A 576716-nucleotide genomic window follows, 5' to 3' on the forward strand; every position below is an offset into this window, starting at 1 on the left:
TTCAGTCCATTGAATATTTCCTGCCACTCCCCTCTGGCCTGCCAAGTTTCAGTGGACAGGTCTGCTATTACCCTTATGTGTCTACCTTTGTAGGTTAAGTCCTGTTTGTATCTAGCTGCTTTCAGAATTCTCTCTTTATCTTTGTATTTTGCCAGTTTCACCGTGATATGCCATGGGATTGACCTGTTCTTGTTGATTCTGAAGGGAGTTCTCTGTGTCTCCTGGACTTGGATATCTGCTTCCTTCCCCAGATTAGGGAAGTTTTCAGCTATAATTTGTTCAAATAAACTTTCTGCCCCTTTCTCTCTCTTTTTCTTCTTCTGGAACTCCTATGATATGGATATCATTACATTTCAGTGAATCACTTAAGTCTCTAAATCTCCCCTCATGGTCTAGTATTGTCTTATCTCTCTTTTTTTCAGCTTCATCATTTTCCAGAATTTTATCTTCTATTTCACTTATTCTCCTCTTTGTCTCCTCTATCCTTGCTGTCACTGCATCTAGTTATTTTGCATCTCATTCACAACATTTCTTAATTTGTCGTGACTATTTCTTAGGTTTTGATCTCTGCAGCAATAGATTCTCTGCTATCTTCTAAGTTGTTTTCAAGCCCAGCTGTTAGTCTTATAACGACTTTTCTAAATTCTTGCTCAGATATATTGTTTATGTCTATTTTGAGCAATTCTCTGGCTGTCATTTCTTCCTGGAATTTCTTTTGAGGAGAATTCTTCCATTTCATCATTTTGGTTAGTTTTCTTTCACATGTTTTAATAGCAAGTTATGTGTCCTGCACCTGTGAGCACTACTATACTAAAATTGGGTAATACGCTACCCAGGGCCTGGCCCTTCAGGAAGTATTTTTGGAGTATGTTGCATGCTCTCTGTAATTGTGACTCTGGTTGCTGTATCTCCCTACTTGTAGTGGTGGTTTGGACCTTCCACCAGATGTGCTTTGATTTGTTCGTTGAAGTAACCCTGGAAAAAATTAAAAAGGGAGGGTCACCTTTCATCTTCAAATGCTGAGACTATAATGGCTGTCTCACATTGGAAGATTGTAATGGTCTTACAGTGCCAGGAGCTTCAAGTTCCTTAAAGAGCTGTTAGCCCCTCTATCAGTATGATTTTCCACTCAGCATTTTTTTTTTTTTTTTTTACAAAAGAGTAGTCTTGCAGAAGAGGTGTTCATGAAAGGCCTAAGAATAGAGAGGCAGAGCTGGCATAGGCCCTCATAGCTACATAGTTATAGGAATGAATCTGTTGCAGTTAAAGAGACTGACATAGGATACCAGCACTAGAGGTGGCTGCTGGTATAGCTCAATAGAGAAGTAGATGTGAATCTGGAAATTCACTATCAGAGGAAAATTAAAACAACCAAGGGTAAGGGACATGGGCTAATAAAAAAACTAAAACAATCAAGGAAAATTAAGGCATGGAAATGGAAAAAAAAGTATACAAAGAAAAGGATCCCAAATAACAAGATCTTATAGGTCACCTACAGAGTGTAAAGTGCCAGAACTAACCCTGAGAGTGCAAAGGAGAAGATTGTTAAATGACAAACTATTCATGTTATTTACGCACATTGGTTGTTCCATGACTGAGCCAGATTGGGTCAATCACTGCTCAAGGTGCCATGGGAGAAATGTATGAGATGCTATGATTGAGGGCTCCCTTCAAAACTACAAGGGTAGAGCAGTTTCCTAGAAGGAATGAGGGTGAGGGTATAAGACAAACACTACTCACTACATTGTGGAATATAGTAATTAATATGAATTAAAGATTATTGAGTGAAAAATATCAGGTTCCCTATTAGCTGTATGATTCCCACTGTAAAAATTGTGTGTGTTATGTGTGTGTGCACAAATAGAGAATTATCTGAAAATTTTATTCTCCATAATGTGTATAGTGGTTGCCAGGTAAGAGGTTTTTCTTTGTTAATTAGGCAATTCTGAATTCTTTAAATTTTCAACATGAGTATGTATTGGTTTTATAATTAGAAAAAAAACAATACAATCTATACAAGTAATTTTATATACTATAAATATATTTCATGACGTTTCAGATGATTGTAATGAATTATTTTCTTCTGGGATGTAAGAATAAATTATGATGGGATGCCTGGGTGGCTCAGTCAATTGAGCATCCACTGCCTGATTTTGACTCAGGTCATGATCCCAGTGTCATAGGATCGAGCCCCACATTGTGCTCTGTACTGAACAAGAAGTCTGATGAATATTTTCTCTCTCTCCTTCTGCCCCTCGCTCATGCTAGCTCTCTCAAAAGAATAAGTAAGTAAGTAAGTAAATAAATAAATAAATAAATAAATAAATAAATAATAAAATCTTATGATAAGATAGAGAAAATTAAAATCTGTTGGAAGAGGTGGCATTTTTTTTTTTTTTGCCTTCTCTGACACTACCACTTGAATGTAATAGTATACAATTTCTACAGTGCAGTGTCATTAGTTATATGTCTTTTTATTGTGACCCTCCCCTTGAGAGAAGAGGCTGGTAGAATTCATCTTTTTAACTCAGTGCCTGGAAAGAGTATGGTAAAGAGGTCAATAAATGTTGAATGGAATTTTATCATCTTATAAATATATCTATAGTAGCTCTCTTTTTTATTTAAAAAAATTTTAATGTTTATTAATTTATTCTGAGAAAGAGAGAAAGAGCTCAAGCAGGGGAGGGGCAGAGAAAGGGTGAGAGGGAGAAAGAATCCCAAGCAGACTGCACTGCCGGTGAGAGCCCGATTCAGGCTCTAAGTCACAAACTGTGAGACCATGACCTGAGCTGAAATCAAGAGTTGGGCATTTAGCCAACCGAACCACCTAGGTGCCCCTATAACAGCTCTCTTACATGATACTTGACACCTTTTCCAAGTACCTCAAGTAGCCAAACTGCCCCATTTCTCCCCATCAACCCTGCCCATGTCCTCCCTTTCCAGGGGCAAAGTTGCTAGGTGGTCAAGGGCATGAGAGGGCTAAGACTTCCTAAAGACTCCTTATGTTAGTACACACTCTCTACCCTCCTAGACCCTGCAGCTGGTCTTTTGGTCACTGGGAATTAGGAAAAGGGGATTATTCCAGTTCTTCCTGTGCAATGGTGGAGGTATGGGGGTTGAGGGCAAGGGAGATAAAGGGTACAAACTGGGATTCCTTTCTGTAGGGTCAAGTCTTGGAGGATTTGTTAAAATACTAATGACATGGGCTCCCATGTGGATCTTCGCAAGGCGTGTTCAGCTTGCGTGAGTCAAGGCCATTCTTGACTTTCTTAGCTTAGTGTGGTAGTCAGGCTGGCCTTGAGTGAGCTACTCCAAATCCTTAGAAATGTTGGGTATGGTTATCTAGGTTTCCCAGGAAGAGGAGGTATACATCAGAAGCTGGACATCTAACTGCTGGAAGACACTCTTCCCAAGTTTGTGCAGAACAGTAGGTATATCAGAGTCATCCTACCTGGGCCTCTGAAGTCAGGTACAGGACAAGGTTGAGATGGGTACTCCCTAATCCCCTCATGCATGTCCAGGAGGCTGTGCAGGATGTACACTACTAGCATAGGAGTATGGCACTAAAGGAGTCAGTGGCTCTGTCCTAGGTAATTGAGCTTCATAAAATTGTCACCATCTGGGTCTCTTGTGACTGTTCAGTATGACAAAAATTAGGATCCTTCTCTCATTAGGTGTGGTGGGCTTGAATGTGAGTTGTTTCTGACCACAGTTCCCATGAAGGGAGATGATGGGCAAGTACCAAGAATCATGCCTTAAAGGAGGACATATTAGAGTTGTGGTAAATAGTAGAAACCAAGTCACCAAAGTAAAGGATCCAGAAACAGGAACTAGAGCTCAGAGCTGAAAGGAGTAGGGAAACTCAGAGAACTGATGAATCAGAGTACGAAGAAGAGGGCCAGTCCAGAAGAATTTCTGACGTGGCCTATAGGAAGCTACAGTAGCTTTTTATGGAGTTCTTCTGGTTTGCTATGTTGTGCCAGGTGAATTATAGGAACTGAAATGGACTGGCCAGGGATATGTGGAAATGGAAACTAATCTTAACTGTCACCGCAGAACTCATGGCAGGCCTTAGCTCTCCATTCTTCTTCTTTATGGACAAGATGAGAGGGATCCACAGGGCAGAAGAATTTCCATTTTAAATTCTCATCTATGGATTCTAAGAAGATCTAAATGTTCTAAATGTCAGGCTCTGTGGTGGAGTTTATCTTTTAGGTCTTTATCTGGGGCCTGAATGAAAAGATTCCAAGAGATCTCTCTGTAGATCAGCCTAACCATGGACAGTAGAAGCAGTTTCTACTTAGTTATGTCATCCTCTGTTTGACTATGAGCTATGCCAATGGACTAAGGAGTCAACGTCCACATGTAGGTGGTCCACTCTCCAATGAATTAAAGGGACAGTAAGTTCTGTTTGTTCCTTGCCTTGATGCATGTTCGGTTGCCCTAGAGGGGGCTTCTTAAGACTTCCTCTAAGAAAAATTGATGGCCTAGAGACTGATGGGACCCAGGCCTACTGGAACTAAAGCATCACTTACACCTGGGTTATTATATATTTGGTAATGATGGGTTAGGGGTCCCTTCTAGGTATGGTCGGGGGCTTCCTTGCTGCATGTGGTTTAATCCATTTATGTGGCTCATGCATCTGGAAGGAGATGAGAAATAACTAGAGAGAGAGGGAATGAGAAAGGTCATTTAGGAAATTCTCAAGCTTTCTATTTTACTCTGAGAAACAGGCAGTTCCTTAAATGGCTTATATATATGTCTCTGCAGTATTTGGCTCCCCACTACACCTTTGATTTCTTCTTTTATTACTCTCTCTTTACTTTTTCTAATTTAGGAGCATTAAATTCCTTGCTTTTCCTTAAACACAGCAGGCCCACTTCTGCTTCAGGGCCTTTGCATCTGCTCTTCTTTCTTCCTGGAATTCTCTTCCTTCAGATGTTCCCAGGGCTCATTCACTTACATATATCATAGTTTTGCTAAGAAGTTATGTTCTTAGAAAGGTGTACTGTCTCAGATTGGGTTCCCTAAGAAGGAGACTCTGAAATGGACATTCGCAGTAGGAAGTTTATTAGGGTAGAGGTTTCCCCTGCTATCTGAAAGTAGAGCATTCTTATGAAATCTTTCATAATCTGAAATGGCATAAAGAAAAGAAGCAGTTACTATTAATTTATATGGAAAATTTTTTGGACATTCCCAGACCACCCAAACAACATCTTTTGGGGTTTTCTGATACTTTAGGACATATCTTGCTAAATAATATGCAAAATAGAGATAAAGCACAGATGCTCACAGACACAGTTCAAAGCTATGGCGGCTTGATGCTGAGATGCTGAGTGTAATTTCTGGGAAAAGAGCTTGATGGTGCCCTGCTCAAATGGTGCTGCCTCTGTACTTGATCTGCAAAATAAATGCTGAATGCTAGTTTCACTTTTCAGCTTTTTTTTTTTTTTTTGTGAAAGCAAAAATCCTCCTTGGATTCTTTTCAGGTAGGGAAAACAGATATAAATGTAGGTCTTTAATTTTATTTATTTATTTTTAAATAAATAAAAGTTTATTTATTTATTATGGGAGAGAAAGAGAAAGCATGAGTGGGGTAGGAGCACAGAGACAGGGAGAGAGAATTCCAAGCAGGCTCTGCACTGTGTCTGCTCGAAATCACAAACTGTGAGATCATGACCTAAGAAATCAAGAATCAGGTGCTTAACCAACTGAGCCACCTGGGCACCCCTAAATGTAGGTCTTTTTATAAAAGTTAACTGGCATAATGTGGACTTTCAAAAAGCAGGGCATACCTGTATGATTTTGAATCAATACCCATGGAAGGGAAAGAATGGGGGGAAATTTGCCAGAGGGAGAAGTTGAGCTGCAACGGTCTCAGTGGAAGCTTTAGTCAATTCTACAAAGAGTTCTAAAGTTCTACAGGAGGTGATCCTTCAGAGCTGTTCTGAGTTGGGGAGAGAAGTGTAGTCCTTTATAATCCTGCATAGATTAGTCATTGGGTGTAGGCATCCGTAGAAGCAGTCATGACCCTGGATGAGATGGTTCTTTCCAGCATCTGTGAGAATAAGTCCTTTGGTCCTAAAATGGGATCTGAGCAGTGCATCCCAATGTTCAACACATGCACCCTGACCCGCTTATTTAAAGTTGTTACCCCTGCTCCTGGACTCTCTCTCCCTCTCCCCTGCCTTATATTTCTCCATTCCACTCATCACTTAACATACCATACATTTCACTTATTGATTTTAATTATTATCTCTCTCCCCCATCTAAACTGTGAGAGATGTTCGCAGACAGGGATTTTTATCCTATACTTTTTATTCATTGCTATATTGAGAGTATCTAGAATAGTATCTAAGTGCACATTGATATATGGAATATGCTATAAAATACCCCAGGAAAAATATATAGCTAAATAAATTGAAAAAATAAGATTGGCCATTAGTAGATAATTATTGAATCTGGGTAATGACTATACAGAGATTCAATATATTATCCTCTAATTTTGTATATGCTTAAAATTTTTCATAATGAGAAGCTTTATTTTTTTTTTTCATAATGAGAAGCTTTAAAAGAAAAGGTTTATTTTTAATTTACTGACCACTGGTAGAGAGAGTAATAAGAGAGACTGTTTTCCTTTCTTATTTCTTCCAAAGGTATTCCGAAAACACAATTAAACATCTTCCTCTGTGAAGCAGAAAATCAATAGCTTTTCTCTAATGCTCCAAAGTCAGTCCTCCAGTCATCCCTGTAGGCATACTGTGGCCTTGGAGACCCCACTGACGTAGCTACAAATGCCCCTGAGGGGTTAGTGGTACAATTTCCGTTTTCTTCTCCTAGGATGCCAACATTTTACAGATATTGGAGAAGCAGGCCAGCATTTCTTGCTAGACACTGCATGGAAAAATTAGACAGGAATAACGCATTCTGAGAAACTAATTACAATTACTAGATTTCCCATTCCATCAGTTTTGGAAGAGTGGATAGGAGGAGGCTGTGTGAGAATGCTTCAGCACATACTACTCCCCAGAGTGGAGCGTGGGTTGACCCCAGTTCCCTCTTCTCTACTGCATTTACTCCAAACAAATCCCCTAAGAGGCCTCGCATGGCATGTGTCCTATGGCCTCTCTGACTTCATTTTCCCCACTTGCTCCAGGCCCCTGAGCTCATTACACTGGCCTCTGCTGTTCCTGACACAACCAGACATGCCCTCCTATTGGTTCTTTTACAGTGGCTTCCTTCTCTGCCTGGAATGTACAAATGAACCACCTCCTCCAAACCTTAGCCCAAATGTCACCTTTTCAGTGATGGATTATTTAAAACTGTACCTACTTCTGCTACTCCCATACTTCCAACCCTATTACCTTACTCTTTCATTATTCCTTGCCAATTATCTCTTTTAAATGCACTAGGTAATCTAGTATGTTATCTATCCTGACTGCCTGGCACATAAATAGTTATCGAAAAAAATTGAATGAATGGAACTCAGAGTCCTGTGTTTCTCAGACAGTGTCCATGCACTCAAAGTTTTCAAGTCTGTCCTAATTTTAACTCTGTTGCTGTCAATATCTCTCTGCTCCCTTCTTCTTGCCCTAGATCTCCATCCCTCCATTTTATACTTTATTTCTTTTTAAGTTTATTTATTTATTTTGAGAGAGAGAGTGCAGGAGAGGGGCAGAGAGAGAGAGAGAGAGAGAGAGTGAGAGAGAGAATCCCAAGCAGGCTTTGCGCTGCCTGATGTGGGACAGGCCTCAATCCCACCAACTGTGAGATCATGACCTGAGCCAAAATTGAGTCTCCACTGATTGAATCACCCGGGTTCCCCCTTCTAGTTTATGCTTTAAAGCAACCAGATCTTTTAAAAATGTAAGCCTGATCAAAGGTAAGGGGAGCTTAGACAAAGGTGGGAACCATTACCACCCAGCCTGAGCCTTGTGTGAGCTCCACCAGAGGTGTGGCTGACAGGAGGTGTAGCCTTCAGTAGAGGATGAAACCAAACAAGAGACAAACTAATAAAAGGGAGCCAAGGAAATAAATCTCCTGGCTCCACTCTCCTCTCTTCCTCTCATCTCCTGCCAGTGGCCCCTTGTGGCTGAACTCAGCCAGAAACCAGAGGACAAGAGAGCCATTCACACAGTCCTTCAAATTCATCCTCCTTGGGTCGAGTGGACAGTGGATGTGGCAGGATGGAGAAAATGGAAGATATCCACTTTCTCTCTTCCTTCCTGTGGCTCCACTCTCACATCCCTTCCTATCATTCACAGGACATGACAAACTTTCTCCCCACTTAGAGCTTTTGCACTTGCTCTTCCTTCTGTCCTTTCCTTAGACAGGACTTTTCTGATCACTGTCCTTTCTCATTATCTTCTATTACATTACTTCCCTCCCTTTCTTTCTTTCTTTCTTTCTTTCTTTCTTTCCATTTATCATAATCTTTAATAAATTCATTTTATTGTCCATCTCCTTCTCCACATTATGCAAGCACTCTAAGAGCAGCAACTTTCTCTCTCCTTTTTTTTTTTTTTTTTTTTTAAATTCCAACACCTGGTACAGGGTCTGGCATCTAGTAGGCATTCAGTAATATTTTTTGAATAAAGGAACAAATACGTGAATAACCAAGACAATTCTAAAATAAAAAGAAGGGGAATTTCTTACTAGATATTATAAATATATGGTAACTAAAATATTTTGATCCTGCACAGGAATAGAATACTATAGTCCAGAAGTAGAACTACTACAACAGCTTCCTAATTGGTTTCCGTGCAGTATGGTGATTTAGTATATGATAAAAGTGGCACTTGAAATCAGTAGGGATTAGATAATTAATACCTAAATGATGTTGGGATATTGGCTAGCAGTTTTGTTTAATAATGGACGTATTCCTCATACCTTCATTGAAATAAACTATGTATGGATCAAAGATTTAAATATGAAATCATGATAAGTTGTATGAACACTTTTATGATTCTGAAAAAATATTATAAACATTATAGACAAAGCAGAAAACATAAAGGAAAAGAGTGGTACGTTAACTACCCAAAATTTATATTTTAAAAAATGATGCAATGTTATAACAAGTTTGAAAAACTGGGGAAAATGCTTGCAAAAACTGATTTCCATAATATATAAAAAGCTCTTATAAATCAATAATAAAATAGAATCGTCTAAAAGAAAAATGGGCAAAGGATAGAAACAGAAACTAAAAATAGGAAGAAAATCCAGGACACCTGGCTGGCTCAGTTGGTAGAACATGTCATTCCTGATCTCAGGGTGGTGAGTTCAAGTCCCATGCTGGGTGTGCAGTCTACTTAAAAAAAAGTTAAACCTGGTTTCTGTCCTTAAAGAGTTCACAATTTGGTATATTATGTGCTTCGAAAGTATATGCCTGGCTTATGGTAGAGATTTTATATTTACTGAACAGATTAATATAAATGTCTAAAAAACTATGGAAGAGATGTAAAGCTGAAAAACCACAGGCACACCGTGAAGCCTGTTAAACCTCACTTATCAGCAACAGATCCCATAATGGATAAAACTGAGGACCTGGAAGTATAAATATAATTAAATATATATATATAGCTGGGGTGCCTGGGTGGCTCAGTCGATTAAACATCTGACTTCAGCTCAGGTCATGATCTCAAGGTTTGTGGGTTTGAGTCCTGTGTCAGGCTCTGTGCTGACAGCTAAGAGTCTGGAGCCTGTTTCAGATTCTGTGTCTCCCTCTCCCTCTTTGCCTCTAGCACTCTGTCTCTCTCTCTCAGAAATAAACAATAAAAAAATAAAAAATATATACATATATGAAGAAAATCCAATAAATACATGAAAAAATGTTCACAACCACCACTAATCAAGAATGCAAGTAAAATGACTATAAAATATTTTTGATCTTTCAAATTAACAAAGATGAAAAAGATTGACAACACTGAATGTTGATGGGTGTATTAGTTTCTTATTGCTACTGTAACAAATTACCACAAACTTAGTGGCTTAAAACTTCACAAAATTTATTATCTTTAGGTCAGAGTGATGCCATGGGTTCCACTGGGCTAAAATCAAGATATAAGCAGAGTTGTATTCCTTTTGGAGGCTCTAGGGGAGAATTCACTTCCCTGCCTTTTCCCGCTTTTAGAGGCCATCACATTCTTTGGCTCATGGCCCCACTTCTTCCATCTTCGAGGCCAGCAAGATTGCTTCTCCCTCTGACCCTTCTTCAGTAGTCAGTATGCAGTTTTACAAGGCGAGAATCAGGACATCACCACATATTGTGTGATTCTATGGATATTCATGCAACATATAGAATAGACATATCCATAGAGACAGAAAGTAGATTAGTGTTTGCCTGGGTCTCATGGGGGTAGTGGCTGGGAACTGGGGGTAACTGGTAACAGGTACGAGATTTCTTTTTGGAAGGGGAAATTTCTAAAAATGATTATGGTGATGGTTTACAACTCTGTGAATATATTAAAACTACTGAATTATACACTTTAAATAAGTAAATTGTATGATATGTGAATTATGTTTCAATGGAGCTATTATAAAGCAAAAAAAACTAGGCTGACACTATCCAAACCTAGGAATCAATCTTAATATCATAAGTAGTGGAACAACCAGCCATCTGGACATTCTGTTATGATGCAATTTGAAGTACCTCTGAAGTAGTCTTGCCAAAAAAAAATGCTTATTTGAATCTAATCAAGCCTTTAGACCTAAATTCCAGGGCACCTTTAATTCCAAGAATAAATTCTGTTTCCATGAAGAGGCAATGAGACAAATCCAGAAGGTGGCACATCCTACAAGACAACTCCTCTAGCCTCCTCAAGAAATCACTGTAATGGAAGGAAAAAATGTGGATGGAAACAGTTCCAGATTTCACAAGACTTAAGAGATGTAACAAATGCAATGTGTGGGCCTTGAGAAGATGTTATTTTGAACAAACCAACCAGAGAGGACATTTTTAATACAACTGGAAAATTTAGATATGGAATCAATATTTCATGATACAAAGGAATATTGTTGTCTTTTTAGGGATTGTGGTTATATATCCTTGATTTTTAGGGATCTCCCCTGAAGCTTTTAAGAAATGAAATAGCGTAATGTCTGCAACCTGTTTTTAAAAATTCAGGGGGCCCGTGGCTGGCTCAATTGGTGGAATGCGTGACTGTTGTTCTCAGGGTTGTGAGTTTAAGTCCCACGTTGGATGGTAGAGATTTCTTTAAAAAAGTAAAATATTGAAAAAATAAAATAAAAATAGGAAGAATATAGACAAAGCATATATGGCAAAATGTTGACTATTGTCAAATCTGGGTGTGTATATGAGGATCCATTTTACTAGTTCCTCTCTTTTCCATATGAAAATTTTTGTCATATAAACTTTTAGAGCCAGGAAATTGTAATAATAACTGTAATAATAACTGAAAAGAATTATCCAGAGTTTTCCAAGAGATGTTGAAATAAATTAAAGGGTGTAAATAATTTTTAGCAATTCTGAGTTCTATATTAAACTTCAGGTACTATCAACATCTACAGTAGACATGTATATCACAAAATGACAATCCAAATGCTATTGAATTTTGTATTGCATTTTATAGAACATTATTCTTTTTTAAATAAAGGGAATTGAAAAAATATATATAACTGGGGTGCCTGGGTGGGTCAGTCAGTTAAGCAACCGACTTCGGCTCAGGTCATGATCTCACCGTTTGTGGCTTCGAGCCCCGCATCGGGCTCTGTGCTGACAGCTTGGATTCTGTGTCTCCCTCTCTCTCTGCTCCTCCCCTGCTCATGCTCTGTCTCTCTCAAAAATAAATAAAGAAATAAAGAAAAAGAAAAGATATATATAACTAAATAATATATATACCTATATAAAACTTTTCAAGCACATAAATTTAAAAACCAGGAAAAATTCTTTATCATATTATGATCCCTACATTGTATTCACAAAATATGGCAATTTTAACCACATATATAAAAGTCAGAAACATTATGTTCTGGAATTCCAGCAGAAGTCAACAGCTAACAGTAGGAAAAAGAGGAACTTGTTCTGAAATTCCTGACATATTGATCTAGTGTTACACAGTCCAATTGCCTCTCTTGTCCTGTCAACTCAAAGATCTCTATCTCATTTCTGGAATTTCTTATCATTCAGCTGATGTAGGAAACAGAGGTACATAGTCAGAATCTCTCAACAGGATCAGCAGCAAAACATAAAGGAAAAGCTATTTTATCCTACTTCTGGTCAAGCCATTGTTTGCTACTTTCAAAGACAGATTTACTGTGAAACTAATGAAATCTGCTTGTCCAAACCCCTTCCAAGTGCCCAGGAAAAGTCCTAGCTATCATTCACATAGCCATATGCTTTTGTAAAATTTAAAGAAGTTTTATTTTTTACTTTTTAAATGTTTATTTATTTATTTTTGAGAGGAGGGGCAGAGAGAGAGGGGGAGAGAGAGAACCCCAAGCAGGCTCTGCACTGTCAGGGGAGAGCCTGATGTGGTGCTTGAACTCATGAACTGCTTGAACTCATGAATCATGACCTGAGCCGAAATCAAGAGTGGGATATTTAACCGACTCAGCCCCTCAAGTGCCCCTACTTTTGCAAAATTTGAAGAAGTTTTGACACACAATTGGTGAAGACCTTGTTTTTGTACTCCAACCTCCCACCAAACTTCCCTTCACATTAAATGTTGGATGAAAAGCCACTGGCATTTCTGGAAGTCAAACCAAGGGAAGTTGAGTTGTGGGTACGTTGGGTTTAGTGGTATAATTTAAGTGGTTAATAATCATGTCTGGACAAAGTTATTGCTAGTCTATAGGACATAGGAATGGGTTCCAGGAACACATCTACTGCCAGCTCTGCCAACTCATGTCCTGGCATGAAAGTGCAGAGCTAGAGGTCCCATCACAATATGAACATGGCCTGAATTCATGGCACCAAATATGTCAACAGTGGATGAGAAACAAAGTCAAGAGTGTGATGGAGTAACTGAGAAATGATCAATACTTCTGCAGAACAGAAGAACGTGCAAATGGACTAAATACTTCAATAGAAACACAAAGATTATCAGACGGGATTAAAAAACACCCCAACTATTAGCTACTCACAAGTATATACCTTAAGTAAAGACCTAGAAAGTTTGAAAGTTAAAAAAGATAGATCCAAACTGAGCCAGAGTTGGTATGTGGAAAATTCTTGTAGTCATCAGAAGTGTAAAATTGTAAATGGAAAATTTCCCCCAAGGTGGGAAGGAGCTTGGTGAGTTTGAAAAGGAGAAAGGAGGCCAGTGTGGCTGGAGCAGAGTGAACAATAGGGAAAGTGCTAAGAGATGAGATTGAAGAAGTTGTCAGGGAACAGATTATTCAAGGCCATGTAGGCCATGGCAAGGAGTTTGTATTTTATTCTAAAAAATATGGGAAGGTTTATAGTGTTTTTTTTTTTTTAATTTTTTTTTCAACGTTTATTTTATTTTTGGGACAGAGAGAGACAGAGCATGAACGGGGGAGGGACAGAGAGAGAGGGAGACACAGAATCGGAAACAGGCTCCAGGCTCCGAGCCATCAGCCCAGAGCCCGATGCGGGGCTCGAACTCACGGACCGTGAGATCGTGACCTGGCTGAAGTCGGACGCTTAACCGACTGCGCCACCCAGGCGCCCCAGGTTTATAGTGTTTTTAAGTTAAAGAGAGACAAAAATCTGTTAACTACCTTGAGCTATTAGTTAGCACCAGCTCTGCACCAAGGTGCCCAACAAAATTCACAGGATATTTTAAATTTTAAATAAAATATAGCAATGCATCTGTCAGATACCACAGTAACCGGTAGTTCCAGATGGCTAACAATTTCGACATTAAATTGAGCTATATTCATTTTGGGGGTGTCATATCCTTGGAAATCTGGGTTTTCAGCACAGCTGTGATAAAGACCAAGAAGCACACGAAAATCATCATGAAATAGGAAATAACAGTGGCAGTGTGCAATCTACTTGCAAAGTTTGAGAAACTGTGCAGTGCCCAACAGGTGCACACATCTCAGTAATTATTTGCAAATACTTAAAAATGAAGTAAAAATATTTTTCTTTTGACATATGTTTATTGTGTTCTCAAAGAACTACTAAGTTGTTAGAATTAAAACTTATGAAGTTATTTGAACCTAACTACTTTTTAAAAAGATTTTATTTTTAAATAATCTTTACACCCACTGTGGTGCTCGAACCTACAACCCTAGATCAAGAGTCACATGCTCTACTGACTGAGCCAAGCAGGCACCTCTGAACCTAATTACTTAATAAATGGAACTATTCACTATTTTCAGAGTCATTGTGAAAAAGTCCCTGAGATACCAGGGCACCATAAACCAAGTAAATTTGGGAACCTTTCTCTTAAGCCCATTTTTAGATTCATGAAGGAGGCCAAGGAAACTCAAGAGTTGGGGCTAAAAGGGATGGAATCATTTTCACAAAGGAATTAGCTGTGGAAAGGAAGAAGTATGTTATTTTCCTCTAAGGCAGGAATAGTTAGATAAATAAACAAGAAGTGAAGATTAAGGTACAAGGGTATAGACAAAAATGTTATAGACAAAAGAAAGAAATTGAAGGAGTTTCCTCTGTAGGGCCATGGTTTTCTTGGGCTTTTCCGCAAAGAATGAGGGAATTCCTGAGGGCTTTAGAGCATGGGGGGGATTGGAGAGAGAAGATAGAGAAATCTCCGCATTTGAAGTGCCACATGGTTTGAGTTAATTTTCTCTGATTATTTATTAAATATAAAAATTGAACTGGACAATGCTAGTTTTTCTTTCTTTTGTTCTTATTTTTTTTCTAGAAAGGAGATATGCCCATTTCAACAAGTGTTTTCTATTATGAAAATTTTCATACATACAGAAATTTGAGGAGAATAGTAGTAATGAACCCTGATACACCCATTATCTAGATTTAACTATTGATATTTTGCCATATTTGCTTTTTTTTTGCTAGAGTATATCAAAGTAAACAACAGTTATCATTTTATTTTCTATCTAGGCAGTTCAGTAAGCATCTCTGAAACATGAAGACATTTTCTTATGCACTGTCAAAGGATGAGACCATTACTCAACATTTGAAACACAAAGCTTTATCTATTACTTAAGTAAACAAGTGGTATACCGGGTGGGCCAGGACAGACTATCAGGGTAGAACAGATTGCTGATCTTATGGAGGGTTTAGAGGAGGGTGGAGTTCAGACATTGGTGGATGTTTTGTAGGTGGGGTTGGGTTTTCAGAGCTGTGAAAGTCACCCCAGTGAGCCTGTTGCTTATTGGTTGGCATCTGGAACCCTGTTCTTTGGAGTTACTCAATTAACTGACTTTCCGAAGCAAGAGACTGTGCAGATGAATTAGATTATAAATTGGATTGAGGCACATGGCCATTGATTGACTAAATGGATTTACAGCTAGTTCAGGTGGTTGTTACCATAGTTATAGAACTACCATTTATTGATCAAGAAGGTGTAAAAGCAGTTGTGGTGGCTACTTGTTACAATAGTTTTGGTGTAATAGGTCTTTTCTATTCTCAGAGCACAGGAAGTTTTTCTATTCTCAGTATGGTTATCACACCTAATATAAATGACAATGATTTCTTAATATCATCTAATACAGTGCTACATAAAAATGTGATGCATAGAGTAAATGGTGCTAGTCCATAAACTGTTACTTGACTGTAAAGAATTGAGTAAAGAAATTGAAAGTGAACATTTGTAAGTATAATACTGTCACAGGATAAATTTTTCTATTGACCCTAAAAATAATCATAGTCTTTGTTTGTTGTACATTTTCATTTTTCAGTTGATCCTTGAACAACACAAGGATGAGGTTGGGTTGAACAGCACCAACCCTCAGCCTGCACAGTCAAAAATCCATGTTTAACTTTTGACTCCTCCAAAACTTAACTAATAGCCTGATGTTGACTGGAAGCCTCACGTGTCAATGAACACATGTTTTGTATGTTATAGGTATTATATACTATATTATTACAATAAAATAAGTTAAACAAAAGAAAATGTTATGAAGAAAATTATTAAAAAATATACTTACAGTACTGTATTTACTAAAAAAAAAAATCTGTGTATAAGAGGACCCACACAGTTCAAAGCTGTGTTGTTCAAGGATCAACTGTAGTTCATTTTTCTAGCTATTTTATTTTATTTTATATTTTATTTTATTTTTAATGTTTATTTATTTTTGAGACAGAGATAGACAGCACAAATGGGGGAGGAGCAGAGAGAGGAGGACAATGTGAAGGAGGCTCCAGCCTCTGAGCTGTCAGCACAGAGCCCCACACAGGCTGGAACCTATGAACCGCAAGATCAAAACCTGAGCTGAAGTCAACGCTTAACCAACTGAGCCACCCAGGCGCCCCTTATTTTATTTTTAAAATGTAGTGGTCTGCAATAAATTAGGTGAAAAAAACTTTCACTACACTTGAAGGAACACTGATTTCATACCCAGCCCATATTTAAATTTTCCCAGTTGCTCTCAGGATGTTTCTTCTTTAATTTTTTTAATGTTTGTTTACTTTTGAGAGAGTTCAGGATGGTTTTTAAGGTTGGTTTGCTCAAAACATCTGCTTAGTATGTCGTTTAAGACTCATAATCTAGGGGTACCTGGCTGGCTCAGTTGGAAGAGCATGTGGCTCTTAATCTCTGGGTCGTGAATTCAAGCCCCATGTTGGGAATAGAGATTAGTCAAATAAATAAAAAAACTAAAAAAAGAAAAAAAAACTCATAATCTAGAGCATTCTTCTTGTACTGCTTCTTTTTTCGTGCCTTTGACTTGCAAAGAAACTAGGCCAATTGTCTTGTAAAATTACCCACCCCTGCTTTGTGGTTTGATTGCTTCCTCAGTGTATTTTATTTTTCCAGTCAGTAGCTTGCTTTTTCATTTTCTTAATAGTGTCTCTTGAAAAGCAAGACTCCCTTCACCCCTTTAATCCACCCCCCACTCCCCGCCTCTGGCAACCACCAATCTGTTCTCTGTCTGTGAGCTTGCTTGGTGGGGAGGGGTTGTTTTGTTTGTTTCTTTCTTTTATAAGATTCCACATGTGAATGACATTATACAGTATTTCTCTTTCTCCTGACTTATTTCACTTAACATAATACCTCAAGGTTGTTGGAAGTATCAAGATTTCATTCTTTTTTACGGCTAATATCCCACTGTGTATTTTCTTTATCCATTCATCCATTGACGGACACTTAGTTATTTCCATATCTTGGTCATTATAAATAATGCTGCAATGAACATGCGGGTGCAGATATCTTTTCAAGTTAGTATTTTCATTTTGTCATATAAATACACAGAAGTAGGGGCGCCTGGGTGGCTCAGTCGGTTGAGCATCCGACTTTGGCTCAGGTCATGATCTCACAGCTCGTGAGTTCAAGCCCCGCGTCAGGTTCTGTGCTGACATCTCGGAGCCTGGAGACTGCTTCAGATTCTGTGTCTCCCTCTCTCTTTGCCCCAACCCACTCGCATTCTGTCTCTGTCTCTCTCAAAAATAAATAAACATTAAAAAAAATAAAAATAAAATAAAAGAATGAATCTTACAGTATGTAAATTACATCTCAATTTATTAAAAAGTTTTTTTAAATGCCTGGCCCCGGGGCGCCTGGGTGGCTCAGTCGGTTGGGCGTCCGGCTTCGGCTCAGGTCATGATCTCGCGGTCCGTGAGTTCGAGCCCCGCGTCGGGCTCTGTGCTGACAGCTCAGAGCCTGGAGCCTGTTTCAGATTCTGTGTCTCCCTCTCTCTCTGACCCTCCCCCGTTCATGCTCTGTCTCTCTCTGTCTCAAAAATAAATAAACGTTAAAAAAAAAATTAAAAAAATAAATAAATAAATGCCTGGCCCCATTTTAGCCAACTAAAAATAAGCTTTGAGGGTAGGCCCCAGGTATCTGTATTTTTAAAAAGCTCCTTCAAGTAGTTCTAACGTGCGATTAAAAATGAGACCAAGCAGTTTAGAACAAAACATTCACCATCAGAGCACTTGAGTTAAAAAACAAAACAAAATAAAACAAAAAACCAAAACGGTTTGCTAGCAAAGAAGTTGGGGGAGTAATGCCTGCCAGAAGGCAACCAACAGTATCTGCCGCACTGTATGGTAACTTGGATTATGTTTCAGATATAATCTCTCTCTCCACAGGATTATCTGAATATTTACAGAGCACCTAGTATGTGTTGGTGCTAAGTATATGGTGGTCAATAAAACATGGTCCCTGTCCAGCTTAGTCATGGGGATTGGCTATTCTGTACAGAAGTGTTGCTAAGGTAAAGAGACAGGAGAAATTCAAGAAGTGAGGGAGTGGGGGGTGGGTATGTCCAAGGCAGTGAAAAAGGGATGGTTTGGGCATTCCTGAGGCTTTAGGACCTTCACATCCTAGGCTATCTTCCCTCAGTATGCCTATGCAAGGAAGTCCTGAGATGGTACTATAACTCAGATTACAAAATTAAGATCTAACCTTCTATAGTACTCATGGACATTACCTTTAATTCTATAGGGAAATGTTTAATTAAAGGAGTTTTACAGCTTTTTGTTGATAAATAGAGCTCTATGTGTTGTATGTTTTTATTCTTAGAAAGCTTATAATGATAGCTACATATATAGGATTAGGCATCCTGAGCAATTTCCCAGAAGGATCTCATTTCACTCACCAAATATTTATTAAGATTCTGCAATGGAAACATGCTCTGGGTAAATATGTAACATATTGTTTATTGATATTATATTACATGATATAATTTATTTATATTTCTAGACTTTAAAGTTATCTTCTGTATCTCCATTCCTGACCACTTACCTGAACTCATTCCCAGATGCCTACTTGCACCTGAATGACACACAAGCATCGCAGATCCCAAATGAAACTACTCAAGCTCCTTCCACCCTCATTCTTCCTTTATCTCAGAGCATGTTATCCAAGTGCCCGTTGAGGCACTGAGGGTCATATGTGACTCCATCCTCATACCCCACAGCCTACCAATCATTTTAGTTCTCTTTGTCCAACCCATCTCCTTCCTCTACATTCTGCCACTGCCCGCTTCATGCATTTGTTAATTTAATGAGTATTTCTGGAGCTTATATCATATGCCATCAATGTTCTAGGCTTTGGAACAAAGTCTCAGTGAACAAAACAGTCAGTGAACAAAACCAACAAAGATCCTGTTTTCGTGGAGCCTACATTCAACTGGAGAGAGAAGATAAATAAATTAGCAAAATATACATTATTAGAAAGTAACTGGTACTTAGGAGAAAAAAGAAAGCAGGAAGAGGGATATGATGTTTCGGGGTGGGATTGAAAGACTTCAATGAGAAGGTGACTTTTGAATAAAGACTTGAGAAAGAAATAAGGGAGCTAGCCCTGTGGATATCTGGAGGATACCTCCAGAGAAAGAATACATGAAAAGGTCCTGGGGTACTGGGGTAGGATGGTACCTGGTCCTACCCCATGGCTGGAGGAGAATAAAGGAGAGAGGAGTTGAAGGGATGGAAAGAAGTGAGAGAGTTAATAAAGACAAGATCCTGTAGGTCACACCAAGGAGTTTGGGTTTTGTTCCAAATGGGGAACCATCAGAAAGTTTTGAGTGACAGAATCTGACTTACTATTTTAAAATAAAAATTTTTTATGTTTATTTCTGAGACAGAGAGAGAGACAGAACATGAGTTGGGGAGGGGCAGAGAGAGGGAGACACAGAATCAGAAGCAGCCTCCAGGCTCTGAGCTGTCAGCACAGAGCCCGACGCAGGGCTCAAACTCACAAACTGTTGAGATCATGACCTGAGCCGAAGTCGGTCACTCAACTGACTGAGCCACCCAGGTGCCCCAATGACTTACTATTTTAAAATAAAGGATCACTTCATTTGCTGTCTCGAAAACAAACTGAAGTGGGGAAAGAATAGAAAGAGGAAGAGAAGTGAAGTTATTCCAGTAATCTAATAGGGAGCTGATGGTGGCTTGCACCAGGGTGGGAGCAGTGGAAGTTATGAGAAGTGATCAAATTCTAGAGCCAACAAAAAGTGATGATTAACCAGATGTGGGGTGTGAGAGAGAAGTCAAAATGACTTAAGCACCTGGAAGGATGGAATTGTCGTTAGTGGAGATAGGGAAAACTGCAAGAGAAACAGATGTGTGTGTGTGTGTGTGTGTGTGTGTGTGTATGTGTGCACGTGCATGCATGTGTGTTAGTGGTGGTGAGTGGCTTTCAGAAGCTCATGAGTCTTGAGTTCAGGGGAAAAGCCTCAGCTGGAGACTTAAATTTGGAAGTCCATTAAATACAGATGGCATTTAAAGCCATGAAACTAAATGAAATCATCATCTCAGTGAGTGTTGGCTGAAAAGAGGAGACCCAACTAAGCCCTGGGGCCCTTGAACGGTTAGAAGTAAAATAAGGGAGAACCACAAAAAGAGATTCTAGTCCAAGGAAGAAAGACAGTGATCATCTACAACAAATGTTCATAGGTCAAATAAGATCATGTCAGAAAAACTAACTTAGGGTTTAGTAGCATGGAGGGCTTTGGTGACCTTGAGGACAGCCTCAGTTTGAGTGCTGGGGTTAAACCTGACTGGATAGGTTTAAGAGGGAACAGGAGGAGAAAAATGGGAAACAATGAGTGCAGGCATATATTCCGCTGAGTTTTCTTGTAAAGGGATGGAGGAAAAGGAGTAGAAGCTGGAGAAGGAGTTTGGGTCAAGGGAGATTCTTTTAAGATGGGGCAAATACCACATATTTATTTGTATGTTGATGGGAACAATCCAGTGGAAAGCAAAAAAAAAAAAAAAAAAAAAAAAGAAAAGAAAAGATGTAGGACAGAGGGGAAAGAATTGCCAAAGCCCATGCTCTTGAATATGTGTGAGGGTTAAGATCTAGCTAGGGTACAGCAGACAGGCTGGCCATAGCATGATCCCTCCATTCACAGTAACAGGGGGAAGGCCCAGCATGTGTGTGCAGTTGCCGGTGGATGGGACGTGGTAGATAGCTTGTGGAAGTGCTCTTGCAATTGCATAAGTTTTCTCAATGAATAGGAAGCAAGGTCATCAATTGACAGTGGAAATAATATTGCTATAAACAATTTAGTTCCTGCCTTATGAAACACGTTTCTATGCCTTTCTGTTGGGGATATATCTGGAGGTAGAAATGTTGGGTTAGGGGTGCATGGGTAGCTCATCCGACTCTTGATTTTGGCTCAGGTCATTATCTCATGGTCCTGAGATGGAGCCCCACATTGGGCTCCTGACTGGGCATAGAGCCTGCTTAAGATTCTCTCTCCTTTTCCCTCTGCCTCTCCCTCTCTTCCTTTCTCCCTCTATCCCTCTCCCCACCCTTTCTCAATACATACATACATAAATACATACATAAAAGAAATGTTGGGTTATATAGAATGCAAATGGAACCAAATAGAATTTTTAGGACTAATTTCTTTCTGATTTTATTTTTTATTTTTATTTTTATTTTTTTTTTAAATTTTTTTCAACTTTTTTAATTTATTTTTGGGACAGAGAGAGAGAGACAGAGCATGAACGGGGGAGGGGCAGAGAGAGAGGGAGACACAGAATCGGAAACAGGCTCCAGGCTCCGAGCCATCAGCCCAGAGCCTGACGCGGGGCTCGAACTCACGGACCGCGAGATCGTGACCTGGCTGAAGTCGGACGCTTAACCGACTGCGCCACCCAGGCGCCCCAATTTCTTTCTGATTTTAAAGGAGAAAATACAAAATTGTTTAAAGAAGCAAATAACAATAAAGCCCATAACTTCTCCTGGAAATAAGTACCATTAACATTTTAATATATTTTATTTCAATATATTAATTTTTCAATGTGATTAATATTTGGAGGAAAGTAGAAGTCAATTTTATGTAGTTTGATTGCAACTATAAAAATATGCTTAGAGGAAAAAGGACTAGAAAGAAACTTAATAACATGCTAATGGGTTATGTTACTAAAAATAAATGTGATTTCTTTTCTCTATTTCAAAACATTTTTGTTATCTGCTATTTTTTAATGAGAAAAATTAACATAAAAATTTTGAAAGAAGCTATTTGTTGAAGCAACCCTCAAAGAAAACTTCGAGAATTACCATACAGCTGTACTGACCTAATAAGTATTTCCTGTAGCAATCCTACCTCTTTCCATTCATGTGACATTGGACATCACTTTATAGGATTGGGTTTACATGGAAAGTACTCTTCAAATAACAGAAAGTACTTATTTTCTCCCGGACATTCTACCCAATATTTAGGAAATACCGCCACCAAGTGGATGGCTGGAATTTAGTTTTGGTTCCTGTTTTAATTCTATATGGAAAGTCAGAGTAGACCAGGTAAAAGGTGTGTGCAGGTGGATTTGAGGTAACTTTGGGTGGTTGGATTGAATCAGGAGGGTTAGACAGTTGCTCATGTATATATGATCCAAGAAATAAAGATGAAATCCCAAATATGAAGGAAACTGAAATGGAAATTTCAGAATCTAATTTAGAATCTAATTTTAGAATCTATCCTAAGGAAATAATCATGGATGTAAAAAAATATAACAATGTTGTATATATTTAATGCTGGAGTTTAAATGTTTGTTTGTTTGTTTTATAATAAAAAACCAAAAATGTAAATTTCCAACGATTGAGGATTAATTGAATAATGATACATCTTTACAATGAACAGTTCCACGTATTTTCGCCTTAAGCATCCTTTGTTGTAGCCATCTTTGCTGCAAGCATATTTGCTGCGAACATTTTTGTCATGTAACTAATTGGCCGTAAGACAAGTTTAACATAAATGGTAAAATCACGAAAAATAAAAAAGCCTTGTACTGCATTGTGAAGGCTTTCCACACTGTTATTTGTTTTTGGCATATTGTCACATGTCTGTTGATAGACATTCCAAAGTTCTATGGGAAATGTGGAAGAAATGCTAATGCTGTAGTGCCTTTGTAATGGAGGCTTGTAATCATTGTAATTGACATGTTAGCATCTTCTAGTATTGTGTGTGCTCTGGCTTTACATTCTTAATTCACACTTTCATCACGTTTTTATCGCAGTGTTTTCTGTCAAGCCAATAAACATACTTGTTTCATCCACTATCTTAAGACCCCCATTACTCATCACTTCATTATGTTTTTTAACGTTTATTCATTTTTCAGAGACACAGAGAGAGAGAGTGCAAGCGGGAGTGGGGCAGAGAAACAGGGAACACAGAATCCGAAGTAGGTTCCAGAGTCTGAGCTGTCAGCACAGAGCCCCAACGGGTCTCGAACTCATGAACTGTGAAATCGTGACCTAAGCCGAAGTCAGACACCAGACTGAGCCACCCAGATGCCCCATTTTGTTACTTTTAATGTTTATTTATTTTCAAGAGAATGAGAGAGAGTACGCATGTGCACCAGCTTGGGGAAGAGCAAAGAAAGGGGGGACAGAGGATCTGAAGTAGGCTCTGCACTGACAGCAGAGAGCCCCATGCTGGGCTGGAACCCACGAACCATGAGATCATGACCTGAACTAGTCAGTTACTTAACTAATTGGGCCATCCAGGCGCCCCTACCCATCACTTTTTATAGACCATTATGAGGGCTGGCTAATATTTACATACTGTTAATTATGAGGGCTAGTTAAGATTTATATAATACAAAAATGGGAACTTTGTTAATGGAGAAATGAAACTGAACTGACAACTAGTTTTAATACATTAACTCTGTCAAGGAAGATTTGCCAATGAAGAAATGACACCAAATTGTCAACCAGTTATTTTACCTTTTATGGCAAAATTGCCTTATGGCCAATAGTTATACAGCAAAGATGTCTACTGCAAAGGTGCCTATTGCAGTGACACAAGATACAGTTAACTACACTTTGACCATTAAAGTGATATTAAAAAAACGTAGTGACAAGGGACGTTGTTTTAATATATTTTTTCAGGAAAAAGTCAAATCACGAAGTAGCATATATCACACACATTTAAAAGACCATAACAGTATACACTAATTTGTTAATAGTAACAATAATAATTAACATATATTCAGTGCTTACTCTGTAATGGGCAGGTTAAAACAGCTATCCTAGACCCACCTAGTACTGTCTTCTCTAATTTAGTCCTTCTAATGCTCCCTTCTGCTTCCATTCCTTTCTTGGGCCCTGGACCGCTTTGGCAGTCTGGTAAGCATATGGAATCCAGAAGGGTGTTTTTAAATACATAAAGTAAAACACAATGCATTAACCAGGAAACGAATTACATTGAAGAAACTGAATTTGTGATATAATAATGCTATGTATCTCTATATAATATAGATATAACATATATCTATTTATTTCTTCATTAATACATTAAATAAGATACAGAAGAGGTGTAGTAAAGATTTCTCTGTGCTATTAATACATGATATTTCAAGATAATTGCAATAACTGTGATATGAAAATATTTGTGATTCCTATTATTGACAAAGTCACTGTGTTTTGCTGGCTAATTCATAACTGAATTAATTATGTTAGTAGTGTTAAATTACAGCTACAGTATGGTGACAATAAAGATGCATGTTTTTCCTATCCATGGGCCACAGGTTAAGTAAGAACCACTGCTCTCCGGTCTATTATGCAGACAGCTGTCAAATCATGCCATTATCTTTTAGAACCCCTTCAGTGGCTTCCCATGTCACTTACTTCTATACCTCATGAATATTTGGCCTATAGTTCCCTTTCTGATCTCATCTCTACCATTTCCTGCCAGCCCCCTTTTGGTCCCTGCCTGTCAGCCACACTGTCTTCTGTGCAGTTCTTTGAACACAGGCCAATCAGAGTCCTGGCCTTTCCTCTTGCCATTGTCTCTGCCAGAACATCCCCCTCCCCCCGGATATTGGCAGGGCTTTCTCTCTTACATAAGGGGTCAACATTTTCCATAAAGGATCAAATAGTAAATATTTCAGGCTTTGTGGGCCATATCATCTCTGTTGCAACCAATCAACGCTACTGTGATAGTGCAACAGTGATCACAGATGATATATAAATGAGTGGGTGTGGATGTGCTCCAACAAATATTTTTGAACACTGGAATTTGAATTGCATATAATTTTTCACATGTCATGAAATATTACTCTTCCTTCAAAAAATTTTAAGCCATTTATAAATGTAAACACCATTCTTACCTCTTGATGCTTTGCATCACTTAAGTCTCTTGTTCAAATGTCACTGTTTGGAGAGGTCTTCTTTGGACACTCTATCTCAAATTGCCTTTCCCTTTTCTCTCTTTTCTCCTTTACCTTACTTAGTTTTTCTTCATCAAACTTCTCTGGAATGTATATATATATATATACACACACACACACACATATACATACATATATATGTAGATATATATATACTTATATTTATAAATAAATATACATGTATAAGCACATACATATACATATATAAATACATATTTATAGACATATATAAATACATATTTATACATATATACACATACATATCCATATATAAACATATATATGTATATATATGTATGTGTGTGTGTGTGTACATATATATATATATATATATATATATATATATTTTTTTTTTTTTTTTTTTTTTTTTTTTTTTAAGTAGGCTTCATGCCCAACATGGAGCCCAATGTGGGGCCTGAACTCACAACCCTGAGATCAAGACCTGAGCTGAGAGGTGCCTGGGTGGCTCAGTTGGTTGTACATTAGATTCTTGATTTTGGCTCAGGTCATGATCTCATGGTTTGTGAGTTTGAGCCCTGTGTCAGGCTCTGTGCTGACAGTGCAGAGCCTGCTTGGGATTCTCTCTCTCCCTCTCTCTGCCCCTCCCCCACTTGTGCACATACATTCTCTAGCTAAATAAACAAACTTAAAAAAAAAAGACTGGAGCTGAGATCAAGAGTCAGATGCTTAACCAAATGACCCACCCAGGCACCCCTCCCCCCGCCAACATATATTTTTATTTGCCTATTTTCTATCTTCTTTCTGGAATGTAAGCACCATAAAACAGAGCCTTAGTCTTTTTCTTCACTGCTGTACTCCCACCAGTTGATAGTGCCTGGCACAAAGTAAATACTTGAATATTTGTTGAATGAATAATTTACTGCTGGTGGGTTATAGTGATTTGTAATAAGAAATATATATTTGGGATTCATTCCTATTTCTGGCACAAAGCTTTTAAAACTCTTGGAATTTATTAAGTGATAAGAGTGACAGAGAAACCCAAAGCAATCTACATATTTAATGCAATCCCTATCAAAATACCAACAGTGTTTTTCACAGAACTAGAACAAACAATCCTAAAATTTGTATGGAAACATGAAAGAGCCCAAATAGCCAAAGCAACCTTGAAAAAGAAAAGCAAAGCTGGAGGCATCACACTTCCAGACTTTATGTTATATTACAAAGCTGCAGTGACCAGAACAGTATGGTATTGGCACAAAAATAGACATACAGATCAATGGAACAGAATAGAAAACCACAACTATATGGTCAATTAATCATCAAAGCAGGAAAGAATATCCAATGGGAAAAAGACAGTCTCTTCAACAAATGGTATTGGGAAAACTGAACAGCAACATGCAGCAGAATGAAAGTGGACCACTTTCTTACACCTTACACAAAAATAAATTCAAAATGAATTAAAGACCTACATATGAGGCTTGAAACCATAACAGTCCTAGAGAGGAACAAAGATAGTAACCTCTTTGACATTGGCTGTAGCAACTTCTTTCCAGATACATCTCAGAAGGCAAGGGAAACAAAAGTAAAACCAAAGTTTTGGACTTTCATAAAAAGCTTCTGCAGAGTGAAGGAAACAATCAGTAAAACTAAAAAGCAACCTATGGAATGGGAGAAGATATTTGCAAATGACATATCGAATAAAGGGTTAGTATCCAAAATATGTTAAGAACTTATAAAACTCAAAAATTAATAATCCAATTAAAAAATGGGCAGAAGAGGGGTGCCTGGGTGGCTCAGTTGGTTAAGCATCTGACTTTGGCTCAGGTCATTCTCTCATGGCTTGTGAGTTCTAACCTGCATCAGGCTCTATGCTGACAGTTCAGAGCCTGAAGCCTGCTTTGGATTCTGTGTCTCCTTCTCTCTCTGTCCCTCCCTTGCTTGCACTCTGTCTCTCTCAAAAACAAATAAACATTAAAAGTTTTTTTAAAATGGGCACAAGACATGAATAGACATTTTTCCAAAGAAGACCTATAGATGGCCAACAGGCACATGAAAAGATGCTCAACATCACGAATCATCAAGGAAATGTAAATCAAAAGCACCATGAGATATCATCTTACACCTGTCCAAATGCCTAAAACTAACAATAAAATGTGAGGATGTGGAGAAAGGGGAACCCTCCTGCACTGTTGGGAATGCAAACTAGTACAGCCACTGTGGAAAACAATATGGAGGTTCCTCAAAAAGTTAAAAATAGAACTACCCTACAACCCATCAATTGTACTACCACGTATTTACCCAAAGAATACAAAGATACTAATTCAAAGGAATACATGTACCATAATGTTTATAGCAGCATTATCTACAATAGCCAAATTATGGAAACAGCCCAAGGGTCCATTGGCTGATGAGTGGATAAAGAAGATGCAGTGTGTGTGTACAGATAGATAGATATAGATATAATGGAATATATATATATATATAATGGAATATTACTCAGTCATAAAAAAGAATAAAATCTTGCCATTTGCAGTGATGTGGATGGAGCTAGAGAGTATTATGCTAAGTAAAGTAAGTCAGTCAGAGAAAGACAAATACCATATGATCTCACTCATATGTGGAATTTAAGAAACAAAGCAAATGAGCAAAGGGAGAAAAAAAGAGAGAGGGAGGCAAACCAAGAAACAAATTCTCAACTATAGAGAACAAACTGGTGGTTACCAGAGGGGAGGTGGGTGGGGATGGGTGAAGTAGGTGATGGGTATTAATGAACGTGCTTATTGTGATGAGCACCAGGTGTGGTATGTAAGTGTTGAATCACTATATTGTACACCTGAAACTATTATTATTCTGTATGCTAAATAACTGGAATTTAATTTAAAAAATAAAAAAAATAGTAAAGCATTTTGATAAACTAAAAAAAAAAAGAGTGACAGAGGTGTCTTTTGTGATGTTAATGAAGTAACTTTTGGACATAATCTAAGGATAGGGGCAGATTGCCAGGGGCTCCAGTCATGTGATTAGAGGGTGGGAACTTTTAGTTTCAACCCCCCTGACTTCTGGGCTGGAGTTTGAATCTAATGCTAATTGCCAGTGAAACTTCCATAAAGGCCAAGAAGGACAGAGTTCGGAGAGCTTCTGGTTTGATGAAATGCGGAGATTGGGAAGAGTGGCGGTACTGAGAGAGAGCATGGAATCTCGGCACCTTTTCCTTATACCTTGCCCTATGCATCTCTTCTATCTGGCTGTCCCTGAGTTATAATCCCTTTATAAAAAACTGGTAATGTAGTGAGCAAGCTGCTTTTTTAGGCCCTGTGAATGGCTCTAGCAAATTAATAGAACCCAAGGAGGGGGTTGTGGGAACCTTTGATTTATAGCCATTCAGACAGAAGCACAGGTGACAACCTGAAGTTGCAATTAGCATCTGAAGTGAGCTGGGAGGCATAGTTTTGTAGCACCGAGCCCTTAACCTGTGGGATCTGCCACTATCTGGAGTAGATAGTGTCAGAATTGAGCTGAATTGTAGGACAGGCAGCCAGTGTCAGGGAATTGCTTGATGGTGTGGGAAAAAGTCTCCATAAACATCAGAATTGGATGCAGAACACTTAGCTGGTCATTTCTTTATGAATTTACTTATTAGAATTATAATTTCTCTTAAATTACGGTAGGTAGGACTGAAAATTATTCCCTGAATCAATGCAGAGTAAAATAAAAGTATGCTCCTATTAATACTGCAGTTTTTATAAACCTTTGTATTCAAGTGGAAATGTTCACAAATCAGAGTTTTCCAAAACTATACTTGTGGTTGATTTTTTTTGAACCTATATCTAATTCTCTATATTTACATTGTTGGTTTGGCTCTGTGCTTTAGTCTGTTTAAATCATTTTGCATTTGATTCCGTTATTTCCTGCGTAGGCTATCCTGGACATCTACACATTTGACAACTTTTAATGTCTTCCTCCAAACCTTTCAGAGTAAGGCAGAGAGGACTGACTCCCCATGATTCCTCCAGGTAGCTGGAGCACCATTAACCCACACATGGGCTGTATCCTGTAGGTGATCCTTTTGGCCAAGGTAACAGGCAAGTCTGCCACGCAAGAACTGAGAGTTGCAGGAAAAGGGGACTTCAGAGAATTCATTTGAAAATCAAAAGCTGAGATGCTCAAAGCATTTTTTTTTTTAAGAGAGAGTGCAAGCAGGGGAGAGGGGCAGAGGGAGAGAATCTTAAGAAGGCTCGATGCTCAGTGCAGAGCCCAACACAGGGCTCGATCCCGATACCCTGGGATCATGACCTGAGTCAAAATCAAGAGTTGGACCCTCAACTGGCTGAGCCACCCATGCGCCCCTCAGAGCATATTCTCAAAGAATAAATGCCTAAGATGGAATTGTCTTAAGAGAGGATATATCAATCTTAAGGGTATGGAATCAGCTGTGCAGAAACAAAGGAAAATCACTGAGGTAAAATATTGGTCCTAGTCATCTAGCTTTATGTCAAGCCTCTTGATAGAATGGCTCTGTTGAGGGGCGCCTGGGTGGCTCAGTTGGTTAAGCATCTGACTTCGGCTCAGGTCATGATCTCATGGTTTGTGGGTTTGAGCCCCGCGATGGGCTCTGTGCTGACAGCGTGGAGCCATGAGCCTGCTTCAGATTCTGTGTCTCCCTCTCTCTGCCCCTCCCTTGCCTGAATTGTTTCTCTCTCTCTCTCAAAAATAAATAAACATTTAAAAAATTAAAAAAAAAAGAGAGAATAGCTCTGTTGAGAGTTAGATATTTGAATCATCTAACAAACTCCCTTTGTTCTATTTTATTCCAGACTCCTACAGACACTTTCTGAAGATTTAGCTGCCCATCTCATGAACCTACAAGGAGAAAACAGGTTGGTCAGATTGACCCCACTGTCTGGGCCACCAGCCTATTACATTTCTCACCGAAAATTAATAAAATGGTGTCTGTTTCAATAAAATATACGGCCACTGATGTTCCAACAAAGGATATGTTCATCAATAAATTATATAAACTGTTATATTCATATAGTAGAGCACCACTTAGCAGTAAAAAAAATGACTGTTGATATATGCAACATTATGAATTTCAAAACATAATGTACATAAGAAGCCAGATACAAAAGAAAACACATTATATAATCCCATTTATGTAAAGTTCAAGAATAGGTAAAATTAACCTATCTTGTTCCCATTCGGTAGGTTGTCTTTTTGTTTTGTGCTTTTTCTTTTGTTGTTCATAAGCTTTTTATTTTGATGTTGTCCCAACAGTTTAATTTTGCTTTGGTTTCCCTTGCCTCAGGAGGCCTATCTAGAAAAATGTTGCTATAGCCGATGTCAAAGAAATTATTGCCTGTGCCCTCTTCTAGGGTTTTCATGGCTTCAGAATTTCAGTCTTTAACCTATTTTTAATGTATTTTCATGTATGGTGTAAGAAAGTGGTTCAGTTTCATTCTTCTGCATGTAGCAGTCCCATTTTCTCAACTCCATTTGCTGAAAAGAATGCCTCTTTCCCATTGCATATTCTTGCCTCCTTTGTCATAGATTAACTGATCATATAATCTTGGGTTTATTTCTGGGCTCTATTCTGTTCCATTGATCTATTTCTGGGCTCTATTCTGTTCCATTGATTGTCTATTTTTGTGCCAGTACCATATGTTTTGATTATTATCGCTTTCTGGTATATCTTGAAATCTGGGATTGTGATACCTCCAGCTTTCTTCTTTTTCAAGATTGCTTTGGCTATTTGGGTCTTATGTGTTCCATGCATATTTTAGGATTATTTGTCCTAGTTATGTGAAAAATGTTGTTGCTATTTTGATAGGGATTGTATTGAATCTGTAGGTAGCTTTGTGTAGTACCAACATTTTACCATTATCTGTTCTCCTAATCCATGAGCATGGAGTATCTTTCCATTTGTTTGTGTCTTTTTCAACTTCTTTTCTCAGTGTTTTAGTTTTCAGTGTACAAGTCTTCACCTCTTTTGTTAAGATTTTTCCTAGGTATTTTATTCTTTTTGATGTAATTGTAAATGGGATTGTTTTCTTAATTTTTCTTTCTGCTGCTTCATCATTTGTGTATAGAAATGCAACAGATTTCTGTCTATTGATTTTGTATCTTACAACTTTACTGAATTCATTTATCAGTTCTAGTAATTTTTGGTGGAGTTTTTAGGGTTTTCTACATACAGTATCATGTCATCTGCAAATAGTGAAAGTTTTACTTCCTCCTTACCAATTTGGATGCATGTTATTCCTTTTTTTTTTTTTTTTTTTTTTTTTTTTGCCTAATTTCTGTGACTAGGACTTCCAGTACTGTGTTGAATAAAAGTGGTGAGGGTAGTAGTGAGAGTTGTCTTCTTCCTGATCTTGGAGGAAAAGCTCTCTGTTTTTCACCATTGAGTATGTTGTTAGCTCTGGGTTTTTCAGAGATGGCCTTTATGGTGAGGCATCTTCCTTCTAAACCTGTTTTGCTGAGGGTTTATATCATAAATGGATCTTTTACTCTGTCAAAGGCTTTTCTTGCATCTATTGAAATGATCATGTGGTGTTTATCATTTCTCTTATTAATGTGATGTATCACATTGATTTGCAAATATTAAACCACTTTTGCATCCCAGGAGTGAATCCTACTTGATCATGGTGAATGATTTTTTAAATGTATTGTTGGATTCAGTTTGCTAATATTTTGTTGAACATTTTTGCATCTATGTTCATCAGAGACAATGTCCTATAGTATCAGAGTAATGCTGTAGTATCAGTGTAATTCTGGCCTCATATAATGGATTTGGAAGATTTCCTTCTACTTTTTGGGATGGTTTGAGAAGAATAGTTATTAACTGTTCTTTAAATGTTTATTAGAATTCACCTGTGAAGCCATCTGGTTCTTGACTTTTGTTTGTGGGGAGTTTTGATTCAATTTCATTGCTGGTAATCAGTCTGTTCAAATTTCTTATTTCTTCCTAATTCAGTTTTGGTAGTTTATATGTTTCTAGGAATTGATCCATTTCTTTTAGGTTGTCGATTTGTTGACATATAATTTTTCATAATATTTTTTTATAATCCTTTGTATGTCTGAGGTGTCAGTTGTTATTTCTACTATTAAATTTCTAATTTTGTTTAATTGAGTTCTGTTTTTGATAAGTCTGATAAATGTTTATCAATTTTGTTGATATTTTCAAAGAAACAGCTTCTAGTTTCATTGATATATTCTCTCTATTTTTTTAGTTTCTATTTTGTTTATTTCTGCTTTAATTCTTATTATTTCCTTCTACTGGTTTTGGGTTTTGCTTGTTCTTTTTCTAGGTCCTTTAGGTATAAGGTTAGGTTGTTTCTTTGAGATTAGACTTTTTCTTGCTTCTTAATGTAGGCGTGTACTGCTATAAACTGCTCTCTTCGAAAAGCTTTTGCTGCATCCCAAAGATTTTGGACCATTGTGTTTTCATTTTCATCTGTCTCCCTATGTTTAAAAACATTTTTTTTAATGTTTACTTATTTTTGAGAGAGACAGACAGACAGACAGAACATGAGTGGGGGAGGGACTGAGAGACAGGGAGACACAGAATCCGAAGCAGGCTCCAGGCTCTGAGCTGTCAGCACAAAGCCTGATGTGGGGCTCAAGCCCACAAACTGTAAGATCATGACCTGAGCCAAAGTCAGACGCTTAACCGACTGAGCCACCCAGGTGCCCCTGTCTTCCTTTTTTTTTTTTTTTTTTTTTTTTTGATTATCTCTTTGATTTCTTGGTTGACACATTCACTGTTTAGTAGCCTGTTATTTAACCTCAATATAATTGCGTTCTTTCCAGATTTTTTCTTGTGGTTGATTTTTTTTTTGTTTTTGTTTTTTTTTTTGAGAGAGAGAGAGAGAAAGAGAGAGAGAGACAGAGTGCAAGCGGGGGAGTGGCAGAGAGAGAGGGGAGACACAGAATCTGAAGCAGGCTCCAGGCTCTGAGCTGTCAGCACAGACCCCGACGGGGTCAAACTCACAAACTGGGAGATCATGACTGACTGAGCCACCCATGCGCCCCTCATGTGGTTGATTTTTAGTTTTGTAGCGTCATGGTCAGAAAAGATGCATGGTATGATTTCAATCTTTTAGAATTTGTTGAGCCTTGTTTTGTGGTCTAATATGTGATCTGTTCTGGAGAATGTTCCATGTGCACTTGAAAAGAATGTGTGTTCTGGTTTAGGATGGAATGTTCTGAATATATCTGTTAGAACCATCTAGTTCAATATATTATTCAAAGCCACTGTTCCTTGCTGATTTTGTGTAGATGATTTGTCCATCAATGTAAGTGGGGTGTTAATGTCCCCTACTGTTACTGTATTACTATTGATTACTTCCTTTATATTTGTTAACAGGTGCTTTATGTATTTAGGTGCTCTCATATTGGGTACATAAATATTTACAATTGTCATATTTTCTTGTTGGATTGTTCGCTTTTTGCTTATGTAGTGTCCTTCTTTGTCTTTTGTTACATTCTTTGTTTTAAAGTCGATTTTGTCTGATACAAATATTGCTACTCTGGCTTTCTTTTCACTTCCATTTGCATGATAAATGTTTTTCCATCCCTTCATTTTCAACCTGCATGTGTCTGTAGGTCTGAAATTAGTCTCTTGTAGGCAGCATATAGATGAGTCTTGCTTTTTTGTCTATTCCATTACCCTAGATCTTTTGATTGGAGCATTTAGTCTATTGACATTCAAAATAATTATTGCCATTTTGTTACTTGTTTTGTGGTTGTTTTTTGTAATTCTTCTCCATTCCTTTCTTCTCTTGCTCTCTTCTCTCCTGGTTTGCTGGCTTTCTTTATTCATATAGTTGAATACCTTTTCTTTATTATTATTACTATTTTTTGTATACCTATTACTGGTTTTTTGATTTTTGGCCACAATTAGATTTATATATAATATCTTGTGTATATAATAGTCTATATTAAGTTGGTTAAGTTTGAACCTATACTAAAAGCACTAGATTTTTATTTCTCTTCCCCTGGAGTTTTAGGCATATTGTGACATACTTTACATCATTTTATTTTGTGAATCCCTTGACCGATTTTTTTAAAGATTTTATTTTTTAATAATCTCCACACTCAATGTGAGGCTCCAACTCACAACCCCAAGATCAAGAGTCACACACTCTACCAACTGAGCCAGCCAAATGCCCCTCTCTTGACTGATTTTTATAGACAGACTTAATTTTACTGTTTTTGTGTTTTCTGCTTACTTACTTTTGCTTATGGTCTTTCCTTTCCACTCAAAGAATCCCCTTTAACATTTCAAAGAATCCCTTTCAACATTTCTTGTGAAACCGATTTAGTGGGAAACTTGTGTTTATTTGGAAAACTTTTTATCTCTTTCTTTATTCTGAATGATAGCCTTCATGGATAGAGTATTCTTGGTTGTAGGTTTTTTTTTTTTCTTTCAGCTCTTTGAACATATGCCACTCTTTTCTGGTCTGCAAAGTTTCTGCTGAAAAATCAGCTGATAGCCTTATGGAATTTCACTTGCATGTAACTTTTCTCTTTTCTTTTAAAATTCCATGTTTATGGGGCACCTGGGTGGCTTAGTCAGTGAAGCATCTGAATTCTGGTTTTGGCTCAGGTCATGATCTCATGATTTCATGAGTTTGAGCCCCACATTGGGTTCTGTGCTGACAGTGCAGAACCTGCTTGGGATTCTTTCTCCCTCTCTCTCTGCTCCTCCCCTGCTCATGCTATCTCTGTCTCTCTCAAAATAAATAAATAAATTTAAAAAATTTTTAAAAACTTCTCTGTTTATTACTACTCTTTGCTATTTTAATTACTATGTGTCTTAGTGTGGACCTTCTTTGGTGATTATTTTGGGAGCTCTCTGTGCCTCCTGGCACTAGACTGTTTCCTTCCCTAGTTGAGGGAAGTTTTCAGCTATTTTTTTCTTCACATACATTTTCTGCTCCCTTTTCTCTTTCTTTCTTTCTTTCTTTCTTTCTTTCTTTCTTTCTGGTATTCTTATAATGAGAATGTTGTACTTGATGGTGTTGTTGAGTTTCCTTAATCTATTCTCATTCTTTATTAATCTTTTGTCTCTCTCCTGTTCAGCTTGATTGCTTTCTGTTATTCTGTCATCCAGGTTGCTGATCCATTTTTCTGCTTCCTCTAGTCTACTGTTTATTCTCTCTAGTGTATTTTTAATTTCAGTTATTGAATTCTTCATATTTGACTGATTTTTTAAAAATATTTTCTATCTCTTTACTGAGGATCTCACTGAGATCCTCCACTTTTTTCTCAAGTCCAGTGAGTAACTTTATGACCATCACTTTAAATTCTCTATCAGGCATATTACTTATCTCTGTTTCATTTAGCTCTCTTGCTGTGATTTTGTCCTTTTGCTTCATTTGAGACATCGTGCTCTGTCTCCTCATTTTGTCTAACTCTCTGTGTCTGTTTCTATGTGTTAGGAAAGTCAACTATGTCTCCTGCTTTTGTGAGTAGTGACCTTATGAAGAAGAGGTCCTGTGGTGCCCTGCAGTGCAATGTCTCCTGTTCACCATAATCTGGTCCTTCAGGGGTGTCTCCTATATATGTTGCATCTACCCTTCTATGGCACATTTGCTTTCAGTTCAGTCATCTGCAATGGCTCTCTGCCTATTGTGGGTAGGGCTTGGTCCCTGTGTTTTTAAGGGGAAAGTCTGGGGTCATCTTGGGGTTGAGTTGTGTAAGATCAGGCATTTGCCAGAGCTGTGGTCACACTGAACTGCAGGGTGCTCTCCCTCTGTTATTTCCAGGGAGGCTTTTGTTGGGGGGGGGGGGGTGGAGCTGCACTCAGACCAGATGTCCGCCACCAGCGCACTGCTGGGGCCATAGTCAAACTGGTGTGTGTGGTTATCTTCCCTCTTCCCAAGGCAAGAGTCACTTTGGGCCCATTTGTGCTGGCTCTTATTGGGGCTGGTTACACAATGCCATGATTGTGGTTCTGCTTTGGATGTACAGCTGTTGAGGCCTCATTAGAGGGGGCAGGTCTGCAGGAGAATGCAGAGGCAGGGCAGGTGGTGTTAGCAAGGTTTGCACAGGTCTGCTATGGGAGCAGGCCTGACACTGATTTGGAGAGCTACTAATGCCAGGTTGGAGAAGGGAAGTCTGCAGAGAGAGTGGAGGAAGGGCACGCTGTTAGAAAGCTAGGTGGAGACTGTTGGCAATGTTCTTGCAGGTGTCCATGTATCTAGGCTGGGGGATGAGGAAAGGAAATAGTGCCAGCCCGTTCTTTTGTTCCTGGAGAAGTCTCCCAAAAATCTCTGTCTCTTCAATACATGCTCTGAGATTAGTAAAAAAAATCTCCTTCATGTATACCCCAGGTGTTTTTCAAACCGCTGCTTCCATGCTGTATCTCAGAGGGACTGTTTGTAGTGCTGTCTTTATAAGAGTAGGGATTCTATTTCCTATTGCTCTCTGGCTCTCCCAGAGCCTTGCCAGCTGATTTTCAAAGTTCCAGGTGTTAAACTGCACTGATTATAAGAACTTGCAAAGTGAAGCCCCTCTAGTTTTCAAAGCCAAATCTTACAGGGATTCATTTTCCCAGTGTGGGTCTCCCATACCTAGGGTGCTGGTGTGGGCTCTGCTCCTCTTCCTCCTCCACACTTGTGGTGGCCCTCCCTCCCATGACAGTCTTGTGGGTCAGCTTGGTTCCCAACCATGTCTCTACCCTTCCTACTCTTTTCAACGTGGCCTCTCCTCTATGTGTAGCTGTGGAGAGTCTGTTCTGCAGGTCTTTGGCTCATTTTCTGGATGAATCACACTGATGTGAGTGTTACTCAGTTGTATCTGTGGGATGAGGTACGTTTAGGATCATCCTACTCTGCCATCTTCCCCAGCAGTCTTTGGAAAACAGTATTAAAAACGAAACACCTACATGTCATTCCAAAAATTAACTAGGAGATTTTATGCCTAACAATAAAGTGGTATGATTTCTGTGGAGAGAAATGTTTGGATTTTTTAAAAAAGAAGTCAAATATATAAGGCTAAAATAGGTCTTTACCTACAACATAATTTATAAGGCATAGAATATCTCAAGATAGAATATATATGTGAAAAGTCCATTTTGAATTTGTCCTGCATTGATCTGACATAACCAGTAGTGAGTTATTTGCTTTCATTATTATAGTTCTCCAACATTCTTTTCTGAATGCATCCAGATGGAAATGTCTCTCTTCTGGTTCTCTGTTATTTGCAAGTCTAGCAACCACTAATCTGTTCTCTGTATATGACCTTGGGGTTTTTGTTTTTAGATTTCGTATATAAGAAAGATCACATGGTATTTGTGTTTCTCTGACTTATTTCACTTAGCATAATGCCCCCAAGGTCCATCCATGTTGTTGCAAATAGTAAGATTTCATCCTTTTTATGGTTGAATAATATTTGTGTGTTTGTATGTGTATGTGTATGTGTGTGTGTATTACAATTTACCTATTTGTCCATCAATAGACACAGGTTGTTTCAATATCTTGGCTATTGTAAATAATGCTGCAATGAACATGGGGGTGCAAAAATCTGTTCAAATTAGTGTTTTCTTCAGATAAATACCCATAAGTGAATTGCTGAATCATATGGTCATTCTATTTTTGTTCATACTTTACTTGACCAACTTTAATGATTTCTTACCTGAAGACTGGCTTTGAAACACCATGCATTATAAGATCACATTACTTTTATGAAACCAAAACATGGTAGAGCTTTGGCCATTGGCCTGTGGATAATAAGTTCTGTGGCACAAATATTTTTTCATATTTATTTATTTACTTATTTTGAGAGAGAGTCGTTGTGAGCAGGGGAGGGGCAGAGAAAGAGGGAGAGAGAGGGAATCCCAAGTAGGCTTCACACTATCAGAGCCCAACTCGGGGTTCAGTCTCACAAACCTGAACCGAAATCAAGAGTCAGCTGTTTAACTGACTAAGCCACCCAGACCCTCTTAAGATTTTACTTTTAAGTAATCTCTCCACCCAATGTGGGGCTCAAATTTACAACCCTGAGATTAGGAGTCACATGCTCTACCCACTGAGACAGTCAGGCTCCCCGAGGATACTTTATTTTATTTATTTTATTTATTTTTTATTTTTTAATATATGAAATTTACTGTCAAATTGGTTTCCATACAACACCCAGTGCTCATCCCAAAAGGTGCCCTCCTCAATACCCATCACCCACCCTGCCCTCCCTCCCACCCCCCATCAACCCTCAGTTTGTTCTCAGTTTTTAACAGTCCCCGAGGATACTTTAAAACTGTGAGAATAGAAGTTAAATTTTAGAGAACTGATAGCAATACAGATAATTCATGGTCATAGCAATGCAAATGAGCTTTGTCAGATAGAGAATATAAATCTGTATGTCAAATTCTCATTTGAACTAATTTTAACATCTTATTGGTTCCTTCATTAATGAGTTGAATAAAATTTGGCATAATTTTTTTTATATTTGCATGGAAGTAGTGCTTTTTAACTTTTCTTGTATTTTTTTTTTTTAAGATTTATTTATTTTTGAGAGGGAGTGGGGGACAGAAGGTCTGAAGCAGGCTCTGCACTGACAGCAGCGAGCCCAATGTAGGGTTTGAAATCATGAACTGTGAGATCATGACCTGAGCCGAAGTCAGACATTCAACCGACTAAGCCACCAAGGCTTAACTTTTCAAAAAGTACAGTTTAATAGAAATAATGTGATTAATCCTATAATGGAGGCACAAAGACTTGTGGGATCATAAGGTGGGATCAATGTATTTGATTGATATCACCGGGGAGGGAAGATTTTACCCAGGAGGTGATTTTTAAGCTGGATTTTGAAAAGTTGAATTGAGGTGCAGTTGTGGTGGGGGCGGGGAGAGGAGTGAGCAAAGAAAAAACCGACAAGCAAAATCAACTGTAGATATGGTGGATCTGTCTCTGGCCCCTACTGCTTAAGAGGTATGAGCCTTAGAGCTCCCATTGTCTCCTCAACCACTTTTCAAAGATGGTGAGATCTTGGAGTTAGGCCTCCTGATGCTGTTGTAGGGCTATGGAAGTCATCATTAGCTCCAAGATCAAAGGCCCAGTGGGTATCTGATCCCCTTAGGTATCTCAACACATACTCTGTGTAGATTTACTCAGAGTATAGAACCTACTGAAATTTTAAAACAAATTTTAAAACAAATTTCAAAATTTCATATTTGAAATTCTATGTACAAGTGTATGCAAATGATTGTATTTTAAAAATAGTAAAATATATTCCATCAACTCCTCATATTCTCATTTAAGATCTAATTCTGCAATAAGAAAACTGACATAGATTACATATTAATCATGAGCATGGTTTTCTAGTTTTTAAATTTAACCTCTTTGTAGACTTGAAAGTCCACCCTTTGTTTAAAATTTTAGGGGCGCCTGGGTGGCTCAGTCAGTTGAGTATATTTATTCTTCCAATCCATGAGCACAGAATGTTTTTCCATTTCTTTATATCTTCTTCAATTTCCTTCATAAGCTTTCTATAGTTTTCAGCATACAGATCTTTTTACATCTTTGGTTAGGGTTACTCCTAGATATTTTATGATTATTGGTGCAGTTGTGAATGGGATCAGTTTCTTTGTCTTTCTCTTGCTTCATTATTAGTGTATAAGAATGCAACTGATTTCTGTACATTGATTTTGTATCCTGCAAATTTGCTGAATTCATGTATCATTTCTAGCAGACTTTCGGTGGAGTCTATCAGGTTTTCCATGTATAATATCATGTCATCTGCAAAAAGTGAAAGCTTGACTTCATCTTTGCCAATTTTGATGCCTTTGATTTCCTTTTGTTGTCTGATTGCTGATGCTAGAACTTCCAACACTGTGTTAAACAACAGTGGTGAGAGCGGACACCCCTGTCATGTTCCTGATCTTGGGGGGAAAGCTCTCAGTTTTTCCCCATTGAGGATGCTGTTATCTGTGAGCTTTTCATAAATGGCTTTTTATGATGTTTAAGTATGTTCCTTCTATCCCAAATTTCTCCAGGGTTTTTATTAAGAAAGGATGCTGAATTTTGTCAAATTCTTTTTCTGCATCAATTGACAGGATCATATGGTTCTTATCTTTTCTTTTATTAATGTGATGTATCACACTGATTTGCAAATGTTGAACCAGCCCTGCAGCCCAGGAATGAATCCCACTTGATCATGGTGAATAATTCTTTTTATACGCTGTTGAATTCGATTTGCTAGTATCTTGTTGAGAATTTTTGCATCCATATTCATCAGGGATATTGGCCTGTAGTTCTCTTTTTTTGCTGGGTCTCTGTCTGGTTTAGGAATCAAAGTAATACTGGTTTCATAGAATGAGTCTGGAAGTTTTCCTTCCCTTTCTATTTTTTGGAACAGCTTGAGAATGATAGGTATTATCTCTGCTTTAAATGTCTGGTACAATTCCCCAGGGAAGCCATCTGGTCCTGGACTCTTATTTGTTGGGAGATTTTTTTTTTTTTTTAATATATGAAATTTATTGTCAAATTGGTTTCCATACAACACCCAGTGCTCATCCCAAAAGGTGCCCTCCTCAATACCCATCACCCACCCTCCCCTCCCTCCCACCCCCCATCAACCCTCAGTTTGTTCTCAGTTTTTAACAGTCTCTTATGCTTTGGCTCTCTCCCACTCTAACCTCTTTTTTTTTTTTTTTTTTTCCTTCCCCTCCCCCATGGGCTTCTGTTACGTTTCTCAGGATCCACATAAGAGTGAAACCATATGGTATCTGTCTTTCTATGTATGGCTTATTTCACTTAGCATCACACTTGTTGGGAGATTTTTGATAACCGATTCAATTTCTTCACTGGTTGTGGGTCTGTTCAAGCTTTCTATTTCTTCCTGATTGAGTTTCGGAAGAGTGTGGGTGTTTACGCATTTGTCCATTTCTTCCAGGTTGTCCAGTTTGTTGGCATATAATTTTTCATAGTATTCCCTGATAATTGCTTGTATTTCTGAGGCATTGGTTGTAATAATTCCATTTTCATTCATGATTTTATCTATTTGGGTCATCTCCCTTTTCTTTTTGAGAAGCCTGGCTAGAGGTTTATCAATTTTGTTTACTTTTTCAAAAAACCAACTCTTGGTTTCATTGATCTGCTCTACAATTTTTTTAGATTCTATATTATTTCTGCTCTGATCTTTATTATTTCTCTTCTTCTGCTGGGTTTGGGGTAACTTTGTTGTTCTGCTTCTATTTCCTTTAGGTGTGCTGTTAGATTTTGTATTTGGGATTTGTCTTGTTTCTTGAGATAGGCCTGGATTGCAATGTATTTTCCTCTCAGGACTGCCTTCGCTGCATCCCAAAGCATTTGGATTGTTGTATTTTCATTTTCATTTGTTTCCATATATTTTTAAATTTCTTCTCTAATTGCCTGGTTGACCCATTCATTCTTTAGTAGGGTGTTCTTAACCTCCATGCTTTTGGAGGTTTTCCAGGCTTTTTCCTGTGCTTGATTACAAGCTTCACAGCATTGTGGTCTGAAAGTGTGCATGGTATGATCTCAATTCTTTTATACTCATGAAGGACTGTTTTGTGACCCAGTATGTGATCTATCTTGGAGAATGTTCCATGTGCACTCGAGAAGAAAGTATATTCTGTTGCTTTGGGATGCAGAGTTCTAAATCTATCTGTCAAGTCCTTCTGATCCAATGTATCATTCAGGGCCCTTGTTTCTTTATTGATCCTGTGTCTAGATGATCTATCCATTGTTGTAAGTGGAGTATTAAAGTCCCCTGCAATTACCACATTCTTATCAATAAGGTTGCTTATGTTTGTGAGTAATTGTTTTATATATTTGAGGGCTCCGGTATTCGGCGCATAGACATTTATAATTGTTAGTTCTTCCTGATGGATAGACCCTGTAATTATTATATAATGCCCTTCTTCATCTCTTGTTACAGCCTTTAATTTGAAGTCTAGTTTGTCTGATATAAGTATGGCTACTCCAGCTTACTTTTGACTTCTGGTAGCATGATAGATTGTTCTCCATCCCCTCAGTTTCAATCTGAAGGTGTCCTCAGGTCTAAAATGAGTCTCTTGTAGACAGCAAATAGATGGGTCTTGTTTTTTTATTCATTCTGATACCCTATGTCTTTTGGTTGGAGCATTTAGTCCATTTACATTCAGTGTTATTATAGAAAGATATGGGCTTAGAGTCATTATGATGTCTGTAGGTTTCATGCTTGTAGTGACGTCTCTGGTACTTTGTCTCACAGGATCCCCCTTAGGATCACTTGTAGGGCTGGTTTAGTGGTGATGAATTCCTTCAGTTTTTGTTTGTTTTGGAAGACCTTTATCTATCCTTCTATTCTAAATGACAGCCTTGCTGGATAAAGGATTCTTGGCTGTGTATTTTTTTCTGTTCATCACATTGAAGATTTCCTGCCATTCCTTTTTGGCCTGCCAAGTTTCACTAGATAGATCCATCACTAGTCTTATTGGTCTCCCTTTATATGTTAGAGCACATTTATCCCTAGCTGCTTTCAGAATTTTCTCTTAGTCCTTGTATTTTGCCAGTTTCACTACGATATGTCGTGCAGAAGACCAATTCAAGTTAAGTCTGAAGGGAGTTCTCTGTGCCTCTTGGATTTCAATGCCTTTTCCTTCCCCAGATCAGGGAAGTTCTCAGCTGTGATTTCTTCAAGTATACCTTCAGCACCTTTCTCTCTCTCTGCCTCCTCTGGAATCCCAATTATGCTTATATTATTACATTTTATCGCATCACTTAATTCTCTAATTATCCCCTCATACTCCTGGACTTTTTATCTCTCTTTTTCTCAGCTTCCTCTTTTTTCATAATTTTATCTTCTAATTCACCTATTCTCTCCTCTGCCTCTTCAATCCGGGCTGTGGTTACCTCCATTTTATTTTGCAGCTCATTTACAACATTTTTTAGCTCCTCCTGACTGTTTCTTAGTCCCTTGATCTCTATAGCAATAGATTCTCTGCTGTCCTCTATTCTTTTTTCAAGCCCAGCAATTCATTTTATGACCATTATTTTAAATTAATTTTCTGTTATATAGTTTAAATCGTTTTTGATCAGTTCGTTAGCTGTTGCTACTTCCTGGAGTTTCTTTTGAGGACAATTCTTCTGTTTCATCATTTTGGATAGTCCCTCGAGTGGCGCGGAACTGCAGGGCTCTTCCCCTGTGCTGTCTGGAGTAACTTGCATTGGTAGGCGGGGCCGCAGTCAGACCTGATGTCTGCCCCCAGCCCACCGCTGGGGCCACAGTCAGACTGGTGTGTACCTTATCTTCCCTTCTCCCAGAGGCAGGATTCTCTGTGGAGTGGTGTGGCCCCTGTCTGGGCTACTTGCACACTGACAGGCTTGTGGTGCTGCTTCTATGGGATCTGGCGTATTAGCCGGGGTGGATTGGCAAGGTGCACAGGGGCGGGAGGAGCAGACTCAGCTTGCTTTGCTTTCAGTGGTCTGCTTCGGGAGGGGGCTTGTGGCACTGGGAGGGAGGCAGACCCTCGGAGGGATGGATCCACAGAAGCACAGCATCCGTGTTTGCACGGTGCAAGCAAGTTCCATGATGGGAACTGGGATTCCCATCTGATATATGGGATTTTGGCTGGGGGATGGGCGAGGGAGATGGCGCTTCCCAGCACCTTTGTTCCCCGCCAAGCTGAGCTATGTCCTCTGGGGCTCAACAACTCTCCCTCCCATTGTCCTCTAGCCCTCCCGCTCTCCGAGCAGAGCTGTGGACTTATAACATTCCAGATGTTAAGTCCCGCTGGCTGTCAGAACACACCCCGTCTGGCCACTCAGCTTTTGCAAGCCAGACTTCAGGGGCTCTGCCTTGCCTGGCGGGCTACCCCTACACCGACCTGGCTCCCTCCCGCCAGTCCGTGTATTGCGCACCACCTCTCTGCCCTTCCTACCCTCTTCTGTGGGTCTCTTGTCTATGTTTGGCTCTAGAGAATCCATTCTACTAGTCTTCTGGCGGTTTTCTGGATTATTTAGGCCGATGTGGGTGGAATCTAAGTGATCAGCAGGACGCGGTGAGCCCAGCGTCCTCCTACGCCGCCATTTTCCCTGCTCTTCTTCCTGAACATTTTGTAATAATTTTGTTTCATACATGGTCACAGAAATATGCCTATACAAATGTGCTTGCAACATTTAGAACTAGATTAAAAGGAGTCAGTTTAGAACTTCAGTTTTTTGGGGGTATGTGGGTGGGTCAGTCAGTTAAACATCCGACTTCAGCTCAAAGGTTGTGATCTCACAGTTTGTGGGTTCGAGCCCTGTGTCGGGTCTGCACTGACAGCTCAGAGCCTGGAGAATGCTTCTGTTTCTGTATCCCTCTCTCTCTGCCCCTCTCCTGTTCATGCTCTCTCTCTCTCTGTCTCAAAAATAACAGACATTAAAAAAGGGAAAAAAAGAACTTTAGTTTTTTTTGTTAACCCCTAACACATATCAGCACACCCTCATACATGTACATACATGCCGTCACTACCATCACTGTTGGAGCCAGACCCCCTGAGAGCTTTCTTGTTTCTGCCCCCAGATACGAATTCTTTATTACAGGAAGGGATACCACGAGGAAGTGTTGATTTCTGTCTCCTGTCACCTCTCTATGGGCATGTGATGTTAGGGGGGCCAGTCCTCTGACCATCTTAGCCATCCGTAAGTGTACTATACAGTACTTGGTGATCCGAATACCATAGTGCCTGCTCTCTTGGCAGTAAGAACACTATGTTCATTTTATTCTGTAAGTCTAGGGCCAGGTTAACTTATTGCTCCCTATTTAAAATTTTATTTTTTCAAGAACTAATTCATTTTTTTTTCATTTATTTTTTCAAGAACTAATTCATTTCTCCAGAGGCATAGAATGGTCTGTTTACCACTCAGCAGGCCATACCTAGCTTTGATAACTAATTCCAACTATTGTTTAGTTCTTATCCCTTATCTCAATGCCACTAGCCTTCTATCCCCATAACCACCATCTGCCACTCCCCAGAGGATGTGTTTTTTTGTTTTCTGAGGCTTTGGGAAGATATGTAAGTTCTAAAATATTGGTGATTTTTACTAACTCAATTTACATAATGTACCCCCAATACAGTTAATAACTATTTGGCTTAATAAACATTTCTTGAGTTCTTACTATGTTCTAGGCACTTTGCCAGGCTTTAAAATAAAAAAAAAAACTAAAAATGAATTAGAATTATGTACAGCTCTAACAGAGGCACAAAAAACAGTGGCTTAAACAAGACAGGGGTTTATTTCCCTTTCATGTAAAAATCTAGATGTAGAAGTCCATGGCTGGCGAGGGGGCTCCATGATTGTCTGGGACTCAGTGGAAAGCTTCCAACTTTCTACTGTGCCATCCCTAGGAATGAAGCTCATCCTCATGTTCCAAAATGTTGTTTCAGCCATCACATCTATATTTTAGGGAAATAGGATAAAGGAAGGATGAGGCATAGAGAGTATGATAGCTACCCTTTAAAAAAAAGTTCCAGAAACTGCTGTGTATTTCACCTTCAGCTAACATCTCATTAGCAACACTATTTCCCAGCTGAAAACTCAAGATTCTATAATGAGGAGAGAGCAGATAAGGGAGAAGGCAATCAACAATTGGCATCAAGACACAGTCCCTGCCCTCTGGACAGGAAAGGTAAGGAAATACCTATCAGAATGCATAACAGGGGATCTAATTAACAGTGGGCAAAGCTTCCCAGAGATGGGGGCTTCTGAAGTGAACTTTCAATGAAGAGTAGAAATTAGTCAGGCAAAGGGTGTGGTGGAGGTGGTGCTGATGGTGGTTAGGGAAGTCCTACATAGGATAAGTAGCAAGTTTCCAGAGGCTGAAAGATCAAAGGAACTACTAGCACTGTAGGGTGGTTGCAATATATATTTAGAGGTCAGGAATTCTGAAAGATGAAGTTGGAAAGATAAGCAGGGGTCAGTTCATATCTAGTCTACTCTGCATAACAATTATTTATAGTGACAAAATATTTTGGATAAAATTAGTTCCATTTAAGCTCTCACTTAAATGTTTATCAACCATTAAACATTGATATTTAAGAAAATCAGGGGCGCCTGGGTGGCTCAGTCGGTTGAGCATCCGACTTCGGCTCAGGTCATGATCTCACGGTCCGTGAGTTCGAGCCCCGCATCGGGCTCTGTGCTGACGGCTGAGAGCCTGGAGCCTGTTTCAGTCTGTGTCTCCCTCTCTCTCTGACCCTCCCCCGTTCATGCTCTGTCTCTCCCTGTCTCAAAAATAAATAAAATGTTAAAAAAAAATTTAAAAAGAAAAAAAAAAAGAAAATCAGTAATATTTGTAGAGCATCTTACTTTTCACAGTACAATCATAAATAGCGCCTGCAAAGATAGGAGCCATTTGCTACAATTCTTCTAAGATGATCAGTCTTCTCAGAGCCTGGCAACAAAAGAATCTAACTAGATCAAAACTTAACCTGGGGCACCTGGGTGGCTCCATCAGTTGAGCGACCAACTTCGGCTCAGGTCATGATCTCATAGCTTGTGAGTTCGAGCCCCGCCTCGGGCTCTGTGCTGACAGCTCAGAGCCTGGAGCCTGATTCAGATTCTGTGTCTCCCTCTCTCTCTGCCCCTAACCCACTCACATTCTGTCTCTGTCTCTCTCAAAAATAAATAAAAATTAAAAAAAATAAAAATAAACCCAATTTACCTTATTCACTTGCTTATAAGATTCATCTCTGCCTCCTCAAAAAGGTGTTTGAAAATTGCCCTGGGTTCAGTGTATCCATATTAGAGACAAAAAGCTAAAAAGTTTAAGGTGTGAGTTAAATAGTGAAAATTCTGAGGTGTAGTCACCAAGAAGATAGTAATTTGATGCTGTCTCTAGCAGAGAAGGACATTCTTTTAGGGTTCTGGACTCAATTCCAATGCCCCACCTCCCCGCCAACATCAAGCAATTCTCAGAGACCAGCAGGGTCTCCAAGAATTCAACTCAATTCTGATACTATCTACGCAGAGATAGTATCAGATTCTCAGATTAAGGGTTGTCCTGAAAGACAGCCTTTCACTCCCCACTTCAGATGCTAGTTGCAAGCCCCAGGCTGTTACCTGTGCCTCTGAACCAACCAGCTACTGATTAAAGGTTCCAGTGACCTCCTCCTTAGGTTAGATTCATTTGTTAGAGGAGCTCACAGAATTCAGGGAAACATTTACTTACATTTACCAGTTTATTAAAGGATATGACAAGAGATACAAACCAATAGTTAGATGAAGAGATACATAGGGCATGGTCACAAATGAAAGAGCCTCTGTCTTCGTGGAGCCTGGGGCCCAGTTTGGTGGCATGTAGAAGTGTTCTGGTTTCTCAAACATGGCAGCTCTTCAAAAAAGGACCAGTACTTTGCCTTCTTGAGTTTTTAATGGAGGCTTCATTAATTGTCATGACTGATTAAGTCATTGGCCTTAGGCTAGTTCAAACTTGAGCCCCTCTCTCCTCCCTGGAAGTGAGGTGGGAGCAGGGTGGGACTGAAAGTACCAACCCTCTAGTCACTGGCTTGTTTCTCTGGCAACGAGCCTCCATTCTTAGGTGAGGTCCAAAAGTCACCTCCTCAAGAGACACTTTTTATCACTCTCGACACTTACGAAATTCCAAGGGTTTGGGGGGCTGTGAGGCTGGAACTGCAGATGAAGACAAAATATATATAAGAAATATATTTTGGTCATCTGAATGACCAAATATATATGTCTTATAAATCACAAAACTGCAAGGATCATTGCAAATACATAAAAATTTTCATCCTATAAGGGCATTCTTAATTCAAACAAAGCAAAAATGATAAATCAGTGGTCATAGAAATGATCAGAGGCAGAATTTGGGTCTGTAATAAAGACTGTTTGCAAAAATGGCTATAATAATTCCTCCTACATCCCATTGTAACATGACTTTTCTGTTCCTCCCATCAAAAGATGGGATTTATTGCCCTCTCTCTTGAATCGGGGTGACCCTGTGACTTGTTTTGACCAAGGAACATGATGGAAGAAACTCTGTGTATGATCTTCAAGCCTGGGCCTGAGACTGGTATGGAAGTCTGTCTAGCCTACGGAGGGACTGTGGTGAGGGAAAACAAGGCACCCCAGCTAACAACTAGCATCAACTCTCAGCCATGAAGCCATCTTGGACCTTCTATCCCAGGTGATGCCTCCAGCTGAATGCAAATCCATGAGTGAGCCCAAGTGAAACCAGCAGAACTCTTTGCCTGATCCATAGAGTGTAAGAAATGATAAATCATTGTTGTTTTAAACCACTAAGTTTCAGAGTAGTTTGTTACACAGTAATAGATAACTGAAATAGGATCGATCATTCCCTCTATATTTTAGATTAAAATACGTTACCACTACATCTTGTGACTCAAAAACAATGAAGGCATTGCTATTACATCAATTTCAGGCTGTATAATAGACTTCGCAAAATGAATTAGTAATAGGGAGTCAGGGTGTTCATTACCATCAACTGAAGAAAATAGCAGCTTAAAGTGTTAGACATCTCTAAGAAAACTATAAGGTCTCTACAACTAGAAGAAACATTTAGAAACATGGGTATTAGAAATAGAAAGTAGATGGGGCACCTGGGTGACTCAGTTGGTTAAGCGTCCGACTTCAGCTCAGGTCATGATCTTACTGTTCGTGGGTTTGAGCCCCACGTTGGGCTCTGTGCTGACAGGTCAGAGCCTGGAACCTGCTTCAGATTCTGTGTCTTCCTCTCTCTCTGCCCCTCCCCAGCTCATGCTCTGTCTCTGTCTCTGTCTCTCTCTCAAAAAAAAAAAAAAAGTTAAAAAAAATTTTAAAAAAGAAATGGAAAGCAGAATCAGACTTATACAATATGATCTCACTCATATGTAGAATGTAAAAATTAAAACAAATGAATAAATAAATAAAAATATGGGTATTAGATCCCTGAAACAAATTACTCACTTGGGAAACTCAATACTAAACTCAATATTAAAACTCAATATTTAAAACATATAGATAGTTCACCAGTAAAGAACAGATAATCACAGATATATCAAAGATCAACATTATAGCACCTATATTTGTGAGTAGAAATTCATTTACCTCTGTAGATAGGAATAAGATTGACAAAAATGATGCCTCTTGATACTTGAAGATAAAATCCCTGAGTTGTGTGGTGTGGCAGTTACCCTGCAAGAAGGCCCCCAGTGATTCCCATTTCCTAGTATTCACTCTCTTGGGAAATATTCTCCATAAATCATGGCTAGCCTGTGTATCTGGTAGAATGTGGTGGAAGAGGTGGTATGTGACTTCTGAGGCTAGGTTATAAAAGATATTGCAGTTTCTACCTTGATCTCTCCCTTGGATCACTTGCTCTTGGGAAGCCAACTGCTAGGTCTTGAGTACACTCATGCAGCCCTGAGAGGACACAGTGAGGAACTGAGGCCACTAGTATCATCTTGCCAGCCACGACAGTGTGTCATCTTGGAAAGTCTTTTTTTTAGTCTCAGTCAAGCCTCCAGATGACTGTAGTTCGGGCTGACACTCCTTTTAAAGATAGGTTTATTGAGGTTATAGATTATTTACCATAACATTCAGTAATCTTAAGTGTAAAATTCAATGATTTCTAGTAAATGTATAGACTTGTGAAATTATGACCACAATCTAAATTTAGAATATTTCCATCATGCCAAAATAAACCCCATGCCCATTAGCAGTTACTTCCCTCTCCTCTACCAGCCCCAGGCATCCACTAATGTATTTTCTGTGTCTATATATTTGTCTTTTCAGAAAACCCAATCTAAATGGAATCATGAAATATGTGGTCTTTATGTCTAGCTTTTTTTTTTTATTAAAATTTTTTTTTAAGTTTATTTTGAGAGAGACAGAGACTCTCTGTGAGCAGAGGAGGGGCAGAGAGAGAGGACGACCAAGAATCCCAAGTAGGCTCTGCACTGTTAGCACAGAGCCCCATTCAGGGCTTGAACTCACAAAACCATGAGATCGTGACCTGAACCAAGAGCCAGATATTTAACCAACTGAGACACAGGCATCCCTGTGTCTAGCTCCTTTTTAAGTGTCTAGCTGACATTTTGAGAGACTCTGTACTAGAACCTCCCAACTAAGCCACTACTGAATTCTTGATGTGCAGAAACTGTATGTCTATTGTTGAAGTTAGCCACTAACTTTGGGGATAATTTATTACACAGTAATAGATATCTAGTACACATGAGTATGTGATTACTGCTGGGAAACTAAGTCCCTCTGACATCCGGTGTTCCATTAAACCCAGTCCCAGAGGTACATTTCTTATCATTAAAACTTGCGGACATGAGAAATTATACCTTACAGTTGTTTTGGCAGGTTCTGTTAATGACACAAAATTGATACTTTTAAACTGATACTTTTTCTAATTTTTAAAAGAAAGCCATTTCCAGATCAGAAGAAAGTATCCCCACTTTATTTTTAGGTCTATGCAAAAGGTTAGATGAATGAAGAAGAAATGAATTGTGGGCAATTAAAATGTGGTGGGTGGGCTACTAAGGAAACTTGCCTGGAAGGAGTTTTGGTTGGTTGGATTGGACAACAAAAGGTTTGGGTGTAATTCCAGGAGACTTAGTTGCATCCCTGAAATGTTGCTATCAAGAAGTCATTTAAAGGATTCAAGAGGGTAGAAAGGAACAAGTAGACGCAGGCTTCAGATTTTGAGTTGATACCAAAAGGAAGAAGGAAGAGGTTTACAGTTTTACAACTGTGCAATGGGTCAAAACTTCACGGAATGCTGTAAAACAAGAGCCAATTGTGAAATGGTTTAAATAATATGGAGTTAGTAATGTTCTTGACAATATCAGCATAGTTTATTGTTTGATGATGGTTTTGACTCAGTTTCTATGCAGTGAAAGTTGAAGATTAAGAGATTCTTCTAGAATCTAGTAATAGCAATGGCTTTAAAGCTTTGAAAATATTTCTCTGATTCTCTGAGGGTGAAGATCAAAATCTTCACAATGTTCATTTCTTGTTATGCAGGTATTATTCACTAAAATACTAGCCTCTGTAACACATATTGAATTTTTCCCTGCTAGTCAAAGTGCATTATTATTTAATAAAATACTTGCCTTAACCCTAAGTATGAGCATGATGTTGAAATTTCTTCAAATTTATTATTTTACTGTATGTTTTGTTCTGGTTTTTACTGAAATGTTTGTCTATATGTATTAAACCTTCTTATAAAAATTTATTTAAATTTGTTTTATTTAACCCTGCTTGCTTTATACCAATATATACTGATATGTGCTACATATATATATATGTATATATATATACACACACACACATATAAGACATATATACACATATATGCACACACACATATATATATAAGAATTCTCTCAAATTTATTTGATACTGTGGCATACTTTTCAGTTGCTAGTACTAAGACATAGCACCAGTTTTTGCCTTCATGATACTTCAAGTATAACGTTGGTCTTCATTAAATGAATATTTTTGTGTGTGTTTTGTTGTCTACTATATTTTCACCATTTTTTTTTTAGCTATGTGACTTAGTTCCTTTATTCATGTTTGTGGTATACAATTAAATATACAAAATCTGTGATTCCCTAGAACTTAGTATACTACACTACACTATATATGTAGTACTTTCCTCCACAAAACTACTGTAAAATATTTTAAACACTTTCATAAACACAAATAAATATGTGTACAATGAAAGGTACTTATCTACCCCATAAATTTTTCTTGCAAGACTGGGTGCTCTTATTCAAATCTTGACTTTCAGCAAATAAAGTAGAGTTGACCCTTAAACAATGGGTTTGAAATGTGCAGGTCCACTTATACACAGAATTTTTTTGATACAGTTCAGTATAGTAGATGTACTTCTCCTTACGATTTTCTTAAAAACACTTTTTTCTCTAGCTTACTTTATTGTAATGCATATAACATACAAAATATGTGTTAATAAACTTTTTTTGTTATCTGTAAGGCTTCCTGTCAATAGTAGTCTATTAGTAAAGTTTGGGGAGAGTCAAAAGTAATATGTGGATTTTTTACTGCACTGGGGGTTGACTCCCCTAACCCCTGCATTGCTCAAGGATCAGCTGTGCTATGATTCAGGTGCTGGGAAACAGAGAAAATAAGATCAATTGATCCTGACATAAAATATCTAAGACTCTAGTTGAAGAAACGGACACAAAACAATAAGTGATATATATGTGTGCTTCAAGAGGAGGAAGCCTAAAGTATTGGGGGGGGGATAAGGAAGGCTTTACTGAATAGGTGACTTTTTAAAAATTTTTAAAAATGTTTTATTTATTTTTGAGAGAGAGACAGGGTATGAGCGAGGGAGGGGCAGAGAAAGAGAGGGAGACAAAGAATCTGAAGCAGGCTCCAGGCTCTGAGCGTTCAGCCCAGAACCCAACGATTCGGGGCTTGAACTTGTGGGGCGTGAACCACAAGATCATGACCTGAGCTAAAGTCGGGTGCTTAACAGACTGAGTGAGCCACCCAGGTGCCCCTAATAGGTGACTTTTAAACTAAACTGTGGTTTATAGGGTCAATAAGAGGAAGGGCATTCCAGACAAAGCAAAGAGCATGAACCAAGACAAGCATAAAAGAACATAGTATGCTCTGAAAACAGCAAATAGCTCAGTGGAGCTGGAGAATAGTGGATGTGAAGGAATATCCTGAGATAAAACAGGAAGATTCCACAGAAGCCAGAATGAATGGGTTTGTCAGCCAAACTAAGGAGGTTAGACTTTAACCAGCAAGGGGTGGAGATTTTAAGTGGAGGAATTTTTTCCTTTAAAAAGGTTTCTCTGGCTGCATTGTGTTGGAGAGCAAAGAAATGGAAGGCAGTCAAACTAGTTAGGAAGCCATTATGGCAATTGAATGAGAAAAGATGAGGTCAGAAATGAAAGTAAATAGCAGTGGGGAATGCCCAGGGTCATGAATTAGGGACCTCGGCATGGGACCCTTAGGTATGGGCAGGAGCAGGAGGAGCCCAAAGTGGCTCTGTGGTTTCTAGTCTGGGTGACTGGAGGAAGTTATGCCACTAAATGAAAAATAAAAGGGAAATGCCCTAGGTTGCTGGGAACTATCTTTGACTCCTCCTTCTCTTTTCCAGGAAACACACTACCAATCTCTGCCAGGCCTTTGCCTCCTATCTTCACACCCCTCTCCTATCCCCCACCCCACTTCTAATTATTTTTCACAGTGCTACAAAGTCATCTTCCTAAAGCAGCTCTGACTGTAGAAATTTCTGCGCAGAAACATTTGATGGAGTCCCCACTGCATTCAGAATGAAATCTAAACTTTTCTTAAGGGAGCATTCAAGACGTCCTTGTTCAGGCAGGCCACAAGCTACCTCTTGGATACCCTTATGTTGCTAAGTATCATTTCCTTTCCCCACTCTATATATCATCTGCCCCAAACATTAATCTTTGTTCTCTAATACATCCTGTCATTTTATACCTCTAGATCACGCTATTTTCTCTATTTGAATGCAGTTTCTCGTCCATTCCAACCTGCCAAAATTCTACCCAGAATTTACGTCACTGTCTCTGTAACACTTTACTCATTCATCCCCTTAGTCAGAAGTATTCTTCCTTTTCAGTGGTCCATAAACTATTGTGTCTCAATCCCAACACTTTGGGCATTCTGCCTTTTTAGATAGTTGTGTCTTGGAATCCCTTCTATTCCCTTGCCCATACCTTTACACAGTATAGGTTCAAAAATTGGTGATGAATTTACCTGGAGCAGGGATCTGATTCCTGTATCAACCACCCAAAGTTTAGCATACAGTGGAAAAATCAGGTGATTCTGTGAATCCATGACAGCACGCACGAAAAAGAGTCTAGAGGATTCACCTGTCTCTAGGGGGCCCTTTCGCTATCTAGAACATCCGTGACAAAAGGTGGGAGCAAAATAATTTGCTGTCAGGAGAGTACGGCTTCTCCAATAAGTTGCAAGATGCCTTTATTGTTTATGTAAAATTAAATACCTTACGTACTTAAGTGTAAAAAAGCCCTACAGGATCTAAGATTTTCCGAGGTGGAATTTCCCGGTGACAGGCGTCCTCCTGAGGTCAATTGCCCAGACCATCACACAGTGTACCAGGGAGTGGATTAAACACAGAGGCGTGTCCCCAGAGAACTGCTGCGTGGCCCTGAGCGGCCTCTGCTCCGCCCCGCCCCCATTGGCCGCAGCCGGGAGGCTCCGAGGGAACTCCCGCAGGTCTGCGCGCGCAATCCCGGGACAAGGGTCCACGCGGCGCGCGCAATTGCCCTGGAAACCACTGCGCGCGCACGCGCAAATGCGCGGCGGGGAGCGGGACTGAGCTAAAAGCCTAGCAGCGGGAGGAGGGGTTTGCCCTCCCACTCTACTGTGGCTCCCTTGGGGGTGGGCGCGCGCACCGCCCTTCTCTCTCGGGCGGAGCGTCCTTTCCGGCACGCTCCCGGCTCACGCGCTACCTCGGCACCACCCCCCCCCCTCCACTCCCGCCCCCGCCCCCGCCGTACACGCACCCTTGCGCTCCTCCCGCATTTGTGCGCCGGTGCAGCAGGCAGTGGGAGCATCCGGGCATTTCCGCAGCCGAGCGGCGATCCGGGCGGCGGCAGCGGTCTAGGAGCTCCCATGGCAGGGACGAAGAAGGGGGAAGGCAAGAGGGGGGCGAGGCGTTAAGCCGGAGCCGCCGCCGGGTGGGTCCCCAGGGAGGCGGAGGGGGAAGCGCTCTCGCAGCCGGGCGCGTGGCTCGTCGCTCCTCTCGCGCAATCCCTTGGCAGCCCAGGCTTCGGAGATGCATCTGCATCAGGTCCTCACCGGGGCTGTCAACCCTGGAGACAACTGCTACTCTGTGGGCAGCGTCGGGGATGTCCCCTTCACGGTGAGCGGCGTCCGGGTACTCGAGAGGGAAAGACCGGGGGTTGAGAGCCCCTGTCCCGGCCCACGCCTCCCAGGGGAGGCTGTGAGGTGGTGGTGGGCCCCAGTTGCGCCCCCTTTGCAGCCCAATTTCGGGGGGCGGGCGTGGGACTGTGAATCCCTGGGCTGGTGTAGGAAATTACCCGTCAGGGGAAAGGATTAGGAATCCACCGCGCCGTCTGCCCTCAGCAGACGGGCCCCCAGGGGTGACTGGACTAGAAGGTTCCTCTCCTAGGGCGGCCCCGGGTCTGCGGTGGAGGAAGATGGTTGCAGTAGCTGAAACCCCAGAGTGTCCTTTTCGCACCTGCTCTCGGCGTGGAGGCGAAGACTTGGTCTTGTCTCGGAGCATGAAGGCGATGCTGCACCTGGCTCCCCTTGCCCGCCTGTGGCTTTAAACCTGATACGACCTGATCTTCTGTATCTCCTGATATGCAGAATCTTAATTCGAACAAGGAAATAGGGCATTTCATTCTTTGCCCCCGAAAAAAATCTAAATGGAAGGGTTAGAGTGACAGTGGCTTGGAGAGCTTTTTATCACGAGATCAGTTTGGTAACCTTCCTAGGTAATATATAATCCGTTTGCAAGGTAGGCTGGTTTATTTGTTTTTAAACTAAGGCAATGAGAAAATTTTATAACTGTTTTTTTTGTTTGTGCGGGTAAAGTGTGTGTAAACAATAATGTATTCGAACATCTTTAATATCTCGATGGAAAAGACATGTTTTCTCAATGAGCTTGGACCATCAGTCCTTTTGGAGAATGGATGTTGTTATTACAGCTAATTCTGACTAAGCCCTAGAACCTCTTTTTACCCATAGACAGACTCCCAGGGATCAAAACAAGTTCCTTTTCTTTATTAAATTTATTCAGGATCCTTCTTTGAAGACACTGTAGTCATAAGATCTTGATCAAATACACATTGTTATTGATAACTTGTGCTTGATAAAATTGGAAATAGCTTAATGGTATGTTTTTTACACAAGGAAAACACTTTGATGTCTGCTTTCCAATAGCATGTGTTTAAAGCTGCAGAAATAAGAAAAGCTCCAGCAAAACTGCAGAATCATTATGTAGCACAGTGCATTCTGGAACAGAATTTATCTATCGTTACGATACATTAAAAATAACCCCATAAGATTGCCTTTTGGCCATTTTAATTTTTAAATGTAATCAACTTTGCTTTGTTTCAGTTTAGAATGAACCTTTATGGATATAATTTGGCTGACTTATTTTGTTACACATGACCTATCAGTGGTGTCATCTGTGTTTTGTATCTAAAAATCTGTGTAGAATTGAGCTGGACTTCAAGTGTATAGAGACAGTTTGGGGCATCGAGAGAGGAAATTCCCCTCTCCCCAGTTCTGTAGGTGGGGAGAAAGTTCCCTAGCCTTAGAAGAGTAGGCTTCCTTCATCGAGAAATCTGGAGCCTTGGATTATAGGGTATTTCCACACTATCATGGTGGTGGTAGTTTTCTGTTTCCACCTAAGTGGAGCAATGTCTCTGTGGGAACAGTGAAAAGAGCTAAAGAGGTTCAGATGCAGTCTGGAAAAGCCAGTGCAAGAACTGTCAGCATTGCACAGGTGTGGTTATGATGTAGGCCACCCATGACCAGGACCTTGAGATCATTTTCAAGTCTTTTACCACCTCCCTAATTCAACCTGTCACCAAGGGTGGCTGACTCCTTACAGTGTCTATCAGATTTATCCCTTTTCATCTTCTTAGTTACCATCTTATTGTAGTACTTAAATTGTATTACTTAAAATAAACACTTGTAAACTGGTTTTCCTGACACTCCTCTCTGATAAGTTCATCCTCCACACAGCTGCTGGGATAATTTTCTTCAAATACCATTTCACCATATCATTTTTGGCTCAAGAATATTAAGAGTTCCTGTTAGATGTGTTATGAGATTTCAACTTGTCAGATATTCTTTTGTCATCTTTGACTTTATTTTTGATTATATGTACTCCTCACCTTGGCCCCTCTGCTGTAGACCTACTAATCTTACTCTGCCCTGCGTTTTTATGTTGCAATACAAGAACCCTTTTTATTTTCCTAAATATAACTCAAAATTTACTTCTAGGAGTAAGCCTAGGAGCCTGCCTAGGAGTCTGATTATTTTGGCACTTTGGCATTTACAGACACATGCTGCACACCATATCATTTTAATATCTTAGTTTTGAATGAACTGATCCAGTTATAATTTCATCATGAAGTACAAATGACCTTTTGGACTCTAAGAAGAACAGATTTGCTTAAAAAAAATTGAGAACAAGCTGTTTTCACGTACTCTAGAATCAACTAACAATCAACTGAATGCCTACATTAGTATAGTAAAAATAAACAATAAAAAAACAAGAGTAAAGCTCTTTTACATAGAGTGTGCCATTTGCTTTGTATAGCAGTCAGATGAAAAACTTTAGTTCTGGGTCAGATGACTAAAAAGGGGACTGGCCAGGACTGGAATGGAGGTCCTGTGACTTCTCATCTGGAAGGATTTTCTCTGTAGTATGTTTCTTTCCTATCAGAGTACTTGCTTTGAAGGGTATGTGTATGTTTGAAAGGCACAAACGTGGCCAATGTGGAAAGAAAGACTGTCTTGCAAGTAGACAGTGGGTTTTAACTAATGATATCTTTGATGATAACCTGAGGATCTTTTCAAAATAGAGTAGATCATTTATTTCAGAGTTTACAAACTACAAGTTTTTAAAAAAGAATTGTTCTAAAAGAATTTTGAAGTGTTCGTAACATTGTAGTTGAAAAACAGTGTGTTATATATATTGCGCTGTGTGTGGTGGGTAGTGGGTGGTGTGATCAACTGGGTTGTGAATGACTGCTCATGTCACCATGGCCCAATCTGTGCTATGTTGTCATGGTGGTGCAGTTTGTAGTGGACAGTCCCAGTGATGTGTGTATCTGTAGTGCTAACATGTGCTAGGATGGTTTTTCACTTGTGTTTGGGCAGTTAGTAGTTTTTAAAAGCAATTATGATTTCATAAGTGTGGTTGTATATATTATCTTTTGATCATTCAAGATCTAAGTTCTGGAAATACTGTTATCCTGTAGTAAATCAGGTACCAGCTAGTCCAAGGAGATGATTTTGCCATGTATGAGCTTTGTTGTCTGTATTTGGTCAGTGAGACATTCCCAGCTACTTTCTTATAAGTGAATGTTTTAGAGCTTAATGTAACAGATAGTGTTAATTTTCCTTAATTATGTTTTTATTGCTTTCCTGAAAAATAGTCTTTAGGTTTTTAAAATTTTTTCTGTAAGCATTAAGATATCAATTAAAATAATGATGGTACATGATTATTAATACAGTTTAACTTTTTTTCACATTTTGGCCTTAAGGGGTACAGACTGTATTTTCAGTTATATAGGGACAGTTGATGTTACTCCAGTCTGATATGAATTCAACACACTAATCAAAGTTTAAAAAAATTAGTCATTTTCACTCCCTACCAGGGTCATATACTGGTAGACATTAAAAATGATATACATAATTATAATGTAAGGCAGATGAAAGAGATCACATATAGTTGGGAAGATAAAAGATTTCATGTTAAGATTGACAGTTGTAAAGACAGAAAGGTATTAGGCCTTTTTGAATGGCAAGAACAACAAAAGCCAAGGAATGGTGTGATATAACAGGTAAATTATTGGGTGACTATTCCTTCACAAAACAATTGAAAAAGCCCCCACAAGACTACCTCAGTAAATAAGAAAACACCCTCAGAATGTTGAAAAATATAATTAGCAAATGTTACCTATAGATTTTTAGCTTTTGTTTTTTTTTTTTTTTTTCAAGTACCACCAGAAAGTTAGTAATGAATGCAAAAACATTCATTTAAACTTTAGAAGTTACTGTTATATGACCTTTCCCCCCTGGCATTTAGATATATTTTAATTCTACTGTGGTATAATAACATTCCAGTCCTAGAATTATGTCAACACCAAATTTGGAAAATGATCAGCCTGTTTATATCCATTTAGCAAATGTTTGTTGAGCACATAGGTCTATGAGGCTCTCTGGAGATTAACAGCAACAGCAACATCAAGAGAACAAAAACGCATAGTAGTGATTTCGGGGAGTTTATTGAAGAAGTATGGGAACCTGCTATCTACTTAGAGTTAAGACATGTACTTAACCACAGCTGGCTGGCTGTGTGGTGTTGTGAGGCACTTACATTCTTGTGGGAATTCAAGAATAAGAGATCACATTTGGCCAGGAGAGTGGGGAAGTTGGACAGAAGAGTGCTTTTTTAGCTGGTGGGTTATCAGTGTCTATAACAACTTTTACAGCTATTGACAGCCTGTGCTGATAGTAAAGGGAAAGACAGCAGTCAAGAATTTAGAGTGGAGTTGTTTTCCAAGAAAAGACAGCTGGTTTATTCCTGCAGAGTAGCTTCTTGTTTATGTACATTGATACCTTTCAGAGTTTTTTGTGGGCATGTGTTTGGTGTGAACCTGTAGGTAGATAGGAGGTTATATAAGTTCTTACTTATGTCCCTGTGTAGATTGTTAGTTAGCCTTCCTGCTTATAGCAGGGAGACTCTTAGCAGCTACCCAGAAACTGTGGTACAAGTCCCAAATAATGCCCCCTTAGAAATGAGTGGTCAGAGACCAACAACTTAAGTGACCTTGGATAAAGTATTGAAACTTTTTTTTAGGGTTTTCATCTGTAAAATGAGGTTCTTAAATTAGGTTCTTTTTAAGTATTCAGACCCTGAATGAGCATTGTATGGACTTCTTTAGACATTTGTAAGAGGCGAAAGGGAAAATGGACCAGAACTGTAATGCGGTTGTGGTGAAGTTATAGTCTCTTGTATATTGCCTCTCCACTTATAAGACAGTTGGTCTGACTTTACAGTTAGGGACGTCCTTTCTGGCTCAAGGAATAAGCTACGCAGAGTGTTTATGAAATCGTGTGTCTTCTTTGGGCTCACAGTGGAGAAGATGGCTCTTGTTTATGATTGTACCCTCAGTGGATGGTAGATAATAGTTGCCCCGGACTGTCACAGTGCAATATGAAGTGGGAGATGGGGCCAATGTGATTGTATTCAGGTTTTCGACCCTGTAGATATACTTACTTCTCTACTTTATGTTCTTAGGATTTGAGGTATTTAAAAGATGACTTTTGAAATTACAATCAGTACCTTACCTTGGGTCTTGGGAAGTTTTTAGAACAAATCAAAGTCTCAGTATTTAATTATCAAAAAGAGCACAGGGTGTTGGGTTACAACCGCAGTGGCACAGTGGAAAAACAAGTCATGCCTGACCAATTTAATTTCCTTCTATGACAGAAAGCAAAGCAGTATTTAAAAGGGGATAATGATAGAAAATATCTGTAATTCACATTTAATAAGTCTTTTCAAGCTTGTGGGTTATTTTTTAAAGAAAGTTTGGAAGTCAAATATTTTAATAGAAATGTTAGTGTTTTCAGTCTTTTTGACTTTGTAGAATCCTTTTGTATTACATTTTTCCTCTGAAACCCTAATTCATTATGTAACAGAATATAGAACCTGTTATTGAGGAAGCAGGTGCAACTTACACAGGTGGTATGACTGTATTTTCTTTCTCTTAGATATAGCTCATTGTTACCCTGGGACTTGATGCATATATGTGAACCCAATTGCCTGTGCTTTTTCTTCTCAAAACTTCTCATTTCATGATTGCTAAGGGCTTGTTTAATGCTCTCCTCTCCTCCCATTCTAAGTGCCTGCAAAATAAGATGTTTATCTCCTATCCCTCTGATAGAGAAGTCAGTAGGTATAAAAGGGCCAGTGCATAGAGGGAGACTCCTTTAAACACTAAGTACATGATAAGTTGGTGGAATGATTTGAAAACTATAAATAATACCTTCTTAGATTATCAGTGAAGACATTCCTTTAGGGCCACTTTCTCTAGAAAGTCAGGCTTCTCAGGATTTAATTTAATTTGTACTAAGTCATGATGTCTTCATCCTGTGACTTTAAGAAAAACCGGGGAAGGGCACCTGGGTGGCTCAGTTGGTTTACTTTGAATTTTTCTGTGTAGTTGCATTTCACAATTGTGTCTTCTAAATATCCTATACTTGGATTTAATTTTTTGTGTTAACTAGAACTTAAAATTTTTCTAATGCTTATTTATTTTTGAAAGAGAGAAAGAGCATGCTCAGGGGAGGGACAGAGAGAGAGAGGGAGACACAGAATCTGAAGCAGGCTCCAGCTTCTGAGCTGTTAGCACAGAGTCTGACACGGGACTCGAGCCCATGAACCATGAGATCATGACCTGAGCCAAAGTCAGACGTTTAACCGACTGAGCCACCCAGGCACCCCCGAACTTTTAATTCACTTATATTTAACGTTATTACTGACATATTCATGTTTAACTTTACCATCTCATATTTGTCCCCTTTGCTCTTAGCACCCCTTTTTCTCCTTCCTTCCCTCTTTTGAAATGATTTTGTTTTCATTCCCTTTTTTCCCTGTAGTAGTCCTAAAGTTGTATACTCTGCTTCTATCCTAGAAATTACAACTTGTATTCTTAAATTGCCATTTAACTTGCCAAAGTCTGCTCAGGCATGACAGTCCTTCAGGCAATACAGGGACCCTTTATAACGTTTTTACTCTTTTCCTGCTTATGATCTCTCCTTCAGTGATAAGTCTTCATGTTTATAAATCCTGTAAGATCTTATTATTATTTGACATAGTTGGTGCTTATTTACATTTACCTATGTATTTATTATCACTTTATTCTTTATTCCCTCCTGTGTCTTTCACATTCCATTTGGGATCATTTTCTTTCTTCCTGGAGAGGCTTCTATAGAATTTCCTTTGGTGTGGATCTGTTGGTGTTGTAATGTCATCTTTTGTTTGCATGAACATGTCTTCATTTTGTTTCATTCTTGGAAGGTATTTTTGCTAGGTAGAGAATGACAGTATTTTCTTTTCAGCACCGTAAAGATGTCAGTCCTTTGTCTTCTGGCCTCTGATGTTTCTGATGAGAAGTCGGCTACCAGCCTACTGCTTCTTTAAAAGTTGTATTTTTCCTCTAGCTTCTTTTAGATTTTTTTGTCTTTCTGAAGTTTTACTATGTTGTGTCATAGTAAAATCTTGTGAATGTGTCAATCCTGTTTGCGACTTTTGAGATTTTTGAATCGTGAATTGATGTATTTTATCAAATCTGGAAAAATTTCAGGTAATATCTGTTTAAAAATTGCCTCTTCCCCATTGACCTTATGAGAGTAATATATCAAACATATATTGGACCTAATCACTTTATTTCTATATCTAATATCCTTTCTCTTCTGTTTTCTTTTTTATCCTTCTTTGCGGCATTCTGGATGGTTTCTTCTAATCCATTTGCTAATCCTATTTCAGTCATGTCTAATTTGCTTTATTGCAGTTACTGCACTGACTAGTACTAGGTTTTATTTGTTTTTGTAATGTCCTATAAGATGGAGCAAATTTCCTTCTATTCCATTTTTGCTGGAAATTTTTATCATGAAGGGATCTTGAATATTGTCATATGTTTTTCCTTCACTGATTAATATGATCATGTGATTTTTCTTCTTTAGACTGTTCATATGGTGGATTACATTGATTTTTGTGAATTGAATTAGCTTTGTATTACTTGTATATTATCCTTTTTCTTTATGGCTAGATTCAGTTTGCTAGTATTTTATTGAGGCTTTTTGCATCTTTGTTCATTAAAGATATTGATCTATAGTTCCCCCACCCCCCACCCCCTTGTATTGTTTTTATTTGGTTTGGTATCATTGTACTGCTGATTTCATAAGATGAGTTTGGAGGTATTCATTTTCTATTTTCTGTCAGGGGTCACGTAGAGTTGTTGTCATTTATTCTTTAAATCTACTAAAATTTCTTTAACAGTTAAAGGACTATTCAGGTAATATATTTCATCTTGGGTGAGTTTTTGTAGTTTCTTGTTTTAGAGGAATTAGCGTTTTTGATCCATTTCTTTGTCATATTTATGTGTATAGAATTGTTTATAGTGTTTTAGTATTACCTCTTTAATGTGTGCAAGATTAGTGCTGGTATTCCTTCCTTTATTTCTCATATTCATAATTTGTTTCTTCTCGCTTTTTCTTTGTCTTCCTGGAGGTTTATGCATTTTATTGTTCTTTTTCAAAGAACCAGATTTTTTAAAAGTTTATTTATTTAGTAATCTCTACACCCATGTGGGGCTTGAGCTCACAACCCTAAGATCAAGAGTCACATGCTCTTCTGACTGAGCCAGTCAGGCCCCCCTCAAAGAACCAGATTTTTATTTCATTCATATTTTCTATTATTTTTCTCTTGTCATTTTCATTGATTTCTGCTCTTTATTATTTCCTTTCTTCAGCATGCTTTGAATTTGTTTTGCTTTCCTTTTCTAATTGATTAAGATGGAAGCTTAGATTACTGATTTGAGAGTGTTCACCTGTACCTCTTCAAGCATTTTATTGTAGCCACTTTAATGTTTTTTTTTTTTTTTTGATAATTTTAACATCTAGGTGTGTTGATTGTTTTTTCCTTTACCTTGTGAGTTGAGATTCTCTTAGTTCTTTGTATTGCTGAGTAATTTTGGATTGTAACCTGGACTTTTACTTATTTTTAAAGTTTATTTATTTATTTTGACAGAGACAGCGAGCTGGAGGGGGCAGAGGGAGAGGAGAACTCCCAAGTAGGCTCTGCACACGTGGTCAGCGCAGAACTCAATGCAGGGCTCAAACCCATGAAACTGTGAGATCATGACCTGAGCTGAAATCAAGAGTGGGGCACTCAACTGACTGAGCCACCCAGGCACCCCTGTAAACTGGACTTTTAAAAACATTAAATTATGAAACTCTGGATCTTGTGTAAATCCTACAGAGAATGCTGATATTTTTGTTTTAGCAGACAGTCTACTAGTTTGGATTTAGGCTGGAAGTTCTCACACCAGCCTTCTATGGGTTGTTGTTTCAATGTCAGTTCCATTTTTAAAGCCTTTGAGTCCCAGTAAGATATATCCTGTGTATGTTCCTCCTAGTGGCCAGTAAAGGACCTGGTCAGTGGCCTTTCCTGTAGTTCAGTTCTCAGAGGTTTTTGCTCTTCTTTTTAAGGTGTGATCTATGCATGTGTAGCCTGGGATGGAGCCCAGGAGTTTATAAACAAAGTTTATTGGATCGTTGTTCTGAGCTCTTCCTTTTCTGTGGTTTCCCTAGCACTTTCTGGTTTCTAGGGCTCCCCTTTGTGGTTCCCTAGCTGCAGAGTTGAGACTTTAGTTACTCTGCACTATACTCCCTGGGTGTGTACCTGTGTTCAGTGCCAAGTAGCAGTACGATAGGGAAAGAAAAAAAGCAGTGGGGGTTCACCTCACTTTCTTGGAATCATAGCTCCTTTTATGGGAGCTGTGGGATTGCTTGGGGGCTGGAATGTGAGAAAATGGAGAAAGGAAAGGATAAATGGAGAATTCTCCATTCCTTTCTTTGAAAACTAAGACTATTTTTCCCACTTCTTCAGCCAAAAATAAATGGTTTCTCTTGGAGCTCTCTGTTTTTGCTTCTTGGTTTTGTACTAACTTTAGTTAAACTCAGTGCTGGTATGGTAGACTTCAAATTTTGATCTTTTTTCGTAGTTCACCTGCTACCATTTACTTTTCAGAGTCCTCAAATAGCAGCTTCATGCATTCTGTTCATGTTTTATGGCTACATTCAGTGGGAGAGACATAATTTATTGTGGTTCTATTTAGAACTGGAACTATGATACTATTTTTCATGCCATTAAAAAATATCAGGGACCTAGCAGTAAGTCTAATGATGCATGTAGAACACTTCTATGGTCAAAATTTGTAAAACTTTAGAGAGATAAATTCCATATTTATGGACTGGAAGATTCATTACTGTAAATTTATCAATTCTTTCCAAATGTATTCATAGCTTTGATATATTGCCAGTCAAAATCTTAGGAGGATTCTGTGGAATTTGACAGAATGATTCTAAATTTTACAGGAATAGTTGGGGCCAGGAATAGATAAGGCAGTCTTAAAGAACAGTCAAATGAGAGGACTGCTTTGTCCAGCTCAAGACTTGAAAGTCGTGAACATCAAGATGGTGTGGTAGCCTCCTCAGAACAAATACATCAGAGTAATAAAACAGAACACCAGAAACAGACTCACACATTTATTCATGTTTGATTTATGTCAAGGATGACATGGTAGAGCAGTACAGAATGATTGATCTTTTTGTGGGACATCTTATCTATATAGGAAAGAAATAAAACTTGGCCCCTGTGTCATCCCATTTACAAAAAAAAAAAAAAAAAAAAAGAACTCCAGGCAGATTACAGATGTAGGTATGAAATACGGAATGATAAAGATTTTAGAAGGAATATAGAAAATTTATTGCTGTTGAGTTGTGTAAGTTCTTTATATATTTTGGATATTAATACCTTGTCAGATATATCATTTGCAAATCTTTTACTTAGCAGGTTGTCCTTTTGTTTTGTTGACGGTTTCCTTTGCTGTGCATAAGCCTTTTATTTTGATGTAGTTCAATAGTTTATTTTTGTTTTTGTTTCCCTTACCTTAGGAGAGAGATTTTTTAAAATGTTGCTAAGGCAGGGGCGCCTGGGTGGCTCAGTTGGTTATGTGTCCGACTCTTGATTTTTGCTCAGGACATGATCTCACAATTTTGTGAGCTCAAGCCTCACATTGGGCTCTGTGCTGACAGTGTGGAGCCTGCTTGGGATTCTCTCCATTTTTCCCCCTCTGTCTACCCCTCAGCCACTCACACTGTCTCTCTGTCTCTCACAAAATAAATAAACTTAAAAAAAAGTTGCTAAGGCTGATGTCAAAGAAATTACTGCTTAATGTTCTTTTCTAGGCTTTGATGGTATCAGGTATCACATTTAGGTCTTTAACCCTTTTGAGTTTATTTTTGTGTATTGTGTGAAAAAGTGGTCTTGGTTTCCTTCTTTTGCATCTAGTTGTCCCATTTTCTAAATACCATTTGTTGAAGAGACTGTCTTCCCCATTGTATGTTCTTGCCTTCTTTGTCGTAGATTAATTGAGCATATAAGTGTGGGTTTATTTTTGGGCTTCCTATTCTGTTTCATTGATCTATGTGCCTGTTTTTGTGCCAGTACCATACTGTTTTGATTACTATACCTTTGTAGTATATCTTGAAATCTGGGATTGTGATACTTCCAGATTTTTTCTTCTTCAAGATTGTTTTGGCTATTTGGGGTCTTTCCATATACATTTTAGAATTATTCTAGTTCTGTGAAATATGTTGTTGATATTTTGATAGGGATTACATTGAATCTGTAGATTGCTTTGGGTGGTATAGACATTTTAACAATATTAATTCTTCTAATCCATGAGCATGGAGTATATTTCTATTTATTTGTGTCATCTCCAATTTTTTTCAACAGTGTTTTATAGTTTTCAGAGTACAGGTCTTTTAACTTGGTTAGATTATTCCTAGGTATTTTATTGTCTTTGGTACACTTGTAAATGGGGTTGTTTCCTTAATTTCCCTTTCTACTACCTAGTGTATAGAAACAGAACTATGATAATTCTGGGTATTAATTTTATGTTCTGTAATTTTACTGAATTTATTTACCATTTCTAATAACTTAAAGAGTTCCTATTCGCCCAATCAGGGACAATTAGAGCATAGAGATAAGTGACAATAATAGATTATAACCCTTTGTATGAGGTAAGAATCCATGACCCTTACTAATATAAATAAGTACAGAAATAAATAAAGAAAACTCTTCCTTACAGAAGAAAGCCAGCTAATAACTTTCTTTCTTTCTTTCTTTTTTTTTTTTTTTTTTGAGAGACAGAGCATGAGCAGGGAAGGGGCAGGGAGAGAGGGATACACAGAATCTAAAGCAGGCTCCAGGCTCTGAGCTGTCAGTACAGAGCCTGATGCAGGGCTTGAACCCACAAAGGCGAGGTTATGACCTGAGCCGAAGTCGGACATTCAACTGACTGAGTCACCCAGGTGCCCCATAAAGCCAACTAACAAATAATGAAATGACAGAATTAGATAATTGCCATTTGGCAACCATCTTAGTAGTAACTTTAGGCAAGAAATGTCCGGTAGATACTAAAACTAGTGGGTAAATTTTGATAAGTCACAAGTTATTTACATAGCCTCAAAATATCTTTCTACAAGGTACTTATTAATTATAAAGGAAAAAATAATTTTATAGAGGAGAAACCTGGCAGACACCACCTTTATCAACTGATCAAAGTTAACTGCCAGGAATGGGGTAAATTGACAATTGTGCCTCTTGAAAAAATGCAATGAGAAGAACACTGTGATGTTTCTGTGATAATCCTCAGAATCTAATCATGAGGAAACATCAGACAAACTAACTTTTGAGACATTTTACAAAATCTTTCCTAGAAAGCTTTAAATTTACTTGACCCAGATCTGTCAAAGGAGTCACTATCCATGGTAGTTGTAGCCTTATGAAATGCATTTTTCTTTTTTTTTTAAATCAAAATATGTTTATTACAGGAATATAATTTAGTGATTCATCACTTACATATAATACCCAGTGGTCATCCGAACTGAAATGTATTTCTTAAATAATGGGACTTGAAAGTTGAAATTACTCCTTGACCCATGGGCTGCAGAATAGATGTTGTGGGAGAAGGCATGAAAATAACACCAATCTCATTGTACTTCTTTGTCACAGCTCCAGGATGACCAGGTGTGTTGACAGTGAGCAGTAATATTTTGAAAGGAATCTTTTTTTTTCTGAGCAGTAAGACTCAACAGTGAGCTTAAAATGTACAGTGAACCATGTTGTAAGCAGATGTGCTGTCATCCAAACTGTGTTGTTCCATTGGTAAAGCAGAGGCAAAGTATATTGAACATCATTTTTTGAGAAATATAATTTATTGTCAAATTGGCTTACATACAATGCCCATAGATTGAGCATCATTTTTAAGGGCCCTAGGATTTTCAGAATAGTTGAGTATTGGCTTCAGCTTAAGTCACCAGCTACATCAGCCCCTAACAAGAGAGTCAGCCTATCCTTTGAACCCTTGAAGCCAGGCATTGACTTCTCCTCTGTAGCTATGAAAGTCCTAGATGGCATCTTCTTCCAACATAAGGCTCTTTTATCTACTTTGAAAATTTGTTGCTTGGTATAGCCATCTTCATTAATTATTTTAGCTAGATCTTATGGATGATTTGCTGCAACTTCTACATCATTACTTGCATGGTTTGCCTTTTATGTCATGGAGGTGGCTTCTTTCCTTAAACCTCATGACTCAACCTCTGCTAGCTTCAAACTTTTCTTCTGAAGCTTCTCAACTTTCATAGAATTAAAGTAGGGACCTTCCCTTCGATTAGGCTTTGGCTCAAGGGAAGGTTATGGCTGGTTTGATCTTCTGTCTAGACCACTAAAACTTTCTCTATGTCAGCAGTAAGGCTGTTTCACTTCCTTATCATTTCGGGTGTTCACTGGAGAAGCGCTTGTAGTTTCCTTCAAGAACTCTTCCTTTGCATTCACAACTTGGCCAGCTGTTTGACACAAGAGGCCTAGATTTTGGACTATCTTAACTCTAGACATGCCTTTTTTTTTTTTTTTTTTTTTTTTTTAACTAAGCTTAATCTTTTCTAGTTTTTGATTTTAAGTGAGAGACATGCAGGGCTCCCTGGGTGGCTCAGTCAGTTAAGCATCTGACTCTTGATTTTGGCTCAGGTCGTGATCTTACCATTCCTGAGATTGAGCCCTGCCTCAAGCTTTTGTGCTGACAGCATGGAGCCTGCTTGGATTCTCTCTCCCCACCTCTCTCTCTGTCTCTCCCCTGCTTGTGTGCATGTGCACCTGGCTGCATACTCACTCGCTCTGTCTGAATAAATAAATAAATACGTTAAAAAAAAAAAAAGGAGACACATGCAACTCTTTCATTTGAACACTTAGAGGTCATCATAGGGTTATTCATTGGCCTATTTTTAAATATTGTGTCTCAGGGAATAGGGAGGCTCAAGGAGTGGGGTGGGGGGAATGGCTGGTCAGTGGAGCATTCAGAACACATACAACGTTTATTAAGTGTGCCGTCTTCTATGGGTATGGTTTGTGGTACTCCCAAACAATTACAATAATAACATTAAAGATCACTGATAAAAGGTCACATACCAAATATAATCATGAAAAAGTTTGAAATATTGTGAGAATTGCCAAATGTGACACAGCTACAAGTGAGCAAATGCTCTTGGGAAAATGGCACTGATAGACTGCTTGATGCAGGGTTGCCACAAGCCTTCAATTTGTAAAAACACAGTGTCTATGAAGTACAGTAAGCAAAGCATAAAAAAGGGAGGTATGCCTGACATATTCTAGGTCCCAAAGAATCACATATGACTATTTTAGTAACTGTATCTCTTGTATACATCCTGTTTTGCTAGCTTTCCAGTCTGTCCTCCTCATTGCATTCTCTACTCTAATTCTATAATCTAATCATAGCCAATTCCACATTTTCTTTGAAGCCCTGTTCTATGCAGTCCCAATCTTTGTATCAGTATTGGTTTTAGCACAAGGGACAGAGGAACTGAAGTAAAAGCTAGGTTTATTTCAGGATACACAAAGAACTTAGGAGGTGCAATTGGGCTTCAGGGTTATTGGAACTAAAAAGCTGGTAGAATCAAGACTGCCTTCTCTTAGGGATTTTATGTACTTGTTTTTTTCATGAGTTTTTTGTTTTTAGATACCCGATCCATTTACTTTTTAAACTGGTGGTTTCAGTTTCAAATTGCTGACTTATCCCTGAACATGTATGACTTGTCTGCTTAGCTCTTCCTTCTAACTCTGGGTCTTATGGTTTGAATTCCTGAGTGGACTTTGCCTGGCTTAGCCCATCTCTTTCATCTGGCTGATAGCTACTGGTCATTAGTCTGGACCATCCTCACATCCTGTCAGCTGTGAGTAGGGGAAAGAGTTACAACACAAAGACCATTTAGCTGGGTTTCTATGTAAAATAGTGCACACTGGATTATTTAATCTTTTTATCAGGACTTTTTGAAGCAAATTTGTGCACTCATAGAATTACAGCTTAAAAATTGAAAGGAGTCTCAGAAGTGATCTAGTCACAATTCTTTCATTTGACTGATAAAGGAAATATTACAGAGAGATTGTTATAGTTAGTATTAATACCTCTGGATTCTCAGGAATATGTTCTTTCCATCATATTGATGGTATTGTATCGAGAGTTTAATTATAATTTAATATTTTAATCAATTATTTGGGAAATGATTTTTGGAACACTGTCAGGACCATCTCCCTCAAAATATCAGTATTTAGGTTAACCGAATATCTGGAAATTTCCAGTAGTTGCAAAATTGGAAGTTGTCAAACATTACATATTAATATTGGTACATATTAGATAATGTACTGTTAAGGTTCTTTGAAATGTAAAATTTATTAACAAATTAAGGAACAAAATATTGAGTCACTTATTGTCTGTATTTGTAATAATTAAATATAAAAAAATATTGTGTTTCTTTAGAAGTAACCATTTAAAAAAGTAGTATTTTACTACATTATTCTTTGTGAGGCAAAATTGTTATATATCTCAAGCTTTAGAGAACAGATCTGAAGCTGAAAGTTGGGTAGGTTTTTATGCATGTTGGCCAGTCCATGAGACTTACTTTTACCAATACTGCTGTGATTTCCCTTAGAAATTTTTGGTAAGTAATACTTTGAGTGATTTATTCTCAGCACTGACATAAAATAGTTATTTAGAAGAGATGATTTTTGATTTCTACTTCCACACTTACTTTTTAGTGAGAATGCATGCAAGCCGGAGATAGAGCAGTATTTGTAATATTTAATTAGGACAAATTAATTAATTATTGCATATTTCTCTTTTCAAGGTCTCCTTTGCTTATCAGATATTATTGAGCATCAGTAAATTTTAAAAAACCCATGTTTTGTTCTGTGTTCAGGGTTATAGAAATAAGTTTAGTTTGTACTGTGGGTATCTGTGTTTCTCTTTAGCTTAGTATTTAGAAGTTTGTTGTAGCTCCATCTATTTTGTCAGTAAATTATCAAAATTGGCTGCTTTTTGACTAATCCTAAAGATTGTTCTTTTTTTAATTTAAATTTTTAATTTTAATTGAAGGAAGTTCTTTCAGATCTGTTGCTTGTTTGGGGTTGTTACAAAGAAATTAAAACAATCATTTTGTCTCTTACTATTTAATCACAAACACTGTAATATTTCTTTTTTTTCCCACTTGTATTTCTTGCGTTTTTATTTTTTTCAGCCATAGATTTTTGTTTTTATATATTATTAAAAATTTGTTTTAATATTTATTTATTTTTGAGAGAGAGCGAGCGCGTGAGCAAGGGAGGGAGGGCAGAGAGAGGGAGACACAGAATCCGAAGCAGGCTCCAGGCTCTGAGCTGTCCGCATAGAGCCCGATGCAGGCTAGAACTCACAAGCCATGAGAGAATGACCTGAGCCAAAGTTGGACGCTTAACCAACTGAGCCACCCAGGCACCCCTGTTTTTATATATTATTAAGTTTTGTCTTACGTTTCACTCAGTATACCACTTGCAGCTTAGCTTTTTCCTACTTTTATAAGTAGTCTGTTAATTTTGCATATCCTGATGTGAGCTGTGTTGTTTCTAAAAGTAACAAACCTTTGGTTACCACACATACAGTCATTATTATATTATTTCTGATATTGCTTCGCTTGTCGTTGACTTGGGGTAATTTTTGTGCTCTTAGCTTTTTGCATACTATTTAGTTTCTTTCTCATTTATTTATTCTGTTCATTCAGCATTCTTGAGTGGACTTTAGGCTGTTAGAATGATTGAATCATATTAGTAAAGTCCGTTCTTAGTCATGTGGAGAGAAGAGCTGTTTGTTCAAATACTACCCTTTCCCCCTTTTCTAACTGTATGATGGACTTAACATCTGACTGGCAAGAAGCTTATCTATTTTGGGGGTGCTGATGGTAGGCAGTAGTTGATAAAGGTTAAGGGTTTGATTTTAGGTGTAGAAACCTGTAGAAAGGCATATGAGGCTGATTGAATGTATTGCTGATAAGTACTCTTATTTGTAGACTTAAATTTCATTTTGAAAACTCTATATTTTTATACATAAATTTATAAACTTTCCTGGTACTTCATAAATTGGGCCTTTAAACTAGTCCATGGCCTACTGTGATCTATATATATAACTTTTCAAATTGAAATTGTGTATTATATAAATACACTATTTCAATTAAAAAATAATGATTTGTCCTTTGCTTACTCTATCTTTAGTTCAGGCATTTAAAAAAATCTTATTAGCTATATAGACAAAGGGTGAATTTCCTTAATCTGTAAAGAGCTCTTATAAGTCATTCAGAACAGACCCAGTTAAAAAATTGACCAATAACAGGAATAGTCAGTTTTCAGAGAAAGAAATATAAATGATTGATAAATATATGAAAAGATGCTCAACTTTCCTCCTAATAAAAATAGAAATTAAGACAACAGGGAGAAGCTAGGTTTTGTTGGATTGGATTATCAGGGTTAGTGAGGAAGTGGAGAAACAGGTACTTTTATACCTATGGGAAATACAGTGTTTTTGGAGGGCATTTTGCAGTACTTACTGATTTTAATCACTTACCCAGTAAATTATGTCTTAGAATTTATCCTTTGGGTATACTTGCACACATATGTGTAATACCATAAATACATAGGTGTTATACTGAAGCACGTTTTATGGTAGTGAAAGACTGGAAACAACCTAAATTAATTATGGCAAAGCCACAAAATGGAAGATTATGCAACTATTAAGAAGAATAAAATAATTCCTTCTGTGATAAGGAAAGTTCTTCAAGACAAATTGTTAATTAAGTGGAAAAGAAGTTGCAGAATTGTGTATAGCATAATCTCTTTATATAAAAAATGTTTATACATATATATACACCAAACATTTCAGGAAGGGTTCACGGGTAACTGTGAGGTAATCACTCCTTAAGTGGTCAAGGGTAAGGTGAACTAATTTTTGTATTCAGTTTTTAATTTTTAGTTTATTTATTTTGAAAGAAAGAGGTAGAGAGTGTGTCCATTGTGGGAGAGGGAGAGAGAGAATCCCAAGCAGACTCTGTGCTGTCAGCATGGGTGGAGCCTAATGTGGGGCTCCATCCTACAAACTCTAAGATCATGACCTGAACCAAAACCAAAAGTCAGACACTTAACCATCTGAGCCACCCAGGCTCCCCACCGATTTAGTTTTTAAATTAGCATGTGTTGCATTTTCTATAAAAAAGAAAATCTTGTTGCTGAAAACATTAAAATCAGACATTTAAAATGGTTTATTTAACTTACAGGTGGCTTTTATGGGTAAGTGATACATGAAAACTCTAGCTTAATAATGATCCTATTCAAAAAGGAAATCTATTTGTTTTAGAGGTTAATTTTTTTAAAGTAATCTCTGAGCCCAACATGGGGCTCAAATTCATGACCCCAAGATCAAGAGTTGCATGCTCCACTGACTGAACCAGCCAGGTGCCCCTAGAAGTTAATTTTTAATTCTGAGAAGCGTAAGCAGTTAGCTATTTAATTATGTGACTAAAAGGAAGAGGGAAAGGATATTTTCTTGGGAAATTTTGGTTAATATGTGCTTTGTTTTCTTGATAAGATTTTTTCATAGGTCAAGGCTGGCCTTTTAAGACTTTGTCTATAGATAACTTGACCCAACCAAGTAATGATCAAAGTCAGACAACCCTGTCTTCTCGTTAGCTTTTTGTTTTAGAACAGCTGAAATGAAGAATTTAAATGAATTTATGTAATTAACAAACCAGTAAGAAGAACAAAAATTTGAGCAATAGAAAACAAAATGATGGTCATAAGTGAAGTGGATATAACAATGTAAAGAGACCTGAATTTGCCTCTCAGCCTTATATTTACCTTGCTACTTAAGAATTTGATTAAATCCTATGAACTTCCATTTCCTTATATTAAAGTGGGGTCAATAATAGCTAACTTCTAGGATTACTGCAGTCTTGAAAAAGAGACTAGGAATGTAGATTACATAGTATGTTACCCAGTAGGCTTTCAGTAAATGGTACCTCTTATAATTCTTGTAATTATTTTTTTTAGCTCTTAATAACAAGTACCCTCATTTGTAGAAGAGTGAGCATACTTAACATGAGTCAAAATTCACTCTCAGGGAGAGGTGGGAATTTAACAGTAATACTCTTGGTAAGACCGCAATACCTTGTTAAATTAGATAAACCTTTCAGCATGCTTAATACCTCTTAGTTCACCAGTGCTTTTCTTCTTTTAAATTTAGATACATGTCAACAGTTTTCAGCGACCTTAAACTTTGACCCTGTAACTACCAGGATGATAGAGCATCCAGGTATTCCATAGAAAATACCTGTGTAATTCATTTATTTGTATTTTATGTTCTCATAGGAAAAGACATGTTTGTGTAGGATTTAAAATTTTTTTTAATGTTTGTTTATTTTTGAGAAAGACAGAGACAGAATGCGAGTGGGTTAGGGGCAGAGAGAGAGGGAGACACAGAAAAAGAAGCAGGCTCCAGGCTCTGAGCTGTCAGCACAGAGCCCGACGTGGGGCTTGAGCTCATAAGCTGTGAGATCATGACCTGAGCCGAAGTCGGATGCTCAACCGACTCAGCCACCCAGGCACTCCTTTAAATTTTTTTTTTAATGTTTATTTTTGAGAGAGAGAGACAGAGCGTGAACAGGGGAAGGGCAGAAAGAGGGAGACGCAGACTCTGAAGCAGGCTCCAGGCTCCGAGCTGTCAGCACAGAGCCTGACGTGGGGCCCAAACCCACGAACTGTGAGATCATGACCTGAAGTCAGATGCTCAACTGAGCCACTCAGGTGCCCCTGTGTAGGATTTAAAAAAAAACAAACAACTTTTTATTTCTTTATACTTTATCTAAGACTTAAAGGAAATCTGAAAAATCAGAACAGTATGGGATACAAGTATTTGTTTGCTTTTCTGAAAATAATGTGGTTTAAGGCAATTATATATAAAACTGAAGTTAGAACAATGATTGTGTTGTGTATATTCAGATACACTTAATTGTTCACAGTGACATTAACCCTCTAGAGAAGGCAGCAATATCTTTATTATGATAATAATAATAGATTAATTCAGACTACCTAATGACTTCAAAGGTGATATTTAAATTTTTTTCATCAAGTGAAAATTAGATAAGGTAAAAGAAGAAGGTGACTTTGTTTTTCAGCCTCAACTAATTGGCAGTGCCTGTCTAATGAAATTTTGGATATCACGACTAAAAACAGAAAAAAATGTTGGTAATAACAAATATTCAAGTTTTAGCTTCCATAGAATTATTATGGGGTTATATGACACACTCTGCACTTTGTTAAGGAAGAGATTCTTTTTAAAAACATTTTTAAAGTTTTATTTATTTGGAGAGAGGGAGTAAGCTAGCAGGAGTGGGGGAGGGACAGAGAGAGAGAGAGAGTGAGAATCCCAAGCAGGGTCCACGCTGATAGCAGGGAGCCCACGAATTGTGAGATCGTGACCTGAGCTGAAATCAAGAGTCAGACGCCCAACTGACCAAGCCACCTGGGCTCTCCAGGAAGAGATTCTTTTAGACAAACTAATGGGTTTGTCTTGTGGGTACAAGAAAAAAAGCACATTCACATGACTTTAAATATAATTTCCAGGAGTTCAGAGACCTCCTGAGACCATCTATGACTTACATCCAGGTTGAAAACTCTTGGTTTTAGCGCTCAAAGCACAGACTAGTTTTTTTTTTTTTTTCTAAAAGGATGGATTTGTTTTCCAATGATAAGGTTAAAGCAAGTGAAGATTAATATATTTGAAGCATATCTTTGATGTTAGGGCTTGTGCTACAGAATTCTCTCTTAATATGACATGATTGTCAGCTGGTTATTCTTTATCCTCATCAGGGCAGTTCAGTTCTTCCATAAAAGAAATCCTCCCACATGAATGGAGGGAAAGTGTGTTTTTCTAAGATGTTTTCTCTTTTCTTGGGATTTGTCTCTGTGTTGGGGCCAAATCATATCCTTGACTTTGAGACAAAACATTTTATAGGTTGGTACTGTTACAACTGGTGTATAGTGCTATGGCACAGCAGTGGCTCTGCCAAGAACCCGAGGGAAGAAGAACCTGGCTAAGGGATTCCGTTTGCTGCAGAAAAGGCTTACTGCCCCCTTTCCTGCTTTCCAGCAACGATCCTGTGACTTACGTCCCAATATGGAATAGTGTATGCTCCGCCAAGTCCATATTTCTTTTACCTAGTGAAAGAGCCCACTCCTTACTCCATGGGTTCATTTTAGTAATTGTGTGTAGTTCCAGTGAGCATCCTCTTTTCCTCCTGCACTGTAAATTCTTCCTCTTAAAGACCGAATTCTGAAAAAGAAGAATGGAAACAAAATTGCTTTTGCCCTAAAATTGAGAGAATGGGAATCTCTTAAGTAATTCTAGGTTTTGTATAAACCTTATTAGCTGTTGGTTTTTACCAAGTACTTTGTGCTAGGGGCTGTGGTAAATTACTTGGGATTACAAGGATGAACATAGGCCTTCTATTACTAGGAAGACATCTTAATAGAGTAGAGGTGGGGTGAAGTAGTGGGAAAGAGCAGGAGCTTTATTATAAAGCAAACGAATCCTCACTCTGTGACCTTGGGCAAACTACTTACCTTTCTGGGCTTGGATTTCTCCATCTTTAAAGGTGGTCTGTGAAGATACATTGTTCCTAAAGACCTAGCAGATGGCCTTATATCATAGTAAAGTATTCAGTAAATGATAAATTACTGAGGAGGGCTTTGGTAGATTCCCTTCTGGTAGGTCTTCTAAATCCATATACTGTTAGGCTGGAAAATCAAAATCTTTCTTTCCTTGTGTAGGTACTATTGTAAAGTTGGTCAGTTCTGTCTGAACTTCATGTTCTTTGACTAGGTTTTAAGGTGCTGAGACTTCTAGAGCCAGAAATTGGGAAGATTTGAATCATTTATTCACTATATGTATATGTATTGAGGGCTGCTAATGCGAAGTGCTGGGAGTACATGGTAAAACAGGACATGGATGTTTGCTCTGATGGACATTCCACTGTAGTGGGAACCTGACAGATACTAAACACATGCTTATGTAAATCATTAAAATCTTGTGAGATTTCAGTTATAGAATGTATGTGATTCAGTATTGACTGATTTGGGGGCCCTTGTTTTTCCCTGCTTTAGACTCTTTAGCTAAAGAGTAAGAATATGCTTCCTCTGTACTTTGGCAAACTGTTAGTGTGCAGTAGTTTGGGGGGTTCTGCTCCCGCCATGATCATAGATATTATATAAAATCGTAGGTAATGCCTACTTGTGGGTTCCAGGAAGCCAGTACTAGACACAAGTTGCTCCCTTTTGATGTGAATTATTAGTTTGATGAGGAATTTGAGATCATTTTAGACTTGTGGTGTCTAAACTTTTAGTAGCTACATAGTGTTCCAGTATATGGATAGTCAGTAATTTATTTAACCTCCTCTACTGATGGACAGTATGATTATCTTCAGTTTTTGCTGTTACAAATAGTAAGGCAGTGACTATCCTTCTACATATATTTTGGCAAACTTTTTAAAGTATGCTTGTAGGGTAAATTAAAGAGTTGTTTGATCAAAAAGTATATTTAAAATTTTGGTAGATATTGTGAAATTCTTTTATCCATGAAGATTTTGATTTAGTAAGTCTGGGGTGGGACCAAACAATCTGTATGTTTAATAGGTTCCTTAGGTAATTTTGATTTTGATGCAGCCAAGTTTGAGAACATATATTGCAGGATCAGAAAGATGTCAAGATTCCCTACAGCTAAGGAGTATAGTCCATGTACTCTGGAAAAGATCTGGCATTTTGAATATCTAGGGAAGAGTAAACATCCTTTTTGGTGATTGATCAGTAAAAGCCTATCTGTCTCTAGTAGCAGTTGCTAGAAATGGCCCATCTTTAGAGAAGCAGGGATACTAATATTTATCTGGAATACTTTAAGTATCGTTGACATGTAATGTAGGAGAAAATAGCCTAAAAATTGTAAGGACTTGAGTTGGAACATCTTCCCCTTATTAACCATATAATCTTGGGCAAATTGATGAATTTTAATCTTTATACAATGATAATGATATCTTCCTTTCAGGTTTGTTGCAAAGATTAAAGGGGGAGTAACATAACATTTATTGAGTACCTTTTGTCTTCTGATACTTTGTGGGTATCTCTGTCATGGCAGTTTGTCATTTAGTTGTGACTGGTGATTCACTTGGTTATCTTCCCGTTAGACTTCCCACGTCTTGTGGTTGTATATTCCCAGTCCCTAGCACAGGCTTGGGACTTCATGTTGTCCCATGTTTTTTTTTGTTGTTGTTGTTGTTTGTTTTTTTGTTTTTTCTTCTTAAATGAATGATGTGTGCTAAGCATTCTGCAAATAGATTTTCTACTTTAATTTTCACAGTTGTCCCAAGAGGTAACTGTTACTTCTAACTTAAGATCACTTAGAATGGCCGAACCCAAATTGAAAACCCTGCATATATGATTTCAAACTAAAGTTTATGCTCTTTTCTTTTTTTTCAGATTCTAGTAACCACTTTACTTTATTTTTTAATACAAATAACTTTTTAAAAATATAATTTATTGTCAAATTGGTTTCCATACAACACCCAGTGCTCATCCCAACAAGTGCCCTCACCATGCCCATCACCCACTTTCCCCTCTCCCCCTTCCCCATCAACCCTTAGTTTGTTCTTAGTCCTTAAGAGTCTCTTATGGTTTGCCTCTCTCCCTCTGTAACTTTTTTTCCCCCCTTCCCTTTCCCCATGGTCTTCTGTTAAGTTTCTCAAGATCCACATATGAGTGAAAACATATGGTGTCTTTCTCTGCCTGACTTACTTCACTTAGCATAATACCCTCCAGTTCCATCCACATTGCTGCAGATGCTAGATTTCATTCTTTCTCATTGCCAAGTAGTATTCCATTGTGTACATAAACCACATCTTTATCCATTCGTCAGTTGATGCTCTTTTCATCAATTCACTTTGTTGAGATAATACTATAAAGCACTTTGGAAAATTCGAAATATTGTTCAAAGGTAGGATTATTTTTGTAATTTTAATAAAATTTTTTCTTTTGAGGTATAATTGACATATAACATTATATTAGTTTCAGGTGTGAAGCATGATTCACTATCTGTATGCATTGTGAAATGATCACCACAGTAAGTCTAGTCAACATCCATCACCATTCATAGTTATACATTTTTTTCTTTTTTTTTTTTGTAAGGATTAATAATGTAATTTTAAAGATCATTAGAGTGATACAAACATTCCTTTCTCCTATGCTCAATATTCCCTTTCAGTTTTGCTTTCTTGAGTGCTTGGTGTAGTAAATCTGCCTTGTCTATAAGAATATAAGTAGTTACTTCCTCCCAGAAGTGATTTTTTTTCCATATTTCCCCTGCCAATCATTCTTTTTTTTTTTTTTTTTTGGTGAACTTTTTGGTATTTATTAATACATGAGTTGAAGATGGTTTATAGTAGTTGCAGCAGGATTTTGGCAGTGTTGGAAGTTTTAGTAACCAGTAGAAGTAGTATTTGTCTTCCTATCTGGTCTTTATCTTCATTTTCTCTTTCATTAGCAGCCATGTGTGGATCTCATCAGGACACAGGTCATGGAGTTCGATGTCATCACATTCAGTCCTGGCTGTTGGATATCTGTTTTGTTTGTTTGTTTGTTTGTTTATTTATTTATTTATTTATTTATTGGATATCTATGTTTTGTAGGACAGGACTATATTGCTTAAAGGTGTAGAAATTGTGGGATAAAATACCACCTCATAAATCATTTTTTTGGTGTATATACACACATGTATATATAAGGGGCTTTTTCACTTCAAAATTAGATTGTTAGGTTGTTTTGAATATTTACTCACAAGTTGAGTTTGGGAGAAAAAGGAAAAGTGTCCTCACGCTCTGCCTCTGCCCCTTATGTCTTCATAAAATTCACAAAGTTGCAAAACAGGAATAGCATACATCAAGAAGTGTGGCAATAGGAAGAAACATTTGGTTTTACTCGTTATAGTTTTGTTGAACAAGGAATTTTCCAGGAACTTAATTTTGTGTTCTATTTTATTTTGCAGGCTATATAGTTATACTTGTCAACATTTTATATAAATCAGTTTATTTTTAAATTAAATTAAGTTAATTAATTTGTGTGTGTGTGTGTGTGTGTGTGTGTGTGTGTGTGTGTGTGTGAAGCCACTTTGGGCTGGTTTCCTCTCTCCCTCACACCTTGTAAGGTTGAAGGGGAGGAGAGAGGCAGACAGCATCATGGATTCACTCTTAGGCAGTTGATGAGTTTAAGTTTAGTCTTTGCCTTAGTGCATGTAATTCTGCCTTGGGGGCTCATGTCTATTTAACTAGCTCTTTAAGCCATGTGGATTTGTGTTGGAAAATTCATCTGATTTCTTTCTTGATCTTTGTCAAGCCTGGTTTGAACCCTGGAAACACAGTTGCAGCCTTTGATGCCTTATTATTTTCAGATGGAGGTTTTATTCTTTAGGGCTCACTAAGATGAGCTTTGGAGAGAAGCTCTGAACAGGAAGATTTATGACCTGCAGGGACTTAGGCTGTAGGGTTGAAGAACTAGAAAAATCCTTTCTTTGTTAGTACTAGTTGTTGAAAGATAATTCATGGGGTGTCATCATCCTGTTTTATTATGTGGCATTTATTTATGATGTGACTTTTAATGTCTTATTTGGAAATTGATAACTAAATATTCTCACATTAACTATCTTTGTAAAAATGTGTCAGACTCTATGGTGGCAACAAAATCTAAGGTATAATTCATAAGTTACATATCTTATATACTGTAAAACTTTTCTCTTTTAGGCGTATGGATCAGGCTGTGATATTGTTATTTTGGCAAGTGACTTTGAATGTGTGCAGATCATTCCTGGTGCTAAGCATGGAAACATCCAAGTCAGCTGTGTGGAGTGTTCTAACCAACATGGAAGAGTAAGGGATTTAATTACCTTATTAAATGCCATCTTTTAATGCATTCTTCTCCTTTTATACAAGGCTTGTTTACAATTTCTTATTAATATACCTTGCTTAGATGGTTGTTGATAGGAGTGGATAAAATGATAGGATGTATACAAATGGTAAGGGGCCATTAAGCTGATAATGAGATGATTATTCTGCAGGTGTACACTGTCTTGAAAGTTCTATAGGCCTTACGGTCCTGTGCATACTGATGTTCTGCTAGTTGATAATTCTAGCAACTGTTAAGCCAGTAGTAGGGAAGTAAGTAAACTTTTCTCTTGTCTGCATAGCATCCCTTATCTTGCCCAAATCACAGCAACATTAAATTTTTATAAAAAAATCTGCCTAGTTGTTAGTGTCTAATATAATATTTGTCATGTAACAGCAGCTTTGTAGAGCTTCTGTTAATTTAATTAAAGTTTATTCATTAATTGAAGAATCTTAAGGTTCATTCATTCAGACTCTAAAACAGAGGGTTTATTTTAAAGTAGTTTGCATCTCACATATACCTCTCCCCCAAAATACACATCAAACATGATATACATCAAATTTTGGTTGTATGTGAAGTAAATGTAGCATATTCAGTCTATATTCTAACAGCTCAGTAAGGCCAGTGTTGTGTAGAAGAGTTCAGTATCTCCACAGTATAAAAATGAGACTTTTCCTGTAATAATTATAATGATTTAAATAGTCTTAGTGTTCTAGCAATTGTTTTTTACTGAGAAATAACACATTTTAACAAGGATATGTTAAATCAGAATTTTCATGGTGATAAATAGTAATGATGCAAATTTATGCCAAGTAACAAATTATTATTACACTATTTCTAGCGTCCCACCTTGCTGCTTGTATCAAGCTTTAGTATTTGTGTAAATGTGGCACAATCTGGCAATCCAGTGATGTAATTGACTTAGTATCGAAACACTGAATTTCCTGGTGTTTTTTGACACTTGTTTCCTGCTTTTCTGATTTTTATCCTGTTTTTTTCCCCCACTAAGCGTTGCTTACTCTTAGAGAACACTGAGAGTGCCAGATTTCTTTCATTAATTTTTCATTGTTCATTTCCTTAAACCAAGTAGGGTATCTTTAAACCTGCTTGGAGTTGTATGATAGTTCTCCCAGATGAATTTTAGTAAATTATTTATGGGCTGGTAATGATCACAATAAATTATCTGGGAGCAAAGTTTCCTTTCATGTATAGGACCTTAGTGTTCATAACCCTGTTTCCACTTTTCCTTACCTGGTTGAAGATAAAGAAGGCAAAAATGACACCTTCGATTTATTGTTTTTTTATTGCCATCTTCTTTTATTTCCTTTATTGCCAGACCTTTTGGTGATACCTTTGTCATTTATGACTATGTTAGCCAATTATAATCATTCATTCATCAGCTGACAAGTTGAATGTGATCATTCCTAACAGTTTTTGCCTTGGTGTTTACCTCGGGTGGGCATTTGAAGTAGCTTCCTCCCTACCATTGTAGGTTAAGAGCTTTTTCGTGGAAAGAGTGTTAGATATTAAGTGACAGTTAAAATCACTTTTTGGTATGAGAGTGCCCTGAGATGACAGTAGACATTTTTTGACTGGCCTTTAAAAAATATATATACCTAATTTAGTGTTCTAGGTGTCAGCAAGAATGGTTTTTGGTCTGTTCCCTGTAGTTGATTCCCTCTTGCCAAGAGGAGGGTGAACTGGGAATTGGCTCTCAAGGAATTATTAGAAAAATGAACAATCAGGAGACTATAGATGCTAGAGAGGATGTGGAGAAATGGGAACCCTCTCTCACTGTTGGTGGGAATGCAAACTGAGGCAGCCACTCTGGAAAACAGTGTGGAGGTTCCTCAAAAAATTAAAAATAGATCTACCCTATGACCCAACAATAGCACTGCTAGGAATTGACCCAAGGGATATAGGAGTGCTGATGCATAGGGGCACATGTACCCCAATGTTTATAGCAGCACTCTCAACAATAGCCAAATTATGGAAAGAGCCTAAATGTCCATCAACTGATGAATGAATAAAGAAATTGTGGTTTATATACACAATGGAATACTATGTGGCAATGAGAAAAATGAAATATGGCCTTTTGTAGCAACATGGATGGAACCGGAGAGTGTTATGCTAAGTGAAGTAAGTCTTAGAGAGAAAGACAGATACCATATGTTTTCACTCTTATGTGGATCCTGAGAAACTTAACAGAAGACTATGGGGGAGGGGAAGAAAAAAAAAAGAGTTTAGAGAGGGAGGGAGCCAAAGCATAAGAGACTCTTAAAAACTGAGAACAAACTGAGGGTTGATGGGGGGAGAGGGAGGGGAGGGTGGGTGATGGGTATTGAGGAGAGCACCTTTTGGGATGAGCACTGGATGTTGTATGGAAACCAATTTGACAATAAATTTCATATTAAAAAAAATCATCTCTACCAGGCTCTGGTAGCTTCCAGGAACAGAGGATTTATGTCCCTTTTTATCAGGTATGTGACCTGGAACCCAGATCTCTATCTTAAGTCCGATGGGGACGTCTACGTCAGCTCTTTCTCTTCCACTTGCAGTGGAGTCTCTGATCTCTCCTTAGTCCATTTTCTCTATTCCTTTTTCTAGATGATTTTCCCCATTGAATTTTTTTTTTGTTTCATAGTATAATTAATGTCATTTTATTTGATGTCTTTTGAATACCTGTTTAATACTCTTTGATATCTTTTTCTGCTTCTCATGGTTTTTATATTATTTTTCACTGGATTATAAAATTTCTGGCAAATGTGCCATTGAAATGCTATCTTTGTTAATAAAGTTATTCCTATGTTAAAAAAATTCTTACAGAAAAGGATGATTTCTTTGAATAGTTCAACCTTGTATTTGATATGTAAAGTAAAGCCTGATGAATTTTTGACAACAGGGAAGGGATTCTTAAATCCAATTCTTTTCCAGTTATATTTATGGGATGGAATAAATCATGAATACTGTGTTGGGATTGTATTATATGTAATTAGCTTATACGTTATTGTGAAAAGGATGTTGTCTTTATTTTCTTTTCCTAAATGTTAATGCTTTGTTCATTTCTTTTTAGATTGCAGCTTCGTATGGTAATGCTGTTTGTATTTTTGAGCCCTTGGGCATAAATTCTCATAAGAGAAATTGTGTAAGTATTCAGTGGTAGTAGAAGTTTTTTAGAGTTAAGTTTAGAATCCAGTTGATAGCAGTAAAGAGTGCCTTACAAGAGCTAGTGCTGAATGTGGTCTGGAATACCCATCTGAAGTTGGTCTGGTGCTTTTGATGGTAAGATCTTCTACATTCACTAGAGATATACCCCTAGACCTTTTAGAAACCTAGTTTTCTATAATATTGCTAATTGAGATTTACCTTGTTAATTGTAATCTACCTTAGTTGAACTACTATTTTTTCTTGTCTAGATTGCTGGAGTAGTCTCTGATATGTTTTATATCCTTCTCTTCTCTTTTCTCAACACAGCAGGTCATGACATACTTCTCCACCTAAAACTCCCTATTTCTCTCAGACACAAAGCCAAAAAGCCTTACAATAGACTCTATAGTCTTTTTTCCCTCTAGTACTCACTTAACACCTCTCAGAGCTCGACTCCTACGATTTTTGTCCTCTAATGTTACTCCAGCCACACTGGCATTTTTATTCTTTGAACAGTTACTTTCCCATCTTAGGTCTTTGCATTGTTTTTTCTCTTGTCTGGAATGTTTTTCTTTCTCTGGGTAACTCCAAGGTCAGCTCCTGCAGATCCTGTAAGTATTTTCTCAATAATACCTTCCCAATGGGGATCCGCCCATTTTTAAAATTGCCCATTTTAAAACAAAACCACTTTTATTTTAACCCCTCATCCTTCTATTTCAAACTTTTTCCCCACAGCATTTATCTTATTTGTTATTTACTGTTTAGAATGTAAGCTCCATGAGGGTATGGAGCTTTGTTTCTTTTGTTCATTGGTGCATCTGAAGTACTTAGAACAAGACCTGGAATACAATAGGTGCTTCTAAATACTTGTTGAGTGAAGGAGTTAGGAGCTTAGGTAAACTCACTAATCAGCTAAATGGTCTAACATATCACATTGAGAACCAACCATTCAAATTCATTCTAGGTGCTATATTTTATTTTACTTAAAATTCACAGGGGCGCCTGGGTGGCTCGGTCAGTTAAGCATCTGACTCTTGATTTCGGCTCAGGTCATGATCTCATGGGTTTGTGAGTTTGAGCCTTGCATCCAAATCTGCATTGATGGTGTGGAGTCTGCTCGAGATTCTCTCTCTCCCTCTCTTCCCCTCTCCCCCCACCAATAAATAAATAAACTTAAATATAAATATAAATAAATATATATGTATATATTTATAAATATATATAATTATTTTTAGATAATGAAATTCAGGTTTTGCAGTTATTTTAAAATTCTGGCTCTGGATGGTCATGATACCTTGAATGAAGTATTTGTTAAGTATTTAAAAAGTATCATACAGAGAGAGGGAATTTCTGTTTATTAAATTATTACTACTTGCCGAGCAGTTGATGTATAACTTGCCTAAGGTGATGTGGCTTTACATGCACTATACTTTACAAAAGGACATTGTGTATTTATGTACTACAAAGAAATATCTCAACTTTTTTCACTTACTGTATTTCATGGCAAAGGCCTTTGACTTTTGCACTTTAAATCTTTCTTTTAGAATGAAAATAGAAAAAAGACTGGAAATTAGTCAAATAAATATAATACACATAATATAGATTTGTGGATTGTATATATTGTGTGGTTCAAATTTGTTGACTTTGGGAGATACATCTAGTTTTATTTTAGATGTTGAGTCCATAGGATTATGATAATTTTCACTTCCTTCTAATGTGCATTTGTTTTCACAAACATGTATTGAGTGTCTGCATATGTTCCAGCCATTACAGCACTCAAGACACAAAGCTTATTATGGCATAATTCCTACCTTGAAGAGCTGGAGTTTACTAGGAGATTCAGACACATGCATGTGGCCACTGTTAAAATGGGATGTAAAGGGTACCATGGCTGCTGCCGGGATGTCAGCAGAGGTGGTGATTTAGCTGGATATAGATGTAAGCATGGGAGCTTGCAGGTGGAGAAGAGAGAAAAAGCATGTCCTACATCTAAGAATGTGTTTATAGACATGGAAGGAAGCCTGAGAGAACATGCTTTGGGCATGGCAAGGAGCTTGATGTGGTAGAGTAAATAATAAGTAACTATTGGAAGTTAGTTTAGGAGCAATATTTTCAAAATAATAGTGAAATATTTACATCTTTGTTTTAGATCATAAAGTCTTAAAGTGAATAAAATGATAAAATGGTAATATTTGTGGATATTACTTTAAAAACATATATGTTTCTTTTTTCTTTCTATATGTTTCAGCAACTCAAGTGTCAGTGGCTTAAAACGGGGCAGTTTTTTTTGAGTTCTGTGACATACAATTTAGCATGGGACCCTCAAGGTATTTAGTGATTATATTTAGAAATTATAAAGAGTAAATGTTCATTTAGAAATGTCTGATTACAATGTAATATAGTTTCTCATAATAAAATGGTCAGTGTAGAATATTTTCTTTTTGTTAGTGAATGAGTGTATTTTTTTTTCTTCTTGGTATATACTGCTTTGTACAGTGCTTAATTTACTTTGAGTTCTGTGCTTTTATTCCCTGCCTTTGAATGTTTTATTCTAGGAAACAGTGATGATTTGTTTCCTTAGTTAACACTTACACTGTGTTTAATAAGAAATAAACTCAGAAATAAAACAGGGCCAAAAAAACCCCCTATCTCATTTATTTTTTGTGTTTTAGGAAATTTTGTCTTTAAATTTGAAAGATTAGAAACCCCTAATGATAATGGCCATTGCCCCTCTTTACATTCATGATTAATAAGGTTAATTTTGTAGAAAAACAAATTTCATTAATCTTTAGTTCTGTTTTATATCCTGAGAACATTCTATGTTTACATAACAGAGTGTTTTGCGTTTGTTTTGTTATTGTACTTTTGCTTTTTTTGTTTTGTTTTGTTTTTAAGATTTACCTGATACACAGTAGCTCTTTGCCAGTAAGCTTTTCTTTTTTGTTGTCAAGTTTCACCCGAGACTTACCCTTTCTTGTGTAGTGGATTCTTAGAACTTTGAAATGGATATGTCTTGGTTTTCACAGAATAGTTTATAAACCTAAATATAAGCCCACATGTGCAATTCTTTCTCCAGATAAGCCATGCGTATTCATTAGAACTTTCTTTAATTTTCAGATAACAGATTGTTGACAGCAACCGATTCTATTCAGTTGTGGGCTCCTCCAGGAGGTGACATTCTGGAAGAGGAGGAAGAAATTGATAATAAAATTCCTCCAGTTTTAAATGATTGGAAGTGCATCTGGCAGTGCAAGTTAGTGTCTAACTCTGTTGTTCTCATTAATTAAAAAAACCAGTCATCCTAAAATATGTTCCCTTGCACAGTGATCTCTGTTTTTTGATAGTACCATTACATTTAGAAGCCTAGAAAGTGGACTTCTTCTTTTTAAAAATTTTTTTTTTAATGTTTATTTATTTTTGAGACAGAGAGAGACAGAGCATGAACAGGGGAGGAGCAGAGAGAGAGGGAGACACAGAATCTGAAACAGGCTCCAGGCTCTGAGCTGTCAGCACAGAGCCCGACGCGGGGCTCGAACTCACAGACAGTGAGATCATGACCTGAGCCGAAGTCGGACGCTTAACCGACCAAGCCACCCAGGCGCCCCGAAAGTGGACTTCTTCTAACCCAAACCCATATTAACCTTTCCTCTGTGTTACAGTTGATTGGTTAAAAAAAGGACAAAAATATTTTTCGAGTTACAACCTCAGGACTTGGGAATTACTCCTTAATGGATGAGATGTAGATAGGGATGGGGAAGAGGAAGATGTGATACAAGTTGCCAGCTACTCTTAAGTGGAAGAATGGCTATACCACTGACAGTATGGATTATGTGCAGGGACCCACTTAGCCAGGGGAGATGGGTGAGCTCAGTTTTTAACTTGTTATATTTTGGACATTCATGGGGCAGGTAGGTGGAGATCTCTTTTATGCATGTTGATTGCATTCTTCTTTGGATCTCCAAAGTCAACTTTGGATTGGTTTTCATAATTAATTTGTATTTTAAGGGAGATGAAAACACTCTTGTTCTGATATGTTATGAAAATCTTGTTTTGACCATTTATATATACAGTGTTCCAGATTTTAAAAATGCAGACTGGTTAACTTTTTTTTTTTTTTTTTTAGAACCTCAGTGTCTGTACATTTGATGGAATGGTCCCCTGATGGTGAATATTTTGCTACTGCTGGAAAGGTAAAGGACCAAATAAAACATAAACAAAAGAAATAAAAAAACAAAAAATGTTCCTTTTTCATTGTCATTTTCAGTTTTCTCATCTGAGAAAAATAGGGGTAATCATACTCTGCAAAGCTGGCCTCAGAAAAAGTGATAGTATTTTTAAATTTTTTTTTTTTTTAACGTTTATTTATTTTTGAGACAGAGAGAGACAGAGCATGAACAGGGGAGGGGCAGAGAGAGAGGGAGACACAGAATCTGAAACAGGCTCCAGGCTCTGAGCTGTCAGCACAGAGCCCGACGCAGGGCTCGAACCCATGGACCGTGAGATCATGACCTGAGCCGAAGTCGGACGCTTAACCGACCGAGCCACCCAGGCGCCCCAAAATAGTGATAGTATTAATGGGAGATCTGGTATGCTCCCCGTAGGTAGTAGGCACTTGGAAAATAAATGTTATTTGACTTTGTTTAAAATTTACATTTTACAAAATTAATTTTTATGTTTAAAGAATAGCATATGTATGTAATTTAAGAAGTGAAATAGTACTACTAGATTCACAATGGAAAGAAGTACTCCTTTCATCCCATTCTTATTCCTGTGTCCTGAGGGAGTTACTTGTCAAATTGCGTGTTTTGGTATTTCCTTTCATGTTTCTAAGTAACTTGCTAATGTTCCCATTTCTTGATTTTTTTTTCCTTTTAGTTTTATGTATCCTCTCTTTTCTTCCTGTGGAATCTGAGACTTCAGTCCACTGGCTGATGTCCCCCATCCCCATCTCTACTTTTGCCACATATACACATTGACTTCCCTTCCTCCTGTCTTGCTGATGTAGATATCTCATAACATTTGGGTAAATATTCACATTGCTAAGATTGTGTAAAATGCTCTTCACAGAATAATTACTTTGGAGTTACTAGTAACTTTGTTTTACTATTTGCTTCATTTTGTATATACCTAATTCACCCCCAAACCTCTGGCAGTCTTTGGATCTCCTCTTGCTATAATCCCACATAAGAGTTACCCTGGAAACTTTTTTGCCCCCACTCTGGCTTAGTTGCTCTCCAAGCCTAAAATAGCAGAGCTGTCATTTTTGAATTTTATGAACCTTAGGAGATTCTGTTTGCCCTGTTTCTTAGCATCATTTATCTTCTTCCCTTGCCTGATAGGGATACTCTTCAGTAGATTCCTGAAAAGGGTGAATGGGAAAAAAAAAAATTGAAGGTATTGCAAGCCTAAAGAGTTCTTTTTTTATGCTTGATTTGGCTAGGACTAGAATTGTGTTGAAAATTTTCTCTCAGGGTTATGTCCTGGTTCTGTTGCTTTCTAGCTACCAGTGTTGCTATTTGAGAAGTACAGTGCCATTAGGACTGCCCTCCCTGCCCATCTCCACCTTATAGAGGTTTTAAGAATCTTCTGGTGTTTTCAGGTGCCTGAGTGGCTCAGTCGGTTAAGCATCTGACTTTGGCTCAGGGCATGATCTCATGGTTTGTGAGTTCGAGCCCCACACTAGACTCTGAACTGACAGCATGTATCCTGCTTGGGATTCTCTCTCCTCCTCTCTCTGCCCCTCCTCTCCTTGCTCTCCATCTCTCTTTCTCAAAAATAAGTAAATACACATTGAAAAAAACCCACAGGATAAAGTTTAATTGTATTTAATTGTTGTATTATATACAGCTTTTATATATATAACTTTTTATATGTATATAACTTTTTTATATATATACATATATACATGTATATGTGTGTATATATATATACATATATACATATATATATATATTTTATATATGTATAACTTTTTTTATATGTATAACTTTTATATTACAACTTTTATATTACACTAAAACACAAGAATAGGTTTTCCAAGAACACCAGAGTTTATCCTTTTTAGTTCATCTCTAGTTGTAGAACACTCTCAACTGTTTTGTGGCTGAATAATTAGTTGATCCAGAGATAGTTGCTCAACAGGTGACAATATAGACAGGAAGACTGCACAATATTATTGACAGAGAGACTGCAATCATGTGCAGTTCAGTAGTTACCTAATAACAATTTCAAAGTAGTAAGGAGTGTAAAAACTATTTTGAGATATTTACAGCAAATGTCGTGTAATCTTAAAACATCTGTGATTTCTGTTAGAGACAGAGTCATAGGTACCACTAATACCACTTTGGTCTGTCGCTTTTATTTGTAACTGAACTTTAGCATTTCCTTCAGTTAGCAGTTATGAAAATAGAGAAGTAATTGTTTTTCACCACTCTAGTTCATGGTAACTCTGAGTCTTAGTTGTCTTGGTTTCTCAAGAAGCAGATTCTGAGACAAGGATTCAACTATAAGTAATTCATGTGGGGAATGATCACCAAGAAATATACTGGATTTAAGGCAGGGAAGTGAAGGGGCTGAATAAAGGGTATGCTATCATGCAAGTGACTAACAAGTTGGGATCTCTGGGTAACTCTGGGAGCTGGTGTTCCTCACAACATTGTGTTCCTCACACATGTTCTTCATATGTATCAGTTGTTGGTTGGGCGCTGGTTATGGTATAGCAGTAGTTCTCAGCACTCAAAAACAAGTCCTAGGAAACTTCAGGCAGAGATACGTAGATGCCATAAGTTAGAAGTTGCACACTAAAATGGTAAGGCATGAGAGCATACAGGGTGTATCAAAAATATCTTTATATCTTAGAATTCTGTCAATAGGCTCCTGGGGTTAGAGGACCTCAAAGAACCTGTGCCCTAAAATCTGGACATTTTGTGTTTTTGTTTTCCACATTTATGTCTAAAATCTATGTGGAATCATTTTTAGATACGATTTAAGGAAGAGGTTGATTTTTTTCTATATTGTTACCCAGTTGTCCAGGACACTATTGAAAAGCCTCTTCTCTCTCCATTGCTCTGTAATACCACTTTTGTCATAGATTTCAATGTCCATATTTGTGTGGATCTGTGTCTGGGTTATTTTCTCTAGTCCATTGGTCTTTTGTTGCACCAGCGTCACTTGTCTTAATTGCTATAGCTTTTGAATTGTTTTGATATCTGGTAGAACAAGTCCTCCTATCTTGTTCTTCTTAAAGATGGTCTTATGTTTTCTTGGTCCTTTGTATGTTCAAATTAGTGTTTGGGTAAATACCCAATAGTGAAGTTACTGGATCATATGATACTTCTGTTTTTAAGTTTTTGAGGCACCTCCATATGGTTTTCCACAGTGGCTCCATCAGTTTACATTCCCACCACCAGTGCATGAGGCTTCCTTTTTTCCCACATCCTTGCCAAGGCCCTTGGTATTTTCATGTAAATTTTAGGATGAGCCTGAAAAATTTTAAAAAACAAACAAAAAAACTTCTTGTGATTTCGATTGGTATTGCATTGACTCTATAGGTCAGTTTGGGGAGAATTGATATCTTTACAATTGAGTGTCCATCATGAATGCAACATATCCCTTCATTTATTTTAGAATTTTTAATTTTTCTTAGTATTCTTTTATATTTTATGTAGAGGCCCTAAACATTTATTATATTCATTCCTAAATATTTGATATTTTTTGATATTGCTATAAATGGCATCATAATATAAATTTAATTTTATAATTGTGAATGGTAGATAGAAATGAAATTAATTTTTTATATTGGTTTTAAACCTAGCAAATGTTACTGATAAAGTCACTGATTCTATTAAATCCTCTGTAGATCTTTCGTTTTTCTCTGTACATAATTATCTGTGAATATTGAGAGTTTTATTTCATCCTTTCTAAATCTCAAATGTTTTGTATCTTTTCCTTTTTTTTACTACAGTATGTAGGACCTCTAGTATAATGTTGAATAAAATTAGTGAGAGTAGATATCTTTTTCTTACTCCCAATTTCAAGAGGATACCTTTCACTGTGTTACCTTTGATTATGATGTTTACTGTAGGTGTTCGTTCTCGGCTAAAGGACATTTCCTTATTTATAGTTTGTTAGAATTTTTTTTTTTTTTAAATCACAAATGATGTTGAATCTTAGGAAATATTTTCCCTGAATCTATTGAGATTATAATTTTTTTCTTTTTACTCTTTTTTTTTAAAAAATGGTTTTAATGTTTATTTATTTTTGAGAGAGAGAGAGAGAGAGCGCATGCACACGCGTGCGTGAAGTTGGGGAGGGGCAGAGAAAGAGGAAGACACAGAATCTGAAGCAGGCTCAGGGCTGTCAGCACAGGGCCTGATGCGGGGCTCAAACCCACAAACTGTGAGATCATGACCTGATGCTCAACTTACTGAGCCACCCAGGCGCCCCATCTTTTTGTACTCTTTTAATAAGATAAATAGTTGGGCTTATTTTCAAGTATTAAATAAGCCTTGTGTTTCTAGAATAACCCTAAGTTGATTATAATGTATTATTCTTGCTGGATTTGGTTTGCTAATATTTTCTTCAAGATTTATGAGATCTATCTGTGTGTTAGAGTAAGATCACGTTGGTATGTATATGTTATGGACTGAACATGGCCCCCCAACCCCCATTCATATGTTAAACCCTATCCCCCCAATGTGATGGGATTTGGCTATGAGGCTTTTGAAAGGTACTTACTGTTAGATGAGGTGTGATGAGCATATCACCCTCATATAGGAATAGTGAGTACTTTTATAAGAAGAGACACCAGAGAGCTTGTTCTCCTTCTGTGACATGAATACATAGCAAGAAAGTAGTTGTCTGCAAGCCAGAAAGAGAGGTCCACCAACTTGATCATTCTGGCAGCCACATCTCAGCCTCCAGCCCTCAGAACTGTGAGAAAATACATTTGTTTAAGCCACTCAGTCTATGGTATTTTGTTATGTCAGTCCAAGCTCACCAATACAGCATAGCATGCCAGACATGCTATAATCTTGCCCATTCTGAAACAAGTAAACAACAGTACCAAAACTTTCTCTTGACCTTCTCTCAGCTTTTGCCACATTTCTTTGTCCCCCTTATAGCACCTTCAGAGAGTTGCTTATAGTTGCTGTCTCCAAGTTTTTCTCTTCATTCTCTCTTCTGAAAGAGTCATTAGTGAATTCCTGTTACCAAATCCTGTGGTTAGTGCTTACTTACCCTAATGGCATGAATTAACACAGTTGGTTACTTCCTCACCCTTGAACACTTTCTTCAGTTTACTTTCAGGACACCATACACTCTCTTGATTTGCTTTTTAACTCTCTGACTGTCCCTCATTAGTTTGTTGGGATCACCTTTTCTTCCCTACTTTAAAATTTTGAAGTACCCTAGGGCTTATTTCTTAGACCTCTCCTCTGACCATACTCACTCCCTTGGTGATCTCCTCTTATCTCATGGCTTTAAGTGCATTTAGATTTGTATCTTTTGCCTGTAACTCTCCCTGAGCTCCAGGCTAATTGTATGTGCATGTATGTGTGTATGTATGTGCACACACTACACACATGTATACACACACTATACACACATGTACACATACACACACACTACACACATACATAAAACTAAATTTTTTAAGTTTTAATTTAAAAAAATACATCAGATGATATACATGCCAAAATACATGTTTTAAGGAAAACCTAAGTGGATACAATAGTGCCATTAATTGTATTTGAAAGAGGGTAATAGGAAAACATGCTTCAAATGCAGCATAGCGTGCACAACACTACCCAAGCTGATGTCAGGGCAGTGACTATCTGGGAACATTATAAAGCTGCTTTTCAGTGTAAATCTAGAGTAGCTCTCTGATCACACTGAATTTGTCCTCCATTAAATCATCATGATGGCTTCATCTACAACAGACTTGTTAAATCAAAGGAATGACTAGCCTTACTAATCATTTGTGAGTATATTGTGACCCTAAGAAATATGAGTAACAAAAAGAACAAATCTGTAGGTATGGCCATTTTTTCATGGTCAAGTTTTAGGAGTAGTGGAATGCTAGTTTTTAAAGATGAAAGCTTTAAAGGTGACTGCCTAGTTTTAGAGATCAAAGGCAAAAATTATATTCTTTTTTTTAAAGTAGGCTTCATGCCCAGTGCAGAGCCCAATATGGGGCCTGAACTCATTACCCTGAGATCAAGACCTGAGCTGAGATTAAGAGTTAGATACAACCAATGGAGCCACCTAGGCGCCCCTATTCTTTTTCAAACTATTTTTCCAGTGATTCTGATGTTTTCCTTTTATTAACCTTGTTTTTCAGACATTATGGAAAACTCTTCTTGCATCTCTACATTCTACACAGAAATGTTAAATATTAGTTTTTTTTTAATTCGTAGGTGATTGAATTGGCTTGTCAAGTTTTTCAGTGTTTGTTGTTTTTTATTTTAGAGTGTGTGTGTGTGTGTGTGTGTGTGTGTGTGTGTGTGAGAGAGAGAGAGAGAGAGAGAGAGAGAGAGAGAGAGAGAGAGAGAGAATGGGGGAGAGGGGCAGAAGGAGAGAAAAAGAGAATCCCAAGCAGGCTCCACACTCAGCCCAGAGCCCGATGAGGGACTCAATCCCATGACCCTGAGATCATGACCTGAGCCAAAATCAAGAGTCAGATGCCCCATGATGTAATTTTTTTTTTTTTTTTTTTTAGAGTTTATTTATTTATTTTGAGAGAGAGGGAGACAGAGAGAAAGAAAGAGAGAGAGGGAATCTCAAGCAGGCTCTGCACTGCAGGGCTCAAACTCACCGCGAGATCGCTACCTGAGCCAAAGTTGGATGGTTAACCAACTGAGCCACCCAGGCACTCCAGTGCTCTGTTTAAATATCACTTTTTTAAGGAAACCTCCCAGACCAGGTCAAGTCTCTCAAGTATATACTCTCACAGTATGCTTTTAATTTGTAGCACTTATAATTTTATTAAAACCATAATTTGTATCTGTTGTTTTTTTTAAAGAAGTCTCTCCATGCCTAGTGTGAGGCTTGAACTCAACAACCCTGAGATCAAGACCTGAGCTGAGCTGAGATCAAGAGTCTGACCCTTAATTGACTGAGCCATCCAAGCGCCCCAACAATAATTTGTATCTTTATTTACTGTTGTCTTCCCTTCTGGAGTATAAGCTCTGTACAACTAGCAATTATATTTTGTTGTCTTCTATCTCTTCCTTCCCTTCTCCTAACTATATTCCCATCAGTTTATTTATTTTTTTTATTATTTTTTTATCCCCATCAGTTTATACAGTGCCCGCATCGAGTAAAGATTTATTGTTTGAGTGAATCAAGTGACCATTTTGTAGTATATAAGCAGTTAATAGCACATCATTATCCATTTATATGTTACAGACTAATTTTGTTTTTAAGGCTGAAACAGTCTGAAAGCTATTGAATTTTCTCAGAGTAAAATTTAGCTCTTTAGCAGATCTGTATCTGGACATGATCACATGAAATAGAAGTCTTATAAAATATATTAAAATGCATGTAATTGGATTCAACTAAGAATAGTATATTAATGTAAATTACAAGATGTCTATCTTCTCTAAGTCTACCTTCTACCCTCTAGGTCCATCTGTGTTGTTGCAGATGTCAAGATTTCATTCTTTTTTATGGCTGAGTAGTATTTCTGTGTGTGTGTACACACCATATCTTCTTTATCCATTCATCTTTTGATGGACATTTAGGTTGCTTCTATATCTTGGTGATTGTAAATAATGCTGCAGTAAATACAGCATTGCATATATCTTTCAAATTAGTGCTTTTGTTTTCTTTGGTTAAATGCCCATCAGTGAAATTACTGGATTATATGGTAATTCTATATTTAATATTTTGAGGAACATCCGTAATGTTTTCCAAAGTGGCTGCACCAATTTGCATTTCCACCAAAAGTGCACGAGGGTTCCTTTTTCTGCACATCCTCACCAACACTTGTTATTTCTTGTGTTTTTGATTTTAGCCATTCTGACAAGTGTGAAGTGATATTGTGGTTTTGACATGCATTTCGTGATGACTAGTGTTAAGCATTTTTTTCATGTGTCTGTTGGCCATCTGTATGTCTTCTTTGCAAAAATGTCTATACATGTCCTCTGCCCATTTTTTAAATTGGATTATTTGTGTGGTTTGTGTGTGTGTGTGTTGTATAAGTTCTTTATATGTTTTGGATATTAAACCCTTACCAGATAAATAATTTGCATATATCATTCAGTAGGTTGCCTTTTTGTTTTGTTGATGGTTTTCTTCACTGTATAAAATCTTTTTATTTTGGTATAGCCCCAATAGTTTCATTTAGCTTTTGTTTCCCTTGCTTCAGGAGACAAATCTAGAAAATGTTTCAATGGCTTATGTCAAAGAAATTACTGCCTGTTTTCTTCTAGGAGTTTTACAGTTTCAGGTCTCACATTTAGGTCTTTAATCCATTTTGAGTTTATTTTTGTATATGGTGCAAGAAAGTGGTCCAGTTTCATTCTTTTGCATGTAGTTGTCCAGCTTTTCTAGCCCTGTTTGTTGAAGAGATGGTCTTCTTTCCATTGTATATTTTTGCCACTTTTGTCATAGATTAATTGACCATATAATCGTGGATTTATTTCTGGGCTCTCTATTCTGTTCCATTGATCTATGTGTCTCTTTTTGTGACAGCACCATACTGTTTTGATTACTACAGCTTTGTAATATATCTTGAAATCTGGGATTCTGATACTTTCACCTTTCTCATTTGTTTTCAAGATTGCTCTGGCTATTTGGAGTCTTTGTGGTTCCATACAAATTTGAGAATTATTTGTTCTTGTTCTATGAAAATGTTCGTAATATTTTGATAGGGATTGTATTGAATCTGTAGATTGCTTTGGATACTATGGACATTTTAACAACATTAATTCTTACAGCCCATGAGCATGGAATATCTTTCCATTTGTTTGTGTCACCTTCAAATTTTTATAATTTTTAGAGTACAGGTATTTCACCTCCCTGGTTAAGTTTAATTTTATTCTTTTTGGTACAGTTGTAAATGGGATTGTTTTCTTAATTTCTCTTTCTGCTACCTCATTATTAGTGTATGGAAATGCAACAGGATTCTGTGTATTCATTTTGTATACTGTGATTTTACTGAATCCATTCATCAGTTCTAGTAGTTTTTGGTAGAATCTTTAGGGTTTTCTGTAGACAGTATCATATCATATGCAAATGGTGAAAATTTCATTTATTTCTTACCAATTTGGATACCTTTTATTTCTTTTTCTTTTATTGTTTTGGCTAGGACTTACAGTATTATGTTGAATAAAAGTGAGAGTGGATATTCTTGTCTTGTTCTCTTAGAGGAAGGTCTCTCAGTTTTTCAACATTGAGTATGATGTTAGCTGTGGGTTTTTTCATAGGTAGCCTTTATTTTGTTGAGGTATGTTCCCTCTAAGCCTACTTTGTTGAGGGGTTTCATCATGATTGCATGTTGTACTCTGTCAAATGCTTTTTGTACATCTATTGAGATTATATGGTTTTTATCCTTTTTCTTGTTAATGTGATGTATCATGTTGATTGATTTGTGAATACTGAACCACCCTTGCATCCCTGGAATACATCTCACTTGGTTGGAGTGAATGAGTTTTTAAAAGGATTCTTGGATTCAGTTTGGTAATTTTTTGTTTAGGATTTTTGCATCTATATTCATCAGAGATATTGGCCTGTAGTTTTCTTTGTAGTGTCTTTATCTGGTTTTGGTATCAGGGTAATGTTGGCTTCATAGAATGAATTTTCCTTCCTCTTTTATTTTTTGGAATAGTCCCTCATGTAATCTTAATGTTTCTGATTGTCTCTCGTTGCTTACTCATTGTGTTATGTTTGCCTCAGCTGTGTGTCACAATTTTGAGACTATTTTAGGATATATGATCTTTTGACGAGAGGGTCATGTGGTACATTAAAAACTATTAATGACCTGTGTAAGATGATCAGTATTCATTGTTTGAACATCTACTGAATTTGAACTCTCATCTCTAATGAATCCAAAAGATTCCTTTGTACTTCAGACATGACTAATAAGACTAAAAAAAGCACATCCTCTCAAATGGGACATCTAGATTTCATGCTCCTCAAAGGTGATTCTGTTTGCATGTTCCATAATACTTAGTTTTTTTTTCTTTGAATTTTTATTACAATAGCCTTAGCAGTTGATTATCATTTTTCCCCAAGTATTAGTCATGCTTTCTTTGCATTAAATTCTCCTAATTCTCCTAAGAGATAAGCATTCTGTAATTCTAATGGAAAGATAAGAATGCCTTACTGGTAAGGATCCTTTAGAGGTTAATAAAATGTGTCGTGGGTTTAAAAAGCTTATTTCCTCGCATTTTTGAGAAGATACTACATCTATTTAAGATCTTCATGAAAAAAGAACAGAAACTAACTTTGTAATGTTGGCACTTCCCTCCCCCCCCACCCCCCATCTGTTCTGCTTCTGTTAACAAAGCCAAGTTTGTCTGACTTGATGAAACAGATGGTAACTGTGTGATCTACCACTAGAAGGCATTTTCCACCGCCTCTGCTACATATGACAGGGTTTCAGTTCAGGTGTTGTGGGACTCAAAATCAGGTACCTTGAGAATTTTTAATATTTTTAGTATTTCAGTTCATTGAGTACTTTCTATTTTTGGGGGGCTTAATAGTAATTTAACTTTTTATCTGAACTTTAAAGTCTTACTTGTTAAAGAGCTGTTTTTTCCCCCCACAATGTGTACCTGGTCAAATCTTCAGTTAAAGAATTGTTTGCTTTGCTTGATATGTATTTATTTAAATTTTTTAGGTTTATAAAGTTTATATTTGAACACTTTCTATAAGAGTTGGTTATTTTGTAAAATTTGAAAGTGGTTTAAAATACTATTTTCTTTGGAAACATTTTTTTTTTTAATAGAGGATTAATGCTTTTGAGTAAAATACTGGGCTTTTTAAGGGCTTGGATAAGAATTTTTGATGAGGGTGATTTTGGCAGGAAGGAAAGCAGTAGGCTACAGAATGTTTCCAGAAGGTTTTCTTCCTCTTGAAATCACTTCCGTGTTCTTAGATTCAATGTTTTGGTTATTTAAGGATTGCCTTCTTGACCTTTTTTCCTTCTTTAAAATGGAATTATCTTTACTTTTTAAATGTGATAATGTATTGTAAAAAACATGCAGAGAAAATGAAAATCCTCTGCCAAATAGTCCTACCTTAAATAAAAAAGTTCACTGTTTTCTATTCAGTATATATTCTTTCAGACTTTTTGTTTCTTTGTAAGCCACATGGAAGTATGTGTGCATATACACACATACTCAAATTAGGTCATATTCTTTAAATTGTCTTTTTCACTTAACGTATAAGATTGCTGTGTCAATGCACAGCAATTCTTTTTAAAGGTGACATTATTTCCCATTATATTAATGAATATGTGTTTTAACTTAACCAGATAACTATTAATGAACATTAAATAGTTCTGTTTTTTCTATTGCTGTTAAATATGAGCATCCTTGTACATAAATCTTGTCCTGTTGTTTCCTTTTTACAATTAACTTTACTGAAATATAGTTAAGATAAGATAAAATGTATATTTTATGTGTACAGTTCAGTGTGTATTGACAGATTTATGTACTTTGTCAAGATTGCTTTTGCTATTCAAGGTCTTTTGTAGTTCCATATATATTTTAGGATTTCTTGTTCTAGTTCTGTGAAAAATACTGTTGGCATTTTGATAAGGATTGCACTGAATCTATAGATTGCTTTGAGTAGTGTAGACATTTTTACAATATTAATTCTTCCAGTCTATGAATACAGTGTTATCTTTCCATTTGTTTATATCTTCTTTAATTTCTTTCATCAGGGTCTTCTAGTTTTCAGTGTATGGTTCTTTCACCTCTTTGGTTAAATACATTCCTAGGAATTTTATTATTTTTGATTCAATAGTAAATGGGATTGTTTTCTTAATTTCTTTTTTACTATTTTGTTATTAGTGTATAGAAATGCATCAGATTTCTCTATATTGATTTTGTATCCTCCAACTTTATGGAATTCATTTAGTAGGTATGATAGTTTTTTGGTGGAATTTTTAGGGTTTTTTATATGTAGTATGTCATTTGCAAATACTAACAGTTATACTTCAAAATGCCTTTTCTTTCCTTTCTCTTGTCTGATTACTATGGCTAGGACTTCCAGTACTGTGGTGAATGATAATGGTGAGAGTGGACATTTTTGTTTTGTTTCTGATCTTAGGAGAAAGGTTTTAGCTTTTTACCATTGAGTTTGATGTTAGCTGTGGGTTTGTTATATATGGCTTTTATAATGTTGAGGTATGTTCACTCTATACTACTTTGTTTAGTTTTTATCAAGAATGGATGTTTGTCAAATGCTTTCTCTGCATCAGTTAAGATGATCTTAGGAACTTTATCCTTAATTTTGTTAATGTAATATGTCATGCTGATTGATTTGCATAAATTGAACCATCTTTGCATCCTGGAATAAATCCTACTTAATTGTGGTGAATTTTAATTTTTTATAAATTTTAATTTATTTTTGAATTGGTTTGCTAAGATTTTGTTGAGGAGTTTTGCATCTACGTTCATAAGGATTATGATGTAACCTATAATTTTTTGGCCAGAATTGTATAACTATTTTATTTTTGTTTTGGTTTTTATTTTTATGTTTATTTTCCTTCCCTTCCCTTCCCTTCCCTTCCCTTCCCTTCCCTTCCCTTTCCTTTCGTGTGTGTGTGTGTGTGTGTGTGTGTGTGTGTGTGTCTTTGTGTCTGGTTGTGGTATTAGGGTAATGCTGGCCTCATAGAATGAATTTAGAAGGATTTCTCCCTCTTCTATTTTTTGGAATACTTTAGAAAGATAGGTATTAACTCTTCTTTAAATATTTGGTAGAATTCACTTGTGAAGCCATCAGGTACTGGACTTTTGTTTATTGGCAGTTTTTGATTACCAGTTCAACTTGATTGCTAGTAATTGGTCTGTTCAGATTTTCTATTTCTTTATGATTCAGTTTTGGGAGATTGATGTTTGTAGGAATTTATCCATTTTTTTCTAAGTTCAGTTTGTTGGCATATAGTTTTCTTTGTCATAATCTGTAATTTTTATGTATTTCTGTGGTATTGGTTGTAATTTCTCTTTCATTTCTGATTTTATGTCCTCTGTGTTTTTTCTTTATTAGTCTGGCTAAAGGCTTAATAAATTTATCTTTTCAAAGCATTAGCTCTTAGTCACATTGATCTTTTCTATTCATTTTTATTCTCTATTTCATTTATTTATACTCTAATTTTTATTATTTCCTTTCTTCTACTCATTTTGGGCTTTGTCCTTTTTCTAGTTTCTTTAGCTGTGAGGTTAGATTGAGATTTGTTTGTTTCTTGAGGTACACTTGTATCTCTCTAAACTTCCCTCTTAGAACTACTTTTGTTGCATTCCACAGATTTTGGACCATTGTTTTTCATTTTCATTTGTCTCCATGTTTTTGTTATTTCTTCTTTGATTTTTTCATTGACTCATTGGTTGTTTAGTAGCATCTTGTTTTGCAAACTTCATGTATTTGTTTTTTTCTTTCAGTTTTTTTTTATTATAATTGATTTCTAGTTCATACTGTTGTAGTTAGAAAAGATGGTTGATATGATTTCAGTCTTCTCAAATTTATTTAAAGACTTATTTTGGCCTAATGTGACCTATCCTGGAGAATGTTCTGTGTGTACTTGAAAAGAATGTATTCTGCTGTTTTGGGGTGGAATGTTCTGTTAAGTCCATCTGGTCTAATGTGTTGTTCAAAGACACTGTTTCCTTATTGATTTTCTTTCTGGATGACCTATCCATTAATGCAAGTGGGGTACTGGGATATTTAAGTTCTGTACTATTTTTGTGTTGCTATAAATTCCTCCATTTATGTCTGTTAATATTTGCCTTCTATCTTTAGGTGCTCCTGTATTGGGTGCATAGATATTTACAACTGTTATAGCCTCTTGTTGGAGTGATCTCTTTATTATTATGTAAAGCCCTTTTTTGTCTTTTTACAGTTTTTGTTTTTAAGTCTGTGTTATCTGATATGAGTGCTACCTCAGCTTTTTTTTTCTCCTCCATTTGCATCGAATATCTTTCATAATCCCTTCACTTTGTCTGTATTGTCTTTAGGTCTCAAATGAGTCTTGTAGGCAGCATATAGATGAGTATTGTTTTTTTGGTTTTAAAATTTTAATTTATTTTTAAAATTCAAGTATAACATACAGTATAATATTAGTTTTCATGTGTACAATATAATGATTTAATAATTCTGTACATTACTCTGTGCTCATCACAGTAACTGTACTCTTAATTCCCATCACCTACTTTACCCATCCACCCCTCCCACCTCCCCTCTGGAAACCACCAGTTCTCTATATTTAAGAGTCTGGTTTTTCTTTTTTTTCCTTTGTACATTTATTTTGTTTCTTAAATTCCACATATGACATCAGCTGTACTGAATAAAAAGCTTTTGCACAGTGAAGGAAATCATCAATCATCAACAAAACAAAACACAATCTACTAAATGGGAGAAGATATTTGCAAATTATATATTTGATAAAAGGTTAGTATATGAAATATATAAAAAACTAGTACAACTCCGCACCAACCCCCCCCCCCCCAATAATACAATTAAAAATGGGCAGAGGACCTGAAGAGACATTTTTCTTTTTTTTTTTTTTAACGTTTGTTTATTTTTGAGACAGAGAGAGATCATGAATGGGAGAGGGTCAGAGAGACAGGGAGACACAGAATCCAAAACAGGCTCCAGGATCTGAGCTGTCAGCACAGAGCCCAACCCGGGGTTCAAACTCACAGACCGCGAGATCATGACCTGAGCCGTAGTCGGACGCTCAACCGACTGAGCCACCCAGGTGCCCCTGAATAGACATTTTTCTAAAGAAGACATACAGCTGGCCAACAGACAAATGAAAAGTGCTCAACATCACTAGTCATCAGGATGTGCAAATCAAAACCACAATGAGATCACCTCACAATTGTCAGAATGGCTTAAATAAAAAACACAAGAAATAACAAATGTTGACGAGGATGTGGAGAGAAAGGAACCTTGTGCACTGTTAATGGGAATGCAAGTTAGTACAGCCACTATGGAAAAGAGTATGGACGTTTCTCAGAAATTAAAAGAATTACCGTATGATCCAGTAATTCCATTGATGGGTACTTACCCAAAGAAAACAAAACACTAATTTAAAAAGATACATGTATTCCTGTGTTTATTATAGCATTATTTACAGTTAAAGTAATTATTGATAGGTATGTACTTCTTGCCATTTTGTTAATTGTATTCTGGTTTCTTTATAGTTCATCTCTGTTTCTTTCTTGCTCTCTCCCCTGTGATTTTATGGTTTTCTTTAGTGTTAAATTTGGGATTCTTTCTTTATTTTTAGTGTATCTATTGTGCATCTTTGGTTTGTTGTTGCCATGGAGTTTATATATAATACTCTATATAAGTCTGTATTGAATTAATGTTTGTTTAAGTTCAAACACATTGTAAAAGCACTACAGGGGCGCCTGGGTGGCTCAGTCGGTTAAGCGTCCGACCTCGTCTCAGGTCATGATCTCGTGGTTTGTGAGTTCGAGCCCTGCGTCGGGCTCTGTGCTGACAGCTCAGAGCCTGGAGCCTGCTTCAGATTTTGTGTCTCCGTCTCTCTCTGCCCCTTCCCCACCTGTGCTCTGTCTCTCTATCAAAAATAAATAAAAAAATGTAAAAAAAAATTAAAAAAGCACATACATTTTTACTCAAGTTTTATGCATATTGTATCATATTTTACATCTCTTAATTTTGTATATACCTTGACCAACTTTTGTATGTATAATTGATTTCACTACTTTTGTGTTTTAACCTTCCACCAGCTTTGAAAGTGATTGATTTACTCTCGTGACTATATGTTTATTTTTGCTAGTAAAAGTTTTTTCTTTTATAGTTTTCTTCTAGTTATGGCCTTTTCTGTCTACTTAAAAGAGTTCCCTTAATATTTCTTACAAGGCTGGTTCAGAGGTGATGAACTCTTTTTTAATTAACTTTTATTTGTCTGGGAAACTCCTTATCTTTCCTTTAGTTCTGAATGATCACCTTGCCTGGTAGAGTATTCTTGGTTGTAGTATTCTTCATTGTAGAGTGTTCTTAGTTTTTCTTCCTTTCAGCGCTTTGAATATATCCTGCCATTCTCTATTGGTCTGCAAAAGTTTCTGCTGAAATAAGCAGCTGATAACCTTACGGAGCTTCTCTTGTATGTAACCATTTTCTTTGGCTGCTTTTATGATTTTCTATCTTTAATTTTTGCCATTTTCATTGTTGTGCATCTTGGTGTGGACCTCCTTGGGTTCATCTTGTTTGGGGCTTTCTTTGCTTCCTGGGCCTGGATATCTGTTTTCCTTCCCCACGTTAGGGAGGTTTTTAGGTAATATTTCTTCAAATAAATTTTCTATTCTCTTCTCTCTCTTCTTCTTCTAGGATCCTTATCATGTGAATGTTACTATGCTTGATGATATCACAGAGATCCCTTAACCTAGCTTCATTTTTTATGACTTTTTTCCTTTATGCTGTTCAGCTTGGATGCTTTCCATTATTGTGTCTTCCAACTAGCTGATTCGTTCTTTATCCTCTAATCTACTGTTGAGTCTCTCTAATGTATTTTTCTTTTCAGTTATTGTGTTTTTCACCTCTGATTGGTTATTTTTTATACTTTCTATCTCTTTGTTGAAGTTCTCAATGAGTTCATTCACTCTTCTCTCAGTTTCTGGTAAGCATCTTTGTGAGCATTACTTTGAACTCTTAATTGGGCGTATTGCTTGTCTCTGTTTTGTTTAGCTCTTTTGCTGTGTAATTTTGTCTTATTCTTTCATTTGGGACGTATTCTTCTGTCTTCTCATTTTCTCTCATTCTCTTGTGTTTGTTTCTTTGTATTAGGTAGGTCAGCTGTATCTCTTGGTCTTGAAAGTGGTGGCCTTGTATATAGAACGGGTCCTGTGGTACTTTGCAGTGCAGTCCCCTCTGGTCACTAGAACCAGGTGCCCTGGGGTTTCCAGGGGCTTCCCGGTGTGGGCTGTGTGTACCCTCCTTTGTGGTTGAGCTATGACCTGTGTGGCTGTGCTAGGGGGTGTACTCATCCTGGGTGTATGCATTGAGCTAGGTGTGGTGGGCTGGGTGCTGCTTTGGAAGTGTGCCTGCTAGGGCTGGCTGGTTGGTTGGGGCAGGTTGTAGGAGTACTCTAGGCAGAGCATGCTGGCAGATGGAGTGTCAGGACTGGCTGTGGAAAGCTTCTGGCTATCTAAGATAGGGGAAAGCAAGAAAAAATGGTGCTTGCCAGCACTTTTGTTGACAGAGAATGCTCCTGCAAATCCCTGCCTCTCTGGCACACATTCTAAAATTAGTGTATCTTCTTCACATATATCTTAGGCTGTTTTCATTCTGCTTCTTTTATGCTGTGTCTTGAGCTGAGTTATTTGGCATACTGGCTCTGTAAGGGCAGAAACTCACTTTTCTATAGCCTCTGGCTATCTTAGAGTGAAGCCCAGCTGATTTTTAAAGCCATATATTATGGGGACTCACTTTCTCAGTGCAGGTCTCCAGGGCTGGGGGTGTCTAGTGTGGGGTCTGATCCCCTTGCTCCTCCTGTTTGTGGGTAGCCAGGCCAAGGGTTTGGTTCCCAGTCAAGTCTCTGCCCTTCCTACCCTTTTCAGTGTGATCATCTCTATGGTTAGCTGTGGAAGATCTGTTCTGCCAGTCTTCACGTTGTTTTCAGAGTGAATTGCAGTGCATATTGTTGACCTTGTTGTTTCTGTTAGAGGAGGTAAGGGTCAGGATCCTTGTACTCTACTATCTTTCCTACTTTACATAGCTTTGTAGTAAGTTTTGAAATTGGGTAGTGTAAGTCCTCTAACTTTATTTTTCTTTAAAAATATTTTTGGTGAGCCTCTTCCGATTCTGTGTCTTTCTCTCTCTCTCTCTCTTTCTCTGCCCCTCCCCTGCTTACACTCTCAAATATAAATAAACATTATATTTTTGGTGGTATTATTTCTTTGATGTCATACAAATTTTAGAAGGCAGTCAGTTTCTACCAAAAAGTCTGCTGTGATTTTGGTTATGTTCACATTGTATCTTTATTGATCAGTTTGGGAAGAATCGGATCAGTAACATTTGTTTTCCAGATCCATGAAGATGGTATGTTTCTCTTTTTATTTAGGTCTTCTTTGTCTTATTTTGTATTTTGTAAAGTTTTTAGCATACATGTCTTATACATAATTTAAGTTTATTTTCCTAATGTAAAAGGCATTTAAACAAATTATATTTCCAATGATTGCTAACATGTAGAAAGAAAATTGTTGTTTGACTTTTGATCTTTAGTCTTAAGACCTTGATATTAGGTCTAAGTCTTTTTCTTTCTTTCTTTTTTTTTTTTTTTGTAGATTCCTTAGGGTTTTGTGAAAAAAGACCATTTCACTTCTTCCTTTCTAATCTGTATGTTTTTTTCTATTTTTCTGTGAATATTTTCTATTTTTATGCTATTTCTATTTATTTTTTCCCTTGCTCAACTTATTGAGAGTACTAGGACCAACTTCTAGGAAAAGCATTCAGTCTTTCCCCATTATATATGTCATCAATTGTAGGTTTACTGTAGATGTACTTAATTAGGTTGAGGATATTCCCTTCTGTTCCTTCTATTCCTAGTTTGCAGAACAGCTTTTATTTCCCTCATGAATTAATGTTTATTTTTGTCAGTTTCTTCTTCTGTATATATTAGGATAATTATAGGAGTTGTGTTTTCTTTTTTTAAGATGGTAAATTACAGTGATTGATTTTTTAAAATATTTTTTTAATGTTTATTTATTTTTGACAGAGAGAGTGAGATCGAGTGCGAGCCAGGGAGGGACAGAGAGAGAGGGAGGCACAGAATCCCAAGCAGATTCCAGGCTCTGAGCTGTCAGCACAGAGCCTGATGTGGAGCTTGAACCCACAAACTGTGAGATCATGACCTGAGCTGAAGTCAGATGCTCATCTGACTGAGCCACCCAGGCATCCCAGAGATTGATTTTTATTTTTTATTTATTTTTATTATTTTGTTTTTATTTTTTTTTTCAATATATGAAATTTATTGTCAAATTGGTTTCCATACAACACCCAGTGCTCATCCCAAAAGGTGCCCTCCTCAATACCCATCACCCACCCTCCCCTCCCTCCCACCCCCCATCAACCCTCAGTTTGTTCTCAGTTTTTAAGAGTCTCTTATGCTTTGGCTCTCTCCCACTCTAACCTCTTTTTTTTTTTTTTCTTCCCCTCCCCCATGGGTTTCTGTTAAGTTTCTCAGGATCCACATAAGAGTGAAACCATATGGTATCTGTCTTTCTCTGTATGGCTTATTTCACTTAGCATCACACTCTCCAGTTCCATCCACGTTGCTACAAAGGGCCATATTTCGTTCTTTCTCATTGTCATGTAGTACTCCATTGTGTATATAAACCACAATTTCTTTATCCATTCATCAGTTGATGGACATTTAGGCTCTTTCCATAATTTGGCTATTGTTGAGAGCGCTGCTATAAACATTGGGGTACAAGTGCCCCTGTGCATCAGTATTCCTGCATCCCTTGGGTAAATTCCTAGCAGTGCTATTGCTGGGTCATAGGGTAGGTCTATTTTTAATTTTTTGAGGAATCTCCACACTGTTTTCCAGAGTGGCTGCACCAGTTTGCATTCCCACCAACAGTGTAAGAGGGTTCCCGTTTCTCCACATCCTCTGTAGCATCTATAGTCTCCTGATTTCTTCATTTTGGCCACTCTGACTGGCGTGAGGTGATATCTGAGTGTGGTTTTGATTTGTATTTCCCTGATAAGGAGCGACGTTGAACATCTTTTCATGTGCCTGTTGGCCATCCGGATGTCTTCTTTAGAGAAGTGTCTCTTCATGTTTTCTGCCCATTTCTTCACTGGATTATTTGTTTTTCGGGTGTGGAGTTCGGTGAGCTCTTTATAGATTTTGGATACTAGCCCTTTGTCCGATATGTCATTTGCAAGTATCTTTTCCCATTCCGTTGGTTGCCTTTTAGTTTTGTTGGTTGTTTCCTTTGCTCTGCAGAAGCTTTTTATCTTCATAAGGTCCCAGTAGTTCATTTTTGCCTTTAATACCCTTGCCTTTGGGGATGTGTCGAGTAAGAGATGGCTATGGCTGAGGTCAGAGAGGTCTTTTCCTGCTTTCTCCTCTAGGGTTTGGATGGTTTCCTGTCTCACATTCAGGTCCTTTATCCATTTTGAGTTTATTTTTGTGAATGGTGTGAGAAAGTGGTCTAGCTTCAACCTTCTGCATGTTGCTGTCCAGTTCTCCCAGCACCATTTGTTAAAGAGACTTTTTTCCATTGGATGTTCTTTCCTGCTTTGTCAAAGATGAGTTGGCCATACGTTTGTGGGTCTAGTTCTGGGGTTTCTATTCTATTCCATTGGTCTATGTGTCTGTTTTTGTGCCAATACCATGCTGTCTTGATGATGACAGCTTTGTAGTAGAGGCTAAAGTCTGGGATTGTGATACCTCCTGCTTTGGTCTTCTTCTTCAAAATTACTTTGGCTATTCGGGGCCTTTTGTGGTTCCATATGAATTTTAGGATTGCTTGTTCTAGCTTTGAGAAGAATGCTGGTGCAATTTTGATTGGGATTGCATTGAATGTGTAGATAGCTTTGGGTAGTATTGACATTTTGACAATATTTATTTTTCCAATCAATGAGCACGGAATGTCTTTCCATTTCTTTATATCTTCTTCAATATCCTTCATAAGCTTTCTATAGTTTTCAGCATACAGATCTTTTACATCTTTGGTTAGATTTATTCCTAGGTATTTTATGCTTCTTGGTGCAATTGTGAATGGGATCAGTTTCTTTATTTGTCTTTCTGTTGCTTCATTGTTAGTGTATAAGAATGCAACTGATTTCTGTACATTGATTTTGTGTCCTGCAACTTTGCTGAATTCATGTATCAGTTCTAGCAGACTTTTGGTGGAGTCTATTGGATTTTCCATGTATAATATCATGTCATCTGCAAAAAGCGAAAGCTTGACTTCATCTTTGCCAATTTTGATGCCTTTGATTTCCTTTTGTTGTCTGATTGCTGATGCTAGAACTTCCAACACTATGTTAAACAACAGCGGTGAGAGTGGGCATCCCTGTCGTGTTCCTGATCTCAGGGAAAAAGCTCTCAGTTTTTCCCCATTGAGGATGATGTTAACTGTGGGCTTTTCATAAATGGCTTTTATGATGTTTAAGTATGTTCCTTCTATCCCGACTTTCTCAAGGGTTTTTATTAAGAAAGGGTGCTGGATTTTGTTCAAAGGCCTTTTCTGCATCGATTGACAGGATCATATGGTTCTTATCTTTTCTTTTATTAATGTGATGTATCACGTGGATTGATTTGTGAATGTTGAACCAGCCCTGCATCCCAGGAATGAATCCCACTTGATCATGGTGAATAATTCTTTTTATACGCTGTTCAATTCGATTTGCTAGTATCTTATTGAGAATTTTTGCATCCATATTCATCAGGGATATTGGCCTGTATTTCTCTTTTTTTACTGGGTCTCTGTCTGGTTTAGGAATCAAAGTAATACTGGCTTCATAGAATGAGTCTGGAAGTTTTCCTTCCCTTTCTATTTCTTGGAATAGCTTGAGAAGGATAGGTATTATCTCTGCTTTAAACGTCTGGTAGAACTCCCCTGGGAAGCCATCTGGTCCTGGACTCTTATTTGTTGGGAGATTTTTGATAACCGATTCAATTTCTTCGCTGGTTATGGGTCTGTTCAAGCTTTCTATTTCCTCCTGATTGAGTTTTGGAAGAGTGTGGGTGTTTAGGAATTTGTCCATTTCTTCCAGATTGTCCAATTTGTTGGCATATAATTTTTCATAGTATTCCCTGATAACTGCTTGTATCTCTGAGGGATTGGTTGTAATCATTCCATTTTCATTCATGATTTTATCTATTTGGGTCATCTCCCTTTTCTTTTTGAGAAGCCTGGCTAGAGGTTTGTCAATTTTGTTTATTTTTTCAAAAAACCAACTCTTGGTTTCGTTGATCTGCTCTACAGTTTTTTTAGATTCTATATTGTTTTTTTCTGCTCTGATCTTTATTATTTCTCTTCTTCTGCTGGGCTTAGGCTGCCTTTGCTGTTCTGCTTCTATTTCCTTTAGGTGTGCTATTAGATTTTGTATTTGGGATTTTTCTTGTTTCTTGAGATAAGCCTGGATTGCAATGTATTTTCCTCTCAGGACTGCCTTCACTGCGTCCCAAAGCGTTTGGATTGTTGTATTTTCATTTTCGTTTGTTTCCATATATTTTTAAATTTCTTCTCTAATTGCCTGGTTGACCCACTCATTCTTTAGTAGGGTGTTCTTTAACCTCCATGCTTTTGGAGGTTTTCCAGACTTTTTCCTGTGGTTGATTTCAAGCTTCATAGCATTGTGGTCTGAAAGTATGCATGGTATAATTTCAATTCTTGTATACTTATGAAGGGCTGTTTTGTGACCCAGTATATGATCTATCTTGGAGAATGTTCCATGTGCACTTGAGAAGAAAGTATATTCTGTTGCTTTGGGATGCAGAGTTCTAAATCTATCTGTCAAGTCCATCTGATCCAATGTGTCATTCAGGGCCCTTGTTTCTTTATTGACCGTGTGTCTAGATGATCTATCCATTTCTGTAAGTGGAGTGTTAAAGTTCCCTGCAATTACCACATTCTTATCAATAAGGTTGTTTATGTTTATGAGTAATTGTTTTATATATTTGGGGGCTCCGGTATTGGGTGCATAGACATTTATAATTGTTAGCTCTTCCTGATGGATAGACCCTGTAATTATTATATAATGCCCTTCTTCATCTCTTGTTACAGCCTTTAATTTAAAGTCTAGTTTGTCTGATATAAGTATGGCTACTCCGGCTTTCTTTTGGCTTCCAGTAGCATGATAAATAGTTCTCCATCCCCTCACTCTCAATCTAAAGGTGTCCTCAGATATAAAATGAGTCTCTTGTAGACAGCAAATAGATGGGTCTTGTTTTTTTATCCATTCTGATACCCTATGTCTTTTGGTTGGCACATTTAATATATTTACATTCAGTGTTATTATAGAAAGATACGGGTTTAGAGTCATTGTGATGTCTGTATGTTTTATTCTTGTAGCGATGTCTCTGGTACTTTGTCTCACAGGATCCTCCCTAGGATCTCATGTAGGGCTGGTTTAGTGGTGACAAATTCCTTCAGTTTTTGTTTATATGGGAAGACCTTTATCTCTCCTTTTATTCTAAATGACAGACTTGCTGGATAAAGGATTCTCGGCTGCATATTTTTTCTGTTCAGCACATTGAAGATCTCGTGGCAATCCTTTCTGGCCTGCCAAGTTTCAAAAGAGAGATTAGTCACGAGTCTTATAGGTCTCCCTTTATATGTTAGGGCATGTTTATCCCTTGCTGCTTTCAGAATTTTCTCTTTATCCTTGTATTTTGCCAGTTTCACTATGATATGTCATGCAGAAGATCGATTCAAGTTAAGTCTGAAGGGAGTTCTCTGTGCCTCTTGGATTTCAATGCCTTTTTCCTTCCCCAGTTCAGGGAAGTTCTCAGCTATTATTTCTTCAAGTACACCTTCAGCACCTTTCCCTCTCTCTTCCTCCTCTGGGATACCAATTATGCGTATGTTATTTCTTTTTAGTGTTATCACTTAGTTCTCTAATTTTCCCCTCATACTCCTGGATTTTTTTATCTCTCTTTTTCTCAGCTTCCTCTTTTTCCATAACTTTATCTTCTAGTTCACCTATTCTCTCCTCTGCGTCTTTAATCCGAGCCGTCATCGTTTCGATTTTATTTTGCATTTCGTTTAAAGCGTTTTTCAGCTCCTCCTGGCTGTTCCTGAGTCCCTTGATCTCTGTAGCAAGAGATTCTTTGCTGTCCTCTATACTGTTTTCAAGCCCAGCGATTAATTTTATGACTGTTATTCTAAATTCACTTTCTGTTATATTATTTAAATCCTTTTGATCAGTTCATTGGCTGTTGTTATTTCCTGGAGATTCTTTTGAGGGGAATTCTTCCGTTTGGTCATTTTGGATAGTCCCTGGAGTGGTGCGGACCTGCAGGGCACTTCCCCTGTGCTGTGGTGTATAACTGGAGTTGGTGGGTGGGACCGTAGTCAGACCTGATGTCTGCCCCCAGCCCACTGCTGGGGCCACAGTCAGACTGGTGTGTCCCTTCTCTTCCCTTCTCCTAGGGGCGGGATTCACTGTGGGGTGGCGTGGCCCATCTGGGCTACTTGCACACTGCCAGGCTTGTGGTGCTGGGGATCTGGCCTATTAGCTGGGGTGGGTAGGCAAGGTGCCCGGGGGCAGGAGGGGCAGGCTTAGCTCTCTTCTCCTTTGGTGATCCACTTCAGGAGGGGCCCTGTGGCAGTGGGAGGGAGTCAGACCCGCTGCCAGAGGGGTGGCTCCGCAGAAGCACAGCCTTGGGTGTTTGCGTGGAGCAAGGAAGTTCCCTGGCAGGAACTGGTTCCCTTTGGGATTTTGGCTAGGGGATGGGCGAGGGAGATGGCGCTGGCGAGCACCTTTGTTACCCGCCAAACTGAGCTCTGTCGTCCCGGGGCTCAGCAACCCTCCCTCCCTTTATCCTCCAGCCTTCCCGCTTTCCGAGCAGAGCTGTTAACTTATGACCTCCCAGATGCTAAGTCCCACTTGCTGTGGGAACACACTCCGTCCGGCCCCTCCCCTTTTGCCAGTCAGACTCGGGGGCTCTGCTTGCCCGGCAGGCTGCCCCTCCGCCCTGGCTCCCTCCCGCCAGTCCGTGGAGCACGCACCGCCTCGCTGCCCTTCCTACCCTCTTCCGTGGGCTTCTTGTCTGCGCTTGGCTCCGGAGACTCCATTCTGCTAGTCTTCTGGTGGTTTTCTGGGTTAGTTATGCAGGTGTAGGTGGAATCTAAGTGATCAGCAGGACGCCGGTGAGCCCAGTGTCCTCCTACGCCGCCATCTTCCAAGATTGATTTTTAAATGTTAAATTCACTTTGCTCAGATAAACACTTGATAATGATTTTTGTTTTTAATATATTGCTGGATTGGGCTTGCTATATTCATGAAAGATAGTTCCTTAAAGTTGTCTTATGTCTTTGGTTTTGGTATCTGGGTAATAATACTGGTTTTATACAGTGAGACCTTTTTCTCAATTTTATGCAACAATTTATGTAGAACTGGTGCTATTTATTCTCTAAATTTGGTAAAATTCATCAATGGGCCTAGAGTTTTGGTTGTAGTTTTAGGGTTTTTCTTTTGTTTCTGTTTTTGTTTTGGTGAAAGGTTCCAAATTTTGAATTAAACAATTTTAATTGATCCAGAGCTGTAGAGCTATTCAGGTTTTATGTTTCTTTGTTCATTTTTGAAATTGTCATTCAAAAAATTTGTCCATTTAGACTAAATTGTTGGATTTATTTGGAAAAATTGTTCATAGTATTCGCTCATTATTCTTTTAATTTTTATAAGATCTGTAATCATGTCCCTCCTTTCATGATTGATAATGGTAATTTGTGTTTTTCTCTAAACATTTTTGATCACTCTAAATAGATTATTATCAGTTTTATTGATATTTTCAAAAAGTAGCTTTGGGTTCATTGATTTCACTGGCTTTTCTTTGTATTTAATTTCATTGATTTCCATTCTTTCTTACAATTACATTTATTTACTCGGGGTCCACTTTGTTCTTCTTTACATGATGCTTCAAGTAGAAGCTTAGACCATTGATTTGGGACCTTTCTCCTTTTCTGATATAAGCATTTAAAGCAGTACATTTCCTTTTAAGCACTAATGTAGCTGCATCCCCCAAATTTTGATATTTTGCTATCCTTTTCATTCAGTTCAACATATTTAAAAAATTTCTTTGTAATTTAAAAGTGTTTTGTTTAGTTTTCAGATATTTGGAAATTTTCTGGCTATCTTTCTGTTAATGATTTCTGATTCACTTTTGTGTGGTTTTAGTTTTAGGCAGTAATAGATGACAGTGGGGCTGCTCAATTTGAGTGAGGGCATGCTGGTGGGATGGGAGAAAGGGGCCACCTACTCATGGAGGCGCTCTGCCTTTTATGAATCCTGAGGGGGCTCTGAGGTGTCTCTGTGTTTGTTATGGTATGTGGCCTAAAACCACTGCTATAGATTATGTAGTACATTTGATCAGGTGAAAATGATGCTAAGTTGACAAAAGTACTTGGAGGAAAGCAACGAACGAGTACATTGTTAAGTGCTTGTCTCAGACTAAGCACTTAATGAGATTTGCTGTATCATTCAAATACTCAAATAAATGATACCTCAGTAGAAATATACAGGGGTGCCTGGGTGGCTCAGTCAGTTAAGTGTCCGACTTCAGCTCAGGTCGTGATCTCGCGGTTTGTGACTTTGAGCCCCATGTTGTGCTCTGTGCTGACAGCTCGGAGCCTGGAGCCTGTTTCAGATTCTGTGTCTCCCTCTTTCTCTGCCCCTCCCCTCCTCACACTCTGTCTCTCTCTCTCTCTCTCTCAAAAATAAATAAAAATAAAAAATAAAATAAAAAAAAAGAAATCTACATTATGCAGTATAAATTGAAAATGAGTACCAAGATGGTAAAAAACCAGAAATGTTTGTCTAGTCCAGGTGATAGTATTTAGACCTGTGCACACATTCCAGGAATACATAATTTCATTGTTTCTTAGGGTGAGATTTTTGCATGAATTATATATCATTTTATTATTTCCCTTAAGGCTCTATTCACTATTGAGGATAAAGCAGTATAAAGCAAATAGTTTCTGTTAAATAAGAAAATTATTTGGGCCTTTAACAAAATTCTTAGAGCTAAGTAAAATGGTAAAGTTAGTGCCTATTGTTACGCTTGTAAATATATTATTAAGTGGGCATAGAGGTGATTCCTAAATGCCTTCACTTCGTTTAGAGTGGGGATCAGAAAATTGTGGTATTTACATTTTTAAAGAGTTGTAAGAAAAAAAAAAAGAATCTGTATTAGAGGTTGTGTAGTCTGCAAAGCTTACTGTCTGGCCCAAGGGAAGGTTGCTGATTCCTAACTTAGAGTCTAAGAAGCAGTTCTTATTTATTTATTTATTTATTTATTTATTTATTTATTTATTTATTTATTTATTTAAAATGTTTTTTATTTATTTTTGAGACAGAGAGAGACAGCATGAGCAGGGGAGGGGCAGAGAGAGAGGGAGACACAGAATCTGAAGCAGGCTCTAAGCTGTCAGCACAGAGCCAGATGTGGGGCTCGAACCCACAGACTGTGAGATCATGACCTGAGCTGAAGTCAGACGCTCAACCGACTGAGCCACCCAGGCACCCCAAAGCAGTTCATATTTAAAAAGGATTGGTTTTGCCCTTACAGATCTCTTCAAAAAGGAAAGGATGATAACAGTGACTGATGACATGGCATCGTTCTTATCCTTTCTTATCTTATCCAAGGGCATCTGGTTTCAGAATCTTCTCTACTGTGACTCCTGAATATTTAAATGAGGGAATTTGGCTTCAGTCTCTATTTGAAAACCACCCTTATGCAGAGGAGATTGATAATGAGCAAACTGCCCATTTATTTTTCAAGAGAAGTATTCTTTAGAGTAATCATTTTACATTTGAGTTTGCACTATATAAAGGTTACATGTTAATTTTTATACGTAGCTTAATTCTTAAAGTTTCTTCAGATCACTTATGTTTTGAGTTTTATATACTCAGATTAATTTTATATTGACGTATATATTTTTGCAGGATGATTGTCTTTTGAAAGTGTGGTATCCTATGACTGGCTGGAAATCCTCAATTATACCTCAGGATCATCATGAGGTGAAAAGGAGACAGGCGTCTACCCAGTTTTCCTTTGTTTATTTGGCACATCCTCGAGCTGTGTCAGGTTTTTCATGGCGTAAAACTAGCAAGTATATGCCCAGGTTAGACAAATGCGTTACCTATAACTTTGGTTTGTTTGCTTATGTATTTGTAAAAATAATGAAAACAAAGGTCTTTTTACTGCACTGACTGGTGAAATTGAAGAGCATAGGCTCTGGGTGTTAACTGCCTGAATTCAAATCCTGTTGTTGTTATTTGCTTTGTGAGCTTTTGCCTAAATTTCTTAAGCTCTCTATACCTCACTTTTCTTCTCTGTAGGTAATAGTACCTAACTCAGAGAGTGGTAGTGAGACTCAATGTGTTAGTGTATGTAAATATTGATTGAAAGTGTTTGCACGTAGTATGTGCTTAGGCAGTGTTAGCTGATATTGTTAGTGGTAGCAGCAGTAGTAAAAGATTCCAGGAAGGAAATGTTTGCAGGTAACAGAAAAGCACACTTTGAAGAAAAATAAAACATGGTAGTAAACAGTCAGTAATACACATGGTAGGAAAGCATATCATACACAGTGAATAAAATATCTAGGTTTTTCTTAGGGCCATGTACAGAGCCTTCTCAAAGAATTTAATATTATAAATTTTTGTCACTATTCAGCATCTCTGAAAGGTATTTAGAAAATTAAACAAACTGTAGAACAGCTCATACAAATGATTCCTGTATCATATATATAGTTATAAAACAACTTGCTTAGAAATCTGTATTTATATTTGAAGGAAGGTTATTTCATCTGTGAACTGTTTACACCTGATGGGAAATATAGCACACATTATAGAGGTGTTCAGTGAATGGAGAATTCATACATTTTTTAAAAAATGTTTATTTTTGAGAGAGAGAGAGAGAGAGAGAGAGCGAGCATGAACAGGGGCAAGTCAGAGAGAGCAGGAGACACAGAATCTGAAGCAGGCTCCAGGCTCTGAGCAGTCAGCACGGAGCCCATTGCGAGGCTCGAACTGAAACTGTGAGATCATGACCTGATTTGAAGTTGGATGCTTAACTGACTGAGTCACCCAAGTGCCCCAAGAGAATTCGTACATTTTTGAAATCTAAATAAAAAGTTTATTCTGCTTATTTGCATCTATTGAAAACATTTGCAAAATACTTCCTTTGAGTCAGATTCTGTGTAAGCATGTTTTTTTTAAAGGGAGAGTGATTTTTTGTTATTTTATAATGAACAGTTAAGTCACTTTAGCTGCTTGATGCTGTAACATTTTTGGTTATTTTAACTTAATGGAAGTTGATTTATAGTTTGAAATTGTTATTATCCTTGAAGTTTTATTTTGAAGATGCTCATTTGTTACCTGTTTATAATCTTTCAGATGGTAAGGATGATACAAGATGATATAAGTACTCCCATAAGCCATACAGTTTAATTACAGTTAATGATGTTTTAATATGGTCATTCTGTAATTTTCAATGATTAGGTTTTCTCTTGCTGTTTGTTTGTTTAGAAGATATTAATATTTCTGCAGAGCTCAGTTGTCAAGCAGCATGTGTATAATTGGGCATCAACATCTGTTTCCTTTGTCAAGACTGTTTCCTAGTTTTTATGGTGTTCACATTCACAGTGTACTGTGTATGATTTCAAGCTCTTTGACCACTCTTGCTCCATACACTGTAATTTCTAAGCAATTGGAAGCATACTATACTGTCATTTAGCTTAGCTGTTCAAGACATGATTTTATTGAGTTACGGTGTCAGGGATAGCTAGGTTCTTTGTATTTTATGGTAACTGATTGCAGCCCTATATTCAGCCTTCCACCTTGCAGGTATGAACAGGTAATAAATGGGATTGGGTAAGACTGTGAAATAGCCTGTGTAAATCCATTACCATTACTGGAAAAATAACTACTCTTGGTGCACTGATGCTATTTTTATTTGTGAAGAACCAAATATTAATAGCATTTAATCAGTGGCGCTGATTTTGTTTCTTTCTCTTTGTCATTAGAGGTTCTGTCTGTAATGTGTTATTAACTTCATGCCATGATGGTGTCTGCCGACTCTGGGCAGAAACCTTATTACCAGAAGATTGTCTTTTGGGTGAGCAGATTTGTGAGACTACCACTTCTAGTGTTGCCAGCAACCTCACTCATGCTGGAAGACACAAAGACAGAATTCAGCATGCTCTTGAGGTACTGTATTATTTAAAATGGTAAATAAATTTTGACGTTATGTGAGTTTAATGGGAATTTATAAGCTAAAATGAAGATAGTGCACATGGTACATGTAATGATGAAATTAATAATAAGTAATTCTCACTAATTTGTTTTATGCTTGTAAGACTGCTCATTTTATGCCACTTAAAAGCCCAACACAATAGTAATGATCTTAAACATGTAGTCCAGGTGAATAGTATAATTTTAATTTTTTCATTTTGCATGTCACATATGAAAATCTATTGGGATAAGCAGTTTTGATTAGTAAAATGCATAAAGATCTCTGAAATTAGTTGTAATTAAAAAATGTTTTGCTTTTGTTTATGAGGATTAAAATTTACTTTTGTGTTATAATTAAAAATGCCTATTTTGATTCTTAAGAATAAAGACGGTGAGATATTAAACACAAGTCAACTTTTGTATAATTGCTTTATAATTTTTATGGCTTAATATTAGGAAAGTGAAATAATTTTTCTAATTTTTAAATGCAACATATATGAAATAAAAGTGCTTCCTATAAAATTAGATTATTTGTAATATAAACTTTGTGTCCATTATGACTAGGAAAAAAAATGAGATAAACACATTTTTGAAAATTACCAGAAATTTATTAAAACAAACCTCGATTATTAACATTTTCTTACTTTTTCCATGTGACTTTTTACTATAGAAAGAATATGTGTTATTTTAAAATTAGAGAAAATGTGGAATTTATAATCCAGTTACTCCAGTTATGTGTGTATGTGTATTTTTTTTGTATTTACAAGATTGAGATAATATTATACACTAAGGTTTTATAACTTGCTTTTTTATAGTTAATGTGTTACAAGCATCTCTCTACATTACTAATTATGTTTTTACATTTTGTATTTACATGAACAGTTTCATGGTTGTGTAGCCAAAATGCTTTGCTGTTTTAGCAAGCAGAAATATTTTCTGGGGTTTGATAGACTGAGGATGTGCTTCTTAAAAGTTTAATATAAAGTAGGCTTCTTCTGATACTATCTGTGATTGGGCAGTATTTATACATTTTTTTCTTCCACAATTCAAAACATAAATGAAATTATAAGGTCAGAACAGTTAAAGTTGTATTTTGTTTTAATATTTATTGAAATTTAACAAGACAAAGTACTTAATTTACTGCATGTTTGTGGTCATTTATATATACCTATGTAACATTTTATCTTTAAATTACAGATGAACTTTTGGAGCCTAAGTGCTTTGAGACATCTTTGTATCTACCTCCATGTTACCTTATATATTGCTTTTCAGGTGTTAAATTGAATTACTAATTGCTACATAAAATAAAAGCAAAAATATAAACATATGTAATGAGTAATTTGACAAATTTTTGCAACCTTTTAGTAATGTTATTAATAGTTAAAAATTGTTTTTAACAGAAAAAGCTTAATTGTCTGATCCATAAGCTTACCTTGCTTTCTGACCTCCTTTCATATGAAACTCCTAATTGCAAGGTCTATATAATTCTTTATATACTTAAATTATACATTTTGTTCCTAGGAGAAAATAATCAACCAGCCTTGCCAATATAATTTAAAATAATAAGATAGAGGACACACCATAGACCTGATACTGTTTTTCATATGAAAAGGGGTAAAGGTTGTGGAAATTGAAAGGAAGGACCAGATATATTACTTTAATTCAGAAAGAATTGAGAGGACACCACATTTTGTTTAACTGTGTAGAACAAAGGAATAGAATTGGAAATTATTGTAAATCATGGTATTGGGGTTTGGGTAAGTGATAGGATAAGGAAGTACTGTGAATTGGGGTTATGGTGTAGAGATCTTTTCTTTTTAAAAAAGTTCAGGGGCACCTGGGAGGCTTATTCAGTTAAGCGTCTGACTCTTGATTTCGGTTCAGGTCATGATACTGTGGTTCATGGGTTTGAGCCCCATATGGGGCTCTGCACAGGGAGGAGCCTGCTTGGGATTCTGTCTGTCTGTCTCTCTCTCTGCCCCTCCCCTGTTTGCACTCTCTCTCTTAAAATAAATAAAAATAAATTTTATTTTTTAAAAATATTTTATTTATTTTTAAAAGAGAGAGTGCGAGTGGGGGAGGGGCAGAGAGAGGGAGACAGAATCTGAAGCAGGCTTCAGGCTCTGAGCTGTCAGCACAGAGCCTGATGTGGGGTTTGAACTCAAGAACTGTGAGATCATCACCTGAGCCAAAGTCTGATGCTTAACCTACTGAGCCACTTAGGTGCCCCTAAAAATAAACTTTAAAAAATAAAGTAAAATAAAATAGTTCAGATGATTGAGGATGCTAGTGGAGAATTTTTATCATATAGATACACCTCAATTTAAACAAATCCCATAGGTCAACACTTTTTGTGAGATATTTCCTGGCTACACCTACCTAAGTAAATTCTCCTTATTCTGTATTTTTGTACTCTATTTTTTTTTTCTTTATAATAGGATTGTATATGATTTGCCTGTAACCATGTACTTGTAAGTGAGAATTTTAGGGAGAAATACTTTTCTTCCTGATAGGAAGATTCAGAATTTTTTTTGTTTTGTTTTGACTAGTAAATTTTATCTCAGTAGTGGGATATCCTGAAAACCCTAGACTTGGGACTCCTAATCTTTTCTCTTTAAAAAATGTTTACTTATTTATTTTGAGAGAAGAGAGCATGTGTGCTAGCAGAGGGAGGGAAAGAGGGAGAGGGAAACAGAGAATCCCAAGTAGGCTGTGTGCTGTCATTGTGGAGCCCGGTGCAGGGCTTGATCCCATGAACCATGAGATCATGACATTAGCCGAAATCACTAGTCAGCTGCTTAACTGAGCCACCCATGCACCCTGGGACTCCTGATCTTAATAGAAATTCCTATAGATAGGGGCGCCTGGGTGGCTCAGTCGGTTGAGCGACCAACTTTGGCTCAGGTCATGATCTCATGGTTCGTGAGTTTGAGCCCCACATCGGGCTCTGTGCTGACAGCTCAGAACCTGGAGCCTGCTTCTGATTCTGTGTCTCCCTCTCTCTCTGCCCCTAACCCACTTTCATTCTGTCTCTGTCTTTCTCAAAAATAAATAAACACTAAAAAAAATTAAAAAAAAAAAGAAATTTCTATAGATAATGAGTATTTTTGCCTTGTACTCTTGTATTCTGCCTTGTACTATAATATTTGCAAAAACTGGGGTGAATATATTAGAATTTTTCAGTTGAAGTTAAGAAAGTTTCCTTTAAAGTGTTCAGATTTTACAGAGAGGAAAATTATAAAATCCTTAATAATCAAAAATACTTTGATCAGCATTTATTAGACTTTTCAGAGTTGGATTTAGCAATTATTTTTCTATTTTAGACAATACACCATTTGAAAAATTTAAGAAAAGGACAGAGGAGGTCTTCTGTTCTTGTAACTCACACAGAATTAATGCCTGACCAGATGGCGACACATGAAGTTCAGAGACACATTTCCCACCATGCAAATGCACTGTGTCATTTCCACATTGCAGCAAGCATCAATCCTGCCACAGGTAAGTAATAGTAAAGCTTTATTTCCTATAAATATGCTGAAATGAGATAAATAAATAGAAAAGTGAGACTACTTTTAGAACTCCCATATTTTATGTTAATACTCCGTGTTTCCTTTAAAAATACTTCTTAATTCATTAGGAAGATAATATAAAGTGCCATTTCTTAAATTGAGACTAAGTGATTCTTAGGAAACAACTTCAAATAAGTATTTTTGGGGCACCTCTGTTTGTCTAGTATATAGCAAGGGTTCTACATAAATTCGAGCTTTAGTTGAACCTGGGAGCACAAGTGGTAGCAGTGTAATTGGAGTGATTTCCCTGCTTTTTATATTTTCACTATTAATCTTCTCAACTCTTCTTTGTAACTTAATCTAAATATATTTTTTACATAGTTTTCTTTATATTTCAGCGTATCTTGTTTTCTGCTCCCATAGACTTTCTTCTCCTACACTAAGGAAAGATATTTTTTCTTCTAACCTCGGTATTTTCTTTTTGCCCATTTCCTGCTATGAGGTTGAGAAGTGTTTTTGAGGCAAGTTGTGTTGGCCAAAGCATGTTTGAAAACTTCTATTTAAGGGCATTATTTTCTTTGTGCATGAAAATCATATGAGAAGGCCCATAGATAATTTCATATTACATTGCTGGTAGAACTAACTACATTTGTATAAAGTTACATATTTTATTGGAATGGAAATCGATATATTGCTTCAGAGTGCAGAATTTATTTTTTAAAAGTTTTTTTTTAATGTTTATTTTTGAGAGAGAGAGACAGAGCGTGAACAGGGGAGGGGCAGAGAGAGAGAGGAATACACAGAATCTGAGGCTCCAGGCTCTGAGCTGTCAGCACAGAGCACGACACGGGCCTCAAACCCATGGACAGTAAGATCATGGAAGTCAGACACTTAACGTTTAACTGCCTGAACCACCCAGGCGCCCTAGAGGAGTTTAAATGTCTGGTTATATAGACATGATATTTAGTAAACACAGTTCCAAAAAAGGTGATCTTTAGGACCCTCCCCCCCACATTTTAACAGTGGCTCTGCATATGTGCTGTCCAGTACAGTAGCCACTAGCCATGTGTAGCTCTTTAAGCACTTGAATTATGGCTAGCCCATATTTAGAGTTATGCTGTAAAATACATACTGGATTTCTAAGACTTAGTACAATAAAAGAATGTAAAATCTTTATTTCATATTGATTACCTGTTGAAATGATAATATTTTATGTATATTGGGTGAAATAAAATATTAAAATTGTTTATTTCTTTTACCTTTTATAATGCAGTTACTAAAATAAAAATTACCTATGTGCCTTGCATTTGTGGTTTGCATTATTTCTCTTGGATACTGTTTGGCTAGCTGGTTAAACATTATTTTGCTTACTGATCTCACATCTTAATTGTATTCTAAGATCATCTTTATAATATTAACTTATTTTCAGAATGTTACTGGTTTTAGATATTTGTAAATTTTTAACCTTTTTAAAGGAAACTTATCTTGAATTATTGACTGTAGGGGCACCTGGGTGGCTCAGTTGGTTAAGCGGCCGACTTCAGCTCAGGTCTGATCTCACTGTTTGTGAGTTCAAGCCCTGCGTTGGGCTCTGTGCTGACAGCTTGGAGCCTGGAGCCCACTTTGGATTCTGCGTCTCCCTCTCTGTCTGACTGTCCCCCATTCGCACTCTGTGTCTCTCTCTCTCTCAAAAATAAACATTGAAAAATTTTTTTTGAATCATTGACTGTGATGAAGATCTGACTTCAAATAGAATGCAATTAGTGATGGTATGCAGTAAATTCAACACACATTAGAAAGGATGACTTTTTAACTGTATATACTACCCTAATCAAATGGAATAGGATCACAGAATTGTTCCCTGTGAATAGGTATTCTCTCACATTATTTGAGTGTAGGTACTGGATATGTTCTTGTAGCCCTTGGACCTTGTCTTTCAGCATCTTTATTAAATACTCTTCACCTTTTATCTAGTTTTATCCATTTTTACTTAGTACATACTCTTTTAAAAATCATTTTGTTAAAGTATTTAACACCATGCATTTACAGGTACTGTATGTAAATATAACACTTAGTTTCACCAAATTGATTACTAAATGCAAATAATTTTGTATTGTAGGACTCTTCCCCTTCTTCACCTTTCTTCATGATACTTTTTTTTTTTTATTTTAAGTGTGTTTATTTTGAGAGAGAGAGAGAGAGCGCTAGTGGGAGCAAGTGAGGGACAGAGAGAGATGGGGAGAGAGAGAATCCCGAGCCAGCTCCACGCTTTCAGTGCAAAGCCCAACCTGGGGCTCGATCCCACAAACCTTCAGATCATGACCTAAGCTGAAATCAAGGTCAGATGCTCAACTAACTGACTGAGCCACCCAGGCGCCCTTCGGGAAACTTTGAATTTATGTTAAGGCTGAAAGCATAGTTCAGTGAATACCCATATACCCCATTAATATCTTGTATGCTTTTACTCTCCCCTTCTGCTATGGATGTATATCTTTGCTTCCTCTTCCCTAATTTTTGGCTGAGCCATTTGAAAGTAAAGTTGTCACTGTTGTTATTCTTTATGCCCTAAATATTTTATGACATTACCTAAATGTTTCAAATGTGTCTTCTAATAGAGCACAATAGCTTGCAATAGGTGGCAGTGTTTTTTGGTTTTAATAGATTTTTCTCCATTACTGCAATACTGTTATTACATGTAAGGAACATGGATAAGATTATATTTAATATATAGTTCATATTAAGGTATAGATTATTATTTTATGCATTTGATTGTCATTTCTTTTAAACTCTATTCTATAGTTCCTCTCAGTTGTCAAAAAACATCTCTTCTGTCACAAAGAAGTTATCTCTGTTATCTTTCATAGCATCTTGCAGTCTGAATATTTATGTTAAGGTTTAGGTGAAACATTTTTAGCAAGAAAACTACATAGGTACATAGGGGATGTGTTGTTTTATAGTATTCTAAATGTAAAAGTCCTGTTTTATATGATTTATTTATAAATCATATTTATTTATATGATTTATTTATTTATATTCATTTTTATCAGAAGACCAGGACTGTCATCCAGGAATTAGAAAAATAGAACAACCCGAAACTTTCTTTAACATTGGTATTTATTAACAGGACTCTACCAGAATATCCTGTGCATTTTTACTTTTATTTTTGTTTTTAAATTTAAATTTAATTTAATTTTCTTAGAGCATGGCGGGGGAGAAGGGCAGAGGAAGAGAGTGAATCTTTAAAAAAAAATTTTTTTTAACGTTTATTTATTTTTGACAGAGAGAGAGAGAGAGCAGGAGAGGGGCACAGAGAGACACAGACACAGAATCTGAAGCAGAATCCAGGCTCTGAGCTGTCAGCACAGAGCCTGATGGAAGGCTCAAACTCAGGAACTGAGAGATCATGGTCTGAACTCAAGTCGGATGCTTAACTGACTGAGCCACCCAGGCGTCCTGAGAGAGAATAAATCTTAAGCGGGCTCCATGTTCAGCATGGAGCCTGACGTGGGGCTCGATCCCACCACCCTGGGGATCATGACCCTGGGATAATGACCTTAGCTGAAATCAAGAGTTCAACGGTCAACACACTGAGCCACCCAGGTGCCCCACCCTGTGGATTATTAGACTTTCATGTCTTTATAGGGGACAGTGTTTTGTGGGTTTTTTTTTTTGTCGTTTTTGTTTGTTTTGCTTTTTATAGAATCAGTTATTTGCAATATGAATTGGGATTAAGGAGATTAATTTTTTAAGTTATACTATTTTACATGAACTAATCTATATTGTGAACTTCAGTTACTCCAAATAGAGGAAGCCTGCTGTACTTAGAAATTTGCTTGTCTTCCTTTTTTCTTCAGCATTATATTCTTCCAACTTTTTAGTTTCAAACATTTAGAAAAGTTGGAAGAATAGTACAGTGAATACTCATGTATTCTACATAGAACAATAACAACTAATATTTTGCCCCAGTTGCTTTATTCTCTCAGTATATATATGTCAGAGGGGGGTGACATATTGAGTGAAATTTTTCCTTAATCTTTTCGAAGTGAATTATGGCACATCACTCTTACATACTTCAGAAAGTATCTCCTAATAATAAGGAAATTCTCTCACATGATTACAGTGTCATTACTATGCCTAAGAAAATTAGAAGTAATTCCATAATTTTTAATACCCAGTTCATATTTAAATTTAAATTTCTTTAGGGTTTTCTGGGTGGCTCAGTTGGTTAAGCGTCCCACCCTTGATTTTGGCCCATGTCATGATCTCATGGTTTGTTAGTTTGAGTCCCACGTCGGGCTCTATGCTGACAGTGTGGAGCCTGCTTGGGATTCTCTCTCTCTCTCTCTCTCTCTCTCTCTCTCTCTCTCTGCTGTTATCCCACTCACATGTGAGCTCTATTTTTCTCTCAAAATAAATAAACAAACATTAAATAAATAAATTTAAATTCTCAGTTATTTCAGAAATGTCTTTTATGGCTGCTTTTCTGTTTTATTTTTTTGTTCCTCCATCCTGAAACCAGGATTTAATAAAGGTTCATGCATTTGGTATATTTGATTTTTAAGTTAGTAATTTAATTCCATTAGTAATTTAAGTCTATGCCATTAATTCTTAGCATTTACATTTACCATTAAATTCAATTAAAGTTTTTACAAATCCTACTAGAGTTGACTTGTTTAGCACCTTTTCAGTATAAGTATAGAACAGTCTTTATTAGTACTTGGTAATCTTTTTACAGACATTAAAAATTCATGATGAAATCCTACCTTTTTTCCCCACAGATATTCCAAATGTCTTGGTTGGCACTGTATTTAACATTGATGATGGAAATGGGGGCTTTGTGGTTCATTGGTTAAACAACAAGGAGTTTCATTTTACATCATCTACTGAAGTATTTATGCAGCAATTACGAAAACTTTCTGAGAAGCAGGTAGATCATGAAAGTGACGAAGGAGATAGAGAAGATGAGGAACGTTCACAGGAGGAAAGAGAGAGGGGTTTGCATATGAAACTAGACCATGGTTAGTATTCCATCTTCAGATTTTTCTTTTTGGCAAGTTAACAGCTTTGTGTGATACCACTTTTAGCTTATAATCCTTCCTTCCTGCTCTTCTTTTTTTACTTTTCTGTTCATTCCATTAATATTTACTGACTATCTGCTATCTAGCTCTGTATGCTTTGCTATACATATATTGCTTTGAGTAATGTAAACCGTTGGAAGCCATTTTCTTTTTTGGGGAACATGTTTTGCTAATGGTAATAATGATGGTATGAATGAAAATTTGATTTCTTTAAAAGTAAGAAATAATAGTAAATTTCAGTTAAGACTAGAAAATGTTTTCCTTCTTTGTTTTTTTCTACCCCTGCCTCCCCCAGCCATAAACTGGAAAAAGAATTTATAGTTTCTAAAGATAGTTTGCTATGTTATACACAGCATACATAGTCGAGTATGTAGATGAATTTTTATAGTATTATTAGTATATGCTGATAAATTAGTGTTTTCTGATAAATTTATTTTCTGATTCAGAATTATCCCTGGATAGAGAATCTGAGGCAGGTACAGGATCATCAGAACATGAAGATGGAGAAAGAGAGGGAAGTCCTAGAACCTTTTCACGACCCAGTGTACCAATGCCACTGCCCACGGTCCTGCTTGATCGGAAGATTGAAATGCTGCTAACTGAATGGAATAAGAATCCTGACATGCTTTTTACTATACACCCTGTAGATGGTACCTTCCTAGTGTGGCATGTAAAGTATTTGGATGAATATAATCCTGGAATATTTAGACAAGTCCAGGTATATTTTACTGATGAAGCAATTATTACATTTCTTAAAAATAAAGATACTATTCAGATGAACCATCTTTTCAGAAATACTCAAAAGATTTGTTTTGAGAAGCAACTGAGAAGAGAATACTTGTTCTTGTCACCAAGGGGGGGATCAATGACCACAAATTTAATAAACCTGGTTAATTCAAAGTAAAGCGAATTGGGCTTTGAAATGTCATATGGACTATTTGAATATATATGTGTTGGGGTTTTTTTCCCCCTAGGATTTCACAATGTTTTGAATAAACTTAAGAAACTACCCTAAAAATGTGACTCAGGATGAGCGCCCCTCCCCCCAGTTTTATTAACTAAATCTAGCTACCTTTTTCTGTTATCTTCCTGAACTTCATTTCTATTTAGAGTTGTGGTTGTGGTCATTCAGCTGTACAAGCAAGGCACTTGAACTTTTTTTCTTCAAGCTTCTCTTAGGCTGTGAATAGAGATATGATATTACATAAATAGAGGCAAGGCATTAGACCATAAAGAGGTTGAAAATGATAGTTTTTGCTAGGAAACTGAGATTTGACATTTTGAAAATGGAAGTATTTTTGGAAGACTTTTTGAGAGGCGTAAAACTACTTACATTGAATCATATTATTGTGTTTTTCAGGTTTCTTTCTCTTCTCGGATTCCTGTAGCATTTCCGTCTGGTGATGCAAGCTCTCTTAGTAAAAATATCATGATGTATGCCTGTATAAATGCTACAAAAGATCCTCCCCACACCCTGTTACACCACGAGATGATGGCTGTAGGCAGTCCTCATGGATCACAACCATACTCTAGATCACACAGTACAAATATGAACATTTTAGCTCCCACAGTAATGATGGTCTCTAAACACATAGATGGTTCTTTAAATCAATGGGCAGTCACTTTTGCAGATAAGTCTGCCTTTACCACTGTTCTGACTGTATCTCACAAATTTAGATACTGTGGCCATCGATTTCACCTCAATGACTTGGCATGTCATTCAGTTTTGCCGTTGTTACTGACATCTTCACATCATAATGCTCTGCTGACTCCTGAGTTGGACTGTCAGTGGGACTCAGACAATAAGTTAAGTAGACTAATGGATCCCATAAGACATATAAAAGGTTCCTCAAAACAACCTCTTAGAAATGCAGCGACGCGTACATTTCATGACCCAAATGCAATATATAGTGAACTTATTCTGTGGCGTGTAGACCCAATAGGACCTTTGTCCTACACTGGAGGAGTATCAGAATTGGCTCGAATTAACTCTTTACATACATCAGCCTTCTCTAATGTTGCTTGGCTTCCGACTCTTATTCCCAGCTATTGTCTTGGTAAGTGTTCATTTTAATTGTGAAATTAATAAGAGCTTTTAAACTTATTTTTAATACATAAAATGATTTACATTTGTCATTAGTAGAAGGATTTTTAGAACTTATGTTTAGAATTTCCAGAAGTTTGTTCAAAAATTTGTTTTTAATTTTTTCCCCTCTCATCACCTATTTTCTATTGAATTCTTTTGTTAATAATTTTATATCCATTAATTTTATCTGTTTAATTATGATTCTGACTATGGTTCTGCCTAAAAAGAAAAGTGTGAATATAAGTTTCTCCTACTTCAGCCAAAAATAAAAATAAACCACATAATATAATGCAGAGCATTTACTTTCTTTAGGCACGTATTGCAATTCTGCAAGTGCTTGCTTTGTTGCTTCTGATGGCAAAAATTTGAGACTCTATCAAGCAGTGGTGGATGCAAGGAAATTATTGGATGAATTATCAGATCCTGAATCTTCAGTGAGTATTTCCTAATCTTCATTAAAATACCTAGGCTGCTAAGGAATTCTCTTTTTACTTTGTCTAGGACTTTTATTTGTTAGTTTGGGCGGTGAGCACATGTTCTAGGCTCTATGTGACAGATTTATGTGTTTTTTGTTTTTTTTTTTAATTTTTAAACTTTATTTTGGAGGGAGAGAGCATGAGCAGGGGAGGGACAGAGAGAGAGGGAGAGGAAGAGGATCCCAGCAGGCTCTGCACCATCAGCGTGGATCCTCACGCAGGGCTTGAACTCATGAACCATGAGATCGTGACCTGAGCCAAAAACCGAGTCTGACACTTAACTGACTGAGCCACCCAGGTGCCCCATAAATTTACATGTTCTTAATTTGTATTCCAGGGTATATGCCTCAGTATCACACATCAATACATTTTTACATTTAAATAAATAAATGACTTTTTTCCTGAGTTATCATGATTTCTGCTTGACATTTTTCACTCTCTAGTTTGGTTCTATTAATCTTTTCTTGCTCTAAGGCAGCTTTAGCAAGCTCTTTGTTTAGGCTGGAAAATTTGAACTTTTCTGAGCATTATTGACCATTTTGAAAAATTCTTTGGTTAGAATATGTTATCAGTGAGTGGCAGTATCTTATACTGGTAATTCTGAACCAGAAGTCATGTATATTAGTTACTGTTCAGATTTGAATAGTGAATTTTCCATCTACCTATGAAAACATGCCTTTTATAAAACACTTTTCTAATAAAAATATTTCCAGTATTGAAAACCGAAGTATTTTTGAGTATCTGCTATGTGTCCTTCAAAGTATGGAGAATATAAAGTATAACTTTCAGTGTGTGGCTTTAAGAAGCTTTTAATTTAGCTGAGGAGAGAAATTATTAATAAAAAGATTAAATAACAGTTTAAGACAGAAGCGGTGTCTGAGGGTGGTATGTAATTTATTGCCGAACAGATGGCACTAGAAATATTTCATAATCCGGAAGAGAGAGAGATCAGATTAGGGTAGGCATAGAAGTCTTTATTACAGTATTTAGGTTTGTTTTTAGTAGGTGGATAAAGTTTAGAAAGTCAAATCCTTTGCCTTTTCCTGAGTGAGAGACTGGCCTGAAAGTATGCATACAGGAAAGTACATGTATAAGTAAGACTTCTTCCGGGAGCGATGAAAAAACCTCTTGGACTGGAGCCAGGGGTTTGGCATCGAGGAAGTAGCATCTTCAAATCATGGAATTGGGAGATACTTTATAGGTCACTGGTCTAACCTGATGCTTCATTCTTATCCTTGAGCACATTCCTGCCAATTTGTCATCTGGCATCCTAGGTAGGGGGGAGTCTCAACTCTAAATGCAGCTCATGACACCCTTACTACTATACTGAAATTAAATTTGTATTCCTTAAATTCTGCTTGTTAGCCCTGGTTCCATTTAGAATAAGTCTAATATTCTTTACATATGAGATCACTTCAGATATTTGAAGACAACTGTCTTATAACCTATGAAACTTTTTTCTTCAGGCCAAACCTGCTCCCCCTCCACCAATAAACTGTTTTATATTTGACCCTGGTTACTCTTCTTAGCAGTTTTCAGTTTGTCTATATGCTGGGCATTGTGCAGCAGTATTATGACCCGTCTCATTAGATTCTATTTTGTTTTGGGCAGGCATGCCATGCTCTTTGTATGTAATGGACTCATACTGAGCTGACTCTGAATTAAATATCCAAAAGTCTCTTCTTGCCAGTAAGCCGTCCTATATTTGTGCATTTGAGTTACGGCCCAAATGTAGTCCTATTTTCACTTTACATTTTCACCTTCTAGAGTCAGTCTTTCAGTATCACTTCGAATCCAGATCTGTTTTTTTGTGTTACTGCTTTATGACTTACGTCACCAATCTGTTTGATGAATGTTGTTTCCACATCTTTATCTGAGGCAGTTATAGAAAAAAATGTTGAACAGGATAGGACTGAAAAAGAGGCTAGTAGTGTACATGTGAAATCTTTTTCCATTTTTATTGTCTTAAATGTTTCTTTAGCTTGTCCCTGGGATTTCCATGAGGCAGCTTGTCATGTACTTGGCTGAAATAAATTACACCCTGTCTGCCAAATATTCTGCAGTCAAAAAGGAAGTCAAATTTGTGTGAGATGATTGTTTTAATGTATAAATAGGTTAATGTATGTACCCTGATGTCTGTTGGTGACTAAACCATTGTACTAAATAGACATCCAGCTCTTTAAGTCTGCCTTTTTTTCCTTTTTGAAAATTGGAATATTTACCTCTTTCTAGTATTTTGGCTGTGTCATTTCCTCTGATTTTTCAGAGAATATCTTCAGTAGTTCATTGGTCTCATTTGAAAAATTTCCCACTAACCTGGACATTACTTTTCCAGAAAATATAATTTTATTTAGAGCATTTAGATACATTCTTGAAATTTCTTAACTTATCCTGGTCATCTACTCTCCCTGCACCAATGTACATTTTTTTCTTAAGCCTTCTATTCTTATTAATTTTTTAATGTTAAAAAGTAACACTTATTCATTGTAGAAAATTTTTGCTTTATTTTCAATTTTGTGCAAGATAAATTCTTGAAATAGAAGACCAGAGACAAAGAAGGAATTAGGAGTTCTTTATTCTCTGAATTTTTGTTAACATTAAAGTATCAGCCTCTGTTAATGAGCTCATCTTTTCCTGTTTTTTGTACTCTGAAAACAGTAATTTATTCAATTACTTACTTTTTTGAATACATTTTTAATTTTGGAATAGTCCTAGATTTACAGAAAAGTTGTACATGTAGTACAAAGTTCTCATATACATCACAACCAGTTTCCCCTATTGTTAACATCTTGTATTACCAGAATATATTTGTCACAACTAAGAAACCATCATTGATATGATATGATCAGTTAAACTCTAGATTTTTTAAGATTTAACTGATTTTTCTGCTAATGTCCCATTTGTGTTCTAAGATCTCACCCAGAGGGGCACTTGGGTGGCTCAGCCAGTTGAGCTTCTAACTTCAGCTCAGGTCATGATCTCGCTGTTAGTGGGTTCAAGCCCTGCACTGGGCTCTGTGCTGACAGCTCAGAGCCTGGAGCCTGCTTCAGATTCTGTGTCTCCCTCTCTCTCTGCCCCTCCCCTGCTTGCATTCTGTTTCTCTCTCACTCTGAAAATAAATAAATAAATAAAACATTCCAAAAAAAATTTTTTTTTTTTTAATTTGAGATCTCACCCAGAAAACCACATTATATTTAGTCATCATGAATCCTTAGACTTTTCTGGTCTGGAATAGTTTCTCAGTTTTCTTCATCTTCCTCAGTATTTCTCATGACTTTGACAGCTTTGAGTACTACTGGTCAGACAATTTGTAGAATTTTCCCTCGATTGGGATTTATTTGTCTGCTACTTTTCTCATGGTTAGACCAGAGTTAGGGGTTTTTGGGAAGAGTACCCCAGATATAAAGTATCCTTCTCAACACATTTTAAGAGGGTACATGCTATCAACATGGTAATTAGTGCCTTTCTTCTTTTTTTCTTTTCATTCTTGCTAGAAGTTTGTTAATTTCATTGATATTGTCAAAGAATGAGCTCTTTGTTTCATTGATCTCTTTGTTTTGTTTTCATTTTCATTTATTTCTGCCCTTATTTTTATCATTTTCCTTCCTTATTGCCTTTTTTGGGGGGTGTTCTTTTTCTGGGTTTCATTAAATAGGAGCTTAGAGTTTTGTAACTTTTCTTATTTTCTAACATATGCATTTAGTGCTTTAAATTTTCCTCTCAGCACTGCTTTGGCATTCTGATAAGTAGTATTTTTGTTTTTGATCATTTCACTATATTTTTAAATTTTCCTTGAGAATTCTTTTTTTTAAAGTTTATTTATTTACTTTGAGAGAGAGAGAGACCAAGTTGGGGAGGGGCAGAGAGAGAGAGAGAGAGAGAGAGAGAGAGAGAGAGAGAATCCCAAGCATGTTCCACTCTGTCAGTATGAAGCCTGATATGGGGCTTGAATCCATGAACCATGAGATCATGAGCTGAGGCAAAATCAGGTCACTTAACCAACTGAGCCACTGAGGTGCCCCTCCTTGAGAATTCTTATTTGACCCATGGGTTATTTAAAAGAGTGTTGTTTAGCTGCCCAATAAATACTGGGAAGAGATTTTCCTTTTATCATCCTGTTACTGCCTTCTAGTTTGACTCCATCATGGTAGGAGAACACACTATAATTTCAGTCCTTATACATTTATTGTAAAGTTTGTTTTATGGCCAGGACATTGTCTGTCTTAGTATGTATTCCATGGCACTTGAACATATTCCACTATTGTTAGATGGGGTGTTCTACATATGTCAGTTAGATTTTATTCTCATTAATGTTGGTGTTGAGTTCTTCTAGATCTTTGCTAATTTTCGGTCTAGTTCTATCAATTCTTATGAGAAGGGTGTTGAAATTTCCAACCGTAATGGTGAATTTGTCCATTTCTCCTTTTAGTTCTGTTAGTTTTGTGTTTCACATGTTTTGCAACTCTGTTTTGCGTATACATTTAGTCTGAAATCAGGGTGTTGGCAGGGCCATGCTCTTTATGAAGGCTCTAGGGGAAGATCCTTTCTTGTTTCTTCCTAACTTCTGGTTGCTTCTACTGATCTTTGGTGTTCTTAGACTTGAAGCTACAATACTCTAGTCTCTGTCTCTGTCTTCACATGCCCTTCTTCTCTCTGGGTGTTTTGTGTGTGCTCTCCTTAGTCTAGTATGACCTTATCTTAAACAGATTAGATCTGCAAACATCCTTTCTCTAAATAAGATGGCATTCTGAGATTCTGTGTAAACATGGATTTTGATGGGATACTATCCAGCCCATTATACTAACCAACATTTTTTCCCTCATAAGTTATATTTACAGTTGCATAGGCAGGAACCTCCAAAGTCTCTTGAGTCATTCTGACTTTCAGAGCCATATATTATGAGGAATTGTGATATTTTTGCCTTTCTGAATGATAGACTACAGGGCTTGCCTTTATTGTTGATCTTAAATTCTTAACATCGTTGCTTCCTGTCGAGTTCCCATTATTTCTGCTGATCTTTTTTGTTTTTTTGTAAGTCAGAGCAGCAGTTTTCTCAGTTACTTCCTCTACTAATTGTGAGTTGAAATACAGAAAGAAGTTGTCACATGCTGTCCTCTTCCTCAAATGAGATTTTTAGTAGATGGTGAGTAGAGGCTAGTTTATTTTTTTTTTTCCTTTAAGAGTCATCTGAAAAGATTTGAATTTTATTCTGGGATTGAAGATGGATTTAGGGGACACCAAATTTTTTTGGGCAGGGAATTAAAGGGGTTAGTTTGCAGGATCGAGTATAGTTGATAAGGTATTGGAAGCCTATTGAGGTCATCAAAGCCTGTGGTAAAATAAACTTGAGCTAGAGTGGTATTTGGCAGATATTGACAAAAGGTAAAGTAGGGCTTAGTAGTTGCTTGACTATGGATACTAAAGGAAATGACTCTAAGGTGTCAAGTTTGTGATAGTGGATCCACTAGCTTTGGTAAGACACTTGTGAGGTGTTGATGATGACTTAAGTTTGAGATACATTGAGTGTGAAGTGATTGAGGTTTTAGGTAGCAAAATGTAGTTAAGATAATCGTTTTGCAGGTATTTGGAAATAAATTCCTAGTGTTACATGTCAGATACCAGTGTATATTTGGTATTTATTATTACAAAAACAATACTTGAAATCTTGAGAGCTCTAAAGGCATTAGTAACAATTAATGTCCATAAAAGTGACCCTGAGTCATCAAGAAGGCATTTATATTGAGAAAACTATTTATGAAGGCAGAGATTTAAAGATTTTATTTTTGAGTAATCTCCACACCCAACATGGAGCTCGAACTTCCAACCCTGAGATCAGGAGTCCCACCCTCCACTGACTGAGCTAGCCAGGTGCCCGGAAGGCAGTGATTTAATTAAAGCTAAAAAGAATTTTCCAACCAAAATACTGAAGATAAAGTTGTTCTGGTGCCTGAAAGCATAAACTTTTGAACTTTCTTGCCAAGTGATGCTTGGTCAAGGGAGGTTCGTTCATTCATTCATTCCACAAGTATTTCATGAGTACTTGTTAAAGTATTCTATATATTATTCTGTGACTCAGTAATGGGAAGGGAGAAGTGTGGTGTTGAAAGGTAGCTGTTGCTGTTACTAAAAACAAGCCTTTTGTTTACTTACTTAGAGAGAGAGTGTGTGTGTGTGTGTGTGTGTGTGCACGCACATGCATGCGTGCACATGTGCAGGGAGGGGCAAAGAGTGGGAGAGAGAAAATTGTAAGCATGTTCTGCGCTGTCATGGGGCTTCAACTGGAAACCTTGAGATCATGACCTGAGCCAAAATCAAGACTCAAGATGCTTAACCGATTGAGCCACGCAGGCACCCCGTCATCTCTACTTTAGAGATGAGGACACTGGTGTACAGAGAAATGTAATGACTTGTGCCAGTTCAATTAGCTAGTAGTTGTAGAGCCAGGATTTGAGCCCAGGCAGCTGGGCTCTAGAGACCAACCTCTTTTTTATTATTTATTATTATTTTTAAGGTTTATTTATTTTTGAGAGAGAGAGAGAGAAAGAAAACGGGCAGGGAGAGGCAGAGAGACAGAAGGAGACACAGAATCTGAAGCCGGTCCAGGCTCTGAGCTGTCAGCACAGAGCCTGACATGGGGCTCGAACTTTGAATGGCGAGATCATGATCTGAGCTGAAGTTGGATGCTTAACTGACTGAGCCACTCAGGCACCCCTAGAGACCAAGCTCTTAACCACTATGCTGTGCTGCCTCTAAAAAGCCATTTGTTTCTACATGTTTGTCAAGTTGTACCCATTGTTTTAATTCTGTAATTTAAATATATAAATTGATACGTGAGTATAAAAATTTTGATTTTTTTAATAAATGTTTTGGAAGTATATTGAAAAATAACTGCTATTAATTAGGTATGGTGAGACAACTATAAAAGAATCTAGGGGGAATTGTAAAACCAAAAAACTGCACTCATTTCTTTGTAGGTATCTTTCAGTTGTTACTTCAGTTTATAAAGAACTGAAAAAACATAGCCACGGCCTTACAGGAGGGGTTATGCAAGAAAGACGAAAGACATTTAATTCCTATTAGCAGACCCATATATTTAAAGGCCCTCACTCTACACCAAAATACCAGTTAGTTCATGTGCATTGATGTTTTAAATAAAATAAAATATTGAAGGTATATATGTATCATTTTAAAATGATTCTCTGGGTTAAGCAACCTTGTTGAGTAATTAGTCATCTCTCTCTCAATTGTATGGGATAAGAAGGCTTATCCAGTGCATGGAAGGAACACTTAATTCAGATGGTGGTGGTTAGGGAAGAGTTTCTAGTGGAGATGACACCTGACATGAGACTTACTGAAGGTATGAATTGAAAGTGAAGGAGGAATGACCCAGCAATAGCACTGCTAGGAATTTACCCAAGGGATACAGGAGTGCTGATGCATAGGGGCACATGTACCCCAATGTTTATAGCAGCACTCTCAACAATAACCAAATTATGAAAAGAGCCTAAATGTCCATCAACTGATGAATGGATAAAGAAATTGCGGTTTATATATACAATGGAATACTACTTGGCAGTGAGAAAGAATGAAAAATGGTCTTTTGTAGCAACGTGGATGGAATTGGAGAGTGTTATACTAAGTGAAATAAGTCATACAGAGAAAGACAGATACCATATGTTTTCATTCTTATGTGGATCCTGAGAAACTTAACAGAAGACCATGGGGGAGGGGAAGGGGAAAAAAAAGGGAGGAAGGCAAACCATAAGAGACTCTTAAAAACTGAGAACAGTCTGAGGGTTGATGGGGAGTGGGAGGGAGGAGAAAGTGGGTGATGGGCATTGAGGAGGGCACCTGTTGGGATGAGCACTGGGTGTTGTATGGAAACCAGTTTGACAATAAATTTCATATTAAAAAAAAAAAGTCAAGGAGGAAAATATTCTAGGTGGAAGGAACAGCCATTAAGAAGAAACAGGTATAATAAGTATAAAAAAATAGAAGAAGTATAAGAAAGTGCATGATAAACTATTTTATTATGCCATGCCTATTACAGCCATAGCATTGAATGTAAATGGCTGTCGGAAGTAGATGAGATTGGATAGGAAGGTACAGGCTAGATTGTGGAAAAAATATATTTATTTATGATTACACCCTGCTTTCTTTTTCCTCCCTCCCATTTAATTTACCATATTTACCATTTTTAAGTGTATAGTTCCATAGTGTTAAGTATATTCATTGTTGTTCAACAGATACTAGAACTGTTCTACAACTCTAGAACTTTGAAGTGGTTTTTCTTCAGCTTTATTGAGGTATAATTGACAAATAAAATTGTAAAATATTTAAAGTGTACATTGTGATGATTTGATAGAACTTTGTCTTACAATACTGATACTCAGTATTCATTAAACTTTAATTCTTTTTCCTTCTTCTCCCACCAGCCTTTGGTAACCACCTTTCTACTCTCTGTTTCTGTGATGTTCACTACTTTAGGCACTTCATATGAATGGTATAATACGGTATTTGTCCTTTTGTGATTGGCTTATTTTGCTTGGTATAATGTCCCCTAGGTTTATCCACATTGTAGCAAGTGACAAGATCTTTTTAAAGGCTGCATAATATTCCATTGTGTGTATATACCACAGTTTCTTTATTCTTTCACCCGTCATGGACATCTGGATTGCTTCTGTCTCTTGACTCTTGTGAATAACACTGTGATGAACATAGATATGCAAATATCTCTTCGTGATTCTGCTTTGAATTTTGGGGGGTATATACCCAGAAGTAGGATTGCTGGATCAGTCAGTAATTCTGTTTTTAATTTTATGAGAACCTCCCTACTGTTTTACATAGTGGTACACCATTTTACATTCCCATAAGCAGTGCACAAGGGTTCCAACTTCTCTGCATCCACTCCCACACTTACTTTCTCTTCTTTTGATAGTGGCTGTTCTGATGGGTATGAGGTGATATCTCATTGTGGTTTTGATTTGCATTTCCCTGATGATTAATGATGTTGAGTACCTTTTCTTGCGCTTATTGGCCACTTGTATATCTTCTTTGGATAAGGTCTGTTCAGGTCTTTTGCCTATTTTGGCTTTTTTGTTGTTGAGTTGTAGAAGTTCTTATGTATCCTGGATGTTAACCCTTTATCAGATGTATGATTTCTACTTAATTCTTTGATTCTGTAGGTTGCCTTTTTACTCTGTTGATTGTTTCCCTGGACAGGCAGAAGTTTTTAAGTGTGTTTTTTATTTTGTTCCCTGTGCTTTTGATGTCATATCCAAGAAATCATTGACAGAATCAATATCCTTTCCCCATGTTATCATGAATTTTAGGATTTTTTTTTCAATTTCTACAAAATATGTCAGGAATTTCATTGAATATGTTGACTGGTAGTATGGACATTTCAGCAATATTAAGTCTTATAATCCACAGCATGAGATATCTTTCCATTTATTTATATCTTTTATTATTTTTCTTAAGAATGGTCTGTAGTTTTCAGTGTATAAGTTTTTCTTAAGCTTATTTATTTTGAGAGAGCATGAGTGGGGGCGGGGCAGAGAGAGAGAGAGAGGGAGAGAGAATCCCAAGCAGGCTGTGTGCTATCAGTGCAGAGCTCAATGTGGGGCTTGAACTCCTGAACCATGAGATCATGACCTGAGCTGAAATTGAGAGTCAGACATTCAACTGACTGAGCCACCCAGGTGCTCCTTCAGTGTATAAGTCTTTCATCTCTTTTTTTCAGTTTCTTCTTAATTTTTTTTATCCTTTTTATCCTTTTTGATGCTCTACTAAATGAGATTGTTAATTCCCTTTTTGGATTTGTCATTGTTAATGTATAGAAACAGACTTGATTTTTTGAATAAAAAAACTTTGCTGAATCAGTTCTAACAGTTCTTTTGTAGAATTTTTAAGGTTTTCTGCAGATCATGTCATCTGTAAACAGATAATTTTATGTCTTTTCTAATTTTTCTGCTTTTTATTTTTTATTTTTTATCTAATTGTTCTGGCCAGAACTTCCAGTCTGTGTTGAGTAGTAGTGGTGAAAGTAGGCATTCTTGCCTTGTTCCTGATTTTAGAGAAAAAACTCTCAGTCTCTTCCCATTGAGTATGACCTTATCTTTGGGCTTTTCATATATGTCTTTTATTATATGGAGGTAGTTTCTTTCTGTTCATAGTTTGTTGAATGTTTTTTTCATGAAAGCATGTTGAATTTTTTCACTGTTAAGTCTGTGTCTCTGTGGGGGGAAGGTGGTCTAAGACTTCCTATTCCACTATTTGCTGATGTTACCTTCCCATTATGCCCTGCTTTCTTACAGTCTGTTCTCAACAGAGAAGTCAGAATGGTATTTTTAAAGTGTAATTTGGATCATGTCACTCTTTTAAGCCAGTGTCTACAGTGATCTGTAATACTGTACAGTGTCTGCCTCTTATCTCTTATCCTGCCTACCTTCATTTCTCTGATACTGTGTTTTTCTACTTTTCCTCTACTTCATGTTGGCTTCAGCCACACCAGTCTCTTTACTGGGCCTGGAACATGGCCAACACTCTCTCATCTAAGTGTCTTTTACTTACTGTTCTCCTTGCCTGGAATATTCTTCACTCAGATAACACATGGTTGTGTTCTTGCCTGCTTTAGGTCTTTAGTCAAGGGAGGCCTTCCTGACCACCCCTGTCCACTACTTCCTGTCCACTTTACCACTTTATTTTCCCCTTGGCACTTAGTACTATTTCACAGTTTGTGTACTTTCGTATTTGTGTGCTGTTTGTCTTCTTTTGAATGTAAGATAAGGCAGTGCTGTATTCCCAGTGCCTGATATCTGATAAGCACTCTTTAGATACTTGTTGAGTTGATGAATGAGTTAATGAATATCACACTGAAGAGTTTTATTACCTTGTGAAGACAATGGGAAGCTGTTCTACCAATACGTACTTCATCAGTGCAGTATATGATACAGGTTTTCTCCATCCTCTTTTTCTTTCTTCTATCAAAATCTTCACTATTTTGAACTGGTATCTAGTTATTTTGATTTGTGCACTTTTTATTATTGCAGAAATTGAATGGTTTTCATATTTTTATTGGCTGTTGTGTTTTGAATTGCTTGTTTATGTTCTTTGTGGGATCATAGTATTTAAATTGAGAAGGAAGACCATACTAAGTCGGAGAAGCTACACAAAGATCTTTCTTTTGCATTTTATGGAGAAGAACACATTGGTAAGGGTTGCACTTTTTCAGGGAGAGACAATCAGTACCACTTTGATTTAGTCTCTATGTCACTCACTCAGAGCCTAGGTGGGAAACAGATGACACACAAGGGTTTAACTGAGGAGAGTTTAATGAAAGAACTCCTTACAGAGCTGAGCACATGGTGATAATAAAGCACTCAGAGTCTGGTAACAGGATGAAGCCATTATTACTCTGTGGTAGTAAAGATGTTCCCAAAGATGTTCACATGCTAATCCCCAGAACCTGCAAATATGTTACCTCACATGGCCAAAGAGACTTTGCAGATGTAAATAAATTAAGGACCTTGAAATGTGGAGATTATCCTGGATTATTTTGGTAGGCCCAGTCTCATCACATGAGTCCTTGAAAGCAAGAGAACCTTTCTTGGCTGTGGTCAAAGAGAGATGTGACAAAAGAAGAATGGTCGGAGAGATGATATTACTGGTTTTGGGGAAGGAGAGAGGGGGCCATGGTCCAAAGAATAGGGATAACCTCTAGAAGTTGGAAAAGGCAAGGAAATCGAACTCTCCCCTAGAGCTTCCAGAAAGGAATGCAGCCCTGCTGGCAAGTTGATGTTCAACGAGACCCCTGTCAGACTTCTGGCCTACAGAACTGTAAGATATTACAGTTGTTTTGCTTTAAGCTATGAAGTGTGTGGTAATTTTTTGCAGTGGCAATAGAAAAATGTATCTCTATGCCTGAAGGGATAAGAAGAGCAGTAACAGTGTACCAAAGCCTGGTGAGAGCTAATGCCGTGGAAAAGGAGCTGCCTGTTGGGAGAGGTGGCCACACAGGAACACAGCTACTGCCAGAACTGTGGGGGAGAAAGGAGGATAAATGCCCCAACTTCTCTTTCTCTTTTCTCTGCAGTCTCTGACCGGTCCCTCCCATTGACCGAATTCAGCCTGAAGCTGAAGCGGGGTTGGGAACTAGGTGATACGGTCCTGAAGTCAACCTCTTGGAGCACAGAATAAGGCAGACAAGGGTGGAGAATACACCAAGGTTTAGATGCAGATAAAGAATAGCCAGCAAAGTACACCCTTTTTGCCCTTTAGCATCTATTGCTATTCTTTATTTAGATGAAGAAACTTTTTCTCCAGCACCAGGGAAACACAAATTCTGGTTTGGCGTTGTATCATTGTGTAATGATGCAGTGTGTAATGATGTAATGTACTTGCAGTCCTACTTGGGACCTGAATTGATGTTGTCCTACTATCAGTCCTCATCACAGCAGGGAAATCAGGGGAAAAAGAAACAACATGAAAGCTGTCATAACCCCTGTTTCCATAGATAGTCACAGAGCCTAAATTTGAGAATCGCAGTCTCCTCACACCACCAAATTCCATGTTCCCTTACACTTTTGTCAGCACCTTGGGTGTTTGCCTTTTTTTTTTTCTTTTTAAACCTGGTGGAGTGGCCCAAATGTTAGCGTTCTCATTTTCATTGAGTAGATACCCATAGTGGAATTACTAGATCATGTGGTTTTAGTGCTGTATTTTAATGCGAAAAAAATCAATGATGAACAGAATGCCAAAATTTTTAAATAAAGACAAATCCTACGGTACCATGATGAGCCTCGTTGGAGCCTGGGGCAAAAGGAAGAATGTGCACTCTATAAACGTTTCTGTAATTTTTCAATGGTTAATTTTTTCCCAGAACATTAAAGTAGTTGAAAAGTATTGAAAGTTGGAAGTAAGTATAGTGAAATTCACAATATTATTTTAAGTTTAAATATTTTATTTATGCCCCAAACAATTTATTATACTCTTACCTTTCTGGCTTTAACAAAGCAAACACTTCAATAATCTGATCAATATTTACTTCTTTGCTAATCCAGTTTTCAACTGAGATTTGTCAGATATAACAAGAGAAAGTAACTTTGAAAGTATGCTTGATGAGTGTAAATGAGAGGTATGAATATAGTTCCTGAACCTGAAAATGAATTTTAAAAAAGGGACAAACTAGAAATGTATGAGGGGCACCTAGATGGCTCAGTCAGTTAAGTGTCTGACTCTTGATTTCAACTCAGGTCATGATCTTGTGGTTTGTGAATTTGATCCCCACATACAGCTCCATTCTGAGTGGGGAACCTACTTAGGATTCTCTCTTTCCCTCCCATGCTCGTTCTGTCTCTCTCTTTCAAAATAAACTTTAAAAAAAATGTATGAGTTAACAGATGTGTTATTATTATTGGAAAAAGAGCCTATCAAGTAAAAAGGAGATTGTGGGATTCTTTCTTAGTTTCTGACTGCTGATACAACAAATAACTACCATCATATCGGTGATTTTAAAACAATACTTTTATTATCTTACAGTTTTGGAGGTCAGACGTCCTAAAACCCAGGTGTCGGCAGGGCCATATTCCCTCTGGAGGTTCTAGGGGAGAATCCTTTTTCTTGCTCTTTCCAGCTTCTAGGGGCCCCTGCATCTCCTGGCTCATGGCTCCTTCCTCCTTTTTAAAGTTAGGAGCATAGCATCTTCAAAACTCTCTTTCTCTGGCCTTTGCTGCTTCTGTCACATCTTTCTCTGAATCTGACCACACTTCCTCCCTCTCATAAGGACCATTATGGTTATAGTGGGCCCCTCTACCTCTAATCCAAGATCATGTCCTCATCTCCAGATCCTCAATTTAATGACACCTACAAAATCTCTTTTGTCATGTAAAGTAACATAGTCATAAGTTCTGAGAATTAGGATGTGGACATTTTGGGGGGCCATTATTTTGACTACCACAGTACAAATTAGTGCAAATACTAATTTCACGTTCAAAATGGAGGTATGAAAATTAACTGAAGTGCTTTAGATCTTGAAGTTTTAACTGGAGAAAAGTTACATTATATAGATAATCTTGTTTACAAAATGCTTGGCTCATATATGTTTTGATAGTTTAAGACTTAGGGAAATTTTGTCTGAAATAGTTTTAAGTGTCATGCAGTGTCCATAATTTATAATATAAAATCAACATTGTTGATTGGATCTTCTAAAACTGACTCACAAATTTTGCTTAGTGCAGTCTTACTCATATTTGGAAATGTACTTGAGAACTTAAAGAAAATAATACTGGTCACAAAGTTGTCCTGCAAAAGAAGTTTCAGTAAGTTGAAGTTAATTAAAAATTTTTGAAGATTGTCTCTTGGTCAAGAGACTATCAAATAAGTTGTCTGTTTTGAAAACAAGATAAGTGAAAAGTAGATTTAAAAAAAATTTATAAGTTTGCTGCCATTAAAGCCAGGAAAATAAAATAATATTCTTTTGGGATAAATAAATTTAAATTTAAAATAATGTGAATTTTAATGTACCTACTTTTCAGTAGTTTTCAACCACCTTAATGTTCTAGAAAAAAATTAACCATTTAAAAAATACATAAAAACATGTGTGTGAAGTTTTGCTTTTATCTCAGGCTCTAATATGGCTCATCAAGACACTTTTTTTTTTTTTTTTTTTAAGTAATCTCTACACCTAATGTGGGGTATGAACTCATGACCCCAAGATCAAGAGATGGTTGCACGCTTTTCTGACTGAGCCAGTCAGACACCTCATGACACTATTGAATGCTGTATTTAAAATTCTGATATTTGATTCATTTTGAATTTTTTTGCATTGATTTTGATTTAAAAATCATTTAAGATATTATTTATCTTGATTATTGAGTTTTTGGCACCCCCTCTTAAATTTTGTATCCAGGGTGAGTATTTTCACTCACTTTATCCTAATTCTGGTCCTATCTTCTGCGTAAAATGGGTTCCTTTGTTGGAGGTGGGGTAGGATCCTGTAGTGTTAAATAAGGTATTTGTTAAGGCCATTAGTTATAGTGCCAGGAGAAGAGTTGTTTGCAGGCAAGGCAAATCCTTAGCTGGAATGGGTATCCCTACCAGGGGATTACAGCCTTGGCTGCATGTCAGAAGCACCTGAGGAGCTTATAAAATGCCTGATGCTCAGATTGTACCCTAGACCAATACATCAATCTCTGTGCGTGGGACCTAAGTATCAATGGTTGTTGAAGTTCCTCAGGTGATTCAGTGTGCAGCCAAGGCTGAGAACTGTTGGTTTACCTCAGTATTTATTAAACTTCAGCATGTACACAAATCATCTAGAGATTGTACATGAGATTAAAATGCAGATATATTCACTTCAGAGCCTGAGAGTTGCATTTATAAAAAGCTTCTGGATGCTGCTATCGTTGCTGGTCCATTGACCACACTTGAGTAGCAAAGATTCATGGTGTATTAGAGATATTCCCGTGTTTTAACCTCACCACCTGTAGGCATCCAGATTTCAATGAACAAACCCAGCCGACTGTTAACACCACTTGCAGGTGTCTGAGCTAACACTTTTAAATACTGAATCTTGGGTGAAGGTACTTGTAACAATAAATTCAGCCCTACCCAACCACCACGTATCTTGTCCTCCTTGGTCTAATAACCCTAGAATCTGTTCCCATACATGGTTTCTGGAATCCTGCTGACAAGAAAGATCCTACAGCTCCAGAGTATGTGCTGTTTTCCCAGAGCCAATCTTGTATAAATGCCCCTCGGCTAAGCTGGGATCTAACCCCTCTTAGTGGCCTGGAGGTGGTAAGAAGTAATAGAGGTGATTGATACTAAGGAGATTGGGCAGTTCCTTGTGAGGTAACTGCTTCAGGTGAAGTTACTGAAAGGTTTTTATGCAAGAGAAGCCTGATTGGAAGAAGGGAAAAGGGAATGTTTTTTTTCAGCACAAGGGTTTTGGAGTTGGGGGTCCAAAGTTAGGCTTCCTGTGTTAGTTCGAACATCCTCATCTCAAGGCAGAGTCTCACTTCTCAGCCATTGCCCTTACCTTCTAACTGGCAGAATTGTACTTTTATTTTTTTAAGTTTTTAAAAATGTATTTATTTTGAGAGAACAAGCAGGGGAGGGGCAGAAAGGGGGGGGATGGAGGATCAGAAGCAGGTTCCGTGCTGATAGCAGAGAGCCTGTTGTGGGGCTTGAACTCACAAACTGAGATCATGATCTGAGCCAAAGTCGGACACTGAACCGACTGAGCCATTCAGGCGCTCCTAATTTTTAAAAATATTTATTTATTTATTTATTTCAAGAGAGAGACTGAGAGAGAGCAGGGGAGGAGCAGAGAGAGAGAAAGGGAGAGGGAGAGTATCCCATGCAGTCTCCATGCCTAGTGTGGGGCCAGACATGGGGCTTGATTCAATGACCCTGGGATCATGACCTGAGTCAAAATCGAGAGTCAGATGCTCAACCTACTGAGCCACCCAGGTGCCCCCAGACTTTAAATGGTATTGCAGATCTGCAAACCATACACATGGGCATTGGGCCAGACCCTCAGCCATGTCTGTCTTGAAGCTTTAAGATAGCAAAATGAGACATGTTGAAAGAACTAGATGCCTTGAAGTTAAGCACTATTTAGGTAAACACTATAGATTTTTCTAATTGGTTTGTTAATGTTAAACATGAGAATAAGATTGAATATAGAAGTTTGAAATATTTCTTTGAATGTATGAATTGCCATTGCCAGTAAGTGAATATTTAGAGGATCCCTCAATGTCTGAGATGCTATATCATGTTGACAGATTCATGCATTGTTGATCATTAACATTTTGTGTTTTTGTTTACAGAAACTTATTGGAGAAGTGTTTAATATTGTGAGCCAACAGTCTACTGCTCGACCTGGCTGTATTATTGAACTCGATGCAATAACCAACCAAGTAAAAACATGCTTGTGAATTGGGGATATTAATATACTTCATCCCAGAATGCTTTATTTGCATCTATTTCATTCTCAGAATAATTTTCTTGTTTAGTACTAAATGTAGCCAGCTTCTCTTGATTTCCATAATGAAAATCTAATGATTTAGGAATTACTCTCCAGTTGAATTGTACCTGTAGCCCTATTTCCTATTTAAAGGTCATTTGATTGAGTGAGGGAAACCATGAAGGAAAATACAGTACAGCTGCATAGGAGCTTGGTTAGTGGTTTTTTTTTTATATTATTACTCATTTCAGCTCAGTTGATAGTTTCAGCTTTAGAGTGTTTGCCTTGTTAGGCTGAGTGTTAGATATTTTGTATCCAGTAGAATGCAGATGAAAGTATACATGTACTTTCTAATCACAGTCTTTTGTGTAGTCACTGTTCTTCCCAGCTACTATCTAGGAAAGAGGGAGAACCCTTCTCCCTACAGCCACTTTGTAAATTCCTTTCTAGCCCTTAGGATATTTGTTTCTTCAGGATCATGTTGATGGACTAAGGGATAGAACTAATGTATTCATTCTAAATAGGAAAAAAAAAAAAGATTTTTTTGGTGAGGAAGTTAGCAATATTTTCAAACAAGGAAATGAGGAATGAGCTAATCATATTTAAAAATAAATATAGTTATGTTGTTATTTTTTCCATGATGCCTTGCGTATTCTGTTGGGGAAAATGTAATAATTTCCAGCAATGAAGAGAAACTATCATGTCAGCTCTTGGCAACAGAAATGTGGCTGCCAGACTCAAATTACTAATGCTTTCAAGGAGGTCCTTAACCTGTGATTTCCTTTTTCTCTCCTCCATAGAGGTATAGGAGAAGAGTGGATTGTCTTCATTCCCATAAAGGTCTTAATTTTTAAAGAACTGGGTGTTAAAGTCATCTCCCACTTTAGCTCCTTCTCTTCGGGGGCCACTCTCACTTAGCATTATGGTTTTTACTTCATACCTGTTCAAGATTTTTTCTCCTCTAGTTGTGGTTATCTTTAACACAATGGCTGGTAAACAGCAAGCACTGATAAATGGCTTAGGCTTATAAATTACAAAGTTTAAAACTCATTCTAGGTGTGGGCCCAACGTGCTGTATGATTTTTATATCCATGAAGACGTCACCCTTCCCTTTTCATTTATTTTTTTTTCCTTTGGGGCGGTTACCTTTTGTTTTTATTATAAATGTGAAGGAATTTTTGGTTTCTATCTGGAGAGAGATAAAAATACTATATAACTTTCCTAAAAATTCTGTGGGTCAGCAGTTCTTTTATTTCTGTGTACTTTGCAAAGAGGTTGATTTCCTTTATTCTGTAAGATTTAGCCCACAAGGAAGATTCATTCCTTCCTTGAAATCTGTGGGGTAGCCATCCAATTATCTTGACACACTTCCATAATAAGATTTTGTTTGTATTTAGTCTTTCCTTGAATTTCAGCTCACTTTTGTGATTATAAGGAGCCATTTGTGATTATTTTTATCTTTTTTTCTGTATTGTTCAAAACCACGTTTAGCATAGCAGTAGCAGCTCACAGTGATGTGTCATCCCTCCTTTTAGAAATCCTAGTTACCTACATGTAGCTACATTAATCCAGAGATGTGTCACTCAGCTGCCTGTTATAGGGCCCCTCATAATTCCCTCTAGACAGACTGGGAATGCTTTGAGGATTTATTTGGGTTCTCAAGTGGAATTAGGAAAACCAAGTAAATCCTGTACCAGTTACCTTATTACATAGTCAGCATAGCCTTCTCCAGCCAGTCACGAAGACCTGATATTTTTGAGTTCCCAATTGTATAGATCACTTATGGTTGTGTGTGTGTGTGTATGTGTGTATTCAGAAGCAGATCTGTTCATTTCTTTTTATTATTATTCAATTCTGCTATGGGCTGTAGCATCTTTTAAAGCAATTTTCTCTGCCCAGGTGATTTAATGATTTTTTTCCTGTTGCTTTTTCCTTTCTAATTCATCAGTTAATAAAGAATAGAAATTGTTAGATTTATTTCTTATACATTAGTGTTCTTAGGAGATGAGGGTGGAAGATAGGGAATTTCAATGATAAAACTTCATTTTTTTTTCATATTTGTAGTGTGGCTCAAATACACAGTTGCTTCATGTGTTTCAAGAAGACTTCATTATAGGATACAAACCACATAAGGAAGATATGGAGAAAAAGGAAACAGAAATATTTTTTCAGCCATCACAAGGTACTTTTAAAAAATAGTCTTGACTTTGATACCTTAATATTAAAAAAAATCTCCAAATTTATATTGAGGGTGGATCTTTATATCAAAAGTCATCACTCATAATTTTTAGTAACTAATACCATGTGATTCTGTAAAAATTGCTTGTTTGTGAAGAAGGCATGTGAGTGAAAATTACATTTTTTTTTAAATTTTTTTTTTTAACGTTTATTTATTTTTGAGACAGAGACAGAGCATGAACGGGGGAGGGTCGGAGAGAGGGAAACACAGAGTCTGAAACAGGCTCCAGGCTCTGAGCTGTCAGCACAGAGCCCGACGCGGGGCTTGAACCCACAGACCATGAGATCATGACCTGAGCCAAAGTCAGATGCTTAACCGACCAAGCCGCTCAGGCGCCCCGAAAATTACATTTTTAAAGATAGTTTCATTGATGACCTAGATTTTGCCAAGAAAATGTTAGTTATGAAACCTAGTTTAACTGTTTTAAAAAGTAATTTTAATTGTTCAATTCTACAAGTAAATTGTTTTGATTGGTAGTAAGTTCCCTGTGGTGTCTTAAGCAAACCATTTAATTTTAGTGTATTTTTTTTTTTAATTTTTTAATGTTTATTTATTTTTGAGAGAGAGAAAGACACAGAGTATGAGCAGGGGAGGGGCAGAGAGAGAGGGAGACACAGAATCTGAAGCAGACTCCAGGCTCTCATCTGTCAGCATACAGGCTGATGCAGGGCTCAAACTCACAAATGGTGAGATCACGACCTGAGCCAAATTTGGACCCTTAACCGACTGAGCCACCCAGGAGCCCCTTAGTGTAAGTTTTTAAAAGTCCCCAATAAATTGCTAGAGACCATTGATGAATATAGAATGTAAGACATTGTTTTGTATGCTGGATCAGGAACCTCAGATACACTGGGAATTAAAGGTACCACCTCATAATTTCCCCCTCTGATGTGTTGTATTTGTTTTTGTGTTTCAGAAGAAAGTAGTTTTCCATAAGAGCTTTCAGGAATAGACCCCATATGATGTTAGTTGAAACTTTATTATTTAGCTTAAAATGTTTCTTTTAAAAGTCAGAACTTTGTAATTATAAAACAGTCATGTTCTCTTTGAATGTAGAACGTATTTGAACATAGAACAAATAGAATGCTTTCTTTTTGAAAGAAGGAAAGACATATTCTACTTTAAGAATGCATTTTATATGATGAACATTCTTTTAGTTTACAAAAGGTTTCCAGATGTTTTATCTCATTTGGTTATAGATTGTAAGTATCTAAATGGACATATTTAATTTTCTTGGTATAGCTTGTATCACAGAAGTATATATAGATATTTCAGTACAGTATTTCTACCAAATTTATACAGTTAAGTGCCTTTTCTTTAGTGAAAAATAAGAAAGAATGAATTTTTATCTTCTATGAGGCTTACCTTAAACATATCTTCACTGCTTACTAGTAATTTTTTTCCTTTTATGTATTTTGCTTTTTATTTGAATACTTTTCTTCTTGATAAAGTTATTAGTTGTCACATTGTTTTATTTCACTCTCACTAGGGTGTAAAATTACTGCTTTATAGATTTAAAACGTGCTTTTCCATAGTATTTCACCTTTACAAAGATTTAAACTCTTTTATATGCTTTCCAACAGACCTAGGTACTGTTTATCATTCTACTTCTAACAAGAAATTCATGCCAGTCTACTAGAAAATGCTTATAGGAAGTATTTTATTATAATATTTTTAATTGAAAGACTTAAATTTAAAAATATTTTATTTCCTTCTTTTGACATTTCTTTATGTCATTGCAAAATTATGCCAAAGGATTTCCCAATGCCTTTCTTGGTTTTCCTTTAGATGTTGTACAAAATTTCTTTGACATTCTTCTTGATTTTGAAGCTATTTTATTAAAAGACTTAATAGGTAGACTTTCTTTTTTTCCTGCCCCTACCTTATTTTGTACTTTCTAAGTTTTAATTAAAATTTAATTTCTTTTAATTAAGAAAAATGCCTATTACAGACAAAAGTAGAGTGCATAGTCTAAAGATTTTAAGATTTTGTTGCACTTGCTTTACCTATCCTATTTTCTTTTCCTTTTTTCCTGAATATTTTATTTTATTGTATTTTTATAAGTTTTATTTATTTGTTTTGAGAGAGAGCGAGAGAGCACACAAGGAGAGGAGGGGTAGGGAGAGATGGAGAGAGAGGATCCCTAGCAGGCTCCCTGCTGTCAGTGCAGAGCCCAACATGGGGCTTGAACTCAGAAACCGTGACATCATGACCTGAGCCGAAATCAAGAGTTGGATACTTGGACTGAGCCACCCAGGTGCCCCTTGAAACATTTTAAAACAAACCTAGTCATCATATTGTTTCACTCCTGTGTACTTCCATATGCATTTCTAAAAATGACCTTCTTACATGAGTGCTTTTATCACATTGATAAATAACAAAATTCCTCAGAATTGTGTAATACCTAGCCCATGTTAACTTGATTCAGTTGTCTCAAAAATGTCAAAATTTATTTTTTAATTTGTTTGGATCTGTATCCAAACAAAGTTCACACATTGTATTTCATTTTTGAGAGTATTTTAAACTAACGTGGGGCGCCTGGGTGGCTCAGTTGGTTAAGCGGCTGACTTCAGCCCAGGTCATGATCTCGCATGAGTTTGAGCCCCGCGTCGGGCTCTGTGCTGATGGCTCAGAGCCTGGAGCCTGTTTCAGATTCTGTGTCTCCCTCTCTCTCTGCTCCTCCCCTGTTCATGCTCTGTCTCTGTCTCAAAAATAAATAAACGTTAAAAAAAAAAAAAATTTTTTTTTTAAAATAAATAAATAAATAAATAAATAAATAAATAAACTAATGTGACCCCGCCCCCATTTATACTCTCATTATGCCACTTGATGTAGAGAAAGTTATTTTATAGCAATTTCTCTAAGTAGTTACTTGCGGTGTCATTCAAACTTTCTCCTGTAAAGTACAAATTACCTCTGTAGATTTGATTAGATCCAGGTTCAACTTCCTAGGTGAAGCTGTGTCCTTTATAGAAGGACATAAGAAAGAACATCACTTAGGAAGTCTCATTTTTAGTGATGCTAAGATGCAGAAGATTCATATAATAGGTGATTCCAGTGTAATATTTGCCAGCAATCTGCTATATCATGGTTTCTTTTTCTTTTTTTTTAATTTCTTTTTACATTTATTTATTTTTGAGAGACAAAGTGAGACAGAGCACAAGTGGGGGAGGGGTAGAGACAGAAGGAGACACAGAATCCTAAGCAGGCTCCAGGCTCTGAGCAAGCATTCAGCACAGAGCCTGACATGGGGCTCGAACCCACGAACTGCGAGATCATGACCTGAGTCGAAGTCGGTCACCCAACCGACTGAGCCACCCAGGTGTCCCTCTTTTTCTTTTTAAAAAATGTTTATTTATTTATTTTGAGAGAGAGTGCCTGAACGAGCAGGGGAGGGGCAGGCAGCGAGAGAAGGAGAAGTCTCCCAAGCATGCACTGTGCTCTCAATGCAGAGCCCAGTGCAGGGCTCAATCCCATGAACTGTGAGATCATGTCCTGAGCCAAAAGCAAAAGTGGGACATTCAGACAACTGAGCCACCCAGACACCCTGTCTACTATATCATGGTTTCTTCCATTAATGTTTTTTACTCCATTATTTCATTAAGGATTGAAAAGTTATGTTTTCCTAATCTTACCAGTTTTCATTTATTATCTGGAAAGTATTTGTAAAGAAAAGCTTTCCCTTATCAACTGAAGCTATTTGGTTACTTTGAAATACAGAGTTATTTTTAGGAAATGTAGGGTAAGTATTTAGCTCCTTCCCTTTAATTGGCAATTTCAGAGGAAGGAGTTTGTGCCCAAGTTATCAGCAGGTATTACTGATGAATATGATGTTGTTTGGTTCAAGTTGGTCCAAGTTTGTCCTGAGTCCTTTTGACACAATCTCATTGTTCTTGCTAGTTTACTTTCTTTCAGGCATCATAAGTCATCCTAAGCTCAGGTTACAGATATCCTTTGAAAAAATGGAGTCATCCCTCCAAACTGTTCTTTTTAATGAGGTGTGGTATTTAGAGACCACAATTAGACCTCTAGCAGTGCTCATTGAGTTGTCATTGAATGTCAATGAGTTGTCATTATGGATTTTCTTTCCTTTTTATTTTATTTGAGAGAGAGAGAGAGAGAGAGAGAGAGAAAGGGAGAGAATCTTAGCCAGGCTCTGTGCTTAGTGTGAAGCCTGACACAGGGCTCTGTCCCACAACCCTGGGATCATGACCTGAGCTAAAATCAAGAGTCAGATGCTCAACTGACTGAGCCACCCAGGCGCCCTGGGTTTTCATTTTTAAAGACAGTTTTTGCTCAATATCACTCATAAGCAAGGAAATGCAAATCAAAACCATAATATCACCTCACACCTGTCAAAATGGCTAAAATCTAAAATACAAGAAATAACAAGTGTTGGCAAGGTTGTGGAGAAAAAGGAACCCTCATGCATTGTTAGTAGGAATGTAAACTGGCACAGCCACTGTGGAAAAGTATGAAAGTTCCTCAAAAAATTAAAAACAGAGCTAGCCTATGATGCAATAATCATACTACTGAGTATTTACAGAAAGAATATGAAAACACTGATTCAAAAGGATATATGCACCCCTATGTTTATCGCAACATTTATAATAGCCAAAATATGGAAGCAGCCCATTGATAGATGAGTGGATAAAGAGGATGTGGTATGTGTATGTATGTATATACACTCATACATACACACATACATACACACACACAATAGAATATTTTTCAATCATGAAAAAGAATGAAATCTTGCTATTTCCAGCAATATGGTTGGCACTAGGGAGTATGGTGGTAAGTGAAATAAGCCAGTGAGAGAAAGACAAATAACATGTGATTTCACTCATAACTGGAATTTAAGAAACAAACTAACAAAGGGAAAAAAAGAGACAAACCAAAAAACAAACTCTTATCTATAGAAAATAGATGGTTACTAGAGAGGAGGTAGGTGGGAGGATTGGTGAAATAGGTAAAAGGATTAAGAGTATGCTTATTTTGATGAGCATGGAGTATATATAGCGTTGTTGAATCAGTATATTGTATGCCTGAAACTAATGTAATATTAATATTATATGTTAACTACATTAGAAGAAAAAATATAAAAAGTTTTTGCTCTGTGTAGATCTCATTTTCGTATATGAAAAATAAAATTGTCAACAGGGAAAATTACTTCCACAATGCCTTATCATAAAAAAATGCATGAAATTTCTAAACAGTCTTTTCTATATCACCACTACTGCCCCTCCCCATGACTTTTAATTTTTTTAATGCTATTTTCATATAGGAAAATCAAGATAAATGTTACTTCAATTTTCCAAATAAGGAGTTAATGCCCCAGTTACTGTGAGGGGCATCGAGTGAAGCTGACTATGCTCTTGCATACTCTCTTCCCCTTTTGCTCTATGTCTTTCTTCTTTTCTCTCTCTCCTTCCCTCCCTCTCTCTGCCTCCCTCTCTCCCCCCGTTTCTCTTCCTTCCATTCCTTTTGTTTTTTCTTGCCCTTCCTTTCCTTTTTCTCTTATGTGCCCTTTCTTTCTCTTTTGGTATTTTTATAAACTCATGGTTTTCTCTATAGTCAATATGTTCTAATAAATTGCATTCACTTATTCTTTGATGCTCAAATTGTCCATCTTTGACCAATAGGTATACCTTCATATTGGCTTTTGTGTACTTTTGACATAGCCTCATTAGTCTTTGACAGCTACCTAACTTTTGACATAAAAATGAAATATAATTGCTCCTAAATATCCATTCTGCCATCTTCTTCCTAACTTGTATATATATCAAGAGATGTTTTTTAAAAGTATCTTTCTTTTAACCCAATAGAAAAACAACTTAAATAAACTTTTCCTTTGAACAATAGGGTATCGTCCACCACCGTTTTCAGAAAAGTTCTTTCTAGTAGTAATTGAAAAGGACAGCAATAATTACTCTATTCTCCATATGTGGCACCTTCATCTTAAATCTGTACAGGCATGTTTAGGTAAGTAATTGTATTATGTTTGTATGCAGAGATGATATGAAGTGAATTCATTTTACTGAATGTTTTAGGTTGATTAATCCTTTAAAATGAAGATCCAATGAGCTATAAATTGAGTTGCTGGATTGAAGTATGGATATGCCAAGATTTTAATTACAAGATCATACATAATTGATGAAACAGGTTAATATAAAAACAAACCAGTCATGGGTGTGTTAGACATCTATTAAAAAAGTTTGATCAATTTGTTTTTTTCAGTTAATATTTATTGAATTGTTCTAGGTACTGTTCTAGATACTGTTTCTATAAATCTGTTTTTACCAAAGAATTAATATTATGCTTTTCTGTGGATTAATACACACTGCACACACAGTATACATTAGCTTTAGCATCACTCTGAGAAGCAGATTTTCCGTTTATAAAAACATGATGGAACATCTGAAGCTCATAAGTAGAACTGTGTAGAATGTTAAGAAATCCAACAATACATTATTTTAGCCATGGTTTTGCTGTACACATTCATGTTAATTTCATAGCATATTAGAAAATCTGTAGTATGAAGCAAAGAAATTGATCATGGATCTTTCTTTTACAACAAACTTACTTTTTGAGAGATCATTGTTAAAATGAACTGCACAGATAGCCATACCAAACTGTAGCTGCTTTAAACTGGTTAACTCAGAATACTTAAGAGTTTTCAAAAGACTTTATTTTTTCTGGTGGTTATATTATTCAGCTGATTTTATACACATTAAACATTTAAAATACAAGTCAACTAATATATATTTTTTCATTCCCTTTGTAATTCACATTATCATATAACTGTAAATAGCTGTTCTAACTGGGCCATGAACTAGTGTTAGAAAAGCCAAATGATTTGATAGAAACTTTACTTGTGCCCAGTTGAGCCTAATCATTTTGAGGCAGCAGGAATCCAAAAGTTCTTTCAAAAGAAAGTTCTGAAGTTAATTCTTGGTGTTACATATTGTTTCGCAAAAATGGAAGAATAGAGTGATCTTAAACCAGCTTGTCAGGAAGAGAATTTTTAACACAATGGAGTTGGACACAGAACCAGGAATAGTTCTGAAGAGATTAATAGAGGTAGTAACCGATCCTTGTGGTAGGACGGGAAGAATGTGATACCTTCTGTCCCCACTGCTTATGAGGGAAGTGTTCCCACTGCTATTCCCCTAAAGCCAGGGCTAGTATAGAGTTGCTTGCTTACTCTGTTTCTAATAGTAGTAGAAGGTCACAAATAAGAAGATTACAGTAGAGGCAAACAAATAATATGCTCCCTTCAACTATGACAGGAAGCATCTTCTATCTTTTGGTTCTAACGTTCACAAGAGATTTAATATAGTATATATTGTCATTCATGGCTTATACTTGAATATATCAGTGTGTTGAAAATCCTGGCAGAGAATGAAATTATGGGCTTTAAATTTAGATGGGGAAAGAACAGGTTGACTACCTTTCAAGTGCCAGGCACTGAGATAGATAAATACTTTATATGTGTGAGATAGATATTATCTCCAGTGTACTAATGGAATAATATTAAGTAACTTGACCAAGTCCCATGTCTAGTTTATCATAGGACCAAGTTTCAAAATCAGGTTTTCTGGCTTTACAGCCTTTGTTTTTTTTCTTGCTCTTATTTTCTTTCTTAGCATGAGATATACATTAGAAAATTGCCTGGTTTACAGGAAGAGGAATAATATAGTTCAACCTTATTTTGCAGATGAGAAAATAACCAGAGATGGTCAGGTGCCTTGTGTGAGGAAACATATCTAGTTAGTGGTAGAGCTAGGAGTAGTGCTTTTTTTCTGCTGAATACTGATGCAAGTTTGTAGTCTCATTCTCTTTTATGGACAATGTTTTTATATTTCTCATCTAGTGGTCTGCCATTCTAAAGTAGATGGATACATTTGCCATCCACCAGAAGCAAAAGGGGATTACTTACCATCTCTTATTAATCTACAATTAATATACAAAGCAAGCATCATCCTTGCCCTTGATAAAGTCATAGTCTAATTGGAGTAGACAGGCACACAAATAAATAAATGCAATTCAGAGTGTCCCTCCCATGTATCAGAAGCACAGATAACTGAATCTGCTTAGAGATTTATATTCCATTCTAATGTAAAAGCTGGAAACTCTTGGGAAGAAGATCAGGGTCAATATATCTTACAAAGCTAGTCAACTAATAATGTCTTAAAATTGCTTAGAACTTTATTTTTTGTGTTTGTTTCTGAAATCATCTTGTTGCAACACTTGGTAGTCAAGAGGCTGGTGTTTTAGTGTCTTCTTTGCTCCTAGCTAATTATATGGCTTTGGGAAAGTCATTATGCTCTCCAAACCTAAGTTCTTTCATCTACTATGTGAGGTAATACCTTGTTATTTCTCAAAGTTTGATTCATGATGCTATGTTTCAGAAACACCTGGGATGCTTATTAATACAGATTTTTGTGGTCTACCCCAAAACAACTGAATCATTCTTTGTGTGGTGAGGCCCAGGAATCTGCAAGTTAATAAGTTCCACCTCAAGCTTTTGATATTTTTTAAAGGTTGAAAACATTGGACTAGATAACTTGAGGTTTTTTTCTAGCTTTTACATGTGATTAAGTCTGTCTGTGTGATGGAGTTGGTGATAGTAAAATAGTTAAAAATCTGTCAGGGTAACTGAGCAAAAGTCTAAAAATTGGCCTTGTCTCCAAAGCACTTTAAAAAAAAACCATGTTTCTTAAATGATAACAACATATTATTCTAGCTAATGTATATAGTGATGATAGTAATATATTTCATAATTTATTTTCAAAGCTAAAGCTTCAGAAGGTATTTCATCAGAGAGTCTACTTTCAGTCCCTGGACAGAAGAATGTAGACTCTTCTCCAGAAACATCTCCTAGTGTGAGCCCCATGCCACATTCTGCATCAATTGCCAATCTTCAAACTGCTAGTAAACTTATTCTGAGTTCTAGACTGGTATATAGCCAACCTCTTGATCTCCCAGAAGGGGTTGAAGTAATAAGAGCAACACCTTCAGCAGGTAAGGTAACTTTAAGACTGGGTATTCACAGCTCAGAGTGGTCTTCAGTCGTGAAATGCACAAACCCTTCTGAAATATGTGCTATGGTGACAATTGTAATTTTCTGGTAATGACAAATATGTTTAGAAATATGTCTTTATTAGAAAGTTTTCTGTGATGAAGATAATCGGCCTGACAGAAAATGATGTAAATATTTTAATGTGAAGTTTCTTGCCTGCACTATGATTTCCTATAAGTAGGAATGGTATGATAGTACAATTGTAAAGAACATATGTATTCATTTGCAGATAATCAAAACTTTTTTTTTAATTAAGCCTTTTCATTCATGTTGTGCTAATCATGTGTCACTTTTATTAAATAAGTTTGAAGAGGAATTGGCAGATACTTTGGGGAAAAAATGTAGGATATGAGATTATAGTTTGGCTAGCCTAGAATGATACTGAATTTAACAAGGTGGATAACACAATTTGGAGGGCAGGTATATTTAAAATGATCTGTCACTTGTAGAACCATAATTGAAGAGTTCCTAGAATAGTATTTTTTGGGAACTAAAATTGGAGGGTCAAGCCTATTCCAGTTACTGGTGAATGATTTTGAATATGAGGGTTCTTTTATTCATAAGATAGGTTTGAATTCAGAGTTAGAAAGATGACATTAATGGTTTACTCTGGGCTTTTGTGGCTGGTGCAGATATATGGGCCAGTTTTTGAATTTTTCACAGTATTTGGAAAGTTTGGGATGTACTCTATTGGAATTGATAAAAATAAATTCTGTTTTGTAGGGGCTTTATAAAATGCTTTTAAATGTGTTAATTGGCAGTAACACTCCAAGGGAAGTAGTAACATGACTCCTACTGTTTAGATGGAACAGGCTCAGATGTTTAAGTGGCTTTCTCACTGTGCAAAGGTATTGATAGACCAGAACTTGAATCCAGGTCTTCTGAACCCAGTCCTTATCACTGTTACTCCTTAGGTTATAGTTGACAGTGGATGTGTGGTGTTAGCCTTCAGCAGTCAGGAATAAATATGAGGATTCTGGTTCACTGTTAAGAGAATATGAATTAACCCTGGTAAAAATGGTGAGATCTAGCAGTCTGTTTAGCTGTCTGAAAACATTTTGATGGTAGGGGTAGATTGAGGGTCTGGATTATTCGAGGGCAGATTAGGGACATTTGAATGGGAAATTGTAATGACTACTTAAGAATCCACGTGGAGAAAGACAGATACCATATGTTTTCACTCTTATGTGGATCCTCGGAAACTTAACAGAAGACCATGGGGGAGGGGAAGGAAAAAAAAGCTAGAGAGGGAGGGAGCCAAACCATAAGAGACTCTTAAAAACTGAGAACAAACTGAGGGTTGATGGTGGGGGGGAGGGAAGAGAGGGTGAGTGATGGGTATTGAGGAGGGCACCTGTTGGGATGAGCACTGGGTGTTGTATGGAAACCAATATGACAATAAATTTCATATTTAAAAAAAAATCTATGATGAAAGGGGAAGCTGGGTGGCTCAGTTGGTTAAGCTTCTGACTTCAGCTCAGATCATGATCTCATGGTTCGTGAGTTCAAGCCCTGCGTCGGGCTCTGTGATCACAGCTTAGAGCCTGGAGCCTGCTTTGGATTCTGTCTGTCTGTCTCTCTCTCGCTCTCTGCCCCTCCCCTGCTCTCTCTCTCTCTCTCTCGAGAATAAAATAAACATTAAAAAAATTGAAAAAAAAAATCTATGATGAAAATGATTAAAAATGGAGACTGAATTCCAGTGAAGGCATATATAAATTATAGCAGATAACAGATTTAGTGATTAAGGATTGACTTGTTTTATTGTTTGAATTTTATTTTAATGGAATATTCACCTCATTTAAACATAATTACCTAAAAACTAATTGATGATTATTGCATATTTTTGTTTCACCACTGGACTCTTTAAGCTTCATATAGATACTTTAGCCAGTGGACATTTAGTGTAAATTCCTAGTTAAGGGGAGTTTGCAGAATTATGAAGAAGCTTATAGTGGCTTTGGATTTATCACATTCTAGAACTTGATTGTTAGCATTTTATTTTATGGTTCTATTGTCATGACTATCTGATTTTTCTTTTTTAAGGCCATCTGAGTTCTTCTTCAATTTATCCAGTATGCCTCGCACCTTATTTAGTGGTTACAACTTGTTCTGACAATAAAGTACGCTTCTGGAAGTGTAGTATGGAAACCAGCCTGCAATGTAAAATTGATGAGAAGGAAGCTTACCATTGGAGGAGATGGCCCTTGATGAATGATGAAGGAGAAGATAATAGCAGTACAGTGAGCATTGTGGGAAGACCAGTTGCTGTTAGCTGTTCATACACAGGTCGCCTTGCTGTGGCTTACAAACAGCCTATCCACCACAATGGTTTTGTTTCTAAAGAATTTTCCATGCATGTTTGCATCTTTGAATGTGAATCTACAGGAGGATCAGAATGGGTTTTAGAACAAACAATTCATCTTGATGATTTGGTCAAGGTTGGGAGTGTACTTGATTCAAGGGTCAGTGTTGACAGTAACCTATTTGTGTACAGCAAATCAGATGCACTTTTGAGCAAGGATAGATACCTTATTCCGAATATCAAACATTTAGTACATTTGGATTGGGTATCAAAAGAAGATGGCTCCCACATTCTCACAGTGGGTGTTGGCGCTAATATCTTCATGTATGGGCGGCTTTCAGGAATTGTGACTGAGCAGACCAATAGTAAGGATGGAGTAGCTGTCATTACTTTACCACTAGGTGGTAGTATCAAGCAAGGAGTTAGGTCAAGGTGGGTTCTTCTTAGATCTATAGACTTAGTGTCTTCTGTGGATGGTACACCTTCACTGCCTGTTTCTCTCTCCTGGGTGAGAGATGGGATATTGGTGGTAGGAATGGATTGTGAAATGCACGTATATGCACAGTGGAAGCATGCTGTCAAATTTGGAGACACTGAAGCTGATAGTCCCTATGCAGAAGAGACAGTAACACAAGATCATTCTGCCTTTAAATCTAATATGTTGTCAAGAAAAAGCATCGTTGAAGGAACAGCTGTTGCTGATGATGTTTTTTGTTCACCAACTGTAGTTCAAGATGGTGGCTTATTTGAGGCTGCACATGTACTTTCACCTACTCTCCCACAGTATCATCCAACTCAGCTGTTAGAATTGATGGATTTAGGGAAAGTTAGAAGGGCTAAAGCTATTCTGTCTCATTTAGTAAAATGTATTGCAGGTGAAGTTGCAATAGTTAGAGATGCTGATGCTGGAGAAGGAACTAAGCGACATCTTTCCCGAACCATTAGCGTTAGTGGCAGTACAGCAAAGGATACAGTCACCATAGGAAAGGATGGTACTCGAGATTATACTGAGATAGATTCTATTCCTCCACTACCATTATATGCACTGCTTGCTGCAGATCAAGATACAACCTACAGAATTTCAGAAGAAAGTACAAAAATACCACAGGGCTATGAAGATCCTACCAAAAGCGAACCAGAAGATCAGTATTCAGAGCTGTTCCAAATCCAGGATATAACAACAGATGATATAGATTTAGAGCCAGAAAAGAGAGAAAACAAATCAAAAGTAATAAATCTTTCTCAATATGGACCTGCTTACTTTGGCCAAGAACATGCTAGGGTACTTTCAAGTCACCTTATGCACTCAAGTCTACCAGGCCTTACCCGTTTGGAGCAGATGTTCCTTGTAGCTTTGGCTGATACAGTGGCTACCACCAGTACCGAGCTTGATGAAAACAGAGATAAGAGTTATTCAGGTAAAAATTCCCACTAAAATTTATTAAGTTATGAATAGAACCATTTATATAATTTATATAGTGACTCACGTATTAAATTGCAGTCTTTTTATAACCTTGCAGTGAAAAGACTTCTCTAGCTAACAGTTACTGTTAAATAATATGATTAGTTGTAAAAGAAAAGACAGTTGGGGTAGGCTGTGACTTGCACATGATTTCATGAATTTTGATGTCTTTGTGTGTGTTCTTGTATGAGTTTTTACTCTGAAAGTTTTGTGTGATTTTAGATATATGTAGTCTTTTGTTTTTTCAAACATATTGACTCCTGTGACTTATTTTAATTTTTATTTACTTTTAATAATAATAATGGACCATTTGTTAGTTTTACTCTTGAACCATGAGACTTATAGGGACCATGAACTCAACCGTTTCTAGGTATAAATATTTTTTTACAATTACCTAATTTCTCCAAAAAGTCTCTTGAGAAGGAGGTTTTATACATTTTACTATAATGTGTGTCTTGATTAATTTGCTCTAAACCAGAACATTTTTGGCTGTCTCCTGAAACTAGATTCCATTCTCTTTTATGCAGATAGTTGAATTATAAATGATGGCATTTGTGTTGATTATAAATGATGGCATTAGCAAAGGAAACCGAAAATTATTGATCATTCATTCATTCAGTAAATATTGTGGAGGAGTGAACAATGGCTATGTGCCAGGCACTTTATGTACTTTATCATACTTAATTATCACAACAATCTTCTGGTAGGTAGCTATTATTATACTAAATTTTGTAGATGAAAACACTGATCCTTAGGGAGATGAAGTGACATATGAGATCACACAGGTAGTAAGTGGCAGAACTGGGGTTCATATGTGGATAAATCATTGCCTCCCAGCCTGTACCCTTACTATTTCACAAGATTTCTAAATTTGACGGTAAAAGACTGTTCCTCAGAGCTGCCTGGAATATCTCTCTTCATATAGGTTTATATACTTAAATCTCCAAAGTTTTCTCTTCGTAGATTAAAATAACTAGAGACCTTAGGTTTTTCTATGACCTATTTTCTAAATGTGTTAATTTAAAAAATTCTGATTATTATGATAAATTGTGTGCAATAGAGCAAGCTTCTCCCCAGAATAGCCTTAAGCCTTTTTTGAAAATTTAATATACATCAGAATTTTTACTCTGGGATATTAAGAAGATAAATATACCACAATCCATGAAAAACAGTTTAAACTTTCGGATACAAAACAATATGATTGGCTAGGCAGTGTAAAAATGGCTCTTCCTGGTTACAGTGGACTTTCATGAGGTAGATAAGGCAGGAATTAATGTCTCCATTTCACAGGTGGGGAAGTGAAGCTCAGAGTTTAAATATGTTGCACATCTCAGTGAATAGATTCTAAGCAAATGGATTCTTTTAAATGGAATTAGAGGCATTCCTGACTCTTTTCTTTTCTTTCACACCCCATATCCAGTCTCCTGACAAATGCTACTGGTTCTTTCATATCCAGAATTCAGTCATTTCTCACCACCTCTCCTGTTAACACTCTGGTCCAGGTCACTGTCACCTCTTGCCTGGTTATTGACGGTCTCCTAAACTGCCTCAGTCTTGTCACCTCAGTCTCTTCTCACATAGGATCCAGTGATTAATCACATTTAATCTCTCTGGTGCTCAACATACATGAGTGGCTTGCTATCTCACTTTAGACTAAAAGCCAGAGATCCCTGTGTGACCTGTGTTCATTTTCATTCTACTACATTGGCCTCCTTGCCAATGTACAAAGTACACTACGCACATTCCTGTCTCAAGGTCTTTGCACATATTGTTTCCTCTGTGTAGAATGCTCTTTTTCCAAATTTATGCCTGGCTCATTCCCTTACCTCATCAGATTTCTGCTGAAACATCATCTTCTTGGAAAGTTCTTCCCTGGCTATACTTGATAAAATAGAACCTTCTTACTCCAGTACTCTCTGTCAAACCTATTTTTTATCTCTCTATAGCATTAACTTTCCACCAGATACTTTTTGTTTGTTGTTTCTGTGTCCTAAAATATAAGCACTATAAGAGGAAGGATTTCCTCTTACTCACTGCCAAATCCCCAGCACCTAAACTATGACTCACCTGTAGTAGATGCCTGATTTGTTGAATGAATGAATGAATGAATGAGTGAGTGAATGAATATAACTAATGGGAAGTAGAGCTGGAACTTGAACTTTGAGAATTTAAAACATTTTATTTTCTTCTAGAAAATATTATTTGATTCAACATTCTTAGCACTTTCTAAGTGGCAGTTACTGGGCTGGGTGCTGTTAATAGTTTTGCATTGCTTTTTCCCAACAGTGGCTATAGTTTGATTAAGCTCACCATACTTTCATACCTTCATGCAACTTGTAAATAAGAGTAAGTTTGTGGAATTAGGTTAAGATTCAGCCTTAACTCTGGAAAACTAGCCTAGGGAATCAAATTTCAAGTCTTTCATGGTACTATATTTCAGTTGAGCTAACCAAACTAGAAGATACTGCCTAATTAATGATAATAATGATAATAATGATATCATTTTAGATATGTAATTCCTATTTTTTAAATCTCACCTAGGAAATGCTTTTTAAAATTATACTTAGCTTACTATAGTTAATGTATTCTTTATTGGATTTCAAGATTTCATTTATTATGAATAGCTATAATGACTATTATTACCTGTACTAATAGACAATTATGTTTTCTCCAGTCATTTTTCATTTGGGAGTTTTAGCCTTTACACATTTTTTTTTTGTAAAGATACATGTTCTATATATACTATATATATATATATATATATATATATATATATATATATATATATATATACTTAAGTGTTCACAAAGGGATACACTCAAACATACATTTTGTATATATTATTACTGAATTTAATGTTTATTTCCTAATTTTTTTATTGGTTTGTTACCTATTTCCTTAAATATATTTTCTGCTTACTTTATAGGAAGAGACACATTAGATGAGTGTGGTTTGAGATACTTATTAGCTATGCGTTTGCACACATGCCTTTTGACATCACTGCCTCCTTTATACCGAGTACAGCTACTTCATCAAGGTATTTAACTCATTGAACCTTTGTGCAACTTTTATTTCATATTGAAATGAAATACTTGGATTTATATTTGTGTATAAGAATTAGCTAAATCATTATATGCATATTTATCATTAGCCTTAAGATCTTCTTGTCACATAGTACCCACTTAACCACTTTACTGTGCATCTTTTAGCTCTGTTCCATGACTTTTACTTTTCTATTTCAGTTTCTCAGCTTTTACTCGCTGAAGTCGTAGTAGCCTAGGAGTAAACTTGATAAGCTTGAGGCCATAACCCAAAGTCGCCCTGAATTTCTGTGACATCTGATGTCTTTTCTTTAAAAAATATGTAAATTTTTCCCTGTGTTTTTTATGTTTATCTTAGTATAAGCATTTTAAGTCCTGTACTCACAAGTAAAGCTGATGTTCCAAGAATATCTGCCATCTAGAGATGCAGTAGCTTTGCATACTTGTAGCACATTGCCACACCCCCTGATTTGAGATGTAAGGATTTCTACCAGCTGCCTAATTTACAGATTGAAAAATGAAACTTTTTATAAAGTGACCCGCCTAGGATAGAAGGCTATTTGTGAATAGAGTTGGAATTAGAATCCCAGCCCAGTGCATTTTTCATTAGACTATGTTTCTTTTTAAACCAGCATCCTGGACACAGTCTCATAATTAATGCTTTAGTATTGAAGGAATTAGAATATCAGACTTTATAGTTTGTTGTTCTTGGCCATAACACTTACCCTTTACCCTCATAAATGTTCTTTGAAAATTTGATTTTAAATAGCTGTCTAATATTCTGTCATGTCTCTAAACTGTGTTTCATCTATCCAGTCCTTTATTTTTGAAACAAATATTGCTGATTTTCTTTTCTATTTGAATTATCGCTGTAATGAATGACCTTAAAACCTTGCATATAAATATTTATGTGTATATCTGATTATTTCCTCATGTTACTTTTCCATCATGGAGTTACAGTATTAGAGGGCTTCAAAATTCTTAACTCTTTTTTTTTTTTTTTAAAGGTAGTTGTTTTTATTTTTAATGTTTGGGTTGACAGTTTACAGTATTGCCAGGCTAGTTTTCTAAACTCTGAACATAACTATATCTTAGTATCTTTTATTCAAATATAATTAATATACCATCTTAATTTCAGGTGTACAATATAATGATTCATCAATTCTGTACAATTTTCAGTGCTCATCAAGATAAGTGTTTCACCTGTTCCCCCACCCACCTCCCCTCTGGCAGCCACCAGTTTGTTCTCTGTACTGAAGAGTAAAATTTCATAACTCTTGATAAGTATTGCCACAGACAGAAACTGTACTCATTTACATTCCAAGAGGCGATGTTTGATGATTTCAATAACACATTTTTTAACACTTGATACTATCATTTTAAACAATCTGTGCCATTTGGATAGGTTTAAAAAATGTTAACTCAAAGGTCTTTTAAATTTTCATTTTAAATGATAGTCAAATAGTACTGAATCACTTAATAACAATTATGTACTTTCCTAGGGAGATCTAACACACCTCTAATTTCTAAAGCTTTGCTAAATTCCATTTTCTCTTTGACACAGTTAAAATATTGGAGATAAGTGACTGGTGTTACAGGTGATGATCTTTGGGAATAGGTCTCGGGGAAAAGTTAAGTAGCCAGTCTATAGATAGAAAGGTTAAGAAGAACAAGGAAAAACTGCAAAGAATAGCCTGCTATTTAAACAAAAACCAAAAAAACTGCCTGTTTGTTCCTCTGTTTTTTTTCTTCTTAATATCTTTTTTTTTTTTTTTTTTAGTATTAAGATATGTGGCAGGTCACTTTAATCTCTGTAGTTACGATTTTTTAATCTATAAATTAGGGGGCTGATATAAATCCTTGTATCTCAAATCAGGGGGTGTGGCAGTGTGTTACAAGTATGCAAATCTTCTGGATTACTGTATGGCACATATTCCTGAAACATCAGCTTTACTTGTGAGTATATGACTTATAACACAGTGCTTATATTAAAACAAACATAAATAGTTAGGCTTCCAAATATATTCACTGCTCTTTTAATCTTGCTTTCCAAACCTAATTTCCCCTGACATACATATGTTTTTTTGTTGTTTTCTCTTAATCATACCAAAAATTGAACTAATTAAATTTCATTTAAGGGTATAGAATGTAACATATTTTATATTATTCTTTATAAATTTGCTGTTATCAAAAGTATACTGTATGCATTGCTATGTAATAATAACTTTTAAAGCAAAGTTTGAGTTATTTGATGTAGTGATTATTTCTTAAATCAGGCAAAGATTTAAATGAGAAAATTAATCTTCCTTTTAGGTTCTGAAAAACTACAAATTGGTGTTTCTTAAATTTTGACAATTTTCCCCTAAATTTATGGTGACAAGGTTTGTTGCATTGATTTTTGTGATGTGATTTCAAACACAGTTGTATATAAATGTTAGTAATGGGAAATTTAAGAGTTAAGATTATTATTCAAAATGGTCATAATAGTTTTTTTTTTGAGAGAGCGAGCGAGTGTGTGTGTGTGTGTGTGTGTGTGTGTGTGTGCGTGCGCGCGCGCGCGCGGCGGGGAGAGAGGCAGAGGGAGAGGGAGAGGAGAATCTTAAGCAGGCTTCATGCTTAGCGTGGAGCCTGACATGAGGCTCCATCCCATGACCCTGGGACCATGACCTGAGCTGAAGTCAAGAGTCAGATGCTTAACCGACTGAACTACCCAGGTACCCCAGTTTTTGCCTTTATACTTTCTAAAGGAACTGTTGTGAAACCGTAAGGTTTAGAAAAACTATATTGTAAGTCTATATAGTAGTTGTTAATGAAAAAATTATATGTAGTAATGTCTATGGTCTAATAGCATGGAGAAGCCTGTGTTGTGACTGTCATTGACCTCAGACATGTCTTTGTTTCAAAAACTGGTCCATATAGATGGCTACTTGGACCAGTTTAGGCTTGCTCCTAGGCTCCTGTGGGTTCTTCTGGGCTTTCTCACTTACCTGTCACCACTCTGTGTCATTTCCCTCATGCTTCCTCTTCACCTGCTCTAAGTGGAATAAAGTGTTATCAATAGTTAAACTATTGATAAACTTCCTTGTACTTCCAAGTGTGACGGTGTCACTAAACCCATTTTGTTGCCTCTAATACAGCCTAGAGCCCTGTCATTCTTCTACCAGGGTGGAACAAATTTGCCATATACCATCAGTATTTGGCAGCTTTAACTACTTTTAACTGAGGTGCTGAAGGCAGAGGAATGTGTCTCCTGACTGTTGTTCCCTTGAACTCTCTTGAAGGTTAGAGTTTACTATAAAACGATACTTAGTTCCTTGGCCAGAGGGATGAATGGGGCAGTTTTCAGTATTCAATACTAAAATTCATATTATGGTCTACAAGCAAGTGGCATTGTGAAAAAACACCCAGAGACACAGGGCCAAGATATTTTATTTTGACCAAAGCTTTCACTGTTGATAAATTTGGTGTGTGTGTGTGTATAAATGACTCATTGTTCAAATATCTTTCCAGTGATCACGTTTTGGTGTCTCTAGTTTTGCAGAGAAAAAAAGCAAATACTTTGGAAAAAAGATGGATATTTTAGTTTTGTGTATCCTGCCATTGATCTTGTATTTAGAAGCTTAGAGTGTAAAGTCCTGAATGATAAAAGACTTTCTTTCACCCATTTTTTTTGCTTGAAAATTCTTCTCCAGGATGAGTGAATACAGGACTATGTGAAAAATTGTTTTTGTTATTTTTCGATATAGTTCTGAAGGTTATTATTTTGCATTTCTAATTTAGGTGTGTCTACCTGCCATTTTGCCTGGGCTTTTCATTCTGAGGCTGAGGAAGAACTAATTAATATGATTCCGGCAATTCAGAGAGGGGACCCTCAGTGGTCTGAGCTAAGAGCTATGGGAATAGGTTGGTGGGTCAGGAATATTAACACTCTTCGAAGATGCATTGAAAAGGTAACTTTACTTCATTGGATGTTGAAATTAAAAAAAAAATCTTAAAGGATAAAAGATATCATGTTCCAGAAAATCTGTAGTGGGGAATTAGTTTGTACATCTTGAGATCTTAAAAATTTCTTAAATAAAAAGTTTTGGAGATTCCAAAAACTTGAACTTTATAAAATATGTAGTGTATCAGTTGCCTTTTACCATATATGCTGAGTTTATAATATTTGTAGAATTACTTATGTTCTGCTATCAGTTGAGGTGGTTCCTAGTTTGGGAAAATGCAAAAATCTTTTTTTTTGATAACTGAAAGTTTGTCACAGTTATGAAAAGTACAGCATAGAGAATATAGCCAATAAAATTATAATAATACTGTACTGTGACAGATGGTGACTGTACTTACTGTGGTGAACATTGCATAATGTGTAGTATTGTCAAATCACTGTTGTACACCTGAAATTAATATAACATTGTGTGTCAGCTGTACTTTAATAACGATATTAAAAAAAGAAAACAAATCTAAATTTAGAAAGCAAACTTTGGTTCTTATCAGATCATGTTAATTATATATGAGAATTCTTTTTATATAAAGGATTCTCTGTATGACTAGGTTAGTAAATAGCAAACTTCCTTTGCACACTTAAAATACCATTCCATAAAAGATTTTGATTTATGTGCACTTGAAGAACATATCTGTGGCAGCAAATTAAACATGCTATTAAAAAAATTTTTTTTGAGAGAGAGTATGGATGTGCACATGAGTGGGGGAGGGGTAGAGAGGGAGAGCGAGAGAGAATCCCAGGCAGGCTCCATGCCCAGCACAAAGTCCGACAAGGGGCTCAGTCTCATGACTCTCAGGTCACGACCTGAGCCGAAATCAATAGTTGGATGCTTGACTGACTGAGCCACCCAGGCGCCCCACTACAAAATTTTTTAAAGCAGGTTTTTGGAATCTGTTTTCTGGTAGATTCCCTTTAGAAAAAAAATTTATTAAGTAAGTTGTTAGTGGAAGCTGCAGGTTCTTTCAGTGTTGCAGAAACTAACCATTATTGGGCACCCTCTGCGTACCAGGTTTGTGCTAGTTGCTTTTCATAAATTATTTCATTAATCATTTCATCAGTCCTGTGTTACCATCTCCATTTCCACCTGATGGAACTAGGACTAGAGAGGTTAGATAACCAGCCCAAACTGCCAACATTTATAAGTGTTAGATTTAGTCTGTGCCCTTTTTATTCTATAGGGGTTAGGAAAGTGGAATTCTCATTTATTGTTTACTTTTAGGAGTTCATTGACATTCTCGGAAATACAGTTAATGGTACTACATTTGTGAAGTATAAATTTATTTCTCCCAAGAGGAATTCATTCCTCTACAATGGGTGTCTTCAAATTTTAGTGTCAGAAGAATCACCTGTCAAACTTATTTAAAATGCATATCCCCCAGTCCCATTTTCATTTGGTAGGTTGAAGGTGGTTAGGGATGTGCCATATTCATCTCCCTTAAAATCCTGTGTTGCTGGTGTTTATCATGCCCCTCAGATCCCTTTGAGATGTGAGCACAGAGGTGTCATTTTTCCTGTTACATGTAAGGTAGCTGATATCAGTGTTTCTCCCTCAAAATAGGCACAAATGTAAGAAGGAATTTATTCTCACACCAACCAAATAATGTAGTTTCTGGTATATAGGGAAAGTTAATTGTTACAGCATGTAAATAACACAGTACCTACATTAAATTTTTTATATTCCAAAGCAGTGGGAAAAAGAGGGCCTAATTTATCTGAAATGTTTCAGATGTTGTCTACAAATATCTCTTTAATTTCTTGTCAGCAGTGTGTTTTGTCATTATAATTAAGTATCTCTGATATGTACATATGATTTATTTCCATTAGAAATATTAAAATTGAATCAAAGGGATATGTGAATTTGTTGCCTTGAGATGTATTATAAATAGTTAGCAAAAAAAGAATAAAAATTTCTCTAAAAATTACGACACATCAAAATACTAAGTTAAATGATTGAAGGCAAGAACATACTAAAAAAGGAGAAGAGAAATAAGCAAGTATTGAGAGTAAATCAGTTTCCATGATGTGGTTTCCCACTCTTCCATGCCTTGGTAGTTTCCTGTTTCACCATCACTCAATGTAAGCTAATAAAACATCTGTTGTTTTTTACTGTTATATTTCTCAACTTAGTGATTTGCGGAAGTTATCTAAGTACCTTTGAGAAATAAGATACGGTCAGTATGGTACCATGTTCAGAACAATATAATTATATTACAATAATGTTACTGGCTTAATTTTTAAACTTTTTAACATTGACTTGATCAGTTCTGTATGAATTCAGCAACTTTGGTTATATGGCTCCATGGAGATTATCAGTTATGTGCTCAAGACTCCCATGGAATTTCTAAGAACTGAAATTTGTCAGCACTTTAAAATAATGGAGCTTCAACATTCTGTATTTTAATTACATACCAGAAAGAAGGTGTCATTCCTTTAGAATTGTCAAAATTTGATTGGAAAAATACTAGGAAAGAATGTTTTTTAGAAAGTATGTTTAAAAAAAACTGGAACACTTAATTTTGTTTGTAGTTTTTAAATGTGTGTGTCTAGTTCCCAAGTCACAGTATATAATAAATATTTATTCAATGAGTTGAGAGAACTTTAAATTGTGAAATCACATACACTGTAGCATTTAGCATTTTCGCTTTTACCAAATGTTATGAAAGGTAACGTTTAATTTTCAAGTAAAGGTCATATCTATTGAATATTCTGCCTTCTTTCTCTAGTTTTCTATGATAGACAGTTATTACTGCCTGGCTTCTAATCCCTTTTCTGCCCCTTACACTGTGACCTTAGAAAATTCACTTAACCTGTCTGTGTCTCATTTGCTTCTAGGAAGTAAAATGGGCATAATAATAGTACCTCATGGATTGTGGTGATTGAGATAAGTGAAAGGCACTTAGATGGTGCCTGGTACATGGGAAGTAATCAGTACATGCTAGTTGCTGTTATTATTTTTATTATAATTACTGGCATACAAATGGTTGTCTCTAGGAGTATATATTATAAGCTGCTGGAGATTGCGGAGTAGAGCCAACTTTTCTCATTTCCATGGTTACTGTCAATTGTTGGTTAATCGGTTGTAATTCTTTTATCAAATAGTTAATTTAATAGAATATTTTATTTATCATTTAGGTTGCCAAAGCTTCTTTTCAAAGGAACAATGATGCCTTGGATGCTGCATTATTCTACCTTTCAATGAAGAAGAAAGCAGTAGTGTGGGGTCTTTTTAGGTAAATTTCCTCAGTTGTTAACATGATTTAATGGAGTTTTTCTGTGCTGTGAGTCTTCTGATGCTAATGCTTTTGAAAGTACTTAGATGTATGAGCTTTGAACTTGATCAAATCAGCTTACTTTTTTGTATCTTGGTTTCTTTATCTGCAAAAAAATGGGCATAATATTTAGGTTAAGTTAAACTTAAGTTTAACTTAACCTAAAGGATGGGATGTTGTTAAAAAAAATTGACAAAAACATTTTGAAAAGTAAAAAATGCTTTTGCTTTCTATTTACATGTATACAAGATATTTTGAACTTTCCTTATTAGAAGTGAAGTTTGATAACAGATATCTATCACTGAAGTTACTATTTTTTAGATGGATGTTTGAGGTTATTTTCACTTAATCTACAAAGGATTCAAAATATTTTAAATTTCCTTATCTGCTGATATTTGTGTTCTGGTTCCCAGGTCACAGCATGATGAAAAAATGACAACATTTTTCAGCCACAACTTTAATGAAGATAGATGGCGTAAAGCTGCTTTGAAAAATGCTTTCTCTTTACTTGGAAAACAACGCTTTGAACAATCTGCTGCTTTTTTCTTGTTAGCTGGTTCATTGAAAGATGCCATAGAGGTATAAATAAGAAAACATGACATGAAATACTTCTAAGAGATTGCAAATCTGGAAAGGTCATAGACGAGAATGTAATTTTTTATCTTATGTTTGTAAGGACAACAAATAACTACAGAGGTTACTGAACGTAAATAGTGGCCTGGCGATAAAAAAAAAATTATAAATAAATTCAAGTGTGAAACCTAAATGAAAAATTTTATACAGGGAATATTGCATTTCAAGATAAGTATATGCATTTCAAATATATATGTATGAAAAAATGGTAAAAATCGTTTATGATTATTTTCTTCCTAGCCATCTTATGATTCTGAGCTATTTGAAGTGTGTATAGGTCACAATCTCCTTCTCTGGTGTAGACAGGCAGGTACTTTTCTTCTAACTGAAATTCATAGATAAGGAACTGAAATTCCAATTTATGCTGTTTTGTAATGCAGTCATCTTAGATGGTAGAAAATGAATGAAGAGGTAAAACACTGCATTTTTTGATATATAATCCTGGCAGCTGATTAAGAGAGAAATTATGAATGTTTCTCTTTATTTATGAGCTCTTTCTCTTAGGATACTTAATATCATTCTGAACAATCCTAAAAGGTGAAGGAAAAATACTAGATATAACTGGAATGTACTACATGATAGAAAAAATAGGAAATATCCACTAAAGAGAAATTCTTTACATTTAGAATTGGTTATATTTTCAAAATTATCTCTGATGTATGATTTTTTTAAATAAATATTTATAATTTTGAATGGGAAGTTTAACTTAGAAGACATTTAAGGTGAAGAAGAGAAATGTTGATTGACTGAGAGATGCTTTTATTGACCAAATGACCTCAGATTCTCAATATGAGTAATTACATTAGAATATAAATTTAACAGTAAAAATAGAATATGTGGCTTTATTTCATGTTTTTTTGTTATGTAATTAAAAGGTTCTTTTAAAATAGTAATAATTATGCTTATGTGGAAATGTATTTGGAAATTAAGAGGAATTGATACATATAAATTCGAATGTCGTAAGTATATTTAATTTAAAATGAATGTTATTAATTTAAATTGGCCTAAATCTGATGCGATGTTGATATTTGTCTTAGGCTTATTTTGTTTTATGTCTCATCTTTCTAGCTACTAAGTTCTAGTTTCTTACTCTTCTTGCTATTCCTTAATCTCCTATCAAACAGTCATTTAATTGCCTTTTACTATCCCAACCTCTGGACCCTTCCCTCCACTATGATAATATAAATGGTAGTTTTCAGGGTATCAGTGGAATATTTCATATCTCTAAATAATTTTCATCAAATAGGTATTTCTTAATATCTTAATTTGTAGGTATGTCTTGAAAAAATGGAAGATATTCAGCTAGCCATGGTTATCGCCCGTTTGTATGAATCTGAATTTGAGACTTCATCCACTTATATATCCATCCTAAATCAGAAGATTTTGGGTTGCCAAAAGGATGGCTCAGGATTTGATTGCAAAAGGTTACATCCTGATCCTTTCCTGCGTAGCCTTGCCTATTGGGTAATGAAAGATTATACCCGAGCTTTAGACACATTATTGGAACAAACACCAAAGGAGGATGATGAATATCAAGGTAGGACATTTGTGGGTTTCTCTTTTTCTTTCTTTCTTTTTTGTTTTTAAGATTTTATTTTTAAGTAATCTCCACACCCAGTGTGGGGCTTGAACTTAAACCCTTAGATCAAGAGTCACATGCTCCACTGACTGAGCCAGCCAGGTGCCCCTCTTTTTCTTTTTTAAAAGAAGACTATTTCTGAACTTAAGTTCATTTAGAAAAAAATACAAAACGAAAAACAATTTTATTAAACTGAAACATGCATAACCTTTACCCATTATATAGTTCTTCCATATTATCATACAGCCATTTTTTTTTTTTTAAGTAGAAATTTAGTTGTTACACATACTGGTTTAGTGCATGGGCCTTCATTCTTATGTGATAAACATTCTTTACTTCTAATTATCCCAAATAGTTTAGATTTTTTAAAGTATCTGGAGGGTATTTATTAGCACTGTTTGCAATAATTTTTTAAAAATAGAACATTTTAAGTGTTTGTTAGTAGAATAATTAAATGATTTATAGTATATCCATACTACAGAAATAGTGTGCCATTAGAAAATGAAGTAGATCAACGAATTAATATTTGCTGTATTATTAAGTGAAAAAAGCTAGATGCAGAACAGTGTGATTCTTGTTGCATTTTATTTACATATGCATGTTGCAAACACATGCATGTGTGTGCATATACGTACTGCATCTAGTCTCCCTCTTCCTCTCCTTTGTTGTTTTCTGGAACAAATCAAAAGTAACTGAATACTGGTTACTGCTTAACTTTGGGGAATAGGTGTGGGGAGATAAAAAGCTTTTACTTTTCATTCTGTGTTTTCTAGTTACAATTGAATGATGGGTATTAAGGAGGGCACTTGGTTGTGATGAGCACTGGGTGTTATATGTAAGTGATAAATCACTAAACTCTGCTCCTGAAATGAGTATTACCCTGTATGTTAACTAACTAGAATTTAATAACTTGAAAAAATCTTTATTACATATTATTTTTAAATGCTAAAAAAGCTTGCATGGGTAAAGGGACTAGGGTACTCATTTTTACATTCTTCTTCATAAAGAAGAAATATTTTAATAAATAATATTAACAATTTTAAAGGAGAGGTAATAAAGCCGTTAGGAGAAAAAATAAGTATCTGAGTTTCCCAGGTAATTTTATTAAAATGTATACATTTTTATAGAAGGAAGATTATTTTTATTTCTTAATGTTTTATAGGTTATTTTTTAAAAGCTTGTTATTGTGGAAAACTGCAAATATATATAAAAAAAGTGAATAATAGATCTAAAGTCTATGAATCTATCACCCCACTTCAGTAGTTATCAACTTAAACCAACTTTATGTCATATATACACCCACCATTTTTACCCCCTCCCATTCTAAACATAGATTTATTTTGAAGCAATTTCCAGCATATCATTTCTTTTGTAAATATTTCAACATGAATCTCCAAAAAATGACTCTTAAACATAACACATGTCACCATAACAAAATTTGATTAGTAATCAAAGTAGGCAATGTTCAGATTTTCCTGGTTGTCTCCTAAAATCTTATACAATTGATTTGTATAAGATCCTCAAGATTGCTGAGATGTCTCTTTTGTCTACTTTATTATTATTTTTCAATGTTTATTTTGAGAGAGAGTATGTGTGTACATGGGGTGGGAAGAAAGGCAGAGAGAAAGGGAGAGAGAATCCCCAGCAGGCTTCAAGCAGTCCGTGCCAAATCCTACGTGAGGCTCAAACTCACAAACTGTGAAATCATGACCTGAGCTGAAATCCAGAGTCAGACACTTAACTGACTGAGCCACCAAGGTGCCCTGTCTACTTTAATTCGTAGTTTTTCCTCCTTCCTTTTTCTTGTCCCTTGTAATATATTTGTTAAAGAAGTCAGATTGTTTATTTTGTAGTTTCTTACTTTTTAGATTTTGTGTCATTTCATGTTTTTCCCCCCATGTTGTCTGTATTTCATATATATTGGTAATTTATGAGATTTTTGGCAGAAATATTTCCTGGTGGTGTGGAGTACTTCTATTAGGGAACTCATAATGTCTGCTTGTTGAGCTTTTTGTTGTGCTAACAGACATCAGTGATCACTGCATAGATCCGTTATTTCATTAGTGTTGGTCAAGTGATGATACTCTAATTGTGTCATTCTATTCTTCTCTTATGAATTGGAATACTTGCCGAGAGTGTAGTCTCCCTAAGCAGCTGTTTGATTACTCTAAATCCAGTGGTATGCACAGTGAAGGGAACATAAGTGTTTGATTGTTTCTCTTTACCAGTTTTCAAAATAAGTTTGGTTCACTAGCATACTGCAAAGGTAACTAATGAGTTTTTATTTTTATTTATCTGAACTCACAGATTTAGATAGATTTGTGTTTTAATCCATTGTACTTTATTATGGTTGCTCAGATTATCTCATTTTTAACCAGTTGGAGCCTCTACAAGTTCTTGAATCCTTTTGACATTATTTGTTGATAGTGTCTTTGTTTTTTGTTCTGGCAAGATGTTTCAGGCTCATCTTATACATTTCATGCCCCAGACCTGGAAATGGACATCCTTTAGAAGAAGGATCCTTTTAGGTGGGGAATAATAGAGACTACAGCCTGGACATAGGGATCCTCATTTGCTGTTGGTTTGGTCATTGTTTCTAGGCTGTTTTAATGAATGGAGCTAGGATATATATATATATATGTGTGTATATGTATATATTACACACATATATATGCATATATATATATCCATTTTTTTAAACATGAGAATTCAGGAGTTCACACTGAAATTTTTAATTCAATATAAATTATAGATTTTTTCTTTTTAGATTTCAAATCTGTAAATAATTAAAAGCTTGAATTCTCATAGCATTAACATATTTGTTATTTTATATGTATAGGATTGCTTCAGAATAATGATACAAAAATTCTTCATAGCAACATGTTTTCATAGCAACAGTTTAAGCTTTTTTACTTGTTTGTTTGTTTTTAGTAGTTATTTTTGTTTTTGTGGTATATCCCAGTCAGGATGTACAGTCAAATTGCTTAAAGTCACTTTATAGTTCTTCTCTGTGTGGTTGTGCCACCAGCTTGATATACAGAATCACTTGTTTAATTTTGCTTTTGCTTTTTTTGTGATTTTTTAAATTTAATTTTTCTTTTAAAATTACATACAATGTTGACATGGTTTTTAAATAAAATATATAAAACCAAGGTATTTTCAGAGAAATCTAGCTTCTTTCCTGACTTCTCTATCCTGTTCTTCCCTCCCTTTTTTGCAAAGGAACCAATTAATTTTTGTGTAAGTGTTTTCTTTCCATTTAAAACATATAAGCAATATTGGGGCTCCTGGGTGGCTCAGTTGGTTGGGCATCTGACTTCAGCTCAGTTCATGATCTCATGGTTCATGGGTTCAAGCCCTGCTTTGGGCTCTGTGCTGACAGCTCAGAGCCTGGATCTGTGTCTCCCTATCTCTCTGCTCCTTCCCCACTTGTTCTCTCTCTCTCCCTCTCTCTCTCTCTCTCTCTCTCTCCCCCCCCCTCCTTCTCTCCCTCTCTCTCTCTCAAATATAAACATTAAAAAATTCTAAAAATATATATATAAGCAATATTAAAATATATAATTTTTAAATATCCTTTATTTTGAGAAAGTGCTGACATTTTATTCTTTTGTAATGTAAGCGCAAATTGACATAGTAACTTGTAATTGTATCTGTTTCATTTCTATAGTTATCATCAAATCTTGTAACCCAGTGGTGTTTAGTTTCTACAACTACCTTCGAACTCATCCTTTGCTTATTCGAAGAAACCTTGCCTCCCCTGAAGGAACTTTGGCAACCTTAGGTCTCAAAACTGAAAAAAACTTTGTTGATAAAATTAACCTTATAGAAAGAAAATTGTTCTTTACCACTGCAAATGCTCATTTTAAAGTTGGATGTCCTGTTCTAGCCTTGGAGGTACTCTCCAAAATTCCAAAAGTTACCAAAATATCTGCCTTACCTTCAGAGAAAGGTCAGCCTGACTATATTTCTAAAAAGACAGATGATGTACCTTCAGAATCAAAGACTCTGAGTGATGTCAGTAGAAGTTCTGGCATTGATTGGTCAAATGTAACTTCATCACAGTTTGACTGGAGTCAGCCAATAGTAAAAGTTGATGAGGAACCTCTTAATCTTGATTGGGGTGAAGAGCATGATAGTGCCTTAGAAGAAGAAGAAGAAGATGCTGTTGGCTTAATAATGAAAAGTACAGATGCCAGGGAAACAGATAGACAAGATCAGAAGGCCTCAGACCCTAGTATGTTACTGACTCCTCAGGAAGAGGATTGTCTTGAAGGTGATACTGAAGTTGATGTGATTGCTGAACAACTAAAATTCAGAGCTTGTTTAAAGATCCTCATGACTGAACTAAGAACATTGGCTACAGGTTATGAAGTAGATGGTGGAAAACTCAGATTTCAACTCTATAACTGGCTTGAAAAGGAAATTGCTGCCTTGCATGAGATATGTAACCATGAATCAGTTATTAAAGAATATGCCAGTAAAACGTATTCTAAGGTAGAGAGTGATCTTTTGGACCAGGAAGAAATGATGGACAAACCAGATATAGGTTCCTATGAGCGCCACCAAATAGAAAGACGGAGATTGCAGGCTAAACGAGAACATGCAGAAAGACGAAAGTTGTGGTTACAGAAAAACCAAGATCTCCTCAGAGTGTTTCTTAGTTACTGTAGCCTTCACGGGGCCCAGGGTGGTGGTCTGGCCTCAGTAAGGATGGAACTCAAATTTTTGCTACAAGAATCACAGCAGGTATGAACTTCACTTTTGTTTTCATTCTTGGTCATTTTAATAATTTTAGTCATTCTTTTTTACTAATGTAGATATGCCCATTTCCTCTATTCATAGGAGGCAGATATTTATGCTCTGCGTGTGTCTTTTTAGATCAAAGTTATAGTGATTATGAGTAGGCTTAACAGCTTGAGAGCACAGCTGTTGTCATACTCACCTTCATATCTTCTGCATCTTACATAGCAACTGGTACAGATTGGGTGCTCAATAAAGTTTTGTAGAATGAGTGAATAAATACTGCTTTTATTCAGATGTTCATTACCAGTGTTTTTTTAAAAAAAATATTTATTTATTTTGAGAGAGCGAGAGCATGAGTTGGGGAGGGGCAGAGAGAGAGGGAGAAAGAGAATCCTAAGCTGACAGTGCAGAGCCTGATTTGGGGCTTGATCTCAGTCTCGTGAGATCATGACCTGAGCTGAAATCACGAATTGGATGCTTAACCAATTGAGCCACCCAGGCGCCCCTTATCACTAGTATTTTTATCATGTAACTATTTTTTTAAGTTTATTTATTTATTTTGAGAGAGACAGAACATGAGCAGGGGAGGGGCAGAGAGAGAGAGAGAGACAGAGAGACAGAGAGAGACAGAGACAGACAGACAGAGGAGAATCCCAAGCAGGCTTCTGGCAGCCAGTGCAGAGCCTGACATGGGGCTCGAACTTAAACAAAATCATGAGTTGGATGCTTAACTGAGCCACTATTAATTGATTTTTTTTTTGTCCTTCATTTTAACTGTCTTGAAAAAAAATCCACTGTAACCCACAGGAAACTACAGTGAAGCAGCTCCAGTCTCCACTACCATTGCCTACCACCCTACCTCTGCTTTCAGCAAGTATTGCTTCAACAAAAACAGTCATAGCTAATCCTGTATTATACTTAAATAATCACATCCATGATATACTTTACACTATTGTTCAGATGAAAACACCACCTCATCCCAGTGTTGGAGATGTGAAGGTAATGTAAAGTTTATATCAGTTGATACTGTACACATTGAGAAGGTAAATATGTTATACTTGTCTTCCTGTTGAACTTAGAGGAGATATTGTAAAGTGCTCTTAATGTGCTACTTCCCCAATCCTAATCAGTTGAAGACTCTTTGTCCAATGAACGTAATTTAAAAGGAAGCATTCCTCTTAATTATGGAAAAGTAGTTTAAGACAAATACTTTTTTGATTATAAAATAATTTTTCTAGACACTATTCTTATCTCTTAATATTCCTTTCAATCTTCCATTTCCATTAAATGAATCATTAATTTAGAAATGTTTATGACTATGTGCCAGGGTATTGTGAAAGTATAAGCTCAGGGAGTATCTTTGAGAAAACTACGACTGATCGGAAATATCCCAGAGAAAGTATCCTCGTTACTATTTCCCTGATGATTGTGTTTGCTGGAGGCTGTGCAGTAATGAGGGGCCATCAGGTTTCAAAGAGTTACTACCTCCAGATGAAACCCATACCCTGTGCTGAAAACTTAAGAACAGATAGATTCAAAAAAACAGTAGGAAGCTTGGCAGGATTTGGAATTCATCAGACAACCTCTGTGCTAGCCTATGTATATTTGTGCTATGCTTTTTCCAGTTCCAGTGGTTGATGTCCCCAACATCTTTGTTTTTTATTTATTTTATTTCAAAGGCATGTTTGACCTCTAGGAGTACATTCTTCTGAAGGACCCATGAGTTACATCAACCTATTAGAGACTTCCAACCCATAGCATGAATTAATCTGTATTAGTATTTAAGCAGAGATTACTTAAATTATTTGTTAGGTGAATATGGACACTTAGAAAAGGCACTAAGTTCTAAGTAAACATTTCCATTCCTAGAAATTTGTATAAGACATTCAAAGAGTATGAAACTATTTCTAAGTTCCCTTCAAATTTTAAGATTTTTATGGGTCTGAAAATGTTGATTCAGTGTGGCATTTTAGGATGTACTTTTGATAATGATAATTTTTAAACTTTCTAAATTTAAAATTCTAAGAGTATGCACTACTCATAAGTACTAAATAAGTTACTTGCTTTCTGAAAACTCAGCCATTTCATACAGTGATTGATATATCTAAACATTTAATTCATTTTTATTACTAAGATCAAGTATTTATTTTCATCAAGGGAAATTTTGTAAGGCAGTTTAAAATAAAAGCTCTGAAAATTGTATACTTATTTTTATTCTTCTTTTTTTTTTTTTGAATACTAATCTTTAAGCTAATCATTAGCAGGTAGAACAGTCCCAGTAATAGATGAACATGGGCACTTTGCTCAGGGTCTGGTAAATGGCAGACTCACAGTTAGTAAATATTTGATAAATGTGTTCTGAATCAGTTAGCTTTGTTGTGGGCATTCATATTAAGTTGGGTGAGTGTTATTTTATAAGTTTTAAAGTAGAGTTAGTAGTCTTAGGATTTAGTGTTATTTATGATATTGCCACTCTGCTGGGTATTTTTTAATATTTAAGATATTACTGTTGTATAGAAATGTTAGTATAAAATGTAATTGTGGCTGTTTTGGTTTTAGGTGCACACACTTCATTCACTAGCAGCATCACTTTCTGCATCAATTTACCAAGCATTATGTGACAGTCATAGCTACAGGTAAAAAAAAAAAAAAAAAAAAAAAAAAGAAATCATGCTAAATTATTAATACAGCAAAAACATTAAAATGTGCTGAAGTTTATATCAAAGTTCTATTTCCTAGGGATGGAAATATCCTCAAATATGACTGCCATGTATACTCTAATAGATAAGAGAGAATGAGAAATAAAATAACTTTAATTTAGCTGTCACCTAGTAACAACAGAGGCATACAGAAAATGATAAATAGTAAATGGAAATTATCATCATCACTGTCTTTTTTGATTTTAAGAAAAGAATTTTTCACTATTTACTATTTTTCTTTAGGAACCATTTCTTTTAGCATTGGATTAGCTCCTATATTGCTTAACTGCTTTTCAGTTGGAAAAGGAAATACTTTTTAAAAAATCAAAAAGGACATTTCTTAACAAATAATTATTAAAATCATTTTTTCTTACCCATTTACATATAACATAGAAGTCTTTGAAAATGATACTGATGAGAAGTAATGGTTTAAATTTTTCTAAATGTCCTGTTACCTTTATTAGTGTATACTGTACATTTTAATGATGAGGGCAGTGTAAGTAGTAAGAAATTAAATCACTAGGAAAGATGACCCAGATTTAAATGAATTAATAAATGAAAAACCTTGTAATATAAATAGAATCATATTAAATTTATATTAAACATATGTCTAGATTTTTTTCTTGTAAATTCAGGAGCCTCTTGTGAGAAGATTTGATACAGGCATCCAAATGGCCTGTACTCTGCTTTCAGTTCAATAAGATGCGTCGGAAATGTAAATAAGGGAAAAATAGTTTATTTAATTTACTATGATCATCATAGTGATCAAAGCCAACTTGTTTGATATCAGTCACTGGTTAAAATGGCACTAAATGAGAATTCAAATAAATATTTTTTAAATGTGTATTTTCTCATCCTTAGGCTATGATTGACCCTCAAGGGAGTTAGCTTTACTTTCTGCTTTTGTATTTTCCGCAGCTCCACAAAGAGGAGAGAAATAAATATTTAGTCACATTTGGCTTTAGGATTTGATATTTCTAAAATATTCTCCAGATTGTAGTTCATATTTTAGTTCAAAGTTAAGGTTGCACAACTTTGCAGAGCTAAGAAATGCAAGAAAATAGCACCCTGAAACTTTCTAATATAGTCTAGTGCTAATAGTACTCTTCTTACTTTCAGACTCTTTTTTTTAATAAAAATGGGTGAATATAGAAAAGATTTTCAACCATCTTGAAAAGTTTTTAAAAGGAGTAAATATCATTCTAATCATCTAAAATAAATATGTATAAAGCACAATTGCTAATTACCTCTGTTAGGGTGATAAATAACCAAACCTTATTTGTTTTAGCAGTCAGACAGAAGGAAACCAGTTTACAGGAATGGCTTATCAAGGACTTCTTTTAAGTGATCGTCGAAGACTCAGGACCGAAAGTATTGAAGAACATGCAACACCGAATTCTTCTCCTGCTCAGTGGCCGGGTGAGCATTTAAGTGTTTCGGTTTTTAAACCTTGTTTGGCAATTCCATTTTAAAAACTTACTAACTGGTTTCCTGATTGTTGTTCTTTGTGGAATTGGTGAATGGTTTTTTTTATTTGTTTGTTTTTGATGATGTTTTCTGCCATGGGTTAGGAATTATTAAGTACTGTAATGTTGTCTGAAGACTCAGGAAGTTAAGGCTTCAAAACCCAGCTGTGTTGACCAGCATAAAAAAGGAAGGTTTAACATCTTTCACAAGGGTGAGCACATCCTCTTCCTTATCCTTAGAAATTCCAAATTAGAGAGCAGTATCACAGAGACATTTTCACAGATGTATCAGAGAGAATACGATTACTCTCAAGTGTAAATTTGTATGTTGGGATAAGAGTGACCATTCTGTGCTGTCTGCCAGTCCTTCTCTTTCTCTGGTTAGCTCTTTTTCTCATCATCCACATCAGTTATTTCAGACTTCTCCACTCTCTTCATACCTTTTCCTGGTTTGCTGTGTCATTCAGGTTTTACTCTAGTTGCTTTATAACTCTGAGTTCACACATTAGTGATTGTTGTGAAGAGTGGCAGTAGAAAGAGGTGACAAACTCAAACTGGATATTTAAAATTGATTTGTGTGTAAGTTTCTAGAAACATTGTTTCCATTTTCATTTTTCTTGGAATAAATGAGACTTACAAGAAATTGAAAAAACAGTACAAAGAATTTTTGTATAGCCCCCACCCAGATTCTCCACATGGTAACATTTTGCCATACCTGCTTTAGCATTCATCCTTCTCTTTCTCTCACTGCGTGTGTGTATTTACGTATTTTTTGAAGTATTTGAGAGCAAGTTGTATACATGATACCCTTTTACATCTAAATGTATCATGAGTCTTTCCTAAAAACATTCTCTTACATAACTGTAGCACAGCATTCAAATTCAGCATCTTAACGTTGTACAATATTGTTCTTCTCATCTGTAGATCTTTCAGAAATCTCTCCAGCTGCCTCACTCATGTCTTCCATGTGACATTGAGTTGTAATGTCTCATGAATCTCCTCTGTCTTAGAGTAGTTCTTAATTCTTTTTTTTTTTTTTTTTTTTTGTCTTTCATGATTGATACTTTTGCAGAGTAGTAGACAATTATTTTTTAGAATGTCCCTCAATTTGGGTTTTCCTAACCTTAGTATTAGATTCAGGTTGTATGTGTTTGGCATGGATACCACAAAAAAGATACTGTGTGCCCTTAGTTCAGACTGTCAAGAGGCATATGACGTCAGTTAGTTCCATAATTGGTGCTATTAACTCTGATCACCTGTTAAGGTAGTTTCTGCCAAATTTCACATTTGTTAAGCTAATATTTTTTCTTTGTAATCAATAAGTTTCTTTTGAAGAGATAGTTTGAGACTGTGTAAAATATTATGCTTTCACCCACTAATTTTAGCAGCCATTCTTGCCTGAATCAGATATTACTGTGGGGATTACTAGATGGTGATTTTTCTAATTTTATCATTCCTTTTACTTTTAGTTGAAATTGTACTATGAGGAAGAGCTTTCATTTCTCCCCTTTTTATTTATTTATTCACTCATTTATTATATCAGTATAAACTGTGGGCTTATTTTATTCCATAGATTATAATCCATTTCTGTCATTTATCTTGTTGCTCAAATTATGGATATATTACATAATATGGATGCATAATTTTGGTTAAGTTACAGATTTGGATTTTTTCTTCTGGAGCTTTTTGCTGATACACTCCTTATGATATTATATACCCATACAGGTGTGAGCTCACTCATTAATCTCTTGAGTTCAGCTCAAGATGAAGACCAGCCAAAATTGAACATTTTGTTGTGTGAAGCTGTTGTTGCTGTTTACTTAAGTTTATTGATACATGCTCTTGCTACAAATTCCTCCAATGAATTGTTTCGACTTGCAGCCCACCCATTAAATAATCGGATGTGGGCTGCTGTTTTTGGAGGGGGTGTGAAGCTTGTTGTGAAACCTCAAAGACAAGCAGAAAATATTGCAGGTAAGATAAATTTGATACCAATTAATATATGTAAATGTAAATAATTTCCAGTGCAAAATAAAAGATTTTCTAATGTTACAAGAATTTTTATTTTGAAAATCAGTGATGTTTAAAATCTCATGACTTTGGTTAGAATAGTAAATAAACTCATGTTCAAATAAAAATAAAGTTTCAGTTGAACATTTTTTGATAAACCAGGATAAATTTGAGGAGGATAAAAAAGAAATAGAGGACAGGTGAAGGTAAGTGAGGAGAGTGTTAAAGAATGGAAAGGGAAAAGGATAGTTTTTAGAGAAAAAAGATTTAAATAGATCATCATAATCTTTACAGAGCATGAGAACAGTTGGCTTCATATTAGGTTCATGGTCATGTGCAAGATAGCTTTTACAGTCATGCATATGGTTTTTAAAATTCCATTTTCTGCCTTTTTTTTTTTTTTTTTTGTATTTTTTATCCCACTTTTAAAAATGGAAGGATATGTAAGGTGTAGAATGATGATATAGGAAGAGTTTCCATCTCGGTGCTGAAACAGAAATCATGTTAATTCATCCTTGGAAATGAACTACAGATGGGGAATCAATGGCACAAAGAGTTTAAATGGCACTGGCTCTAATCTGTGTCCTTACTGCCCAAGGTTGAATTAAATGAATAAGTTTCTGTATAAGTCAAAGCAGGGGAGGATGTCTTAGCCTCTTTCATTGCTTGCACTCCCCCGTATGTGAGTGGGTGACTCTTCATCTTTATCTTGTTCGTACCTTGTTGTAGCCAACCTTAAATTTGAAAGTTTTCCCCTCAAATCACTTCTTTCTCTTTCTGAATTTTCTATTATTTTTTTTTCATGGTAATCCATTTATCAAGTCATCCATGCTTAAAACTTCTGAGTGCAGATTCATATTTGCATTCGTTTAACACCTACTACATGACAAGCAGTGTTGTCGGCTTTGGGATGAATAACACAGACAACCCCTTACCTTCATGAAGCTTACACATATGTAGTGGAGGTTAGCACACAGTAAACAAATTAACAAATAATAGTATTTCAGTTATGATAAGAACTATGATAAAAATAAAGCAGAGTTAAATGGAGAGTCATGAAGGAAAGGGTTTGTGAACAGTTTAGTTAGAATGGTCAGAAAACACATTTCTGATGAGAGCATGTGAGCAGAGTCCTAGAGAAGTCAGGGATCATACCACGCAGATATCTGGGGTCAGAGTCTTTCAGGCTCTGTAATTTCAGGCAATTACAGATGGTGAAGGGAGTACCAAGGTCATGAGGCATGAGGTAGGACTGAGTTTGGCCTTTTCCAGGAACTACAGAGGAGGCCAGAATGGCTGTTTTAGCTGGGGAAGTTTGGATGGAGATAGGGTAAGACAACCAGCTGGGAGCAAGATCATTTAGGATGGTGAAAACTTCAGTAGTTATTATAAAGAAGGATAGGAAACTATTGGCAAGAGTAGCCTAATCTGATTTAGGTTTTTCAGCTCTAGCTGCTATGTGGAGAATAGACTATAGAACAAGAATAAAAGAAGGGGGCTATTGTAATGGTCCACTTAAAAGATAATTGTGGGTTACCATCAAGAATGAATGGATAAACAAAATGTGGTATATATATATGTATGTACATATATATACACATACATACACATATACATACATACAGTGGAGTGTTAATCATTAAAAAGGAACAAAGTACTGATACATGCCATACCAGCATAAAGCTCAAAACTATGCTAAGTGAAAGAAGCCAGACACACAAGGTCATGTATTTTATTATTCCATTATATGAAATCCAGAATAGGTAAACCCATAGAGACAGAAAGCAGATTGGTTGTCCAAGGGCTAGAGGGAGGGAAGAGTATGGAGTAACTATTTAATGACTCTAGAGTTTACATTTGGGAATGAAATGGGATGAGAATGCTCTGGAACTAGATAGAGATGGTGGTGACATAACATTGTGAATGTACTAAATGACACTGAATTGTACACTTAAAAATCTTTATTTTTATGTAGATTTTACTAAAAAGATAAATGTGGTTTAGCTGAGAGTGGTAGTTGTAGGGCGAAAAGTGGTTATATTCTGGATATAATATGATATTGCTGATGGATTTGTTGATGAATTGTGTGTGGGATATGATGGAAGAGGGAACAAGATAGAATTATCATTTCCTGTGACGAGTTTTAAGAGAGGAGCTGTTGACTTCTACTTTCTGGCCTTCCTCTAGTTAGTTCCTGAATCCTTTTGTTGTTACTTTTATGTGTTCCTCATATCTAACTCTTCTCAGTCTTTACTACCCACTGTACTCCTTCGCTCTTCTTACATCATCATCTTCCATCTTCTCTGTCATTGACCGAGCAAACAGTACCTCACCCTGTGACTAACTTAAGTGTTTGTGAGGATCACCATAGGATAAGCTCCCAGCTTCACATCCACGGCCTAGTCCCAGCCCAGCTCTGCACTCTTCTTGTTATTCCCCTCCTCAGTCAACTGAAGTTGACTCCTTGTCATCCGGGGGAAAAAAGAAAGCAAGATTGCAAGCTGCCAAATAAAATGTATGTGTTTATTTGGGATCTTAGGGATTGCAATCTGGGAGACACCGAGTCAACCAAAATCAAAAGCATGCTCTGGAGAGACAAAGGAGGCTAGGGTTTTTAAGGAGGAAAGAGGGAATTTACAGAAGTTGTTTTGAAGGAAATGTGATTGGTGCTGGTATAGCTACAGTTACATTCATCTATATGTGATTGGTTGCTAGGGCTGGTGTTAGGTGGAAAGTCCATTCATGCCCATTCTAAATGCAGCAGATGCCTTGGCTTTTAGTGGGGTTCAGCAACAATTACAGAGAATGTGAGACAGGAGACGTGCATAAGCCCCACTTCCTCAATGTCCTCTTGGGTTCATTTTAAATAACCCTCTTAGCAGTGTTTACTCCATTATATTCCTCTGTTATCATCGTCATTCACCTAAACCTCTAGTTACTGGTTTCTCTTGTCCCTTCCTTTTTTTCACATGGAGTTTCTCCCTTCTTTTTTAAAGGCATGCTTTACATCCTACAGCTTCAGTGAATCTTTCTTAAACAGCATGGCCAGAAATAATTACTCAAGCACTAATGAACATGTCATGTATTTAATGCATTGTAAATAGAATTACTTTAATCTTTGTTCTGAATAGCACACATTCTGCTTCATGGCAAGATATTCTTTTATGCTCTATCCTCATGTGTGTCTCTGCCATGGTTCATGGAAAACTAATTCAGGTACAAGTAATTTAGTCTAAACTAAAACGTGGCAGGAGTATGTTGAAAGGAAAGTTAACTTAACTCTATGATAAATGCTGTTTTTTCCCTCTATCTTTATTCAGCACCTCCTGTTCCTTCTGAAGACATAGATAAACATCGTAGAAGATTTAACATGCGAATGCTCGTCCCTGGACGACCTGTAAAAGATGCTACCCCCCCACCAGTGCCTGCAGAGAGACCATCTTACAAAGAAAAATTTATTCCTCCTGAACTTAGTATGTGGGATTATTTTGTTGCCAAGGTAAGGGGTTTAAGGAATATAAGCTTTTATGTGGGTTTTTTTTTTTTTTTTTTTTTTTTTTTTATTCTTATGTGTGCATCACATAGGAATGGTGAGGCAGCCTCTGGGTGGAACAAGTATAGTTTAGATATTTAATTTCTCAAGTCCAGAAACTGGATATTCATTCAGGGATGATAAGATCATGATGGTCAGATACTTGATATGGATGGGACAAATGAAAATTGTATGGGATTTGGGTCTAAACCAGAAGTCAGTTTTATTAACATATAATCAGCATCCTTGTTTTCTAGTGACTGGAATACTTGTGTCTGCCATCTAGTTCCCTTTGTCTACTTATCAGTATTTCCCTTGGTCACCATGGAATTAGAGCAAGAAGAGATAGACGGATATTTGGGGGTTTCATCAGGCCAGAGTTCAGCCCCATGACATGTCTCTCTTTCTCCAAAGCAGATAGAACTCTGGGTATCAGAATACTCCTAGAGACTAGATCCATTGTAGTTGCATTTCATACCATGTTCAGTACATGCTACTAGTACTTTCTTTCAGCGCTTTGTTTTTTCAGACTAATCACCTTCCTTCTATTAATGTTGCCCTCTTTACACATGCTAATGCTGTGGTCACCTTGCTGTATGTCCACATAGGAAATATATCTTTCGTCATGCCACCTTCCATTTAAAAATTTTATTAGATCTCAGAGTTCTTGAGGTATTGATCCCACTTTTAAAAAGTCTTTCAAGGTGAGTTCTGAAGATTTGCTTTTGTTATCGTAACCAGTTATTTTTCCTTTCCTCCCACTTTTGTTATCTTTGTCATAGATTAATTTCTTATACATATACTACTTTTGGACTGTGTATTTCCATTGATCAATATCTAGGCTGCACTTCTTTTAATTACTTGTTTTAATATCCACTACAAATGATATCTTTCACCTTAAAAAGATTTCTCAGCTAATCTTGTCTATTTTTTCTTCCCTATGAACTTTGGAATCATCATAAAGCCTCAAAAAAGGAAAAGAAATACCCAGGGGAATTTTTATGGCAATTAACTTAAAACTTATAAATTAATTTTAAAGAATTATAGTTTTTACATGTCTGAGTCTCCTTATATAGCTTTTAGAAGGATTTGTGCTTTCCTTCACTATAGCTGTCTGTTTTCATAAGGTTTTTCCTTTGATATTTTATGTTTTTCAGTGTGTCTTTTTTCTTTCAACTTGTCTAACTAGTTCTCTTGATATATAAGAAAAGGCTTGTTTTCTAATATTTCTGTGATATACTTTTTCTTAAGTATTTATTTGAGAGAGAGAGAGAGCCAGAGGGGAAGGGGGAGAGGGAGGGAGAATCCCAAGAAGGCTCCACGCTGTCAGCAGAGCCCCACACTGGGCTCAGTGTCACAAACATGAAATGACCTGAGCCAAAGTCAGGAGTCAGATGCTCAACCAGCTGAGCCACCCAGGCACCCCTCTGGGACATATGTTTTACTATTTCTTTTAATTTACTTTTTGTTGAAGTATAGTTGACATACAGTGTTTCAGGTGTACAAACAGTGATTCAGCAATTCTATACATTACTCTGTACTAACCACAATGAGTGTATCTCTCAGCTGTCACCATGCAACATTATTGCAGTATTATTGACCCTATTCCCTATGCTGTATTTATCATCCCTGTGAACTATTTATTTTATAACTGGAACTTTGTACCTCTTAATCCTTTTTGCCTCTTTTGCCCATCTCCCTCTGCTCTGGAAACCACTAGTTCTCTGTATGATTTTGTTCCTGTTTTTTTGTTTATTTGTTTTGTTTTTTAGATTCTACATATAAGTGAATCATATGGTATTTGTTTTCTCTGACTCACTTCACTCAGCATAATACCCTCTAGGTCATCCATATTGTCACAGATGGCGAGATCTCATTCTTTTTAATGGCTGAGTAATACTTCTCTGTGCATGTGCCACATCTTTATAGATTATCAATGGCCACTTAATTTGCTTCCATAACTTGGCTATTATAATTAATGCTCTAGAAGTATTTATATTGTATCTAGGTATTGAGTTTTTTTATTGAATCTGAGAGTTTTGACTAGTTTTCTTGACTTTTGTAGGCCTAGTATCATTTGTGAAAGGAAGTTTTTATTTAGACACCACTTAAAAATGTTCATTATTAAGTTAGGACAAAAACAACCTGATTATATATTTAAAAAATAACTTTATCTTTTATTGCAGCCATTTCTCCCTTTGTCTGATAGTGGTGTTATATATGATTCTGATGAAAGCATTCATAGTGATGAAGAAGAAGATGATGCTTTTTTTTCAGATACACAAATACAGGAGCACCAAGATCCAAATTCCTATAGGTAACTTTCCTCTCTCTCTCTCTCTCTCTCTCTTTGGTAAAAAAAAAATCCTGACGTTAGGAATTTTAAGTAATACTATCATGAATTTATTATACAAGAGCTGACTTACATTTTCAGGTTAGTAATTCTGTATCTTTGAGGTTAAATTTCTAGAGAGTAGAGTATTTCTTTCACATATAGTGTCTAAGAATAGCTTACATGTAGAGTGGAAACACAAACATTTTCAGTTAGAAAAAATATGTAATTTATTGATGTGACATTAGAACTTGGTATATGTTCATTGATATGCTATTAGATTGCGTGTGACTATAAATCTTTTTCCATTAGGTGGTTTTCAGATATTATAAGTGTATTCTATTGTACATTGTTAACATATTTTTTATTATCAGGGATGACAAAGGTTTAAGTTGTTAGAAAAGAACAACTTTTTTTCTGGATTGGAGATTGGGCTAAACAGTTGACAGGAATCATTACTATGCTTCTCTCATGTTATTTTCAGTGAAGGAGAACTTTTTGTTTGTTTCCCTTGAACAGCTGGGCTCTTCTGCATTTGACAATGGTTAAGCTAGTACTTCACAACGTCAAGAATTTCTTTCCCATTGCTGGATTGGAATTCTCTGGTAGGTAATTAATGTTCTTAAATATATTAGCATCAAGTTTCTCTTCATAGAAATCTACATAAAAGAGTGTTTGGTACTAAAAATTGGAGATTTGATGAGATCTTGTGTACTTTAGGCTCCAGTCTATGGTTTTAATTCATAGCAAGAACCACTGTTTACCCAGAGGGTTGAAAGAAAAAGCAGGAAATCAGACTGGAGAAGCTAGACATTTTCTTGCTCAATTTAGAGAGCTGGACTTCTGTTTTGCTAAAGCACTAAGAATCCAAATAGTATTAGATCAACATTTTCAGGTTTATTTGTATTTTCAGAGGTTTTGGCTCCAAAAATTTCAGATTTTTTAAATATGTGGATGATGATCAACATTTTTATGAAAACAAGTTGGCATTTCTGTCCTCTTTTAGAATTGCCTGTAACATCACCATTAGGTATTGCTGTCATTAAAAACTTGGAGAACTGGGAACAGATATTGCAAGAGAAAATGGATCAGTTTGAAGGTCCACCACCTAACTATATCAACACTTACCCAACTGACCTTTCAGTAGGAGCCGGACCAGCTATTCTTCGAAATAAAGCAATGCTAGAACCTGAAAATACTCCATTCAAGTAAGGATGCTTATAATGCCCATGAAAACGTAGCCTGGTTTAACTTTTCTGGAAGGTAGTTTGGCAAAATATGCTTATTTTATGTTTTTGTAAAAACATTCATAACTTTGAACCTACAGTTCTATTTCCAGCAGTATATGTGAAGGAAAACATTAGAATAATCTGGATAGAAAACATTTTTCCCAGGATGACCAATAATTGAATAGATGTATTACTTTTGTAATCAAGAAAAAGCATTTATTATATTTTTGCCATTTTAAGAATTCATACAGAAATATTTTGGGATAATAATCTACATATACAAACAAGGTGCTACTTACATTTTGGCAATAATTTAATAGTAAATATATTAAGGTTTTTTATTGATGTTTTGGTCTTCTACCTGCCCTCCTGTCTGTCCTTTGGATAAGCAGCAAACTTTTTGTGAGGCACCTGTCCTGTGATTAAGAGTATCACTGATAAACTTGAAAAAACAGGCTTTTTAGCTTTGGGGGGGTTGTTAAAAATGAACTCTGTGACTTTATATTCATTGGTGATGTTATGTAACCAACAGAACCAACCTACAATATAATTTAAAAAGAGAATAATAGCTTCTTTTGACTCTCAGCTCAACCTGTTCATTCAGAGAACCATGTAATTAGAGAATTAATTGCTAGATAAAGGAGTATTTTTAGAAGAACTAAAAATTAAAAGAAAAAAAATTATAAAACTTTGCTGAACTTAATGATGTATCTTCTTTGCAATAGATAATGGAGGTTTTTTTTTAAAGTTTCTGCAGATATGAAGCACATTTTCTACAGAGCTAAATAAGATGTATTCCTTTTTTTTAATAGGTCCCGGGATTCTTCTGCACTTCCAGTCAAAAGACTCTGGCATTTCCTTGTGAAACAAGAAGTCCTTCAAGAGACATTTATTAGATATATCTTCACTAAGAAAAGAAAACAGAGTGAGGTATTTTGGGGAAAAAAACCACTTTGTTTTGTAATTTTTGTTTAGTTTTAACTTTTTTAATGATGTACTTTTTGGTTGCAACCTAATTATCTTTCATACATTATGGGTAATAGTTTACCTGACTACAGTGAATTTCTTCTATAAGATAAAATCTTAGACTTTTCATTTTATAACAATGAGACAACATAGGTCCCTTGGTAAATCACGCATAACCAAGTGAAAGTTGGTACTTCTTTGCAAGGCTTTCCGTTGGGCTTTTACAAATAATAAATATTGTGATGGATTATTTGGGTGATTTAATATATAAATGAGTGTACTCTCTGTTATGATTCTTTGAATATCATTTAACAGGAAATCTAACATAGCCCTTTAAAAGTATTTTGTTTATTTAGCATTTAGAAATGAACAGGATAAACTTTGGAAACAAATTCAAGATAATTTTTGTGAAAGAGTATAAACTACAGAAATATGAATATGTGATGAAGGAAGTTTGCTTTTACAAAGTGATGCAAAAGTTTGGCACTGCACAGTGATTTTTAAGCTGATTGTGAATTAGTTATTTAATGTCATACAGGGTTCAAGAAGAATCAGGAATTTGGGAGACTGGTACTTTAGAACTTAAAAATATCTCTTATAAAAGAGGAGGGTACAGATCTGTTACATGAGCATATCAGTCCTTGTGGCTACTTCATGAGATAATGGGCAGCGTAGAGAGTGTACAGAGTAGAGTGTCAGATTAGATTAAAGATTTGGCAAACAAAATCTATGAGAAAAAAACAATGAATTATATTTCACTTAGAAAATTGAAAACTGAGAGGGACAGTTCATATGGCTCTGTTTTCCAAGGTAAAATAGAGAACCACATCTCCATTTGTTAGGGTTTGTTAGGGAAATCACAGATTTCATTCTCTTTCATTTAGTTGACTGTTGACAGTATTTCCTGTAGTGATGCTTCATCCAAATTTCATAAACTAAGAAATAGATTTAACATAAAAGATACCTGCTCAATTAGGACTCTGTTATTCACAGAAAGCCAGTATATTAAGGGATCAGTTTTTTGAATGTTTAGTTCTTCTAATTATTGAATGTAATGATTCCTTGAAAATGGAATATGTTTAATTATTCAGAAGGTTTGTAGCATGGTTTGGTTGGATTGTCAGAGCCTCAAGAGTTGTGGGAAGTGAGGTGTCTAGGTTGCTTGAACCCTTAGTCTTGTCTTCAGGATCTACTCTCTTAGGTTTCCTTCTTCTGTAACTAAGCCTCTCCCTCCTTCTGCCCCTTAGTCTCTCCTTTATATCCCTCAGTCTCTGTGTGGTTGGTATCAGCAGCCCCATATACTGTGTGTTCTCTTCAGATTTTCTACAAGCAGAGGGTCTCCATGAACAGCGAGGTGAAATTTCTTAAAATCCTCTGTAAGCATTGGTTGGCTCCAAGGATGGGAAGTACATGGTAGGAGTTTGGTTGGGAGGAAGAATTTTTATCATGTACCCTCTTGTACCTTTTGGATTTCAAATTATTGAGTGGAATTACTATCTTGTTCAGTGCTGTCCAATAGAACTTTCTGTGATAATGGAAATCTATATCTTTTGTATACAATAGTTATTAGGCACATACAGTTACTGAACACTTGAAATGTACCTAGTACGGGCGCCTGGGTGGCTCAGTTGGTTAGGCATCCAACTCTTGATTTTGGCTCAGGTCATGATCTCACAGTTTGTGCGTTCGAGCCCTGTGTTGGGGTCTACACTGACAGCATAGAGCCTTCTTGGGATTCTCTCTCTCTCTCCCTCTCTGTCTTGCTCTCCTCTCCGTGTGTGCTCTCTCTCTCTTTCTCTCTCAAAAGAGGTAAATACACTTAAAAAAAAAAAGTAGCTAGTGTGACTTAATTTTGTTTAAATGGTCACATATGGTTAATGGCTACTGTTTTGAATAGCACAGATGTACTGAAAATTTGTTTTCAGTAAGGAAAAAATTGAAAAAAAGTGTTAAAGCTGTTAAGACAAAATAAAAACTGGTCACTAAGCTCAGAAATATGGAACATTTGTCAAAATTATCCATTCAGTAAGAGTAGATTATCTTTTTAAATTATTAAGTAGGATTGTAGTACTCATAAATTTGGTAAATTCAGTGAATTGATTAATTAGTCAAATTGAAAACATCCTAAAAATTCTAAAATGTTGGCTCATTTTAAAAAATTACTTAGAAAATTCTCCTGAGAAATGCTGAAATTTTAGGTATATTCATAAGAAGATATTTTTACTCATTGAATATGTTAAAGAAGAATATTCCACAAGACAGTTTTTGTGAAATCAGTAAATGTTGCAAAGTCCGCTATTTATGATTAAAGGCAAACAGGTTGTTCAGCAGTTTGGCTTTTGTTGAGTGGGCCTTGCACACAGTTACCTTTCTGTCATTGTTCCTCTGTAGCATCCCTAGGCAGTCGCTGAAGGCGTGCACAGAGAATTTGGCCCTTTTGGTTGAAAGTGAAGCAATCACTTCAAGAGATATTAGGAGGGGTGTATTGCTATGATCAAACCTTCAGAGGTTTCCAAAGAAGAGCAGAACTATTATTCTGACTGTAGCCATCCTTGATGACCCTGTCATCAACCAGGAGTAAGCTCTTTGTGTGATTTCTTTCCTGTGCGCCATTTTATCAAACATCTATTTACTTGTAAGGAGAAAATATCATTTATAGTGAACAGTTGATGTGAATTTCAGTCCCTAACTACCCCTTCATGGATATATTTCTTATGAGTAAGAGTGAAATAATTATCAGTACTTTGAATCTGTGTTCAGAAATAGTGTTAATTTGTATTTGAAATAAACCTCTGTAGACTAGGAATCTGTGCAGTGCATTTTCTCATACAAGCAGGTTTTATTTTTTAGACACTGCAGTTTAAATTAGAGCTTTAAGTTATATAACTGGCATACAAATAACTAATTTTTATTTTGAGACAGCTTTTATGTATGTAATAGGCACATTAATTTTGCCTGTTTTGCTTTGTATTGTGTTCATCTGATGACATCACATTTTACTTAGTTTTTCTTTCTTGATTCTGTGCTTTTAAAAGGGAAGTTTACAAATTACCATCTTTAAATTATGGAGTGACCATTTCAGTTTGAAATTTTTCATTCTCTTTATAATTTCATTTCATGCACGTGTTTTGTGTTTGTGACGGTGTGGTGTTACTTAGTCTGTAGAAGAACGTGTGGAACAGGTCAGACAAAACTGCGTAGCAGAGGATTGCCACAGCAAGGTAGTGTTCCACGCTCTTGTATTTTTAGCTCATTCTTAAAGTTCGAGGAGCTAACCTTCATCTCTAATACTAACCCGTTGGCTAGCCAGCTAATCGAAATACTCATTGCTCCCATACACCTCAGTGGTGTAGGTTAGGAAACACTCCACCATGTCTGACTTGCTCTTCCTAAACATTGGTTCTTCTCTTTCCTTCTTCCTGTTCCATCTTCACTTCTGTCCCCTTTTCCAGCCTGTTCTTAAACACGTGGTTATCTTATCTTTCCTCCTTGATCCTGCATCTTCTTTCCTTCTGTCACCTTTGACCCTAAGCCAGTGCACCTTCCTCTCATCAGTCTCCTTCATCCCTTTCTAACTGTTCTTCCCAACTTTTCCTTCTTCCTGTCTTATTACTCTCTTTTAAAATGTTTAATTTCTTACATGACTTGTCTTACTGTCTTTTTCTTCCACCCTGTGCCTCTTACTGCATACACATTTTTACTGCAGTGTCCGCACGCTTTTGGAAGAGATGCACGCGGCACGTTGCTGTTACAAATACTAATAAAAACTTACTAGTTACCTTTCATGACAGTTAGTCAGTATCCTGTCATCATAATGGAAATCTTTATAGTCAGGATGATTATAGGGCATCAGAATTTAAGCTAATTCCAAAGTTAATTCTCAACATACTAAAATTACTGGTACCTTTTTTCTTGCTTCTGCTGCTGCTACACTTTCTTCTTATTCTTCTTTTAATTCTGTGGAATGTGTGTGTGTCTCTCATGGAGCTACACAACAACTAACTGCCGGTAATGTTTTGTAGGTTGAAGCTGATCTGGGCTATCCAGGTGGAAAGGCGAAAATCATTCATAAGGAGTCAGATATGATCATGGCATTTTCCATTAATAAGGTAAAAGCTTTAGTCATTGTAAAGATTGTGCCATTATTTTAGTGAAGTCGCTTCAATTATTGACTCTGCCTTTGCTTTATAGGCAAACTGTAACGAAATTGTCTTGGCTTCAACACACGATGTACAAGAACTTGATGTTACTTCTCTGCTGGCCTGTCAGTCGTATATATGGATTGGAGAAGAATATGACAGAGAATCCAAAAGGTTAGTCTGCCTTGTGTAGTCCATTTTAAATGTAGTATTCTTAAAAAAGAACCCATTAAATGGTTATGCAGATTTGAATTATCTTGAAAAGTATATATATCTCTTTATTTGGGTAGGAAACCAATATAATTGGTTTAGGTGCCAATGAAAGGCTCTTCTTAAATCAGTGAACAAATTACTCATACTTCTGCCATTCCGCACGGAACTATTCATAGTGTTTGACTCAGAATAATCCCCAACACCAAAGCCTAATGCCAATAACTACAACATTGACATTTAACCCTAACAAAGAAATGTCAGGAATTACACAGTATTCAGCGAATTCAGTTGGTTTGGATAATTAAAACAAAAAGCAGAATATACCAATATGTTAATAAGACTGATTGATAGGTCACATTTAGTGGTAAATTTCATCATTCCTTCTTGATTATCACCTTACAGGCATACCTTTTTTACAGATGAAGATGTAGACAAGTTCATTTTTCAGTAACGCTGTGGATACTGCACCAAGAGTGTTTTGCAACACTTTCCTATTTTGGGGTTTCTCCTCCACATTTGCCCTCCCTCTTGCTTTTCTCCACACTCTTGGACATTTTATGTGCTTGGGAATGGTGCCATCATCACCTCTCTCCTTGTTCTGTAGGGTTTTCTGTTTTCTTAGGATATAATATTACTAGGTCTCAGTATCATACTGTCAGAGTTGATGTAACCATGTAATATGGTATAGTCCATCGTAAAAATTACTGTAACATTTTTATGTGATGATTATCAGTACTTGAAGAAACGTTTAAACTCAGATTTCTTTAAAATGTATGAGTTTGATACATGGGATATCTATATTTGAAGAGACCTTATAATCTTTTTCTATACATGATAAAAAGAATATTTGTGTTAAGTTCTTCAAAGCAAACATTTGTTCCATCTTGTGTGCAGTAAAATATTTTGTCTCAAGGGGAAAAGTTAACAGATACTAAAATTGCCTCTGATTAGGAATTATATCTAAGTTTTCCTTATGGATATTTATTCATTTTTTTAAAAGTAAAGACTGTCCTGTGGATACATAAGAAGCTGTGTAATTGGAATGTGTGTTAAGAGAACACTTCGTAGTAACACACACATGTTGTTCACAGTTCAGATGATATTGATTACCGTGGTTCCACTACAACTCTTTACCAGCCCAGTGCCACGTCCTATTCAGCAAGTCAGGTGCACCCACCTTCCTCTCTGCCATGGCTGGGCAGTGGGCAGACGAGCACGGGAGCTAGTGTGGTATGTTACTTACGATTCAGTGTGGTTTCTGGGTGTGGACTCACTCCAGAATAAGTGAAAGTCACTCTGACTCAGGAATGATCCTCAAGATGAGGGCAATGACTAGTTAGCACCCCATAACTAATAATGTTAGTTAGCTAACATACTGTGACTTTCTGTCAGGAGCATGCTGTTCCTCACAACAACCCTAGGTGGTAGGTGACAGTATTATCTCCCATTGTATAGATGGGCAAACTGAGAGGTGCAAAGTGGTAAAGCAGAGACAAAGAGGAGTTGTGTCTACTCTATTTGAAAAATGCATCTATAACATTGTTGTTAGTCATTGTGGTTGAAGGGATCCCATTCTCATGTTCTATTCTGACGAGTCTGGAGAGACTCCTGATTGTCCTCAGGGAGAGCACTTGGAGGAGAGTTCCCTTTATTCTAGATGAAGCTGCTTGGTACCCACATGGTCCATATGGGCCAGGGCTGTGCCAGTACGTGACTGCTGCTGCAGCCTTCAGACAGGTATCATGTGTTCAGTGGTTCAGAACACCCACAACAGGGAATATGTTAGTAATATTCCAGTTGTAAGAGAATAAAGGCTATGAGAATTAGAGTTGGCCTTCCCCTCTCTTCTGCAATGCACTAAATGAATTTGGTTTTTTATCTTCTTTTAAAGCTTATGAAAAGGAATCTCCATAACGTTAAGAGAATGACGTCCCACCCAGTCCATCAGTACTGTAAGTATTTTATTTATGATCCAAAGGATTATAAATGGCCTCTGTCATTTTGAAGTTCATTTATAGAATGGAAAATATTGGAACTCTTTAGCTTTTTCATTTTTTATTTTCTGCCTTTCCTTTTGTGTTTTAGATCTTACAGGTGCTCAGGATGGCAGTGTACGAATGTTTGAATGGACACGACCTCAGCAACTTGTCTGTTTCCGCCAAGCTGGCAATGCAAGAGTTACCAGATTATATTTTAATTCACAAGGCAACAAGGTTGGTTTGGGGGTGGGGTGGGGGTTACTGCTCACTTCATCTGAAAAAGATATTTATGAGGAGATGTTTAGTAAAACTACATCTAAAAACCAATTCAGTGACCCTGGATTTAAGCTAGGCAGATGGTTTATTGGTGTCTGTTTATATGCCCCCTTGGCTCCCAGTAAAGCACAGATCTTCAGTTTTTTTTATGGATCAATCATCTACCTAAAGATATGAAATACTCTGTGAAGGTAAAGAACTCTATTTCTGTTGAGTGTGTTGGTGGTACCTAGTAAAAGCACCTGAAATCTTCCTGTTTCTTACTAAAGGAAAACAAAAAAATAGGTATGGAAGAGCACTTGAAAGGTTTCAGGGTATTTTTAGTGCTTAGCTTTCCTGGGACCTACACTATAGAAATAGGGCAGGCAGAATGTTAAGTGAGATTTCAGTGACTCTCAATCAATGATTTTGCCTTCGATATGGTTATAAGAAGCTGTGTTTAATATTTGTGCCATTCTTACAGTGTGGTGTTGCAGATGGAGAGGGCTTTCTGAGTATCTGGCAAGTAAACCAAACTGCATCAAATCCTAAACCTTACATGGTAAGTATCACTCAGCATTCCCAGAGCACGTCCAGAAGCTGCTTATTTATCAAGTGTCTGTTTAAGACACTAAATCTCATTGGAGATTCACTCATTGGATCTGTTGAAAAAGGGACACCTCTGCCCAGCAGCACAGCACCCATTATTTGCCCTAGTTTTAGACCGAAATGACTAAAAAGCAAAAAAGCTTCCTTTTCAGAACTTGAAGGATGACCACTGTATTTGAAAATGTTGAGAGGCTTCCCTAGAAGTGTTTCTACTTTTTTGAAAACTCTTAACTTCTTGATAGATTTTTAAAAAAAAATTTTAAGTGTTTATTTTTGAGAGAGAGAGAGAGAGAGCGAGCACAAGTGGAAAAGCGGCAGAGAGCGGGAGATGCAGGATCCAGGCTCTGGGCTGTCAGCACAGAGCCCAACGCAGGGCTCGAACCCACGAACCGTGAGATCATGACCTGAGCCAAAGTTGGACACCCCACCGACTGAGCCACCCAGGCACCCCCTTTCTTGATATATTTTTAATATAGTACCTAAAGTGAATCACTACCCAATTCTGACAGGTTTTATGTATTCTAGTTTGCTGCAGAATTTTTCTTACTACATTATAAATTAACCAATCCCAATGGGCCACTTCACTCATTAATCCAAATCATATTAAAACATTTGATGATGTAGATAAGCCTGTCTTCACTTGGTGGGGGCTCAGTTGGGGTAGGAAGGCTGGAGGGTAATGCTATCCTGCACAGAACTTCTTCTGCACAACTTCATATATGTGAATTTTCTTTTCTAGACTATATATGTGTATTCTTAATTATGTATATGAGACAAGATATTTCTCTTAAATTAGTGCCCTGTAGACTGTCATAAAGTTCTTACAGAAACGAAAGTGTTCTTGAATCTGTCCTCTTACCTTCACTCACATCTAGATCATGATCATTCCAAACAGAAGAATGTTTTTTAAAATACCTGGACACCCTCCTGAGTCTTCACCTCCAGATTTCTATTCATTCACCTGATCCAACAAGAAAAGTCATGCCTTGGCTCAGTAAATGGTTTCCCACATACTGGAACATCCTTAAGAGTGGTTTTGGGCAGCCTTAAGGCTATAGATTATTTGCAGGACATTTGACCTTGTTTTTATTACTGCTAAAATCTTCACAGGGAAGGGAAGATGAGGGCAGGGAGCACAGAGGTGGTAAGGAAGATGGATGCTTGCATTTAAGTTATGAAGTTAATTTGACTTGAGTTCCTCACAGTGTAGTGTAAGACTAGATGGGCAGGTGGGAGTGTCCCTCTTTGGGCTATTGTTGTTTATTATGATTTATATTATGTAAAGTTTATTAAATGTATTTGAGATCATTAGCAAAAATTGTTAAATGGCTTGGTTAAGTTCATCCTATTACTTTGTTAGATAATCTATAAAAACAACCTTTACTTGCATATTATTACCAACTCTTCCAGTTTTAAAGTATCACTGGGTATTAGTTAAGAATACGCCAATAATAGCTAATCTGCTTATCACTTTATTCTAGATTTTTAAAACCTGTTCTTTGCGCATGCATATACTGGTAGCAGAACTATGTGTTTGTGCTGTACCAGATTTTACTGGATTTTTAGGTAACATCATTTGCACTTTATTTTTCATAGAATTGGCAGTGCCACAGTAAAGCCACAAGCGACTTTGCATTTATTACCTCTTCAAGTCTAGTTGCCACATCTGGACAGTCCAATGATAACAGGTAGGTTGACAGAAGCATAAATAATCACATTTTTAAGCAGAAAGGTATTCTTGCTGCCAAGTATGGATTTTTTTACTTAGGAGTTTTTGCACCTCTGGATAAAAAAACTTGGTTACATAATTCTTAGTAGTTTTCCTTACCAAAAAGAGAAAAACAATGTAGGTTATCAACAAGTATATGTAATTATGTTAAAGTTTTGTGTTTTTTTTTTGCGCTATTAATTGTCAGCTTCTTGAGACACTGTAGCCACCATACTCTGTACTTTTTTTCACCTGACATCATGTTCATTGGTGATACTTCCATGAGTAAACACCTCATTTCCCTGTGGTGGTTACCCCTGGGGGTACAGCAGCATCCCCTCTCCTCAGGAAATCATGTCTCCATTTCCCTGGAGTGGTAATGGAAAAGAGATGGGCTTGAGGGATGAGATGGCAGAGACAGGTGGGGCCTTGTGAGACACAACTGTGTGGTTTGAACAGGATAAACTCTTACAAGAGCTACATCCCCAGCTTTTATCCTGATCCTACTTGAGAATCATTGCTTTATAAATCCGAGTGAACAAAAAAGATAGTAAGATACAATACGTAAAAATATTTGACTTGAAGACAATAACAAAAAACACCTCAAAAATTATTATTGTTTTCTCTCTATAAGAAATGTATGCCTCTGGGACACATTGGTATCACCTGGAAACAGCCTCATTCATGGTAAGTGAGTTAAGATCTATGATTTTTAATACCCTACGAAGGAATGCTTTCCTGGTTTTATTCTAGCCAGTGAGTGTTTATTCAAGGATGTAAATGAGTGGCTTTCTTGCTGAGGTAAAGATCCAACTAGCATAGAATAGCGTTCGTTTTTTTTACATTTCAAAATATGAAGGTTGGTTCTGCTAACGAGGCTTTTTAAGAATTAGTTGCAAAGTATTTGAGCTCAATAGAAAGGAGATATGCTAAAGAATTACCTAATAATAAAGAACAAGAAATATGAACAGTGCTATTTAAATATTCCTTTGGGGTGCCTGGGTGGTTCAGTCAATTAAGCATCCAACTCTTGATTTCAGCTCAGGTCATGACCTCAGGGTCATAAGATGGAGCCCTGCATTGGGCTTCATGCTGAGTGTGGAGCCTGCTTGGGACTCTGTCTCTCCCTCTTTCTCTCTGCCCTTTCCTCACTCTCTTTCAAGATAAATAAGCATTTAAAAAGTTTTTTTAATACTATTTCTTTTAAGGCAGTTTTTCCAATTGGAAAAGATAGAAGGCTCCATGCTCCAATACATTTGGGTTAAACAAAGCTAGATGGATTCTTTTACAGAAAGATTTCTCAGTCTTGTATTCTACATACTGATACACATTCTGAAAGTATAGTTATTTCTCAGTTTTGATTGCAATTTTTTTCTGTGAATAATTAATAGCTCTTAAAGATTTCCCCCATATTGGTAGAAAGCTTTAGTTATATTAAAATGCAGAGAATGCTGGGAAAGGTAACCCTTTCCCTATAGCTGGTCATTTTCACACTGCTGTAGTTGAGTCTGTTACTTACCATACAAGCTGTATGGGCAGGAACTAGGATAGTGTAAATACTCATTGTGGTGGGGATTAATGTGGTGGCTGAGTGTGTCATTGGGAAGCTTGGTCTCTGCACTTTGGCTGCTATAGGCTTCTTACAAGGCAGCATAGCTTAGTGTGGGCTTAAGGTTTAAGCTTCCTGCAGGTGTTTTCATATTGAGATTATGGGTAAGGATGTTTTTTCTGTCATTGCTTGGAATCTTTTTTTTTAATACTTGGATCATGATTACACAAATTGAAATTAAAAATTGGTAATTTCTGTATTATTTAAATGTGCATTCAAACATTACCAGAATTGCAAGATTATTTGGGAAAGACTCGGTATTTTTCTTCTTCAGGTTTCACATGCCATGATCACGGTGCCACTGTACTTCAGTACGCGCCCAAACAGCAGCTCCTCATCTCCGGTGGTCGGAAAGGCTATGTCTGCATTTTTGACATCAGGCAAAGACAGCTACTTCACACGTTCCAGGCGCATGACTCTGCTATTAAGGCTCTGGCCCTGGCTCCCTGTGAGGAGTATTTCACTACAGGCTCAGCAGAAGGGAACATAAAGGTGAGTCAGTATAAAAAGTTGGAACATGCTAAGTGTTATCTGTATCTGCTGTGAAGACTGGGGAAAAAATGACCCCACTGCACTCTTTGAAATGTGGGCGTAAAGTAAGGCTTTGTGAGATAGTGAAGGCCTCTTGACACCCTTCCTTCCTTAGTACTATGTGGTTCTTTCTAGCTTAAGAAGCTTTAGAAAACTCTGTTTTGAATTAAGTAAGAGTTGTTAGTACATAGAATTTTTTGTAACATTATTTTGGCTCCTCAGGACCTCCTGTCTCCCCTCTTCTGCCTCCTAGTACCTTACTCTGTTGTGTTTAGTTGGGGTGAGGTTTCTGGAAAAGGGAGATGGTAAGGTTCTACTTATAATGCCTCAGGGCTTCCCTTGATATTAGCAATGTATCTAATTTGCTTAAATATTTAATTGAATTAGAGATGGAGGTATGTGTGGTTAATATGAAACTATAAGAGAATGTGAAGAAGAGACAGTGAAATGTAAGAATAGTAAATGAATAACGTGAATGGCATCAATCAGGTAAGCCTTTAGGAAGGTGGGGTGGGGGGTGGGTACTGGGAAGTTGGGCCAGTTCAGGGCAACAGAAATGAAGGCCATGTTTCTGCTTTTGGTCTCTGTTTTTTAAAGACTTACACTTTGTGTTTTCACTTTCTTCTCAACTAGGTTTGGAGATTGACAGGCCATGGCCTGATTCATTCATTCAAAAATGAGCATGCGAAGCAGTCCATATTCAGAAACCTTGGGGCTGGGGTCATGCAGATTGACATCATCCCTGGCAACCGGATCTTCTCCTGTGGGGCAGATGGCACACTCAAAACGAGGGTTTTGCCCAATGCTTTTAACATCCCTAACAGAATTCTTGACATTCTATAGACTTAAAGATTGGGGCTTTATTTTTATAAACACTTCAGTTAAAAAATACTCTAGTAATTAATAGGCATTTCTGCTTTCCAAGCAGCTGTTAACACCTTGAAAACAATACAGAGAATCTCTGTAGAATTGGGAACTGATCAAGCTGAGTGTTGCCCATACAGGTTGGTAGAATGACTGTGCATGTACCTTGTCATCATGCTGACATACTTAAAAACAAAAACAAAACCTAGTGTTGTACGAGGGGTAGCTATTCTTTACAGCATTTAGCAAACCTGATTCAGAAAACATCTGAGGTTAGAAGTTAGCATATTAGTAATTTATAACAACAGGAAGGACCTTCATACCAAATTGAGGAAAGAAATGTTGCTGATTCAGGTTTTCCTTTCTTGTCTTCCCACTGATGGAAGCATGCCTGCAGCTCCTGCGTTGAATGAAGGATAGTCACAAGGTGTTAGAAAGTCTAGATCACCAGAAACACTTTCTGAGCTGTGGAGCAGTGTGCAGTGACTAGTTCTCTGCTGGAAGAGGTCATTTCCATTCTTTACTGCTGATTATTTTTCCTGTTAGTGTTTATACTGAGCTAGTACTGTAACTTGCAAATGAGTGCAAATTTAAATGCAATGTTTTCCTCACAATTTGCACACTCACATTTTTTGGACTGCTCGTTTTTCTATTTAAATATTTGCCTTCATGTTAGGAATGTAATACTTGTGACCATGACATATTTGTAGTTGACCTAACATACCAGTTTAGTACTTTTTCTTTCAGGGTTAAACCCCCACAACATTTAAGGCTATGTTGAAACTACACCAATAGAGCATTTCATATCATAATTTGAATGAATGTTAGGCTTTTTGTGGCCAGTTAATAGTTGATGAGATTGGTGATATTATTTATTACCACAGCCTATTGTATAAACTATGCAGAGTTAAATATTATTTGCTTATAAATTATTAGCCAGTGTCCTATTTTGATGTACCTCCTTGGTTATGACCAAAAAATGTTCTTGAGATACTGAAACCAATGTCTGTGTGTTTAAATGTTTACCAGCAAATTGTCTCATCATGTTAATGAGAATGTTAAATGCCTGTGTGGTAAATAGTAAAATTTAATGGCATAAAAGCACCTTTTTCTGAAGGCGATGTGATGTTCAGGCTGTGAAATACATATGTAAAAGAAAAATAAATGTTATTTGTTAGAGTTTTACCTTAGTTTGGTCTGGAATTCTTTAATATTTTTAACTACTTGAGATCATTTTAAATTTGATCAAATATTTCAATAGAGTTTGTAAGCTACTAGGCAGTTCATTTATGCACAGATATTTACTGAGTACTTTCTAGATCAGAAGCCATTCTAGGAAATGGGACACACCGATGAGCCAGACAGACGGCACTCAGCAATGGCATGTAGTGGGGTAAGAACTAACTTCACTGTACCTTCTCTCGTTTATTGAATTACATGCGGAGTTTGGTGAGGACACTGGTGAAGGAGCCAAGTCAGGAGCAGTGCTGTGTGGAGAAGGTGGACGTCTGAGTACACAGAAACGCAAATTGGGCAGAAACCGCACATCTATACATACGCTTCCCACAATTTAGTACCCAGTAACCTGAGCATGTTGCATCCCCTCCATTTTTGTCTGTTCTAACATAGGACCAGCTGATTCAGTCAGTCTGAACTGAGATTCAGACTTCTCAGTGGCTGCCACTATTTGCTGGAAAGACTAACCTTTCTCTACTGAATTGTCAAAGGTTAGTTGACTGCATTTTGTAGACCCACTTCTGGACTCTGTCCTACTGATCTATTTGTCTCTTCTTTTGCCAGTACCATACTGTCTTGATTAACTTTATAGTAAATCTTGAAGCATTTTCTGCACCTACTGATTTATCTGTGATTTTTCTTCTTTAGCCTATTGATAGGGTAGATTACATTAATTGATTTTTGAATATTGAACCGGTTTTACAAAACTAGAGTTAATCTCAGTCATGGTTTCTAATTCTTTATATGCGTTTCTGTATCCAGAAACGCATATAAAGAGAGTGAAGATAAACAAATGGAAAGCTAGTCTGTGCTCATGGATTGGAAGGACAAATATTATTAAAATCCTCATACTGCTCAAAGCAATCTACAGATTCAGTGCAATTCTTATCAAAATACCAACAGTATTTTTCATAGAACTAGAAGAAATAATTATAAAATTTGTTTGGAACCACACACACACACGCACACCCAAATAGCTAAAGAAGTCTTGAAAAAGAAGAGCAAAGCTGGAGGTATCATAATTCCAGATTTCAAGATACACCAGAGAGCTGTAGCAAACCAGTGTGGTACTGACACAAAAAAAAAAGATGCATAGACTGATGGAACAGAATAGAGAGCACAGAAATAAATCCATGAGTATTTGGTTAAGTAACCTATGACAAAGGCGATAACAATATGCAACACAAAGATAGATAGTCTCTTCAACAAATGTGTTGGGAAACAAAAGCAAAAATAAACTGGGACCTCATCAAAATAAAAAGCTGCTGTACAGCAAAGGAAATGATCAACAAAAAAAGGGAACCTACTGAATGAGAAGATATTTGCAAATGACATATCTAATAAAGGGTTTGTATCCAAATATACGAAGACCTTCTACAACTCAACACCCAAAAAACAAATAATTAAAAAATGGGCAGAGACAAGAACAGACATTTCTCCAGATATCTAGATGGCCAACAGACACATGAAAAGATGCTCAACATCACTAATTGTCAAGGAAATACAAATCAAAAGTGCAATGAGATATCACCTCACACCTATCAGAATGGATAAAATTGAAAACACAAGAAACAAATGTTGACAAGGATTTGGAAAAAAAGGAACCCTCATACACCATTGTTAGGAATGCAAACTGGTACAGCTTCTGTGGAAAACACAATGGATGTTCCATGAAAATTAAAAACAGAATGACCATAAGACCCAGTAATTCCACTCCTGGGTATTTACCCAAAGAATACAAAAATGCTAATTCAAAAGGGTATATGCACCCCTATGTTATTGTAGCATTATTTATAATAACCAAATTACAGAAAGCAACACAGGTGTCCATCAAGAGCTGAATGGGCAAAGAAGATTGGTACACACACACACTGGAATATTAGTCACAAAAAAAATGAAACCTTTCCATTTCCAATAACATGGATGAATCTAGAGGGTATTATGCTAAGTGAAATAAGTCACAGAAAGACAGTAAATACCCTAAGATTTTATTTGTATGTGGAATTTAACAAATGATCCAAACAAAGGAGGACAAGATCTTCTCCCACCTAGGTTCTTTAATATATAGAGTTGGCAGTTACCAGAGGGGAGGTGGGGGAGAGGATAGGTGAAATAGATGAAGGGGATTAAAAGTACACTTATCTTGAGCACTGAGTAATGTATACAATTTTGAATCACTATATTATATACCTGAAATATAACACTATGTTCATTATACTGGCATTAAAATTTTTAAAGAAAAAATTCAGCCAAATCAACTGCACAGAGGGAAGTTTTTCCAAAACCTTTTTCAGGAATAAAGTACTCGGTCACTTGGTGTTAATCTAGAGACATTATGACTTTAGATGGTTGATAATAAAAAATTACAGTATGTTAAAAAAAAAAAAAAAAAAAAACTTTACTGAGAGTACATTAAAGACTTGAAAGTGAGACCAGAAACCATAAAACTCGAAAACACAGGGGTTAAGGTTCTAGTCACTGGTTATGGCAATGGGTTTTGGTTGTGACACCAAAAGCAAGGGCAGCAAAGGCAAAACTAAACAAGTGGGACTCCATCAAATTGAAAAGCTTCTGTAAAGCTAAGGACATTTATCAACAAGATGAAAAGGCCAGATATACAAGGGGAGAAACTATTTGTAAAGCATGTATCTGATGAGGTGAATATCCACAATATATAAAGATAGCAACAAAAGTCTGATTAAATATGGGCAGAGGATCTCAACAGACATTTGCCAAAGAAGTCACATGGATGGCCAAGAGTTAAATGCTCAATATCACTCCTCATCAGCAAAATGCAAATCAAAACCACAATGACATATCCTCTCACAACTGCTACCTGGCTATCATCAAGAAGCCAAGACATTAGTGTTGGTGAGGATGTAGAGAAGGGTGAGCCCTTGGATGCCCTTGGTGGCAATGTAAATCGACACAGCCACTATGGAAGACAGAATGGAGATTCCTCAAAACATTAAAAATAGAACTACCATGTGATCCTGCAACTCTGCTTCTGAGTATCCAAAGAAAATAAAAACACTAACTTGAGAAGACACATGCACCCCCATGCTTACTGCAGCATACTTACAATAGGCAAGGTATGGAAACAACAGAAGTGTCCACAGGTGGATGAATGGATAGAGAAAATGGGGTATATATGTACACAATGGGATCATGTGTACATAAACAAGAAGGCTTATTTGCAACAACACAGATGGACCTTGGGAATATTGTGCCCAGTGGAATGAATCAGACTGATTTCACTTACTGGTGGAATCTTAAGAAAAAAGAAAAAAAACAACAACCAAGAAACAAACTCAAAAACCAAACTGAGTTCATAGATCTAGAGAAAAATTTGGTGGTTTCCAGAGGCAGGGAAAGGTGGGAGGTAGATGAGTGGGTGACTAAGGTTAAAAAGCACCAACTCCCAGCTTTAGGAAAAACAAAAAGTCCAGGGATGTAATGTACATACAGCACAGTAATTACCATTACTAATACTGTACTGTGTATTTGAAAGTTAAGAGAATACATCTTAAAAGTTCTCATCACAAGAAAACATGTTAGTAACAATTTGTGGCAATATATGTTAACTAGACTTAGTGTGGTGGTCATTTCACAATATATACAAATACTGAACCATTATGTTGGGCACCTGAAGCTAGTATAATGTTAGCTCTTCATGATACCTCAATTAAGGGGCACCTGGGTGGCTCAGTCGGTTAAGTGTCCGACTTCTTCTCAGGTCATGGTCTAACGGTTCATGGGTTTGAGCGCCGCGTTGGGTTCTGTGCTGACAGCTCAGAGCCTGGAGCCTGCTTCACATTCTGTGTCTCTTTCTCTCTCTGCCCCTCCCCTGCCCATGCTCTCTTTCTCAAAAATAAACATTAAAAAAATCAAAATAGTATGGTATTGGCATAAAAATGGACACGAACAGAATAGGGAACCTAGAAATAAACCCACTCATCTGTGACCACCTTATGACCAGGAGTCAAGAGTAAACAATGGAAAGAAGGTAGTCTCTGCAATAAACTGCTGGGAAAAGTAGACAGCCACAGGCAAAAGGATGAGAGTGGACTCCTCTCTTACACCATATATGAAAGAATCAACTCGAATTGGGTTAAAGACATGAACATGAGACCTGAAATCCTAAAACTCCTAGGTGAAAACACAGTAGGTAAGTTCTTTGATGTAAATCTTGGCAATGATTTTTTTGATTTGTCCCTCAAAGCAAAGGCAACCAAAGCAAAAACAAACAAGCGAGATTACACCAAACTAAAAAGCTCCCACCCAGCCAAGGAATCCATTAGGAAATGAAAAGGCAAGCTGCAGAATGGGAGAACAAACATTAACACATCATATCTGATCGGGGTTGATATCCATAACATCTAACAAATGCCTATGACTCAGTAGAAAGAAATGAAACCATCCAATTAGAAAATGCCCAAGGGCACCAAGTAGATAGACATTTCCCCCAAATAAGACAGAGTAGCCAGGAGGAAGGTGAAAAGGGGCTCAACATCATGAATTAGAGCGATGCAAATCTAAACCACAATGACAGCACTTCACACCTGTTAAAACAACAAAGAGATAACATCAAATAGAAATGTAACAAAGGGATAACAAGTATAGGTAAGGATGAGAAAAAGGCATTTCCTTTTCACTGTTGTTAGCAATATAAATTGCTAAGGTGATATAGAGAATATTATGGAGGTTCAAATTATTAAAAATTGAACTTTCATATGATTCCATATTCCAGTCTGGGTATATACCCAAAGGGAATGAAATCTCTATCTGAAAAAGCTGTTTGCATCCAAATGTTCATTGTAGTCATAGCTATAATTACAATGACAGCCTAATTCGGAAACAACCTATTTGACCATTCACCCTGAGGTTCATGCTTGAGGGCATTATGCTCAGTGAAATTAAGTCTGGCAGAGAAGATATTCTTATGATCTCACTTACATGTGGAATCTAAGAAAATCCAATTTAAGGAGATAGAGAATAGATTATTTGTTGGGGGGGGGGCTTGTCAGTGGGAAATACATGAATGCGAGGTAAAGGTAACAGCTTCCAGTTATAGAATATATAAGTTCTGAGGATATAATGTATAATGTCTATATTTAACAATACCATATTGCATAATTGATGATTGCTAGAAGAGTAGACTTTTTAAAGTTCTCATCACACACACACACACACACACACACACACACACAGTTGCCATCACAAGAAAAGAATTTATGTAAGGTGATAGATGTTAGCTAAACTTACTGTGATAATTTTTTCACTTTACATATATCCTATAATTATGTTGTACACCTAAAACTAAGGAACGTTATAGGTCAATTATGGCTCAAACTGGGGATAAAAGCAAGAAAGACCTAATTGCCTTGCCAAAAAAGAAGCACAAAAAGAATGTGAAATAAAGACTTCAACAAAGAAAAGGTAAATGAATTTATCACCAGCAGATCTGCACTAAGAAATGTGAAAGTCGTGTATAGGAAGTCAGTCCCTCAATCCAAAAAGGAATGATACTAGATGGAGATCTATCTGCACAAAGAAACACAAATCACCAACACCGGTAACTACATAGGCAAAGAATAGACTTCTTTCTTCGTTATTAAAATATATTTAAAAGATGACTGTCTACTTGAATCAAAAATACTAATACTTGCTGGTTGCATACCATATGTACAAGTAAAATGCATAAGAACAATAGCACAAAGGCCAGGAGAAGAGAATGGAAATATATTGTTCTAAGTTTCTTATGCTAAAAAAGTACAGGTACACTGATAAAAATACGATAAACTCTAAAGGAAAATAAAACAGTAAGTTGTTTGTAACAACTTATACTTATTATAACCAAAAGCCCAGAAAGAAAGTAAGGTGGAGTTATTAAAAAATTCAGTCAGTTCAAAAAACAGCGGAAAAAGAAAAACAACAGATGAGACAATATCAAGATTATAGATTTAAGTCAACCATAACAATAATTACATTAAATGTAAATGGTCTAGCCAAGGGTCAGCAAACCTTTTCTTAAAGGGCTAAATAGTAATTATTTTATGTTTGCAGCAGGTTTCTGTAGCAATTACATAACTCTGCTGTTGTAGCACAAACAAAAACAGTGTCAGTCAATACATAAATGAGTGTGGCTGCATTCTAATAAAATATTATTTACAAAAATAGGTAGCCTAGCAGACTGTAGTTCACTAATTCCTTGTTTAAATACCTCCATTAAAAGGCAGAATGATTGTTCCAAGGGAATATCTCATTGTGGTTTTGATTTGTATTTCTCTGATAATTAGTGATGTTGACCATCTTTTCATGTGTTGGCCATTTGTATGTCTTCTTTGGAAAAATGTCTATTCAGGTCTTTTGTCCATTTTTTAAATCATCATCATCATCATCATCATCATCAGGTGTTGAATATAATGGCTAGTATCAAAGAGACCAGAAACAACACGTGTTGGCAAGGATGTAGAGACAAGGGAACCCTCGTGTACTGTTGGTGGGAAGGTAAATTGGTGCAGCCACTGTGGAAAACAGTATGAAGGTTCCTAAAAAAATTAAAAACAGAAGTACCATATGATGCAGAAACACAACTTCTTGGTATCTACCTGAAGGAAACAAACACTAATTTGTAAAGATATACACATCCCTATGCTTACTGCGGTGTTATTTACAATAGCCAAGATATGGAAGCAACCTAAGTGTCCAATGATAGATGAATGGGTAAAGAAAGATGTGTATATACACAATGGACTATTACTCAGCCATAAGAAAGAATGAGTTCTTGCTATTTGAGACAACATAGATGGACCTAGAGGATATTATGATAAGTAAAATAAGCCAGACAAAGACAAATACAATATGATTTCACTTATATGTAGAATTGAAAAAACAAAATGCACACAAAAAAAGAAATACACAAAAAAAACATAAATAGAATGTAAGTACAGAGAAGAAACTGGTGGTTGCCAGAGGGGAGGAGGTGAAGGGAGTGGGAGACACAAGCTTCTAGTTATGGAATGAGTAAGTCACAGGGATAAAAAATACAATATAGGGAATATAGTCAATGATATTGTAATAGCATTCTATGATGACAGATGGTAGTTATACTTGTGGTGAGTTTAATAGAGTTGTCGAACCACTATGTTGTACATCTGAAAATAATGTAACATTATGTGTCAACTAAACTTCAATAAAACAATAAAAAGAGGAACAGACTCATAAATACGGAAAATACATTAAGTCCTTTGGGTTTTTAATGGAGGCTTCATTACACAGCCATGATTGATTAAATCACTGGCCGCTGGCAACTGATTTAACCTCCAGCCCATCTCCTCTCCCTGGAGGTCAGGGTGGGACTCAAAGTCCCAACCTTCTAATGACATATTTGGGTGCCCTGGCAACCAGCCTCCATCCTTAGGTTGTTTAGGGGCTTTTCAAAAGTCACCTCATTAACAATAAAAGACATTTTTTATGGCTCTAATCACAGGAAATTCCAATAGTTTTAGGAGCTCTGTGTAAGAAAAGGGGACAAAGAACAAATATGTATGTCTAATTCTAAATCACAGTATCACACCAAGGGTCAGCAAACTGCACTGTAGGTCAAATAAAGCCTACCACCTGTTTTTGTACAATCTGTAAGCTAAGAATGGTTTTCTACATTTTTAAATAGTTGAGAGTCAAAAGAAAAACATTTTATGACACTTGAAAATTATGAAATTCAAATTTCAATGTCCAGAAAGTTTTTTTGAAATATAGCCATGCTTCCTCACTTATGTGTGGTCTAGGATTGTTTTTAGCTACAACAGCAGAGTTAAACAGTTAAGCAGAGACAGTGTGGCCTACAAAGCCTAAATTATTATCAGACCTTTTGCAGAAAAAAAATTGCCAACAAGCTTAGTGTAACCCAGCCCTGAATTTCCTCTGTTTCCAAATGACCACAAATACTACACACAATGAAATTTGGAAGCAGCCAACCTAGATATCCCCATCCCATACGGCAGGTTCCGAATCTTTCCCTGTCTGGGTCCTCACCTTGGTACAGCGAACTTCTCTGACTGTGAGTTTCACCTTCTTGGGAGCTTGGCAACTCTGATCAAGTCCAAGGTCGGGTCCTCATTTTTTCCTGCTCTCTACTGCAAGAGATCAGAACCTCTTTGTATGCTGCGAAGGAGGCCCTACCTGGGCTTTCTCACGTAGCTTTCAGTTGGCAATTAATTGGTTTCAGCGTTTTTATCTTTTTCCAGAGGGCCAATCAAGCTTAGCAACAGCCTCCCTCCTGATTTTGTTTCCTTTTTAGTCCCTATTTTTCCCTAATTCTCAAACATCTGATACATAACATTAGCTAAGGTATTCCTTTCCACTGGTATACCATTCATCACCAAAGTCTTAACAAATGGACCATCGCATTGTCCCAAAGGCTAATTGTGCTCAATCTACTACCAGCAATGGAGTCCTCATTGTAAACAGGTGGTGAATGATCCAGCTCCAAAACCTGATCTCAGTGGCTTCTTTTTAGGACCACATCTGTTTAGGGTTGCAGGACTCCCAGTCAAATTAGAATTTCAGACAAACAAGTTTTAATTGTAAATATATTCTGTACCATACCTGGGACATACTTACACTAAAAATGTTGTGGTTGTTCTTTATCTCAATTTAAGTTTTAACTGGGCATCCTGGAGTTTATCTGGCAACTCTACAATGGGTTGGGTTTCCCAGGAAGCAAGCTCTGGGATGGAGTTCAGCCAGGAGGATGTCATTGAGAAGTGCCCTTGATTCAGCACCTGTGGAAGGGAGGATGGAAGGGCAGAGGGAAAAGTCCATTTTTTTCATTATTAGAGTCAGTTTTATTGTAAATTCGTTACATTGCTAAGAACCATTTTTGGGGATGTGAAGTGTTAACCGCCTAATCAAACAGGCCAGCAGACAGAAACTGTGGTGTGGTGTCCCTGATGCAGTCCCCTCAACCCTTGAATAAGGCTGCAAGAATCTGATTCTCCATAAGAATGAACTGTGAAAGTAACAATAATTTATCAAGAATTATATCATTTTCATAGCATTTGTCATTTGACACAGAAAAATCAAAGGAGGTAAGTAATACTATTATACCTTTTACAGATGAAACAGAGGCTGAGGGATTAAGATACCTGCCCAAATTCACACCAATTCAGTTTTTTAAAATCTTATTTTATTTTTAGATCAAAATGTTATGTTCTTTCCAATTGCTTTCCCATGTCAATAAATTAGCAGATCTTCACTGAGTTTACGTCTGTCTCTAGTTCTAGTTACTGGTTTCCACATTTTTCGGGTTTTCCTATAGAGAACACATAGTCCGTATCAACGACTTTTCAGTATTCAGGAGTCAGCAAATTCCAAGAGTTTCAACGGAGGAGCAACCAATGTAATTCTTCCACAATATTGCTTTGGGTTGTTATTTTTTCTTGTAAATGTTACATGTAAATCAACAGGAGGTAAAAATAAGAATACACTTGTTTCAACGTATGACTTATTTTATTGACTAACGTTAAACAAACGGCAACCAAAAGAGAGACATTCACCATGATTAATTTGTTGTTCAGAATTGTTCAGATCTGTGGTTACAGATTGGACATCCCATCTTTTAATAGTGCGCTTGCTACACCAGGTCCCAGCAGCAGCGGAGAAACTGAAAAGCCCTATCACACACCTCTTCATGTGGTTTGACATCAGTCACAGACAAAATGCACCTTGAAGTTGGAAAGTGACTCCTGGCTCTTCAAGGATCATAGCGTCTCATTGGCCCCTCACTTAGCAATCTTGAAGGGAATGGCTGCGAAGGGACCTAAGCCTGGAACTCCTCATTTTAATTTTTTGTTAACATTTATTTATTTTTAAGACAGAGAAAGACACAGAGCACGCGCAGGGGAAGGGCAGAGAGAGAGGGAGACACAGAATCCGAAGCAGGCTCCAGGCTCTCAGCTGTCAATACAGAGTCCAAGGCGGGGCTCAAACTCCTGAAAATGAGATCATGACTTGGGCTGAGGTCAGACGCTTAACTGACTGAGCCGCCCAGGTGCCCCTGAACTCCTCATTTTAAAGCTTTCACCCCAGAACTCTTTCTCTGTCATAACATCTGTGCTTAGTGATCCACTTGAGACCATGACCGCCTGCACGGCTTTGAAAGGACACATTATCACTTTGAGAGAAAATGCTTTGAAATAGTGTCTGGCCTACATTTGAGGTTGGGAGGACAGTTTTATTTACTTTCCAGGGGAAAGCTATCTATTTTAGATTAAAGAAGAATTAGGAAATTATCTGCTTTGATTCTGACATCAGAAGTGCAGATATTTGAAAAGTGCTTTAAAGCAACTTTGATTATAAGTGACAATGTAAACTTCTAAAATGATATCTTGACTTAAAAACATTAGGTTGTACATTCTACTTTAGCAGTGAGCCCAAGCCTTTTTTTTTTTTTTTAATAAAGTAGTATTTGCAGGCAAGGAGTAAAATCTGGATTCTTTGCCTTGTGTAAAGACAAACCTTCAACCCTATTATATTGTTACTTACACCTTGCTCAGACTCAGTTATCCCGATATTAGTCCTCCATGGGGGAAAAAAAAAAAATCCCAGTATGAACTTCCCTAGCAGTGAGTATATAATCCCATACCCACAATTAAGGGAGTCAGGATAGTTCAGATATCAAGACTGAGGTTTCTAAAAAATTTTTTCTGAAAGGAATATGTGCTAATTCAACAAGATTCTTTGGTTGCTACCATATATATAATTAGTATTGGATGTATATATTACTAATACCACTATTACTATGAAACTGTATTCATATCCAGGTCCCCTATGTCCAAAAACAGAAACACATATATTCAAATACTTTTAAAGACTAGTATTCTCTACATGCATTGATCTTAAGTATGAAGCTATTTTACTTTGTTACAAAACATGAATCTGAAGAGTATTTTTTTTAAAGCTATGCTGACAGGACACAACCAATCTAACAGAGAAATGGAGAAAAGCTTTCAAATATCCGTTATTTTGAGAATACAACAACAAAGAAGTCCCCAGTAGCTGCCTAAGTGTTTTCAGGGGGTGGGGAGATTTAAATACCCAAATATGCACAGCCCATAAGTTTCAAAATGCTTCCATTAAATAAGTGATCAGGCCACACTCGGGGCCCCCAAGAATGAAAAACCCTGAGTGTGTGGCTCTCCAACACACACATGAATTCAGTGAAGGCAAACAGATAAAAAAATCTTTACATAAGATTTCTCTGGGTCCCCTTCCTTCCTGGCTGTGGGACCCCAGTAACTTTCCAGATTCCTCTCTCCTCTCAGCAGCCTTGCCCATACGCCAGGCTGCAGGATGTCTGAAGAACTGAATCGGCAGAAAATACATACTTAAGGGCATTCAGGTGCAAGTTAAACTGGATTTTTCTCCTAGCTTCCAATGGGATCAGATGACATCCTTTGAAACTACATTAGGGAAAGAGCGGTTTACTAACCGCTTTGGGGGAGGGCCACTTAATTTTATGCTGTTCTCACCCTTCCCCTCGACCAAACACTCAAACCGTATTATTACTCTTTCTTTGTCTGGAATAAAACAAAACATAACAAACAGCCTCTGGCGAATAAGCCCTGCCAACAATCAGCCTCACTTTATAGCCCAGAAGTTGGCAAACTTTTGGTGTAAAGGGCCAAAGGGTAAATGTTCTAGGCTTTGCAGGGCCCCTACTCAACTTTTTCGCAACAACTCAATTCTGCCACTGTAGAGCAAAAGTAGTCACAAACTCTGATACACAAGCAAAGGCGAATGACCCTGTTCCAATACAACTTCACAAAAACTTGCAATGGTCTAGCTTTGGCCTAAGGGCCATGGTTTGCCCGTCCCTGTTCTAGATAATAATCACAAATGGTGCCTCTTCCAAAAACTGCAAAGGGCTTCCCATGGTTCTAGCCAGATTAATGCCTACTCACATAATATTTAGTAGTTGATAGCAGATGCGTAGCAGTGAAAGCAGCAGCCAGGGTGACGTGAGGATTCAGTGTTTGTGATCTACAGCAGGATCAGAGACTGATAGGAACCTGGAAGTGCCTGTTTCTGTTTCATTAGCAAGCCTGAGTGTTGTAGCTGTGCCTGGCTTTTTTAACTTTGGAGCGGCAATCGCGAGCCCAGGATGATGCTCATTCCAGTGCTGTGGTGGCTGGTGCGGACGCAGAGAATGGTAATAAATTATGGGTAATGTGGTCCCTCCACAGCCTTAAAGGGTCCATGCAGCTTCCCAAGGCACTGAATACAAGTCACTACTAAGGAATTCATTGCTCAAGTGTTTGGGCTTATCAACTTGGAGGTAAATTTGCTCAGCATGTGGCTAAAAACCAAAAAACCAAACCAAATATGTAACAGCTGTGAAGGCAGCAACAGCCGAGAAGCACAGAAATCCCTACAGGTGGAGGGAGTCTTGCCAGTCATCTTTGGCAGCCCTTTCATATTACCAGTCAGGAAAACAAGGCTCACAGAGAGAAGGGTAACTTGCCCAGATAGTCTGTGGAGAAATCACCAAATCATAGCCATCTTGACCTCCAGTCTGTTGCTATTTTCCTCTAAGGAATCTGAATTTAAAGGGGGTTCCCTGACCATATAAACATTCAACTCATGTCATGAGATTATGACAGCTAAGGACCTGGTTACCCTAAAGACAAGTTTTATGTTGGAATATTAATGGTACCAGAGAACATCTGAAACTTGTCAAGGGGGAACAGAATGCATCTCATCACTGGTTTATTGTAGCTGACAAAAACCGCACAGGATAAAGCATTAAATGACCATCTTCCCATGAATATAAATGCTGGTCTCTCATATTGTAGGATAACATGGCAAGAACAGACTGGGAAGTTCTTAAATTAAAGTTTGCATTGATCTGTTTCCCTCCTAACAAATCAAAGGCAAATGTTATCCTCAGATCTTTGGTGTCCGTGACATAAAGGATCCCTTGGGCAATGAAGGCGTTACCGGCCTTGGTCTTGGGGTATGTGGTATTAATGTGTTGCACCACAGAGAATGTCCTCTCATCCAACTGGGCGACAAGAATGCTTGAGCCATCCACACTTGAAGCATAGATAATCCAAAGACCCTTTTCATCCACAGCTAAATTGAAGTAAGTCTTGGAATTTGCAAAGAGGTATTTTCGATCAAAATACAGGGCATTTTCAAGTTTCAGAGTTTGGGATGTTTCTTTGCCAAATTCAAATCTGAAATGTGGAAAAGGTAGATATGAGTCAGCATTTTTGTGGACAATGGTAGGTTTTTTGTTTTTTGCTTTTTGTTTTTGTTTTGCCTCCTCTATTAAACTGGGGTGGGGCTTGGGATTCTGCATTTCTAAATTCTAGGTCTACTGGTTTACCCACAATGCTCTGCATACCAAGGATGTAAAGGATGCCGACTACATCTAAAGTGTCCACCTTCATGCCACGTGCTCCAGGAAAATTCCTTACCCTCATGACTCCTCAGTTGTTTGCCAACCTCCTGAAATGCCCTAAGATTCTTAGATCTGCAAGGGGCCTTAAAAAATGATCTAGTCCAGTCTTTTCAGTTTACACATGAGAAAGTGACTAGCCCAGGAATATGAGTAAGTAGCCAGAGTTAGAATTTAGGTTTTCTAACTGCAATTTTGGGGGTTCTTCCTCTACCCCATGCTGGAATTTTTATGACAAAAATGTCACAGTGGTCTAAATGAAGAAGAAAGTTGTCAGCTGAGAAGAAACGTAGCCAAGTCAAGGCCATGCAGTTTTCTTGTCAGGAAAGTGACTGGATAAATTCAGCTACAACATGGAATCCCATGCCCTCAGCTCCTGGAGGCTGTCTGACCAGGCAGACTCCAAATCCAGACCATATCTAAAAGTTGATTATGATTCAAAAGTTTACCTAACTCCAGGAATGAAAATTCACGAACGTTAGGCTAAATGAGAAGAAAAACACAAGAGGGTGCCATTGAGCAGGAGAAGAAATAGGGGAAGCATGAATCTGCAGATATGCAGTGGAGCCTAAACTAACAAACTTGGAGTCAATCAAGAGACCCTGAGTTAAGTGTGAGAGACACCAGAGAAAATAAGGCCTTGAGAACAGCCTGCCTGCCCACCTCTGCTTCTTCCTCTGAATGTCTGGAGCTCAGAACTGCCAATCAGTCCATCAATACCGTTGGTCTGGTACCTAGCAGCTGCATTTCTTGAGGAGGCCTGTCCCCTCACAGGAAAAACATGGTCTTATTCCAGCCTGCCTGCCCCCGGGCCCCGCCTGTGGCCTGGCATAGAGCAGACCGAAGCAGTGTGTCAGACACACATAGCTTCATTAGAAGACACTCTTGGAGAGGCCAATCCTCTTTCTGGGGCTCACTCATCCTGGAACTCCCTTACCACCCTCATCCCTATGTAAAAACAGTGCTGTGGCAGTAGGGAGCTGCAGAATTAAATGAGGAGAAATGTCATGGGAAGGAATGTGTCTGGGGAGTACTGGCTTCTGAACAGGAGGTGGGTTGGTTGTGTTTGCTGTTAACACAAGACTCTGCCCAATGAGGTAGCCAGGGAGATATGGAAATGATGGGGAGGCCTGGGAGAGAGGAATGAGAGGGGGAGGAGGAGATGCTTCCAGCCACAGCTGACATGTGTCCCACCCCCATCCTCACCCACACTCAATGCCAGCAAGGTTGTTGCGATTGGACCTCACCAAGTGGAGGAGGGCCGTGAGGGCAAGGGAAGAGGGACCCAGCCCTCTCTCAGGTCCTTATCTCTTGTTTTGGATGACTAGGACCATGGCTTTCATAATACTGGAATTATCTCAGATAAGGGTACAGCTGGAGGGCTGCAGACCACAGGAGGTGGTGTCTTGTCCAAGGCCATGGAGTGAGTAGGCAAAGTTGGAACCTGACTTGAGCTCCCTACTCTCTTCATTTCCCAAGATGCCCTGCCTCGGCCCAAAACCTGATTTCTTCTTGAGCCACAAAGACAAAATTTTAGCAATTCTTTTGGGGAGCCAGGAAGATATGGCTGCCACCCCGAGCACAGCTTACCCAGGTGACCACTTTCCTTCCCCTTGGTAAGCAGAGAGGAAGACAGGTGGCCTGGCAAGGGCTCCATCAAGATGACAGATCAATCTGAACACAAAGTTCCCTGGCTTTGCACTGTCATCCTTAGTCTTCAATGATCTCAGCTGGGACATGAAATTCTTCACACCCAAAGTTTTTCAGAAACTTTGAGTGTGTGTGAACCTTCCTGCCTAGGGAGAGCTAGGTTCTGGCTGCTTCTTTTCTCAAAGGATGACAAAGCTGCAGCCCTAATCACACCAGGTCTACTTCCCTCTGGCTCTGACCTTAGTCTTGGTGTCCCAAGCAGCAATGTTGCAGATCCCAGGTCAGGGCTGGGTCATGGGGCTCACTCACTGTTTCCTGTGGTTCATTCAGTCAGAAAACCCTGACTGACCTCTGTGTGCCAGGCTCTGGGGACAGGAAGATGATGGCACCATAGTCCCAGACCCTAAGTAGCTCTCAGATTACTAAAGCACCACACAGGTGCTGTCTGGGATGCGGAAAGACAGCTGTGACCCAGATGACTCACCTCACTATGGTGTTGGAGCCTCCTTTGTGGTAGTAGAGACAGTTGTTGTGAACGGCATGCCCGCAGCCATGGAAATAATATGGGAGATGCACGAGAGTGTAACTACCATTCAACAGGGAGGGTTGGTCTTTGAATTCCTTCACCCTGATGCCTGCAGGGGGAAAGCCAGGGAGAGGCAATCACAGCTTGGGAGTGAGTCAGGGGAGAGAGTTAGAAAGAGGGAACTTGAGAGTGAGGTGTCCTGCAAGGGTTCATGTCCAGGTTAGAGTCTCAGACTCCCAAACTCAAAGTCCAGTTCTCTTCTCTGGATTCCAGAACCATGCTTCAAAGGTATGAGCCACAGAGTTTGGCTTTACTCCTCCTAGGAAAACTGTATCACTCCCTCCCAGCATACCCTAGATTGTTTATAAAATCTATCAGACCGATATAGGCCTGTACTGGGAACAGCAAACACTTGGCACTTGGGCAGTCACCTCCTGCCTCCTCCTGCCACTGCTAATTCACAGTGTTCCTCTTTCCTTCTGAGTCAGCGTCCTTCTTAGCTGGCAACCCACACAGTCACTACCCGCTGATCACTTGGCCCTGATGAAATGGAGCAGAGTGTCTCAGCTATCGCTCTGACCAGTGAATATGGTCAGACCTCTTCTGGAATGAGGTTACTGCTACCCTCACTGGCAATCCCTGACCACGTCCCTCTGGGGCAGTATAACTAGGGTCATGCTTAGATGCAGTGTGTCTGCAAGATGGCGCTTCACCTTCTCCCCTGGGCTCTCTGTCCAACAGATATCTGAGAAAGATGGCCAAAAGTACTCTCCTTAAAGAAAGATGGACAGTGCACAAGAATTTGTCTGATATTTCTTCCACATTATGGTTTGGGGCTTTTAAAGACTGGAGTCATAATGATATTTGCTTCCTTCTGGATAAGATAAGTTGGGAATACCCCGGTCATATCCTTGTGACCTGAACTGCAAGGCTTGTCACCAGTGTGCTCAACTGAGAAAAGTGTTCTGCCCACGCATTTGTGCTGTCTGAAATAAAGGGCAGTTCTGTGACACCAGTCAGCAGGGATTTCAGACACACAGAGATAGAAGAAGCCTGAAGGCGGGCAACAGATTAAAGGCACAACTACCACAATGATGTGGGTCATTGTCAAGTGAAGGTACCTGAGAAATGTTCAGTCACCCAGATCCGCTCATCACTCTTGTTAGCAGACTCTCTTATCCAAGTCCCAAATGTCTCTTTAACTTTCAGTACTTGTGTTGGATTTCCAATGGAAGCGATCATGGATTCTGTCAAAAGAAGAGAAAGGAAAGTCATTCACCTACCAATTATGAATTTAAGACATCCAATTTCTGAATTTCAAAACAAGATGCTTTGCCTCTGCACCTGCTTGTGGAGAATGGTGTTCCCCGCCTTTCTCATCAGCTTTTCCAACCAAGGTATCATCATTTGGTATGGCGCATGTCTCCCCTAAAACAACGACAATGGCAACGATCAGAGCCAGTGCAGGCAGCACAGTGAGACTCATGTAACTTTATTATTGGTGCTCTCCCCCACCTCATTCCAGACTCTAGTCCTATAAGCTTTCTTTATAATAGGTCTACCAAGTTTTTTGGTTGCTTGCTTTTAAGCAACAAGTCATATACTCCCAATTCCACACCCTCGCCCCTCACCTCCACCACTTGGTGAGTTCCTAATACGCTTTCTAGGAGCACAGTTGCTAAAGTAATACAATCTCAAGAGGCTGTCAGTAAAAGGGAAAAAGTGGTCTGTCCAAGCCCTCAGAATTCTGGGGGTGGGGGGTGGGGGGAGAAGAGACTTACTGATAATTTCCTGGCCCCTCTGGGCAGGTGGTAGGTATCACTATCATGGATTGCATTTTCCAGGAAGGATTTTCACTTTCAGGGAAGATGATGGGTCCTCATGAGAGGGTGGCCCCCTTTACCCTGTCTTTCTGGATGCCAGAGGGAGGCATCACAGAAGAAGGAGCCCAGAGATGTTTGAACTCCCCCCCACCACTTCCCACCTGTGTCTGCTTGAAGGTCTATGAGATGTAGGTCCTTGACAGGCGCCCAAGTTATAGTTGTTTTGAAGCTATACCTAAGTGAGAAGCCATCAGGCCTGGGTTGTAATTGTTACCTTTAACAGATGGGCTTAATTCAGACCTTGGTGAAGAGGTGTCTTGGGGCAGCAGAAGTAGGACAGAGAAGGAGGGGAGGAATATACCCATGTGAAGACAGGGAGTGGGTCAGCTGGGGAGAAGGACCTGGTCTGGGGCAGGTTGAGGCAAATCAGGCTTTCCAGAGAAGTTCAGGTCCATTTGCCTAGACAAATTCTAAGAGGTTCAAGTCACCTGTAGTTGCTAGATAGAAAGGATTACCTCCATTGTCCCAAGACCAGCTCATGGAATAATCTGGAGAGATTTTTTTATTAGTAAAATAAAGGGCAGGACCCTCTGCAGTCTAAGCTTCTTTCTAGCAGGATGAGCCTATATTTGCCCCGAGTCCTCCTGTCCCCTGATGAAAGCAGTTTTGGGGAATGTGTTATGATTCCCCACTCCCCATGCAATTCTGCTGCCTCTGAGTTTCATCTGGACTTTCTACTAAGGAACTTGGTTTTCGTACAGGAAAGGGACAGAGAGACCCTCCTGTTCTTCATCTAAAGAAAAGACTCTCATTAATTCATGTTGTACCAGCCTGCTTCTAAAGCTGTGGGGGCGGGAGGGAGCTTAAAGAAATGGAATTGGAGCAGGAGAGAAGGCCAAGTTCAGATGCAAGATGCCTGGCAACAGAGGACTCATTTCTAGGAGGCCAAGTGGAAGATTATGGCCTCTCCTTTAAAGCAGTTTTCACAACTCTGAGGCCCAGCCCCTGCTCAGTAGGCAGGCCAGGCAGAGGCAGGTGTTGCTCCAGCACCCATGCCCTGGCTGACATAGTCTTTAGCAAACTGGGACTCTGCAAAAGCTCAAGTCAGATTCCCCCTTCTTCCAGGCGAAGGTTCCTGTTCAGCTTATTCTCCAAGGGCAGCTGAACAAAGGGCTGAAACTAACAGAGGGGGTGGTGCTGAGCCCCAGGCTGAGGGGGGCAGCTTGGCCCTGAGGCTGTGATTTCTAACTAACTGCTGGGCAGAATCATAATCAGGCTGCACTGACTGGGGGACGGGGTGGGGGTAACATCTTTGAAAGCACTGATTTGCCCACTTTGACAGCTGATGTGTGCCCCAAAAGCCTTCCTAAAAGACCAGGGCACTAAACAGAACTAAAGACCATGTAGGAAAGCAGCAGGGAAGCCCACAGCAAGTGTGAAAGAAACTCCAGTTGGTATCCTCCTCTCTGTTTGCCACTGACATGATGCCATCAAGTGGTGCCTTCTCGTGGCCTGACCAGGAGTCGGTCCCGGGTCACCACTCTGGGAAGAAGTTCTAGCATCACGTTAGAAGTATTTTCTATTTATATGGCCCTTGATTTCTAATTAGCTTTCAATCCTATGGCCACCTCTGTCACAGATTGGCCGACAGACAAGTCCTCTTGGCCTGCCAGAGATCAGGCGTCCCTTGCCCTGGGTTGGCTTAGTCTCAATGTGTGGATTTCCATCTCTGAAAGGAAGATGCTCTAAGAGAAGGACTTTAGAGGCAGGCAGACATGGGTTTGAATCCAAGCTCTGTCACTTACTAATTGAGTGACCTTGGGTAAGCTACAATAGCTCCTTAGCATTTCAGTTTTGTATCTATAATTTGGTGGCAATACCGATTCCTGTATCATTTTGTGAACCAAGTACTTAGCACTGTGCCCTGCACGTGGTTAGCACACAAAGCTTTGCAGTGGTGAGGACAGAACTGTAGTACTGTGGGGAGTTAACCAATCTGAACCTCCCCCTCAACTCCCCAGCATCAGTCAAGCCCTTCACGTTCCCAGAGTAAATAGCTTAGCCTTTGAGACCCTTTCAGGGGAAAGGGATGGTGAATTTGGCAAAGAAGAGGAATAGACTGGTGACAGATGAGGGGAGAGTGATGAGGGAAGGGTGTGGGAGGCCAATTCTAAACCTGCTACCAGTTCTCCCCTGGGGCAGACTGCCCAAGCCATTTGCATGTTGCAAGGGGGAATCTCTAGCTTTTGGCAGAATCTCCCTCTGTTTAAAAAATCTGGTTGCAAAGCCTGGGTAAAGCCTGAGAGTTTGGGATCATTAGCTCAAGGGGCGGGTTCTCTGGGGCAGGGGCTGGTAACCTGGGCACTGGCCATTGAACATGTTTGGCTGCCGTAGGCCTTTAGATCTTCTGCTTCCGGGGGGTCCTGGGGGACCTGGAGGGCCTGGGGGCCCAGGTGGGCCAGGCGGGCCAGGTGGGCCTTGGTCACCTTTGGCACCTGGAGAGAGAGAAAGGGGTGCAGGGAGAGAGATTGATTCAAGAGCCATAAACAGAGATGGGTTTCTCCCAGGGGAAAAGAGGATGAACAGCCCTGGGGAGGACTGATGAGCCCCCATTCCCAGGCATAACTGTATTCTAGCCCTGGCCGTCCAAAGTCGAGAAAGTACCCATGGCAGATGTTGAGTTCCAACTATGTGCCAGGAACTGCACTAAGAAGTTTACACATCTCCTCCTCCATTGTTCTTCCCAACCATTCTGTGAGACAGTATTAGTAGCCCCTCAGTGACCTCAGTCTCGGGGAAGTTCAGTGCTTTGCCCACGGTCACAACTGGGAACAGGCCTGCAACTTAACCTCAGGTATGTCTCACACCAAAGCTCATGCTCATTTCACTGGCCACGTTGAAGGATCTCAACCCTGACTGCTTATTAGAGTCACCTAGAGTCAGTCTAACACAATTCTACTGCTTGGACCCCATCCAGAACAGTTAGATCAAAATGGTGAGGAGATTGGTCATCTGTATTTTTTAAAACCTCCTAATATGCTGCCAGGTATGAGAAGCACTGCTCTGTGTGGTAGGAGAAATCAGGAGATCTTGTCCAGCCTGTGACCTTGGTCAGGCAGCTTAACCCTCTGAGCCTGTTTCTTTACTTCCAGACTGAGTCTCATCCTCCCTGTCCTGCCCTGTGATAACCCACTGAGGTCACTGGCGTGAGTGGGCAAGCCAGGGCCACAGAGGCTAGAGGCAGGACCAAGCCCACTCAGAAAGGGGCAGATCTGTAGGCAGAGCAGACATGATCTGCCCTCATAGGCCTTGTCTGCTCTCTGACCAGGGAATACTCAGCTCTGCCTGATCTCTGGAATTGGGGTACACTCAGTGATGTTGCTTTTCTGAATGGTTTGTCATCACCCCTCACTTGTTCAGTAGTATAGGGGAGTGCGGTGTTCTGGATGTGTAGATTCCCATGTAAGTGAAGTATAACACGATCTCGTATTTTCAAAATTTATTCACGAATCTATGATCCTGTCAAAATACTTCTTAAATTATATATATTTTGCATAGCAACTTCCCTGTGTATGAAACAAAGCATTCTAAACATAACTTGAGCTTTCCTTGATGCTTTGGTCCTAGCACAGTGCCTGGCAAAGAGTAAGTGCTCAACAGATTTTGAGTGGCTAGATGGGTGACTGATTCAGGGTCATTATTCTTGAACATCTATCATCTTAGCTTCTTGAGGACAGATGTCCTGTCTTACTCATTTTCATATTCATATTCTCAGCTACTACCAAAGTCTCTAATTCATAAATGGTGTTCTTTGATATTCAAAAAGGTTTATTGACTACATTAATAGGATAGTTATGTCTCTGAAGTGCTGTGCTTTTAAAATTCTTCTGCCCCTTCCTCCTCCATGCCCATCAGCTGTCACCTATCTTTCCACCATGTGATTGTCCTTCTGGTTTGTTGTGCCTCTACCCCCCCACCCCACCCCAGAGGCCATCCATCTGCTTTGAACCTGGGCTGGAAGCCAGAAAAAGAAGATCGGCAACCGTGTCTGCCCAATTCTACATCCAAAAGCTGAGGATTAAGGTCTGAAGATGATCCTACCTGGATTGTGAAGAAAATACCTGAGTTTTCTGTCAGTTTGTCCTCTGAGGTATCTTAAATTGCTTGCTTACTTGTCTTATTCTACATTGTGCTAGGCTTAATAGATATTTGGAAAAAGGAAGCTCCTGTCATCCTAATTCAATCTAATCATGATGTTTAGACCTGAATTATCTAAACTGTTTATGCTGAGATCTCAGATTTGGTCTCGCCAACCTTGGGGTAACATGCACAGTTTTTTCCTTCTTGGAAGCACAGCACTCTAAAACATGCTGCAAAGCAGATGGGCACGCAAAGTAGAAAAGGAGAGAAAACCTGTGCTGCCTCTGTACTAAAAACCAGGCTGGTTTGTGGGCCTGATCACCCTGGGAGACAGCCCAAGTGCCAGCCACTTACCTGTGGGGAGCACATCATTGGACACATCCCCTTTGTCTCCTTTGTCCCCCTTTGGCCCTGGTGGGCCCTCATTTCCAGTCAAACCCAGCTCACCAGGGTCTCCCTTTTCCCCTGGAGTTCCTGTGGCTCCAGGTGGCCCTGAGGGGGGAAAAATAATTTATTAGCCTACAGCGCAAGAATCTCTGGTACACAACTTTGTGATATTGTACTTTGTACGTTTAAGATGAAGTGGCTTCAGTAGCCAAATGCAGAAGACTCTGTAACCATTTTAGGACAGCAGCATGATTATAGATTCATTGACAAATAGTATTTCCAGGTGGCTCTTCTGAATATTTTAAAGACATTTGCCTGAGCCAACAGGTTGAAGAGAGAGGAGTGGACCAGAAAGGGACAATCACAGCAAGGGCAGAAGGAAGGTAAGGCCTGATCAGAAGTTTTTCACGCAGGAAGAGCGGAGCACTCAGATGGGACTGTTCGGTGCTAGAAGGGTACGTGCATTGCTTGGTTTATTCCTCACCACATACTGGAGTGGTGAGCTAGTAACGTATCCTTACTGTCATTTCATAGAAGCTGGAACTCAGGCTTACAGTGGTTATCACTGATGCCACTAAGTGAGCAGGCAGAGATCTTCTGATTCCATCTCCGGTTCCTTTTCTGTGACATTTCAATGCAAAATGCTTTTAATCAAAATAGCAAAACAGATAGAGTTGCTCTAGCACAAGCATGAAGAGGGATGATGATAGTGTGAACACGATGCTGTGTGTGAAATGTCTGCCTCTGTTCCCAGGGAGTCCTGACTATGGGAATTGCAGACCTGTCACTCATAGCTCAAAATAGGTAAGAATCTATGCAATGGCCCATCTCAGCACGGACTATGGAGAGTACAGCATTCTGATCCCTGAGAGAAAGGAAGCAAACTCGGTGCATAATATGATTACTATGCACTGCTGGCAGGTAGTTTCCAGACAGCAGCACCATTATTTGCATTGATCCTCCCTCCAGATTTTAAAATCTGGACCCACTTCCTACCAGCCCCACAGGATCCCAACAGAACTGTCTCAAGAGAATCAGAGGATTAGGGATTGGAAGGCACCTCAGAGGTGACTCGGAGTAACCTCCCATCCTACCCTAAAAGCCCCTCTGCACTATCTGATAGGCCCTTCTCAAGTCCTGTCAGCAATGGGGAAGTTATTACATCACATCATATCACAGATCATACTGGAATACTCTGCATTGCCATCAAAGGCAGTATCCCCCCAAAACCTACAGCTGCAGTTCTTGGCACCTTTTCTTTATGCTGGGAAGTGATAAATGTTCAATGTGGTTTTTGCTCTTCCAGCTACGGACCGCCCCAAGGAAGACAGCAGTGTGCTCAAGAACCTTAAAGTACTGATCACTGTTAGACAACACAGTGAGCAGAGAAACGTCTGCTGGACTTCAACCAACCATAAGAACCACACCTGCACAAAAGCCATGAAATTCAGCTGTGGCAGAGGGAGTAGGAGGCACCGGCTTGCCTGCCTCTGCCAGTGGTGATGTCGGGTGGGTGTCATGCACTGGGACGCCCAATTCCCAGTGAAGAGCTGGGAACACAGTGGAAGAGGATGTGAACAAGAGTAGGGGCAGCCCTTCCGTTGTGGGCACTTGCTCTGCTATGGATTCAGTCACACAGATGGCAAACCAAGCCCACTGGGGGGTGGGGGGGAGGGCATGGCTCATCATGCATCTCTCACAACAGCTCTGAAAACCCATGGTTCTGGGTCATCCCTGCCCACAGTCATTAGGACATCTTGCTGGAAAGTGGTTCACTCACTTAAGAAGAGCCCTTAATCAGTGACCTCTGCACACAAAGATGTCCTTTTGTCAGTACTTTAAATAGGCAATTTGGCACATTATCTGAAGGACACAAAAGACTAGAACGTTGCCATAGAGTCTGGCCAGCACATTGCACCAAGCGTAACTGATAACCTTATAAAGGTTTCACATGACCCCGATTCAGCAATGCTCAGGGAAATGGTATTTTCTACTTATTTCAGGTTTTTTTTTTTCAGGCATTTATTCTAGTCACAAAGAGCCTTACTGCATCAGCATCCAGTTTCCCCTTCTTTGCCTTTATTCCTTCCTTGTATGTCTTTTCTTTTCCTTCTCTAAAAGGCCACATATGAATCAGGAAAACGTTCATACTGGGGGCGCCTGGGTGGCTCAGTCGGTTGAGTGTCCGACTTCGGCTCAGGCCATGATCTCATGGTCTGTGGGTTCGAGCCCCGCGTTGGGCTCTGTGCTGAGGCTCAGAGCCGGTGCTCAGAGCCTGGAGCCTGCTTCAGATTCTGTGTCTCCCTCTCTCTCTGACCCTCCCCCGTTCATGCTCTATCTCTGTCTCAAAAATAAATAAACATTAAAAAAAATTAAAAAAAAAAAAAGAAAACGTTCATACCATAAGGCAGCTGTTGTAATGCTGCCCCCACAGGGGTGAGTACACAAAACCAAAGATCTTAAAGACCTCTGCTTAAGAATATATTTTGATTTGGGGCGCCTGGGTAGCTCAGTCGGTTGAGCGTCTGACTTCGGCTCAGGTCATGATCTCACGGTTGGTGAGTTCGGGCCCCACATCAGGCTCTGTGCTGACATCTTGGAGCCTGGAGCCTGTTCAGATTCTGTGTCTTTCTCTCTCTCTGCTCCTCCCCCCCACACACCCTGTCTCTCTCTGCCTCTCAAAAATAAAGAAAACTTATTTTAAAAAATTAAAAAAAGAATATATTTTGATTCTTAGCTGGGCATGCATGATCATTTTTAAGTTTTCCTTCTGAAAGGGTGGGGGATGCTTTGTCTCTACACAGCATTTCTCTTACAACCAATGCCTCCGACAAAGTTTCCTCTCGTCCCGCCTTGGCCGTGCCCTGGCCATGCCACGTCAGAAGTACAGCACCACCTAACTGCATTCACCATCAGAGGCGCCGTGAGCGGCACTTTCCAGCCTGGCCAGCCTCAGCAGTGCACAGCAATGCTGTTCCACTGTGTAGCCTGGCCCCTGACATGGTGTGTCCCGTGATTTCTGGCGGGCTTGAGTCAGCACATTCTGCAGAGAAGAGAGGCCAGCTTCTTGCCTGACTCACATGCTGCAAGTGTCTCTCTGCTATTTTCCTTCTCCAGTGGTGCCCACGCAAAACAAACTGTCTTACCAGCTTTAGAGTTTGGGGTTGTGTGATGTCCCTGGGGTCAACGCCAGCATCTTCACGGCAGGGGGTGAGGGAGGATGGCTTATTTCTGGCAGAACCATCTGTCACTGACTGAGGCGGGGAGGCACAAGGGGGCCAGAGGGTGTCACAGGAAACCCAGTCCCAAGATTAAGAGGAGAGCATTTATTTCTGTTTTATGAGGATTCCATTTTTCGAGACGACAATGCAGTATTAACTCTTAATAAGAAAGTGAGAGACAGATGGAAAAAAAGAAAATGCTTGGTTTTGAGGCAAGAGAATGTCAGACTTCATCAAAGATGTTAGTTGCAAAATTGACAACGTTTAAGACCCTTTAGGTCTCTCTCTCCAAACCTCAGTCAGTGCTTTCAAATGAATACTGGCATTTCAACTTAGATTTCCTTTTGGATTAAAATCAAGTTTTGGAAACAACAGCTAACACTAATATAGCACTTAGTATGTGTCAGGCCCTGTTCTAAGCACTACATATATATATCTCATTTAATCTTATAAATGACATTATGAGGTTGATACTGCTATTGTCCCCATTTTACAGATGAGGACACTGGCACAGAGTGATTAAGCAACTTGCCCAAGGACACACAGCTAGTAAGTAGAAGAGCCAGGGCCCAAACCTGGCCCATGCCATCAGCTCCATGCTATTCCATCGTTGTTCAGCCAAGGGCGGAATCTGAGGGTTATCTCTGCTACTTCAGTCTCCTGGAAACAGTGGTTCTAGATCCCTTTCCTCTGGTTTCATCAGGTTTTTCATCTTCTCAAGAGCCCACAGAGGCCCCCCGCTGCCTCCTGCAGACATGATCCTGCCTGGGTCCCCACTAGCATCCAGGGGCAGTCTCACTAATAATCTCTCTGGGCTCAGTCTTCCTGTTCTCCCCACGCAACGCCCTCCCCAGCTCCGCTCTAATTACTTCTGAGATATTGATCACACTTCTCTCTCTTGTTCCTTACACTTAGCCCTACTACACAATCCATCTTCTACACAGGGCCCTATTTGTCCATTGTTTGCGCAGGAAAGTTCAGCTTTCTCTTCTGGCAGTATTACCTGCTGTGCAGTAGAAAGCAGTCTTCAAATCCGAACGAGCTTTTGAGTATCTGCCGTGTGTAAGATACATCCTCTCTTTCAACTGGATGGGAAGCTATTATGGAGGAAGCTATGCTCTATTCTTCTCATTCATGCACACACGTATGCATGCACGCCTGTATACTTCATTCATCAATTCTTTATTAAGCCTCACCTGGGCCTGGCAGAGAGCTGTGCCAAATAATAGAATACATAAGACATGGTCTCTCCTTCAGAGACAAGCACGAAAGAAGACTATTTAAAAACTGGAAACCAGGGGCGCCTGGGTGGCCTAGTCGGTTGAGCGGCCGACTTCGGCTCAGGTCATGATCTCGCGGTCTGTGAGTTCGAGCCCCGCGTCGGGCTCTGTGCTGATGGCTCAGAGCCTGGAGCCTGTTTCAGACTCTGTGTCTCCCTCTCTCTGGCCCTCCCCCGTTCATGCTCTGTCTCTCTCTGTCTCAAAAATAAATAAACGTTAAAAAAAAATTTTTTTTAAATAAAAAAAATAAAAACTGGAAACCATGTAGGACTTGTGGGAACCCACCCTCCTCAGTGTACAGGTGAGACCAAGGCAAGGCCCTATGGTACAGTGACCTGTCCAAGGCCTCAGAGCCAGTCAGGGACAGAGGCAGATGCTCCTGGGACTCATTCCACTGCACTCCTCTGCCTGAAAGCAGGGCAGGAAATAAGAGGCACAAAGCCAACTCTGTCTCCCTGCCAGGTTATTACGCACTGGACTGCATGTTCTTGCACGTGTCCTGCAGACTTCTTTGAAGGACTGGCCACCTCCTGGCCCTCACAGTAAGACTCGGCATTAGGCTCAGGCCCAAGGGGGTGAGCAGCCCTGTGTCCTTCAGTAATTAACGGCACAGCTCCCACTCTGTGGTACCTCTGGTGACGCTGCTCTCACAACTCGGGGCCAGCCCCTCCATCCTGGAAGTTCAGCGTGGTCCTGTTTAAGAGGCAGGGTCCAGGAGTCAGAGAGACCTGGTTTCAGGTCCTGCCTCCTCCGCTTCTTACCTTTTTGACATTGGACAAGTTATGCCTATTCGTTTCAACAATGACATTATTGCCCCACTTCTCCGGGTGTCCCAGGCCCTGGAGGTTAGGACTAAGCAGACAGACATGGCTTGACCGTCATGGACCTCACTTCTCCCTAGGGAATCAGATCATCGGTGCATTGACAAGCAAATGCAAGGAATTTTGGGGGAGGGATATGTGTTTTGAAAGAACAGGGAACGTGACTATGTTTGTGAGGCAGGGGCTAGACACAGAGGTCAGGAATGAACTGGAAGAAGGATGACACATGAGCTGACACCTGAACCAGGACCAGATGCAGGAACGGCAGGGAAAGGGTATTCCAGTCAGTGGGCACAGCAGTGCAAAGGTCCTGGGGCATGGGTGGGTTTGGCCTGTTGTAGAAACAGAAAATAAGGCTTTTTCATCAGGAAAAATTATGGCCAACCAAAATATTCACCTCCTTAGGGTTGTTTTGAAGACCACATTAAGGTAAGTTGAAGAGAGTACTTGGTAGCATGCCTGACAGTAAATACTACCTATTTGCATGCTATTGTTCAGGGGACCACTGCTAGAGGGTGTGGTCCAGCCTGAGTTCTGTCTCTGTGGAACATAGGCTCTTTTTCCTGTTTTTAGAAATAGCACTTGTTCCCTCTTTCTGGAATGTGCACCCACTCCTCCTCTCTCCCACCCCTGCCTGGCAAACCACTATTGATCCTGGAATCACACTCTCAGCTGGAATCACGATCCTTCCTTCTCCATAGTCATGACCCTGGCCCAGTGGGTCACATCCTGTATGAGACCCTGTGGTGCCTTCCTGAGAGCTGACCGGGAGACCCAGACTACTGACCTGAAGGCTCTGGAAGGGCCTGATCCCTGCCTCCAGTCTTACCTCACTGCACACGTCCCTTCCCTCAGCCACACCTGTTGGGCTGTGTGTTGTAGGTATGCACTACCCTCTGTGTGCTTTCTTCCTTCAAGTCTGACCTCAGACTTTACTTCCCTGACCCTCCCTCCCTCTTTGTATTCTATCTCTTCACACTCTGTTCTTTCCTTCAGATGGGCATCTCACATTGTGACTGCAGATGTATTTGATTATTGACTGTTAATTTTTTGCCTTCCCACCAAAGATGGAAAGTTCCAGAATAGGGGCTGCATCTGTTGTGTTTCCCCTCTAGAACTGGGAACATGCTCAATAAATACTTGCTGACAGATGTCCCCACCCTCTCTTGCTATTCCTCTTGCTACTCAGTTCTGTCCTTGGCCTCCTTTGCTGGCTCCTCCCCTCCTGCTTGGTCTTCAGATGTTGTTGCTTCTCAGGGCTCAACCCAAGCCCTCCTCTCCTGTTAGCTCCCTCCAAAAGTGAGGGCACCTGTGCGTACATGCCCACTACTTCAGGTGACCCCCTTATGTATACCTCTAGCCCCAGGGTCTCCTCTGACTATAGACCTGCCTGCATCTCCAAGGCCCCCTGACATCTCTGCCTGGGCATTTCAAGGCATCTCAGCACCTCCCATGCTGAGTTATGCTTGAACCTGAGTTGATACGGGCTCCCCTCCTCAGGAAAGAGCAGTCATCAGGGACAGAGATCTCAGAGTCAGTTTGGTGGTCTCCCTCCCCCTTTCTCCTTATATCCACCCACCACCAGGTACTGCTGATTTCACCGCAGGATATCACTCACCTGCACTGGTTTCCCCACACTCCGAGCTGCCGTCCCCTCTACCTACACACTGAGTAACTTCTGAACTGTCTGTCTCTACTTCTGTCCTTGTTCCTCTCATGTGCTCTCCATGCAGCAGCCACGGTTGTTGTTTTAGAAAAGCAGGCCTGGTCTTGTCACTCTCTCCTCCTGCAACCCCTCAGTGGCTTCTTGATGCCCTCAGAACAAAGTGCAGGCCCCCTGGCTAGCTGGTCTCTCCTCCTTGCAAGAGCACTGAGTGCCGGGTAGGAATGCCAACCCATCCCAGGCTAAAGATCAGCTTCAGGGCTCCGGCAGGGTGACTGGGCCCTTGCACTGGAGTTCGGTGGTCCAGGTCAGAATCTGAGTTGGCCCACATCTGAGCGGTACTTCCAACAACCTCTCCATAGAACCAGGCTCATCAAATAATCCTTGTGTTTGTACATCTAGGCTGGTGCTAGTCTCCCCTTCCCCTGACCCTGGGCGAGAACAACTGCCTGGGCCCTTAATGACTCAAGTTCTCTGCTCAACCTTAGTGTTCTCATTTTAACACTGCTGACCCCCAGAGACCTCTCTTGCTGTGAGACAGCTGCAGAGAGGATCTGCGTCTTTGTTTAGAGTCCACGGGATCTCTGGGAAACCAAGGATTTGCCCAATGTCCACTGATACACAGACTCTGGCACCTCTCAGTACTCCACTGGTGCCTCCTCCCTCCCCTCCCATAGCCTCTATCAGCATAGCTGCCAGGGCGATCCTCTCCCAGTGAATCGGGGAAGGTCTCTGCACTGCTGCAAATCCTCCCAGCGCAGTCTGAGTATGAACCACAGTCCTTGAGATGCCCAGGGTCAACCTGATTTGGCCGCTACCTCTCTGGCATCAACTCCACCTCATTCGCTTTGTATCCCTCTGTCTGGCCACCCTGGTCATCTTGCTGCTCCTCAGACCCTGTGGGCACACCAGACTCACACACTCTGCTGGAATCCTCTCCCCCCGACACCCCATGGCTCCCTCTCTCCCTTCCTCCAGGTGTTTGCTTAAAGGTCCCATCTAAGGAGGCCTTACCTGGCCTCTCCATCTACAGTACCCCCCTCCCTCCCCACCACATACACACACTTGTCGGTCAATTTCCTTGCCACTGTGTTTTCTCTGTACCACTTAGCACCATGTAAGATGACACTGTCTACTTATTTATCTTGTTTATTATCAATCTTCCCAGACTAGAATGTAAGTTTCATGAAGGTAGGGATCTTGTCAGCTTTTTCATTTCTGGATTTCCAGCACCTAGAATAGTACCTGCCATATAAATAGGTGTTATGTAAATGAATGAACTTGTTTTTTTTCATGGTTTCACTGGATTGTGGGCTGCATATCAAGCATGCCTCTTCAAAGCCAGGGATCTGTAAACCTTTTTGAAAATCACTCTTTTGCCACCTGCTCCGTACCCAATGGTGGTCTCCATGGGTGGTCTCCTCCCCCTCATAGTTGGCCCTCAGAATGCTCAGGGCTGAATCCTCAGGATTGGATTACATTTCTGGGGCCATTCTGGGATCAACAAAATGTCTGCACACTGATAGCCATCGTTATTCAACACTGATGCTCATTTATAATTATGATTATTATCAACACGTAAGGATCAATTCTGTTCCGCAATTAAAGCTGTAATGGCTGGCCTTCTGCGGACTGAGCTGCCTTGGACCGTGTGGGCCATCAGCCATCACACAGCCCAGGGAGTATCCCTGGGCTGCCCCTGCCCCTGGCATCTGTCAGTTTGCATCAGAGCAGGCAGAAGAGCGGGAGTCAGTTCCCAGGGAGGCTGCTCTCCAGTTGGATATAAACCTTTGTTAGGGATGCACTAAAAAGAATGCTCTTGGCACCTCAGCTCATAGTTTCCAGGCGAGAATTAAACCAGCTCTGCATGCAAAGATGTAACAGTTTCCTCCCACTACATCCAGCTTGGATGGGCTTTGGCCCATCCAAAAAGCAATAATTGAGACAAGGAACAAGGAAAAATTAACTAGGAAAGTTGCCAAAATACCCATTTTTCCTCTTTTTCCAGTTGCTCCTTTTTCTCCTTTTGGGCCCTGGGGACCAGGCTGTCCATCTGATCCATTGTGTCCTGGTAACCCACCAACTCCCGGAGGTCCTGTGTCAAAACATGGGAAACAAGAACATTTTAAAAAGTCTTCACTGGGGTTAACGTGGTTTCCTTGAGCCAGTGAAACTGGACAGGTGATGCCTCTTCCAGATCTTCTCCTGCCTCTTCCCTTCATTTTCCACTTGTGCTGCCCCCACCTGATGCAGTGACAGATGGGGAATGGTAATGGTAGGTTCTCAAGTGGGAGGAGACAGGAGAGCTGGTAATTTGGGTAGAAAGAAGGAGGGGGACACATTCATAGTCAAGGCCGACTCCAGATTCTACCCCCCTTCCCACCTCAGTCCCTTCTGAGGGATCCTGGGGAACTAGTCCCCCCACATCCTCCCCATGATGTAGGAAAATCCATGGGTTCTTACCTGGTGGGCCAGGTGGTCCTACAACAGAAAAAGAAATTTAGATGATAAAGCATGGGTGGAAGAAAGTGCAGTCAGCACCACAACCCCAAAATCAAAGAGCACCTTCCTTCTCTTAACAAGTACTAATCATCTACTGGCCCTAAGCAACCACTCCAAGCCTTTTATTTAGAACCTGGTATAGGGGTGCCTAGGTGGCTCCATCGGTTAAGCATCCAACTTGGTTTTGGCTCTGGTCATGATCTCATGGTTTCGTGAGTTCGAGCCCTGCACTGGGCTCTGTGCTGATGGTACGGAACCTGTTTGGGATTTCTCTCTCTCCCTCTCTCTGCCCCTCCCCAACTCACCCTGTCTCTGTTTCTCTCAAAACAAATAAACTTAGAACCCAGCATATTTGCCCAAAAGATCCTTAAAAGCAATTCAGCATTTGCCAATAAAAACCACTTCTGCTTAAGTTTCAATGGACCAAGAATAATTTCTGAGTGGGCCTCACCACAGATTCATAAATCAGTCATCTCGCAAGCAACCAACTTAATTAAATGAGGTTTGGTAGCAACACAGAAGGGCACTAGTGCAGCCTGGCACAGGTAAGTGTCAGCAAATGGTCATGTTGTCATTGCAGGGCTGAGATCTGGCTGTTACAAGAAAGCAGTTCCAAGAGCTCTCACCCAGCCAGCTTGTCTCCTCCAGGCCCCCCAAGGGTGATTGAGAGCAGAAGCTGGTTCTCAGGTATCTTTCTGTTACAGGAAATAGCCTGAGAACAACTGAGTGCCCGGATCAGGTAACAAACACCTTGCTTAACGTGTAATTACCCTAGGACCTAAGGGGCTCAGATGAACTATTTACACATAATCTAACCAAACAAATAGGAGAGTCTTATTGTCAATTATTTTATTTAATCACTCAGACAAGCTGGTGAGCTTATGCCATGAGCAGTTGAGGTCCTTTTTTTCTCCAGAACACATACAGTGAATACCCTTATTGAAGTGGAAAGGTCTTTCTATAAATCAAAGTCCGTGACTTTGCAGAAGACCACCATTTACTAAGCACTTACTGTATGCGCTAAAATCAACCAAGAAGCAGAAATCTTGGTCCCTATGTCTGCTGTGTTTACAATCCAGCTGGGAAAGGCAGACACTTTGAAATCACAATGAAATATGAGTGAGGGAGTTTCAGAGAAGCAACCCCTCAAAGGAGTACTGAGCAGCCTGGACACGTGGTGATCTGAAGCCTCCAGAGACAGTGAGCCTTGAGCTGTGACACTGAAGAAACAATGGGCATGACATGGCCGTGGGGGTGAGGGCTGGGCATCCCATGTAGGGGGCCAGAAAGAGCAAAGGCACAGGGGTGGGAACTTGAATGATGCAGGGTGAGAGAAAGGAGGAAGATAGGCCAACCCGCCATGTGTAGAGATGAGGCTGAGTAAGTACTTGGTGGGGTGGATGTAGGGCAGCAGCATTTGAATGCCAAGCAGAAAAGTATAGGTGCTATCTGCAAGGCAATGGGGAGTTATGGTAGATCTTAAGTGGCAAATGATGCCATGAAATCAGTGTGTTTTTGAGCTCCTCTCTGTAGATGGAAGTTGAGTACAACTAGGGAACAAGATGAGAGAGAAAGAGAGGTGGGGTGGGGAGAAAATACCCAGAGGATCTTTGTAGTTAAAATTAGGGGCAAGGTTGTGGACAAACGCAGTTGGTAACTGTAGAGCTGTATAGAAAACTAAAAATTCAAGAGGTTTTTCAGAATAATGAGCAGGGCTCCATGTCTGATTGGGTAGGAAGCAAATGAGAAGGACTCTCAGATGACTGGAAGCCTAGGATATTGATGGAAAGAGGTTATTTGATAGACACGAGGGCTCTTGGAAGGGTAAGTGTTGAATGCATGCTTTCAATACATACTGTCCTACTTGGGGCAAAAATGATTTGCTGAAAATGGCACCATATTTTCTAGGGTCAGTGTAGCCTGTGGCTACATGACTTTACCACCAGCTGGCACATCATGTATACACACATAAGGGGGGGTCATGTGAACAGTTGACAGATGTCAGAAGAAACCAGTCATCATTCCTGACTATAGATGGAGCCAAATTCAGAGGTGCAGATTGGTAGAAAAAAGGTAAACAATCAATAATTGACTGTATATTGTAGGTTTCAAGAGTTCTCAGGACAGTCCAATAACCATTTCTATGTAGCAGTAGTAGTGGAGAGAGGTCCTGCCTAGAGCTGTATGTTTAGGACGCTTCTGTCATGACTAAGAGTGTCAGTGTGGTGAAATGTTTAGATTAGGGTTTCCTGATATTGACCTGAAGTTCCTTGACACCTATGGCTATAGTTCTTAGTCATTTGAGTCCATAGAATCACCTAAAATGCATGTTACAATGCAGATACCCAGACCCCAGCTGGAGATTCTATTTCAGTTTGGATTTAGAGTGAGGCCCAGGAGCACACAGTTTTACCAAGCACTACATGCAGGTGATTGGGAAGCAGATGGTCCGGGGTACTCCAGACCTGAGGGGAAACTTTTCTGGGAAAACAATCAGTCACTATCAATGAACCCTTAAAGGGGTCCCTGACCTCAGAAAGGTTGAGAGTTATTAGTATGGAGGCAAGATTAAAATGTCCAAGCCACATTTGGGGATGGAAAGAGAGGGGAAAACACACCACATCTGGAGGAAGGCAGGTGAGAGACGAGGTATCAGGAAAGAGAGTGAAACTGAAGATGTGGAGGGAATCCAGGAAGTCCTGAGCCCTGAAACTAATGGAGAAGAGAATTTCAGAAGAGAGAGGATGACAAATACTTCCAAAGAGCTCAGAAGCATAGCTATAGCGATGGTAAGCCTCTATCCCAGTCCCCTCTCAGGATGTCAACAGAGCTGCCCAAGGGCCCCTGGTACCTGGAAGAAGCTCTAAATATGTGTTATTATAATGATGTCAAACATCAAATATGTGCCAACTGGGCCTTTAGAAAACTATTTTGCAGGATGTTTTCTCACCTCTTGACTCTTCTCTTCTTGAATAACAGAACCCGTGGAAATACACGTGGACAGCCAAGTTCATGTCAGCACAGTATGCAGGGCTGGTCCCATGGGATAATGGAGCATGTCTGGGGACTTGGAGCCTTGGTTCATATGTGGTCCTGTCTCCCACCATCTTCCTGTTGCCCACTGCCTCTGGCCTCCCTAGGACAATATTTCTCTGTTGCCTGCTCCTGTTTTTCTGTTTCTATTCTTGCTTCTGATGTGTCTGCCCCGCTCCCCGCGCAGTCAGTGATGGCTGCCACCTTCCACACTGGTGGGGGCCCCAAGGGTGAGTGTGAAGGCTAGGGTTGGACATGTGCCCTGCATACCTTAGTCACAGAGTGGGGTCTCCTGTGCTTCTGAGGGCCTGTTCTTGTGCTGTGAGCATCCCACCCTGAAGAGTATAACACTAAATAGCAAATAAAAAGCCCCCCATAGCAGGTGGAGAGGGAAACCATAGAAAAAAGAAGGAAGCCCTTTTCCTGCTTTTTTGAACAAGGGGGCCTGCATTTTCACTTTGCACTGGGCCCTGCCAATGATACAGCTGGCTCTGACTGCCCCAACCGACATTCCTAGCCAGAATCGATTAGAAGTGGGTGGATGCTATAGCTGAGCCACTTAGAGTTTTTGCCTCCTGGACATCTGAGATTGACCAATGATGCCCCTAGTTATGTAAATGAGAGGTCTGTGGATGGCCAAGCAAGGTAAAACAATGTCTGTCTGCAGAGAGATAATCTGAGAAATGAGGTGGTGACTGATGTTGACATGACAGAACCACAAGATGGCAGCACTGGGATTCTGGAGTCACCAGAACCAACTTGGAGCACCCTGGACTTTGCGGCAGAAAAAAGCCTCTTTAGCTGTGTTATGCCACTGAGATTTTATGATTTAATTGTTACCAGAGCGTGGCTTAGCCTATCTTGATAAATACATCTCTCTATCTTTACAATAACTGGCAACCCCTTGCCTTTTTTCTTTTCTCAAATAAGCTCTGGTGGGTTTCTGGTACTAGCGAACAGAAGAATCTCAGACAGGAAATACAGATACAACAGTTATGAGGAATGAGTAATAAAGAAGCACTTCCTATCTTTAAGGGTGGACACTGGCCTGCTGTGGTTCACACTACAGGCCTCTGGAAGGCCTGCCCATGGGGCTCCTCTCACCATGGCCATTCCAAATCACAGGGAAAGGTTTTACTAGCTTCCCCCTTCACACTGAGATGGTTGCCAGACCCAAGGCACCTGCTTAGCACAGCAATGACCACAGGGGATGTAGCTACACATTTCCCAAAGTCTTGCCAATTGAGGAAAACAAAGAAGCCCTCAAATAAAAAATCCAGATAGGAATATTTCAGAAAATGAGGTCTGGTTCTGCTGCTTTAGAAAGAGCTAGTAAAAGAAACAGCTTCATAAGCCTGATACAGTCAGGCCTGGTGCCTGTGAGGTCTGTGGTCCTGATTCTTTCCCTCTCTTGTTCCCATCAGGGACTTCCCAGGGCTTGGGATTCATGCCAGCCACAGCTTCAGGGCCAGACAGGAGTTCTGGCCAGAGGGAGTGTGACTCCCCTTTTCCTTGGGAGCTAGGAATACTTGGCTATCCTTTAGTGATGGCCTGAGAGGGCCTAAGCTCTCACATGTGGAGCTGGGATCTACCAACTATAATAGACAATAAGCTAGTTGCTCAGTGAGGCCAGCTGAGTGAGAACCTGACCAGCTACACTAGCTGTTTCTGAGAACAGCCTGTCGATCAGTTTACCAAATGTTGCACTGGCCACAGCTTTGAGGCCTCAGTACCCTCCCTATGTGTACAGCCTCTGCAGCTGCCCCTGCCACCGATTATTGGGCCAGTCCCAGGATACTTAACTTGGAAAGGCATCTTTCTTCACGTGTTCCCACTAAACAGCAGCTTGGTCTATTCCCATTTATTTGGTGCATTTCAACTTTGAACTATGGCATGGCAACCTTAAAAAATTAGAGTAGGGATGGAAAATGGGTTTGATTTCAAGTGCTAATTCTAATCAATTAGTACAGCTCTCTGGAACACCAGGAAAGAATTACATGAGGCCATGCTCAGTGGCGACTGTGATCCATTATTAATGTCTGCCTGGGTGCAGGATTAGTAGTGACTAGTGCTATCACTGGGTTTGGAGTCACTTGGCTATAAGGAGAACAGGCACTGTGGATGTGAAGCACCTCAGCCCTAATAAGCAGTTCAGTAATGTGATAGTTCAGAGATTTTCCAGCAAGCCCATATGCAGAGTCCACTGGAAGTGAAGAATAACCCAAGAATCTGCCTTCTTCAGGACACCTGCTATTCCAGCAGATATGCTTCTGAGGTCCTAAGGAACTCTGGGCTTATGGTCAGGATGCACCAAGAAAAGCATGCTGTTTACTCAAAAAGCACAAAACTTGGCACTAGTAAAAACGCCTAGCTCCTTTACCCAGTGAATTGCCCTCACTTTGCCTGAGAGGTTACAGATGGTACACATCTGTCCTTGTCCCCATAGCAACGGCAGCTGCATCCAGAAAAAGGAGCAGGGATGGGGTTTCACAGTCACAACTGGAATAGCCTCAAGTCATAGCTCCTGCTTTTTCAAAGATGAGTCCAGTGTAAAGCTAGACCTTGTTCTCAGGCCTCAGGCCCCAAGCCTGGAGTCTTCTCTGGGAGCCCCTCCTGCCAGCATCTTCTTGGGGCTCTGGACCAAGGCTCTCTGCCCTTCCCCCTGTAGTTGCCAATTCGGTTCTGGGTCCTGTCACCTTCCTGCCTCGAGTCCAGAAACCTTGGTCTCTCCCAAGGTACCACCTCACTCTGCAACTTGTACTTTTCACACCTAAGTTTTAATTGAAGAGCTTTCTATGTAAAGGGGGACCCAATTTCCAGCTGGCATGAAAGGAGAAGGTGCTGGCTTCTGAAAAGATTTTGAGGTACCGAAGAATAACCTCCTCCACCCATTTCCAGCACATATTTGATCCCCTCCCCCAGTCTTCTCTAAGTGGTCTCAACAGCTCCACCTGCATTCACTGAACAGCCTGGCTCTCCTTCTATCACGTCTATAATAAATATCAAAAAGGAAGAGGCTTTTCCTGTACCTCTCAACAGGGCTTTTGTGCCTGTAATTCCATCCATCTGAGCATTTTTCTAGCGCTCATTACTGTCACACGGGGGAACTCTGAAAAGGACTTCCAAAGATGGGAGAAAGGTGCTTAAGACACAAGAGTTTCAGAATGAAGGACCAAGCTGTTCTGAAGATATTTAATTTTCTGTGAGGGCTGAAATGTGACTTGAGTAATTCAATTAGCATTTCCCAAGAAGCCACAGGATTACAGCTTTTCTCTTTAACATCAAACTAAGCAAACAAGAGTCAGATTTGAACGCAGGGTAAGTGTCTTTCTTACCAGCCCACCAACCCTGATTTAATCATTTACAGAAATGATAGGTTTAGTCATTCAACAAACTCCCATTGCGCTCCTAATGCATGGTAGGTACCAAGCAGTTCTGGGGAGAATACTGCAGTACTGGACAAGGTTTCTTAGAACTGGATGCACACTGCAGGGGTTCTTTTTTTTTTTTTTTAAGTTTATTTATTTATTTAGAAAGAGAGAGAGTGCACAGGATAGCGGCAGGGGTGGGGGGAGGGGTAGGTGGGCTCAATCTCACAAACTGTGGGATCATGACCTGAGCTGAAATCAAGAGTCAGATGCTTAACCCACTTAGCCACCCAGGCACAAGGAAACTGCAGGGTTTCTTAACCTCCAGCAGTGCTGCCTGGTCAACAGGGACCTCCCCAGAGCCTGAGGCCATAGGCAAAGGCTCAACAAAAGCTTCACCTGTCTTCAAAGTCTTGTGGTTATGTTTCAAAGTTCATGACCATAAAATACTCTTAAATACAGAGAACAAACTGAGGGTTGCTGGAGGGGAGTGACAGGCATTAAAGGGGTGATGGGCATTAAGGAGGACGTCATATGTAAGAGATATGACATGGGTGTCATATGTAAGAGATAAATCACTGGGTTCTACTCCTGAAGCCAAGACTACACGGTATGTCAACTAACTTGAATTAAAAAAAAAAGAAAAAAGAAAAAATGTATATGGCTCACGAGAGCTCTGCATTTACTTCATATTAGATTTTTAATGCAAAAATAATCTCCCCATTTCCTCAGAATGGAGGAGAGGTAGTCAATGCTGTGTCTGAAATCAGGCTCTGTAGGCCCATTCTTGGGCCTGGACAGAGCCTCCCTCTGCCTGGGGTGCAACATATTGGGTGAATGTTCTGGGGTCTGTGTTCTTCCTTTTCCCAAGCTTCTAAACACAGAAGGCAGGCACCCCTCCCCTCAGGCAAGAGGCAGGACTCTGTTAGACTCAGGTGTACACGAACATATCCATAGCACTCTCCTCCTCCCCTGCCCAACCCATCAGCCACTCTGTGTCCCTTGGCTTGATGTGCCTCAGGGTTGATTTCCCTCCCTCCTATTTCTTTGTCCTTGATTCATCAAGTGGAGGGGAGCTGTGCATGACATAACTTCCCATCTCACGTAGCACACAGTAGGCCCCACACACAGAGCACTCTTCATCAAAAGTGTTCTGATTTATCAGTAGTTTGCTTCTAGAACTTTCCATTTATGCCATACATATGATGTAAGGAAAGAATTACTTCTGCTAAGGTCTCTTTCCTTCCTTTCTTTTCTCTTTTAAAAATTAATGTGAATAAGGAAAACATCTATGGCCCCAGTTCAAGGTACCACACGTTTCTAATTACCCAAGACCCAGTTATTTTCCATGGCTGTATTTCTATGGCAGTACTAAAAAATGTTCTTTTTCATAATTATATTACAATTGATTTTCAGTTCATTAAAAACATCTGGTAAAAGTAAACCAACATGTGTTTTTATCACCCGCAGTTTTCCCAGGTGTTCATTCTGCTCTGGCCCTTTGGCTACCACACATGTTTGTGGTGTGAGCCACTCCTGCTCAGTTCGAGGCTGGCCTACCTGTCAGGCAGATGCCCTTGGTGCTGTTACATAGATCCACCATCACTCGGATCTGCAAAGAGAGAGGATGATTAATAGCAGCACAGAAGACAGTGGACCCCAAACTTGCCCTTTATCCAGGCAAGAAGCAAGCAATGAGAAAGATTCACAAAGTAACCTCAGGAGGATATTCAAAAGTCTGAGGAAAAGTTAATGTAGAACTGAAAAGGAAACTCTTAAATGATCTCAAGATATGTGATGACAGAAGCTCATCTGTCAATATTGTCAACTGATCTCTTTGACTTCTATCCTCTGAGAAGACAAAGGATGGCTAAGGAATTGCTCAATCCAATTTTCAAGGTTGTGTTGAGCCAGCCCTCCAGCATCTGAAGGGCCCAATCTGTGTGTGGGTTGAGTAAAGCCAGCCCTCCAGCATCTGAAGGGCCCAATCTGTGTGTGGTTGGGAGTGTGCACTTACTAGCTGGGTGAGCACAGACATGGTACTTAACCTCTGGACACTTGGGTTTTCTCTGGAAATGTAACTACTCTGAGCACTTGTCTTGAGTTCTGCCCCTGGCACATGGATGCTGCCCAGATGATAGTAATTTTCATGTCACATGGATACTGTCCACTCGTCACTGGATGGCCCATCTGTGATAGGTGGTCACTGCAGCGTGGTATTAGCCTGGTATCTGATTTCCCCACACCAGCTTTGCGGTCCCTTCCCCAATCGACTCTCCATGCTGTGCCCAGTGAGTGTCACAAAAAAACAAATCTGACTGGGTCAGCCCTGATTCACATACTGTTGTGATTCTTTGCTGCTCTAAAGATAGAACAAAGCTCCCCCTTCTCTGAATTCATCTCATACCACTCCCCTTTCCCTGTCTGTCTCCCAGCTATACTTTGCCTCAGTTTGCTCATCTATAACATGGAGATAGAAATAGTGCTTATTTCTTAGGACTGTTGTGAAGAGTAAGTGAAATCATTATATGTGAAGTTCTTGGAGCAATGCCTAGCATGTAGGAAGCACACACAAACATGTTTTCCATTTGGTGGAGGCAGCACAGACTATAGATAGGAGCAAGGATTCTGAAGTCACCCTGCCTATATTTGAATCATGGCTTTGCCACTCACAAGCATTGTGATCTTGAGGAAGTTATTTAACCTCTCAGTGCTTCAGTGTTCTTATCTGTAAATGGAGCTAATAGCACCTACCTTATACCATGGTTATATGGATTAAATAAGCAAATACATGCAACACATTTAGAACAGGGCCTGACACATGGTAATCACACTCTATATATGCTACTGTTTTAATGGTTCCTTAAATATGCCAAGAATGACATAGTTTATTAATTTACCATCCAATTGTTTTCAATTTACAGACTCAGTAATTTTTAGACCCAAATTAATGTGACATTTCAAAACCGTGGAGAGAAAACTTATTACTTAAGAAGTGAATTTGAGACAGCTGGATAGACATCTGGGTTAGATATATGGGGGATAAACAAAAAGTTTAATCCTTACTTCACTCATTACACTAAATAAGTTCATTAAATGATATTGATAAAACATTTAGAAGTGAAAAACAAATTCATAAAAGTACTGGAAGAAAACTTGGGGAAAAAATTTATAATGGCATTGGAGTAGGAAAGATTTTTCCAAGAAAGAAATGACCCCCATACTATATATGTAGGAAGGATGTATAAATTTGACTGTCTAGTAATTTAAAATTTCTGCAAGAGGTAAAATACTACAAGTGATAACAAATGAGAAACATAGACCTTGAACAATAATTACGAAGGGCTAGTATATAAAGAGCTGTTACAAAGCAATACAGAACAAGAAACTAAAAGGAAAATGGGCAATGGACCCAAACAGGAAGTTCAGAGAAAAAAACCAACAGTGCGCATTTTCATTTATAGTTAAAGAAATAAATTCAAACGATGAAATGCTATTTTCCACCTCTTAAATTTGTTAATAAAAAGACTAGCAGAGCACATTATCATGGGAGTGTCAGGAAAGCAGAACTCCCTTTTTTCCCCAAAATTTTATTTAAATTCTAGTTGGTTAACATACATTGCAATATTGGCTTCAGGAATAGAATTCAGTGATTCATCACTTACATACAACACCTAATGCCCATCACAACAAGTGACCTCCTTACTACACATCACCCATCTAGCCCATCACTCACCCACCTCCCTCCATCAACCCTCAGTTTGTTCTCTATCACTGAGTCTCGGTTTGTTTCCATCTCTTCTCTTTTTGCCCTCCTTCCCATACGTTCATCTGTTTTGTTTCTTAAATTCCACATATGAGTGAAATCATATGGTATTTGTCTTCCTCTGACTGACTTATTTTGCTTAGCATAATACATTCTAGTTCTGTCCACATCATTGTAAGTGGAAATATTTCATTCTTTTTGATGGCTGAGTATATATACACATACACCACATCTTCTTTATCCATTCATCAGTCGATGGACATTGGGGCTCTTTCTATAGTTTGGCTATTGTTGATATGCATGAAAGCAGCACTCTCTTACTCTATTGATCAAGTGTAAAGGCATGGTATCTCTTTGGAGGGCATTTTGACAGTAACTACTAAAATTTGAATGGGTCTACCTTCTGCACTTTGGGATTTATTCTTCAGATATATACACACAAGGAGATAGAAGTAGAAATATGGTTGCTGCAGAAATGTGAGCAAGAACAAAAACAACCCAAATATTTATCAGAGGGGTCTGGTTAAATAAAGTGTAGCATACCCACAAAATGAAATACTGTGAAAAAGAATGAATTTAAATCTGTAAGAATGATATTGAAACATCTCCAAGATAAATGAAAAAATGCAAAGTATAGAGCAGCATGTGTAACATACTTTAATTTATGTAAAAGATTTTTGTGCATGCAAATGTTTCCATATGCTTCTCTCTTGCTGCTTTCGAGACTCTCTGTTTTTGGCTTTCTTGAATATTTATGGAAAGAAACCTAAAAAGCCTCAAGTGACGATGAATGGAGGGCTAGGGCAGGAGGAAGCTGTACTAAGCATGATATGCCCTTTTGCTTCATTGGAAATTTTCACTGATTATGCTTTCAATTAAACTCTTGTTAAAAAGAATTATTTTTAAAGATTTTTAAGTTATCTTTACACCCAATGTGGGGCTTGAACCTACAACCCCAAGATCAAGAGTTGCATGCTCTACTGACTGAGCCAGCCAGATGTGTCTAGAAAAACATGTTTTGATTTGAGGGGAAAAACTGTTTTGACTTCTACCTAGGTTTATTCCATTTGCTAGGAGATCCAGACTAAAACTCACGCTGTATTTACTTCTTGTCAAGTATGTCAACAGGTATCTACTGACAGCTTTAGAAATTTATTGTGAAATGTACATATCACAAATACACCAATGTGTACAATTTCAAGATGAATAATAAAACAAACATATATATCTGACCCCCCAGGTAAAGAACTGGAGGTGCTTCTCCCCATAATGCTCCAGCCCCACCAACTCTCTGACACAAGGTATATTGTGCAATATGCCTCTCCCTCTTATACAAGTAAGAACATAGAAGCTTAGAGAGGTGACATCATTTACTCAAGGTTCCATCACTTGTAGTGGAAGAGCTGGACTCAACTCCAGCCTTCCTGTTTCCAGGTCTGCTGTGCTTTCTATTATGGCTCTGATGACTATCTCAACCCAACCAGACAGAAGAAATTTTGACTTACCATTTTAGTCATTTTCATAAATGAATGTAATCAGCTGCACTATGGACGAAATTTATTATCTTAAAAAATGTATAATTGCCCATTGAGAGAACAAAATGTTTCATTTGTTGCCTGGGGGATCACGGCTGAAGGAGTCATTTGAAACAACAGAAGCATCAATAGGGAAAATTAGCCTTTATCTTTCATATACTCACTGTCAGTCAAAGACAGTGAAGAAAGAGTTTTCATTTCCTGACCTTTTGGCTACATTTATATGCTAAATGTCAATTTAGATATTTACCAGTAAATTGTGTTAATCTTCACACAAGAATATTCTTTTAACAGACTTGGGCTATTTAAGATTGTATCACAGTGAAACATATGGTATGAAAAGGTATGGCCATAAGAAAGTCAAAAACATTTTTTCCTGATGATAATGATTAAGAATTTGGAAGAAAATAAGAGAATTCAAAATTGGTTGTCACATAATCTAGATTGTCAAATTAAGGAATCACATTTGGCATAGAGAGCTTTTTAAATCTTAATTTAGGACTTGACAATGGCAAAGCTGGAAGAGGCCTTACAGCTCATTGTCCTGAGGGGTGTCAGGCACAATCCATCTATGAGGTGGCCCTGCTCCCTCCCCAAGTCCATCTTCTACCACTTTCCCCCTGTCACTCTGCTCCAGTCACATTGGCCATCATCACTCGCCTTGTCTGTGCCTCTAGGCTGTGCTCACATCTTCACTGAAACCTCAGCTCAAATGTTACCCCTTCAGGAACACTTTCTCTGACTCCCCAGCTGAAAATAGCCCCAGTGGCCACTCTCCATCACCTCACCTGGCTCTTTGTTTCTGTAATGCTCATTGTTATCTAATATTATCTTACTTACATCTGCATTTATTTATTACTTGCTCCTGAGTGGAAGCATTTTGAGAGAATTTGCTGTTTTGTTTCTATCCCCTATGCATAAAACAGTGTCTGTTCCCAGACCTAGAACTTCTCCTCTGGGGAGATAGAGTTCAAGAAGGAAAGTATGTCAGTGGTCTCCAAGGGAGAGCTTACCTTGACAGAAGGTGACAATAAATTGTTAACCTGGGTTTATGATGTGAGAATCTGATGGTGTTAGGAAGAGGGTGGGTGAGGTGCAGAAACAGATCCACAGCAGTGGTGGGAAGTTCCTCCCAACCCACAGATGCCATTTGGGGGACACACTGTATGGGAAAAAATGGCTGTCACCCTGAGTCACAAAGAATGGTACCTCTGAGAGCTCAGGCTTAGTGCACCCTTGGTCAACGGGTCACCGAGGTGGAATCATCTCCCCAGAAGAAACACCATGGCTCGTCAGGTCATCTCCCCAGTGAGAAGATCAATACAGTAATGGACAGGGACATATCACATTGTATGGGGACTTATTCTTAGCGGTGACAACATGTGGTACTGATGAGAGAAAAGACAGTCAAAATGGATCCTACTACTGGCCTAACTAGACGTTCCAGTTTTCTCTCTGGACACAGAACTGGTGTTGCTGGATTAAAAGATCTCATGGGATCTTGAACAATCTATAGGCAAAGAAGAGGCCCCAGGAGAAAAATAATGAATTTCCTGCTAACTTGGCATCAGACAGCAAATGCTGGCTTTAAATTCAACTGAAAAGAGATGGGACATAATTTGGCAGTATCCATTAGAAAGAAAATGCTGTGAATTGGGAATCTCACTTGTAGGAAGAGTATACAAGTGTTAAAAAAACAAAACTCTACCAAGTAAATTTGAAGATCTGATTGGCTTTATTAAACAATTCATGAATTGGGCAGCATCTCTTCAAGCAAGTAGAGGGAAGCTTTGCTAAACAAACAAACAAACAAACAAACAAACAAAGGATTTTAAAGGCAGAGGAAGGGCATTAGAAAAAAGAAGAAAGGAATTTATCAGCACAGAATGCATTGTGTAGGCAAGGTTGCCCTCCTAAGGGGAGCAGAAGGGGTCTATCAGTAAATGTCCTAGTACTGATCAGGGAATTCCATGTTGACTGGCTAAAGGTTACATTTTTGGGGTGGGGGGGTGGAGTTCTGGGGTGGGAGGTGAAACTGCTGTTAGGTTAGGTATTAACCTTGGTTTGCTGACTTGGCCTAAGTGATGCTATTTGGGGGCCTGCAGTTGTCTTTTTAACAAATCCCCCCCCCCCCTTTGCTTGGACTCTCAGCTCAACTGAGAGATGTGATCAAAAGTTAAGGCATTAGCATCACTCTCAGCTACTGCTCTGAAATTCTTGCAGTTTCTGTTGTTCCTTTCTATGGTCCCCATAGGTCATGATGTTTTGGCTTTATCTCTGTCACATTCACAGGTGATAGCTTAAGGCTTACATTCTTTAAGTTGGTCAAACTTTTGGCTCCTTTTTTGACAATCCAGTCTTAAGGAGATCATTTACTTGATGGCTAGTGGCTGTGAACATACATTTAGAGTTTTTGAAAGAATACCAGGGAGATTATTATGATTACTAGAAGCAGGATAATTCCTAATTTTTGGAGTGCATTTTGAAGCCATGGTCCCCAATACCCAAACCAATCAGAATAAAAAAAAAAAAAAAAAAAAAAAGACCCCACTGAAGGAGTACCCTAGTAAGCTAAGTTGTTTCAGAATGGGCTGAGGCCCCAAGAGGGACCTTGGGCCAAGTCCTTGGGTCCCTCATCATGAGGTTTCTTGGTTTTGCTCAAGAAAGAATTCAACAGCAAGCCATTTGGAAGAGGAGACAAAGATTTATTAAGTAGAGAAGTAAGAAAGGAACTACGTCACAAAGTAGCAGTCTCTCCTCCCAGAGGGGAAAGAGGATCCTCCTTTTCCTGTAATGAAGAACTTTGTAAGTTTTTAAAATTAACTAACCGTATAGGGAGGGGCTTACTCTTTAACTTTGGGCTTATCATTTACATGGAGAAGTTAGTTTTTCCATTGTCCTAGGGTTGTGAAATTACCTACAGGGAGCAATTTTAAGAATGTCTAGACTTTGTGGCTTTTACTGCTGGAGGGAGGAGGGTCTTGTGGTCTTCCATGAATCAGATCTCATGACTTTTTTTTAAGACTTGCTGTCTTTTAAGTTAACGTTCAGCCTAAAACCAAAATGGCTTTACTTTAGTCAACTTGTCGCCTGCATCTCCCTTTCCTCCTGCCTCAAATGTACAGCACATGGTATTGGCCATAGCACAGACACCTCCCTGCTCAGCTAAAAGAGAGCCAAGGGATATCCCATTATCAAAAACAACTTTGGCCAGAGAATCTAAGGATCTTTGCTGGGCAGTATTGCTTTAGCAGCAGATTCTGCAATAATTTCTAGAATTCAGAAGTTAGCCTTTACATTTATCCCTAACCAGGGGAGTAGGGCAGTCAGAAGATCTCCTAGCCTATTCTGAATTCCAGAGGTTGCCCCCCTTAACAACAGCCTTGGAAATGAAGATGAGGCCATTATCTTTCAGGCCAATACCAGAATAAAGGAAGGGAAAATAAGGAGAAAGGGTTTCATGTTTAGTTAAAGTAAGAAGTCTTGATCTGTCCTCTTGGGTAGAAGCAGTCTACCTGGATTTCAGATACTTCTCTTCCTTGTCAATTTGATTTAAAAGTCTCAAGATTCTGTACAAGTGAAGCCTTCGTGAGCTGTGTGGTGTGTGCCCATGATGTGTATTGCTTCTAGTTTTGTAGCAGTGTCAGTGGTCAGGAGCACTCGGTAAGATCCCCTTTCCAGTGGGGCTTGAGGGCTGTCTTTTTCTGATGATGTTTTCAGAACACCCAATCACCAAGCTCTAACTTGTGGCCAGTTTAGATTCTCTGAACTGGATCTCAGAAGAATTTTTTTTTTAAAGTTTATTTATTTATTTTGAGAGAGAGGAAAAGAGCACAAGTTGGGGAGGGGCAGAGAGAGAGGGAGAGAGAGAATCCTAAGCAGGCTCTACACAGAGAGCGTGGCTCAATCCTAGGAACTGGACGGTGAGATCAAGACCTAAGCCAAAACCAAGAGTCAGACATTTAACCAACTGAGCCACCCAGGCACCCCTGGGAAGGCTTCTTGAGTTTAGACAGTAGACTGACAGTAGCTGGTCATACTAGCATGGGATGACAGGGGAAATGATCAAATTTTAAGAAGTCTGTAAAGTTTTTGCTAAGGCTCATATGATTTTTCCAGTGAAGTGGGTGCCTCAATCACTGGAGATCACGGAAGGTATAACCCAAGTGGGAAATGTACTTTTTAACTGTTTCTTCGCTATAGTGAGGGCATCAGTCTTGCAACAGGGGAAAGCTTTAGCTCCTCTGGAAAACACACATATAGTCACAAGAACATATTATAACCCATAGTAAGTGGTAGTTGAATGAAGTCCAGCTGCAGGTATTAAAAGGGTTCAGAGGGAGGTCTGAGGTCTCTGGGAATAAAAACAGTTTTTTTTCAGGATTATGGACCTGACAAGTCAGAGAGGGCTAGACTGTGCAATTTGATATAAGTCTCCTTATCAATGTCTATTCATAATTTGAGTCATCTTAAATGCACTTGGTGGGGGAAAGAATGAAAAAAAAATTTTAATTTTTTTAAGTTGCTGAGAGGAACCAAGCCATCTGGGGTTTCCCATAGCCCCAACTGTTCATTTCATTTACAGCCATTGCTTACCCATCTTAGTTTCTCTGATTTAGGAGCAGACTGTTGCCATATTATAAGGACATCAAGGTGGCAAAAGTCTGGCAATGAGGGGCCATTTTTGCCGAAGCAGAAGAGACTTTATCCACATGCACTATGATCTTTATAGCCTGTTGCCAGTGCCTTTGCATGAAAGCCACCCTGATCATATATTAACATTTCTTTCTAAAGATCTCCTTCCCCACAAACTCTCTACAAGTTTATTTTTTACATTTAGATTTTGTCTTACAGTTTTTCTCTTTAAATAATCAGCCCTGCTTTAGGAAATTACTTTCCTTTCCCTCAACAAAAAAAATGTATTTTTTGTTACATAAAGGTGCCCCTTTATGGTGCAGTTTTTCAATAAAGCACCAAACGTGTTTACTAACAGACCCAAACTTATCTTTAGTTTCTCTGTAATAAAACAAAAGTAGATAAACCTATGTTCAGTATTTAATGTTTCATTGTTTTATCTTATTTGGAAATGATCTAGATATTCAATGAATTTAACTTAACTCATCACTTAGTTTCAGGTTACCAAAGCCTTCAGGATACCAAAAAGATTTGGGGAAACTATTTTTAAGTACACACACCATAAAATATAATTGTTGTAAAAAAATATGTATCTATGGGACACCTGGGTGGCTCAGTCGGTTAAGTATCCAACTTCAGCTCAGTTCATGATCTCATGGTTCATGGGTTTGAGCCCCATGTCAGGCTCTCCAGCTCAGAGCCTGGAGCCTGCTTCAGATTCTGTGTCTCCTTCTCTCTGTAACCCTCCCCCACTCATGCTCTGTCTCTCTTTCTCTCAAAAAGAAATAAACATTAAAATTTTTCTTTAATTTAAAAAATTAAAAAATATGTACCTACAAACTCTTATTTCACTTACATCTAAATTATTTGCTCCCAATAATTACATTTAGATTACCTACGAAAACTTTAGGAGACATCAAAGTCAGCCACTCTCCTACTAAGCTACTGTTTTTTTTGTTGACAGATCCTGCAAGAGATAATATGAACTTAACTTGTCCAGTGAAGTCAGATAGAGTAAAAGTTTTATATTTATATTTAATGTTGATAACTCTATAGACATGTTTGTTTTAATTAAATCATCAACCTTAAGCTAGCTTTTATAGAGAATATTTTCCCAGATCATGTGAACTTAAAAAACATTTGGGGGAGCCTGGGTGGCTCAGTCAGTTAATCATCCGACTCTTGATTTCTGCGCTCTCAGTGCAGAGCCTGCTTAGGATTCTCTCTCTTTCCCTCTCTCTTTGCCCTTCCACCAGTCATGCTCTCTCTCTCTCTCTCTCTCTCTCTCTCTCTCATAATAAATAAACATTAAAAAAATAAATAAAAACATTTTGGTTAGTTTCTATCTTTCTGAGATAACTAAATAGAGCTCTTTTACAAATTAACTTTAGCAATTCCATCTAAAGATAGAAAAATATCCCATATTTACAACATATATATTGGATGCACATGCAGACAGATGTAAAGGCCTTATAGTTATAAGTATTTGTGGAGAAGATTTTTCAGATTCATATTTGTCCCTGGAATTAAATAGGCTGTGCTAGAGTTTGTGCATTTAACCATTTGTATTTTAACCATTTGTATTTTAAAAAGGCTTTGCTCGGGGCACCTGGGTGGCTCAGACAGTTAAGCATCTGACTTCAGCTCAGGTCATGATCTCATCATGGTTCATGAGTTTGAGCCTTGAATCAGGCTCGCTGCTGTCAGCACAGAGCCTGCTCTGGATCCTCTGTCTCCCTCTCTCTGCCCCTCCCCTGCTCATGTGGAGGGTGGGGGAGAGAGAGTGCTCTCTCACTCTCTCTCTCAAAAATAAGAATAAACATGAAAAAAAATTTTGCTTCTTGAAAATTTCAAAGACCACTGGATTTTAAATCCCTTTTCTGGGATGAGATTAAGTATCCTTCAGTCTCAGGTAATTGTGGACTTTGTTTATATTTCAAAGACACGATAAAATGTACACATCAAGGAACAGAGAAAGAATATAAGTTCTCCCAGGAAGGGCTTGGGTTTCCTAAAGCCAATAATCTACAAGACAAACAAGAAAAGTTTTGGATTTGGTAAAGGAATAGGTGAATTTTTAATTGCCTCTAGAGCTAACTTTGGTTTTGTAAAAAATATATAACATTTGGATAATGGCTCTCAATTCCTCCGAGTTAAGCTATAACTTAAATGACATCATAGATTGATTCACCTATGCAACTACATTATTCTTAATTGGTTTCTTTCCTTTTGGGGACATAGTTCCAATTTTGAATATCTCTGGCAGTACTGCATAACTCTCCTGGGTATAAGACAAGGGGGTGCAAAGAGTATTGCCTTCCCCAAATCCAGAGCCTCTCTCAAACACAGCCCAAAGAAAGAACCAGCAATCTGCTTGTCCCAGTCAGGAAGAAAGCAAAACCCATTTATGTAAAACAAGACAAGCCAGGAGGCAATAAATATCCTTGGGAAAGAAGGAATCAACAAACAATGGTTTTGGATTTGGAAAGGAAGGCACGGCATATTTTATTTTCCTCTCTTGAGGAGGGTACTACAGACAGAGATTCAGAAGAGCTGTTTCTGGTAAGAATTTTCACCTCTCACTGACTTATGCCAATGCTTCTCAGGTTCCCTCTGCAGGCTCTGGTATCTACCAGAGTATCCCCTTGGCTGTTGCTGGTTTTTTTTGTTTGTTTTTAGAAAGAGAGCACTCAAGTAGGGGAGAGGGGCAGAGAGAGAGAGAGAGAGGGAGGGAGGGAGGGAGGGAGAGGAAGAGAGAGAATCTTAAGCAGGCTCCATGCTCAGTGTGGAGCCTGATGCAGGGCTCGATGTCACAATACTGGGATCATGATCTGAGCCAAAATCAAGAGTCAGACGCTTAATGGACTAAGCCACCCAGGTGTCTGCCCTTGGCTGTTTAAAGGAATAATGAGCAGTTTGCAAGAAAACTCCTCAGTTTTGTCATCTTTGGAAGGGGTCGATTTGGGGGCCCTCCTTTGAAGGTAGATATGAGGGTGTCTCTAAGGCCATTAATTTGGCAGCCTTTTGTTTACATTTGCATATTTTTTTCACGGTGGAAAAACAATTCAGACACAGGATTAGTAGAATGAGTACTTAGAGGAAATGGGAGCAGTCAGAGTCTCCATCAATAACTAAGACTTCCACTTGATAATTAAAACTGGTATCCCATTCTGTTTAATTTGGGAGACCTCACTTTCAAGTGTACCTCTTAAATGATCTTATCTAATTGGAACATTCCCTACCATGGCCATTATATTTCTAGGCTGCAATTCCTCTGAGAGCTGGTAGCAGTTTCGTAGGACCCTATCAAGTGGAGTTAACCTACATTTCTGTCTGGCCATGTGTAGCCACAATTGGGGTACAACTCACATTTCTGTTTGGCCTTATTTTGGGGTCTGCCACCTGATGGTGACCAAGCCAAGTTCTTTAGGACATAAAATAAGCTTGCATACTTTTATGACTTCCAGGACCAAATTGTAAGATATAAAATAAGCAACTGTGCTAGAAGGTAGAATACTTAACTCTTTAGAATTTAAGGATCCCATTACTAAGTCTTTATTTACACAAAACAGGACAAAACAAACATGACCACCTGAATGCAGCAGCAGGAACCAAAAGATTTCTCCATCGATTGGCCAAGAGAAGACTGTGTATGCCACCAGCAACTCCCATTGTGGACTAAACCAGCAAACCCCAGTAAATGGGGACTGTGGACTGGACCAGAACTGGGAAGGGACTCCAAATTGGCACTGTGGACTGAACCAAGAGCTAAGGACTGGTGATCTGTTAGAGCCTCCTGTCAGTCTACCCTGACCGGATAACCCTAGACTAGAAAGCCAATTAGATCAGGAGCTCTAACGCAAAAAAAAGCAGAGCTCAAACCAGGAAGGACTCACCAGCGGCCCTCAGAAACGGCAAGAAAGACAGTGAACTCAAAGGGCTTGCAGGGTACCAGGACTGTGTTTCTGGTTGTCCCCAAAATGCCATCAGAAGTCAGCTTTATATCCTACTGCTGCCACCAAATCTGTTAAAAAACAAAATTCAACTGAGTAAATTTGAAGATCTAATTGGCTTTAGTAAATGATTCATGAATCAGGAGCATCCCACCTAGCAAGCAGAGGGGAGCTCTGTTGAGCTAAACAAAAGAAATAAATTCAGAGAGAGGGCATTTTAAAAAAGAAGAATTTATTAGCACGGAATGCAATGTGTAGGCAAGGTTGCCCTCCTAAGGGGAGCAGAAGGGGTCTATCAATAAATTTCCTAGTATTGGCCAAGAAATTCCATGTTGACTGGCTAAAGGTTACATTCCTTGGAGGGGGTGGTGGGTTGAAAGTGCTGTTAGGTTAAGTGTTCAGTCTCGGTTTGCTGACGTGGCCTAAGTGATGCCATTTTGGGGCCTGCAGTTTTCTTTTTAACAGAAGGGTATCCTGGACAAGAATGTTCATGGCAACATTGTGATGGCAAAAGCACTGGAACAACCTAAATGTTCATCAGTAAGGCAGTTGTTAAACAGATGAAAACAAATGAGGTAAAATGATATACACTCATCTGATAGAGGGCCTTAGCGTACTGCTAAGCAAGGTGCATTTGCAGCCACAACAGACAATACAACTTTCTGGTTAAAAAGGGATATTTAGGGGTGCCTGTATGGCTCAGCTGGTTAAGCATTCGACTTTGGCTCAGGTCAGGATCTCATGGTTTGTAAGAGTTCAAGCCCCACACCAGGCTTACTGCCATCAGCGTGGAGCCTGCTTCAGATCGTCTGTTCCCCTTCTCTCTCTGCTTCTTCCCTGCTCATGCTTTCTCTCTCTCTCAAAATAAATAAATAAACATTTTTTTTAAAAAGGATATCTTAGACATGTCTGGATAAGCACAAAAAAAAGTTGGGAGTGTCATGAGATTCTTTTTTCTCCTGGTGACTGAGATCAAGGCAATAAGAAAGATTTTCACTTCATAGTATATACAGTTTTAAAAGATATTTCTTTAAAAGATTGTCACTTTGTTAGGTTTTTAGTAATTTAGAGGGAAAGATGTGAGCATGCAAACATTATGTGAACTCAAAAGATGGATCTAATGGCCCAGCTTTCCCTGGAACCCAAATATCATGCCTTCACAATTACTCCCATCACTTAGAATAACTCAGACAGACCCCTGTTGCTTCTAGACAAATGACCATAGAATGAACTAGAACAGTTGTCTAGTCCAGTGATTTTCAGAGTGTTCATTAGTCATAAGATTTTTCTTTTTCCCACATAAATTGCCAAACCCCAAAATATAAAACAAACAAAAATGGAGCTACTCTGGGTGAACTAGGGTGATGTTGGCCTTATTTATCTGTAAAATGAGAGGTTTGGACTAGACATGATTTCAAACTCTGCTCCAACCAGAGGATGGGGGAGAGGAGGTAGGGAGGGACACCCAGAGACCTAGAGTCAGCGGGAAGAGAGGGAAGAGAAAGCTGAGGACCAGAGAGAACAAGTGGAGTATCTGGCCCAGTTTCACTCAGCTGGCTTCCAGAGCTGAGTGCTATTTTCTCCCACAACTACCTTTTCATACTGCTGAGACTTTGTAAAAGGAACTGTCTCAATTCCACTCAAAATGCAAATTTTTGCTTTTGTTTAGTTTTAATATGAATAGGGCATTAGATTTTCACTAGTTGAAGATACATCAATCTTAAGAAATCTTTTCTGTGCAAAAGTGAAAGGTTTAATGAAAAGTATGTCTTGTCAGCACAAGGATTGCTAAATGCAGCAAGTCCCCACTGTTCATCTGAACACAAAACTGTGTGGTGGTTGCCTGGCTACCCTCTTGACCTACCTTCCTCACACCTTCTACTCTCAGGACTGATTCATGAAAAAGAGAGCAAACCTGCCCATCCACACCAGTTTGTTCTGGTTTGAGCACTGCTTAAACAATGTGTGCTGCTGAGGCTTCTCTGTAGCTCCCCCAGTATAGGCTCTAGTTTGCTAGCTAAAACACTGTTTAAATTCCAAGTTACCTTTCAGATCTGACCTATTCTGTAACTTAAATTCCATTTTTCTTAGACAAATGAATACTCGTTATGACTCTGCAATTATGCAAATTGCTGTTATTATGCACATACAAATGATCCTTCAGAAACAGCTCCTGAGAGCTGATAATCAGCCTACCATTGACTGTAGAGATAGGGCTGTGAATGTAGTGGTCCAGCTGCTGGAGAGTTAGACCACAGGTGTTGGAGGAATCCCTCATGCAGGCCAAAGCTGGGGTAAGTCACCCTGGACTCAGCCCTGTGAAAGACGAGAATTCGCACTGGGGCCAAGACATGGTATGACAATCTTGCAATTCCCAGTGGGAAGATGGACTTTGCCTTTTATGGGGGTGAAATTCTTGAGTATGACCTTGTTCCTGCAGGCCCGCAGGAGGATCAGCCAAAGGTCCAGGCATTTGTCAGCTCAGATGATCACTCAGATGAGTGATCCTGTCAGTTTATCCTGACTGGAATCCTGAGGGTCCAACTAAACCCTGCCCAGGTCTTACCCCAAAGACCTCCGTTCCCACTGACTGTTCCCGGTTTGAGCCCAGCAGCATTACCATATGGCTGGTTGTTGGCGCACTTTTTCATGTGTTGCTCTGGCTTCTCAACCAGATGGTTCTTATTGGTAGGGACTGTTTCATCCTTTTTCTGTATGTCCCGTTCACTCCTTAGTTCTCTTTCCCAGCATTAGAATGGCATTAGGCACAAAGTAAGTACTCAATAAACACTTCATAATTGGTTACTCAATTAGGAGGAGAATATACTCCTCAAACAATTATATTATTCCTTTCCAACCAGCAGTAACATTGTTTTATGAGAAATGAACATCTAGCATGTGGTTACCTATCTCTCTTTGTGACTGCTTGTTTAAGATAACTTTATTTTGGAAGACATGCCACTAATGCCTAGAAACAGGAGCATGGAGCTGCCAGGATTATCCTAGACATAATCCCTGAGACATCACTATCCCCTTCCTGTCCGTATCAACATCACTACAAAACCAGAAATAATAGATATTCCCCCTGGTATGCAGGGGAATAACCTAGACCTTTAATGCTGTCTTGAGTAGAGGCACCTGCATGAGCTCTGCACCCAGCTGGTTAGGGCTGGGTCAGCTAGGCTGAGATGGGGATGCTGATGTGAAAAGGAGTCTCAAGCATCAATGAAAATCCAATGCCATGGGGAACCATGCCATTCACCAACAACTCTTGCTTTACCAAGTGGATTAGGATGGGTATGGAGGCCAGTCTGCCCTCCAAGGAGCAGTGGTTGGACTACTTCTCCCTCAGGCATTTATTTTGCAGAGCTATAGAACTGCTGGAGACAGTACAGCCTCCTGCCACTTTCCTTCTTACCCTGCCTTAGTCACTGCCCGGATTCTAACAAAATGCTAAACAAATAATTAAAGAGTGTTGGTTCAGAGTCCACCCACAAGCCTTGGCCAGCCCTCTGGCATGCAGTCACAGAAGCAGCTGGGGTTGGGCTCAGGATTCATTGACAGTCCCAGTTGGAAGAGGTGGTTCCAGCAAACATCCTCACCCAGTGTCTCCAGCAAAATTGCTTTCAGCTGGGATCAGGGCCTCAGGACATTTATTAACACTGAGAACATATGAAAATGTGCAGTGCAAGTCCCTGAAGGAGCAATTCCTCCCCCAAGTGTGCTTCAAGGCCTTCTTCAAGGCTCTGACCTCAGGTCAAACAGTGGTGGCAGATATCTGTTGTTTCTTGTTGGCTGCACAGGACTTAGTACAAGTGCCCCAGACCCTTGACAAAATAGGACTCATGACAATACTTACCCTAGGAAGCATCTGGGAAGAGTAATAAAGTCATGATAAAAACAACTTTATATGTTTGTATTAGTGTTTTATAAAGATATCATTTCATGATTTGAACATAAACGAGCTGGTTCTGATTTCTGAAAAATCATTAATTCATACTATTTAATAAAAGTATTTGACTAAAGTCTAATTGCTATCTTTAAAATGGAAAACAGAGTAGGATTTATAGAAATAGCCAGACATAAATTGATAAGCTCCCTAACCCATTAAACAGAAGTTGCTATTGGTCATTACGACCCCCTTCTTAAGCCTTTCCCTTCTCCCACCAGGTGCCTCTCAGGCACCAACAAGCCCCAGGTTCTCAGTCTTGTCCTGTGGGCAGTTCAAGCAGCTGCATCTCAGGAATGGCCAGACCTTTTGGTTTTCCTTATGTTGATAGGCTGGGTCAGAGTTTTTGGCAGTAAGGAGCCCTCCTCTCATGAATGGGCTTACCCAACTGCAGAACCAGAAACTTGGGCCACTCTCTCAGAAACACATTCTGCCAGTATCTCCTGTGCTCACATCTTTCTTCCATCAGGTGCAAACGCAGTCAATGTGACATTGAATCTATCTGAGACAATTCTCCCCCCAACCCCAAAATTCAAAAGAAAGAAAGAAAAAGTAGCATTTTAAGTCAAGTTACTAATCTCAAATCCTTGCCCTTACTTTAAGAAGTTGTTTTGTAGTGAATTGCCTATTTTCAAATCCAGCAATCTATTAACTAATTCTGGCCAATTGTTTCTTAAAGGGGAAAGAAAGGTTCCTTTTATCTCTGTATAGTTAAAACACATGCAAATGTGTTGGAACAGCTTTCAAATGAAATTATACGTAACTATGAGTAAATAGAGGTGATGATTTGATCTTAAGATCTTAAGATAGGGAAGAACATTCTAAGCATAAAAGAAAAAGAAGAACCCATAAATGAAAAGCTTTACAGATTTTACTACCTGAAATGAAAAATGTTCAACTCCCAAAAGGTGTGGTGTAAAGAACACAGGCTTTAGAGTCAGATTCAACTCCATCTGATCTGAATTCCATTTTTTTCACTCACCAGCTTTGTGATCTTAAGCACGATGTTTAACCTCTGTAAACCTCACTGACCTGTCAGCCATGTGGAAGTTACCCAAGGCTGTGTGTTTTCTACTCCTTGATATAAAGAGTGCCTAATTGAGCTATAAGCCCCCCAAATAAGGTAAAATCACAATGTCTAGCATCCAATAGCAAATTACCAGACCTGCAAAGAAGCAGGAAAACACAACCCATAATGAGGAAAAAAATCAATCAAGTGAAACTCACGCAGAAATGATACAAATGAACGCATTAGTAGGCAAAGACAATGAAACATTTATTTTAACTGTATTCCAAATGTTCAAGAAACTAAAGCAAGATTGAACATGTTAAATAGAAACATAAAAAATATAAAAAAACACCTAATTCAAACTTTTAGCAATGAAAATTACAATGTCTAGATGGAAAGTACACTGAATGGGACTAAAATCAGATTAGACATTGCTGAAGAAAGATTAGTGAATGTGAAGACACAGCAATAGCAACTAGCCAAAATGGAACACACAGAGAAAAAAGACATAAAAAGTGAAGAGATCATCAGTGAGCTGTGGGACAGCTCCAAGTAGCCCAACACATATGTAATTAGAGTCCCTGACTGGCAGGCCTAGAGAAGGGGTCAGAAAAATAGTTGAAGAAATAATAGCAGAAAACTTTCCAAGATTTCAAGAAAACTATAAATCTGTATCTCCAACAAGCTCAACAAAACCCAAGCACAGGAACCATGAAGAAAATGACACTAGGGCATATCATAATAAAACTGCTTAAACATGTATTAAAGGGAAAATCTTAGGGGTAGCCGGGGGTGGGGGGAGACACAATCCATACAGGGGAACAAAGACAAGGATAACAACAGTCTTCTTCTTGGAAACAAAGCAAGTAAGAAGATGGTGGGATAACATCTTTAAATTCTGTATTCACAGTTTCTGTATTCAAAATAATTTTCAACAACAAAGGCAAAGACTTTCAGATATTTTTATGTCAACCCATATCATGCTTGAGCTAAAACAAAGCACCTGCTGTTCAAGTCCCTTCTTGCCTCCACCCAGTACTTGCCTTGTGAAGTCCTGTCCATCCTTCTAGCCTTGGCTCAAATGCTGCCTCTTTCTTGACACCTTTCTTGATCGCCCACTGGATTTTCATCTTATTTCTCTTAGAATCCTATTATCCTTTGCTTTGTGTCACAAGTTTTTGAGGATTTGTCTTTTTCTTCCCACTAGCCAATAAATTTGTTGGGGATTCCTTTCCTATTCTTCCTCATCATCCACAGTGTGCACCCACACTGCCCAGAACAGGCAGTTAGCATTTGTTATATTGACTTACATATTACTTAGTTGCTAAAAGATTTCTTTTGAATTTATTTCTAAAATATTTCTGAATGATTAGAAGTACCTATTTATTTATCAGCAAATACTTGATAAGCTGGGCTCTGTGCTTATAAAAGTAAGACAAAATCTTTGGGCACAAAAGACTCACAATACAGTTAATTGGTTTAATCTAGTTATTTGTAAAAGAGGTTTTTTTTTTAAATGTTTTTATTTATTTTTGAGAGACAGAGCATAAGTGGTGTAGGAGCAGAGTGAGAGGAGGACAGAGAATCTGAAAGAGGCTCCAGGCTCTGAGCTGTCAGCACAGAGCCCGATATGGGGCTTAAACTCATTAATTGTGAGATCATGACCTGAGCCGAAGTAGGACACTCAACCAACTGAGCCACCCAGGTGCCCCGAGTTGTTATTTTTTTTTTCCAACAGTCTGAGTTTAATAAGGAGTGGATAGATTCTTGGTTAGAGCCTGCCAGTGTCCAGGTAATAAATATGATCATACTCAGCACTTCTGCTATTTTCTGGGGACACTTCCAACTGGGACCCCTTCCCAGACTCTGGTATGCATCTCCCTCTTGGACCTCTTCACTTGAACATCTCAAGGAAATCTCAGTGTTAACATGCCCCATACTGAACTCCTGATATTCCTCTTAAACAGTTACAGTTCTGCCATCTCAGTTAAAGGCAATTCCATTGGCTTGGCCACTAACCTTGAAGTCATTTAATATCTATTTTCCTCCTCACACCTATATTCAGATTGTGAGCAAATGCCATCAACTCAACCATCAGATTTATCTAGGTACTGTCCACTTCTTATCATTTCTGCTGCCAGCACCCTGGTCTAAGCCACTATCTTATTTCATCTAGATTGTCACAATAGGTATCTAAAAGGCCTTCCTGCTTCCACTGCCAACCCTGCCCCATACAGAATCTAGTGTCATCGCAGGGATTCACTGAAAAGGCAGGTCAGATCATGTCATTCCTCTGCCTGAAAACCTCCAAAGACTCCCGATAAACGTCAGTGTCCTTACATCAGCTTGCAAAGCAATATGCGAACTGTTATCTGGCCCCCTCAATTATCTTTCTGACCTCCTTTCTGACCGGCTTCTCCCTCCCACTCACTCGCTCCAGTTTCCTTTTTTGTGGCCTTTGCACTTGCTGTTCCCTCTGCCTGAATGGCCCTTCCCCAGATATTTACATGGCTCATTTCCCCCTTCTTCAAATGTTTGCTCAAACATCACCTTCTCAGTGAGGCCTTCCCTACTCACATGACTGGTAATTGCATCTTCCTGTTCCCCCTCTTTAATCCCCACCCCTACTTTATCATTTTCCATAGCACTTATCACCTTCTAATACTGTATGTATTTTGTACTTTGGTTTTTGCCTACCCTTCCCTTCCAGAACATAAAGTCCAAGAGGACAGGGATTTGTATGCTTCATTCTTACTGTCTCTCATGCACCCACAATAGTGCCTGGGACATAGTAGTTGCTCAGTAACCACATATTGAATGAATGAATCTCTGACAGGTGGAGCAGGCCTCTAAGTCTTACCAATACCATCTCCTATTTGGTGGCTAGCATGAATTCTGAGGAAAGAATTTAAAAAATGCTCTAGGACCCACCTTCAAAACTCAGCAGGACAAGAAACCAGATTCAGAAACTGACAGATACCTCACTTTAGATTTGCACTTGTTGAGTTGTGGATGAATTCTTCAGTAAAGAGGTATTCATCAACTACCTCACTAGAGGCACAGCGAAGAATGGTGAGATGTATTTAAGGAGACAAGGTGCCCAAAGGTGACAAATTGGAGACCAAAACTGTACACAGAGTTTTAGTTTGTGTGATACAGACAAATAAGTGCAGAAGGAGTTAGGAAAGAAAGAGATGAGTGTTTTGAAGTGAGCTGAGAATCACTTGTCTCCTCCTGGTCTCTAATGGAGTTTTCTGAAGCATGAATGTTGCTAGAATAATCTTTCACCAACTGTTAATAACAATATTTTGTGCTCACATTGTTCCCTTCAACAAGCATCTTCAGGTAATTTCTGATTTTTATCTAAGCATTCTTATCCTTACCTTATAGTCAGAAAAGTATACATAAACCATAGCAAGTAACTTGTCCAGTGTTGGGAAATGGACAAAGAATTAAACCATTATCTCAAAACTCTGCCCTGTGGCATTCTTTGTACATAGCAAAAACATTTGTGAAGATGTTTTGTCAACCTACTCTTTGCTCAGCCCCCTCCTCCCTCCTCCTTGTTTCAGGGAATAGCTGTAAGTGGTTACTCCAGAAAACATTTGGAGAAGGTCCTTAAGGGTGAGATGCTCACCCAAAAAATAATTATTGATGCATTTAGCATCAGAACACTTGCTGATTGGGACCACTGGTCTGAAAAACATGCTGTTCTGGAGCACCTGGGTGGCTCAGTCGAGTGAGCGTCTGACTTCAGCTCAGGTCATGATCTTGCATTTCACAAGTTTGAGCCCTGCATTGGGCTGTGCTGACAGCTCAGAGCCTGGAGCCTGCTTTGGATTCCATGTCCCCCTCTCTCTCTGCCTCCTCCAGCTCATACTCTCTCAATAATAAATAAAACATTACAAAAAAATGTTTTGAAAAACATGCTGTTCTTATGGGGTTCAAAAAGATTTGGTCAATGAAGGAATGAATGAGTTCACATTGGACATGAATAAAGATACTTGTAAATTATGCTTCATATAATGAAATTCCCTAAATACACACACACACACACACACACACACACACACACACATATATATATATATATATATATATATATATATATATATATATATATATATATATTTTCCTTTTGGATCCAGTAACCAGCAAAACAACTATCTGGGAAACAGCATTCTTTCTAGAGATCTGTGTGTTCCCCTAATCACCTGAGATTCCAAACTTTAGAGTCATCCTGGAATCTGCCCTTTCTCTGGCAAATTCTGTTGATTCAATCTGTATTGTTTTTATTACAAGGTGTCAAAATTCCCTGAAGCACAGAAAGGAAGTATTTGAGAAATACTGAAATATCAGTAATAATAAGCTAACAGGTTTATTAACTTGTATACACCATGCTAAAGAGTTTACATGAATTATTGAATTGAATGTGACACCTAAGATACACACTGCTATCATTGCCTTCTTAAGGATGAGAGAACTGAGGCACAGAGAGGTTGAGTGAGCTGTCAAAGGTCACACACCTCAAAGGGAGTCAGGAATAAACACAGTATGATTCTAGCACTCAATATAAAGGTTTTGGGTCTGCCTATTACTTTTCAGACTTGTGAAGACCTCTCTCTCACAGAGAAGACAAGAGTTCTTAGAAGCAGGATGTTCTCCTTTCTCTAAATACTCTTTTCTTCCTCAGTTTTCCTTCCCTTCCCCCCCCCCCCAACCTTTTCATCTCATATTCAGTCTCAAAACACATTCAGCATCCTCACTTCTAAATTAACCTGCTTCAGTGTTTCCTCAATCCTGCCAGTGATGACACCATCCTTCTCAGTATTGGATGGATCTAGACTAAATGGTTCCTTTCTCTTTATTATATCCAATTAGTTACCAGTTCAATTCATTCTTCTGTCTTGGTATTTGTAGGACATATATCTTCTTCTCCATTTCTGATGCCACCACCTTAGCCAGACATGAATCATTTCTTGCCTGGACTAAGGCAATAACTTCCTAATTTTCTTCTTGCCTCTGGTCTCTTTCCTGCCTTTCCTGCATTGCACTACCAGACCAGTGCTACAGAATGACTTTCTTCATGACTCCTTCCTGATAAAGGGTCTACAATGCTCCCAATTGCCCATCAGATTCAGACTCAACTTCTCAAAAGTGTAAATTCAAGGAATTCCACCCCATCCCCCCAGCCCAAACTCCCCAGTGCAGCAAGACCTCCTTGGTTCCTTGCTCTTCCAGCCTGGTACCATTTTCATTCCAGTCCCTTGAGCTTGGCTTAAGTTATTATCTGCCCTTGGAGTGATTTGACCTCCTTGCCTGCCCAAATCTTACCAGCCCTATATTGCTCACTTCACATTCTGTTTACTCCATGATAACTTCCTTCATCACCTTAGTGAGAATTGATTTATCTCTTCTTGACTGCCCCAATGCTAATCACACAGCTAGCTCACTGTAAAGGATTTTTGTCTAAAGGGCTCCCTGTTCAGAGGGATTAATTCTAAGGTCCTCAAGTTTTGCCTAGAGGCATATTCCACCCTCAAGTAAAAATGATTCCAGACTCCAATACTCACACATTAGGTTACTGAAAAACCAGGGAATAATTTGGAGTAGCAGTTCATCATTTAACTTGGATATAGTTGTCCACAATTTTTTCCCAAGTACTTCACAGTTTTTATACATACAGCTCAGGCAGGGTCTCCAAAGTTTCCAGCACTTTGCTAAGTACAGGAAACTTTCTGAATGGCAGATGAAAGGGTTACTCTATTGCACTCAGAACAAACTCCACAAATTGCATCTTGAATGATATTTAGTTGGCCTTGTTGTTTTAACTCTACCCTTAAGTGAAGAAAATTGTGTCTTGAACTTCAGTTAAACTAGAAGTAAATTATATCTACTTAAAATATAGAGCTGTTAAAACCCAAAGAGCTACATAAAAGCAACTGATGGGCTGAAAAATGCTCCCTTTGTAGCAGAATCACAACCTAAAAGCTTCAGCTTATTTCACACAACATGACCTTTAGTCTGTAGATAAAATGCATGTAAATTAAGCTTGAATGTCAACTAGATTTGGCCAAGGATTTCTTTTTCAGGGGCAAGGGGGTAAGTTTGAGGAATGCAGAGAAAAAAAATTTTTTTTTCTCAGATAAGTATGTTTTATCAGATATAAAACCTGTTCTGATAGTTCCTACATAGTTAGTCATATCCTGGAGAACATGAGACCCCTAAGAAGTAAACTGTTCTTCTTTCTTAGAAGTTGTTTTGCTCTACCTTTTACTGTCATTTTCTCAATTTTCCAAATGAAAGCATCCAAAGCACTTTTTAGGACTGTGACCAACAGTAACCAGTAGAAGTTAAAATCAGCTAAGCCAATTAGAAAGGGGGTCAAGATGACTTCCTCTTCATGGTGGTCAAACCTTGTCATCAGTGGCCATGCAGAAGGGGTGAGGGCCCAGGAAATCCTGACCTGCTCAAGAAGCCCTGTCAGCGTATTAAGCTCACTCTGTTTTATTTTTACAAGATGATTTAGGTTGGTATGATGTCAATCTAGGTGTCAAGAGGCCAAATATTATCCCAAAGCAGCAGCTGACAGAAGTACCTACGGATAGACAACTTGGCATTCTGAAGGAATTGGTGATAAAGAATAAACCCAGAAATAAGATGCTGAGAGCATGGGGCAAGAAGGGCTAATGATAAAGTAATTATGAAAAATCTTCATAACAGTAACAATGAATAGCTATTGGGAACCTGGCTATACCAGGCGCTACACTTTATCTACATCATTTCCCTTAAATCTCCTAAGAACAAGATAAGGTGCATGCTATTATCTCAGTCTTACAGATGAGCAAACTGAAGTTTGGAGAAGTTAATGTGAGGAATAGGCCCACTGACCCGATCAAAGGAGGGACACAGAGACTCGGAGCACAGTGAAGTGAGGCTTTAATCAACGTTCTTGTAAGAGCAGGTGCCTGATGGACAGGCACACTTGGGGCAGTTACAGCAGACAATTTATCTCCTAGCATGCAAGTCCCTCCCATGGTTCCTCATTGGCTGAGTACTACAGAGGTTAGAGCCTTACCTAGAAGTCACCTATGCCCATGTAAGGCAAAAAGTAGTCTGATTGGAACAAATGTACATTCCCTCAGGTGACACTTTCATTCTCTCCTCCCTTTGTTCTTTGGCTCATGCTCATTGCAAAGTCCCTGCAAATAAGCCCATAAAAATAAGCCCACAAAACAGAGAGGGGAAGAAGAACCAGGAAGTAAGGTGTCTAAAGGTTTGGGACGCCACTGTTGCAGCATCGGCGGGGGGGGGGGTGATGGGGGGGGAAACAGGGTTCATACATTTTTTCCAATAGGTTGTAAACCTACTGTTAACTAGACAGCACAGCTTTTATTTGGTATTTCCGAAAATGAATCATCTCCTTTACTTCTCACATTAAAAGACTTGCCCAAGGTGGCCCAGCTACAAGGCTATGGGCCCAGAATGTGAATCTGTCTGACTCCCGGGGCCACACTGCTCACCACTACAACATACTCAGGGAAGCATGAGGGAGAGAGAATTTGGCTGGGAACCTGAAAGTGAGGAAAGAATCCTAGGTTACTCAAGTTAGGGTGGGCACACAGTGGCCAAAGGTGTAAGGACTACCATGTGATGGTGAGCCTGGACTAGCCATAAAGAGATCCTGGGACGAGAGCAATGGCAAAGATAAATAATCTCTTAGCAATGGAAGACTCCTACTCTAAGAAGTTGTTCTGGAACTTACCCAGAAAGGTCCCTCTTCTCAAGGATCTCTCAGCCTGTGGTCTATTGGGCCACTAAATGATGGGCTGGTTTGGGGGCTCTGCTGTCTCTCCAGAGTGGAGTGGTACTGTTCCAGGGGGGCATGTGACTTTGAGTTCCAAAGGAAAACAATTCATTTTATCTCTGGCATAGAGGCAATAAAGGCTGAAGGAAAGGCAGGAAACAGAGAGAGTGGGCAATATATTAGGCCCCAGAAGTTCCATCCTGTTCCGGCTATAGCCTGCTATAGCTTAGCAGGCTTGTAACTGCTGCCCTCACCTCTAACACTTTGGCTAGTAAGAGACTAAGAGCTTTTGAATAGCTCCAGGATCTGGGAGTGGTTCCAAATGGCTTAATGCCATTCACATGGTCAACACAACTGCCCTGTTCTCGGTGGGTCTAGATGCTCAGTCTTGGCCCACTTGGTTTTTACATATGTCCTTAGAGAATCGCGACAATTATGTATCTGCATTGAGTGTTTTATTTGCATGTGTGCAAAATGTGTTTTGACAAAGAAAGTGTCTGAAGGATGTAACTAAGGAGCTAGCTCTCACTTGTCTTCCTCAACATGCCATCATGAGTCAAGTTTACGGGTGTGTTTGCAGTATCAACTATGAGCATAGTTGTATTCCAACAAAACATTATTTATGATTAATGAAATTTGAATTTTACATAATGTTTGTGTCATGTAATATCATTATTCTTTTGATTTTTTCCCCTAACCATTTATACATGTAAAAATCTTACTTTGTGGGCTGTACAAAATCAAGTGACAAACTTGATTTGGTTACAGGGCATAGTTTGTTGATCCCTAGTCTAAATCCTCAGTTTGTTTTTGTTTTGAAGTTTATTTATTTATTTTCAGAGAGAGAGTACGAGTAGAGGAGGGGCAAAGAGGGAGAGAGAGAGAGAATCTGAAGCAGGGTCTGCACTGTCAGCACAGAGCTCCATGAGGGGACTTGTGAACTCATGAACTGTGAGATCATGACCTGAGCCCAAGTAAAGAGTTAGAAGCTTAACCGACTGAGCCACCCAGGCGCCCCTAAATCCTCAGCTTTTATATCACCTGGAAGTGATTCACTCCAAGAAGTAGGAAAGGGAGGTAAACCCTGGCACAGCCAAGTTAGGGCCTTCAAAGAAATATAGCATCCAATCAAACAGGAGCTCTGATTGTAGGTAATGTGATGTCTCCCTATAAACAAGATAATGTATAGACCCATAAAAGCGTACCTCATTACAGCCATCACAAAAAGCTCTGATTGTCATAATAATGCATTACATAGCTTAACACCGCTGGCATCTCCTCCTTGAGAACTATCCTCCAAACTGGAGCACATGCTTTTGAAAAGCCACAGTGACGGGAAATCTCCATCCACTGAAGGTGGAGTTGATTTTTAGAAAACAGCCAAAAAACAAAACAAAACCCAAACCAAACCAAACACACAAAGAAACCCATCTCCACTCAACCAACAATAACAGTGGCAGAGTTACCGCTATCCTTGCAGAACCAGGGTAGGAAATGAGTGGGGGAGGGGATGTGGTGGAGCGAAATAAAGCCATTTTTGTTTAAAACCACTCATGATTATAAGAAGAGACTGCTCAGAACTAAGCTCGGTAGTCCCAGCACGGCCCTTAACAATGTGAGTGTTGTTTGGCCAACGCACTCAGCCAGTTAAAAATATTTTTTTGGAATTTTTGTCAATATTTCAAAGCCAAGAGATTTCAAATAAAGAGTCAGATTTTTAAAGTTCTCTTCAAAAAAAAAAATCAACAATCTTGCTCTTGTACAGCAACAGTCATTGAGAGCCTCCCTTTAGACACAATGCATGAACTTCAGGCTGGCAAAATCTCTGCCACACCCTATTGTCCCCCAGTCCGGGGTCAGTGGCCATGTAGCCTTGTGGTTATGGCCTTTTTACTCACAATAGAGTAACACAATAATACGGTTCAAATGTCAAAATAATACACAAAGCTGTACAGTGAAAGTCTCATTCCCATTTTATCCCCACTCTCCCTAAGTAAGTACCTTTGTTAGTATCTTCACTTATTTTTCTGCTTCTTCCTTATACAAGGTAATACAATATATATTTTTTTCTGCCTTGCTTTCTTCACTTAAAATATATCCCAAGGACTATTCCAATAATGGCACATAGAGAATTTCCTCATTCTCGTTTTACAGCTACCTATTCCAGTGGGTGCATAGGTTAGTTTATTTAACTAGTGCCGTACTGATGGGCACAGGTTGTTAATAAAAATATTTTGCTTTTACAAATATTCCACACTGCATATGTGCATATATCATTTCATAGAATATGAATATATCCTGAATATATTAAAATATATATATATTTTTATATATTCAGGATAAATTCCCACAAGTGATATTTCTGGGTCACAGGGTAAATGTATTTGTAATATTTTTAGGTATTGCCAAATTGCCTTCCATATGGGTCATACTAATTTGCAGTCCAAACAGCAATGCAAAAGCATGTCTATTTCTCTTTAGCTTCCCCAAGAGAATGTGTGGTCAGACGTTTGTAGTTTTGTCATTCTGACAGGTGAAAATTATGTTTCAGGACAGGTGTAATTTGCATTTTTAAGCTTAAACATCTTTTCTTACATGTTTACTTAGAAACATTTGTATTTCTTTTTCTGAGAACTGTGTTCCATTTTCCTATTGGATTCCTATGTTTGCTGATTTTCCTATTAAATTCTTGTGGTTTTTTTTTCCTTATTAACTTATAGGAGTGCTATATATATTCAGAAGATTAGCCTTATATCTATGGTATGAGCTGCAATTTTTTTTCCAGTTTGTCATTTATCTTTTACATTTGTTTACGGGGTACATCTGCTTGTTTTTGTTGTTGTGTGTGCTTTTTAAATGCAGTTATATTTGTTTACTATTTGCTTCTGGCTTTCTAGTTGTTTAAAAGAAAGATTTTCTCCATTCCAACATTAAAAATGAATTTACCCTTATTTTCCTCTAGTAGTTTTAGAGTTTCATTTTTTAAAAATGTAAATCTTCAACCATTTAGAGCTTCTTAGGGTGTTCATTGTGAGAAATAAAACCCTTTTCCTACCGGGGGCATGACCCTAGATTTTGGACAGGATGATGAAGCTACCAGAACACCAGTAAGTGTAAGACCTAGAGAATGGGATGAGAGAGCAGCCGATGGGGAAAGTGAGATGGGGGGCAGTGTGAAGTGGGGCGGGGACTAAACAGAGGCCGCATTTCCTGCATGAGTTCCTGGCAGATGGGTTCCCAATGCTGGTCTAGCTCAGTGGTACCCAGGCCCTTATGACTTTTCTCCAAAGTACCCAGTTGTTTTTAAGGATTTAATGCGTTTGGCTGTACCAAACTAACTGTTCTTAAGTAATGATTAGTTATGTTGCCCTTCCAACAACCAGTTTCTGGGCAGAATGTGCTAAGCAGGATTACCATGCTGAGCTGATATATACTCTCAGCCAAAAGCACAGAATTTGAAGTGCCAGTTAGCTTGAGGAGGCTCATCTTGGATAAATGAGCCTTTTTGAAATGCTGACATTAATCTGCCTACCACTTATTTTTTGTTCCTAGATCTCTAAGGACATGGAACCTCAGTGGAGTGGGGTGGCAGGGCGGAGGGGAACCTCTGATCTCATCCTCATTCAAAACCTCCTGGTGCTGTATAAAAGGGTGGGGGAAGGTATAGATTTCAACCATAACACTGTGCACAGTGACCTCCATGACGTATAAACAGTTCTCTTAGCAACTTAACTTTTTTTTTTAGTTTTTAATGTTTATTTTTGAGAGAGAGAGACAGAGCACGAGCAGGTGAAGGGCAGAGAGAGAAGGAGACACAGATTCCTAAGCAGGCTCCAGGGCTTTGAGCTGTCAGTACAGAGCCTGACATGGGGCTTGAACTTATTAACCGGGAGATCGTGACCTGAGCTGAAGTCAGACGCTTACCAACTGAGCCACCCAGGCGCCTTTCTTAGCAACTTTTCTACTAGAGGTGCTTGTGAAAGTGCTTTTTAAAACACCATTTCCTCATGTAAATAATTCTCTGCTCTGAGAAAGGCAGAGAGTAAAAATGAGAAAAATTTGCAAAGATGAATGATAAGAATATTGCTAGAATAAACTAAAGGGCTTTCGGCAATAAAATTGGTTCCTCTGCTTGAAGCAGAGACCTCAAAAGAGACCTGGTGGAAGTGAGATGCTTAATGCTGCTCACTGTCATCAGGAAGGTATGCCAATGTCCGGGCACCCCAGGCTGCACCTCTAACAATTAATTCAGAATCTGTGGTCATGGGATCCAGGCATCAGTCATGCTTAAAGCTCCCTATGTGATTTCAATGTGCAACCATCACTCTAGAACCATGCTATTCAAAGTGTGGTCCTCAAACCAGCAGCTTTGATATCAGCGGAAGCTTATGAGAAGTGCAGAATCTCAAGCCTGAAATTAGACCTTCTGAGTCAGAATCTGCATTTGAAAAAGATCATCAGGATATTCATGTGCATATTAAAGTAGAGAAGTGGTGTGTGCATCTGAGTGGCTCTTTAATTTCAGCTCAGGTCTTGATCTCAAGGTTTGGTAGTGAGATGGAGCCCTGGCCCCTGGGCTCAGTGCTGAGAGTACACAGCCTGCTTATGATTCTCTCTCTCCCTCTTTCTCTGCCCCTCTCCTGCTCACTTATTTGTGCATGTACAAGCATTTTCTCCCTCTCTCTCTCTCTCTCTCTCTCTCTCTCTCTCTCTCTCAAAATAAATAAGTAAACACTAAAAAAATAAATAAAGTAGAGAAGCAGTGATCTAAAGCAGCTTTCTCAAAGTGGCCCCTGGACCCCTGTATCAAACTCACAAGGGGGTGGGAAGGTGGGGGAATGGGAATCAGAGGACTTCTTAAGGAAGACAATTCTGGGGATGATCATTTTATAAGTATGAGGGTGGGACCCTGGAATCTGCATTTTCGTGTGCTTCCAGGTTGACCCCTAGACTACTGCTTGAGAACTACTCCCAACCAGAAAGTCAGCAATATGACAGTTGCTTCCTCCTGACCTGCATGGAAATTCCCTCAATGACTCTATAAGGTCAAAGCATACCCATTACATGTGGTGGACGAGTTGGTGATAATCTATGAATGCTTCTCAGCCTGACAAATGTGATGTTTCTGCCCTCTGACCTATAACAGAGAAGGTGGTAGTAGTTAAATCTGGCTTTCAGGCTAACACAGAAATGGATCTCTCCATCCCGTTGGGTTAGTGACTGAACAGGCTGCATTATACAGAAGCTTCTAGATTAAAAATATAAAATGTTGATGCTCAGATGCATCCTTCTTGAAGGGTTTCAAAAAACCCTCAAAATACATGGTAGGGAACCAAGGGAAAGAGTAAATTCCCCAAAGTGTGTCTATGTTTTCTTCATTTTAGAGAGGTCTTTTAAAAAATTTGCTTGGACGCAGATAGTTAAATGATGACATAGGTTTAAAAAAAAGAAGAAGAGGAAGAAGAAGCCAGGAATGGAAAAATTTGGTCTCTCTCAAAAGATGTATTGCAGTGTGTAATACTTCCATGTTGTAGTTGTAAAAGCATGTCTGCTCATATAAGATATTTAAAAGTTTCTATGATAACAGAAGCTTTAAGTGAGTTTATCTTCAAATACCTAGGATTCCGAAGTATGGCTCACTCTTGGGACGACAGAACTGAAATCTTTGTAATTATAAAATGAAACAAGACTCCTGTGGTTGTAAAGGATAATGAAATGGAATGGGGAACTGCAATGTGATCTGAATGTAATTGTAGATAATTATTGAGTTGAAAACAGCAAAAGCAAAAAAACTTGAAACTGGAAAAAAAAGATTTTTGAGGCTTTGCTTTAAGTCCCTTTTTTTTTTTTTTTTTAAGAGCAGAGTTTCTTAAATCTTTTTGGGGGAGTGCAAATCGAATGAAAAGCTAATGAAATTAATCTAATGCACTCTCCCTAGATGCACGGCCCCTTGAATGCACACTGGTAATTTCTGGAGTTCCATAGACCCGCTGGAGCCCACATTAGAACCTCAGCATTCACGGTGAATTTTAAGCAAATTTCTCTATATCAATCTTCCCATTTGGAATCGCTTTACCTAAGAGCAACTTTTTATGCATCAAGGTCCCAGGTGATTGATAAAATTAGAGTGGGCTGTGTTCGCTTCAACCGATCTCTTGAGGATGGTCCCAGGCCAGGTGAAAAGCCAGACCACTAGATGAAGCCAGGGAAAGAATCCTTTTATTGAAGAAGCCTGCGCCCTCAGAAAAGTCTTCCCCGTGCTGTGAAAAGTTTTGTTCGAAGTAACGAAGGAAAGTAGGCTCTTAAAAACACTGCCTGCGCCCCTCATTTATCTGCCGACTCAAAGAAGGATGAGGAAACTGACCTCAGAGGGCTAAGGTGCTGGCCCAGGTGACATTCCCAGCCGTGCTCAAGCCCAGGGCCCTCTCTCGGCTCCTCGCCATCCATCCAGGGGAGCACAGGACCTCTGGGCCTCTCTCCCCGCGCTGCCCGCCGCCCACCCCGGCGGAGGCGCCACTGGGAGCCAAGCCCCCGCCTACCGGCACCATGGAGTAGGTCATCATCATCAGCATGTCGTGGCTCTCTGCGCGGATGTGCGGCGCGGGCTCCCCGCCGTGGCTGCGCTTATTGCGCGCGGCGCTTGCGGGGTCCGGGGGAGGAGCCGGCGCCTTGCGCCGCGCGCGACTCAACTCTGCCAAGAAGGAGCGCAGGGCGCTGTCCTCGCGCTGCTCCGGGCCCTGCTGAGCCTCCAGCGCCCGCACCGCCGCGCTCAGCCCGCGCCACTGGCACAGCGCGAACACCGTGCCAGCGGCATTGAGCGCCGAGAGCAGCGCCACCGCCGCCAGAACGCCCCGCAGGCCCCAGCCGGCGTCCCCGCGACCTCGCTCCGCGCCCCTGGCCATGCTCTGCGCGCCTCGGGCCGGGCAGGAATCGCCGCGGCCCGCCGGGCGGCCTTTATACGCCTCGGGCAAGCCGTGGGCTGGTGGCAGCGCCGCCGCCGCCGTGAGTCACGCTGCCCTTTGCTCAGGCTGGCGGGGCGGGTTGGGGACAGTAGTGGTGGCGCCTGAGCAGCCCGGAGGGACAGGCGGGTGAGAGAGGGAGAGGAGCTAGTGGAGACTGCAGGCTGGCAGAAAAAGGGTGGGCAGGACTCATGCTCCTGGTGCTTGGCCAAGAAAACCAGCAAACCCAGGTCTCCCTCCTTTTCTCACTGCCCTGCCCGTGGGCACTGCTGTGGCCCAGGCGGGCAGAGGGAGGGTCAGACTGAGGAGGAGGACAGGAATTCTTAAGGCTGGAGAAGTCACTGGATTCCACCACCCCCCCCCCCCCCCCCCACTGACCTCTCTGGAGAAAAGGATCAGCATGCCCAGAAGCCAAGGCATGTGCCCATTGTCCCTAGGTTTGCTGCTGGGCAGCAAACCCAGGCTACCCATCATGTGGCCACTGAAGACCCCAGGAGATCTTTCCAAGGAAAGGGATGGATAGAAACAGGGAGACAGTTGGTACTGGAGGATTAAAAAAGCCACCCATCAGAACCAGAAAAGCCCTGCCTGCCTGAGATGAAGGAGCCTTCTGTGAAGGGAGACTTCTTGGATATGACAGGCCAAGAACTGCTGTGAGACCCATACCCAGGAGGCAGCAGGGTGATGAGAAAAAAACTCAAGAATGGACATCAGGAGACCTGGTTCTAACTCCATTCTGCTACTGCTCAGCTGAGGGGCTTTGAGCATGCCCCAAGACCACTCTGCAATTGATTTTGAGGGGCTTTCTGGCTGAAGAGTTGGGCTCTGGCCAGAGCCTTTCTGGACCTTACTCAGCCTGCCTTGCTTGAAGGGGCAGTTGCCTCATGCCTCCTAGTTACCCCTTCACAGGACCCTCCCTTTCCTATCAGCTCAGTTGCCCAATGTACCTCAAGGTACAAGTGATAGAGGATGTATCACTATCCTCCAAATAGAATCACTTCTCAGTCTCCTCAGAGGACCTCTTCACTCCCTTTCTCCCTTCACTCCCTTTCCCCAGAATGGCTCTGCTTCCCTGGACAAATTTGCCTCCTGGAGGCCTTGGTGGTGTTGGAAGACCCCAATCAAAAGCCAGGATTGCTGTTTCCACAGCCCATTATTTCAGGGGAGGAGGTGGCCCCCTACCATTGAGCCAGCTAGAGCGCTCAAGGTTCTGTGTCAAGCTCTGGATTGAACTGGGACATTGACCAACTTGCATATTCTAAGGAGGGCATCCAGGATGAGGAGGAATTAGGAAAGCATGAAGTTCCAAGTGGTTCATGAAAGACCTCAACTATGGGGGCATGATATCCAGGAGGGGATGGAGGTGATACAGACTAATTTGTCCAGTTTCCCCAACTCTAGCATACTGTATTTGAAGAATGTCACGTATCCTTATCTCATCCAGGCTTAGGATGCCAACTGTCAGGCTTAAGACCAATGAAGAGAAGCCAAAGAGAGACAGAGCTCAGAGTCGGGCCTAGTAAGATCTTCATTTAAATAAATGGTCCATTTCCAGGCATCTCATTTCTTCTTTCCTTTTATCTTCTCCCCTCCCCTCCCCTCCCCTCCCCTCCCCTCCCCTCCCCTCCCCTTCCCTTCCCTTCCCGAGTGTGTGCAGGCAGGGAAAGGCACAAAGCGAGAGAGAGAGAAAAAAAAAAAAATCTTAAGCAGTCTCTATACTTAGCACAGAGCCAGATATGGGGCTTGATCCCACAACCCTGGGATCATGACCTGAGCTGAAATCAAGAGTCAGACACTCAACCAACTGAGTCACCAGGCACCCCAGTAAGATCTTCATTTAATTCACTAAAAATTTAATGAGCACCTACTGTGTGTCAGGCATAGTGATGGGTATTAGAGGTATAGAAATGAACAAGGCGAGGGGGTTCCGGAAGATGGCGGCGTAGGAGGACGCGGGGATCACAGCGCGTCCTGCCGATCACTTAGATTCCACCTACACCTGCCTAAAGAACCCAGAAAACCGCCAGAGGATTAGCAGAACGGAGTCTCCGGAGCCAAGCGCAGACTAGAGGCCCACGGAAGAGGGTAGGAAGGGCGGCGAGGCGGTGCGCGCTCCACGGACTGGCGGGAGGGAGCCGGGGCGGAGGGGCGGCTCGCCGGCCAAGCAGAGCCCCCGAGTCTGGCTGGCAAAAGCGGAGGGGCCGGACAGACTGTGTTCCGACAGCAAGCGCGACTTAGCGTCTGGGAGGTCATAAGTTAACAGCTCTGCTCGGAAAGCGGGAAGGCTGGAGGACAAAGGGAGGGAGAGCTGCTGAGCCCCCGGACGGCAGAGCTCAGCTTGGCGGGGAACAAAGGCGCCAGCGCCATCTCCCCCGCCCATCCCCCAGCCAAAATCCCAAAGGGAACCAGTTCCTGCCAGAGAACTTGCTCGCTCCGTGCAAACACCCAACTCTGTGCTTCTGCGGAGCCAAACCTCCGGCAGCGGATCTGACTCCCTCCCGCTGCCACAGGGCTCCTCCTGAAGTGGATCACCTAAGGAGAAGCGAGCTAAGCCTGCCCCTCCAGCCCCCGTGCACCTTGCCTACCCACCCCAGCTAATACGCCAGATCCCCAGCAACACAAGCCTGGCAGTGTGCAAGTAGCCCAGACGGGACACGCCACCCCACAGTGAATCCCGCCCCTAGGAGAGGGGAAGAGAAGGCACACACCAGTCTGACTGTGGCCCCAGCAGTAGGCTGGGGGCAGACATCGGGTCGGACTGCGTCCCCGCCCACTAACTCCAGTTATACACCACAGCACAGGGGAAGTGCACTGCAGGTCCTCACCACGCCAGGGACTCTCCAAAATGACCAAACGGAAGAATTCCCCGCAGAAGAATCTCCAGGAAATAACAACAGCTAATGAACTGATCAAAAAGGATTTAAATAATATAACAGAAAGTGAATTTAGAATAATAGTCATAAAATTAATCGCTGGGCTTGAAAACAGTATACAGGACAGCAGAGAATCTCTTGCCACAAAGATCGAGGGACTAAGGAACAGTCACGAGGAGTTGAAAAACGCTTTAAACGAATTGCAAAACAAAATGGAATCCACGATGGCTCGGCTTGAAGAGGCAGAGGAGAGAATAGGTGAACTAGAAGATAAAGTTATGGAGAAAGAGGAAGCTGAAAGAAAGAGAGATAAAAAAATCCAGGAGTATGAGGGGAAAATTAGAGAACTAAGTGATACACTAAAAAAAAATAATATACGCATAATTGGTATCTCAGAGGAGGAAGAGAGAGGGAAGGGTGCTGAAGGGGTACTTGAACAAATTATAGCTGAGAACTTCCCTGAACTGGGGAAGGAAAAAGGCATTGAAATCCAAGAGGCACAGAGAACTCCCTTCAGACGTAACTTGAATCGATCTTCTGCACGACATATCATAGTGAAACTGGCAAAATACAAGGATAAAGAGAAAATTCTGAAAGCAGCAAGGGATAAACGTGCCCTCACATATAAAGGGAGACCTATAAGACTCGTGACTGATCTCTCCTTTGAAACTTGGCAGGCCAGAAAGGCTTGGCACGATATCTACAGTGTGCTAAACAGCAAAAATATGCAGCCGAGAATCCTTTATCCAGCAAGTCTGTCATTTAGAATAGAAGGAGAGATAAAGGTCTTCCCAAACAAACAAAAACTGAAGGAATTTGTCACCACGAAACCAGCCCTACAAGAGATCCTAAGGGGGATCCTGTGAGACAAAGTACCAGAGACATTGCTACAAGCATAAAACATACAGACATCACAATGACTCTAAACCCATATCTTTCTATAATAACACTGAATGTAAATGGATTAAATGCGCCAACTAAAAGACATAGGGTATCAGAATGGATAAAAAAACAAGACCCATCTATTTGCTGTCTACAAGAGACTCATTTTAGATCTGAGGACACCTTTAGATTGAGAGTGAGGGGATGGAGAACTATTTATCATGCTCCTGGAAGCCAAAAGAAAGCTGGAGTAGCCATACTTATATCAGACAAACTAGACTTTAAATTAAAGGCTGTAACAAGAGATGAAGAAGGGCATTATATAATAATCACAGGGTCTATCCACCAGGAAGAGCTAACTATTATAAATGTCTATGCGCCAAATACCCGAGCCCCCAGATATATAAAACAATTACTCATAAACATAAGCAACCTTATTGATAAGAATGTGGTCATTGCAGGGGACTTTAACACCCCACTTACAGAAATGGATAGATCATCTAGACACACAGTCAATAAAGAAACAAGGGCCCTGAATGATACATTGGATCAGATGGACTTGACAGATATATTTAGAACTCTGCATCCCAAAGCAACAGAATATACTTTCTTCTCGAGTGCACATGGAACATTCTCCAAGATAGATCATATACTGGGTCACAAAACAGCCCTTCATAAGTTTACAAGAATTGAAATTATACCATGCATACTTTCAGACCACAATGCTATGAAGCTTGAAATCAACCACAGGAAAAAGTCTGGAAAACCTCCAAAAGCATGGAGGTTAAAGAACACCCTACTAACGAATGAGTGGGTCAACCAGGCAATTAGAGAAGAAATTAAAACATATATGGAAACAAACGAAAATGAAAATACAACAATCCAAACGCTTTGGGATGCAGCGAAGGCAGTCCTGAGAGGAAAATACATTGCAATCCAGGCCTATCTCAAGAAACAAGAAAAATCCCAAATACAAAATCTAACAGCACACCTAAAGGAAATAGAAGCAGAACAGCAAAGGCAGCCTAAACCCAGCAGAAGAAGAGAAATCATAAAGATCAGAGCAGAAATAAACAATATAGAATCTAAAAAAACTGTAGAGCAGATCAACGAAACCAAGAGTTGGTTTTTTGAAAAAATAAACAAAATTGACAAACCTCTAGCCAGGCTTCTCAAAAAGAAAAGGGAGATGACCCAAATAGATAAAATCATGAATGAAAATGGAATGATTACAACCAATCCCTCAGAGATACAAACAATTATCAGGGAATACTATGAAAAATTATATGCCAGCAAATTGGACAACCTGGAAGAAATGGACAAATTTCTAAATACCCACACTCTTCCAAAACTCAATCAGGAGGAAATAGAAAGCTTGAATAGACCCATAACCAGCGAAGAAATTGAATCGGTTATCAAAAATCTCCCAACAAATAAGAGTCCAGGACCAGATGGCTTCCCAGGGGAGTTCTACCAGACATTTAAAGCAGAGATAATACCTATCCTTCTCAAGCTATTCCAAGAAATAGAAAGGGAAGGAAAACTTCCAGACTCATTCTATGAAGCCAGTATTACTTTGATTCCTAAACCAGACAGAGACCCAGTAAAAAAAGAGAACTACAGGCCAATATCCCTGATGAATATGGATGCAAAAATTCTTAATAAGATACTAGCAAATCGAATTCAACAGCATATAAAAAGAATTATTCACCATGATCAAGTGGGATTCATTCCTGGGATGCAGGGCTGGTTCAACATTCGCAAATCGATCAACGTGATACATCACATTAACAAAAAAAAAGAGAAGAACCATATGATCCTGTCAATCGATGCAGAAAAGGCCTTTGACAAAATCCAGCACCCTTTCTTAATAAAAACCCTTGAGAAAGTCGGGATAGAAGGAACATACTTAAAGATCATAAAGGCCATTTATGAGAAGCCCACAGCTAACATCATCCTCAATGGGGAAAAACTGAGAGCTTTTTCCCTGAGATCAGGAACACGACAGGGATGCCCACTGTCACCGCTGCTGTTTAATATAGTGCTGGAAGTTCTAGCATCAGCAATCAGACAACAAAAGGAAATCAAAGGCATCAAAATTGGCAAAGATGAAGTCAAGCTTTCGCTTTTTGCAGATGACATGATATTATACATGGAAAATCCGATAGACTCCACCAAAAGTCTGCTAGAACTGATACATGAATTCAGCAAAGTTGCAGGGTACAAAATCAATGTGCAGAAATCAGTTGCATTCTTATACACTAACAATGAAGCAACAGAAAGACAAATGAAGAAACTGATCCCATTCACAATTGCACCAAGAAGCATAAAATACCTAGGAATAAATCTAACCAAAGATGTAAAAGATCTGTATGCTGAAAACTATAGAAAGCTTATGCAGGTAATTGAAGAAGATATAAAGAAATGGAAAGACATTCCCTGCTCATGGATTGGAAGAATAAATATTGTCAAAATGTCAATACTACCCAAAGCTATCTATACATTCAATGCAATCCCAATCAAAATTGCACCAGCATTCTTCTCGAAACTAGAACAAGCAATCCTAAAATTCATATGGAACCACAAAAGGCCCCGAATAGCCAAAGTAATTTTGAAGAAGAAGACCAAAGCAGGAGGCATCACAATCCCAGACTTTAGCCTCTACTACAAAGCTGTCATCATCAAGACAGCATGGTATTGGCATAAAAACAGACACATAGACCAATGGAATAGAATAGAAACCCCAGAACTAGACCCACAAACGTATGGCCAACTCATCTTTGACAAAGCAGGAAAGAACATCCAATGGAAAAAAGACAGTCTCTTTAACAAATGGTGCTGGGAGAACTGGACAGCAACATGCAGAAGGTTGAAACTAGACCACTTTCTCACACCATTCACAAAAATAAACTCAAAATGGATAAAGGACCTGAATGTGAGACAGGAAACCATCAAAACCTTAGAGGAGAAAGCAGGAAAAGACCTCTCTGACCTCAGCCGTAGCAATCTCTTACTCGGCACATCCCCAAAGGCAAGGGAATTAAAAGCAAAAGTGAATTACTGGGACCTTATGAAGATAAAAAGCTTCTGCACAGCAAAGGAAACAACCAACAAAACTAAAAGGCAACCAACGGAATGGGAAAAGATATTTGCAAATGACACATCGGACAAAGGGCTAGTATCCAAAATCTATAAAGAGCTCATCAAACTCCACACCCGAAAAACAAATAACCCAGTGAAGAAATGGGCAGAAAACATGAATAGACACTTCTCTAAAGAAGACATCCGGATGGCCAACAGGCACATGAAAAGATGTTCAACGTCGCTCCTTATCAGGGAAATACAAATCAAAACCACACTCAGATACCACCTCACGCCAGTCAGAGTGGCCAAAATGAAGAAATCAGGAGACTATAGATGCTGGAGAGGATGTGGAGAAACAGGAACCCTCTTGCACTGTTGGTGGGAATGCAAATTGGTGCAGCCGCTCTGGAAAGCAGTGTGGAGGTTCCTCAGAAAATTAAAAATAGACCTACCCTATGACCCAGCAATAGCACTGCTAGGAATTTATCCAAGGGATACAGGAGTACTGATGCATAGGGGCACCTGTACCCCAATGTTTATAGCGGCACTCTCAACAATAGCCAAATTATGGAAAGAGCCTAAATGTCCATCAACTGATGAATGGATAAAGAAACTGTGGTTTATATACACAATGGAATACTACGTGGCAATGAGAAAAAATGAAATATGGCCTTTTGTAGCAACATGGATGGAACTGGAGAGTGTGATGCTAAGTGAAATAAGCCATACAGAGAAAGACAGATACCATATGGTTTCACTCTTATGTGGATCCTGAGAAACATAACAGAAACCCATGGGGGAGGGGAAGGAAAAAAAAAAAAAAAAAAAAAGAGGTTAGAGTGGGAGAGAGCCAAAGCATTAGAGACTGTTAAAAAACTGAGAACAAACTGAGGGTTGATGGGGGGTGGGAGGGAGGGCAGGGTGGGAGGGAGGACAGGGTGGGTGATGGGTATTGAGGAGGGCACCTTTTGGGATGAGCACTGGGTGTTCTATGGAAACCAATTTGACAGTAAATTTCATATATTAAAAAATAAAAAAAAAATAATTAAAAAAAAAATAAATAAATAAAAAAAAAAAAAAAAAAAAAAAAAAAAAGAAATGAACAAGGCAAGCAGCTTGCAGTGAGTCCCATGGAGCCTCCTGAGCTTCTCTTTATCCTAACATTCATTATAGTTAGTTACTATTGCCTGACAATCTGTTGTCAATGCCCATCATCAATAACAGTATACAGCTCCTGAGATTAGGGGCCACATATTGTTTGAGCTTCTCTCCCCCAACACCTAGCACAGTCCTTGGCTTGAAATGGCCATTCGTTAATTACCTGTTGAATGAGTGAAGGAGCAAATGAATAAAAGGCTGTAGAGTGATCACATGTCTGTGTAAAAAGATGTATGCCTAGTGGTGGTAGAGCTTAAGCACAAAACTCTGCTTGTGCCACTGAATTAGACCTACCTTCCTTGGAAGGCTGTCTGTCCAGTGGTAGGGAGAGTGACTGTAGTCTGATACACATGCCCCCAAACCCTCTGGTTCAGAGACCATAGTCAGTAGAAGGAATGTAGTTCTGGTTCCATTTGGGACCAGCCAGGCTTTATCAGGCAACCTCAGGCCAAGATGCTACCCTTCTTGGGATGTAGGACTCAAAAAGTTTGTGACATGGACTTTAGGCCGGCTGGCTGGAGTATCTGAGATAATGCACTCAGAGAGAGCAAAGAGTGATAGAGAGCAAAGGAAAGGAAAGAGGAGATTCCTCTTCCACCCAACTGTTCTTCCAGTCTTCTCCAGGTCTTTCTGTGTAGGAATATAATATTTTATAAGAAAGAAGAAGGGTGCATCAAGTCGTTACAGCATACAAGGCAGGTGTCCTCATTCACCACTCCTTCCAAGATGACTGTATCCAAGCAGCTGGCTTCACTCTGTACTCCTTCCCCTTTCTTCTCTGTCATCTCTCTACATCCTCATTCCACGACAGCTCCATGAATTGACTTTCCTCCTTCTCTCTCTTATCTCAGTGAGCATTGTGCCTGGTTAAGGCCTAGTCCAGAACCATGTTCCTCATCAAGCCTTGCCTTCCATGCCAGCCTCAATTCTCCCTCTCCCTGAACTCTACAAGCCCCAGGAACTCAGAGGCTATGAGCATGGGCTTTGGAATCAGATAGAACTAAGTTTGAAACTCTTTAAAAATTTTTTCTTAATGTTTGTTTATTTTTGAGAGAGAGAGAGAGAGAGAGCATGAGCAGGGGAGGGGCAGAGAGAGAGGGACACACAGAATCCAAAGCAGGCTCCAGACTCTGAGCCATCAGCACAGAGCCTGATGAGGGGCTCGAACTCTTGGACCATGAGATCATGACCTGAGCCAAAGTCAGACACTCAACTGACTGAGCCACCCAAGTGCCCCTTGAAACTGCTTTTTAAATTTACAGCCTTGGGTATGTTACTCAGCTTTTCAAAGGAGAGTATAATCATATCTATCTCATAGCTAGCTCAGTGGTCATTAGTGCTATTGGCTGTGGGCTGTCTGAACTTTGCTAACACTTATGCTGTACCTTGTGTTGTTGACCAACATTATAGTTCTTCCAAATCTTACTTCTTTTGTTGGGTTATAATATCCTTAAGAAAGGGACACCTTTTCACTATGACACAATAGGGCTTATGCCAAGTAGGAATATTTGATAAATAATTTGATTAGCTAATTACAGTTTTTCTGATGCTTTTTGAGGAATAAAACTTTTCAATTCATGATAAACTTGGCTTCTTTTCTGAACACAGTAGCCTTGAGATTATTTAGGGCCTTTCCATCTCTAGCTTCCTAAGCCTCCTATGGCTCCTTGAGGGGCAGATACATCTATGTAGACTGTCCTACCTAGTGTTTCTCAGGATGGGCTGGTAGTTTTAGTAATAAGTAATTCTAAAAAAAAGAGTTAGCTATTAATCTGGCTTATTTTGTTGACATAGGGGTTCAAGATATAGTGAGGACACAGGGAGATATCTGACTTTCCTTTTCTGGAGACCAAAGAGGCCAAGAACATTGTGTGCTATCTTTACAATGAGAAGTACCTTTTCCATTAGAAGGCAGATGCTTTCATTTTCAAAAGTTAAATAGAATGGTCCTTAAAAAATGATTCCAGCTAGTAAACTTTAGGGCCCTGGAGAAAAATATCCAATTCAAGAATATACTCCAACTTTAATTCCACAGCATTTCCTCCTGTAAAGTGAATAATTTTCACTTACTCTAAGGCCTGGAAGTTGGGTATTTTGATCCTCTGTGATGAGGTTGGCAGGTATGCTGTGACTCCTGATGGTGCTGTGCTGCCTCCCCACCCCCATCCTGCCCTCTGGCCAGGGGTTAGGGAGAAAATCTCCATGATAGTTGCTACCAAACACATCTTCCACCCAACCATGTCTGGTTTTTAACTCTCCATTTCTACATTTTAACTGCACGAAACTTCAAGCCTCCCAACGAAAAACAAACAAACAAAAAAAAAAACTCCAGAAATTTCTTTGTTCATTCACTCATTCATTTATTCATTTATTCAACAAATTGGGTGCTTCCTATCTGCCAGGAATTGTGCTAGGAGATAAGAATAGGATGGAGAGCAAAACCAGACATCAGTCCTGCCTTCCTGAAACCTGTGGTCTAAGTGGGGAGATGGAATTAGCCAAGTAATTGCATGAGGATATAATTCTAAATGAGATAAAGAGATAGATGTCCTAAAGAAAGGAGTGTGATTCTGTGAGATCATATCACTGAGGAACCTATCCTAGATGTAGGGTGTGGGGTCACCTAGTTAACTAGGTGTTGGTGTGGGTGGGAGAGTCATAGGCAGAGGGGATAGCATGTGTGAGATCCTATGACAGGAGGCAACATGGTTTATTTGAGGAACCACAAGAAGGCCAATGTGGCTGTAGCATAAAGAACATAAGGGGCAAGGAGGAAAAGGGAATGAAATAAGGCTGGAAACTAAGTTAGGGGCCAGACTCTGGGTGGGACCATGTAGGACTGAGGTTTTTATTGTAAGAACAATGGGAAGTTAGTTAGGGGTTTTAAGTGTGTGCAGGGGTGGAGGGTTGGGTTGACAGATGACATATTTTCATTTTCAAGGATTACCTTTTATTGCCAGGATTTGCAGTGGCTTCTGTCACTACAGAAACTATCTCTGACCTCTACCAGGCTAAATCTCAACCTTCAAACCCATCTTTCCAAATGAAATAAGAAGACAATGAGTTCTAGAAAATGCTATTTTTCTCTTTCATTGCACATTTAAAGATAGTTGAAACATAGAACCATGACTAACATTTAGGTGATTTGGCTAATCTTGATACTAGGTGGGGTTATTTTATGATACCCAGCAGATATTTGCATTTTTTGAGAAGTCAGCATTTGGTACTTCAAGGTGAGATCATCAAATCAGGTCATCTCTAGCACTGGGAATAAGAATACAAGATATTGCTTCCCTTATGAAATCCTGTTCTAAGTTAGGCAAATAACAACAGATTTCCACCTATCATAAGTACAGTATCTGAGTCACCCAATCATTGTTAGACATGGATCTGTCTGAGGTTGTACAGCAGGGCTCTTTCAAATTGTCCCTCTACCCTTCCTGTATTTTCCTTATTTTCTTGGTTTTCAATATACATGCCCCTCCCCACCCCACCCATTCTGCCTTACTGGTACATCATAGCCGATTATTATAGGTTGGGTTCTCTGGAACAGATGCTGAGATGGAATCCGGTGTGCAAGATGTTTATTAGGGATCAGCATCTGTGAAGGAAAGAGAGGAAGTAGGATTGGGTAGAGGATGAAGTCCAACTCAATGCAGTCTTGCAAAGCCTCAGCCAACTGCATGGGGAGCTCTGAATCCAGTGTTGCCCAACACAGTGTCACTTGTCAGGCCAGAATGGGCTTAGATTTCACCCCAATCTCACCCAGTCACAGGGCAGATGTTGGCTGCCCCAGGAAGGGTGTGACCTTGGGCCAGGTGATTTTCAAAGCTGAGGCATACCCTGACCTCACTCCCTGCAGCTGGACAGCAAGTCCTTTCTTGAAAGGAGAAGTGGGGCGCATCTCCATGTCTACCACATCAGCCACCTGATGTGTATGGTGTAAGAATCCTGATTAGTGTCAAAGACAGGTCTGCAAGTCTAATAGTAGTGAACTTTAAATTGTAATCATATCACACAGTGGAGAGAAGCCTTCTTTTTCACCCAGAGTTATGGCCTTTCAGTAAATAAAAAAGCAATTGTTTTCAGAGACAGAATGAACTTATAAAGAAAAGCTCTACCAGTAGCTTCGAAATGGCTAAATCCATGGAAATAATACTGCAAAGCCCCACTTAAGAAACTTGAACCACTGTTTTTGAAAGGACAAAATAAAGCTTTACACAGTGTAGGGCACTTCAGTTTTCAAAGTACTTTCTCATGTCATTTGAGCCCTATAATAAGCTTGTGAAGTGAGCAGGGGAGATCTTATAACCATTTCACAGATGAGAAAGTGAGGCTCACGAAGTTTAAGTGACTTGCTCAAGATCACACTGTTGAAACCACACCAGCATTCATCCACACTCTCTTCATTGAAAGTGGGAACCTTCTTGACCCAAATCTAGGGCCAGTCAGGAATGCTCAAGATGATGGACAGGAAGTGGAAAAACAGGGCAGGGAAAGGATTCAAACTGATGAAATGGAAAAGGGCTTAGAGCGGCTTGGCTCCAAGACTTAAAAACAAAGGCGGGGCAAGCACTGATTGCTAGAATATGTAAACTACGCAAGAGAGAGAAAGCCAGTCCCCAGCCTAGCATTTTATGGAGGGTTCAGGGAGAGCAATGATGTCAGAACAATTTCCTGGAGACCAGGTAGGGGAACTGTCATCCCTACATCTCAGAGATGAATATGGAACCTGAACAAAAGGTGAATTTGGGGATTGAGAGACCAAAGCTTTTCCTCCTTGAGGTCAGAAGCCAGAATGACAAGCAAGATTAGATGTGCCTCACCTCTCCAAAGTCTAAGTGAAAGAGACTAAAAGGGATTCCTGCAATGCCAAGTCTGGAGAGATGGCACTCCATCTGCAGAACCAGGGACTGGAGGACTGTCCCCAGCCAGGGGGAACGCAGGTCAGACTACAGACTCTGAACTGAGATGACTTCTTTTTTAAGAGATGTGCATAACTGTGAGATATTAGGCTATATCTCTCCTACTCTTTACTTCCTCTCTCCCTCCCCTCTCCTCCCCTCCCTTCCCCTCTCCTTCACCCACCCCTCCCTCCCTTCCTTCCTTCTTTCCTTCCCTTCTTCCTTCTTTCGTTTTAAAGTCTGACCAAGTTATTAGGAATGAATTATTCTCACATGTCATTTTACCCTGTTTCTTTTTTAAAAAATTTATGTTATTGTGGTAAGAACACTTACACAAGATCTCCTCTCTTAGCAAATTTTTAGTTGTATGATACAGTATTGTTGCATATAGGTACAATGTTGTATGGCAGATCTCTAAAACTTATCTTGCTTAAATAAAACATTATGTCCTTTCATTAGTGACTCCCCATTTCCTCCTTACCCCACTCCCCAACAACTATTAATTCCAGTCTTTGATTCTATGAATTTGAATGTTTTAGATACCTCATATTAGTAAAATCATGTGGTATTTGTCTTTCTATGATGGGCTTTCTTAGCATAATGTCTTCAAGGCTCATCCATGTTGTCTCATATTGCAGAATTTCTTTTTTAAGGATAAGTAATATTTCAGGTATGTATATGCCACATTTTCTTTTCCCATCTGTCAATGGATATTTAAGTTGTTTCCACATCTTGGCTATTGTGAATAGTGCTGTGATGAACGCTGGAATGCAGATATCTCTTCAAGATCCTGATTTCAATTCTTTTGCATAAATACCCAGAGTGGGATTTCTGGGTCATGTGATAGTTCTATTTTTAATTTTTTGAGGAAACTCCATACTGTTTTCCATAGCAGCTGCACCATCTGACAGTTCCATCGACAGTGTCCAATTTCTCTATGACACTTGTTGTCTTTTGTTTTGTTTTGGTAATAGCCATTCTGATAGGTGTGAGGGTAATATCTTGTTGTTTTGGTTTGCCTTTCCCTGATGATTAGTGATGTTGAGCATTTTTTTATATGCCTATTGGCCATTTGTGTGGCTTCTTTGGGGGAAATATCTACTCAAGTACTTAGCCCATTTTTAATTGGGTTATTAGGATTTTTGTTTTTGCAACTGAGTTATATGGGTTCTTTATATATTTTGGAGGCCAACCCTTTATCAGATATATGGTTTGAAAATATTTTTTCCCATTTCATATGTTGCCTTTTCAGTCTGTTGATTGGTTTTTTTTGTTTGTTTGTTTGTTTTTGCTGTGAGGAAGCTTTTTAGTTTGATGTAGTCCCACTTGTCTATTTTTGCTTTTGCTGCCTGCTTTTGTGTCAGATCATGAAATTATTACCAAGACCACTGTCATGAAGCTTTTTCACTATTTCTTCTAGGAGTTCTACAGTTTCAGGTCTTAAATTTAAGTCTTTAATCCATTTTGAGTTGATTTTTGTGTATGGTGTAAGATAAGAATCCAGTTTCATTCCTCTGTATATTTACATCGAGTTTTCTCAACACTGTTTGTTGAAGAGATTATTCTTTTCCCATTGCATATTCTTGTCACACTTGTTAATTACATATGTATGGATTTATTTCTGTGTTCTCTATTTTGTTCCATTTGTCTATACGTCTTTCCTTATGCCAGTACTATGCTGTTTTGATTATTGTACCTTTATATACACTATGTTGAAATCAGAAAGTGTGATGACTCCAGCTTTATTCTTCTTTCTCAAGGTTGATTTGGCTGTTCATAGTCTTTTGTTGTTCTGTATGAATTTTAGAATTGTTTTCTCTATTTCTGTAAAAAATGTCATTGGGATTTTAATAGAGATTGCTTTGAATCTGTAGAGAACTTTGGATAGTATGGACATTTTCAAGAATATTAAGTCTTCAAATCCATGACCTTGAAATGTGTTTCTATGTTGTATTTTATTTCTTTCATTAGTGTTTTGTAGTTTTCAGTAAAGAAGTCTTTTACCTCCTTAGATTTATTCCCAAGTGTTTTATTCTTTTTGGCGCTATTGTAAATGGGATTGTTTTACTAGTTTCTTTTTCAGAAAGTTTGTTGTTAGTGTATAGAAATACAACTTATTTTTTGTATGTTTATTTTGCTTATTTTTTATTTAATTTATTTTTTTAGTGTACATCCAAGTTAGTTAGCATATAGTGCAACAATGATTTCAGGAGTAGATTCCTTAAAGTCCCTTACCCATTTAGCTCATCCCCCCTCCCACAACCCCTCCAGTAACCCTCTGTTTGTTCTCCATATTTAAGAGTCTTTTATGTTTTGTCCCCCTCCCTGTTTTTATATTATTTTTGCTTCCCTTTCCTTATGTTCATCTGTTTTTTATCTTAAAGTCCTCATATGAATGAAGTCATATGATATTTGTCTTTCTCTGACTGACTAATTTCTCTTAGCCTAATACCCTCTAGTTCCATCCACATAGTTGTAAATGGCAAGATTTCATTCTTTTTGATTGCTGAGTAATACTCCATTGTGTGTGTGTATATATGTATGTATATATTATATATATCATATATACCTCTATTAAAATCCCAGTGACATACACACTGGGATACACACACACACACACACACACACACACACACACACACCACATCTTATCCATTCATTCATCAGTGGACATTTGGGCTCTTTCTATACTCTGGCTATTGTTGATAGTGCTGCTATAAACATTGGGGTGCATGTGCCCCTTCAAAACAGCATACCTCTATCCCTTGGATAAATACCTAGTAGTGCAATTGCTGGGTTGTAGGGTAGTTCTATTTTTAGTTTTTTGAGGAACCTCCATACTGTTTTCCAGGGTGGCTGCAACAGTCTGCATTCCCACCAGCAGTGCAAAAGAGATCCTCTTTCTCTGCATCCTCGCCAACATCTGTTGTTGACTGAGTTGTGAATGTTAGCCATTCTGACAGGTGTGAGGTGGTATCTCATTGTGGTTTTGATTTGTATTTCCCTGATGATGAGTGATGTGGAGCATTTTTTCATGTGTCGGTTGGCCATCTGGTTGTCTTCTTTGGAGAAGTGTCTATTCATGTCTTTTGCCCATTTCTTCACTGGATGATTTGTTTTTTGGGTGTTGAGTTTGATAAGTTCTTTACAGATTTTGGATACTAACCCTTTATCTGATATGTCGTTTGCAAATACCTTCTCCCATTCCATCGGTTGCCTTTTAGTTTTGTTGATTGTTTTCTTCACTGTGCAGAAGTTTTATTTTGATGAGGTCCCCAATAGTTCATGTTTGCTTTTGTTTCCCTTGCCTCTGGAGACGTGTTGAGTAAGAAGTTGCTGTGGTAAAAGTAAAAAAGTTTTTGTCTGCTTTCTCCTCGAGGATTTTGATAGCTTCCTGTCTTACATTTAGGTCTTTCATCCATTTTGAGTTTATTTTTGTGTATGGTGTAAGAAAGTGGTCCAGGTTCATTTTTCTGCATGTTTCTGTCCAGTTTTCCCAGCACCACATGCTGAAGAGACTGTCTTTATTCCGCTGGATATTCTTTCCTGCTTTGTCAAAGATTAGTTGGCCATATAGTTTTGGGTCCATTTCTGGGTTCTCTATTCTGTGTGTCTGTTTTTGTGCCAGTACCATACTGTCTTGATGATTACAGCTTTGTAATACATCTTGAAGTCCGGGATTGTGATGCCTCCTGCTTTGGTTTTCTCTTTCAAGATTGCTTTGGCTATTCAGGTTTTTTTCTGGTTCCATATTTTAGGAATTTTGTTTGTTCTAGCTCTGTGAAGAATGCTGGTATTATTTTGGTAGGTATTGCATTGAATATGTAGATTGCTTTGGGTAGTATTGACATTTTAACAATATTTGTTCTTCCTATCCAGGAGCATGGAATATTTTTCCATTTTTTTGTGTCTTCTTCAATTTCTTTCATAAGCTTTCTATAGTTTTCAGTGTATAGATGTTTCACCTCTTTGGTTAGATTTATTCCTAGGTATTTTATGATTTTTGGTGCAATTGCAAATGGGATTGATTCCTTGATTTCTCTTTCTATTGCTTCATTGTTGGTGTATTGGAATGCAATCGATTTCTGTGCATTGATTTTATATCCTGCAACTTTGCTGAATTCATGAATCAGTTCTAGCAGTTTTTTGGTGGTGTATGTTGATTTTGTATCTGGCAATTTTACTGAATTAGTTTATTAGTTCTAACGGTTTTTCATGGAGTCTTTAGTGTTTTCTACATATAAGATCATGTTGTCTGCAAATAGGGACTTCCTCTTTTCTGATTTAGATGACATTTATTTTTCTTGCCCATTTGCTCTAGCTAGTACTTTCAGTAACATGTTGAACAGAAGTGGTGAAAGTGGGCATCCTTGCCTTGCTCCTGATGATAGAGGAAAAGCTTTTAGTTCTTCACCATTGAGTCTGATATTAGCTGTGGGTTTTCATATATGTCCTTTATTATATTGAGGTAATTTCCTTCTATTCCTAGTTTGGTGAGAGTTTTTATCATGGAATGATGTTGAATTCTGTCAAAAACATTTTTTCATCTGGAGACAATCATGTGATTTTTATCCTTTATTCTGTTAACATGAGGTATCTCATTAATTGAATTTTATATGTTGAAACATCCTTGTATCCCAGGGATAAATTCCACTTGGCTTTGGTGTATGATCCTTTTAATGTGCTGCTGGATTCAATTTGTAAGTATTTCACTGAACATTTTTGCATCTTTATTCATCAGGGATATTGCCCTACAATTTTATTTTTTCATATATGGTGTCTTTGCTTTTGGTATCAGAGTTATGCTGCCCATAAAATGAGTGTGAAAGTGTTCCTTTCTTTTCAATCTTTTCTAAAAGTTTGAGGATTGGCATTAATTCTTTAAATGTTTTGTAGAATTCACCAGTGAAGCCATCTGGTCCTGGGCTTTTGTTTATTAGGAGGTTTTTAATTACTGATTCAACCTGAATGCTAATTATAGGTCTGTTTAGATTTTCTATATCTTTATGATTCAGTCTTGGTAGGTTGTATGTTTCTAGGAATTTATCCATTTCTTCTAGGTTATTCAATTTGTTGTTGCATGATTGTTCATAGTAGCCTGTTATGATCCTCTTTTATTTCTGTGGCATCAGAGGTAATGTCTCCTCTTTCATTACTGATTTTATTTATTTTAGCCTTCTTTTTTCCTTAGTCTATCTAAGGATTATTCAATTTCGTTTATCTTTGGTTCTTGAAAGAACCATTTCTTGGTTTCATTTTGTTGTTGTTATTGTTGTTGTTTTTGTTTTGATGTGGGGGGGCAGAGGGATAAGGAGAGACAGAACCCCAAGCAGGCTCCATGCCAAGCACAGAGCCCAACATGGGACTGAACCCACAACTGTGAGATCATGATGTGAGTCCAAATCAAGAGTTGGAGTGTAACCAACTGAGCCAGCCAGGCACCCCAGTTTTTGTTTTTGTTTTTAATTTAATATAATTTAATTTTTTAACCTATTTAATTTGAGAGAGACAGAGACAGTGTGAGTGAGGGAGGGATACAGCGAGAGAGAGAGGGAGAAGGAGAGAGAGAGAGAGAGAGAGAGAGAGAGAGAGAGAGAACAAGAGAGAGAGAGAATCCCAAGCAGGCTCTGCATTGTCAGCACAGAGCCTGATCCAGGGCTCAGACCCATGAAACTGAGACCACGACATGAGCCAAAACCAAAAATCAGATGCTTAACTGAATGAGCCACCCAGGAGAACCTGTTTTGTTTTTGTTTTTTAAATTAATTTCTTATTCTCTGTTTCATTGATTTTTGCACCAATCTTTGTTATTTCCTTGCTAATTTTTGGCTGAGTTTGTTCTTTTTCTAGCTCCTTGAGGTGTAACGTTAGGTTGTTTATTTGAGATCTTTATTCTCTCTATCCCTTCTTCTTTTTACTCTCAACAAATTTCCCTTTTAGTACTGCTTTTGCTACATATCATAAATCTTGGTGAGTCATAGTTTTTTTTGTTGTTGTTGTTGTTGGTTTGACCTGATGTATTTTCTAATTTCCTTTTGATTTCTTCTTTGAACCAATTTTTGTTCAAGAATATGTTGCTTAGGGGTGTCTGAGTGGTGTTCAACTTTGAAGCACTTTGGAGCATCCAACTTAGCTCAGATCATGATTTCCTGGTTCACGGGTTTGGGCTCCACATCAGGTTCTCTTCTGACAGCTCAGATCCTGGAGGCTGCTTCAGATCCTGTGTCTCCCTCTCTCTGCCCCTCCCCTGCTCACACTCTGCTCTCTCTCTCAAAAATAATAAATAAACATTAACAAAAGAGTATGTTATTTAATTTCCACATATCTGTGAATTTCACAGATTCCTTTTGGTATTGATTTCTAGATTCATTTCATAAAAGATACTTGGTATGATTTCAGTCTTCTTAAACTTGTTAAGCCTGGTTTTGTAACCTAACATGTGATCTATCCTGGAGAAAATTCCATGTGTACTTGAGAAGAATGTATGTTCTCCTGCTGTTGGTTAGATATGCCTCTTAGGTTCATTTGGTCCACAGTGTTGTTCAAATCCTGTATTTCCTTATTGGTCTTCTGTCTGAATGTTCTATTCATTATTAAAAGTGAAGTATTGAAGTCTCCTGCTATTATTGTGTTGCTATTTATTTCTCCCTACAGTTCTGTCAATGTTTGCCTTATATACTGAAGTGTTCTAATATTGGGTGCAATTATATATTTATAATTGTCATATCTTCCTAGTAAATTGACCCTTTTATCCTCATATAATGCTCTTCTTTGTTTCTTCTAATAGTTTTTGACTCAAAGTTTATTTTGTGTGGTATATCTATAGCCACCTCTGTTCTCTCTTGGTTACCATGTGTATGGACTCTCTTTTCCCATCTCTTCACTTTCAGCCTATGTATGTACTTAAATTTAAATTGAGTTTCTTATAGATAGCATATTGTTGGGTCTTTTTTTCTTATCTATCCAGCCACTTTATGTCTTTTGATTGGGGAGTTTAATCCATTCACATTTAAATTACTTGTAGGCAAGGATTTAATATTGCCAGTTTGTTTTCTGTTAGTCTTGTAATTCTTTTTGTGTCTTTCCCTCTCTTGCTGTCTTATTTTGTATTTTGTTGATTTTTTGGTATTGATATTTAAAAAAAATTTTTTTAACGTTTATTTACTTTTGAGAGAGAGACAGAGAGACAGAGGTGTGAGCAGGGGAGGGGCAGAGAGAAGGAGACACAATCTGAAGCAGGCTCCAGGCAATGAGCTGTCAGCACAGAGTCTGACATCGGGCTCAAACTCATACACTGCAAGATCATGACCTGAGCTGAAGTTGGATGCCTAACAGACTGAGCCACCCAGGCACCCCATAGTATTGATAATTTTAAAATTCTTTTCTTTTTCTTTTGTGTAATTTCTATAGGTATTTTTGGTGTTGGTGATTACTTTGGGCTTACGTAAAATATCTCATAATTATAACAATCTATTTTAAGCTCATAAAAACAGTCTATTTTAAGTTGTTCAATCACATATAAAAACTTTACGCTATAACTTCTCTCTTCACATTCTTTTTTTAATTTTAATTTTTATTTTATTATTTTTTTTTACTTTATAAAACTCAATTTTTATTTGAACACCCATGTTTCCCACAGAAGTAGTAGGAAACTTAAACTCAGTCCTATTCATAATTTTCTATCTCCTTGTGGGGCTCTGAGAGTGCCCTGGAATTCAGGAGTTGGACCTCTCCAATCTTCAAGCATCTTTTCACATTCTTTGTTGTTGTCACAATTATATCTATTCATACTGTTTCTTTTTTAATGAATTGTTAGTTATAGTTAATACTTTTGTCTTTTTTATACTAGGATTAAAACTAATTTACCTACTACCATTACAGTAACACAGTATTCTGTATTTGCATATATATTTACCTTTACTAACACATTTTATACTTTCTTATGCTATTGTGCTGATGTCTGGTGCCTTTTCATTTCAACTTGAAGAACTTCCTTTAGTATTTCTTGTAAGGAGGTCTCATGGTGATGAACTCCCTTTACCTTTTGTCTGAAAGTCTTTATCTCAGCTTCATTTTGCAGGATAGTTTTGTTGGGTACAGTATTCTTGGTTGGTATTTTTTTTTCCCTTGAGTACTTAAAATTTATCATACCACTTCTTTCTAACCTGCAAGGTTTCTGCTAAGAAATCACTGATAGTCTTATGACTATCTTATGAATATGATAGTCTTGGAATTTTGACAATTTGACTATAATGTGTCTCAGTGTGATTTTTTTTTTTGCTTCTTTTTTGATCTTTTTTGGGCTTCTTGGACTTGGATATCCATTTCCTTACCCAGACCTCGGGAGAAATGTTCAGCTGTTATTTCTTTGAATAAGCTTCTTGGTCCTTTGTCTCTTTTCTCCTTCTGGAATTCCCCCAATGTGTATGTCAGCTTGTTTGGTGATGTCTCATAAGTCCCTTAAGCTTTCTACACTCTTTAATTCTTCCCCCCCCCCCCCGCTTTTTCTCTTCTGACTGAATTATTTCCTATGACTTATCTTAAGATTCACTGACCCTTTCTTCTATTTGATCTAATCTGTTTTTGAACCAGCTCTAGTGAATTTTTAAGTTTAGCTATTGTGTTCTTCAGCTCCATAATTTCTATTTGTCCTTTTTAATATTTTCTATTTCTTTATTGAAATTATCACTTTATTCATATTCTCATGGCCTCAGTGTGCATTTTTATGACAAGTTATTTTGAATTCTCTGTCAGGCATAGCATATAACTCTATTTCATTAGGATTGTTTTGTGAAGATTTATTGTGTTCCTTTGTGACATCTTTGCCTGATCCTTCATTTTCCTTGATGCTGGGTTGGTCTGCAGTAGACAAAATAGCCACCTCTCCCAGACTGGCTGTGTACAGGAGAAGACCCACACCAATCAGTCTTGCCAGAGATTCTAGGGACCTCCCAATCTTTTGTGCTAATCTAACCCACTTTCTATGTTCTTTGCAGCTCCTAGATGTCTAGAGTATGCTGGGTCCTATCAGTGCACTGGAACAAGTGAGATTGAAGCCATCAAAGCCAAACTTGGGACCATCTGTCCAATTTTTCCTTCCTCAGGGAGAATGTTGGAACTGTCTATCTATCTATTTATCTATCAATCTATCTATCTATCTCTGCTTGTTCTGTGCTGAACCAGGAAGGTATACTATGGTGACTGTCAACCCAAATCTCTGTAGCTGTTCTCACTAGCCCCCAGGCAGTCAGATTATGTCAGGTCATATCAGAACTCCAAGACAGGCAAGTTAGAACCAGTCCTTTGGGAAGCTCCCAGAAAAGTTGTGGTGTTGGAAGCCTGAACCAGCTCTTTCCCTTGCCAGGGAGAAGCAGGCAGCTATGGTTTAGCTTGCTTTCTCTGTGCTGAGCAGAGGGGGAGATGCCATGGGATTTCCCAGTCCAAGTCATTGTCTCTGTTCCCCTCTGAGTGGCTAGACTGTGTTGGGCTCATAAGAGCCCCAAGACTGGCAAGACAGAAGCCAATTCTCTGGGGAGCCCTTTTTGGAAAAGTTGGACCATTGGATGAATGAACTAACTCTTTCCCTCCCTGTGAAAACCTAGGACCTAGGGAGTCTCTTGCTGATCATATGGTACTGTGCTGGGGGTAGGAATTCTGGCAAAAATTATGTCCTGAATTTCCCTCCTGGCTACAGTGACCCTGGCTTCATGTTTGCCTGGGGTGCAAAACCTTTCAATTAGTTTCTGAACTTCTCACAAAAGGAACTTGTCTGTGAATTGCTGCTGAACAAATGTGTTTGTGGATAAAGAAGGTCTTCCCACTCTGCCATCTTGCTCATGTCACTCTGGGATATGTTCTTGAATGGAATGTGTGTTGCTTTCTTAAAGCTGTGCATGTAAGCACATAGTCTTCAAACTTCCCCTTCTTCTGTGATCAGAAGAAGACCCCAATATCTGGGCACCAGTAGGTATCCTGGCAAAGAGACCCAGCTGGATGTCTTTGAGGGAGAGGGATTGTACAGGTTCCCTGTGCTCTACCTCCATTCCCAAGACTGGGCAATATAAGAAAACTGGGAAATGAGAGTCTTCCTCCTGGGGCCATGGCTGGGGTAAAACTACCCACCACTTGTGGGTCTGCCCCTCTTAAAGCACCCCAGTGATTGGCATTGATCCCAGAGAGCAGAAAACATTACTATGATACCTAAGGAGCCCAGCAATACTCTTAGAAAAGAGGCTTGCATACAACCAAGCCAATAGAGAACAATAACTTTAAAAAATAATAATAACATTAGGATGTAAAGATTTCAGTAGAACACCAAAAAAAAAAAAAAAACCACAAAACTTTCTGAAGCCAAAAGACAAGATCTGCAAATTAAGTAGATAGAAAAGAGAGAGATAATACTTAAGTAGTAGAAAATAAATTCCCCAAGCTAAAAAAAGACCCAAGTCTGCTGATTGGAAGATTTTGGCAAGTTCTGGGCAAGACAAATGAGTCATAGCTTGGTAAATGCCTGAAGTCTAAGGATAAAAAGAAAATCTTACAATTTTCCAGAAAGAAAGTACAAGTTACTTACAGAGGAAGAAGGATCATGGGGGCATCAACTTTCTCTTTTGTAACACTTGAAGCAGAGAAGATTGAGGTGAATCATGTGAAGATTACTAAGGAAAAAAATAGTTCATACCAAAAATCCTGTAGCAAGACATTGTTCCCCTGTCAGAGTTAAAGAAATACATTTGAAGATATGCAAAGATTCAAAGGATGTGTCACCCACATCTTCCATCAGTAAAAAAGATTTTAATAAAAGATCTAACCAAATAATAAATGAATCAGTTTAAAGGCTTCAAGATGGAGGGAGGATAAAAAGGAAACAAACTGTGATGAGCAAGAATCCTTACAATATATAACTAGTTACACTCATATGGATAATAATAGAGTATTTGGGGATGTGTAATAGAAGCACTCAAAATAGAAAAGACATATTTGAAGGGAAATGCTAATAATAGCCTGGAACTAAAAGTACTAAAGAAGAAAGAGGGGAAGGAAAACTTTACCACAGGTCTCATTTTGGTGTGAGAGTGGGAAGTGAAAGCATTCTAAAGGATTCATCCTTCAGAGGAAAAAGAACAGCATTTTGGGGGGGAAACAGTTGGACTCTTATCTTCATATAACGGAAGATATCCATTTTGTCACCCTATGTAGAGATCCCAGATTAACAAGGAAAATAAAAGAATTGAATAGCAACTCTAATTAATACAAAGGGAGTGGGGGGTGAAATAAGTAATAAACAAAATAGAAGAAACAAGTCACTGAGGACTTGTTTGCTAAATACAGTGCATACTTTTCAGTGTGAAGGTTAATCTTACTTGACCTCTCTGCAACCTTTGGTGGTCTTCACCACTCCCTCCTTCTTGCCATTCCTTCCCATCCTGGCTTCCTTGACATTATTTTCTCCTATGTTCTCTCCTATTTTTTTTTTACCATTCCTTCTTAGGCTCCTTCAACTGTTCTTTAATCTCTATTCACCTTGATTGCTAGTGTTCTCCAGGGTTTTGCCCTACTTCCTCTGTACAGATTCTCCCTTGGTGATTTAACCTACTTCCAAAGCTTCTGACCATCACCTAACATAGATGACTTCCAAAATTTCTCGGCAGACAGGGCCTCTCTTCTGAGTGCTAGACCCACAGGGCCAACTACCAGTGGTGTGGTTCCATTCGGAGACCCACAGGGACCTCAAACTTGGCACATCCAAACTTTCCCCAAGTCTCCTGTTCTTGTATTCCTTAAAAACAAAACAAAACAAAAACCTTTATGAAGTCAGTGGAAGAAAGTACCATATCACTTAATTTTTTTTAATGTATATTTACTTTGAGAGAAATAGAAGCAGAGAGAGGAGAGAGAATCCCAAGCAGACTCTGCTGTCAGCATAGAGCCCAATGCAGGACTCGAACCCACAAACCATGAGATCATGACCTGAGCCAAAGTCAGATGCTTAACCATCTGAGTCACCTAGACACCCCATATCAATTTACTTTTTATTGCTTTATTAGTTATAGCAAGATGTTTTCATGTTTTGTCGATCAGTTGTGTGTGTGTGTGTGTGTGTGTGCAAATCTTTGCTTGATATTCTTTATACCCCTTCCTTCCTCTCTGACTTGTGCCTTAACTTGGGTCCTGATAAACACCTCAATCAAATTACTGCAACACTTTCCTGAGTGTTCCTCCTGCTCCTGGTCTGCTAGTTTATGCAACCAGACTAAATTCTTCAGTCTGAGTGATATATTTATTAGACAACTCTGACTGTGCCACTCTCCTGCTTAAAATATTTCAATGGCTTCCTGTTGCCTTTGGAATGAAAACCAGGCATGCTAGCATGGCCCACACAGCGCCTCCATGATCCAACTCCTGCCTTCTCTTTCTAGCCTAGTTCTTGCCACTCCACACTTCTACCTTATATCCTTTCTTCTAGCTTCTGGGAGGCGCCTCTCCTCTGTTTCATGCTATTACAGTACTCATCTCTGCCTTTTGTGCCCTTTCCCCCTTCTCCCTCTGGTTAACTTTCATTCATTCTTCAAAACCGACCTCTGGTGTTCCCTCTGGTGAGCCTTCCTCACTCCTGACCCCACCTCTCTGGAAGGGTTAGCTGCCCCAACTAGGAGCCCCCACTGCAATTGTGTTTACACATCCTGGTGGTACAGCCCATTGTTTTATAATTGCCTTTTCATCTGTCTGTCTTCTTGCCAGTCTGTGAGCTCCTTGAGTATAGGTCTACATCTTCCTCATCATTATAGTCTCAGAACTTAAAGCAAACCTAACATACAGTAAACATTCAATACATTTTTGAATGATTGAAGTTGTGATAAAATGAAGCACTCTTGCTATACTTTCTTTCTGAGACTCCTTTCCTGACCATAGAATTCATTCATTTATTTAGAAGGGGGAGTAATCAAAGTAATCGAAATACCTCCATCCCCTCTGCTCAGTGAGAGAGGGTGCCTCCTTGAGAAACTTTCTCCACCCCGGGTAGTGTTTGAAGAAGGTTCCCTATATCTGCTTACTTTGTAAAATTTCCATCTTTGGGCCCTGGCCTTGTTGACCTTCCTGTTACACTTCTTTGGGAGCACTGTTAATACCATGTCTTCCCCTAAAAGCCCTCCCTCCCTGTTTCATAAAAGGACCCAAGCCTGAATGTCCAAGCAGACACTGGACAGTCAGCTCTAAAGGGTGCCTTGTTGGAGTTCTCTCCCCTTTCTGTTTGCCATTGCTTGATTCATGCTGAGTTTCAGGTGGGGTCCTATGAGCTGCAGCTGGGGCCTCCTGATATAGTGCTTTAGACTGTTTTATGGTGGACCCTCCTGGAGTGGGGGACCAGAGGGCAGAAGGCAGTACAAGGCAAGGACATTGCTCAGACTTGAACAGGAATTTATTAGTCAGAACTCTTCAGAGAAACAGAAGTATCCCATACTATTGGCTGTATACATACATACATATGTATGTATACATATATATATATGTATATATATATACATGATGTATATATAGACAGGTTTTATATGCACTTATATATGTAAATTATATATTATATATATAAATATTGTATATATTATAAAGAATTATATATACTACATAATATATATGCTATTTATATTATACATATGTGTGTGTGTGTGTGTGTATATATATATATATATATATATATAGTTTATATATATACTATAAGAAATTGGGTTAAGGTGATTATGGAGGCTGACAAGATGTGCAGCATGAGTTGGCAAGGTGGAGACTCAGGAGATCTGATGATGTGGTTCCAGTGAAGTAGCTAGTAGTCTTGAGACTCAGAAAGAGCCAGTGTTTCAGTCTGCGTCCTAAGGCAGGAAAAAGTTGATGTCCCAGTCTAAGGCAATCAGGCAGGAGGAATTCTCTCTTACTCTAGGGAGAGTTAGCCTTTTTGTTCTACTCAGGCCTTCAGCTAATTGGATGAGAACCACCCACATTGGAAGGGGCAATTTGCCTTACTCAGTCTATGAATTTAAATGCTAATCCCATCCCAAAACACACTCACAGAAATACTCAGAATGTTTGACCAAATATCTGGGCACCCCATGGCACACAAGCTGGCACATAAAATTAACCATTTCAGAAGGCAATAGAGTGAGAAAGTGGTCCCTACCTCGAGCTGTTGGAAGAAACATATAACCTACACACACCCAAACACATGCGTGCACACACGCGCATGCACACACACACACCTGCCCTGTAACTAGGCTTCCCAAAAAGGGTAGTTTGACTTCCTAATAGGTAATTTTGGGAATTTATGGAGGCATTTGTCACTATCACAATTTGTCACAATGATGGGAGTGGGAGTGCCACTGGATGGGGGTGTCAGATGTTCTGCCATGGTCGGGATACTCTATACCGCAAGGTACTGTCAACATGACATTCAAATGTCCCACTAGATATTTATGTCCATGAAAACCCTGTTCGTAATTATCTGGGTCTAGCATGCAACTCCATCTTACATATAAACATGAAGGATTTTTTTTTCACTTTTAACATAAACTGAATTTCTCTAGGAATGCAAAATTGAATGAAGGTGGTACATTTTGTTCAGGACTTTACTGAGAATTGTTCCTAGCAATGCCAATCACAGTATTTGAGTCTACACATAGGTGCAGACATCTAACTACTCATTAGGTCTTCCACTGTAGCTGTGTACACAATTTTCCAGGTATTTAAATACTTAATATTTTACTATAAAATTGCTTTTCTTGCTCTTTGATTATAACACAGTGAGTACTTATTTATAATTTTTTTTGAAATTATGGATTTTGAAGGGGAAATTCTGTATGTAGGCAGATTACATTATTTATGGTTTTCATTTGAGCATAACAAAGGGAGAATTATAAATTATTTGTTATAAAAAGAGGCATTTGGGTCTAATGTGGCTGAGAGCCACTATTCTAAGTGAACCATTGCCTCCGAAGAAATGCTCATCTATCTGTCATGCCCAAGCCTGGCTCCAACAGGTCTCATGCTGTGAGGAGGCTAGGTAGGTCCCCAATAATTTATCTTCCATTTTGGGAAACTTCAGAAATTCACAAGTCCCAGGGCACTTGGCTGTCTCAGTCAGTGGAGCATGTGACTCTTGATGTCAGGGTTGTGAGTTCGAACCCCACCTTGGGTGTAGAGATTAGTTTAAAAAATCTTTAAAAAAATTAACAAGTCTCTAAGTAACTGGCTAATATGCCTACTCATCAGTGTCACTGAGATATTTCTTTGTTCAATCACAGGCTGGCAAGATCAAGAGGGATTTGTGTCTATTTCCTTCTAAGGACTTACAGATTCTGCCTCCTCCATGAAAGCTGCCTGGATCAAGTGTACCTTGAGAAAGCTCTCTCTCCCCTTCTCTGCTCTGCCTACACTTGCTCCACCTTAAATTCTTTTTAATGAAATCATTTCTTATCTCCTCAAATGGATCATAAATTCCTTGAGAAGAGAAATTGATGTCCCACCTCCCAAGGCGCTCATTAAGAATGTTGAATGAATGGGGGCACCTGGATGGCTCGGTTGAGTGTCCAACTTTGGCTCAGGTCATGATCTCATGGTCCATGAATTTGAGCCCCGCATAGGGCTCTGTGCTGACAGCTCAGAGCCTAGCTCAGAGCCTGGAGCCTGCTTCAGATTCTGTGTCTCCCTCTCTCTCTGCCCCTCCCACACTCATGCTCTGTCTCTGTCAAAAATAAACATTAAAAAAAATTTTAAAAATGTTGAATGAACAAATAAGTAAATGATGAATGAATAAATGAATGTGTAATTTGGGGGAGTATAAGAGATGGTGCTACCAATTTAATACCAATATCTTTGGAAATCAAATAGGGGGGACTATTTTGTGCTTTATACCCAGCCAGCTCACTAGCTGAACTCCTAGTGATGCCTTGGGCTTTAATCAGGAATTTAATTAGCCCTGGCACTTGATTCTGGAAGAAATGGAGAACAACAATGAGCACAAGTAGGAGAGAACTAGATTGTTACCAGCCTGACATATGGTGCCATGTATCATCCACTGGCTTTCATTTAGGTCTGGACTAAGTCCTAGGTAACTCTACTTCTAAATGTTAGAAGTGCTTATTTTCTTTCTAGGTTCCAGATGATTAAGACCTTTTTATTGGCTGTCTGAAACCAAAAGCATGAGGTCCTTTGGATGATTAGGGGTATATACAAAATAGTTGCCGATATAGCAGGTATAGGTAACACAGTTCAAAACACTGGGCTTGATTCCTGACATTTTCCACCAATTAGCTGTATGGCAATGCACAAGCCAGTTGATATTTCCAGGTAGAAAAGTCTCTGAATCAACACAATGCAGTAAACAACTATTTAAATGAATAACACTGTGATGTACCATGAAGCTAAAGAACCTCAAAATTTAAGGCCCTTCATTGCACTGGCCTCTTTCCAAGGCCCTGTGCCTCCTTTTATCAGATGGTATTATTACCCTAAACCTGGGTCTCCTGTTAAGGTTCCTTCCAGGTTCAAAATTCTGTTTCTGGCGAATGGCCTTGAAGAGGGGCATTTTCTACTATACGACTTACCCAGTTTTATAACTTACTGTTTTTGAATTTTCAAGGCCAATGCTGTGTCTAGGTACATTGCTCCTAGATACTTAGTACAATTTTGGACCATTCTGAAAAAGAAAAAAACTCTAAGTGAAAGTCTAGATCTGTGAGATTTACCAGTACAATGTTTAAACTTGAGCCACATTCTATGTTTTCTTGTAGCTGAGAATTCTACCAGAAAAATTCTTTTACTGTAAGGTCCATGTCATGTTCCAATTAGTTTTGCTCAGGTTCCATTTCTTGTTGTTCCAGAGTCCCAACATTTGACTTAAATATTGCAGAGGCACTTCCTTCATTTTCCTAGAGGAGTTTTGGCCTCTTGGAAGCCATGGCTGGGAGGTGCTGGGGAAACCATGAATTGAGCTGACAGTGTTCAGTAAAACAGGTCTTTACTGTGTAGCAACCTGATTTAGGCACCTACAGTAATGGAACTGGGAAATTTGGGGAGGTTCTTAGGAAGTCTCTTCATTATTTGCCAGGTAAGTATGAGGCACAAGCCCCAAGGTTTAGTGTCATACTGCTAGCCCAAGAGGAGAGAACAGAGAAGGCTGATGGTGGAGGAGATGAATATCTTCAGGCTGAAAGTCCTTACAATGAAACCTTTCTTCACAGTCTTCTGAGTCTTCACAACTTCTTGCCCTCCCAACAATAGGCACCACGGGGTATCTGTCCTCAACTGCTTTCCACAGCCACTATAAGGGCCTTGTCCTAGAACAACCTGGTTTGGGCACTCACCCCAATCAAACTGAGAGTTTATCTGGACTCAGGAATTCTCTTAATTACTTCATTTTTCTTGTTACTGGCATTTTATTACTTTTTTTGTGGAAAGGGGATCAAGAACTCTTTTCTGTTTATTCTTCTTGATTTTCATAAAAAAATGGTTATAGCTCTACTTCTGACTTCAATTTGTGTCAAACACAAGCTGCAGCATTCTGTTATTGTTTTGTCTCTAACCCTATTTTCCCAATATGTAACCACTTTCTCTTCAGAATTATGACCCACTAGGATCCCTACTGTTGACAGTAACAACTCCAGATCAGTGGACCACTTAAATGGATTTCCTGTTAACATTTACTCTGCCTGTCTGAAATTTGCATTACTATTTATGCTTTTTTTCATTTAATTTACATCTATTTGTTAGTTGAATTTAGATTGGTGTTTGGTTTTGAACCAGCTTTGAATTTGTCTTTTTATTTTTATTTTTTGGCTCATAATTATCTTTTAGTTTATATTATTTTCCTGTTTCTCAACCATCCATGAACTGGATTAGAACTGTGCTCTAGGGGTGCCTGAGTGGCTCAGTCTGCTGAGTGACCAACTCTTGATTTTGGCTTGGGTCATTATCTCATAATTGTGGGATCAAGCCCCACATCGGGCTCTGAGGTGAGTGTGGAGTCAGCTTGAGAGAGAGCTTGGGCTCTCTCTCTCTCAAATAAAAAACAAAAAGAACTGTGTTCTAACCCAGCTCTGATCAGTGTGTGACCTTGTCTTCCAGCATGTATTACTTGATTTGATCGTACTAGGTCTTAATAAACATGGTTTTTACTCACTTATTTCTATGTTAGCATTTTTGGACCAATTCCCAAACTTACTTGGGAATACATTGTTATCATATGAGCCTAATGGCAATTAGGAATAGCCAGAATAATTCCCAACAAGTTATGAGTTTATAAATATTAATCTTTGGAAATGAGAAACGTCTACATTTAAATAAAGGAGAGTATCCACTCTGTTAGGGGCTGGTGGACTGTCCTCTCACTGAGAGGAGTATGTAAGGATAGCCCCATTCCATGTGCTGCCTGATTTTAAAATAGCACCAAGCCTATCACTGTGCTGCCCAGTCTTCAAGGGGTCTGAGAGATGCTGTGAATAGTGTCAGGAGGGACACGTTGTTGTGCAGATTTAAAAAAAAAAAAAAAGCACGGTCTTTAGGTCTCCTGATTTTGTCCACAACTTAGATCCTCCTCTTTCCCACCCTGCATGCCAGTCTTCTGTTGTCCTGTTGCAGAGCGTGTCAAAAACCCTGCGGTTTCAGAGATTTGGAGTGTTTTCTTTTGGGGTGGGGGGAAATCCACACAGAAAAACATTTGAAATCCCTGCGATGATTAAGAGGTGGAGAGGAGATGCAGCATGGGGAAGGCTGGAAGGGAACATGCCAGCATCTTTCTCTCCCTCACTCTTCTCCCAGGGTTTCTGAGTAGTGGAACTAAGAAGGAGATGACTTAGAGGGGTGTTCCAGACACACCTGGGAGTGGCAGGTGGAGGCATGGGAGGGCTATGCTGTGCTGTACAGTTTGCAAGCACTTTAATGTTATTTCATGAGGATAGGTCAGTGGCTCCAGAGCCATTTTATAGTCATAGAAATCGGATTTCAGGGTGGTTAAATAAATTTCCCAAGAGCACACATTTGTAAAAGAAAGGGTAGAGCCACACCAAAATCCAAAAATCTGGTGTTGGAAAGCTCCCATGCTACAAAATATCCTCTCTTGGTTTATCTTTGACACCTCAACTTCTACTTCTTTAGGAACTTGATGGATTTTTTTCTCCTATAGGACATCTGCATTTTAATTCCTTACGAAGCATTATGTCTCAGTGTGAATTAGCCAGTTGGCTCCTTCCCACCCAAAAGCAGCTTCCCAAAGAAGGACCTTTTTATTTTTTTATTTTTTATTATTATTTTTTTTTATTTTTTAATATATGAAATTTACTGTCAAATTGGTTTCCATACAACACCCAGTGCTCATCCCAAAGGTGCCCTCCTCAATACCCATCACCCACCCTGCCCTCCCTCCCACCCCCCATCAACCCTGAGTTTGTTCTCAGTTTTTAACAGTCTCTTATGCTTTGGCTCTCTCCCACTCTAACCTCTTTTTTTTTTTTTTTTTTCCTTCCCCTCCCCCATGGGTTTCTGTTACGTTTCTCATGATCCACATAAGAGTGAAACCATAGCAAGCAGGGAAGGAGAGGGCTGGAGAGAGCCAGGCATGGTATGCACTTATAGGCCACCCAAGAGCCCAGACTCTTGTGGTGGTGATGGCACAGTGGTAGGGGTGTGGAGAGAGCTCCAGAGAAGGTGGCCTAGGAGACCACTGGAAGAGAAAGCAGAAAAAGGGCAGAAGGTCAACTTCATTCTTTATACTGGGCCAGCTAAGGCCTGTCCAGAACCCTTGTGGTTCCAGCAGTCTTTTGGTATAAAAGAAAATACTGAATTCCTTTGAGCCATTATTGAGGCTTGAAAGTTTGGAACCTCTGTGTTAGTAGCACTCTGGGAACAGTTCAGCCAGAAGTGGGATATGTTCCCTGCAGACCTATAATTCTAGGAACTGCATTGTTTCCTAATTGGATCACTAGTTCTGAACTCATGGTACTATAAAAGGGGCCCTTTTTAGCAGAAGAAAAACTCAGAGGTCCTACAATCAGCAACTGACACCCACAGGAGTAGGGACTTGCCCAAGGCCACACAGTACGTTCACTTCATCCAAAGTTGTTGCAATCAAGTGCACTTGAAAAACCCTAATGGGAGAGGTTGGGGAGGGAAGGCGGAAAACATTTTATCAAGCATTAGATCATGACAAGTTCTTCTCAGAAGATTCTCTATACTTCCAGAAGTTTAAAAATGTGATGACTGAAGGAGGCCTAGTGTATATTTTTAAGCATTTTGGTAGTATTACTGACATTTGAGGATTTCCACTTGGCTTTTACTGTTTGGATGGTTAACAGCAGCAGCAACAAACTCTTATATAAAACTTATTTCTAAATGCCAATTTGCATAAATGTCTATTAATTTCCCTTTGTGCTACCAGATCAGGTAAGGGCCACACAGTTAAGAGAAAGCCCCTGCTTTTTCCCTGCTCATTCAGCAGCAGATCAGGGAAGAGCACTGGGCCTGGCAATCAGGTCTCCTTCCTCTGAAGAGGTCAGAGCCCTCAAAACTCACTCATGAGTCCCCCACAATGAGGCAGGAAGGTGCTCACAGGGCTCCACTCAGTCTACTTCATGTGCAGGAAGCAGACCCTTCACGTGCGCATCCCAGCTCTGGCCCGTGGTGACCAGAACAGAGCTACCTATTGGTCCACATTCCCATCTCTCACACAAAAGGAGGAGTTTGTTCCCTGACAGTTGCTGCTCTCAGGAATTTTATTCATCAGGGTTTTTTCTAAATAGCACTTCTCTCCATTTAGTTCATAGTGTGTTGATGGGGTTCTCTCCCTTTGGCTCCTCCATGAGGGCCTAGGCCTCCCCCTTTCCAGGATAGAGTCCAGCCTGTCTGCATACTCCTTCATGGGCCTTGAGTCCCTGTTGTTGTCCATGTGCTCTGCCTACATCTGCTTAGTTCAGTAGACGTTCATTGAGAATTGACTCTGGAATGCGTCTGCAGCACATGGCAATGGAAACATCTGCTCTCTTGACCTTGTGGAGCCTAGAGGCCAGGGAGGGAGACAGTTTTGGGGACAGGAAGGGATAGAGCTGAAAGGAACCTCAAGAGTGGGGTTGAGGAAAGAGGGGAGATGATATAGATTCCATGTCTCCCCAAACTGAGGTATTTTTAGGGTTTGTTGGGGCCACAGAGAGCTTCAAGAATTTCTAGTGTTCCCAAGTGGAGCATCTAGGAATCTCCCTCTTTCCTTATTACTCACCTGACACCTGAACACATACTGTTTTATGTTCAACTGTTGCTTACTGTGTCTCTGAGTTTCTGCCTTGGCCAGATGACACGCCTTCTCAGGACAGTGCCAGTTGAATCCCATATGCTTTCTCTGGGGCTGAGGTGGAAGCAGGTGCTCCACAGGTACTTGGCTAACACACTTGTGTTGGGGAAAGTCAAGCAGCTGGGGCTGGGAGTAGGGTTCATGGACAGTAAGGCCTCAGAGTCTTGGCTGCCTTCCCTTGGTCTCTCCCTTTTGTGTGGCTCTGGAGGACTAATTTGCTGCCAGGTTTAAGGACAACACCTAAATGTGCTCTTTGTATGACATAGCCATGAGCAGGGATGGTGCCATGGAGTATGCTTTCTCCCAAAGAGGAAAGAGCATCAGACAGGGAGACCCAGGTGTGGACCTCAGGTCCACCATGCTTACTTACTTGACTCTCTACATCTGTAGAAGGGGAAAATGACATCTCCCAGTGTTGTGAAGATTAAAAGTCAATGTATGTGATAAATTGGCTAATGTATGAGTGTTGCTTCATGACCTGTGAGGGATTTCCCGTCCATGATCTCATTTGAACCTCATGATAGAGCAAGTATTACTATAATTTGTATTTTACAGATGGAAAGCCTGAGGTTCAGAGTGTGTAAATGACCTAGTAGAGATCACACAACTATTAAGAGGTAGAGCTGGGCCTGGAGCCCAGCTGGACTTTGGCCACCATCTGTTACTATGTTAAAGGACAGCTGGCATATGTACTATGTTATACAGGGTTTCAAGGTCCTTTCATGTCCACCAACTGCTTATGCTTCCTGGGGGGCCATATAATGTGTTGCCATATATGAAACATCTAGGGCATAATTTTAATGAGAATGTTGCAGTCAAGGAAGCAGTGAGCCTTTGGTAATCATGTGGATCCAACCACTTAACTGGCCATCACTTTTGGGTGACAATAAAAGATCATAAGGATTGTATAAGAACCAATGATAAGAATGTCTACAAGGTGTAATGACAAGCTCTGGTGATAGTTTGCCCACACTACAATGCATGAGCGTGTTTGTAAGAATTGTGCCTCTGAATCTGACAAAATCTGCTTATATCTTCAGAAAACTTTGTTATGAACAAATTGAAATTACTCTTCCATATCTGATTTTAGATACTTTAAGTGGTGCATTTGAGAATAGGAACATTGATTATAGTATTTATAAGGAAATGGAAGAATGTTTTACTAATAACTATTAAAATCTGCTAGACTTAGGCTAAGCCTAATAAATCTAGTTAAAATAAGGGAAACACATTCTATCTTTGGCCTTATTAGGAAGAGGGTGTGGGGTGAGAGTCTTAGGCTGAGCTTGGCAAGGAAGAGTGTTTTGCCAACAGGAAGGGAGGTTATACAAGAATGGGGTGGACCGGTGATGACCCAGGGCAAAACCTGGCAAAGTACTTAGCCTCCTGTAGTTGGGCAGAGAATACAGAGGGGACAAGGATCCATCTGTCGCGTTCAGCTCTGCAGGCCACATCTTAGGGTGTTTCCTGTGAAAGTTCCAGAAAAAAACCAGTGTGGTCAGCTTAGGGGAATATGTGGTTTATGCTGGAACACTGGACATACCACATTACTGGAAAGATGCACACTGGATGACCGGCAAAATAAAACTCAACTTTCCAAATGTTGGCAATGATAGGAGATTCAGTTCTAATGACCAGTTGTCTATTGAATGGATGCCAGTACAAATCATAACAAATTCATTCTAACCATGACAGCCACAGGAAGGACACAAAGAATTCAGTGTCCCTTATTCCATGAAACAACTCACTGGAATCTGTGAATTCTAGAACCCAGAATGGGAGGACTCTGGGATCCTTGTCACATGACCAACCAAGACAGAGAATCCTGGGAGGCCTGAGGCCACAAAGATCTTGGCATCTGTGGGTCCACCTCCCCAGGAAGTCCCTCACCCATGTGAGGGTCACATGTAGGGCATGGGTGATAAGATTCCTGGATAGGACATTGACTTCCGATTGTAGGTGGGATGCGCAGAGCTGGGATCTGGCCCTGGTCAACCTATCAAACTCGGTAAGTCCTTGCTGTTTTGAGTAATAATAGGAGACTGTTGCATGCTTTGGCAGGGATTGAGAAGAAATTAGAATGTGGGGCTAAGAACACAGTTTTGGAGTTGAACAAATGTGGCTTTGTACTTCAACAGTGCCATCAACTGAGTGACTCTGGGTAGTAGTTTCATTTCTTAGAGCTTCAGTTTCTTCATCTTTGTTGTAAAATAGGAGTGGTATTATAATTTTCTTGGTAGACTACTGAAGACAGTAACTTAGATAAATATATATAGAATATCCAGCACTGTGCCTGACACATGGGTACTTACCACATAGCACAGCAGCACCCTGGCCACTGTAGCCTCCTCATGGGGTTGGCTAAGCAGGGATCCAAGGAAGAATCCTCTGACTTCAAGGTGGGTCTGGATCCTGGGGCACCTGTGTGGCTCAGTCGGTTAAGCATCCATCTGTTGACATGAACTCAGGTCATGATCTCATGGTTTGTGAGTTCAAGCCCCATATTGAGCTCTGCACTGACAGTGTGGAGCCTGCTTGGGATTCTCTATCTCTGCCTCTCTCTCTCTCAAAATAAATAAATAAACTTAAAAAAAAAAAGGTAGGTCTAGATCCTAAACCTCTAGCAACCCCTGAAGTTTTCTCCTAATGGTGTGGGGGTGTGAGAAGGGCACAGTCTAGTTCCCTGGCTGTGTCAAAGTGTAAAACCTCTGTTCCTACCATTTTTTCCTTAGACTTGCTCAAAGACACACAGAACTATGGTATGGCACTAGGCCAAGTGTCAGAATTGCGATAGGCTCTGAGGCTTACTGGCTGGGTGACCTTGAACAAGTCCTGTAATCTGCCAAGGCTTGGGTTTCTTCATCCACAAATGGAAACAAGCTTATCTTCTCTGCTTTCCCATCAGAGGGTCAAGTGCAATGTCGTCAGCCTGGCATTCAAGATCCTTCCATCATATTCTCTGGCCTCATCTCATATAAATCCTCTTCATGTTGACACAGCCCTGCCAAGTCAAACCTTTTTTAGGATCTCCTTCACACCAGAATGAGCCTTCCTGCCCAACTCTTTGTGTATCTAAATCCTATCTACCTCTACATCCCCTGCAACATCTAGCACGGGGTTTTGCATAAAATGGATGATTATTTTATCAGTTAGGGTTAGGTGACAGGTTAGGGTTACATGTGACAGGAAAACTAAAATAACAGTAGCTTAAAGAAGACAGAAATTATTTATCTCTTATGGCAAAGAGGTCCAGCAGAAAATACCAAGGGCTGGGATGGTGGTTCCAGGTGTCAGGGACCCAACTCCTTCTGTCTTGTTGTTCCACCATTCTTAGCATATCACCTCATGGTCCACTATGGCTATCAAATTCCAGACATCTTATTCTCATTCAGCCAACAGAAAGGAGAGGAAAAAGGCAAAGTGCATATTCTCCCCCTTTGGAGAAGCTTTACATAGATGCTATATGTGACATTTCTGCTCATATCTTATCAGCTAGAACTTAGTCACATGATCATCTTAGCTGCAAGGGAAGCTGGGGAATATAGTTTTAAACTGGGCATATTGCCATGTCTGGTTTTTTTTTTAGGTTTATTTATCTATTTTGAGAGAGAGTGTAAGCAGGGGAGGGGGCAGAGAGAGAGTGAGAGAATCCCAAGCAGGCTCCATGCCATCAGAGCAGAGTCCAAAGTGGGGCTCAAACCCACGAATCATGAGATCATGACTTGAGCCAAAATCAAGAGTCAGATGCTTAACAACTGAGCCACCCATGTGTCCCTGGGCATATTTCCATTTCTAATAAAATTGGTAGGGAAGTGGGGGGGGGGTGGATATTTATATACCCATATTGTTGCCTCTGCCACAGTTATTAAAAAAATTAAAAAGATGAAAACTCACTACCAAGTTTAAAGCCCCTTATAACGTATAAGATTATGATCACAAAAACACTTACCTCATTTGTAATGATATGGGTATCCTGATATTTAGATTGAAAACAGCCAAATTCTTCTTCACCTCTGGTGGGAATGTGGTGACATGTTTATTAATAGAAGGATAACTCAGAGCTGTGAATGAAGATAAATTATGAGTCCTTCTCTTTACTGCATTTTACCAATGAGGAAACCGAACTCCAGAGGCTAGGTGATTTGCCTATGGGCATGGAGTTGATGAAGGAGCCAGGACTAGAATTTGAGTTTCTAGATTCCATCAAGGCTTTTCATAGCTCCTCCCTGATGAGTGGCCCATTCAACTTCTGAAGGCCTTGGATTCTGTGGATCTCCCTGCTCATCCAGAACCCCTGGGAGCAGATCTCGGTCACTGTGTTGTCAGCTGCATTCCTGCTAGCATGCAGTTAAAAAAGCCTTCAGTCTGGAAAAAGGGAAATACCAAGAAATAGAACATTCTATTTAAACAAGGAGGGCTTTTTTCTAAAAGCAAATGATTACGTCTTTCTCTTTGCACCTAGAATACACAGGGCCCTGAATCAGGCACTGAAGGGAGATATAAAAAAGCATATAAAATGGTTATTGCCCTTGGTGTATAGATTCATTCTCCTTTCCATTCATTTATTAAAAAATGATTTGAGCATCTAGGAGAGGTACACACTGGGCCCCACACTGGGTATGCCAAAATAAACTGTGCAGATACAGTTTTTGTTCTGAAATTGCTTATAGCCTATTGGGAGACAGAGACCAGTAAACAGGCAACTATAAAATAGAATTAAAAATAAGAATGGGCAGAGGGTTGGCTCAGTCAGTGGAACATACCACTTGATGTTGGGGTTGTAAGTTTGAGCCCCACATTGGGTGTAAAGATTACTTAATAAAATCTTTAAAATAAAAAGTATGGTGATGGGGAGGAGACAAGGTACTCTGAGTAGGTCACCTAGACTTGAGTGTGTATTTGAGGGCTCAGGGGTCAAGGCTTAGTGGATGAGATAATACTGACTGGAAACCTGAAGACTGAATATGTGTAGGCAAAGCAAGTGCTGTGTGAGAGGCATGGTAGGTGGGCAGGAAGAGGATTCCAGATAGAATGTCCAGGAGAGTGGGTGTGTCCAGGAGTGTGAGGTGCTGAGAAGGATTTATCATGACCAGAACATGGCAGGCCTCAGTGATAATGGTGGAAGGCATTGGTAGGGGGAGCAGAATAAGAAATGTGACTGAAAAGGTGAGCAGGGACCAGTCAATGAAGGCCTTTGAAAGGTCTGTTGGAAAGTTCATATTTTATTTTGAGGGCAGCGGGATAAAGGGTTTGAGGCAGGTTTGTATTTTTTGTATTTGCAACAGTCCTCTGGCTTCAGGGTAGAGAATTAATTGGAAGGGTTGGTCCAGATGCAGGAGACTTAGGAGGCTGTTGCAGTAATGGTGGCCTGAACCAGAGAATGACCCTGAAGGGTGAAGAGAAGTTGATGGATTTAAGATAGTTTTGAGAGGTACAACCAACAGGTTTTGGTGACTAGCTGGAAGAAAGAAATGAGAAAGATGGGGGAAACAAACATTCATGAAGGAAAAATTAAAGTAACAAAGACAGATGCTAACAAAGCCATAGAATAAGAGCTATCCAAAAGGAAAATGGGGATATGACTGTGTGTTTTGAGGAAGGGATAATTGTTGTGGGCTAGAAAGATTTTGGAGGGCTTTCTGGAAGAGTTGAGATTGGCATTGGCCTTGTATATGGGTAGGATTTTGGTGAGTGGAGAGGACATTCCAGGCTGAACTATGATGTAAGTAAGATTATTGAGACAGAACAGTGTGTGATTTTTAGCAGATGGTTTGGTCATGGTTTTTTTTGTTGTTGTTTTTTGTTTGTTTGTTTTTTTGGTTAGGGGGAGAGATACAGAGACCTGGTTCTCTAGGGGGATGCAACTAAAACTTGAAGGGAAGGACTGAAGAGATGAATCCCATTGCTCTCCCAGAGTGGTTTAGAGCTCTTTGTGTATCCCCAAAGCCATTTGTGTTGGAACCTCAAGAGGTCTGTGGACCACTAGATGGTCCATCATGACCAAACCCCCACAGATCCCAGTTTCCACCATAAGAAAAAAAAGTCTCCTTTCCCCAAAGGGATTACTGTTATGTTTGTGAGTCTCTGCAGTGACCTAGGTCCTCATGTTGAGAGCTACCATGGTAGGGTATTGTTTTCCTATCTCTAGGCCTCTCCAGAGCCCAGCCTGGCAGCTTGCATTGTAAGGCCTGTGAAACCACAAGGGAGACTGCTTTAACCCAAGGCTGTGGAAAATACAGCTGTGTAACTGGGTGTGTGGAGTAGCCCCTCTGGTCCTGGGGTGTGAACACTTGCCAGGCACCATGCCCTGCCTGAGCACCCTGCACCACACCTCTGGTTACTGACCCTAGCCTACATGCTAATGGCATCTTGGTCCCACCTTCTCTGGCCCAAAACCCACTGGTGTCTTCTGCTTTGGCCCAGCCTCCAGGCTCTGACATTGGCTCTGGTCTAAGGACTGCTACAAATATTCCCAGGGAACCCTTTCTAGGGGCACTGGCCCCAGGTAAGGTGAATACTGATAACTTCTAATTGGCCAGTACTACCACTTAAGGACCCACAGTGTCCTAGTGCTGCACTGGCCTCTAGTACATCATCTCTCGCAGTCACAACCCTCTTGCAAAACACATAGTATCCCAATTTTACCAAAGAAGAAATTGAAGGATATTAAGACTGTCCAAGCCCACCCAGTCTACCTGTCCTCTGTCCTAAATATCCTGTATGTGAGTTGGGGAACTCCAGGAGATAACTGTGGCAGATATTACATTTTATCCTCACAAGGACCTTATCAAGAGAAGTACTATTCCCCTTTTATAAATGAGATGCAGAGGTTAAGTACTTATCCCAGGGTCACATAGCTAGGAATTGGTAGAAGCAGGATCCAAGCCTAAGTCTGCAAGCAAACCCTCCTCTCTCTACCTCTCCAGGTACCTAAAACAGGTGAGGGTTCAACCTCTTTTCCTGAATCAAGGTTCCAATGTCCACGTAGGAAAGCACAGTGATTCAGAAAAGTAATTTCAGTAAGGTCATGTACCTTAGTCCCAACACACTCTTCTGTGATCCTTTTATAGATGGGAAAACAGAAGCCCAGAGATGTGCAAGGGCTTCACACCATGCTATCACTATATTTTCTCAGTCCCTTCTGCCCATTCCATGGAACATGGACACAGCTCCAGGGATTTGAGCCCATTGCCCCAGCTTGGGTGGTACCTACCCCCCACCTCATCCTCCCTACCACCCAGTCTCCTGTTCAAAGGCCCAGACGACTCAGCTTTGATTCAGGTTGAATGAGTCATTAAGGGTAAAACAAAGAAAAGAATGCCTATTTCCTTGCTAGATGAAATAAACCCACCCACCTTTTGACATCTTTTTGTTCTGAAATGATGATGGTATGCAATGACTCAGAATTAGCATACTCAAAGAGACTTCTTGAAAATGAAGGGACAATGTGTGAATAAATGAGCTGAAATTGGCTCATGAAGGGAGGGAAGGATGACCTCCGGGCACATCAATGCAGAGTGGAGGCTGAATGAATGTGCAATAATGGGAGGGAATGTGCAATTCTTCAGGGGGTAGGAGAGCAGAGAAGAAGCCCATGTGAGGGCCAAGCAGCAAGCCCTTCAAGTCCCCTTAATGGTAAAATCTGAAGAAGCAACCACCAATTCCCAAGCCTACTTGACTCAACGCCAAGCACATTCACAAGCAGCTAGAAGAAGGGGAAGAAAGACATTTTCAAAAGAGCTGGTGTCTAATACCAGAGAGCCTTTCCATGCCAAGCAGCCTGGCTAGTGGCAATGAGGGACTGGGAGAGGGACAATGTGTATTGAAGCCAACTCTTAACACCGTGTTCCTCTCCAAAAGAATGAACTGAGAGGATCTAATGTACTACAGCCTGCCCTTAAAATGTGGAGTAACTGGCCTCTTGCCCAGTAGTTGCAGGTCATAGCTTGGCAATGCCCAGATCCTCTGGTTCTTGGTGGTGGGAAAAGAGGACAGAATTGGAAGCCAGAAGAGTTGGCACTTTTTCAAGCTTAGTACTAGATGGAATGGGGTAAAACTCTCAACCTCTCTCAGACTGTTTCCTCTGAGGAAACAGGAGGTGACTGCTACAACCTGCTTCAGGAGTTGGTGGTTGGGAGGAGGAAATGTGATAATGCAGGAAAGAGAACTGCTCTGTCAACTGTAAGATGCTATTCAAGTGGTTGTTATTATTGTGTTTACAGACATAGATTTAACATATTCTGACAGACCTGACATCAAACTAGGAATCTGAGGCCATGGGTGCATTCCATTCCATTCCTTAGCCTCTGAAAAAACATGAGATTAGAAATGCATTTATTGGGAGTGAAAGTTTTCAGCAGAGCTTCCTTTCCTTTGCAATGAATTCCAGGCCTCCCATGATGCTCGAAGAACTCTGCAGGAAGCTGCTGGGGAAGGCCAAACTCCATTCTGGTTGCTATAAAACTTCATTTTGGGTTCTGTTCTGGGAGCTTCTCCATTTCAGTTACCTGCACCATTACAAAGGGTGGAAAGACTCTTGACAGGAAAGTGGTTTCTTGTTTCATAGCATTAGCTTTTCATAAATAATGTTATCAGTTTGAACAGAAAAAGTCCACAGAAGAACTGATTATGGGGTAATTATTTTAGAACAGGAAGGAAATTAGAAACTCGTAGTAAAACCCTGAGATTTTCTAGATGAGGAACTGCAGCCCATGCAGGATAATTGGTTTTCCCTGGGTCTCACACTTGAATCAGTGAGCTGGGATTAATCCCTAGGAGTCCAGCTCCTATTCATGTGACCCTTCCCTGACACCAAGGTGGAAAATTCAGATGTCTTCAGGGTCTAAGAAGGAGGGTATTGGTGGGTAATGCCATAGGGAATGGTGGATGTTCAGTTCAGTTTTCTTTAAGTTTACCCTGTTTGTGGGTTGCTGAGCTGTCTGAATCTGTAAACATATCTTTCACCAAATTTGGGAAATCTTTAGCCATTATTTTTTTCAACTATTTTCTTCTATATCAATCTTTCTCTGTTCCCTTAAGAACTACAATGACATGAATGTTAGACTGTTTGATATTATTCCACAGATCCCAGAGGCTCTATTCACTATTTTTCAAACATTTTTCTCTGTGTTCTTCAGATTAGATAACTCCTATGGATCTCTCTTCCAGTCTACTGGCTCTTCCCTCTGTCATTTGCATCCTGCTATTGAGCCCATCCAGGGAATTTTTTAATTTCAGATATTGTATATCTCAGTTATAAAATTTCCATTTCAAAAAAGTTTTTATTTCTCTACTGATAACTAGTTTTTATTCATTTCAAGAGTTAAGGTAAACACCTTAACATCATAAAGAATGATTGTAACAAATTGCTTCAAAATCTTTTTTTTCTTGTAATTTCAACATTGTCTTTCATCTTTTCCCTTGAGAATTGCTCACCTTTTCCTAGTTCTTATCACATTGAGTAATTTTGGATTGTATCTTAAGATATTTTATATGGGATGTTATATAACTCTGGGTCCCGTTAAAATCAGAGCAAGTTGATTTTTTGTTTTGGTTCATCATTCAAGCAAACCAGTTAAGTGAAGACTGCAAGTTCTGTCTCACCTTCTATATGCAGAGGTTCTGCTGTCAGCTCAGGTTCCAAAGCCTCTGTTGTGTGTCTGGGTATGTTCCACACACGTGTGGCTCAGAGGGAAAGTCCAGGACTTACGTCGGTTCATACATGGAATCCCTTCCTTCCACTCTTTCCTCTTCCAGATTTCCCTCACATCCATCAGCTTAACAGGGTCACCTATCATCTTTCTGGCTAGAAAGATAGAGCTCTTTCTCAGAGTTATAGCCACTAATGACATCACAAAGTTTTATTCTACTAGGTCTTTCCTCTGGATAAAGTGGCAAGAGAAAAGAGAAAAAAAACAAGGACTCCTCTCATACTCTTCATATAACAGAGGCCCTCTTCTACATTCTTCTGTCCTGAGATAACAAGATTTTCCTCTCGGGGATTTTAGGTGCCCAAGCTGCTGCCATGGTGATGACAGTTTGGTTTGGAAGCTGCATCTGGCCTTGAGACTGAACTGAGAGAGAAAATATATGAGGACAAGAACAAGAAGAATCTTTCCCACATACTCTGGCTTGCAAGGGCCCAATTTCCAGGTCATTAGTCCAGAAAGATTGGCTGTTTCATATAGTTGTTGTGGTCTATGACCACTGTGCAGTTTCATGAGTCACCTCACCCTCAGATCAAAGCCAGGAGAAAAATTCTACGAAACTCACTGTCACCATATTGTTCATGTAATGAGTTATTTCTTTCACCAATCCACCTACTTTTACTTATTTTTCAGAGTCCTCAATTAATTGCTCTGTGTGTGTGTGTGTGTGTGTGTGTGTGTGTGTGTGTGTGTGTGTGTATTTTGTTCACAGTGTTTAGTTGTAATCAGTTTTCCTCCTCCATTTGGTCAGACCTGAAAGTCTAGCAACACACCTGGAATCCATCTCTTTTGGTTGTTACTCCCCCCCACCCCCACCCCAGGGCTTACTGGCAGAGGGCCACTGATGGAAACTGTTAAATTTAAGAATCTTATATTCCCTGGTCTGAAGGTGTCAGGTCCCAGGAGTCAGTGGCTCCAAGTTTTCCACCGTGTTTGGGTTGATACTTGATATTGATGTTCACTCAACAAAGGTGTATGGAATGTCCCGATGTGCTATCTTTTGGGGCTACAAAAATGGTCCTCAACCTTAATGAGCTTGCAATTCAGTGAAATAATAGGAATTTGGATTAGAAATTTAGGATCCAAGCTCAAAATCTTTCTCAAGGTCTTTTGTATGCCCTCAGAACCACAACACATCATTAGAGAGCATTTTACAGCCTGATTCTGGGGCTTTCCCTTTCTAGAAAACATCTTTGATAGTCTTTTTCTTTTGAGAGGAAACGGCAAATCACTTTTACAGAACAGTATATAAAGTGCTACTTTTAGTTTTGTGAACTCTACAAAAATGGCAAAATGACTCTGTATTATGGTCTTCTTGTCTACTAAACATAGTCTTGAGAATATAGTCTGGTTTGGGGCTCCAGAACTCAAAAGGGAAATGAAGACATTGGAGAGTATCCAGAGCAGCACTTGAAGTAGAAAAAGGATGAAATCTGATATTAAAAAAAAAAAAAAAAAAGAGTGGGAGAAGCTGACGCCATTTGCCAAGGAGTTAATTCTTCATGAGGAAGATTACTTCCCCAGCCCATCTCTACTGTCTCTTCTCTTTGAAAGCACTTACCTTCTCTTTCTACATGAAAGTAATGCCAGTGGGTTGAATCTGTGAAGGGAGATAAATATCAGGAGAAAGAATAGGGGTCAGCCATTTAGCTAGCACAAGTAAATGTTATGCATCAGCAAGAGTGTTCTGTGCATCAGTTATCTTACCATCCTCATGACAGTCCAGCAAGCCTTTGTGATTAGTTTTGTGATTCCTATATGGCAGACAGGGAGACAGACTCAAAGGGTGATGTGATTTTTCTCAGGGTCCTAAAAAGGGAAACATAGACTAGAACCTAGGTATCTTGAGTTCAGGTTCTGTTTTCTTCACTCCATCAGCCTCTAAGACTTTGGGGTCTGAATGGTTTCCCTTCTCACACTACTAGAGCCACAGTGGTTTTCTATGTAACATGTGGGTCATTCTGAGGAGTTTGGGGAAGAGATACTACTACCAGTGGTGGGATCTGGAGGCTCCCAAGAGAGAAAGAAGTTCACTGGGAAGCCAGGCCCCAGGTCCTCCAGACCTGTATGTCTTTGGAGCATAATTCAAGCAAGTGCTTATCGTCCTCTCTCAAAAATAAAAAATTCAGAAATTGACCATGAGACAAAGGAAAGAAAGGTGAGGTAAGAGTGAGATCATTTTCCATGACCTCTTCTGACCAGGAAGGTGACTTGGGGATGGAGGAGGGACTGCTCTGTGGGGATTAGTAGCAGCAGAGTGGTGGAGTCATCCCTAATTCCCACTGGGCCTCAGTGCTGGCCTTGGCTGAGGAGAGCTGAGAGTGTTGAGCTGGTAGGGCTCTCTCCTTCCTAAGGGGTCAGTGAAGAGCAGCTTCTCTTCGATTTCTGGTAAGGTTGGTGGAACCTGCTTGTTGCATTCCAGAACACACAGGGCTTCTCCTTGTCAGTCTCCTTATGGCTCCTGTCTATCACCATCTCATCCCCTCTTTCTAATTTAATAGCAAGGAGAAAGGAAATGAACATTGATAGAGCCCTAAGTGTTCAGCATCATGCTAAACTTTACATTCATTAGTTTCTAGCAGAGGATTTGGTACACTGTAGGTGCTCAATAGATGTTGGTGCCCCCATCTCTTCCATCTCACTAGTCTCCAAATATGAGGCAGTGAGTGCCTGCTCAGTTTCATGACCATTGAAGAATGGAGGCAAAAACAATGTCAAAATGGCAGGGGTGAAAATGAGACTAGCATTTGGGATAATCACGCTTGCTTCTCGGGGTTCTCCTCTTTTAAGGATAACTGTTTCTGTGAGGAAAGCGAGGTGACCCAGAAACTGGCAGCCTAGCAGAGGACTGAACAAAAAGATATGTAGAAGCCTAGGAAACTTAGGGCTTGAGCAGCACCCCTTGGCACCTGAAGAGCATCTTTAAAAGTTGGCTCCCACTTGTCCCAAAGCAAGCAGACTTTTACACCATTATAAAACTCTGTTCCAGGTGTGACCCATTTTTAATCTCTGAAGTTCTCAACCAGTCATGAGCTAATTCTCTAAAAATGTCACTGTAAGTCCACATACAATTATATTTCTCTGCAAAGAGAAAGGAAGGTTGCCTGAGACCACTGGTCCCCACTAAACAAGCAGGGTCTTGGCCAAAATCTTTGAAAGTTTGTGACATCAATAAATTCCCTATTAAAGGATAATTCACATCCTTTAGATTTTTCTGTATATTATATTCTGAATGCCATCTTCTCCTCTCCTTTCCCCCTGCCCTGGCTGGGTCCTTATCACTTTTGCCATAAACTCCCAGTGGGCTCCCTGCCTCCAATCCAAACACAACTGACCATGCATCTTCGTGAAACATTTGCTTTTGTTGGATCCAAAAAGACTTCAGTGGCTTTCGATTGCATATAGGACAAGCCTAGATTCAGTAATATTTTCCAAACATCTCCCCTACTTCCTCTGACATGAATCCTACCTTCAACCCAACTGAATTACTTATTGCTACACAAATATGCCTAGACTCTTCCAACTTTCCCAACTTTTTCCTGCCCTATGCCAGCACATTCCTCCACCCTCCCATCCCCGCTTCTCAGTCCTCACCACCAATGGGAGATCACTCCTCCTTTAAAGATGGGCTGGTCACCTGAACACAAGACAGCTCCTCTGCAATTATACCTTTGATTATCTGGACTCCTTGTGCCACATATAATCATCCTGTATTGTTAATTGCCTTTATATGTCTATAATTTGCTTCCACCTGTGGATATGACAGCACTGTGCGATATTCTTCTCACAGAAGAGGCATTTGATATTCTATTACACACTTTACAAGAGCTATAAAGATAATTTTGTCATTAAAATGTTTTATTATTTTCAGTGAACATTTAGGGCCATTGAGATGGTAGAAGAAAAGGAGATGGAAAGATTTCTTTTCTAAAGCTATTTGTCCTTCCTATGTACATTATATAACCTCTGATTATTTCCAGTGTTAAAGAAATAGTCCCTCTGGACCTTTTATAATGATTCAAACACTGAAATGATTCACCAGTTCACAAGGAACTGGTGTGACCCATTTTTAAAAAAAGAATAAAATGAGAGAAAAACCAAATATTGGCTCATTTGAGGGGAAAAATAAACTGGCTGCCCTTCTATTTTTTAAAATATTTTTAAAGAACTGAAAATGCACCACAAAATGCAAGAGTTTGCTTTTGTACTTTTGGAATCAAGTAGCGACATGAAAGTAAACAACTAAATTTCAGGGAAGAAATTTGCCAAGTCTCATGGGACAAAAATTAAGTATTTACCTTTGCATGAAACACATTTTTGATGTCTCATCGGGGTATAAACATCATCTCTGGATTCTCTACTTTCCACCCGTCTCTTGTCGGGCAGGGGAAGTCACAGAGCTGCAGCTGACATCACTCACCTGGGCATTCCTCTTGAGAAGGAAAGACTCAGGAGTTTAGTTTCTACCACGGGGATCCTTAGGAAGCAGGTAGGGCTTTTTTTTTTTTTGCCTGACTTTATACTTTAGCATCTCTCACTGACTGACGACCTGACCAGAATGTTTGCTCCCCAGATTCTCATAGGGCTCTAGAGCTTACCTCCTCCTCTGTCTTCAACATTTACTCCCTCTTTACCCACTGAACTAGTTTTCTCTTGCTACATAACAAATTACCACAAACTTGGTGGCTTAAAACAACATAAATTTATTATCCCATGTCGGTCTGGCATAGGTATGGGATAGCTGCTCAAGGTCTCACCAGGATGGAATCAAGGTGTTGGCCAGGGCTGGAATCTTACTTGAGGCTTAGAATTCTCTTCCAAGCTCACTGCTTGTTTAATTCACTTGCAGCTCCTAGAGGCCACATGTTGTTCCCTGCCATGTGGTTCTCTCTACAGCATGGCAGATTGCTTCTTCAAGGCCAATAGGAAAGCCTCTCTTCTGCTTGGAATCACTCTGACTTCTGGGAAGGCCTGCACCCTTTTAAAGACTTCACCTGCTTATTTCAGGCCCAGGATAATCTCCCTTTTTAATTAACTCAAAGTCAACTGATTAGGGACCTTGATTATACCTACAAAACCCCTTTTACTATATAAAGTAACATAGTCACAGGTGTGAAATTAGATCTTCACAAATCCTTTTCACTCTCATGGGGAAAGAATTCTACAGGGGGTGGAGATTATCTTAGAATTCCACCCATTACGTCTACCCCCTCAGGTTCTTGGTCCATGGGGTTCAGTCTTTCACTTAACAGTTTGCCAGAATAAGTCCCAGATAAATCACTTTGTCATTCCTGAGCCCTTCTCTTGATGTGGACTCCTGGCTCTCCTCTCTGGGTCTCTATCCCCAGATCCTCTGTCAATGCCCCCTCCCCAGTGTACCTGATGAATTAGTGCAAGTGTCTCCTCCTTTGTAACTCCCCCCCCCCCCCCCCCGCCTTATTTATTCTCTGTCCTCCTGTGCCAAGCAAAATTAGCTCTCTGGGCTCCCTAACACCCTGTATGAGCCTTTGTGTCAGCAGTCATCTGTTTTACTATCACCTTAGCACAGCTGCCTCTCCTCTAGGCTCATGTCTCTTTAGGGAAAGGATCTGTCATGTCCATTTCTGTCATCTCAGAGCAAAGATGCAGTAAAAGGCACATGCTAGGGGTTCAATAAAAGTTGGATGAATGAATGGAAAGCCCAACAGCAGTCCAGCAGAAAGTATGTGGGGACAAAGGGAATGTTGTCAACTGGCTCAGAGCATGGAGGTGTGAAGAGAGCAGTGGAGGGCAGTGAGTAGTACCTGGTGCTTCATGCATGAAGCTCATAGATAGTGTCCAGCTTTGGTTTTGAGACATCTTAACCATATGACTATGTTCTCCATTTATCCCTGCTAGCTAAGTTTTTCTTAGACATATGACATAGGACATGCCCTTATAGTTCTTTTCTCAGGAATTTTCCAAAACCACATTTTCCTGTAATGCACTGAAGAGTTGATACTCATGAGTGATGTCCTACATTGAAAGGAAGAGAAGCAGTCACTTGGGAATAGTAAACTGTTTTCAATTACAATCCTAAAGCTCACCTTACAGAGTTTATACTCATGTATCTTTTTAAAAAATAAATTTTAAAAACCTGAATATTATGCCGAGAATCTTCTCCTAAAAGAGACTCAGAGGCATTGCCATGTCACTGAGAATGTCATGGCTTCTGAGGATTCTCTTACAAGACTTTCTACGAGTGAGAACTCCAATCACCTTCAATGTACTTTTCTTTCTTCAAAAAAGACAAAATTAACTATGGAAGTAGTACTTGGAAAATATAAATAAAATAAGGATTCCCCATAAACTCGCCACCCCCTGAAAGCCACGAAAGCCACTGTTAACATGATTTGGTTTGGAAAAATGTAGGGAGAGAGTTTTACTCCTGGAAAGGACTACTGTCTCTCTTCTACACTTCGCTGCAAACATCAGCCTAAGAGATGCTGGGTGGAGAAGAAGCACAAGTCATGTAAAGGTGACTTTATTTGGCAAAATTTACTTCCTGGCTAGCACCTAAAGGGAGATGAACAGAGAGAAAGGGATGGTTTCCACAACACCCCCAAGACAAGGAATGCACTATGCAAATCCAGCACCAGGGAGAGCGCCAAGTGGGAACTTCAACTCAACATTTATAGAGCCATCAATGTCTCCCAACCCAGAAAAACAGCAAAAATGTTAATTTTTTTTAAATCACTAAGTAAATACAATGTCAATACTTAACTTAAACAAAGTTGCCCTTATAGCACACTTAAGGTTTCTAATGACTTCTTCCTGCCCCATCTCATATTTTTTCTCCCTGGCCTTATATTCTGGACTTTTCTGCTGCAATTGATGAGCTCAGAAGCACCAAAAACACTACCACCACTATCATCATCACCTCTCTCACCGCATCTTTTTCATTTGAACACCCCCTGCATCCTGCACCCTGCCCTTTCATTTGCACTTGCTGCTTTGCAGGATCCATGCACTCCCTGTGACCCTGGGCCCTATGTATTCACAGCCTGGGATCTTCAGGCTCCTAAGGGACATTTCCCGTTATTGACTTACCAACAAGTCGAAGTTGAATTCATCATCATGTCTCTCTTCAAATTGGCCTCTCTCTCCCCCTCTCACTGCTTCCTGCCATCTAACCAAATTCACTTGTTGGTTTCTTTTTAAAAAATTTTTAATGTTTATTTTTGAGAAAGAGAGAGGAGGAGGAGGAGAGAGAGAGAGAGAGAGGGCACCAGCATAAGCGGGGGAGGGGCAGAGAGAGGGGGGAGGATCTAAAGTGGGCTCTGTGCTAACAGCAACAAGCCCGATGTGGGGCTTGAACCTACAAACTGTGAGATCATGACCTGAGCAGAAGTCAGAGGCTTAACCAGCTGAGCCATCCAGGTGCCCCCACTTGTCAGTCTCTTAGGGAGGGCCCTCTCTTCAGTTATTGCCCATTCCCTATGCACTCAAGACCGCTGGTTTTCACCTCCTTATCTTTGCTCAGACTGTTTCCATCACCAAGAGGCAGAGGTTTCAAAATCTGCATTGACACTTCAGAAACTCCAACTATACTTGGTACCTCCAAGCACTCCATGTGTTTAGGGTGGGCTATGTGTCTACGTCATTTATGTTCTTATTAGTAATGACATTAATGATTACTACTTATGTAAGGGCTATTCTATGCCAGGACACACATCTTTTTTTAAAAAGGCATAGGTAGAAAGAGAACAAAAGTAGCTCAGAATACTAAGGGCTATGATTGGAGGGGTGTCAAGAAATAGCCCCCCCAATCCCCCAAATTCCTTCCTTGCCCAGTCTGTCATGCCTAAATCCTCTAATAGGAGTACAATAATAGGAGTACATGTCATTGAGGAGTTAAAATCTTCACCCTTACCTCCTTCAGCACTCTCCCAACCCCTTCCCATCCCACCCTTCTGTTCAGTGCAAAGACTTATGGGAGCAGCAACATTCTAAGCTGTTAACAGCTAAAGCCTTCATAGAGGATTCTGTCCCACAGTGACAGTTGGCTGAAGACAGTGAAAGAGAGAGGTCCTTCAGGAATGGGTTGGGAGTGAGAATGGAAGGGGAAAGGAAAGAACCAGCTTTATAAGAGGTATATCCCAGATTTAGGCTCCACCCAGCCTACTGACAGAGTATGTTTTACTGTGTTTAGAGCCTTGCCCTTCCTGAGCCATTCCTGCATGCCTTCAAGAGAGTCCACTGACTCAGCCCTGCAGGGGACCCAGAGATGAATCAGACATGGATCCTGCACTTGAGGAGCTTACTGTCTAGTGGTAGAAAGTGAAAAGTACCATAGCAAAGACAATTCAAGGGGGCATGGGGCTTCAAAAGAGAGAAAGATACAGGCTGTACATCAAGGAAGGCCTGCCAAGGGAGGTCGCATTTGAGCTGGACTTAGGAAGGTGACGGGGAATTTTCCACAGGCAGAGATTGGAGGTGGTGCTACTTATGGTGATGGACACCTTCAGTCCAACACTGTGATGTGCAGGGGCAGGGGTAGCTGGAGAAAGTTGAGAAAAAGCCAAAGGATACTCTAGGTGTGTTTTCTAGTAAGAGGACACCAAGGATGACACTTTGCCTGCTTTAACATTTTGCCCAATGTTGCCCAGATGAAAACAGGTCATAATTTATAAGGCATGATGGCTAAAAGTTGAGAACATAAGGTTGGAATGACAAGTGCTCTCTGAGGGTGGTGGTGAGGAGGACCCTCAACCCCATTATTCTATGAGTCTGTGTTTGGAGGGGGAGCGAATGATACACCTCTGGGCCTAGGTAAGTTCTCTCCATGAATGCCCTCAAGTGAGCAGTGAGGCTTCACAGTAGAATGGGAGATGGGACACCAAAGAGTGAATATACTGAGGCCTGTTCACTTGAATTTGCAAGAGTATCAGGTTGGTATTTAGTTCATGTCTGCCAGCAGAAACAGTATAGGCACATGTTTTGAAGACTCTGTAGGCAGAAATCAAAGAAGAGGACTGCAGCTGACATGGGTGGGGAGAAGTTGGTAATAAACTGCTTGATGAGAACAACAAAATGGCCAAGAAGGGGCAACTGAATGATAATTTAAAGACAAAAGGGGAAACTTATTTAAGAAGTCCACACTTTACGTATTTAATCCAGTTCTTTTTCCCTTTGTTGCCATTTTAGAATTGTAGCTCTACCATTTTGTAGAGGTTACAGAGGGAATCTTGCGAAAGTGTTTCCTTGACAGAGAAACCAATACCCAAATATTACACCTTTTAAAATGTTTGTACAACTTCCAAGAACAATTTTTAATCTTTGGTGGCATCACCCCCTTGGGACTTTTGTTTTTAAGCCCAAACATAGCTAGTACTTAACCAGGATTCTATTCATTCCCAGTGAGCTGAATTTAGTCAGCAGTGACCCCAGCCCTGGAGAGACAAAGCAACCCAGTAATACTGTATGGATGAAAAGCTGGCAGATAAATCAGGTCTAGTCAATCAAAGGATGAAGAGCACAAGACTCAGGCCTGAGAGTGTAGTAGCTTGCCTTGGATGGCAGCATTAAAAAAAAAAAAAAAAAAAAAAAAAAAAGGAAGGTAGGCATGGTGGGTTAGCCAGAGTAGGGTCAGCATGCAGACCTGTGGTCCCTGATTCTAAGAATCTTCTGGAGGAAGGAGGGGACATTCATTCTCTGCTTGACCTTTTATACACCTAGCTGGGCAGGGGAGCCTTGGCCTTGGAGGTATAGCCCCTGCATCCAGAATGAGGTGAATTCTGCCTCTGGTCAACCAGGATTATTATAAAGCCTAAATTGACCTAATTTGGAAAGCAAGCTTTGTGCCCTCTAAGTTTTATGCTCAGTGTCTGCTATTGTTGGGCAAGAACTTCCATAAAATAGTGCAAATCATCTCAGTATCATCAGAGAGGGGGAGGCAAATAACAAGGGGCAACATGGACAAGTCAATAACTTGGGCTCAGGACTGGCAATATGGTCAGTGTGATAACTTGTCTTTGGGGATTGTCCCACATCATTTCTTTCAGCCTCCAAACTCTTCCTAACCTCTGCCTCCTATGAGTTGCCTTAAAAGTCTAGCTTTTCTATGCTGTTCCCAGCTCAAGCAAAATGCCCCTGTAACCCTTACTCTGGTAGGTCCCTTGAGATCTGATTTCTCTCTAAGAGCTTCTCCACTCCCTGGTTTGATTGCATTATCTCACCTGGGAAGGTAGTTTCCTTTTTTAGCTTTCTGTTCATTTCTCTTCACCTCTTTCTCCTTCCTGCTGTTTCTCTGATCGCACTTTGCTGGCCTTCTATCATATTGGTGTCAATTTGTCACCTACTATTGTTTTCTGTTTTTGGGGGTGATGATTTTCTGAAGGGTAATGTTCTTGTTGTTACACTTTTAAACAAAAAACAATAGTTTCATCAAAAGGGATCCTCAATCATTTGATACAGTAAAAAGGCACCAAAGATGGATGCAATTTGGGGAAAACGTTCTTCCTTGTAGGAGGGAAAAGCAGTAGGAGCTGGTTCCCAGTGTAGGGATAGACAAGGAGCTGATGGTGATACTGCTTAGACTCTGCAGGAGGCACAGGAGGTCTAGAGCTCCAAAACATGGCAGCTATGGTGGAGCAGGTGCTTTAGGGTTTTATTTTTAAAAGTCTCTGCCCTATTGGCAGAGTGAAACTGACCCCTTAATGTTGTCACATGTGACTCAAACCTCTTTCTAGTGCACTTGATCATTTTCTCCAAAGATGATTTCCTATGAAAAGAGCTGAAAAGTGCCTAAGTGATTTCTAGAGAGTCTTAGCTCTCAAAGACAAGCTAATAGGCTGTAGACCTTCTTGTTGTGGTTTGGTGTACAAGCATAGAACACTCAGTAATTTATGTAGAAAAATGTTGGAAGACTCCAAAGAAGCCTAGACAAAGAGGGAATCAGGTGAATCGAGATCATGGAGTTGCTTTTTAAGGACCCTTTAGGGGTTACTTTCCTCTCAAAATGCTCTATGAATTTCTATGAAGAAATGGGTATGAAGAGTTTTACTCAAACTGGGCTCAAGACTCCTGTGGCTCAGGATTCTCAGGCTGACAAACTGGAACAGTGTCTGTGGTGACATGGTCTGTCTCGCGTCATCGGAAGCTCTTCCACCCTCCCTGCTGCTCAGTTTGGCTCTGCATTCTATTGCCTTCACACAGAAGCAGCTGCATAAATGAAGGCCCTCCCATCTCCATTTCTGTCCAGTGAAATTCTACCTCTCCTTTGGCCCAGCTTAAATGTCACCTCCTCTGTAGAACCTTCCATGAGTGTCCTGTTGGAAGTCAACATTTCCTTCTCTGGGCTCAACAACCATTTGGTTGGGAACTCCCCTAAACTCTTAAAACCTGGACAGCATATTAGTGGAGGTCTTTTCTTCCCCCACTAGGCCGTAAACTACAAATGAAGATATTGAGCCCCAATGTGATGCTAAGGCCAGAAAGGTGGCTTTATTTTTTCAGCCATTAAATTCCTAAAAAGGGGCTTCTCATTGCTCTCTCTCTGTGGGGAAGTGCCTAAAAGGGCTCCTCATGGCCTTGTCTTTGCAAGAGCATAGTCAAGTCTACAGAAGTATTTGAGCAGCTGTGGCAAGGCAATCCTGACCACATGGCCCATCTTTTTCATTCTCCAGCTGATTTGATCAAAGGCCACTTTGGGAACAGCTCTGTCCTAAGAGCCACTAAGAGCTGTGGGGGCAGGAGTAGGGAGGAAAGACAAATGTCAGAATTCTTGATGATCCTTTGTAGCAACTGGCCAACTGGGGGATGAGAATGGGTGACAGAGCCTTTCACCTTTAGGGTCAACAGCATGCCAGGCTACAGGGCCAGGAGGCCAGAACATCTGTCAGCTGGGCAGCAGCTCCTATGAATGAATTGCCTTTGTCTTGTTGGGGGCAGGGATGAATGTGTGTTTATTTGCTCAACAGAAAGCCATGTAAACCAGGGATCAAAAGGAAGCCCTGGTGATGGTAAGAAGCCCAGTTACCATCAGACAGAAAATGCCACCAGCAATAGAAAGGAGTACTTGGGGGGCTCAGGAGGAAGAGTCCTCTGTTTTGGTAGAAGTCCCCTTGCCTCTTTATGAAGCGTTCAGAGGCAGAGGATTGAAGGAGTCAGAAAGTACCCTTGCTGGCTCCAAGAAATCCACACAGATGGAGCTGGCCAGTGGGGGCCTGGCCCAGCCAGCTTCTTTCCCAGCTTCCCACAAGCCATGTGAGCAAGTTTACATTTGCAGTCAGCTCAGGACTTGTTTTCTAATTTGAAGAAAAATAGTAATCCATTATCCTAGGGGTGATTCTTTGCCCCCAACCCAGTTCCTTTTTCTCACTTTACCTAGTCCTGTTGGCTCTTCCTCAGCAACAACTAAAGTGGGACAATGATCATTAGCATTTGAGCAATTTTTTAGACAACAAACTAGCAATGCTAAGAGTTACTGAGAAAGCAAGGGTTCAGGGTTTCAGAAGCAAAGGATGCACAATATAGGCATGGAAGGAAATGTTCTGGACCACTGTTTAATAAAAGAATCCCTTAAATTCCATCATAATAAAGGCAAATCTGGAAGAGTCCTTAGAAGCCATCTATTCCATTTTTCCCCCCTCTCTATGCAACTGTTTTCTTTCTATGATAATAAAGTAAAGTGAACAGTAGTTAGGGATGAGATACTTAGTGCCAGGAGCTGAGCCAGGGTGAGAAGCCAAGTCTTCCTGATTCCCACATGATCTTTCTACAAAGATAGAATGTTTCTGGATTCTTTTATGTTAAATAATACACATCAACTTTTAAAAACACAAGCTCATGACACATCTCTAACTAAATATCTTACCATAGCATGCACCATGAAGTAGTTATACCATTACTATTAATCATCACCCAAGGGCATAAATGGTAGTAAGATGTCAATATAACAATTGAAACAATTTCTTATACTTAATTTTTCATGGCATGGGCTCCGTAAAAGTTTGAATTATTCTATTGGCTCTAAAAATGATAAATAAGTCAAAAATATAGAATAACTTAAATGGCATTTGGGCATTAAATATCAGTTATCAGTGAACAGATAACCTTATACCATCACCTGGGGCTTCACCCAAATCAGTAGAGGGCCATTTAATTTTATGCTACCCCAAAGAGTAGCTGCATCCCAGCTGGTGGGTCCTCCCTGGCTCTTACTGCAATTCTCCTTTCCAGTCTTTCTTTGCTCTCTGATGTCAATTCTGTGACTAGGGGCAGAGATCTGGGTTTAGAAGATCCTTTCTCTGCCTCTAACTCATTCTTCAAATTTCTTCTCTGTGAAACTTTCCTAGGTCCTCCATCCATTCCTCAGAATGGCCCAAATCCTGCACCCTCACCCCCATTGTCATGCTCCTACGGCACCCTGTCCATAATGTCCCTTACAGCCCCAGCATAAGGTGACTCTACTAGGTCTCCACCAGCCCTAGAGGTGTTCTTGTTTATAATTCCTGACCTTTAAGCCTCAAAGGCAACTGTGAAAATGTAAATGCTAGTTGGTAGAACTGGGATTCCCACAAGGTCTGCTTCACTAAAAAGAAGATAACACTCCTGGGGTTGGCACTAAACAGGGAGGAGAGCGAGGGAGCTGGCAGAGAAGGAATCTGCAGGAAAGCCTTGTTGAAATTGTGGAGGTTGAGGTAGACTATGAGAGCCTGGGCCTTGGAGCTGACCCCTGGGTCATTGGAAAAGAAGCCCCTCTAGGAGGGAACTGAGGAGGGGCTGCAGCAGCAGTTCTGAGTGATACAATCAAGAAGGCATTAAACACTGAAGCAACAGCCATTATTATAGAGAAGAAAATGGCTCTCTATTCCCATGTACCACCCTCTAGGCCTAGCTGCTATTTGGCTTGCAACTTGCCTGCTGGGAAAGAGGAGGTTGCCATTGATCCTGAGCCAGAGGCAAGTTAGAGATGGGAGAGGGACAACTGGGGGTTTGGAGACTGGGCCTCTTGTCTTGGCTCTACTGCTAGTTGTTTTTGTGGCTTTGGGCAAATCTGCTCCCTCTGATAGGGCCTCAGAATAATCCAGATTAGATGACAAAAATAATTCTAAAACTCCTTCCAGGCCTAAAGGTCTGAGATCTCAAGCGCTACATGAGCTTGATTTCCACCACAAACCTGTTCATTGGTGTCTCTGTTTAAGGTGGGCTTCCAAGGAAATAATTCACAATTCATCTGACACCCTGGCTTGAGGGTGTGAGTCCTAACCAGGGAGACCAACCAGAAATGTCTTTTCTTGGGTGCTCAAAATAATTTGTTTTCTAAAACTGTATTTTGGAGATATATAAACATTAGTTTCAGAAAAATTATTCCCAATAATTTATTTCACAAACAGGAACATGAAAAATAAATGGCAGTGGTGACAGAGGGAGGACTCATGAGGAACAGCATTATTTTCTTTTGCTAAGTAAAGACATGGAGGGAAAAACCAAACTCTGATCTACTGTCGTTGTTTCATGTTCAGCATAGACCATTTTAATACCAAAAAAAGTGAAGAGGATATAATCTCAGCATAAAGGGCAGTCCTTTACATTGAATGCAGCTTTAAAAAAAAAAAAGGAGGGGCGCCTGGGTGGCGCAGTCGGTTAAGCGTCCGACTTCAGCCAGGTCACGATCTCGCGGCCCGTGAGTTCGAGCCCCGCGTCAGGCTCTGGGCTGATGGCTCGGAGCCTGGAGCCTGTTTCCGATTCTGTGTCTCCCTCTCTCTCTGCCCCTCCCCCGTTCATGCTCTGTCTCTCTCTGTCCCAAAAATAAATAAAAAACGTTGAAAAAAAAAATTAAAAAAAAATAAATAAAAAAAAAAAGGAACCTCATTTCAGTGAGAAGTTTCCTATGGAAAGACACTGGTCCATGGACTGGCCCTGAGGATCATCAGTCTAGAGGTGATAGTGCCATGTGATGAAGGTCAGTGGATCCACATTACTGCTTGTTCTTTTAAGTGTCTAGCCCACACTATAAAGAATTGACTGTGAAGGTCTCCATTCCTGTTACCCTGTGTGTGTGCCATCTTGATTTAGGAGAGGGGTACTCATGAAAGCATGTCAAATCTACAGCCATTCTTTTCTATTTCAAATCCTCCAATCTCAGAGGAAGAATGTATTTTACTTCTCCTCAGACTCGTTCTCTCAAGGCCCTTTCTACCATAACCCCTCCCCAGATGTTTGCTGCTAAAATGAACTCCCAACACCTGCCCCCTCCCCCAGCCGCAGTCTGACAAAGATGCCACCCCACACCCCACCCCCAACCTGTTATCCCCTATTGCTCTGGAAATGTGTAGTCTTTGCCCTGCTGCCTCCCACCCTCCCAAGCCCTTCTTACCTCTCTTCTACCTGGCTTCTATTCTCACCTCTCAGGAGACAATGGAAAAATCGAGAAGCAACTTCCTGAAACCTAGGGGCCTTTCCTTTGTTGTCCTCAAACTCAATCTGTCTGCAATCTTTAAAATGCTCCCACACACCTTGAAACATCCTTCTGCTTGCCTTGGTCAGCCTGGCCATATTTTCCTGAGCCACTTCTCTCTTTTCTCACTCTTCTCTGCACTCCCCAAACTCCCCTAATGCCAGAGCTTTGTGACCTGTGATAGGGTCATCTTTCTTTCCCCAAACAGACCTGACCTGTTGGCCCCTCAGTCTTCTCAGGAAATGTGAAGAAGTTGACTGCCTCAGTCAAGTCCAGTGGGATGGAGGAAGGAAGCATCCATGAGTTTGGATTTTTTTCCATTTTTATTCCAGTCTCTCACTTAACTCTAGCGGTCTATACCCAACATCAATGCCTTCCTGAGAGCCTCCTAGGTGTGAAGTACTCTGGTGTGCTTTTGAGGACAAGGATGTTAACATTAATACTCTATGGTCTTTGCCTTTATAGGGTTCCCCAGCTCATGGGGTGATAGTGGGGGATTGGTGTTTTGGTTTACCTGGAGGCAAGGCAATTTGGTAGAAACTCCATGAGAGAGGGGCAGTAGGTTAGGGGAGTATAAATGCAAAGGAAGATCTCTGGTGGGAACTGAGAGGAAAACTGGCCAGGGTAAAGCTAGTCTGGACTCCTGCTTAATGCTTTGGTCAACGTTTCACTTGTCCTTCTGAATCACCCTGGCATTATCAACAAAGAATAATACATGATCCTTCTGGGAGTAAAAAGCATTTAGTAACGCTTCACAAAAAAATCTTTTGTAAATATTGTGTCCTACCTCAAAATTATTATTTTTTTTAAGAAAAGAACATTGTTAATTCACTGCAAGCCCACTCAGCCACTGAAGAATTTAGAATATTTGGCTAGAGAGCTCTGTAATAAACAAGTGGTTCAATTATTCTAGTTTCATTATACAATGTATCAGACATTCTTTGGCATCAAGGAATTAAAGCACATTTTCTCTGGCAAATGGCAATAATTTTTGAAGACCTATCCTACACAAGTGGTTCTTGACTAAATGTAGTTCCATTAAAAAATAAGGGTTTTCACATGATTTAACCTCTTATAGTCTAGTCTCATTGGGCTCATTCAAGGGTGGGGGCAGGAGCTCAGACTTGCTAATTTTCTGTTTAAAATAATTTGGGCAAATTCTGCAGTGGACACCATTTGGCACCAGGCATTGAACCCCTAAGGCTTGTTCCCCACAACTCAGCAGATCATCAGGGCCCCTTTCCCTGTGTTACCAGTGTTCCTCCCTCAGGTAGACCTTTCGTGGAGCACCGAACCCCAGCTCTCCTGGCAAGCCCCTCAATGCTGGGCAGAGAAGCAGAGCGCCTGGTCCTTGGGGACTGGGCCTGTGGCCACTAAAGGGCCCCTATCAGAGAAAAGGGCTTCTCCTGAGGAGACAGCTGCTCTCCACCCATGTTGAAGGACCCCAGTCCCCCTCCCAATGTAAATGTATAGGCCCAAGCTCCTTTGTGCAATTTAGAAAAAGGTGTCCCATCTGGATGGATATAACACTTGGCAAGGAAGCAGGGGCTGGATTTCACTCACACTTGACTCCTGTGCGTGTGTCCCCAAGTAAAGGGAGGTCTCCCCTTGGCTTTTGACATCATTCTCCTTGGACAGCCTCCCTCCAAAGGCAGAAGAAATGGGAAGAGGCCAAGGAATAGGCTACATTTGTGAAAGTCAGATATGATTTGCCAGTCTATGAAAATGCTCAAAGCTTTCAATGGTATTTTTGGGTCTACAAGACTCCTTGCCAGCCTGAGCCATTCCCACTGCTGCTTGGAGGGCTAGGCGAGATGATCTCCCAGATTCTAGCATCATACTAGACAGTATCTACCTTTATAGGCCAGTGATGGTGGCAGAATTACTACCAGTGAGGAGCTAGGGTTGAAAGGTGGGGTTACAAAACTGCTGAACGAAAGTGTGGTCTGTCCAGGGGTGATACATAATCTGGTTGGGGATGATTTCTCTCTTTAAGCATTGCACGGGTTAAGAATGGGGTGATTAAGTCTGTGCAGTTCAGTTGACTGTCCAAAGAGGCCCTCCAGGCCTCCCACCTTTTCCAGTCCTCTCTTACTGCCAAATTTTTTGAAAGAAGAGTCCATACTTGCTATCTCAGTGGCTCCCCTGCCCACCATCTGACTGGATCTGATTGATGGAGAGCACCACTGTGATCCTTGCTGAAGCTGCTGGCCTTTTCTTGGTTATTTTTGTTGTTGTTGTTTGTTTTATGTTTCACTCATTTGTCAGTGTCAAGTGTTCCAAGCTAATGGTTTCTCTTTCCTGTTTTTACACTGTCCTCCTTTGGACTCCAGTTAAATGGCTCTCTCCCGGTTTTCATTCTACTCTGGCGGCATCTATTCTGCTTCTTCATCAGTTCCTCAGCCGAGGGTATCCCTCAGGGCTCCAGCCTAAGCTTTTGACCCTGATCTCTACCCTCTATGTGGGAGATTTGATGTGTCCTGGAGTTTCCAATGTAATGGCCATTCAACTAACTGACCCCCAGATTCGTATCTTCTGGTCCTGATCTATTTCCAGATCTCCATGCCCACATTTCAAACTGCAGGCTGCACTGCTGCCCGTCCCGCCAGCCCCTTGACATGTTCAAAGCCATTTTCTACCTTCTATTTTGCTTCTCCTTTTGGCTTCTCTAGAGAAACATTCTGCAGTGCAAAGGGCAAGGACTTTGGGTCACGCCCCTAGATTAGAATCCTGGTTCTACACTTTTCTGTGTAGTCTTTGAAGCAAGATCCTTTTTTCTCTTGTTCCATGGATGCTACCAATGGTCATTCTGTAATAAGTACTTGTTAAATGTTGGTCCTTTTGCCCATTTCTTGTTATCATGAACTTGTCCCTCTAAAGTGGGCTTGCCTCATTCCCAGGTGATTCCTGGTAACCTGCACAGGAACCTCAAGTCAGGTAGAAACTGAGGAGTTAGAGGAATGTGGCTTAGCCAGGGGACCAGCCAGGGAAGACGGCATTCAGGAGCTGGTTTTACAATTGTTCAGTTAATGTAATTACTTTCTTTTTCCCTATACCTTCCCAAATCCATGTCAATTCTTCCAAACCATCTCTCACATTGGTCCCCTCCTTTCTACCTTGAGGGGAAATTATCTGGGTCCATGGCCAGTCTCTCTGCCTTTAGGTTCTTCCCATTCCAATCCACCTTTCCCATTGCCACTGCCTGAAACACAGCTCTGATCGTATGAATTCCTTGTTAAAAACTTTCAGTGTCCTCACCCGATTCCATATATTCACTTTCAAGGTTTTTATAATCTGCCTCTCAACCTAGTTTTCTGCCAAATTTAGGCTGGCCCAATCACAAGGCATGCTGGGACCAAACTTACACATACTCTAGGGGCAAGGGAAGGGAAGGGAAGGGTAACTAGTGTTCCACCCACTGGTGTTCAATCTAAAGGTTGGGCACAATGCTGTGGGGCCCTGGTGATGTTCAAAGTGAAGTGGCTGTTTCACCTGCACCTAGGTGCTGTGCTCTAGCCCTCAGGGCAAGAAGCATGGCAAGTCTTAGGCAGAGGATCCAAGCCTCTGCCCAGGCTAAGCAGTTTTAGAAGTCAAGGCACTACTAGAGGACCAGTTAGAAATCGAGACAGTCTCAGGAAATGGAGGCAAAATTCTAATGCCTAGATGCAGAGCAATGTGACAGGGAAGTGGGGAGGAAAAAAAAAAAAAAAACAACGCTATGATCCTGGGCTTAAGGCATCAATATTAACTCTGTACTCTGAAGGCAGAACCTCAGCTGTTTATCTTCTGCTTCTTGGCTTTAGGTAAGAATCTTGCAAATATTGCTTGCTTAATTGGTTTTAACACACCTCACTAGCTCACCTCATTCTGTAGAAGGTGCCAGGTCCTTTGAAAGTTCTCTACAGCATCTGGCCATTGGAATTCTCACAGCCAAGACAGAAGACAGATGGGTAGTGTTTTGGTCATAAATCTCCATCTTAGCACTGAGCAAGATGTTTACCTACTGGATGAAAACTTTTTTCAAACTCTCCTGGAGATTTAGGAATAAGGAACTCCTATCATTGTCCTTTGGCTGACAGGCATTATTTTTCCACTTTGAAGAACTGAAGCTTTCTCCAGTTCAGAAACATGAAATGAATAGTCTACCATGTGTTGGGAATGTAATGGCCTACAACCATCTCAGTCCCTTGACCAGGCCTAGCAAGTATCCCATGAATCCCATTCTGGACTTAATTCGTTTTATTATTAACAGCTAACATTTACTGAGTGCTTACTATGTGCCAGGCACAGTGCAAAGGTAAACATATTGCCTCCTTCCCAGGTGGCTCCTGGGAAACTGAGTAGGAATGTGAAGAAAAGAGAAACTCTGAAGAGTTAGGGGAGAGCAGGCCCAGGCAGGCTGGGACCAGCCAAGGAAGACAGCTTTCAAAAGATGGTTTTGTGACTCAACTTCAATTTCACACCTGCTGTCTGCCTGCCACTCACCCACTAGTGGGCCTGAAGTTCACTGGTGGGGAAGGGGCATGGTGGAGGGATGTGGCAGTTGTTCATGCTTGACACTCACCAGCTTCTTCTGGGTCTGACAGTATGAGTGTGTGTAGGACATTGGAGCACTGGAAGAGAGCCTCCCCTAACTCCTTCAGTCCCCTGAGGTTCAATGCAAATATTCCTACAATGGGAGAAGGTCTCATTCTTTGATTCACTGGTAAAAGGCTTAAAATACAAATAGCTCTAGAGAAGGTAACAGGGTTGCCTCCCACTTGTAAGAAGAGATGAATGCCTCAGAAAAGTTTTCTGGCAATGGCTGGGGAAAGGATGACCCAAAATCTCCTGAGGCGAGTGGGGAGAAAAGAGGGCAGCTGAGAGTTTTGAGAGCAAATGTGCCCTCAGAGCATTGAAGAAGGTCCCAAAGTACCCACCCAGCTAGAGACAGGACAGTGGTTTATATCTTCTTCTTGGAAGATGGAAGAAGCCAAGATCTTGGCTTGGAAGAAGCAAAGAAAGATGACAAGCAGAGCCAAGTTCACATCCTTGTTGATGAGAGAATGACTCTTGGAAAATGAAGCTTGGATAGGAGTCAGGTACAGGGGCACCTGGGAGAGCTGCTCCATGCCCTTAACCATCCCCAAGAACTGCACAAGCAATGGTGTGGTCACCTACTCATCCAAGGGCCCTCTTTTCCCAAATTCATGATTTGAGAAGGAATTCTTTTAAAATGTTTTTGGAAATGTGTATGAAGTCTAACAAGGCACTTGAAATACAGACACATGTATATTTAATAAAGCAAAAAACAAATTACCTTCTTTGAATAAAACACCAGGAAAGTGGGACTGTCCCAGATAATTTCAGCATGTCTGGTTGTGAAAAATCTGTATCCCATATCCCCTCCTTCCATGAAAAATGTAACCAAAAACTCTAGTTCTATATTCTATAGCAGTAAACTCATTTCAGAACAACCCCTCCAGCTTAGCACACCTTCCATTTCTCTTGGCAGTACAAGAAGGAAGCTGGAATACAAGTGTGTGTGTGTGTGTGTGTGTGTGTGTGTGTGTGTGTGTGTGTTGGGGGGGGTGGCTGTCATGCACCATACTTCAGATCCTTTTGTTGTATTAAAAGCTGGCAAAACAGTCTGAAAGATAGCAAGACATTCTCATCAACAGTGGGCAGATCATGCAATAACTAGAGGGACAGATGGGAGGGCAAAGGGCACAGCAACCTCCTATCATGATTTAAACAAATGGTCAGTACCAGAGGTTCACAAAATTGAGGTTGGGTATGTCCCATCAGAGTTGCAAAGCAGAGACCAGGCCTAGAGCAGAGAGGAATAGTCCTGAGTTTAACAGGGAGCAAGCTGTTGGGCCAGGGGTTCATATCAGGGCCTCTGGGGCTTCTGTTTCCAGGGAGTAGAATAGAAGGTGAGGGCAGGGGGTGGAGAATAAAAGCAGAGGAGCAGGCTAAGGGGATAAATGAGCTGCAGGAGCATGTGGGAGAGTGAGGAGGTAGAGCTATAGTGCTCACTAGACAGGCTGATCCAGAGCAAGGAAACAAGGTCCAACATTCCTGGGTACCTAGTGGTAAAGCCTCAGGTGCAAGAGTCCCAAGTTTCAGCAGGGGAATCATAAGGGGTGTGGGATGGTGGAATCTGTGACTTGAATAGCAGCTGTGGAACACTAGGAGTCAGCTCCAGGGCACCAAGGCCCAGATTAGACTCCTGGGGGTGGGCAGTGAGTTGGAACCACACTGGACAGTGGGCAGAGTTGTGGCCGCATGAATAAGAATTCTTGTCTCAAGACATGATTTGTCTGGGAATGGGGCATGACTGACAGCTCAGATAACTCAGTTGTCAGGATCTGAGAAAGACCAGGGAAGGTAGGGGCTGATGACATGAGGCAAAGGGTAAACAGTTTCATTCTTTCAAAAATCACTGCCCAAATACTAAATGCTATAGGCATTTGGCAGCCCAGAGATAGGAAGATGAGTAAGACATGATCCTTACTCTTGAGTGGTTCGTAAATTTTTAGGGGAGATAGGCTGGGGAAAGATAGACTCCAGTGCCTTAAGATGTTATGTCCAATTCATGGTCCTTTTAAATTATTGTACAAAAGCAGCTATTACATTTCACTCCAATAATACTTGTTAGCTTAAGTATATCAAATCTACTCTTCAACAGACTATTTCACTGAGGCATTGAACTTGTCAACATTCCACCTTCAATTCACAGCCCACCTCCCAAGATACATATAAGTTGGAACTTCCTGTTAGTTGTCATTAAACTCATCTGGTGACCTGGACCTGCTTTGTGTTGGACATCAAGAAGGTGGTGCTTCTGTTTCCTTTAATAGCTTTAGCCCTGAATCACTGAAGAGCATCAGGAGTCTATTTAGTATTTCTTTGGGAGTTTTAACTGAATGACTGGGGAAAGGGGCCATTTGAGAGTAGGAAGAAGACCTGGCCAGGGCAGACTCAGGGAAAAGGTGCTTGGGCCAAGGAGAGGAGAAGAGGCCTGGGGGATCTGTGGAGGAACAGAGCTACAGCTGCCTGACAACCTGACAGGAGCCTCACAACATCCTTAAGGAACCGGCACACTGGAAGAAGCCCCAAGTTCAAGTGGGCTTGGTTTTTCCTGGTTGCTTCAAAACAGACCTGTCCAAATTTGCCAGAGAAACATGCCACATCAGGGTTCACCTTGCTTTAGTAGTGCCTCTTGGAAACAGTCATGCTAACCCATTGCATGCCACCTTCTCTCTTGGCCAAAGAGTCTTGATTGTTTTTTCTTTTTTTTTTTTTTTCTTTTTAATTTTATTTATTTATTTATTTATTTTTCAATATATGAAGTTTATTGTCAAATTGGTTTCCATACAACACCCAGTGCTCATCCCAAAAGATGCCCTCCTCAATACCCATCACCCACCCTCCCCTCCCTCCCACCCCCATCAACCCTCAGTTTGGTTGTTTTTTTTTAAAGAACATATTTTCCATTACTTTGGGATTAGTCTAGGGAAGGACAGGATGAGTAAGGAAAGAAAGACTGATAACTTTTCTAGCTCATCCAAAAATTCTGTTTTGTTTGGAGTGGGTGTCACTTGGATGTGTTATGAGTGGGAGGAATACATGGTGGAAAGCCCCACTCTTGTCCATGGCACCCAAAGATGGAAATGATAGTAGGGTGAATTGAAAGCTTTTCCTGCTGGAATCATCCTCAGTTGGAGCGGCACCTCCTGTCATCTCTAGAGGACTCCTAAAGGTGTATTCTGAATCTGCCACAGCTTACCTCTCTCAAGATATCATGGGCATGAAGTGTCCACTTCTTGCTTGTACACCAGCCATTGTATCTCCTGTGCATTATCCCTGCCTTTTATTTCCTTCTGGGTGACTTTCATCAACCTTCTACTGATTGCCTGCTCCATGCTTACAAATCAGCAAATCCCCTGCAGAACGAAAACAGTTGGGAAACCCTGAATGGGGAGGAGGTGATGATGTCTGGAGCATACACAATATGAAAATATTTGCTCTGCTTGGGAGGATTCCCTTAGGCTATCAAAAGACTTGGAGGGTATAGACAGAAAAACACACTCTTCTTGAGGCAGATTCCCTTAAGCTATCAAAGGACTGAAGCCTTTACACAGTGGGCTTTGGACATGCCTAGTATTCAGAGCACACAGCCTCAAAATGTGATGTGATGAGTGAAATAAGAATCACTTTGTACTCTGCTGGTTGAAAATTGTGGTTCAGACAGGGGGAAAAAATGCAACAAAACAAGTTCCTGAAGATAGAGCAGTTAGTTTTTTGCTTCTTGGCCTGTACCTTAGCCCACCTCATTTAAAGACGTGTGTCTGTCCTAGGCTTGAGCAATCGGGTACAGAGGAGTGGGGTGGGGGGAGGGTGCTTACCTGCAGATCAGAGGTGGCTGATGTACAGAGGAGGTGACGTACAGGTAGAAAGAGGAAGGACACAGGGATAGATGAACTCACAGGGGGTCAGAAGAGACAGGAGGATGGAGAGTAGTTTGATTTATGAGAATTTTGCTCAGTTTAATTGTACTTTGCTGAAACAACATTGTTGGCTTATAATTGTGTTGCAATTGTGTTGCAATTAGTGATTCTCTCCAATTTTTTTCCTCTGGAGAATTAGAATATTTCAGTTAGTAGGCTTCTGTGAAATTTTTTCAGTGTGAACATCAGCGTATACACCTTGTATACATCACTTCATTAAGTTCAAGAAGACCCTTAGCTTCTATTTGCTTCCACGTTTCCCTCACCACATCATATTCTTCTCTTGTTTCCCATCCCTCTCCCCAGTCTTTTCTTACTCAGTAAACTACTTAACAGATGTGTATAATTAATACCTGTAAGCTGCCAAAGGCAGTGACTAGAAGTAAATTACCAGCTGTGAAGAGGGTCATCTGGGGCCAGACAATGTATGAGAACATCATGGTTCTTTGCCCAAGAAAGGCAGTAAAATTGGAATGTGTGGTGGTGCTTGTTGGGCTGTAATCTTTTGTTAATTATCACACAAATTGTAGTCCAAGAGCTCCCTGCCTTGAATGAATGTCTGGTAACAAAATAAGTTGGACACATGTGCTTGCTCTGGAGTGAGTGGTGGTTGGTGGACTCTTCATTGTGGTCCTTAACATATCAGAGCAAGGTATCTCAAAGGCTTCCTAGAAGAAGGTTGTTGTAACTCCTGGAATGGCAAGCTGGCTTCTAGAGTGTTGGTATGACCACAGCATTGGGAATTTGGTGTGGATGGAAGCCATATTTTCTGTGGCAGGGGTGGAGAGGGAGAGGGCAGGGAGAAGAAGGGGTGTTCCAGCACAAGAGATGGGATAGAGTTATTACAGGTAAATTTTCCTGGATAGTTGGATAAAGCCTATTGCTGGTGACAGGTGTAAGAAGAACAAGTCTTTCCTAAGCACCCAAGTGATACACTATGTCTGGCCTTGCTCTTTAGGAAATTGTTGGAGAACTGGTGGGTGTGCATGTGGATGGGCATATACCCCGCAAAATCAGGATGCAATCTGGGTGAGGAGCAAGATGTTTACAGGAATTTTTGTTGAGTAGAGCTGTAACAATGTGCCAAAAGGGGAAGATGAAATGTGATGCCTTAAGGCCTCCCATCAATGCAAGGGAGAGGCGAGGCTATAAGGGGGGGTGCAGGGGGCATGATCAGGGAAGGCAACTATAACCACGTGTGTCTTGAAGTCTGTTCACCATTGGCTCAGGCCTCTGTGTCTCAAGGTCTTAGCATGCCAGAAGTCCCTGTGGACTACGATGAAGGTTTTTGAATCCAGAGAGGCAATCAGAACAAGGGCAAGTTCGGTTGCCATACCTCTGGCCAGCATGAGCAGCTGTCCTCTGATACAGCAGACCCTCTGCCCCTTTATCTCATGCCTCCCAAAGGTGCTCTAGAGTTCAGATTGAGGCAGTTGTGCTTTGCTGCCCTTGCTCCCCAAACCCAACTTTCTAATAGTAACTACTGGGCTGGGTGGCTGGAGGTGACTTTTCCAGGGCAGGCCTTCCTCTGGTGCCCTGGATTCAAAGAGTAGCTTTCTGCCTAGCACATGGCATCTGGCAAGGTAAAATTGCTTGGAAAAAGCAAACGTTTTAGTGATGGTCAAGCTTGTACTAGGTTGCATGCAGAGGTCCTTGAGAGGACTCCAAACACTTGAAGCAGCCTCCATCCTTATCTAGCAGGTCATGTTCCGCTACAGGCCTCTTCTGGGAATTTCCTGGAGAAATATGAAGAGAGTTGCAGGCCACTACCCTGGAACTTCCCAGGATAGGAGTGGGTCCTTCCTACCTTGTAGCTAGAGAGGGTCCTGTGTAAGCCTTTCTAGAAATGGTGTCTTGGATTCCCATACAGGAGAGGCAAGTCCTGGAGAAATTACTGACAGTTGGGCGGCAGGCAGTCAATGGATCCAGATCTTCAAGTGCTCAGTCAGGAGTGGAATTGGGACACTGGATTCCCCAACAAAAGGCACCAGCAGTGGCAGCCACTTTTGCAGAGAATGCCTTGGGGCTTGAGGTCTCTCAGTGTAACATCTCCTGATCTGGAGGCAGGAGCCCACTGTTAAGAGTTCCCAGCTGCTCCCCCATTCCTGAGATTGGGAGATGGAACTTGCATGGGCTGGGCAGCTTTCCAGTAGTGGTGGGGTCAAGGTGTGGGGGCTCTGTGGTTTATTGGACTTGTGAATAAGTGGCCTGCCACACTGTGGGACACAAAATGACTCCAGACTGCATTCCTTGGTGCAAACAGTCACATGCATGCAAAAAAAAGTTCCTTTCAAAGATTCAAGTGGGGACATTTGTAGGCAAAGCCTTTATGGATCGAAGCCTATTTCCTTTAGTCACATAGTGTTGACAACTGGGTGGATCCTTCATAGACAATTGCATTTCCTCACCTCCACCCAGGTAGGTGAAAGCCTGGAGCCTGCCAAGGTCTGGTATCCAGAATGGTGCCTCCTGATAGGCAAAGAAGATGTGGGGCCTCATGTCTCAGAGGTAGCAGCTAAGAATCCAAAGCAAATGGCCACAAGGCACAGGGGAGAGCCAAATCAGAGCCAAAGGAGTAGAAATACCAGAATTGATGGGTAAGAAGAAGGGTGGGCCTTTATTTATAACTGAGGTGCAAAATACAAATGTCTATAGAATATGCTCCTTTGGAGGGAACCAGGCATATGGGATACAGGGCCAAGTAATAGTTGAACCCCCTTGGGCCCATCCCTTCTGCTTGTTTTCTCCTTTGACTTAGAATTTAAGAAAAACATTTGATTCTAAATGAATGTGTTCTAAATGCAAAAGCCCTGTACAAAGTACTTGGAATAGGGGAAAGAAAAGCATAAGGTGGCTTCTGCCTCTGGGAACATAGAGTGGGGTTCACAGCTTCTTTCCCCCTTAGCCTCCTCTTCCTCTTTCTTATTCCTTCAACTGGTATTTCCTAAGTACTGAATATATGTTTGGACATTTTTATTTCTCTTGCCTTTTTCTACCTGTAATTCTTCTATCTTGGATCCCTTCCCTTTCTACTTCCATATCTCTCTCTCTCTCTCTCTCTCTCTCTCTCTCAAAAAGGGGGGAATAAAGAGAAATTTGGGGATCAGAAGGAAGAAAAAGACTTTAAGGGAAAATGTATGCTTAGTTGGTACACCTGGGTTTATTCTGTGATGCTCGCATGCTCTGTGTCCATGTCACTCACAGCGTAGGTTGGGGAGAGTCAGAGTTTCATTTCCTCCTGTAATGAACTCCTACTGAGCATTAACCTCATTCCATTTGCACAGGTTGTATTTTTTTTTTAACTTCTATATATTCCTAAATAAATTCAAGCTGGTTGTGGGTCTTATATCTACTCTGTAAATGAGAGAGTGTAAACAATGATGCCAATCTGACAGTGACCAGAACTAAAGAGTGAGAAAGCCAGACCTCTCGCCATCCCACCTGGTGTGTCCACCCCAGCCTACAGCTCTCTCTCCAACATACAGTATATCACAGTCAAGCCAAAGGCATCAAGTCTTCTAGGATGACAAGCATTTTGGAGGTTAGTAAGGGGGAAAAATCTCTAGGATCCTACGTATCCTTTTTACCTCTTATCTTATTTTAACTACCAAGTCTTTGATCTCTTATTTGCTTGCTTGCTTCTCACCTAAGATGAGACCAAAGAGACCTGTGAAGAATGGAAGGGGGAGAGGGAGGAGTGGAGGAGGGATTGTGTTATGAAGTCATACAGTAAAGGGTTGTGTCCAGCTTTATCTTGCTCCCAAACATCTCTTGCCCTACTTATTAAGAAATTTGGAATGCCACCATTCCTTTAGAATAGAATTTAAAGGAATTTAAGAGCCTTACATTTAAAAAACCTAGTCCTAAAATGTTAATGTCCTTGGGAGGGGTAATTCTTAGGTGGCAGTTTGAAGGGACAGGGGCTTCGTGGGCAGAGTCACCACGAAGGGGATAAGAAAGAACCCCAAAGCCAAACATTATGTACTTCACCAGTTGTAAGTAGTCCTGTCTCCTGGTTAGTGCTGGAGAGGATAAAAGGCAGTTCTGTATCCGAGCTCCTGCCCCACCAGCACATAACACACCTGAACCTGAAGCACTGACAGTTGTTCAAACCTGAATACATCTGGCTGAAGCCTACGATCGCTTCAGATTTCCAACTTACAGTTTCCTGATTTTCCTTTGGAAAAGACTAAAGTGGTTCCACAGTGTCTAAATGTGTTTGTATTCCAAACTGCACTCAAGTTTGCCTGGGACAAGTATGTGTGTGTATGTGAATCTATATTCCCAGGATGTGTCTACGACCCCCACAGGGAGTCAAAGTTTCCAAGAGCCTCATGACGATGCAACTCCTTCACAGGGAATCCGTGGCATTACTCCCTGTCCATGAGAGCGTTTACACACAGATCTTTTCTCCTCCTCATGGTCAGTTTTCTATTTGTGATTAGTAATTGCCTTCTCTTAGTACGTTATAATCTATTACAAAAGCCAAACCTTCAGAGGGCCAGCTGAAATGACAAAATTTGGTTATAATTTATGTTGGCCCCTGACATATATATTTTTTTTAATGATTTGGTCTCTAAGCAACTGATCTCTTAGCAACAAGAAGCACCTTTATAAAAGATAGCACACAAAGAGTGATTGCCAGAAAAGCCACCCGGTTCTTAAACAGCCGCGCATCATTAGCAAAACTCACCATCTTCAAGAGTCCAAAAACTAGGAAGTGACCAGCAGACCCAGGTAACCTTGATATTTGCACATTTTCCTGAAAAAGAAAAAAAACTCATGCAACTATTGAAGAGAACAAAATTCTTTGAAATGTGTGCATTTTCTGAGGTCTTATTAGTTGGTTTTGGCTAACTTTTAATAGAATGTATTCTATTCAATAACTGCTTCTTGATTTTGTTATACAACTTGGACAGAAATTTTGTGATCAGAAAACAGTTCACTCAAAATATTTCATTGACATGAGGATGGAAGGGGGAAACAATCTATCTTTCTCAGAGTTTATTTCTGTAGGTTTTCATCTGAAGGTAAGAAAATCCACGCTGTGGCAAAATAGGAGCGTGCAGAATATCACCCTGAGTGGTGTGCACTCCTAGGGGAATACATATATTTCCCCTCCTAGGGTATTTTTAAACTGCTAAAATATTTAAAGAATAGCAAAATGATTTTACCTCCAAACTTTAGCTTTCTAATCCAGTCAATTCCAGTAGCAAGTGATGGTCTTTTGTTGCAAATATTCAAGGACTGTTTTTTCTTTTCTCTCTTTCATAGCACAAAAGCAAGCATTTTTCTATTTGTTTTCATTGCTGTTAAGAAAAGTTTCATTCTAAAACAAAAAAATAGGAGAAATTCCAGCTATCTGCACCTCATTTGCTTTTTTAGGTACCTAGGAGTTAAAGGTTTAAATGTCTTTTTAGAAAATTGGAGTTGGAGATGAGGAACAATTGTTTTTCATCTGCATCCCCCTTCGATTGAGACTGTGTAATTTAATTATAAATCCACTTGGGGGTACTTGTGGGGCATAAAAAGGGGACATTTTGTGAAGAGTGAAATAAAAATCTCCCTGATTGAGCCTGGAAACATTACACAGAAATATCACAGATCGAAGCAAACGGACCTTAGAAAATTGCAGTTTCAATCAACACAAGTCGGGATGGTGATACTTTGTTTTTTATAAGAATTGCATGTGTCATTTATCTTTAAATTGGGAGGCTAGCTGAAATAACAGATCTTTAGAACCCAAGGGGACAGGATATGCTGTCATCTTCTGAGAATCAGAAAATGGGATACTTTGTCTCAATACAGAGCTTGGCAATGGGTCAGAGCATCCAGAATCAGGACAATCCCAGAAAATTTGGTCCCAGAAAATTTGGGACTTGTTAATGTTCTGCTAAGAAAAGGCTCCTTATCAGCACAATATGATTACACTTGATTTAAAAGGCTGCTTATGACTTGTATTTCTATTACTGCTAACAACTTCAGGCAGAAAGAATTCCTTCTTGTGATTGTTTTGCTCTTAAGTTTAGCAACTTAGGTATTTTAAGTTGAATTGCAGAAACTCTTTTTAAAGCAATGTAATATGAAAGTACAGAGAAACATATAGCTTTGCCATTTAAAACTCTAAAGATTTTATGTACTTATACTGCAGTGTGATGGCTATTGTAGAAACATGTTTGTGGCTTTAAGGAACTTGGGTAAATAACTATAAGATATAGCTTTTGTTGGCTGTGTCTAGATACACTTCCAGTTTTAGGTATTCTCCTGAATATAGAGAGGAATTAAAATAAGCAAAGATAGGGTAACATATTGCAAATGACAGCTAAGTTTTTGTAGCGGTTCTTTTAAAAATTTTCAAACCCAGTCACTCTGTCCTTTGAGGTTTGTGTCATCTATGCTTTATCTGTGCATAAGGAAACAAAGAGAGCCAACGACACTGTAGAGCTTGTCATTTTGGCTGTCTTAATGAGCCATCTGACTAAGATGGACAAACAATGGCAAGATTTGAAATATACAATGAAATACTCTGACTAGACTGGCCATGATAAACTAAGCCAACTCTTCCTGCTGTGTTACTTCTGAGACACACACACATACACATGGATGGTCTCAATATAAATCATAAACCAGGAAATGAAAACAAATGAAATGAAAACACTCCATTAGTGAAGGCTTCCTGGGAAAAAGGGCAGTTTTAATTTCATGAATGGGAATTTCCATCATAATCCTTGTTTGGCATCTAAAAATCCTAGACAAAACTTGATGACTCTTTTCCTTCAAACTTTGGCTGCAATTGGGCTTGTGGGGGTGCCGGTGTGTTGAGGGGAGGGAGGTAACAGCTGGCAGACATACTCCAAAGCACTCCTGCTGCAGGGGGGTGGGGGGGGGGGTAGTGGTCCATGCTGTGAATAAATCCATTTACTTTAGACCCCTTAATACCTGAATTGAAATGATTAGTCAGGAACTTGATCAATTACTACTTTCAACAGAAAAATGTTAGCCCTCCTAAATGAATCCTACTTGGGATAATTTGGGCTTTCTCTAGTGAGAGGGAAGCAAGGAAAAAAAAACCTCTGGAGCAGTCACTGTGGGCTAGGCACTTTGCAACGTGCAGTTCTGTTTAATCCTCACAACGGCTGTGCAAAGGCATCAGCATCTCCATTTTACACAGGTGTAAACCGGGTTCAGCAGTTGGCCAATATGTTACCTAAACAGTTACTGGCCAAGCTGGGCTTTAATCCCAGGGCCAGTCTGATCCCCCAGCCAATGCGCTTTCTTTGTGCCATAATGGCACCAGCAATTATTTTAAGCTGATGTTTAAAGAATCTCTGGAGTCTTAGTAAAGCGAGACCTCTGAGTAGTTGGGCTGGCAATGGAGATTCAGGCGTCTTTTCACCAAAGAGATTCCTTAACCCCTGGTGCTGTCAGCTGGGGCGACTCGGATCCTGCATTTTCAATGTCTGCCACAGGCTGTGAACTGGAGACCGCACTCAGCTGGGCTGTGGTGGTGGTGGCCACAGGTCCTGTCGCCATTCCTTGCCATGATGCACATCCCAAATGAAGTGGGGCATAGGACTCTTTGATGCATACTTTCTGTGAGAGCAAAGCCTGAGAGGGGGCTCTCTGGGGGGCATCCCCACACCACAACAGTTAGGGACTACACAGGTAGAGAGGAAGCCAAACCAAGATCCTAAACGGGTCCAGTGACATGCCACCAAGTTAAGGTGACTGGGAAGCGAGGCCAGGTGTGGCTGGGGGGGGGGGCGGTGAGGGGGAAATGATGCTACAGAAAGCAGAGCTTTGCCCCAAGGAAGTTGTCTCAAAGTTGCAGGACTGAAGTGCCCTGTCCCCCCTGGTTCTAAAGCCTCTGGCTTTTGTTGTTGCCCCTCTTCAAGTTTCCCTGACAAAGGGATGGGTCTTAGAGAGAGTTAATTTTAAAAACTTCCCTAAATGAGTTTTTCGGTGGGAGAAGATTTGTAAAAAGAGTGAGGGCCAGTTCCGCCATGATTAGCCCTGAAGCAAAGCTCCCTACACATTTCTGTTTGATCCTTACATGAATCAGCTCAGACACCTGAACAATCTTGCCCAAAGCTAGCCAGTTTGTGCAGATGGGACTCGAACTCGGGTCTTTTGATTAGAAACCCTGTGGCTCTTTCCTACAACTGGAAAATATGATGGTATATATAGGCACATATAGATTCTAAGATGTTAATATGTATCCAAAAAGTTTGGAGTTGAAGGTGACATGACTTGCCTTGAACTTTGCATGATCATCAAATGAATACCAGGGGAAGCTCTTCACCTGCTACACTTGAGTCCATCCCTGAAGAAGGGACTAATACTCTAATAGGTATAAGAGGCAACCTCCCATTTCTTTTTCCAATCCCTCTCTGTTGGGGTATACCTATGGATAATCCCTCCAACTGTAAGTCAGAGGGTTGGTGCACAGCTTAGGAAGTCTAAAAACAATGCATAGTAATAGGTTGTATTTTTATAAAAAAAAAATGATACTCTTTGTGCAAAAGTATCCCAAATAATCCACATGCCTCTACTTCCCTGGATTCTTATCCCCAATAAGACATGCATACCCTCTTTGAGTTCCTGCCTTATGTGTGCTGCTATGACATTTATGGTTGGCACATGGATGCCACATACCTACTATGGCCAGCATAGGCAAAATCCCCCTTTATATACAGGGCACAGAAAGTCTCCTCTCATCTGGTATTCTTGGATAGAAGAAGGGGGCCACTTAACTCATTTCCTTTTTTTAAAAAAAACATCATTTTTAATTTGGGGGCTGACTTAAAAAATTGCTTAATTTAGATTTATAATTTTGGAGATGCAGGAACCAAGTTGAATGATTTGCCCAAGATCTATGTAGCTAGTCATGATGAAGGACTGAGCTCAGTTCTCTTGACTCCCAGTCCAACATTCTTTCCTCTGTATCACAAGAAACATTAGTCCTAAGAGGAGGAGGAAAGTACAAACTATCACCCCTGTTTTACAGACAGAAAAACTGAGGGCATAATTCAGGTAAGGGACAAGTGACACTCAAAAAGAATGAAAATTATTAAATCCGTGAAACTGATTTAACAGATCTTCAGGATTACTAATTTTCATCCCCTCTGCTAGATACAAATACACAAAGTTCAGTGTTACAGTGAACACAGTGGAGTGTTCAAAGGCCATTCAGCCTATTGATGATAAAATTTCTCCTCAATGTGAAATGTAAGGAAGGAGAAGGGAAAATAGTCTCTACCTTTATGAAGTCTAGTGTCCAAACAGATTATGCGTTTAGGAATCCCTTAAAAAGATAAACTAGCATGTATCTGTTATACCAGAACTGTTACAGCCAAGCCCCACATTAAAAATTAACAACAGTTCTATGGATTTTTCTCCTGTTGGATCAAGATTTTGTTTTCTTACAGATTATTACAACTCCCATACTTGCATTTGATACTGGATCCAAGGCCTCTTTTGAGGCTATAGCAAAAATACCCTGACATGCACAAGCAATTGTGAGAGTTTTATAATTTTGATACTAATTCTAAAAACTTTTAATGGGAATGTGTGAACTCACATGGATTAAGCTCTCTGTGCCAAGTTCTGTGCTAGGAATCTTACATAGGTTTTCTTAATTCATGTTCATAACTTACAATGTCAGTATTCTTAGCACAGTTTTCTAGATAAGGAAGCTGAACCTCTTTTGTACTGAAGGAACTTGCTGAAAGGGGCGACATCATAGAGTGGTATTTATTTATTCAACATATATTTACTGTACTTAAATGATGTGCCTGGTACTGGACTAGATGCTGGTGATATAAAGGTAAATAAGACATGGTCCTTGTCTTGAAGAAGCTCATAGCTTCATGACATTCATTTCCAGTTAGTTAATGTGGGAACTTCTGCTCCTCAGAGCTAGTTTAATAGCAAATGAGATATTTACAAAGTATATTATAAAAGATTTACTGTAGAACACACATCTTGAAGGTTGTAAAGGGTTAGAGAAGAAATCCTAGGATTGGAAAATATAGGCCTAGGGTTTACAACGAGGGGGAAAATTGAAGACTGACTGGCAATTTGTTAACATTCATGGCATTAGAATGAAATGGATAAAAATAGGCAGGAGAGAATAATCAGGTCACATAAGAGGACCAGCAAAGCTTGGGTTTCTTTGTTCTCTTGACTGAAGGGGTTCCACACTGAGGAATAATATGAACAATGAAAGTGGTGATACAGGACACTGGTAGATAACCTGAAACATGTGCCAAAAGTGTTTGGATTTAGTGAACAGAAAATGGGGAGCCAATGCAAAATCTGCTGATGCAGCCTCCTGGCTTTGGAATAGCACTAGACTGTGGACACCTGTGACAAAAAGTGCCAGAGGAAAAGATTCTTGTCCATGTATTATTGACCCTGGCCGAAAGATACCACTGACTAGAAGATTAGTCTTCTGAAATCCTTGACTCAATCAAGAGTGAACTGATGTGGCTCTGGCCTGGGCAATAAATAGCTGCAAAAGATAGAGCCCAACACAAAATAAGTTCAAAGAAAATGATGGGCTAGGCTTGGTGGTTTAATGGGAGAAGTGAAGGAGGAGAGAAAACAAAAGGGTGGTGGAATCCTCAGAAGTAACAGAAATTAGGATTTACCTACCTGTTTAGGTAGAATTACAATGAGTTTGTTTTTCAGTAAGGTTTACATATCATTAATGTGCCCATGCAAGTGGGGGCATTTCCTTAGAAATGTTTACTATGTCCCCCAAAGTACAAATCAGAAGACAGATAAAAGGTGCTCAGAGACTTTAGAAAAGAACCAGAAGCAAACAAGATCTCACAGTACCAAGATTTTCTGTGCTAAAGCAGCAGAGAAGTTAAAAAAAAATGCTTGGACTTGAAAACAGTCCATCAGACGGGTGAGAGAGAGGTCACAAAAAAGTGATGTGGGTGGAAGAGGAAGCTGGGAAACCAGACTGGGTGGTAGGCACCAAGGGGGTGGAACACCAGAGCCCAGTCAGGCCTCCTGACCTGCAAGTCCATGAGTTAAATGAATGCCAAGATTAGCCAGACTAAAGACTTGGCCTCACAGAGATCTAGGTTGAAATCTAGCTGTCTGCCCAGATCAGCCTCAGGTTAACCAGGTTGAGGTGGGAGGAAGGAGCATGAACTTTGGAATCAGGCAGATGCATTTTAATCTTTCTTCAGACAGAAATCAACTGTGAGACCATATGAAGGAGATTTCATCTTTTATTTCTTCACCTTTAAAAGGGAACTGCTTCTACTTATCTCACCAGGTGTTTTTGTTTTCTTTGAAAGATTAAAATGGGATAAAATACCTATAAAATATGGGGGGAGATGCTCAGTGAATACCAACTTCTCTGGAACAGTGTATTGTTTAGCTGTGTTACTAGGAGTCTTGGAGTTCTTCAGAAATTCCCCCAACTCAGATTTTTAGGTGGGAGGGAGACAGAATCTGCTAGAGGAGCTCCAGCTACCCATACCCAATGCTTACTACAGCCCTGGGGTCCCAGGAAAATTGTGTTTAAAAAGGTAAGGGGAGCAGAGACAAAACTACTGGCACTGTATTGTAGCAAGGTTTCAGGATGCAAGATTAATACACAAAATTCAACTGTATTCTTATACACTAATAGCAATCAATTGGAATACAAAAATAAAATTTTAAAGTCTACAAGTAGTCTGCAAAAACAGAAAAATACCTAGGGGTAAGTCCAACAAAAGATGTCTAAGCCCTCTACACTGAAAAGTACAAGACATTGCTGAGAGAAATTGAACACCTAATAAATGGTGTTTATATATATATATATATATATATATATATATATATATTTATATACACATACTTATATACATACATATATATACACACATACACATATATATACATACAGATATATACATATATACATATATATGTATACGTATACATATACATGTATATATATATACATATACACATATATATACATGTATATGTATATATACATATACACATATATATACATGTATATGTATATATACATATGTACATATCCATATGTACATATGGATCTTATCTATCTATAAGACCCAATACTGTTAAGGTAACAACTTTTCCCAAAGAACTGCCAATTAAAATTCTGGCAGGCTTTTTTTTTTTTTCTTTTTAATTTCAGAAGCTGATTTCCAAATTTTATATAGAAACCCAAATGACCTAGAATAACCAAAGTATGTCATTTAGGGACCTTTGAGAAGCAGGCAACAGGACTAGATTAGATATGCAAGAGATTTATCAAGGAAAAGACCGGGGAGGATAAAAGAGGAGGGAGCTGGAATAGGTAACGAAGCGGTCAGAACCCAGGGCAGGTCTGACACCTGTGAAAGGAGAGAGGGAAGGAAGAACTGTGGAGAAGGCTTCAGATCACACTGTAGTTCTGAGAGAGAGTTTGGACCAGAAACGGTGTGTCCCCAAGCAAAGATTTCCTGCTGGAAGAGTCCTGCCCTGAATGGAATGGGCTAGCACTAGCACCCCCACTTTACCTAGTTACTGGTTAGGAGCTACCCAGAGAAGTGGGCCTTTCTGGAACTTGGTGGTGAATCCATAGGATAGGGCTGTCAACTACACCCCCAAGAGCAGTTTCTTTTGAAGGAAATCTGAGCAGTGCACCTCCGTGTCTACCACACAACGTAATTTTTAAAAAGAATGAGTTGGAGAATCTTTCTTCCAACTTGCTAACCTTAGCTTAATATTTTAAGACTTAGTATAAAGCTATAGTAGTCAAAACAATTTGATATTGGCAAAAAATAAACATAGATCAATGGAACAGAACAGAGAGTCCAGAAAGAGTCTCACACATTTATTGCCAATTTTTAACAAAGGTACCAAGGCAGTTCAATAGGGAAAAGAAAGTCTTTTCAACAAATGGCACTAGATCAACCAGATAGCCATAAGAGGGGAACTTCATCAACCTTCACCTCACACCGTACACAAAAAATAACTCAGAATGGATCAGGGACCTAAAAGTAAGATCCAAAATTACTAAACTTCGAGAAGAAAACACAAGAAAATATCTTTGTGACCCTGGAGTGGTAAAGTCTTCTTAGAGTACCAAACAAGTAGGAACCATTCATAAAAGAGACAAACTTGATAACTGGGATTCATCTAAAAGTAAAAACTTTTGATCTTCAATAGACACTAAGAAAATAAGGCAGACCAAAAACTAGGAGAAATTATTTGAAACACATATATCAGACAACTTGAATCCAGAATACAGTTTTTTTTAATCTTTATTTTTGAGAGAGAGAGAGAGAGAGAGAGAGAGAGAGAGAGAGAGAAAGCACAAGTGGGTAGGGGCAGAGAGAGGATGACACAAAATCTGAAGCAGGCTCCAGGCTCTGAGCTGTCAGCACAGAGCCCAATGCGGGGCTTGAACTCATGAACCATGAGATCATGACCTGAGCTGAAGTCAGACGCTTAACTGACTGAGCCATCCACATGCCCCCAGAATACAGTTTTTAAAAATTGTTTAAGATCCAGTAAGACCAAACAATTTTATTTTTTTATTATTTTTATCTTTCTTATTTTGAGAGAGAGAGAGAGAGCAGGGGAAGGGCAGAGGGAGAGGAAGGGGGGGGAGACAGAGAGAGAGAGAGAGAGAGAGAGAGAGAGAGAGAGAGAGAGAGAGAAAATCTTAAGTGGGCTTGATCCCACAACCCTGGGATCATGACCTGAGCCAAAATCAAGAGCCGGATGCTCAACCGACAGAGCCACCCAGGTGCCAATTTTTAAAAACAGGGAAATTATTTGACCAGACACTTCACAAAAGAAGATCTATGAATGGCCAGTAAACTAAAAAATGTTCACAATCATTAGTAATTGAGGAAATGAAAATTAGGACCACTTTCAGATCCCTCTAGAATGGCTACAGTTAGAAGACCGACATGACACATACCAAGTGTTGGGGAGAATGTGAAGCAACTTGAACTTTCATATACTACTGGAGGCAATGTAGGGGTACTTGGAAAATAATTTGGCAGTTTCTTAAAAAGTTAAACATATATTTACCATGAGACACTCTGGTACACTAGTGTTCATAGCAGCCTTGTATGAAATAGCGGAGGACTGGGAAACCACCCACATGTTCATTTTTTTATATGAAATTTATTGTCAAATTTGTTTCCATACAACACCCAGTGCTCAACCCAACAGGTGCCCTCCTCAATACCCATCACCCACGCTTCCATCCCTTCCACCCCCCATCAACCCTCAGTTTATTCTCAGTTTTTAAGAGTCTCTTATGGTTTGGCTCACTCCCTCTCTTTTTTTTTTTTCCTTCACCTCCCCCATGGTCTTCTGTTAAGTTTCTCAGGATCCACATAAGAGTGAAAACATAGGGTATCTGTCTTTCTCTGTATGACTTGTTTCACTTAGCATAACACTCTCCAGTTCCAACCACATTGCTACAAAAGGTGTTATTTCATTCTTTCTCACTGCCAAGTACTATTCCATTGGGTATATAAATCACATGTTCATTAACAAGCGAATGGATACACTGGGGTGTAACTAAACAATAGAATACTACTCAGCAACCTTAGGGAACAGACTGTTGATGTGAGCAACAACATGAATGACTCTCAAAATCAACATACTGAGTGAAAGAAGCCAGACAGAAAAGAGTACAGACCATATGATTACAATGCTATAAAACTCGAGAAAATGCAAACTAATCAACAGTGACAGGAAGAGATCAGTAGTTGTCTGGGGATGGGGCAGAGGAAGGGATGGATTACAAAAGGGTGATGGAAATGTTATCTTGATTCTGGTGATGATTTCACAAGTGTGCATATATATGTTAAAACTCCTAAGACTGTACACTTTTAAGTATTTGAGGTTTATTGTATGTCAATTATGCCTCAGTAAAGTGGTTTTCAAGGGATGGAGGGAGATGGGGTCTGATGTAATTCATGCCACCCCACCCATACACTCAAAGGGTGTGAATGGTTGGAACCGTGTTCTAGTAGAAACTTAGGGAGCAGTGAGTCTGGTACTTTGCTTTCCTATTTGGCTATCTAGTATCGACCTTTCCCTCAAGCTGGGGGAAGGAGTAGAGGGAGGCACAATGCCTAGTGCCAACCAGCTGTGGCCTTAAAGCTTCCTCCTGCACAAGGAGGACCATTCCCTCAGACAGGGGAGCACACAGGCCAGCTGCGTGGGCAGTCAGCCAAAGCAGCCACACAGGGCTCAGTGTTCAGAAGGGGCCCCCACTAGCAGGTTTAATGTTCTGCGGTCACAGTATTGAAATTCTTAATAATTTTATCTTTGATTTTGCGCTTTGTAAGAGAAGTCTGATGGGACAGTGGATGTACTGGGAAACTGGACCTTTGGCTCATGCAGGGTCACCTCTTGTGTGGCTTCCCTGGGGACAGGGATGAGTTCTCTGCTGCCCTCTGCCTGGCAATGGCCTGGGCATGAGAGGATCAGTGCTGATGCACAGCCAGGGGGCTGAGTCACAGGGTGGTGGCCCCTGGAGCAACTGTGAGGGTCTGCATTTGCCCATAGAATATCCCTGTGCCTGAGGTAGCCCAACATTAAATAGCAAATAAAAAACACCATGACAGGTGGAAAGAAAGACTGCAAAATAAAGGAAAAGTCCTTTTTCCTGCTTTCGGAACAAGAGGCTTCTGCATTTTCATTTTGTACTGGGCCCTGTAAACCTTATGGTCAGTCCTGGCTGCAGGGCAGGCTGCTTGCAGTCACAGCACTCGTCCCCCACCCGGCCTGCCCTGGGCTCCAGCTGTTGACTGCCACAGGTACAGGAGGGCTGATCTTGCTGCAGAAAGCTTCCAATGCCCCTCAGGGGAAAGATTTGACTCCATTCACCCTGCTCAGGAGTGATAGAGACCGGAGCCTAGGAATGGAAACTCTGGAGTGTAGGGCAGACTTGCTCTCCAGAATAGGAAGTCTTATCAGGGTAGAAGCAAGGCAAGTCCCACTCTCATAAGATTCTTCTGCTTATGGTCCTCCCTGTTCTTTGATTTCCTCTCTGGTGTGGAATAAGGGTGAAAGTCCCAATTTGTTGTTTTGAAAAAAGTAACCATGACAACAGCCAAGTCCACAGAGAGAGTAGTAAAATCCATCAAGCTCACTTTCAATACCTTGCCTTTCCTTCCAGAACGAATACTCCTAGTCAGACAATGATCCAGGCACAACAAAAGACCAGACCTTAGAAAAATGTCATGTACTTGGCCCATCATAGATTAGTGGCGGTACCTCGTTGATTTGTCAGTTCTTTGCCTCCAGCTTTTTCCACACAGTCCAGGTCAGGTTTAGAAAGCTCATTCTAAAAGGGCCAAGAGCAGATATGAGCTCTTTTTAGGGAATATGCCCTACAAATCTGTTAAGCTCATGGATTTAGAAGTAAAAATAAACTTAAATGAGTCCATTAAATGCGTCCAGGTGTGAGAGAAATTTTGGAGTAATCCTCGACTCCATGTGTTAGAGAATGAACTGGCAGAAGCTTATCCACCACCTCCATCTATGTGAGGAGGGAAGTGCTTTTTCCTTCTGCCTGGCAGGGGAGGGTCTCCTACCCAGCCTTTCTTGGAGGCAGATTGAAGCAGTATAATCTGCAAGGGCACTGGCTGGGAAGAGAGGAAGTCTGGGTTCTTAACTCTGTCACTCATTAGCTGTGAGACCTTGGTTGGGTACATAGTTTAACCTCTTAGGATATGTCAATGTTTGCCATGTTTTATCAATATATATGCAAGTGCCTTTTAACGAGAGGAAAGTGTCGTGCACGTAATGTGACATGTGAGAGCATTATCACATATTCCTCTTTGCTCTTCTCTGAGCCTGGCAGGGTAGGGTCGAATCTGGCAGGTTTTTGTCAGGTAAAAGCTAAGTCTTCCTCACCTGATTCTGGGCTGCATATAGGGTCAGATTTATAGAGAGAACAGAGGCTTACTGCACCTTTGCACAAAGGAAACCAGCTATTTTTCTTAGTGTTGGGGAAAATTAGATTTGTTTTGTCTCTGAGGCTATTAACTAGGTTTATCAAGACTGGTCATATTCACTAACCTGTAGCCTGGCACTTGGCCTGTTGGGCATCAGGGTAGCTGAAGCTCAAAGAGCTACAAAGGTCAGGCAGGTAATGATCAGAGTATAATAATCAGGGGGAAGGGAAGGGGGCCTGCCACTTTGAAAGGAACAGCAGAGTGTTGCCACAAGAGAATGTGAGTCCAATGTGGCCAGATTGTCTGAGTTTTTCTCGAGAGGCCTGAAATCTGGACTTTTAAATGTTAAGATATTCAGAATTTTAAATAATGGCAGCAAAAGCAAATTTAAAGCACAGTATAAGCCAAAATGAGACAGGTTAGCAGGGTGAGTGGGTTAAAGATGGAAACTTTGGTTAAGACAGGGACACACAACAGAAGGCTGTCCTGAGCCCCTCTTCCTGGAGAGCACCCTAAGAGGAAGCAAGACTCGAGAGCCTCCTTATCCAGACTGCCAGTCCCCTGACTCAGCTTCTCCTTTTCTGTCGCTCTTCCTTCCAGTCTGTGGAGATTTCACCTCTCTGTGGAAGGACGAGGTTAGAAGCTTCTATAAGCCAAAGTCATTAATGTGGCTAGTCCTTGCCCACCCCTACAGGCCTGGATTTTGAAACTCAAAAGCCAGGAAAATATTTTTTCCCTCTGTGTTCTGCTTCCCTGAGGCAATGAAAAATGCTCAGCTGACTTACTAAGGAGAGGGCATAAAGAGTGATCGGTAATGCTAGCTAGCTTGCCCCCACCTCGGGGCTAGACTGGAGGGAGGGACATCACACACACAATCTCAAGAGGCCCAAATGGGGATGGTGTGCTTGGGAAGTTAGGACTAGTTTGGTATAGCTGGGCGGAGTATAGGGCACATGGCAGGGGAGGCACCTGGAAAGGCAGATGAAATAGGACTTAAGAGAAAATAGATGTCTGATTACTTATGTTATTTTTGTAATAAAGTTACTCTGCAAAGTTGGTGAGCAATCCTTCATTCAGTTTTGTATAATTTATCATCTATGCACTTTAAAGTGACATAAAGGGCCTTGGAAACCATGATCTGGAAACCATGCCTGTCATCATTTGGGTGGTCTTGACCTCTGAGGGTACTAGGTGACTCTAGAATTCATGGAGTGGTGCGTCACAGCCCACAGGAAACCTCGCTATTCCTGGAACTGCTAGTGTTTTCTGTCTGCCCTCCCCTCCTCCCACGACAGCTCCCACTCCCTGTGAACCCAGGCTCCGCTAGCTCCTCTTCTTCCCTGATGACTTGTGATTAGTCCAGCTCTGTCTCTGCACCATACCTGGGCTGACCCTTGAGGACGCTGTGTTCCCGTCTGCCCTCTCAAGTGAAGGATGTGTTTTCAATCATCATTCCCCCAGTGTCAGTGTTGGGAGCTGGGGCTGGTGTCTCCCAGGGTGCTGCTTCTGGACCGTTACTCCCTTTCTCTCTCTAAAGAGTTGGAACCTGCTTGAGGCTCACACTGTCTACCCACCCACCCTGTCTCCCTTAGTCAGTCTCTTTCTCCATGTCTTTCCTCTCTGCCCTGTCATCCTAAGCAGCTAAATGTCCTTGTGGCTGGTAAAAGCAACAAACACCCTGCCTGTAGAGCTGCATGATGCTTGTACGCTCAGTGACTTTCTCTCTCCACCATAGCAGGCTCCCCTGGAGGCGGTTGGGACGTTGGCGTCATCCAAACCTGCACCTCCTCTGAAATCTCATTCTCTCACCACATCCTCCAGCTCATTTGTCCAGGTGCCCTCACTGCGAGATCTCCACACCAGTGTTCCCTCCACTTTCTCTGTCCTTGAACCTCCTCCAGTCTTTCCTTCCTTCATACCTGCCTTAGAGGAGATAGTTCCTCCCAAAGTTCCCTAAACAGATTACTGAATGCACCGTGCCCCTTCCAAATGTCCCCACCTGGCAAAGGCCTGAAGAACTATTCATGCCTGTGTTGACCAGATGAGCGTCAGTGAAGGGTATGACACAACTGGACATTTTGGCATGGCTCTGACTTCATGTTCTCCAACCTCGTTGAGGCCCTCAACACTGTGCTTTTCGAGAAGCTCTCTTACCACGTTCACAATCAAAATTTCATTTCTTCTTCTCAGAGCTCCATGTTTCTGACCTCTGTATTCCCAGAGAAGAAGCCTGGCAGAGAACACTGGTCAGCTGTGTTTGCACCTGTCCTCTCTTCCTTATGTATTACAGCAGAGCACAGGTCTCTCCTCCAACCAAAGCCAGTCCTTCTGCAGGTGCCCTGATCTCATCCCCTCCTGCCTAAGCAAGGGTCCTGCTCCATTAGGTAGGTCCTTCTCCAGCCCATATCTTCAACCTCTGCCTCATACTTGGATTTCACTTTAAATCGATGCTAGAATCCTCCATTACAAGCAAAGCCAAGCAAACAAAACTCCCCTTAGCTGCACACATCCCTCAAGTTCTCACTTAATCCGTCCACTCTCCATCCACAGCTAAGCTTTTTGAGAGTTATGCACGCGTGCTTCTTCCACCCTATCTCCTCTTCTCCTTTCCAGGTGGGCTTCCTACTTCACCACTTTGAGGAAGAAGCTCTTGCTGGGGTCCCAATAGCTTCTGTGCTTATCAATATCAACTTTCTCTTCCTCTAACTTGACCTCCCAGCAGCATTTGATACAGTTAACCATATCCTCCTTCTTGAAACACTCTCTCCTCTTCTCCTTGGTGATAAAATCCTATTTCTTCTTTGTGCCTACTGGCTCTTTTTTCTTGGGATCTTTTGCTTGTTCCTCCTCCTCCCAAATTCTGAATTCTTGAGTTCTTTGGGAGCTTCTTTCACACTGCTGTGTTACTTGGCAACTTCACCTTCTCCCAAGGCCTTAAATACCATCTCTAACCTGGTTTGATCTTTTCTAAATCCTCACCTTTTCTATCACAGAACTGTAATTAAGTAATTAACTCGAGTGATTATCTCTATATTGATTGTTTCCCTTACTGGACCTGTAAATTCCATGAGGGTGGGCAATGTCTTCTGCATTCACCACTTCCATAATCTACTAGGCCAGCCCACAAAAAAAGTGGCTGAGCTTCAACACTGCTACTCAATGGGCCCCTGCTCTGCCTGCCAAAAGAGGAAGCAAACATCTGCCTTCCTGGGATTGTCTAATCCTTAGAACTTGTCACCGCAGTCTGTTCTCCAGATGAAGTGTACAACTATCATTTCTTTATTGCAGAACAGGAAGTCCAGATATATTATTTTGCCAAACATGGGGTGGGGATCTTGTATTAATAAAAATAAAACTAGAATTGAGGAGAGGGGGCTTCAAGTTTTTAAGCAGAGGAGTGACATGGTAAGCTCTATTATTTTGAAAAGCTGTCAGTAAGGAGGAAGAATTGGGGGAAGGAGAAAATAGGGGCTGGGCATTTGTGTGATTCTGTTCCAGGGGAGGGCTGGCGAAAGCCTTAGCTCACAGTTGGCACTGAGAATAGAGAGGAGAGGGAGGGGTGAGACTTGCAGAAATAAAATAGCAATTGAATTTGGGGGTGGGATGGTGGGCAGTGAGACACTGCCCAGAATCAGAGGACTCTAGTATTTTGCCTTTCATCTTCTTCAGTGAACCCTCACAGACAGGCTGTTCTCTCTCTGGAAGGACCTGGCGCACACTTACGTCCTTGGAATCCTATTCCTCCATCATGATCTCTCTGAAGCACTCCTTAACTACCCCAGGGAGGATGACTCTTTTCCCCTCATGACCAAAGCACATTGTTCAAGTGGTCCATATCATTGCTGGTTGGTATATAACTGAATCAGGGCATTGTGCTGTCTGTGATGAAATAGCTACTTCAAACTAGAACATTGGGAAAATAAATAAATAAATAAATAAATAAATAAATAAATAAAAGCCTATTTAGTATCTTTATTTCCTTAACTTATAATTGGCCAAAATTATCTCTTTTTATTATATCAAAGTTCTGGTGGGGTTTGTTAATAATGCCAATTACTCATTTCTTTGACGAGATTTATATAAAGGTCTTGGCTGATCCCAGCCTGCTCCTTCCTTTGGTTTCAGAGTCCACAATATCTTAACTCCAGAATAGCCTGAGACATCATGTCTGAGCTTCTAAATGACACTTGCATCTTGAAAACCCATGGTGATCACTCTCCAACTCAGCTGGTTCCAATTAACCTCTTCTCAAGCTATCTGTATGTGCATGCTTTATTTAGCAATGTAGCCCTTTAAAAGGAGCCAGACATTTTTAGTCATACTGGACACACATTATAATATGGCTTAACTCCTATATGCTCTGGGCTGGCTGTTACACAGACTTCTTCATGTTTAACACTTCTCCTAAAATTTCCCAAAATTCACTAAGGTTTCAGCAGCCCTTTAGGACCAATACCTTCCAGAAAATGCTCAAAATCCATCTGAATTCATGTCATACACCATCACCAAGGGAACTCTGCCATCTAGTTCCAGCAGAATCCTAATGATTCCATAAGACCCAAAAATCCGCCTCCTCAGGAGTCAGTTGCTGATTCCTGTCTCCCTCCTCTGATCAGAGTCAGTCCCTTTCCTGTTCCACCCTCATAATTTGCTCACTCCTTTCCTGTGCAATTTAATCACATAAAGCCTTGCTGTTTTTATTTGTACTCGTGTCTTTCTCTCTAGCTGTATCAAAAGCTCCTTAACAGCACAGATAGTATTCTCTTAGTGTCCTCCCTACCTGCCCTCCACCCACCCACCCACCCATACTGGAAGCTTAATACTATCCCTTACACTTAGGTGGAGTTCAGGGTTCTAGAAAAGTTGACGAATGAATCATAAACATAATTTGGGTCATTTTTTTCCCACAAAATGCATCACCTGTCTTTGCCCACATTGAAAGCCCTCAGCCTCTTCTCTGCCCACTCCTACTGGCTTCCTATAGTTTTTCCCCATCTGTCTGGCATTTCCCTCCACCTCTAGAGAGCTTTCCAATCTGCTTCCTCTTTTGACTCATTTTTAAAGCCTTGTAATAGGGCTAGTTCCAGAGTTTAGCATCCTTCCATTTGGAGAACTGTCCTACCACTCCTAGTTTCTCCAGCCCTGATAACACTGCCTCCCACCCCCCTACCCACAGCAACTCTACAGGAAAGCCTCATGAAGTCTTCCTTGGTAAAGAGCTGGTTGTCTCAGAACCAGAAGAAACTATGTGCGGTGTCCAATTCACCCCTAAAATCTCCCTTGAAACTGAGGAACACAATGTGGTCTCTCTCTGGGTAATTTCCTTATACCATCTTTTCTTGCATTTAGCCAAAATGTTTACAGCTTACTCCAATTATTCTTAAACTTAAGTATTTGCCAGAAATGGGTCCTTGTGTAATGTATTCACCATTATTTCTCATGCAAAAAATTTATTTTTAATTTTTTTTCCTTTGGTGGTTACTTGACAGATGCTCCTGGTGATAGTAACTCCTAACTCTGCCTAGCATGATTCTCGAGGTGCCTTCACCACTCACTATCTCCTCTAGTGATCACATCATCCTCTGAATGGTGACAGGGCGGGGATCATTAGCCCCATTTTACAGACGTACAATGTGGGGCTAGAAGAGAGATTTTGTGATTTTCTGAAACTGCCATGGCTTGTAAATCATGGTAGGGGTTGGGGGTGGGGGCTACTTAACTCACAGCTTCCTAAGACTTTCCCACTTTCTCAAGCTTTTGTCAAATTTGTTGTGAGCAGTATTTGCTGCAGCCAGCTTTGGTTCCTTGCACATTTAGTCATCTGCTTTAGCTGGATGACTCCCCTATTTTTTGGATTTGAACTAATTGAATAAATCAGGTTTACATTTCAAAGAGAAAACTGCTCTTCTAGTCTTCTTATTTTTGTAAATTTTTGTCACAATTTCAACAGGCCCTACCTTAGAATTCCAGGCAGCTGACAGATAAATAGGTATTGAGCACCTCCTTTGTAGCCCTCCTGTTAGACACTAAAAGGATGGCATGGGGTGGGACATGGTGGGAAATGGGGTGGAGAAGGAGTGTGGGGGCAGGAGGAACTGGAATCTAGTCCAAGCTCCACTAAAGGGGAGCCTTTTCCAAAGATTATCCTCCCAGTTGTGGATTTTTCTAAATCACACAAATGTACTGCATGGGCTGATAGGGGTCCTGCTGGGTGACTAGGGACTAGGGAGAGAGGCAAGATAGTTTACAATCTAACCTGAGGGTCAAGCCACATTATTAAAAGCACCTGGGTTGCACCGGAATAAAGACATGTTAGAAATGTCACCGAAGAAGTACACCAAGTGCTCACTGTGGTCGTGGGCCATAAAGGAAAACACAGGTGAGAGAGGAGAGTGGGGAGATCTGGAAAGCTTTGTGGAGAAGGAGCAATGATTTGGAAAGCATGCAATGCTAGCTAAAAGGAGAGGAACATAGTCCCATCCCCTGGCAGAGCTCTAGAGTCCTATCTAGCACCTACTCAAGGAACCTCCAGTCCTTTGGAAGTAGGTAGGATATGTAATGTTAGCCACCCAGTACACAGCAGAGGAGAGAGAAGAAAGCAAGAGGCAGAGGAGAGGATAAAAGCCAGCTTCTGAACCACACTGCCTGGATTTGAGTCCTGTTCCACCACTCAGTAGCTGAGTGGACCTGGGCCAGCTGCTGCGAGTTTCTGGACTTTAATATTAGTGCCTATCTCCTAGAGTTGAGATAAGGATTAAGTGAGAATACTACCTACAAAGTACTTAGAACAGTGCCTGGTATGCAGTAAGTGCTCAATAAGTGTTAGCTATTGTTATTTACATTTACAGATATATACACATATGCATGCACAAACTGCCTGTTGTGATCCACAAGTAGGATTAGGAGCCTCAAACTGAGAGTTATTAGAGTCTAAAAGATACCACAAAAGGGAAAGAAGACTTGACCTTCTTGTGTTGCTGCTGTGTTTACATGGTTTAGCACTTTGGGATAGTATTTGGAAGAAAATATTGCAATAAAAATGGTGCTATTTGGGACTGACCTCGGTGCCCTGGGCTCAGGTACTGGAGTGCAGTGTCTGAGAAGCCAAGGCCTGTTTGGATTTCCTCACACCATGGCACAGAGGCAAAGCTCCTGTTGGCCACTAACCCAAGGGCCAACATTCCTTTGAGCTGCACCCTTCCCAGAGGTGTTTGTGGTTCAGGCCCTGGGGTTTGTGGGAGACCAGTCCCATTGACAAGGGAAATTTCCAGGGTGGCTCTCCTCACCCTCACAGAATCTCCACCTGCTCTGCCCAGAACACAGAAGCCTGCTATGACATCCTGCCCCAAGTTCTGTACTTTGTGAAATTTGGACTCTTGGGCAAGTTACCTCACCTCTCTAAGCTACACATGTAAAATAGATATAAGAGTAAAATCTTTATGAGACTGGTTGCGGGCCTTAAATGTAATAAGGTAAGGCTTGGCATTCAATAAAAGGTAGCCATTATAATTATTAATAGCTGCAGTCATTATAGTATTGATGCTGCAGGCGGAGAGAAGGGAGTGGCTGCTTCTGGAAGCACACTTGAGACTCACACATAATGAAGGTGATTATGAAATTGTCTAAACTTGAGCACTTTTGAGAGTAAAGGGAGTGCTATTAATAATGGCGCAGGGACACTAGGTATAATTGGGACTGTTTGAGACAAACCAGTCCATGAGTCTCTGTCCACTGCTCACCCTTCATCTCCAATGCCAAGCTATCTGACTATATATATGTTTCTTCAAAACATAGTTCTTAATCGAATATTTTTCTCCTTCTTGACATCTTTGTCTTTTGAGGTTATTTTACATTAAGGTTGTCTATCACTTTTTGGGGAATGAATATGTGTTAGCTATTATACTAGGTGCTTTAAGTAAATGAGATATAAAATGCTCACCAACCACTGTAGGAGGTAGATGCTACCTCCATTACAAAGCTATGGAATCTGAGGCTCAAGGAGGTTAAGTAACTTGCCCAACCAAGGTTACAGGTCTATTAAATGGTATATTGGGGATTTACCACATAGGCCAAAGGCCGGCCTATACTGGATCAGAATTTTTAGAGGTGAGCCCAGAATGATTTATGCAGGGCCCTCACACCCACCCCTCACCTGCTGGAGTGGGGTGGGTGCCAAGGTGAATATCTTCCTCTCCTATAAATGCCAATTTCCAAATCCTCAGGTCAGAGAACTGGGTGAATAACCAGTGGTTGCCCTCTTGATTTTCACAGAAATGGGAGCTTCATGAATATAGGTTATTAAACCCGCTCCTGGATTCTTTGTAAATGGAATCTTGTGTATTGTATAGCTAAGCTGGTGGCATATTTTATCTTTATTTTTTCCACTTTAAAATTCCTAGGGTGGGGAGAGGGGGTGGAAATCAGTATCTCTAGGCCCAATACTTTTTATTGGTAAGCTATCCAGACACACTTCTTTCAGCAATGTCTACTTCAGATTCTGCCATGGTGATACAGATACACTGACATACCCAATAAGTATCTGTTGGTGGAAAACATTAACTCTGAATGTCTGGTTCCATGTGAGCAAAGTTAGGCCTCACATAAAACTGGGGAATAGTATTCAGAATTCAGCTGACCTCTTTGGGCAACTTTGTTGTTTCTGGGGCCATAATTTTCAGGAGGATGGTTCCCAAGGTGTGAGGAAATGATTGCTTCCTATAGCACTGGCAGGAGTGTGAAAAGAGCTCTTTGGCAAACACATTACTCATCCATCATTACAGAGGCTGTCACCTCCAGAGTGCTTTTCCAGAAGTAATCTCTACCTACATTATGTCCTAGCAAGTGGGAGTTTTCCTCCTCACCCTTTGGCTGGTTTCTTAGGACCACTATTCACAGCTTCCATGTAGAACTTGGGATCAATAGCAGGCAAGTCACAACTTTTGTCTCAACTAAACTTTGGCCTCAGGGACTGTTTCCATCCATGGGGCTAAAGGCTTCCAAACTTTCAGCAGTGGTGTTGAAGCCAGTCCTGAGGAGTGGAAACACCAGAAACCCTCCCTCCCCAACCACTTGTATGCATAACAAAATGAAAATGAAATCTCTTCTCAAATATTCTTTTGAGTAAAGATTCCTTTAAAGTTACTTTAACTTGGTTTTTATGGGAGACAGGGATCCCTCACTGTGTCCCAGGTCATGAGTGACTTTAATGAGAAATAGTGGAAGTCAATTTAGCTGAGCCCACCTGCACATGGGGCCAGTCCCTCACTTCACTCTGTTGACAGGTCAGGAAACCATGTGAGAATTTACAGCCCAGCTGTGGCAGAGACCCTCAGCACAAATAATGTCTGCTCCCAATTACTGGAATAGTGCCCGCATAATTTGGAAAGTTGTTTTCCTACTTTGGTAAGAGCATTGTGTTCTTAACTATCAGAGCCTTTGTACACACTGTCCCTGGAATAAGTCACCCCTTTGCCATTCCTTCTCCTGGAAAATACTATCTTTAAGATTCAGCTTAAGTGGGCACTTGACCTCATCTGGGGAATCTGGAAGAGGTTTTCTATTACATACCCTTATAGGACCCCACATACTCCCTCTGATAAATCTTATCTCAATTTTATGATTACTAGTTCAAGGCCTGTATTCACTACCAGGCCATGAGCTCTAGGGACAGGGCCTGTCAACCATGTTCCTCCTGTGCCCATCACCTGGCATGGCACCTAGAACAGAAGGTCCTTGGTGAAGGAGTGGACTCCTTGGAAGAATGTGTCTGGTTCACCAGCTGTGGTAGTTCAGAGTCTTGCAGGGATCCTTGGAATACTTATCTGAGTATTTGTACTATATCACAGTCTATGTAGATACTTCATCTAAGCTATCTCAAGGCAAGGAAGTCTTCATTATCTCCCATTTTACTGGGAAGGAAACTGAAGGCTCATATTGGTGTAGTAACTTTCCCCAAGTCACACAGTATGGGACAGAGCTGTAAAGTAAATTATTCCCCACCATGACAAACTACATTAACAATATAATGTCATAAAAACTATGACAATGCTGATTATGTCTTATTTCCAAGTTTCAGCTGGTCACAGATCACTCAGGGCCCTTTTCAAACTATCACTTATTAAGGATTCACCCTTTACCTTTTTCCAAGTTTACCCTGCCTTGTAGAAATTTTGATTATTAGAATTCTCATGGCTGGTCAAAATCTCCCGTGTTCTCTATTCCACCCACTCCCTGAGAAGCCCTTTTTATATATTTGCATTTCTGCTTGCTTCTTTTCCCTCCAGATGGGTCACTGACTTTCATGTATAGCCTATATTTTGCTCTTCTGGGCCTCCAAGTATATCTCTCTTCATTATTTATCCCCTGCTGCCTCCTACGTTTACCTTATCTTACTGTGGACCTTCCCTAGATGAGGTCTAGAGCACCTCTGACATCAACAATGCTGCCTTATTGTCACAAGGTATGGGCTCAGAATCATGGAATTGATGAGTAACTATTACATCAGACATTACAGGATGAAACAGATGACACAACTGTGCAGCCTAACCATTCATTTCAATAACAGAAGCTAAAACATCGCCAGAGCCCCTTCTTTGGAATTGCTTTCAGAAATCCGTGGCACTTTACTTTTAATATCCTGGGGAGGGTGGATGGGTATTGAGGAGGGCACATGTTGGGATGAGCACTGGGTGTTGTATAGAAACCAATTTGACAATAAATTTCATATTTTAATTAATTAATTAATTAATTAATTAAATCCTGGGTAAACTTCTGGGTTCAAAATGGTGGATGAAGCACATGCTATAGCCTTTCTTTGTCACACAAAATCTCTGGAATTGATAGAAAAGATATTTTTAAAATCTACAACTGAACTATAAAACAAGAATGGAGCCCTCCTTGGGCCAGAAATTCTGGAAGTATAAAAACTGATGGGATCAAGCTGATAAAGGAAACAAATCAAAATACAAACAGAAAAGTATCCTTACAAAGGCAAGACAAAACCCAATGGAGTTCCATATGTGGAGAGAGTAGATTAATAGAGCAGGAGGAAACTAGGGGCAATAAGAAGATTGAGGAACTAGCTTCAGGAATTTCTGTATATCTCCTGTCCCCATATCAAGCAGCAGCTCAGGTGGGGGCTCTTTCCAAAGAAGCTGTTGGCACAGAAGGTTGGAGCTGGAGATGCAGAGTATATCCAGGCCCAAAAGGCTAACTCTAAGATACTCTGACTAGTGACATGTTCCACCCCTTCCTCACTCTTCCTGTAAACATATTTGGAATACAAACTGCACTGAACATCCTGTCTCTTCTCTTCCTCTCCCAAAAGTGGACAAACAGAAGCAGCCAGCTGACTAACAGGGAATTTCAGCCACAAAAATGAGCACATAATTAAGACTCACCAAAATGTGATGAATGCCAACACCATGGAAGGAAGTCACAAACTGTAGAGAGTCTCCACCTGAGGAAATAGACTTATTGACCAATCAAAACTGAGCCTTAGAATACATTGAATTAATAATAGCCTCAGAGACATCAGCAGATATTGCATCCATATAAAATTTACATATAATGGACATTAATATTTTGATTTTTGAAGTAAAAATCTGAATGGATGGACTGAAAAGCCAAATAACAGTTGAAGAGATGGGAGATTCAATCAAGCCAAGAAATTATCTCAGAATGTAGCACAAAGGAATGTAAATAAAGGAATTATCTCAGAATGTAGCACAAAGAGATAACAGAGATGGGAAATACAAAAATAACAGGTAAACATGAAGAATGGATCCATAAGACTCAATGTTTGCCTAACTGATGTTCTAGGAGGAAAAATAGTGAGAATGGAGGAGAGACAACATCCAAAGAAATATTGGACAAGATGTCCCCAGAACTGAAGAGGACTGCCTGAATTCTCAGCAGTGTAAAAAAAAAAAAAAAAAAAGTCACATACAATTATCTCAATGAGCCAATTCTTCACTTGCTGATGATAGACCTGCTTTGGGAAGCAGTAAAAGGTCATTTGAAGCCAAGTGTGCTAGAACAGATGGATAATCAAACCCAGTGCTTGTTGACAATGAGATGTAAGTTAAATTAGATGTAAACTTAAAATATTTTTGCAAGGCTCACAAATTAGTTTTGAAGATGCCCACCTCTAGTATTGGCACACACACAGGCAGTTTAGCTAGTGGAATTTTCTATTTCCTCAAATCTTCCTCTAGTTTTATAGCATAGGAGTACATGAACAAACTATAAGCCAGGGGGTCAACTAAGAGAATAATGCCTCTCCTGTATCCTCCCTCATCATCCTCACCCCTGCTTAGAGCTTCATCAGTAGATGTTAATGCTTTCCAACATGGATCCAGCTTCTTCAGTCTCATTATCCCCAACCACTCACTCATTCCTGCCTCTAAGTATTTACAAAACCCTGTCCTCTTCTTACTGTTAAAACTCTAACCACATTTCAAGGCCCAGAACAAGTTTCACCATTCATAAAAAACCTTCTTTGGCCACATCTCTGTGCTAAGATCTCTTTGTACTTGTCAACAATATCATGCTTACTAGGTTTTTTTTTTTTTTTTTCTTTTTCTCCCACTAGACTACAGGCTCCCATAGAGCTGAGAGAGTGCCAAGCATTTCTCTTGCGCCCTCCAAAAAACTGCTCCAGGCACCTGTTAAAATGAAAAATATCCCTAGGAGGGAGAACAAGTTGAATGATTATTCCCTGGAGACTAATTACTTTGGTGATAGATGATTTCCTATGACTAGGGGGAAGAAAGTGAGTGGATAGAAAATGTGGGCAAATGACACAGAAAAGGAAGTCTGGCTGAGGAAAGGCACCTAGAGGCAAACATCAACTATTCTTCAATTCTGTTCAGGCCACCTCAGCATCTCTCACATGATCCCCAATTACTCCATGACAAAAGAGTCATAGAATAACTGACCTCCAGACCAATGAAGCTTAGAGACTACCACACTCCCTAGGAGTACCCAAGGGAGGTGCAGGGAGTACCCAAGGGATCTGGCCCCAATGCACAGATTTCTTCAGTGACCTCCCCTGGGACACTACGCCAGTCCAGAGACTGCTCCTTCTATTTTCTCCCAGGACTGGCCCTTATGACTTAATGCTCTTGTCAGAGACTGAAGATTAATAACAATAACATCTGTTGAACTCTTACAATGTGGTAGATGCTCTGATAAGGCCCCCACATACTTTATCTCTTTCCTTCCTCATAGTTACCATATTAAGACATACTATTTCCCTCCCCCTTTTCTGATGAAGAAACTGAGGCAGAGCTATAGAAATGAACACACACAGTGATGGGGATCCATCTGATCCCAGGAAAACTAATGGGATGGGGAGGGATGCAGGAGCAGCTTTGACTTTCCCTGTCAATACTTATTCTCTTCACCTGCAAAGCCTTTCCTTCAACCTGATACCTTGAAAATAATGCTTCTCCTTCAAGGCTTACTCATTAAACTATACCCAATCTTGCCAGGATAACCAGTTTCTCTTGTCTTCTCACGGTTGTTTATGCCCCTGGTTAAACTCTTATAATTTGACTTATATTATTAGTAATACAGGGTGGCTGTGTCTTGTCCAAATTAACTCCTTGAGGGCAAGGACCTCATTTTGTTCATTGCTATATTCCTAAAGCCTAGAAGAGTGTCCAGGATGTTGCAGATACTAAATTTTTGGAATGAACACAGCAGTCAGCATGTGCGTGTATTCTCTCCCATGAGATGGGACCTTCCATGGCAGAGATACAGAGATAACATGAGCCTAGATGCCTAGAGAGGGTTAAAGTATAGCCATGGACAGTGTCTGTGTGAGGTTTAGGCCACAGATGGGATTTCAGGGTATCAGAAATTCTCCCCTTAAATTTTTCTCACTGATTCCATTGGTGGCACAATCTACCACCTTATTATCATCAAGGCTTCACCTGATTTGGGATCCAGGTAAAATGTAAAATTTCCCAGAGGATATTTTGTTCACTTACAATCTGAAAATCACACTCTGCTGGTCAGTGAAGGTGGTTTTGATCTGGAAAGAGCCTCTGAGATACTGGGAACCTGAGGTGGAAGGTGAAGGAAGGAACTGGCCCCAGGAGTTGTTAATTTGGAGTCTGTGGATGGGCCTCAGGGGGGTCCAGAACCCAGAATTATATTCAGAAGCATCGCATGTTGATTCCTAAGTGTGTTTCTCCAAAATGAAGTTCCACAAGTTCTTTCATTAGGTTCTCAGAATGGGTCTGGGGCCTTAAGGAGAATGAGAAGAGCTGGAGGAGATAGCCAAAACCAGCCATTTGCACCCCGGTTTCTCTGACATCCCAGTTTTGCTCTGGGCACCTGGGCTGGCCTAGGCAATGGTGCCCTACAGGCACCACTGGCTGGCCTAAGGCAATGGTGCGCAAGGAGAAAGAACAAAGGAAGATGAAAAGGGGCAAAGGCACTGGAGAGGGCCAGGAGGGGAACCTAAGATAAAGGGTAAAAATGTTGGGCATCAGACACAGAACTAAAAGAGGTCATATGGCCCAATCTCCATGTTTTAGAGATAAAGAAAGGCGGTCCAGAGAGGTTAAGTAACCCGAACACTTGGGGTCAGCAAGCAGCTCTCTTGCCAAAGACTGACCCTGCTCTAGGCCATCTCTATGGCCTCACAGTTTGTTCATTCAACAACAGATAAGCTCACAAGGAAAGGCCAGTAATGCTCCTGTTATCCGACTGTTTGGGTGGTGACTGTGGGCCACTGCATTACTGAAACTTGGCATGTGGAATCACAGATAAGATATGGAAGACATTCCCCTGGGGATGCTTTGCTGACCCTAGGCCCAAAAAGTTTAACCTGCTAACCATTCACTTCACTGACATTTACTGAGCACCTGCTAGGTACAAGGCACTCATGGTGGTCTCCACGGAGGCCACAGACAGGAGAAAGACGTGACTCTTAGCCCTGGAAGAACTATGCTGTGGTAATGACGAAAGACATCCCACTGCATGGGCAGCTGGGTGTTCTGTATAGGAGACTGGTTGTTACCACATCCAGGTAGGTGAGCCAAAGCAAGGCCACTGGGACCTCACTGCAGTAAATCTTGTACACCAAGGCTCAGGGAGGGCTCTGGATATTGCCACAAGAATGGGATTCAGTGGTCTCTCCAGCTACTATCTAGGCAGTCCTACTTCGGGACCTTACATAGTTGCTCCCAGAGTCATGGAGTCCCACAAGCCCATTGTACCACAGAGATCTTAAGCCTGAGGATTTTAGCCAGTAGTGGTGGTTCTGAAAGTTTCACTTTAGCCCTTGTCTCCATGTCCTGAGCTAGAGAGAATTTGCTTCCTCAGCCAGGGCTTAGGGAGGCTTGGGAAGCAAATGAGCTCAAGGGGGCTAGTTAGCCACTGTGACTTGAACTCAGGCCCCAACTCCAAATCCTGCTCCTGTGATATTCTCACTTCTGATCTTTCCTTCTTCAGGTTAAAAGCCTAAGAATAGGCTGAAAAATTCCACTACCTATTTCCTCAGAGGCCAGACAACATGTTAGGTCTTGTAAAATGGAATCGCAAAGTGAAGTGGGAGGAAACCTCTTATTGAAAGGACTTGTGCTGTGGGAATGGTGGGCAGTCCGCCCCTTCTGCCTCCTCCATGGGACAGGTCTTAGTGAGAAGATATGGTTTGATGTCAGGCGGCACCTGTACGAGAGGGTCTGAGGGCCCCATGGAGGGCCTCAGGTCTCACAATACCCCTCCCTTGTCTCATGGCCAGAAAGGCTTTTAATGATCAAGATCTAAGAGGATTTGCAGGGGGTCACTGCTGACTATACTTTAAAAACAAATTCTCTTGGCAGAGGATCTCATATACAACCCATGGGGGAGACAATGGGGTAGGTGTGTGAGGGACAAGAGGGAACACTCATAGGGGCAAAGTTGAAAGCTGAAGTAAAAGAGCAGCCAGACCAACTGGTAGTTGGACAGTAAGCTATGGTAAAGGAGCATTTCCACAAACATGCAGTTGTGGGATCTCAAATATGACAAAGAAATCCCCAGTCCTGCCTGATGCCCAAGAGCTTTGGATCCACATGCTCATGTGAAATGTGGATTTTGGCAGCCTGTGCATTTATTAGAGAGGGAAACTTGCCTGTCATGCACTGTGAATAGTCTCCCCTACTTGGTTGGAATGCTAGTGGCTGAGGTCTTGTCAGTGATCCCTAAAGGGGGGTCCAGGCGAACCACACAATGTTTATCCCTCCAGGTTTCCCTTGTTGGTTTCTATTATCTCTCCAGCTCCTGAACAAAATGTTGCCAGGGACTCACTTGAAAGCTTGCTGGGAAGAATGACTAGAACCCGCAATGTCATGACCCTGGTAAGAGGGCATGGAAATCAGATCACAGAATGTGGGTAAACGTTTCCCACTTTTAAGGGACAATTGACAAGTGAGAGTAGTTCCCTGGATCTCATGTAGTTGGTTAATTTTTCAAGGGAGATAACTGCGCTATTGGAAGACCTCAAAGTTTCTTTCCAGCTCTGACCCCCTGTGTTTCCTTGATGTAGAAGTTCAGGAGCAGCTCTGCCTGTCATCCCAGAGAGCTGTGGTCCTCACACCAGGGCCTAGCTTAACAGCACCTTCCTCAGAACTTGTCTTATGCCTCTCATGTTTGAATGTATCACCTCGCCCAGACAGGAGCTTTAATAAATGTTTATTTAATGAAACTCTCCATGACTCTGAGTTATAGAGTGATTTGGCAGTCAAAAGCAAGAGTGTCCCAGGCTCCTGTCAAAGAAAGGAGGAGGGGTATTTATAGAAACCTTGTAAGTAAAGGCTCAGAGATGCATGGGGAGGAAGCAAACCTTTTCCTGGGAGGCCTGTGGGGCAGAACCAGCCAAGCTGCAGAGATGTGGGGGAGGCATGAGGGAGAACTCCCAGGTAAGGATGTCTGTGGGTCAATGAGGAATCAGAATGTTGGTACAGAAAACCAAGACACAAGTCTGAATGAGGATGAATTTGGAAGCCTTGCAATCAACTAGAAGCAAAGAAGGTTTAGCAAGGAACTGAGGTAATGAAAACTGACTTGAAAAACAGCATGGCTGCAGCGTGTAAGACAAACTGAAAGGCAAGGTATGAGACGGGTTGCGGGGAGGCAGCACTGGGGAGTAAAATCTGAACAAAGGTAGAAACTGCAAATTCAGGCCACAGGTTTGTAGTGAAGCATCTACAAACTCCAGGACACACTTCTAGGAGTGGGATACAGCCATGAAGGAGAAGACATAGTACCCTGGCCTTGGAGAACTCACCTAGAAGGAGAGGTCACAGAAGGAGGAGGAGGACTTTTAAGATCAAGTAGCCCATTTTATTAGGTAAGGGGTTTGAGGAAACTTACAAAAACACATCCAACTCATAAGGATAAATGTAAATGATTGTATCTATTCTCCTTGACCTCTCTTTAGATAAAACAGTGAGTTGTGTACAACTGATCTTATAAATTCATTCAGTGTCAGCTTATGGCCTGGCACCAAAGCATGACTAGGCAAAGGCAGTCCCAGGAAGCAGCCCCCTGTGGGGACCCAAAATCAGAAGGTGCAGCAGGGAGACCCAAGGTAGCTGGGTCACGTTTCTCTGCAAGTGGGACATGAAGGAAGGATGGACCAGGTGTACTGAAGATGGAGAGAGGAAGGGCAGGCTTGGCACCTGGCCTCAGGCCCAGGGAGGCTGGGTACTCTGAACAGGTCATCCCCATGCTGCAAGGTAGGGTTTGGTAGGGTCTGGCCAGGCCAGGGGGGCACTCCTGCAAGGCTAGGGCCTGTTTCCCCACCATGCAGAGGGTCAAGGCTGTACCAGGACATCGGGAGCCCTTTCTGGCACTGCAGGGCCCAGAGTGTGTCCTGAACCCAAGGCACCAGGACACTCAGGCTCTGCTGTGTTCCCAGCAGACTTTGCCCTGGCTCAGACTGGGGACTCTTGGTGTAGGACTGGTATTTCCTTATCCTGAGGTTGTGGGGCAGTAAGTGAAGGTATTAGGATACCTGTGGCTCCACACAGAAAAGGAACACAGGCCTGGTTCATCAGGATGCCAAAGCCCCTGCTGGGTGCCGGGCCCAGTGTGGGATGCCCCAATGAATGAAGTGTAAAGACCACTCAGCAAACAAATGCCTGGAGATCCAGGCATTTGAGATGGCATTTGAAGGAACATGGCACTTGAGGGCCGTGTGTGTGTGTGTGTGTGTGTGTGTGTGTGTGTGTGTGTATGTTTGGGGGTGTGTGTGAAGGTATTCCTGGCACAGAGGACATACCAGGAATCCCTATGGAGTTCTAGGATCTTCCTACCTTCCTTTACCACCACTCAAAGTCTTCTGTTCAACTAACCTGTCTGTGTGGCCCATTAGAATGTTCTACTGAGCAGGAAAACCAACATGCAAGGAGGAAAGAATTTGAAAGGACCTTTCCAGCTGTGGTATTCGGAGGTCTGAAAAGCTTACTCCTTTAAAGTAAGTCAGTCTGAATAGCTTAGAAATGAACATAGATAGTTTAGGATTGAAAAGTCCCTGATTGTAGAGACCAAATAAATCCCACAATAAGGCATCAAAACGGCATGATTAAGAATATGGGCTCTGCATTGGGTGTTGTATGTAAGTGATGAATCACTAGATTCTACACCTGAAACCAGTGTTACATTGCATGTTAACTAACTGGAATTCAAATAAACCTTGAAAAAAAATAAAGCATGGGCTCTGGAGAGAGACCACATGGGTTCTAATCCCAGCTCTGTAACAAACAACCTGGGTGCCCTATTTATTACACCTCAGTTTCCTCATCTGCAAAATGGGGATTGTCTTAATTAGCTTAGGGTTGCTGTGAACGTAAATGGCTTACTATTGGTAAAGACTTGGAACAATGTCTGACACGTAGTAAATGCTTTGTAAGCACTAAAAAAAATCTCATATTCTTTGAGGCATCTTTAGGACATACTTTTGGGAAAGATGAGCAATGAGGCTTCTTAGCCGTATTAACCATTTAGACATACAGTCTTTGCTTTACACGGTAGTGCAAGACCATAAAAATGACCATGCAAAGTGAAACTGTCAAGCAACCCTAAAAATCAAGAGAAAAAATACAAGTATTCCATGGCTTTTAAAATTTTTGTTGAAACATTAAAAACTCTCTTTCTATAGGTTTTAAGCATATATGGAAATGAAAAAAAAAGTAAGACAAAAATTATAATATACCATAATTTAAACATTAGAAACACTGCAATTTTTAAAAGTGTTTTCTTTGTAAAAACAAAACAAAACAAAAAACTTAAGAGTATTTGAACATTTCTTGCTGCCTTCTCTTTGTATAACTTATGTGGTAGGAGCATCTTTTCCACGCCTTCATGAACTGTCATACTCTTTTATACATTTGCATCAGCTTCCAACATTGTACCCTTTGTGATTTCAATGTTATGAAGTAGCTCTTGAAGGTTTTTTTACTAAATTTTTTTTTTCCTGAGAGTTCCTTTAATGTAAAATTTTCTGCCAGGATCACTTCCTCTGGGATATCTTCCTTCTTTTTGTCTCAATCACTTTCTTCACTTATGCTTTTAACATTGGTTTCAGGTTTCATCATTATAAACGGAAACTTTGAAGGTCCTGGCTGTCATAAAGTCACAGGGAGCTTACTCAAAATGATATAAAATTCCACTTAGGAAATTAAATACCTAAAAATTCAACCTCTTCAGAGCAGCTACTTATTAACAAAGGAACCAGATGATGACACATTGCTGACTTTTCAGACTCAGCTTATATATATTTTAAAACAAACAAACAAACTGCCCAACACATGTGCAAGCATTTTCAGTGCCTTGCACTTAACTGTTGATAATTATTTAAATGGTGGAATAGAATGAATCAACAGTATGAATCAAGCAAGTGAATGAATTCAACTATATTATGAAATGTATGTAATTGCCAGAAATGAGTTTTTAACTGGATATTTAAGATATCATATAGATCAGAGGAGAAATGTAATTACATACTCTTTAAGAATCTGATGAAAGTTCTTTCCCCCTAAAAGTTCAGGTGAGCAGATACAACATGTTATGCAGCATGTCAGGAAGTTCACAGAGCACCTGAAATCCAATTAGAAGCCCTGGTTACAAATCTAGAACTATTATTACTGGATAAGATCCTGCCAAAATCTGTTTCAGAGCCATTATAAGTCCTGCAAACTAAGGTCACTTTCCAAGGAAGGGTAATCCTTGGAGCAGTCATCTGGTACCAGGAGTGCATTGAATGGTCGCTCTTGCTGGCTATACAAGTTTATTCAATCTTGGTCTCTTCAACAAACCTCCATCCCTGAAACTTTCCTCTGAGAGTACTGGTATTAGAAAACCTTACTGAAAAGACAGACTCAACATTACATTGTTGAGAATCATGACAGAACCAGCAAATCAAACTAAAAACTCTCTTGCATAGGATGTTAGCTGCTGTGGGCAAAACATAAGAGGCCACAGCCTACTGTGGATGGGATTTTATTCTTTCTGTCCTTTCTTTCCTTCCTCCTTCCCCATTCCTTCTCTTTATTCTTCTTCTCCCATTCTTTTTTCCTGCTAATGCTGACATTGCCCCCCATGGGCACTGCTTTATCCAGGCCATAGTGCAAGAGATTTTAGCCTTATTAACGTCAATAGAAAAAGATTATCCTGAGTGAGTCACGCTGAATTCACTGAACAACCTAATAAGAAGCTCTGAGGACGCCTCAACAATCTCCAAGAAATTCATTCTTGCTGGAGAAGCTTACTCTTTGGGGGAAGTAATTTTGATCAAGGGAGTTGGGGATTACTTTTTTAAAAAATTGATTTGGCTTCAAAAGAAACAGATTGCCTAAACAATATCTGCTGATGAAGTCACAGAATGACTCCACCTCTGGAATGAGCTTCATTTTCTTGTATTTTGGTTAGAAATTTGACTCTCAATTGGGAATTCAGCCACTCTACCCACTCAAGGGCAAGATGATAAGGTTCTATCAGACCAAGCGTCTAAACGAACCTGAGACTCTACCAAGGTCAGAAATGCTGCACTTCAAGCCAAAAGATCTCTCTTCAGCTTGCTTGTTTTGACTTGTAACCACAACTTTGTCTTGTCTAGGTGTCCAATCACATTATAAAACAAAATGCTTGATTTCTATAGTACAGCATCCTTTGAACCAACAGGAGTCCTAGATATTCTTCTTCTTCTTTTTTTTTCTTTTCTTTTCTTTTTTTTTTTTTTTGCTGCTCTGATTTACATAGGGCTTTAAATTGTTTTTCCTGAGCTCAAGAAACAAAAGATGGTTTTGGAAATGCTGAACCCAATGCATTACAACATCACCAGCATGATGCCCGAAGTCATGCCTGTGGCCACCATGCCAATCCTGTTGCTCACTGGCTTTCTTCTTTTGGTTTGGAATTATGAGGACACATCTTCAATACCAGGTAAGTCAGTCATTTAGTTCTGTAACTAAGGAGACTATGTACTTGGTCTTTTGGTCCATGAGGGTAAAGAAACTTTTGCAAAAGGACAAAGAGCAAACCCAGGGAGATGGCTGAAGCCCATGGCAATGTTAGCAAATAAAAACTCAGGTGAAAAATTTTATTCCAATTAGCTGCACATTTCAAATGAAAGAATTTCAAAAATATCTCAGATGATCCCTTCCATTCTGCACTTTGCTTTGGTAAAGTAGACCTGGCACAAGTATCCTCTAAGTTTGAGATGAAGTGAAGCAAAGTAAGCCAGGTATTTTTTTTATTATTCAAATTCATTCTAATTTTGCTCTGAAGGTAAAAAATGTCTCTGGAATGCCTCCTCTTTTTTTTTTTTTTTAATTTTATTCTTAAGCAATCTCTACACCCAGTGGGGGGCTCAAACTCACAACCCTGAGATCAAGAATTGCATGCTTCACTGACTGAGCCAGCCAGGTGCCCCTGGAATGCTTTCTATACTCCTCTTCTTCTGCCTCCCATTTTGCCTCATCCATGTGCTCTGCCCTCTTCCTTTCTTGAACTTATTCCCTCTCTTTATCCCACTCTTCATTTTCTCTTATTCTTGGGGATGAGTGTGATGGTGGTGCCACCATAAGGGCTGGCTGGGACCTGGACGGTGGAAGAAAAATGGGGGCCACTACGATTCCCTTGGAACATCATTCCCTGACAGAATCTTCAGCAAGGTCTATGGATTAATCAAAAGTAGAGTATAATATAATTATCCAGATAATTCTAGTAGAAACTCCCACCACTCCACACTATCAGATTAATTCAGGAATATCAGAAATACCCGACTATTATTCAGTTTTCAGTGAAAATTCTTCATGGCAGACATCCATTCCCAGTCCCATGAGATATCTGATAAGGATATGAAAAGCATAGTCATTACACACTTCCAAGTGTGGTGGGCTTCATTATAGCATGATTTAGGGTAGGAGTATGAAGCTGGTGCAAAGTGCCTCATATCTGGATGCTTCAAATTTTTCCAGAGAACTGTCTGTCTGACTCAGACTGATATTTTAGGTTACTTTAATGTCTAATTAAATAGAGCACTCAGTTAATGTTGTTCTCTACTGCCTGAGGGGTCTGAGGGAAGACTCTCCCATGGTCTTTAACCTGAACTCCTTTCCCCACACTGCCCCTTCCTCACTGGACTTCTTCCACAGTAGGGTCCTGGGTCAGGATCCATGAATGGAGGGTGAGGTGGAGAGTATTTTTAACAAGTTCCCCCAGATGTTTATGTTGCAAGTGTTGGAAGAAGTCCCTTGGACCTTTGAAGAAGGAGGTCAGCCTTTGGGGGGCAAGCGTAAGAACTGGCATCCCTGAAGCTCTGGGCCAGGAGCCTAGGTGGCAGCTCACTCTGTCCACCACTCCTGGCCTGGGGACAGACATCATACACTGATAGTTAGATCGCATAGTACTATGGTTCTCAGCCACATCTGAGGCAGGATCCCCATGTGGATATTTAAGAAAAAAAATCTTCCCAGGTGATTTTTCACGAGCAATCGGGATTGAGAGCCATGGTTATGACTCCGAACCCTTTCATTTGACAGAAGGGGAAACTGAGCCCCAGAGAAATGAACTGCCTTGCCCAAGCAAACCATCATGACAAGTATAAGAAACAATAGAGTTCAAACTCCTTGTTTTACAGGTGAGGGGTTAAAACCCAGAGAAAGGAAATGATTTGTCAGCATCTCGGCTTGAAAGAAAGTGGGAGGTGGGATGGGTGGCAGGGAGGCAACCAAGAATTCCTGAATCCCAGGTTGATGATCATTTTGCTAGCCAGGGACCTTGTGGTCCCATGCTCTCCCTTTGAAAATGTGGGCTCTGGTGGCACAGACTAAGGTCCCTGGTTCCTGGCTGGGGGAGGAAAGGGGAGACAATTGGCTTTGTCAGGGTGGTTCTTCCCAACCAGTACTTCTGAACTCCTTTTGTCAGTTTCCTTGAATCACTGGTTCTCTGCGCTCTTAGTTTTACAGGTTTGGGAGAAGCTCAGGGTCAGGGAAAGCCAAAGGGAATGAAGAAGGTAAAATGATTTAAAAGCCCTCAAGTCAGGAATGCCTACGTGGCTCAGTCCATTGTGTCTGACATGATGCCAGCGTTGTGGCATTGAGCCCCACATCAGGCTCCCCACTGAGTGTGGAGCCTGCTTGATTCTTTCTCTCTCCCTCTGCCCCTTTCCCTCTGCCCCTCTGTTCCTCTTCCCCTCTTGCCCCTGCCCCACACACAAGCCCTTAAGTCAGTTACAATTTACAAAGGAGTGTCATATTCATTTTCTCCTGTGCTCCTCACAGCATTGTGGTGAGGTAGGTGTGTTTATGCCCATTTTGCAGATGAAAAAACTGAGATTAGAGGGTAGATGGTACACAGCTAGTAAGTGATGAAAATAAGACTCAGAGCTAAGTTCCTTGATCCACGTTCCCTGAGAGGCCCTGCTGTGTTCAGAGCCAGGACTATGCACCAACAGGCAGGTGACTTAGTACTGCGAGAGCTATGGGAGTCTGGGGAGGACAGAGTCATTCCTACCTGGGGGTTTTGTTAAGTGTCAGTTCTGGGAAACTGCCCCAAGTTCACCAATCTCTGCCCAGGACCCACAGTTACCTGGCCCCTGGCAGCTCTCCTTTCCCCGCGGGCACATAGCCATCCCCAACCTTGCACATGGTTTCTCTCGCATAGAGCCTCTCTCTGACTTAGGAACCACATCCCCGGAGGCGGCACTGCAAAAAGGACGTGGCCACACATTCCCCTAACTCCCACTAAAAAACAACTTCACAGAAAGGTAAAATAGCTATGTCATCACAGTCCAGGACAAGAAACAGGATGTTAGCAGCATCCCAGAAACTTCTCTTGTGCCTTTTCACTCATACCCCCTCTCTCATCCCCAGCAGTAAACATTCTTCTATTTTGTGACAACCACTTTCTTGCTTTTTCATGTTTTGCTACCTAATTTCATATCCCCAAACCATACAGATTAATTTTTGCCTGGTGTTAAATGTTTTAGCAATCAAGTCCGACATTACTTCTATATTGCTTCTTTTGCTCAATATTATGTTTGTAAGATTCATCCACATTGCAACATGCAGCTACAGTGCATATGGTATCCAGTCACACAAACATTTCATGGTTTAATTACTGATGCTACTGTTGGTGGATCTTTGGGTGTCTCCATTTTGGGGATATCGTGAACAGTGCTGCTATGAACATTCACGTGCACAAGTTTCTCTAGGGCATATACCCAGCATGGAATGCAACAGCTTCTTGATCAGGACAGTGGGTGAGAGATCCCAGCTGTTGGCTTCCCAGAGGCTGTTTCTGCACAAAAATGCAGTGCAGTATTTATTGCTCCTCTTTGGGCATGAAAGAGGCTCCCACAATTGCAGCATGCCTAGATACGCATTCTCAAATCTAAGAAGCAGAGAGCCGCTTAATGTGGATGCAACCAGAATATTTACCTAATATCCTACCAAAGTTTCTCCCCTCCTAAAGCATCCTTTTCTCAGCTGGAGGGTATAAGATATACGTATAAATGAAAGGCTCACATTGTGTTGTAATTATTTGGTATAGTACTTCCCCCCCCCCACCCCGCCCACATACTCTCCTCTCCTTATCACAGCATCTCCTGTCCATAACCTGTAGCTAGTGTCTATACCTAGTAGGGTCTCAGTAAGTGTTTGTTGGATGAATTAAGCTGACATGTGATTAGTCAGCAGGGACCCCAAACTTGGATTCTTTTCTGGTTAGAACACCCAGGTTTTCAACCTAAGCAAAGTTCATCGAATCTCCCTTTTTTAGTGGATAGAGATCTGCACTGTCATATTTTAAACTTGAATGGTGGTTCCCCAATAGTAAGACCTTCTATATGGCGCCAAACTTTTAGATAAAAAGTAAAGAGTTCAGCCTTTCATTTGTATGCCTTTGGTTTTCATGGGCCTAGCATATTATGTAAGTAAATGTTTGTCAAATAAGGCTATTCCCAAATAGCCAGATGTTTGACCTCCTATGGACTAAATGTACATGATAAAGTGATATGTTTCCATTTTTATCAAAATGTAAATACAACCTAAAATACTCTAAATGAGGATCACGTTTAAAACTTCATCCTTCATATTATACACACATCTCTAAATAACTTTAAAAATTCACCCAGCAGGGGCCTCTGGATGGCTCAGTGGGTTAAGCATCCGACTTTGGCTCAGGTCATGATCTCATGGTTGGTGGGTTTGAGCCCCACATCAGGCTCTGTGCTGACAGCTCAGAGCCTGGAGCCTGCTTCAGATTCTGTGTCTCCCTCTCTCTCTGCCCCTCCCCTGCTTGTGCTCTCTCTCTCTCTCTCTCTCTCTCACAAATAAACATTTAAAAGAATTTTAAACAATTCACCCAGGAAACATTTATTAAACATCTACAATGTTTCAAGCTATAAATAGCCAGCAAAATAGTTTGTTATTATGCACAGCTTAATTGATTAGAGATCTGTATATCTGATGACATTCTAAGGAAATACATATTCACATTTGCTCATTTTAATCTTTTGAAGAATTTAATGAAATTATTTTAATATAAAGCCAATCATCTACTTATAATTCAGTGTTATTGGAACAATCATAAGATTAAGAAGAACCCTTTGAAAATGTTTTGGTTCTACATATAATGCCCAAGACCTTCACTTTAAAGAAAAAAAAAAAAAAGCTGACAGTCTTATTCCCATTAACCCAGGTATTGCAAAGTTATGGACTAAATCTTATTTGCCGAATTTGGGACTAAACATGCAATTTAGATGACTCAAGCAAAAGCTTAGATTATCTAGATTATTTATACAACTCTTGCCCCTGGAGTGAGAACATGCACCATACAGTTGTGCATGGCAGCTTCATATTTTACTGACAGAATGAAAGTAAAGGAGAAAGATTTAGAAAAGCTACTACTTCACAAAAACCATTCCGAAAAATTTCTGTCTAACATTTTACCACCACCAGTAAAATCAAGCTAGCAAGTTTGTTCTCTGGTCTAGGCAGCAGCAAATTCCCCAGTTTTTACTGGATTTATGTTCTTTACAGTTCTGCCATTGTCTACATAAGCAAGGACATGAGAAGTTACTGCTCTTGAGTAAAACCACATCACTGGACTCAAATTCTAATCTAGACATTGATCAGATTCATTACCTATGAGATTTAGCTCAGGATTCTTTTCTTAAACTGAGTCCTTTTTGAAGGTAAACAAAAAAGAAATGGATATTCTCTGTTTGAATATTATCTTTGCAGACCATGTCTGTCAGTTAAAAAGATTACACCAGGGGTGCCTGGGTGGCTCAGCTGGCTCAGCTGGTTAAGTGTCCGACTTTGGCTCAGGTCATGATCTCACAGTTCATGAGTCCAAGCCCCACATTGTCAGAGCAGAGCCTGCCTCAGATTCCCTGTCTCGCTCTTTCTCTGCCCCTCCCATGCTCGATCTCTCTCTCAAAAATAAATAAGCATTAAAAAAAATTACACCAAAACTACAAACTCATGTTAAGCCTCCCATTCTGTCAGCTGGGGATCCAAACCAAAAGTTTTCAGACAAAACTCGGCTGCCAAATAGACCTGTCAGCTTGTCACATGTCCTGACTTCCATGCTTGTAAATAGATGGACTGACTGACTTGTATTTGAAACTCACTGATACTGCTTAACATGGTGAGAAAATAGTAGACACATACCCTGGTTCATTCAGACTGAATTAAGATCAAATGGAACTAGCATGGTATAGGCACTGAACTACTGTTTTCACATGTTAAGCTTATTTGGGTTTTTAGTGATTCACAGATACACATCAGAAGATGTAAAAGAGCATTTAGATATTAAAGAACAAGAATAGCAGTAACATAAAGCAGTTGCTCTTTCTGGTGTTGCTAAAATTCTGAATGTGATCTTTTCCCTTTCCTAGGTCCTGGCTATTGCATGGGAATTGGGCCCCTCATTTCCCACTGCAGGTTCCTGTGGATGGGGATTGGCAGTGCCTGTAACTATTACAACAAGATGTATGGAGAATTCATGAGAGTCTGGATATGTGGAGAGGAAACACTCATTATTAGCAAGTAAGTCTGTTAAGAATCGGAGACATATTTTTAAAACTAAAGCTGCATTTTTTCCTATTAAGTAACAAGCAAACTTATTTTGATATCTTGATCCTTTGTTTCTAAGGGTATGTTTTTGATACTGAAATGGAGGTGGGCAATTCCCAGGTGAAAATCTATCACTATATACAAGTGAAATAATTGGGTTTTGCCTAACGCCAGAGGTACACAGATAAAGCACTCTGGAAAGGTGGGAAACTATTCAAAATTTCTCTCCAGATGATTTGGGTTTGATAAAACATACTTTAGGGAGAGGCATTATCTTCTCTGCTTTCCTAAGATTTTGCTCTTCTCTCTATAAGTAAGCATTTAAAACAAAACAAAACACCTGAGAGAAAGAAATCAGTACCAATTTGCTAATGTGCTTCTAATAGTAGGCTACTGAGCACCTCTAGCAGGATAAAGAGTAGAAAAAAATGCTATTCATATGCTCTGATTCTATTTACGACTGTGTGCCAGTATCTCAGCTGAGTGATCTTAAAAAAATTCAGGAATATTGCCTATTTAAAAAAAATGGTTTGTTATATTCTCTGGATAAATTTAGCATTGAATTCATCCAGGGTTAACCAAATAGGCATCGACTATAGAGAACTAGCTTTGTGAAATACTAGTTTTCGTTTTCACTGATCATAGAACATGGAGAATTTCAAAGAAAGCATATATCACTAGACTTTCATCTATTATTACTAGATATTTAACAATGTTATATGCCAACACTATCTCATTAATGAGTTTTTAGATTCTCTGACAGGGCTTTACCCAGAACTAAGACCAACTAGGGTTTTACCGATGAATTAGAATTATTTGTCCAGATACACAGACTATTGCCCAGAGGTAAGTGAAGCATTTCTGGAAACCACATGGACTTTTTTCAAGCCAAGCTGATATACATCATTTCATAAATACCACGGTAATCTTTGAGCCCAATTCTTTGAAACAAATAACTGAAAGAAGGGAGTGGGGGACCAATAATTATCCTTAGATTTTACTTCTCTTGGGATACTGAGCTCTGGTCAGCCAAATTTTAGGTGAATTTGATACATTCTCACTTAAAAAATTTTTTTTTAATGTTTATTTATTTTTGAGAGAGGGAGAGAGAGACAGAACATGAGCAGGGGAGGGGCAGATAGAGAGAGGAAGGCACAGAATCTGAGGCAGGCTCCAGGCTCCGAGCTGTCAGCATAGAGTCCAACATGAGGCTCGAACCCATGAACCGTGAGATATAACCTGAGCCAAAGTTGGACACTTAACCGACTGAGTCACCCAGGCACCCCGATATGTTCTCATTTTAAAAATCCAATACTTTGGGGCAACTGGGTGGCTCAGTCGGTTGGGCGTCGACTTTGGCTCAGGTCACGATCTCGCGGTCCGTGAGTTCGAGCCCCACGTCGGGCTCTGTGCTGACTGCTCAGAGCCTGGAGCCTGGAGCCTGTTTCAGATTCTGAGTCTCCCTCTCTCTCTGACCCTTCCCCATTCATGCTCTGTCTCTCTCTGTCTCAAAAATAAATAAACGTTAAAAAAAAAATTTTTTTTTTTAAATTACTATTTAAAAAATCCAATACTTTAATCACTTTGGCAACTGAATACAGTCTCAACATGTCCTGAGACTGATGGGGGCTTGCTTGGGATGTTGGCCCATTTGGCCCTGCTCTTGCATCCCTCAGCATAGCCAGTTGCCTTCCAGCGCTATTTGGCAGACAAGTAAAGGGACCTGCAGGATACTTATCCAAAAGGATATCCATCTACAGCTCAGAATCTAGAGCAGTGGTCCTCACCCTGGCTGCACAGGGAGCTTATAAAAACCCCAAGGCCCAGGCCACACCCCAGCTTTCAGAATCTCTGGGGGTGGGACCCAGGCACCAGTAGTGTTCAGAGCTCCCAAGTCATTCCAGTGTGCTGCGGTGCCTAAGACAGGAGAGCAGGTAAGCTGCCTCCAGCACAAAGGGGTCTCTCCTTGGGGGTAAGGGAGCCAATAAGCAGGGCTGGAGTGCTTTTGTCTTAACATCTTACTCTTTAGTCTAGCTCAGGTGCTGAGCTAGTGTTAGATAAGAACCTGAGTGAAGAATGTGGCAAGGGACCAGAGGACCAAAACAGAAATGGCTCTTAGATACTACATACTTGGCTCACCAGATACAGTCCTGGAAGCCCAAAGCCATTCCTGAAGTAGGATCCTTGTTACAGTGCAGGGTGGCATCTGACCACTCTGCTGTCTTCATGAGGAAAGTGACTTTAGCAACCCTGACCAACTCAGGTGCTGATTCATGCTCAAGATGCACACACAACCCATCCCGCCCCTCCCCCAGCTCTCCCACTTCTCTTCTCGTCCTGTCCTAACCGGCTTTTCACTGGTTGGAGTCTTTGTGTTCTCCTTAATTGCCTCGGGCGCTCAATTTTGTTGTTAAGGGCTGAGCTCCCTGCAGGAATAGGACATGTTTGTCCCCATCTCCTTCCCTCGCCTGCTCTTCAGGTCGCTTCCAGAACTACCCGTGCCTCTTGAAAATACCCCAATTGGACCTCAGAAAGATTTTTATTTTTATTTGAATAGTTTGCCAGGTTTTTTTCTTTTGAAAAGTTTGAGATCTCTAGTCATTACAGCTGACTAGAGATTATGGCCCAACTTTTCCTACCAGCATAGTCTTGAAGTGGTGGGGGCTGCAGAATTTCACGGCGGGGGTGGGGGTGGGGGTCAGGTGGGGGGTGGGGGAGTCAGGCCTGAGTGCTTCCAGGATGTTGCCTGAGCAACTCTGAACTCTGGGGGAAGGTTCATCTGGGCATCCGTAGAAAAAGCACTCACAATTCCCCAGGCAGGTAAGCTCTAAATTAATGAGGGTCTACAGATGTTGCCCATGATACTATATGTTGTGTGTATGTATCAATTTTTGTAATGAATACAAAAAAAAAAAAAGAATGTGAGTGGCATTAATAAAGGGGGTTAGTAATTAACATTAATAAAGGGGGTTAGGTCATATAGTAATGAACATACTAATTAGGGTTGTATTTGTGTATCTGTTTTAATCATATGTAAATTTATAGGAAATTCATTAATTTATTCTTTTAACATGCATTTATTGAGAATTTACTATATACTAAGCACTGGATGATCCTAACTTATAATTATTATTGCCCCCCCATTCAATCATTAAATATTTATTGAGAACTTAACTATGTACACTGGGTATCATGAGCAAATCAGCCAAAAATTCCTACCATCATAGAGAAATATATTGTTGTATTGTTAATATACCAACAATAAATGAGTGTATCAGTAGGGTGACCAACTGTCTTGGTATGCCTGGAACAAGGGGGTTTTCTAGGATGGGGGACTTTGAATGTTAAAACTGGGACAGTCCCAAGCAAACCAAGATAGTTGCTCACACTATCTTCAGGTAGATATGTGCTATATAGGAAACTAAATTAGGGGACAGCCAGTTGCAGGGATGGAAGTGCAATTATAAACAGGTGGTCGAGGCAGGCCTAATTCAGAAGACAGCATTTGAATAAAGACTTAAGGGAAGTGAGGGAAGGAGTCATGCAGAGAGGTAGAGGAAAACCATTCCAGACAGAAGGAACAGCAAATGCAAACCACTGCGGTGGAAGCCTGTCTGAAATGTTCAAGGAACAACAAGGACACCGGTGTGGCTAGTGGAAGAATAGTGGAGATGACACTAGAAAGGTATCAAGACAGTCAATAATATTGGGCCTTGCTGGCCATTGTAACAACTCTGAATTTTACCCTGCAATGAGATGGGAAGCCTTTGAAGAGTTTGAGCAGAAAAGTGACACATCTAACTCATTCATGTTTCAGCAGACTCCTGACTTCTTTACCCACATTCTACCCACATTCTTTGAGACTAGGTGTTAAAGGAACAAGGATGAATGCACAGAGGGCAGTTAGACAAGAGATGATGGTGTCTGGTCCGTGTGAGAGCAGTAGAGGTGGTAAGAAGTAAAATTCTAGGTATATTTTGAAGGCAAAGTCAATAAGGTGCTAAGAGATTGATGTTGGGTGTGAGAATTAAGGTGGTAGCATAGTGTTTTGCCTTGAATACCTAGAAGAATGAGGGTATCATTACCTCAGGTAGGTGGAGTAACTTTGGGATGGGGAGAAATTGGGATTCCATTTGGGATATTTTGACTTGATATGTGCAGTGTACAGCTGAGTAGGGTGTTGTGAAGGAAGGTCTGAGTCTTTTGACCCTCCACCACAGTTAGAAACTAGAAAAGGAGGCTGAGAAGGACAGCCAGAGAAGGGAAAACCAGGATAGTATGGTGGTCTGAAAGCCACGTGATGAGGGTATATCAGGGAGGATGGAATTGTCAAACATGCCAGATAGCGCCAGGTTAATGGAAGAAGATTTGAGCAACATTTAGCAACATGGGTGACCTTGGCAATTTCAATGGAGTGGTGAGGGCAAAAGTCTCACTGTAGTATAGAATGAGGAGAGAGAATTAGAGGCTACAGGAGGAAGACAACTCTTCCAAGGAGTTTGTCATAAAGGCAGCAGAGAAATGGAACAAAGAAATATAAAGAGATATATAGTCCAAGGAGTTTTTGTTAAGATAGGAGAAATCACAACATGTGTGTTATGATGGCAATGATGGATTATAAAGCAAAATTGTTGATGGAAGAGAAAGGGGTGTGCTAGGTGAAATGTGAAAGGGGGTACAGGTGACAGGTGGAGTTGGCGTTAAATAGGGACATGAAAGTTCATCCACAGTAAGTTTGAGAAGTTTGAATATATGAGCACAGATCCTAGTAGTTGGAGTTTGCAGAGATTCTTGCTTCTTTTTCCTCAGTGAATACATACATACATACATACATACATACATACATACATACATACCTAAGACTGGGGAAGTAGAATGTTTGAGGAGAGAGGAGGCAGGATTTAATAGTCATCTAGAACAGTAAGTGTGAATGGACTGGGGAAATGTAGTAGAATTGCCAGCTGCGCTAAGAGCCCACTTGAATTTAACTGGGATTTGTCAGTGTGTGTGTGTGTGTGTGTGTGTGTGTGTGTGTGTGTGCGCGCGCGCGCGTGTGTGTACGTGTGCATGTGTGTGTTTTTTTTTTCCCAGCCACATTCAGCTCCCAGGAACAAGCACAGAGTAAGCTAAGAGTTGGATTTAGCCAGGGGTAAGGTTTTACCAGGGGTAAAAGATTTTACCAGGCAACTATGACAAAGTAAGGAGAGGGTCAAGGGAGTTGAGGATTCATGGAAGAGAGTGATTTTAATGATTGACAACAAAATGTTTTTTCCAACTTTCTATTAAGAAAATGTTTAAATGAATAGGGAAGTTGAAAGAACAGTCTTCCCATTCCTTGCCCCCATGACATTGACCTCTTGAAGAGACCAGGCCAACTGTCTTATAGAATGTATTTCACATTTCTGAATTTCTCTCTTTACATTATGATGTCACTTAACATAGTCCTCTACTCCCTGTGTTTCTTATAAACTGAAAATTATGAATTTTTTTAGAGAGATAGAGTGTGAGCAGGAGAGGGAGGTGGAAAGAGAAGAGAGAGAGAGAGAGAGAGAGAGACCCAAGAAAGCTCCACACCCAGCGTGGAGCCTTACACAGTGCTCAATCTCACAACCCTGGGATCATGATATGAGCCGAAATCAAAAGTTGGACCCTCAACCAAGTGAGCCACCTAGACACCCTAAACTGAAAATTATGTCTCAGTTTCATTCAGGTGAAACATTTTTGTAATAATACTTCCTTGGTAGGGCTAGGCACTTCATATTGCATCACATCAGGAGACAAGGAAAAGTTGTCCCACTATTAGGGATGCTAAATGTGATCACTTGGGTAGGGTAGTTACAGTCAGATCTCTCTATTATAAAGATTGTTTTCCTCTTGCAGTGACTCCAGTATTTAGCTGGGTATGTGAGGATATTAGAGGGGCAAAGGACAAGGGGAAGGTAATGGGATCAACAGAGACTAAGTCTCGGGCACAAAACAGGTCTATATGGGCAAGTGTTTTTAAATGTTTGGTACCAATTATTCCATTAATTTTCTCCTCCATATTTATTTCTAGTACTCATCACTCTTGAACCTGGCCACAGATGTGTGAGTCCTTTTTTTTTTGAAGGTTGTATTTTTAAGTAATCTCTACACCCAACATGGGTCTTGAACTCACAACCCTGAGATCAAGAGTCGCATGTTCCACCGACTGAGCCATCCAGGATCCCCTATGTGAGTCCTTTAAATTCAGAACTGAAAAGTGGCTTCCTCTTCACTACCTAATAACTTATTTCCTGGCCACTTTTCATTTTGAATAGACAATAGGTTTGCCATCTTTGGTGCTGTCTTTTGACTTCAGTCATGTTTAAAGAAGAACAATGAAGGGGAATGGGAGAAACAGGCTTCCAATTATGGAACGAATAAATCACAAGGATGAAAGGTACAGTATAGGGAGTACAGTACTGGTATTGTAATAGCATTGTATGGTGACAGACGGTAGCTACACTGTGGTAAGCACAGCATAATGTATAAATGTGTTGAATCACTGTGTTGTACACCTAAAAACTAATGTAACACTGTATGTCAACTATACTCAAGGAAGGAAGGAAGGAAGGAAGGAAGGAAGGAAGGAAGGAAGGAAATAAATAATGACTCCAGGGGCGCCTTGGTGGCTCAGTCAGTTAAGTGACCGACTTTGGCTCAGGTCATGATCTTGCAGTACGTGAGTTCAAGCCCCGGATCGGACTCCATGCTGACAGCTCGGAGCCTGGAGCCTGCTTCAGATTCTGTGTCTCCCTCTCTCTCTCTGCCCCTCCCCTGCTCATGCTCTGTCTCTCTCTCAAAAATAAATAAACGTTAAAAAAAATAAAAAAGAAATAATGACCCCAGTTACCATGCAATTTACACTACCCTTCTGAGGGTAGTGTCCCTTCTGAGCTTGGGGACTCACCTGGTCTCTCTTCAGTGTATCCCCCAGTCAATATAACATCTCCTTCAACTGGTGTTATAGGCTGGCCCACAAGGCTGGAGCATGGTCTCTACTATTTTCGTGACCACCCTGTGTGCTCTGGGCTGGAGTCCCTAGTTCTTCACCAAACTTTATTTCTTCACTTTCCCAATTTATTCTGGTTATATAAAGCCAACCTACTTTTGAAAAAAGGCCTTGTTTTAAATTGCTCACCGGCAGCCGGTCACTCTTCACTCTCACTGTGTATCACTTCTGTCTCGACAGCTTTGTCCCTTGCCAAGTTGGAGCCTCTGACTCGAAATAACTGAGATGTTGGCGCCCCCTACAGAACACATTTATTTTTAAACTTAGCTCTTTATTAAGTAATGCACATTTAGTTGGGTTTAAGTTTAGGGTTTCTTGTTTCTTTTTTAAAAATCGATTACTAATTTCTCAAAGTAAGTGGCCATGCTAATGTGGTTAAAGCGGTATATAACAGCTCTAGGGGTCAGAGCGGAAAGAATAGCGCTCTGCTTTACTTCTAGGCACTTAAAGTTCTTAGATACAAATTTGTGAATAAAGAATATACAAATTACTTACTTTCTGCTGTACTTACAGAATAAGGTAGGGGAAGGTGAGAGAAGCTAAAGTCCTAAAATCTATTAATAATCTTTTCAGCCCTCTCAAAGCATGACTTCTATATACAGGAAAAAATTTTAGCTGTTTGTCAGTCAAATTAATTCCCTGGAATACAAAGAGAAGCATCTGTATTTTTGTTTTTATTTTTGTTGTTTGGAAGAGAAATACTTGTCCAAAACTTGGGATCATTTGATGAATAATATCTGGAATTAAATCAAGAGAATATTTGACTTAATAGAGAGTGTTTTGATTTGAAAATAAGATGTTTTTCCTTGAAAGAAATAATCTAGTAGACAATTTATTCATATAATAATTATGTTTTAATTTCCTGACAATTCCATCATTTCAGGGCCTTTCTTTTAAAATTTAAATAGGACTATGGAACCATCACAAATGTGAGGGTTTGGCTAATACTTAGCCCACTACTCAGCCAGAGCACAGCGCCTTTGGCCCAATGTCTTCTTAGGAATGTGTTTTCACAGGCATTAATTGAACAACCTAATTAAGGCACACTCATCCTTCTAGGAGCCAAGTATCAACTTTAAGAAGGAGAAGCAAGTGGTAAGATGGTCACTGCAGCCCAGTGCACATACTATAATCACCACTCCCCATCTTTGAGGGTTATGTGCTCAGAAACACTGCAGAGGAGGAGAATTTGCAGCTGAGAAACAAAATTTCAGTGGAGAAGTGGGGAGGAAGAACCAAAGTTGCAATGAACACATGAAAACTTGTATAAATATTAAGTTCACCAAAAATAATAATGGCGTCTAAAGCACTGATGATATTTTACGTATCTTGAATTTGCACAATTGGGCACTATGCTGCTACTTTCTCTTCTCTCTTTCTCTCTCTCCCACACCAGAAAATGCCCAGGTTCTCCCCCCTTGGCAGTATCAGACAGATGTTTATAAATATATTTTGCTTTCTTACAATAATATTCTCTTCCGATTCCTCTGCTCAAATGTTTAGTCCTAATTTTATGATCTCTGTCTCTGAACTCCTCTCTGGTCTCAGAGACATGGGGTATCTTATAATCCTTAAGTGAAAAAAAACTCTGGGGGGTCTATTTCAACTTACCTAGCAGACCTGGGCAGTTTAGTTCCCAAGACCCAAAGTCAAGGATTATGTCACTTGAGCTCTGCCCGTGATCCCCAGCAGAGCATACACAGGTAAGCTACATTGATACATGGCCTGGCTCCAGTATAGTAAACATGGCCAAAAGTCAGACTAATGACAGTGTACCCTGCCTCAGCTTTCTTCATTGCCTCCCATAGTTGCACCACAGAAAACCTCTACTCCTTCTCTGCTAACCACTTGGCCCCTCTTTTTAATTCCCAAACCCTGCTCCCCTTTTCTCCCTATCTCCAAGAAAAATGGCTATCAATTTGAGTATATTTAAGTGGAAAATTTTTGAAGTTGCTGAAAATATATATGCAGAGAAGTAAATCTGCTTATGCTGACAATTTACTAAGGGGAATTTGCATTTGGCCGTGTCGTCCACATATAAATACTGTGACCTAGGCCTTGTAATCTGAAGAGCCTGTTATCATGCCCCCTCACAGGAGTCTGGGTAATGTATGTACTTGGAACATGCTTTGTTAGCGTAGGGAGTTAGAGGACAATAAATGAGACTTTGGGGCTAAGCACAGCCTCTGTGGTCCTCTGTGTACTCTGTGTTCTTATTGTCCACTCAGCAGCACAGGGATGTCTGAGGGCCCCAGGCCTCAGAGGCGGCATGCTCCAGCCTTATGTATGGAAAGGCTGGGCTTTGGACGGAGGTGGCTGACATATGACCTCTCTTTCCTCACTCACTCAACCACAACCATGTACCCCTGTCAGTGAGAATTTCGGGGTCTAGCTGCCTGCACTCCCACCTCCTGCACTGTTTTGTCTGCCTCTTATCCTCACTGTACAGACTTTCTTCCATATCCTTCAGATAATCTCATTTGATTTTTCCAAATGAGTGGTATTTGTGTCCGGTCTATGCCTACAATGTGATATTGGCATTTATGAAAATGCCACCACATGTCCTGCTTATTATCTTCTCTATTCTCCAACAAACACTATCCTGCCTGTCTTCATGTAATGCCCTTCTGCTCAGCATATGAAGGGTAGCCACCTAGCTTATGAGCACGTGCCATGTTGGAGTTCCATTTTCTGACCCATGTGGTCCGCGGCCTCAGCTGTCACTCAGCCTTTGTCCAGCTAGCCTGTTTCCCTCTGGGCCCTGCATGAACCTCTTTTCCAGCCAAAGCCCCTTGCCATAGGAAGTGCAGTCACTTGTAGTGTTTCTTAATTTCTCTCTTGGCAGATGAAAAATGAATTTATTCCATCCACCCCACAATTCTCAACTTCATAAATTCCCAGCAGACTTCTTTTTCTGAGCACTGATCCAGGAGTCCTCTCCTCCCCAAATCTGCACTCTGTAGCATTCATCTCAGCTCTCTTCCCTCTCCCTCCCCATGCTGCTAGCTGCAAGTATACCCTGCAGTAAACCCACCTACCATTTATACTGAAGAGCACAATTATCCTCTTATCCTTTATCCTGCTGATTATTAAATGACTTAAATTATCCATTTATCCTTCCAATGCCACAGGATAACTTCTAAGCAGTCTTAACAAAACATCTCAACAAGGTGAGTTGGTCTCTCCCTGCAGAAGAATTCTGTACTGCTATCCTAAGAAGATAATATTCTCCTCACGTGTGCAGGCTTCTAGAACTTCTTCAGCTAGAATTTTATAACATTTCATAACTCTAAGTGCCTCATCATGCCCAAATTGACCCCTGGGATGTGGGGGGAAGGGAGCAGCTCCTAGAAGAAGAAATGGTGGGGAGGGGAGAGGAAGAAGGAACTGCTTTCTCCTGCCTAGTTCCTCCTAGGCCTTAAAACTTAGCACGGGTCTGGAAAACAGTGTGGAGCTTCCTCAAAAAATTAAAAATAGATCTACCCTATGACCCAGCAATAGCACTTCCAGCAATTTACCCAAGGGATACAGGAGTACTGATGCATAGGGGCACTTGTATCCCAATGTTCATAGCACTTTCAACAATAGCCAAATTGTGGAAAGAGCCTAAATGTCCATCAACTGATGAATGGATAAAGAAATTGTGGTTTATATACACAATAGAATACTACTTGGCAATGAGAAAGAATGAAATATGGCCTTTAGTAGCAACGTGGATGGAACTGGAGAGTGTGATGCTAAGTGAAATAAGTCATACAGAGAAAGACAGATACCATATGTTTTCACTCTTATGTGGATCCTGAGAAACTTAACAGAAGACCATGGGGGAGGTGAAGAAAAAAAAAAAAAACAGTTAGAGAGGGAGGGAGCCAAACCATAAGAGACTCTTAAAAACTGAGAATAAACTGAGGGTTGATGGTGGGTGGGAGGGAGGAGAAAGTGGGTTATGGGTATTGAGGTGGGCACCTATTGGGATGAGCACTGGGTGTTGTATGGAAACCAATTTGACAATAAATTTCCTATTTAAAAAAAAGAATAAAAAGAAAGATAGTTTGATTCTGAAAAAAAAAAAAAAAAACTGAGTGTGGGGGGGGGTGTGGCGCAGAATGGAGGCAAAACAGTGAGGAGGAGCTGAGAAGTTCAGGGAAGCCTGTTGGCAAGGTCCCAGTGCTGCTACCTCAAGGGCTATCTAATGGCTCACCATGTCCTATATCCTGAGAGAACTCTGTGACCCTGGAGGCCTTGATGAGTCAGGATGGAATGCAGAGCCCCAGGATAGCTGCTGTCACCACCACAGATAGCTGTCAAGGCCCAGCCCAGCCAGCTAAGCCCAGAGCCTGGAGTGACCAGGAGGTGTCCTTCAAGCCCAGAATGATACTCACCGGAGGGTCCAGGCCTGATTAGAGACTCTGGGGATAGATGGTACAAGGCCAGACTACTGGTTCCAAATGAAGATGACATCAGCAATTCCAGGAACTCTGGATTCCGAGACTCACTCCTGTAGAGGGTGGTGCTGTCTGGAGTGGGGCTGGAGGCTCTCAGGACCCTCTGGTGGAGTGGAGGGCTTGGCTTCTCAAAGCCTTGCAGCTCTGATCCCAGTTGTGGGTAGTATTTTAATGACTTGGAATTAGAAAAGAGGGAAATAAAGAATGGTGTGTGTGTGTATGTGTGTATGTGTTCTATCTTTCGTGGTGCTCAAGCAGGGTGTCAGGAGGTAGAAGTATTTCAACTGGAGAGGGATGTTCTTCCACTAACAGAAGTGTTTATTCAATATGAATTCTAGAATGCACTGCATTTAGATCAACATGCATTTGCTAAGAGAGTCACCTGGTATCAAAATCATCACGATGAGTTCTCTTAACCCTTACAAATTCACACTAAGGTTTGCTGTCTCTGCAGGTCCTCAAGTATGTTCCATGTAATGAAACACAGTCACTACAGCTCCCGATTCGGCAGCAAACTTGGGTTGCAGTGCATCGGCATGCATGAAAATGGCATCATATTTAACAACAATCCAACCCTCTGGAAAGCTGTTCGACCTTTCTTTACAAAAGGTAATCAGGTGCTGGCTACATTCTGCTCTTTTGTCTAAAAATGTGCCCACTATTTTGGAATTTAAATTTTGCCACTTCACTTATTTTGAAATAATAAGATAGGGTAGGAACTGTTCTAAGCACTTGATATTTTAATCCCACAGCAACCCCATGTGGTACACACTCTTATCACCTACATTTTACAAATGGGAAAACTGAAGTTTACATAGGTGAAGTAACTTACCCAAAGGTCCCAATATTAATAAAGAGTGGCCCAGGAGACAACCCCACAGCCTGCATTTTTAACCACCACAAATTCTGTTCTTCCTGTTGATGCACAAAGCAATTTCATAGACATGAAGAAGAGATGGAGCTCTACACTTAGGATCATTTCAATTAAGAATTTAGTGTGGAAGGGGTGGCTCAGTCAGTTAGGTGTCCAACTCTTGATTTGGGCTCAGGTCATGATCTCACAGTTTGTGGGGCTGAGCCTCCCCTCAGGCTCTACCCTGACAGCAGGAAGCCTGCTTGGGATTCTCTCTCTCTCTGTCCCTCTCCACCATCCCTACACCACCCACTGAGTGGTCATGCACATCATGCACGCAAAGGCATGCACACATGCTCATTCTCAAAAATAAATAAACTTTAAGAATAAGAAAGAAAGAAAGAAAGAAAGAAAGAAAGAAAGAAAGAAAGAAAGAAAGAATTTAGTGTGGAGGTACCTAGGTGGCTCAGTTGGTTAAGTGTCTGGAGCCTTGATCTCAGGGTTGTGAGTTCAAGACCCACATTGGGCTCCATGCTGGGCATAGAGCTTACATTAAAAAAAAAAATTTAGTAAGAATGTAGTGTGTCAGTCACATGTTTGATTTAAACACAGCCAAGCAATGTGCTTGCTAGATCACTGACTAACATTCCAGATGTTTTAACAGAAAACAGTTTGTGAATAAAACTTAGAGAATTGTAGAACTAGGAAGGACTGTATATGTCATCTCGTTAAGCCTCTGAATTTTATAGTTGAGAAAATACAGTCCTAGAAAGGTTGCGATTTTTGCCCAGGCAACATAGTAAGTAATAGATAAGCAGAGACCCCACCCCAAGTCTCCTTATCTAGTGATTTTCCCCTTTACTATATCTTGCTGGAAATGAAGAGGTTGGGGAATATACATGACCAGTCTTTGACATCAACATCAATGAAGATAATCATGTCCTGGGACCATTTTCAGTGATAGAATACGGGGCTAGATAGATTTTATGTCTGACCTTCCACCACCAATATTCTTCCCTCTAGCCAGCCTCTGTAGTGAACCTGGATGCCTCCCATGTGCTGCTGAGATAGGGAGAATCTATGCCTATCCCAGTTGAGCATTGATTCCCTCTACAGAGTCGTCCATCACCAAGACTCGGTACAACTCTATTGTGGACTCCACTGTATTTGTCTCCTATTGCTGCTGTAACAAATTGCCACAAACTTAATGACTTAAAACAACATATCAGTTATCTTATAGTTCTATAGATAAAAAGTTTGACATAGGTCTCAATGGACTAAAATCGAGGCATTGGCTGGGCTGTGTTTCTGGAAGCTCCAGAGGAGAACCTGTTTCTTTGTCTTTTCCAGCTTCAGAGGCCACCTGCATCCCTTGGCCTGTGGCTCCTTCCTCTGTCTTCAAAGCTAGCAACAGCAGGTTGAGTCCTTTTTATATCACATCTCCTAGACCATCCTTCTTTCATCACATCACTTTCTGATTCTGAAGGCTGCTAGAAAAGGTTCTTTGCTTTTGAGGACCCATGTAATTAGCTTGGGCCCACCCAGATAATCCACAGTAATCTCCCCATCGATTCCTCAACTTGAATCATATGGACCAAGTCCCTTTTTCCATGTAAGGTGACATATTAATAGGTTCCAGGGATTAGCACCTGGGAAGCTTTAGGGGGCTATTACCCTGCCTATCACTTGTGTTGGGCAGTTCAATACTCTGATACCTTACAAAACTGCAGACTGGATTAATGGAAAGAGTATAGGAGTCAGGATTATAAATGGTGGGTCCAAGTCCTAGCTCTGCCACTTTACTAGCTATGTGACCTTGGACAAGTCATTCAACCTCTCTGAGCTTCCGTTTCTTTCTCCACAAAAGGTGATACCACAGAATATTAATTCTAGAGTTATTGTGATGAATAAGTGAAATAATGCTGTAAGACCCTATAGAAATGTGGGGGGGGTTTTGTTTGTTTTGTTGAAGTATAGTTGACATACAATATTATACTAGTTTTAGGTATATGACTTAGTGATTCAACAATTATATATGTTATGAAATGCTCCCCCCGATAAGTGTAGTCACAATACAAAGATGTGACAATATTACTGACTATATTCCCTATGCTGTACATTATATCTCCATGACTTACTTATTTTATAACTGGAAGTTTGTACCTCTTCACCCCCTTCACCTATTTCACCCATCCCCACCCCCTCTCACTTCTAGCAACCACCAGTTTGTTCTCTGTATTTGGGTCTGTTTCTTTTTGTTTGTCTGTTCATTTGTATTGTTCTTTATATTCCATATAAAGTGAAATCATGTGGCATTTGTCTTTTTCTCTCTGACTTACCTCATTTAGTGTAATACCCTCTAGGTCCATCCATGTTGTTGCAAATGACAAGATTTGAAATGTAAGTTTTATTTTACTTTGCTGTTTGGCCCAGGTGCATTAGGAATATGTGAACTAGTGTTTAGGAGCAATTAACTCTCACATACCAACATGGTTTACCTTGCCATGCAAAAATTAATAGAATTTAAATTTTTTTAACATTTATTCATTTTTTTGACAGAGACAGAGCATGAGTGGGGGAGGGGCAAAGAGAGAGGGAGACACAGAAAGCAAAGCAGGTTCCAGGCTCTGAACTGTCAGCACAGAGCCTGACGTGGTTCTCGAACTCATGGACTGTGAGATCATGACCTGAGCTGAAGTCAGACGCTTAACCAACTGAGCCACCTAGGTGCCCCAAAAATTAATAGAATTAAAAATTTTTAAAAATTTTTTTAAATGTTTATTTATTTTTGAGACAGAGAGAGACAGAATATGAACAGGGGAGGGTCAGAGAGAGGGAGACAGAATCCGAAGCAGGCTCCAGGCTCTGAGCTGTCAGCACAGAGCCCAATGGGGGGCTCGAACTCACAGACCATGAGATCATGACCTGAGCCGAAGTCGGATGCTTAACCAACTGAGCCACCCAGGCACCCCTAAAAATTTTTTTTAATTAACAGAATTTTCTAAACTCATCCATTTGTTTAACAAACTACTGTGTTCTCATCATTGAACTAGGTGCCCAGAATATGATGTTAGTCAATACATGGTTCCTGCCCCCAAGGAATTTATAAGGGGGGGGGGGTGGAGGAGCAGAGTGGCAGATCAATATATCACCAAATATCATCCTAGGTGATGTGTTATGCTAGAGTTGTGTGCACAGCACCACAGAGCACAGAAAAAATTGGTCCATTAAAGTACACTGAGGGGTCATGGGTGGCTTTTTGAGGAATGGATACTTATGATAAGTTTTGAAAGAAGGTAAAAGCTACCTAAATTAAGAAAGTTTGATAAGGACACATTCCACAGAAGGAAAGAACAGGATACTCCAAAACAGGGAAGGGTAGATCAGCACTGTATGTCCAGGGAACTGTAAGCAGGCCCTTGTACCTGGCATAGATGCATGTAGGCATGAGGCCCAGGGGAAGGCACTGAACTGAGCTTATTCTGAAAGCTACAGTAAATCATTCAAGATTTTAAGCAGAATGACATGAACATATTTGTGTTTTACAAAAATTCCTCTGGTAGCAGAATGAACGTTTAATTGACAGGAGTCATGACTGTGAACAGTGAAAGATGTTGGGAGCTACTGTAGTGATAAAGGGTGTGCGGAAGGGAAGTCATCAGTGTAAGAGATGTTAAAAGAGTAGAATCTATAGCACTTGGAAAGCAATCAAAACAATCCTTGTGACATATTTTTAGATAAGCCCTGTATGTAAAAGATCAGATTGTCTAATAAAAACATTACAAAACTCCCCAGATGAAATGCCAAAAATAGAGGCTGAATTGCTTATGAAAAGTTCACTGTTGTTTCTGACATTTTTAATAATGTGTTAGAGTCCCAAGCTCTAAAAGGATGAATCTCCTTTTAGAGTCACACTTCTTGTTAGTTTTCCTGATATAGCAGAAATTTGGGAGTAATTTTGGTATCTAAAGTAGTAACATTAAGGAAGGCATTGACCCCCTGGACATATCTATGGAGAAGTAGTGAAGTGCAGCCCAGGCAATGGCCCATCCTGGAGAGATGAAGGTTGAGGGGCAAAAAATAGCCTGTGTTTTCTGAAACTGCCAAGAGAGTTGTCCATAGTGACAGAATTATGCTGATTTCTTGCTCACTTTTGTTTAACCTGGATAAGATTCAGTACTTTTTAGCACATTTAAAAAATTAAAGTTTGGGCACCTGGGTGGCTCAGTCGGTTGAGAATCTGACTCTTGATTTCGGCTCGGGTCATGATCTCGCAGTTTGTGAGATCAAGCCCTGCATCGGGCTCTGTGCTGACAGCACGGTGCCTGCTTGGGATTATCTCCCTTCCTTTCTCTCTGCCCCTCTCCCATTTGCACTCTCTCTCCAAAAATAAATAAATAAACATTTTAAAATACTTAAAAATAATGTCTACATCATACCACTGACTATAAGCAATGATATTACATTTTGCTTATATATTTGAAATGTGGCTTTAAGCTCTTGGATGTGGAGGCAAATCATACATCTATCTGGGAGAAAACCACCAGTGATATTTGAAGTCAACTGCTCCACACAAAGGGCTGAGTCATTCAGAAATCATTTGTCTCATTTGTGAATGTGATAATCACCCAAAGAACAACATGCTGACCTTTCATATCTGCCCAGTATTTCCTACAGTCAGAAAGTATGCTACCAACCCAACCTTCTTTTGTATTTATTTATTTTTAATTTTTTTAATGTCTATTTTTGAGAGAGAGAGACATACAGACACAGTGTGACTGGGGGAGCGAAGACACATAATGCAAAGCAGACTTCAGGCTCTGAGCTGTCAGCACAGAGCCAAATGCAGGGCCTGAACTCATAAACCATAAGATTGTGACCTGAACTGAAGTTGGATGCTTAACTGGGCCACCCAGGCACCCCCAACCTTCTTTTTCATCCATAAGTATACATTTTATGAATCTACAATTGCTTACCAGGCTTCCTTGCTTATTTGCAAAGTCTGCCTTCAGAAGCTTCTGTTGTGCAACTGATTTTTTAAAAATATTTTTAAATTTTATTTTAGAGACAGAGAGTATATGAGTGGGGTGAGGGGCAGAGAGAGACAGAAAGAGAGAAAGAGAGGAGGGAGAAGAATTTCAAACAGGCTCCATGCCCAGCACGGTTCTCAATCCCATGACCCTGGGTTCATGACCTGAGCTGAAATCAAGAGTAGGACACTCAGCTTACTGAGCCACCCAGGCGCCCTTGATTCTTTTTTTTTTTAAGAGAGAATTATGGCTACAAATTTCCCCAGGATTTTTCATTGCATTTCAAGGGCTCTGATTTTAACAGCAAGTCTGAATAATAAAAGACATAAATAGGAGATACTACTCATAAAGAAAGCTTGAAGAAACTTAGAGCAAAGAGACAAAGGGGGGCTTCAAGTGTTAAACTCTCTGAATAGATGACCTACCACCAGGATCCACTAGCTGGTAGGCAGAGCCAATTCACACCACCTGTCTTCACTCAACTATTCACCCACTCTTTCATTCACTCATTTATTCATTCATTCATTCATTTCTCTATTTGACCAATATGATTTGAAAGGTACCATGTACTGTGTGGACTTGAAGGACAGTGCTAATAGAAGGCTGTCACTGCCCTTAAAGAAATTCCAGCCAGTGAGGAAGACTGGTGCTTAGCTGTCATGATGTTCGTTGAGTAAAACAAATCTAGAAGTCATTTGAAGAGAAATCACAATTAAGAGAAGAACACTTTTGGTAATTTATAAGACTAGCATTGTCAACATATAAACCACAATTAATAGGAAGCACTTTAGATCAAATAGTTAAGGTCCAATTGGTGTAGTTCTAGAACAGTACCCTGCCACCTGTTGAAACATAAAATAAATATCACCCTGGCCAAATCCAAACCTTCCTTAGAGGGAGATATATACAATAAATACGGAAAACCACTGATTTGTGATTAATGACCACAATACTAAATTTTTCAATTGCAATATCACAAATGATTTGCAATAACATGAAGAAAAGTTTAATTTTGAATATTTTGTTTAAAATAAGGTTTTCGTGCATCCATTCATTTTAAAAAAATTTTAATGTTTATTTATTTATTTTGAGAGAGAGAGAGAGCAAGTGGCAAAGGGGCAGAGAGACAGGGAGAGAGAGAGTCCCAAGCAGGCCACGTGCTGTCAGCACAGAGCTCAATGTGGGGCTGGATCTCACAAATCATGAGATTATGACCTGAGCCAAAATCAAGAGTCAGACATGTAACCGACTGAGCCACCCAGGTTCTCCCATACATTCTTTCATTTATTTTTAACCATGAAGGTGATGCATGCTTGTAGAAAATCAGGAGAATGCAGAAAAGTATTTTAAAAAAGAACATGAAAATTTCAACCTAGTTACTGAAAAAAAATTATGTACAGTTAAACCCTGAACATTAAAGGCCAAAATATCCTGATTATGTATGCCCCCTGAGTTCATGGTGGCTCACTCTCTGATGTGTTCCCCTCAGCTCTGTCTGGCCCTGGACTCGTGCGCATGGTGACAATTTGTGTTGAATCCGTCATAACACATCTGGACAGGTTGGAGGAGGTCACCAACGAACTGGGTTACATCGACGTGTTGACCCTCATGAGGCGCATCATGCTAGACACCTCTAACATGCTCTTCCTGGGGATCCCACTGGACGGTATTTGAGAACTGACATTCTGCCTTTTATTGAACATGGAGATGAAGGGGAAAACAGACTCAAGGAAAGATATGCTGTTTTTTACATTGCTCTTATTCAAACATCTCTAAGTTTTCTCAAGATTTTTTCTTCCTAGTGTGTCTGCCATTTTCATTTATAAGATAAGTTTCTATAAGTAGGGGCCATCTCCTCTTTTGATCACTCTTCATTGCTCTGGGAAATATGATTCTATCCATAGTCAAAACTTAACAAGTGTGACCAGTTCATTTGGTCATTAATATACCCTACCACCAATCAAACTGGTATATTTAACCATTTCTAACCATTCTTTTGGGTGTTCACATGTGCGCACACACACACACAAATACACACATACACATACATATATACATAAATATACATACACACTCCTCCCTCGAAGCTACTAAGCATGAAAACTTTGACTCTGTCTATAGGATGATAATGGTGCTGGAGCTGCTGCTGCTGGAAATGATGAAAATAGCTACCATTAATTTAATATCTACTATAAAAAGTTGCTCTACACATAGTTTATCATTTAGCATTTATAACAACTCTGGCAAGTTGTTTCACTCAAAAAGCTACTCTCTTCACTGTACTACAGAAACAAATATTAAAACACATACATGTAACTCTATCACCATCAAAAATAAACATTAATCAGTTGGGCTAATTCCATTATGCTGTTGTCCAGCTTAATGTAATTTTTCCCAAATTTCCAGTATATTCATTGATTCATGCATTCATTCAAAAAATATTTGTTAATTGCCTATTTTCTGCCAGGCACTGTTCTAGGTTCTGGGGATAGAGAGGTAAACAAGACAGATAAAGTCCTCGCCTTCAAGGAGCTCACATCTCAGTGCCAATATAAACAGTAAACAAGTAAATATCTAATAATGAATCAGGAAATAATAGGAGTCTTGAAGAAGAAACAGAGCAAGGGGCTAGAAAGTGAAGACGTAGGTACCATGGTGGGAGCATATGTGGCTATTACAGAGAGGGTTGTCCAGAAAGGCCTGTGCAGAGAGGACACCTGAACATAAGCCTAAATGTTAAGTGAGACCATGAGCCTCATCCAGATTTGAGAGAAGAACATTACAGGCATGAGAACAGGGCCAACTTAAAAAAAAAAATTTAGTGTTTTTTTAAATTTATTTTTGAGAGAGAGAGAGACAGAGTGTGAGCAAGGGAGGGGCAGAGAGAGAGGGAGAGACAGAATGTGAAGCAGGCTGTAGGCTCTGAGCTGTCAGCAGAGAGCCCAACACAGGGCTTGAACTCATGAGCTGTGAGACCATGACCTGAGCCAAAGTCGGACGCTTAACCGACTGAGCCACCCAGGCGACCCCGGGGCCTACTTTTAACACTTGCCAAAACCAGCTGAGCTATAACAACTGCTGCTTAATTTGCCACATTTGGACCAGCAGATAAGCTATAAGCCTTCCTTTTCTCTTCTCCAGCTCTGCTTGCCCACGTCCCCTGCTCTTTATACTCCCTTCAAGAGCCATAGACACCTCATCTGACTGTCATTTGGATGGGAGCCCCATTCACTCTGTTTTCAGTCACACCCCTTGCCTGATCCATCCCCTCTAATCCCAGCTGGCCTGTCCTACATGCATCTCTCCTAAGGTTAGGCAAGTGCATATTTTATAAGTCCCTGCTTCATAGTTCCCTGTTAGCCTTGGTTCTTAGGAAGGATGAAGTAAAGGGAATTATAAACCTAGGGATAGGTTAACCTAGGGATATGGGCTGTGATGCTAGGAACCTGCATAATCCATGCAGAGTTATGTTTGTTCCTCTTCTCCACACACCACCCTTGTTAAACTCTCAATTTGCCTGAGGGAGCCAGTACAACAAAGAGGAAGGAACATTGCTCTGAGGTCAGATAGAACCGGGCTCCAGCGTAAGGACCTGCCTATCACACTGGATGTATGGTTTTAGGCAAGCTTCCTAGTTTCTATGAACTGCAGTTTCTTCATCTGAAAAAGTGATGACACCCCCCGCCCCCAAACAAGATTGTAAGGATTAAATGAGGTCTCTCTTTTTTTTTTTTTTTTAATATATGAAATTTACTGTCAAATTGGTTTCCATACAACACCCAGTGCTCATCCCAAAGGTGCCCTCCTCAATACCCATCACCCACCCTGCCCTCCCTCCCACCCCCCATCAACCAATGAGGTCTCTTTTTTAAAACACTTTGCATGGTGACTGGTATTTAGCGGTTGAAAATAAATCTCTATCCCCTTCTTTTTTGTACAATTTGAAAAAGCAGAGGTTTTCTTTCCCCTAGCATTCAATATAATTAAAGGACATTCATTAAAAGCTGACTATGGGGGCACCTGGGTGGCTCGGTTGAGCATCCCAGTTTGGCTCAGGTCATGATCTCATGGTTGGTGGGTTCGAGCCCCATGTCAGGCTCTGTGCTGACAGCTCAGAGCCTGGAGCCTACTTTGGATTCTGTGTTTCCCTCTCTCTCTCTGCCTCTCCCCCACTCATGCACTGTCTCTCTCTCTCTCTCTCTCTCTCTCTCTCAAAAATAAATAAACGTTAAAAAAAAAGCTGACTATGCATGAGGCTCAGGGCAAGACATTAGAGATACCAAGATGAATTCTATACTCTGGACCAAAATGTAAACAGGAAAGTGGCATGGCTTTTTGCACTCCCAGGTGCCAGAATTGAGGCCAATGATGGCCATATCTACTCGTGCCCCTCTTATTTCCCATTGTCCAACAACACAGGAAGGAGTTGGACACTCAGTCAAAGAAGGGCATGTGACATTCTAGGTTAGGTCTCTAACACGAACTTGAAAAGTGGCACATCTCTACTTAATTTTGTTAATTTAGATGCCAACCAGAATAAATTAACGTTTATTTGACTAGTGGCATTCACATGGCTGAAACACCAATGAAAGTGGGGACCTTGCCTAGCTTAGAACCCCAGGCTGATAAAAGACTCTATACAAGGGATCTTCTCTTCTCAAAATACCCTTCTTGGGCTCACATTTTTGCTCAACTACTCTGCTCTTTTGTTTTGTTTTTCCAGAAAGTGCCATTGTGGTTAAAATCCAGGGTTATTTTGATGCGTGGCAAGCTCTCCTTCTCAAACCAGACATCTTCTTTAAGATTTCTTGGCTATACAGAAAATATGAAAAGTCTGTGTAAGTAACACAAGTTTGGAAAACTTATTAGTGAGTTTGGATTGATTTGGGGTTGTGTCCTTGCTATTGTTGGTCTCTTCAGCTAGCTGTCTGCTCTTCAGAGCCCACAAGGGAGCTGTGGATTAAGTTGCTGATGAAACACTTCTTACAGCAATTTGGCTGCGTATGGCCAGACCAAAGAGTAAGAGAAACCTTTGGCCCAGGCAGCTTTTCAGCAAGGGGGCCAAGTGGGTGGTCTGGGAGCCCCATCTCTGGAAGTAGGATACCACAGTGTATTTTGAGTTGATGAGAAGGGTTGGCTGAACCTACCATTATTCTCTGTCAAAATTCCCTTTGCATATCTGGAAAAAGGAAACACAAGATCATTTTATAGTCGTGTTACTTCTGAACAAATTTAACAGAATTCAACTTGTAGGAATTGATCATAGTCTCAAAAGAATTTTTTCACAATGACTATAATGAACTTCAATGAAATGTGTGATTTTCTTTTTTTAGTTATATATATTATATCTTTGGGGGATCCTGAAATGGTCATTAAATGGCTTTGCTTTGGTTATAGACTAGTCTAGCCCAAAACTGGACGAGTGCCCAATGGCCTATAGGCCAATCAGTAGGTTTTTAGAGTGTAAGTAGCCAGCCACTAAACACTGCCTTCTCTCACCACCAGTGAAAAGCCCATGGGATCTAGAGGCAGACACACCTGGTTTGTATCCTGTCTCTACTACTTAGTAACTAAACGGCCTTGGGAAGTTATTTAAAGTAAAATATTACCTACCTTCCAGGGTAGGGATATAGGTTAATGAGATCCTATATGTAGGGCAATTAACACAGAGGATGGCACATAGAAGGCACTAAATATGTTCCCCTTCCTTTTGTTCAGATCTTCCCCCACATGTCTCTAACCACCCTAAATTCTCCATCTCTAAAAGTTCCCAAACTTGTTTGAAGCCCCAACTTTATCCTGTTTGTGTATTTACATTTAATAACAATGTTAGGGAGGAAGCCAACTTGATGTTGCTTTATATAGTTTCATGTGGTTGATAAGTATTAGGTGGGTGATTTAGATGCTTGGGTCTTTATACACTTCATTTAGTTTCCACCAGAGCTTCTTGTGACTAGAATCAATGAGATAATGGATTCACCTCTTCACTATGGTCAAAGTTGCCAGTGGTCTGAAGAGTCTCTTTTCATAGTTCCTGGTCATTAGTTTAGCTTTGGTTTTGGCCAGCAGGCCATAGAAATATATTGCATGAAATTGTACAATGGTTTCTCAGAGTTTTCTACAGAAATTAGCTCAGCAACATTCCCTCTCTATGTAATATTTGCCAATGGTTAGTGTATTCATCTATATATCCTATGTCCCGGAGCAGTAAAGACCTAGAGAAATCTTTTAATCTTCTCCCCCATCCATGTCCATTACAATAATGCCAGTGCTTTTTTTTTAAATTGAGGTATAATTGACATAAAACATTATATTACTTTCAGGTATACAACACAAAGACTCAATATCTGTATATGTTGTGAAATAATCACCATTATATCTAGTTACAAAATTTTTTCTTGTGATAAAAACTTTTAAGATCTATTCTCTTAGCAACTTTCAAATATGCAATACAGTATTTTTAACTATAGTCACCATGTTGTACATTACATCTCCATGACTTATTTATTTTATAACTAGAACTTTGTACCTTTTCACCCACTTCATCCATTTTGCCCACCTTTACCCCTCACCTCTGGTAGCCACCAATTTCTTCTCTGTATCTAAGAACTATGGGTTTTTTTTTTGTTTTAAGATTCCACATATAAATGAATTTATTATTCTCTTATTATTTCCTTTAGCATGCTTTATGTCACTCCCCTTCTTTGCCTCTTTTTCCACAGAAATGAATTAGATTATATAATATTTGTCTTTCTCTGTCATGCCAATACTGATGGAAAGGATTCTAGGACATCTACTCCCATCCCTATTTATTCAAGTTTATATTTCTGCTTATCTTAATCTCAAATATTACAGAAGTATTGTTTTCTACTTCTTATTCTGGCAAGTTTAAGGCTTTTTAACCACAGAATATCTTAAGTAGGTGCTGTGGCCTGGACTGATAAACTAGCCACCCTTGTTTTGGCACAAAATATTCTCAGAGTGCCAAACCACAGACTCACAGATATATTCTTTTAATATATGCTTGTAAGTCAGAGATTACCTATTCCCTGAAAACTGTCACTGAGCACAATTCCCCTAATTTTTAAGGGTATATAAATTCATATGCCTACATTTATGTAAAAGCTGGTCAGCTTTTAACCTGAATAAGAAGGATCCCAAACAGTATTCACAGGCCCATGATTCTGGCCCCAGGTGGAGGCATATGTTCAGAAGTGGATGCAGTTCCATCAAGGAATTCTCTATGAATTCATAGTCTAAGGGCATTTCAACAACTCCCAGAATATTTGGGGGCCATTGCTCAGGTAGGAATGCTATGAGCATTTATAGCTCACCAACTAAGTGAATATCTGTCTCTAGTCTGTAAGAGTTGCTCAAAAAATATTGCTGAATAAATGGATTAGTAGATGAATGAATAAATGAATGTGAATATATCCTTGGTGTATATCTGGAGGTATGTGTGTATCTATAGGCACACTTACAGAGATACACAATAGATGGCATCCTCATTTAGAATGACACAATTACTCTACTAGCCTGAAGAATACCTCTTCAAATGTTTAAACACCTTCTTTGAGATGCCCCAAAAAAACTTTAAAAATGGGAGGGATCTTAAAGAATCTTCCTTTACTTTTCCTGCTGAGCTGGAGTAAACACACAGCTATTTATGTCAGCATCATCAACAGGGTGTACAGGTGACCATGTCAACAAGAATTTGAAAGAAAGATTTATTGTATATTTAATGTAAGGCAGAATACCATTCCCTGAGGTTGGGGAACAATACACTTACACATGGACACATACACTTCAAGACAAAGGCCAGAATAACAGCATTTAGATCTTAAGATGGACTTATTGTTCATTGAGTCTGAGCTCTTCACTTTAAAAGAGATATAAGAGGGGTGCCTGGGTGGCTCAGTTGGTTGGCTGTCTGACTTCGGCTCAGATCATGATCTCACAGTTTGTGGGTTTGAGCCCCATGTCGGGCTCTGTGCTGACAGCTCAGAGCCTGCAGACTGCTTGGCATCCTGTGTCTCCCTCTCTCTCTGCCCCTCCCCTGCTCATACTCTGTCTCTCTCTCTCTCAAAAATAAACATTAAAAAAAAATTTTAGTAAAAAAAAAAAATAAAAGAGATTTAAGAGACTTAAAAGTAGGTTCCATAAAAAGAGAACAATCCAGACTAGCAGCTGGCCCTCTCTTTCCAAAGTGCTCTTCCCTCTACCACACTGTCAAAATGCATGTACTATACATGCTTATGCAGCTAGTCAGTCAGTAAGCATTTACTTCATGTTTACTATGTGACAGAAACTGGAAAGTATGAGAAGAAATATCAAGAATAATACTTGATCACCTGTGTTTTCTTGCTAGAACAGAAAGTCTCAAACTCGGTAGTTCCCAGGGCTGAGCAAATAGAAGTGGGCCGGGTGGATACAAGTCAACAGGAAGTGAAGGTACCTGTAGCCAAACTGGAGAGGGCATGCCCTTACTAAAGACATTCACTGTTTTTCAGTTTTGGTTTTCAATTTAAACACTGCATTGGCCAAGTCAAGGATCAGAAAACATGATTGGATTGACCTTTTTGGTACCAGCTTTTAACATTTAACTAGAGGTTACAGCCTTAATTTTGCTACCAGTACCTAGACATCTTAGCTAAATTTGGTTCCTTAACATGAAGTATAATGAATACGCAATTTAAGGATATTTATGAAGAATTAAGTTTAAATTCAGTTATTAGCGCTAATGGCTTCAACTTAAGCAGATAATTTTATTTAAAAAAATGGCAAATGAATCTGCTTTCCTAGATGTCTTAACCGAGTACAAATAGATTATATTTTCTTTTTTTTTTTTTTCCTTTAGCAAGGATTTGAAAGATGCCATGGAAATTCTGATAGAAGAGAAAAGACACAGAATTTCCACAGCAGAGAAACTGGAAGACTGTATGGATTTTGCCACTGAGTTGATTTTTGCTGAGGTACTGACCCAGACTAACCATAATTCCCACGTTAACATATGTGTATGACTGTTTGTGTATAGGCTGTGTAGAGATTCCCTCTTATAATTGTTGCATACTTATGCTTTTAAGTATTTGCTCTAATACTTCTATAATGATAACCCAAACAATCCACTCATTCAACATTCTGGTAAGACTGACCTTTAAGACTGAAACTACATGTGTGCACAATACAAAATATGAAAATGGGGGAGCCCAAAGACAGTAAACACACAGATAATTGGTTAAATTTTTAACCTTTGGCTGAAGATTTTTATGAAAAATGCCCATAGTCAATTACAGAGACATAATATTTATGACTTCATTTTGTTGATGGTTTTTGATCCTAACTGTATCTTCCCCTCCTTTTTTGAAGCTTTGATTCACTTTTCCAATTTTTTCCCCTTCTTCCAATTGTTCAGAAACGTGGTGACCTGACAAAAGAGAATGTGAACCAATGCATACTGGAAATGCTGATCGCAGCACCAGACACCATGTCTGTCTCTGTGTTTTTTATGCTTTTTCTCATTGCAAAGCACCCTAAGGTTGAAGAGGCAATAATGAAGGAAATACAGACTGTCGTTGGTAAGAACTGGTCAAATAATAAAAGAGCTTAGAAAATAATTCTTTCTAAATGTCAGCTTTTTATGTCCTAAATGTCAGATTTCAAACAAAATATTACAATCCACCCAAAGAACAATAAAAGTAGCCATTTTGCCACACTTTGATTATGCCAGATAGGTTGAAAAGGTAGTTCTTTCTGTGTTTTTTTTTATTATAAAAATAATGCATTCTCATTGAAAAAATTTAAATAACAGATATATAAAAGCAGAAAGTGACATTCCCTGATCCCTCCCACTCTCCTCCCCAGCCTCATTTGCATTCCCCAGGGAAACCACTGTTAATACTTTACTGTGTGTTCTTCAAGGTCTTTCTTAACCTGCACATAAACACATTTGTATGGTTGTATTTGTCTGCTTAATGATACATGGTATCTGCTTAAAGACCAAGTACAATGTTCTGCCTACCTTATCAGTGGCAAAAGGCTTTTGTGAGTTCACCCAGGGAAACGGCTATCATCTATAGCAGTGTTTCTGGGTTTCAAGCAGTCTGTCCACAAATGAACTTACAATCAGTGGCAGAAGGACAAGGAAAGGATGACAGCAAAGGCAGGAGACTGATCAGCTTCCCTCTCCCCCAAAATCCAGTGATGTTGGACCCTTCCTCTCCCTGCTCTCTCCTCCTCCACCAGGTCCCTGCTCAGCTCTTCCCTACACTAGTCTTCCCTGATCTGCTTTTGCTTAAGCATCATTCTGCTCATTGATCCTGACACCACCACCCTTCCACAGAAACAGTGTCACATTTGAAAGAAGTCAGAATTGCTTTCCGGGGGAAAAACAGAATTCCTGGGGCACCTATGTGGCTCAGTTGGTTAAGCCTCCAACTCTTGATTCTGGTTCAGGTTATGATCTTGCAGTTTGTGGAATTGAGCTCCACAATGCAGAGCCTGCTTGGGATTCTCTCTCTCCCTCTCTCGGCCCTCCCCCCTCAAACAAACAAACAGACAAACAAACAAACAACAACAGAATTCCTTGTTTGGAATGTCCTTTGCATGGATGATCTTTTAAAGAACACATTTCTGACATATGTAAAGAAGTATCAGTAATGACACTTTTCTCTCTTGACCTTAAGCGATTCCTGTGAAGCAACTTATTTGGTTGTAGAGAGGCACCATCTTTTTAAAGCCATTTGAGTGCTGCTTGAAATAGTTGACAGTAAGGGGAAATTTCATAAAGGGTTAAATTTATGAAATAAGGTGTCTACAGATGCGTTGTAGTAGGTGGGAAATTGCCTGGGAAGATAGGTAACAGGAAGCCAGAATAACATCCAAGCTCCAAATTCCAGAATGGTTTCTCACATGCCCCCTGTCAGGTTATGGGTTCTGGGTCAGGTGAAGTGGCACAACAGTGAATAAGCTACAGCTTTCCTACACTTATGGGGCTCACAGGCTGGCAGGAGAAAGAGAACTTAACAAGCAAGCCCAGTGGACTAAAGAGAGAGCCATAGAATGATGGAGTTCAGGCAACAAGGGGCAAATTGCTCTTGAAACCATGAGCCTTTAATTCAACTTCCTTGAGATGTGAAAAGTGCTTGTGTCTCATGATGTCTCCCTGACGCTTCAACAAACCTCAGCAAAGATGGGAAACAGCTGAACCATTTGTACATGTGTTCGTGTTCCCTCTAGACATACTCACATAGTAATTACTTCCTAGGGAATGCCTTTGGTTGCCTTCTCTGTCATCTTCCTTTCTACTTCTCCACCCCAGATAAATGTACCCCATTAGACCCTGGAGGGTACAAAGAGCCAGAGGCAAGGGGCAGGGCAGTTAGAGTTCTCTGACCAAAAGAGACGTTTCCTGAATGGTGTAGCTGTATAAGACAGAGAGCTGCCTCAGGACCCTGGGCTGATTTTGATTCTGTAAAAGTGGTAACCCATTTGAGGACACTCTGAAGCTTTGCCAGTTTGGGGAGTAATCTAAGCCTCTCTGACCAGTGTCAGGCCAATCTGAAACAGTGGGAGTATCTGTCAATCCCCAGCACAGCCAGAGCTCAGCTGAGGCACCTATTTTGCTGTGGCAGGGAGAAGGGTTCTGTACCACAATAGATTGTTCTTGATCAGATGGGAAGAGGAACTATCAGTTTTGTGTTCCAGGCAGATGACTGCACAGGTAACCAGAGGAGAAAATGTCATTGAAACTGATTAAATTCACCACCTCACTTTGACTAGAGAAGGAGTGAATGTCCCCTAGAATTTAGAGTAGGAGACAAAATTTGAGGACCTCAGAGGCCAGGCAGACAAATGTTTGAAGCAGACTGTGTAGGTCTACATAAAACTGAAGGTAAGGGCACCTGGGTGGCTCAGTGGGTTAGGCATCCAACTCGATATCAGCTCAGGTCATGATCTCATGGTTGTGGAATGGAGTCCTGCATTGAGGCTGACAGCTCAGAGCCTCTCTCCTCTCTCTCTGTCCCTCCCCCAACTGTGTGCTCTCAAAATAAATAAAAATTTTAAAATACTGCAGGTATATACCCCTCTAAAGGTTTATTGGCCACTCAAGTTCTGTCATTGCCATGTGGGGATATGAGACCAGTATAATCAGGTTTCCTGATTTTTCTAGAAATCCAGGCTTTTCTATGAAATCTCCTAGGTTTTACAGTAATTGGCCTCAAATATGAATTTTTATAAAGTACTCTGTGAACCAAACATGACATATTTGGCCCAAGCCATTTTTGCTGATTTGCATTAGAATTATGGAAAGAAATTTGGGGCATGTGGGTGGTTCAGTCAGTTAAGCATCCAGCTTTTGCTTAGGTCATGATCTCACGGTTCATGAGTTCGAGCCCCACGTTGGGCTCTGGGCTGACAGCTCGGAGCCTGGAGCCCGCTTCAGATTCTGTGTCTCCCTCACTCCCTGACCTTCCCCTGCTCATGCTCTGTCTATTTATCTCTCTCAAAAATAAATAAACATTTAAAAAATTATTTAAAAAAGAATTATAGAAAGAAATTTTTTTCAACCAGGAGCAAACTATTCTGTGGAAACTATGGGAGTTTAAATGCCCAACACATATTGAAACTATCATTAACTCCTTGTCCTGTTTATCTGCTCCCACAGGTGAAAGAGAAATAAGGATTGATGATATGCAAAAATTAAAAGTGGTGGAAAACTTTATCTATGAAAGCATGCGGTACCAGCCTGTTGTGAACTTGGTCATGCGCAAAGCCTTACAGGATGATGTCATAGATGGCTATCCAGTGAAAAAGGGGACTAACATTATCCTGAATATTGGAAGAATGCATAGACTTGAGTTTTTCCCCAAGCCCAATGAATTTACTCTTGAAAACTTTGCAAAGAATGTAAGAACTCTTCCTTAAAACTGAGTGTGCCACTCTTAAAAATGTCAATCGTTAAATCCTTTCTGGTTCTGTTTGTACCATGTACATTTCATCCTATTTACTGTTCCCCTATATTGCCTCACCAGAAGCACACGTTTCCCCTACTTTAGAACATGCCTACTATATTCATCCTTAAGCCAAAGATGCTGGGTCACCAGCTCTGAGAAGTATCCACATGTAGCCACACAATGGGTCAAAACTTGAAAAATCCAGGCCCTTAATTTGGCTACAATGAAGCAAATTTTGTTTAACCCAAACAACCTTGTCCATTTCAACCTGTCCCTTTGTAATCACATAGATTCAGCTCTGGCACCAACTAAGCAAAGGAAAGTCCACTTGTGCCTCAGTTGGAAATTGAATGAGACTAAAAGATTTAGCTTTTGCAGTCTGCCTTTGGTTCACCAAATGGCCCCATGAACAGTGGTTCCCATTCTAAATAGAACTCAGTAATTAGAAGAGCTTCACCTTTCACTGAAGGAAACTGTAGATTCTGCTTCTATTATGTCCAGTTTTAGGCAATGATGTTTATTAATCTAAATTATCCAGATATTTCCCTCACTGCCCTCTTTTTCCATTTGCATATGATGTAGAAATGTGATCTTAATTAATCCAGTTCTCTAGGTCATTCTGTTTCTATGTGAACAACCCATGCTATGTTGACAATTGGTCAACAAAAACTCATTAAGCATATACTAAATGCCAGGTACTATGTAAGTACAGATGTGAACAAGACAGACAGATGTGATCTCCATTAATTTTTTGCATAACTATAAATATTTAGGTGCTTGGCACTAATATGCCAGGAGTCAACATCTTTGCACAAAAACAATCTTTGTCTTGGTGACATGCAGAAGAGTAGTAAAGCTGTGACCATCCCTCAGAGATAGTTGAGTATGCTAACACTGGCTGTAATAAGATTGTGCGTAATTGCTTTACCCCAGGACATTAACATAAAGAGCAAAAGTGGGGACTGTCCAAGGCTGGGTGTATGTCACAGAGGGTGAATCACATTGGATGGAGAAAAGAGCTTACTTGAGTTACAGTCACTCATCGTTTAGACCCTGAAATAGCATTCTGACTGATTAGTGTTTTCAGGGTGAATCAAACAGAGACTGCATAACTCTAGCCTTTAATACTCTGGCTAACTGTCTGATCATTTTCATAGGTTCCTTACAGGTATTTTCAGCCATTTGGTTTTGGGCCCCGTAGCTGTGCAGGAAAATACATCGCCATGGTGATGCTGAAAGTCATCCTGGTTACACTTCTGAGACGATTCCACGTGCAGACTTTGCAAGGAGAGTGTATTGAAAATATGCAGAAAAAACATGGCTTGTCCTTACACCCAGATGAGACTGGCAACTTGCTGGAAATGGTTTTTACCCCAAGACATTCAGAAAAGTGCCTCAAACACTAAAGAAGGTTGATCAGTACCTACTCTGGAGCATTTCTCATCAGTAGTTCACATGGAAATCGCCCGTCTTTACCAGGTAGTATCATCCTCACAGTGGACATTTGGTGGCCTGTGCCATTTTATAGGCATACCTCATATGGGCTGTCAGCAAGCCAGGAAACATTGGTTGTCTGTTCTTGTCCAAACCAGAGAAACAGACTTCCAAAGAAAATAGAGGCCAACAGTTTGCAGGGGAAATGGTCAATTCCACAAAACAGGCTTTGGAAAAGATAGGCCATGAGCAAAACTTATGTCCGCCTTCCCACAAAATCCCCACTGCCCTGCCCCAAGAACATTTTAATGTCTGGGGCGGAAGCACTCAAGTCCATTAGAAAGACCAGGCTGGTGTCTGGGTATTTAGGGCCAAACATACCTGCTAATGTGAATAAAAGTGTTTTTATTTAGTTTTTAGTGGTAGGGTCTACAACATTCATATTCTTTGGAGAAATGCTTACAAATTCAGCATTTGACTTTTCCTATGAATTATTAAATAAACTTGATTATCCACAGGTGACTTGTCTGTGGCAAAAGTTAAATAGGAGACTCTCCTTTCCCGGTCTCTCAATTCATGCCTCAGCCAATTACCTCCACTACAATAGATATCAATTTGGGTGATACAAAGTAATTTAATAATAGCCTAAGTAAAATATAATTAGGACCACCCATCTGTTATAGGGGGGAAAAAATCACACAATGCATTTCAAATTCAAATAAAAATTATTTTCTTCATGTTTGCATCCTTGCTTAGCTCCATTAGTGCTAACCAAGAGATAACTTTAAATAATGGCATCTATTAATTCTTATAACAGCCCCCAGTGATTTGAGGCAGGAAAAGTCCTCTATATCTATATCTAATTCTCCAACCCAGTGGGCTCAAACCCATTCCATCTTCTTTCTCCCTCAACAGTCTTCCCTTCTCTTTCTTTCCCTTATCCCAAAGTCAATAGCAACAGATCAGTGGAGAATATGGTCAGGGTAGAACCCCTGCAATCATCTTTTATCCTACCTCGGATTTAATAGTTATCTTAGAGATTTAACAGCTATTGAGTTTATTGAATCATTACACATAGCCATGGATAAAATGCACACCTTATAATTAGCTCTTTAAAGAGAATCAAGTAGATGAGTTAATTTTCCAAATACCACTTTACTTGTGTTATATAGCCAATATGATTCTATCTGCTGAATGCCATTTAAAAATTAAACATCATTTGCAAAAATTAAGCTCATTACCGTTGAGTCAACCACCAACTCCACATTTGAATATTCTCCTCATCCTCCTGTTTGGCAATAAAATAACAACTGAGTATAAAATGAGAGTGTAAGCTCCTTGAGAGAAGCTCTTTTCTTTCTCTTACAATCCATCTCAATCCCCTATTCTGACTCCCCAGAAGGAAGGATAGCACTGAATAGACACTCTTGCTCATAGAACCCCTAACTGACCCCAGAATTCAACTAAAGAGAAGTCAGGTATTCTAAGATTTCAAGGATAGGTAACAGTAAAGAGGAAAATATTTGAACTTGGAATTATTTGGATCATCCATATGGCCTAAACATACACATAAATATGCCTATGTACTTGACTATATCCATAGTTGGGTCTGGACAATCATCCAAATAGTTCAGCCCCCTGAAATAACGGCCAGGATTTTAGATTTTAATGGATCTAAGTTAATTCTCTTGATGACTGTTAACACACTTTGCCTCTGGCTGGAGCTTCACAGTAGAGGAAAAGACTTCAGATTAGTGTACTTCACCCATCCAGTTCCCTTGGAACATCTATTGTATTTTGTATGTATATATGTATCCAAGGCCTATGTTTACATGATCAAAGTCAAACAGAGGGTTTATATAGTTGTATACCAATATTGTGGATACAAAAATATTCTGGGGAAAAACTAGGGGTGGGGGTGGGGGCAGGGGAAGAATAGGAAGAGGGCAAATGCTGGTTCGAATGATCCAAGCAAACTCTTCCAGAATCAAATTATCTGGGTAATCATTCAAATTTTCTCTCTGCTTAGCCTGTACCGACAAATCCCATATGTTTGTACAGGTTTGGCCTAAAGTATTTGGAATACTGTTGATTTTTCATTAGGCTTATCAACATACATTTGAAAATCCTGTTTTCTCTTCAGAATTTTGCCTCATTGTCCTGTACTTGTTACTCTTGAATGTGCCGTGGATTCTGTTTTTACCAGTTTTCAAAGAACTGGAGTATATAAATTGTCAGTGAAATGCATGCATTATAAGGGCTCTATTATTGTAAAATTGTGAGGACAATTGTGCCCTCCCATCCTCAGGTGTACTGGACACCCCCCTCTGCCTTTATTGACCTCCCACTTTTTCCTACTCCAAGTGGAAAACAATCACATACAGAAAGCCCCACATATCAAGAAATGTCAGTTGGAAGTTGTCACTTTTATTTCTAAACATCACCTTTTGCCTGTCGTGGTGCTAATATTCTAGTAAGTGTGTGGCCTTTGCCCACTAAAAAGAATACTAGCTGGAACCTCCTCAATCTCCTGTATCAGCTGGGCTTTGTGACTGAATCTCTCACCCATATTTGCAGAAGGATTTGCTAAGTTAAATTTTGTCAAAGTAATAAGTGGAATGGAATTTGTGGTACTTTCAGTTGGACTTAGCTCAAAAAAAGCAAAGTCAGGGCTGAACTCTCCAGGGCTCAACAGATAGGGCGTAGCTGAGTGAACTCCCTCATTTGCTTTCTGCAGCTTTTAACAGATGTTGGCCCATGTCTGGAGAGCCAACGGCCATACCCTATTTCCATCAGGCCAATCAAACAAGCAGAATGCATTTACACAAGTCAACCTGGTCAATAAGTCCAGCCCATTAGGGATACTCTGCCCCTTTCTCTTCTCCCAAGAAATTATTTTAAAGCATAAAACAAATGAGAATTATCACAAGACTATAATTATAAAAAATATTATAAGAATAACCTTGAGGGACGCCTGGGTAGCTCAGTTGGTGAAATATCCAATTATTGATTTCAGCTTAGGTCAATGATCTCCCAGTTTGTGGAATCAAGCCCCATGTTGGGCTCTGCACTGACAGCATGGACCCAACTTGGGATTTTCTCTCTCTCTCTCTCTCTCTCTCTGCCCTTCCCCTGCTCACACACTCTCTCTCTCTCTCTAAAATAAAATAAAAAAATACTTTAAAAAAAGAATAAGCTTGAATCTACTCTAATCATAACCAAAAGCAAATGTTTCACAAACTTCAGTATTTTTATTTACAGTAGCCCCCCTTTATCCATAGCTTCACTTCTGCAGTTTCAGTGACCCATGGTCAATGGCGGTCAGGAAGAAGATGATGCTCCTGACTTACTGTCAGAAAGTCAATAGTAGCCTAGTACTAGGTCACAATGCCTGCATCAATTCACCTCAATCCATCTCACCATGTAAGCATTTTATCATCTCACATCAACACAGTGCAGTTGTGAGTGCAGTACAGGGTGAGTGCAGGGTGAGTGCAGTACAAGAAGATATTTTGAGGGAGACAGGAAGAGACCACATTCACAAACCTTCTATTACAGTCTATTGTTATAATTGTTATATTTTATTATTAGCTATTGTTTTAATCTCTTACTGTGTTTAATTTATAAATTAAACTTTATCATAGGAATGTCTGTACAGGAAGAAAACAGTATGTATAGGGTTTTGGTACAATCCATCGTTTCAGGTATCCCCTGTGGGTCTTAGAACATATTCCTCATGAATGAGGTGGACTACTGTATTAGTAAAATATTTCCTGCAATGAAGATCTTAAGTTACAAGACATGGAAATTGAGCCTATGACCCAGGTGATTTTTTTAGGTTCCTTTCAGCTCTGTGACTTATTTATAAGGAGTCTTTACAAGGAATCTTGACTCACCCTTTTTGTAAATGTATAGTTGGAGCAAGCTGTTCAATCTCACCATACCTCAGTTTTCTCATCAATCCAATGGGGATAATAATTACTTCATAAGGTTGCCATGAGGATTACAAGGGAAGATTCATGTGAAGCTCTTGGCATAGTGTCTGGTACAGGGCAACCTCTCACTATGCATAGGAATAATAATGATGATGCTCAGTAGTTAGGCTGACTCATGACATTCTCAAACCTTTTCTCATGCAGTAGAGATGGCAGAAGATGTGCCAGATGCTTCCACATCCATTATCTCATTGTAAGCTTCATGACAACTCTCACATTAGTATGATTGCCCCAGTAAGCCCCACATTGTATCCATGAAAACAGAGTCAGGGAGTATGGGAGACTTGCTCTCAAGTCCACCACTCCTTCCAAAGCCTTGGCCGCTTCATCAAGCTGCTTCTTTGCAACGGGACTCATCACTGGAAGGCTGAAGAGGCCAGTCCTGGCTTCTCAGCTCTTCCACCTTGTGATGACAGGTAAACCCCTTTCAAGACTTGCTCAATTCTTGCCTCCTTACCCACAGAATTTGAAGCAGGAAATATCTCAGCTTCTTCATCCATAAAATCGGATGATTCTGCCTTACCCACCCCCCACATAGGTATGTTTGGAGGATCTTTCTCAAAAAAGTAATGCTATAAAAATTCACTTAGTATAAGGTGCGGGATCTAACATGTGGATGCCAACATCTGCCTCAACAGAAAATTATCAGTCCCTAGACTAGTCCCTAACCACTAGGAACACTTCTAGTGTTGCACAATTTCAATTCATTTCAGATGTGGTACTATAGGAAAAAATAAGAGAGTGGAGGACAAAATAGTAACTTACTATAAATACACCATGGGCAAACCAGACCTTATAATGGCCATAAAATCACCTCTATTTTGGCCAAATTCAAAAATGCTAAGAAACCCATTATGATGAACAGCTGTTAAGCAATTTCTTCATTTGGCAAAGATTCCTGGTATGAGTGAAATGTTCAGCCACTCTCTCATTATTTCCAAGTAGCCAGAGGTTGGCATGGAGGAGATACAATCAGACACAGGGCACAGAGGCAGCCTCTTCCAGCCTCTTCCAAGCCTTAAGCTTGGATGGATAAGTAGCTGAGCACATCGCCCTTTTGCCTCCTTCCCACTCCAGTTAATTGTGAAAGTGTGTTGATTTTTCAGACCAAGAAAACAATAATGACTGCATTTACTTTCTTATTCTATTAAGCCCTTTATCATTCCACTTAATTCTCCCAACAATATTATGAGGCAGGTATTACTCCCATTTTCAGATAAATTCCCCCATCTATCCATTTATATTCCCTTGCTACCTGCTTGCCAGAATTTCTCACTCACACCCACACATACCTCAACACACATGGTCAGTGTCTTAGATTCTCTTGTCAAAACCTGCTCTCAAGAAAATTTTTTATGTCTGCTTTTATCTAATCTGCTTTTTAAAAAGATTTTATTTTTAAGTAATCACCACACCCAATATGAGACTTGAACTCACAACCCCGAGATCAAGAGTCACATACTTTACCACCTGAGCCAACCAGGCACCCCTCTAATCTGCTTTTTAAATCTACCTAAGTTATAAATGGTAAGGCAAAGCTAAGGCTTGAAATATTATCCTCCATTCCAACATAGGTTTTTGTCCACAGGATTTCCCAAAAGAATTACAGACATCAGCAAGATGGGCTTATGGAAGGAGAGGAGGGAAAAGAAGGTAGCACCTTCAAGAACCCCTTAAAAATGATAGCACCTACTTCACCCACACATGAAGCTGGTCTCACCTAAACAGTGATATCTAGGTTGTAAGGGGTCCTGAATCAGAATGTCTAGAGGAGCCAGGCAGGTAACATAAATCAGATGATTGGGCTAGCTTTAAGTAGAGCTTGTGTAAGAAAAGGGGAATGGGTCCCCTAAAGGTATTCAAGTTCAAAGTTCTTAAAACACAGTGCCAGCCAAACCAGTCATCCTTGAGCTGGATCAGGCCCATTGTTTAAGGCGTGAAACATCAATCCTTTTCACATCCATCATTTTATTAGCATTCCCTACCCACCCAGCCATCCAATGAGGAAGACAAGAAGTCTCCACTTCATTCATTGATCAGGAAACTGAAGCACAGGGAGTTCATGTGGTTTGTCCAATGTCACACAGTAAGGGTCACATCTAGGATCCCCGCCAGGGATCCCAGCTTCAAGTCTACGAGCTGTTTGAAGTCACCCAGCCCAATGCCCCTTCATAGCTGGGCATCTCCTAAAGATTATCTCAGTGTCCTCTCGCTGATCTGAACCTTGGTGGACCATCTGTAAACACGGATTACACCAGAGGAAGTCTATAGTCATTTCCAATGCTTTCCTTCTAAGTTGTTTCTTTGCTTCATAAACAACACCATTTTGCCTTTATGTCTAAGCTCTAATAAACTGAGCATATTGGTCACTGAAGGGATGATCTGGGCATCCACTGCACATCAACTGCAGAGTACAAGCCCCAAAACACTAATAAGTCTGAATGCTGCCCTAACTTACTGCTGCCAGGCCATGGGATATTCATGGAACACATTTCACTCACACTTTATGCCCTACTGGAACTCACAGGCAAACCAATACATTTACTGAAACAAATAGTTTTTTCCTGAGTGGCCTTGGTTTCATACTCAAACTAACGGATCACTAAGATCAACAGTCCCTCCCTTCCCTCCTGAAATTAATGCTCTCTCTGGCATCCCTACCACCCTTCCCAAAGGCAGCTTGCTGCTTTTACTGCTTGTATAGCTCTAGGAAAAACCAAAAACATGCAAGAGAAATGAACTCTCACTTTGGAAAAATCTCTGCCTGCGATAATGCAGGAGTGCCTGACACATCTTTGTGTGTGGTCCTTCAGGCAAGTGTGAAGAGCAAAGAGATGTTATAAATCATTAAGATGCCACAACTAACAAGTGCTTCTTCCAAGTGCTGACCATGTCCAGCTTATATCATTTAAACCTCACAACAATCATGCAAGAGATTATTCCCCATTTTGCAAATGATAAAGCTGATTCTCGAAGAGTAACTTGCCCATACTCTCTTACCTAGAAATTTGAACCCTCTGACTTATCCCAAAATCTATGATTGTTTCCTGTGTGCTACATCTACTAAAAGTGGGATTTTATCCTTTTTAAAATCAAATATAGTAAGTTTTCATTGATATAAGTATTAACATTGGGGGATGGGGTGGCAGAAAATGAGGTCTTGAGAATACTGATGAATTTTTGCCCCTATCTGAGCCCTGGCCAGCCATGTTACCATGGGGATAATTCCAAAAACAATGAGGGGGGACTTGTCCTGTCTCTCCAACCACCAGTCAATAGTGAGTCAAACCAGTTATATTAATTTGGCTCTATTAAGGAATCAAAGTAAATTGATCGATATATTTTCTCTAGCCATCCATATTTTCTTCATCTTAGTGCCTGGCACACAGCATGAACTATGTTTTCAGATGACACACTTCCTGCTAGGCACCCTCTGAAGCCTTTATGAGCATGTTCCCTGTAAGACCACTTGGTTTAGGAGCATTTAACAAGAGCAGATCAAGAAAAAGCTCTTGGAATAACCTGCTTTTCACTCAGCTTTAGGAAGATGTACCCTCAATGCTGATCCCTTCTCAAAGCTCCTAGTTATTTATGACACAAATTCAGATAATTTAAAAGTGGCCATAAAGGCAATCAAAGAAGCTTCCCTCTTTTAATCATACACACACAAAAAGAAAGAAAATAAGTTAATCTACCACCTCTTTCAAAAGCTCTTGCAATGATAGATTATGGAAATAAAAGTGACTTAAGTTCATTTGGATGAAACATTTGCATCTCTTCTTGTTAGGAATTAATCATATCTCAAGGTTTCAAGAGAAATTCATTATATGATTTTCACTATTTTCAAAGATTTCATGGAATGTGGAGCAGACACAATCCACCACCTATAAACCTTGAAGGCTTAGAGGTTTACAAACTTTACCTAAGTAAGGCCTCACAGCTCCTAGGCAGCAAGATGAGGAAGATGCTCAGACTCCTGGTTTTCAGTCCAGTGCACGCTTACTAAACTCTCGTTTTCCTTTCCAGAAGGCTCAGGGTACTCTCTGCCTAGCATGGAGGGCTGTTCATTGCCTCTGTGGTGGTACCCAAGGATGAGGTCTAAATTTCATTCAGCCTTAGAGGCCACCTCCCAGTGCAGGGGACTGCCTGACCTCTGCTCCCAGCCTGGCCCCGGCCCTGCCTTCCTAATGCATAAAGCAAGACTATGCCTCAGACTAGCTGTGCACAGCAATGGCAGAAATGGAAAAAGACCTCTTTCCCCTTAATGAATGCAGCTGACTGCTTCAATGCTTCATTCCACCAAGGTCTGGATGTGGGCCAGCCTTAGTCTACTTGGCCCATATTCAAATTGCTTTTTCACCATGAATTATGGTTCTATTCATTATGGGGGAAATTGAGGAAAATGTATTGGCACATGAGGTTTTCAAGTCATCCTGCATTTCTAAGGGTCTGGCATCAAGCTTGCAGTAAAAACACAGTCATGAGATGCACAGATGGGGGAGACATGAGTTGAAAACTTTTTCTTTTCTTCTTTATAAAAAAAATTACTATCATCATAAAATACACATAACATAAAATTTACCATCTTAATCATCTTTAATTGTACAGTTCAGTAGTATTAGGTATATTCACACTGTTGTGCAACTATCACCAACATCCATCTCCAGAACTCTTTCATTTTGTAAAACTGAAACTCTATATCCACTTAATGATAACTTCCCATTCTCTCTGCCCCACAGACCCTGATGACCATCATTCTACTTTGCATCTCTATGAATTTGACTATTCTAGGTACCTCGCATAAATAGAATCCTACAGTGTCTGTCTTTTTGTGACTGGATGCTTTCACTTAGTATAATGTCCTCAATGTTCATCCACGTTGTAGGATATGTCAGACTTTCCTTCCTTTTTAAGGCTGAATAATATTCCACTGCATGGATATATCACATTTTGTTTATCTATTCATCTATTGATGGATGTTGGTATCTAGTCTATGGAGTTCAAGCTAAACAAACACAAACATCAGCTTTTTCTTCAATAGAAAAAGGTTTACCTATCTGATTTGAACATTTACCTCGGGGCAGCAGATGTGGAATGACCATGGTGGGGAAATTAGCTCAGTGAAGCTGGAGGGCAAGGAATGAAGAACTTAGAAGGCACTCTGCATACAGGAAAGCAGATGAGAGGATGGCAGTAGGTTGTGTGATGACACAAGAAGGGATAAAAAAAAAAAGTGCTGGCTAACACAGATTAGCCCCCTGGGACCCTCAGATTTGACACGTGAGCTGGGACTTCTAGACATCCAGGCTGTCTACGTGACACAGACAAGTATATGGAAGCTACACCCTCACTATAGTGCTTCCCAAGCATAAAACAGTAAAAATGACATTATTTTAAATCCCAGTTATCCTAAGAGGTCTTGGATAGATTTTGAAAAATTATATGTTTTTCCAATTATTTGTTCCACACAATTTTCCAGGGGTTCCCTTATCTATGCTTGAATTGACATAATCTGAGGGAGACCCTAAAATTATATTGTTAGTTGATGTTTCTAGAAGATTCCATTTGAATTATTTCCCTAAATTTCAAGTTATTAGACACTGTAATGAAAAAGTTTATTAATGTATGCCAATACCAAGAGTATTGTCCTCTGAACACAATTCTAAAGAAAGCTTTCCAAAAATGTTCTGAGCAGTGACAGCATCATTAGATCATCATTAGTATGATCCTCAAGCTGAATATAGATGTTTTGGATGTCTACTGAAAAACAGTCTCATTCCCATAAATTACATCTTCTTCAGGGGCTTAGTACTGTCTATTTTTTAAAATATTTTCAGGATATTTCCTAACAAGAGGATAATTTTGACACCAGATGACTAGTGTGCCAATTTTTATTTTTCAACTGAGTCAAGTGTCATTAGCTTTGTAGTTGAAATCAAGATAGAAACAGATTAAATTCAGTTACTAAGATCCAAAGTTGAAAATAACCAGAAAACCAGAAAAGATAGTCCCAGAGTTGGCCAATGTCCAGTCCTGCCCTCTCCCAGGAGAGCCAGCTCCTGTTTGTTCCCATTTCTGGACATGTTTTTCTGAATACCACATGTGGATTCTGAGTTTTACACTAAGTATGGCAGAGTTTCATTAAGATGTAGTAGTGTGCTATTTTTCCTCTACTTTTTATTATCTGGTATCATAAATATGTTCCAGTTTAAAGTAGGAAAGCAATATTTTTGTTGATACTGAGGTACTCAATACCATTCCTCAATGTACATGGCCATCAGCACACGCAAATGTATCTTTAATGTGACTGTGACTGTTCTTTTGGTAAATGTGGTGTTGACAAACTAAGTGCTATGAATTTTCCTTTTTGTTCCCTGTATAAACTGTCCATTTGTTAAAAAGTACTATCTCTATTGTAATTATAAAGACTGATTTCATCTTCAAGGAATCCAGAAATCAGAATTTACAAAGTGGCGCTCATGATGAGATAAACATGGATAGGGAGAGTCAGCATTTAAAAATTTTATAGCACCACGTTATCCAAATACACGATCAGAGGATTCATCTCAATGAATATTGTAGGAACTGGTTTAGGCATTTCTAATTTCATTTTCTAGTATTTTATCTTATCACATTTTTTTAGGTGTCAGTTCATGATGGGTTGAAAATTAAGAAAAATAATTTGCCCTTCACCACAAAAGCTCTGCTTTAGACCCTATGTGGGGCTGAATCAATGTGTATACTTTGTGTGCTCCAAAGGAAATACAAAAATCCTTTGGAAGCTCTTATTACCCCAGACACTACCAGGGTTGAACATGAGGTCATGTTCATAGCAATATCCACATCCAGTGGTTCTAACTCTCACTCCTGCCCTACAGGAACTCCAGCCCCCACATTTCTTTCAGGGCTCCTTAGGTATCCACCACTGGACCACATCAACTTTTATGTGTCTCTCCAGATTTCCTTGACCCCAGCTTTCCCCAGAACGTCAGCCATTTGCTCAAATGGAAAGTGCCAGAAGCTTCCATCTCCTCATTTCCTAATACTGCTGGCTGTCTCAGCTTCCCCTGGATTGAGGGCTTGGTCCTAGCTCACTCCCCATCATTCCTGCCCACAGCCAGAGCCTCAGCAGCCCTGCACCCAGATGTCGGGTCATCCAACCTGACCCATGGGGCTCTGGCCCCTTTCACTGCTTCTGGATCCTTTGAAGCACTGTGCTTAGGTATGGGGGTCTGGCTTCCCCAGAAGCTGCTGGAGAAGATCATTGACCCAACCTAGAAGTACAAGGGTAAAACAGGAGACAGAAGGGAGCTGGCAGGTAAATTCCTCTACCTCCCTCCCCAGCAAGTTCTAATGCTTTGTGGTTCTGCACATTATAAAAAGCTTTTCCCACACATCCTGCTTTTATTCTTCACTATTACCATCCCCACCTCAGTGGGTTCGGGGAAGATAAGGTTCAGGGACGATAAGATTTGTCCAAATATGCCACACACATACACACAGGTACAGACCAGTTAGTGTAGAACAAGCCAGTGCCAGCTTAGACTAGGATCTGCACCAAGAGGCTTGAGTAAGGGACATGTAGCCATATGTAAGAAATCCAGTACAGAACTATTCCAGAAGGAGAAGAAATGTTTCCATCAGAAAGAAGGGGTGAGAGGGCTTGTCTTGCCTGACACTGCCTTCTTCTGGAATTAATGACCACTGTCTGAACTCTCAGACCTTGCACATTTCTGACGGGGTAAATCCTGAGCCTGGGGTGGACCTGACTGACCCTGGGTTCCAGCTCAGCCACATGCTGGCTAAGTGACCGTGGACCTTGTAGATCTCTGGGCTCAATTCCCTCACACGCATGTGGGTGATAGAAATACTTTCCTCACAGAGTTGTTCTATGACTCAGAATGCTTTGCAAATTATCACATTGTACAAAGATTGGTTATTACATCAGACGCCATCTTTAGTGCCCAAAGAAATCCCATATAAGTTGTTGGTTTCGGCTACTTCTCTCTTTCTCCATCCTGAATTTGGTCTTGCCAGTAGGAGGAAGACAAGCTGGACTGAATGCCAAGAAGTACAGCCCAGTTTACTTTCCGAACCATAAGATTCCCATTTTCAGTTACTGTGAGCCTGGAGACCTCATACAAAGGTGCTAAGGTTTGGCTCAGGGTAGGGAAGAATGCAAGTTATCTGGCCACAGAGGGATGCAGGCCAGAGAGCGGGAATAGGGTTTGTAGAGGAAGTTTAGGGTTAGGAGGTGAGGTCCAAGAAGACCCGACTGAGGGAGATCTTCAAAGGACTTGGAGGTGGAGATCTACGACTAAAGGCCCACTAGAGCCAAGTAATACAATGCCTTGTTTTGCAAATGAGGGAACAGCCCCGGAGAGGACACCTGCCACTCTGGGTAAATGGCCCTCCTGAGACTAGAACCCAGGTCTCCTGACTCTTGTTCCAACGCTTTCTAAAACTGACATTTACCTCCTCCATGCTGCCTCCACCCTAGATCAAGAGACAAGGTGGACTAGACTTGCCAACACAGCAACCAATTTTAAACAGCCTATCCTAAGACATTTCAATTTGTCAAGAGCACAGGTCCCAGTGTGAGGTTTGGGTAACATACCCCCTCTCCCCAATACCAGCAGAAGAGCGCTCGCAGGGCCTCACTCTGATCAAAGACCTCCTATAGCCAGCTGCAGGGATTGCCCTGTTATCCTCATGTCTGCCAGCAGGGGGCAGACACGGAAAAGGTTTGTCAGCTTTGGAGTTTGGCAGCTTCCCCTAGACGGGAGGGCGGCCTCCCTTGGTTTCCAGCAGGGCCTCTCACCAAATGGGGCTCCCAGACAGGATCCAGTAGTAAAAAGGCCAGTATGATTGGTTTTACTGTCTAGTAAAATGAAAATATTCATAAATGTTCATTTGCTCTATAATTTCAGATTCCTTAGTGCCTAAGCTGGCTGGCTCCAGACAGGGCACTTGATTTTATTTTTTTTTAAATTTTTTTTTAACGTTTTTTATTTATTTTTGAGACAGAGAGAGACAGAGCATGAATGGGGGAGGGGCAGAGAGAGAGGGAGACACAGAATCGGAAGCAGGCTCCAGGCTCTGAGCCATCAGCCCAGAGCCCGACGCGGGGCTCGAACTCACGGACCGCGAGATCGTGACCTGAGCCGAAGTCGGACGCTTAACCGACTGAGCCACCCAGGCGTGGGCACTTGATTTTAAATCATCACCAGACCACAGAAGAGCTGTGACCTGGGGGAGTTACTCTCTACACTTGACTTCCACATTTGAAAATGAAGGGAGGACAAAAAAGATTTTTTAAAATAATTTAACAAAGAAAAATAAGGGAACCACAGTGCCCACCTTTGGAGTTGTTGATGGGCACAGATTAGAATTTACCTGCCACGTAGTCAAGCACTCAGGTGTATTAGCCAGCAGCTAATAGTGATGTAACTTTATCAACTTAGCCCTTAAATACTTATTAAGCACTTACTATGCATGAGGCCCTAAGCCAGGTGTTTAGGAGATAGAATAATGAATAAGACATTTCTTCAAAAATATCACAATTATTATCTCTTATCTATTTTATCTTTTTTCTATTATCTTCACAGTAACTCTATAATCTCTTTGATTTCTTTTATTGTCCTTGTTGTAAGGAAGCTCAGTATCAGATCTGAAGACCAACCTGCCGTTTTGTCCCCACTGGCCAGCAGATGTGCATTTTTCTTTTTGGTTGGTTCTCACATTCTATTTATATTCTTATTTTACTAAGTCACCATATAAATCTTTGACCTGGCCTGTTCCGTTTAAGGGTGTGGGCTTGCTGCTTTGCTGACAGGAAGCTCTGGTCAGAGAATGGAGCACTCTGGGGAAAGGAGGGTGCCAGCCTGGAAAAAAAAAAATCCTTATTTACAGGTAAGGAAGTGGCTAATGAGGCCTGAGAGAAAGGGGGATGAAGCAGAAACAGCAACAGTCAAAACACCTCTGAGAAAGACAGGGTCTGGTCTCCTTATAGGAGGGGAAAAAAGTGGGTAACAATACAAAATGCACACCACCCAGGGCCACCTCCTAGTGTGGCAGAAAACAGGGGGAAGGGAAGGCCACCCGAGGTGCACACTAACAAGCACAAGTTTGGGGAAAAGTTCCTTTGTATGCATTTCAGCGGGGAGGCAAAAGGGGTAGACAAGAAGCAATAAGTTTCTCATCAAGAGATAAAGAAGAGTGGGGAGCAGAAATCACTGTCCCTGAAGAACAAAGACCTGAAGGGCTCAGCTCCTCCCACAGCTGAGTCTCCAGACTCCCCAGTGATTGCGAGATGGCCTCAGATCACTGATCCTCCAGGCTCTCCCACCCTCCCCTCCTTCCATGAACCAGGATGCACAGAAGGAGCTAGTTACCACATATGTTAGAAATACAGCAGGGCTGCCATTGGCCTTGCTCAGCACGTGTTGAACAGGCCCGCAGATGGGCCGGCACACTTGACCTGAAGGAAGAAAAGGAACAAAAGCCAAATTGCTGATTGTGGCAAAGAAGAAGCAGACTGACCCATCTGTTAAGAAAATGTCAGGACCATCCAACTCACAACGTTACTTTTATAAACTAAGCACAGCCCACAAAAAACATGTGTCTCCGTGGGCCAAAAGGTATGGGCTGAAACCATAAATTGGAAACTATCAAAATGCCTATCAAGTATAGAATAGAGAAATGAACTGCATTTTCATACAGCAACAAGAATGAATAAACTTACAAGTACTTACAACAAAATGGGTGAACCTCATAAGCAAAATGTTGAACGGAAGAAGCCAGACACAAAAGAATGCAGACTTTGTGGCTGACTTTGTGGCTGCCTTCACATAAAGAACAAAGACAGGCAAAATTGTGGTGACAGAAGTCAAGGCAGTAGCTGTCCTTGAGGGCATTGACTGGAAAGGGGCACAAGTTGGTTTCTGGGGTGCTGGCCATGTTCTTACATGTTTATATGCATATGTGTTCACTCTGAAAATTCATTGAGCTGTGCATTTTTCTATATTAGATTTCAATGAAATATCAGAACAAACAACCACACAAGAAGAACCTGGGGTCATGAGCACAGCAGGTCCCAAGGAGAGCAGTGAACCCTATGGCACCCCACTATGGTGCCAAACAGGAGTAGAAGGTGAACAGGCAGTGAGGAGTGACCACCAACCCAGTAGCTGGCTTCTTAGGGTAGTCAGCCAACTCAAGCAGACATCACAACTTGGTCACACTAGAGAGGCTAAGAAGCACCTGGCACCTGCCATTTCATGACTGCTTGAGTGTGGCAGCAGAACCAAACTGCCCAGGTTTGAATTCCAGCTCCACCATATGACCCAGTAGTATGACCTTAGGTCAGTGCCTTAAAAACCCAGTGTCTCAGTTTCCATATGTATAAAACAGAGGGGATGATAGGATGAATACATTAAATTTGCAACAGTGCCAAGCACTTTAATCCTCACACCTGCCATATGAAGTAGACTCTAGGATTAAGTGATTTCAGTGGAGCTCCACGCCTAGTAAATGCAAATGGAGATCTGAACCCAAGGTCTGCCTGGTTCCAAAGCCCACAGTGTAAGGCTTCCCAAGAAAAAGAGGGACAGCTCTCACCCAGAAACCACAAATAGGGAAGATGGCCCAAGGAAAATCATTCAAATGCAAGGAAAAATGTAAGACTTTGGAATAAGCAAAGGAGATTACTGGAAAACCTTCCAATGGGATGTTGGAGCCTTTGCATATCTGATTCTATGGGAGTTCTGTGCCTTTCGTTGCTCTCAAGTTACTTTACAACTCTGAAAATTGCATACAAGGGATAGCAATGCAAAGAATTCTTGTCTGAAGACATGGAAATAAACTCTGCCACTTCCCCACAAAACATAATAAATCAAGTTTCAAGTCCATATATAAAGTTACTTCAACATTCCTTTATCCCTTGCAAATCTGTGGTTCTTTTGACTTCGCCTTTGAACCAGTTACATCTAACCAATTCCCTCCATTAGTGACTTAAATAAAATCTTTGACATGTGTTCACTTTATGTTTGCATGAGAATCATGACTTTCCTTTTTTTTTTTTTTTTTTTTAGTTCTCTAACACATGGAAAACAGGTTCAGATTTGTGGCCCCAGGATTTCCTGAGGAAGATCCACTCTTTGCTCTACTGAAATCTGCCAGCAGGAGACTAGATCACCCTCAGGGGGTAGGTTTGAAGCCAGGGCCCCAGGTTTGGCCCTGTGCTCTGCTCCCTGGCCAAGGTTGGCAAGGAGAATGGAAGCCTCGCTGTACCTTGGAATAAACTCTGGCAATGAAGGCTGAGAGGGGATGGATTCTGGCAAAGCCAGGGCACCCTCCCAAGCTGCCTAGTAGCTCAGGGGCCTGCAAAAAAGAAACAAATGGGTCTGACTGGGAGGCAAAACCACTGAATTCTGAACCCTTAGGGGTTTAAGTCTTTCTCTGCCCATTTCCTAGATCTGTAACCTTGACAAATTATTTAAATTCCCCAAGTTTCATTTCTTCCTACTTAAAATGTGGATAATACCACAGTATCTGCCTCACATTCTGCCTGGATGTTGGTTGAGACCTCAGCTAGAACATCTCCACATGGCCTCTCCCTGCGGTATATCTGTGTGGCATGGTTTGGGCTTCCACATCATGGCGGTGGGTTACAGTGGTGTGTGTATACATGCATGAGACCTAGACCTGCAGCAGCCACTTTGTAAGGAAGGGAGATACCCCAAAACAAGTTCTGCACACTGAAGATGGCAAAACAGAGCTGGAAAGAACCTGAACCACTGAATTGATCTAGAGCACTCTACCTCAAACATCCTATTCAGCGAAATAAAATGGATTTTCCATATTGCTTAAACCAGTTTGAACTGAGATTTTCTGCTGTTGCTGCTAAAGGCAGCATCATTGAATCAGGTCTCCATATCTGCCACTCCTCTGGTGGGCTGCACACTCCCAGAAAGAGAGCGGGAGCTGGAGTCACCACCAAGGACAACCGAAGTTCTGCTTCCAGCAAATAGCTGCTGCCTCCCAGCCCAGCTGGAGCCTGGGGCCCTCTGTCCATTTATGCCATGAGTCTCTGAGCCATGTTCAGGTGCTTGGCACTTTCATCCGTAAAGGCAAGGAATCAATTCTTGCAATTATCAAGAACTTACACTCAGGGGCAGGAGGGGGAAAGCAGGATAGTTCTGATGTGGGTAACTTTATGGGATCAAACAAAAAACACCCTAAAAATCCTTCAGATGTGGCTCTGCCACTGACTCCAAGGGACTTGCTTGTCTTAAGCTGTATGTGTGATGACAAGAGATGCTACAAGTGCCCGAGACACATCCCTTTGCACCGTCCAGTGCACTCCAGCCAACCTCAAACTGCCAGTCTATACACCTGTGCCTGGAGCTCTTTTTCAGAACTGTGGAAAGCCCTTCAGCTCACATGCAAGCAAGTTTCATTAGTGCCCAGAATTAACACCCCAAGGAGCAGCCCTCAGCATATGGTCTGGAAGTTTATGTACAAATGCCCTGGCTCTCTTGCCCTGGGCACAAGCATTCTGAGGTGCGTGTTTGACACTGTTTTTCACAGGACTGAGGTCTGTGATGGCTAGTGTGGCAACACAACCTTTGTTGACTGCCTTCCTTCCCTGAATCACTTTCCTACCGGAGTTCTTAGTCCTTCCCAATTACCTGTGCCCAAATCTTTGTCTCAGCATCTGTTCTGGGGGAGCCCAAACTAAGGCAATGATCACAGGGGAGTGGTCAGGGAATGTGGGGAAGGAAGTGGAGGGGAAGTCCCTGAGGGATAAAGTAGCAACCTAGCCACAGTCTTCTCTCTATTGGGAAGTGCTGGAGGCATAAAACCAAGGCTTTTGAGAATTGCCAATTGGGAGATGAGCCTCCTAAGTTTTCAAGGCCCACTGGTTGATTATGAGTGCTCAGTTGGTAAGGCTCTATCTCTATCTCTATCTCTTATCTCTATCTCTATCTATCTCTATCTCTATCTCTATATCTCTCTCTATCTGTGTGTGTGTGTCATGACACTGTTAATGTGGTTCTGATTAGATTCTAATCCTGGCAGCACCCTTGGGTAGCATTTTACACTGACAATCCACTCATCCATTTGGCCCTCATCTCCCTGCAGCTGAGGGAACCTCTCAGCAGTGAGCAGCATCGAGAATGGATCCTCTTTTGTTCTTATCTATTCAATGTGTTTATTTTCAAGATTGCGTTTGTGGAAAGCATTTAAACAGCACCATTTAGAAGAAAACAAAAGTCACCAGATGGAAAAATAGAATAAAAAACATGCACATACAAAAAATCCCCCAAGCAATATAGGCAGGGCAGCGGGAGTTATTGTGCTGCTGTTGTGGATAATGCAGCTGTGTTGGAAAAGCTATCTGCCTTTGACAGCATAGAATTTTCAAGAGAGAATGGGACACAGGTCAATAGATTTCCATGCTGCAGTTCACTTCTTGAGAAAGTTTAACAAACCTTCCTTCTTCCTCCCTCTAGTAAAGACAGAACAGTTACTAGGATTACCGTATATATTGAATTATAAAGTATAGGCAATTCTTTCTTGAAATATGCCTTCCAGCCAGCCCATATCTTATTTGGACAAGCCTTATTTTCAAGAGCCTGAGCAACACCTTTAGCCACAGGCTGGCTGCAAAGCCAGGCTGATAGGAAAGCAAGAGATGGTGGCTGCTTCTGAAGATAAGGCTCACATTACTTTCTGCCTCTTTGAGAAATCCCCCTCACACCCCACTGCCAAACGCAACACAATTTTGCCTACACTAGGGGTTGAAAAACTGTACCAATATGCCAAGGGTGGCAGAAAGGCCAACTTTCATTCACAAGTAGACCCTGGCCATTGCTTCTTCCTTGCATTTCGTTGTCCCAATGGCCAACACAGGGAGAGGAAAGATGGCGGTGTGAATAGGTCCACCAGTCAGGCCTGGTGTTCTAGATCCTGTGAGGATTCTTAACATTAATTTTCCCTGGACTGATCTTAACTGGACTCTCATCCTCCCGTGCATAGCCATGCTGAATCCCATGTGTCGGGGGCATCCCTCCATCTGCCCAGAAGAGGAATCCAATCACAGATAGCAGCAGTGGGACATTATATAGCATGGTGGCTCTGGCAGTGGGAGGGAAATATATTGGCTTTGTAGTTAGACAGTCCTGCCCCACCATTTATCAACTGTGTGACACTCAGTAATTTATTTAACCTCTCTGACCTTCAGTTTCTCTAGCTGTAAATAGTGGGTCCTACCTGATAGTTAATTTGAAGATTAAAATAATATAAAACACTGATGCCTAACGCATCATGAGCTCTCTATAAATGGCAGCTCCTACTACTACTGTGGGAATCTGGCTGTGGTTTCTAACACTGTAAGCAAGTATGGGCTAATAAGAGCTGTTTCCACAATTGTCATTTTTAGGGGCAGTTAATGTGATTGCAACTGTGGGTCTTCAAGCAGAAGCAGTGATGCTTACTGGAGAACCCAACTGGGATTTCACATTAAGAAAGCAATCCCATTATGTAAAGAATGGCATGGTGGGCTCTGGGTGGATGGTTAGAACAGCTGGAGAGTGTGTGGAAAGCTACCAGAAGGTCCAGCTGCCATCAAGAGGGCCTCCGAGGGGTAGAGCTCATTCGGCCTGACAAGGACAGAGGAGCCAGAGGAAAAGGCAGTCTTGGACAGATAGAACTCTGTGAGCCCTGGAACAGAACCAGCACATGCAGGTTTCATTAACCACAGAGTCACGAGACAGAGATTTTAGAGACGCCCAGGCAATCTGAGGAGAAAAGAAGTTGAAGACCACAGGCAAAGTCATCTGTTTCTCATATTTGTGCGCTGCCAGGCCAGGTCTCCCTGAGCTCAGCCATGTAGCGTACCCCCTGAAGATTGGTCAGCCCTCCTCCATCACAGCTCTTGTTTCTAAAGCATGAATCTGAAATCTTACTCAGGAATACCAAGCACTTTCCTTTCCATCCTTTCCAGACACATAGATTGGCCATGCATGGCTTGGAAATACCAACAGTGCCTTAGTGAGAAAATTCTAGAAATGGGATGGATAGACTGTCTGTAAAATAGAGATTTTGGTGGGACTATATGTGATGTGTGAAGAGATGAATAGCAGAATACCCTGGTATGATATTGTGATTTATAATGAGAAACATATTTTAATTATCCCATTTCTCGCACAGAGCTCTTAAAACCCTTGGAATTTCCTAAGTGATAAGAGGGATAAAAGTGTCTTGATATTTATAACAAACCCCTTTCAACCACACCTGAATTTATGTTAATGGGCTGACTTTTGGATAGTATCCCCACAGGGATAGTAGATTGGAGCTTTCAGTCCCCCCCGACCCTGACCTCACGGGAGGGGCAAAGGGCTGGAGATTGAGTGCCGATGGCCAGTGATTTAGTCAGTCATGCCTATGTAATGAAGCTTCCATAAAAACCAAAAGGGCAAGGTTCAGAGAGCTGCTTGGTTGGTGAACACATGGAAATTTGGGGGAAATGGCACTCTTGAAGAGGGTGTGGAAGCTCCATGCCTTTTTCCTATACCATACCCTATGCATGTCTTTCATCTGGCTGTCCCTGAATTACATCCCTTTATAGAAAACCAGTAATCCAGCAACTATAGTGTTTCTTGATAGACAGGTGGTCAGAAGCACAGGTGACAATCTGGCCTTGCTGGGGCCGGGAGCATCCTTGTAGGAATGAGCCCTTAACCTGTGGAATCTGATTTATCTCCAGGTGGACAGTGTCAGAATTGAATTACATTGTAGGACACCCAGCTGGTGTCAGAGAATTGCCAGGTGTCAGAATTTTACTTAGGTAACTTTTCATAACACGATGAATGGCAGTGACCTCCAAAGAGTATCAGACTGGAAAAAATTTTTTTTTTCATTTAGAAGTATGTTTTATTCTGATCCAATAGAAAGATGAGATATATAAAATACTCTGAAACATCCAACAACATTTTTTTAAACATCCACATTTGCCCCAACAAATAGCATCAATCATTTCCATGTAAATAAGACCATGGTATCAAGACCAAAAGATGTATGATTTGGGAATAAAACAAATACTAAAATCAAAAGTAGAAAATTTTAAATTATTTTTATAAAATAAGATTATCAAAAAAACCTAGAGCTAATGAAACACTTTCATCAGTGATCCTAAAAACTAGAGTAAACAACATGGAATTTATTTTTTGAAAATGAATTTCTCCACATATACTTTGAACTTGGGTTTTACTTTCTACGGAAAATATTGTCTATTCTTTGTGAGGAAAATAATGTTTGTTACATTTAGTACATAAATTATTCCTGTAATATGTAACATATACAAAAGCTATCTTTTAGCTAAGTTGCTCATTTTTTTTAACATAAGAAATTTATTGTCAAATTGGTTTCCATACAACACCCAGTGCTCATCCCAAAAGGTGCCCTCCTCAATACCCATCACCCACCCTCCCCTCCCTCCCACCCCCCATCAGCCCTCAGTTTGTTCTCAGTTTTTAAGAGTCTCTTATGCTTTGGCTCTCTCTCCCACTCTAACCTCTTTTTTTTCTTTTCCTTCCCCTCCCCCCATGGGTTTCTGTTAAGTTTCTTAGGATCCACATAAGAGTGAAAACATATGGTATCTGTCCTTCTCTGTATGGCTTATTTCACTTAGCATCACACTCTCCAGTTCCATCCACGTTGCTACAAAGGGCCATATTTCATTCCTTCTCATTGCCACATAGTACTCCATTGTGTATATAAACCACAATTTCTTTGTCCATTTATCAGTTGATGGACATTTAGGTTTTTTCCACAATTTGGCTACTGTTGAGAGTGCTGCTATAAACATTGGGGGTACAAGTGCCCCTATGCATCAGTACTCCTTTATTCCTTGGGTAAATTCCTAGCAGTGCTACTGCTGGGTCATAGGGTAGATCTATTTTTAATTTTTTGAGGAACCTCCACACTGTTTTCCAGAGCGGCTGCACCAGTTTGCATTCCCACCAACAGTGCAAGAGGGTTCCCATTTCTCCACATCCTCGCCAGCATTTATAGTCTCCTGATTTCTTCATTTTAGCCACTCTGACTGGTGTGAGGTGATATCTGAGTGCGGTTTTGATTTGTATTTCCCTGATGAGGAGCGACGTTGAGCATCTTTTCATGTGCCTGTTGGCCATCCGGATGTCTTCTTTAGAGAAGTGTCTCTTCATGTTTTCTGCCCATTTCTTCACTGGATTATTTGTTTTTTGGGTGTGGAGTTTGGTGAGCTCTGTATAGATTTTGGATACTAGCCCTTTGTCCGATATGTCATTTGCAAATATCTTTTCCCATTCCGTTGGTTGCCTTTTAGTTTTGTTGATTGTTTCCTTTGCTGTGCACAAGCTTTTTATCTTCATGAGGTCCCAAGAGTTCCTTTTTGCTTTTAATTCCCTTGCCTTTGGGTATGCGCCAAGTAAGAAATTGCTGTGGCTGAGGTCAGAGAGGTCTTTTCCTGCTTTCTCCTCTAGGGTTTTGATGGTTTCCTGTCTCACATTCAGGTCCTTTATCCATTTTGAGTTTATTTTTGTGAATGGTGTGAGAAAGTGGTCTAGTTTCAACCTTCTGCATGTTGCTGTCCAGTTCTCCCAGCACCATTTGTTAAGAGACTGTCTTTTTTCCATTGGATATTCTTTCCTGCTTTGTCAAAGATTAGTTGGCCATATGTTTGTGGGTCTAGTTCTGGGGTTTCTATTCTATTCCATTGGTCTATGTGTCTGTTTTTGTGTCAATACCATGCTGTCTTGATGATGACAGCTTTGTAATAGAGGCTAAAGTCTGGGATTGTGATACCTCCTGCTTTGGTCTTCTTCTTCAAAATTACTTTGGCTATTCAGGGCCTTTAGTGGTTCCATATGAATTTTAGGATTGCTTGTTCTAGCTTTGAGAAGAATGCTGGTGCAATTTTGATTGGGATTGCATTGAATGTGTAGATAGCTTTGGGTAGTATTGACATTTTGACAATATTTATTCTTCCAACCCATGAGCATGGAATGTTTTTCCATTTCTTTATATCTTCTTCAATTTCCTTCATAAACTTTCTATAGTTTTCAGCATACAGATCTTTTACATCTTTGGTTAGATTTATTCCTAGGTATTTTATGCTTCTTGGTGCAATTGTGAATGGGATCAGTTTCTTTATTTGTCTTTCTTTTGTTTCATTATTAGTGTATAAGAATGCAACTGATTTCTGTACATTGATTTTGTATCCTGCGACTTGGCTGAATTCATGCATCAGTTCTAGCAGACTTTTGGTGGAGTCTATCAGATTTTCCATGTATAATATCATGTCATCTGCAAAAAGTGAAAGCTTGACTTCATCTTTGCCAATTTGGATGCCTTTGATTTCCTTTTGTTGTCTCATTGCTGATGCTAGAACTTCCAACACTATGTTAAACAACAGCGGTGAGAGTGGACATCCCTGTCGTGTTCCTGATCTCAGGGGGAAAGCTCTCAGTTTTTCCCCATTGAGGATGATGTTAGCTGTGGGCTTTTCATAAATGGCTTTTATGATGTTTAAGTATATTCCTTCTATCCCGACTTTCTTGAGGGTTTTTATTAAGAAAGGATGCTGAATTTTGTCAAATGCTTTTTCTGCATCGATTGACAGGATCATATGGTTCTTATCTTTTCTTGTGTTAATGTGATGTATCACGTTGATTGATTTGCGAATGTTGAACCAGCCCTGCATCCCAGGAATGAATCCCACTTGATCATGGTGAATAATTCTTTTTATATACTGTTGAATTCGATTTGCTAGTATCTTATTAAGAATTTTTGCATCCATATTCATCAGGGATATTGGCCTGTAGTTCTCTGTTTTTACTGGGTCTCTGTCTGGTTTAGGAATCAAAGTAATACTGGCTTCATAGAATGAGTCTGGAAGTTTTCCTTCCCTTTCTAGTTTTTGGAATAGCTTGAGAAGGATAGGTATTATCTCTGCTTTAAATGTCTGGTAGAGTTCCCCTGGGAAGCCATCTGGTCCTGGACTCTTATTTGTTGGGAGATTTTTGATGACTGATTCAATTTCTTTGCTGGTGATGAGTCTGTTCAAGCTTTCTATTTCCTCCTGATTGAGTTTTGGAAGCGTGTGGGTGTTTAGGAATTTGTCCATTTCTTCCAGGTTGTCCAGTTTGTTGGCATATAATTTTTCATAGTATTCCCTGATAATTGGTTGTATCTCTGAGGGATTGGTTGTAATCATTCCATTTTCATTCATGATTTTATCTATTTGGGCCATCTCCCTTTTCTTTTTGAGAAGCCTGGCAAGAGGTTTATCGATTTTGTTTACTTTTTCAAAAAACCAACTCTTGGTTTCATTGATCTGCTTTACAGTTTTTTCAGATTCTATATTGTTTATTTCTGCTCTGATCTTTATTATTTCTCTTCTTCTGCTGGGTTTGGGGTGTCTTTGCTGCTCAGCTTCCATTTCCTTTAAGTGTACTGTTAGATTTTGTATTTGGGATTTTTCTTGTTTCTTGAGATAGGCCTGGATTGCAATGTATTTTCCTCTCAGGACTGCCTTCTCTGCATCCCAAAGCATTTGGATTGTTGTATTTTCATTTTTGTTTGTTTCCATATATTTTTAAATTTCTTCTCTAATTGCCTGGTTGACCCATTCATTCTGTAGTAGCGTGTTCTTTAACCTCCATGCTTTTGGAAGTTTTCCAGACTTTTTCCTGTGGTTGATTTCAAGCTTCATAGCATTGTGGTCCGAAAGTATGCATGGTATGATCTCAATTCTTGTATACTTATGAAGGGCTGTTTTGTGACCCAGTATGTGATCTATCTTGGAGAATGTTCCATGTGCACTCGAGAAGAAGGTGTATTTTGTTGCTTTGGGATGCAGAGTTCTAAATATATCTGTCAAGTCCATCTGATCCAATGTGTCATTCAGGGCCCTTGTTTCTTTATTGACCGTGTGTCTAGATGATCCATTGTTGTAAGTGGGGTATTAAAGTCCCCTGCAATTACCACATTCTTATCAATAAGGTTGCTTATGTTTGTGAGTAATTGTTTTATATATTTGGGGGTTCCCGTATTTGGCGCATAGACATTTATAATTATTAGTTCTTCTTGATGGATAGACCCTGTCATTATTATATAATGCCCTTCTTTATCTCTTGTTACAGCCTTTAATTTAAAGTCTAGTTTGTCTGATATAAGTATGGCTACTCCAGCTTTCTTTTGACTTCCAGTAGCATGATAAATAGCTCTCCATCCCCTCACTTTCAATCTGAAAGTGTCCTCAGGTCTAAAATGAGTCTCTTGTAGACAGCAAATAGATGGGTCTTGTTCTTTTATCCATTCTGATACCCTATGTCTTTTGGTTGGAGCATTTAGTCCATTTACATTCAGTGTTATTATAGAAAGATACGGGTTTAGAGTCATTGTGATGTCTGTAGGTTTCATGCTTGTAGCAATGTCTCTGGTACTTTGTCTCACAGGATCCCCCTTAGGATCTCTTGTAGGGCTGGTTTAGTGGTGATGAATTCCTTCAGTTTTTGTTTGTTTGGGAAGACCTTTATCTCTCCTTCTATTCTAAATGACAGTTTTGCTGGATAAAGGATTCTTGGCTGCATATTTTTTTTTCTGTTCATCACATTGAAGATTTCCTGCCATTCCTTTCTGGCCTGCCAAGTTTCAGTAGAGAGATCCGTCACGAGTCTTCGGTCTCCCTTTATATGTTAGAGCACGTTTATCCCTAGCTGCTTTCAGAATTTTCTCTTTATCCTTGTATTTTGCCAGTTTCACTATGATATGTCGGGCAGAAGATTGATTCAAGTTACGTCTGAAGGGAGTTCTCTGTGCCTCTTGGATTTCAATGCCTTTTTCCTTCCCCAGATCAGGGAAGTTCTCAGCTATTATTTCTTCAAGTACACCTTCAGCACCTTTCCCTCTCTCTTCCTCCTCTGGCATACCAATTATGCATAGATGATTTCTCTTTAGTGCATCACTCAGTTCTCTAATTTTCCCCTCATACTCCTGGATTTTTTTATGTCTCTTTTTCTCAGCTTCTTGTTTTTCCATAATTTTATCTTCTAGTTCACCTATTTTCTCCTATGCCTTTTCAATCCGAGCTGTGGTCATCTTCATTTTATTTTGCAGCTCATTAACAGCATTTTTAAGCTCCTCCTGGCTGTTCCTTAGTCCCTTGATCTCTGTAGCAATAGATTCTCTGCTGTCCTTTATACTGTTTTCAAGCCCAGCGATTAATTTTATGACTATTATTCTAAATTCACTTTCTGTTATATTGTTTAAATCGTTTTTGATCAGTTCGTTAGCTGTCATTATTTCCTGGAGGTTTTTTTGAGGGGAATTCTTCCGTTTTGTCATTTTGGATAGTCCCTGGAGTGGTGCGGAACTGCAGGGCACTTCCCCTGTGCTGTCTTGAATACCTTGCGTTGGTGGGCGGGGCCGCAGTCAGACCTGATGTCTGCCCCCAGCCCAACACTGGGGCCACAGTCAGACTGGTGTGTACCTTCTCTTCCCCTCTCCTAGAGACGGGATTCACTGTGGGGTGGTGTGGCCTGTTTGGGCTACTTGCACACTGCCTGGCTTGTGGTGCTGGGGATCTGGCGTATTAGCTGGGGTGGATCGGCAAGGTGCACAGGGGTGGGAGGGGCAGGCTCAGCTCGCTTTTCCTTTGGTGATCCACTGCAGGAGGGGCCCTGCGGCACCGGGAGGGAGTACAACCTGCCGCCGGAGGGATGGATCCGCAGAAGCACAGCATTGGGTGTTTGCGTGGTGCAAGCCAGTTCCCTGACAGGAACTGGTTCCCTTTGGGATTTTGGCTGGGGGATGGGCGAGGGAGATGGCACTGGCGAGCGCCTTTGTTCCCCGCCAAGCTGTGCTCTGTTGTCCGGGGCTCAACAACTCTCCTTCCCGTTGTCCTCCAGCCCTCCCATTCTCTGAGCAGATCTGTTAACTTATAACCTTCCAGATGTTATGTCCCGCTTGCTGTCAGAACACACTCCGTCCGGCCCCTCCATTTTTACAAGCCAGACTCAGGGGCTCTGCTTTGCCAGCAGGCTGCCCCCCCACCGCCCCGGCTCCCTCCCAGCAGTCCGTATAGCGCGCACCGCCTCGCCTCCCTTCCTACTCTCTTCACTCTCTTCCGTGGACCTCTCGTCTGCGCTTGGCTCCAGAGAATCCGTTCTGCTAGTCTTCTGGCGATTTTCTGGGTTTTTTAGGCAGGTGTGGGTGGAATCTAAGTGATCCGCAGGATGCGGTGAGCCCAGCGTCCTCCTACGCCACCATCTTCCCAGAAACCTCTCTCTGGAAAAAATTTTTGAAAAATCCCCACCCAAGTATATTTTGATGTACACCCCCTCCAGGAGCTGCGAAGTGCCCAGAGAAGTGCCTAGGCTACCAGAGAGAACTACAGGAGTGGGAAGGATGCCACCATGAATGCCTGGAGGCGAGGAGATATTTCCAATCCACATATAGTTCACTTATCTTAGTTAAATAAAAAAATTAAAAAATAATTTTGCATTCATTCCTCCCAGAGATGTAACTTCACTCCTCCCCACCCTGACACCTTTTCCTCCATCCCTCATGCACACAACACACACAGCAAATACCACATCTTTTTACACAACATAGTGCTGACTCCTGCCCAGAAGCCACTGTCGGACAGGAGTAAGGCTGCATCCTGAATCTGTTAACCACATTGATCATGACCTTGTCACCATGGAGAGTTTTCTGTACATTTCATAAGCCTCTGCCTTGTTCTATGAATTTGTGGCACAATCGTTCTGACTAGCAGATTTCCTTAAAAAAAAAAAAAGCACAAGAGAAAATCTTTATAAATCTATTATACCCTGGGAGAATAAACTATCTGAAGTCTACTTAACACTTCCATTCCATTGCAGCCAAACAAACCATACCCTTTACAAACTGCTTAATGATTGTGTCGTTACTGCCATGTACCCCACCTAAAACGAACTTCCCAATCCATAGACATGCTGTCATGGAATGAACACTTTTTCTGGAGCAGGAAAGGACCAGGTTCAAGCCCTGGCTCATGCTCACTGGGATGTGGGTGTCTTTCCTTATTTAAGAATAAGGATAATTATACCTACCACATAGGGATGTCATGATGTTTAAGTGACGTAACCTCTGGCCCACAGGTTCTACAGTTGAGCAGTCAAGCCATGGAAGGTTCTAAAAGGTGATCTCCTCACCAAGTCACAATCAAACCAGAGTCAGCTAATTGAATTTAGGGAGTTGAATTGGTATACTGGGCCCCAAGGGTGGGGAGGAGAGCAGCAGAAGGGGCCCATGATGTCATGGGTAGACTAAATTAGCTTTAGACATAATGTGTATACGTGGCAGGGAAGCAGTCCAAGGCATTGTGACCTGGTGAATAACGGACAATAAAGAGAGATTATAACAAGGATGCTGGTGCCAGTATGTAAGCAAAAAAGAGAAGAAACAAAAGACCTGGGGTTTTCAGAGAGTGATCTGATGAAAAGACTAACAAATGACATTGGGCAAGTACTGAAAATGTGACTTGATGAAGTATTAACTGGGGTTTGTTGGGAGTTTAGGATGTGTCCCAGATCCTCCCCTCTGGGATTCTCTGCTAGGAGAAGCATCTACATAAGAGAAAATTCTAAGTGTGATATAAAATAAAGCTTTCTCCTCCTTCTCCCCCACACCATTTCCCGAAAACCTAAAAGGCAGGGACCGTAGCACAGACTTAGAGCACCCTTATACCAGCTCATGGGGGCCAGAAGCCAGTGGGGAGCTCAGACGCCCTGCCTCTTGAAGACACAAGCCTTGCCTGCATGCACTTTCCACATATAAGAAATGCAAGAACCCTGGAAACCAAAAATTTGGTGACAAAACTTGACCTGAACTAATGGGAAGTGAACTGAACTGAGTGGCTTAAACAACAGACATTTTCTCACAGGTCTGGAGGCTGGGAAGTCCCAGATCAAGGTGCCAGTGGATTTGGTTCTTGGTGTGGGCCTTCTTTCTGGCTTGTAGGTGACTGCCTTCTCACTATGTCCTCACATGGTGGAGAGACGAGGCTCTGGGGTCTCTTCCTCCTCCCATAAGAGCACTGATCCCATCATGGAGCTCCACCCTTATCACCTCACAGAAACCTAATTACCTCCTGAAGGCTCTAGTTCCAAATGCTAGGAATTTTTAAGGGAGACACAAAAACTCAGTCCATAACACAATCTGATCCTAAAGATTTTTAAATTAGGAATTGTGGTCGTGTACCACACCCAGATAATACCGATGTTAACATTTTGGTATCTAATCTAATTTTTAAAATCCACCTGTTATTGGATATTTAGGAAGATGTTTTCAATTTCCCCTATTTAAAAAAATCTGCAAATATTATTTCCTTAAGGAAAAATTCCTAAAAGTAGACTAAACTAAAGGAGCACACATGTTGTAAGGCTCTTGAAACATGCTGCCAAATTACTTTCCAGCATTGTTGGCCAGTATTTAAGAAAGGTTATCAGCACATGAAGTCTTACTGCTACACTACAGCATTACTTTTTATTTACAAAAAACCAGCACATATAGTGTTGTACATCAATTACAATTCAATAATAATAAAAAAGAAAACCAGCATGTGTGTATGATAAAGTACTCATTGAGTACAGAAATGTATACAGCCTTGCTGCCAACTTTCAATCCCTTTCCCCAAAGGAAGGAGGGGAGGAAAGGAGGGAGAGAGTTTGAGGGAGGTCAACCATGTTGCACATATTTTCCTTAAACCTGTCTTAGCCTTTACCAGCTGCCTCCACCAACACTCTCCAATCCTATGCCTTGAGAGGCCAGGTGAGGATGACAACTCTCACTGTATGCCAAACCTGGCCTTCTCTCAGCTGTTTAATTCCTGGACTTTGCTAATCTTTACTACTCTACGGTAATTTAAAATTTCCTTTCTGCCACCTATTTTATTTTAGCAGAATTTGACTTCCTCTGGGTATCAGTCCTGACTGAGAAACTAGGACAAAAAAGAACATTAAAATTTGTAAACCCCATTAGATCTCTGACTACCAATGTAATCTACTAGACCTTACCCAAACCAAATGTCTAGGGCCATATTTGAGAAGATGCCTGTTGCAAGGCTAGTCTCCTCTGGCTTTAGCAAAGACTTTATCTGTACTCTAAACTAGATCTCTTGGCCTGGGGTACAGGGGAGAGACAGGCCCTATGTTGATGCCCCATGAGTAGCTACATGATTGGAGTGACAGCCATGGACGGGAGTAGGGGTGTTCTGACTAGACCAGGATAAGAGTTGTCCACCACAGCAGTCATTGGTTCTGCCCACCATGGTTCTCACCCTCTGGTTATTCTATCCTCCTGAACCCTCAGCACATTATCATGGAGAGAAGAGGGAAACAACCCCCAAGTGGATTCACTAGAATCCTGCTAGGTAGGTCAGATCAATTCATTTTGGATGACACAGTCCCCAGTACCTACCCTGGGGTCATAGAAATGAATCTGACCCAGACAGACACTTCCCAGGAGAGGACAAACCCTCTGATAAGTTTCCTTTTAAAGCTCTTCCCCTTTAAATCATAGTTGCCATTGTACAAAGCCATGTTCTGTAAAAAAAAAAAAAAAAAAAAAAAAAAAAAAAAAAAAAATAGGCTCCATGTGATGGAGCAGTTTCTGTAAATTGTAGCCCTTGCAGAGAGAACTCACCAGGCTGTGCAAAATTCCCTGAGATGCTTAAATACCTGGCACCGGAGGAGCAAGTAAACAAGGAGTGGGAAGGAAGGGGCCTCAGACACCCTTTCTGCTTCTTGTATCAGTTCCTGACTCCTAGCATCCTTTTCTGGCCCCTGAACCCCAGCGCCCCCGTGGTATGCTGTGATGCTGTCCCTATGCCTGTCTGCCCCAGAGTGCCACCATCCACATAGCTCTATTCCTTACCTCTCCCCAGCAAAACCCCAGGCCTGAGACTCTGCCACACCCTGTCCCCCTAGACTTCTCAGGTTCAAACCTCATTCCTTGGCCCTTATTTCTATCTAGTCTCTAAGACCATTACCTCCCACTGCCTGAGACTCCCTCTCTCACTTACCAAAGATGTTAGGAAGACTGTTGGCTCCATCACACTACTCAGAGTTGTAACACATAAAAGAAAGTTATCAAACCATATTTCCATTTCCTGATTTTCCACAGACTTCATGTGTCTGGCACTATGTTTTCAAGTATTGTGTTTTTCAGGGATATATCTGTCATACAATTGGGATTTGACTGTGCAAAGATTCTATTATTAACAGAATAATTTGGATCATCAAATGATACATTTTAATGGACACGCAAGTAGCCTACCTTTAGATCTAACTCTAAATGTTTTTATTTTATGAAAATCTATAATAAAAAATGGCATAAGACTTAGTATTCAGGCACATCTCTTTGAAATACTTTCTCGACTTCTTCCTCACAAATTATTTTTGTATACTTGGGCTATAACTCATGTCAAAGTTTTTCCATAGTCTGAGAAACTTCTACACTCGACAAGTATATTATTAAACACGTCAAAATTTAGGTTGAGACTTTCCTTTGGGTAAACATCTTGCAGACGCTATTGAAGGATGTTTCCCAAGTTGTCATGCCCCTAACCCTTAATTAAAAATCCCTCTTAATTAAGAACAAGGAATGAAAATGTTAGATAAGGGTGTTGGCACTAGAATGTGGACCCAGGCAAGGGGCCCAGAAATAGGGATAGAGGCTGCCTTGATATGAACTGAAACTCTCTGACCAGAAAGCCAGGAAGCAGAAGGTCAAGACATTGTTGATGTCATATCCAGGAGCAGAGGGTGGGCTTAGACACTTGGACATTCCAGCCCAGACTCTGGCCATCCTTACAGATTCCCAAGACATGGGAATACAACAGGACCTCCTTCAGGCCCCGATTCTGCAACTGTATTTTGCAAGGAGGGCCAGAGAGGCCCTGTTTCCAACCAAGGCTCAGCTGAAGACATGTTCCTCTGCAGGGGAAACCAGAGGAGACATACAACCTGTCCTGAAAGTTCTGGGGTCCACCATACTCTTCCCGCCACTGAATACAGACTTCCCTGTCCGTGGCTGAATCTGGCTCCCTATGCTGTCCCGTGGTGCTGTTTCAGGCAAACGATTAAGTTGCTTTAGGGCCAAGGAACACATTGTGCTCACTGGGAGGCCTAGCATCTCCTAATGGAATCAACCTGGGCCACAACACAGGCTTATTCGCTTTACCTCCTGATCTGTTACCAACTGTGAGACCTTAGGCAAGTTGCTTAACCTCTCTGAAGCCCCCATTTCTTCACCTGTAAACTGCAGATAATACATATGGGGATGTGGTGGGCATATTGAATGCATGCACAAAGAAAAGTATTATGAAAACACCCAGTGCAATTATCAGTCTGGCAATATGTTGATGCTAGCCTTGAGCAGTTTGTATTACTTTCTAAAAATAAAAAAGGCTGCTAAGAAAATTTTATGAGAATTCATCTTTCTACTTGTGTAATTTTCATAAAAACCCTGGAAGTGTTAGCATGTAAACAATGCCAGATACTCATTTTCTTTATAAATATCTATAATTGAAATCAGCTTTACAAAACAGAACAAACCCAAGTAAATTATATGCACGTGATTAATTACAAAATTTTTGTCTCATTAACAAAAGCTTATGTAAATCTGAATTAAGAATGTAAAGAGCATCCTTGAACTTTTTGATCCATTTCTTCAAGCTTAATTGCAAAAATCTTAAGAACCATACAACTATTTCCACTCCCTGAACTAAATCCAATTCAAGAGAGGAGCGAAGAACGAGCCCAAACTCAAGCCCTGGGGATGCCCATGCTTAAAAAGTGGGGGAAGAGTGCTTAAGGTCATTGGTAATCAAAGACACAAATAATAAAAACTCCTAGAATGGCTTAAGTTAAAAAGACTAAAAAGATGTTGAGGAAGATGTGAAGCAACTGGAACCCCTATACATTGCTGGTGGCAGTGTATCATGGTGCAACTCGGGGAAGGTTAGTTTCTTATACAGTTGAACACGTGCTTCCTGCACATTTATATCCACTAGAAGACTTGTACAAGAATATTCATAGCAGTTTTATTCATATTGGTTAAAAACAGAACACAACCCACATTTCTACTCCCAGAAAATGGATAAATGAACTGTGGTATATTTATAAGATGGAATGCTACACAGCAATAAATAGGAACAAACTATTGACACATGATGGATGAATGTCATAGGCATTATGCTAAGCAAAGGAAGCCAGTAATGAAAGATACATATGGTATGAATTTCTTTATGTGAAGTTCTCCAAAAGACAGAACTACAGCGAAAAAAATCAGAAGTGGGTTGGCTCTGGGAGGATGGCCTAAGAAGAGACATGAGGGAACTTTCTGGGGGTGATGGAAGTATTCTATGTTGTCATAAAAATATGTGTGTGTGTGTATGTATGTGTTCGTTTGTCAAAACATGTCAAATTGTACACTTATGATTTGTACATTTCACTCTAGAAATTTTACTTTAAAAATATCTAAAAACAAATGCTGAACTCTAATTAGTAAGCTTGCTTTTTTCAGTAGCACAAGTTAGCAATTTTGAAACTACTTTCTGTGTATCCCAGACTTGAGAAAATGAGTAAATATATTTAGGGGAATAGGAGCCAGGTTTCTACTGTCAGAGAAGAATTACAATTATGGAAAAGGGGAAGATTAGATATTCTCTGAGGTTATGGATTGGAATTTGAAGTATCTGTATGAACTCATATGGATTTCAGTACATAGAAAAATAGATAAATATACTTCCTAGCTCTGTCCATTGAGAGCACCTAGAAGCAATGACACCCCTATAGCAGTGAGCACATCTTAGATTCTAAATAATTCTCTCATTCTCCACTCATATAAACCAGGTCTCTCTGCAGAAAAGTCTTGTATGCCAGGACTGAAGCATGAAAAACACAAGATGAATCTGGGACATCCTATTACAGCAAAAACTAAGGAGATATTCAATCAGTAGTTGGAAAATCCAAAAGTACCCAGGATCAACTTGAAAGAACTTCCACTGGCCAAATCTGGAAAAACTTGAGCATCATGTATTATATTCCACTAAATAAAATAAAAACCCATGAGACCACACTGTTATAAATACATACATAAGTACATACAAGCAGGGGGAAAGATAAAGCTCTTCCTTATGGAAAAATGCTACCTAATAAATATAGAAGGAATGGTAAAATCAGAAAACCATCAATGGACTATAAGATAAGTTTGACAAGGGTGAAAGTTTGATAAGGAACAGAATATTCACATATCCTCAAAGTTATTTCCCCACAAAGGGGGAAATGGTAGCTTTATTACTTACCAAGGCAAAATGATAACTTTATGGTGGAGAAATTTGGCAGACACCACCTATTCCAGTTACTACGGCTACCGAACAAACCACCCCCAAACTCAGCACTATTAAACCATCATATGTTATGCTCATGGATTCTGGGGGTTAGGAATTTGGACATGGAACATTGGGGACAGCTTGTCTGTGTTCCATGGTTTTAGGGGCCTCAGCTGGGAAACATGAAGGCTAAAGGCTGGAATCATGCGAAGGCTCCTTCACTCACGCACATGCAGCTGATGATCCATCTCTGGGAGCCTCAAATCCTCTCCACGTGGCTAGTTTGGGCTTCCTCACTGGATGGTGGCTTCCCCAACTCACCACTGTGAAGTTACTACTTCTCGCTTTGTACTTAATAAGTAACTTACAGGAACACACTTTGAGACTATATAAATATCCTATCTCTCAATCATGCTTTCTTTTGTCCACTACTTTTAGCACCCACTGATGATTTTTTTTTTTTTTGCCTGCAACAATCACTATTGTGGTATCATTGCAAACTCTTTTTTAAAATGTCAATTGACTTCACAGACATCTACATTTCTTCAAAAAAGTCCAAAGCCCAAACAGAGTAATTCTTGGAAGTGTAGAATCCACTCGTTTGGTTCACAAGCATTTTCCTTTGAAATTGCACCTTGTTTTCTAAAGTAATCATCTTTGCTAATCTGATAGGTTAGGAAAAAAAGATAACTCATCATACCTTTAATTCCTATTAGTATAGACTGAAGTTGAGCAACTTTTCATGTTTGAACCATTTCTATTTCCTTTTTTGATAACTGTTCTTATTATTTGTCCATTTCATATATACTTGTAGTTTTTTTATATACTATGAAATAATTATGAGGAAAAAAATGTTACGGAAGACAGCCCTTTATAGTTATACAAGTTGTAGGCTTTTTTCCCAGTTTTGTGTTTTTAAAATTTTTTGAGTATTCTTTTTTGTGCATAACTTTTTATTCTTTATATATTATGGAATTTACCAATTGTGTGTGTGTGTGTGTTTGTGTGTGTATGTGTGTGTTTCTTAGAAGAGTCTTCCCCATCCTGGTATTATTAGTTCAATCTCTCATATTTTTACATACTACTTTGTGATTTAATTTTTTATATTTGATCAATCTGGAATTTAATTTGGTGTAAGAAATGAGTTAGAGATCCAACTTTTTTCTCATATAATGATCTGGTTGTCTCAACACCATTAAAAGAACAATTTACCTTTTACTGACCAAAGCACCTTTTATCATATACTAAATTCCCGTATTTATTTCATCTGACTTTCCAGTTTGTATTACTGATTTAGTTATGTGTTTTTACCTTGTTGTTGTAATTATTATAAATTTATAATGTTTTAACATCTAGGAGAACTAGTACCTCATCATTACTCTTTTATTTTCCCCACAACTTTTCTCTCCAAGAATATGCTTACTTATTTTTCATGTGAACATTACATTTGGTTTATATGAATTCATATGGTTTATATGAATGTGAACATTACATTTGGTTCCATTTTTCTCAGGAAAGTAATATATTTCTCAGTTAGGGAGACCTGATATCTTATGGTACCGACTCTTCACGAGCATGGAAGCTCAAACATAGCAGAACTTGGTTAAGCCTTCTTTGTGTCCCCCTTTTTTGTGTGGCATTTTAAAATAGAATTTTAAAAGTGTTTTTCAGTTTAAAATAGAGCTACCCTATGATCCAGCAATTGTACTACTGGAATTTATCCAAAGGATACAAAAATACAGATTTGAAGGGGTACATACACCCCTATGTTTATAGCAGTGCTATCAACAATAGCCAAGTTATGGAGAGAGCTCTAATGTCCATCAACTGATGAATGGGTAAAGAAGATGTATGTACATACAATAGAATTTTATGCAGCCATCAGAAAGAATGAAATCTTGCCATTTGCAATGACATGGATGGAGCTAGAGGGTATTATGCTAAGTGAAATAAGTCATCAGAGAAAGACAAACACCACATGACTTCACTCATGTGAGGAATTTAAGAAACAAAACAGATAAACATATGGGAGCAAGGAGAAAAAAGAGAGAGGGAAACAAACCAAGAGAGACTCTTAAAGATGGAGAACAAACTAAGCGTTAATAGCTGGGGGATGGGCTAGATGGGTGATGGGTATAAGGAGGACACTTGTTATGATGAGCACTAGGTGTTGTAGGTAAGTGATGAATCATTGAATTCTCCTCCTGAAACCATTATTGTACTGTATGTTAACTAACTAGAAGTTAAATAAAAATTTGAGAAGAAAAAAAATAATAAATAAAGGAAAGTGTTTTTCATATAAATCTGTATGGTTAAATTTATTTGGGGGGTATCTTATCTATTTTGTCATTATTGCAAATGGATTCTTTTCTCCCATCATGTCTTCTGATTGCTGCTTACAAATAGTTTAATGTTTACAAATAGTTAAGTAGTTCACAAGTTCTGAAAATTTATATAACGTAATAGGAGGAAGAGGATTTTATTCCTTTCTATATCAATCACCAACCCACAATGGTAGCAAATGAGACTAGGGCTATCTACCAAAGCAACTTCATGCAGTTCTCTCTTTTTGTCTTGATAGAAACATTCAGCATACTGGCTTTTGGACTGCCTGTTTATTTTATGGAATTTATATATACTTTATATAAATTGAATGTGTGTAGATAGATAACTCATTCAATAAATAAATCCTTTAATATAAAAAAAAGGCTCTTTCAAGTTAACTACAGCAGAGCTGGTTAATACACGTGAAGAGATGGTGAGAAAGGAGACTGAGGGGTGAGATACAGAAGATTTGCAGTGTTTATCAAAAATCATAACCACACATCCACTTAGAATGTGGGTTTTGCAGTCACCACACTGCCCTTGCAGGGAAAAAAAATTTTTAAGTTTATTTATTTATTTTATTTATTTTGAGAGAAAGAGAGAGACACGAGCAGGAGAGGGGGTGGGGGGGGGGGGGAGAGAGAGAGAGAGAGAATCCCAAGCCAAGAAGCTCCACTCAGGGCTCAAACTCACGAACCATGAGATCATGACCTGAGCCTAAATCAAGAACCAGATGCTTGGGGTGCCTGGGTGGCTCAGTTGGTTAAGTGTCCGACTTCGGCTCAGGTCATGATCTCATGGTTCCTGAGTTCAGGCCTCATGTCAGGCTCTATGCTGACAGTTCAGAGCCTGGAGCCTGCTTTGGATTCTGTGTCTCCTCTTTCTGCTCCTCCCCCACTCCTGCTTGGTCTCTCTCTCAAAAAATAAATAAACATTTGGGGCGCCTGGGTGGCTCAGTCGGTTGAGCATCTGACTTCAGCTCAGGTCATGATCTCACGCTCTGTGAGTTTGAGCCCCGCGTCGGGCTCTGGGCTGATGGCTCAGAGCCTGGAGCCTGCTTTCGATTCTGTGTTTCCCCCTCTCTCTGCCCCTCCCCTGCTCATGCTCTGTCTCTCTCTGTCTCAAAATTTAAAGAAAAAAACATTAAAAGAAATTAAAACAAAAAAAAAGAATTGGATGCTCAATGGACTGAGCCACCCAGGCGCCCCCCGAAAAAATTTTTTTTACCATGAGTATGCATAATTCCCAGAACATTTCATCATCTAATTCAGAGGCTGCAAACTCATGCCAAAACAGGTGACATAAATGAGTGAAGGAGACCTGAGGATAATGAAATAGGGAAAGGTGGCGACTGAGGCAAACTGCCTACCTCCTGTCCCACCAAAGAGACAGCTGTGTCTTAGCACCAAGCAGTGGCTTCCATGTAGTAAGTATAATCCATGTTGCTGTATCTTCCAATTGTTAAGAGAAGCCAGAAGTCCATACTTAACATATGAAAGTTCCCACTTGTTAAATGCTTTCTCAAATTTTTAAAAACAAAACACAAGGATGCAGGCCAGATGTAACCCAGGTCCTCAGGCCAACCAGCACGAGTTCCTTCCTGCTCTGACCCTTACTCCTGCACCTCCATGCTCAGTGGCAAACACAGTGAAAAAGAATTCTGCCTCGGCCAGCTCTGGACTCTAGACTGAGTGTTACCACCCCACTTTGATGGGATGATTAATAACCTGCTTTGCACCAGAGACAGAAGTGGAAATTTACTTCTGAACTTGAATGATCTTTAATTATGGTGATGGCCAGCTCCAGGAAACCACTGGTTTCCTAATGGCCTCCTCCCAGTGAGGCAGACATTGGTCACATTATTTGGGCTAACTGCACGTGGGGCACAGCACTGACTGCTAACGGAATGGCGCTGAGTCCAGGTTCTAGTCCCCAGAGAAGTGGTAGAGGGTACCCTCCATGCTTCAGTCCCACAGCTGTCAACTTTACCGAAAGAATCCTCCAAATGCTTTTTAAAATTAACTACGGGGCGCCTGGGTGGCTCAGTCAGTTAAGCATCCTACTTCGGCTCAGGTCATGATCTTGTGGTTTGTGGGTTCAAGCCCCGTGTCGGGCTCTGTGCTGACAGTTCAGAGCCTGGAGCCTGCTTCGGATTCTGTGTCTCCCTCTCTCTCTGCCCTCCCCTGCTTAATCTCTGTCTCTCTCTCTCTCTGTCTCTCAAAAATGAATAAACATTAAAAAAATTTTTTTAATAATAAAACAAAATTAACTAAATGGTTCCTTGTCAAGAGCAGCATATTTTAAAAAGAGATCTGTTGATCTACAACACTGATACAATGATTTGCAATTTTCAGAGTGTCTCATGTCCTCTTTCTATCCAATATTAATGCAGCCCCAAAGAGGAGCTTTTATGATAACCCTCATTTTAGGTTAGAAAGCTGAGATCAGAGAGGTTTGATGGCTTACTCAAACTCCACAGAGTAAGTGCTTCTGGTCATGCAGCTGAAAAAGCCTTCTCTGTCCATTTTTAAGTGGTTGATCAAGTAACCTGCAGAGCAAGTCTTTGCCCCTGTTATTTGTAACAATCTATGTAGGAGGAAGCAGACAGTGCAGTTTCTTTCAAACATCAGGAAAAAGCAGAAATAAACTCCACAAAATCATAGAAGAGAAGATGATACAGACAGAACTCTGAAAGAGTGTCTACTAAAACCTCTTAAGCCATGAACTTTTTTTTTTTAATGTGTATTTGTTTATTTTGAGACAAAGGGAGGAGGGGTGAGAATCTCAAGCAGGCTCCATGCTATGAGAGCAGCTCCCCATGCTGGGCTCGACCACATGAACCATAAGATCATGACCTGAACCGAAACTGAGAGTTAGATGCTTAACCAACTGAGTCATTCAGGCACCCCTGAGTCATGAATTCTTAAAGGAAGTCAGACTGGATACTGCCTGGTTAGAGAAAAAAAATTATTAGTTTGTATATTTTTTCTCAGTGGTTTTTCCAATCTTTAGATATATCTTTGGCAAAATTTCCACCGTTGCATATAATGAAGTTTTGTTTTGTTTTCTTTTACAAAGAGTAATCCGTTTCAGAGTTGGAATGTAAGTGAGGTTAGTTTTGCATCTCAAAAAGCAGGCTCTCAGGAAGGAGGCAAGTGAGTCTCTGTCGCCACCTGGTGGACATTTATTTATTTATTGTTTAATTTACACCCATGTTAAGTACTATATAGTGCAACAATGATTTCAGGAGTAGATTCCCTAATGCCCCTTACCCATTTAGCCTATCCCCCCTCCCACAACCCCTCCAGTACCTGTTTGTTCTCCATATTTAAAAGTCTCTTATGTTTTGTCCCCCTCCCTGTTTTTGTATTATTTTTGCTTCCCTTCCCTTATGTTCATCTGTTTTTTATCTTAAATTCCTCATATGCATGAAGTCATATGACATTTGTCTTTCTCTGACTAATTTCGCTTAGCATAATACCCTCCAGTTCCATCCACGTAGTTGCAAATGGCAAGATTTCATTCTTTTTGATTGCTGAGTAATACTCCATTGTGTGTGTGTATGTGTGTGTGTATAGAGAGTATATATTGTGTATATATTGTGTATATTGTGTATACATTGTGTGTGTATATATATAGATAAATTGTGTATATATTGTGTATAGTGTGTGTGTGATTTATATACACCACATTGTGTGTGTGTGTATAGAGAGTATATATTGTGTATATATTGTGTATATTGTGTATACATTGTTTGTGTATATATATACATAAATTGTGTATATATTGTGTATAGTGTGTGTGTGTGTGATTTATATACACCACATTGTGTGTGTGTGTGTGTGTGTGTGTATACATTTTCTTTATCCATTCACCCATCTATGGGCATTTGGGCTCTTTCCATACTTTGGCTATTGTTGACAGTGCTGCTATAACCATTGGGGTGCATGTGCCCCTTTGAAACTGCACACCTGTATCCCTTGGGTAAATCTGGTGGACATTGTTAAACGGGAAACTGCAGAGAAGACTAGAAGATGGTGCACAGAGCCCCCAACCATATTGCACAAATGATGTCATGTGACAGCCACTAAGAGGCCAGAGCAGTCTTGGCAGACTGACCCACAATTGTCATTTCCGATTAGAAACACATCATATTTAAAAGATCTTAAAATTTTGCTTGTAGTATTTGGAATGAAGCATCACATGCCTTCCCCTGATCTGTGTGCCATACTCCTCTTGTGTTTTCTAGTATTATTTTCACATTTTCTCTTAACCACAGTGCTGCTTTATTGACTTAAATATTCGTATCCAGTATATGGGCCATTTGAGCTGACTATACTCTATGTCCAAACTTGAATTACTTGATTCTTCTGGCCTTCAAACCTTGTTTTCGCCTAAATATTGTGCTCCTTCTCCAACGATGACAGCTCGTCATTCAGGCCTATTATTTCTGCTTTCAAAATATTTTTAAATTAATCCTTACCTCCCTATATGTTAACTGACCCAGATTTTAATTAAATTTTTTTTAAATTTTTTTTAAATTAAAAAAATTTAAAAACATTAATCCTTTCTTCCTATTGCTATGTCCCAATCATGGCCTTTATCCCCGAATTCTGGATTCCTTTATTTATTCAGCACATTTTGACTGGGCACCAAATGCTGGTCCATGTAGCTCTGGCCCTGGGCATGGGGTAGAGAGATGTGGGCACTTCCACCTGTGGACCCAGGAGAAGACATATTTACAGAAGGTTTCAAGTAAAAACTGGGTAGTTCAGGTTGAGAAGGATGAGTAGCTTCCTTGCTTGGGTTCCTGACATCAACTGTTTCCAGTTAGACCCACCACACCTCTTCAGTCTGACTTCTCACCTACATTCCTGACTCAAAAGCCTTCAGAGTTCCCCCCTTCACCCATCAGCTCATCCACAGAGTCTGTGTAGCTCTGCACTTGGAGACACAGGTAGAGAGAATTCCAGTCCTGGCCTTAAGGATCTCAGCAGGAGGAAGATAGACTAGCAGACCCACAAGTGTGCAGAGAGTTTCCCAGAGGCTGGGTTAATAAGCACTCTGGGTCCAGAGAGGGTGTGAACAATTCTGCTAGGTAGTGGGGAGAGTGAGCTGGGGAGGTTTCCAAGGGAAGGTTACATTCACATTGGTCCCTGAAAGACCCAGTTTATCAACTAGAGGTGGGGGGAGGTGAGGCAGACAGTATCCTGGGCTGAGGGAGCTCTAGGTGGAAAGGCACAGAGGAATGGAAGAGTATAAGGGTCAGGGGCAGCAGTCCTTCTGCATGGCCAGAGAGAAAGTACATGGCTAGCATGACAATGACCCAGATTCTAAAAGCATCAGTGGATGTAATGGCCATATGTTCACCCTCACCTCATGGATTTATCATCCCTAAGGTTTCCTAAGGCAATAAAACTAATAATAAGATTTCAAATGAATGAAATCCCATGCAGCCACTTCTAACTCTCATTTCACATACCGCTGCACTTCTATGACTAGGGCTGTATGGGGAATAGCAGTCATTGTTAATCAGGCTGTGAGAGCAAGGCTCATATTCACAAGTCACAGTGTGGACTAAAGTTGTAGGAATGAGGCATCAATTGCTCATTGGTGGCTACAGGAGTGCTGGCAGTTGATGGCTCAGATGAGTTTTCCTTCATGACTTGCTCCCAGTTGAAGAGAGCTGCCTCATCCAAAGTCATAACCTCTTCCCAAAGATGGAGGCAGGGAACGAAGTCTGGGCCCCTTACCCTTATACACAACAGCTTTGAAGGATGATCCCCACTCCAGAGCCCCCAACAGGATTGGCTGAGACCTTTGTCACATCTGCATCACAACTCAACTTCTTCCTCTTTCTACTTTCTTCTTCCTCTTCCTTCACTCCACTATAGGGTCCATCCCAAGAGCACTCCCTAGCACACAAATCTGTCTCATAGTCTATTTTCCAGAGAACCTTATCTGCAACAGATAGCTTAGGAAAACTGGTTCTCATTAAAACAAGGTCTGATGTCATCAGCATAGTTTAAGAAAGACCTTGTCACTCAGAAGGAAGCTGACCAGCCATGGAAGCCTCATAGAGGTCATCGCTGGCAGTGTTCACCCACTCTGTGGAGGGAAGGAGCCTCTCAGAGCCTCACAAGCCCTTTCACCTGGCAGGACTCCACCCTCCCGGGAGATCAGTGTGTAAGGCTGTTTGAATCTGGTGCCAGTAAATGAAACTCACATTCTATAACTAACTTCTCTTTCTCCTTGCTCATGCTCATCAAGAGACATTTTGATTCCTATTTGCCTGTGTGCCTCAGACTGCAGAAAGAAAATGCCTGAATGTGCAATCTATCTGGCAATTACAATTTCTTACATTTTTTAAATTTTTTAAATGTTTATTTTAATATTTTTGAGAGAGAGAGGCAGAGCATAAGCAGGGGAGAGTCAGAGAAAGAGGGAGATACAGAATCCCAAGTAGGCTCCCAGCTCTGAGCTGTCCACACAGAGCCTGATGCAGGGTCGAACCCACCAACCGTGAGATCATGATCTGAGCCAAAATCGTGGCTTAACTGACTGAGCACCCCAGGCACCCCTACAATTTCTTATTTTCAATCAGCACATTGACATTCAGGCTTGGAGTCGGTCTCTTGCAAACCTTGTTAGCCCAAGTGAACTGATCAGTAGTGAGACAGTGACAAGGACATATGTCCAAGCCCACAAGGCAGAGATCAAAACTTGGATGATGGTCAATTCACCATTGCAATCCCCCTTCTAGGGATCTTGTGGTAGACAGACAGTCCACTGCTTCTTTTCTTTTTTATTAAATTTTTTAAAGTGTCTATTTATTTATTTTAAGAGAGAGAGAGAACAGGGGAGGGGCAGAGAGAGAGAGAGGGAAAGAGAGAGAGAATCCCAAGCAGGCTCTTTACTGTCAGCACAGAGCCTGACACAGTGCTGGATCTCACAAACTGAGATCATGACCTGAGCTGATATCAGGAGTTAAATGCTCGACCAACTGAACCACCAACTGAACCACTGAACCAGTCCACTGCTTCTTATAATATCTCTTCCTTGACTTTCAAGTGTCTACAGACTTAACCCAAAGGGAACCCGGAAACAGTTCCGCTTCCCCCAGTATAGCCCCTTCTCAGTCCAAACTCTCTAGGAAAGAAACTTCTTTTCCCCCAGAGGTCAGGAGAGATGACTATTTGGGAGTTTAGAAGAGCTTTTTCACAAGCAAAGGAAACTAAGAGAATTGATAGCTCCCCCAGGGGTAAGCCATGGCTAAGGTCCTCTCATGAGGAGATATTGTCAATATACTTAAAAGGAAGAATTTTCATAATGAATCCCTTCAGAATAAAGGAGATGGTTTTGCTAGTAACTGCTTCTGACTTCACTTTAAAACCTCAACAGTAAAGTGATTGGTATTATAAGTAAAGAGCCAATCTGCCCAGCCTGCTTGGTGCTTTTGAGGAACATCCACTTAGCTTCCAGTCCCTAAGAGTAGAGGCCAGGAGGCCAGGCTGTTAGCCTCCAGGTCCCATCTTTGCAAAATGGTTTTCTAGATACATATTTCCTGTCTTTCACAAGCTAGGTGTTTCTTTGGGAGAATGATGGGTATTCTCCAAGTCTCTGCTTTTGCAAATTGACTTCAAAATGGAGTTTAGGAACTTTCTCTCACATCTACACCATCTTTATCACCCTCCCCTCCTCAAGCTCTACATTATCTCCCTGCTCCTCCTCTGAAGTGTGGGTCCCCAGAGGTCTACAAAAGGAGAACATGTGTAGCCACTGGTTACTTGGTCAGTTGAGGGGACAACTCCTCCAGAACAGGTCTATGAGCCACCTGGACCTAGTGACATTACTTCAGAGGTGCTAGCAAGACTTGTCTCAGGGTGGCAGTGTGAGGAGAGAGATCCAATTATCTCCCCATGCTCATCTCCTACTCCTTAGAAAAAGGAGGCTCAGGAAACAAAGTAAGCAGAGCCCAGACCTAATTCTAGACCAGTGTCCCTCCTACTGGGACATTCTGCTAAGCTGCTCTCACTCAGGCACTAGTTAATCACATATTTAGTCAACCACTTAGTCAAAAGACATTCAATAAGGCCCTACCATTGGCAAGCCCAGAGCTGGGTTCGCTGAAAGGATGTGGAACAAATATTGGGTGGAGCCACAGGCATACACAGGAAGACATGATGGTGAGCCACAAAGATGCACCCAGTGTCTACAGGAAACTATAGTTCCGGCACAGCAGAAGAGGACTCAGACAGGCTGAAGGGGTCAAGGGCAAATGTCCCCAACCTCACAGCTTGGCAAGGGCTGGCATTCACTCAGCCTCTAGTTCTAAGAGCAGAGGACAGCACTGCCAACTAGGACTGGCTATATAATCTGCAGGACCTGGTGCAAATTCAAATGTGAAGGCTGTGCTTAAAAATATTAGGACTTTCAGGGAACCTGGGTGGCTCACTTGATTGTCTGACTTCAGCTCAGGTCATGATCTCACTGTTCGTGAATTTGAGCCCTGTGTCAGGCTCTGTGCTAACAGCTCAGACCCTGGAGCCTTCTTCCAATTCTGTGTCTCCCTCCCTCTCTCTGCCCTTCCCCCACTCATGCTCTCTCTCTAAAATAAACATTAAAAAAATTTTTTTTAATATTCAGAATTTCAAGATAGAGACAGCAGCTGTGAGTCTATGCACAAGTTATTTCATCTCTCTGGGCCTCAGCTTCCTTGTTTGTTCAGGAGGGGTCTGGATTAGGTAGTGGGAGATTTGGCATTCCTTGGCTTTGTGAATGAAATGTAATGTTGAGTTAGCAGCAGGGCCAGCTTCATGGGCATGTGACTTGTGCAGTCTCACAGCTGGTCAGTGGCAACCAGGTCTCCTTAGGAAACAGCTATGCCTTGCTTTTGCCAATCAGAATTATATCCTACATATTTGTCTCTTTGCTATCCACTTGTACTTCTCACTGTAAAGCTAGCTATATACAAAATGAAGAGAAGAAAGCATGATTTCTTCAAACATAAAATAATACCAAACTCTCCAGCCACCACTGCCACTTCCTCTTTCTAGGGAAGCAGCCCAGGTCCACCTGGGAAGCCTCTCCAGAGCCCTGCTGCTCATGCAAGGCACACGGCACTGCCATGTGTGATGGCATCTTTCTGGGGCCTCCTGACCATCCTCGATGAGGGCAAAGGAGTGCAAAGTCCACAGATCAGGTCTCATAGTCCCAAGGAGGAACAGGTCAAGCTGCTTTGTCCTTGCACCCGCTGTGGATCCCAGATGTCATGTTGTCACCACTGGAAGAACCTCAGAGTTGAGCACAACAACCCTCCCACTTGACAAAGGAGAGATCTGAGGCCCAGAGAAGAGATGTGTAGAGTTGGGACAACTGAGGTCTCCTGGTAGAGTTCCCCAAATTCCTGTCTTGCCTCAGAAACTGTACATGCCCATATTCCTGGCAATACTTTCTTCTCTACAACACGCAGAGGAGGGTGGAAAAGAAAGATGAGGTGTGATGGAAGGAGTTTCTAGGCCAGATAGACCTGGCCAGTTATGCAAACTTTGCTGCCTCATAGAACTCTTTGAGCCTTAGTTTCCCCCATCTAAAAAGTGAGGAAAGTAACATCTACCTCCAGGGTGGAATGAAATGAGGTGAAATGCCTAAGATACCTAAGAGAGTCCTGCCATTATAGCAGATGTTCAACAAATGTAGCGTCCTGCCCACCGTCCTTCCCTTCCTTCCTCTGAATCCTGAATTCCAGATTTCAGCTCCTCTCATGTGTGGTGTCAGGTGAAGTGTCTGAGCATCTACTTTAACCCCACTATATATGGCACTGAAGAGCTTTATGAGAAAATACTTTGACCACATACACAACTGGGGTTCCAGCTCATAGGGCAAACTGGAGATCAGTGGAAGGGAAGGGAAATAGCAGAAGGATCCTCATTTTGGAGCAGCAGAGGCCTGGAGTCACATCAGACAAATTCCCAGAAATCCTTGGGGGAAGAGGAAACCATGTCAGAGTGGCTATGACCCTGTGGGCTAGCTGGGGACACCTAATAAGGTGGTAATATCCAGACATTCCCATTCATGGGCCCTCATGGATTTCTCAGGCTGCTGAGGCCTGCAAATTGCCCACCACAATGCTGCCATGGGAAAGCCTGTAGAGGCCCCTACAAGTGGGGACCTCAGAGGAGAGGCAGTCCACCATCACTGCCACCAAAGCTGCTCCCTCTTGGCTCTGACACCAGGTAGACTCCCCCACCCCATGCTTGTTCCCTCACCTGCTCACGGTGCCTTTCAATGACAAGGGACACCTGTCGGTAGTTCCCATGCACAGGCTCTCCCCTTCTGAGGCAGCAAGAAACCCCCAGAGAGCAGTATCCCCAGAATTCCCACCCTCCTGCCCCTCATCCAGCCATTCTCAGCCCAGCCTCAGCCTCCATCTTGTCCCGGACACATGGATAGCATTTCCTGTAATGGTGACAGTGGGCCTTGTGACCTGATGGAACATCTACTCTACACAAACCCCAAATGGTGGGCATTTATGACCTTGCCGACCCTCCAGGAGACTGGGGAATGCTCAAGTGGTTAGCTGGACTCTCAGCAGGTCTGATCAGAGTAGCAGAGAGGTTTAGAGCAGGATGTGAGGTCAGACAGCCCTGACTGGAATTCTGGTTCTTCCACTTACCATCTGGTTTCTCAGGCAGGTTACTGCACCTCTCTGAGCCTCAGTCTCTTCATCTACAACATGGCTAGATTAGCCCCTTCTATGGAGGAGAAAGTGAGAGGGTGTGAGTAAAAGACTCAGCACCACACCTGGTACACAGGGAGTCCTCATTAAACATGAGAAGTGGTGGCTGCTGCTCTGGATAACTGCCAATGGTCTCATCCAGACGCTCATGGCAGTCGACCTTCTTCACTCAACTCCATCCAGTCTTGATTATCCTCTTGAACTCGGCTGAATCACACAACTTCAGAAATCCTGTGTCTCCATCACCCACAGGGAACAGCCACAGGCCTTATCATGTTCTTCTTCATGCCTTGTGTGTGCAATATGGCCTCACTCCCTGTCCAGCTCACCTTTCCCTGTGCCCTCCTCCATAGGCATTTCACCCCTCCTACCCCCACTCCTGTTGACCCCCAGAGATGTCCTGTTCACTCTCAGTGCCTCTCCTTTGCGAAGATCTTCCTGCCCCATCAGCAGGAACCTATCATGCCCCGGTGGTCCTTCAGCACTAGCCTGGATCCTTTTCCCATAGCAGACTCTCACTGGGGCTGTGACACAGGCCTGTGAGTCCCTCAGAGCAAGAAACATGGCCCAGGTAATCTCTGCACACTCCCCTGTGCCGAATCACAGTTGGGTGGGTGTTGTTGGCTTGAGGAAATGGAATAATTAGGTATTTGTCTAATTATTCCAGACATGTGCAAGTCTCTGTCCTCTACATTTCAGACCCAGCATTTTTGAAAAACAGAAATGGAGGGAGAGAGGCCAGATGCACACATTCCTGTGCTCCAACCAGCATTTTTGGACTAACCAGAGCCAGCCATGCCCCTCCACATCCCCCTGCACCACCCACACTGGCCAGCATAAGCACACTGCAGAGCCTCCACCGAGTTCCATGAGAAATTAATCACACACAGCATTTCACCACCTTTGCAGTTTTTCTGATGGCTATGGGGTCACAAGAAGTGGTCACACGCTGCTTCCAGCGCTTCCCTGGGAAAATCTGCGCTCGCAGACCCACCACCTACAGCTCTTCTGCAGCCCTCACCCAACCCAGCACCAGCCCTCAGGCCCCTTTGGCTTCCTCCTCATTTCCCCAGGCACTTGGAGGTCCCCATGGCTTTCTTGTCCTGAGCAACCTCTCCTTCCCAGAAGTTCTTGCCTCTGTCCCTGTGAATCCAAACCATCACTCTCTCTGTAGGGCCAAGGATTCTGATTATAGACATCCCCCCTGGAGTCCCAGCAAACAATGCAGGGAATGTTTGAAACCATGTACAACAAGGATGAGCACTGAGTTCTAGAGAATGGGCATTCCTAGAGGGAGATAGAAAGGGTAGTAGGGCTTTGACTTAGCCATACTCTTTCATTTCTCTAAAGTGAGAGTCAAGTTCTTTTTTTTTTTTTTTTTCATTCAAGTTAGTTAACATGTAGTGCAGTATTTGTTTCAGGAGTAAAGTTAAGTGATTCATCACTTACATATAATATCCAGTGCTCATCACAAGTGCCCTCCTTAATGCCCATCACCCATTTAGCCCATCCCCCACCCACCTCCCCTGTAGCAAACCTCAGTTTGTTCTCTGTATTTAAGAGTCTCTTATGATTTGTCTCCCTCTCTATTTTTATCTTATTTTATTTTTCCTTCCCTTCCCCACATTCATCTGTTTTCTTAACTTCCACATGAGTGAAATCATATGATATTTGTCTTTCTCTGACTGACTCATTTCAGCTACCATACTACACTCTAGTTTCATCCACATTGTTGCAAATGGCAAGGTTTTATTCTTTTTGATCACCGAGGAATATTCCAGTATGTGTGTGTGTGTGTGTGTGTGTGTGTGTGTGTGTGTGTAGGTACACATACCACATCTCTTTTATCCATTCATCAGTCAATTAACATTAGGGCTCTTTTCATACTTTGGCTATTGTTGATAGCACTGCTATAAAAATTGGGGTGCATATGCCCCTTTGTATCAGCATTTTTGTATCCTTTAGATAAATACCTAGTAGAGCAGTTGCCGGGTCATAGGGTAGTTCTATTTTTAATTTTTTGAGGAACCTCCATACTGTTTTCCAGGGTGGTTGCACCAGTTTGCATTCCCACCAGCAGTGCAAAAGGGTTCCCTTTCTCTGCAACCTTGCCAACATCTGTTGTTACCTGAGTTGTTAATTTTAGCCATTTTGACAGGTGTGAGGTGGTATCTCTCTGTGGTTTTGATTTTTATTTCCCTGATGATGAGTGATGTTGAGCATCTTTTCATGTGTCTGTTAGCCATCTGGATGTCTTCTTTGAAAAGTGTCTATTCATGTCTTCTACCCATTTCTTCACTGGATTATTTGTTTTCTGGGTGTTGAGTTTGGTCAGTTATTTATACATTTTGAATACTAACCCTTTATCAGATATGTCATTTTCAAATATCTTCTCCCATTCCCTCAGTTGCCTTAGGTTTGTTGATTGTTTCCTTCACTGTGCAGAAGCTTTTTATCTTGATGAGGTCCCAATAGTTCATTTTTGCTTGTGTTTCCCTTGGAGAGGCAGGGAGCTCTAAATCCAATGTGGCAAATAGGAAGAGTCTCCATGGATGGCTATAATATTACTTGTATGTGTGTATTTCATAATTCAAAAAAAATGTTTAAAGACAAAGGCACTTGGGGATATAAGTACAACACACTTTAGGAACATAAGCCAATGAGCCCTCTGATCATTCTTAGGGGTGGGGATCATTCTGGCCTCAGCCAGTTGCCCCATATCAGCCCTTCAAAGGGCTCCCCACCCCTGCTCTTCCTCAGCCTACCCTGGGATCCCTGCTTCTGCTCCCCTCTGGGCTATGCCCCATCCACTTCTTGCCTCCTGGATCCCAAAATTCTCTCCTTCCAAGAACACACCTGGCCCAATCAGCCCCCAACTTCTTCCCCCAATCAGCACACCTTTGCCTTCCCTCCTAGTGGCCCTCAGGCTGCTTATCACTGCCAAGCCACAGGAACACATAGTGAAAATAACTAACAAAGGGAACACCTACAGAAGCTGTAAACAGTCCTTCAAATCTCATAGGAAGAACCACCCTAGGCTCCCTGGAACATAGTGTGGGCCAGCTGTGCCCTTCACTTGTGCACTGGTTTGGGAATGTACCGTGCCGGCCTTTTTAATTCCTGGGCTGGCATACCTGGTTCGCAGCCTCACTCGGGAAAGTGCAGCTGGAAGGATGAGGAGGAAGGTGAGGAGGAGCCATGGTGGGCACCAGCTCCACCAGCGCCAGTCAGGACCACTTCTCATGGGGACCTCCTGGAGCTCATTATCTGTGTCCTGGTGAAGGAAGCCCCTCCTCGGAGCAGGTCCCAAACCAGAGGTGTTTCTGGGACTTGCTCTTCCGATCCCCTTGGTTCTCCTGATTCCTCTTCCTCTTTCTATAAAGTAGATAACAATCCTTCCCCATTTTGCTGACACCAAAAGGAGCTTTGGCTACATAATACACAAAATGGTGGGAAGGGCTTTTTTTTTAATAGTTTAAAATTTTTTTGCAATGAAGAATAATTGGCATAGAGAAAAGTGTCTATATCACGTGTGCTCAGCCCAATGAGTTTTTCCAAAGTGAACACACTTGTGAAACAAACACATAGGTCAAGAAGCACAAGCATGCCCCAGGAGCCCTGCCCATGACCTCTTCCAGGCACTACCCTCCACCCCAGGGGGAGCCTCATGCTGACTTCTAACAGCACACGAGTTGTGCCTGTTTTGTACTTTTTGGAAGTGGAATCACACAGTATGAACTCGCTTGTGTCTGGCTTCTTTTGCTTGACATTATGCTTATGAGTTTCACCCATACTATTTCTTGTAGTTGTGGTTCTTTATTCTCATTGTTGTGTAGTATTCCATTGAGAAACTCAGGTACATTTTATTTATCTACCCTCCTGCTGACAGGCATTTAGGTAATTTCAGTTTGGGCTATTATGAATAATGCTATTTGGCAAGGAGGGGCTTTTATATCATTATAAATAATTATAAATAAATAAATTAATATAATATCAATTTAACCCCTTAACAATTTTTAAGTGTACAGTACAGTATTGATAACTGTATGCATACTGTTGTAGAAGAGATCCCTAGGGCTTTTCTTTTTCTTCTTAATTTTTTTTAAGTTTATTTATTTGAGTGAGAGACAGTGAGAGGGGAAGGGCAGAGAGAGAGGGAGAGAAAGAGAATCCTTGGTAGGCTCTGCGCCTTCAGTGTAAAGCCTGATGCAGGGCTTGAATTCAGGAACCATGAGATCATGACTTGAGCAGAAATCAAGAGTTGGATGCTGAACTGGCTGCACCACCCAAGTGCCCCTGGAACTTATTCATTTTGCATGATGAAACTAGATATCTATTGAACAACAATCCTCATTTCCTCCTCCCCTCAGCCCCTGGCAACCTCCGTTTTACTTTTTAAGAGTTTGACTACTTTTGACACCTCATATAAGCAGAATCTGGCAGTATTTGTCTTTTTTGTGATTGGCTGATTTCACTTAGCACAATGTCCTCCAGGTTTGTACACTTTGTAGCATATGACAGGATTTCCTTCTTCAGGCTGAGTAAATACTCCAGTGAGTGAGTGAGTGAGTGAGTGAGTGAGTGAGTGTGTGTGTATGTTCATACTACATCTTCTTTATCCACTCATCCACTGCTGGGTATTTAGGCTGCTTCCACATCTTCACTATTGTGAATAATGTTACAGTGAACATAGGTGTGCAAATATCTCTTCACAATTCTGTTTTCTATTCTTTTGGATATGGGCACAGAGGTAGGATTGCTGAATCACAGGAAAGTTCTATTTTTAGTTTTTTGAGAAATCTTCATTATGTTTTTAATTGCAGCATCATTGTATATTCCCACTAACAGCATACAAGCATTCCAATTTCTCTACATCCTCACCAACACTTGTTACTTTCTGGGTTTTGTTTTTATAGTGGCCATCAAGGAGATATCTCACTAAGGTTTTGATTTACTTTTCCCTGATGATTAGTGATGTTGAGCTTCTTTTCGTGTTTGTTGGCCTTTCATCTATCTTTTTTGAAGAAATGTCTATTCAAGTCCTTTGCCCATGTTTTGTTTGTTATTGTTGTTTTTAAGTTGGAGGAGTTCCTTATATATTTTAGACATTAACACCTTATCAGGTATATGGTTTGCAAATATTTTCTCCAATTCTGTAGGTTGCCTTTTCACTTTGTTGATTGTTTCCTTTGCCATGCAGAAGATTTTAAGTTTGATGTTATCTCATTTTTCTATTTTTGTTTTGGTTATCTGTGCTTTTGGTTTCATATCCAAGGAATAATTGCCAATTCCATTTCATGAAGCTTTCCCTGTGCTTTCTTCTACAATATTTAGTCTCAGGTCTTACATTTAGGTCTTTAATCCACTTTGCTAATTTCTGTATATGATGTAAGAGAAGAGTCCATTTTCATTATTTTGCATGTGGTTCTCCAGTTTGCCCATCACCATTTGTTGAAGACACTATCCTTGCCCCATGATGCAGTCTCAGCACCCTTGTTGAAGACCATTTGGCCATATCTGCAACAGTTTATTTCTGGGCTCTCTTTCCTTTTCCATTGGTCTCAGTGTTAGTCTTTCTGCCAATACCATATTGTTTTGATCACTATAGTTTTGTAATATATTTTGAAATCAGGAAGCATGAGACCTTTAGCTTTGTTCTTTCTGAAGATTGATTGTTTTGGCTATTCAGGATCATTTGAAATGCCATATGAAATTTAGGATTATTTTTCTATTGCTACCAAAAAAATTCCATTGTTATTTTGATAGGAATTTCACTGAATCTGAAGATTACTTGGGGTGAATATGAACATCAACACTATTAAGTCTCCCAATCCATTAACACAGGATGACTTTCGATTTATTTCTCTTCTTCCAATTAATTTCTTATCTTCTTTAATTTCTTTCAGCAACATTTTGTAGTTTTCAATGTATAAGCCTACTGCCTACTTGGTTAAGTTTATTACTAAGTATTTTATCCTTTTTATATAAATGGAATTGTTTTATTAATTTCCCTTCCAAACTGTTCATTGTTAGTGTATAGAAATGTTGATTTTTGAGTGTTGATTTTGTATCCTGCAACTGTGCTGAATTTATTTATTAGTTCTAATGGGGTTTTTTTTTGTATGTGGAATCTTTAGGGTTTTTTACATATAAGATCATGTCATCTATGAACAGAGATTATTTTACTTCTTCCTTTCCAGATTGGATGCATTTTTTTTTCTGGTCTAATTGTTCTAGCTAGGAGTAGAGAGATCTTTTTAAAGGCTTTGCCTGTATCCCTATAAGGCTGTCTTCCTCCCTTCCCTAAAGTCCCAGTATGATAAACTTGCTCTTTGGGTTAATTGACGTGCCAAAGTCACAGTTAATATTTGCTTAAGGCAAGAATTAGACCGACACCTATATGACCACAGAACTTACAGGCTCTTTTCATTTTCTCTTATGAGCTAAGAGATCTGTGATTATTAAAATGACATGATTAAATTGAACAGGTAACACCCATTAACATACCAATGTAAATTCCTTTAGAAAAGGGAGCTCCAAGAGCTGGTCAGTATTGACATGTTTGGAAGTGCAGAGAGGGAGCTAGAATTTGGGGAAAGGCGGGACTGGGGTAGTAGATGCCCCTAGGCAAGGGGTGGAATGAAGGGAAATAGAGCTGATGGGGGGCTATGACTGAGGTGGCTCCCTGCTTCCCAAACTCCCACTTATGGGGTATCACTGGCATGAGTTTTATTTTATGCCAGTACCATCTGTACTATTGTTGACTCTGTTTTTCTAAAAATAAATACACTTTAAAAGGAAACTTTATATCTCTACTCTAAATCCCTACTATAATCATTTCCCACAAATAGAATGTAGCTATAGAAAATAAATACAATGAAAACAATAACATGTTGTGAAATTCTAACTAAATAGTTGTCTACTAAAGGATCCCATCCTGGGGCCTATTTTTGGTTAAGGAGTGAGATTAGCATGACTTAGAGAGGTGTGGAAAACATTACCATCATGCTAAATTTCTCCTTGATACAATCAGAAAGATTAGGAAGCAATTAGAAAGGAAATAACTATCTCAACTTTGATTCAAAGTTATTTTATGTACCACCTAAAATTACCTCCCACACCTCCAATGGAATGTGTCCTAAAAGACATTCTTAGGTAGAGCATCAGGTTTTGTCTTGTTTTGAGGAAAGAGCCTAAAGCCCCACCCCAGAAAAGCCATGAGAAATGGGGGTTGTGGCTGAAAAAGGAATCTGGAGCATTTCTAGGAAGGTAACAGCATGGAAAGCCATTAGGGGCAGCAGGGACTGGAGCTTGAGAAACACAAGTATCTCCCATTCCCATGATTAGCTTTCCTAGAAGGGTCTGTGGGGAAAGCAAGAGCCATTTGAAGGTTAGAGACAAGAACAAGAGCTAGCAGATTCTGCTAAGAATTCTTGGCTTCAGTTCTCTCCTCCCTCTTCGCTCTTCTTCCCTCTTCCTTTTTTCCTCTCATCTTTCTTTCTCTCTCTTGCTTCATTCTCCTTCCCACTGATTATAGCCTACCTACTACTGTGCATGAAGTAGTTAAATAGGAAGCACTTCAGCAAGTACAGTCAAAGAAGATGGTTAATGGTTAATATTGGGGAAAGTAGAACCTAGAAGCCAGAAAAAAATAGCCTGAAATCTTGGCTCCTTAAAATGAAAACATTTCTTTCCGTGTAGCAAAAAATATGATTACAATTATGATAACATTTGACAACAAAAAACAACTGGAAAATATGTACAATGTAGGTAACAATCCAGAAGTTAATATCCCTATGATATAAAATAGAGCTCCTAGAAATCAACATGAAAATAAATAAGTAGGGGTGCCTGGGTGGATCAGTCAGTTAAGCATCTGACTTGATTTTGGTTCAGGCCATGATATCACAGTTTGTTGAGACAGAGCCCTCATGCCTGGCTCTGTGCTGACAGCAAGGAGCCTGCTTAGGATTCTCTCTCCCTCTCTCTCTCTCTCTCTGCCCCTCCCCCTGCTCACGAGCACTCACTCTCACCTTCTCTCTCTCAAAACAAACATTTTTTTAAAAAAGAAAATAAATAGCTCAACAGAAAAATGAACTAAAGAAATAGACAAGACACTTTCAGAGTAAGAAATGCAAATGGCTAATACATGTAACGAAAAAAAAATGATCAGCCTCCCTAGTTATCAGAGCAATTGATATGAAACCTATCATATTGGGAACATGTAAAGACCTGATAATATCAAGTGGGAGTAGGGTTTAAAGAATAGAGCTCTTTCATACACTGTGCTTTGTTTTAACATCTTTAGAAGATAATCTTATAAGTCTATCAACATTTCAAATATATATATATGTATATATATACCTATATATACATATATATATAGGTATATATATACCCTTTGACTCAGATTCACTTTTAGAAATCTATCCTATGGAAATACACACACATTCAAGGATATCTGTACAAAGCTACTTGCTTCAATGTTATTGACAATAGTACACAGTTATAGGCATCCTTAATATCTACCAATAGAAAAGTGGTTATATACAGTACAGAATATCCATGCTATGGAATACTATGCATTCTACCAAAAGAATGAGGTAGAACTGTATGTAGTATAGATACTGTTGAGTGAAAACAGCAAGTTTCAGAAAATTGTATATAAATTCATACATATACCCAAAATGAGATCAAAGTATTTTCCTTAAAGAATAGTGAACTAGGGGCGCCTGGGTGGCTCAGTCAGTTAAGCATCCGACTTAAGCTCATAATCTTGTGGTTCATGAGTTTGAGCCCCAGTCGGGCTCTGTGCTGACAACTCAGAGTCTGGAGCCTGCTTCAGATTCTGTGTCTCCCTCTCTCTCTGTCCCTCCCCCGCTCATGCTCTGTCTCTCTCCCTCCCTCTAAAATAAATATTTTTAAAAAATAGTGAACGAAATGTATTTTATTTACTAACCAGTGCTAGGGCACCTGAGTGGCTCAGTCAGCTGAGCATCTGACTCTTGATTTTGGCTCAGGTCATGATCTCACAGTTTGTTAAGACGAAGTCTTACATCTCTCTCTGCACTGAGTGCATGGAGTCTGCTTGGGATTCTCTCTCCCTCTCTTTCTCTGCACCCCCCCCCCCCAACATAAATAAATAAACTTAAAAAAATAATCAGTGTTTACATGGTTAATATTCTTCCACTTATCTACTTTTGCATATTCACGCTGTTTCAGCAGTTGTAGTGTCCGTTGAAACATTAATTGAACATCCCTTTTGAATTTGCCTTCAAATGGCCTATTATGTTAAATTTGATGATTTTGATGGTGCCAAATCATCTCCTTTCACATTTGTTCAATCTGGAGAATAACTAGCAGCCCTACAATGACAAGAGGGTCATAAACACTATTTGTTATATTTTTATCTCCAAAAATTGCGAAGTGGTAAGTGATATGCTAAGCTGTATCCAGCTCAAAAGGTAAACTTCCCAAAGAACAGTAACCACCTAGGCCAAAACAAAATAGCTCACAGGGCCCTGAGGTGTCATAACCACTGAAGACTCTGGCTGCCCACAAGGGAGGGTTCTCATAATAAGCATCGCCCACAGGCTCTCCATCCCACACATCTGTGTGAGCTGGTCCCATTCTCCAATCTATTCTTCCTCACCTCAAACACATAGGAAAAGATAGAGGGGGTCATCCAGATATGCCACTAGGGCTTATACTTGAGGAATGAGAATGGAAGGAGAGTGGGTTGATAGAGACTTTAGTTCATGTATAAACTTTTATATCACTTATTTTCAATAAATATCTACCAACTCCATTTAAAAAACATTTTCATGGACAGAACAATAGCACCCAGAAGAGTGATCTAACTAGCATTATGATAACCATGTTTCTGCCTAATGGGAGATCTCTTCTGCTTAAACTCAGAATGGAAGTTCCTCTTTTCACCAAACAAACCAAGTGCCAAGTTCCACCGTCAGCATCGTCACATCGTCAGCAGAACATGGTACACATTAAAGAGGTGGAGGAGCAAAATGTCAACGTCACAAATAAAGAAAAGGAAGCTACTGGAGATTAACAGATATCAAGCCACAAGCAGTTAGCAAAAAGCATATTTAAAGATGCAATCTCTTGTAAATACCAATAATGGAGGATGCACTAAAAAAGAACTTTGAGCAAGTAAAAGCAAATCATTTCTGATAGTAATTTCTACCATCCTTCTCTACATTCACTCCTTGCTGCTTTTACATGGTATTCATCGCAATTTAAAATTGTTGTAATAATTTGTCCATTTGCTTTTGGTTTGTCTCTCTCCCGCATACGAATGAATATAGGTCCACAGGAATTGGGCCCATATCTGTCAGTCACAGTCTCTGGCAAATAATAGATACTCAATTAATTTGTTGGATGAATGGATAGATGAATGAAAATAACAACAAAGATCTTTGTATATGGAAATAACAATCTCAGAACAATAAATTGTGAGACAAAAATAGAGTAGAAAACTCCTTAGAGATCAAAATACCTGCAGGACATAAGAAGAGAAACTTGGCAGATTATAGAGGTTTTCCACCAATTCCTAAGTAAAGAGGAAATTACAAATTAATACCTTAGCTTTACTGCCTTAATTAATACCTAAAACTCAACAAATTGTTGTATATATACATATGTCTAAGTTAAATGTAGTATAAACCACACAGATTTTTCAATTCATAATGTGAATTTGGTGTTTGGAAAGAGCATGGGTTTGGGGCTAGACCAATCTGGGTGTGAATTCCAGCCCCAACACTATGAAGGAGCATGTGTGGTCCTGATTTAAATAAACAGTGAGGAAATATTTATGAGAAAACTGGGGAGATTAGATCATCACTATTAGAAAGTGATGATGTTAGGGAGTTGCTCACTTGGACAGGTAGTGCTAACAGGACTGTGGTTACATTTTAAAAGGGCCCTTGTTTATGGAGCTATGCATTGTGGATGAAATAGTGTGATGGATGGGATTCACTTTAGAATAATTGGGGTGGAGCTGGCTAGGAGAATGGGTAAAACCAAATTAATGAATTGATGGCTGTTGAAGCTGGGTGTTGGCTGCACAGGACTTCATCATTCTATTCCCTCTGCTTACCTATAAATTTGAAAATTTTTCATAATCAGAAGTCAAAAAACAAACTGGTATTACCATAGGTTAGAATAATATACTAGTTACAGACATATAGATCAACAGAATAGGATAGAGATCCCAGAAATAAACCTACATTTATATGTCCAACTAATCCTATGGCAAAGGAGGCAAGAATATATAATGGGGAGAAAGACAGTCTTTTTAATAAATGGTGCTGGGAAAAATGGACAGCTACATGCAAAAGAATGAAAGTGAACTACTTTCTAACCCCACATACAAAAATAAACTCAAAATGGCCTAAAGACCTAAACCTGAGACCTGAAGCCATAAAAGTGTTAGAAGAGAACACAGGCAGTAATTTATCTGACATTAGCCATAGCAACATTTTTCTAGATACGTCTCCTAAAACAACATTAAAGTAAAAAGCTTCTGCACAGCAAAGGAAACCATCAACCAAACAAAAAGGCAACCTACTGACTGGCAGAAGATATTTGCAAATGATATATCTGACAAGAGGTTAATATCCAAAATACATAAATAATTCATACAACTCAACACCAAAAAAACAAACAATCCAATTAAAAAATGGGCTAAGGACCTGAATAGACATTTTTCCAAAGAAGATATACAGATGACCAACAGGCACATGATGATCACTAATCATCAGGGAAATGCAACTCAAAATGACAATGAGATATTACCTCATGCCTGTTAGAATAACTAAAATCAGGAAGACAAGAAATACCAATGTTAGCAAGGATGTGGAGAAAAAGGAATGCTCATCACTGTTGGTGGGAATATAAATTGGTACAGCCACTATGGAAAACATTATGGAGGTTTCTCAAAAAATTAAAAATAGAGGGGCGCCTGGGTGGCGCAGTCGGTTAAGCGTCCGACTTCAGCCAGGTCACGATCTCGCGGTCCGTGAGTTCGAGCCCCGCGTCAGGCTCTGGGCTGATGGCTCGGAGCCTGGAGCCTGTTTCCGATTCTGTGTCTCCCTCTCTCTCTGCCCCTCCCCCGTTCATGCTCTGTCTCTCTCTGTCCCAAAAATAAATAAAAAACGTTGAAAAAAAAAAATTTTTTTTAAATAAAAAAAAATAAAAAAAAAATTAAAAATAGAAATACCATGGGGGCGCTTGGGTGTCTCAGTCGGTTAAGCATCCAACTATTGATTTTGGTTCACTTCATGATCTCACGGTTCATGAGATCAAGCCCTGCATTGGCCTCTCAGCTGACAGTATGTAGCCTGCTTGGGATATTCTCTCTCTCTCTCTCTCTCTCTCTCTGCCCCTTCCCTGCTCTCTCTCTCTCTCTCAATCAAAATAAATAAATAAACTTAAAAAATTAGAAATACCATGTGGCTCAGTCAGTTGAGCGACTGATTCTTGATTTCAGCTCAAACCATGATCTCATGGTTTGTGGGGTCAAGCCCCATGTCAGGCTCTGGAGTATTAGTGTGGAGCCTGCTTGAGATTCTCTCTCTCCTCTGTCTGCCCCTCCCCCTGTTTGCATGCTCTCTCTCTCTCAAAATAAATAAACATTAAAAAAATACTATGTGATCCAATAATTCAACTACTGAGTATTAACCCAGGGAAACCAAAAACACTTGAAAAGATACATGCATCTTTACATTTATTACAGGATTATTTACAATAGCCAAGACATGAAAGACATCAACAGGCGAATGGATAAGGAAAATGTACACACGCGCGCACGCGCGTGCGCGCAATGGAATATTACACAGCCATAAAAAAGGATGAGATCGTGCCATTTGAGACAAGATGGATGGACCCAGATGGTATAACGCTAAGTGAAATAAGTCAGATTGAGAAAGACAAAGATCATGTGATTTCACTCATAAATGGAATCTAAAAATGAATACACAAACAAAAAGCAGAATCAGAACTATAAATACAGAGAACAAACTGATGGTTGCCAGAAGAGATAGTGGTACAGAGATGGGCAAAATGGGTGAAGGGCAGTGGGAGATACAGGCCTCCACCTATGGAATGAGTAAGTCACAGGAATAAAAAGCAGAGCATAAGGAATACAGTTAATGATACTGTAATAGTGATGTAATAAGATAGACGGTCGCTACACTTATGGTGAACATAATCTAATACACAAACTTGTCAAATCACTAAATTGCACACATGAAACTAATTTAATATTCTGTGTCAACTATATTTAAAAAAATAATAACACACTCTGGGTAAATTTCAAACCTCTGTGCTTCAGTTTCCTTATCTATATAATATTAGGATAGTAGTAATAACTATGTCATAGGCCGCTATGAGGTTTAAACAATGTAATACAGATATCAAACATAACGGTGGCTGGAACATACGGCTCAAAATATAACCAATTGTTGTGGCACCTGGGTGACTCAGTTGGTTGAGTTGGACTCTGGATTTCAGTTCAGGTCATGATCCCAGGGTTGTGGGATCGAGCCCCATGTTGGGCTCTGTGCTGAGTGTGGAGCCTGCTTATGATTCTCTCCCTTTCTCTCTCTCTCTCTCTCTCTCTCTCTCTCTCTCTGCCTCTTTCCCCCCTCCCCTTCTACCCCTCTCCCCCACTGGTTTGTGTGTGCTCACTCTCTTCTGAGATAGAAAAAAAATTTTTTAAGATTAGCACTAATTGATACTAATACTATTAGTGAAGGAGAGAGCATAGATAAATCTGAACACATATGTACCAAATGCTAACAATCTAGGTGGAGGGATCATGGGTAATTTTAATATCCTTTCTTTTGTTTAATTATATTTTCTGATACTTTTAACAGTGAATATGGATTACTTGTATGATAAAAATTAAGCTAGAATGCTGCCTCAAATCCTTTTATGGATGAAATATAATTATCTGATGAAAGTTTAATGAACATGAAATTGAATTAGTCATTAATTGAAAGCTAGCAGGCATCAAGGGAAGAACAAGTCACAGAAAGGAGGTGGGCCAGGTCCAGGGAAGTAGACAGTCTGGAAGAGTCGGGGAGCCCCTCAGAGAGGAAAGAGGCCTCTGAAAGCTCTCGAGTGCAGCCTGCCCTGCACAGCCGGCCTTTCTGCTTCCTCTTTCTTTTGCTTCATTACAGAGGTTCAGTCCTTGCCTAGCCTTTTTATTCTCAATACATTTTCTCCTTAGAAGACAGTAGCCTCTCAAAATAGCCTCAGTTGTCACTCTCCCAAGGACAACCCCCACACCACATCTCCAGTCCCCACTGCTGCCCAAGCTGTCTCCCAGGGCAATTTCAACTTAGCATGCTTGTTTCCACCTTAGATCTCAATGTATGTAGAGTGGCATGAATCCTCTCCCATATCCATGATGATGCTAATGACTGCCTTTCCAGCTCCACAAGGCCTCCAGTCTCCAGAGTGAAACACTCCCTCTCCTTCTGCCCTCACAGTTGATTCCATTTGACAATATCAACATAGTAAGACGTTATGTACCAGTCACTGGGGTTAGAAAGACGAAAAAAGATATGTGAGCTCTGCTCTCAAGAATCAAGTGCTTCTGCCAGTATTCCTGCCTGGAGTGTCATTTGATCATTTTTTCCCTCAGTAAACTCCTATTCACCCTTCAATGCCGAGTCAGATGTTACTTCTTTTATGACACTTTTTCCAACTTCTTCCTCTGAGGCCTTAGTTTGGAACCTGTTGCCTTGTATTATGATGCATTTCTGTGGAAGAGGATGCTAATTGTCCCCCAGTACTTAGTATCTCCTTTTGTCTCAAAGCAATAGACTCTCTAAATCTTAGCATAAGAAATGACCTCCCAGAATAAAGATTACATTTCCCTGCCCCCCCTCCTTGCAGTTAGTTGTGGCAAACTGACCAAATTTCAGTCAGTGAAATACAGTGAGGTAGACAACCTCCAGGGAGAAACTCTGAGGAGAAACTTCTTACCCACGTCTTCCATCCATCTGACTGGAGCAAAGATGTAGTGAAAGCCATACTGGTTCAGGCAGATGAGGTCAACAACTGAGGAGCAGAGCCACTGCTGGAAAACTAGAATGCCTACCTCCAGCCTATTAAATAAAAGAGAAACAAATGATTTTATTTAAGCCACTGTTATTCTATGTCTCTGCAACAGGGAGCTAAACCTATTTCTTAAATAATAGACCTGCCTGATCCACACCCCCTGCCAAGGTTGTATATAATTCCTGTAAGTATTGCATACATGTAACTGGAGTCTCCAAACAAGAGGGAGAAAAGCATGAAGCAGATAAGATATTTGAGACGTAATTGTTGAGATGTTTCCAAAATGGGTGAAAAACCTCAAGCTATAGGTTTAAGAAGGTATATCATCTCTAAATAAAGTAAATACAAAGAAGACCACACCTACATATATCATAATAAAACTTCTGAAAAACAAGACAAAGAGAATATCTCAAAAGCAGTCAGGAAAAAAAAAAAGACACATTTATTTGCCCAATGCGTGGCACAGAGCAAGACCTTCAAAAATATTTGTTTAATAAATGAATTATGGCTTGGGTGGGTGTTTGATAGATTAAGATCATCTTGTTGCCCAACATGCTCTAGTGGAAACAGCACTGGAATGGGTATCAGGAGACCTGATTTCTAATTCCAGCTCTGCCTTAATTAGCAGGATGAAACTAGACAACCACTTCCCCTCCAGACCTCTGCTTCCTTGCTATAAAGTGAGGGAGCCAGATTTCTGTTCCTGAGAAAGGCGGAGTAACTTGTGACCAGCCCTCCCACTGAGAACATCTCAAAAAGCTAGATGAGATACAAAAGGCAAGGAAGGAAGGAAGGAAGGAAAAGAAAGAAAGGAAGAAAGAAACAAAGAAAGAAACAAAGAAAGAATGAGAAGAAGGAAGGAAGGAAGGAAGGAAGGAAGGAAGAAAGAAGGGAGGGAGGGAGGGAGGGAGGGAGGGAGAAAGTAAAAGGTGTTGGAGAGAGACCTTGGCAGGCAGGACTTGAGGAAACAGAATCTCAGAGAGAAGAAAACCAAGTGAAGTGATTGAGTTGAATGCTCTGCCAGCACTTTGTCCCATAACGTTCTTGCTGATTCATAGTTTAAGGCAAGTAGATACGAAGCCAAGCAGAAAGAGGAACCTAAGAGTTTAGTGAGCTAACCTTGGCTCTCAGCAGCTGCACAAGGTTGAGGAGACAAAAATTGGAGCATGTCTAAAACAGTTCCCTTGCCCTGGAAGCTATAAAAGTTCTAATTTGAAGTAAAATCTAATAAGTCATAGATGTGCGTTATAACCTGAGGTAACCACTAAGAGAATGCATAATAACAAGCTAATAGAAGAGGAAATGGAATGATAAAAAAAAAAGTATTTGATTTATCCATAATCTATGGAGACAGAATGCACACTTGTCTTAACTAGGGAAGAGGGGAGGGGAAAATGGGCAGTGACTGCTTAGGGGGCATGGGGTTTCCTCTGGAGGTGATGAGAATGTTTTGGAACTAGAGATAGAGGAATGGTGGTTGCACAACATTGTGAATGTACTAAGTTAACTTTAAAGTGGTTAATTTTATGTTACATTAATTTCACTTCAATAAAAATTTTAAAATACAAAAATGTTCAAAATAGTTGATTTAACTGACAGAAGGCAGGAAAAAAAAGAAAAAGGACTACAGAACAGATGGGACAAAAGAAAATAAGAAAAGTAAGACGGTAAAATTAAACCCACTGAATCAATAATTATATGAAATGTAAATGGCCTAATAGGTCAATCAAAAGACAGAAATTATCAGAAACCCAACAATATACTGCTTTTAAAAGACACACCTTAAATATCAGGGTACAAGTAGGTCAAATGAAGGAAGGAAAAAAAGATATGCCATATAAGCCTAAACCTAAGGAAAACAGGGGAGCTGAACTAATACCAAAGTAAACTTTGAGGCAAGAAGCATTACTAGAGATAAAGAGGAACAACTAATATGATAAAAATTCAGTCCACCAGGCCATAGCAATTCTAAATTCAATTGCATTTCATAGCACGACTTCAAAAATATGAAGCAAAACTTGGCAGAATTTAAAAATATGTATGCACTCTAGAGTCATGATGGAAGGTTTAATATGCCTCTCAGTAACTGATAGAACAAACAGGAAAAATCACAAAAATATCCCAGATTTGAACACTATAATATGTAACTTGATCTAATTAGCTTACAATGAATGTTGCACCCAACAACAGTAAGACACACATTTCTCTAAGTTTACCAAAGTTTTACATGTACCAAAATTGATCGTCCATGGGGCCATAAAGCAAGTCTTGACACAATCCAAAGAAGTGAAACCATACAGAGTATGTTCTCTGACCACAGTAGAATTAAGCTAAAATCAATAACAAAAAGATAACAAGAAAATCCCCAGCTGCTTGAAAATTAAGTGACATGCTTCTAAAATGAGGAGGCTAGAACAGATGCTCTCAGGGGTCCCTTCAAGGTCTAAGGGTCTCTAAGTCTGAGCACCTCATTTGCCAAGTTTCCGCTTCATACTGAGCAGGGCAGGCCATATGGCAATTTTCCTCATGTCTTTAGGGGCTAACGGGATTGTCAGCCTTTGTTCATTCTTTTGAAGAGACAGGGAGAGAAATTCCCTGGGCAGAGTGGGACAAGCTCCTACTTGCTCTTCTTCCTCCCTCTGTCTCCCAGGGTTCTGTAGGAGACATTCCAGCAACCAATAACCATTTTTCCCAATGTGGGCACTATGTCACATCACCAGAGAAACTTCCACAGACATTCCAGATTCCTGTGAGGAGCCCAGTGACAGCAGCTGCCCCATTTCTGAGGCTGCTCACAGGAGGGACAGTGTATTTCGACTATGTATAGACTCCTAGGACAGAACCCAAAGGGACCAAGAGACCAACAGCTTAGGGACATCTTTATTTTCTGAACTCTCAGAGCCAGGCCACTTGTGCCCACTTTGTATGGGCTCCTGAAGGTGGCTGGAAGCAAGTCAAATAAAATTGGCATGCCCTGATTGGAGGAGTCAGTAGGGCTGGTGTAGAACAGCTCCCAAACTGACAAGAGCTCTATTCAGTCACCTGTCCAGCCTTGCCATGTGCTTATTTACTGGGAAAGATTGAACACTCCTTTATACTAGGGTAAACATGACTGATAAGATCTAACAGGAATCTATACTTCATTCATTCAACATACATCTATTAAGCTCCTACTACCTGCCAGGTACTCTGCTAGACACTAGAGCTACAAAAAGAAAAAGAAAAGAAAAAAAGAAACACAAGAAAAATCATATGAATTTGTAACTAAGAGAATTAAGCTTTAAAGTGTTAGAGAAAGTCTTTTCAAGGGTATACACTGGGACTATTCCAATAGTCTAGCATCTTTCTGAAATCAGAATCTGGGCTATGACCAATCCTGGAGTTTAGGGGAAGATCAGGTCTTACAGCTCCACAGTAAAAATCAAAGAGTGGCCTTCCCCCAGCACTGCTCCTAGCACTAGGGCCTCTGAATCCTAAATTACAAGACGCAGACATTTCTGGAGGCCCCTCAAAGAAGACATATGGATATGGGCCATGTGCACTTAGTAACAATAGGCCAAGTCACTAAGACCCACGGATTCATATTATTGGCACTGTAACAGAGTCTCCTGGTGCCACGGGCTGTGCTGAGGCCTGATGATGGCTCACATGTCATTCTTAGGCAGCACTGTACTTACATTTTCACAGATGGACAAAATGAGCAATGTGTTCCTGTGGGAGAATGAGGAGGAGACTGGTGCTTGGAGTGATGGCTATAGGGACTGGCATGGGGAGAGGGCACAATGGAGTCCAGATGGCTAGGTAGGCAGCAAGGGGCTGCCTCCCATACCTCTGCCCCCCAGCTCCTGATCCACCTGTGGCTCTGCACTCAGAGACTGGAGTCTGCACAGATTATCATCAGGCTGACCTCCTTAGCTCTGGAGCCAGGCCACCCTCAGGACCACAAAGCTGATCTGCAGCCTGGATGCTCAGATGAGGTGACTGGCAGCCAAATGGGAGCCAGTTCCATGGTTCATTGCAGAATCAAAGTAGAAGAGGTCATTTGGCCAATCCCCCATGGCTGGGTGAGGAGACAGGGGCAGAGGTCTCCTGACTCCCCAGACCTGGAAAAAGTCCTTCCTCTACTCCTTTCCTGTCTGCCATCTAGCAGGTTCCCGTGGAGCTGTGAGAAATACATGCACGGACACACACATGCAAACTGAAGCAGGTAGGCCCACGCACGTGTACCTACACACACACAAATGCAGAGTTGAGCCCTGACCCATGGCTGGTGGTCTGGGCGCTGCCCACGTGATAGTGCTCACTTCCTGTTTGGCTTCCCTGAGGCCTGGATGGAGAGCACATGGATGGCCTTGAGGATCCAGGGTAGGACCACAAAAATCCCGTCCTGCAGGGTGGGGCAGAGAGTCCCCCAGAGACCAGCAGCCAATCCACACAGGCAGGAAGAAATGACCAGCTCCTTCTCAGTTCCCTCCAGTCCCTGTGTAGTCCCTCAATATTACTTCCCACCCTGACAAGATGCGCCAAACCTGGCTTCTTGGTGCCAAACCCCACTCCCTACATAAAGGGGAAATGACAACATTCTGAAATGGAAAAAAGATGGATGCCCTCCTCTAAGAAAAGAAATCCTTTTGGGACAGCCAAGGGGGAGGGAAATTAACATTTACTACATGCTCACCATGCATTTCAACTATGGTTTTGTCCATTGTTTCAGTTCTACAGAAAGGGAAACTGAGGCCTCAAATGCTAATTATGCAACTTGCCCAAAGTCATAGCACTACTGAGGGGTGGGGGTCTCTTTATGAGCAGAACACAAAGGCCTAGAGGCCAAGGTGGTGATGCAGCAAAGAAAGAGTATGTGGAACGGGCAGAGCTGGGTAGAAAAGCAAGTCACTAGGCATTTGAGTTTATTTTTTAAATCTTGAATTCCTAAAAGAAAGGAATGTGCATATGGGATATGTGACATTTCTGATAAGTTATCAAAAAATAATAGATTTCCCTCCTTCCCCCAGGGAAACCATCCCCAATCTAAGTCTAAATACTGGAGCCCATGATGGAACTGGCATACAACCTTGGACAAGCCACTTAATCCTTTGGAAAGAGGCATACTGGAGACAACCCAGAAATGAGCCAGCAGAAGAAGGAAATTGGAGGCTGCTACACGAATGACTAATTCTGGGAATGTGGATGCATGGATGCAGAAGAGCAGAGGGAAACCAGCAGATGCCTGGAAAGGGGGGTGAGGGCTGATGGCCACACCTGTCTACCTGGGAGGCCTGGGATCAGGGGAGGGTGCTCATTATAATCTCTATGTTGCTAAATCCTCATCTGATCCATTACTGCCCCTGGCAGGGCCTGGGGCCTAGGAGGTATTCAGTGATGAGTTAGGAAAAGAGCAAAAAGGAGATGGAATCCTGTGCTCAATTGGAGAAGGTAGGGTTCTAAGAGGTTCCTAAAAGGCTAATGTCTTTGGCACAAAGTACATGTTCAATATCTATTTACAGAATGAATTAATAAATCAGGATATCTAGTTTCTGACCCAACTCTGCTTCTCCATGAATCTAAACTAATCAATTTAGCTTCTCTGGGTCTCTACAGTAGAGACTGGACCAGACAACCTCCAGCTCAAGTGCTCTACGGCCCCACGGTGTACCTTCTCATGAAGGAGAGTGGGGTTGACACAATAGGACATGGAGTCTGGACACCAGCCCAGAGGCCAAGAATCTTCTCTAAAGCATTACAGGAAACAATGCAAAAAAATTATCTAATATTTCTCATTCCCCCCCCCCCCCCACACACACACACATGCACCCCACTCCTTCTCATCTCCGAGATCACCCTTACCAGCCTGGTAAAGGTTTCAGCATGGCGTGCCAACTCAGGAATGCCTAATCCCAAGCCCCCAACAATCCCTCAAAGACTCCCATCTATGCGGCCCTGTGTTACATCGAATATGAGATCCATTTCCCAGCTTTTCCTCAGGCATCCTATCCTTTATCCGTGCCCACCACTCATCAAGCCTTCCACAGTGCCAGAGGGGCATGGGCGCAGGCTCCAGCCTCATACTCCCTCCCCAACACTTATGGCTGGTTGACTTTGGGCAGCCATTTACTCATTCTGACTCAGTTCCTCATCTGTGAAATTGGGTAATAATGCCTACCCACAGGCTTTTTGCAAAAAGTAAATGAGAGAGTGAACATAAAGTGCCCTGCATGCTGCAATGGGGGTATTGCAGTAGGAGAGATTGGGCTCAACTCCCAAAACAACAAGGACAAATCAGGATTTACAGCCACTGACCAGAGTAAGGAGTCAGTGGATGGAAAACTACTAAGAGGAGACATCACAGGTAGGAGATTTTTGCTAAACCGACTTAACAGGATTCTTGCTGAAGGCAGGTCAGGGTGATCAGATACCAAGGGTGTGTGGAATGAAGAATTTGATCATACATCAAGGGTGATCACATATCACAGATGGGGGATTTCTTCAAACTGACTTAGCAGGATTTAGGATTCAAAAACTGGGCTTAGCAAGTACAGACACAGAAGCCCACAGTCAAGGCTTAACCAAAAACAGGGGTCAAAGAAGCCTAACTACCGTTTGGTCAAGGGGAGGATCTTGGTCACCTGCCGTGATGGTCCAGCTAACAGTTATCAAGTGAGACACTAAGACTTAGTGTTCTGAATCTTCAAAATAATCTTGGAAGGCAGGGACGAGAATCATCATCCCTGTTTCACTGATAAGGAAATGAAGGCACCAACAGGTTAAGTATCTTGCCCAAAGTCAGACTGCTAGTCAATGACAGAACTGGGATTGGAACCCAGAAAATCTGGCTCCAAAGCCCATAGCCAGCTGACACGACTTCTCATCTCATCCATTCTTTGATAGATTTCATGCTTAATTATTCTCTCTACCACCAGTCTGGGGCACAGAGACCCAAAGAGATAGGGCTCTCATACCATCCTGTTTTTTAATGGACCATCCCTTCACATCCTTAATAGGTACTTTGGGGCCTAGAAAGATAAGCCATTGCTTAATGATTGCTCCATAATGTGATTTGACCAACAAAAACATTGGTACACAAAAGAAGAAACCAGAGCAGATTTCTGCATTAGTTTCTATTTTTGTTGGGTTCTGCTTTTGTCTGATAATAAGGGGGATGAGACTGAGCCTGAGCACTCATCTGCAGCAAGAATTTTTTATTACCAGAGACTGGAAAACAAAATGAGTTTTAATTTCTTCCAATTTTATTTCAACTTTGCCAGTGGACATCTGTGCTCATGGACTTGGAAGCCATAATACACAGCTAACACTTTCCAATAATTTTCTTTTGATAATTTCTCTGACAGTGTTGAAAAAAAAAAGGCCCAAACATGGATTAAACATCACATGACAATACTTTCCCAATTCTATGTGGCAAACTGATACTTTCCTTTTTCTACCAAGATAAGGGGAAGGGAGGGGGAATTATTTAATAGGAAAAACAGCAGGCTAGGCATGAGGGAACTTGGGTTCTCATTCTGGCTACCTGCTTTCTAGCTGTGTGACCTGGGGTAGGTGACTCACCTCTCTGAGTGTCTGTTTCCAAAATGGGAAATGAGATTTTTAGACTACCCTGACCCCAAAGACTCTCCCAGCTCTGAAATGTCCTGAGTGATACAATATGGTGCCAAGAGACCTTCACAGTGTCAGCATTGTGGTTTTGGGCCTAGTTTGAGTTTACCTGGCTGACTGGCTAACATAGAGGGGGTAATCCACAATTAGCTGTGCACATTTATGAGCATAAAAAAGGCAACATTCATGTCAGGGATCTCACATGACAGACAACATAAGTGAGGGCATCTGGCTGCGCAAGTAGATGATAGGGAGTGGTGTGGACAGTGGTGAACAGTGTCTCTGAAGGTAGCAGCTATGAAAATGCAGGCCTAGGGTGACCACAGTTTTATTTTTCAATAGAAGATGGAAGTCTAGATTTTTATGAGATTTCTCAATTTTTAAAACACTACTGGGACCCAGTTAGCAAATCCCAGGTTACATGTGCTAGATCTCCATGCCCTTCTCTTTGCTCCCAGAGTGCTCTGGACTTCCTCTTTCGAGCAGACCATCCATCCTATGTATTCATCTGTCTCCTTGCTGAGCTCAGACCATTTTGAGAGTCATGAGTTCTATGTCAGTCTTGAGTAATAGTAAATATTTACAGTCAATAGTAAATGGAATAAAGTGTTCTTATTATATACAACTGAAGCCTCACAAATTACCACAGATTGTATGACTTAAACATTACAATCTTTTTTTTTTCCTCTCAATTCTGGAGGCTGGAAGGTCCAAGATCAAGGTTCTATCAGGGTTTAGTTTTGGGGGAGGCCTCTCTTCATGGCTTTCAGACAGCCACCCTCTTGCTATGTCCTCACATGGCCCTTCCTCAGTGCATGAGCTAAGAGAGGAAGCGAGCTCTTCAGAGTCCCTTCTTATAGGGACATTAACCCTACTGGATCAGGGCCCTACCCTTATGACCACATTGAACCCTACTTCCTTAGAGTCCCCATCTCCAAATATACACTGAAGGTTAGGGCTTCCATGTATGAACTGGGGTGAAGGATACAAACATTCAGTCTGTAACACTCACCTAATTCCAATCCACAAGAATTTATTGAAGGGCTGGGGAGGGAAAAGACAAGAAACTGAGGCCAGAGGGCAATGGTGCCAGGAGATGCAGAGGCCCTCTGCCAAGCTTGTCTGTGCCTCTGCCCCTTCCTAGTGGCCAGCACTTCCTTGCACCAAGGCTGCTACTGAAAACAACCCTCACTCCTCACCTTGCTGATGCTCCTCACTCTTCTGCTCTTACCCACTTAGCTGAATGATGGGCTCTTCCAGGACCACGACCCTCGGCTTTCTGACAGGCCAATGCACATGGAGAACTGGCTGGGCCACCGCCAGCATACACATGCATCATCTGCCTTCCTTACCACAAACCTGCCAGGGAGACAGCATTATCTTTACTTTTCTAATGAGAAAACTTGGGTCCAGGCAGGTGGAGTAATAGGCCAAGGTCTCATGGCTTGTAAATGGCAGGGCCCAGATCTAAACCCAGTCTGCTTGGCAACAATGCCCCTGCTCCACCCCTTGAGCCTGACTGCTTTCTTGCCACTCACCCTATCCACCAGGTGTCCTGTCCCCAACCTAGAACTTTCAGATGGTAAGAGTCAGCACCTGAACTCCAAACTTGGCTCCTCACCTTCTCCAGATTCTGCCCCTTCCAAAGGAAGACACCTCATGCCCCAGCTGATCATCATTTCCCCTCAGAGCCAGCTGCACGTAGGTAGTGATCCATGGCATGGTGACTAGCTTCTGGGGTCCCAGCAAGACCGCCTCCCACAGAAGTGGTTTCTTAACACCCTGCTTTCTGATGCTGCAACTTCCATTTTTTTAGCTTCCTAAGTCAATCCCTGATAATGAAGCTTGGCTAATCATCAGAATCATTCAGGAAGTCTTTTTTTTTAATTTGTTGAAAAAGCTCATTGGTTTCCCTCCTGTTTATAAAAGTAACAAATATTTATTATCAAATTTTGAATAATATATAAAGATATAAGGAAGAGACTAAAACTCACCTGAAATGCCACCCTGCAATAACCATCACAGATACATCTATGACCATAAATTCATGCATTTTGTTAGGAATGCATGTTATAGATACATGTAACTTTTATGTGGTCTTATCACCCATGCTGTTTTTTTATTGCTACCTCTTTAAATGTAGTACCCGGGGCAGGGGGTGGCAGGGGGATTACCGTTTTATTCTACCTCTGACCCCTTTTGCCCACAGTCCTTGGTCCAAGTCACCAATGTTAACAACCTTTCTCTATGTTCATCAATCATAAGTAGATATGCAGACAGGCATAGGATGATGATGATGATGATGATGATGATGGTGACAATAATGAGAAGTTTAAAAGGGAGATGTGGATTATCCTTGATTTAGCCTTTTATTTTTATTTTTAATATATTTTTAAATGTTATTTATTTTTGAGAGAGAAAGAGAGAGCAGGCAAGTACGCATAAGTTAGGGGAGGGGCAGAGAGAGAGGGGGGGAGAAAGAGAATCCCAAGCAGGTTCCTTGCTGACAACAGTGAGCCTAATACAGAGCTCAAATTCATGAACCATGAGATCATGACCTGATCTGAAGTGGGACACTTAACCAATTGAGCCACCCAGGTGCCCCTGATTTATCCTTTTATAAAAAGGAATCATATACATTTCTCTGAGTCTTGATTCTCATTTAATAATACCTCATAGGAATACCTCTTAGTCATCTTTTCTAAAACTACAAAACACTCCATTATGTTGATAATTATAATCCATTAAACCAGTCCCCCATTGATGGGAACTTTATGTCTTATTTTTGTCACTATGAATACCAATGCAGTAAACATCCCAAGACATATCTATCCATACTCTCTTCTATTCTATGAAAGAGAGACTCTGGAATGGCACTGTTAGGTTGAAATGATGTGTGTTTTTTATTTTCTTCACTCATTCCAAAATGTTGTAGCAATCTGCATTTCTACCAAGAGTGTGGAACTATATTCTCTACTGCTTCCCACTGGTAGTGTTATCAGGCTTTAACTTCTCATAATCCAGTAGGTAGAAACTGATATCCCATTGTTATCTGTTTGTGCATTTCCCTGCCTACCAGAGAGCTTGAACATCTTTTACTGTTCACTGGTCATTTGGGTTTACACTTCTATGAACAGTCTGTCCTTATCCTCTGCCTATTTTTCATTGGATTGTTTGCCTTTTTGTTATCAATTTATAAGATATGAATCCACTGGGATAGAAGCTAACAGTTTGCCTAACCTCTTTCTCCATCCTCCCAGTAGCAGCCAGACTACATGCACCAGCCTCCCTCCTGCTTAGACATATCTACAGACTGAAGTGTAGCTGGTCAAGTGTGGGGAGAAGCACTGTGTTCTACTCCCACAAAACTGCCCCCTGGTGAGCCTCCCTGTCTTTCCCCCAATAGCTTTTGAAGCCATGTGTTAAAGACAGAGGCACACAAAATGGAGGGAGCCCGGGTTCCTGAATCTCTGCCTAGAAAAGAGATGCTGGCCAAACAAGACCACCCATTGTGGACCACTTATGAGTGAGAACCTCATAGCTACTGTGTTAAGCCATAAAGAATGACGGGTTTATATGTACAGCAGTTAGTGGTGCCCTAACTAATACACCCACCACCTGCCATGTGTGTTATAACTCTTTTCCCCAAACTATCATTTGTGTATCCACTTTGCTTGTAGTAAAATGTAAATTTTAAGATGCCTATATTTTCTTGTACTGTTGCATTTTATAGCTTCTATATTTTCTGTCTAAAATGGTCTCTTGGAAGCTTTTCAGAAGTACTGATTCTAAAATCCATCCTAGAAATTTCTGCTATAAGCAAAGTGGAGTGGAGCCAGGAAATCTAGATATTTTTAAAGCTCCCTGGAGGATTCTGCTCCTTTCCCAGGATTGAGAGTGTTGCTTAGGCCAGTAAGGTGGCAGCCCCTTCCACAGTGGAAGTAACTCTGGGGGTAACGACCAGCCCTATCACCCACTGATGCCTCTGAGAATCAGCTTACCTGTCATCTAAAAGTAGATTCCTAGAAGCATTTGGAGAGAGCCTAACCTGAAGCTAGGTATTAGCCCATCATTGTGGGGAGGTCCTAAGTTCAAATCCTGACTCTTCCATTTGTTAGTATGTGCCCTTGGGCAAGAAACTTAACTTCTCTGGGCCTCCTTTCTCCTTCCCTACAAAATGAGGGTTCCTACGTTGTGACTTTAACTTTAAGGGTCAAGAAAAAGATACATATAAAATACTTAATCCTAAAATTGGTACATGGGAGAAGCCTCCCAAAATTGTTACTGTTAACTCTATATTAGAGAGACACTAAATACCTTGCCTATATATACACATTATAATACACACACACACACACACACACACACACAGAACGGTTTAGCTTTACAAGCATAGAACGATTCCAGAAATTCTCTGAATCTCTCAAAGTTTGCTTAATTCTATGTGTGTTGTATTGGAATATTTGTGCATGTGTGTGTGAGTTTGTGAGGTGTGGTATGTTTATGTATTTGTGTGTGTGTGTTAACGCATGTGTGTGAAAAGCATTACATTTAAGTGTAAGGACTACAAACTCTTCAAAAAAATGTAGATGCTGTGACAACAATGCATGAATAACTGTTTAGGGTGGTTTCTGACTAAATCAACAGAAACTGATGATATATAGATATATATAACTCAAATCTATTGGGGGGTGACCCTGTGCCAGACCATGTGGTAATAAGGGTGTTATTTGCTCTCTATTCACCCATGAATAAGCCCATGAAATTGTATGTTACTATTCCCACTTACAAGATGAGGAAACTGGAGCTTATAGAGGCTTAAGTAGTCACACGGCTATGAAAGGATAGAGTCAGAGTGTGCCCCCAAATGCAAGGTTTCTTTTGGGGATGATGAAATTTTTCTAAAATTAGATCGTGGTGATGCGTGCACAACTCTGAATATATTGCTGTTATACACTTCAAAATGGTGAATTTTATGATACGTAAATTATATCTCAGTAGAGCTATTAAAAAAAAAAGTGCACCCAGGTCTGCCTGACTCCAAAACTAGATTTGTGTAAAATGTTTTCTGGTTTAAAAAAACCTGTTTTTAATGTGCATCACTTTGTTGATGTCCAAACTGCCCCTTCTTCTCCCAACACCACAAAGTAGCTGTTGAACCCCACAGGCCTGCGGGAGGGAAAGGATAAATAAACAAAGCCAAAACTCTTGTGTGGCCTCTCAGGCCAGATGATCAGCAAAACCACAGAGAGGCCAGGGGTGGGTGTCGAAGTCAGGAATCAGAGTGGGGTGTGTGGGAGAGCGGGCAGCCAGGGCAGATGGTGCCCTTCCACACTCACCAAAATGTCACAAATCCTCTATAGTCCATTTACAATGTGGGCTGGTTAGGCTTAGCTTAAAACTCAAATCTGGGGAGGTGGGGCCTGGGTGGCTCAGTCAGTTAAGTGTCCAACTTCAGCTCAGGTCATGATCTCACAGTTTGTGGGTTTGAGCCCCACATTGGGCTCTGTGCGGACAGCTCAGAGCGTGGAGCCTGCTTCAGATTCTGTGTCTCCCTCTCTCTCCCTGACCCTCCCCCGATTGTGTTCTCTCTTTCAAAAATAAATAAACATTAAAAAAAATTTTTTAATTAAAAAAAACAACCTCAAATTGGATCTTGTGGATCCCACCAAAAACCCTCCACAGCTCCACAGCTTTGCATTTAGAGTTAAACATGAAGCCTTTATCACAAAACCCAAATCCCTTAAGACCCAAGGCCACATGACCCCCTGCTCTCTAGCCACTCCAAGACTGCACAGTCAGTCCCCCAACTGCAAGTGGGTACTCAAGTCCTCATGCTTCTGCCCCCTTACACTGTTCCTCATCTTGCTCCTGTGAAGGATCCTACTCAGCTTCAGATTCCATTTTAACATTTTCTGTGTTGTCCTCCTCTGCCCTCTCTCTCGCCCAGGGCCCCCACCTCCTAGCTCTCCACTTAGACTTCCTTCAGGTCCTTATTTTTGCATTTTTCACATGACATTGTCACCATTTGTGTCTTGCCATCTTCCCCCTCTCTCTGCAGCCCTATCACTACAGATCCACAAAGCCAGCTGCCCACTTCACCTCTCCACTTAGAAGAGGCACAGGGACTGTTTTGGGCTGAATTGTGTCCTCCAAAAAGACATGTTGAAGTGCTGACCAACCCCAGGTCTCTGTGAGTATGATCTTACCTAGAATAGGGCCTCTACAGATGTAATTAGTTAAGATGAGGTCATACTTGGAAAGGGAGAAGATATTTGCAAATGACATATCAGATAAAGGGTTAGTATCCAAAATCTATAAAGAACTTATCAAACTCAACACCCAAAAAACAAATAATCCAGTGAAGAAATGGGCAAAAGACATATTTGAATAGACACTTCTCCAAAGAAGCCATCCAGATGGCTAACCAACACATGAAAAAATGGTGAACATCACTCATCTTCAGGGAAATACAAATCAAAACCACAATGAGATACCACCTCACACCTGTCAGAATGGCTAACATTAACAACTCAGGCAACAACAGATGTTGGTGAGGATGTGGAGAAAAAGGATCTCTTTTGCATTGTCGGTGGGAATGCAAGCTGGTGCAGCCACTCTGGAAAACAGCATGGAGGTTCCTCTAAAAATTAAAAATAGAATTACCCTATGACCCAGCAATTGCACTACTAGGCATTTACCCAAGGGATACAGGTGTGCTGTTTCGAAGGGACACATGCACCCCCATGTTTATAGCAGCACTATCAACAATAGCCAAAGTATGGAAAGATCCCAAATGTCCATTGATGAATGAATGAAGAAGATGTGGTATATATATACAATGGAGTATTACTCAGCAATCAAAAAGAATGAAATCTTGCCATTTGCAACTACATGGGTGGAACCGGAGGGTATTATGCTAAGCGAAATTAGTCAGTCAGAGAAAGACAAACATCATATGACTTCACTCACATGAGGACTTTAAGAGACAGAACAGATGAACATAAAGTAAGGGAAGTAAAAATAATACAGAAACAGGGAGGGGGACAAAACATAAGAAACTTTTAAATAGGGAGAACAAACAGAAAGTTACTGGAGGAATTGTGGGAGGGATGAAGGGCTAAATGGGTAAGGGGCTTTAAGGAACCTACTCCTGAAATCATTGTTGCACTGTATGCTAACTAACTTGGATGTAAATTGAAAAATAAATAAATAATTTTAAAAAAAGATGAGGTCATACTGACTCAAGTGGACCTGCCTTCAATTTGACTGGTGCTCTTGCAAAATGAGAAGACACAGGGACAAGAGATACACAACGAGAATAGCATGTGATGATGGAGGCAGAGACTGGAATGATGCAGCTATAGCCAGGGAACCCCAGAGACTACCAGCAACCACCAGAAGCTGGAAGCCGCAAAGAAGGATCCTTCTCTAGAGCTTTCACAGAGAGCGTGGCCCTGCTGATATCTTTATTTCAAACTTCTATCCTCCAGAATCATGAAAGAATAAATTTCCATTGCTTTAAGCCCCTCCAGTTTGTGGTAGTTTGTTACAGCAGCCCTAGTAAACTCATAGAAACACCATATACCTACATCAAGGTGAAGGCTAGCAGAATATGCCACCTCAAAATAATGCCACTTTGACATAAGGATTATTTTGAGCTGAAAGCAATTAAGAAGCAGATACAAGCTTTCCTCTATTTGTCTAAATTCGGGACATAAATTTGTAAAGGTGTTCCCGCTCCCCTCTCCACCAGGATGGACAGAAGTTCATCACTAGAGACAACTCAAGGCCCTCATCCACTCAGAGATGGCACCAAGGAACCTACATTACAAACTATTAACTGTCCCTTCTCTTCTACTAGTTACACCATATATTTGCCCTCCTACAACTTGTTGCCCTAGAAACTCAAAGTCCTTTTCCATTGTCATGTCACTTCTCTAAAAATATATTGGTTTTTCGTTTCTTTGTTTGTTTTTAAGATGTTGTATAAGCCCAAGTTCTAGCCACTCCTTTGAGTTACTCATCTCTGGGTACTCCCATGTGTATGTGTAATGCAATGTCAATAAACTTCTGTTTATTTTTCTCTTGTTAATCTGTCTTTTGTCAGTGCAATTTACAGAGTCCTAGCCAGTGACCCTAAGATGGGTAGAGGGAGAAAGATTCTCTCCTCTACAAGGGCCAAATATGATTTCATAACTGTGTTTCCAAACTGGCCTCTTTGATCACTTTTAGCACACCTAAACCTGTTACATTAGCCAGAAATCCACAAGCAGTATAGCCAACTTCCTCGCCCTCATATCCCCATTTCCAATTCATCAGAGTCTTGTTGATTTTATATGCTAAATATCTCTGGAAACTGCTCCCTTCTCTCCAGCTCCACTGTACCAACCTTGTTAATCACCTCTCACTGGACTACTGGCCTCCCCACACCCATTCTTGTGCCCCCCATATTTTTCCACACCACAGCCACAAGGTCATTGAAAAAGAATTCTGATCATGGGTCCCCATGCCTGCTTAAAACACTTCCTGATTTCCCACTGCTCCCTAGGAGGAAGACAAAACTTTCTCCTCCAGCACAGTGGGTGCCGCCTTCTGTCTCCCTCTGAGATCAGCTGCTTTTTGATCTTTGGGGGGTTCTTTTAATATACCACACTCCCCCACCCACAGACCTTTTACTTCTACCTCTCTAGTTCCTAACTCCCAGCAACATTTCTTATATCCCTTTTTAATCCCCTCTCTTCCTCCAAACATTCTCCAGAACCTCTTATTTGCCATATGTCCATTTGCCCCCACATGTCTTTCTTTTCCTCCTCTCTCCCTGCACTTGATTAAAAAAAAAATCAACTTCAGTTTTCTGGCTAAGCTCTTCCCATTCCCCTTCAGCCTCTTTGCTACAGCATGAAAGTCCTGGAACCCTTCTGACAAATGGAAACTTTCTAATCATGGGAAGTCGGGAGAAAAGGGGTAGGAAGGGGCATAGGGATAAAAAGTTACTGCATAAAGACAGCATCCACCTAGTCAATAGGAGAGGAGGGAGTATTCAAGTCTAAGTATCTTTTGGGAGATAGGGTAAATAGGAAAAAGTGGAGTTGTAGGAAAATGTCTACAGTTATTGATCTTACTCTAAAATGCTGACTATTCCAAAAGGTCCTAGCTATTATGATCCACACAGAGAAAACATGACATAGATACACACAAAACCATCATAAGATAGGTAGGATACCACACAGTGTTTTGATGTTTGGGAACAAGTGGCTAGATGGACAAATTCAAGCATAGGGGATAGTGGTGAGCTGATTGATTATGTGTCATCAGAGCCAGGCATGAAAGGTGGTGAGTGATAAACAACACTGACAAAGAAAGCTAAATTTTTGTGATTTTTCTGAAAGTTAATGAGTTATGAGTCAACCATTTCCAAGTAAACAGTCCAAGCTGCATATCTAGGTCTTTGGGCAATAGTTAAAAATAAAGGAATACATTTGTATTTTCATTCACTTTTACTTTATTTTAGACAGAACTCCAGACTTGCAGAAAATTTACAAGAACAGCTAGTTATTTTGTAAAATGTCCTCAATTTGGGTTTGTCTGATACTTTGTCATCATTGGGTTCAGATTATGCCCTTTTGGTAGGAATGCCACATAAGTGGTGCTGAGCCCTTCTCATGCCCCATATCGGGAAGCAGTGTATTTTCATTTGAAAATAAAATATAACATAATATGGAGAGATTGTTCTGAAAATGATTGTGCAGTGATTATGTTTACTATAACAATGAGAACAAACAGCTTCTAGCAGAACCACAGTAGGAACAATCACAAACAATGAAGTTGTTTTCCAAGATGACACCAAGGCCTGGAGTTGTTTTCTTTATGACTACAGAAATTTTTCTGTCTGTCTAGTCCTGAGTCAATATAAGCCCATTTGGCCTTTAAAGCTTTTTTAATCATTAAATTTAAAAAACAACTCTTTATTTGAGATGAGCAATGGGTGATATATGTAGGGGATGAATTACTGGATTCTACTCTTAAAATCATTTATTGCATTACATGCTAACTAACCTGGATGTAAAATAAAAAATTTTTAAAAATTTAAAAATAAAAAAATAAAATAATTAAAATATAAACAGACCTTTAGGATATATCCATAAAATAGAATGCTCTACAGTCATTAAAATGGTGAGAAGGTGGGAATTGTATGAACAGACATGAAAATATGTCCAGGGTAGTTTTTTTTAAGTAGGCTCTACGCCCAACATGGGGCTCAAATTAACAACCCTGAGATCAAGAGTTGCATGCTTCACCAATGGAGCCAGCCAGGCACCCCCAGAATAGGTTTTTTAAAAAGGGTACAAAGAAGTGGTGAAGGAAACCATCAACAAAACCAAAAGATAGCTACTGAATGAGAGAAGATATTTGCAAATGACATATCCAATAAAGGGTTTGTATCCAAAATATATAAATAACTTACAAAACTCAACACCCCCTCCCCCCAAAAAAATCCAAACTCTTTATTGGATATGTCATTTGCAAATATCTTCTCTCACTCAGTAGGCTGTCTATGGGCAAATGGGCTAATATTGGCCTAATGGGCAAAAGACATGAATAGACATATTTCCAAAGAAGATATACAGATGGCAAACAAACTCATGAAAACATACTCAACATCACTCATCATCAGGGAAATACATATCAAAACTACAATGAGATATCTCTTTACACCTGGCAGAATGGCTAAAATCAACAACCCAAGAAACAGCAGGTGTTGGTGAGGATGTAGAGAAAGAGGAACCCTTTTGCACCGTTGTTGGGAATGTGAACTGATGCAGCCAGTGTGGAAAATAGTATGGAGTTTCCTCAAAAAGTAAGAAAAAAAAAATAGAACTACCCTACAACCCAGCAATCACACTATTGGATATTTACCCAAAGAATACAAAAATACTAATGCAAGGGATACATGCATCTGGATGTTTATAGCAGCATTATCTACAATAGCCAAATGACTGATGGATGGATAAAGAAGATGTGATATATATATATATATATATATATATATATATATATATATGGAATATTACTCAGTCATAAAAAAGAATAAAATCGTGCCATTTACAACAACATAGATGGAGGTAGAAAGTATAATGTTAAGCGAAAGAAGTCAGAGAAAGATAAATCCCATATGATTTCACTCATATGTGGAATTTAAGAAACAAAACAAACAAGCAAAGGAAAAAAAGAGAAACATTAGGTTAAACAAAGTTCAACAGTTTTCTTAATACAGAACTCATCGAAGTCCTTCATATTCAAATGGACACTTTGAATCTCCAAGAAAGAAGTTATAAGTACATTACTTTTGGCCCCAAAATTCTTTTTTTTTTTTTTTATTCAAAGAACATCTATGCTCAGGAATGATCCATGTGAAGGAGCCATAAGATAGAAGAAATGTAGGTTCCTGAGTCACTGCTTGGAGCTTCCCAAGAGAGCAGCCCTACCAGAACAAGTGATAGGCTATTGGGTGGGTGGGAAAGACACTTTTATTACATTCAGCCACTTAACCGCAGGATTGTTTGTAATAGCAGTTAGATTATGCTGCCTAATGCCAAATGCATGCAGGTTTTTAAGTTATCTGCCAAAGAACAGATTATCTTTTTCAGTCTGGAGAGCTTTTGTCACAAACAGTCACAAACAATAAGCCACAAGGATTGCAGCCTTATTAAGTACAGGGCATTGTGATAAGCACTTTGCAAACATTATCTTATTTAATCCTCTTGACCACCTACTAAGGTAAATACTATCACTGCATCATTTCACAGATGAAGAAACTAAAGCTCACAGAGGTTAATAACTTGGAAATAGAAGTCCAGAATATGAATTCAGGGCAACTGGCTTCTGTATCCTTGCTCTTAATCACACTGAGGACCTGCCAGGTAAGCCCGGGTTATGAGGTCAGAAAACCTGGGTTTCAGGTGCCATGTGTTAATTACCTAGACCAACAGAACATAAAAATGACTGACAGACTTTCAGTCTTTTTATTTAGGTGAGTGCTTCTCAACCAGAGGTGATTTTGACTATATCTGGAGACATTTTTGATTGTCACAGCTGGGGAAGTGCTACTGGAATAGTACCTCTGTAGCCAAGGATCTGCTAAAACATTGTACAGTGCAAAGGACAGCCCCACATACACAACAAAGAAGTATCTGGTCCAAAATATCATAGTGCCAAGATTAAGAACTCTGACCTACACATCTTGTATATTTTCCTGACAGCCCAATGTGTCCAGAATAAATATACACTCTTGGTTGGAATAAAAAGCACGCTTGAAAAGTCTGCTTTCTGTCTTAATACCTAAAAAAGTAGTGAAAGCAGTAACCAACAAGTGGCTTTTGGTGCTCAGAGATGTTGAGCCTTGGCCATCGTGGGAGGGAGTCCAGCCCAAAGAAGACTGGCCACGGATAAAGAATGTGGTTTGGCAAAATCTCAGGAACAATATATGGTGGCAGAATAGAAATTCTCTTGAAAGAATGCCAAACCTTTTTGGTTTCCTAGTAACATGATTTTCCTGAGATTTCTCTTATATTTGAATTTGCAATATCCCTATACCTATTTTAAATCAAGGCAACAAAAGAAATTAAAAAAAAAAAAAGATGACATAACAGAATCAGAACTTCCTGGAGAAGGAGGGAACCCTAAAAGACACCTGGTCCATTCCCTGCCCACCCCTCTGATGTATGGTGCTGCTGTTTCAACATCATATGATTGCAGGGTGGGGATGTCACCATCACAAGGATCCTGTTCCATTTCCAGAATATTCTGTAGAAAGTTCTCCTTCCCAAGGGCAGAAACTATCTTCTCTGAACTCTAATTCAGTCCAATGTCAGAAGTTGGTGAGGGAGGTAAAATAGGCACAAAGAAAAAGGGATGGAAAGTGTCCTTTGGTGAAAGCTTACTGGTCCCAGGCAGTGTACTTGGCACTGTATGTGTATTATTTTTATTCCTCCAACAATCCTTCTAATCCTTCCACTCCTCAGTTCTCAGCAGACTCATGTTAGTGATCATGCACAGCCTCCTGCCAATGCCTATTGTCTCTTCTCTCAATGAAACATCTATTTTCACATAGAAACATCCCTTTGACATCCTGTTAATGAATGAATGAATTAATTAATTAATTAATTCAGCACATATTTACTGAGCGCCTATGATATTCCAGGCTTGTGCCAGATATTGGCGATACAACTGTTGGTAGGTTGGCATCTAAGGACAGCAGGACCACCCATACTGTTGGCAAGAGAAGCCCTCAGTTTGGGGGCCATTATTGTTTGCACCAAAAAATCTGCAGGCTAAAACCCTACTCGCTGGCCTACCACATCAAGGATTCATCTCAGAGAAAGTGATGTCTAACTGGAAGGTAAAGGTCAGATACAGAGGGCTTCACCAGGTGCTGGAGACAGGGAATCATTCCAGGCAGAGGGAGTGGCCTGCGTGAATACCAGGAATGCACTCAAGGCACTGAAAACAGGTCCATGTGGCTAGAATGAAGAGTAAGGATCTGGGAGAAGCAAGAGTGATGCAGAGCATGGGCCCAGACTGTGGTGAGCCCTTCAGGTCATGTGAAGGATCTGGGTCTTTAGCCAAAGGACACCAGGACCAACGAAGCTGAGAGCAACAGAACTGATTCAACTTTAAGAAAGCCAGTCTTGAAAGCTGTGTGGAAAATGGGTCAAAAGTTGCAGAGGGGCCAGGAACTCTAGCTGGGAGGCCCTGTAGTTGTCCTGTGTCCTGTGGTGGGGTAGGGAAGGGTTGTTGATAGTGGGGATTGAGAGGTATAACTATGGTGGTGGAGAGGTTGGAAGAGCTTAGCCATTGCCCATAATCTCCATCAATTCATCTACAAAGTCACCCTAACTAAACAGATCCTCAAATTTAAAGCAGGATGTTGGCTATGCACCTGTAGCTAAAAAAAGGCCCCACATTCTGCCTCTCTTCCACCAGAAGCCTCCCTATAGTGAATTTTACCCTTGTCTACCCTAAGGGTAGACAAGAATTGGTATTTGGACATGGGACACAGAGAGGGAGAGGAAGTAAGGATGCCCCCAATCCCTGGCTTAAGCATCAAGAAGATGATGGAGTCTTTCAGAAGCCTGGAGAAAGAGCATGTTTAGTGGGGAGGAGCCATATAGAACAGAGCAGGGGGCACCTGTGGGTAGTCCAAGTGCAAGGAGAAGGATTGGGAGCCCCAGGAGAATCAGGGTGCAAAAGAAGACAGAGGACAAAAGGATGAGCCTGACAGCAGAGTGAACAGCCCTTTGATCTCCATGAAATATTCAGGAATGTCTGTAAAACTCTCAAAATGCTTGCCACGATGGTTGTTCCATGGAAACAAGTGTGGCTGAGCTCTGCATCTGGGTGGATGTGAGAGAAAACAGGATGCAGGAAACAGAAGCTAAGGGGACCCCAAGACTGCCATACCCAGGGCTTCATCAGGCCATGGAAACATGTAGGATAGCACGGAGGAGGGATGTCTAGGGAATTCTATCTAAAATTCAAGGAAAGTGGGAATCCCTAACCCACATCTGAATTATATATATCTGGGCCTTTGGTACAAGACTTAATTTGCATAAAGAGCTCCATTGCAGTACCAGTACCCCTCAAAAAAAGTTTGAAAACAACAGCATCAAAAGGGAATATTACTCAGCCATAAAAAATAATGAAATCTTGATATTTGCAATGACACGGACGAACCCAGAGAGTATTATAGCAAGTGAAATAAGTCAGTGAGAGAAAGAAAAATACCATATGATATCACTCATATGTGGAAGGTAAGAAACAAAACAAATGAACAAAGAGAAAAAAGAGAGAGAGGCAAACTAAGAAACAGACTCTTAACTATAGAGAACAAACTGATGGTTACCAGAAGGGAGGTCGGTGGGGGGATGGGTGAACTTAGTGATGGGGATTAAGGAGTGCACTTGTGATGAGCACTAGGTGTCATATGGAATTGTTGAATCACCATATTGTACACCTGAAACTAATATAGCACTGTATGTTAACTAACTGGCATTTAAATAAAAACTAAAAAAAGCAGGGGGGGGGGCGGAGATAAACCTCCAATGATGGAATGGTATGTTACTGTGTTATTAGAGCCACACTTGGTAGCAGAGGGGGAGTTTTGGCACCTTCCAAATCACACTCCCTGAGAGCAGCTGACTCCTTTGTGCCCCAGGGTACCCCCTGAAGAAGTGATCTGGGGAGGCCTGGGGAGGGCTGACCCTCTCTCTGCTGGTCAGGGGTCTTACCAGCAATCCCTGAAGAAGTGGTGAGACCCAAATGAAATAGCAACAGAAAACAACTTTGTTCATTGAGATGCCTCTCAATGAACCTAGGGGAATTGTGTACAATTCTGTGTTTTTGCCATTATTCCTGGAAATGAGGGGCCAACTTTCCTTATGAGTTTTACATCTGGGGGCTGAATGAAAACAGACTTAAACAGTTGCACAGAAGCTTCATAATCTCCTGGAAATCTCTTGGAACACAGAGGTAAATGTGGAAATTAAAGAAAAAAAAAGACTTTTCTGAAAAATAATTTGCAGTTTGAATGTTATCTGAAAACATTTTTTACATCATGTACATTTTCATTTCAGGCTCATCTTGTTGAAATAGCATTGTCTTTGTTCAATTTTTGTTTTGTTTTGTTTTGAAGCACATAGCTACGCAAGAAGAGGCCTATGTTCCGCCTGCTAATAGAGTTTTTTGGGTACTTGTGCTGCATGTACCCACCTCCCCACCCCCCAATATAGTTAATTGACTCCTTAAGACTAAAAGGGTCCTGTTTCTCACTGTATCTTCAGCATGCCCGAGATCACACCTCACAAATAATAGGTGCTCAGTAAGAACCTGAAAATCTGAAGGAAATTGTGTGGGAAGCAGCAGCATGGCCTTTTCCTCAGGAGGGGAAAAAAAAGTCATAGGGCAGCCATCTCAAAGGGCACTTGGTCTTCTGTTCTGAGTGTTCCAAGATAGCAGCAGCCAGGCCATAATTAGTTTTGTATCCCCAGTCCTCCATACCCAGAAAGTACTTAGCAAATGTTTGATGGAAAAGAGCAGGCATGAGGGCCAGGAAAAAGAACATCTCTATATCAAGGGAAGTACTACAAATCCAGGCCTTTCTCCCTCCTGCCATCAGGGAACTGTGGGCTGGAGGAGCTGCTGGCATAACAGAGCCATCACTGGTGAAGAATGGCAGGAAAGTTTCCAGGATCTTCATTTCTGGTGGGTAAACAATGTAGGCAAGATGCACAAATCAGTTCCTAATGCCTGGAGCTACAAGCACAGAGCCTCATAATCTCCATTCAGAACTTCCTTCTGAATACATTCAACTGTTAACATTTTTCCAGGAGGAGCTCTGGGGAAAGACAGATTTGGGTTTCAGCCCAAACCTCACCAATGACCACAGTTATGTGACCACAGGCAAATGACTTAGCCTTTCAGAGCCTCCATTTTCCCATCTGTAAAATAGAGATAAAATTTAGTAAGGCTGATTTATTGGGAAATATCAACACATGTAAAGCACAGTGCTTAGCACATATCAAGCACTCAGTGAATTTCCAGAGGGTAAGAGAGACCTACCCAGGGTGGGCCCTGACCAAAAGTGTGAGGTGGCACATGTCCGTCCAATAAGCCCTCTCATAGCTCCTCTCCCCTGCAGTGATTGCATGCAAACAGGCTCAACCTCAGGAATGGGGTGGGAGGACTAGCTGGGAGCATAAGGGGTGGCACTGATACAGGACCGGGCAGGGCTGGGGTTAAGGGGAACCAACCTGCAAGGTAGCCTGCTCCAACCCTGGTGTCAGGGGTGGAGGGCCAGGGGTGGCCAGATAAAGGTTATAGAGGCCCAGGGAGGCCCCCATAGGAGGTTGCAGAGGGATGCAGGGGGAGGGATGGGGGTTATGTCCTCAAGGAAACTGGCAGGCAGTTTCCAGGGCCTCATCCAGGCAATCTGGGGCTCCAGACTGAACTCCTGGGCCCTCTGGGAGGGGGGCTATCATCCATAGTTTACTCCAAGCTTTCCAGGCATGTAGACTATGAATCAGGAGTAACTGCTCCTACTCACCACCCTCTCTGACTTCCTCATGGACCACCCTCACCGTGCTTCCCCTGAGCTCCCAGAACCCCTCGCTGGTCCTCCAATACACCACCTGTTCTCCCGCTCAGATCTTTGCCCCCACTGCTCCCTCTGCTTGGGGTGCCTTCCCTATGTTGTTCACTGGCTTGCTCACCGCATACAGCTTCTGCCTGGCTGTCACCTCACCCAAGAGAACTTCCCTGCCTGCCCATGTGAAATATCACACACACCTTCCCCCATCCCCACCACTCTCCAGCCCCCTTACTTTCTTCACAGCACTTATCACCATCTAACCCATGATACACCTATTGGTGAATTTACTGCCTATCTCCTACATAATGTATGCTCCATGAGGGCAGGAATGTGTTCACTCCAGTATTTCCAGAGTCTAGCCAAATGCCTGGCACCTGAGCATGTAGCTCAATCAATATTTGATGAATGAATCAGTGAACGAGTGAGTGAGTGAACTGCCAAACCCTACCTACTGGTAGGTGAAGGATACCAGCATTCTGGGCTGGCTCCAGAGCAGGCCAGGACTGAGCCAGGACCTCATGAAGCTCACATGTACCAGTTGCCAGTGGTTGGGAATGGGGAGGAGGGGCTGAGTGCAGAGAAGGCAGAAGCTCACCCTGGGGCTCCCAGATACCTACTTTTACTATCCATCCGAGGATATTTTTTATTACGGGACTCTTGTACTCTGAAAACTTGCTTTTGATTCAATAGTATGAACCACTTGATGGTGAAACTTCAGGCACTCTGGCCAGCAGGGGAGAGGTGTTGAGCTGTTTGCCTCACCCAAATCGGACCCCTTGCGTCACTTCATGCCTACTTGTAAGGCTAATTCCAATAGCAACCAAAAGGTCATCTATGCAGACAAGTAATTACAGAAGTTTGAGAATTTAAGTCCTAGTTTCAGTGGCATTAGCCAGATGAATGATGGCTTGTGGCTAGAGCTTGGATAGCATTCTTGCCCACAGGTCAGGGCTTTTTCTCTGTGGTGCTTAAAATCAGTGTCTGGCAGAGGACACAGCGAGCAGGGTATCATTACTGTGAACAATTCATGACCCAAAGTGCAAGAATGTTCAAGCCCCACTCAGAAGCCCATGGTCATTATGCTTGCCCAATCTGCTCATGGCTGAAGAATTATTTCAATACCAAAAACACATTTCTCTAGTTCCTGTCCATATGTGGGAAGAAGTGGCAAATGTCTCTCTGTGACAGTGCCCAGAAATAAGCAGACTGAGACTGTCACATTGGTGAGTGTGACAGAAAACTCACCCACAGCCATGGCCGACATCTGAGAGGTTTTCCCAAGAGCCTTCTTGAAGAAGCAATGATATTTTCCAGGGGAGGGTGGGGCATGGTGATGATAATATGGAACAGGCAAAAGAAAACAAAACACCCCATTCTGAAAGTGTGAGTTCAGAAAGTGATGATTGTGTAAGAGGCTTGTCCCTTGTAGATGGGTCACTGCTCTCACTCCTGCAGCTCACTTTCCATGCCTGCTGCATCCCAGGGCACCGAATCCCTCCTCAGCCAGGACCAGTTACAACAAAATCCCACTCCCAGGAAAGAGATGTACCTGCACAGTGTTCACTTGGATAGGTTTTGATCTATGCCTGGAGAAGTATTCTAACCTATGTGGGCCTCAAAGTTGTCATCAGTACCCACCATAACTGGAAAGTGAATGGAGTTTGAATCTCAGGTCTCCCAGTTAGCTGAGTGACCCTGGACAACTTATTAACCTCTCTGAGCCTCAGCTTCTTCATTTGTAAAATAAGACAACTTTATGCCCACGTGGTTGTTTCATCAGGATTAAATATGATTAAGTAAAATTGGGTACATAAAGGATCTATAACATGCCTGGGAGTGCTCAATAAACATTATCTTCCCTAAACCCCTCATTATTTTGCTTACTAAATAATATTACTTTGCAGTGAATAATTATTCCTTTTAAATTCTGGTCTAGGGATGTCTGGGTGGCTCAGTTGGTTAAGCATCTGACTCTTGATTTTGGCTCAGGTCATGATCTCATGGGTTTGTGAGATTGAGCCCCATGTCAGGCTCTGCACTGACAGTGCAGAGTCTGCTTGGGATTCTCTCTCCCTTTCTTTCTGCCCCTCACCTGCTTGTACTCTCTCTTCCTTTCTCAAAATAAATTCTGGTCTAGACTGCCCCTTTTAGTTTCTTGTATTTTATTTTAGAGAATGTAGAATATTTTGGTTTTTAGCTATAGTAAAGCAATGTTGGAACCAACTCAGTCTAAGAACACTCTCAAATACTAGAGTGATTTGAGGGACATTTGTTCTCCCATTAATTTATTTATACCCCACCTTGATCCAAAAGTATTTTGAGGAGGCTTACAAAAATAAATATAGGAGGATACAAAGAGGGAAGAGTAGTTGTTATAAGTTGGTCACAAGGTTGACCTGAGCTTCCTAGAAGCCAAAGCAAAGAGGGAATGCTGAGCAATGATAAGATTCACAGTGTTTGTTACATAAAAGCTGCTCCCAGGTGGTATAATTATTCCTGCACTAAGCTCTAAGTGAACTCTGTCCCATCCTCAACACTACCTCCAAAGAATAGCTGTCTCTGATCCTGTCTGTTGGTACAAAACAGGGCACCACACCTGAGGGCTGCTCAAAAGATCCAGGGGTAGGATTTTATTCACAGTAATCAATAAAATGTACATCTGTCCCATTTACTAGGTATGCATAACATACTGCCCCAAAACTTAGAAGCTCACAACTACCATTTTATCTTGTTTATAATTTTGTGGGCCAGGAAGTTGGGCAGGGAACAACAACAACAAACAGGGCAGGGAACAACTTCTTAATGGGAGGCCTATCAAGGTTATGCTGTAGAAAAGCATATGTATGGGAAACACTGTTGCTGCCATCTTTGGAAAATACAATCTGCTATATCATCACCCATAAGCACTATATCCTGCAACCAAGCTTTTGGTAAGAATTGAGTAGATGTAAAGTAGATATAAAAGGCTTAAAGGTAACTTTCTGGTGCCAAACACCAGGTGAGGAGGCCTTGGCTTAGTCTAAGGGGTATATTGCAGGTTTGACAGTCACAGTGACAATATGCTAAATGTATCAACAGATCTGGGTCTCCATGTGCATCATTCTACTCAGGCTGCCTTAACAAAGTACCATAGACTGGTGCTTCTCACAGTTCTAAAGGCTGGAAGTCTGAGATCAGGATACCAGAACAGTCAGATTCTGGTGAGAGCTTTCCCCTCACTGGTTGCAGATGGCTACCTTCTCACTGTGTGCTCACATGACCTTTTCTTTGTGTGAGCATGAATATGGGGGACAGGGAGATGGGGAGGACCTCTCTTATATCTCTTCTTATAAGGGCACTAATTCTGTCATAAGGGCTCCACCCTCATGACCTCATATAATCCTAATTAACTCCCAAAGGCTCCATCTCCAAATACCATCACATTGGGGTTAGGGCTTCAATGTATGAATTGAACACATTCAGTCCATAACACCACAATTACAGACATGCCAGCATTCAGTAGAAAATGACATCAATTCCTGAATATTTCCCAATATCTGGAGTCTTTAATCAAGTAGACACATCACCCCCACACATGAATTTTTCACTTTCTTTCCAACTTAGTCTTACAGCTAAAACTCAAGCCAGAGACTATGACATAGATATAAATAGACCCAGAGCATCATTATATATAATTTGGAAAGGATTTCACGGGTGTACATCTGTAAGCAGTTCAGGCACACTTTCAAGCTGTGTTTACATGATATCAAACATCTGGATGAAAACTGAAAAAAATAATCAATTTGGACTGGAAACAAAACAGAAGTACAAATCTCAGTGCATTGGTCCTTGGAATACCAAATGCAGAACTGATCCCTTTACCCCAAGAAGGAGATAATCATGCACAAGAAGAGCCATTGAAATGGCCAAGGGGCAAAAGGGGCTTCCATGGGAAGGCAGACTTTAAAAAAAGAACTCCATTATGCAAACAGGGGATATGGGAAGGGATGAAATCAAGGACCATGAAAAACATAAAGAATAAAAATCTTAAAGAATCAAACTTCTGGAACCAGGAGCTTTGAAGCTTGAAGGCCATGATTTTAGCCCAACTGAAAACCCAATAAATCCTGGCTATTGGGGAAAGGGGTGTCTAAGAAACTCAAACTTCTGGATAGTCAAGGAATCACAACCTATTTTCACTCTTCAGGCAGAAACCTTTCTAAAATGCACTTCTTCCCCAGCCTCCTCAAGAGAACACACTATCTCTAGATCACCACTATGTGTATAGTCATTATGCCACAAAACCTCAAGTCCCAGTGATCCCTGCTGAATGACCCCCGGGCTCCAAAATACCTTAGTTCCTGGGCCTGCTTTCTCAGAGGTCTTCTGCTTTCTCTTTCCATCATTTCTCAGCTTTCTGTTCTTGTGGCATGATGAAGACAGGTTCCCTTAGATGCAGACCCTGAGATAAGGATTGGAGGGCAAGTTGTTTGTTTGGGAGGTGATCCCAGGAAGCACCAGTAGGGGGCTGGGAGTGACAAAGGAAAGGGGAGGCAGCCCAGACCGGTAGGTGCATTACTTACAGGTGCAATTTACTTACCTCCAGGAGCAGCTGGGGCTCAAGACACTGAGACTTCCACAACACAGTGCAAAGCTGTCCCACATAGGGGGCAGGAACCTAGATTTTATCCCCAAATCCTGTCTGTCATTCTTTAAAGGCTGCTCCCCTTAGCTCCCTGGCACTTCCAGAAGCCTGAGGGTGTTGGCAGTAGGAAGCTGCCAGGACGTAGGGGAGGTGAGTGTGCAGGACAGAAACTCCTCCTCTGTGGCTCTGGAGCTGCACAGAGGGGGCCTCCACCCTTCCCTCTCATCCTCGCCCCTGACAGAAATTCAGGGTAAAGAAGGAAAACTAGACTATGACTGAGAGCCTAAGGGACCCTCCTTCGAGTAATAGATAACTTCTGTGATAGCCCAGGAGCCTTTACTGTCTAACTTCCCTGGTTCTTGGTTATATTCTTAAAATGCACTGTAAGACAACTGGTTGTTTAAAAGAAATTTTTTAAACCACTCAAAAATATCCAATCAAACTAATTTTTGAAGTAAAGTAAGAGTCCACAAATTGCAGTGTGTATTAGGCAAACTCTCTGGAGAGGAAAACTGACTTGTTTGTATTACCTCAAATGATAGGATACAGCCAGACCTCCAAAAGAGTCAGTGTCCAGGGTGGGGTTACAGTCTGAAGAAGGACACATAAGTGCAAGTGGGGAAACTGAGGTAAAACCAAGCACATGGGTTCAAGTATACATGAACTGTGGGGCAAAGCCAAAGAGAAACTGTGGGTCACTGGACATGCAGGGTCCAGGGTACGCTGGACGCCAGGTTACAAACAAGACTCACCCCCTCCCTCATCTTGGCAGTGGAAGGGACTTGGTCAGGACAGGCACAGGCATGACAGGAAAGTGAGGGGCATGTTCAAGACACGTGAGATGGCAAGCTGAAGGTCCTCAGAACTGGCCTGTGAAGAGGGCTGGGACAAACATCCCTTATTTAAAGTCACATATCAAGGTCATGAACAGCCAGGACAAAAATCCAGGTGTCTTCACTCCACCACGGCAGAAATTACCCAACAGTTAGTGGTCCAGGGGAAAAGCCAAGAAGAAGAAGTGGGTTCCAAGAAAACCAGGGCATGCTGGCCTCAAGTTCCTGTGAGGATAATTCCAGGGAGAAGGAACCCAGGCCAAGCCAGAGAGTCAAAACCTCCAGCCATCACAGCAAAGCACCCTGGCTGACAGGAAGGAGACAGGCTTTATGCTGGGGAGAAGAGGAGCAAGGAACCCACATGACAGGGATGGGGCTGCAGCAAACAGAGCCAGAGAAATTAAGTGTGGGGCAAGAAAGAAGCAGAGAGAGGCTGAAATGGGGTGGGCATGGAACAAACCCATCACTGCATAGTCTCTGGCTAGTTCTTTGTTTTGACATGTATTCAGGGCTCTTCTGTGCATGGGGAGCAGAGTAAGATAGTAAAGACACAGCTCTCAGATGAAAAAGACAGAGCTTGAGCTCTGGCTTGGGTGTAGTGGGATTTGGGCAAGGCTGGGGAAAATGTTGTTGCAGCAACCAAAGACACAGGTGAAGAGCTGGGAGGAGGGAAACTGCAGATTTGGAAAGGAAAAGATAAAATCAAGAGACCTGTGGAGAGGGGCGTCTGGGTGGCTCAGATGGTTAAGCACGGGACTCTTGATTTCAGCTCAGGTCATGATCTCACAGTTCGTGGGTTTGAGCCCTGTGTCGGGCTCTGTGCTGATGGCTCAGAGCCTGGAGCCTGCTTCGGAATATGTGTCTCCCTCTCTCTGCCCCTCCCCTGCTCATGCTCTGTCTCTCTCTCTCAAAAATAAATAAATATTGAAAATTTTTTTAAAAACTTACAGCACAGAGCCTGCTTATAATTCTCTTTCCCTCTCTCTCTCTCTGTCCCTCTCGCTCATGCGCGCGCTCTCTCTCTCTCTCAAAATAAATAAATAAACTTTTAAAAAAGAAGAGAGAGACCTATGGAGAAATAGCATTAGGATTTGACAGGACTATGGGTGCCAAAGTGAAAGAAAAACAAAAATCAGAGAACTAATTTGAAGACTCTGAGCCTGAGGAACCGGGAGCTGTTGGCACCTTGGGTGCTGATGGAGACTTTGGAAAGATGTGATTATTTGGAACTGAGAGTCCACGTTGCACTGACCCCACCCTCCACTCTGTATCTGGGAAGGGAGAGAATGATGGGGCTAGGATCCAGCGTCCAGAGCTGACCTCGCCCCTGTGTGCCACTCCCCATTCCTATTAACTCTTGCAGCAATGTCCTGCACTACGGAAGGTGATAGGTATCCCCTTCACTTGTTTCCCGGGACAGAAACCTAATACTTGATCCTTGGACTCATCAACTTCATCAAAAGAAATGAAAGTATGAATTATACGAATGTGAAGTGTGAACTGAGTTCCTGGATTCTTGACAATGATCTGACTTGACAATCCACACTGGAAAAAAGTAACACAGAATTTGGAATACCATTAAGCCAACTGGAAATATGGTATCAATGTGTCTGTTTGGGGGGAGGATTAGTGCTTTTGAACAAGGTCACTGTGACTCAAATATTGTAATGATGTTATCCTGAAAGAGCTTCAATAAAGCTAACCGCTTGTTAATGTCTAGATAATACAAATTTGGAAAGATCTAAAATCCAGCTAAAACTGACAGCCAAAAAAGAAAGTTGTTGAAACACTGAAAACTACCATGGGATGATGTGTGGTAATGGTTTGAACTAAAATAAATTTGATATTTTTGGCTATGGGAGGATTTCCCACCTATGCCATACTGTCTGAGATGTTAAGATGATCACATCCACAGGCAAGAGGCCAGGGAAGTAATAGAGGTAGGCCCAGGGGTCCTTCCAAGGGATGACATTAATTTATGGCTTTCCTCAGAGAATGATCAAAGGTTTATGGCAACCAGGAATCAGATCCAGTGCTTGAAAGATTTCTCCCTTAAAAGTGTTGATGGCTTCCACCAGGCAGATGGGCTTTGAACACAGAAGGGAGGAATCAATTAAAGAACAATGCTAAGAGAAGACTTGGTAGGAAAGAAAATGTTGGCTAGAGAGGAAAGAGAACTGGAAAATTTAAAAATCCAGAAGAGGAAAGGGGAGGGGAGGGGGGAAGGGAACAGAGGGGAGGGAGGAGGAAGGGGATGAGATGGATGGGAGGGGGAAGAAGGAGGGAAGAAGGGGAGGAGAGGGGCAAGAAGAAGGGGAATAGGAGGGGAAGAAGGGGAGGAGACAAAGTAGAGAGGAAGAGGGGAGGGAAGGGAAGTGGGAGGAAAGGGAAGGGAGGGAAAGAAAGGAAAGGGAAAGGGGAAAGAGTCACTGATGAGATGAAGAAATTAAAGAGGGGTTGGTCAAGTCCTGCTTTTAATAATTCCATTCCAGGTGGATATGGGCTACTAGAACACTAGTGTGCAAGAGATGATAAAAGGGAAAATATCAGTATTGAGGAGAGAGATTTGCAGAAGTTAGAAGCAGATTGAAAACCAGATGTAGTAAGGAATAGTAAACAGCCCATAAAGGAGCATAGTACTATGATGAGTGCCCTGAACTAGGGCCGGAGACCTGGGTTCTAGTCCCACTTCTGCCGCTAACTTTGGGCAAGTCACTCCATCTTCCTGGACATGTCTCTTTATATCTAAAGTAATGGGATTTATGACCTTTAACATCCCCTCCCTCTTCTATAGCCCTCGAAATCAGAAACTTGCATAAATGGAACCTCTTATATTGGAACATGTATTTAGCTTTTCTAAGTAAAAATGCTTCGAATGGAGGGGAAAAAAAGGTTCCACTCAACACTTGGCAAGCAGTATTTGTTCTGTAAAATAATTAGCGAGTAAGCATTATTGAACTGGGTTGTCCCATAATTACAAGAGAATTAAAAGGAAAAAAAAGACTTTAGGAGACTCAATTTTCCCTCCCATAGATCAGAAGAGTGATTAACAGAAACTATGGGTGGACGGTTAATAAAGATATTTGCAGAGGAGGTGAGAGCTAACATCAAAAAAAGAGTGCTAGTCTAGGGGTCAGGAGCCTCGAGTTCCAGTCCCAACTCTGACCCTTCTGGGATCTGAGCATGTCATTTCCCCTCTGAGCTCCAACTTCTAAAGGAACCCTAAAGATCATGGACTCCAGGTTCCCACAATGTGGTCATCCACCTGTAATCATTAGAATAGTCTTTCTGCTTTCTGTGTGTCTATACTCATAAGGCCCAACTAGGAAAGTGGAAACTATTTTACGTTTCCAGGAGTAATGCTGGGAATTGGCCACAGAGGTGACTGAAGAGCTGAGAAGCCAAACAGAGGACAGTGAAGGAAGCTAGATATTAGCAAGAGCAGGAAGCCACTGCCATGGCCTAGAGGGACAAAGGGGAGGAGGTGCCGTTGTGGAGCCCAGAGGCTGTGGTCACCTGATGGAAGCTGGAACCACAGTGAGTCCGTCTGGTAGGAGCTGGAAGAGCCACGGAGGAGATGCAGCCATGGAGGAGGTGCCAATATCTGAGGGACAGACAATTGGAGAGAATATCCCTGGCACACACAGACTGCAGGGATCAGCACTTCTTCCATACAGAGCAGGGAAATGGCAAGGAATGGATCTGAGAACAGGCAGGCCAGGACTGGCACAAAATCCAAATTCTACTTTCTTATAACATCCATCTATTGATCCTGCATCAGCCTAGAGTCCAGGTCTCTTCCACATTTGAGGACACCCATCCCTGTTTTCTTTCTTCCCTGGAATGATATTCAAACTTCCTCACAAAGAATGGTTTGGAAACCATTCTATCATTGTCCTAATTCCCCTTCTCTGGGAGCTCCCTGGTATGTCTCCTGAAAATGTGGTACCAAATGCTCATAAGACCCCAGGTATCCATAACATCAGCTCAAACACAGGATTATGCCCACCCTTGTTTTAGCAACATAGCTGTTATCCCACTGTTGACTCACATTGAGTTCATGGACCACCAAGACCCACTTATCTTTTCCATGTGATTCCATGTCTTCCCTGACTTGTCCTAGAAGGGTACATATTTGACAAGCAGAACCTAATTCATCTTCTAAATCACTGATTTAAAAAAAGAAAAAAAGTAGGGATACCTGGGTGGCTCAGTCAATTAAGCATCTCTTGATTTCAGCTCAGGTCCTGATCTCGTGGTTTGTGAGTTCAAGCCCTGTGTCGGGCTCTGCACTGACAATGCAGAACCTGCTTGGGATTCTCTCTCTCCCTCTCTCTCTCTGCTCCTCCCCTGCTCATAATCTCTCTCTCTCTCTCTCTCTCTCTCTCTCTCTCTCTCTCTCTCTCTCAAAATAAACATTTAAAAAATGAAAAAATAAAAAATAAAATAACAAAGTAGAATAGACCAGAGCCAAGGACAGAGCACTGTGTCATTTACACTGGAGACTTCTGTCCAAATTAACTCAGGATCATGAATCAAGACTCACTGGGTAGGATCATTCAACCAGCTCTAGATCCACCTAACAACAAGGGAATTATGCAAGATTTCATCAAAGTCTTTACTTAAATAACAATATATGGTATGTGTGGCAGCCAGTTCCCTTCACTTTGCACCTGAAGCACAAAAAGGGTACTCAACTAATATTTGCTACTTTGAAGTTGAATAAAATTATCTTGATGTCACTAGACATCTAGTGACCCTGTTTAAAGAAAGTTAACAAGGTTATTTTGATGAGACGGATAATGTACCCATGTTGGCTACTGGTGATCATCATTTTCTTAAGTGTGTATAACCCTGTTTGTTCCAGACTTTTGCTAGAGGGCACCAAAAATGTCACCAATCTGTTATTCCTGGAACCTATTCCTTTTTCCTTTTGAAAACTGGGCAATACTGCCCCTTTCTCTGAGTTCTCTTCTATCTTCCTGAAAACTGTAAGGACTCTGTCACTGCTTAAGCCGTGTGGGTCTTAACTGTCTTCCCCTCAGTGGGAACAATTTTGACCCTTTCCATGCCACATGATGATGGGAAGGCACTGGGCACAGGTGAAGTGGTCACTTAGGGTGCCCACATAGGAGCCCTGTGGATCCTTGTAAGAACAGCTCCAGTACAGCACAGTCACATCCTGCAGCCCCCACTGTGAATGCCACAAGTGGGACCAGACACCATATGTGATCAGGGAGAGTCCCAGAAGGGCTGACCCCTATGATCCTGGTCTTGCTGTTTAAAAGACTTGCAAATAAGCCCATAGAAAGCTGGGCCGGGGCACAACAGAGATTGGGCCCATAGAGCTTTCTTCTTTCTTTCTCTTCCTCTTCCCCTCTTTCTCAATTACCTTCTTCCTCTGAATCAGTGCTTTAGAGTCACTATAACTGCATTAGCTGCTCCAGAAGCTATCCTGTAGGCAGCTCATGAGGGCAAAAGCTAAGAACGTAGAACGGCCTGACGCCCAACAGTCTGCCTCCCACGAGGTGTACAGACTTGGATAGAGCTGTGCAGAGGACACACTGCCCACAAAGACAACGTGAAAGGGAAATCTCCACTCCTGTCCTCAACCGATAGGGATCCCCTCTAGGCTCAATCAATGCTTGATAAATACAAGAATGAACTCAAATAACTCACCCAGGGTGCTGAGAGGGGATCATGCCCACAAAAATTCTTGATAATCATAAAGTCTTGAGATACATACAGCAATTATTTTGTTAGCTACAATTTTCTGTCTTGTTTCTCTCTCCCAAGAAGAACAAATGAGGCTGCTGAAGGTTTACAGACATTGATTAAAGATGTATGCAAAGATTTAGAGATGAAGATGTTTACTGAGCTGTCAATTATAGCAGAAATTTGGAAACAACTTAAATGCCCAATCCTAGAGCACTATTTCACTACATTATGATACACTCATACAACAGAATACTGTGCAAATCGTGTTTTCAAAAAGTAGATGGAATGATGTTCACAACATATTATTAAAAGGAAAAAGCAAGTTAAAAAAGGAGAATGCCATACACAAGGAGAGAAATTACTCAAAAGATGTGTTAACAGTTATGCAACTGGTAGAAATATTATTTTTTTAATTTTTAATTTTTCTACAGTGATACTTTTGAAATAAGGAATGCAGAACAATAAAACTTTATTTTTGCTAGCCAAAAAAAAAAAAGGAAAAGGAAAAGCCCCTTCTTTCAAGGCTGTCTTCTGGCACCTCATTCTACCAGATGGATATAAAGACAGTTCAGACCTCACTGTACAGCTTGCCAAGAGAGCCATGAAAGCCCCCTTGCTCTGGGCAGAAGCTTCCTTGGTGCCAGCATCCACTTTGAGACAAGTTATTTAAAATGGGGCTGTCCTGGCCAACCTCTCATCCTGAAATACCAAGGGCTGCTTCAGCCTAGGAAAAAAGGCAGTTCCAGAGCTCTGTAGGGTTTTGAAGCAGAACAGCAGCCCTAGCGTGTGAGAGGAACCTCCTCCCCTCTCCAGGCTGCTTGCCCGAAGGTTTACAGACAGCTCCCTTTCCATCCCACAAAAGGAGACAGGCAGATGAGTCACAGCACTGGCTTAGATTAAAGAGTATTATTGTGTTAGCAGAAATGGATCTATTTTATTATCTGTTTCTTGACACCTTACAAGTAGATAGGCTTTTCCCACCAGACAGGCAAGTTCCTTAAAAAGCCAAAAGACTTCGTTAGCTGAAGCTAAGGAATGACCACTAAGAGTTAGAAACTTGTGTGTCTGAAAAGCAGCCAGACTGCAAAGATGTAGTGGAAACACTGAGGAAAGTGGTTTATAACCCTCAGACTCTAGATTCAAGTCTGCAAAGTGATGCCATTCGTCTAAAAATACACAGAGGAACTACGGAAATCCTTTCCTCTTTTCTAAGAGCTTTTTCTTTCCTTTTTTTTTTTTTTTTAAGAAATATACTAGGATTGGTTTGTAAAGGAGATTCAGCACCTCAGATTTCACTGTTTTTGTGGGGGTGATGGCCATGAGATGCTATTTTAAGGACTTCCTTCTCTTATACAGATTTTTCCACACTGGGAGGACAGATAAGGTATGTTCCACTAATGTTCCTCATTAAACACATATGCATGCCAGCAGTCATTTCCCTTTGTCTTGCTATCCCATGACAACAGCCTGTATATCATAGGAAATTGGAATGGAAACCTTATTTAGTTTGGATCTCTCTTCTCCATTGTTTAATTCCACTTTCAATTTTTCATTCTATGTCTGCCTTTTTTTTTTTTTTGGTTTTTTTTTTTTTTTTTTTTTTTTTTGCAGAAATATACTATGACTGAACATAGGAACAGATAAATGAATAGGTGTTGTTTTTCTGAAGACTCACATCATAGACTTTCCAAAAGCACTTTGACCAGCATTCCCCACCCCCAGCAATTTACCTCTGAGTAGAAATGTACTTATTATTCAGTAAAGATCCAATGGCTGGTGGGCCTCTATGTGTCATAAATGTGTGCTCCCCATACTTGGTTTACTGTTAATCAAGTTCCAGTGGTGAGCTTCCCTATTTCCTTTATTACCTGAGTGGGATTCTGTCTATCTCACCCTTCAACCCAGACCACCTGTCCACTAAAACAAACAAACAAAAACCAAACAATCCTCTACCAAATGCCAGGAAAGAAGGTCTAAGGGAAGAAAGTTTCACATTTCCTATTGTTGGATCAAGGTTTGGCTTTCAGAGGAAGCTGGAGGTCTTTCCAATCCAATATGCTCTATTCTCTGATGCTACCATCATTGTTTTTCCTTAAGAATGCAAAGCTATGATAGCAAACTTTTTAAATGATCCCAGCTATTTATTTTTGAATATCAACTTTTACCCAAATGTTGCTGGTACTTTTTTCTTTTCACTTAAAAATGTGATTTTAAAATATTGTTTTTTCTAAATGGGATCCATTAGATCTAAGAAGTAATGTACTTTCCATTTACCAAACATTAGTTGTGTGCCAGGCATTGAGTAATAGCCTCCACACACATTATTTCATTTACTCCCTTACAACCACCCTATGAAGGAGATGCCAGCACATGAGAAAACTGAAGGTTAAGCCATTTGCCCAAGATCACACATCTAGTATGAGACTCTTATGACTGTTCTATGGAAACCCATCCAACTTTTGTCAACTAAAGTCCTGAGTTTGGCCATCTAGAAAATGTTTTCTGAGGACAAAGTAGAAGAACTGTTATTTGTACTCTGTGAAGCCCATACCTTCACTAAAGGAGGAAGCCCTCAGGTAGCCAACAGGCCAAACTCACCTGTGACCCTATACCCTACCAGTTAGGAGCCTATCTGGACATCAGATAAGCCTGATTTCAAGTCCCAGCCCACCAGCTTACTGGACCTGAGACCACAAGAAAGTTATCTACTCTTCCTGAAATTCGGTTTCCATATCTATAAAATGAGGATAATAACATAGGTCGAATTCTACGAAATGGCCAACTTTCGACTATATTTGAATCTCCAGAAAAGCATTTGCAGATAGTTCAACTCTCCACTGGGTCACTGTGCAGATTAAACAAATGCACATAGAAAACAATTAAATGGCTTTAGTAGACTTTCTCTTCCTCATCTCATTTTGCTCAGGTCAATAAAGTTAGTTTTCATTCTCTGTGGAACTTAATATACAGGGAAGCTGGCCTGAGGTTACATAAGTGTTGGAGCCGATAATTCAGGGAGACAGGAAGACTGCACGGATGGTTGAGAATTAACAACCAAGAATCTCCTGAGGCCTTACTGCTCCTGCTCTGGGCGTTTTCCCTAGTATGGTAGTTTCCTCTCTTAATGACGAAGTAAATGCGCAAATACCTCTTTAGAAAGTGAAAGGGCAGGGGATATTGAGGATGTGGAGCACTCCGTGTTAAGGAGAAAGACAAGGTTTCAAACCCGGTCTTGGCACGAGTTCGCGGCGCGAAGCGGCGGGCCGGAGCCGGCAGGGCGTGTCCACGCGCGCGGCTCCCAGCGCCGGCCTCGCGCCGCGACCGCCCCGCCCGCCCCGCCCACGCGGGGGAGACGCGCCGCCGGAGCGAGCGTACCTGCCCGGTGCTGTTCGCTTCCTCGCCAAGCGCCAGGCCCCGTTCTCGGCTCCTCACGTGCATGATCTTATTTACGCCCCCACAACATTCCCGACAAAAAGCAACTGTCATTTCCCCATTTGCCAAGTGAGGAAACAGCTCAGAGAGGTTGAGTCTCTCTTCTAAGGTCTCCGAGCTGGAGGACTCAAACCCGGGCAACCCCAGGACTCCCACACGGAACCTCTCCTTCTCCTTACTCGGTAGAGGCGCTTTCTCGCCTCAAAATCGTCCCAAGTTGGCCCCCAGCAAGAGACCGCTCGGCCTCGCCGACCTGCACGACCTCGCCGCGCTCCTTAGGTCCAGGGCGCGGGGCGCGGGTAGGAGGAGCGGCGCCGCCCCCGGGGTATTTAAGCCCGGTCTGGAACCCGCGGGGCCGGACGCTCCCGTTCCTCCCTGCTCGCGCCTCCCCTCCCCCTCCCGCTCTCTTCCCCGCGCGCTCCCACCCTCCGCCCCGCGCTTGCTTCGCGCGCAGGCACCGGCCGGCGGCCGCGGGGAACGGGACGCGGGCGGCGCTCGCCTCTGGGGAGTCGACCCCCGGCCGTGGCCGCCGCGCATTGCCCAGCCAGCGCCGCCAGGGCTGCCGCCGCCCGGCTGCCCGCACCGAGTGCGCCGCGGCAGCCGGAGCTCGGACGCCGACCCCGAGCGTCCCGCAGACGGGAGGGCGGGCGGCTGCGGACGCCCGGCCGGCAGCTCGCAGCATGGATTCGGATTCCGGCGAGCAGAGCGAGGGCGAGCCCGTGACCGCCGCAGGTACCGAGGGGACGCGGCAGCCCAGCCCGGAGGGCCGGGACCGGGAGGAGGGGAGGCCGGGGCAGGAAATCGCGAGCATGTCACCGAGCTGCCGGACGGGAGGCCGATCTCTTCCAGGCCAGGACTGGGGATTGCTCCGCGCTATGAGTTTGCTGTGAGGCTTTCTCCCTCACTGCACTTGGGCGCGCGGGAGGAAGAAGAGGTGCTTCTGCGGGTGGCTCTCCGCGCAGCTGCGTCCCGCTGCGGGCTCGGGTCGCCCGGGCTGCGTGGGGGTGGGGAAAGGTTCGGGAAATCTGCGTCCCGTAGTTTGCTGCAGCGAGGGTCGCAACACATCTGCCCTTTGAAAGAACTTTCCGAGCGCCCACCCCGTCCTCGAACCCGGGGCGCCAGGGACGCTGCGGAACAGGTGACACGGTCCGAGGGCGCGACAGGGGACTCCGGAAAGGAAAGGACCCGCGGGTGGACTGGCAGGAGTCAGACCACAGCTAGTGGCTGCAGTTCCCGAGCCTGCACTAGTGGTGCAGAAGGGTTCGCCCATCGCTGTCCCGCACCGGCAGAGTGGGTTCCGGCGGAGGGGGTCCGGGAACACAGCCGCGGGGGCGCGCGGGAGCAGGGCTTCGCCATTAAGAGGCGCCGCCGGCTTTTCACAATCGATAGTTATCGAAGCAATGGGTGGATGCTTACTTTGGAAAAAATGAATGTCCTCCCCCGCCTCTCCCTGATACTGAGCAACAGGAGGAAGCCACCCACAGCCTTGGGTCGACTTACCGCTGGGCTCTGCCCACCTCCACCGCCGGCTCCGCCCCGCCGCCCACGGGTCCGCGCACCGGAGACCTGATCACCCTCCCCACCTGTCCGTGGCTCGCGGCACCCGTGGAGCCCTGAAAGCCACCCTGACCGGCCGACCTGTGAGCTGAGACTCTCCTGTTACACACCCGAAGTCCTAGACTAGTCCCCACTCTTCCCTGTATCAGACCAGCATCCTGAGAGTGGGGACCAAGTGCCAGGAGGCACTATGAGCCCAGGCGTGGGTGTAGGAAAGGCAGGCTCAGGAATCAGGCAGCACAGGGCCAGGCGCTGTGCCAAAGGCCCTACATATATTATTCCCCTTCATCCTCACAGCATCTAGCCAGGTGGTTATTATCTCCATTTTACAGAAGTCCAGAGAGGCTAAGTGCCTTGCCCACGCCTCAGCAGGCAGTAGCCAAGGGCAGAGTGATTCCCTTCCCACTGCGTGGTACCCCTCAGCCTTTCACAGGGCAGCTGTGGTCAACACCTTTGGGTGGGGAAGAGATGAGGCAGGCAAAGAGGAAAGGCTGCGTTACCAAGATGCCTATGTATGAGGATTCCTGTGTGTGTGTGTGTGTGTGTGTGTGTGTGTGTGTGTGTACGCGCGCGCGTGTGTGCGTGCAAGGGCCACCTCCTTTGTGTAGGCATATGTGGATATAACCAATAAACATGAGCCTTCTGCTGCCTCTATGCTTCTGTGGCAATGAAGCACCACGATTTTGTTTCACAGGGGGGGCTTGTGGATCTCCTTACATCATTTTAAAGTTTCAGTGTGTTTGTATGTATCTAAGTATATCTGGAAAGCTGAGGGGTAGGGGGTGCTGACCTTGACACTTTACTGTCTCAAAATCCCAGGAATTAACATGCTCTCCCCACCCCACCCTCAGATCTCTTGTGCACGTTGATGTTGAAGGGAAGGAGAAGGAAGCTTAGAGAAAGAAGAGGGAGAAGAGGAGGGAGGAGACACTCCAGAAGAGTTGGTGCTTGAGTGTAAGGGGAGGGAAGAAATTCTTAAGGGTCCTGTTGCTTCTTCCCCAAGCCTACCCAGCACAGAGTATCCCAGATGTATGCATTGTGTCAGGTCTCTGCACTGCTAACAGCAAACCCTACCATGGAGGTCAGATGGGTCCCATGAATAAGAGGACAGCCAACTCTGAGCTGTCACCATTCATTTGCACCTTGCTGTTTTCTACAGTCACTTTTTCTTTTTTTGTGTGTGCTTGAATCTCCCAAGTTGAACATTTATTTGAATATCCCAAGCCATTCTGCTAAATGGCATTCCGTCTCATTATTCTCAGTCTTAACTTTTTTTTTTTTAACGTTTATTTATTTTTGAGACAGAGAGAGACAGAGCATGAACGGGGGAGGGGCAGAGAGAGAGGGAGACACAGAATCGGAAGCAGGCTCCAGGCTCTGAGCCATCAGCCCAGAGCCGGACACGGGGCTCGAACTCACGGACCGTGAGATCGTGACCTGAGCTGAAGTCGGACGCTTAACCGACTGAGCCACCCAGGCGCCCCAGTCTTAAAGTATTCTTCGTGAACAAGCTTCAAAACTAGATGCTAATTCATTGCCTTGCTGTCGCTGCATCCTGTCAAATAGAAACCCTTGCTGCAGCTTCAGATACAGGTTAAATGATAGGTATGTTATCTACAGGGGTTGACCTTTGTCTCTACAAGGAATGAGGCGTTCATCTGTGGACCTGTATCTCTACAAGCTGGATGAGTTTGTAACAGAGGACAGCAGAGGAAGTGGGACTTCTTGGAGTATTCATGTGTGTGTCTTCTTGTGTTGAGATGATAAGGGCTGCTTCCTCCTCAGTGGCCTTCCCTTCTCGAACTTGTGAAAAATCCCTGTGAGAGGTACCTTATTAAAGTCAAGAGCCTGGACTCTGGGATGAGAAAGACCTAGGTTCCGTTCTCTACCTTTGGGCAAGTTATTTAACCTCTCCAAGCCTGTTTCCCCCTCTGCAAAATGGGGATGACATTTAGTACCACAAGGAGGATTAAATAAAATATCACATGAAGGGGCACCTGGGTGGCTCAGTCACTTAAGCGTCCGACTATTGATTTTGGCTCAGGTCATGATCTCATGGTTTGGTGTGTGAGATAGATCCTCATGTAGGGCTCTGCGCACACACACTCTCTCAAAATAAATAAATAAATTTTTAAAAATACCACATGAAAAGTGTTCCTGGTAATCATTCAGTAAATGGTAACTACTATTTTGATTATCATTTGATTGGATTATTTGTTGTAAGAATACTGCTAAATAATGTACCTTGGTGCTTTGTAAAATGTAAATCAGTAGGCATGTGTAAAACAATTAGTATTATTGGCATTATTATTACATTAATATAATTGAGCAGATTTGTTTTGAATTTTCTCCTTTTCACACTCTCATTCTCTCTGGTGTGTGTGTGTGTGTGTGTGTGTGTGTGCACGCGCTTATTGGTTTTGGGGGGAGGTTATCTTTGATTTACCTCTTCTTATCCTCTTCATCTTCCAGCTCAAGGAATGAAGATGGGGACATTCAAAATACTACTTTCACACCCCTTTTCCTCCAGCTCTAGGTAAAGTTGTACAAAGCAGAGAACGCTTTACCCAATCCACTGGCTAATGTGGAAATTAGCCACTTTCATGCCACTTCAAATAGAAGAAGAGATAACCCTTCCAACCAGTGAACCTTTTTCCTTCAGGGTAGCGAGAGGCACAGGAGGTCCTTGCCATTCTCCTTTCCATTTCTGGAAAGTCACCTTCCAAGATACAAATTGGCAGAAGAGTGAGAAAATCTCTAAGGACCACCTACTCTTTACTGCACCCCTTTCCAGAGACTTGTCTAAAGCTCTCCCCGGGGCCTGCTGTGCAGATTTCTCATCGAGCAATGCAGTGCCCTACATAAGAGGGTGAAGGGGGGAGATGAAATTTGTCTCCAACTGCATTTTCTGTTTTTCAGGAAGCACAGGATGATACTTCTATGCCTGAAACTCTACCCCACTTTTCTTTGATTTTGGGTTCTTTCTATGATTGGAAAAGAGGCAGAGTTTATGGAACACTGGATTCATTCCAGAGACCCAACTTGGCAGTCTGTGGTTTGGCAAACCCACCATCCATCTCTCAGAAATTCTAGCACTTGGTATATTAACTCAGCAGTGATTAAGAGTCTTTCCTAAGAAGCAACAAGTGAGTAAACATTAGTGGTGTCAGCTTTTTCCCTTTCTGGCTTGTAAGACCAAGATAGTCTACCCAGCTGAGGACAGACCAGCTCCTTCTACCTGCAGCTAGATGGTCCAGGGCAATCAAGCTTATGGGGATTCTTCGCAGCTGGGTAGGTGCTACAAAAAACATGTCCATGCAGTGGAGTCAGGATGTGGTAGGAGAGCATCAAGACAGTAAAAGAAATGGGAAAACAGGCCCCCAACTTTGTATTTGCCATCCTTCTCATTGCCTAGGTCCTAAGCTTGGTCTTTGTGAATAAAGTGGCAAGGAGTGGGTAGGCTTCAATAGGTGGCCAAAAGGAGGAAAGGCATTCCAGAAGTCACACACCACTTGAGCAAAGGCACAAACAGGGAGGTAACTGGAGTGAAGGGCATATACTAGGGAGTACTGGGAAATAAAGTTATATGAGTGAGGGGAGGGCCTCATGGAAGAGGGTCTTAATAACTTGGTCCTGATGGTGCCAGAGGAGCCCCCATTGAGCTGATTGTTGTGCAGAGATATGACTGACTGAAAGTTGGGTTTTCGGGAGCCACATTTGATAGACCTGAAGTATAAGGACTGCCTAGGCTTGAAGCGTCAGCTAGCAGGGGTGGCCACAGTATTGGAGGAGGTTGTGGCTCTAAGGCAAGGCAGAAGAGGAAGGAGGCCAGTGCCACATCAGAGAAACAAACAACAGACACTGCCGACAGATTGTACAAAAGCAGTGAAAGGAGAGGGAGAGTGAAAGGAGACTAGCGTGTCAACTTGGGTGAGGCAGGGAAATCCAGGAGACGGACTCCCCAGCCCAGGCTTCCAAGCCCCTGTCCTTCCATCAGGCACATAGCAGTGGTGCTTTCCTTAAAGGCACTTTTCCCCTGCAGACAGTAAATCATGCCTGGTTTCAGGGGATCTTGAGGTTCTGCAGTTTGTTGATTCTCAGTGTTAGGTTCCTCAAGGAGACTGTTGAGTAACCTTTGTTGACTGACAGATTGACCATTGATTGGCTGGCCGACCTGGCACAGGGACCACCTGAGGATGAGGTATCACTTGCCTGTTAGTCATAGTCCCACATCTTGTTCCTGTTTGTGGACCTTTTCAGGAGCCTCTGCCTCATCTACACTCTGGGCTGTAACTGCTTTAAGGGTCGGGACCCTGTCTTGTGCCTTCATGTTCCTGAGATTTTATGGACAAAATAAGTGGAAGAGCATCTAGAGGAGCCTCCTGGGAAGTCTGCACTGAAAGGCCAGACAGCCAGAAACCTTTCCTATAAGGTGGAACTGCCAAAGCTTTCCTCCAGTGCTTTGTTTTCCTTCTGTGTTTTAAGATTTCTTGCACTATCTGGGACCCTGTGTTGGGAAGTATGGGAGATGCAGAGAGATAATGGCAGGGTCCATCCTGTCTTCCAGGGTTTGAGATCTGATGGGGAGACAGGACATCTATAGTGATGGCCACAGCCTACACCAGTACATGAAGACTCTTGACCCTTGCCCTAGGATAACACGCCAGCCAAATTTTTGTTTATACGTTCTGTCTTGGTAACAGCCACTTTCCATTGTCTGCTTTATGGTTATTCTTGTACATCTCTCATCTCTTGTACTGGATTGTTAACTCCCTAAACAGACTGGTAGGTTGCTGGCTGGCTGAATGCATGCATACATCGATAGATGGATAGAGGCATAACTCAGAGATAGTGCAGGTTCGGTTCTAGATCCTGGCAGTAAAGCAAATACTGCAATAGTCAAATGAATTTTTAGGTTTCCCAATGCATATAAAAGTCATGTTTACACTATATTGTAGTCTCTGAAGTGTGCGATTGCATCATATCTTTAAAAAAAATGTACATACCTTAACTTAAAAATCAATTTAGGGTAGCAAAAATACTTTGGTAGGGGTGCCTGGGTGGTTCAGTCGGTTAAGTATTCGGCTCTTGACTTCGGCTCAGGTCATGATCTCACGGTTCATGAGTTTGAGCCCCACATGGGATTGTTTCTCTCTGGCCCTCCCCCACTCATCGTGCATGTGTGTGCGTGCGCTCTCTCAAAATAAACTTTAACAAAAATAAAAATACTTTATTGATAAAAAAAAATGCTAACCATCATCTGAGCTTTCAGTGAGCTGTAATCACTGATCACAGATCACCATAACAAATATAATAAAAAATGAAAAGTTTGAAATACTTCAAAAATTACCAAAATGTAATACAGAGACATGAAGTGAGTAAATGCTGTTGGGAAAGTGGTACTGATAGACTTGCTCCACCAGGGTTGGCACAGACCTTCAGTTTGTAAAAAAAAAAAAAAAAAAAAATCTGCAAAGGGGATGCCTGAGTGGCTCAGTCAGTTGAGCATCCGACTTCAGCTCAGGTAATGATCTCCCAGTTTGTGGGTTCAAGCCCCATGTCAGACTCTGTGCTAATAACTCAGAGCCTGGAGCCTGCTTTGAATTCTGTGTCTCCCTCTCTCTCTGCCCCTCCCCCACTTGCTCTCTGTCTCTCAAAAATAAATAAATATTTTTAAAAATCTGCAAGGTGAATTAAGCAAAGTGCAACAAAATGAGGTGTGCCTGTATATGGATAGACAGATGGATGGATGATGTTGTAGGTTGGTTCCCCACGAAGCATGCAGTGAGTTTATTTGGGGGAGAAGAGGGGAAGGGAGGAACACTGGACTAGGCAGAGTGAGAAACTGAGCTTCAATGCACGCCCAACAATAGCCTCCAGCTCTGGAGCTGCAGTAGCCCTTCAGAACCATTCTGAGTTGGGGTGAGGGGCCAGGACTTCATATCCCCTTATACAGTGATGAGTCATTAGATGCAGGCCATCCCAAGGAACAGGGTGTGACCTGGGGTGAAGCTGTCCCCATCAACTGAGGGCTGTCTGCAGGCCATGCCCCCAGCAGCTTGTGAAGTTCTTGGTTCTCCATTCTTGAGGAGGAACCTGGGCAGTATGTTGCAGCATCCACCACGGGTGGTCCCCCAAATTCTTCAAGAATGTTTCATTAGGGATGGCAGCCCTGTCTACCAGCAAAGCTCAGGAGATAGTCATTGAGCTATAAATTTTTTTTAAATTTTTTTTAATGTTTATTTATTTTTGAGACAGAGACAGAGCATGAACAGGGGAGGGGCAGAGAGAGAGGGAGACACAGAATGGGAAGCAGGCTCCAGGCTCTGAGCCATCAGCGCAGAGTCCGACGCGGGGCTCGAACTCACAGACCGCAAGATTGTGATCTGAACTGAAGTCGGACGCTTAACCGACTGAGCCACCCAGGCGCCCCGAGCTGTAAATTTTATCTAGACCTCATTAGGACAATTTAGATTGCCAGACAAAATTAGCCATTCTAGACCTCATAGCTCTGCACCCAGTTATTCAATCCACTCAATCCAATAGATATTGACTGATCATCTGTGTTATGTTGAGTGGTGCAGGGTGCTATGGTAGCATACATAAATGGAATTAGAAGTAACCCTACCCTCTAGAAATTTGCAGCCATCCATAACTGAATCTGCATGACTGGGTGGCATCAACAATAAATGGTATAGAGTTTGGAGCACAGAGCATTGTAGTTTGGAGTTCCGATGGGGAGGCTTCATGGAGGAGATGGGCCTTGAGGGTAGCCTTGAAAGAGTGAAGGATTTAGATGGGGGGAGGAGAGAGGGAAGGGAAGAAAGGAACCTGTGAGGAGCCTGGCCTGACTCAATGGGGATCCCCTTGGAGGACTCGTGGGAAGAGGGTTGTCATACTTAGAAAGTAAAATTGGGTGTCATGATGGTGGTTGTATCCAACATGTAAGTTTCTAGAGATGGGACAAGAATGTGTGTGAGTGTGCAAATAGAAAGCCTTATTTCCTACATTATTTTTCTTTTTAAAAATATGGTACCTGCTTTTTTATTTGTCAACAAAATCAAATTATAGTCACACTTTCCATTAGCACCATCCTCTAACTGGTTGTTTTCCTCCAGAGTTATCATTGGCTCTCACTTGAATTCACATGCAAATCTCTATAAAGTCACTGTATACATAATTTGATTTTGTTTTTTTCGGTCACTTGGCTTCCAACTCTTTATGTAAAATGTCTGTGTAGGTGGGTGTTTGGGCTGTATTCTGTGCAAGTATAGAAATAAAGGATAGAGAACCATTTAAAAAACAAGTTTCCTGTACCAACCTAATCCAAGAAAACATATAAGGAGGATGAGTATCTGTGTCCTTCACATATATTAAGGCATGCCAAAAAATATATTACCTTTTTATACATCAGAAATTTTTTTTTAGGCAGTTGCATGGTCCAAATTCTGATGCTGCTTTAGAACAGTCTTCATGTTCATATTGGGTTTTCTAAACATCATTGCCTGCGAATAAACTTGAGTCTGTTCATGGAAAATCTACTAGTGTGCAGACTATAAAAATGGAAGGCTTGGCGGCACAGAAAGTGCTAGACACACCCTAATAGAAACCAGTATTTTATAACTCAGTTCTCCAGAAATAAAAAAAGAGAGAGACATTTTGGTGGGGTCCAAATATTGGTTTAAACTATTGAAAAACCACAGGAGCAGCCACTAGCTTCTAGGTTCTCCTCTCAAAAGCAAAATATGCTTTCTGTGAAACCGTTCTAACCCTGAAAAGAAACATTTTGGTGACATGTAGCTTTATGGAGGTTCCCAGTTGATATTTTTATGGTACAGGCGTCCAATTTCATGCCTGGGAGGGAATTTCTGTCAAGGGCTGTTCTGGTGAGCACGTCCAGCATGCCTGATTTGGGGCCTGTGGGTTATGCTGGGAAGATACACAGATGTTGGCGTAGAATATGGGAGGGAGGTAATGGGGCCGTCTGCAGGGCAAGCCTCTGGAGCAGCTCTGTCCTACCACATTCAAGTCTGGTTCCTTGGTTTCCTCAGGATAACGCTGAGACAGGGAGAGAAGACTGGGGTTGGGGTTATAGGAGAGGAAGTAGGGTTTAAGAAGGTGTGGCAAATATCAAACAACATGAGAAGCTGTGGGGATGTGCCAGCCAGAGTCCAGCCCCAGAGGGCTAGTACTGAATGCAAAATAATAGTGATGTTTTGAATTTTACTTATTTATTCCATGTTAATTAAGCACATACAAGGCACTTGAGACTGAACTGATTGTTTATATGATATTTAACCCTTAGACCAGCCTTCTGGGATAGATACTATAAATAGCCCCATTTTATAGACCAGAAAACTGAGGCACAGAAGGAGGTTAAGTAACTTGCTCAGGGATATGCAGCTTGTCAGGGTATATGAAGACAGTCTAACAACAATAATAGTACTCTTGTACCTGGTAGATTAGGTAAGTTAAGTTGGCAGATGGCACCAGGTTCCTTTGTATCCCCCACCACCTCCCACGGGGCCTAGAACACTGACCATTAGGTTCCTTCATGAGGCTCCTTCTGTTAGGACATTGTATCTTCAGAAGGCCCTGTTTTAGGGGTGCCTGGGTGGCTCAGTCGGTTAAGCGTCCGACTTTGGCTCAGGTCACGATCTCGCCGTCCGTGAGTTCGAGCCCCGCGTTGGGCTCTGGGCTGATGGCTTGGAGCCTGGGGCCTGCTTCTGATTCTGTGTCTCCCTCTCTCTCTGCCCCTCCCCCGTTCATGCTCTGTCTCTCTCTGTCTCAAAAATAAATAAAAAACATTAAAAAAAATTTAAAAAAAAAAAAAAAGGCCCTGTTTTAAGCAGCAGACATTGCCTGCATCAGCCAATGACACATGGGCAAGGATTGGCTGGGATTGGAAAGGATTGGAGGAAGGAGTAGAAAGCAGACCCAAGGGAGGTGTTGAAGACAGACAGACATCCCCTTCATCAGAGTGCTTAAGCTGAGTCCTAAGAAATTTTTTTTCACTCCAGCATTGAGTCATTTCAGATCAAGAATGGTAACCAGTTGGATTTGAGGATGAGAGAAAACTCAAGGATGAGCCTGCCCCACAGTGAAGAGAAGTTGAGATTCAGAGCTAGATGACTGGGGTATGGGTGTCCAGCACTGTCTCTTACCGCCTTTTAGTAACATTGGTTTCTGATCAAAGGCAAGCCATAGCTCATGGCAGAATATGTGAAAACGGTACAAAGAAGAAAATTAGATTGAGCCCTAAGAATAGATGTGCTTTTCCAGAGCCAGAAAGCAATCCTGAAGAGATGCAAGGGAGCTTTATTTGGAGAAAGAGGGGGCTTTATAAGAGAATAAAAGTCCCCCTTCTGCAGTGTTTACTCAGGAATACTAAAAACATCTGGCTAAAAACTGTCAGAACCAGAACTGGAAGCCAGATCCTCTGGCTTCTCTGTCCTTCCCCAAAAACATACGTAAGTTTAAAATAGGACCAGAGTTACTCTGGATGGTGGGATATCAAAGGATCCCTTCTCTATTTCCTTCTGACACCTTCCACCGTGTTCTTGCCACCCTCTCCCCTCCTTTCCCTCTTCGGAGACTTCTCCCCAAGAAGCACATCTGCCCACCGGCCACCACAGGCCCATACCAGGCCCTGCCCTTCTTTCTGGCCCACCCCTGCCCCGCATCCAGAGAGCCCTCCACAGAGCCCTCAGAAGATTTTTATATTCCTTAATACCCAAAAGATATTTAGCAGGTTTTATAGATGCCCAGTGATAATTGCAAAGGTTAATTTACCCTGAGTTTAACAGCTATCAGCTTCAGGGATAGATTTATTGACCTCTAGTTCTCCAATTGTTTTTCATCTTTGTTTATATTGATTGTTTTTGTAAGGAAATGGAAATTAGTTCATCTGTGTTAGCTTCTCTACCGTTAGGATTTAACTTCATAATTTAGTCTCAGTGAAACAAGGTGGGCAGAGCTCAGTCAACACAGAGTCAACTTTTAGAGAGCCCAGAGGAGTGTCCAATGGGAATTCAACAACAATTTCTTGACTTTCTCTTTCCTTTTGACTTCTCTGACTGTATATAAACCTGTTTCCTGCACCCTTCCTCCACTGGTCCTCCTGCTTCCCTCATTAATGCTCTTTTCCTACCTGTGTCCCCTCAGGCTGAGGCCTTGGCCTGGTCTCTCCTGACAATACACTTTCATATGAGAGAGAACACCCACTCTTTCAGCACAAAGCCAGATATTCCCAAAGCTGCATTCTAGCCCAGTCCTCTCTCCCAAGCAAGAATCCCACCTTTCAGGGCCTCTGGAGAGGCCAGGAGACCTTTCGACTCAGCGCCTCCACACCCAGACCAGTACTTTACCCGCCTCAGCTTTTCCCAGCTCTTCTGTGGCCTCCTCAGCCACCAAGTCAATCAGAGTAAAACAACTGTAAAGTCATAAGAACAATTAAATATCCCGTACACATGATCCCATGGCAAAACCAGGAGATGGATAAAGCAGGTATTATTGTTCTCAGATTACACATGAAGAAACAGATTCAGAGCGATTACCCCAAATCATAAAGAAAGTGGTGAATTTTCACTATTGCAAACTACCAACCCCCCAAAAAGGGGCAGCAACAAACCTACATATCCAACCTAAACAAACTATTCAAATAGCTATTGAACGATTAAATACATGATCACATTTCCACACAGTGGGATATTATTCAGCTGTTAAAAATTAATTTGGAGAGCATATAATAAATAGTTTGCATTATAATGTATAAAGAAAGCTTGGTAATCTATTATCTCAATTGTGCTACATACATGTATACACACACATATAAAAATGTATGTATATTTATACACACACACCCCTATAAATACATATGCATACACACACACACCCTTTTGTATAGAGAGAAGGGGAGGGGACTCCCTTACATTCAGTCATACACATAAATTTTATTTTAACATTTTAAGGCTGGAACAGAATTAACAATTCTATATAATGAGTTTCTAGGTAATTATAATTTCCTTCTTTGTACTCTTCTTCCAGATATTTCTGCAGTGAATATGCATAACTTTCAGAGGGAAGTTTGATCTCACTTGATTGTTGCTTTTAAGTGAGATCCAGTGGCCAGTCCACTGCTCATCCTTTGGGCTTTCTTGCAGTTTTGTCTCAGGTCCTTCCATCTTCTTCCTTCTCTTCCTTCCTGTGATCCTCTTTCTTCCTCAGACCAGTCCTCCATGAGTCCTTCTCATGGCTCCTCCTGGTGGGGGTACGTTCTAGGCTTCTTTCCTCAGCCCTCTTCCTGCTCACCTATTGCCCCGTCTTTGGCTTTCCCCTCTCCCTGGTACCTGTCCCACATCACACTGTCCCCTCTGAGCCCACCCAGCCTGGGCCTTGTGAGCCCTCATGCCATGAAGAGAAAATGTAGACCACCAGAGTGGGTAATGAGCTCATAGATTTGAGGCCTGCAGTCTGCCCCAGAGCACCAGAGCCTCTCAGACCAAATGGACATGCTGGATGAGCTTGCTCACTCAGCCATTTTGGCTCCTAAACATGGCCTCGCCATTGCTTGCGGACCAGCAGTGTGTGCAACCATACCTCCTTCTTATCATTTGCAAGTGAATGAATATGACCACCATGATTTTTGAAAGAGAGATCAGAGAATATGAAAGGCAGAATAATAGGGCGCCTGGGTGGCTCAGTCAGTTGATCGTCAGACTTCAGCTCAGGTCGTGATCTCATGGCTCATGAGTTCAAGCCCTGCATGGGGCTGGCTGCTGTCAGCCTGTCAGCAGAGCTCTCTTGGGATCCTCTGTCCTCTCTCTCTCTGCCCCTCCCCCTTGTGTGTATGTGTGTGTGTGCACATGTGCACATGCTCAATTTCTCTCTCAAAAATAAATTTAAAAAATCTTGAATAAAGGCAGAATAATCAAGATAGGAAGTGAATTCTTAGAAAAAAACAGGCATTTATGAGAAAACAGGCATTTTAGAGAAAACAGCTTCACACTGGGCTTTCCATTCACCCCCAGAGGGAGGTCAGTGATGGGCTGAAGGTCATGGTGGGATGAAGATGTCTAGTTCCAGCCATCCTTGCTTTTGTGTGTTTCATTTTTGTTAAAAAAAAAAAAAGGTTTTTTTCACATAAAAATAGCTCTGCCAAGTTGTCATAACCCAACGAGAGTGACTGGAGTCTGAGCAAAGTCTGAAGGGGATAAAGGTTGGTGATAATTAGGGCCAAGACTGTCTTAAGGCAGGATGGAGGCTGGCAAGGACTAAGAGCAGCTGGTCAGGTCATCAGGAAGTCAGGACATGTGGCAGGGGCCACAAAAAGGGCCTTTCTCTTGAGTCACTTGGCCTGCAACAAGTCTACCAGTCATGGCCGCCCCAGCCTGCTTGGGCCTCTTCACCTGGAGGGGAGCCCCACTTAAAGAGTCCAAAACTTTGAGAAAAGCTGGCTCCCTAGCAGAGGCATCCTGACCTCTTACCTCCTACCCAGAAGCAAGTCCTCCTCCTGACCTCTCCCCGGCCCCAGATTTCTGCCTCATCCTTGATGCTTCCCTTCCCTGAAGCCTCTCCCACCCAGGTGCTTCTCTCCCACTCACCTCACAAGTCGTCCTGGGCATTGGAGGGACTAAGGCAGTGGAAACTCTGAGACCTGTGGCCATGACTGGTCATAAAGCAGCTTCCAGATCTTAACAGCTTCCAGAGAGAAAAGCCAGGCTTTTGCCAATGGACTACGTTCCTGAGTAGTAACACGAAGAGCTGAACAACAGCAGTACAGTGACTTTGAATTCTCAAGGCAAATGACTTTCCAGGTAGAGTTCTGAACTGCAACCATCAGTCAAGTGTGTTGGGTGGAATAAAGTCACCATAAGACATGTTTCCAGACAATTACCTTACTGTGTTCCCTTCTTTAGGTTGCTGCTGGATCAGGAGTCAGCCCACTGACACCCCCAGGCCAAGTCCACCTGCCATCTGATTTTGAGTGGCCCATGAGCATTTTAATCTTTTTTAATGGTTGCATTTAAATGGTTATATAAGTGTCCAGATCTGTTTTGCCTTTTGGCCCTTTATTCCCTGGCCCTTTCAGGTAGTTTGCTAGTGCCTGTATTTGACAAAGTATTCCAGTGAAATGGGAGTAAGAAAGAAGAAGCCATGAGATCCAAAAACAGGAGATGGACACAGGAGAGAAGGAATGAAGGATTGGAGGGAGAACCGGGTGACAGCCTGGAGCAGGCTTAGAGGGAAATGTGCCCAGAGTTGATCCAGGGCACAGAAAGCTCCCAGAAGAGTATCCAAGAAGGAAAATTAAAGTGAAAGATTGGTTGATGTGTCAGAACCTACTGAGAACTCTGTATTCTGTTAGGAACTTTGGGAGTGAATTAGGGCTAGGCAGATAGAAAACTAACCAAAGAAGAACAAGGCAGTTTTTAACTTCTGAGAAAACAAGATGAATAAGAAAGGAAATACAGTCATGGAAGTGATAGAACATACATGACTCAGCTATGAATGGTATCCAAATCATGGTAATGTAAATCACTGAAGTTAGAGTTAGCCAAATATTATAATAGAACTAAATGGGAAAGTGGAAGGAGAAATGAATGGAGAAGAGAGTTAATTTATCACTTTCCAAAATAGGAAGTTAAAAGCAAATAAAGTTAAGGGCTAACAGGATAAGCATATAATTTAAATATAAAGAGGTAATTATTAGTTGGAACAGCTAAAATAGTTTGAAGTATTTGGGGTCTAAAGAGCCAGCATCAGAGGTGGGCCAGAGGATGCTGCATTTTGTAGAAGCCGTAGAATGACCTGACTTTTAAAATAGTGTACCCAGGGGTACCTGGGTGGCTCAGTCAGTTAAGTGTCCAACTTCGGCTCAGGTCATGATCTCGCAGTTCGTGAGTTTGAGCCCCGCATCGGGCTCTGTGCTGACAGCTTAGAGCCTGGAGCCTGCTACGAATTCTGTGTCTCCTCTCTCTCTGCTCCTCCCCCACTCATGCTCTGTCTCTCTCTCTCTCTCTCTCCTTAAAAAATAAAGCATTAAAAAAATTAAAAAAAAATAAAATAAAGTAGTGTACCCAAGGGGTGCCTGGGTGACTCAGTCGGTTGAGCATCTGGCTCTTGATTTTGGCTCAGGTCATGATCTCACAGTTCATGAGATGGAGCCCCATGTCAGGTATTGCACTGATAGTGCAGAGCCTGCTTGGGATTCTCTCTCCCTCCCTCTGTCCTTCTTTCCCTCTCTCCCCCTCCCTCTTTCTCTGCCCTTCCCCTGTTTGAGTGTACTCTCTCTCTCAAATAAATAAACTTAAAAAAATAAAATAATGTACCCATAATCACTTTGAAAATAGATTTTTAAAATTTTTTTTTTCAACGTTTTTTTATTTATTTTTGGGACAGAGAGAGACATAGCATGAACAGGGGAGGGGCAGAGAGAGAGGGAGACACAGAATCGGAAACAGGCTCCAGGCTCCGAGCCATCAGCCCAGAGCCTGACGCGGGGCTCGAACTCACGGACCGCGAGATCGTGACCTGGCTGAAGTCGGACGCTTAACCGACTGCGCCACCCAGGCGCCCCTGAAAATAGATTTTTAAAATAATAAAAAGAAAAAGTGACTTGTTCAGCCCAAGGAGTGATGTCCTGGCAACCATGCCCAGGTGGGAAAAAGGCACAGTGGGGGTAACCTCAAGCCCCTGGCTGGAGGAAGTAGGCTTCAGTGTCCTGGGGCCATGCTAGTTCTGATTATCATTATTGTTCCTGACATTAGTGTGAGTACATTTCAATAAAATGTCAAGACTGATAGCCATTGATTCATGCAATGAACACTCTCTGCATTTCAATCCCTGGCTGGAGCTGTTGGGATGAATACATCATGATTCCTGCCCTCAGCAGTTCACACACTGGTGATAAATAAAGTCATTCATCCAGCTGGTGTATGATGGCTCTACACAGCGATAATATACTAGAAGGATACATGATTGCAGGGACAGGTGCTCAGAGGTCAGAAGTCCTTCGGGGAACATGAGACTCTTAAATATGGAGAACAAACAGAGGGTTACTGGAGGGGTTGTGGGAGGGGGGATGGTCTAAATGGCTAAGGGGCATTAAGGAATCTACTCCTGAAATCATTGTTGCACCATATGCTAAATAACTTGAATATAAATTTAAAAAAATAAATTAAATTAAAAAAAGAAGTCCTTCGGGGAGCCCGGGAGGTTGACTAGGAATCAGGGGAGATGGGGTGAGGCAGGAGCAGATGTCCAAGCACCAGGGAACGAAACGTGCAGAGGCACAGAGAGGACCCAGGAATGATAGAGCTTGTTACAGCTGAGACCTGTGTGTGGCCTGGAGTCAGGAACTCAGAGTTTTTAGAGGAAGAAGCTGGAGAGGTGAATAGAAGATAGACCCTCCGCTAAGCAAGCGGGCATGCCGTGATAAAGAGTCCGTCCTTTGCCTTCCCCCGTGACATCACTTCCTGGACTGACTGGTCTCTATGGGTTTTTTGAGGTTTAAATTTATCATTGAGCTCCTACTATGTGCCAGGGACACCACCATGTACACAGGAGTCCAGGTCCCCTGTCCTGGGATTTGCAGTGAACAGACAAGTGAAGCAGGTGGGAGGCCCTTGAATAGGCCCTGTTTGCGGGGCAGGGGGGCGGGGTTGTTCTGGATAGAAGGGATGTTCAGGGTGTGTGTGTGGCGGGGGGCGGGGGGGGCGTGGTAATAGGGAGAGCAGCAGGCTGTGTTTGCATCTGAGTAGAAGAAGCAGAGAGCATGTGTGGGACTGGGGCAAGGATGAGCCACTTTCTCTTTGGGACAGAGAGGTGGATGACAGGGATGTGAGGCCTCACGGGAAAAACTGGCCCTGGGGTTTTGGGCACAGCTCCCACATACAGCTGTGTCAGCACAGGGCGGCCTGCTGGGGCTGGCAGTCTGCAGCTCGGTTTGTGGGCGCTGAGGCCAGCATGGGGAGAGGCCCTGGGGCGAGTCTGCTGACCGCCTGCTCTGTGGTGAGCTCAGGCTGAGGTTCTGACAGAGGAGGCAAGGGCCCCAGGAAACTGGTGGAGGGGGCATTTTGGAGGGAAGCCACCAAAAAGGAAACTGGAGGCTCTGAAAGTCAGTGCCCCAGGTTTTTTCAAGGAGGGAAGAGCAGGAGGTGTTCCACTGCTGAAGCAGACAGTTACAGAGCTGGAAGAGAGCTCTGTGGGTGGAGGGGAATCAGTGTGAGAGAAGGAAGGCTGATAATCCATCCTATGGGTATCTCATATACGCCCAGTGCTGTTCTTTTATGGATTTAAAAACTCAGTTTCTGATTCTGAAGAAGATACTATTAAATTGAGAATATAAAACAAATTAGCAGAATCATCTAGTCCAGCTCCCCCACTTAACACACCAAGAAACCAGGAGGGTAAACACTTGAGCCCATGGACACAGAGAGTACATTAGGGACAGCAGGCAGTCTGGGAGCCTGGCTGTCTCCTCCACACCCTGCTGCCCTCACAGTGGCTGGGGACAGGAAGTTTTCCCTGTATTTGGGGAGGGACCCCATGGCCACAGCTCTGGCAACCTGACTCCACAGGTCAGCCGTTGTCAGCATCTTGGAGTTCCTGCACCAGGTGACTTGATTTGAAAAGGTTTACACCTTTTGGTGGTGCTGTCTTCTGTTGTCATGAAATTTGGAGACATTTACTGCCTTTGAGACAAGTACAGGGAAAGTGTAATTTAGAAAGGAAGTCTCAGCCTGGGTACCTAATCAGTTAAGCGTCCAGCTTTTGATTTTGGCTCATGTTATGATCTCATGGTTTGTGACATGGAGCCCCTACATCAGGCTCTGCGCTGACTGGCACACAGCCTGCTTGGGATTCTCTCTCTCCCCCTCTCTCTGCTCCTCCCCTACTCTGTCTCCCTTTTTCTCTCAAAATAAATAAAAAACATTTTTAAAAATCTTTAAAAATAAAAACAGGAAGTCTCAGAGAAAGACAGAGAAAGACTGTGTAATTTCCAGGAACACAGTCTCCACAGCTAGTTCTACTCTTGAGTGATGTGAGTGGGACTCTCTCAGCTCACAGTGATTCCATCTGAGTAGGGGTCCCAGCGGAGCTCGGGAGTCCAACCTCAGGGTCCTTGCGGGTGAGTGAGACACCTGCCATTTCCCCTCCCATCTCCCAACTACATTCCCCAACACTGTCATTCCCCTGGGCCAGAGATGGCCATGGCACCAGTGGATATCCAAAATGTGGCCTGACTCAGGTGTCAGATCTCAAATCCATGAACAACAACAACAACAAAATAAAAACCACAGTTACTACAGAGTATGTGTAAGGGGTACTATAAATGCTATATGTGCCCCTTTCCTATTGTTCCACTTCCAAATTGACTGAAATCCAAAAATGTCATTGTACAAAATTTATATTTCACTAAAAAAAAAATTAAGTAGAACACTGAGCAAGGCATAGTGCTATCTACCAAATCATCTCCCATCCAGAAGTACCTTCTGGTTTCTTCTCTCTCATACGTTCCAACCTCTCTAATACAGCTAACCATCTATTTATTTATTTACTTACTTACTGTAAACTCACTAAGCTGAGGGTTCATGTGTTGCTGTATTAATCTAATTATAGCACCTTCGAAGAGTCTCTTCCCTTTAGGCTTACATGCCCACTGTCTCAGGACATATTTTGTTTATTTTTTTCCAGTATCGGCTGGAGTTTGTTCCATTTTATTGCCTGATATTTTTTTTGACGTTTTAGGTTTTGTATCTGCACTCCAAAAATTGAAGAATTCCAAAGGCAGACATTTTTATTGCATCAGTCTGTTTACTAATTTCACATATTACCAAGTTGGCATCCTCCCAGGGCTCTGAATGCGGCACCCTGCCGGTGTCCTTGTTGGCAGTGTGCTGGCCTGAGCCTGGGTTTTAAGCGCCTGCTGCGGTGAACACTTTGGGAGCTGCCAGCAGAGAGAGAGAGGATCACCCAGAGAGACAGACGTGGCCTATGCTATTCTGATCCCCAACAGCTCCCAAAGCATTAAAATAGCTGGTGAGCGTGAAGGGACATGAATGGGGAGGCTCCGGGGGTGGTGGCAGGGATGGGTGCTGCTGCTGTGGAGAGAGGGTTCCTGCTGGAATTGAACACTAAGGGCGTGGGGGTGGTGGTGGTGGCACATCTGGGACTCCAGGAGATACTGCTGCATGGAGGGGTGCAGACAGGCAGAACCCAGGGGGCCAGGCAGCAACCCGATGTGAAATGCAAGGCATTGACCTCATGCTGAGTTCGGGAGGTGCTTGAGTGCATTCAGTTCAGCATGTACTTCCTGAATCTGCACCTTGTATGTATCCTGAACAGATAGAATCTGGGCCTCAAAGGATGAGAAAGAGCACACTGAATCATGCATTCAGCTATTCATCTACAGACTTATTGAGCAATTTCTACATGACAGATGCTGCCCTGGTTGTAAGGATATCCAGGTCCTCTGAGCATCACTTGTGGAATCACACGGTGCCAATCCTAATGCAGCCCTGGGAAAAGATGACACTGGAATTGGGTACAAGGACCCCCCTTCCTGGAAGGATGTGAGTGTTGGCCTGGGACTCTGGGTGAGAGGAGACCTTCAGCAGGAACAAACTGTCGCTGTGCCTCTTCCACCTGGGCACAGATCCATTGGCCTCAGCTGTGGGCACAGAGGACCAGGGCAGCTGGGGTCAGGGCACCACCCCAGGGAGAGCCAACTTAATTTTTGGTACTGTTTGGCTCTCACCTGCCTGTCTTCAGCCAGTTGGGCTAAGGCAGAGCCATACATGTGAAGGAGTGAGCCACCCCTTCACAACAGGGACAAAGAAAGTGTTTGATTAAATTAGATGCATGTTTCTACCTTCAGACAAAGCCTTAGCAAAACAGGAACAGAAGGAAGATTCCTTAATTCCGTAAGTGGTATCCATCAAAAACCCACAGCAGAGATATTATGTGGTGGGAAAATTTTAGAGTCAGTTGTGTTAGTCAGGAACAAGCAAGGGATGCCACATAGCATTGCCCTGGAGGCTCCCACCAGTGCAACAAGGCAAGAAAAAGAAATGGGAAGTAGAAGAAAATGATCATTTTGTGCAGGCAATGTAGTTGTTCATAGAAAAAAAGCTGATCTGCTACAAAATCTATTAGAACTAATTATAGAACTCAGCAAAATTTCTCATTTTGGAGATAAATATACAGGAATCAGTTGGGTTCCTATATATCACTAATAACCGTTTAGAAACTATAATAGAAAAAAATTATACTTACAGTAGCAACCAAAACTATATGCAAGAGCCTTATGGAAATGACTCTAAACCATTATTGAAGGACACAGAAGATCTGACTGAATGGTGAGATATATCATGTTATGTATCATGTTAATGGATGGGAGGTTTGATACCATAAAGATACCAATTTGCCCTAGATTAATACAGGGTGTTCATGGCATTTGGTCAAATGATCCCAAGAACAGTCAAGACAATTTCCAAGAAGAATAAAATGAGATCTCACAATTTGTGATATCAAGCCCTTGTGTGGGCTCTGTGCTGACAGTGCAGAGCCTGCTTGGGGATTCTCTCTCTCTCTCTCCTCCCCTCCCCACCACTCTCAAAATAAATAAACATTTTTTAAAAGGCTTATTATGAGTTACAATAATTAATGTGGTGTGGTGCCAGTACTGAAATAGATCAGTAGAACAGAGTAAAAGACACAGACCCATGCAAAGTTGATAAGGAAGAGGTGGCCTAACAGATCAGTAGGACAAGGATAAACTATTCAATAAATTAAATAAATTGTGAGGAGAAAAAGTACCTCATGCAGTATGCACAATAAATTCTAAATGGATGAAAGATCTAAATGTGGAAAGCAAAACCTTAAAACTCCTGGAAAATATACGAGACTCACTTCCCACCTCATGGCAGGAAAGGATTTCTTAAAATGAGATTTGAAAACCACTAACAATAAAGGAAGACATTCGTAGATTTGACTATGTTAAAAATTTTAACTTCTGTATGACTAAAGACACCACAAATAAAGTTAAAACATAATACTACAGACTGGAAGGAGATAGCTGCAACTCATGCGATCAGCAGAGGATTAGAATGTGTAGCACAGTAAAAGCTCCTACAGATTAGCTAGAAAAAAACCATACAATCCAACTGGGGGAGGGGGCAAAGTTAGCAAATTCTATGAATAAGCAATTACAGAGGAAAGATCTGAATGCTCAGTACACACACAAAAAAATATATTGAATTTCACTGGCACTCAGAGAAATATATGTTAAAACAAGATACTATTTTGAACCTATCAGGTTGGCAGAAAATTAAAAGGTGGGCTATTTGAAGTGTTGATGAGGAAATGGAACCACAGGAAATCAGACGCTGCTGCTGAGAGTGAAAATTAGTGCAGTCTTGCTGGGTAGCGCCCGCGGCCTCTGGCACAGGAGCTGGCAGCCATGTTCTAGATGTAGGACCCAGGAGACTATTGTCTGTGTGCAGAGACAGGTCTGTGGACCTTTCTTGCTTTGCAGAAAGTGGAAAGAACTTAAATGTTCATGATCAGGAAACGTGGATGCATAGTATATTTACATAATAAGCAACTAAATAACTAAATTCGAATGATTTTGAAAGCATGTTGTTAAAGGAAGAATTGCAGAAAAATGCGTGTGGTATGACACCTTTACCTGAAGTTTAAAAACATTCTAAACAGGGGCACTGGGTGGCTCAGTCAGTTAAGCAGTTCAGCCTCTGACCCTTGATTTGGGCTCTGGTCATGATCTCACAGTTGGTGAGTTCGAGCCCCACGTCAGGCTCTGTGCTGACAGCAAGGAGCCTGGTTGGGATTCTCTCTCCCTCCCTCTTTCTCTCTCTCTCCCTCTGCTCCCCCCATGCACACTGTCTCTCTCTTAAAATAAACATTAAAAAAATAAATAAATAACACTGTAAACAATATCCCAGTGATACGTGCATACTCGTGAGGCAAAACTATAAAAACGTGGTTGAGACAAAGACACATCAGCTTCTCAAGTGCAATTAGGTCTGTGGAGATAGAAGTGGGAAAGAGGGAGCTGAAAACAAAGAGGGCTTTTTACCTTGCTCTGTCTCCTAGGACAAAATACTGAGATTTGTTCCATCTGGGTAGTGGCCACATGAGTAGAGTTTGTTATATTCTATTTTGTCTATATACTTGAAATGTGTCATGGCTTTTTAAAAAAATTCTGAGGGGAAAAAAACCCTTAATTTCCATTTTCAAGTGGGCAATAATTCAAAAAACATTTAAACTAATTGGTATTTGTCACTCGTGACTGGCAGTTTAGTGTGGTGGGTTGAAGCACAGGACTCTGGGGCAGCCTTCCAGGTCCAAATCCTGCTTTGCTTCTTCCTAAATGGTATTTAGGAAGCTGTTTAATTTCTCTCTGCTGTGGATTCCTTGCATGTAAAATGCTGCCACCGATGATGATGATGATGATGATGATGATGATGATGATGATGATGACGGTGATGATGATGATTAGTGCGTGCTCATAGAGTTGTCACGAGGATATGATGAGTTAGTGTGCATAAAGCACTACAGAAGTGGACTCTATTATTGTGCCCAAATACGATCTACCATTCGGAGAGACACTAGTTACTTATTATATGCAGGGGAGAGTGGGGGAGGGGATGAATAAGCTTTGTTGAAAGAAACCGTGTAAGTAGATGTTTTCAGTGATGGTTGCTCTTCTAACTGCAGTAAGACAAAAATATCTCTCAGATCTCCAAAATTAACCTGTGGAGTTGGAGATGATTCAGCCCCCAGTGACTTCACACGTATCTGCTTCAGTTAGCTCTGGTAAGTAAAATCATCACTCATTCACTTTTCAGAGCTGGCTGAAAAATCAATATGAAAAACAAAATCAATATGTAACTGTTGAAATATATAGAATCCCCTCTAAAAATGAAAGCTACATCTATCTTCAAGTTTTGATGGATATGTGGTATTGTATCATGGAATAAGAATGGCTTTTTTGTATTTAAAAACAATGATGAAATGTAAATCTCCTCACTAGATGGGGATTTAAATTGAAGCCTATTTAATGTCTCAACTAAGTGAGAAGAAATCACAGATGTTAGGGAGTCAAGGATGATTTTCTGAAAGCAGATACCAGAAGGGAAAGATTGCAGGCTTTGTCTGGAGTTGACTTGAACTTGGGTCCAGCTGCAATTCTGCTACTTACTAACCCCATAGCCTTGAGTGAATTACTTAAACCTGCTGTGGCTCAGATTCTCATCTACAAGATGGGACTCACAGTTCTTCTATTGCAGAACTCTTGTGAGGACCTAGTACGTGCTCGGTGCTGATGAATGGGGGATCGTAAGGGTCTAAGACAAAATGAGATCACGAGCCGTTGAGCCTCACTTACAGCTGACCCTGCCAGTCGCTCTTCACCTTACTTGGAACAGTAACTTATTTCAAAGCCCAGGAATTTTTCAAAATGAAGAAAACCTGGTCTTCTTAAAGATGATCAAATGCTGCTTTTAAAGAGTAATTATTCAATGCAAGGTATTGCAGCAATCAGGATCGGCTTTCCTATAAGGAGTGTCCTGTTCTGACTGCCACTGCTTTCTCATGTCCTTGCACAGCATCCTGGAATATCCAGTCCAGTTGGGAAGATTCATCATGCCTGGTCCCCCCAAAATACTCAAGTCATTTCTAACCACTGGAGGAATGAATTTCTAGGAATGACCAGCCACTAAGGGCAAAGCCAAAATTCTGTGCCCGCTCCCAGGCCTGAGCCAAAGGCAAGATTTCCGAGGCCACCAAGCCTGAGCCAGAAGCAGAACACCTGGCTAAAGCAATACCCCCTCCTCTGCACGCCCTTCTCTGGCAACTCCATCCTTCTCCCTTCCACCCTCCATCCCAGTCCTGCAATGCCCAAACCTGCCCCTCACTTCCTACCCTCATTTTTCATTTAAGAGGAGGGGCAGTGTGGTAGTGGGCCCAAAGAGGAGAGAGAGAATCCCTAGGAGGGAGGCAGTGTGGCTCTGACTAAAGTGATTCCCAGCAAGCTGTGAATAGAGACTATGCTTTAGCCAGCTAATTCGAGGTACCTGCATTTTCGAGGAAGAACCTGTTTATCTCTCAGGATCTCTAATTGGCAAATTCTTTAGGGAAGATGGGTCTTATCACCACCTCTTGCTCTATGGAAAGGGGTAAAGTTTGGGTGGGAAGATGGGAAGTTCAGGGTAGGACAGGTGGGTGTGAGGTGCCCACTGGGTAGGCTCCTGTGACCATCTCCACCCAGACAGAGGCCCCTTGGGCACCTGGAACAGCATGCTGAATTCATCCTCCCCACCAGCTCCTAGATGCCTGTTGCAGTTGGTGGTGCCTTAATGCCACCTCCCCCACCTGGTTTCCCAAGCTAGAAGAAGCACTCAGCGTCATCCTTGACTCATCCCTGCCCCCCAGCAGTCATCCATGCTGTTCCTTATTGCCCCCCCTGCCATCACAAAGGACAAGCTAAAATCAAAATTACAGTGCATTTAACTGTCTTGCTAATTGCCATGGCTTCCTACTACCTTGGGGAATATCTCAACACAAGTAAAAGTGTTTGAAATCCATATTTCAAATCGTCTTATTAAAATTTGTGAAATTTTTATGGCTCATTTCTTTTCAGATCTGATTAGATCATTACTTTTACCTTAATTTGGCTACGGAAAAGCTCTTACGATGAGGATAATCGTCAGCCCCGCCATTTCCTTGCCATTCACTTATGCTGGCAATGATTAGCGTATTGTCTTCAGTCCTCAGTTTTGTTTCTCATAGGAATCTTTTAAAATCACTGGCCCATTTTGTGAGGGTTCAGTTAGAACTAAATAATATAATCACTGAGTCTGTTTAAAGCACACATAAACAAATGCTGAAATAAATCAAAACTTTTGAAAGGGAATAAACAAGTGAGAGATGCACTAAATACCCCCAAACCCTGGATGGGGGACCTTCCCCACTTCCCTTAGAATGCCACACACCGGTGGGTCGCACAGTCAGCCTATATGTTAAGTTGTAGTAAAGCTTAACTTCTAAGGAAACAAGGAGACAGGGACGCCTGGGTGGCTCAGTCAGCTCAGCATCCAACTTCAGCTCAGGTCACGATCTCGCAGTTGAAGGGTTTGAGCCCTGCATCAGGCCCTGGGCTGGCAGTGCAGAACCTGGTTAGGATTCTCTTTCTCTCCTCTCTCTCTGCCCCTCCCACATTTGCGCTCTCACTCTCTCTCTCTCTCTCTCTCTCTCTCTCTCTCTCTCTCTCTCTCTCAAAATAAATAAATAAACTTTAAAAAAAAGGAGACAGAAATAGAGCTTCTAATGGCTTCATTTTGCACACCCTGGAGTGTTGCCTGGCCGACCCTGCTGCCGTCTGTGTCATGGTGACCCCCCTGTAGGACCCACGAGCTGCTTGCTTCTTACTGCAGGTGGTGGAAATTTGGGGACCTCAGGTCTCAGCCACAGAGGTGAGCCCAGGAGATATGTGCTCAAGGCGTGGTGGCTCTCTTGGGGGTTGGGGAGACCTAGTCCTGAAGAAGACTCAAGAGTGTGCTAGACTGAACTGCAGTCAGAAAAACTGCATTCCTGACCCTCCCAGGCCATCCAAGTTTTACTGTGATGCCTTTTAAAATATCCCAAAATATCTTCTTTAAGCCTCAAGAATGCTACCTCATTGAAGTATGAAAGGGATCAGACCAACAAAGGCATTTTTTCACGAGCTTCTAAGCTTTGATCATTTCTCTGTGGAGAGATGGGAGGATCGAGGTTTTTGCTTGTCTCTAACTCAAAGGCCCCACCATCATTCAATAATCGCATTTCATTGTAACTTCTCCAGTGTCATGTTTTTAATATTCCAGCAGTATACAAGTCACAGTTTTATACAAGGGAAGGAAAATGTTTTCTAGGTTGACTCCACTGGAGATGCAACAACTCAATTAATCTTCCTGGAAACCGTAACTCTGTTAGGTTCACATTTCAAAACTCTACTTAAGGTTGCTTAATAGTTTTGTCCCCATAGCAACATAGGGACAAGCAAGAACTAAAGCAGAGGCAGCGTCTTCTCTAGTAGGTGTTTTGTCATCGTCATGGATATCCCATCCTTCAGACCACCTCACCCCCACAGCCAGCCCCCTCCTCATCATTCACACAGAGAACAGACAAAGAAGCAAGCAGGGAGAGGCGAGGGTGTTACTTCCCCCCCCCTGGCTCCTGGCCCTTTATCAATAGTGAAGGACACGACCAGTCCAATCAGCCTTTCTGGGCGCGTATGCAGGTGAGCAGAAAGACAGGTGCTCATCACAAAAGTTCAAGTAGTTTGCGAGGCAGCTCCATCTCAAGGAGGCTTGCTTGAACTTCTTTCCCAACAGTTAAGTATAAGTGATTGCCAGGAATTTGGATTACCACTCTTCACCCTCTGCTTACCCTTCCACATACCCTGAAGACCCCTCCCACTTTCCTTGTACTCTGGGTCTCCTGCCTTGACAGATGGTACTTATTAAGCACCACAGATTGTTTTGCTCTGGGCACCATCTCCACTCTTCTACTCTAGCTACCTGTTCTACTGGCCATCATCTTAGGCTGTTTACAGAAGTGAAGTGATACTGTGAGCACTGGCTATGGCAGAGAATTTCTAATCTTACAAAGTTGATACAACTATCCATACTCGAATCCAAGTTTTCCACACACTCCTTAAGTGGAAGTAGAGGAGTCAGAGTCCCGAGAGTAAGGAGAGAAGAGATGAGTCTGCTCCCAGCCCCTCTGTACCTCACCGCATGCTGGGTTGAGGATGCTCAGAGCACTTCATCCCTCATAACCATCATTTATTTTATTTTTCCCAAAATGTACTACCTGCTCTTCCTATGCTGAAGTTCATCTGCCTCCTTTCTGCCCACTCACCCAACTTGGTAAGATCTTCCTGCTGTTTATCACCACCAGTTCGGCATTTCACCATCTGGGAGAGCTTAGCATTGTCTAGAAATGTGGAAACACCACTTGTACTATGGCAGAACATCATTTATAGAAGCACCAATGGACACCAGCCCCAGCACTTTTCCATTTAGTGAAGGACCCACTTAAATTATCTTTTGCTTACTCTCTCCAAACTGTTCGCTAACTACCATTGTCACACCACTCTCCCCACATAGTTCTGATACTTTTCCTTTCCTTGTAAATATTCTAAGGGTGCTTACTCTCAGAGCACTGACTTCACATTGCTTTTACCTGAGCTTCCCCATCAGGGGAAGGAAGCCCCTGTCTATTCTACAGGGATCAATTTTGCAGCTTCCTCAGTCTTGTCTCATTGTGCCAGTCAAGTAAGCTATATAGTAGCTGCATAATCACATTTTTGTCTCCATTCTCAGAGATCCTGAGGTGTTGTAAACAAGTCATTACCTTTCATGACTGGGGAATGGGAACGTTTTTACAAACATTGTTAAGAGAATTACCCCTGGCCAAAAGAGCCTTCCAAAGGCTTGTACATAGCAATAAGAGGACGGTTTTCACCAAGACCTAATCTAGATCTCTTAGTGTTTCCCCAAAGTAAATATGTGTCCACTGATCAGGACTGTTTCCCCAGATATCCAAGTGCCTTCCTGACCTTGACTTCCAAAACTCACACGCTTCCTCTCAGCCTACAGCGTTCCTCCCTGATACATCGCCAACACAGTCCGCCTGCTGAAGGTTGAGACAGAAGGATGGATGGAAGGAAGCAAGCCCAACATTTCTATGTGCAGAAGTCTTCTGAATAAGACCGCCTCCCCCAGGTTTCCCTAGTGCACACACCCTCCCTTTAATCAGGCACACATGATGGAAACAGTGGGGTCTCCTCACCCCTGCCAGGCAGATCCCCTGGGAGATGTAAAAGTTGACCAGAGTGTCTTATTTTTTTTTCTCTCAATACTACCCCAGCATTTCTCATAATATATGCCACAAGATAGTGTGTGTGTGTGTGTGTGTGTGTGTGTGTGTGTGTGTGTACACAAATTTCGTAAGGTTCGGTAAGTTTGAGAAGTGGTGGACTAAATAAAACTACACAGGTGTCTTTACTGTGGGACTTCTCGAAGCCTTTAATAAGCTACTTGGTATGGCAAATCTTTAAGAGCCAACCATAATATATGGTCATCTGCGAACTCATTGTAACTGGCCACAGACCCTTCCTTACCAGAGCGCCTCTCAGGACTAGTGTTCTGTAGGATACATGCTGGGGCATGTTGTGTTCTGTGGGTCTTAGAGGCAGCATGTCAGAGTCACTTAAGGAGCTTGTGATTACCAGCCGTCTCCTAAAGATCTTCATACTGACAGTCTGGGCTAGAGTGTGAGAATCTACTTATTGTTTTTTCTTAAAGCTTTCCTGGTTATATTGATGATCCATAGCCCTTGGGTTCCCCTGCTGTAGACTCTTGATATTTAAGGCTTCAGAGATGCTCTACCTCTGACCCTCCTGAGCCCTCCCCATGGAAGCTTCTACACTAAATCCCCTTGTAGGTAAATAACACATTCTTATACAATAGAGATGGCTGAAAACTTACCAGGAAAAACACCCAAAGCCTTTATGATTTGGGGGAAATTGCTGGCCTGTATCTATGACTTTAGAAACCACTTTGTAACATTGTAGCCATCCCCATCCAGCCACATTCAAGTCCACCTTTAGCTTTCTCCAGCTGTTCTCACTCATGCCATTTTGGGCTATTTCACATGTTTTCATATTTTGTTTCATTTGTCTACATCTCACATCCCTGCAGGACCATATTTTGGGGGGATTTCATATACAGACGAACTAAGAGTAAGCACTCAATAACTGCAGAGAAACCAGAGGACAAAAGGGACTTTGCCCAGAATGAACAAAAAAGGGTTAAGGTTGACTACAGAATTAAAAAGCAAGTAGAGAGGCACGGTAAATCGGTCAGTGTGGCAACATGAATGTGTACGATTTACCTGTACACAAAATTTATAGCATTTTAAATGGTAGGTAGGTCTCATATTCTGCCACCCTCTGCAGTTTTTCTTTGTTACTTCTTTGTTCAATTTTTAACTCCATGATATATGCATCACTAGTGGTTTAGGACTAGGGTGACTAAGGCGCCTGGGTGGCTCAGTTGGTTGAGTGTCCAACTCCAGCTCAGATCATGATCTCGCAGTCTGTGAGTTTGAGCCCCGTGTCAAGCTCTGTGCTGACAGCTCAGAGCCTGGAGTCTGCTTCAGATTCTGTGTCTCCCTCTCTCTCTCTCTGCCCCTTCCCCGCTCGTGCTCTCTCTCTCATAAATAAACATTTAAAAATTAAAAAACAAAAACAAAAAACGGAATAGGGTGACCAACTTGTCCCAATGTGCCTGGCACTTTTCTCGTTCTAGCACTGAAAATCAGCTGTAAGGGAAACCCCTCAATCCTGACAAGTCAGAGCAGTTGGTCCCTCTACTCAAAAGACAGAAAGAATTCCCTGATCAAATAAAACTGGGAATTGCTACATCACTTTTATCCACCTGAGTCACTGCCGCAGTAACAAAACAAACTACCACAAACAGTGGCTTAAAGCAACACAAATTTATCATCTTCCACATCTAGAGATCAGAAATCTCTAAATAGGTTTTACAGGACTAAAAATCAGTGTATCAGCAGAGCTGCATTTTTTTTTTCCTAGAGGCTCGAGGGGAGATTCTGTTCCCTTTCCTTTTCCAGCCTCTAGAAGCCAGCCACATTCCTCGGCTGGTGGCTCCCTCCTTCATCTTAAAAGCAAGCCATCACGTCACTCTGACCCTCTACTTCCATCGTCAAATCCCGTTCTCTGGCCCATTCTGTCCTGCCTCCCTCTTTCACTTTGAAAGACCCTTGTGATTATGGGCGCCTGGGTGGCTCAATCAGTTAATCGTCCGACTTCAGCTCAGGTCATGATCTAATGGTTCGTGGGTTCAAGCCCCACATTGGGCTCTGTGCTGACAGCTCAGAGCCTGGAGCCTGCTTCAGATTCTGTGTCTCCCTCTCTTTCTCTGCCCCTCCCCCACTTGTGCTCTGTCTGTCTCTCTCTCTCAAAAATAAACAAACACTTTTTACAAAGAAAAGACCCTTGTGATTATATCAGGCTCACTGGATGATCCAGTGTAATTTCTCCATCCCCAAATCTTTAACTTCATCACATCTGCACAGTCTCTCTTGCTGGGTAAGGTAACATATTCTCAGGTTCCAGGGACTGAGATGTGGACACCTTTGGCAGCTGGAGGGTCATTGTTCTGCCTACCACACCCAGTGTTCTCAGAGAGTTGAAAACACCTTCATGTGTTAAAGGAATATTGTTAAGTCTCACAGGAAAAGAACCTTTTAGCATTGCCTGACCCAGTCCTGTCCACACTTACTTGATCAAGAAAGAAGCTCTTTACCCCCAAAGAGCACTTATCATCTCATGGAATGCAGCTGCTGTCACAGAAGGGGAGAATTCAATCTGGTTGTGCGTACCGCCGAGAGTCCAGAGACTTTCCATGTGATATGCAGATGAGGACAGTTTTGAGGAAATTGATTTATAGATCCAATTCCTCTTCCTCATTTCAGTACATACTCTTTTCTACACTTACCTGCCTGACAAACAACATGAGGTCAAGGCAGGGTGGACCTGTCTTCTTTCTGCTGTTTTCATCAGAGGCCACAGCCATTAAGAATCGTATCAGGACAGTATATTACCCTGGGTGCAAAACCTCCCTGGTCAGACACAGGGATGATGTGAAACTCTGGGGTTGGCGATGCCTCTTTGAAGCAAGACGCCATAACCTGCCCCCTACCCATCTCATTTGAAGCTGCATTTCCAATAAAAATTTTCCTTTTACATTTAGTATTTGTCAACATTTTAATATTTCATATTGTGTGCTAAAATGAAATAACTCACTCCAGAGGAAATGCTTTGAGGCTTGGAGATTTATGGTTACCAGAATCATCTTTTAATTTAAAATTTCAATTTGTATGCATCCTTTGACTGTAGAGAATTATGATGAATTGATCAAATAAAACACTTTCAAGCATAAAAACATATTAAGTTAAAGTTCTCTGGGTGTCATGGAAAAGAGATAGTTTCAAAGGGAAAAAAAGAACAATGTAACATTTCTAAAGAAGAGCTTGCTCCTGTCACTCTAAAATGTACAATAATGTCCTATCACTGCCAGTGTTTATGTTATGTTGGACATATTTAAAAGAATGATATAGCAGGCTAATTTTAAATATCACTCTTATATAGAAATCATGTCTATTAACAAATTATAACTATTTAAACTTAAGGTGAAAAATATGGCTGCCAAGTTAAATATGCAAGGAGGTATGTAGTTTTTCAAAACCCTTAAGGGAATATATGAGCAAAAACGGTGACAGCTACTGGTCTAGAGAAAAATGTTGGGAATGCTGGCAGGGGAAAGAGCAGTGTTTGGAATCAGGCTCGCAGAGGAGCCTTGGTTAAAATGCTAGCTTCACCCAACAGAGTTAAAACCATGAAGCGTCTGGCACAGAGCCAGCCAGTGCTCCCTTCCTGCCACCAGGACCTGCCAAGTGCCATCAGTGTGTGAGGCACTGGGCATACAGTAGGGCTTCGACACCCGTCCCTGCTCGCACAGAGCTCACATTCTGGTGGACATGCATGTATTTGATCTGCCGCTTCTGTGTGGGTACATGCTTGCTGCATTTCTTTTCTTTTCTTATTTTTAATGTTTATTTATTTTGAGAGGAGAGGAGGGGCAGAGAGAGAGAGAGAGAGAGAGAGAGAGAGAGAGAGAATCCCAAGCAGGCTCCAGGCTGCAAGCGCAGAGCCCGACTCAGGGCTCAGTCCCACACCCATGAGATCATAACCTGAGCCGAAATCAAGAGTCAGACACTGAACCAAGTGAGCCACCCAAGCGCCCAAGCTTGCTGCATTTCTAAAGAGTCTCTTACTACTCTTATTCTCAGGCAGCTTTTAGGAGCTGTATCTATAAAGAAATGACTCATTTTTTTATATTCTAGAAGAGGTCCTTCTAAATTCCATTGTTCCCTTCAGAATAATCACCTGAGGAGGCATACACTTATTTTAGTGACAGGGCCACTACTCAAAAGTCTTTAAGCCTCTGCTGTGGGATTGACTTCAAAGCATACAGCACAATCTTCTGAACATTCTTAATACTTGTAAATGTTTGTCTTTGGGGGAGCGCCTGGGTGGCTTAGTCGGTTGAGTGCCTTGACTCTTGGTTTCAGCTCAGGTCATGATCTCATGGTCGTGGGATTGAGCCCCGAGTCGGGCTCCATGCTGAGTGTAGAGCCTGCTTGGTATTCTCTCTCTCTCCCTCTGCTCTTCCCACCCTCACAAAGTAAATAAATTTTAAAAACATATATTTGTCCTTGGAATACATATTGGTGTTTTGGGGAACAGGTTATTCACACAAAGGGTCTGGTGACCCTAGTAGGTGGTCAGACTGGGTAGGAATATTTTTTATGACAAACTCTAGGAGGGCATAAATCAGGCAGTCTGGCCTTTCTCTTGGTAAAGAATAGTCAAGAGATGCTGTTTGTTCTCTTTGTACCTAGACTGAAGGCAAAAGCCCACCCACATCAGGGTCACTTGACTGTGAAGTTGCTTGAAGACTCTACAGTTTCAAACTTTAGGGAGAGAGCTTCCTGAGTTGTAGGAAGCCCATGGTACCTACTACCTTACTGATGATGATCCTGCCACAGCAACCCCAATCCAGGCCATGACCCTCGGGGCCCGCATCTAGAAGCCTGAGAGCAGACGTAGCTGTCTCGGAAGGACCCAGGACCGAGGGAGCAAGGCCGGGCCAGTTGTGAGGGGGCCATGTGGGTGCAGGAAGTGCACACAAGCCTTGTCTGAATTGTGTTGGAGTGTTTATTGAGTGTCTGTGAGACCTGAGCATTAATCACAGGTATTAATCACTGTCCACTGAGAAAACGAATCCAGGGTGGGCAGAGGGTGTGGAATATGAGATGGGGCGGACAGGCCAAGATTTCAGAACATGGCATGTGTGGCCATCTGTCTGTCCGCTCTGCCTATCGTATCTGTCACTTACATGTGGCCACAGAGTGCTGGATAAAATCTCTCTGGATCCTATAAGGGTCCTCAATTCTCAAAGGAAAACTGTTTTTTTAACTATAAATTTGCACTGTATTTTACTGCTTCCTTATTCTTCTGCAGTGTTTCTCTGTATTTTACTTAGCAGACACCATTTCATCCCTGTGCCCAGAACTGAACTAGGTGCTGTGGGAGACACTGTCTCAGTCCTTAGGCAACTTGAATCTCCTTGGGAAGACAGGCATACATACTGTAGAGTAATGGCCAGCGGGTTTCAAACATCAGCTCTAGCTAATAGGTGACTTCATGGAGTATTTTATCAAATCTAAGACACTGTCAATTGTAAGATGTTGTTTTATGTGCCCTTAAGAAAGAAAAATATGCTGCCAATTAAATTGTGAATGACTGCTTTCTTTTTATTCAGAAATTTTATACTTCTTGAAAGATTCTTTTTGGACTTGCTTAGACATAGTGTTATTTTTAACATATATTACTCTTGTTCACTCATGAAGTAGAACATAAGAGAGAAATAAATTGGCTTTGGTTTTTCTAAGCTGCTTCACATTCAGGGTACTGCTCATCTGAAGTATCTTTGACCTGCTGTGGTCAGTGCATGTGTTTCTCACGCAGCGCCCTTCTGTTCCCTATGCCAACGGAGAGCGTTGGAGAGGCAATATTCCTTCGAGTACTCTTGACTTCTCCCAAATCTCTGGCTCCTACTGTGCAAATTGATGCGCATATAATGACAACCACAGCACAAGTGCCACCTGGCAACAGTGACTGTAAGACACATACCAATTTCCAAGATACCGAACATGAAAAAAATACACCATAGACTCAAAAGATAGATTCTGAGACTCAGTCAAAAAGACTGCCATGATCAACTGCCCATGTCTTCCCTGGGAATGGTGTTGGCATCGGTGCTACATTCTTGTCATTAAACAGTAATTTGCACAACTGGTTAGTTCTCTGTGAGCTAATGGGTCAGGAAGGCGTTATGCATGAAGTAGGTCTAAAAAGGTGCGATTTCGGGTGCCTGGGTGGCTCAGTCAGTTAAGAGTCCAACTTCAGCTCAGGTCCTGATCTCATGGTCCATGAGTTCAAGCCCCGCGTCGGGCTCTGTGCTGACAACTCAGAGCCTGGAGCCTGCTTCAGATTCTGGGTCTCCCTCGCTCTCTGCCCCTCCCCCACTCACACTCTGTTTCTCTCACTCTCAAAAATGAATATTTAAAAAAAAATTTTTTTAATGTGCTATTTGGCCTGGACAAAAGGAAACCACTTCCAGAGAGGGAAGAGTGCAAGACAGAAGGCTCAAGAGGGAAAATAAGCATGTCATGTGGAGAGGACGGTGGAGGGATCCCAGGCTTTGGTGGGGTTTGGTTAGGGAGTTGTGGGGTATAAAAGGCATGAGTCTTTGCCCTAGGAACATATTCGTGTGTTTCACTTGTAGAAGACACTAATGGTTCTCATATTTCTATAACTTTTCTTTCTTTCCTTACTATAGGTCCTGATGTTTTTAGTTCAAAGAGCCTTGCCCTTCAAGCTCAGAAGAAGATCCTGAGCAAAATAGCCAGCAAAACTATGGCAAACATGTTGATCGATGACACCAGCAGTGAGATCTTTGATGAGCTCTACAAAGTCACTAAAGAGCACACCCACAGCAAGAAGGAAGCCCACAAGATCATGAAAGACTTGATCAAGGTGGCAATCAAAATTGGAATCCTCTACCGGCACAACCAGTTCAGCCAGGAGGAGGTTGTTATCGTGGAGAAGCTCAGGAAGAAGCTGAACCAGACGGCCATGACGATCGTCAGCTTCTATGAGGTGGAGTACACCTTTGATAGGAACGTGCTCTCCAAGCTTCTGCATGAGTGCAAGGACCTGGTGCATGAACTGGTGCAGCGACACCTGACACCCAGGACCCATGGGCGCATCAACCACGTCTTCAACCACTTTGCTGACGTGGAGTTCCTCTCTACCCTTTATAGTCTGGATGGAGACTGTAGGCCCAACCTCAAGAGAATTTGTGAAGGAATCAATAAATTGCTAGATGAGAAAGTCCTCTGAATGCCTTCTCTCCTCCTGGACTTTGCTGAGTTCCAGTTCCAGTACCCAATGTGGTCCAGGTTAGAAAAAAGAAACCCGGAAACCCTTGTCGAAGACGCCCATTTTCTGTCCTATTCACCCATCTGATATTGATGCCAGATTGCACTCAGGTGTGTTTATCCCCTGAGCTCACTGACGAGGTCTGTTCTTCAAATCACCTTGGTTCGCCAGCCCAAAGGACATTTCATTTGTTCTAGGCAGAAGGCTGCTATGCTCCTCAAGGTGAGCTCAGTGCATCTTGGTGGAGTGGAAGGAGCCCTGGACCAGGAGTTGGAGGACGTGGATTTGGTTCCCAGCTTCACCAGTACAACCATCCTTGGGATCCTGGAACCACAATGCCCTCCTGCCTACCTCCCAGGACTGCTGTGAGGTTCAAATGAGACAATGTATGTTCCCGCTTTTAAAAACTCTAACGTAAGCTCTTATTATTTTCTCTCTGGAGTGTGAGAGGGATCAACCTGGATCTAGACGACTAAGCAGAAGAGAAGAAAAGAATAATGGTATCTAGTGGGCCGGGTTTACAGTCTGTCTCTAGATGTGCTGTTTCAAACACAGATGAATACACAGGTGTGAAGAAGTGTAGCTGCAAATTGGAAAAATGTTTTCCAAGAGTTGTGTTTTTTAGGTCTTAGATGTAGGTTTATGATCCTGCAGAGGGAATCTTTCCAGCAGGGTGGGGGTATGGAGAGTTTCTCACTCATAATGCAGGAGGAGGGAAGTGTGCTCCCTGTGGGAGAGGCCTCTCCCTCCCAGGGGCCACCATGAGGTGTGGGAGGGTTTATCCCAGCAGCACAGGAGAGGTGGGCAGCACGAACCCCTATCCATCTCTCTTGGCCTTTCACAGACACATTGTGCTATTTTCTTTGGTTCGTTAATAAATTGAAACCCTTCAAACAAGAGGTTTTGGAGTTGTGATTCAAAAATAAAATACCTTGGAATTAGATGCAGTGTTAAGAATAATGGGATTGAGGGGCACCTGGGTGGCTCAGTCAGTTGTGTCGGACTCTTGATTTTGGCTCAGGTCATGATCCCAGGGTGCTGGGATCGTGCTCCACGTTGGGCTCCATGCTGGGCGTGCAGCCTGCTTAAGATTCTCTCTCTGCCCCTCCCCTGTGTGCACTCACTCACATACTTGCACACATTCCCTCCCTCTCTCTCTTTAAAAAGAAGAAGAATAGGATTTAAAGGCAGACAACGAAGAGCAAGAACTCTGCATTCAGACCCTAAGGGGCAGTGTAGGAGGCAGGAAGGGTGAGGGTGCAGGCAGCCGCTCATGGACATGTGACCAACCACCTTCTCTGAGCGCCTCCCAGCCTCACTTTCACACTGTGGCTTCTGACATTTTCATCAATTCTTAACAAATCTCAGGACAGTGTATTTACTGCCTTCTCATGTTGTCTGCAGGACACCACTTTAGGAGACCTGGTCTTCCTGCATTGATTCCTTCACAAATTCTCCCATGCTGCTCTGCTTCTTATACCTGATGATATTATAAAAAGACATTAGCTCAGCCCATGGCTCATCCCATCCAGAGATGGTTTGAGGATGTGAAATGGCATCCTGTGAACCTACAGTGGCCATTCAGCCTCAACTGGCTCCTGTGTCAACATCAGTGCAAACCATCAGTTAAGTTCTTCAGCTACTCAAAATTAGCTCATAGGAAGGGTGTTTAGTAGGGAAAAGGGAACAGTTAAGCCAGCCCCCAGCCCCTCCTCACAGACCTGAGGACTGAACGATGATGCCCTGTGCACATGCGGGCTGGGGAGGTCGTTGGCCATTCTGGCAATGGAAGCCACCAGTGGCAGGCTCCTTCCTTCCCACCTACCCACTAGGCAGCAAGCAGCCCAGCGATAGCTGAATTTTCACATGCAGAGTCTTCAATGCCTGCCTTGGTGCACTAGTCTGATTAAGGACTGCTTTCTAGTTTGAGGGATGGCTCCAGAAGCAAGTTCTTTTTTCACTAAGTAGGTGGACCCGCCCAGAGAATTCAGACCCACAAGGAATGCATGGAACTATCTTCTGTTCATCTGAGACACAGCAGGGAAGAAGGCAGGATCAGGTTCTCCTCACTTGGCCGGTCATTAGCACACATTAGTTTCTGACAGTCCACGAGTCCCTAAGGAAACCGGGTCCTCCTTGTTCTCATCACAGAAGGATCAGCACTTCCACCAGCACGTCTCAGCAAGGTGCAAAAGCAGAGTGTAGACCAAAACATGTTCTACTGACCTAAACCTCCCCACTGAGGCAGCCAAGGGGCTCTCTACTGCATGACCAGCTGGGTGTATCTCAAAGTTATCAACAGTAGCACAGCAGGGGGGCAGGGGGCTGGGCTACCCAGGCAAAAGTAACCCACAGGCCTCTAAAAATAGCCAAAACCAATCCCATGTGTACATTTTAAATATACCACTGGTATATAAACTCAAGTGATTCTCGAGTTTCATCAACCAGCTGAAGGCTTACAAATTTCAGATACTTTACATAACAATCTAGTGACCAAAAAAAGAATCGCATTATTAGTTTATCCTGAGGACTCTACTCACATCACTCTGTGGCCCTGAAAGGCTGTTTTGGCTGAAAAGAAAATACGAAAGAGACCAGCAGATGCTAGATGTTTTCAAAAACAGGACCCTGCACATGTGCATTTGTGCTCAGAACTCTATAAAATTTGCAATAATGAGAACCCACAAAGGCAAAGTGAGGATATCTACATTTAGGTGGCAACGAAAAGAAAAAGGATTTCAAGAGAAGCAATAATATAAAATCACTCAATTGATCAAGCCCCACACGAAGTTCAGAGAGCAAAGCCTGGCTCAGCAAATGAAGGGCAGAGACAGCACTCATTCTTTAAGAGGGGAGGGGCGCAGGAGCAGCCTGTCTCAGTTATCTGGAAACATCGCTAGGTCTTCAGCCATCTGTGAGCACTCAGCTCTGTCCCCTGGGAGGACAGCAGACTTACGCTGAAATCCCCAGCCCGCGCCTGGTTACGTGTCCCTCCTCATGCATCTGAGCCCTGAGCCCTGCAGAAACACATTTCCTGCCGGCTGCGCCTGCCGTGTGTCTGTGTTGCCCTTCCTCCCTGTGTTTGCATCTGTGAGTCTTGACACCCTCAGCAACTCCAGGTCTCTGCTCAGTGACAAATCAAAATGAAAAGACTTCTCCATCTGTGCTTCTCCTCCGAACTCCCATCTCCCCCATCTGTACATTTTTCAGAAGCAGATCAGTACATTTGCTGGCTACTCAATGAACTTCTTACATCCATTTACATTTTAAAAAGAGAGAGCACAAATCAGGCCTGCATGCCCTCTGCCCATTATCTTTGGGTTTTTGTTTTTTTTTTTTTTTTTTTTAATTCAACATGGTCTCAGGTGTCAAAAGCAAAACTGATCGGTGAAAATTCTAGATCAGCCAGCTTTGGCTGTGAAGACATTGCATTAGCAGGAGCTGTCCGTCAATGGACTGGGATGTTGACAGCAGAGTCATAAATCAGATGGCCTTGAAGGAGAGGGTCCCCAAGACCCTCCCAACTCAGAATTGTGTGGCCACTTTCCCTTGTTTAGTCTGACTGTACTGTGGGGGCCACCAACCAGGCCCACCCCCTGCTCATTCTTAGAGGGAGGTCTTTTTTGTTAGGGGGAAGACTCTTCTACAACCCTGTTCCCCAAAATGGCATCTAGGAATCACTGAGAGTTCTGGTTTTGGGGGGGGGGGGGCGGGAAGGAGGATTGGTAGCCAGGGAGAGAGAAGAACTCTCCCATGAGTTCTAAAGGGAGTTTGGGATTTCTGTTTCATTCTGATGACTTTATTTTTGAGAGAGACAGAGACAGAATGTGAGCAGGGGAGGGCAGAGAGAAAGGGAGACAGAATCCAGAGCAGGTTCCAGGCTCTGAGCTGTCAGCACAGAGCCCCAGGCGGGGCTCGAACTCACAAACTGCGATATCATGACCTGAGCCGAAGTCAGATGCTTAACCAACTGAGCCACTCAGGTGCCCCTTCATTCTGACGACTTTAAAAAAAAAAAAAAAAAAAAAATCAAAATCCATCTAAGTACCTTCTGAATCTTGTGGGTGACGCCACCTAACCTCAGGGTCTGAGATTTCCTGTATTTACACTTTCATGCTGAATGATCAACTCAAGTGAAATAATCTAACTGAATGTATTTCTTTTTTATTTTTTTAAATATTTATTTATTTTTGAGAGAGAGAGCACGAGTGGGGGAGGAACAGAGAGAGGGGGGCAGAGGATCTAAAGCAGGCTCTGTGTTGACAGCAGAGAGCCCGACGCGGGGCTCAAACTCACAAACTGCGAGATCATGATCTGAGCCAAAATCGGACGCTTAACTGACTGAGCCACCCTGGCGCCCCTAACTGAATATATTTCTGCAACTAGGTGGATCTGTAAGTCTTCAGGGTCCATGGGTTCTCAATTTTGAGAATTGTTAGACAACATGTGAGAGTGTAGGCTTGCAGAGAACGAATGTCCCATTGCCCTTGATGGTGACTCACAACAGGTGTGGGATGAGCCAGTGTCTGGGGGACACACAGGCCTGCTGCAGAAAGAGGCGGACTCCCACATGCCCTGCCTGCCCTTTGGAACTGGCCAGCACAGTCTACCACACATAAACCAAAGAATTGACCAGCCCATCCTGGCAATCCTAATAATGAAACTCAGATGTACAAGAGAGGCCATCACTAGACACACCAGGCACTGCTCCTTCCAAGGAAGGGAACAGAGGGAAAGCCTTGCAGAGAAGAGAAGTCACTTGTGCCCACTCACACGCTATCTCAGTTCCAGATTACTAGACTGCAGAATCCCAGGCATCAAGAGTATCTGTGGTTCTGGGATCCCAGGAGCTAATTCCTTGGCTGAGCTTAAGAACAAGGCACATGGCACTCAGGTACTGGTGGCATCGAATGCCTCCCCACCCAGAAGAAGGAAGAACCAGCCAGAGTAAGCATTCTCTCACACTCCACCCCAGCAAGCCCCTCGGTGCTATCATTTGCCTTCCTTGTCCTTCCTTTGCAGAGCTGGGGCAGGTCTCTACAGAGCAAGGTCCCGGCCACCCACCCAGGCAGCCAGAGTTTGGGCAGCCGGGCCCCCCAGGCCGTGGTATAAAGCTCCTCCTTGCCGACTGCCAAAGCCCTTCTGGACCGGTTCCTAGGACAAGAGAGTCTGGGGTTTGGCTCCCAAGAAGAGGCTGGATGGACGCCAGAGGTTGGCACAGAGCAAATGCTGGACGCTTGCCGGGGAGCGGCAATTCGTTATGTTGTGGAGGGAGAAAAGCATCTTCCAGGCTCTTTTGGGAGGAGCCTGTGGGCTGGTCCCCTCTGTGTGACTGGGATCCTTCCACCTCCTAGAGCTGCGTTTCCCTGAGGAGAGGGTCTTACTGAAGGAAGTGGTGGGATGGGGCTGCCCCCACTTTGTGGTTCAGAAACAACTACAACTCGATTTTAGAACTAGATGGTGGGTTTGGTTTTGGGGAGACAGGTATTTTGGGGGTTTTCTGTGGCTTTCATAGTGCAAAGCGCAGAATATGGGATAAGCCATGAGTCAGAAGGCTTAGTCTCAGTTCACAAGCTTACTTGGTAACTTCCTTGCACTTCACTTCTCTCGGGCCGTAAATGCAGAGTTGCACAAGATCTCCAAGAATCAAGGGGCACCCGGGTGACTCAGTTGGTTAAGCGTCCGACTTCAGCTCGGGTCATGATCTCACGGTTCGTGGGTTCGAGCCCCGTGTTGGGCTCTGTGCTGACAGCTCAGAGCCTGGAGCCTGTTTTGGATTCTGTGTCTCCCTCTCTCTGACCGTCCCCCGTTCATGCTCTCTGTCTCAAAAATAAATAAACGTTAAAAAAATAAAATAAAATAAAATCTCCAAGAATCCTTCTAGTGCCATAGTTCTGTGTTCTGAGCATCACAGGAGAGAAACTGGGTATTTTATCCTTGTAGGGTTCTTAGAAGGGAGACTATTCACTAGTTAAATGACTGAGAAATAACTCCTTGATGATCCCCTTCAGGACTTTTGATCATACATCTAAGTTCATGATTTCAGAGGGAAAAGTTTTAGGCTAGAAAATGCAGGGTAAAAGGAAGACTCTGTAAGGAACAGAGAACAGAACCATGTGGGCCCGGGTAGAAAGCCAGTCAGTCACCAGCTTAGCTAAAGCCCACTGGGATGCAATGTCAGGACCAACCCTCTTCTGAGACACACATTGCAAATTGAGATGTGTCAGACTCAGCAATGTATCTCTGTAGAGATAACAGGGTAATAAGCAAAGTTGTGAATAAGGCATTACTGATTTGAGTCAAATATCATAGGAAATTATCAGTATATTAAATTAAGATTAAAATCAGTATTTTAATTTTAAAGTATATCAGTAAAGCCATTCCCCAACAAATGAGACTCTGGAGTTCTCAGACCTTTTTTCCCTCCATTTATGTGGGAAACACATTGTGTCACTGAAATAACACTATCTTTATTTGTATATACAAATAGCATTCTTTGAAACATCTTGAACATGTGGCTTTAGAGAGTATATTTCATGCACCACAGTGTAACAAACTTCTTCTTTAGACAGCTTCATTGAGATATATTTCATAAAACATACTATTCACCCATTCAGAGTGCACAATTTGTGGATTGGGGCATATTCACAGATATGTACAACCATACCCACACTCAGTCTTAGAACATTTTCACCCCCTCAGAAAGAAACCTGGTGCTCTTTAGCTATTACCTCCCTCTCCTACTCAGGCCTTACTAGCAATATAAAAGTTGCACTTCCCCTGCCCAAATATCACAATAACGATTTCTCAATTGCACTACAGTCATAGAGTCAGAGCAAGCACATCCCAATGGCATCATGACTAAGACTCATGCTGAACCAGGTTGTTCCTCAATCATCATGGGTGTTGCTCCCGTTAGAACAAGCCTCAGCAGCCTTTTGACGGGTGGCCTCTGTGGGGAGGTGGGTCTGGCTAAGCGTGAGGATGGCAGGCAGACTGTAAGAGACACTTGAAGTTGGCAGCTCCCTCATCATTTTGCTGCTCCATCACTGGACACAGAGGCAGTGGCCATGTGCTGGGGTGCCACAGAAGGAGCTCAGGTATCATGTGGGACAGAGGGCCTTGAAGTGTAGACCATGAACTATCTGCATCAGAATTCCCAAGGACAGGAAATGGTTCCTTTAAAAATGCACAGTCCTGGGATCCACCCCACCACCTCCCCCAAACTACCGGAGCCAGATCTCTGGAGATGGGACTTGGGAATCTGCATGATGAACAAACTCCCTGGTGATTTTTAGACACATAAAGTTTGCTGACCCCAGTGTAAAGAGCTCAACTTGAAATCCATTCCATCTCTATGCTTCTCAGAGGATGTAATTGTTTTTACCTCCCGCCTCTTCTGGCTTTGAAACTGAGTCCATCACATTCTCCCTTTGTGTCCGTGAGTCCCCCCTGATACTTGCTGTTCTTCTCACATATTCCATCACCCTGGGGCTATCACAAGGCCTGTCCTCACCAGCTGCCCGAAGGACAGCTGTCTTCACTGCAGCGGACACCGTCCGTTATCTCCAGTGCTGAGAGCCATGGGAACCATGGGGAAGGTGGCATGAGATGGCCATGCTGTCCTGGCCATGCCGTGAGTTTCACATTTGCCATGTTTTTTCTACTCCTCATCTCTCAATTAATGAAGTACCTTCTAAGGTGGCTGTCTGAAAATTTCCTCCTAAGGAAAATGACCTGGGATGCTAGTCTGGAAATAGAATTTCCAGAATTATATTTGGTCCAGTTGCTTCAGGAAGAATAAGAGTCCCTCGGGGGCATGTTAAAGATGCATCCTCTGCTGGGCCCCTCTTCAGCCTCTTTTCTTTCTGAGGCCCCCTCTCCAGCAATGTAGGATGGCCTGGAAACACCATTGAGGGGCAGGACTACTCCTGGAACCAGGACCTAAAGAAGACCTGCCTTTCTTTCAGCTAGTGGAGAAATAAATGATCTTAAAGTCAAACATGGGCTCAGACCAGCCATGCGTGGGACTCCCCGAGGAAGGAATAAAGGACCCAGGGCACACAGAGACACAGGGAAGAGGCTCCCAGCCACATGGGGGTTTGGTCCCACGTGATTGCAAGCTGATCAGGGCTACCCAACCCCTTCAGTGTTCTCTATCCAGGTTCTCTTGCACCAAAGGGGAGCTGGCTTTTTGCCAGAGGAAGAAAGATGGAGCCTACAGCCAATGAAACAAAAAAGGAATGAAGGGTCTCCAGCTGTGTTGTGGGGGTGGCACTGACAGGCCTCCCCAAAGATCCACATACCCCACACTCTGGGGCCACTAGCACAGGGCAGGACTAAGGTGCTGGTGTACCAGGCACTTCCTAGCTGGGGTTGAGTAAGGCCCTACAAAAGCGAGGGCTCACCCCAGACTTCTTGCCTCTGATCTGACAATGGCAACTCATTTTTGGAGAGACCAAACCAGATGTTGGTTCAGATTATGAGGCCATACCCTGATTATTCCCCAAATTCAATTAATGAAACTGATTTCATTGAAATCAATGGGCTGCTTCCCTCCATCTTACATAGATGGAGACCCCTTCCCTCATCATTATCTGTCAGGGGCAGAGAATTCAAAGTATGTTTCCCTCTTGCTTCTCCACACCATGGCAGCCAAATTCACTTTTTTCCCTCAATGTTTTTACTGTTATAAAATACACATAAAATTTACCATCTTTACCATTTTTAAGTGTACAGCTCAGTGATATTAAGTATATTCACATTGTTGTACAACCATCACCCCAATCCATCTACAGAACAGTTTTCACCTTGTAAAGCTGAAACTTTATACCCATTAAACAATAGCTCCCCATTCCCCCTCCCCCGGTCCTTGGCAAGCACCATTCTACTTTCTGTCTCTTTGATGTTGACTAAGTATCTCAAATAAATGGAATCACATAGTATTTGTTTTTTTGTGACTTCTTTCAGTTAGCATAGTGTCCTCAAGATGTATCCATGTTGTAGCATGTATTAGAATTTTCTCCCCTTTTAAGGCTGAATAATATTCCATCGTATATCTATATACCACATTTTGCTTATCTGTTCATTCATCCATGGACACTTGGTTGCTTCCACATTTTAGCTATTGTGAATAATATTGTGAACATGGGTACAAATACCTCTTTGAGACCTGCTTTCAATTATTTCGGATTTACACCCAAAAGTGGAATTGCTGGATCTTATGGTAATTCTATTTTTTATTTTTTGAAGAACTACTATTCTGTTTTCCACAGCCGCTGTACCATTTTACATGCCCACCAACAGTGCACAAGGGTTACAGTTTCTCCATATCCTCACTAACATTTGTTATTTTCAGGGGGTGGGGGGCGCAGGTATTGACAGTAGCCATTTTAATGGGTGTGAGATGGTTTTGACTTGCATTTTCTTTCTTTTAATTTTTTTAAATGTTTATTTATTTTTGAAAGAGAGACAGAGCATGGGCAGGGGAGGAACAGAGAGAGAGAGAGAGAGACCAGAATCTGAAGCAGGCTCCAGGCTCTGAGCTGTCAGCACAGACCCCGATGCAGGGCTCGAACTCATGAACTGTGAGATCATGACCTGAAGTTGGAAACTCAACCAACTGAGCCACCCAGGTGCCCCTTGCCTGCATTTTCTTAGTGATTAGTGATGAGCATCTTTCATGTGCTTATTGGCCATTTGTTTATCTTTGAAGAAATGTCTATTCAAGCCCTTTGCACATTTTTGAACTGGGTTGACTTTGCTATTGTTTTTAGGAATTCTCTCCATATTCTGGGTATTAATCTCTTATCAAATGATTTGCGATTATTTTTCTCCCAGTCTGTGGGTTGCCTTTTTACCCTGTTGACAGTGTTTCTGATGCACAATTTTTTTTGTAATTTTCATGAAATCTAGTTGTCTATTTCTTCTTTTGTTGCCTATGCCTTTGATGTCATATACCATGCATCATTGCCAAATCCAATGTCTTGGAAGTTTTTGCCCTATGTTTCTTCCAAGAATTTTATAGTTTTAGGTCTTACATTTAGGTCTTTTAACCATTTTGAGTTCATTTTATTAGCACTTTATTGTAGTCTTTGTTCAGTCTTTCACCTCGTTAATTCCTATTCTTTTTTGATGCTACTGTAAACAGAGTTGTTTCCATAACTTCCTTTTCAGATTGTTCATTGTTAGAGTACAGAAATGCAACTATGATTTCACCCACATGTAGAATTTAAGAAACAAACAGATGAACATAGGGGAAGGAAAAAAAAAAGAGTGAGACAAACCATAAAGATACTTTTTTTCTGTTTGTTTGTTTGTTTATTGAGAGAGAGAGAAGGGCAAAGACAGAGGGGGAGAAAGAGAGAGAATCCCAAGCAGGTTCCGCCCTGTCAGCACAGAGCCGAGTGTGGTGCTCAAATTCATTAACCATGAAATCATGACCTAAGCAGAAACGAAGGGATGCTTAACTGACTGAGCCACTCAGGTTCCCCAAGATACTCTTAAGTATAGAGAGCAAACTGAGTTTGATGAGGTTGCTGGAGGGGAGGTGAGTGGGGATGGGTTAAATAGGTGATGGGTATTAAAGAGGGCACTTGTTATGACGAGCACTGGGTGTTATATGTAAGCAATGAATCTACCTGATTCTACCTGAAACCAATTTTGGCCATATATATTAACTAACTAGAATTTAAACTAAAAACTTGAAATCAAAAGGAAAAGAAAAGAAAAGAGAAAAGAGAAAAAAGAAAAGAAAAGAAAAGAAAAGAAAAGAAAAGGAAAGGAAAGAAAAGAAAAGAAAAGAAAAGAAAAGAAAAGAAAAGAAAAAGGAAGAAGAAAAGGCAACTGACTTTTGTGTGTTGACTTTGTATCCAGCTACTTTGCTGAATTCATCTATAAGTTCTAACAGGTGTTTTGTTTTGTTTTTTGTTTGTATGTGTTTTGTAGAATCTTTAGAGTAGCTGCTATTCTACTAAGAGCTGAAATTAACAAAAATTAACCATCCAAACCTTCCCTTGGAATTGCAAGCTGGGCTTATTCAGTAGACTCCAGGATTCTAAATTAGATCAGACAGATTCTTCCAGCTCAATTGTTGTCTAGCTGGGGAGATAGTTTGCTGGTGCTTCCTGCTCCACCACCTTCCCAGCATCCTCAATGGCACATTCACTCTTGGGTCCCCTGCTTATTCACCCCGTGCCCTATCATGCCTATATATGTATGACCTCCAGCTCTCAGGCTTCGCCACCTGCATAGATGTTAAGACCACTGATGAGGCTGTGAATTCTGCTGAGCAATGAATCTCCTGGATAAATCAGTCCAGGACAACCAAAGACCCTGCTCTTCCAAACTAACTTCTCTTCCTCCTCACCTTTTTGCAATCAGGAATCTTTTCACTCTTTTTTTTTTTTTTTTTTTTTTTAAGAGAGATAGAGAGAGCGTGGAGGAGGGGCAGAGGGAGAGAGAATCTTAAGCAGGCTCCATGCTCAGTACAGAGCCCAACACAGGGCTCTGTCTCACCACCATGAGATCATGACCCGACCTGAAATCAAGAGTCAGTCACTCAACCAACTCAGCCACCCAGGTGCCCCACATTTTCACATTTTTGCACAACTTTCTATCAATGTGATCAAAATCCCAAGAAAAGGAGAGGGATCTTCATGCTGTACGTATATGTATACCCATGTGGGGGACACAAGCACCTTCTTTTCAAATTCCCAAAACCACAGAAAAAAACATTTTTTTTTCAAAGTCCAGTCCAGTTGACAAATGTCCCAAAACTCTCTAAGCCACAAACAACAAGAACATTTGAAAGATTCTTGGTAGATGCTGAGCTTTCCAAGAGCCTGAACAAGGAAAACCACCCATGAACACACGTGCTTGGTGCTTCTGAGGCTGAAGCAGGTCTTCTGCCCATTACCAGTTGGGAGAAGAATGGTGACATTTCACTTCCCACCCTTCATCCCGTTGCCTCTTGCCCTGAACGATACGGGTCTCATTGGTGGACTAATTATTGCCAGATTGATGTGAGGGGAGACTGCAGTTTGACTGGGCTGCTGAAACTGGGCCTTTGTAGGGAATGGCTTCCTCCTAACTCCCCTCCCCCACATCATAAATGCCAGGAAGAAAAGACCCACAGGGGAGTGGGTGACCCTCACGGTCGTGGCTGGCCAATTCCTCACTTGCCTGCAAGTTCCCAGAGGAAATGCAAACAAATCAGACCACACTTGGCTGCTGGCCAATGAATCTTTGAACTTCTTCAATAAAGTCTTTAAAACTTTGGTTCTGACCCAAATCTTTTGCTGCAACATAAAAACTGCTAGGCCTCAAGTCTCTCTGTTTAGGGAAACAGTGTGTCTGTGGCATTTGAATAAGGGTGTTTATCTCAGAGATGGTTCCTTGAGTTCCACCAGGTTCTGTAGAAAGCTCACTGTGCCTCACTTTTCTTCAAACCTTCCTGAGTATTTGGTGTGTTTCCCTCTACCCCTTACCTGTTGGGTGTGTTTACTTGTGACTATTCCTAATTCCATCCTCTTTCTGTGTAACCTCCAGTTGTGCTTTGTAAAAGGGCCCAGACATTGCTGAATTTCCACTGAAACCCAGACAAGAGAAAAACTCTCCAGCAGGAGGCATTTAAACGGTAGCTGGAGGCATTTAAACGGTATTGATTGAAAAAAATAAATAAAAAATAAAAAAAAATAAACAAACGGTATTGATTGGCCACCTGGTATTCACTATCCAAAGTGGTCCTGGAACTACACTATTACCAAAAAAAAATAAAGAAATTTAAAGAATTGGTGAGATATGCAATGCACTGTGTTTCTTTTATGCCAAAGTGTATATTAGATTGTTTTTTCAACCCCCCTAGTTGCTGCTTACTTCTGCAGCAGATAATATGGCAGATACCCGCCCTCCAAAGCCAAATCTCCTGCCCTTATAAACAGAAGCCACAGGAGGAGGGAGAACCAAGTTTTCCAGACCCAGGCATTCCTCTTAGCCCATGTGTTCTCCAAATCAATACCCTTACTACATCCACTTCCATACCTTCCTGGAAATAAAATGGAGTCCACTTGGAGCCTTTGACAGGAAGTCTGGAAGAAAGGAGCTGCCAGCAAACCACTAAGCAGTGATGTTTTAACTTCTATCCCCAATCTACCTACACAACATGGACATTCAAACAGCAGCCAAACGCTCCCTAGTGTGTCCTGAACTAGGCTTGAACCTCCTCAGCCTGAAATCTGCCTGCACCAAACCTGTAGAATATCCGGGAATCAACAGTTTCAAGTTCCCCCAGAGCATCTCAAGTAGCTGGGAAAGGAGAGCAGGAGAGAATTCCAGACTCAAGGAAGGAAAAATACACAGATCATATGTTTTCAGAAAATTGGAGTGATCAGTAATTGTTAACCCATTTCCATAATCCATATAATTAAGGTGCTCTTAATTAACACCTTCATTGAGTCAGGCCCAAACTGTTAATTTTCACCTGAATAACTTTTAGTGACAATTGATGGAAATCAACTCCATTTTAGAATTAATTTTCTCTTAAGGCACACTTCCAGATGTGTCACAGGGCATTAAGTGTTGTAAAATAGTGTTTTCTGTTACTTTAAGAACTATTTTTTCTGTTTATTTATTTAAGAGATGGAGGGGCAGAGAGACAGGGAGAGAGAGAACCCAAGCAGAGTCCACACTGCCAGCGCATAGCCTGATGCAGGGCTCAAACCCATGAACCGTGAGATCATGACCTGAGCCAAAATCAAGAGTCAGACGCTTAACCAACTGAGCCACCCAGGGGCCCCTTTGTTATTCTTAAAGTGTCAGTATAAGTTTATACATACATAAGTGTGCTGCGTCTAGTATTTCAGGACAGCACCAAATCATTTATGATGAGGTACAGCATTAACCAGAGAAAAAGAGGCTCTAAAGAAAGAGGCTTGCTTCCCTAGTAGGCATCCTTCCTTTTTGGACTGGTGGCAACATACATCATCTCCTCCCCACCAAACAGGCTTACTTCAGCCACCCATAAAACAATTTCATATTCTTTCATAATATTTGTGGATTAAATGTGATACTTGGCCTCGTTTTGTTCAATTTTCATGTTCTTCTTACCGTTATATTTATATATTTACATGGAAACTTCTAAAATTGGCCAGAGCTCTGTTGGAGCAAATTCTGAGAGCAGATGAAATAACATATTCATAGATTATTTATGATGGTGTAACTTTCTAAAGTGCTATGAAATCAACTCATATGAAGATAATATTGCTAGTGCTGGTATTTATGGCAGTCATAAAAGAACGTGTTGGATGCCTATTTTGGGTAATGGCAGCTTTTAGGGCTTTAGAAGAGTCCCTCACTGTAGTCATTTTGTTTAACAATATTCTTCCCTCTGGGGAATTTCTGGATGGCTGTTTAAGAGGAGGCTGACCCTGGACGGAGGCCGCCAGGGCTACATATATAAGGGGGTGCAGTCACTGTCACTTGCCCGGGTAAACAGTGGTTTCTTAGGTTGTCACATGTCCCATCCTGGGCTGCCTTGACTCTCACACATTGCTGGTGGGAATGTAAAATGGTGAGACCACTGTGGGAAACAGTGTGGTAGTTTCTCAAAAAGCTCAACATGGAGTCACCACATGACCCAGCAATTCCGAACCCTGCATCTGGCTCTGTGCTGACAGCGTGGAACCTGCTTGGGATTCTCTCTCTCCATTCTCTCTGCCCCTCCTCTGTTTGTGTTCTCTTTCTCTCTCTCTCTCTCTCTCTCTCTCAAAAATAAACTAAAACAATAATAATCCAGATTAACAGGCAATAGCTCCTTGGTACCCTGAGGACCAAGACACTACACACTCTTAACTGGGAGAAGGTCCCTTCTGAACACCTTGCAGGCTCCTGAAGATACCCGTGTCCACACCCTCACTGCACTCTGCCTTCCAGATCGTTCCCCAAATCGAGAACTCCCCAAGGGCAAGGACCCAATCTCATTTTCCAGGACCTAGCACCATGACTGACCTATAAAAGAAAGGAAGGAAAAAAAGCAAAGGAGGAAAGAGCACCACTTTTGGTCAACACTGTTCTCTGTTCTGCAGCCCCGGTCCTTCAGGGATAGTGTTGCTAGAGAATGTGGGGTGTGGGGAGAACCGTGGGAAGCCTCGCATGATGATCGGGCTTGCCCCCTCTCCTCTCTGTGCTTCAGGACTGGCAGCTGCACCCTCCTGGACCAGCTAGTAAAGCCTCACATTAGGCTTCAGTCAGCTGGTCCATCCCCTGTGTCCCTAGACTCGCACCGCCTGAACTCTGGTCCTGCAACCCTAGGCTGGCTCCCAGCACTGCAGACAGGAGCTGGCGGTCTCATGATTCTACACCATGCCGTGCTGGGAGTAACCAGGGCACATCGGCTGAGAAACTATACTCAGGGGGTCCTCCTCAAAAGTTAGTGTAGCTGAAATAATTTTGAAAAAGATCTTTCATATATAAATAAAATTGTTAATTTCAAACATGTTTATTTAATTAAATAATGATATATGTACCTCTGTATCTGTATGTGTATGCTGGATTAATCTGCTTATCACTTATCTTCTGTGATGAGTGTTTTCCAATACAAAACTATAAAAACAGTACCAGTCATCAATGGTTGACTTGTTGAAAATCGTTTTCCTTTGGCTTTATAGTTACCTGCTTCAATTAAAGAAGATAATCACAACATTATTTAATTTACCGACCTAATTGCCAAATTACAAAAAAAAAAAAAATTACTGTAATTTCTCCATTTTCTTTCGACTAGGTGGACTTCCAACATTCAGAATGGCTTCAAATCTATAAGTAATCAAGAAAAGAAAAAGCAAAATATGTCTCTCTCCCCAGTAAGATAAAATCCCACCCTGTGAAGGCTTGTCAATCTGCTCACAGAAGTTCTGGCATCCTCTAATTGGCAGAACTCCCAAGGGGCCAGCTGCTCCTCACCAAAGCCACAAGGTGTGGAAGAAAAAAAGGAAAAAGGAAATAAAATAGGCAGAGGACATTCAAGGGCAATCATAAAATCCCTCAAGTCCTAGATCTACTGCTAGGTATCTTTGGGACCTCAGGCAAGTCACTTCAGCTCTCTGAGCCTCAGTTTCATCATCAGAAAATAGGAAAATACAAACAGGGGTTTGGGAGACTATAATATTGTTTGGAATCTGACCCAGTGGTGCTCAATAAAGGTGGCCTTGCTGTTGTGATGGCAAATTACTTTTCCTTGGAGGCCTTTTGGATTTAAATTGGGAGTAGACAGTCACTATGGATAGGAGATAAATCATATGATGAGATAAAGCTGAGAGGTACTTGTAGTCTACAAGCTAGGAATCCCCTAATGTAAAGGAGGTTATTGTAAACTACATACTAAAGATAGAGAGGACAAATAGACTTAATTTTGAGTAGCAACTCAGATTTACTAGTAGTAGATGCCTGAAGTGCTATGTAGGAAGGATTCTGAAGTTAAGTCTTGAGTCCAGAGGCAGGAGTGATGTGACACATTGCAACATCTGTCCTGATCTTAGAAAAGTGATGGCAAGTACCATTCCTGATCTTCTGTGCACAAAGGACCCACTTTCAACGACTCTGTAGCTAACTTCAACAAAAGACACTCAGACAAGTAATAGTACTTCTTAAACCAAGAAATAATTTAGTTGAGAATCACTTCATTAAAAAAAAAAAAAAATGTATGTCTAACAAAGAAAAATGCCAGTACTGATAAGATACATGGCATTACAGGGACAACTCTTGAGGGATGTCCTACTTCACTGACTGAGGCCCCTGAAATCCAAGGAAGAGATTGGGAAAGGCGACTCTGTTGGAGAGCCCATGAACTGACATTTTCATTTATAAGTTCAATGTCCACAGAAACAACCATCTCCTCTACCCACCCTCCCCCCAAAAACCCTACTATTATGCACAAACTAGCAGTTCCAAGTCTACAGTATTCTCCCACAAAGAACATTCCCAAATACCACTCCCAGGGATGGGGCGAGTTCAGCTCAGGCTGGCCTACCACTGAGCTCTCTGCCTGGGGCTGCTCCAGGCAGAGGTCAAGGCTGGTGCCCTCCTGACCTGTCTGGCTAGGTCTGTTGACAAGTCTTCAGAGGCTTCACAATGATGGCAAGATTTAAGATCCTCTTCTACTCCACTCTACCTTCTTGACCAACACTTAGTGGCCACAATAAGGAGCTCTTCCTCTTAATGCTAATCACATCCCCTAATTGTAGGTACACTATCTTTAATAACCTGGCCAAACCTAAAACATACAGAGGAGT

The 576716-nt window shown here is 40.6% G+C and overlaps 4 protein-coding genes and 1 long non-coding RNA gene across 15 annotated transcripts; 3 read left to right on the top strand and 2 right to left on the bottom strand.

The window, feature by feature from the left end:
* Nucleotides 1-54675: 54675 nt before the first annotated feature.
* On the top strand, nt 54676-206109 carry DMXL2 (Dmx like 2). 3 transcript variants are annotated; one of them, XM_042942020.1, is made up of 44 exons: nt 54676-55006; nt 80914-81039; nt 84129-84200; nt 86451-86529; nt 87320-87455; nt 88326-88392; nt 116024-116202; nt 118105-118288; nt 121636-121810; nt 126600-126839; nt 127346-127617; nt 128260-128956; nt 129298-129419; nt 146294-146383; nt 148495-148612; nt 154535-154654; nt 157469-157696; nt 159798-161474; nt 164445-164555; nt 168340-168509; nt 171692-171789; nt 172242-172407; nt 173734-173998; nt 177708-178786; nt 179591-179782; nt 181343-181419; nt 182771-182901; nt 184674-184922; nt 188279-188457; nt 190677-190807; nt 191342-191427; nt 191829-192030; nt 192864-192981; nt 196176-196238; nt 197040-197126; nt 197209-197330; nt 198461-198599; nt 199261-199321; nt 199455-199582; nt 200088-200165; nt 201809-201900; nt 202555-202607; nt 203804-204021; nt 204694-206109. In XM_042942020.1, exons 1-44 carry the CDS (start codon nt 54920-54922, stop codon nt 204901-204903), a joined length of 9174 nt encoding a protein of 3057 aa, XP_042797954.1. In that variant the 5' UTR covers nt 54676-54919; the 3' UTR covers nt 204904-206109. The 3 variants fall into 3 exon arrangements, with proteins under 3 accessions (XP_042797954.1, XP_042797955.1, XP_042797957.1); XM_042942021.1 differs by having other exon boundaries at nt 182774-182901; XM_042942023.1 differs by lacking the exons at nt 54676-55006; nt 86451-86529; nt 87320-87455 and adding an exon at nt 83489-83535 and having other exon boundaries at nt 80957-81039.
* An 11642-nt stretch (nt 206110-217751) lies between these two features.
* Nucleotides 217752-277595, bottom strand: GLDN (gliomedin). Of its 2 annotated transcripts, XM_042942024.1 has the most exons (10): nt 277233-277595; nt 245600-245651; nt 237600-237617; nt 237124-237231; nt 228119-228256; nt 225982-226119; nt 223146-223229; nt 222923-223048; nt 221760-221910; nt 217752-219401 (listed from the first exon to the last, which is right to left on the bottom strand). In XM_042942024.1, the coding sequence occupies exons 1-10, from the start codon at nt 277593-277595 to the stop codon at nt 218924-218926; spliced, it is 1656 nt and encodes a 551-aa protein (XP_042797958.1). In that variant the 3' UTR covers nt 217752-218923. The 2 variants fall into 2 exon arrangements, with proteins under 2 accessions (XP_042797958.1, XP_042797959.1); XM_042942025.1 differs by lacking the exon at nt 237600-237617 and having other exon boundaries at nt 277233-277300.
* A 10409-nt stretch (nt 277596-288004) lies between these two features.
* Nucleotides 288005-308096, bottom strand: LOC122222041. Its single transcript, XR_006203578.1, has 3 exons — nt 307160-308096; nt 302172-302332; nt 288005-289250 (listed from the first exon to the last, which is right to left on the bottom strand). It is a non-coding gene; the product is annotated as an uncharacterized LOC122222041 (long non-coding RNA).
* A 5490-nt stretch (nt 308097-313586) lies between these two features.
* LOC122222039 (aromatase) lies at nt 313587-422510 on the top strand. 7 transcript variants are annotated; one of them, XM_042942026.1, is made up of 11 exons: nt 313587-313883; nt 380815-380916; nt 383700-383882; nt 389848-389998; nt 401958-402112; nt 408876-409052; nt 412110-412224; nt 416244-416358; nt 416799-416961; nt 420051-420292; nt 421497-422510. In XM_042942026.1, exons 3-11 carry the CDS (start codon nt 383738-383740, stop codon nt 421743-421745), a joined length of 1512 nt encoding a protein of 503 aa, XP_042797960.1. In that variant the 5' UTR covers nt 313587-313883; nt 380815-380916; nt 383700-383737; the 3' UTR covers nt 421746-422510. The 7 variants fall into 7 exon arrangements, with proteins under 7 accessions (XP_042797960.1, XP_042797963.1, XP_042797961.1 ...); XM_042942027.1 differs by lacking the exon at nt 313587-313883 and adding an exon at nt 348554-350232; XM_042942029.1 differs by lacking the exons at nt 313587-313883; nt 380815-380916 and adding an exon at nt 336403-336508.
* A 101679-nt stretch (nt 422511-524189) lies between these two features.
* TNFAIP8L3 (TNF alpha induced protein 8 like 3) lies at nt 524190-560330 on the top strand. Of its 2 annotated transcripts, none has more exons than XM_042942035.1 (2): nt 524190-524444; nt 558830-560330. In XM_042942035.1, the coding sequence occupies exons 1-2, from the start codon at nt 524393-524395 to the stop codon at nt 559390-559392; spliced, it is 615 nt and encodes a 204-aa protein (XP_042797969.1). In that variant the 5' UTR covers nt 524190-524392; the 3' UTR covers nt 559393-560330. The 2 variants fall into 2 exon arrangements, with proteins under 2 accessions (XP_042797969.1, XP_042797968.1); XM_042942034.1 differs by lacking the exon at nt 524190-524444 and adding an exon at nt 546966-547109.
* The last annotated feature ends 16386 nt before the right edge of the window (nt 560331-576716 follow it).

This window comes from Panthera leo, chromosome B3 (assembly GCF_018350215.1).
Source record: "Panthera leo isolate Ple1 chromosome B3, P.leo_Ple1_pat1.1, whole genome shotgun sequence".
Classification (NCBI taxonomy): Eukaryota; Metazoa; Chordata; class Mammalia; order Carnivora; family Felidae; genus Panthera; species Panthera leo.

Excerpts from the sequence above, each read along its gene's own strand:
- DMXL2 (XM_042942020.1), top strand. The coding sequence starts at position 54,920 with ATGCATCTGCATCAGGTCCTCACCGGGGCTGTCAACCCTGGAGACAAC. Across the intron at positions 154,655-157,468 it reads ATCTGTACAGGCATGTTTAG|CTAAAGCTTCAGAAGGTATT; the intron begins GTAAGTAATTGT and ends TTATTTTCAAAG. Across the intron at positions 196,239-197,039 it reads CAGAGGATTGCCACAGCAAG|GTTGAAGCTGATCTGGGCTA; the intron begins GTAGTGTTCCAC and ends AATGTTTTGTAG.
- GLDN (XM_042942024.1), bottom strand. The coding sequence starts at position 277,595 with ATGGCCAGGGGCGCGGAGCGAGGTCGCGGGGACGCCGGCTGGGGCCTG. Across the intron at positions 223,230-225,981 it reads GTTCAATGGCCAGTGCCCAG|GGGAGACATGCGCCATACCA; the intron begins GTTACCAGCCCC and ends TCGTTGTTTTAG. Across the intron at positions 221,911-222,922 it reads GGTGACTGAACATTTCTCAG|GCATCAGGGTGAAGGAATTC; the intron begins GTACCTTCACTT and ends TTCCCCCTGCAG.
- LOC122222039 (XM_042942026.1), top strand. The coding sequence starts at position 383,738 with ATGGTTTTGGAAATGCTGAACCCAATGCATTACAACATCACCAGCATG. Across the intron at positions 383,883-389,847 it reads GGACACATCTTCAATACCAG|GTCCTGGCTATTGCATGGGA; the intron begins GTAAGTCAGTCA and ends TCCCTTTCCTAG. Across the intron at positions 402,113-408,875 it reads TCGACCTTTCTTTACAAAAG|CTCTGTCTGGCCCTGGACTC; the intron begins GTAATCAGGTGC and ends TGTTCCCCTCAG.
- TNFAIP8L3 (XM_042942035.1), top strand. The coding sequence starts at position 524,393 with ATGGATTCGGATTCCGGCGAGCAGAGCGAGGGCGAGCCCGTGACCGCC. Across the intron at positions 524,445-558,829 it reads CGAGCCCGTGACCGCCGCAG|GTCCTGATGTTTTTAGTTCA; the intron begins GTACCGAGGGGA and ends TCCTTACTATAG.